At 46.6% G+C, this 442,122-nt stretch overlaps 5 protein-coding genes across 8 annotated transcripts in view; 1 reads left to right on the top strand and 4 right to left on the bottom strand.

The window, feature by feature from the left end:
- Positions 1-3,524: 3,524 nt before the first annotated feature.
- rps6ka5 (ribosomal protein S6 kinase, polypeptide 5) lies at positions 3,525-181,473 on the bottom strand. The gene is made up of 17 exons (XM_055640220.1): positions 181,225-181,473; positions 127,077-127,148; positions 112,923-113,141; positions 94,610-94,725; positions 84,253-84,360; positions 54,455-54,538; positions 49,997-50,100; positions 47,982-48,132; positions 41,159-41,320; positions 39,508-39,633; positions 38,474-38,607; positions 34,221-34,314; positions 32,197-32,367; positions 14,936-15,127; positions 12,281-12,440; positions 7,852-8,015; positions 3,525-6,899 (listed from the first exon to the last, which is right to left on the bottom strand). The coding sequence occupies exons 1-17, from the start codon at positions 181,280-181,282 to the stop codon at positions 6,663-6,665; spliced, it is 2,352 nt and encodes a 783-aa protein (XP_055496195.1). The 5' UTR covers positions 181,283-181,473; the 3' UTR covers positions 3,525-6,662.
- A 154-nt stretch (positions 181,474-181,627) lies between these two features.
- dglucy (D-glutamate cyclase) lies at positions 181,628-243,639 on the top strand. 4 transcript variants are annotated; one of them, XM_055640224.1, is made up of 14 exons: positions 181,628-181,942; positions 200,093-200,190; positions 201,314-201,425; positions 204,614-204,767; positions 210,123-210,321; positions 211,899-212,049; positions 215,727-215,849; positions 220,282-220,488; positions 224,601-224,861; positions 225,409-225,508; positions 229,081-229,229; positions 229,833-229,952; positions 240,825-240,976; positions 242,226-243,639. In XM_055640224.1, exons 3-14 carry the CDS (start codon positions 201,332-201,334, stop codon positions 242,376-242,378), a joined length of 1,863 nt encoding a protein of 620 aa, XP_055496199.1. In that variant the 5' UTR covers positions 181,628-181,942; positions 200,093-200,190; positions 201,314-201,331; the 3' UTR covers positions 242,379-243,639. The 4 variants fall into 4 exon arrangements, with proteins under 4 accessions (XP_055496199.1, XP_055496197.1, XP_055496200.1 ...); XM_055640222.1 differs by lacking the exon at positions 200,093-200,190; XM_055640221.1 differs by lacking the exons at positions 181,628-181,942; positions 200,093-200,190 and adding an exon at positions 198,052-198,318.
- Positions 243,640-248,128: 4,489 nt separating this feature from the next.
- Positions 248,129-250,180, bottom strand: LOC129700052 (ovarian cancer G-protein coupled receptor 1). The gene has a single exon (XM_055640227.1). It carries the CDS (start codon positions 250,178-250,180, stop codon positions 249,146-249,148), a length of 1,035 nt encoding a protein of 344 aa, XP_055496202.1. The 3' UTR covers positions 248,129-249,145.
- Positions 250,181-254,708: 4,528 nt separating this feature from the next.
- Positions 254,709-277,641, bottom strand: LOC129700051 (ovarian cancer G-protein coupled receptor 1-like). Its single transcript, XM_055640226.1, has 2 exons — positions 276,622-277,641; positions 254,709-255,901 (listed from the first exon to the last, which is right to left on the bottom strand). The coding sequence occupies exon 2, from the start codon at positions 255,786-255,788 to the stop codon at positions 254,709-254,711; it is 1,080 nt and encodes a 359-aa protein (XP_055496201.1). The 5' UTR covers positions 255,789-255,901; positions 276,622-277,641.
- Positions 277,642-328,593: 50,952 nt separating this feature from the next.
- ccdc88c (coiled-coil domain containing 88C) overlaps positions 328,594-442,122 on the bottom strand; it is a 181,108-nt gene continuing 67,579 nt past the window's right edge. The window contains exons 4-29 of the mRNA XM_055640219.1: positions 420,187-420,256; positions 407,701-407,759; positions 403,564-403,647; positions 402,456-402,596; positions 398,407-398,597; positions 394,224-394,305; positions 391,421-391,579; positions 388,511-388,657; positions 385,800-385,944; positions 380,520-380,704; positions 377,493-377,630; positions 375,387-376,457; positions 372,885-373,012; positions 366,650-366,791; positions 364,443-364,601; positions 363,008-363,169; positions 360,082-360,359; positions 359,175-359,297; positions 355,828-356,014; positions 354,930-355,075; positions 352,456-352,545; positions 350,908-351,137; positions 336,763-336,969; positions 335,400-335,474; positions 333,262-333,542; positions 328,594-330,115 (exon numbers count right to left, since the gene is read on the bottom strand). Coding sequence (XP_055496194.1) covers positions 329,303-330,115; positions 333,262-333,542; positions 335,400-335,474; positions 336,763-336,969; positions 350,908-351,137; positions 352,456-352,545; positions 354,930-355,075; positions 355,828-356,014; positions 359,175-359,297; positions 360,082-360,359; positions 363,008-363,169; positions 364,443-364,601; positions 366,650-366,791; positions 372,885-373,012; positions 375,387-376,457; positions 377,493-377,630; positions 380,520-380,704; positions 385,800-385,944; positions 388,511-388,657; positions 391,421-391,579; positions 394,224-394,305; positions 398,407-398,597; positions 402,456-402,596; positions 403,564-403,647; positions 407,701-407,759; positions 420,187-420,256 — 5,493 coding nt within the window. The 3' untranslated portion in view covers positions 328,594-329,302. The remainder of the gene's footprint in view (positions 330,116-333,261; positions 333,543-335,399; positions 335,475-336,762; positions 336,970-350,907; positions 351,138-352,455; positions 352,546-354,929; positions 355,076-355,827; positions 356,015-359,174; positions 359,298-360,081; positions 360,360-363,007; positions 363,170-364,442; positions 364,602-366,649; positions 366,792-372,884; positions 373,013-375,386; positions 376,458-377,492; positions 377,631-380,519; positions 380,705-385,799; positions 385,945-388,510; positions 388,658-391,420; positions 391,580-394,223; positions 394,306-398,406; positions 398,598-402,455; positions 402,597-403,563; positions 403,648-407,700; positions 407,760-420,186; positions 420,257-442,122) is intronic.

Genomic DNA, 442,122 nt, shown 5'->3' on the forward strand with positions numbered 1-442,122 from the left:
ATTGGCTTCTGCAAATTTTAAATTGTCCCTAGTGCCTAGTATAGTGCTGGTGTACGGGCCTGTTTCCATGCTGTAAGTCTAAAGGCTATAAAGAATGAATATGCGTGGGGGGTGGGGGGGGGGGAGACACCTAATATCTTCACACTGCTGTGACTCTGCCACAATATATTTATTGGCAACAAAACAACACTTTTGCTTAAAACTAAAGCATCAATTAGTTTTTGAACACATCTGAACCGCATATCTAAGGAAGGATGTGCTGGCTCTGAAGAGGGTCTAGAGGGGGTTTACAAGAATGATCCCAGGAACATATGATGAGCGTTTGACAGCACCGGGCCTGTACTCACTGGAGTTTAGAAGGACGTTGAAACATCGAATAGTGAAAGGCTTAGATGGAGAGGATGTTTCCACTGATGGGAGAGTCTAGAACTAGAGGTCAACGCCTCAGAATTAAAGGATGTTCTTTTAGGAAGGAGATGAGGAGGAATTTCTTTAGTCAGAGGGTGGTGAATCTGTGGAATTCTTTGCCATATCAGAAGGATGTGGAGGCCAAGTCAGCGGATATATTTAAGGCAGAGATAGATAGATTCTTGATTAGTACGGGTGTCAGAGGTTATGGGGAGAAGGCAGGAAAATGGATGGGGTTGGGAGGGAGATATAGATCAGCCATGATTGAATGGCGGAGTAGACTTGATGGGCCGAATGGCTTAATTCCAATCCTATCACTTGTGATCTTATGAACCAGGATTTCACTTGTCTAATAAAGACACAAAGTTCTGGAGTAACTCAGAGGATCAGGCAGCATCTCTGGAGGACATGTTTAGGTGAGGTTTTGCTTTTCAATCACAGCTGGATAGACATGTTGCGAGGTTGCGGAGGATGGTGTGTAATGGAGGGGTTGATCACTCCAGCAAACACCTGGCACATCTAGTCCTTGGCTGTGAATATACTGTGGGTGAACTGATATGCATTAGAACTGTATCCTCCAATGGTTTAATCAAGTTTGCTTTCATAAATTGTTTTATTCCTCAAGACAACAATAATATAAACACCTAAAATTATATATTTATAGCAAAAACCTAATGTTATATTCCTGTGTGTCAATAAAGTGTAATAATATTATGGAGTATTATGCCCTCGGAGGGAGTTAAAATGACCTACAAGACTAGTCATTGTATTTTTCGTTGTGAATATATACACATATATATATATATATATATTAAATTGCATCAATTTCATAGCACATTTGCACAATAAACACACCACACACAATAAATCCACAAATAATTTTCTTTTCTTTAAAAATACAGTGAGTAATTGCCAACTTTTTTTTTGTAAAGTAGTTATAGTTAAAGCAAGTTGACCTTAAAGCTGTAAAAAAAAGTCTTAAATGCTTTCACGGGCTCACCTGAATAAATGCTATCAACTTTTAAAAACTCTGTACAAGTTGTTAGAAAGCTATAATAAACTTTTCATCATTTTAAATTATTTCCCTCATTAAATAGTCAATAAATAATGTAACATGGCAGATCCCAGTCACAATAGTTTCAACGGTAGCTTTGTAAAAGTCAGTATTATACAGGGTTAAAAACTGTATGCAAAAATCTATGTTGCTATAATATTTTGTTTAGCATGCAAGCCCAGAGGCTTTTGAATAGTTTTGCAGTGTGTTGCACACAGCTCTGCAGAGATAGGATTGCAGACAGTACATTTCACCGAGACTGAAGTGAAACCTGTATGTAGCTCTTTAAAACTATCGGTTGTGTTAAAAACCGGGATGCATTAAAAAAGTCAACACTGCAATCTGTTCGACATCTTAAGTTAATATGTACAAAGTTCTAACAAAGGTGGCAAATAGATAACAAACGTAGTTTCGAGAAAGGGACTGCGGAATTCAGTCCAAACATTGCGGCAAACATTCAGATATCCAGTAACTATTGCCCAATTTTCCATCTATGGCATGCCTCGCACTCTCAAGGGTGTACAGCTACGAATTAGCAAACCCCCATGGTTTAAGAAACGTTCATAGACATTAAATAAAGGGAATTCATTGCCACAGGCAGATGTGGAGGCCAAGTCAATGCATATTTTTAAGGCGGAGATTGACAGATTCTTTTCGGGTTATGGGGAGAAGGCAGGAGAATGGGGTTGAGAGGGAAAGATTGAATGGCGGAGTAGACTCGATGGCCTAATTCTGCTCCTATGACTTATGATGGGCCAAATGGCCCAATTCTGCTCCTAGTACTTATGAAAAGCATCTTAGCATTTCTTGTCCTCAGGAATACATGGTTAACGGATCCACAACATACCACTACGGTGGCCACAGACCAAGCACCACACAATTCAACACAGAATGCAATTGAAATGGTCTGCGGAGGTCCTGGGAAATTTGGGCACAGTTGCCACAAAAGGAGGAAACACTGGATGTAATTCACTTCAGCTGCTTTACTGTGAGGTATCACTGCACACATATCAAATTATTCATGCTGCCCCTCTCCCATATATGTCTGTTGAAACACTCTGCCGGCCATTTGCACACATCCATCTCCAGGTCGCTGAACGCTCTCCTCAATTGAGTCGTGCAATGTGTTGACATGTCCACATCAACAACGTTAGGCAGAGTTTACCACCGCAACAAAGTACTTGTACCGATGATACTTTGTTCATCTTCTTCTCACTGAAGCAAAAGGCTGGTCAACCTCACACGGCTTTGAGCTTTGCATGACCCTTACGTTCAGTCAGACAGAGATAAAGAGACTGAAGGTGCTGGATTGACAAATGAGCGGGTCAGGCAGCATCTCTGGAGGAAAAGAAATGATGGGTGGACATTTTGGGCTCGGGCGATTCTTCAGAAAGGAGGACAGAGTGGCAGCTGGAATGAATGGTGTTCTTCAATAGTGTTCTGCTCTGAATAATGATGGGACAGGAGGGGCTGAAGAAGGCATCTGCCCACGTTTTTGTGTCCTGACCTTCACAGGACGTTTCGATCTCCAGTGGCCGCTGGTAAAATCAACATCGGAACCAGTGTAACTTTCATAGACAACTCTACATCAGTGGCAATCTGGGAACCAGGCCCATCACCTATTTCCATTGACTTTTAGGTCCTCAAATGAGATGTAAATAGGGTGGTCTCCACTCGAGTGATTCCCTCAAGCCCAGAGATTTCACGCTTCTAATAAAATAACATGACCGCTGGACCAGGTCACATAGGTATAAAAAAAAATTATGGCCTTTCATTTTGGTCCAGAGAATCTAGATCATAGGATTACATTCTCTTTTCAATAAAATATCAGACTTTGAAAGCTTGGAAATTTCCTATTCACATAAAAATAAACAAAGACAACACTTTTAAAAACCCAAATCTCACGATCATTTTACATTCGTTTAAGAAAGAACTGTAGATGCTGGAAAAATCGAAGGTGGACAAAATTGCTGGAGAAACTCAGCGGGTGAGGCAGCATCTATGGAGCGAAGGAATAGGTGACGTTTCGGGTCGAGACCCTTCGAGGAAGGGTCTCGACCCGAAACGTCACCTACTCACTCCTTCCTAGACTGGCCACCGTTGTATTAAAATTCACATACACTGAATGTCATGCGTTCCTATGAGCCACTATGACTGATGATAAAGAATACTTTTTTTAGATTCATTAATCAAAACAGCAAATGCTAGAAATTGGGGCGCTGGGAGAATACGCTGCTATAAAGAAAAATAACACTGTTTCACTCGTCACAGACCTGGTTCTGCCTTTTTAACATGCACTGTCGTGCTGCCAGGCCTCCAGTTTCCTGTAGTATGCTGCTTCAATCCCATTTTACATTTGACTGGAGGGTGTGAAAGACATCAGTGGAAAGCAAGGATGGAAAATGAGATTGAAGTAGGAGGCAGCTTTCGGAGGTTGGCAAAGGTGGCAAGGTTTTGTAAGCCTGTTGCCCGCTGTGCAAAGACGCTATGACACACACCCGCTTCTATGGTAGGACAGCAGGAGGAAACACTTCAACTCCCCCTCGCATTCCCAATCTGACTTTTCTGTCCTGGGCCTTCTCCAGTGTCAGAGTGAAGCCCAGCGCAAATTGGAGGAACACCACCTCATTTTGCTTGGGCACCTTACACCCCAGCGGTGTGAACATTGACTTCTCTAACTTCAAGTAGCCCTTGATTTCCCTCTCTCTCCATCCTCTCCCCATTGCCAGTTCTCCCACCAGTCTTACTGTCTCCAACTACATTTTATCTCTGTTTGCTTTGCTGTTACCATCTCCCAAATAACAATGATCTATTCTACATTTTCCTTGATCACTATTCCCTTTGTCCTGTTTTCACACCTTACACTTCCTTATCTATGTACTGCCCACTCCACTGACATCAGTCTGAGGAAGGGTCTCGACCCGAAACATCACCCATTCCTTCTCTCCAGAGATGCTGCCTGTCCCGCTGAGTTACTCCAGCATTTTGTGTCTGTCTATGGTAGGACAGACTGAATTGCCTGCTTTCTATTCACTTGGATTCCAAGGGGTAATCTCTCCTAATGCCTGAGCTGCACTTTAGTAGCAGATGCTCTGAAAAAAACAAGATGCAATTTCATCCAACGGGAACTTCATATTGTAAAGGACCTGTCCCACTTTCACGATTTTTTCGGCGACTTGTCATAGTCGCAGCAGGTTGCCGAAAATGTTCCACATGTTGAAAATCCAGCGGCGACCAGAAAAAGGTACGACTCTTTGGGCGACTACTCACCACCAAACAGGCGTCACCCCGTGACATGTTGACACGTGACGCCTGTTTGGTGGTGAGTAACCTGCTCGGCAACCTGCTGCGACTGTTGACGGGTGCCGGCAAGTCGCCGAAAAAAATCGCGTAAGTGGGACAGGCCCTTAAGGGTCTCCACTTTGAGGAGAACTTTTACCGAGCAATGCAATATTGATTATATCAGTATTGATTATATCAGTCTGAACAGCAAGGTTGGCTCCTCTCAACTGCCTAATTATCGGTCAATAACACAATCGCAAAGTAAACCAAAAAGATGTCAAACTGTTGGCTGCGACAGAGTACCAGTTAAATGGATGGTTGGGACACAACTTTACAAAACTTGTACTAACAGGTTACTTGCACGATTCCCACCCATGCAAGAAATAAACAGAGTACATGCCAAAGAATACATAAAGAACAAAGCTTTTGGCACATTACATGACCAAAAAACAAGCTTCCCCACAAACCCACTCTAAAAAGACAAAACAACACATATATATATATATAAAGGATATCTTAAGACTCAGATTTCCCAAATGGGTCAGACATTTTACGCTTCACTTAAACAGAAATCCAGAAGTGCTCAGAATTAGTGACATACTTTGAAGTGGGAAAAGAAACACAAAAATACTTTGTTTTATTTTTCCCTCCGGGTTATAGGAATATAAATTTCCTCGTGGATCACCAAGAAGCAATCAGCACCGGGCAGATAACGTGCTGCTGAGGATTTTGTCCTTTGTGTCAAAGTATGTCATGCTGCTGGCGGGTGCCTTGGAGATTGGGAACGGCTAATGCAGAGAAGACAACTGTGAGTGACTCCGACATCCCACTGTACGGAGCAGGAACACAAAAGTGTCTGACAAAAAGAACCGAAGCCAAAAAGGTGGATAAGTAAGAACTGCAGATGCTGGAAAAAATCAAAGGTAGACAAAAATGCTGGAGAAACTCAGCGGGTGAGGCAGCATTTATGGTGCGAAGGAAATAGGCGACGTTTTCGGGTCGACTGATGGATAAGCCAAAAGATGGATAAGTGCAGGAACTCTGCGAGATGATAGGCTGGTGCTCATCTGTGGGGTCATAGTTCAGGGGTGGTGAAGGATGGATAAGAGGTCCGGCAATTCATACGAGAAATCTGAGCTATGCGCCCCGTTTCTGTTGCATAAGTTAAGTACACAATAGATCCGTCATCTTATCATCGGGGCAGTCTTTCAGATAAAGGTAAGCCTATGAACACAGTGCTTTCGTCTTACCTTGAATTCTTTTGGGCTTGCGCAACGGAAATATGTTCCTTGATAAAATGCACCTGATAGATATTTGCATTCTTTCACACTTAAAAAAATGCACAAAAATAACTAAAAGCCCTTTAGAGTGCCAGGCTGCAGAGTTTTGTTTTGATGCAGTACATGTATATTTTTTTGACTTGTTTAAAAATCAGTTCCGTTTTCCAATGTACACAATATTACATAGAAGGTGCAGTTCAGGAACGGGCCGTCGGGCCGAGTGGTCCACGTTACTAGTGTGTTCTCCCTCGGCCTCCTCCTCGTGTGCGTGGGCATTCCGTCCTCAATCGCTTCAGCTCGATTTGTTTCGGCAACTCCGCGAGGTAGCGTGTTCACCATTCCTGACACTCTTTGGGTGAAGAAGTTTCTTCTGAAACTCCTCACTGGACTGGATTAAATTTGGATCTTGCACTCGCTCTGAGAGAAAATTGGTCGATCGATTTTGCTGGGGAATGCAGAACTACTTCATACATCTATATATACTGTACCTACACACATGTGCTTTGGAATAAATAAAGTACTTTGGAAGGATGAAGGCTGAAAACAATGATATTTGTGGTCCTCAAAGGGGTGATTTAAAAAAAAAGTAAAGGTGGGTTTATTTTTAAAGTTGGGAATAAGGGCCTGCCTGTTGTAGCTCAGTCGGAGAACTGGAAGATGCTGTCGGGGTTTCTGTTGTCCGCAGGGTTGCTGGGTTGCAGCATCTTGGTGGGGGTGGTCTTGTCGTGGGACTGGGAAGAGGAGGAGTGCGAGCTCTCACTGGAGCTGCTCCGGGTCTCCGTGCTGGTGCTATTCTTCATCTTGCGCCTTTTAGCCAGCGGCGCCTTGTCCACGTTCTGCAGACAAAAGCCCTCCCTCTTGCACTGGTTGAAGGCCTGGGTAGGGGACAGATAGAGAGGGATAGAGAGGGAGAGAGAGGGAGGGAGAGGCGGAGAGAGAGAAGGAGGGAGAGAGGGAGTGAGGGAGGGAGAGAGGGAGAAGGGAGGGAGAGGAGGGAGGGAGGGGAGTGAGGGAGGGAGGGAGGGAGGGAGGGAGGGGAGGGAGGGAGGGAGGAGGGAGGGAGGGAGGGAAACACAATCAGACATTAGGCGTTGATGATACCAATCACAACATACGTACATAGATTCAGGGACAGTTTCTTCCCAGCTGTTATCAGGCAACTGAACAATCTATCACAACTAGAGAGCAGTCCTGAGCTATTATTTACCTTATTGGAGACCCCCTGACTATCTTTGATCGGACTTTACTGTCTTTATCAGGCACTAAATGTCATACACGTTATTCCGTTTACCATGTATCTGTACACTATCGATTGTAAATATGTATTATTTTTCCACTGACTGGTTAGCACGCAACAAAAGCTTATTACTGTACATCAGTACACGTGACAATAAACTAAAACTGAACTCAACTAATACAGCACAGAAACAGGCCTTTAGACCCAACTTGTCCATGTCCAACCTACATTAGTCCCACTTTCCCCTGATTGGCCATGTACCTGCCCATGTGTTTTTGGAGAACATACTCTGTACAAACTCCGTACAGACAGCACCCGTAGTCAGGATGGAACTGACGTTATAAAGTAGTAACTCTACCGCTGTGCCACTGTACCGGAGGTTAGTTCATCATGTGGAACCAAGTTTAACTTGGCATTACGTTCAGTACAGACATTGTGGGCCTGAGGGCCTGTTCCTCAGCCGTACTGTTCAATGTTCAGCTCTATAATATCTTAGGAATCACATTTTGGTAAAATGCGCCAGACAATTACAGCTTGTAGCGGCCGAATAACAACTACAACTGATGGGAAAGTGTAAAGGGCTTCCTCACGTGAAAGGTTGCTTTGACATAGGTGTGGACAGAAAGTCCTGAAGAACCAAGGATGTCTGGGGTCATCAATGGGTTGAGTGACAACTGGCTGCCGTCCTGAAGCCATTCGTTGAAACGTAGGCTCGACATCTTAATCCGTTTGTTCGGGTCGACAGTTAGAAGCCCTGCAAGTAAACCGTGCAGAATGTTACACAAGTCAGCATTATACATTTCTGTCACTTCCACATCCACCCATTCCTTCAGCTGGAATGGCTTTTCGCTAATAATCGTTCCCCTGTTGCAAGATTATAATCAGAGATAATAGGACAAAACGAGATTACTGCAAATCTGAAATGAACACAAAAAGCACTGACAGGTCAATAGACAATAGGTGCAGGAGTAGGCCATTCAGCCCTTCGAGCCAGCACCGCCATTCAAGGTGATCATGGCTGATCATCCACAATCAGGCTGCTCAGATCCCACTCGGTACGTGACGGCAGAGACAGCAGGGGTGAGGTGTTTGAGTTGTTGGCCAGTTTTTTTCCAATGCTCATTATTGAAAACTTTAACAAATACAAATCCTGTTTGGCACAAAACAGCAATTGTTGGAGGTGTATAAAATCATGAGAGTAATAGGTCGGGTAGATGCACAGAGTCTCTTGCCCAGAGTAGGGGAATCGAGGACCAGATGACATAGGTTTAAGGTGAAGGGGAAAATAATTAATAGGAATCTGAGGGGTAACCTATTCCACACAGAGGGTGGTGAATGTATGGAACGAGCTGCCAGAGGAGGTAGTTGAGGCTGGGACTATCCCAACATTTAAGAAACAGTTGGACAGATAATAGATAGGACAGGTTTGGAAGGATATGGGCCAACAGCAGGCAGGTGAGACCAGTGTAGATGCGGCATCTTGGCAGGTGTGGGCAAGTTGGGCCGAAGGGCCTGTTTCTACACTGTATAACTCTATTTTAGTCCTTCAGATAGGGCTCACTGTAAAAATGTAGGCATAATGCCTGAAGTTAAATACTAAACTCAAAGATGCTCAATTAATTCAGTCAGGCTCACAATATTTTTTTTGATATACTCAGCATCTATATATTTCAGGAAAAGAATACTGAGTTTGAAGGAGGGTTCTGGTCCGAAACGTCGCCTATCAGAGGACAATGTCCTCTAGAGATACTGCCTAACCCGCTGAGTTACTCTAGCACTTTGTGTTTTACTCAACGTTACAGTATCTGACGTTCCTCGTGCCTCAATATTTAAATCATGTTCTTTTTCTTCCCGCACTGTCATCCAGAAAAAAAATGTTGCATTTAATGCTGCGAGCACACATATGATCTTCCTGAAGATCATGACATAGAAACATAGAAAAATAGGTGCAGGAGTAGGCCATTCGGCCCTTTGAACCAGCACCGCCATTCCATATGATCATAGACAACAGACAATAGGTGCAGGAGTAGGCCATTCGGCCCTTCGAGTCAGCACTGCCATTCACTGTGATCATGGCTGATCATTCCCAATCAGTACCCCGTTCCTGCCTTCTCCCCATATCCCCTGACTCCGCTATCTTTAAGAACTCTATCTAACTCACTCTCTTGAAAGCACCCAGAGAATTGGTCTCCACTGCTTTGTGAGGCAGAAGAATTCCACAGATTCACAACTCTCTGACTGATCATCTAAAATCAGTACCCTGTTCCTGCTTTTTCCTCATATCTCTTGATTCCTTTAGCCCTAAGAGCTAAATCTAACTCTCTCTTGAAATGTTTACAGTTCTGTGGTGAGGAATGGCCTCTGTTGACTTCATCCAGCATGTGGCAGTCAGAGTTCAGTCAGCAGTGAATGATGATGTGAAGGTAGACAAAAATGCTGGGGAAACTCAGCAGGTGAGGCAGTATCTATGTAGCGAAGATCCATAGATGCCGCCTCACCCACTGAGTTTCTCCAGCATTTTTGTCTACCTTCGATTTTTCCAGCATCTGCAGTTCTTTCTTAAACACGATGATGTGGGGGAAACAGTTTAGTTCAATTTAGTTTATTATCACGTGTGCAGTGAAAATCTTTTGTTGCGCGCTAACCAGTCAACGGAAAGGCAACACATGATTACAATTGAGCCATTTACAGTGGACAGATGCATGATAAGGGAATAACGTTTAGTGCAAGGTAAAGCCAGCAAAGTCTGGTCAAGGATAGTCCGAGGGTCATCATTGAGGTAGATGGTAGTTCAGCACTGCTCTCTGGTTGTGGTCGGATGATTCAGTACTAATACTGTAGTGCACTAGGGAAATCGTATTAATACAACTAATGTGGTTCCCAAAAAGCCCAGTCATCCCATAAACCAGAGCGGAGGAAGGAGATGGACACAAAATGCTGGAGTAACTTAGCGGGTCAGGTAGTATCTCTGGAGAAAAGGAAAGGGTGACTTTCGGGTTGAGGCCCTTCTTCAGACTGAGAATCCTGAGAGGAGGAGAACTTCTTCAAAGTCGGCATACCTTGAGGATATTGCACAGTGGAGCAAACACTGTGTAGGAAGGAACTGCAGTTGCTGGTTTGCACTGAAGATAGACACAAAATGCTGGAGTAACTCAGCGGGACAGGCAGCATCCTTGGAGAAAGGGAATAGGTGACGTTTTGGGTCGGGACCCTTATTCAGACTGAGAATCCAGTCTGGAGTGGAGGAAGGAGGCTGCTTGAACCTCTCTACTTACTTCTTTGCGGATGTGATCAGCCAAGTTGGCAATGTATGCGGAGTGACAGTAATTGGAAGGCGACAAATATGGGCCAGCTACTCTGCTCTCTCACTCGCTCGTGTTTATGTTCTCTGAACATTTTAGCAAATGAATCATCGGGTTTACCATTTCAGAAGCTGCTCAATTCAACATCAGCGGTTTTTATGTTCCAGTGCAAGATTAGAATCTAACACAAAAGCAACAATCTTGGCCTTGAAACGTTAACTCTTTATATAAAATTATGAGAGGCAAACGTAGACAGGGTAGACTGTCAGAACCTTTTTCCCCAGGGTGGAAATGTCAGATAGCTTTAAGCCCCTGTCCCACGATGCGAGTTCACCCAAGAGCTCTCCCGAGTTTAAAAAAAAATCTCGTGGTACTTCATCACGAGTAATTTTTTTACTCTTGGAAATTTTTCACACTGTTGAAAAAAGTTCACGAGTTTCCGCGTTTCGCGAGTACTTACCGCTAGCATTACGAGCCGCTACGAGACATCCACGAGCTCCGACGTACCCGCTACTTACTTACCACGAGTTAGATTTTTTTTTTTTTTTAAATTCGAGAGAGCTCTTGGGTGAATCGTGGGACAGGGGCTTTAAGGTCAGAGTGGGAAAGTTTAAGGAGGCAAGCAGTGTTTACACAGAGGGCGACTGGTGTATGGAATGGGGAGGTATTAGAAGTAGTTGCGATAGATATGTTCAAGCAGCATAATGGGCCTCATGGTGGCGCAGCAGTAGAGTTGCTGCCTTACAGCGCCAGAGACCCGTGTTCAAACCTGACTACTGGTGTGGTCTGTACGGAGTTTGTACTTTATCCCTGGTCCTAAGGTTTCCTCCCACATTCCAAAGACATAGGTTAATCGGCTTCGGTAAAAATTGTAAATTGTCCCTAGTGTGTAGGATAGCTGATCGCTGGTCGGCATGAACTCGGTGGGCCGAAGGGCCTGTTTACACACTGTATCTCTGAAGTCTAACAGGTAGGGAATAGAGAGAGAGAGATGGGACCATGTGCTGGCAGACGGGGTTAGTTGGATTAACATGGTCAGAGTAGATACAGTGGATCAAAGGGCCTGTTCCTGTGCTGCTGGGGCATGTTCTATCTTTCTCTCTCCACAAATGTTGCCTGGCTTGCTGAGTCTCTGACCCATTCCTTCTCTCCAGAGATGCTACCTGCCCTGCTGAGTAACTGCATTTTGTGTTTATCTTCGGATTTAAACCAGCTTCTGAATAAATGAATACGTTTATTGGCCCAGTATGTACACATACAAGGAATTTGCCTTGGTGCTCCGCTCACAAGTAACAAAACGACACACAGTAAACTATTAAGAATAAAACATAAAACATTAAGAATAAAACATTGGTAGACATAAATGCAGGAGATACTCAGCGGGTGAGGCAGCATCTATGGAGCGAAGGAAATAGGCAGCATTTCGGGCCGAAACCCTTCTTCAGACTGTTCTTCTGAAGACTATTTCCTTCGCTCCCTAGATGCTGCCTCACCCGCTGAGTTTCTCCAGCATTTTTCCAACCTTCGATTTTCCAGCATTTGCAGTTCCTTCTTAAACAGTGTACAGTTCTATCCTACACGTATCCCCTGTGTTCTCTGTTTTGAGAAATGTTTGAGGGGAAGAATCCATCTCGGACAGAAGGCGGGAAGGGGGAGTTACAAGCAGCCGTTGAGACGCTGTCAGGAAGGGGTAGAATTGGCCAGCGGCCGATCTCACCTTGTATCAGCTCCTTGCCCTCTTGTGAGACGCTCCTCCAGGCTTCCCCCTCGAATGAGAAGTCTCCTTGTTTGATCTTTCGCATGATCTCTTCCGCACTTGTGGAAGTCAAGGTCTGTTCTTCACATTGGAATGGAACCCTGCCGGATAGCATGGTGTACTGATGGAGGGAGCAACAGGCAGAAGTGGAAACACGTCAGGTTTAGAGCTTAAAAGGAAGGAGGATTTCATTTGCTGTGTACTTACGGTCATTTGCAAACAGATTCTCATCCTTTTTCTAAATAAGGGGCACATTAAATGCTTTGACATTAAACAACTGGTGGTACAGTGGCACAGCAATGGTGTCACAGCACTAAAGACCTAGATTTGATCCTGACCGCAGGTGCTGGCGGTGTGAATAGACAAGACAATAGGTGCAGCAGTACGCCATTTGGCCCTTCGAGCCAGCACCACAATTCAATGTGATCATGGCTGATCATCCCCAATCAGTACCCCGTTCCTGCCTTCTCCCCATATCCCCTGACTCTGCTATTTTTAAGAGCCCTATCTAGCTCTCTCTTGAAAGCATCCAGAGAACCGGCCTCCACCGCCCTCTGAGGCAGAGATCTACCTTTGCGTAGAGGCTGAAGTTTGCACGTTCTCCGTAACTGAACTTGTTTTCTCCGGGTGCTCCGGATCCCCCCCCCATATGTCCGAAAGATAGGTTGGTTTGCAGGTTAATTGGCCCCCTGTATAATTGCCCCTAACGTGTAGTGTGCAAAAGAGAAAGTAGGTAACATGCAAGAGTGCATGGTTGGTGTGGACTCGGTGGGCCAAAGGGCCATGCTGTGTCTCGAAACTAAACTTGTTGGTCCAAAATTAAAGGTAGATAAAAATGGTGGAGAAACTCAGCGGGTGAGGCAGCATCTATGGAGCGAAGGAATAGGTGACATTTTGGGTCGAGACCCTTCTTCAGACTGATGTGGGTGTGGGGGGGGAGGGAAGAAGAAAGGAAGAGGCGGAGACAGTGGGCTGTGGTAGAGCTGGGAAGGGGAGGGGAAGGAGGGAGAAAGCAAGGACTACCTGAAATTGGAGAAGTCATTGCCTTGGTGTGTGAGAGGAAACCAGGACCCCTGAAGGAAAAACATGCAAACTCCAGGTAGACAGCACCAGAATTCTGGATGGAACCAATGTAGCTGGAACAATGAGGCTGCATCGCCTTCCATGGTGGAGTCAGATACGATAGTGTTTAACGGCGTTTACGAGGCTTTTAGATAGGTACATGGATGTGCAGGGTATGTGCAGGGAGAGGAGATTAGTTTAACCTGGCATCTTGTCCAGCATGGACATTATGGGCCGAAGCATCTGTTCCTCTACTCATGTACTGTTCTATGCTCCATGTATAATGAGCATCTGTAGTCCCAGGGAGGTATCATGTTCATAAGGGATAGGAGCATAATTAGGCCATTTGGTATGTTGTAGATCCATTAACCATGTATTCCTGAGGACAGGAAGTGCTAAGATGCTTTTCAGAAGTCATAGGAGCAGAATTAGGCCATCGAGTTTCCTGCAACATTCAATCATGGCTGATCTACCTTTCCCTATCTTAACCTCATTCTCCTACCTCCCCCCCCATAACCCCGGACACATGCACTAATCAACTCCAGACCTGCCACCACCTTATCAAGATGTCAGAGTGAGGCCCAACCACAAATTGGAGGAACACCACCTCATATTTCACGGGCAGCTTACAACCCAGCGGTATGAACATTGACTGCTCGAACTTCAAGTTACCCTTGCCTTCCCTCTCTCTCCTTCCCTCCCCCTTTCCCAGTTCTCCGACTGATATGACTGTCCTCGTTAACATTTTCTCTGTTTGCTTTATTGTCACCTTCTCCTAGCTAACAATGATCTATTCTTCATTTTCCTTGATCTCCACCCCCTTTGTCTCGTTTTCACACCTTACAGTTCCCTATTTCTGTCTCTCTCTCTCTCTCTCTCTCTCCCTGACTCACTGTAGAAGGGCCTCCCCCCCCGAAAAAAATGGGAAATAGGTGCAAGAGTAGCCATTCGGCCCTTCGAGCCAGCACCGCCATCCAGTATGATCATTTGCTGATCATCCAAAATCAGTACCCCGTTCCTGCTTTTTTGCCCATATCCTTGTGAACCTTCTGAATGTTGTAGTCGGCAGGGCAGTACTCTGCATATCGCCAACTTGGACAATTTTACATTTTTATCAAGCCAATTTAACCTACAAACCTGTACGTCTTTGCCGTGTGGGAGGAAACCGAAGATCTCGGAGAAAACCCACGCAGATCACGGGGGGATCATACAAACTCCATACAGACAGCACCCGTAGTCGGGATTGAATCCGGATCTCTGGCGCTGCATTTTGCTGTAAGGCAGCAACTCTACCGCTGCGCCCTCGTTTCCGTTAGCCCAAAGAGCTCTCTTGAAAACGTCCAGTGAATTGGCCCCCACTGCCTTCTGTGGCGGAGAATTCCACAGGTTCTCTGGGTGAAAATGTTTTTCCTCATCTCAGTCCTAAAAAGGCCTACCCCTTATTCTTAAACTGTGACCTCCTGGTTCTGGACTCCCCCAGAAACGTCGCCCATTCCTCCTATCCAGAAATGCTGCACTATCCCCGCTGAGTTACTCCAGCATCTGGTGTCTTACCAAGATGACGCCCAAGCTCCACAGATCGCACGATTCGTCGTAGCCGTCATCCTTCAGGAGTTCGGGCGCCGCGTAATGGAGCGTGAAGCACGGCGTCTTCAGCGGCTGGTTGTCGGGGGGCTTCAGTCGTGCAAAACCAAAATCTATGACTTTTATTTCCGTGCTGTTGGTTTCGTCAGCGTACAGCAAGTTCTACGGGAGAAGGAGGGGTGAGGAAATTACAATAGGACTACACATACCCAACAGTGACATAATGTTCAGCTACAATTCCCATCTCTGTCACACACTACTCACTGCGGCATATGGCATTCTTTCAGAAGATGATATTATAAACTGTGAAGGAGGATCATTTTTGTCTTTCTAAAAATCAACCATCCACTAAAAACATAAATTGCATCAGCAATTTCTGATTCAAATCTATGAAATCGCTGATGCAACTGATATTTTTAGTGCATGGTTGGTTTTTTAGAAAGACAAAAATGATCTGGTTATTTTAGAGAACTCAGTCCATAAATGGTAAGTAGATGAATTTGAAGTGATGTGATTCACCATTCATTCACACTCACAGCACTAATGTGACTATTTTAATTTACAGGCACAAATGCTAAACACCACTGATTATTACCAAGCATTCAGCATTGCCCCAGTTTTAGCTCAAGCAACATATTTACAGCAGGTTAAATGTGTAGGAAGGAACCGCAGATGCTGGTTTAAACCAAAGATTTAGAAACAAAAGACTGGAGTAACTCAGCGGGTCAGACAGCATCTCTGAAGAAAAGGAATGGATGACGTTTTGGGCCGAGACCCTTCTTCAGATGCACACATAAATCTGACAGGGAAGGTCACTCATGAGTTCTGCTCATTCACTTACACTGCATGCCAATTGGGTTTTTGGTGGAATACCTGCTCACCACCACTGAGGAAGGCCATGGAGGCTTTGTGCTTTAACATAGAACAGTAGAGCACAGGAACTAGCCCTTCAGCCCACAATATCTGTGCCGAACGTGATGCTAATTTAAACTAATCTCCCTGGCCAGCATAAGAACCATATCCCTATCAAAGTGCCTATCAAAATGCCTCTTAACGCTACTAGCATATCTGCTTCCACCACCAACCCCGGCAGCGTGTTCCAGGCACCCACCACCCACTGTGTTAAGAAAAAACCTTGCTCTGCACATCTCCTTTGAAATTTCCCCCTCTGACCATACAGCTAGTCCCTTTAGTATTTGACATTTCCACCCTCGTAAAAAAAATTCTATCTACTCTATCCATGCCACTCATAATATTCTAGACTTCCGTCAGATCTCTCATCAGCCTCCGACGCCCCAGAGAAAACAATCGGAGTTTGTCCAACCTCTCATTGATATGAGAGATTAGTTTGGGATGACAGGTTAGCTGTGCGGATAGACTGGACTTGACATGTTTATTTTCTTTCCAGCGGAGGAAGCTCAGGGGGATTTGTTACATAAAGCAATGAAGTAGGTATGGAGGAACTTAGTAGCAGTACAGTGCCACAGCTGGTAGAGAATGGGGTTAGGACAGAGAGATAGATCAGCCATGATTGAATGGCGGAATACACTTGAATGGCCCTAATACTACTCCTATCACTATGACCTCATGAGATCCAATGGCCTGAGTTCCATCTGACCTTCAGTGCTGGGGAGTTTGCATGCTGTCCATGTGTTTAATTTTAGATCATTTAACTTTAGTTTAGTTTAGAGATACAGCATGGAAACAGGCCCAAGGCCTACCAAGTCTGAGCCGACCAGCAATCCCCGAACACTAACACATTAGGGACAATTTACAATTTTTTTTTTTAACCTAAACTAATTAACTTACAAACCTGTCCATTCTTTGGAAAGTGGGAGAAAACTGGAGCACCTGGAAAAAACCCATGCATTCACGGGGAGAATGTATGAACTCAGTACAAACAGTACCCGCAGTCAGGATCGAACCCCGGTCTCTGGCGCTGTACGTTAGCAACTCTATGGCTGCACCATCGTGCCACCTGTGATGGTGTATGGCTTTGTTATGGGTGTACAGCTCCCATGTCCAGAAGACCCATGGGGTTGGTAGGTTAATTGGCCACCAGTGGGTAGGTGAGCGGTAGAAGCTGGAGGGTGGAGGAATTGGTGTAAACGTGGAGAGAATAAAATGGGATTGGTGTAGGGTTAGTGTCAATGGATAATTGAGGGTCGGCGTGGGCTCAGCGAGCAGAAGGACCCGTTCCTATTCTGTATGACCTTAGCTTCCAGTGGATGAAGACGAATATTCAGAAGATGCAGATTTATGATGTATGGCAACAAAACAAATCACTGGGGGTCATCAGGAAAAAGATTGGTTTCTGCAATATTGTCAGGGTTTGGAATTAATGCCCGACAGGACCGTGGAATTAAATTCTGTCGTATATTTCCAAAGGGAACTGAACAGAAATGGAGAACAAATAACTACAGTATTATTGGCACGCGACGGGAAATGGGTGCCCAGTCTGAAGAAGGGTAACAATCCAAAACATCATCTGTCCATTCCCCCCACAGATGCTGCCTGACATGCTGAGATCCTCCAACACTTCTGCGTTTTGCTCAAAATTCCAGCATCTGCAGTTCCCTGTATCTTCAGCCTAATTATAGAAAATAGACAATAGGTGCAGGAGTAGGCCATTCGGCCCTACGAGCCAGCACCGCCATTCAATGTGACCATGGTTGATCATCCACAATTAGTACCCCGTTCCTGCCTTCTCTCCATATCCCTTAACTCCATAATCACTAAGAGCTCTATCTAACTCTCTCTTGAAAGCATCCAGAGAACCAGCCTCCATTCGACGGGCCGAATGGTCTACTCCTGCACCTATTGTCTATTGTAGAGCATATCAAATTGTCTCTCGTGCTGTGAGAATATATCCTTATATACTTAAAGCACTGTTATTGGATGTGTGTGTGTGTGTGTGTGTGTGTGTGTGTGTGTGTGTGTGTGTGTGTGTGTGTGTGTGTATTTATTTGTTTGTGTGTGATCACATCTAATTGAAGAGACGACGCACTAACTGGAACATTTTTACATATTCTGGTAGAGATTTACCCCCTGGAGTCAAAAGCCGGCTTACCTGAAAAATTTGAGCGTTATTTCCTGAATTATTTATGAAAATGTTCAAAAATTTAAAAGAACTTAGGAAATAAACGAGCTGATGACGTCACAATGGATCTGCTTGCTGCTGTCTTGCTCGCGTTTTCCACGCGCTGCGCACTGTTTTAATGCGTCCATTGGTCGCAGCCCGCGCCGCTCGCCGAGTTCAAGTCTGGCCCTCCCTCTCTCTCTCCCCGTCTCTCTCTCCTGCCTGCCGTTCGCAAGCCCGGCCGTGCTGCCCGCAGGGCTCCCTGCCCCCTCTCTCTCCTGCACCGCCGCTTGCAAGCCTGCTCCTCCCCCCCTTCATCACCCCCCCCCCCTCCTTCTCCCCCTCCATCTCCCCCTCCTTCTCCCCCTGTCCCCCCATGTCCCCCCTCCTTCTACACCTCTCACCTCTCAACCCCCCTCCCCCCTCTAACCCTCCCCCCGCCTCTGCCTGTCTCTGCCCCTCGCTCTCTACCCTTCCTCCCTCTCTAGACGTGCCTGTGAGTTGGGGGCTATGTGTCAGTGGATAGGGCGGGGATGGGGTAAAAGGAGCCAACGAGTGATATTAATATAATATCGGGGGGGGGGGGGGTTAGTGTGTGTGACGCCGCAGGCCGCTCCCCCCGCAATCGCATGTTGAAGGGCGGGACCCAACGGGTCACACTTGGTCTAGTAATTTACAAAAGTGTAGTATATGCATTGATACAATGGCACAGTGGAATCCAGTGGTGAAATAGCAAGTGGTAAAACTAATGCTTCCTTATTTTTAAAAATAAGAAATAGAAGAAGTTTGTCATGAGTCTCCTTCTGCCAGCTACGCTGTATCATGGTGATCTGACCCTGGTCTCCACTTTCCTCCCTCTTCCCCAGATTACAAGATCATTTACTCATTTTGTCTGCTTATGCAACACCAGCTATAAAATACAGAGCATGCCATTATTGAGACAACAAAACCTTTCAAAGTAACAACTCTTCAGTGTCTTCAAGCCCCCAATCTTCGTAGATGGGATAGTTAATTTCTGCCAGAAGGCAAATTTTGATTGCTTTCTCTTCCAATGCTCAATTAGTTTTTACTGATTGATTGATTGTATTATTGTTTACTGTATATTTTTCATTGTGTTGTTGTGTTTATGGGCTTGTAAAGCTGCAGCATGAAAGAGTCTCATCGTTCCATTCCTGGTGCATATGATAATTAAACACTTTTGACTCCGCTGTATCCCAACTGCCAGAATTCTGCACACAAACCTATCTTGTTCAATTTGGGAACATGGAACACAGAAAAGTACAACAGAGCAACAGGCTCTTTGGCCTCTAATGCCGAACATGATGCCGAGTTAAACAAATGTCATCTGCCTGCACGTAAACTATATCCCTCCATATCCATGCACCAATCTGAAAGCCTCTTAAACAACGCTAAATTATCTGTCACGAGCACCACCCCTGGTAGTGGAAACTAATGTCATAAGTGATAGGAGGAGAATTAGGCCATTTGGCCCATCAGGTCCAGTCCGCCATTCAATCCTGGCTGATCTATCTCTCCCTCCGAACCCCATTCCCCTGCCTTCTCCCCATAACCCCTGAAACTGACTGCTTCAATTTACTGCGCAGAGTCAGCAAATCTGAAATATATCGATACAAATTAGTGATGTAAACTAGAATCAATAGCAGTCCCAATTGGCCCCCGAGGCACCTGGGTCGGCAATGTGCAAACATCACAGTAGCAGAATGCGGCCATTCGGCCCATCGAGTCTACCCCAGTCATTAAGTCATGGCTGATCTATCTCTCCCTCTCCACTCCATTCTCCTGCCCTCTCCCCAGAACCCCTGACACCCGTACCAAATCAAGAATCTGTCAATCTTCACCTGTAAAAATACCCAATGAATCTACCCACCTGCGGTTCCACAATCTCAGCAAGACAAGGTTAATTCCTGGGATGGCGGGACTATCAACTTGGACAGGTTGGGGGAGTGGGCAGATGAAGTTTAATGCATGGCAGATGAAGTTTAACGCGGATAAATGTGAGGTTATCCACTTTGGTAGCAAAAACAGGAAGGAAGATTACTATCTAACGGGCATCAAGTTGGGAAAAGAGGAAGTACAAGGGGATCTGGGGGTCCTTGTACATCAGTCTATGAAAGTAAGCATGCAGGTACAGCAAGCTGTGAAGAAAGCGAATGGCATGTTGGCCTTTTTAACAAGAGGAATCGAATATAGGAGCAAAGAGGTCCTTCTGCAGTTGTACAGGGCCCTAGTGAGACCACACCTGGAGTATTGTGTGCAGTTTGGTCCCCTAATTTGAGGAAGGACATTCTTGCTATTGAGGGAGTGCAGCGTAGGTTCACGAGGTTAATTCCCGGGATGGCAGGACTGTCATATGCTGAGAGAATGGAGCAGCTGGGCTTGTACACTCTGGAGTTTAGAAGGATGAGAGGGTATCTCATTGAAACATATAAGATTGTTAAGGGCTTGGACACATATAAGATTGTTAAGGGCTTGGACACGCTAGAGGCAGGAAACATGTTCCCAATGTTGGGGGAGTCCAGAACCAGGGGCCACAGTTTAAGAATAAGGAGTAAGCCATTTAGAACGGAGACAAGGAAACACTTTTTCTGACAGAGAGTGGTGAGTCTGTGGAATTCTCTGCCTCAGAGGGAAATGGAGGCAGGTTCTCTGGATGCTTTCAAGAGAGAGCTAGATAGGGCTCTTAAAAATAGCAGAGTCAGGGGATATGGGGAGAAGGCAGGAACGGGGTACTGATTGGGGATGACCAGCCATGATGACATTGAATGGCGGTGCTGGCTCGAAGGGCCGAATGGCCTACTCCTGCACCTATTGTCTATTGTCTAAACTAGAATCAAAACATGATGTAAACTGGAATCAATATCAGTCCCAATTGGCCCCCGAGGCACCTGGGTCGGCAATGTGCAAACAACATAGGAGCAGAATGCGACCATTCGGCCCATCGAGTCTACCCCAGTCATTGTCATGGCTGATCTATCTCTGCCTCTCAACTCCATTCTCCTGGCCTCTCCCCAGAACCCCTTGACACCCGTACCAAATCAAGAATCTGTCAATCTTCACCTGTAAATTACCCAATGAATCTACCCACCTGCGGTTCCACACAATCTCAGCAAGACTCATTCCATGACGTTCAGTGTTCTCACTAATTTTCATCATCTCCACTGACCTTAAACTGGTGCAGCTTTGAGATGAATGAATAGCCTTTTATGTGCGCGACTACAAAGACTGCTGTTGTGTCAAACAGGAATGCCACATCAAAGTAAAACGTTGAGTGAGGTTTGCCGGCCTTTTGGAGCCCGCCTCAACTGCACAGATGTGTGAATTGCTAGACAACAATAACAACACGCTGCCAGAAATGAAACCCAGAAGCTGCAGCACAAAGATCAATACTCCAACTGCATCCACCCCACCCTCTTCCCTCTCATCTCTTCCTCCCCACAACCTAAACACAAAAACAATCATAGGTAGACAAAAAATGCTGGAGAAACTCAGCGGGTGAGGCAGCATCTATGGAGCGAAGGAATAGACGACGTTTCTGGTCGAGACCCTTTTTGATGCAATGATAAAGAAAGCACATCAGCGCCTCTACTTCGTGAGAAGATTACAGAGATTCGGTATGTCAAAGAGGATTCTCTTCAACCTCTACAGGTGCACAGTAGAGAGCATACGGACTGATTGCATCGTGGTCCAGTTCGGCACTTAGAACGTCCAGGAGCGGCAAAAACTGCAAAAAGTTGTGAACACTGCCCAGTCCATCACTGGCTTTGACCTCCCCACCGTCGAAGGGGTCTATCGTAGTCGCTGCCTCAAAAAGGCAGTCAAAATCATCAAAGACCCACACCATCCTGTCCACACACTCATCTCACCACTACCATCGGGAAGAAGGTACAGGAGCCTGAAAACTGTAATGTCCAGGTTCAGGAACAGCTTCTTCCCTACAGCCATCAGGCTATTAAACACTACAACCTCATAACCTATGAACTACAATAGACTATTATTATTATTATTATTGCACTGTTATTGTTTGTTCTTTTTTTCCCCGAGTTTTTGTTATTATTTATTATGATTACATATTCTGTTGTGCTGCAACAAGTACGAATTTCATTGTTCTCTCTGGGACATGTGACAATGAAATACTCTTGACTCTTGTACATAAGTTCCAGGAGCAGAATTAGGCCATTCAGCCCATCGAGTTTACTCCACCATTCAACCATGGCTTATCTATCTTTCCCTCTCAACTTCATTCTCCTGCCTTCTCCCCATAATCCTTGACACCCCCGTACTAATCAAGAATCTCTCAATCTCCACCATAAAAATACCCAATGACTTGGCCTCCGCAGCGGTCTTTGGCAATGAATTCCACAGATTCACCACCCTCTGGCTAAAGAAATTCCTTCTCACATCCTTTCTGAAGATATGTAATCCATCAGCATCTAATTAATTCTCATAAGAAAGCAATCACTGAATCTGCTGCCAGGAATGAGAGAGAGGTGATCGGATTGAAACATGAACAATCTTTGAAGAGCATGACAGGAAATGTTTAGTTCACTTGTTGTCACGTGTGCAGAGGTACAGTGACAAGCTCGTTCTGCACGCTCTCCAGTCAAATGGTACAAAACATGAGCATAATAGACCCTCTTGCGGAACAGCCTGCAGTGTCCACCTCTTCCCGGCACCATCTTGCAACTTCCTTGCCTCTGAAATGTTTCTGCGAGTTTTATGATTACGAAATTAGGGAGCGGGCGGTTATATAACAAACTCTTGCAGAGGGTGGTGAAGCCCTGGCTCTGGCACCAGAAGGCTCTGGCTTCCTATAGGAAGGAAGTGACAGCACTAGAGAGGGTGGGGAGGACAGTTAAGGGCCTGTCCCACTTGGGCGACCCTAATTGGCAAGTTTAGAAGAGTTTAAAAAAATGACATGTGAAGACCTCCTTCGACTATGTTGAAGACTAGCTTCGACTAGCTGCGGGAAAATTGGACACCGAATAGTGGAGTGAAGATAACCTCCTTCGACTATGATGAAGATTATCTACGACTACCTTAGACTACCCTTGATTACCTAGGACCTACTACTACTTACGACTAAACCTACGAGTAAAGAAAGTATCGATTTTTTCCATGGCGACCTTATTTTACTCGCGGGCATTTTTTAACATATTGAAAAAACCGCCGCGACCTAGCTGAGGCCTCGAGTACGCGGAGACCACTCTCGAGCATGAAGGAGAGTTACGAAGACCTCCTACGACTTCGTGTCGACCATGCTGCGAGTATGAGTCGAGGGCAAACTCGCGGATCAGGTCGCCCAAGTGGGACAGGCTCTTAAGAAATAAGGTTGGAGAGTTATTGTTGCAAGAAGTTTTGCTAGTTGAAGAGTGCCCACCTTGGAGCTGTGTTCTATGGCATCAGCACAGAGAGGGGAGATTTAATTTAGGTTTGTAAAGAAAGGCCTAGATGTTAAGTTTATCTTTGTCCTTTTTGTTGTATTTTCTACCTCAGGAGGATTGAAGGATTATGCCCACTTCATCCACTATGTTCACCCTATCTTCCATGAGCAATCTAGGACACATCCAAACTGGACCCAGTGTTTCATAAAACACAAAGCACATTTGTAGAGCTGTTTCCTGGCAGCGCCAGAGAGATCCGGCTTCGATCCTGACTACGGGCACTGTCTGTACGGAGTTTGCACGTTCTCCTTGTGACCTGCGTGGGTTTTCTCCGGGTGCTCCAGCTTCTTCCCACACTCCAAACATGTACACATTTGTAGGTTAATTGGCTTTGATAATTTGGTAAAAATTGTAAATTGCCCCGAGTGTGTACGATAGTGCTAGTGTATGGGGGTTATTGGTTGGTTGGAGCAGACTCGGACGGCCATAATAGATGGATGCAGGAAGTTTGATTGGGAGATTGTTGGACAAGGTTAGAGATGAAAAGGAGGCAAGGATGACAAAAGGAGGGGAAAAGATGCGTGGGGCAAGTTTTTTTCACACAGATGGGTGCATGAACAAGGCTGCCTGGGATGATGTTGGAGGCAGATACGATAGTCGTGATTAAGAAGCATAAAGATAGGCACATGGATATGTAGGGAATGGATGGATGTGGATCAGATGCAGGCAAGTGAGATGAGTTTAACTTGCCATTATATTCGGCAGGGCCATTGCGTGCTGGCGGCTTTGTTTCTGTGCTGTACTGTTCTATGTTCTCTGTTCTCTGTGTGTCTGGTGTGGAGAGGCTGCCTGTGAGGACCATTGTTGTACTGCAACTGCAGTTGCATTTGTTACCATAGAGAAACCTCCCGGCTGGGAAGTGCAGACAAACACAGATGGAGAGATGGCGTTGTCCTTCACATGCAGCGGGAGGTGATGAGTGACATCTGGCTGGACCATGAACAAAACAGAGCAAGTCCTTCCAACCGAAGGCTGACACTAAATGCTGGAGTAACCCAGCGGGACAGGCAGCAGCTCTGGATAGAAGATACCCATTCCTTCTCTCCAGAGATGCTGCCGGCCCTGCTGAGTTACTCCAGCATTTTGTGCGTATCTTCGGTGTAAACCAGCATCTGCAGTTCTTTCCAACACAAGTGCTTCCAATGCCAGCTGTGAATAAAACACGAATTGTCCTGAGTGCATTACACCTTGTGGTAAGAGAAACAGTTCATTTCAGTTCTGGATGACCTATTTTCCAGTCAACAACTTTAATCAGCTAGGCTACCAAAAACTTTACACAAAAGAAAAATCTTTTAATAACTTAATTCACAACAGATCTCTTTGGATTTCCTTCCTACAAGAGAATCTAACCTATCGTATTTAATAGCTCTGTCGCTATCTAGGCTTTGAAATTCTTGCTCTCCTTTCAAATCATCCTTTGCTAATCATATCTATTTTTATAGACAGAATAGCTTAATTTAAACCTATTTTCTACACATTTCATTAATTGATGCAGGATTTAATTTAGTGAGTTGAATGCACAGCCAATCTGATGTCTCTTGCAACATACGGCTTTTGCATTGTTTTTAATTCCAGTGCCGTATAAAGTGCAGGAAGAAACTGTAGATGTTGGTTTACACCAAAGATAGACACAAAATGCTGGAGTAACTCAGCGGGACGGGCAGCATGATGAATGGGTGATGTTTCATGTCAAGGCTCTTCTTCAGACTGAGAGTCAAGGGAGAGGGGAAACTAGAGATATGGAAGGGTACAAAGAGCACATAAGCAAAGCAGACGATGGTCACGGAAATGTACAATGGTTCATTGTTGGATGAGGGGAAGGTGACAATGTGGCATACAAACCAAAATTAATCAGGAGGACAAACTAGTCGGAGAACAGGGATGGGGGAGGGATGGAGAGAGAGGGAAAGCAAGGGTTATTTGAAGTTAGATAAGTCAATATTCATGCCACTCATGTGTTGTAAGGTGCCCAAGTGAAATATGAGGTGTTGTTCCTCCAATATGATTAAAGTGTTCCATTGAGGCAGTAATTAAGGGATAGAAAGTATGTTTCTCAATTTAATGCCATCATCTCATTGATTCTATGACTGGAATACATGTTTATCTTTCACTGCATTTAATCTCACTTTTACCTCACAAAGTCTATGAAACGAACTACCAGAGGAAGTGGTTTGAGGTAGGTGCAATTCTAAGCTGGGCAGCTGCATAGGTAGGAGAGATTTTAGAGGAATTTGGATCAAACACAAACAAATGGAGAAAACACATGGAGTAAACCAGCAGCGTATCTGTTATTTTTACTTTTTTGTTTTTTTTAGTGTGTCCAAATGTATGTTTTAGTGTCTCTTGGTGTGTCTTGTGTGGGGGGGTGGTGAGGGGGTAAGGGGGGGGGGGGGAACCGCATTCGGTCGCCTTCTCCATGGAGAGGCGACTTTTTACCATGTCGCCTACCTCGCGGCCTAATACCATGGATTGGAGTGGCCTTTCCCGGAGTTGGGCCCGGGGTTTCAGCAGCGGGCGCAGCGTGGACTTTTAATCACGGAGCAGGCGAGCCCTTGCCGGGGTGTCTAGATGGGAGTGCTGCGCTCGCTGGCCCGTGGATTGTTACATCCTGAAGCCGCGGTCTGCGGAGCTTCTAACCGCGGGCGCGGTGTCTGGAGCCTGAGATCCCTCTTCAGGGATTCCTGGAGAAGAGCTCGGACCGCCGGCCCGCGGCCTATACCATCCTGTAGCCACGGTCTGCGGAGTTACTAGCCGCGGGCACGGCATGGATTTACCGTTCGGAACAGGATACCTCGCCAGGGACAGCCAGAAAAGAGCTCAGACCGCCGGCCTGCTGCCTACAACACCTTGATGCCACGGTCTCTGGTAGGAAAGCGCTGATTCGGGACTTCCAAGTCGCGGAGTATGTTCGACCGTGCCGACGAGAAGGCCTGTACATCGGGCCGTCCGTAGCGGCGACTGCGGAGGTTTATGGCCAATGGAGGAGGACTGACTGAACTTTGTTGCCTTCCACCACAGTGAAGAATGCTGTGGTGGATGCTTGTGTTAAACCTTATTGTGTATTGTGTGTTCTTTTTTAATTGTACCGCTGCTGGCAAATTCATTTCACTGCACTTATATGTGTATGTGGCAAATAAAACTGACTATTGAATATTGAGAAACAGTAGAACAAAGAACTGCAGATGCTGGTTAAGGCACAAAAGGACACAAAGTGCTGAAGTAGCAGCAGGTCAGAGAACATGGAGAGCTGATGTTTCAGGTCGAGTATTAGTTTTGGGTCTGAAGAAGGGTCTCCACACGAAACATCACCAATTCATGTTCTCCAGGGATGTTGCCTGTCCCGCTGAGTTACTCCAGCACTTTGTCTACAAACAAATGGGACTAGCTTAGACGTTTTGGAATGCATGGACATGTTTGGCCTTAGGGCCAAGGCTTGTGTCCAGTACCTGTGTACACATAGAAAGCCAACTCTCGTGATTCAAAGTCATCCAAATGTAACACACACAGCGAGCTGCAGTTTTTGCATAAAGTATAATAGAAGAATGGCCACTAAGTGTTGGAGTAACTCAGTGCATCAGGCCACATCTTTGGGGAACATGGATAAGCGACATTTTGGGTCAGGATCCTTTTTCGGGCTCAGAGTGTTTTTGTAAACAAGCATCTGCAGATCCTTGTTTGTACATAATGATAGAATGCCGTAGGTTGGGGAGCAAATTTTAGCTATTGAGTGATGCCTTGTGACTGGCCTTATCTGAAGCTGTAGTAGCAATTGTGCATAAATAATGTCAGTCCCCATTCGTGTCATTCTCATTTTGACAGGACATTGTGACCTATTTAAATCGTGCCAGAGATATTTTAAAATGAAGACCATAAATCTGCACAATGTACTGCGAACAAGCCTTCCCAAGCAACCTGTACTTGAAAGATAACTAAAGAGTCACAGAGTGATACAGTGTGGAAACAGGCTCTTCCGCCCAACTCGCCCACACCGGCCAACACTGACCCAGCTACACCTATCAATAGTCAGATTTATTCGTCACATGCACAATAAAGTGCAGTGAAATGAACTTGCCAGCAGCGGTATAATAAAAAAGAACATACAATACACATTTAACACAAACATCCACCACAGCATTCATCACTGTGGTGGAAGGCACAAAATTTAGTCAGTTCTCCTCTATTTTCCCCTGTGGTCGGACCACAACCCTCCGCAGTCGCCGCAGCGGACGGCCAGATGTGCAGACAAGGTAAGTCCAGAATCGGTGCTTCCCTACCGGAGAGCACGGCTTCAAGATGACGTAGGCCGCAGGCCGGTGGTCGAAGATCTAAAGTCCCCGCCGCGCCGCAGTTAGAAACACCGCAGACCACGGATTCAAAAGATGTTGTAGGCCGCGGGCCGGCAGTCGGAGCTCTTCTCCTCCGGGGTCCTCAACGAGGGATCCCAGGCTCCGGACGCCGCGCCAGCTGGAGCTCCGCAGACCGCGGATCCAGGCTGCCGCGGACCAGCAATCGGAGTGCTCCCTTCTGGCGAGCACCGGCGAAGGCTCGCCCGCCCCGCGATGAAAACGTTTACGCTGCTGAAGCCCCGGGCCCGTATCCGAGTAAGGCCGCACTGATCCTTTGTGTTAGGCCGCGAGGGAGGCGACATGGAAAAAGTCGCCTCTCTGTGGAGGAGGCGACCGAAGCGGTTTTTCCCCCTTACCCCCCCACACCACCCCCCACAAGACACACAAAGAAACATTTAAAACACACATTGGGACATAATAAAAAAACAAAAAAAGTAGAAAATGACCAACACGCTGCTGGCAGGGCAGCTGGCTCGCAGCGCCCCCACCGACCCTCTGTCTGCGTTTGGTCCATATCCCTCCAAACCTGTCCTATCTATGTACCTGTCTAACTATTTCTTAAATGTTGGGATAGTCAGTCCCTGCCTCAACTACCTCCTCTGGCAGCTTGTTCCATACACCCACCACCATTTGTGTGAAAAAGTTATCGCTCAGATTCCTATTAAATCTTTTCCCCTTCAACTTAAACCCATGTCCTCTGCTCCTCATTTCACCTACTCTGGGCAAGAGACTCTGTGCATCTACCCGATCTATTACGCTCATGATTTTATACACCTCTATAAGATCTCCCCTCATCTTCCTGTGCTCCAGGCAATAGAGTTGCAGCCTACTCAACCTCTCTCTGTAGCTCAGACCCTCTAGTCCTGGTAACATCCTCCTAAATCTTCTCTGTATCCTTTCCAGCTTGACAACATCTTTCCTATAACTTGGTGACCAGAACTGAACAAAATACTCTGAATGCGGTCTCACCAACGTCTTATACAACTGCAACATGACCTCCCTACTTCTACACTCAAACTTTGACTGGTTTGCATCACTTTACCAACAGGCAATTGTCATTAAGCCGAGGCCTGAGAGAAAGAGAGGAGATGGAGATATTGTTGAGGGGACACATTTTGAGATGGTTGTAAGGAAAAAAAGTTGCAAAGCGGAAGGGTTTAGGAAGAGGCTGCTAATTCTGGGCCATGTTAATTGTTTAGTTTAGTTTATTATTGTCACGTGCACCGAGGTACAGTGAAAATCTTTTTGTTGCTGTCGTTAATAAGTGAAAAAAAAAAGATTACAATTACAGTTACAATCCTGCTTCTGGTGTGTCCAAACCCTTAACAATTTTATATGTTTCAATGAGATAACCTCTCATCCTTCTAAACTCCAGAGTGTACAAGTCCAGCCGCTCCATTCTCTGGGCATTTGACAGTCCCGCTATCCCGGGAATTAACCTTGTGAACCTACGCTGCACTCCCTCAATAGCAAGAATGTCCATCCTCAAATTAGGGGACCAAAACTGCACACAATACTCCAGGTGTAGTCTCACTAGGGCTCTGTACAACTGCAGAAAGACCTCTTTGCTCCTATACTCGACTCCTCTTGTTATGAAGGCCAACATGCCATTCGCTTTCTTCACTGCCTGCTGTACCTGCATGCTTACTTTCATACTGATGAACAAGAACCCCCAGATCCCGTTGTACTTCCCCTTTTCCCAAACTGACGCCATTTAGATAGTATTCTGCCTTCCTGTTTTTGATACCAGTGAATAACCTCACATTTATCCACATTAAACCCCATCTGCCATGCATCTGCCCACTCACCCAACCTGTCCAAGTCACCCTGCATTCTCATAGGCACCAAAAACTGGCGACTCTGCATACTGCCTCAGTGTATAATGGCTATACACCTGTACTGTGTCCGAGATGCTTATCATTGCTGTTTCTAAGCACTTACATATATTGATACATGTACTGAACTGTATACAAAAAAGAATTTCACTGTACCTCGGTACACGTGACAAATAACGGAGCATTGTACCACTGCATATCTGCACTGCATGGACAGACAATACAACTGAATCCGATCCAACAGGTTTGGAAAGTGTGTAAAAATCAGCAAGCCTTTAGGCTATGAGTTCTTTAATCAGTTGGCTGCAAAGTAATTGTTTTGTTCACCTTTTGACTGATGATAGCAATATGTTCAACACAGACATGGAATGAAAATTTATTTTAAAATAATGAAGTATTCTATTTGTCAAAAATGCAGTTATGTACAGAAACTGATTTGTGTTCATGGCACACGGCGGCGGTATAATAGTGCAGCTGGTCGAGCTGCTGCCTCACAGTGCCAGAGATCTGGATTCGATCCTGACCTTGGGTGCTGTCTATGTGGAGTTCGTACGTTCTCCCTGTGACACCGTGGGTTTCCTCTAAGTGCTCCGGTTTCCTCCCAAATCCCAAAGACGTGCCAGTTTGTAGGTTAAATGGCCTCTGTAAATTGCCCCGTGTGTGTAAGGAGTGTATGAGAAAGTGGGATAATGTCGATTTAGTGCGAAGATAGACACAAAATGCTGGAGTAACTTAGCGGGACAGGCAACATCTCTGGAGAGAAGGAATGGGTGACGATTCGGGTCGAGATCCTTAGAGTCATAGAGAGTCACAGAGTGATACAGTATGGAAACAGGCCCTTCGGCCCAACTTGCCCACACCGGCCAACGTGTCCCAGCTACTCAAGTCCCACCTGTCAGCATTTGGTCCATATCCCTTCCAACCTGTCCTATCCACGTGCCTGTCTAAATGCTTCTTAAACGTTGGGATAGTCCCACTGGCAGCTTGTTCCATACACCCACCGCCCTTTGTGTGAAAAAGTTACCCCTCAGATTCCTATTAATTCTTTTCCTCTTCACCTTAAACTTATATCCTCTGGTCCTCGATTCACCCACTCTGGTCAAGAGACTCTGTGCATCTGCCCGATCTATTCCTCTCATGATCTTATACACCTCTATAAGATCACCCCTCATCCTCCTGCGCTCCAAGGAATAGAGTCCCAGCCTACTCAACCTCTGCCTACAGCTCACACCCTCTAGCCTTGGTAACATCCTTGTAGGTCGTCTCTGGACAGCATCTTTTCTCTAACACGGTGCCCAGAACTGAACACAATACTCTAAATCTTCTTCAGACTCATTAGAATGTGAATGGGTAATCGATGGCTGCTTTGGAGTCAGTGGGCCGAATGCTTGTTTCCATGCTGTATCACTCAACTAAACCCTAGCTTAGCCTGCGAAGGGCAGTAGGGCTACAGAAAAAAAGGTGGAATATTTGAGGTAGGGAGTATGTCAAGTGCTGATGATTGTTTGCTGTACCGTCCAATTAAGTCAGCTGATGATGAAGGTGCTCTCCAAAAGGATCTCGATACAATGGTTTAGTGATCACAACAATGAGGCATGCAGTTCAACCCTTCCAAATGTGAAACCATGCGTGTCACCAGAAAGAGGAATCCAGGCGAAACATCTTACAATATACTTGGTGCCACCCTTAAAGAATCCAAACAAACCAAGTATCTTGGCATCAAATTGCAGAATGATCTGCGTTGGAATGGTCAGACTCATCATGCAACGGTGAAAGCAACAGGTGTCCTAAACTTTCTGAGGCGCAACTTTCATCATTGTTCAACTTCCATCAAGGAGAAGCTATACTTCACCCTCGTTAGACCTCATTTGAACTACGCAGTTGCAGCATGGGACCCATACACAAATAAAAACATTTCTTCCATCGAACGTGTCCAAAGACAGGCAGCTCGATTTGTTACTAACACCTATGAGAGAGAAGCGAGTGTTACCAAACTTCTGAATTCTCTGGGGTGGAACCCTCTCCAAGACAGACGTGAAGCTCACCGTTTGACCTGTTTTTACAAAATGTTAAATGGTCAGCTCGACATCGAATACAAAACCTACACCAAACCCAAACCAATTAGGAGCAGACGTGGGCATTCGATCCAATTTGAGATCCCAGCTACCAAGACAGATGTGTACAGCAATTCGTTCTTCCCCCCCGCACAATTAAAGCATGGAATAATCTTCACCCTACCATAGTTACCCAACCAGATACAACTAAATTTAAGGTAGCTTTTTCTTCCCAAAAACCCTTTCTGGCTTAAGTCTTCCCTCCACCACCTCCAGTTTAAATTCCATTTGGAATATTTTGGAGGACCAAGAAACCAAGAACAAGAACCCAGTCAGGATACAGAGAAGGGGAAAGGGCAACGGATGGGGTGCAGAAATGGTAGCTTAACACAGGGCAGGCACCCAGTGATAATTCCATGCTCACTCTTGCATCGTGTTTTCAACGCGTTTCTCACCTCAGGCTTCAAATCCCTGTGCACAACTCCCACATCGTGCATGTGGCTGACGGCAGAGACCAGCTTGCGCATAATGCAACTGGCTTCCGTTTCACTGAAGTGCTTTTTCTTCCGGATTCGCTCCAGCAGTTCTCCCCCTTTAAGCAACTCCATCACCAAAAACGTGTGCAGCTGAGGAGAAAATAAAAAGGGGGGGGGGGGCGGAAATCAGTCAAAAAAACCCCAATGCAATCTAATCAGGACCAAAAAAGCACCAAGTGCTGGAGTAACTCAGCGAGTCAGGCCACATCTCTGGAGAAGAATAGGTGATGTTTCGGATCGGAACCTTTCTTCAGACTGAAAGTAGAGGTGGCTGAACTTTTTGCCTCCAGTTTATCCCCCCGCCCCCATACTTGCTGCCTGAAGAAGGGTTCCGACCTATTCTTTTTCTCCAGACACGCTGCCTGTCCCGCTGAGTTACTCCAGCATTTTGTGTCTATCTTCAGTTTAAACTAGCATCTGTAGTTCCTTCTTCCTTAAATTACTTCAGCACTTGTGTGTTTTGTTTTGTAAACCAGCACCTGGACCTCTTTGGGTCTTAGCAAATTAAGATGATAGTTACAAGAATGTTTCAGTCACTTTTGGTAAAATGACACCATTTTCACAGGAACAATGAAGATCTTGCTTCTTTTCATTCGTACAAGTCAGTTTCTTCACATCTTTCATAAGTGTTATCATATAATCAAGTCAAACATGCAAATACATTTAAAACCTGTCCTCATTTTGATGCTAGCAGCTCATTGAAGTTATTTTTCCCTATTTCACAGGCAATGCAGTGAAGTGCACCTCTTTGATCAAATCATATGATGAGAGGGAAATGAAAGGTCGGTTAAGTGGAGAGACTTCAAAGTGAATCTGTTCTTCTCAGACTAAAGGAAATTAAGATTGGATAGAGGTCTGCAAAACTGTAAAGGACTTTAACAGAGCAAAGACATGTATGATCCTTAGTAAAAAAACGAGACTTGTCATGAGGATGAATTTTTTTGCACGGTGAGCTGATCTCATTTGAAATGCACTGTCAGAAAGAGAGATTTAGGCAGATTCAATACTGACTTTCAAAGGGGATTCTTACAATTTTGCGTATCTTCGAGAGATACAGCACATGAACGGGCTCTTCAGGCCACCATTAATCAATTTGTAAAAATTAATGTTGTAAACTTTAATTGTAACAACTATTAGCTGTTGAACTGCAACTAAATTCAAAACTACAAACTGCCTTGATTGCACTCCGGACTTGGGGACATTGTCTTTATTATTGCACTATATTGTTTGTTTCTTTTCATATAATGAACGACTTTTTGTTGTTTATTAGGGTGTCTAGTGAGTACTATATGTTATGCTGCTGCAAGTAAGAATTTCATTGTTCTGTTTCGGGATTTCTTGATTAGTACGGTTGTCAGGGGTTACGGGGAGAAGGCAGGAGAATGGGGTTAGGAGGGAGAGATAGAGCAGCCATGATTGAATGGTGGAGTAGATTTGATGGGCCGAATGGCCTAATTCGTATCCTATCCCTTATGGCACGTGACAATAAAAACACTCTGGACCCTTGTGTCAAGGACCCAGTGCCGTAGAATGAAGGTGACCAGCAAAAGTAACGAATGAGATCCAATGGGGATCTTTCTTTGTGCAGCAAGTGGTTTGGACCTGGAATGCACAGCTGGCGTGGGGAGGAAGTGCTAGGAGGAGAATTAGGCCATTTGGCCCATCAAGTCCACTCCGCCATTCAATCATGGCTGATATATCTCTCCCTCCCAACCCCATGCTCCTGCCTTCACCCCATAACCCTTGACACCCGTACTAAACACGGAGTACCAGGAGATTCAATAGCCGTGCTCACGAAGGCAACTGGATAAAAACGAAGGGGAGGATAAGTGCAGGACTACGAGGTGAATGCCGGGGAGTTGTTTTAACTGGATAGCTCTCGCAAAGAGTATGTGAATTGTCAACGGATTTCCTTCCCTGCAGCAAGCTTTGTGGTGACGTACCTGATCGTGATAAACATCGTGCAGCTTTACAATGTTCGGGTGTCCTTCACAGAGTTTCAGAGCTGCTATCTCCCTTTTAGTGTTCGCTTCCATTCTGCCAAGGGGAAGAAGAAAAGCCATATGTTGAAGAGATTGGAATGCAAGGCAATGATCGAAAAGGGAGTGTTCCAGGTTGTGATTATTTTGTTAAAAACTTTGTAAAAAAAATTGCTTTCTTTTAAAATCAAAGCAGAGTACTCATTAATCTACTCATATTCAACAAATTAGTTAGCCTCGTCCCTTTGTCCCCGCCAGGATGTCTAGGCTGTTTCAGTGGTATTTAGGTAGGAAGTCACATCAAGTCAACTTTATTTGTCACATACACATACAAGATGTGCAGTGAAATGAAAGTGGTAATGCCTGCGGATTGTGCAAAAACAGAACAGAACAGAACCAGTATTTACATTTAAGAAAAATAAAAAGACAGAACACAACAGTAAATTAGTCCCTGGTGAGATAAGAGTTTACAGTTCGATGGCCTGTGGGAAGAAACTCCGTCTCATCCTCCCTGTTTTCGCAGGAACTGCAGACGCTGGTTTAAACCGAAGATAGACACAAAAAGCTGGAGTAACTCTGCGAGACAGGCAGCATTGCTGGAGACAAGGAATGGGTGGAGTAACTCTGCGAGACAGGCAGCATTGCTGGAGACAAGGAATGGTGGAGTAAGTCTGCGAGAGGCAGCATTGCTGGAGACAAGGAATGGATGGAGTAAGTCTGCGAGACAGGCAGCATTGCTGGAGACAAGGAATGGGTGGAGTAAGTCTGCGAGACAGGCAGCATTGCTGGAGACGAGACGAGAGGCAGCATTGCTGGAGACAAGGAATGGGTGACGTTTCAGGTTGAGACCCTTCATCAGTGGTGTTTATGTTTTGTTAGTCCTGTTGTTCGGTATTGAATGTCAATGCATTCAAAGGAGCCTATGATTAAAATGCAATATTAGGTGGTCTCCCAGGATTGAGGATGATTTGCCTTCTCTACGGTTTTGGTGAAACTGAGGTGGCGGAGGAGGCCAATGTGGGAACAGCATCTTCTTGCACAAATAAAGAGTGAAGATTAGACTTTATTGCCTTCCATCACAGTGAAGTGGGGAATCCGCTGTGGTGGATGTTTATGTTAACTTTAATGTACTTGTGCGTATTGTTGCTTTTCTTAGTATTGCTGTATGGTAATCCGAGTTTAACTGTACCTTAATTGGCGCACGTGACGATAAACAGACTTTGAACCTTTGAAATGGTACCCCATTTATGATGACCAACAGGATGGGTGGATGGTAGTGAGGTGGAACGCACCCTCCGCAGATTATGCAGGACATCTCCATGCTCTCAATACATGGGCTTGAGGTTCACCATTGGGATTGCTCCTGTCTGAGCGGTTAATGGGCCAGATATTAGGATGAGTTGCTGAACTTAAGTTTAGTTTAGTTTAGAGATACAGCGTGGAAACTGGCCTCTCGGCAAACTGAGTCCGCTCCGACCAGCGATCACTCCGTACACGCACATTACCCTACACACTAAGGACAATTTACAGAAGCCAGTTTGCCTCCAAACCTGCATGTCTTTGGGATGTGGGAGCAAAATCGGAGCACCCAGAGAAAACCCACGCTGTCACAGGGAGAACGCTGTACAAACAGAGAGGCCTGGACAAACTCTGCACAGGCAACAACCACAGTCAGGATCCAACCCGGGTCTCTGGCGCTGTGCGGCAGCGGCTCTACCCGCTGCGCTGCTCTTGAAACATCCTTTTCCCCAATGGATCAAAGGCTGTGCTGCCACAGTGAAGGAGCTGGCAAATTTGGGCACTAATGTCTGCCATCACTGAGAGATGGCTTCCGAGATATAGGAAGTGATCATCATTTTCCAGGGCATCGTCATTCGTCTAATGCAGTTTGGTACAGTTGGTGGAGGATGTTGGTCTTGCAGCTATGGTTGGTCTTACAAATATTGTATACTTCAAAGAACCAGTTGGTGACATCTTGCCTAGGGATGTAAAATGATAAAAGGACTGGACGCAGGAAAGGACTGAAAGCTAGATGCAGGAAAAATGTTTTAGAATAAAGTCTTAGAATAAAGGGGAGGCCATTTAAGACTGAGGTGAGAAAAAACGTTTTCACCCAGAGAATTGTGAATTTGTGGAATTCCCTGCCACAGAGGGCAGTGGAGGACAAATCACTAGATGGGTTTAAGAGAGAGTTAGATAGAGCTCTAGGTGCTAGTGGAATCAAGGGATATGGGGAGAAGGCAGGCACGGGTTATTGATTGGGTTTGATCAGCCATGATCACAATGAATGGTGGTGCTGGCTCGAAGGGCTGAATGGCCTCCTCCTGCACCTATTTTCTATGTTTCTATATGGACCAAATGTGGGCAAATGGGAATAGCATAAATGGAGCATCTTGGTCTGAATGTACATTTGGCCAAAGGGCCTGTTTCTGTGCTGTATGATTCTATGACTCCAACACTATTGTTAAATGCGGAGTGGTGGTAATGTGATGTCTCAACGTGAGCAATGAATCAATTGGAGAAGATGTGGTCCTTAGAGCTCAGTTAGCCTCGGGAGAATGAAGAAAAGCAATATACCCAAATATACACATATTAGGCATTCACATAACATTTAGCAAAAGCATTGGCAATTTTAATAACACCAGAAGGCTACTAGGGTGTGATTATTTTTCCCTTTCCTGGCAGCTGATAGCCATTTTTTTGACAAAGACAAATCTTTATCTGAAAATGTTTCATTAAATCACTTTTATTGGGTCTTTATTGGCGGAGAGAAAATGGACCTTTATTAAGAAAATGCTTACTTTAGTATCAATAATAAAATCTGCAAATCAGCATTGCCAAGTGCCTCAAACACAACTGTTATCATCTAATGCCTAGTAGGAAAATATAGGCCAATAAAGACAATTTAATGTTATTGTAAATTCAATCATCTATTGTGATAAATGAGAGGTTTAATCATGAATCGTGTAATCGGTACATTCATTCTGTAAAAAAAAGCCTCAGAATATAAACGCAATAAATGTAGCAATTTTTATGTCTTGCTGTTACTGATTAGTGAAATGTATCCAACAATTTGTAATTTGGGATTCTTATGTTTGACAAGTTATTCTCAATTCATTTCATCATCGTTGCAAACATTCGCGACGCAGTGGTGCTGGTTTCCGACGGGAACGGTGACGGACGCACCACACGTCTCTGTCCTCCAGTTCCTGCGGACATCCGCCGCTGGAAGTATAGGATGTTGGTGTGTGTGTGTGTGTGTGTGCTTTATCATCGTTCCTTACAGTGCTATGTACGACAGTGATCGCAACTTCTACTGAAGTGTGGATGGGTCGTGGGCTCGCTAGAAGCTCATCCGCCCTTTGACAGGTCTTGTTTTTGGTCCTGCTGGAGGTCCACAGCCCCCTCCTCACCTGGCAAACCAGGTGGGGGAGACGGTTTACAAAGGTAGACAAAAATGCTGGAGAAACTCAGCAGGTGAGGCAGCATCTATGGAGCGAAGGAAATAGGCGATGTTTCGGGTCGAAACCCTTCTTCAGGGGAGACAGTTTACTTGCCGACTATCCGACCATGGAGCAGGTAGCACGGGATGACATGGTATGCGTGGCGGGGTGGTGTGGGAAACTGCCCCCGACCTGACCTTATATTCTCGAACTAGAAGTTAAAGTAATTTCAATGTCAGCTGATCTACATCGGTGAGACCAAGCGTAGGCTTGGCGATCCTTTCGCCGAACACCTCCGCTCGGTCCACATTAACCAACCTTATCTCCCGGTGGCTCAGCACTTCAACTTCCCCTCCCATTCCGAATCCGACCTCTCTGTCCTGGGCCTCCTCCATGGCCAGAGTGAGCACCACCGGAAATTGGAGGAGCAGCGCCTCATATTCTGCTTGGGCAGTCTGCACCCTAGCGGCATAAACATTGAATTCTCCAATTTCCGGTAGCCCTTGCTGTCCCCTCCCCTCTTGAGCTCTCCCTCAGCCCTCGGGCTCCTCCTCTTCCTTTTTCCTTTCTACCCCCCACTCACCCTACATCAGTCTGAAGAAGGGTTTCAGCCCAAAATGTTGTCTATTTCCTTCGCTCCATAGATGCTGCTACACCCGCTGAGTTTCTCCAGCCATTTTGTTTACCTAGTAATTTCAATCAATTGAATACTTGACCAGAAGGAATCTTAATATTCTAAAAATATGATAATTGACCATCATGGTGTGACATTACCTTTTGCTGACAATTTTCACTGCAAACTCCTGCCCAGTTTTCTTATTACGACACCTTCTGCAGATGGAGAAACTTCCTTCTCCAAGTGGACTATCTTTTAAATCAAGGTCATAGTGTTGATAAAATGGTGAATCCTGTTTGGTGGGGGTGGGAGGAGGTGGAACAGGGGGAGGGGGTGGGAAAAAGAAATTGAAAATTGTATCAAGTCTGGGATACAAAAACACTTCAAACAGAATAAACTGGGAGTCATAGGTAGACAAAAATGCTGGAGAAACTCAGTGGGTGAGGCAGCATCTATGGAGCGAAGGAACAGGTGACGTTTCGGGTCAAGATTTAAGATTTAAGTTTCTCCCCATAACCTCCAACACCTGTACATTACGTTTCGGGTCGAGAACTATTCCTTCACCTATTTCCTTTGCTCCATAGACGCTGCCTCACCCGCTGAGTTTCTCCAACATTTTTGTCTACCTTCGATTTTTCCAGCATCTGCAGTTCTTTCTTAAACTGGAAGTCATAGAGTCTTCGAGTGATACAGCGTGGAAACAGGCCCTTCGGCCCAACTTGCCCACACCGGCCAACATGTCCCAACTACACTAGTCCTACCTGCCCACTCTTGGCACATATCCCTCCAAACCTGTCCTATCCATGTACCTATCTAACTGTTTCTTAAACGTTGGGATAATCCGTCCCTTAATGACCTCCTCTGGAAGTCTGTTCCGTACACCCACCCTCTAAGTGAAAAAGTTACCCCTCGGATTCCTATTAAATCTTTTCCCCTTCACCTTGAATCTGTCCTCTGGTCCTCGATTCACCCACTGGGCAAGAGACTCTGTGCGTCTACCCGGGTCTATTTCTCTCGTGATTGTTACACACCTCTATAAGATCACCCCTCATCCTCCTGCGCTCAAAGTGTCAATGCTTCTGCTTCATTTTTATTATTGAACTGACAGCATTGCAACGTGTTTCAATGAAAAGGTGATGTAAAATAATACACTCAAACACAAAGAGAGAAAGATACTTCACATAATAAATACCTTCATCATAGCACTTCGAGCAATGGCCGTACTACCAGGACGATCCGCTCCTAGGTGAAGTTGAATGGGATCAGTCATCACAGCATTACGTTTGAAGAGAATGGATGGGGCAATGAAAGAATAGCCCTGTCAAATGAGTACAAAGATAAACCTTTAATATAATCGCCAGTTATGCTGAGATATTACATTACTAAGGTGGCATTTTGGACACCTTGTCTGTGCTGGCTCTTTGCTCTGTGACAATTATGAGACAGACAATAGATAATAGGTGCATGAGTAGGTAATTCGGCCCTTCGAGCCAGCACCGCCATTCAATGTGATCATGGCTGATCATCGGTACCCCGTTCCTGCCTTCTCCCCATATCCCCTGACCGCTATCTTTAAGAACCCTATCTAGCTCTCTCTTGAAAGTATCCAGAGCCCAGCCTCCACCACCCTCTGAGGCAGAGAGTTCCACAGACTCACCACTCTCTGGGTGAAAAAGTGTTTCCTCATCTCCGTTCTAAATGGCTTACCCCTTATTCTTAAACTGTGGCCCCTGGTTCTGGACTCCCCCAACATCAGGAACATGCAGAGGCAGTAAGAGAGATGGCACAAGTTGTTATCAGTGTACTTATGGAAACTGGTGTGGTTCGTGATCTATGGTTCAGGGAGAGCCTGCAGCCAGAGCAATGGAGGAGCAAGGGCCAATGAATTAATTGATTAATTGAAAGGTACAGCATGTAAATAATCCCTTCAGCCCACACTGTCCACTCACCAACTAGAGTGCGGTCCTGACCTCCTATCTACAGTACCACATTGGAGGCCTTTGACCGATCTTTAATCAAACTTCATCTTGCACTAAATGTTGTGCCCTTTACCCTTCAACTGTACACAATGGATGCCTTGATTGTAGTTATGTATGGTCTTTTCTTTCATTCGGGTAGTGTACAATAGAGGCTTTTCACTGTAGCTCAGAACATATGACAATAAACTAATCTAAAACCAAACCCAAGCAGACCATCGATCACCCATTTACACAAGCTCTATGTTATCCCACTTTTGCATCCACTCCCTAAACACTAGGGGTAGTTTACTAAGGCCAATTAACCTACAAACCCACACGTCTTTGGGATGTGGGAGGAAACCTGGTGCACCCAGAGGAAACCCACGCAGTCAGAAGGAGAAACATTCAAACTCCACGCTGACAGCACCAGAGGTCAGGATAAGGGGTAAGCCATTTAGAACGGAGACGAGGAAACTTTTTCACACAGAGAGTTGTATGTGGAATTCTCTGCCTCAGAGAGCGGTGGAGGCCAGTTCTCTGGATGCTTTCAAGAGAGAGCTAGATAGGGCTCTTAAAAATAACGGAGTCAGGGGATATGGGGAGAAGGCAGGAACGGGGTACTGATTGGGGATGATCAGCCATGATCACATTGAATGGCGGTGCTGGCTCGAAGGGCCGAATGGCCTACCCCTGCACCTATTGTCTATCGGAATCTCTGGCGCTACGAAGGAGCAGGTCTACTAGATTGCTGCCCATATGGTTCATACAACTTGCAGCAGATGTCCCATTCAGCAAAAGATTAGCCATTTTGTTCCCTTTATAGTTTCTGAAGGAGAAGAGGCAAATGTTGTCTCAAGAATCCACTTTCACTTCTCTGGTGCGGACCTGAAAGATCCTGTCGGAGTTCTGCGGCAATGCTGCGGGTGAGTACGTGGGGTCCATCTCCGTGAATTCCTCAGCAAAGTTGCTGACGTCCAACTCGTCCCTGATGACCGGCTTAAACGGGGCTTCGATGTTTTTGGCAGCTAACTCATCCCAGTTTATTTTCTACCAACGACAAGAACAAAGCAGAGGTGGTTACTAAGAATGAATAACAACACAAAGCATTTAAACATCTCCGTCTCATGCAGAGAGACGTCCCACACACACACACACACACAGAAACAACATCCCTCCTGTTGACTAACTACTGTCATTCTTAAAGCCCTGTCCCACGGTATGAGATCATTCCAAGAGCACTCCCGAGTTTGCCCTGATTCGAACTCGGAGATTTACGGTAATGGCCACTCGTCGGTACTCGGGGCTCTCGTGGACATTTTTCCATCATGTTGAAAAATCTTCACGAGTCTTCCCGTGCTTACCTGCCGTTAGCGAGTCTTCCCGGGTACCTGCCGTTAGCGTTACGAGCCGCTAAGAGACGTCCCCGAGCTCCGACGGACCCACTATGTTCATTCTCCGTGCTTATCACGAGCTTGATTTTTTAAAACTCGGTAGAGCTCTTGGAATGAACTCGTACCGTGGGACGTGGCTTTAATCATTTGACATTTTCAAACAAAATACATAAAGTCAATAGTTTAGTTACACCTCATAAATGATATTTTATTAAAACTACACCACCCAATTGGTGAAAACAAGGAACGGCAGGTGCTGGTTTATTCACGCATGATATGATTTATCCGGATAGCTAGGAAAACAATATTTTTCGCTTTATCTCAGTACACGAGATAATGCCTTCTTAATAATGAACTCCTGCATTTCCTCCCCACCCTTCTCTCCTCTCCCGTCCCCCCCGTCGCCTTACCAGTTCCACTAGTATCCCTATCATTAACACATCTCTCCCCAGCTTACAATGGGCCATTACGGACCCCACTCCTCCATTGGTCATTTGTTGCCGGCCCCGATTTGTCCTGACCTTCTCTCGCCCCCAGTCCTTCCAGTCCCCCCCCCCCCACCCCACCTCGATCTTTCAGTCTGAAGAAGGGTTCCAACCCGAAACGTTACCTATTATTTTTCTCTGATGATGCTGCCTGGCCTGCTGAGCTACTCCAGCATTTTGTGTCTATCTTTGGTATGAATCAGCATCTGCAGTTCGTTCCTACACATAGTGCCTTCTTCACCGCCCTGCCCACCTGTGTCAATGTATTCACGGAACTATGGAACAAAGCCAGTTCCTTAGCTCTTACAATAATTAGTTGTAAGGGACTGTAATGAATCACGGTGGCGCATGGGAAGAACTACTGCCGTTCGGCTCCAATGACAGCTCAAATGGTGCAGTCGCGTGCTGTCTGTGAGCAGCGTGCACAATCTCTTTGTTATTATTGTAAGAGCTAAGCAACCGGCTATGTTCAATAGTTCCGTGCATACATTGACACAGGTGGTGAAGATTGGCATTATGTGCAGGAAGCAATTGCAGTCTTTATGGCTGCACGAGTCTCCTGGCTGCTCTGGTTTAGACAATAGACAATAGACAGAAGGTGCAGGAGTAGGCCATTCAGCCCTTCGAGCCAGCACTGTCATTTAATGTGATCGTGGCTGATCATCTCCAATCAGTATCCCGTTCCTGCCTTCTCCCCATATCCCCTGACTCCACTATCTTTAAGAGCCCTATCTAGCTCTCTCTTGAAAGTGTCCAGAGAATCTGCCTCCAGCGCTCCCCGAGGCAGAGAATTCCACAAACTCACAACTCTCTGTGAGAAAAAGTGTTTCCTTGTCACTGTTCTAAATGGCTTACTCCTTATTCTTAAACAGTGACCTCTGGTTCCGGACTCCCCCAACATCGGGAACATGTTTCCAGCCTCTAGCGGGTCCAAGCCCTTAATAATCTTATACGTTTCAATGAGATACTCTCTCATCCTTCTAAACTCTAAAGTGTACAAGCCCAGCCGCTCCATTCTCTCAGCATATGACAGTCCCGCCATCCCGGGAATTAACCTTGTAAACCTACGATGCACTCCCCCAATAGCAAGAATGTCCTTCCTCAAATTAGGGTTCCTCCCACATCCTAAAGATGTGTGGGTTGATAAATGAATTGACCACTGTAAATTGTCCTGAGGTTGTGCTTAGTTTACAGATACAGCGTGGAAACAGCCCCTTCGACCCACCGGGTCCCCGTTGGCCAGCGATCACCCACACACTAGTTCTATCCTACACACACTAGGGACAATGTACAGAAGCCAATTCACCTACAAACCTGTACGTCTTTGGAATGTGGGAAGGAAACCGGAGCACCCGGAGAAAACAGTCGCAGGGAGAAAGTACATATTCCAGGACAAGGGGTCACAGCTTAAGGATAAGGGGAAAATCCTTTAAAACCGAGATGAGAAGAACTTTTTTCACACAGAGAGTGGTGAATCTCTGGAACTCTCTGCCACAGAGGGTAGTTGAGGCCAGTTCATTGGCTATATTTAAGAGGGAGTTAGATGTGGCCCTTGTGGCTAAGGGGATCAGGGGGTATGGAGAGAAGGCAGGTTCGGGATACTGAGTTGGATGATTAGCCATGATCATATTGAATGGCGGTGCAGGCTCGAAGGGCCGAATGGCCTACTCCTGCACCTAATTTCTATGTTTCTATATAAACAGGACTAATGGTCAGGATCAAAACTGGGTCCCTGGCACTGTAAGACAGTAAAGGGCCTGTCCCACTGTACAAGGTAATTCAAGAGTTCTCCCGAGTTCTCCCGATTCGAGTTCGTGTAATGTACGTATTGGGTACGTCGGAGCTCGTGGATGTCACGTAGCGGCTCGTACGAGTAACGGTAGGTACTCGGGAAATCCGGTAAATTCGTGACGTTTTTTCAACGCTGTGAAAAATGTCCACAAGCAAAAAAATACTCGTGATGAAAAAAATGGTTACTTTTTACTACGTACCCGCTACGTACATTACACGAGCTCGAATCAGTGGAGAACTCGGGAGAACTCTTGAATTACCTCGTACAGTGGGACAGGCCCTTAACTCTACTACTGCGCCACTCTGCATTTGTTTAGGAAGTGATAGAATCTGGGAGGCAATCCAGGGAAAATAATTTGAAGGGAACATTAGCAGGGACATGGAATTGATGGTTGAGCTGTTTTATGGATTCAATGAACCAAATGCCTTTTCCTGAATCATACGGAAATATGTAATAGAAAAATATATGAATTGATTCCTCAAATCAATAGACGTTGGAAGAGGAGATAACTGGACTACTACATTTAATGTGATAAATAATGTCACTCAGTTACTTGCTCTATTGTTGAACATATTGAATCAGGATATTTGGGTCAGGTCATGTTCTGAAGAGCTGGACACTTGGGTATTGTATAGTTAATAACAGATTTAAATATCACACAAATGTCCTTCATTAATCTAAATATAACAATTGTAAAATGTTTGAAGGACTAATTTCAAAGTTTGCACATACAAACAATCTACTGGCCAGCCAGAGTGGGATGATTGATTAATTGCGATGGTGATTGAGGCAGATAATTCTCATCATTTATATGTGACTCTGTTCCACCGGCTGCATTTTGCTGAAAAAAAGGGAGCCGCGGCAGAAACAAGGAACTGCAGATGCTGCTTTACCAATGAAAGACATAAATTGCTGGAGTAACTCAGCAGGTCAGTCAGCATCCCTGGAGAACATGGACAGGTGACGTTTTGGATCAGGACCCTTCTTCAGACTTCAGATGGAATGGTAGCATCCATTTCCTCTACTATGTGAAAGGGCTCTGCTTTCTAAGTACATTGATCTTGTTTGATATACAACCAAATACTGTGAGCAAGACATGCAAGGCAAAGTTGTCAATAAAAATAAGTTCAAAAGGCACAAATATCTATTTAAATGTTGTTTAAAATGTAATCAGTGTAGCGGTTAGAATTTAGGTGTTGTTACAGAATATTTAACAAAAGATCTGAATGGAGGCTCCTATTATTTCAATGCAGATTCAATGCGTCCTGGGGGTGGAGTTGGAGTTGGATTCATGGGGCTTGGTCTCAGAGGGGAGGATGTTCCTCAAACTGCGGAGCATCTTGGACAATACAGCTCACCTCCTCCGTGACACTCTGGTCAACCTGAGGAGCACCTTCAGCAACAGACTGGTTCCACCAAGATGCAGCACAGAGCGCCACAGGAGATCCTTCTTCCCTGTGGCTATCAAACTGTACAACTCCTCCCCCTTCTGTCATGGGGGAAACTGACTCTCTCTCCCCTCCCCCCCAATCTTTGCACATCCCCAATCCTTTCCACGCCTCACTTTAGTTTCATATCTCATGTATCTTGTGTTTTATGACTGTTAGAAACTTAGAAAATAGGTGCAGATGGAGGCCATTTGGCCCTTTGAGCCAGCACTGCCGTACATTGTGATCATGGCTGATCATTCACAATCAGTAACCCGTGCCTGCCTTCTCCCCATATTTCTTGATTCTGCTGGCCCTTAGCACGCATCTCAGTTTTTAATGGCCTCCCCTTTATTCTTGGACTGTGGGCCCTGGTTCTGGACTCCCCCAATATTGGGAACATGTTTCCTGCATCAAGCGTGTCCAGTCCTTTTATAATTTTATACGTTTCTATAAGATCCCCTCTCATCCTTCTAAATTTCAGTGAATACAAGCCCAGTCTTTCCGATCTTTCCTCATATGACAATCCCGCCATCCCGGGGATTAACCTCGTGAACCTACACTGCACTCCCTCAATAGCAAGAATGTCCTTCCTCAAATTTGGAGATCAAAACTGCACACAATACTCCAGATGTGGTCTCACCAAATCGCTGTACAACTGCAGAAGTACAAGAACCTCTACTCCTATACTCAAATCGTCTTGTTATGAAGGCCAACATGCCCTTAGCATTCTTCACTGCCTGCTGTACCTGCATGTTTACTTTCAGTGACAGGTAAGCAAGGACACACCCAGATCTCGTTGCACTTCCTTTTTTCCTGATCTGACACCATTGTGATAATAATCTGCCTCCTTGTTCTTGCCGCCAAAGTAGATAAGGTCACATTTATCTACATTATACTGCATCTGCCATGCATCTGCCCACTCACTCAACCTGTCCAAGTCACCCTACAACCTCCTAGCATCCCCTTCACAGTTCACACTGCCACCCAGCTTTGTGTCATCTGCAAATTTGTAAGTGATACTTTTAATTTCATCATCTAAATCATTAATATATATTGCAAATAGTTGTGGCCCCAGCACTGAGCCTTGCGGAACTCCACTCGCCACTGACTGCCATTCTGACAGGGACACGTTTATTCCTATCCTTTGTTTCCTGTCTGCCAACCAATTCATTATCCATGGCAATACCCTATCCCCAATACCATGTGCTCTAATTTTGCCTATTAATTTCCTGTGTGGGACTTTATCAAAGGCTTTCTGAAAGTCCAGATACACTACATCCACTGGCTCTCCTTCAACCATTTTACTTGTCACATCCTCAAATAATTCCAGAAGATTAGTCAAGCAGGATTCTCTCTTATAAATCCATGCTGACTTGGACCAATCCTTTTACTGCTATCCAAATGTGCCGTTATTAATTCTTTAATAATTGACTCCAGCTTCTTCAACCACCACCGATGTCAGGCTAACTGGTCTATAATTCCCCATTTTCTTTCTAGCTCCTTTCCTGGAAAGTGGAATAACATTAGCTATCCTCCAACCCATAGGAACTGATCCTGAAAATGATCACCAATGCGTCCACGATTTCGAGAGCCACCTCCTTGAGTAGATTGTTTAAGAAGGAACTGCAGATGCGGGAAAAATCGAAGGCAAAAATACTGGAGAAACTCAGCGGGTGAGGCAGCATCTATGGAGCGAAGGAAATAGGCAATGTTTCGGGTCGAAACCCTTCTTCAGATTGTTGGCAGGTCAATTGCCCTCCTGGGATATATAAATTTCTATCATATTGTATCGTATTATAAGCTTGTGTATAAAAAAGGTAAAAGCTATCTGTTATTGTTTCTAAGTGCCTCTAACCATTTTTAGTATTTAAAATAAATGGAACAAATTGTAATTCGTTTTTAATTTTTTTAAGCATTTCCTTAATTTGTTTGTTTTTCAATATCTTTTACAGCCTACAATGCTAGGGTCCGGTGAGTTTTGGGCAGCATTTTGGTTTAAGTTTAAGTTTATTATTGTCACCTACACCGAGGTATAATGAAATGTTTTGATATATACGGTCCAAACAGATCAGATAATACTATACATAAATATAATCAACTGAAATTCAAGTAAAATAGATAGAACGCATGGGAAGATACAGAGTGCAGAATATAGTTCTCAGCATTCGTAGTAGCGCATCAGTTCCACAGACAAATGTCCAATGGTGAATCGGACAGTACCCTGGCTTAAGGAAAGAGCGTTCAGAAGCCTGATAACAGAGGGGAAGTGTGGCGGTGCGTGATTTTAAGCTTCTGTACCTTCTGCCGGATGGGATCAGGGAGAGGGAATGACCCTGGTGGGACAAATCTTTGAGCATGTTGGTAGTGTACAGTGTCGATGGAGTCAGTGGTGGGGAGTCTGGTCCATGATGGTCTGGGCTACATGTACAACTCTGTAATGTCTTCTGACTTGGTAATAAGGAGTCAGGAAGCTGCAGGTGTTGACAGCTGGTGATGATGTAGTTCGATGTCTGTAACTACCTCTTGCACATTGACAACTAGCGAGAGGACTGCATTGATCAATATGAACCGGTGAAGATGTCCCTGTTTCCAACTCTCTTCTTTGCTCACCTGGAAGAAGAGGTGAGATTTAATTTCGTCAGCACCTCCAGGACCAGAACCCAACCTTTTCTTGGGGTCTTTCATGAGGAGTTTCTTCATTATGTCTTTAGCTAAAGGGCCGATTTCTGGCGGATATGGAGGGTCACTTTTTAGAATTCTCCTGGGGAGGAAGAAAAACTGTGCAATTGTTAAACTGCAAAAGAGGGTGTGATCATTTCAAACATTTAAATGTTATTTGTTCATGACCATATTACACGAAAACATGAGCAAAGTCTCATGCAGGGTCAAAAGCCAAGGAATAGAAAAGGGTTTTAAGACTGGTTTTGAAGATGGACAGTGAGGGGGCCTGTCTGATGTGCAACGGCAGAGTGTTCCATAATGTTGGAGCAGCAACAGAGAAGGCTCTATCCCCTCTGAACTTCCGCTTAGACCTCGGTACCTCCAGGAGCAGCTGATCAGCTGACCTGAGGCACCGGGCAGGAGCATAGGGATGAAACAGCTCAGAGAGGTAAGGCGGGGGAGACCATTTAAAGATTTAAAAACGAATAAAAGAATCTTAAAGTGAACTCGAAAGTACACCGGCAGCCAGTGGAGGGAGGCCAGAATTGGCGTTATGTGCTCCCTCTTTCGAGTTCCAGTTAAGAGGCGAGCAGCAGCATTCTGAACCAACTGGAGACAAGCCAGGGAAGATCGAGTAACTCCAAAATAGAGTGCGTTACAGTAATCCAGCCTAGACGTGATGAAGGCATGGATTACTGTTTCAAAATGCTGCCGCTCAAGAATGGGCTTCACCTTTGCCAGCTGCCTTAAATGAAAGAAGCTGGACAATAGGTGCAGGAGTAGAACATTCGACCCTTCGAGCCAGCACCGCCATTCAATGTGATCATGGCTGATCATCCCCAATCAGTACCCCGTTCCTGCCTTCTCCCCATATCTAGCCCTATCTAGCTCTCTCTTGAAAGCATCCAGAGAACCCGCCTCCACCGCCCTCTGAGGCAGAGAATTCCACATCCACTCCTTATACACGAGAGGCAATGTACAGCAGCCAATTAACCTACAATCCCGCACGTCTTTGGGATGTGGGAGGAAAACGGAACACCCGGAGGAAACCCACGGGGAGAATGAGGAAAATTCCACACACAGACAGCACCCGAGGTCAGGATCGAACCTGGGTCTCTGGCGCCATGAGGCTTTCAGAGTAATATTAGAGAAATCTTCCTTTAGCAAAGAATTTACCGACATATGGATAGTTTTCTAAATGGAATAGTGGACCCAAAAACCCTGACTCAATCAGAAGTCATTGGATAGGGAGCCAATGCAGAGAATATCAAGTCATGGAATTTGCAGAATAGAATATGACCCTTTGGCATAAATGGTCCCTAATTTGAGGAAGGACATTCTTGCTATTGAGGGAGTGCAGCATAGGTTCACCAGGTTAATTCCCGGGATGGCGGGACTGTCATATGCTGAGAGAATGGAGCAGCTGTGCTTGTACACTCTGACGTTTTTAAAGGATGAGAGGGAATCTTATTGAAACATATAAGATTATTAAGGGTTTGGAGGCTGAAAACATGTTCCCGATGTTGGGGGAGTCCAGAACCAGGGGCCACAGTTTAAGCCATTTAGAACAGAGATGAGGAAACACTTTTTCACACAGAGTTGTGAGTCTGTGGAATTCTCTGCCTCAGAGGGCGGTGGAGGCTGGTTCTCTGGATACCTTCAAGAGAGAGCTAGATAGGGCTCTTAAAGATAGTGGAGTCAGGGGATATGGGGAGAAGGCAGGAACGGGGTAATGATTGGAGATGATCAGCCATGATCACATTGATTGGCGGTGCTGGCTCGAAGGGCCGAATGGCCTACTCCTGCACCTGTTGTCTATTGTCTATTGTCAGCATTAATGGCCCACTCAAGTTATTTTAATTCATCTCATCTTTATGAAAGGAGGAATGAAATATGTCAAATGGCTTCTCTCATCTGTAGTCAAATGTTTACGGTTGCCTACCAACTGGAATTTTACTTCTTACTTTGAAATCTCGGTTTGTGAATTTCTTTCCCCGTCAACAGTGAAAGGCGATGCTCCAGTTTTTAGCTCGTACATCAGAACGCCAAGGCTCCACCAATCTACAGCCTGAATAAAGAAGAGGGGCAGATTAATATAGGTAATGACTGCACGTCACGCAGTCCGGCGTGCCTCTGCATTTATCCCAAGTAAAAAATAAATCAAAATATTCAGACTGAAAATAGATTGTTGAAGCTTTCAACATTGCCCTTTCTTGAACAATGAAACAATCCTCATAAAATTACTTTGTTGGCCAAGAACTCCTCTGCTTAATATGATTTTGTTTACAATTATGGAAGTGTGGCACTGCACCGATGCAGTCATTAAAAATAAAATCACAGCTGGTAAGCCAACAGTTTCAGTGTTAAGAATTGGAGGCTCTCAGCTGTGTTAGTTATTCACACCCAGGCTCCCTCAACACCCACCCCACCTTGCACTGCCAGGAGTGACGATGGGAAGGAGAAGAGGCCAGTTTTTTAAAATCTTGACAAAGCAACGTGAAGAACCCAATGTCTCCACCTTTTGAGGATGCCGTTTTTGTGGACTCTCTAATTGAAGCGCTGCTGGAGGAAAATGGAAAGTCCACGGACAACGAGGGTGGCACGGTGGCGCAGCGGCAGAGTTGCTGCCTTACAGCGCTTGCAGCGCTGGAGACCCGGGTTCAATCCCGACTACGGGTGCTGTCTGTATGGAGTTTGTGTACGTTCTCCCCGTGACCTGCGTGGGTTTTCTCTGAGAACTTCGGTTTCCTCCCACACTCCAAAGACATACAGATTCGTAGGTTCATTGGCTTGGTATAAGTGGGATTGCTGGTCGGTGCAGACTCGGTGGGCCGAAGGGCCTGTTTCCGCTCTGTATCTCCAAACTAAACTAAAAATAAATAACACAGGAAGCAAGTAGAACAACCGCACCAATTACAATCAAAGATTGTGGGTAGATGCATGTTTTTCACTACTAAAGTGACTTACAAGCAATTAGGAGCAAACTGTGCATTGAATTCCCATTGATACTGTGCATGCCCACATTATCAGATTTACAGATATACAGTAGCATAAATTCATGGATGATGAATGCTTCATTAACACAAGAAGCTGTTGAGCTTCTCATGACACTGTTGGTCAAAAGATAATGTTACAATTGACCATGACATCTATATTATCTTGCAGTCTAATGATTTAATCCTCACCGTCAATCACACAAACTATTTTTGTATCACTTCGAGCCACAGAGTCACAGAGAAAGTCTCTTCGGCCCGACTCGTCCACGCCCAGCAATATTCCTCATCTAAGCTAGTCCCATTGCCCTTGTTTGGTCCATATCCCTCCAAACCTTTCCTATCCATGTGCTTGTCCAAGTATCTTATAAAAATGCATACTTCTTTACCATGCCCAAGCAATTATGGTATGGTTATGGCACTTTATTTGTCACACGTACCGAGGTACAGTGAAATTCATTCCTGTACAGAGGTCAGTACAAGTATCACTATAGATAAGCACTTAGATACATCTTCGATAATCAATCAATCAAAGACTTTATTGTCATTCAAAAATACACCAACAAATGCAAGTCTGAACTAAATTTTGTTGTATCTGGCTCACCGTGCATCATAAAATAACAAAAGGATGAAATAGATAAAAAGATAAAATAGATAATATTTTATGGAATTCAAGAGTCTGATGGCTCGGGGGAAGAAGCTGTTGCAAAACCTAGCCGTTCTGCTCCTTATACTGCGATACCTTTTGCCCGAGGGCAGCAGAGTGAACAGTCCATGATGGAGATGTGTGGGGTCTTTTATAATGCTGTTGGCCTTGAACAAGCAACGTTTGCACGCAATGTCCCGGATTGAAGGAAGAGAAGTCCCGATGATTTATTTCAGCCGTCCTCACCACTCTCTGCACGGACTTCCAGTCGGAGGCTTTCAGATACAGTACAAATGTACTGCAGCAGTACACTGAGACAGTATACAGAGTCGCCAGTTTGCCGCCATTTTCAAGTCCCAGTTGTAGTACGTGCAGGGTTCTTGACCTGACCATGAAGGTCTGTTGTCCTGGCGGTGTTTAAGTCCAAATCATTTATACTGTATTTGCTATAAAATCAAAGGGCTGAGTACCAGTTCCCGTGAAACTCCAATATCAAGATTGTGGATGCAGTTTATTTGGGGTTCAAGTTCAAGTTCGAATGTATTGTCACATGCACCAATTGAGGTACAGTGAGATTTGAGTTACCAGAAGGCATATGACAACAAGCTGCACCAAAATTAACACAAAGAACTGCAAAAGGGATATCGGTAGATAGAGTGCTGGAGTAACTCGACCCAAAACACCACCTATCCATGTTCTCCAGAGATGCTGCCTGACCTGCGGAGTTACTCCAAAACTTTGAGCCCTTTTGTGCATTAACCAGCATCTGCTGTTTTTTTGTTTCTACCAGGAATTGCAGATGGTGGGTTTACAAAACAAGACATAATGTGCTGGAGTAAGTCAGTGAGTCCGGCAGCATCTCAGGAGAACATGGATAGGTGACATTTTAGGCCGGGACCCTTCTTCAGACACAGGCTACATTAAAGGCTGGTGCACCAAGATCTCACTGCATTGTGAGGGAAGATGTGTTAGCATAGAATGAAGACAGTTATATAATAAATAGGTTACACAAAAAAGCTGGAGAAACTCAGCGGGTGCAGCAGCATCTATGGAGCGAAGGAAATAGGCAACGTTTCGGGCCGAAACCCTTCTTCAGACTATCTATATAATAAATAGATCTATTACAGGCTGGAAAAAGCAAAGATCCTGTAGCGAAAAAGCTAAATGCAATGGGCTGACGTGTAGTACGCAATGGAGCGGAACGTGGGCCTTTTTTTCATCCATTTCAGTAACCCGACCCGACCCGACTCGCAGTGTAATCAACATTGCGGGGGAATAGTTTGTGTTAATAAATTATAATTCTGAAAATGAGGAGAAGGTTTTTACCAAATAACTTTTATTTTTACGAGGATGTTTCCGTAACCGGCTTCCGTCTCCGCACTAATATCTTTATCTTTGTTACGGAAAGGGGGCCGAAAATTACCCATGAATCTGCCCATGACCGTACTACAGGGCTGCTAACATTGGGTGAGAGTGAGAAATTGCGAGGGAGTGCAGTGACCGAGGGGGGGCGGGGCGAAGAGTGTGGGGGGTGTCCCCCCTCCCACGGTAGGAAGCTTTTGCATTTTTAAGTTTGAAATTGTGGAATCTGGTGCATTCTTTTAACTTACACTTGATGCAACATTTATGCTTCAAAATGAATTAGGTGTGAATAAGGTTGGGCTAAATTATTCCTAATTACATTCTACAGTAGAGCCAGGCTCTGATCAACAGGTGCAGCACATGAATTACCTTAGTATATTCATGTATGGAAATCAGATTATAATTCATGCTGTTATGCATATATAGAGAGAAACAACAACATAGAAACAAGGCAAGAAGAGTCAGACTTCCATCACTGTTCTGCACAAATAAATCAATTAACCTTACCCTTTGACTATAGAAACAAGATGAAAATAATGCCACATATTCAACCGTCTATGGTTCAATGAAATTAAGATATATATGTAAAACATATATATGGAAACAGGCCCTTTGGCCCACCAAGTCCACACTGACAGCAATCTACCATACACCAGTTGTATCCTACAAGCGAGGTACAATTTACAGAAGCCAATTAACCTACAAACCTGCACTTCTTTCAGATGTGGGAGAAACCGGAATTTCCACAGAAAACCATGTGGTCATAAGGAGAATGTACAAATACTGTACAGACAGCACCCATAGTCAGGATCCATTCTGGATCTATGGTGCTGCAAGGCATTAACTCTACCGCTGCGCCACCGTGCCACCCCATTAATTTTTTTTCTGTAATATTTATTATGGTGACACATCAATTAAGATGAACACATGATTCTGATTACTGCCTTTAGTTGGATAACACACATCTCCAGTTATCCAGCGCGGGGGAGCTGACATCCCCCCGATGCAGGAGCTGAACGCTTCGACGCGGAGGGACCGAACGCCGCCGACTACGGGAGTCAAGATCGTCCCGTCAACGGGGGCTCGAGGCCCACGACCGAGGAAGAACTAAGGGAAGGACTTGAACTTTATTTCGCCTTCCATCACAGTGAGGAATTTGTAGGAGTCACTGTGGTGGATGTTCATGTTAAAATGTGTTTTTGAGTCTGTTGCTTTTAATTGTATGACTGACCTGGCCAATTAAATTCCTCGTATGTTGCAAAACATACTTGCTGAATAAAGTGCGATTCTGATTCTGATGGCATGTTGTCACTTGCAGGCGGAGCACCAAGGCAAATTCCTTGTATGTGAATATACTTGGCCAATAAACGCATTCATTCATTCATTTCAATACACCACAAACTGTGAGAGAGATCACGTACCTTATCATGTCCTGCATCGCCTCCTTGTACAATTTCTGGAGCCATATATTCTATTGTTCCACAAAAGGAATATGCTCGTTCATTCTACAGATTAAAAAAAAACTAAAATCAAAATTGAAATTTAACATTCACAACTTGGAAACAACCATACGATTACACATTTCTCTGCAGGATATAATGAAAAGCACTAAATCAAATATTTTTCACAGCGATGCAGAGTCATAATGTTGTACAGCACAGAAACATGGCCTTCGAACCGACTTGCCCATATTGTCTGAGATGCCCATGTATTCTAATTCCATTCACCTGCATTTGGTCCATATCCTTCTATTCCTTTCCCATCTACAGTACATACCTGTCCAAATGCTTTTAAAGATACCACGATTGTTCTTGCCCACACCACCTCGTCCGGCAGCTTATTCCGTAAACCCACCACCCTCTCCATGACAAAACCTGCCCTTCAGATCTCCTTTATATATTTCCCTTTTCAGCTTAAACTTATGTCTTGTAGTTTTATGCTCATCATCTACCTTTGGTAAAAGACTCTGAGCACCTACCCTCTCAATGCCCCTCAGTTGTATAAAATCTCTGTAAAGATTTAAGTCATATCTCAGGTCAGCAATATCTGGCCTTCCTTTGGGAGGGAATTGTGTGCCAGAGAAAACACAATACTCGGTGTAAAGGAATGCTTCCAATTCCAAGCCCGGACACAAAACCAGACGTACAAGCTTTGGTGCGTGTTTACGAAAAAAAGGATCCTTGATTTTGTAGTCTTATGTGTAGAAACTCTCAAATTAACATATCTAACAGGAATGCTTCCAATCCCCCTCTGTTTTGAGAGACCCCCCCCCCCCCCCAATTTTTTGTAATCCGGATTTTAAAACCCGTTGAAATCTCCGCTTTCCACGAGACAGTGGGGTGGGACTGCTGATAGAGGGCGCCGATTGGACAAGAGAGAGACTTTGGTGATGGGGGCGGGAAAATTGAGTGCGATGAGGATTCCCTGCACTGACCTTTTTGTCGGGTCTTTGTCGTTGGGGCTACGAGGAGCGGCCTCCAACAGAATTAGCCGGGGACATATGCCGACTCACCTTTTCGTCGCGGAGCTGGCCGAGACCGGGGGGTGGGGGGGGGCTGGCTGGCTGCTGGACGCCGCACATCCCCCTGCGGAGGTTTTGAGAGGCGGGGGAGCCCGATCCCAGGGAGACCCCCCCCCGGCACTTTTTTTGTAAGCACTCCGGATTTTAAAACGCGGTGAAATCTCGGGACTCTGCGAGCGCACGCCGGGGTTTCCACCGAGACAGTGGGGTGGGACTGCTGATAGAGGGCGCCGCCAGCCGGGGGCTTTGATTGGAGAGTGCAGTGGAGAGATAAGAGCTTCGTAAAATGTAAATTATGTTGTGTCTGGGGTCTATTTGTGTGTAATGTATGGCTGCAGAAACAGCATTTCATTTTGACCTCCAGGTGTCCAAATGACAATTAAATAGACTATTGACTATTGATTGGAGGAGGGAAACGTGCCCAGGTCATAGGGTCACAACGGCAGCCCTGACCTGCACCTCATCCGCAGCCAGGACTGATCCCAGCGGAACCACCACTGGACCATCCCTGTCCCCACCCGAGTGTCTCCTTCCCCACGCCCGGGGGTGGTCAGAGACGTCGAGAGTCAGACGGGAGCGGTGCCCCCAGGCCCACAGTCAGCGCAGAGAAGCAGCGTTAAACCCAACTCTGCCTCTCCCGCCAAGTTAACCTACAGCCCTGCCTGGACTTAAGGGAAATATAGCCCAGGCTTACAGCCAGTGCAGAGAAGCAGCGCTAGCTCCACGGCTCCGGACTGGTATTTCATCAGTCCAGGCAGGGCTGTAGGTCAACCCTGCGAGACAGGCAGAGTTGAGCTGCATTTAGTGCTGGATTGAGCTGTAATTACCGTTCACAGGACCCACAAAAGCCTCCGAAGCCTCGCGTGTGTGTGTGCGCGAGTGTGCGCATGCGAGCGCGGCCGCCAAGAAATTGTGTCCCCCCCTGTCCCCTCCATATTTTGAAAGTGATTTTCGTCACTGCATGAGAGCGATAGGATACCTGTCTGGACGGATTCTCTGAAGAGCAATTCATCTAATTAAACCAGGGCGCAGTAAAATAACTGCTGCTGGATAAAAAGCAATAAACCTTTGGAGGCTATAAGTGTGTCAGGGGTTATGAGGAAAAGGCAGGAAAACGGGGTTGAGAGGGAAAGATAGTTCATGCATGATTGAATGATGGAGTAGACTTGATGGGCTGATTCTGCTCCTATATCTTATGAACACAAGCATACTGTTTTCCCGACTAATAACCGCAACGTTAAAGATTTCGGCCTATACCAGAAGAGAATGAAAACGCCCACAGTGTTTCCAGGTCACACTGTAAGTGCAGGAAAGAAGAATAAGGCAAAGCAAATGATTCACCTCCGTTAAATCCTTGACCCAGATTGCTTTCTGCTACAGAAGACCGCAAGAAATTGCAGCGAATTGTGGGCACAGCCCAGACCATCACACAAACCAACCTCCCTTCTATTGACTCCACTTATACCTCACGCTGCCTCGGCAAGGCCAGCAACATAATCAAGGATGAGTCGCACCCTGGCCACTCCCTCTTCTCCTTCTCCCATTGGGCAAAAGGTACAGAAGTGTGAAAATGCACACCTCCAAATTCAGAGACAGTGTCTTCCCAGCTGTTATCAGGCAACTAATCCTACCACGACCAGAGAGCAGTGCTGAACTACGATCTACCTCATTGGTGACCCTCGGACTATCCTTGATCGGACTTTGCTGGCTTTACCTTGTACTAAACGTTATTCCCTTGTCATGTATCTATAAATTGTGATTGGCTCGATTATAATCATGTTTTGTCATTCTGCTGACTGGTTAGCACGCAATAAAAGTTTTTCACTGTACCTCGGTAAATGTGACATTAAACTAAACTGTATTGAAGAAATCCACCCATGTTGGATCTTTTTTTCGTTAACTGAAAGCAGGCATCAAATCCTTAACTGAAGATCAGTCAATTTAGATTTTTTTAAATTATTGTCTTATTGCAACAAATGTAATGACAAATGGAATCTCAATATTCCCTCCAAGTTCTCAACAAGTCCCTTTTTTTCAATTGTCCAGAAAAATATGAAGCGAGATCTGATGAGCAGAAATGTTCAAGAAGGAACTTCAGATGCTGGAAAATCGAAGGTAGACAAAAATGCTGGAGAAACTCAGCGGGTGCGGGCCGAAACGTTGCCTATTTCCTTCGCTCCATAGATGCTGCCGCACCTGCTGAGTTTCTCCAGCATTTCTGTCTACCTCTGATGAGCAGATACAGCTTCAAATCATCGTAGACAACAATTAACAGAATTATTCAAACACCACTTCATGTATATAAGTTTTAAGTAAGCACCATATGTGAACATACAATCAACACTGAAGAGTTAGAAGGTAAAGATCGTGATCGACCCAAGAATTAATTATGTGCAGTGAATGAAAGAAAAAACATATTTGGTGAAAGGTTCCGTGTTCTCACTGCCCAACTTTTCACAAGTACTTTACAGTACTGTCAGTACTGTAAATTGCCCCAAGTATGCAGGGAGTCGATGAGAAATTGGGATAACATATGGCCGTAAGTGATCGGAGCAGAATTATGCCATTCGGCCCATCAAGTCTACTCCTCCATTCAATCATGGCTGATCTATCTCTCCCCATAACTCTGACACCTGTACTAATCATGAATCTATCTATCTCTACCTTAAATATATCCACTGACTTGGCCTCCACATCTGTGGCAAAGAATTCCACAGATTCACCACCCTCTACTAAAGAAATTCATCCTCATCTCCTTCCTCAAAAAACGTCCTTTAATTCTGAGGCTATGACCTCTAGTCCTAGACTCTCCCACTAGTGGAAACATCCTCTCCACATTCACTCTATCCAAGCCTTTCACCATTCAGTACGTTTCAATGAGGTTCCCCCTCTTCAGATTCAGATTCAGATTCAACTTTAATTGTCATGGTCCATCTAAACTCCAGCGAGTACAGGCCCAGTGCCGTCAAACGCTCATCATATGTTAACCCACTCATTCCTGGGGTCATTCTTGTAAACCTCCTCTGGACCCTCTCCAGAGCCAGCACATGCTTCCTCAGATATGGGGCCCAAAATTGCTCTCAATACTCCAAATGCTGCCTGACCAGCATCTTATAGAGCCTCAACATTACATCTCTGTTTTTGTATTCTAGTCCTCTTGAAATAAATGCTCACATTGTGTTTGCCTTCCTTACTGCCGATTTGACTTGCAGGTTAACATTTTGGGATTCCTGCATCAACACTCACTCCCAAGTCCCTTTGCACCTCCAATTTCTGGATTCTCTCTTATTTAGAAAATAGTCCACGCCTTTATTTCTACTACCAAAATGAATGACTCCACACTTTACACCATATTCCATCTGCCACTTCTCTGCTTACTCTCCCAACCTGTCCAAGTTCTTCTGCAGAGTCCCTGCTTTCTCTACACTACCTGCCCCTCCACCTATTTTCTTATCGTCTGCAAACTTGCCAACAAAGCCTTCAATCACCTCATCCCCACAAAGCCTTCAATCCCTACATAGAACTAGTGTGAACGGGTGATCGATGGTCAGCATAGACTTTGAGGGCAGAAGGGCCTGTTTCCATACTGTATTTCCAAGCCAAACTAAACTGCAACTCCAGAGAATTTACAAGTGAAAAACACTTTGTTAACAAAAATATTTTCATATTGCTCAGCATTTTTTTTTCTGGTGACTAAAACATGAATAAATAGGTTATTCGTATCGCAAAGCACTTGTGGCTAATAAACTGTGGTTTGTGTAAGTGTTTGAAATATAACTAACTCATGTACTCGAAGGAAATGCTAGACCTCAAGAGATATGCAGCTCACATTACCTACAGTTGCCTTCCAACTGGAAACTACCTTGCTCTCGTGCAGAGGAAAAGAAAATATATCAAAATAGAAAGAAAAACTGTTACATGGAATCTAGATTTAACTACATTACCAAGGAAAGCATTTAGAAATCTGGCACACACACGGTTTCCATTGATTGAATGGTAAAGCATGGAAACAGGCCCTTTGGCCCACTGAGTCCACACTGACCATTGATCAGACACAAAATGCTGGGGTAATTCAGTGGGTCAGGCAGCATCTCTGGAGAGAAGGAATGGGCGACGTTTCGGGTCGAGACCCTTCTTCAGACTGATGTCAGGGGAGCGGGCGGTACAGAGATAGAATGTAGGCGGAGACAGTAAAACTGGTGGGAGAACTGGGAAGGGGGAGGGGATGGAGAGAGAAAGCAAGGACTATCTGAAGTTAAAGAAGTCAATGTTCATACCGCTGGGGTGTAAACTACCCAAGCGAAATATGAGGTGCTACTCCTGCTGGTTCTCACTCTGACAATGGAGGAGGCCTAGGACAGAAAGATCAGATTGGGAATGGGAGGGGAGTTGAAGTGCTGAGCCACCGGGAGATCAGCTTGGTTAAGACGGACTGAGCGGAGGTGTTCAGTGAAACGATCGCCGAGCCTGCGCTTGGTCTCGCCGATGTGGAGAAGTTGACACCTGGAACAGTGGAAACAGTAGATGAGGTTGGAGGAGGTCCTTGGCCCTGACCATTGATCAACCATTCATGCTAGTTCTGTGTAATCCCACATTCGCATCCGTTCCCCAAACACTCGGGGCATTTTACAGAGGCCAATTAAACGATAAACCTTTGCGGTGTAGGGCAACCGGAGCAGCAGGAGGAAACCCACTAAGTCAATGGGAGAACGTATAAACTCCACGCAGACAGCACCCGAGGTCAGAATCAAACCTGGGTCTCTGGCGCCGTAAGACTGCAGGTCTACCAGCTGATCAACTGCACCGCCCACCGTGTCTATCCTGCGTTTGGCTTGCTAAAATATCTGCACTGATATTCTAAGAAGAAATCTGTTTGTACAATGCTAAAATCAATCAGTGCAACCAAAATATGAATGGTTCTTGGACAAGCGTAAAAATCTGATGTTATGCAGATCATAGGAAGAGCATGAGCAGAGGTCATAGCCTCAGAATTAAAGGACTTTTCTTTAGGAAGGAGAAAAGAAGGATTTTTTTTAGTCACGAGGGTGGTGAATCTGTGGAATGAATTGCCATAGAAGGTTGTGGAGGCCAAGTCAGTGGATATTTTTAAGGCAGAGATAGATAGATTCTTGATTAGCGCGGGTGTCAGGGGTTATGGGGAGAAGGCAGGAGAATGGAGTTAGGAGAGAGATCGGGGGGGAGATTCCCCCCGTCACGGGTACCATGTACTCCCGTGCTACCTGCTCCGTTGTTGGATAGTCGGCGACTAAACCGTCTCCCCCACCTGGGTTTGCCAGGTGAGGAGGGAGCTGTGGACCCTCAACAGGACAAAAAACAAGACCTGTCAAAGGGCAGATGAGCTTCTAGCGAGCCAACGGCCAGCCACACTTCAGTAGAAGTTGCGATCACTGTCGTACATAGCATTGTAAGGAAGGATGATAAAGCACACATACCAACATCCTATACTTCCAGTGGCGGAAGTCCGCAGGGACTGGAGGGCAGAGATGTGTGGTGCATCCGTCACCGTTCCCGTCGGAAACCAGCGCCACTGTGTCGCTAATGTTTCCAACGATGATGAATGAATGAAGGGATAGATAGATCAGCCAAGATTGAATGGCGGTGTAGACTTGATGGGCCGAATGGCCTAATTCCTCCGCTCCTGTCACTTATGAACATAATATCAATGTGGCCCTCTCTCTTTCCCACTTGAGGCCACTTTTCTACTGTCATTGGATCCATTAAATTATTTGCCGTTTAATTTCTACTTTTACTTGGAAAATCATGAACATTTACAGCAAAGAATAATTATTCCTCTCCTCCATGTCCATGCTTCCCAAAAAATGATTTATTTATCTTGCTCCCACCTCCAACCTTGGTGTAAAGCTTTGCATATAACGGCCCTTCATTTGGTCATTGTGGTTCCGTTTACATACATAAAGGTTTCTGCCTCCCCCTCTCCTTCAGACCTGCAGCATGCTTCTGGTTAATGTCCCCCACCCCATGCTACCTCATCTGTTGGCTTCCTCCAGCAATTTGTGTTTTGCTCGACATGCCAGCATTTGCAGTTTCTTGCATCACCCGTTCATTTACATGTTTCTGCAGCCTAGAATAATGGCACTTGGTGTATAAAACTGTTGCGGTGAATCAAATATTTTTTTGAAACAAGGCACATTTACAATTTAAGGGCCTGTCACACTTTCACGACCTCTGCCCTTGACTCATACTCGCAGCATGGTCGTCACGAGGTCCTAGGAGGTCGTAGGTAGGGCGTGATGCTAGTCGTAGGCAGGGGCGGAAAACCCGGGGGGGCCAGAGGGGACACGTCCCCCCCCCCATGTTTTGAGAGGTGGGGGACATCCCCCCCCAAGATTTTGTGATCCCGATTTTAAAATCTCCGCTTTTAGCGCTGGATTGAGCCTCCGAAGCCACGCGCGTGTGTGTGAGTGTGCGCGTGGCCGCCAAAAAATTGTGTCCCCCTTCCCCTCCATGTTTTGATAGCGAGTTCCGCTCTTGTACGTAGGTACTCGAGGCATCAAGTAGGTCAGGCGTTTTTTCAACATGATGAAAAGTGTCCACGAGTAAAAAAGGTGGTGAATTAGGTCGTGAAAGTGGGACAGGCCCTTTACAATACAGAAAGCAGATATAACAATATGGAGCATCTAATCTAGTTTGAGGTACATTTAGCTTTTCAAACACAAAACCAGAAACACGATTTAACATTACGAAGGGGTTAAATATTCTTGTTTTAACACAGATGCTCAGTTCCGCTGCGCAGAGTAAGCATTCAATAAAAGTAAATGGATTTAATTTCCCTTAATATACAGTATTATGACTTGGGCCTTTCTTCAAACAATGGATTCCCAGGTAATTATGTTGACAATAGCTGGAGCATGACTGACATTTTTATCATCTGAAAATAATTGCTGGTAAGTGATGATCCACTTCATTATTCTCATTGGAAAAAAATAGTTTTGCGATAACGTCAATAATACGAAAACCATCAAGAATATTTAATTGTCACATTCACGGTGAACAAAACAATCAAATTCTTACTTGCTGCGGTTTTACAGGCACATTAGCACAGTAACACCGCAAATAAATAGACAATGATCAATAATACAATAAATTATCAGTAATACTGGGTAACCAGACCATATTAGTGCACCTAAACAAAGTCCATAGTAGATCGTTGTTGAGGTAGGGTTGTGGTTCGGGTTATTCAACATGGTTCAGGAGCTTGATGGTTGCTGGGAAGAAGCTTAGAGTTTAGAAGAATGATGGGGACCTCATTGAAACTACCACACGGTCACAGGGAAGTTCCTCTGTGATCCTGTTAATTGAAATCAATGAAGATATACTGTGCATTTACCTCGCTAGTGTCCCTTCTTGAGACTCCAATGGTCTGTAGTCACAACAGATACCACACCCAAATGAACTGGATTGGATCAGCCTCAGATATATATCTGCATGATTCAGTGTGTACATTTTACTTTAAGCTGAAATATCAAATTTAGATTCCTGTATAACCATGATGATCTACTTTTTAAAGACCAATTTATCATAGGTTGTTTGAGCTAATTGCTAAATTTAATAGCACATCACCTTATCAATTCAGTTCAGTTTCAGCTGAGTTTATTGTCACGTATACCAAGGTACAATGAAAAGCTTTTGTTGCGTGCTAACCAGTCAGCAGAAAGACATTCATTTACAGTGTATAGTTACGTGATAAGGGAATGACATTTAGTGCATTGTAAAGCCAGCAAAGTCCAAACAAGGATAGTCCGAGGGTCACCAAAGAGGTAGGTAGTAGTTCAACACTGCTCTCTGGTCGTGGTAGGACGATTCAGTTGCCTGATAACAGCTGGGAAGAAACTGTCCCTAAATCTGGAGGCGTGCGTTTTCACACTTCTATACCTTCTGCCTGATGGGAGAGGGGAGAAGAGGGAGCGGCCAGGGTACGACTCCTCCTTGATTATGCTGCTGGGCTTGCCGAGGCAGCGTGAGTAATTAAATTCCACTAAAGTGCGTGCCCTTTTAAAATCGACAAAACCCACTGTCGATGCATGATCAGGGACAGCGAAACGGCCGCTGGGTTTCTTACAACAGTTTCACCGAGATATTCTTGATGTCGCCCCCCCTGCATCAGAAGGTGCAGATCCAGAGCCAGCAACATTATGGGGGACCCCTTCCACCCCAGCAACGGACTGTTCCAGCTGCTACGGTCAGGCAAACGCCTCCGTTGCCATGCTGTGAAAACAGAGAGGATGAGAAGGAGTTTCTTCCCTGAGGCCATTAGGACTGTAAACTCCTATCTCACCAGGGACTAACTTACAGTACCAATTTCTTTAAAATTACTATTTTTTTCTATTTTTTTTCTACAAATATGTAATTACTGATTCTGTTCCATTCTGTTTTGTAGTTTTTTTGCACAATCCGCAAGCATTGCCACTTTTCATTTCTCTGCACATCTCGTATGCGTATGTGACGAATAAACTTGACTTGACTATACAAAGTCAAATAAAGCTCACCCATCCTATTGTTGGAATAAAAGTAGTAAAGTAGGTTACAACCAATCTCCGACCAGGTGTGGTTTAAAATGTTTCTATGTGTCTATGACCTATTTGGATATAGGTCGCTATTAAAAATAAACACAGCATCTACTGATACTTAAGTAGGTTTCCAATCTGTGCCATTCTTGCCAAATATATCAACATTATTTTCAGTATGTTCCCAACTTAACACTTCTGCAGCTCCTCAATCAAGTCACTCCATTTACCTTGAGATTATACTTTGGTCTACAGGATGCTAATTGTTGCAGCCACTGTTTCCTCAGCTGTTGCTCCTTCACTGCACTTTTACTCATCTACTTATGTGATTTGGTCCCACATTTTGAAGGGGCTTGGGAAGTTTTGATTAATTGAATTGATTGATTGAATACATTTTTATGGTGGCGTGATCAAGAGAAGCTCTGCAATACAGGGACTCCAGGGACCAGAGGGTGTCATGGGCTGGCACCGAGGTGAGAACAGGGAGGAAATGGAGGGAGGAAAAAGCAGTGGAGGTGGCAGAGTCACGCCTAAGGCAAAAGGCATTGGTGGGAGTCATGGCAACTGGCAGAGCGGGTTTGGGATACTTCCCTAAGACACCGATTGGCAAGGCCCGGGGCAAGGAGAAACACCATCTAATCCAGGAAGAGGTCCGAGCAGGTGTGGAGGAAGGGCGTGTGAGCAGGACGGTGGGGCTCAGGCAGCAGGGAGCGTGGACAAGGTGGAATCATCCACAGATCTATTTGCCTGATATGCAGACTGCAGGGGGTCCAGCAGGGGGTTTGTGATATTTTTCAGGTGGGCCAGCACAAGCCTTTTAAGGGTCTTCATGATTACAGAGGTCAGTGAGACAGGCCTGTAGTCATTAAGACAAGTAATCCTTGGCTTTTTTGGGTACGGGAACAATAGTGGAGACTTTGAAGCAGACAAGGACAGTACATGTTTGCAGGGACTGGTTAAAAATGTCTGTGTAGACTGGTGCCAGTTGTTTGGCACAGAGCTTGAGGGTAGAGGGGGAAACATTGTCCCGTCCTGGAGATTTCCGGCTTTTCTGTCTCTTGAATAGCTTTTCCACCTCCTCAATTGCTAATGTTAGTGATGGAGAAGTGGCCAGACTGATGTTGGGCAGCAAGGAGGGGGTAGGTAGTGGACGAGGGCCCAGTCTTTGCAGACTAGTCAGGCTGTAAGTGGGTGTGAAGTAGTGATTGGGGAGGAGAGTGTGGGGAAGGGTCCAGTCTTTGCAGAAGCTACAATACTGCAAATGCAAAGCATGACGTGCTGGAGTAACTCAGCGGGCCTGATGGCATCCGAGGAGGGAATGGAAACATAGAAACATAGACATAGAAAATAGGTGCAGGAGGAGGCCATTCGGCCCTTCGAGCCAGCACCGCCATTCATTGTGATCATGGGTGATCGTCCCCAATCAATAACCCGTGCCTGCCTTCTCCCCATATCCTTTGATTCCACTAGCCCCTGGAGCTCTATCTGACTCTCTCTTAAATCCATCCAGTGATTTGGCCTCCACTGTGGCAGGGAATTCCACAAATTCACAACTATCTGGGTGAAAACGTTTTTTCTCACCTCAGTCTTAAATGGCCTCCCCTTTATTCTAAGATAGACAACATTTTCGGTGGGACCTTTCTTCAAACTAGAAGAGGGGTCTGAAGAAGGGTCCAAATTTGCACGTCGCCTCTCCATTCGCACCACAGATGCTGCTTGATCCGCCGGGTTACTCAAACACTGTGTGTTTTGCTCAAGATTCCAGAATCTGCAGTTCCTTGTGTCCCTACAGCCTGTTGTGAATGAATAGAAGTGAAATGATGGTGGTGTGAAAATACATTTACAGAGTGTGTATATAATTGGGGCAAGTGAATTTCAATGCAGCAAAGTTTGTTTCTTGCTGTGCTGAGGGGAAAATAAAGCTTTGGATATCTCTCTGAAAAGAAGAATATCGATAGAGAACCAAAGGGATCGCGAAGAACACAAATCATTAAATGTGGCGATACAAGTTAAATCTATAAACAGGAAAGCATGCACAGAATAGCGTTCCTCCCGGCATGATACTGAAGTTTTTTCAAAGAACAGATACTTCAGAGGAATATACTCCGACAAATTTTCACCCTTCGTGAAGCCACAGTAGGCATCTGCTGTGCTGATCAGCACCATAACAGAAAAAACATAGAACTGTAAAGGGCCTGTGCCACTCGGCGATTTTTTCGGCGACTGCTGGCGTCATATCAGTGTCGCCAAAAGATTTTGAACATTTCAAAATCCAGCAGTGAGAAAAAAATGTTGCGACCCTCGAAAAAACACCGCGCGTCATACGTCATCACGCCGCATCACCGTGGCAACACGCACCCACCAGGAACAGGCTACATTTCTATTTGCAGAAAAGAAGCACGAGGGATGATTTACTTGAAGCCCTTAAACTTTAGGCTCTCCTTCCCCTCCCCTTCCCAGCTCTCCCACAGCCTACTGTCTCCGCCTCTTCCTTTCTTCTTCCTGCCCCCACATCAGTCTGAAGAAGGGTCTCGACCCAAAGCGTCACCTATTCCTTCGCTCAACAGATGCTGCCTCAACCGCTGAGTTTCTCCAGCATTTTTGGCTACCTTTGATTTTTCCAGCATTTGCAGGTTCTTTCTTAAACAAAGGTTTGGGCGCTCTATTGTGGAGTTTTGGGATGGAGAGTATTTGTCAGCCTTGGAGGTCAGCAATGGGCGCTGGAGATTGGAGATTTTGAGACAGAAATGGCAATGTATGTACTTGCCATTTTCCTCAAATCTGTACGTTCTTTATAGACATAGGCTTGTTGGGGTGAAGAAGTATATGGAGATTGGGTGAGGTGAGGCCAAGGGTTTTGAAGCAACGTCAAGAATTTTATAGTCAATGTGCTGTTGAATCAGGTGCCAACCTAAATCAATACGCTCAGGGTGCTTGTTGATAAGAAATAGAGATAATTTAGTAATTAGGTCACACTGGGAGACAGGAGGCCTGTTACATTTCAAAGGCAGGGCTTGTAGATTTGTTTTAAACTGACCTTAAACTGGTTACTACACAGTTGAGAGCAGTCAGATAGAATATGTCTACATTACATATATTATTTGAGCCATCTGTGGTTTGTAGCTATGTAAATATGTATGGTCACTGATAAGGAAAGGCAAGCAGAAGCTCTCTCATATTATTATTTACAAAAGAATGCTGGGGACTATACAGTAATACAACAACTCATATGGATACTTTGATCTGGATTGATTTAAAGGGGAGAGGATAAACAGGTAGCGATTGATGCACTCAACCAGAAAGATATAAAACTTTAATGGTAGGAGAAGGGGAAAGGAACAAGCTGGGACTGTTCACCCAGCACGTGGTAGCAGAAGCCGAGACGTTGGATCTCCAATGGCTATGGATCCATTCTCCTGAAGCGAATTTGAGTATAGGAGCAGGGAGGTTCTACTGCAGTTGTACAGCGTCTTGGTGAGACCACACCTGGAGTATTACATACAGTTTTGGTCTCCAAATCTGAGGAAAGACATTCTTGCCATAGAGGAAGTACAGAGAAGGTTCACCAGACTGATTCCTGGGATGTCAGGACTTTCATATGAAGGAAGACTGGATAGACTCGGTTTGTACTCGCTAGAATTTAGAAGATTGAGGGGGGATCTTATAGAAACTTACAAAATTCTTAAGGGGTTGGACAGGTTAGATGCAGGAAGATTGTTCCCGATGTTGGGGAAGTCCAGAACAAGCGGGACACAGTTTAAGGATAAGGGGGAAATCTTTTAGTACCGAGATGAGGAAAACATTTTTTTCACGCAGAGTGGTGAATCTCTGGAATTTTCTGCCACAGAAGGTAGTTGAGGCCAGTTCATTGGCTATATTTAAGAGGGAGTTAGATGTGGCCCTTGTGGCTAAAGGGATCAGGGGGTATGGAGAGAAGGCAGGTACAGGATACTGAGTTGGATGATCAGCCATGATTATATTGAATGGCGGTGCAGGCTCGAAGGGATTGAATGGCCTACTCCTGCACCTATTTTCTATGTTTCTGTGTCAGTGGTCAGATCACAACAAGCAGGTCCTTTGGCCGAACGTAATCTAATGTTGACAAGTTGCAGTTGTTGACAACACACGCAGTCCCGCAGGTAGATCACCTTTGATGGAAGGAATGAAATGGAATGACACGGATGGCACACAAGTGCATCCGGTAAATCAGACGGAGAGGGGGGAAGAGGAAGGATTCTCATTTAACTCAGTACTAGGCCAATCATCTCCTTGAAGTAGGAACTAATCTGCTGCCCACTTGTGGGCAGCAGATTTGTTCCCACTTCAAGGAGCTATTTCTTCAGCTATTGTTTCTGATGATCAGAGAGTACAAGGATGTCTTCAGGCCTTCCAGACTCAACATCGAGTCCTACAAATCCAAACCTTCAGTGACTTAAGTAATAAATGAGACTCAGCACATTTCAGAGAAATTGCCTGCTCCATTTTAAAGTACAATGAAACCTTCTGAACCTTCTGAATTTTGTAGTTGGCAGGGCAGTACTCTGCATATCGCCAACTTGGACAATTTAACATTTTAACAAGCCAATTAACCTACAAACCTGTACGTCTTTGGAGTGTGGGAGGAAACCGAAGTTCTCAGAGAAAACCCATGCAGTTCACGGGGAGAACGTACAAACTCCATACAGACAGCACCCGTAGTCGGGATCGAACCCGGGTCTCTGGCGCAGCATTTTGCTGTAAGGCAGCAACTCTACCGCTGTGCCACCGTGACTGCCCGAAACCGAAACATTGTAGGCCTCGGTAATTTATAGGGTTTCTTCACACAACTCCCTTCAATCAATAAAGTTGCTGGTTCTCCTCGACACTTCAATCTTTCTAACAAGCATGCCCAGGGCTCACTCAATCCACTACTGTTTTCCTTTCCATGGTGCACTCTGCAGTTGTTTCAGTAGTAATTTAATTGACAATGGCTAGATTCAGTTAACAAAGTGATAGATTCATTCTGTCATCCACATTGTGTCTTGCAAATATATATAGACAGGCTCTCCAATCTTTAAAAAACACAAATGATGGCCTAACCTGCTGGTATGAAGGCACAAAACAAAAACTGTATTTAGGCCATTTCGAACGGCGATGAGGGAAACCTTTTTTCACCCAGAGTGTTGCGAGTCTGTGGCGTTCTTTGCCATATGGAGGCAGAGAAGGCCAATTTGCTGGATGCTTTCAAGAGAGAGTTAGATCGAGGTCTTAAAGATAGCGGAGTCAAGGGATATGGGGAGAAGGCAGGAACAGGGTACTGATTGTAGATGATCAGCCAAGATCACAGTGAACGGCGGTTCTGGCTTGATGGGCCAAATGGCCTCCTCCTGCACCTATTGTCTGTCTATTGTCTATTTACAGATACAGCATGGAAATGGGCCCTTTGACCCACCAACCAGTTATCAATCACCAGTTCACACTAGTTCTACGTTATCCCATTTTCTCATCCACTCCCTTCACATTAGGGGAAATTTTATGGAAGCCAATTAACCTACAAACCCACACGTCTTTGGGATGTGGGAAGAAACCGGGACATGAAGGGGAGAATAGGGGAACAGGCAAACTGCAAACAGACAGCACCCAAAGTCAGGAATGAACCCGCATCACTGGCAACGTGAGTCTTTTGACAGTCGGGACTTCCTCTGGCCCTAGCGACTGACACGGAGCATCAAAATTCAAAAACAACGAAGGGGAAAAGATTTTATTGGAATCTGAGGGGTAACTTTTTCTCACAAAGGGTGGTGGGTGTATGGAACAAGCTGCCAGAGGGGGTATTTAAGAAGGAACTGCAGATGCTGGAAAATCGAAGGTAGACAAAAGTGCTGGAGAAACACAGCGGGTGCAGCAGCATCTCTGGAGAGAAGGAATGGGTGACGTTTCGGGTCGTGATCCTTCTTCAGTCTCTTGACTGACCAATTGTACAGTAGTTATTTAATCGAAGAGGAGCAAAACATCCAGGTGTTCTTTCATGTCCATCTTGTTACAAACGTTGGCCTCGCTGTCATCGTCCGTCCTGAAAAGGACGCAAGCTTCCGGCGACAATCAGTGGAAGCCGTCACTTGTCGCAGTAGATGATGGTGGTAGCAGAATTAGCTCAGGATACTTCCAGTTCCCAGCCCCACGACGTGGACACTTCTCACATCCAAGGTAGATAAAAATGCTGGAGAAACTCAGCGGGTGACGCAGCATCTATGGAGCGAAGGAAAACGCGGCGTTTTGGGTCAAGACCTTTCTTCAGACTGATGTGGGAGTGGTGGGGGCGGGAAGAAGAAAGGAAGAGGCTGAGACAGTGGGCTGTGCGAGAGCTGGGAAGGGGAGGGGAAGGAGGGAGAAAGCAAGGACTACCTGAAATTGGAGGTCAATGTTCATACCGCTGGGGTGTAAACGACCCAAGCGAAATATGAGGGGCTGCTCCTCCAATTTACGGTGTATCTCAGTGCACATGACAATAATAAACCTACACCTACGTGCCATTGTCTCGTCTATTTTTTATCCTACCCGACCACCACCCCCTTTTCTGCCATATTGGCAGCATCTCCTTTGCAATGACAGATGTAATTAGACGCTTTAGTACATGATTCAGTCCAAGATTCTGTGCCGCCACATATCATATTGGCACATCTGTTCAGAATTAATCAGAAACACTATTCTTTGAGCACAAGACTGTCAAAGCTGATCTATCTGTGGGTCTCTGACTATTACTGAAAATAGACTGTGCTTTTCCCCGAATTAAAGCTAGAATGTTTCGGTTAACCACACAAGAGATCACAGAAGCAGATAGGAAAGATGGCCACTATGAAGGATTGTCTATAGCAGCGCCCAGACCCAGAATGTTATATTCCACAACCCAGTTAGTTCCATCTCAGTAAGGGTCTCGACCCGAAACGTCACCCATTCCTTCTCTCCAGAGATGCTGCCTGTCCTGCTGAGACACTCCAGAATTTTGTGTCTACCTTCGGTTTAAACCAGCATCTGCAGTTCCTTCCTACACTAAAGCACCCTTTAATGTCATTTTTTAATTATTTGTGTGTCATTTTAGTATTTATCCCCTAGTTTTAAAATAGGTTATATTCATGATTTAGACACGAGTGGAACTGTTGGGGAGGATGTGGCCAAGAGTGGGTCGAGTATGTTCAAGATTGCAGATGATACAAAATTGACTGTGTGGTAGTCAGCAAATTGAAAAAGCATCACTAGGCAGAGAGGTGACAACTGAAGATGAGTAGGATGAGGTGGAAGAAGACTACAGAAGACACATTAAACGGGAGGATAGTGAGTAGTGAGGAGGGAACAAAACATTCACAGTGCACCCCTTCAAGAACCATCACATCCTTCCCATAATGTGCTGCCCAGAACTGTATTGAATACCTCATCTTTAGTTATTGAGGCTTGCATTAAACTTTCCTTTTGCTAAATTCTCCATCTGCAAAGTCCTTTTCCTTTCTGAATATCGATACAAATTATTGATTTAGAACCACGCCAAGACTTTCTGGCTCCTACACGGGCCCTTAAAAATAATAACCAGAGAACGAGTAGAGCTCTTTAGGGTGACAAGGGCACAGGTGTGTAGGGTGTATAATATCAGTGATACCTTGTGACTCCGTCTTTGCCTTCCTAATATCCTTTTTAAGCACTTCCATACATTTTTTTACAGAATGCTTTATTTTCTGAACAAATACTTTCCTCTGCTAATGAGGGATGGAACACAAGAGAAGGGAGGCTAGGATAAACTTGATGCAGCTCTGCTTAGACCACAGCTTGATTGGTAGGTACGGTGCTTGAATTCACATTATATGAGAAATGTGATTAATGGACAGATTTAGGAGGGCGTTGGGACTTAAAAATTATAGCCATGTAAGATTGGATGAACTGGAGTTGCATTCTATGGAGCAAAGGAAGCTGGGGGAATTACTTATGTGGGATGGATGTAATTATAGAGTATTTAATAATGATCTCTTTTACTCCAGAGAGTGATGGGAATCAGGAATGAATGCATGAAAGGGTGGTAGAGGCAGCAGTGATTTCCACATCTACACAGTATTTGAATCGAGGTGGATATGATGGCCTGAATGGATTTTCTACATTGTAAATTTTCTATAATTCTATGATTTAGCTTTCATTACCGTTTTAGTTAAAGTAATCAAATATTAAAAAATAGTCATTCTAAAGACCTTTTGGTAATGATATTAAATTTTAAATTCTGATCACTGGTTACCAAGCCACTGACCAGAGGAAATCATTTCTTCCCTCGAGCAAAAATCTTCAATTCTTCAGCATCTTGAAAGTCAAAGTAGCCTTTATTGTCATTCAGGCCTTTCGGTCTGAACGAAATTTCGTTGCCTTGCAGTCATACATATAATAAAAATGACAAAAACACACAATAAACACAAATTAACATCCACCACAGCTAGTTCACCATGCACCTCCTCACTGTGATGGGCCGCCACTGCCGCCGGAACGCCACAGTTCCGAGGTCGGGTCGCTGCTGCCGCTGGAACGCAGCCCCAGCTCCAAGGCCGCCAGCTCTGCTATTAGGCCTCGGCGCAGGCGGAGACAGAGACAATTAGGTCAATATTAACCTTGGCTGTTACAAGAACAGTCTTAACTTCTCCAACTCTCACGTTATTTAAGTTTGTCATCCCAGACACCATCCAGGTGGATTTTCAAGAGAGCTAGATAGGGCTCTTGAAGATAGCGGAGTCAGGGGATATGGGGAGAAGGCAGGAACGGGGTACTAATTGTGGATGATCAGCCGTGATCACATTGAATGGCGGTGCTGGCTTGAAGGGCCAAATGGCCTACCCCTGCACCTATTGTCTATTGTCTAATACTTGCACCCATTCTAAGTCCTGAAATGTTAACAATATTTTTTTGCTACACTTCTATTTATAAATTACCATGCAACCCAAATGCATCATATCATCTTAAAAGATCAGTGTCAATTGATTACAAACAAAAGATTAGAACCACCGCTGTGTGGGGAGGAGGGGGGGGGGGAGGAAGAGAACAAAGGAGGACCCTGTGTGGGGGAACGGCCGTGAGAAGGGAACAAAGGAGGACCTGGCACGGGATAATTTAAAACTTTGTTGGCACCCTTTGTGCGTCGATTCTTTGCATACCTTGGGTGTGAATAGGGTGACATATCATGGCACTGCCATGCAAAAATAAAGTATCATTTATTCATTCATTCATTATTGAAATGCAACTCTAAATATATCGCCGTTCCTTCACTGTCGCTGGGTCAAGATCTTGTAACTCCTCCAATATTAAAGGCATACCCACATCTCAAGAGCTGCAATTCAAGGTAGGTTACTGCCACTTCTTAAAGGCAATGGAGGATGGGCAATTAAATGCTGGCCCAGCCTGCAAAGCACACATCTCTGAGAATAACAACTCTGTAGCCATCAACAGGTCTAATAATCCATTCCATTTAACAATACTCTTAACCTTAGATCATATAACCATATAACAATTACAGCACGGAAACAGGCCATCTCGACCCTTCTAGTCCGTGCCGAACACATAACCTCCCCTAGTCCCATATACCTGCGCTCAGACCATAACCCTCCATTCCCTTCCCATCCATATAACTATCCAATTTATTTTTAAATGATAAAAACGAACCTGCCTCCACCACCTTCACTGGAAGCTCATTCCACACAGCTACCACTCTCTGAGTAAAGAAGTTCCCCCTCATGTTACCCCTAAACTTCAGTCCCTTAATTCTCATGTCATGTCCCCTTGTTTGAATCTTCCCTACTCTCAGTGGGAAAAGCTTTTCCACGTCAACTCTGTCTATCCCTCTCATCATTTTAAAAACCTCTACCAAGTCCCCCCTTAACCTTCTGCGCTCCAAAGAATAAAGCCCTAACTTGTTCAACCTTTCGATCATACATAGAAACATAGAAAATAGGTGCAGGAGTAGGCCATTCAGCCCTTCGAGCCTGCACCGCCATTCAATATGATCATGGCTGATGATCCAACTCAGTATCCTGTACCTGCCTTCTCTCCATACCCCCTGATCCCTTTAGCCACAAGGGCCACATCTAACTCCCTCTTAAATATAGCCAATGAACTGGCCTCAACTACCTTCTGTGGCAGAGAGTTCCTGAGATTCACCACTCTCTGTGTGAAAAACGTTTTTCTCATCTTGGTCCTAAAAGATTTCCCCCTTATCCTTAAACTGTGACCCCTTGTTCTGGACTTCCCCAACATAGGGAACAATCTTCCTGCATCTAGCCTGTCCAACCCCTTAAGAATTTTGTAAGTTTCTATAAGATCCCCCCTCAATCTTAAAAAATTCTAGCAAGTACAAGCCGAGTCTATCCAGTCTTTCTTCATCATGTGTTTGGGTCTCCAGTGAATCTTGAACCGTCAGCCTTCTCAATCAGACATGAGAACACAATGGCTGACACAAACTAAGGCACTGGTTACAAATGAAGGAAGACACAAAGAATTGCAAAATGCTGGAATCTTGAGCAAGACACAAAATCTGAAGAAGACACCTGACCCAAAACATCATCCATTCCCTCCATAGAAGTTGCCTGACCCACTAAGTTACTCCAGCACTTGTGTCTTATCTCTCAATAGATCCAATTTGACAATCCTTCATTCTGACTTTCCCCACTGGCTCAGACATGAGGTGTTTGGTTAAACATGCTGTGGTGTTATCAGCTTGTACTGTCAGCAATTAGAGGTGCAAAATGTTTATACGTTAAAGAAATTTCATCAAATGGCAAGCAGGAAGTAAGCAAAGTGTCCGATATGGGGTAGAAAGGTCACTGCTTTATAACTGAAGAAGGGTCTCGACCCGAAACGTCACCTATTCCTTCGCTCCATAGATGCTGCCTCACCCGCTGAGTTTCTCCAGCATTTTTGTTTACCTCCTATATAACGGTGCGTTTATAAGTATCTTGCCCGCATATGAATTCAATGCTGAAAACAGCTGCAAGATACCAAAATGTGGCATTGAGACTAAAACAGAAATTGGACTAAGAATCAAGAATATTGTGAATGGTTTGCGCTGGAGCTGGGCAGATCAATCAGAAATTAAATGTTACACCACCGCTTGCAAAGAATTGTAATTGGGATGAATCAATGGGCAACATGTCCTAATGATTAGAAAAAGCAGGGAATTTTGAATGGGTCTTCGGGTGACTAAACACCCATTAAGCAGTCTATTTCACTTACTTCCTGCTTGCCATTTGATGAAATTTCTTTAACTTGTATAAACATTTTGCACCTCTAATTGCTGACAGTACAAGCTGATAACACCACAGCAGGTTTAACCAAACACCTCGTGTCTGAGCCAGTGGGGAGAGTAATTTAACAAGTCAGAATGAAGGATTGTGAAATATGCAGTACAAGGAATTAAAATTGAAAGTGGGTGAGTAGTAGGAAGGAACTGCAGATGCTGGTTTACACCGAAGATATACACAAAATGCTGGAGTAAAGCCCCTGTCCCACTTAGGAGACCTAAACAGCAACCTCTGGTGACCTTGCCCGCCACCCAAGGTTTCCATGAGGTCACCGGAGGTTTTGGTCACTCGCCCTAATGGTCGAAAGTGGTTTCCGCGTGGTCGAGGCTTCATCTAGGTTGCTGCTATTTTTTCATCATGATTAAAACCGGCCTTGACTAAAAATAGGTTGTCATTTTAAAAATCGATAATTTTTTAGTCGCAGGTCTAGTCGAAGCCGGTTTTCTTCATAGTCGAGGAAGGTTTTCAACATGTGTGGAGAGGTGGTAAGAGTTTGCAGGTCACCTCAACCTTGATTATTTTTTGGGTGGCAGGCAAGGTTACCAGAGGTTGCTGTTTAGGTCTCCTAAGTCGAGACAGGGGCTTAACTCAGCAGGACAGGCAGCATCTCTGGAGAGAAGGAATGGGTGATGTTTCGGGTCAAGACCCTACTTCAGAATTCGGTTCCAAATAGAGAGGGAAACACAAGACTGAATTAAGAGAAAAGAAAGATTTAAGTTTTATGTAAACTATTGAACAACAATTAAAATAGAATAAAACCTGGATGCTGGAAATGCTCAGGTCGGTTAGCTTCCGTGGAGAGAAAAACTGATGTGTTATCAATGACATTGTATTGGAACTTGGAAGAGTTAGGAATTAATCACATTTTTAGTCGCAGGAACTGCAAGGGAGCTTAGCAGGAAGGGAACAAGAGGTCTTCTGATGTAGTGAGACCAAGAAAAATTAAACGACATAACGCAATGCAAGCATTTATTTCCAAGAGTGAAAATAGAAAAACAGGGATGTATTGCTGAAGATCCATAAAGGGCCTGTCCCACCAGCATGCGATAGCATGCGTCTAGCACGACCAAACGTGGTCGCTTGAGGCGTACGGCCTCGCGGGGCCGGTCCCAATTCCAAACATGGAGGCGTATGGAGTTGTGCGGGGCTGGTCCCGACATCATACTCACCAATCAGCTGGGCAGGAGGCGGGCCGACTGAAATTGGACGTCGCACGCGCTAGGCGTACGCCATCAGGACGCTGCGTACGGCATCAAGACGCTGCGTACGACGTCGAGACGCTGCGTACGCCCATCGATGTGCTGCGTACGGCCTCAATGCGGCTGCGGGCCGACAGGCCATTGCCGCGCGGAATGTTCGGACAGTGCAAGATTTTTGGTGCCCCGGGGGATGTCAGGACCAGCCCCGCACAACTCCATACGCCTCCGCCGATCGAAGTGGGACCGGCCCAGCAAGGCCTTACTCCTCAAGCGATCACGTTTGGTCGCGCTAGACGCATGCTATCGCATGCTGGTGGGACAGGCCCTTAAGGTGCTGGTCAGGCAAGCAATTTTGGGCACCATGTCGGAGGAAGGATGTGCTAGCTATGGAGAGGGTCCAGAGGAGGTTTATAAGAAGGATCCCAGGAATGAGTGGGTTAACATATGATGAGCATTTGACGGCACTGGGTCTGTACTCACTGGGGTTTAGAAGAATGAGGGGGGACCTCATTGAATCTTACCGAATTGTGAAAGGCTTGGATAGAGTGGATGTGGAGAGATGTTTCCACTAGTTTCCACTTTTTTCAAGGCAGAGATAGATTACTGATTAGTACGCGTGTCAGGGGTTATGGGGAGAAGGCAGGAGAATGGGGTTGGAGATATAGATCAGCCATTCAATCATGGCGGAGTAGACTTGATGGGCTGAATGGCCTAATTCTGCTCTTATCGACGATGACCTTATGTGCCATGGTACCAACCGAGAGGGTGGCAAATACATGTTTAATCGCACTTATTGTCGAAGTCATGCAGCATGGAAATAAGCCCTTCAGTCCAACCTGCCCATGCCAACCAAGTTGCCCCATCCACACATAGAGTTGATCTCTGTGGAAGAGGCGCAAGTATCTAAATGGTGGCCGATTGGGAAAGGGGGAGATGCAGCGAGACCTGGGTGTCATGGTACACCAGTCATTGAAGGTAGGCATGCAGGTGCAGCAGGCAGTAAAGAAAGCGAATGGTATGTTAGCTTTCATTGCAAAAGGATTTGAGTATAGGAGCAGAGAGGTTCTACTGCAGTTGTACAGGGTCTTGGTGAGACCACACCTGGAGTATTGCGTACAGTTTTGGTCTCCAAATCTGAGGAAGGACATTATTGCCATAGAGGGAGTGCAGAGACGGTTCACCAGACTGATTCCTGGGATGTCAGGACTGTCTTATGAAGAAAGACTGGATAGACTTGGTTTATACTCTCTTGAATTTAGAAGATTGAGAGGGGATCTTATAGAAACTTACAAAATTCTTAAGGGGTTGGACAGGCTAGATGCAGGAAGATTGTTCCCGATGTTAGGGAAGTCCAGGACAAGGGGTCACAGCTTAAGGATAAAGGGGAAATCCTTTAAAACCGAGATGAAAAGAACTTTTTTCACGCAGAGAGTGGTGAATCTCTGGAACTCTCTGCCACAGAGGGTAGTTGAGGCCAGTTCATTGGCTATATTTAAGAGGGAGTTAGATGTGGCCCTTGTGGCTAAGGGGATCAGGGTGTATGGAGAGAAGGCAGGTACGGGATACTGAGTTGGATGGTCAGCCATGATCATATTGAATGGCGGTGCAGGCTCGAAGGGCCGAATGGCCTACTCCTGCACCTAATTTCTATGTTTCTATGTTTTCTAAGTAGAAAAATGAAAAAAGCTTTTCACTGTATCTCAGTACATGTGACAATAATACACTAAACTAAAGTAGAATAGAGAGGGAAAAACAAGGCTTGAACTGTGAGATATGAAAGTATCAACTACTTTTGGATTACAACAAAAAGAACTGAAGTAGCAGGTCAGGCAGCAACTGTGGAAGGAATAGACAGGCAACATTTCGGGTCAGGACCCTTCTTCAGACACCCAATCCAAAACGTTGCCTGTACATTCCTCCCATAGATGCTGCCTGACTCACTGAGTTACTTCAGCACTTTTATTTTAAGCTGAAGATTCCAGCATCTGCAGTTCTTTTTATTTCCAACTAATTTTAAGTAAATATATATGGACATAAATGGCTCCGATCCATTTCTTCATGTCATTTGAGATGAACATTAACTTTCTGTCACAAACTCAGTCGATATCTGGTTCATCATCTACAGCAACTTCCTGTTGTTCAGTCATGAACCAGATAGTGAGATGCTTTTTATCGTGAAATTTAACACAAGAGTACCGCATCTCAGGCAGTCAGCCATTTAAGTTGAATTGTTCTCTTCCCTTGCCGAATGTTATGCCCCTGTCCCACTTAGGAAACCTGAACTGAAACCTCTGGAGACTTTGCGCCCCACCCAAGGTTTCCATGCGGTTCCCGGAGGTTTTTTGTCTGCTTCCATTACCTGCAACCTCCGGCAACCACCTGCAACCTCCGGGAACCGCACGGAAACCTTGGATGGGGCGCAAAGTCTCCAGAGGTTTCCATTCAGGTATCCTAAGTGGGAGAGGGGCACACTATTCATGCCTGCGGACATCATTATCATTGTATCCTCTACTGCAGATTATGGACCAAAAACTGACCCAAATGGACAACAATCCTAATCAGTAAAACTGGTGGAGAGAACAGCCAGCCCTTGCTATGGGTCCTATCCTATAGGTTAAATCAAGTCAAAAGTCACGTTTACTGTCATACTCGCAAGTACAGTGTGGTACAATGACAATCTTGCTTGTAGCAGCATTGCAGGCACATAGACAACACACAAAACATGAACTTGGACTATCTGGACTTCCAGAAGGCTTTCGACAAGGTCCCACATAAGAGATTAGTATACAAACTTAAAGCACAAGGCATTGGGGGTTCAGTATTGATGTGGATAGAGAACTGGCTGGCAAACAGGAAGCAAAGAGTAGGAGTAAACGGGTCCTTTTCACAATGGCAGGCAGTGACTAGTGGGGTACCGCAAGGCTCAGTGCTGGGACCCCAGCTATTTACAATATATATTAATGATCTGGATGAGGGAATTGAAGGCAATATCTCCAAGTTTGCGGATGACACTAAGCTGGGGGGCAGTGTTAGCTGTGAGGAGGATGCTAGGAGACTGCAAGGTGACTTGGATAGGCTGGGGGAGTGGGCAAATGTTTGGCAGATGCAGTATAATGTGGATAAATGTGAGGTTATCCATTTTGGTGGCAAAAACGGGAAAGCAGACTATTATCTAAATGGTGGCCGATTGGGAAAGGGGGAGATGCAGCGAGACCTGGGTGTCATGGTACACCAGTCATTGAAGGTAGGCATTGCAGCAGGCAGTAAAGAAAGCGAATGGTATGTTAGCTTTCATTGCAAAAGGATTTGAGTATAGGAGCAGGGAGGTTCTACTGCAGTTGTACAGGGTCTTGGTGAGACCACACCTGGAGTATTGCGTACAGTTTTGGTCTCCAAATCTGAGGAAGGACATTATTGCCATAGAGGGAGTGCAGAGAAGGTTCACCAGACTGATTCCTGGGATGTCAGGACTGTCTTATGAAGAAAGACTGGATAGACTTGGTTTATACTCTCTAGAATTTAGGAGATTGAGAGGGGATCTTATAGAAACTTACAAAATTCTTAAGGGGTTGGACAGGCTAGATGCAAGAAGATTGTTCCCGATGTTGGGGAAGTCCAGGACAAGGGGTCACAGCTTAAGGATAAGGGGGAAATCCTTTAAAACCGAGATGAGAATAACTTTTTTCACGCAGAGAGTGGTGAATCTCTGGAACTCTCTGCCACAGAGGGTAGTTGAGGCCAGTTCATTGGCTATATTTAAGAGGGAGTTAGATGTGGCCCTTCTGGCTAAGGGGATCGGGGGTATGGAGAGAAGGCAGGTACGGGATACTGAGTTGGATGATTAGCCATGATCATATTGAATGGCGGTGCAGGCTCGAAGGGCCGAATGGCCTACTCCTGCACCTAATTTCTATGTTTCTATGTTTCTATTTACAAGTTTGCAGACGACACCACTATGATGGGCAGAATCACGGAGTACCAGAAGGAGAGAGAGAGAGAGAGACAGAGAGAGAGAGAGAGAAAACTTAGTGACATGGTAGATAGACACAAAATGCTGGAGTAACTCAGCGGGACAGGCAGCATCTCTGGATAGATAGAAGAGATGCTGCCTGTCCCACTGAGTTACTCCAGCATTTTGTGCCTATCTTCAGTGTAAACCAGCATCTGCAGTTCTTTCCTACACATTAGTGACATGTGTCAGGACAAGCCTTTAGTTAACTCCCAGATTAACTCTGGACAGGTTGTCTAGCAGAAGGGTCCCAAGCCGAAATGTCAACTGTCCATTTCCCTCCATAGATGCTACCTGGCCCACTATGTTCCCCCAGCAGTGTGTATGTAGCTCCAGGTTCCAGCATCAGCAGTCTTTTGCGTCTCTGAATAAGTAATTATGTTGATTACGTGAAGATAACTCTGGTTAGCAAAGAAACAATAATACACGGCCTTCTAGATGTTAACTCCCTCTTACAATGTATAAAATACGAAAAGGGAGACAATTCATGGCACGGCCACTCTCAGGATAGGAGATTTTCAATGCCATTTATTTGCATCAAGATTCCGCAGGGCACTAGATGTCCATCAGTGCATTAGAAGTCCACATGAAATTACTGCCGCTGCAGACTTTCCGGAGATAGGAAAAATGGCAGTAAATCAAAAGGCTGATGATAATGATGGCTTTAACATTCTCACATAGATGGGAGTGCTTTAAACTTCAGGAGTTTCAGACCCTCAGTCTCCCACTAATGCCCCACTCTCAATCCCAACTCACAGGCAAACCCAACTGATTATGGAAATCCTTCACCATTTGCCCTCCGAATCACAAACCTCCTTTCTGTCCATCCGCTGTTACAGTGGCAGACATTACCTCAATAGTTCAATAGTGCACAGCACAGTGAAATTATTTTTAGAGTAGCCAGATTTGCCCCCCCCACCCCCCCCTCCCCCTCCAATCCAGGCGGGTCCCTGGATTGTTCAGTGTACTGATCTTCCTTTCAATAGACAATAGACAATAGGTGCAGGAGTAGATCATTTGGCCCTTTGAGTCAGCACCACCATTCAATGTGATCATGGCTGATCATCCCCAATCAGTATCCCTTTCCTGTCTTCTCCCCATATCCCCCGACTCCGCTATTTTTAAGAGCCATATCTAGCTCTCTCTTGAAAGCATCCAGAGAACCTGCCTCCACCGCCCTCCACCGGCAGAGAATTCCACAGACTCACCACTCTCTGTGAGATAAAGTGTTCCGTCATCTCCATTCTAAATGGCTTACTCCTTATTCTTAAACTGTGGCCCCTGGTTCTGGACTCCCCCAACATTGGGAACATGTTTCCTGCCTCTAGCGTGTCCAACGCCCGGCCCGGCCACCTATGTGTCCCCGGGGGCGGGTTCCACAGCTGACCTTGAGGGCGCAGTAGGCAACACCCTGTTTCACTTTCCCACTGGCCTTGTTCCTCTGGACCGCCGTCGACAGCTCCCTCCTCTTTGCTGCTCTGGTCTTCAGGAGACGAGCAGGGGCCGGATACGCGGCTTGCCCCCGACAGGCCTGCAGCCTTCACAACGGGTACCCCTCCTAACGTGACTCCACACAATCCCAATCACAAGCTAGGCTATCCATCTGCTTAGTCTTGAGGCAAAGATATAAGTAAATCTCCCTCAAAAGCAACAAGAACTAACAATTGTAAACATCGGGAACATTTTTATCCTCGTTAAAATTAAACCTCTTAAACTTTCCACTTTCAGTGGTACACATGCAGGACATATATAGCTTATACAAATATGTGAGGAGAGAGCATTTGGCAGTCGGACAAGCACATTTGATACAAATAAAATGTCTTGGCTGCACAGGCTTTGCATGTACAAACTAATAATTTGACTATACTAATCCACACCAGTATTAGTTGTTTTAATTAAAGCAATATTAAGTGATATGTTCTAAATATCAAATTGTTACAAAATAGTGTGCCTAGTTTTTTCCACTGGATGTGACAGTAAAAACATTAACAATTTAATTTTGTTAACCAATACTCCTTCCAATTAAAATATACTACCTCACTGCCGAATCTGAGTTAGTAGCTCAGCATCCTAGTAAAATATTAAAATACACATTTGACATTTAACGGCACAGAAGCCAGATGCTCTTGTGTATACAATTTACATGTGGCGATAGTATTTACATAAACATGGACTGTGACTGGAAAAATAAACCTCATGTCAACAGTTGGTTTTCACCTGTTGAACCCCCCAACTACTACTTCAATATTTTGTTCACTCATGGCAATGTGGGAAATTAAGGGCCTGCCCCACTTGGCCGTCATTTGCACCTCATTTACGCGTCATATGTAAAATAGGTTGGCGTAACATCGCACGCAAATCACGCGTCATCGTGCCGTCTGGTGCGCGTGACGTCATTCGAATACACTGTGGCGCGCGGCGACGCATGGTTACGCACGGTGACGTAACCATGCGTCACCACGCGATACTTCGGGACGCCAGCGTGCGACGCCAATGCTTCAGCGTGTGTACGTGATACGTCACGCAGGTGGCGTGCGAGGATTTCATGCAGCACGAAATCATGGAACGCCGCGCGATACCGCGCGCAACGCCACACTCTTCCACGCGCCCGTTCCGCGCTACCCACACGCTACCCGGGCGTCACAATGTGACGACCACATTTTTGGAGGTCGTGTAAATGGCGCGCAAATGACAGCCAAGTGGGACAGGCCCTTAAGTGTCTCGCTATGCTATTTCAAAGGAACTGAAGATGCATGAAGGCCAAATTGGATTGAATGAAAGGTTAACATCCAGTAAATGACAACAATGAATGAGATGTAGATGCTGGAAGTGCTGGTGTAACTCAGCAGGTCAGGCAGCATCTGAGCACCGGACACAACCCACGTGATCACAGGGAGGGCAAACTCCACTCCAACGGCACCGAAGGTTAGGATCGAACGTTGGTCTCTGCCACCGTGAGGCAGCGGTTCTACCAGCTGCGCCACCGTGTCGCTCTGTCGATGAGGAGGAAGCAGTTCACAGGTACAACCCATCACAATGACCATGCATTTCAGTTCACAGGGCCAAGAACAAAAGTCTGAAGAAGGGTTTCGGCCCGAAACGTTGCCTATTTCCTTCGCTCCATAGATGCTGCTGCACCCGCTGAGTTTCTCCAGCTTTTTTGTGTAACCAGCACAATATTCTTGCTGTCAGCACAAACTGTCTACTTGAGTCGGAGAGCCGATTAAATCATCAACAGAGTACAAAATACAGGGTGTGTAAGACAATGATCTAGCTTTATGACATTCAGTGCATTGCATAACTTTGAGAAGCATACCTGTCAAACCACAGGCTTGCCATCCGTCAACGTTTGAACATGGTTCAGTAAGTTCATTACAATTAGATTGAATATTACAGTGACATCATCAATAAATACTGCTCTCCCATTCTTATATTTAACATATACCGGTGGGAGATTGCAACCTTCACATGGTCCGCCCTGTTTCGACTAATGCAATCAACCCGACGTGCACAATCAAATAAGATCAAATAGAACAAGTCCTACAACTTTAGGTTGTGCACACCATAGGCAAGAAGAAGACTTAAGACAATAAATATCTATTGTGTCTTATACATGCAGCTGCAAGAAAATAAAGAGGGATACTTACTTCATCTATGAGAAACTCTTTACTAAGTCCAAAATCTGTCAGAACCACATGACCATTACTGTCAAGAAGAATGTTCTCCAATTTAATATCTCGATAAATAATTCCAAGCTGTAAAAAAAAATAAAGTTACAGAATATAACCTCTTTATGAAATGCCTCAAGTGCTTCAAAATGTGTAAAAAAGAACTGCAGATGCTGATTTAAATCGAAGGTAGACACAAAATGCTGGAGTAACTTAAGTGCATCATTGGCTGTTTTACGCTTGCAACATCAAAGTTTAATGTAAGGTAGACAAAAATGCTGGAGAAACTCAGCGAGTGAGGCAGCATCTATGGAGCGAAGGAAATAGGCAATGTTTCGGGTCGAAACCCTTCTCCAGAAACCCTTGAAGAAGGGTTTCGACCCGAAACGTTGTCTATTTCCAGCATCTGCAGTTCCTTCTTAAAGCTTAATGTAAAGTGTTTTTCTATCTAATGACTAAATGCCTTGATAATTTATGCATGTAATCCTAGAGATTTAATGTAGAGGAAGCCCAGCTTTGTCCATGCCAACACATTTTCAACATTACTCAAAATACCATTTTTAGTAACCACTGGGCTGCACGGTGGCGCAGCGGTAGATCTGCTGCCTCACAGCGCCAGAGACACTGGTTCAATCCTGACTATGGGTGCCGTCTGTATGGAGTTTGTACGTTCTCCCTGTGACCTTGTGGATGCCCTCCGGTTGCTCCGTTTTCCTCCCACACTCCAAAGACGTGCAGGTTTGTAGGTTAATTGCCATCAGTAAAATTATACCTAGTGTGTCGGATAGCACTTAGTGTATGAGGTGATTACTGGTCGGTGCGGACTTGGTGGGCCAAAGGTTCTGTTTCCGTGATGTATCTCTAATGATAGTCTAAACCACTTCAGTGAGATTAATCTCTCTACACAAAAAATATCGTCTGTCTTGACAAAGACTGCACTTACTGTATATGTGTATGTGACGAATAAAATTGACTATTGACTATCCAAAATAAAGCCCGTTTTGGATAAAATTGAGTACAAGCTAAATTAAAAAAAAGACAAAGTGCTGGAATAACTCAGCAGATCAGGCAGCATCTAGCAACTGCAATTCCTTGATTCTACAAGTTGAATAATATTGGCTTCCCTCCCGAGATCACGCAACTTTGAAATTTGTCCATTGAAAGTCAACCGATTCCCATGAGAATCATCTCAGTCACATTTCTAAATGAGGAATTGGTCTTAAGAAACAATGGGCTGTTCAGTCCCTCCTCCCTCTTTGCCATTCAATAAGATTGTGGCTGATTTTTTTTACCTCAGAGCCAGTTTCTTGCTCTAATGCCATCTGTCTTCATTTGCTTAATATTCAAATTGCTGCTGTTATTTTGACCAGGTTCTCTTGCTTTGGCAACCCCTTGACATTGTGGATGACTTTCAAAAATAAACCTAGTGAGGGAAAATGTGACTTCCTTACACAGACAGGAGGATTTATAATGAGGAAGAAATAAATAGACAGTAGACAATTGGTGCAGGAGTAGGCCAATCGGCCCTTCTAGCCAGCACCGACCGCCACTCAATGTGATCATGGCTGATCATCCACAATCAGTACCCCGTTCCTGCCTTCTCCCCTGACTCCGTTATCTTCAAGAGCCCTATCTAGCTCTCTCTTGAAAGTATCCAGAGAACCAGCCTCCAATGCCCTCTGAGGCAGAGAATTCCACAGACTCACCACTCTCTGTGTGAAAAAGTGTTTCCTCATCTCCGTTCTAAATGGCTTACCCCTTATTCTTAAACTATGGCCCCTGGTTCTGGACTCCCCCAACATCGGGATCATGTTTCCTGCCTCTAGCGTGTCCAAACCCTCAATAATCTTAGAAGTTTCAATAAGATGCCCTCTCATCCTTCTAAATTCCGGAGTATACAAGCCCAGCCGCTCCATTCTCTCAGCATATGACAGTCTCGCCATCCCGGGAATTAACCTGGTGAACCTACGCACAACTCCCTCAATAGCAAGAAAAAATGGCAGAACAATTAAACAAACACTTTGTGTCCTTTTGACAGGAAGAAGCACAAAAAACAAGAACCAAGGGCCTAGTACACATGAGGATAGAAGGACATTAGCATTATTTTAAATAAAATGTACTAGAGAAGTTGCACTGAAAGCAGAAATATCCCAGGGACACAATGATTCCCATCCCAGAGTTTTGACAGAGGTGGCTATACAAACAGTGATTGCATTGTTTATCATTCACTCTATAGAGTCTTAACCGGGTCCTCCAAATTGCCTGGGACACCTCTGCGAGAAAGAAGGGAGAGAGAGAGAGAGAGAAAGAGAGAGGGAAAGAGAGAGGGAGAGAGGGAGAGGGGGAGGGAGAGAGGGGGGAGAGAGAGGGAGAGGGAGGGAGAGAGAGAGAGGGAGAGAGGGAGAGGGAGAAAGGGAGAGAGGGAGGGGGAAGAGAGGGAGAGAGAGTGGGAGGGAGAGGGAGAGGGAGAGGGGAGAGAGAGAGAGAGGAGAGGGGAGAGAGAGAGAGGAGAGGGAGAGGGAGAGAGAGAGAGGGAGAGAGAGAGAGAGAGAGAGAGAGAGAGAGAAAGCAGAGAAGGAACAGCCTGGTTAGCCTAACATCAGTTGTAGGGATAATGTTAGAATAGATAATGAAGGACGCAGCAGCAGAGCACTAAAAGAAGAGTTAGTACAGGTGTCAGAGGTTATGGGGAGAAGGCAGGAGAATGGGGTTGAGAGAGAAAGATAGATCAGCCATGATTGAATAGCAGGGTAAACTTGATGGGATGAATGGCCTAACTCATTTCCTATAACATGAACTTATGAAAGGGACTGAACAGAGTTAGCTTGGGTTTATGAGGGGAAATCATGGGTGACTAATCTAATAGAGCTGAGAATGGATCCACTGACCTCCGAAGTAGAGAGTTTTAAAGATTTATTATTTCTCCTCAACTGAATCCTAAATGGACCAAACTCCACCTCCTGTCCCCACTCATCTGTGAGACAATGCCCCAATGTGCACAAAAGATCCAATCGCAATAAGCTGGAAGAACGGGACGACAACATGGGCAACTTGAACTGTGTGGGAAAAGAGCCAGTAATCATGAACAATAACTATGTTATTCACTTAGAGATGTAAAACAAAGGGATTGGAATGCTCATGGGAAAGCATCAAACACTAAACAAGAAAGCAGTTAACTCATTGTCTGGCTGTTCTCACAGAAAGATACAGAATAGAAGATTTTATAGCAATGCAAAAAAAACATTGCTGCAGAATTCAACGGGTTGAGCAGCATCTTGTGGAGGCAAAGGCATGGTCAACATTTTGGATCAGTTTTGACCAGAAATACCGACTGCCCCATTGCTTCCAGGGATGCTGCTTGACCCGTTGAATTCCTCCCTCAGTTTGCTTCTTGCTCCAAGCTACAGCATCTGACTTGTACCTCTGTTGAATTTTACACAAAACCAATAGAGGAAGGAAGGGAAAAAAAGTGCAAGAAAAACAATGCAAAGGAGGGCTTTGTGCGCCGCTGATCCATTCTCCAAGATGAGGAATGCACAGAAAGGCAGAGGACTATAGACAGGACATAGGAAATAATAGCAAATATAAACATTGATTTTGTACACGGGATGACAAGAAACTGATGCTAGCAAGTGTTGTGGAAGACAAAATGGAATAGGCATGCAGGACCTTGGTAGTGATACATAGAGCATTACAGCATGGAAACAGGACCGGCCCACCGAGTCCATAAGGACCATCGATCACCCGCTCATCCTAGTTCTACGTTATCCTACTTCCTCATCCACTCCCTACACGAGGGAAAATTTACAAGAGGCCAATTAACCTACAACCCCACACATCTTTGGGATGTGGGAGGTAACCGGAGTGCCCGGAGGAAACCTATCCGTCACAGGAAGAACATGCAAACTTCATACAGACAGCAACCGATGTCAGAATCGAACCTGGGTCTCTGGCACTGCGTGGCAACGGCTCTACCAGCTCTGCCACTCTAGCATTGGTATTGGTTTATCGTGAGTCGGACACAACATGCACAGCAAGCTTTGGCCAAGTTAAACTTTGAGTCAGGAGGTAGTAGGGGGCTGACCTTCACAAGGTTGAGCCTTTACGTGACAAAACTGAATTAGAGTTTCAGTGGCTGTGAGGACAGCAAGACAAAATGAATCTGGGTGGTGAGTCAGTGGGGGAACATTTATATTAGTTTAGAGATACAACATGGAAACAGGCCCTTCAGCCCACCAAATCTGTGCCAAATACCAAGCTGTCGGGGCAGACAACACTTCCAATCCAAGTGGCGGGGTTAAACATGCAGGAATATTCAATGTTCAGGAAGGATAGACAGAAAGGAAGAGGAGATGGGGTGGCATTGCTGGTTAAAGAAGAGATTGCTGCAATAGCATGGAGAGACATTAGCTTGGATGCTGTAGAATTGGTTTGGGTAGAACTGCGAAATAGCCAGGGGCAGAAATCGCTTGTTGGAGTTGTCTACAAACCACCATGCAGCAGTAGGGAGGTTGGGGATAGCATCAAGCCGGAAATTAGGTATGAGTCTAGCAAAGGTACAGCAGTTGTCATGGGTGACTTTAATCTACATATAGATTGGGCCAACTAAATTGGTATCAGCGCTGAGGAGGAGGATTTCCTGGAATATATACGGGATGGTTTTTAAACCAATATGCAGAAGAACTGACTAGTGGGCAGGCCATCCTAGACTGGGTATTGTGTAATGAAGAAGGATTAGTTGGCAATCTTGTTGTGCAAGGCCCCTTGGGCAACAGTGACCATAATATGGTGGAATTCTGCATTAGGATGGAGAGTGACACGGTTAATTCAGAGACTTGGGTCCTGAATGTAAAGAAAGGAGACTTTGAAGGTATGAGATGGGAATTGGCTAGGACAACTGGCAAATGATACTTAAAGGGTTGACGGTGGAGATGCAATGGCAAAGATTTAAAGATCGCATGGATGAACTCCAAAAATTGTTCATCCCTGTCTGGCAAAAAAATAAAACGGGGAAGGCGGCTCAACCGTGGCTGACGAGGGAAATCAAGGATAGTGTTAAATCCAAGGAAGAGGCATATAAATTGGCCAAAGGAAGTAGCACACCGGACTGGGAGAAATTTAGAACTCAAAAGAGGAGGACAAAGGTGTTAATTAAAAGGGGGGGGGGGAAATAGCATGAAAGAAAGCTTGCGGAAAATATAAAAACTGACTCTAAAAGCTTCTTTAGATATGTAAAAAGGAAAAGATTAGTGAAGACAAAGGTAGGTCCCTTACAATCAGAGACAGGTGAATTTATAATGGCAAACAAGGAAATGGCAGAACAGTTAAATGAGTACTTTGGTTCTGTCTATTACCAAGGAAGGCACAAACAATTTCCCAGAAATAATAGGGGACCGAGGATCTAGTAGGAGTGAGGAACTGAAGGGAATCCACATTAGTCAGGAAATGGTGTTAGGTAAACTGTTGGGACTAAATCCCCAGGGCCTGATGGTCTGCATCCCAGAGTACTCAAGGAGGTGGCCCTAGAAATCATGGATGCATTGGTGATCATTTTCCAATGTTCTATTGACTTTGGATCAGTTCCTGTGGACTGGAGGATAGCCAATGTAACTCCACTTTTTAAGAAAGGAGGGAGAGAGAAAACAGGGCTAGACCATTTAGCCTTACATCGGTAGTGAGGAAGAAACTTGAGTCGATTGAGCATGGATTTACGAAGGGGATATCATGCTTGACTAATCTTCTGGAATTTTTTGAGGATGTAACAAGTAGAATGGACAAAGGAGAACCAATGGATGTGGTGTATCTGGACTTTCATAAAAGCCTTTGACAAGATCCCACACAAGAGATTAGTGTGCAAAATTAGAGCACATGGTATTGGGGGTAGGATATTGACATGGATAAGGAACTGGTTGGCAGACAGGAAGCAAAGAGTAGGAATTAACGGGTCCTTTTCAGAATGGCACGTAGAGATTAGTGGGATGCCGCAAGGCTCGTTGCTGGGACCCCAGTTATTTACAATATATATTAACGATTTAGATGAGGGAATTAAATGTGACATCTCCAAGTTTGCGGATGACACAAAGCTGTGTGGCAGTGTGAGCTGCGAGGAGGATGCTACGAGGCTGCAGGGTGACTTGGATAGGTTGGGTGAGTGGGCAGATGCATTGCAGAAGCAGTATATAATATGGATAAATTGAGGTTATCCACTTTGATGGCAAGAACAGGAAGTCAGAATATACAAGTGAGATCGACCGACTGACCAAATGGTGCCAGCACAACAACCTGGCTCTCAACACCAGGAAGACCAAGGAACTGATTGTGGACTTTGGTAGGGAAGGATGAGGACCCGCAATCCTGTTAATATCAATGGGACGATGGTGGAGAGAGTCAATAACTTCAAATTCCTGAGCGTGCATATTTCCCAAGATCTTTCCTGGACCCAGCACACCGATGCAATTATAAAGAAAGCACATCAGCGACTACTTCCTGAGAAGATTACGGAGAATCGGCATCTTAATGCGGATTCTCCTAAACTTCTACAGGTAGAGTGTTTCCTCGTCTCCGTTCTAAATGGCTTACCCCTTAATCTTAAACTGTGGCCCCTGGTTCTAGACTCCCCCAACATCGGGAACATGTTTCCTGCCTCTAACGTGTCCAAACCCTTAATAATCTTATATGTTTCAATAGGATCCCCTCTCATCCTTCTAAATTCCAGAGTATACAAGCCCTCCCGCCCCATTCTCTCAGCATATGACAGTCCCGCCATCCCGGGAATTATCCCTGTGAACCTACGCTGCACTCCCTCAATAGCAAGAATGTCCTTCCTCAAATTAGGGGACCAAAATTGCACACAATACTCCAGGTGTGGTCTCACTAGGGCCCTATACAACTGCAAAAGGACCTCTTTGCTCTTATACTCAACTCCTCTTGTTATGAAGGCCAACATGCCATTTGCTTATTTCCTGCCTGCTGTACCTGCATGCTTACTTTCATTAACTGATGAACAAGGACCCCCATAATGTGTTGTACTTCCCCTTTTCCCAACTTGACAGCATTTAGATAATAATCAGCATTCCTGTTTTTGCTACTAAAGTGGATAATCTCATATTTATCCATGTTAAATTGCATCTGCCATGCATCTGCCCACTCACTCAACCTGTCCAAGTCACCCTACATTCTCATAGCATCCTCCTCATAGTTCACACTGCCACCCAGCTGTGTGTCATCTGCAAATTTGCTAATGTTACTTTGAATCCCTTCATCTAAATCATTGATATATATTATAAATAGCTGCGGTCCCAGCACTGAGCCTTTAGGTACCCCACTAGTCACTGCCTGCCATTCTGAAAGATTCCCGTTAATCCCTACTCTTTGTTTCCTGTCTGCCAACCAATTTTCTATCCATGTCAGCACCCTACCCCCAATACCATGTGCCGTAATTTTGCCCACTAATCTCCTTTGTGGGACCTTATCAAATGCTTTCTGAAAGTCCAAGTACACTACATCCACTGGCTCCCCCTTGTCCATTTTCCTAGTTACATCCTCAAAAAATTCCAGAAGATTAGTCAAGCATGATTTCCCCTTCGTAAATCCATGCTGACTCGGACCGATCCTGTTACTGCTATCCAAATGTGCCGCTATTTCATCTTTTATGATTGACTCCAGCATCTTCCCCACCACCAATGTCAGGCTAACTGGTCTATAATTCTCTCTTTTCTCTCTCCCACCTTTCTTAAAAAGTAGGATAACATTAGCTACCCTCCAATCCACAGGAACGGATCCTGAATCTATAGAACGTTAGAAAATGATCACCAATGCGTCAACAATTTCTAGAGCCACTTCCTTAAGTACCCTGGGATGTAGACCACCTGGCCCTGGGGGTTTATCAGCCATTTATCTAACTCTTAGGGCTTAAGGAATCAAGGGACATGGGGAAAAAAGCAGGAACGGGGTACTGATTTTGATGATCAGCCATGATCATATTGCTGGCTCGAAGGACTGAATGGCCTACTCCTGCACCTACTTTTTCTATGTTTTATCTGTGCACACCAGTTCTATCCTACACCCTAGGGACAAGTTTTAAAGAAGCCAATTAAACAACAAACATGTAACCGGTTTGTCTTTTTTGGAATGTGGATGGAAAGTGGAGCACCCGGAGAAAACCCAAGCAGTCACAGGGAGAACGTACAAACTCTATACAGACAGCACCCGTAGTCAAGATCGAACCCAGGTCCCTGGCGCTGTACGGCAACTCTACCACTGCGCCGCCCTTATTCTTATCGTTAACAGAGCCAATGTATTGGGCATTCCATTCCAGTCTAACAAGAAACCGAAGTGATTTGAAACATTAAATCAGTTTGATTCAGGGTTAATGCAATATCTTCCGAAAGTAAAATCAAAAGAAATTTGTTTTAGTTAGCTTCTGAAATGCACAACGAAGGATTAAAATAGGAGATTGTGAAGTGATTCAAGATGTGAGTCATGTTCAAATGTAAAGTAAATAGTTGCCTTCACTACATTGTAGTCAACATTCAATATTTTGAAATGTTACTCCTCTGGGATTTCTCCCACACAGTTTATTATTCTATTTTGTGTCTATAGCCTTTAAATACTGTAAGTGCATTCTACAATGCAAAATACAGGGGCCTGTTTATCAGAGGTGTAAATTGTTAACCAGACCATCAAAGGAGATGACCGATTTGAGCTTATGTAGAGATGACCAGCATCCTACAGTGCGAAGACGATGACCACAAGCAGGTTATCCATATTGGTAGGTAGAACTGTAAAGTGGTTAATGGTGGGAAACTACTAAAATGCCCATCCTTAAGGCAGATCTGGGTGTTATATTACCAGGAAAACAGTTATCCCACAAGGCAGTGCAGCGTAGGTTCACAAGATTGATCCCTGGGATGGCGGGACTGTCATATGAGGACAGATTGAAAAGACTAGGCTTGTATTCAACTGGAGTTTAGAAGGACTGGACAAGCTAGTTGCAGGAAAAATGTTCCCAATGTTGGGCGAGTCCAAAACCAGGGGCCACAGTCTTAGAATAAAGGGGAAGCCATTTAAGACTGAGGTGAGAAAAAACTTTTTCACCCAGAGAGTTGTGAATTTGTGGAATTCCCTGCCACAGAGGGCAGTGGGGGCCAAATCACTGGATGGATTTCAGAGAGAGTTCGATAAAGCTCTAGGGGATAGTGGAATCAAGGGATATGGGGAGAAGGCAGGCACGGGTAATTGATTGGGGACGATCAGCCATGATCACAAGGAATGGCGGTGCTGGCCCGAAGGGCCTCCTCCTGCACCTATTTTCTATGTTTCTATGTAAGTACGCAGGAGCCAATTGAGAAAGCAAATGGAATATCCAAAAGGGATGGGAGAACAGGACCCAGGAAGTCGCAAGATAGAACATACAACGGGAAGATAGTGAGGTTGTAGGAAGGTGCTGCAGATGGTAGTTTAAACTGAAGATAGACACAAAATGCTGGAGTAACTCAGCGGGACAGGTAAGATCTCTGGAGAGAAGGAATGGTGATTTTTCGGGTTGAGACCCTTCTTCAGTCTGAAGGAGATAGTAAGGGTGTCGGGGGTTATGGGGAGAAGGCAGGAGATTGTGGTTAAGAGGGAAAGATAGATCAGCCATGATTGAATGGCAGAGTAGACTTGATGGGCAGAATGGCCTAATTCAGCTCATAACATGATATCCAGTATAGCACAAGAACAGGCCGTTCAGCAAGCAATAGTGCCAAGTTAAGTTAATCTTCTCTACCTGCACACTGCGAGTCATTGGGGGGCATGTCTGCTGTATTGGCCTTCTTATTCAAGAAAGGAAACAAATCTTTGGACATGCTGCAGTAATGATTTAGTAGATCGATTCCTGGGGCGAAGGGTCACTCGGTGAATAATGATTAAGGATAATAAAAGATGAAAAAAGGTCTGTACTGTTTGGAGTTTTGAGGAATGATAGATAGGGTGGGCAGTCAGAATCTTTTTCCCAGGATGGAAATGTCAAAGGCTACAGAGCTTAGCTTTTAATAGCGACAAATTTTACAGGAGATGTGTGGAACAAGTTTTTGTTTAACCTTTACACAGAGGGTGGTCGGTGCCTGGAATACACTGACTGAGGTGGTAGTGGAGGCAGATATCATAGTAACATATATGAAGCTTTTAGATAGGCACATGGATATGCAGAGAATGGAGAGAAAAGGATTGTATCCAAGCAGAGGTTAGTTGAACTTGACATCATGTTGGGTACAGACATTGTGGGTCGAAGGGGCAGTTCCCGTCGTGCATCCATGCTGTACGTTCTATAGATTTAACACATGGTGAGCCTTACCTTGTGCAGATGTTCCAATGCCAGCACTATCTCCCCACTGTATATTCTCACTGCATTCTCCGTGAAGCGCTCTCTCTGTGACAAGTGAGTGAATAATTCCCCTCCATTCACATAGTCTGTCACATAAAATAAAGTGTTACAGTCACACAAAAGAAAAATAAGAGAATACAATGGAGAAAATACATAATAGGGGGATATAATGTCTCATAGAAACAGCTGTTTAACAGCATAATGCCATTTTATTTTACTGATAAGAAAATGTTGTATTGAATTTTTGCCATACTTGTTTATGGATCACAAAAATTGATTTTTCATCATTTCCACTTTAATTCTGAGATACTGCTGGCACCAGATCCATAGAAAACATTCAAACATGAAACATGATATACTTATAATCAGACACATTTTTACAGTGCTTTTCACAACCCTTTTAAGATTTCTAAACTGCCTCGCAATTAACATAATACATTTTCAGCACATTTATTATTGTGTAGGAAAGAATTGCAGATACTGGTTTAAATCAAAGGTAGACACAAAAAGCTGGAGTAACTCAGCGGGACAGGCAGCATCTCTGGAGAGAAGGAATGGGTGACGTTTCGGGTCGAGACCCTTCTTCAGACTGATGTCAGGGGAGTGGGCGGGACAGAGATAAAATGTGGTCGGAGGCAGTAAGACTGGTGGGAGAATTTAGAAGGGGGGGGGATGGAGAGAGAGGGAAAGCAAGGGCTACTTGAAGTTAGAGAAGTCAATGTTTATATTGCTAGGGTGTTTATTATTGTGTGGCAGGAAATGATGGCAGGCAAATTGCACACAGCAAAATCGCATAAACAGCGGTACAATAACAACGAGATATCCACTTTACAATTGGTGGTTGACAGGTAAAATCAGCCAGAACACCAAAGAGAACTTCCCCACTACTTGTCCATGAGATATTTTACTTGCCGAGGGCAGACAAGGGATTTTTAATGCCCTTACTAAATGTTGGCACCAATACTATGAGGTAAACTATGGTTAAAAACTAAACGGAAAAAAAAAATAGGACTTCAAGGCTGTAGCCAGATATGGCATCAACTGCTTTCCTGTTTAGTGTTTGACACTTTCCCATAAACCCTCAAATCACTTTATTTTATATCTTCAAGCCTCCTGCTGTGTTCTCTTCACCCCATGACTGTGCAGCTAAGCACAGCTCCGAAGCCACCTATAAATTTGCCAATAACACCACCAATTTGGCCGTATCACCGGTGGTGACGAGTCGGCGTATAAGTGAGAGAGATAAATAAAACAATTAATTGAGTGGCAAAACAACAACAACCTCTCACTCATGGTCCAAGGAACAACAACCTATCACTCATGGAACAAGACCAAGGAACTAATCGTTGCCTTGGGGAGAACTCATACTGTATCAGTGAGTTGGCGGTGGAATTAGCAAGCACCTTCAAACTCCTGGGTGTTAATATAGTGGATAGGCTAGCACATAGATGCAATCAAGGAGTAGGTGCTCCTCCACCTCTATTTTTTTTGGAAGTTTAGACTGATTTGGTTTGCCTCCAAATACTCAAACAAACTTATACAGATGTTCTGTGGACAGTATCCTGACTGGTGGCATCATCTGAATGAATGAATGATTGATTGAATGAATGAATAAGTTTATTGGCCAAGTAATCACATACAAGGAATTTGACATACAGTGACAGTTAGGAATGACACATAAAACATTAAACATTAATAATAAAACATTATCGATTAAACATGTGAATTAAATTAAATACCAGAGCAAAAGGAGGCTACAGATTTTTGGTTATTGAGTAGAGTTACTACTCGTGAAAAAAAAGCAGTTTTTATGTCTGGCTGTGGCAGCTTTGACAGTCCGGAGTCGCCTTCCAGAGGGAAGTGATTCAAAGAGTTTGTGGCCAGGTTGAGAGGGGTCAGAGATGATCTTACCCACTCGCTTCCTGGCCCTTACAATGTACAGTTCATCAATGGAGGGAAGGTTGCAGCCAACAACCTTCTTAGCTGATCGGACGATTCGCTGCAGCCTCCAGGTGGCGTGCTTGGTGGCTGAGCCAAACCAGACCATGATGGAGAAGGTGAGGACAGACTCTACGATGGCCGCATAGAATCTGATGTACTACTCCAACGCACAGGAGCATCAGAGGTTACAACGAGTGGTGGGCTCAGCCCATTCCATCAAGGATGTAGCCCTCACCTCCATCAAGAACATCTACACGAGGCGCTGCCTCAAGAGAGCAGCATTTATCATGAAGGATCCCCACCATCCGGGACATGCCCGCTTCTCACTGCTATCATCAGGCAGGAGATTTAAAAGCCTGAAGTCCGGAGCTGCAAATTTCCGACAACTACAAGGTACTTGTACCGTAGACACAAAATGCTAGAGTAACTCAGCGGGACAAGCAGCATCTCGGGATGGAAGGAATGTGTGACGTTTCGGGTTGTCACCTTCCCCTCAGCTAACAATGAGCCAATGTACATTTTCCTTGACCTCCATTCCCTTTGATTTCTCGCTTTCACACCTTACCCTTCCATATCTCTATGTCTCCCTCTCCCATGACTCTCAGTCTGAAGAAGGGTCTCGACCCGAAACGTCACCTATTCCTTCTATCCAGAGATGCTACCTGTCCGGCAAGTTACTCTGGCATTTTGTGTCTATCTTCGGTGTAAACCAGCATCTGCAGTTCCTTGCTACACAGGTTCTTGAAGCAACCTGTACAACCCTAATCCTACAAAAATGGAGCGGTTCCATGGACATTTTTTTTCAAATTATGTTTTTGCACAAATATCTTTTTTCTTTTAGAAATTTTGTGTAATACATGTAAAATGAATGCATTTTTTGAGTGTTTGTCTAAAATCTGTGTGTGTGAGTTTTCATTGTACTTGTGCGCCACGGTATGCATAGTAGGCCCCTCTCGGTCATGACTGACCATGGGTGATGCATCCTGGTCGGATGCAAGCCTGGGCTATGTCATATGGAGGACAGGCTGTTGCCCATGCAGCACGCCCCCCCTCTCCACGTCGCTGATCGATCCAAAGGAACAGCAGAGCTGTTACAGTTTGGCACCAGCGCCGTCGCAGGAGCTGCCAGAGCGAGGCTGTAGACAACGACGAACTGCCTTAGGGCTCCGACTCCGGATTTTCTTGAGGTTTATTCCTGGAGCCTTTTCTGGATATGGCCACAAGGCAGTGGAGGTTTTAAATCAGAGTTTTCCCTCTCCTAGATGGGCTGCCTTCCCAGGCTGACGAGCCACATCTACCCGAGACTCGCGGGGGCGGGGAGCGTCTACCTTCCCGTGCAGGTCTATAGCGCCTGCCCACTGCCGTACGCATGCACATGACAATAATCTCAAGCTGACTTGACAAAAACAAAGTTCTGACTGTTCTGACGGCCAGTGGCTTTCCCCCAGAACATTTTGTGTACAGATGTTTGTTATTTAATTTTGGCTACATTTGGAATTGAAATACAAACAATACTGAACCGTACAGAACAAATATGAAAAGCTGTGGAATGAAAAACAATCTGAATCAAATGGTACAAGGGTGGAAAAAGAACAATTTAGGAAGGCAGAACAATCACTTGATTGTTCACTGACCGATGAAAGAAAGTTTCTTTTGGCTTCAACTGTGCAAGCAGATGGTTCATCGCGGATGTTTTCAAACCAATAACATTAGGCTGCACAACACAAGTGTTTCAAAAAAAATAAATCCTATCCCTTGAGGCTCATATCCGAGTGAAAGTATTATGAAGTTTAACCTTGTTCAGTCTGAAGAAGGGTCTCGATCTGAAATGTCACCCATCTCCAGCCGGGCAGCATCTCCAGTGATGCTGCCTGATCCCCTCTGAGTTACTCCAGCATTTTGTGCCTATCTTCGCAAGTAAACATTTAATTGTTCCTGCTCACGTCTTGTGCACATGCCAAATAAACACTCTTGAACTCTTGGTAGCCAACAAAACCCGGTCCAATAGTGAGAAATTCCACAGATCAACACAATGTTAGCCATCTTCAACAAATCACCTACTGCACAAAAGCCCATTTTCAATTCCATGTTCAAGGACTTCTTACAACTTAAAGGATTCTAAACACCGTTTGTACGAGATGTTGGTAGGGCCACATTTGAAATATTTCAACCACAAATAAGCTAACGCAAGTAAACTGCACTCCTGAAATATTTTTTTTTAAACCCAGAAATGGTGGAACTATGAGATAAAAACTGAAAATACTGGAAACACCCAGGTCAGACAGTGTCTGTGCAAACAAAAAGATGACTATTATTTCTAGTCGAAAACCCTTCATGAGGAATTGTGCTCCTGCTCGGGGATTCCCAATCATTAAAAGTGGAAAGTCACCGATTAAAATGTTATTTAACTATTATATAATATCCATGTCACTGGCTGTTAGAAATCTGACCCTAGGTACCAATCACTTGTAGTCATTTCTCGAAGTGACTTTTAGTTTAGGAATTATGAAATGGTTGCAACAGATCTGCACTTTGTTAATTAGGATTACATAAATAAATCAGTTTAATTAATACCCAATGTTGCAGTATCTTCAGTGCCCTTTGTAACATGGATAACTGAACTTGGATTGCCTACAAGGAACTACAAGGTACTTGAAACATAGACACAAAATGCTGGAGTAACTCAGCGGGACAGGCAGCATCTCTGGATGGAAGGAATGGGTGACGTTTCGGGTTGTCACCTTCCCCTCACCTAACAATGATCCAATGTACATTTTCCTTGACCTCCATCCCTTTGACCTCTCGATTTCACACCTTACCCTTCCATATCTCTATGTCTCGATCCAAAACGTCACCTATTCTTTCTATCCAGGCACGCTATCTGTCCTGCTGAGTTACTCCAGAATTTTGTGTCTAACACTCTGCTCCATTGGAGACAATTTTCCATGGAAGCTGGGAAAGCAGATGCAGGTACATATGCATGGACTGAATGCTGATGGCACCAAAAAAACAAAAAACAGGACCAAAATAGCAGCAGGCACCACAAACGGGATGCACTGCCTGCCCTTCGAGACCTGAAACATCACCTATTCCTTCGCTCAATAGATGCTGCCTCACCCGCTGAGTTTCTCCAGCATTTTTGTCTATCTTCGATTTTTCCAGCATCTGCAGTTCTTTCTTAATCATTAGGAGACTAAATACTACCACATATTTTTTCCCCCAAACCGTGCTCACTGGTGAGACAGAGCACAATACTGGAGGAGGTAATTGAGGCAGAGACTATCACAGCATTTAAAAGACATTTGGACAGCTACATGGATAGGAAAGGTTTGCATATGGGCCAAATATGGGCAAATGGGACTAGTAGAATTAGGCTATTCTTCCGATCAAGTCTACTGCGCCATTCAACATGGCTGATCAATCTCTCCTTCCTAACCCCATTCTCTTGCCTTCTCGCCATAACCTGATACCTGTACAATAATCTATCTATCTCTGCTTAAAAATATCCACTGACTTGGCCTCCACAGTCTTCTGTGGCAAAGAATTCCACAGATTCACCACCTTCTGACTAATGAAATATCTCCTCATCTCCTTCCTAAAAGAACGTCCTTTAATTCTGAAGCTATGACCCCTAGCCCTAGACTATCCCACTAGTCAAAGCACCCTCTCCACATCCACTATCTCTAAGCCTTTCACTATTCTGTATGTTTCAATGAGGTCCTTCCTCATTATTCTAAACTCCAGCAAGTATAGGCCCAGTGCCAACAAATGCTCATCATATGATAACCCACTCATTCCTGGGATAACTCTTGTAAACCTCCTCTAGACCCACTCCAGAGCCAGCACATCCTTCCTCAGATATGGTGCCCAAAATGACTCACAATATTCCTTATAGAGCCTCAACATTCCATCCCTGTTTTTGTATACAAGCCCTCTTGAAATAAATGCTAGCATTGAGTTTGCTTTCTTTACTACCGATTACTTGCAGGTTAACTTTTTGGGAATCCTGTACCAGTCCTTTTGAACCTTGGATTATCTCCCCATTTAGAAAATAGTCTATGCCTTTATTCTTACTACCAAAATACATGACTCCACACTTTTTTGCTACAATATATTCCATCTGCCACTTCTCTGCCCACATTCCGCCCTTCTGCATGGTCCCTGCTTTCTCTACACTGCCTGGCCATTTTCGTACAATCCGCAAAACTGGCCACAAAGCCTTCAATCCCGTCGTCCAAATCATTATTATACAACATGAAGAGTAGCGGCCCCAGCACCAAACCCTGCGGAACTCCTCTAGTTACTGGCAGCCAAGCAGAAAAAGCCCTCTTTATTGCCACTCTTTGTCTTCTGCCATCCAGCCAACCTGCTATCCATGCTAGTATCTGCCCTTTGATACCGTGGGCTCTCATCTTCCTTAGCAGCCTCACGTGTGGCACCTTCTCAAAGGCTTTCTGAAAATGGTGTTAATAATGAGTTCCCTGAAATCAATATTGTTAATAATGCTCCTGTTGAGAATAAGATACAGCAAAATATCATCTGACATGGCAAATCTGTGAGGATGAATTTCACATCAAAATGAAAACAGATGTATTGCATAAAAAAAGCAGCAATGCAGAGATTAAGCATTAGGTTGAACATTGATTTTACTGCTTTTTCTATTCTACCATGCACAGAAACTAATTTTTCATCTCCTTCAAGAAGCTGTTTTGGTGTTACTAGGTCCACTTATTGCTCATCAAACTTTAGGTCATCTGGCTTGTGTCAAATTTTGTTTGATTACATTCCCGTGTAACGTTACATTCCAGTGTGACATTTTAGGACATTTTGGAGCATTAAAGGTGTTGCACAAATATTTCATGAAGGTATTACTTTAGTAGTGTCTCATGTACCAAGATACAGTGAAAAGCTTTGCCTGTGTGTCTTCCTGGCAAATCACACATACGTACATCAAGGTAGAGCAAGAGAGAGGCAAAGAAATATAGTAGGTAGACAAAAATGCTGGAGAAACTCAGCGGGTGAGGCAGCATCTATGGAGCGAAGGAAATAGGTGACGTTTCGGGTCGAGACCCTTTAGACTGATGTGAGGATGGGGGGGGGGGGCGGGAAGAAGAAAGGAAGAGGCAGAGACAGTGGGCTGAGGGAGAGCTGGGAAGGGAAGGAGAAAGCAGGGAGTACTTGAAATTGGAGAAGTCAATGTTCATACCACTGGGGTGCAAACTGCCCAAGCGAAATACGAGGTGCTGCTCCTCCAATTTACCGTAGGCCTCATTCTGGCCATGGAGGAGGCCCAGGACAGAAAGGTCGGATTCGGAATGGGAGAGGGAGTTGAACGGCAACTAACTGAAAGGGTGGGACGCCTAAAAGCAAACTCACCGAAAGGCCGCTCTGCCGAAACGCCAACTCACAGAAAGGCTGCGTCGCCTACAAGCCGACCCACTGAATGGCCACTCTGCGGAAACATGATGTCGCCGGAAGGTGGGACTTGTCAGCGATTGGTCCTGACCCCCCGCGTCCATCACATCACTGGCCGGGGAAGACGGGAGGGTGGGGGTCATTTTCCCAGACAAGCCATAGGTGACTGGGCACTCTGAACCCGAGCACCACGTTGTAAGCGGCCGAAGGAGCGCATCCCTCGGGACAGCCCCCACTCTCCCACGGCCACGGCCGCCCTCCGCGTCGTCTCCCCCGTGCGGCCGCACTGTGACGGGCTGTGTGTTGGCAGCGCCGGGTGGAGCAGAGGTGTGGCACAGGCTGGTCCCTCTGCCCACCCAGAGTCACTGACCGCGATGGACCCCAACCCCCACATCCCCACCCCCCCCTGACCCACACACGGCACCCACACCGAGTGATTCACCCCATGTTGAAATATCTTCACGAGTCTTCCCGTGCTTACCTGCCGTTAGCGAGTCTTCCCGAATACCTGCCGTTAGCGGTACGAACCGCTAAGCGATGTTCCCAAGCTCCGAAGTACCCGCTACGTTCATTCTCCGTGCTTACCATGAGTTTGATCTTTTTTTAACTCGGGAGAGCTCTTGGAATGAACTCGTACCGTGGGATAGGGCCATTATTATTTGAAATAGCATGTTGGGATATTGCCTCAAATATTCCATCAAAGATTCAGTATACCTGTTGTACTTGTACATGATTTGATTGAACGCATGATTCTAGTGGATAGCACAAAAACAAAGTTTTTAACTGGATCTTAGTACATGTGACAATACCTCTGGCAGTGCAATTTTTTTTTTCCGTATTGCCATGATGCCACAGCCCAAATTTCATGCCTCCGTGTCTGGACTAGAACTTAAACTCCCAATCCTCTCCCTCAGATGGAGCAATGCTGCAAGCTGACAAAAAAGCTGGCTGCCTGACAGTACAACTAATCATGTTGCCATCTACAGACTACCGCCAGCGTTCAAAATTAATTAGTCTACTTATCTATATTCGGGATCAGTAAGCACACTGAGTTCTGAGGAAACAATACAGCAAGCTGCTCCAGTTAATATTTTTTTAAGAGGAACAGCATGGAGACGGGCCTTTAACGAACACGCTAGCATCCTGCCAGAAAATAAGCAGAGCATAAGCTAGGGTTTTTTTTTTAAATCTCTTCGGTGTAAATTACTTTTTATATAGATATAAATATTCCATGACAAAATCTCCTTAATTATTTACACATCTATTGATCTGTATTAACACATCTTAGCTCATAAACATTGGCCCCCTCAAAATAGAAACCAGGGTGTGAATTTCCTGCAAACATGCTGACTCGACTCGTAAAATTGCAACCAATTTTAAAAGAAACGCAAGAGCACCTGGAGCCACTTCGATGAGGTGCAAATCAACTAATCCAGAAGTGTCAAAGTAATACTCATTCTAAGAATCCTGAAGGGGCTGTCCCACTTGGGCGACCTAATTGGGAAGTTTAGAAGGTTTTAGGAGAGTTTGAAAAAATGTAATGTTGAAGACCTCCTTCAACTATGAAGAAGACAAGACCTCCTTCGACTATGTTGAAGACTAGCTTCGACTAACTTCGGGAAAATTGGACACCGAATAGTGGAGTCCTGTAGGCGGCGCGACTCTCGTCAGCAGCGGCCTCTGCAGCCCGTCCGCGTTTTTATTATTTTTTGTCTATGTTTCTATGTAGTTTTTGTTATTTTTTGTTGGTGTGTGTGTGTGGGGGGGTGGGGGTGGGGGTAACTTTTAAATCTCTCCCTGCACGGGAGACCCAACCTTTTCTTGTCGGGTCTTCGTTGTCGTTGGGGCTGTAACGAGGAGCGGCCTCCAACAGGAGAAGACCAGGGACTCTGGTGCCGTCGACTCGCCTCACCGTCGCGGAGCTAGCCGAGTCCAGAGCGGGTGGAGCGGTGGTGGAGCGCTGCTGCTGCTGCGGCCCGACCTCCGGAGATTCGGAGGCTGCAACTGCGGGTCTGGCGGACGGCGGCACCGGGAGCCCGCGGGTCCCTGGAGGGAGACCCCTTTTCAGGGCTCTCGCAACGGCGACTTCTCCCGCCCGAGTTGCGGGGTCGAAGAGCTCCTGGAGCGGGGCCTGACATCACCGCCCCGTGCGGCTTGGAATGGCCGCGGGACTCTGCGAGCGCACACCGGGGGCTCTAACACCAAGACCCGGTGTGCGACCTCGCACCACCCGGCGTGGCTTTAATGGCCGCGGGACAATCGCCATCGCCAGCCGGGGGCTCTGACTTTGACTGACATCTGGGGGGGGGGGGGGGGGAGAGTGCAGTGGAGAGATAAGTTTTTTTGGCCTTCCATCACAGCGATGTGATGGATGTTTATGTAAATTATGTTGTGTCTTGAGTCTATTTGTTTGTAATGTATGGCTGCAGAAACGGCATTTCGCTTGGACCTCAAGGGGTCCAAATGACAATTAAATTGAATCTCTTGAATCTTGAATCTTGAGAGTAAAAACGACCTCCTTCGATCTCCTTTCGACTATGATGAATACTATCTACAACTACCTTAGACTACCTTTGATTACCTACGACTAACATGCCGACCTAACACAACCTACTACGACTAAACCTACGAGTAAAAAAATATCAATTTTTTCCATGGACCTTTTTTAACTCGCGGGCATTTTTTAACATGTTGAAAAATATGCCACGACCTACCTGAGGCCTCGAGTACTCCTCTACCGATCTTGGAACATGGGGGTCATAAATTAACTTCAGGAGCTTTGTTACTCACGAGGACAAAGCAGGCAGGCAGCAGCTTGTGAAGCAGGCACTGAACCAATGATTGTTTCAGTAGCAGTTACAACCAGAAGAAAGGTCAAACATCTTAAGGGCCTGTCCCACTAACGCGACTTTTCAGCGACTGTCTTCGACCTTCAAGCTCGAGGGCACTCGCCTGAAAAACTCGCCTGGATCGACTGTCAGCAATGAAACCGCGAGCCGGATCGACCGTCTGCACACACACACTCACATCGCAAAGGCGGGGGCCAGGGAAAGCGGGGGAGCGCTGCCTGAAATTCACACCTGTGATGAACAGGAAGGTAAAAGACGGCTGGCACAGTTATGGTAAGTCCTTCATAGAGCGCGGAGAGGGGGTGGGGGGAGAGAAGGGGAGAGGGGAGGGGGTGAGAAGGGGGGACTATTTACCTTTTTTTTCTCAACGAGTAATTACCTACGATAGCATTACGACCTCCTACTACCTCGACTAAAGCTACGAGTAAAAAAAAGATTGATTTTTTTCCATAGCGCCCATTTTTTTTACTCGCGGGCATTTTTCAGCTTGCTGAAAAAAATGCTGCGACCTAACTGAGGCCTCGAGTACGCGGGGACTACTCTCGAGCATGAAGGAGAGTTACATAGACCTAGGACCTCGTGTCGACCATGCTGCAAGTATGAATCGAGGGCAAACTCTTCTAAACTCGCAAATTAAGTCGCCACAGCGGGACAGGCCCTTTAGTTTACCTTAATAGATTTTTTTCTTAACTTACAGGATTGCTACAAGGCAAGAAATTTTTAACAATTTCAAATGTTTTGTGGAATTTCTTCTGGACATATGAACAAATTGTAACAGGACTTTCCACACACCTGAACCCACAGATGTAAATCATAATATTTTATGGCAACGTTAAACTGAGAATTTGAACAATGATTTACAGCAACAAAATATTTAATGAACAATAATCAACTTTGGAAAGATGAATCAAACTAAAACATCTTTGCCTATCTTTGATAAATTTAACCATTCTCAATCAAAAGGCTGCCATAGCAATTACAGATATCAAAGCAGGGCGCTTCAAGGTGTTGACCATAGTCTTCCAGCCGATAGATTACTGCCCTCCCACTCCTCGATAAAGAGTGGTGGCTGAGACACACTATTGTTCCCATACGCACCTTGTGCTGGGCACCTTAACAAGTCCTTTAATCAGCCTTTCATGATTATAGTCCAATACACTTTGAACCAGAGAAGTGCAGGAAAATAGGAAGTGGCCAGGCATTGAGTTAAGGGCTTGCCGATGATTGATGAGCAAAACTGCTTCTGAACCAGGGCTGCTACTGGCCTTGACATGATAAAGAGTCCCAAGTTGCTTTGCGAATGCTTTACGTTCCTGCAGCTTTGTGTTACCTCACAAGTCTATGGCACAAAGCGATGCTGAAGGCAGCAGGGTGCGTGGTGCATGCAGTCCACACTTCCGAGTCCTTGAAATACAACTCTGGTAATCAGCTCATTGGACACAATCAGAACCTCCAGGACTAGTTCACAGAACCACCACAAAAAAAAACCTCAACCTACATTGGAAGTTTCAACCAATCTCTGCTGCTGCCAGTTGACATACTGTGCTTTTACAATGCAGCCAACACCTGCTGCATTTGTTCTCTTGTAGCTCTGTTGTCTCTGTGCATATTTGTGCATTGCAGAATTGGTGGTGGCATCTGTAAGAATCTCTGTGTTACTACCGATAGATTCCAGAATTCTCAAACACGTCGGCAAATACCTCTTCAGAACTGCTGCCTTTAATCATACCATTGGCTTAGTGGATATCTTTCTGCAGATTATTCCTCTACCGCTTTTGAATCTCACTGCTGGAAACCAGAGAACTCGCCAGGATGTACTTGTTCTATCCACGAAAATGCAGCCACACGTCGTAGAGAGACGATCTTCGTGATGGCATGATGGGGAGGTGAGAGGTCCACAACGTTGCGCAGCTCCGGCTTTCCTACACCCCTTCATCTTCAATGGGGCAAAATTGTATGATAAAGGTGAGCTTTGCATTTCCCGAGTTTATGAATAGCTATTCATCCCTCCCTCACCACCCAATTCTCTTCCTCCTCATCAAGAGCAACTATCTTCATCTGCCTTGACTGTGGAATGAAAATAAATATTAGCATTGGTGTCTTCGCTACCACTAGGGTGCCTTTGAAGGAAGGGATGATTTGATACTTGTCCTGAGAGAATGAGAGAGCACACCAGAACAGGTTGTCACCTGTGATGTTAACTCTCCATCTTCCCTATTCCCTTCTATCCGTTCAAGTTCTAATGTAGTAGCACGTGGAAATATTTTTAGCAGACAACTTGGAACACATCTCTGTAGGAAATTCCAGCCATGTATATTTTTGAAAAATCAATACCAATTGAAACTTTTACCAGGATAAACAGCAATCGGATGAATAAACTGGTAATGGACTGGACAGAATCTTGGAAGTTAGGTATTCAGATCTTTTGATTGAACAACACTTGCAATGTCTTCAGCATCACAAATTGTTTGAAAGCTCTTTCCAGCTGCTTCTAGTAGTGGAAGATGTGTTCCACTAACAAATGCTCTCAATTCCATTCTTCAGTGAAGATTTGGTGAGTGTTGAGAGCAATATAGTGGGAATAAATAACCAAAGTGGAGGCTCTCTCCGCCACTTGTTTATCCACGATAAGGATTGTATTGTAATTTGCTTACAGAATTTTCACATTCTTGGTACGGGCTTTAGATTCCAAGCAGTGCGACCAAATTAATGGTTCGATGCCAACTTTTGTGGTATGAGAAAGAGGAATATTGCAGGCATGTCGTGAATGAGTGCATTCATTTACTGCTAATACTACTAGTCTTGGCCAGAGAAATGCCGCTCCCGCGAGCCATTAGTGACAGAATTGTTTTTGGTTTGTACATCACACATTTATTCGTTTCATGGATTTGATGTTTATTATCACAAAACATCAAACTCTCTTGCGAAAACTGTTGTTTTCAGAATTTATCCGAAAAGTGAGTATCTACGTATTAACATAATACCATGCTTCAGTTGGACCCATTTAGTTTAATTTTACTTCATACTGAAACAAAAGAAAGTTGTATTACATTTTAGCAATGGTCCCAAAGGGGGAGTTATAGAAATAGCCTAACCCACTAAGAAGGATTGGAGAAAAATATGTGTCTATTAGACTCAATACAAAATTGGCCAACAGGAACTTGCTTTAGTTCTTATGAAGCACATACACTCAAGCGTCAAGTCTGTAAGAAAGGTTCACATCATTCAGATAGACACAAAAAGCTGGAGTAACTTAGCGGGACAGACAGCATCTCTGGAGAGAAGGAATGGGACGTTTCGGGTCGAGACCCTTGGCTGAAATCTAATTTACATTCGCTATTAACTGTTAATTATTCATTTTCAGGATGTGTGGATCTCTGACAAGGCCTGCATTTAATACCCTAGATGGTGATGAGCTATCTTCTTGAGTTGCCGCAGTCGTTCATGTGAAGGCACTCCAGCAATGCCAGAAATCTGAAATGGGAACAGAAAATGCTGGAAGGGTTCAGCTTGTCAAGCAACACTTATGGAGAGAGAAAATAGTGTTAGCATTTCATGTTCAAGATCCTTCATCAAATCTGGGAAAGTTAGACAACAAATTAGTTTCATGAGGGATGAGCAGACAAGGATAAAGGGAATGTCTCAATAGGCTGAAAATACGGTGGGCTGAGTGATCTTGTTGTTTGAGTTGAGTTGTTTGATGATAGATTCATTGGAAAAGAGGGGGAGGAGAGAGACAGAGACAGAGATAGAGACAGAGAGAGAGAGAGAGAGAGAGAGAGAGAGAGAGAGAGAGAGAGAGAGAGAGAGAGAGCGAGAGAGAGCGACCAGGCCATCCACACAGGTGTCTCTTCTTCTGGAAACATGGCTTTCCCTCCACCACAGTGAACAAAGCCTTTGAAAACATTTTTTGTACCTGTTTCCTTTCCTGTGACATTTTTCCTCATCTCAGTCCTAAATGGACTACTTCTTGTTCTTAAACTGTGACCCGTGGTTCTGGACTCCCCTAACATCAGAAACATTTTTCCAGCATCTAGCCTGTCTAATCCTTTAAGAATTTTGTATATTCCTACAAGATTCCCTCTCATCCTAAATTTCAGTGCCCAGTCGATCCATTATTTCATCATATGACAGTCCCGCCATCCCAGGAATTAACCTGGTGAACCTACGCTGCACTCCCTCAATAGCAATAATGTCCTTCCTCAAATTAGGAGACCAAAATTGCACACAATACTACAGGTGCGTTCTCACCAGGGCCCTGTACAACTGCAGTAGGACCTCCTTGCTACTAAACTCAAATCCTTTTGCAATGAAGGCCAACGTGCCATTAGCTTTCTTCACTGCCTGCTGTACGTGCATGCTTAATTTCAGTGACTGATGTACAAGCACATCCACCTCTCTTTGCACCTCCCCTTTTCCAAATCTGACACTATTCCGATAATGTGTAAGAAAGAACTGCAGATGCTGGTTTAAATCGAACGTAGCCACAAAATGCTGGAGTTTCGTGTCGAGACCCTTCTTCAGTCTGATGTCTGAGGAGTGGGGCTACTCCGCTGACATCGGTCTGAAGAAGGGTCTCGACCTGAAACATCAACCATTCCTTCTCTCCAGAGATGCTGCCTGTCCCACTGAGTTACTCCAGCATTTTATGTCTACCTTCCATTAAGATAATAATCTGCCTTCCTGTTCTTGCCACCAAAGTGGGTAACCTCACCTTTATCTACATTATACTTAATCTGTCATGCATCTGCCCACTCACCCAACATATCCAAGTCACCCTGCAGCCCCATAGCATCTTCCTAGCAGCACTGCTCACACTGCCACCCAGCTTTGTGTCATCCGCAAACTTGGATGTTTAATTCACTCGTCTAAATCATTAATATATATTGTAAATAACTGGGGTCCCAGCAGCCTTGCGGCACACCGCTTGTCACTGCCTGCCATTCTGAAAAGGACACGTTAACTCCTACTCTTTCCTTCCTGTCTGCCAACCAGTTCTCTATCCATGTCAATACCCTACCCTAAATACCATGTGCTCTAACTTTGCACTGTAATCATTTAGGACACAGATGTGGAAAAACTTTTTCACCCAGACAGTTGTGAATCTGTGGAATTCTCTGCCACAGAAGGCAGTGGAGGCCAATTCACTGGATGTTTTCAAGAGAGAGTTTTGGGCCTGTCCCACTTAGGCGATTTTTTAGGCAACTACAGGTGACTAGTTTGTCGCCATATGTTTGCCATATGGTCGCCGGTAGTCTCCTCAGTCGCGCAAAAAGTTGTAGCATCTTTGTGGTTGCTGCTAAATTTTCGACATGTTGAAATATTTTTGGTGACAGTGGGTTTGACGCCAATGAGCGTAGCTTGACTTCTCCTGACGCAGGTGCCTTCGTAGGTTGTCGCCAGGATGACGTGGGTTGTCGCCAGTTTTTCGGCGACCTGCTACGACTATGACAGTCGCCGGCAGTTGCCTATAAAAATCGCCTTGGGACAAGCCCATTAGATTTAGCTCTTAGGGCTAAAGGAATCAAGGGATATGGGGTAAAAGCAGGAACGGGGTACTGATTTTGGATGATCAGCCATGATCATATTGAATGGCTCAAAGGTCCAAATAGCCTACTCCTGCACCTGTTTCCTATGTTTCTATCTAATCTTAATTGCATATCCTTTCAGTCCTTTCTCCCTCATGCATTTATCTGGCTTTTTCTCTTTATTATTCTGCTTCTGATAGCAAGCTTCACAGTTCAACCATTCTATGGTTAAAATGTTTTTTCCTGAATTCCATTTTGGATTCCTAACCTTGGAACTAATGAGGACCATCTTATTGCATTGGAAGGAACTGCATATGCTGGTTTAAACCAAAGGTAGACACAAAAAGCTGGAGTAACTGTTGATACCCGAAACGTCACCCATTCCTCCTCTCCAGATATGATGCCTTTCCCATTAAGTTACTCCAGCTTTTTACGACCATCTTATTGTTACGATCCCCAGTTTTGTATACCACCACAAAATGAATACTTTTGCCATGTCTGTCCCAGCAATAATATTCTTGTTCATATCTTCATCCGCTTACAAAAGGTCAACAATGGACAGAAACTCAATAGTACACAAGCTTCATTGTGCCTCTACAAGAGGTATTTTTATAGCAACATGATGTTCTCAAAATGGCAGTGTATACCCGCAAAGAACAAATAGACATCAACATAAAAATTCCACCAAATGCCAGCAAATAGTTCTGGAATTACAGCAAATAGGATTTAGGAATTAAGGAATTAAGAGTTGGCATTAGGAATTAAGAGTCCAGTTACTAAATTAATCAAACAGCAAATATGAAGGGGGAAAGTACATATACAACCGTCTCTCTTCACAATGCTGCTCACTGTACACATTATGACAATTAACGGACTGCATTTTGATTTATAACTATCTTGTGTAAACAATGTCACATGATTCGTGGAGATGTCTGACAGAAATCCTTTCACAGTATGCAGGGTTAAAATCATCAGATTTTAAAAATACAGAAAAGGCCCTTTGCTGACCCTAATGCTTATCTATGATATTCTAATTTCAGATTCAGATTCAGATTCAGATTCAATTTTAATTGTCATTGTCAGTGTACAGTACAGAGACAACGAAATGCATTTAGCATCTCCCTTGAAGAGCGACATAGCAAACGATTTGAATAAATAATAATAAGTGTCCGGGGGGGGGGGGGTGGTGATTGGCAGTCATCGAGGTACGTTGTTGAGTAGAGTGACAGCCGCAGGAAAGAAGCTGTTCCTCGACCTGCTGGTTCGGCAACGGAGAGACCTGTAGCGCCTCCCGGATGGTAGGAGGGTAAACAGTCCATGGTTGGGGTGAGAGCAGTCCTTGGCGATGCTGAGCGCCCTCCGCAGACAGCACTTGCTTTGGACAGACTCAATGGAGGGGAGCGAGGAACTGGTGATGCGTTGGGCAATTTTCACCACCCTCTGCAATGCCTTCCGGTCGGAGACAGAGCAGTTGCCAAACCATACTGTGATGCAGTTGGTAAGGATGCTCTCGATGGTGCAGTGGTAGAAGTTCACCAGGATCTGAGGAGACAGATGGACCTTCTTCAGTCTCCTCAGGAAGAAGAGACGCTGATGAGCCTTCTTGATCAGAGTAGAGGTATTGTGGGTCCAAGAGAGGTCATCGGAGATGTTGACTCCCAGGAACCTGAAGCTAGAAACACGTTCCACCTCCGTCCCGTTAATGTGGATGGGGGTGTGCGTGCCGCCTCTAGACTTCCTGAAGTCTATAATGAGCTCCTTGGTCTTCTTGGAGTTAAGGGCCAGGTTGTTGTCAGCGCACCATGCTGCTAAGTGCTGGACCTCCTCCCTGTAGGCCAACTCATCGTTGTTGCTGATGAGGGCAATCACATTACACCTCCTAATTTTACACCTCCTAACATTACACCTCTTAATTTGCCTACATTAGGCTTTTATCTCTCTCACTCTTTCCCTATCCAAGCACCCATCCATGTTGTAATTGTATTAGTGTCCATCACCTCCTCATGCAGCTTGCTCCAGGTACTTACCATTCTCGGTGTAAAAAAACAAATCCCACAGATCTTCAGCAATGTTGCTCAATCCAATGGGATGGCAATATAGAACATAGGAAAATAGAGAACCGCAGATACAGGTTTGCAAATAAAACAAAGTGCAGGAGTGACTCAAGGGGTCGGGCAGCATCTTTTGAGAACATGGTTAGGTGACGAGAGAATCTCAACCATGATAATGGGCCTCAACCCTATTCCACCCAGGAGCAACCACTCAGCGCGAGATTAAGTTTCTTAACAGAAGTATGGATTCTGTGGACAGACTGACTTAGTTATTGCCAATACTTTCCGAAACGTCACCACTCACATTGACATTACAACATCACTCACACAGAGGTTTCCACATGAACTGATTACAACGTGGGTTAAATGCCAGAGACAACTGCATAATTGCACTCAAGAGAAGAAGGGAGGAGAACAAAATCTGATAAGTTTAAAAATAAGTGAAAGCTATAAGTGAAAACAGGTTTAAAAATAAGTGAAAGCTATTTGTGAATGTTACCTAAAATTAGATGAAGTTTTGTATCTGTCTGGAACGCATAGTGTAATGTGACAAGGAAAGGTGACTGCCGAATATGTTCCAACACTTGACGCTCTGTCCTGGTGTGTTCTGCCGTCTTTGCTTTTTGAACTATTGTTGCCTTTTTCAGAACCTTCATGGCAAAGAGCTGTCCGGTGTCATGGCCGCTGATTTTTCGCACTAGAAATACTTTTCCATAAGCTGGAAACAGAATAAAAGGCATTGAGGTTAAGAACATGCAATCAATTCATACAGTCTGATACAAACGTAACACAAATGCGCACATTACCTCATAAGTAAGTAAGTAAATAAACTTATTGGCCAAGTATTCACATACAAGGAATTTGTCTTGATGCTCCGCCCACAAGTAACAACATGACATTTACGAGTGACAGTTACGAATGACTCAGAAAACACTAAACATTAATAATAATAAAACATTAATAATAAAACACCATTGATCAAGCATGTGAACCAACAAAATACCAGATCAAAGGGAGGCTACAGATTTTTGGCTGTTGAGCAGAGCAACTACTCGTGGGTAAAAACTCATGAACAACTAATACAAATTCTCTCAGGTAATGCACTCTGTTAAACAAAACGGTAGGAATTTTATTTGATGAATTTAAAACCCTTTTTAAAATAAAATGTTGCAGCTGGTTTCAGCCACTCATCATCAGGAATAGTTCCAAATCAATAGAAGGGTCATCTCCAAGATTTCCGTGGCTAAGCTTCTTCCTTGGGTCACTGTTTGTTCCTTGCGTTCTCTTGATAAATTATATTTTTTCCAGAAAATAATTTTTACTCCTCATCTATATTCCAGTCCAGGCTATGTTTTAACTTGAACGAAAACATGTGCTGACCATTATTTTTTCTGATAGATCTGCACTAAGAATTTATTTTGACAGATTGATGGAGTCCGAGGTGGAATTAAAGTCGAACACCAAATGGGAATTCAATGCTCTCCAAATTTGAAAAGACCGAGGAGTAATTAGGATGTTAGGATGTAATCACAATCTTCTCATACCATCACTCAAAATATCTAAACTCTATTCTGTGATAATGTGCAATCCAACCTCAGATTTTCACTTGCTCTCCATCTTTGCCACTTAAAAGGCTCACAGTCATCTCCCTCAATAACTCATCCTTTGGATTAATTCACTTACTTGATTACTTCTGGACAGTGTATGTTGAAAGGCTCTACAGTGAAGTTGTCAGTTTTGAGGCCCAGGATGAAACCCAGGGCATCATACTATGTTTTACTACTACCTTAACATCATGATATCTATTTCTAATGAATGACCTCATTCACCAGTCAGGACAATTAAAAAATCCGATAAATACAACACACACATCCATCCAACAAACACCTGCACAAAGCAGGCCCCAAGTCAGTCACTCTCCTATGCTATGCCTGATTATCCTATCTTGTGCCTTTTGGCCTCCTTTGTAAAGCCTCGTTTGATTCTATTTCAACTGCTTTTGGAGTCAGCGAGCTGCAAGTCGCAATGACTCTGCCGAAAAATGTGCAGGTAGCTTCTGTACCTTTGTAAGCCTTGGTTCTTGATGCTCTGCTGATGGTAATCCTGCCGTCTATCTCCACTAATCCCAATCTTTTCCAAATTAGCTCTGTACCAGCCACCGCAGCCACACACCCCAACCTAACTCTCCTGTAACCTCATGTGATAGGAGTAGAATTTGGCCTTTCGGCTCATCATGTCTACGCCACCATTCAATCATGGCTGATCTATCCTTCCCTCCTAACCCCATTCTCCTGCCTTTTCCCCATAACCGCTGACACCCGTACTAATCAAGAATCTATCTATCACTGCCTTAAATATACCCACTGACTGCATCTACAGCCTTCTGTGGCAAAGAATTCCACAGATTCAGCACCCTCTGACTAAAGAAATGTCTCCTCATCTCCTTCTGAAAGGAACGCCCTTTAATTCTTGGGTTCTAATCCTAGACTCCGATTAGTGGAAATATCCTTTCCACATCCACTCTATCCAAACCTTCCACTATTTGCAAAAACCACATTGAAAGGCAAATAGCCTACTGTATTTGCACAAGGGCAATTAACAGGAACCAATTACCAGAAGCATAACTTTGATGTAGGATATATATCATTTTTTAAATCACACCTATGTGGTCACATAGGGAGAACATGCAAACTCCATGCAGGCAGCACCCAAGGTCAGCATCAACATAGAGCCCTGGAGTCAAACAGACCCATTGGGCCAACTCGTCCATGCTGATAAAATGCCCCATCTTAGCTAGTTCCATTTAGAAACATAGAAACATATAAATTAGGTGCAGGAGTAGGCCATTCGGCCCTTCGAGCCTGCACCGCCATTCAATATGATCATGGCTGATCATCCAACTCAGTATCCCGTACCTGCCTTCTCTCCATACCCCCTGATCCCCTTAGCCACAAGGGCCACATCTAACTCCCTCTTAAATATAGCCAATGAACTGGCCTCAACTACCCTCTGTGGCAGAGAGTTCCAGAGATGGCAGAGAGTTCCATTTGTCCGTGCTTGACCCATATCCCTCTCAACCTTTTCAATCCAAGTACCTGTGCAGATGGCTTATCGATGTTGTACCATTGACCCCAGGTTTCTGCAGCTGTACTGCAGCTAAACACGGTGTCTTATGGACAATAGACAATAGGTGCAGGAGTAGGCCATTCGGCCCTTCGAGCCAACATCACCATTCACTGCGATCATGGCTGATCATCCACACAGTACCCCGTTCCTGCCTTCTCCCCATATCCCTTGATTCCGCTATCTTTAAGAGCTCTATCTAACTCTCTCTTGAAAGCATCCAGAGAATTGGCCTCCACTGCCTTCTGAGGCAGAGAATTCTACACATTCACAACTCTCTGGGCGAAAAAGTTTTTCCTCATCTCCGTTCTAAATGGCCTACCCCTTATTCTTAAACTGTGGCCCCTGGTTCTGGACTCCCCCAACATCGGGAACATGCTTCATTCCTCTAGCGTGTCCAATCCCTTAATAATCTTATATGTTTCAATAAGATTTCCCCTCTCATCCTTCTAAATTCCAGTGTATACACGCCCAGTCACTCCATTCTTTCAACATCTGACAGTCCCGTCATCCTGGGAAGTAACCTAGTGAACCTACGTTGCACTCCCTCAATAGCAAGAATGTCCTTCCTCAAATTAGGAGACCAAAATTTCACACAATATTCCAGGTGCGGTCTCACCAGGGCCCTGTACAACTGCAGTAGGTCCTCCTTGCTCCTAGACGCAAATCCTCTCACAATGAATGTCCTTCCTCAAATTAGGGGACCAAAACTGCACACAATACTTGCACTGTTTTACTTTTTCTATTTCCTTCTCAATTTTTTTTTCATTTTCAGTTGAGCCAGCACGACTGAAGTAGAACTGGTAAAGCTAATTAACGTAGAAAAACTGGAAAAGCAATCCCAGAAAGGCAAAAACAAGAGTAGAACAAGTTCACCAAGAAAGGCCAACTCTAAATTACACCCCCGCGAGTACAGATTGAAATGGTTTATTAATAATAGATGCATTTATAATGCAGTGTTGTGAGCGAATTCAGCCTCACTTGAGACTTGGATTTGTGAAGAGCAAGAAGAAATTATTCTACAGTATATACAACTGTTAATTAGTGGAGAACGCAAGTATTTTGTTTGGCCTATGTTTAAACAGATTGAGAACACGAAGAGAGAATAGTTTTGACGAGGTAGTAAAAAAGGAATTTACATTTCTGCTGTGAAAGTATTTTGCTGAGAAGGATAAACAACAGATGTGGGTGAGGAAGCAACAAGGTTGTAGGAATGTTGGCTTTTTTAAATTTCACTGAGCCAAGCCTAAAAAAGGATAATGGGTTAAATATCATGACGCTAAACTGAGCTCAGCTCTGAAGAAGTGAGAATAACTTGCATTTACATGTTCAACACAGCAAAATATCCAAAGGCATTTTGAGGGTTGGCATCATGTTGTCAAAGCTGAAATAACTTCAGTCACTTGTGTTTATTTCTTCTTGGGACACAAAACCAATTTCAACTGTCAACAGATGTGGAGCTCTTTGTAACAATGGATTTTTGTATAGACAAGTAGCTTGCTTTACTCAAACTGTATACAACGTACAAATTTGGACAGGCCGAAAGAAGAAGATGAAGCTCGACAACGTTGCCTCTCAGCTACTTTCTTCTATTTTACAAAGCTTGATTTAGCAATTTGAGACTATTTACAAAGCAGTTCCCAATTACTCCCATGGAACTGTCACAGGAACCTGTAGAATTCTATTTAAGGTGCATATTGCAACAATTGTTATGTTCTATGAATGAAATTGTCCAAAGACCAGCCCCTGTGATTGTAGGGACCTCATAATGTACCAGCCACCATTTAATTATTTTTTGGCCATGATAAGTTATCTATGTGGATTGTGTTTACAGGCCTGTGATGCTGCTGCGAGTACATATGACAATTAAACAACCTTGGTTCTTGTCTCTCTTGACCCTTGCCCCGAGGGCTGAAGATGATTTAAAATATTTAGCTCAGCCTCTTGTCTTTGGCACTCATTGAGGGCAGGTACAGTGCATCCAGAAAGTATTCAGACCCCTTCACTTTTTCCACATTTTGTTACATTACAGCCTTATTTTTAAATTGATTAAATTCATTTTTCTAATCATCAATCTACACACAATACCCCAGAATGAAGAAGCAAAAACAGGTGTTTAGAAATTTTTGCAAAGTAATTAAAAATAAATAACTGAAATATCACATTTACATAAGTATTCCAACCCTTTGCTATGACATTCAAAATTGAGCTTAGGTTCATCCTGTTTCCATTGATTATCCTTGAGATGTTTCTACAACTTGATTGAAGTCCACCAGTAGTAAATTACATTGATTAGACATGATTTGGAAAGGCACACACCTGTCTATATAAGGTCCCACAGTTAACAGTTCATGTCAGAGCAAAAACCAAGCCATGAAGATGAAGGAATTGTTCGTAGACCTTCGAGACAGGATTGTATCGAGACACAGTTCTGGGGAAGGGTATAAAACAATTTCTACAGCATTGCAAGTCCCGAAGAGCACAGTGGCCTCTGTCATTCTTAAATGGATGAACTTTGGAACCACCAGGACTCTTCATGGAGCTGGCCGCCCGCCCACCCAAACTGATCAATTGGGGGAGAAGGGCCTTGGTCAGGGACGTGACCAAGAACCCGATGGGCACTCTGACAGAGCTCCAGAGTTCCTCTGTGGAGATGGGAGAACCTTCCGGAAGGACAACTATATCTGCAGCACTCCACCAAGCAGGCCTTTATGGTAGAGTGGCCAGATGGAAGCCACTCCTCAGTAAAAGGCACATGACAGCCCGCTTGGAGTTTGCCAAAAGGCACCTAAAGGACTCTCGGACCATGAGAAACAAAATTCTCTGGTCTGATGAAACCAAGATTGAACTCTTTGGCCTGAATGCCAAGCATCGCGTCTGGAGGAAACCAGGCACCGCTCATCACCTGGCCAATATCATACCTACGGTGAAGCATGGTGGTGGCAGCATCGTGCTGTAGGGATGTTTTTCAGGGGCAGGATCTGGGAGGCTAGTCAGGATTGAGGGAAAGATGAACGGAGCAAAGTGCAGAGAGCTCCTTGATGAAAACCTGCTCCAGAGTGTTCTGGACCTCAGACTGGGGCGGAGGTTCACGTTTCAACAGGACAACGACCCAAAGCACACAGCCAAGACTATGCAGGAGTGGCTTTGTGACAAATCTGTGAATGTTCTTGAGTGGCCCAGCCAGAGCATGGACTTGAACCCGATCGAACATCTCTGGAGGGACCTGAAAATAGCTGTGCATCGACGCTCCCCATCCAACCCGACAGAGCTTGAGAGGATCTGCAGAGAAGAATGGGAGAAATTACGCAAATGCAGGTGTGACAAGCTTGTAGCGTCATACCCAAGAAGACTTGAGGCTGTAATCGCTGCCAAAGGTGCCTCAACAAAGTACGGAGTAAAGGGTCTGAATACTTATGTAAATGTGATATTTCAGTTATTTATTTTTAATTACTTTGCAAAAATTTCTAATCATCTGTTTTCGCTTTTTTTTTCGCTGTGTAGATTGATGATTAAAAAAATTAATTTAATCCATTTTAAAATAAGGCTGTAACGATACAAAATGCACCCGGTGCTGTTTCTGACTCGTTTCTTTTTACTCATTGTACCAGTCAACTCCCTGGCCTTATAGCAAGGTCAGAGTGAGATATATGTCAAGTCGGAAGATTATATAGATTGAGCCAGCAAATGAGCATGTGCAGGTGGCCTGCATGACCTCGTAGATAACGAGTTTTAAGCTGTTACATCCTCACTAAATCTATCCCAATTAGCACAATTGGGTGTATGACTGCTTGTGTATGTGTGTACGACTGCAGAAACCAAATTTCGTTTGAACCTCAATGAGGCTCAAATGACAACAAATAAATTGTATTGTATTGTATTGTAATTGTACAATGGTGGTGCCACATAACATGCAAGCCGACTTTTTGATTCGTGTGAAGGTCCATGTCAAGTTCAATGCAATGGTTACTCTCATAAAACTGGCTAATATGAAATATATAAAGTCATAGTGTCATACAGCTCGGAAACAAGCCCAACGTGTCCATGCCGACCAAGATACCTCATCCAAGCTAGTCCTATTTATCCATGCCTGGCACATATACCTCTAAACCGTTTCAATTTGAACTTTCAAAGTTCCAATGTCTTTTAAATGTTGCTATTTTACTTGCCACGACAACATCCTCTGGCAACTCTCCCCATTTACCCACCACCATCTGCGTGAAAAAGTCACCCCTCGAGTTCCTATTAAATCTTTCCGCTCTCACCTTAAACCTATGCCCTCTAGTTCTTGATTATCCTACCCTGGGAAAGTGGCTCTGTACATTCACCCTATCTATTCCTCTCATGACAATGTTCACCTCTGCAAGATTACCCCTCCGCTTCCTGTGCTCCAAGGAATAAAGTCCTAGCCTGCCCGAACTCTCCCCATAGCCCAAGCCCAAGATGTTGCAAGTCCCAGCAACATCTTCGTAAATCTTTTCTGCACTCTTTCTAGCTAAACCTTTTCGATGCACGGCAATTGGCGACTGAAGTCACCTACTTCTTTCAGTGGGAGTACGCCAATTGGCAACTTCGTTCCAACCAAGTTGAGACGTATTTTACAATAACTGTAGTGTCAGGAGTCGCCAATAGACGTCGCTGGCATTCAGTTTCAGACTGGCGCTCTCCAGATAACACTCAAGAAATGGATGTTTTCATTCAAAAATCACGACAATTTTGCGTGTGAACTTTTTGTTTCCAAAACCACCACGGCGGATTATCGAACTGGCGAGTCCATCCTATGCGAGATCTTTGCAGACAGCGACTCTGAAGGCGAGGAACTTTCAAATTGTTCCGACGATGAGCTGGGTAATAACGATGATATTGAAAGTGAAATTTCTGATGACAACTCCTCTGAAAGTGAACAGAAATCGGACCATGACAATGCATCCCCTACCCCTCCAAGGCATGTGGCAAAGAATCGTGGGCCTGCAGTGTTGACTGACACTCGGAATTGGATCAATTAAGTCCTGCTGATGAGCACCATCCTACCTTCGATCCCTCAATCTTATTTCGTGGTCAGCTTGAACCAGGACTAAGGATTCCAATGGACCCTGGACATGATCAACCAGGTGTATTTATGCTTACTATATTCTGTTGTGCTGCAACAAGCAAGAATGTCATTGTCTTGACTTGACTTGATTTCTTCACTGCAATTTTTCCACCTGCCATAATTGTACTCATGGCTGATGAAATAAATAGATACGCCTTACAGTTCTTTGCCAATCCTGTTATTGATGATCAGCTGCCACCTTCAGCAAGATTTAGAAAGTGGCATGATACATTTTCATTTCTCTCAGAAGTATGTGGCCCTTGAAATCGCCAAGGGCCTGTGTAGTAAAAATCACCTCCAAGATACTGGGATAGTTTTTGGCCGACACAAACCCAGGGGTTCAGTCAAGTGACGAGTAGGGGCCGATACATACTTCTGCGTTCCTTCCTGCATTTCAATGACAATGCCAATCAAAAGGGTCACGTCGATTGTGACCCACTGTACAAAATAGTCCAATGATAAATCTTGTGAAAGATACGTATTTGAATTTCTATCAGCCACACCAAGAAATATCAATAGATGAAATAATGAAAGGATTCAAAGGCCGCTTGAGTTTCAAGCAACATATCCCCAATCAGCCTAGTAAATGGGGATAATAATCTGGGCTTTGTGTGATTCAGTGAATGGATACAATCTACGATGGAATGTTCACACCAGTAAAAGTGAGAACAATGAACGCAAGATGACCTTGGATTCTAGTTTGGTGAAATCTCTTGTGAATGGAATGGATTCCAATGGTCATAAGGTATATATGGACAACTTTTTCTCCTCCCCTGAGCTATTTCTTAGCTTGAAACAAAAGGTGAACGATGCTTGTGGCAACGTAAAATGAAACCGAAAAAGTTAGCCCCAAAAAGTTGGTAAAGCGGACATGAAGCTGAAACAGGGGGATCAACCTCTGTTTTGGCCTTACTTTTACCACATGGCAGGACACAGCCCGTGTCAGTTGTCTCTCATCTATACATGGAAATGTCAACAAGGAAATTCGGTCAAAGAAAGAACCTACGGGAAAGTGGGCTGTGAAGAAGCCAGCCCTAGTGCAGGACGACGGCAAATGTATGGGCGGCGTCGACAGATTTGACCAGTTATCAGCTTGTTACTGGGGTGGGAGATGGCAACCTTCACATGGTCTGCCCTGTTTCGAAGAATGCAATCAATCTGGTGTGCACAATCAAATAAGATCAAATGTCCTACAACTTTAGGCTGTGCACGCCACACGCAAGAAGAAGAAGCTTGCTACTGTTATCCACACAAATGCCAGAAATGGTATCAAGTTATTTTCCACTTTGTGAAGGATACTGCACTTGTGAATGGGTTTTAACACTTATAAACTTTCACTTCCTGATGAGAACATTGATCAGATTGGTTTCCGCCAGAACGTCATTGACTCTCTCATTCCAGTGAACATTCGTATCAATGCAAAGACCAAAGCAGACACTGTTGATCAACGAAGGAAAAGGTTGCTAGTAGAACAGCATTTTTGTGCAGAATATGAGAATAAAAGGGTGCAGGCCTGAATGTATTGTGTGCTTGGATCGTGCCTCTGCTCAGCGCCACCAGACGAGAACCTACTGTGAGGACTGTGAATGTCCAACGTTTCCCTGAATATTTCAAACGGTACCATACAGTTTATGAATATAAAATTGAATATGAATAACTACAAACAAACTGTATGCTAGAAAGTTATGACTTTGTTACACCACGGTACACTGAGTGAATTTGAAACTGACGTTGTGGTTTGGCATTGCACGAGTCTTCATGATTTTGTGCATTTGATATTTCAATTTTAAATAATTATCTGGGACCCACGACATGTTCAAAGAACTGTATTCACAAATTATTCACTTTCTAAAACCTGTATTTTCATTGAATTTGCATGTATTTTTATCAAAAAGTATACACAAACATGCTAATTAGCTCATTTGCATAACAGCATATTTTTGGGTGAAATCTGATTTCACTATTTGAGAGTCCTGATCATATTCTACAGCCTTTTCAGTTACTCTAAATCTCCAGCTTTAGTCTTTATCAAAGATCTATAATCTTTGGTCTTTATGGGTAATATTTTGTCTCAAACATAGTACGTGTGAGCAGCACGGTGACCCCATTTTGAACCCAGTATGGAACCCAATTGGTGAAATTTTGGCTGTCACAGCGAAAAGGGTTAACGGCATCTTTCCTTTAGCAGGGCGACGAGAACTAAACACAGTATTCTAACTGCGGCCACACCAATGTCTTGTGCAACAATTACATAACCTCTCAACTTTGTATCACCATTACTGTTCCCGACTTCCCTAGTCCTCATGTCTTCCTCCGCAGCAAAAACAGAGAAACACTCTTTGAGGAACTCGCCCATCTCTTTCGGCATCACATATAGATGAGTACTTTAGTTTCTTTGAGGCCCTTTTCCCCTCACTAGTTACCTTATTTCCCTTAATATACATAAAATCTCTTTGGATTCTGCTTATCAGAGCTACCTAATGACAACTTTTTGCCTTCTGAATTCCTTCTTAATTATGTTCCTTATTTTGTATAAACCTCCTGGGATATATTTGATCCCCGCTGCCTATATCTCAATTTCTCTCGTCATACAGAGTTCCTTACGCCCACCTGCCTTGCCTTAACTCCACCAGGACATGCATATCTTGAACTCCAACCATCACACGTTTACATGCATCCCATTTACCAGATTCCCTTTGCCCGCAATCAACATATTACGACATCAACATTACAATTAAGTTTTTCAAGTTCCCGTCTAATACCTTCAAAACGACCCATGTCCCAATTTAGAACTTTCATTTGTGTGTCTTTATCGATCAGCGCTGTCCTTATCGATCGGCACTGTCCTTATCGATAAGTAATTTAAAATGAGCAGAACATGGTCACTGGTCCCAAAAGGCTCGCTCACTGACACTTCAGTCACGTAGTGCCCTGCCCAATTCACTAAGAGTATTAACAAGCCTGCTACACTTTGCCCAAGGAAACATTTCCGAACACACTTGACAAATTTCACCCCATTTAAGGCCTTGGTACTACGGCAGACCCAACTTATAATGGGGAAAGTTGAAATCCCTTATGCAACCCTATTAGTCTTACAGCTGTCTGCAATCTCCCAACAAATTTATTCCTCTAATTCCCAAAAGGAAAGTACTCAAAAAAGGAACTTAAAAAAAAAAATGAAAAAAAGGTTATCTGAAAATGCTGAACTCAATGTCTCTCAGTTAGAGTGGGGGGTGGGAGATTGCAACCTTCACGAGGTCTGCCGTGTTTCGACGAATGCAATCAACCTGGCGTGCACAATCAAGTAAGATCAAATAGAACAAGTTGTCCTACAACTTTAGGCTGTGTACGCCATACGTAAGAAGAAGAAGAAGTTAGAGTGGGATGGTGGTGCTGGCTTGAAGGGCTGAATGGCCTACTCCTGCACCTATTGTCTATTGTCTAAAAGTGCAGCAACTGGAAGCACAGGGACTCACAAAACTGTCACAATAATGGTCCTCAGTCTCAAACACTGTTCCGACAACGTTCAATGTCAGGGAACAGCACATCACCTTCCAACTTGGCCTGCAAATAGCTACAAGATAATCAGCAATGGCAAAATGAGGACTGTTTTCCTTTAGTAATTTCATATTATTATTCTGCTTTGCCTAATCACGTCCCCCAGACCTACCATATGTTATTCACTACGGGTCTCCCTGGTTAACAAAGACGTTAAATTCCTAACATCAGTCTGAAGAAGGGTTTCGGCCCAAAATGTCGCCTATTTCCTTTGCTCCATAGATGCTGCTGCACCCGCTGAGTTTCTCCAGCATTTTTGTGTACCTTAAATTCCTAACTAATTCTTTGTAACGCAAAAATTCATATTGCAGGTGCTACACCGCATCATTAACGTTCACAGGGGGATTCCCGTTGCCATGGATATTTATTACAAGCTACTCAATCTCCTCTCAGTAAGGATGTAGCAAAGCACAGCAAATCACACTTGTTTTGACAAGTGAAACATACCGACTGAATCTTTTAAGTCATTTATCCAAATGCCCACTGTTGCTACACAAATAAAACTGCTGGAATCTGAAACTAAACCAGAAATGCTGGAAGAACTTTGCCAATCAACCAGCACCTGTGGGAAGAGAACTGGTTTCTGGTTAGGACCCCGTCCTCAGAACTGGGGGAGGAGTGGAGGGTTTTAAGTCAGAGGGAGAAAGATTAAAGGAGACTAGACCAAGTGGGACCGGTGGGCCCCGTTCCCCCAACGCAATATTCCACCACTCACCCGTTCCCCCAACGCAGCCCGTTCCCCCAATGCAACCCGTTCCCCCAATGCAATATTCCACCACTAACCCATAGCCCCCCAACTGCGCAGGCGTGGCTCATTTCCCCTCAAGCCCCCATCACACCCTTCCCCTCCTCTTCACCCTCCCTCATCTTTCCCCTGTACTCCTCCCCTCCTCCCTCCCTCCCTCTCCTTTCCCTTACCCTCATTCACCCCCTCCCTCCCTCCATGTGTTGGGAAAGTCTTTTTTTTTTTTAACACATAGAAGCAGATACAATAACAGCGTTTAAGAGCCTTTCAGATGGACACATAGATATACTGGGAATGGAGGTATGTTGGTCACAAGCAGCCAGAGCAGAATAGTTTAACAGCATCATGTTCGACACTGACATTGTGGGCCGATGGTTCTATTTCTATGCTTTACTGTTCTATATTCTACAATCTATATGTTACAGTTTTCAAAGCAATGTTGGGGGAAGGAATGAAGTTCAAAGCAAAAGTTTATATAGGGATAGGTTAAGGCAGAACAAGTGATAAGGAGCATGAGAAACAGAGTAAGAAAGTGACGCTATGATAATGGAAAACAATGGAGAACAGTCCATTCCTGAAGGCTGCAAAATGATTACAGAAATATGTGGTTCTTCTGGTTTACATTGGGCTTCACAATGGCAGCGGAGGCCACAGTTAGATCAGTTTAAGTGGAAGTGGGTTGTGAGAAATAAAGCAGCATACAACAGGAAGGTCAGAACTGAAGACTGCAGACTGAGTGCAGGTGCCCCACAAACAAGTCATCTGACTGGTGTTTGGTTTTGTAAATGAGAACACATTGTGAACAGAGAAAGCAGTGTACTATTCTGGAATTGCAAATGAATTGTTGCTTCATCTGGAATGGGTCCCTGAATAGCAGGCAGGGAAGAGGTGGATGGACAGCTGTCTGATATAAATCACGTTCAGGTAGAGGAGATCAGCTTAACTTGGCATCATGTTGGCGTGGCCACGGTGGGGCCAATTGTGCTATTCAGGTGCTGTACTGATCTCCCAATGCACATAAGCACCTAAACCTTTGTTCATCTTTACCGAGACATTTCCAAACTAATCAACTCCTGTCCACCACTCAAAGCGCATCTTCCAACGCAGTAAATTATTCCAATAACTTCACTGCAACAAATCATCGCAATAACTCCATGTTTTAACATTGTCTGTACTCACAGACATCTGACTGACTGGAATGGCAATTAAAGGGCCTGTCCCACTGTACGGGGTAATTCAAGAATTCTCCCGAGTTTTCCCCTAATTCGAACTCGGAGAATGTCCGTAGCGGGTTTGTCGGAGTTCGTGGATGTCTCGTAGCGGCTCGTACGAGTAAAAAGTAACAATTATTTTCATCACGACTATTTCTTTACTCGTGGACATTTTTCACAGTGTTGAAAAAACATCACGAGTTTACCGGATTTCCCGAGTACCTACCGTTAGCATTACGAGCCGCTATGGGACACTCACGCTCCTACGGACCCGCTACGGACATTCTCCGAGTTCGAATCAAGGGAAAACTCGGGAGTACTCTTGATTTACCTCGTACAGTGGGACAGGCCCTCAACTGCACTTAAGCAAATAGTCTGTTGACATATTCAATTTCCCTTACTAAAACTCCCCAGGTGCTGGGTATACTAATGGCTTCAGTACTGCAAGGTGGTTCCCTATTCCTTCTTCTTTGCCTCAAATTATTCAGCTTCTTGCAGCAAGTTACAGGATCATCAAACAGTTAAAACTGAAGCAAATCTATATCTAGAAAATGACGAGAAACAAAAAAGTTGTAAATGCATCATAAATTTAGTGGCCAATTCCTTGTGTGAATTTCTTTCCAATACAAGATAATTATTCATGTTACAAAGAATTAAAATACTAATACCAGTGTAGAACACATTCAAATCTAACATATCCCTTCATACCTATACTATACAAATAATGGATTGTTTGAATTTCAGTTCTTTTTATTTAGCATTTTACCTTAAAACCACTGATCAGTTTGGAGTTTCTTGCATTCCCATTTTGTTCCCACACGACTGTTTTTGTTTGAATAAACGCAAGTAAAATACTTCAAAACTCTCTGCAACAAAGTTAATCTCTGCTGTATAAAGTTGATGAAGTTTAAATTATTCACTTACCTCCAGTTCCAAGGACCTTTAATAGTTCAAAGTTTTCAATCCCAACTTTTTCTGCATGGCCTGTTAAATTAGCTGTAAAAATAATACAACAGGTTAGCCACAAATCAATATATGAAAATGGACTTTCACACAATCATTTTTTAAATAACTGAGATCCTCTGACAGTCCACAGACTAGCTCAGATGGTGGTGGGTACATGGAACGAGCTGCCCAAGGAGGTAGTTGAGGAGGGTACAATAACAGCATTTAAAAAACACTTGGACGGGTACAGTATATAGCAGGACATGGTCCGAACAAATGGGGCCACCTAGAAACGTAAATGCTGGTTTATAAAACAAAAAGCAGTGAAGGAATAACTCTGCCGAAAGGTCCTGATCCAAAGACCTAAAACGTCACTATCCATATTCTCCAGAGAAGCTGCCAGACCCACTGAGTTACTCCAGCACTTTGTGTTTTGTTTTGGTGGCAAATGGGACCAACGTTGGCGAGCATCTTGGGCGGAATGGAGAAGTTGGGCCAAGGAGCCCATTTCCATGATGCATGGCTCTCTGACTCCAAACACAAACCTTCCATACCTATAGTCTGCTGCAGCAAAACACTACAAAAATCATCACCACTTGTTAAAAATAGGCCCCTCTCCCGAGTTGTGCCAAAATATGATTAAAATCCAACTGGATTTTATCCCATAAATATTCCAATAGTCTCACATCACTAAAATATTCTTGCAAGATTCAGAAGCACAAGGTGATTTATAACATATACAAAATTCTCAGAATTTTCAGTAACACGGATGAACATCTGGGAAGATCGGAGGGGAGGCTGGCTGGGCTATGGTGCCTTCCTCACCTTGGTGCCACTGTGTTGTGTTGTGTCGTGGACTTTCTGTGTTTGTGCTTTTTTTTTAAATTTCTATTTTATTTTTTTTTAATATGTTTTCATATTTATTATTTATTTATTTTTATGATACTGACTGTAAAGGGAAATTCATTTTGTTGTCTCTAATTGAGACAATGACAATAAATTTGAATGAATACAATACAATATAGTACATTCTTCACTTACATAATCACTGGTCACTGGAATATATTCAATTTCTAACATAGCTGGTGTCATCAACATACTAACAATCTTTGGCCTGCATTCTTTGAGGCCCAAACTTGTTATAATGAACCAGTCCCACTTAGGCAAATTTTTAGCTGACTGCCGGCGACTATGCGGTCACCACATGTTTGCGGGTGATTGCCGGGGAGTCGCCTTAATGGTTTTGAGGAGTTCCTGAATTCTGGGAACTAGTCACCGTCTCATTATGGTCGCCGCGAATTTTTCAACAATTTTTCACCAGAATGAGCTGCCATGGAGAGTAGCGAGAATTCACGTGCCTTAGGTGGGTCGCCAGGAGGTCCTAATGGGTTGCCAGGAGGTCGAAGGTTCTCGTGGGTTGTAGCCGTGCTGACCGTTGAGTTTCATTGGCTCATTGGGGGAAAAAACGTAAGCAGTAGTTTTCTGAACCAAGGATAACCGACCGGTAAGGTCTCCACTCCTTCTCCCTCTCCCCCCCCCCCCCCCCCCCCCATCTCCCCCCCCCCCTCCCCTTTTAAAGGACTTACGTGACTCTTCCCGTATACTGTGCTTTCACCATCTTAATGACAGCACCAACCTTCCTGTTCATCGCGGTGTGTGTCTGTTTCACATTGGCTTTGCACCGGGTAAATTTCACTCAGACAGCGCTCCCCCCGCTTGCCCTGTCCCCCGCCTGCATAACGGGCTGGAGAAGGAAGGTGTGTGTGTGTGTGTGTGTGTGTGTGTGTGTGTGTGTGTGTGTGTGTGTGTGTGTGTGTGTGTGTGTGTGTGTGTGTGTGTGTGTGTGTGTGTGTGTGTGTGTGTGTGTGTGTGTGTGTGTGTGTGTGTGTGTGGAGAAAATCATTCTCATAGATTCATAAATTACATTGGCTAGTTCTCAAACTTAACAATCCAATGGGTAGCCAAGCAGAAATAGCTTAAACTGAACACTTAGCATGTTTAGTGAACCTGACCGTTACTGTCAGATAAAAATAGGACTGATCTGCCTGTAAGAACCTTTATGGAAAAAGAGCTTCAAAGCACTCACTGTAAAGCAGGGGTTCCCAACCTTTTTCGTCCCGTTTACCCCTGGCAACTTTAATAGCACATAACAATGTTATTTCACTTATTTATGAACAACTAATGATGAACAGAGTATACCAGAGTCAATGAGAAAAAATATGTACAAATCCAGAATCAACAAATTTACCCCCTGGGTAGACGAGATTTACCCCCTGGGTGTAAATTTACCCCAGGTTGGGAACCCTTGCTGTAAAGGTTCATATAATAACCAGTTGAGGGGAGGCATTAGAGCTATTCATATTGAATGGGAGATCTTAAAAAAAAGAAAAGAAAAAAAAGGTGACTTTAATAAATTGCAGATTTACTTATAGGCAATTTAATTATTTTCAACTGATTCAACAAAATATTTTTTGGTAATCAGCTTAAGAACAAAAAATGTTTTCAACATTTCCATCAAAAGTTTGGATAACAAAATTTGTTGGAGTGGAGCTTAATAGTTAAATATACTTTACTGGGTGGGTAAGCTAATCACAAGATCTTAAACCATGATGAACAACAGAAAGTACAGTGCATCTTGACTGCCTGAAATGAACAAGTGGAGAGAAAGAAAGGAGTATCAATTATCCTGACCATCAATGACCAGAAACCTAAATTTAAAAAAACACATAAGCGGTTGCCACAAGACAGGCAGAAAGAAGGTATCCTGTTGCATTCCCAGAGGTACCATCCAGGAAAAAGTAGGCAATTTGAATGACACACCTTCCACTATAATAAACATTCATTCCCTCTATCACTGACACATTTTGACTGTAGTGAGTGCCATCTGCAAAATATATTGAATAAACTCATCAAGGACTCTTCAACATCACTTGTCAAACCTGCCACTGAGAACATAAGGTATCTAGGGGTATTCTCACCTGCAAGTACCTAAAGTTGAGGTGGTACAGTGTGTAGAGCTAGCAACTCAGTCCAACTCAGCAACCCAGTACTGCTGCCAGTGTAGAGTTTGTTTGATCTTTGTGATCAGAAGAGTTTGATTGCAAAAACAAAGTGGCATAAATCCACCTGAAGATATGCATCTTATCATACCTCTACATTTCCTGAATTTGCTGGTCAATTAATAGTGATAGTGTGGGAACAGGTCCTTTGGCCCAACATGCCTGCGCTTGGTCCATATCCCTCCAAATCTGTCCTATCCATGTACCTGTCTAACTGTTTCTTAAATGTTGGGATAGCCCCAGCCTCAACTACCTCCTCTGCAGCTTGTTCCATACACCTGAAAGAGTTAGTTATTAATCAATTGTTGTCATATTTTTCCTGTTTCATACAGCTTTCCTGTTGTAAAAAGCCAATTGTATTGCATGATGGGATTTGGCCAAAATCATCATGACAAGGTTTTTTTCTTACGTAAGTTGAATAGTTCACAGATCTCTTACAAGTTTTTTAAATGTAAGTTGAAGAGGTTAATCAGATAAGAAGGGGCCAGAGGATACCATTGGGATGATTGGCTTTTCGCAAAGAGTGAAAAACAACTCCATATTTGGAGGTGGCTGATGGTTTCTGGTACATTACCTCATGCAGTTGGTATTATGTCTGTAGGTATAGTAACCCCGGTTTTCTGGTATTTCTTTGTGAGTGCTGCTGGAGTATTCAGACGTAAAACTGTTGCCTCTGGGTCTCTAGGTCCACACCCATCAGACGTTAAATTAAAGCTTTGTATGGTCTTAAGAATTTGTACTTTCTTTTTAAGTGAACTTTTACACACCCACCACCCTTTGTATGAAAATGTTACCCCTCGGATTCCTATTAAATCTTTTCCCCTTCACCGTGAATCCATGTCCTCTGGTCCTCAATTCCCCTACTCCCCTGACACAGTCATTACTTTACTTAGATTTAGTCTCTTATCATTTAAAAGAACAGGAAGATGCATCCTAATACCACATTTAAACTACTTCAATAACAACATGTTGACTTAAGAATTTCCACCTCTACTGCATTGTTAGACATTCAATTGCATTAATACTATAACTATTTATATGGTTTTAAATCAAATTACTTTGTTCCCTCCTTTTGCTTGGGGTTTGTTGATTGACTCACTATGTATATTCATGTTTTAGATCCATAGATTTAAGTTTACCACTGAAGTACAAACATAATAAGCACCAGGATAGGTAGGTACAAATAATCAGGAGAGTACTTTGGCTAATCTGTGGACCTTGATATTCTGGTTCTCTCTGCTTATTTGGAGATCTAGTCTCCCAGACTGCTCGCAAAGGAACATGCAAGCTGTCAAAATTGGTTTAACATCTAGGAGAAGCAAATTGGAAATCTGAATGATTTATATTTGTGTACACCCATAGATCCAAGCTATTACAGGTGCACAACCTTTTATCTGAAAGTCTTGGGACCAGACACTTTTCGTAATTCAGAATTTTTCGGCTTTCGGAATGGAAGATTTTTAGCGTAGATTTTAACGGCTGGCTCAGTGGTAGAGTGCTCGGCTCATATCCGCAAGATCGCGAGTTTGCGCCTAGATCCCGGCATTTACTCGATCGCTAGTTTGAGTCTTCAATGTAGTTTTTTCTTGCAGAATAGGAGAGAATAGGGAGGGTTAGGCTGGGATAATTCACTGCGAGATGATCTTGGTGCAGGAGACAAGTGTAGGAGAGTTGTACTGACTGTGTGGGCAGAACTTTGGAAGTGATTGCCCACCATTCTCAAAAGCCGCTGTGTCTCCCTGTCCCTCCAACTCCAGAGGAATCCGCTCCCTGATGGGCCGCTACGGCGACAAGTGGCAGTTCGCCCACAGCCTGAGCTGCGCCACCCCAAGAACAAGACGTACCTTGCACACCATCAGCTTCTGCATGTTCCTCTGGAGTTGGAGCGGGGCTGGGCTGGAGTTGCTGATCTGGGATCTCCGTGCTTGCAGTGGGCCTGGGGATCGGTGTCCCGATGAGGGGGCGCAGCTCGGGCTGTGGGCGAACTGCCAAGTCGCCGTAGCGGCCCATCGGGGAGCGGCTTCTGGTGGTCCTGACATCTCTCAGCTCCTGCCCAGGGGGGTGGCCGGAGACATCAGGACCAACAGGAACCCGCTCCCTGATGCGCCGCTACAGCGACAAGTGGCAGTTCGCCCACAGCCCGAGCTGCGCCCCCTCATCCGCAACCCGGGTTCTTCTGGAGTTGGAGCGGGACTGGGCTAGAGTTGCTGCTGGCTGTGAGTCTCTGGGATCTCCGTGCTTGCAGTCGGTGTCCAGTTGGTCCTGACGTCTCTGGCCACCCCCCTGGACTGGAGCTGAGACTGGGAACTGTACCGCCCTTGCCCCCTCCCTCTGCAACTGCAAACAACCCCACAGTTCCCAGTCTCAGCTCCTGTACAGGGGGGTGGCCGGAGACGTCACAGCCCGAGCTGCGTCGCCTCATCCGCAATCCTAAGACCAAGACGTACCTTGCACACCTTCAGCTTCGTGTTCCTCTGGAGTTGGAACGGGGCTGGGCTGCTGCTGGCTGTGGGTCTCTGGGATCTCCGTGCTTGCAGTGGGCCTGGGGGTCGGTGTCCCGTTGGTCCTGACGTCTCCGGTGACTGGCACTGACCTGCTGTCATCGCTGACGTGAAGACAGTGCAAAGCCCCCACACCGGTGCAATGGGCGGGGAGCTGGAGAGGGGAGGGGAGGGAAGGGGTCACACACATGGCTGGGAAGCAGAGCGGTGTGGGTGGGGTGAAACTGAAGGGAGCGACAATCTGCTGCTGCCTGCCCGCTGACTTTAAAAAGTTCCCACGCAAGACTCACGATACACGTGTATTGTGAGTCTACCGTGGGAACTTTTTAACTCAGCGGGCAGGCAGCAGCAGATTGTCAATTATTAACCCTCCCGCGCAATATACCCTCACCTTCTCTTTTATGAATGGGGATTTAGTTCCCCTTTCTTCGAGGACCGACCGGAGGTTCCGCTGTCACCTCTGCGGGCCGCCCTCGATGAACGTCTTCAAGGACCGAAAAAATGTCCGCTATTCGGAGCTTTTCGTTATTTGGAACTTCGGATAAAAGGTTGTGCACCTGTAATATTATTTTCATAGTGGGAAGATTGGTTCATTAGCAAACCACTAAGCTAGTTTCACAGATTAGCTACCCACTAACTAAAGAAGTTCCTCCTCACCTTTTTAAAAGAGCGCCCTTTGATTCATGACCTCTGGTCCTGGACTCTCCCACCAGTGGAAACATCCTTTCCACATCCACTCTATGTATAGGAATGAACTGCAGATGTTGGTTTAAACTGAAGATAGACACAAAATGCTGGACAACTCAGGAGTAACTCAGCGGGACAGGCAGCATCGCTGGAGAGAAGGAATGGGTGACGTTTCAGGGTGGAGACCCTTTTTCAGACTCGACACGAAACGTCACCCATTCCTTCTCTCCAGAGATGCTATATGTCCCGCTGAGTTACTCCAGCTATTTGTGTCTATCCACTCTATGTTTTTCATTATTCTGCAAGTTTCAACGAGATACCCCCCTCAACCTTCAAAATCTAGCCAGTAGAGACCCAGTGCTGTCAAACGCTCATCATATGCAAACCCACTCATTCCTGGAATCATTCTTGTAAACCTCCTCGGGACCCGCTCCAGAGCCAGCACATCCCTCCTCAGATATGGGGCCCAAATTTGCTCACAGTACTCCAAATGTAGCCTGACCAGTGCCTCATAGAACCTCAGCATTAAATCTGTTTTTGTATTCCTGTCCTCTTGATATAAATGCTAGTATTGAATTTGCCTTCCTTACTACCAACTCAACATGCAAATTTACTTTTTGGGAGTCCTGCACCAGCACTCCCAAGTCCCTTTGCATCTCCGATTTCTGGATTCTCTCTCCATTTAGAAAATGTTAAACCTGTGCATGTCCCAATACATTTTCCAGCTAACTTAGTATTTTTTTCAATCTAGTCTTCATTTTACTATGGGATTTGTAGCAGCAAATATATACCGATAAAAGATCCCACAAGCATCAAAGTAATAACCAACCACATCAATTCTGCAAGCAAAGTACAATATGTGCCAGAAATCGAACAAGTACTATATGTGCCAGAAATAGGAACAAAGAAATCTGCACATCATCCTTCCTGCTTTCCGCCTATCCTTTGTCTGCCACTCTATATCTTCTCAATTCTGATGAAAGGCGATCTACCTGAAATATTCATTCTCGTTCTAGAGACGCTGATTGCTCTGTATGTCCAGTATTTTCTACTTTTGTAACCATATTTCTTTTTAGTATAGGATGTCATTGAAATATGACGAGAACCAGTGGCCCTGCTGTTCATCAAATATATTGTGGCCAAATAATATCCACCCAACAGGTTTATGAAGTTCAAAGATAAAGATCAAAAAGTGCACTCTTGTGCATTTAGGAACTAATTGCTTTGTTGTCAATTTAAGTGGGAGATGTTTAGCATAATGTTCAGCGTGATTCATTGTCATATTCAGCTAGATAAACACATGTACATACAGAAATATAAATATACTTTTCCATTCTCACTTATGAAATATAGATTCTGGCCTCCCTGTGTTGTGACACGAGTTTCTGCTAAGCAGAGGCAGAAGTAGGATGATACTGGGGCTAGGTGGATAAACTGCCAGAATTGCTGCTCAAGATAATGATTTAACAGCTTTACAATACCAGTTCATAAATATGGATCTGGGCTGTCAAGTCCAAGCCCAGTTGTTAAATAGAGCCACGTGCATGAGCACAATTACAGATCCTCCCCAAGTTACAGCATAGTTTCATTCCCGAGAACAGTTTGCAACCCGATCCTGCCAATCCACCCCACCCGCCTCCCAAAACCTCATCCATAAGGGCAGTGTACATAAATGGCTGAGAATCTGCAGGCTCAGTACTGGGAGAGGACTCTCAGAGAAATATCAGTTCAGGCCAGACCCTGGGAAAGGAGAGAGAAACCCCTTAAACGCTTGTCCCACTTTGGCGATTTTTTTGGCAACTGCAGGCGGCTAAGCTGTCGCCTCATGGTCGCGGGATGACGCCTGTATGGCCGTGAGTTATCTCCTCGAGTCGCCTTGTCACGGGTGGACGTAGGCTGACTTCGGTTGTTGTAGGTTGTCGCCTGTGTGGTCGTAGGTTATCATATGTGTCATCATAGGTGGACGGCCGAAGTCACAAATAATTGGATTGCCGGTTATCGTAGCTTGACATCGATTAAGTGGTAGGTTGTCGTAGACATTGTTGTAGTGGGGGAGGAGTCCCATTGTCAGTTTTTGGGCAACCTGCTACGACTGTGATTGTCGCCGGCAGTCGCCGAAAAAAATCGCCTAAGTGGGACAGGCCCTTTAAGTTTACTCAATAACCTGCTTCTCTCCATAACTACAAAAAGTAATCAACATCTGAAGTAATGCTGGATTGAACGGATGGACATAGTTGGGCATATTCAATCACAATCAATGCTAGAAAGTTGTGTAAAATCAATTCAAAGGGCACTTTCACGGATGATAGAATATTAAAATAACTGGTGGATGGATATTAGTTTTCAAATTTCATAAGCACAGCTGAAAGAATTGGAAAGCAAGATCTTTGTCACAGTACATTAAATCACTAAAAATATTCCCGCTTCCACAATGTTATAATTAATACCACACTACGTTAAAATTAATAGTTATAAAATTATTGAATGAGACGGCAGATGGAGACTATTTCGTCCTCACGCTTTGAAATAGCCAATTAATTCTGCCTCTCAGCTCTTTTCCATGTAACTTTTTTTCCCCCGTGAAACCTACTTTATTAATAAAATAGTTATATTCATGGCACCAAGCACATGCTTACATTCACTTGCAATATTTACAAATCATCAACATGACACTGGCACATCCCCAAACATTCCACAAGTTAAATGTCCACGAGGTTAACTTGTAATAAGCTATTTCCAAAAATGATTTACTCATAAAATATGCAGCAATGTTATCAAGACATGTCATTATCTTCATTCATTCTATCACTCAATTCAATACATCAATATCATTAATGTTTCATCTGCAAACATTACATCAGTGAAGCTTCTAAGTAGGCTGCGACACAGGACCCTAGACTCTGGTCTTATCCCACTGAGCCTTTGCAATGTCTACAGTGAAATTAAGTTTCATTGTGCCACTCAGCACCTTAGAATGTACTACATGCAACATTTTTTGCGGCTAGATCCTTGCACTAACAGACCAACAAATTTCCAGAAGACCATGGTGTTACTTTATCGAGCTGATGCTCTTCCAGCAATATGCCACGGTTTTTCTCAGCACATGCCCTGGGAGCTGCCGCTTGGGATAATATATATTGCATCCCTTCCTAGTCCTTTCTGGAAAAACACATAGTCCACAAGGAAGTGGAGGGCCATTACATCCAAGCTGCAGCCACTTCGAGTGCAGCGTGACTGGAGATCACGCTTTGCATGACTAGTTAAATGAAATCTTGGCGCTCGTTTGAGAAGCGCTTGTGTCTGTTTCCACCCCATTTCTCCGAGGATCTGTACATTACTTCCCTTTGAACAAAATCCATTTTTGGATCTCCAGATAAAAATGGAAGTTGGCGGCTGACTGCTACAACGCAGGATGGGGTATCAACCACATTGATGTCACGTACAGCAACACCAAGGACACCTTATGAGTTAGGACCTGGTTCTTTCTTCACTAAGAGTAGACAAAGCTCACACATTCACAACTTCAGTTTCAATGTGGCTCTTTGCTGCATGCCCTGAAACAGATTCCCAGCGCGGCCATGCAATCAGTCCTGGTGGTGAGAGGGAACAAAGGATCAGCTAGATAGGAGCCAGAGAATATCGCTTTGGTTTTACAATGAATAATTCTGGCCCTCAGACATTGATTAACCTGCACACGATTAAGTCTAAGCAGAAGATTCGACATGAGTGTCTGGGATGTTCACCACTCTTCTGCCCTTGTGCACCCTGATGGATTTGGAAAAAGTCTTAATACAAACAAGAGGAGAGAGGGAGGCCTGTTTTAACTACAGAACTGATCGGAAATGTGTTTGTTTCCTACCCATTAATTTGGGCTATACTACTAATGTTTATATGGAGTAGTTGTATCTGATCACGGATTCCCTCCCAAAGCCTATTTAGAACATATTCATCGTATACTTGTGTCATATTCTCTCAAGGCCTTCTTCTGGTCCCAGTTGATCAGATTATGCAGTAATAGGGCCATTGACTAATTTTACTTCGGAGTCACGTGAGTGACTACGTGAAGAACCCACCCAGCGCGCAGGCGCGGCATTACGTCAGCAGTGCAACAGCGGCAGCAGCTGGAGCCAGGCTCTCCAGCTGCAGCATAAAGACGAGACCTCAGGTAAGTGCCTTTTTTGTTACAGAGTCGCGCTAGAGAGAATAATGGCCTCTCGCAAGCGACCAGCCAGGAGGACTGCCTGCCCTACTCCACCCGAGGACGGGTCCATAGCGGGACGGCAGCCTCTCGCAGCGGAGGAGCTTTTTCAACGCTCCCGCTCACCCGACACCGAGCCGCCCCCAGTGCTGCAGATCTCAACGCCCCGCACAGGGAGGAAGGCGACACAGAAAACCGACCGGCCGGTGTCCTCCGATGAATCGGAGGAACGGGAACACTCTCCCCCACCGAAAAGGGGAGACGCTCGGATAAGCTGCATGAGGCAGCTCCTCGAGCGTATGATTAATGAGGAGATGCGGCATCTCCCAGGAGGACGGGCTTTGGCCTCCTCCTCTCCACACCCTTCTGTACCCTCTATGTTCGAGGGCAGTAAGGGAGGCCAGGACTGGGCTGGCCTATCCCAAGGGCAGGCGGAGGATATCGTCAGCATGCCGGGCGTGCCGGAAGAAGAGCTACTGGGTGTAGTGGGCCGATATGCGGCACCACCAACAACTGGGATGGTGTTGCCACCCAGAATGGCGGCAACTATAAACAGGCTGTCCAACAACCCGCTGCAGGACAAGGCTGTCCAGCAGGCCCTTGACAACTACATCGCGCCCGAAAATTGCGAGGCGCTGAGGGTCAAGACGGTAAATGGGCAGATCTGGAACCAGCTGGGGCAGCAAATCAGGGCTCAGGAGGTCAAAATGCAGCGAGTCCTGAAGCTCCACTCAGCAGCCGTCACCGCCTTTGCTCGGTCCGTTGGGGATGAAGACCTGACCATACCCCAGCAGGATGCCCTCGCACTGATGTGCAGCACCACGTATGAGCTAAACAATCTACGGTGGGACAACATCAGGCCTGCCCTCAACCCAACATATGCCGGCCTCTGTAAGGCTCCAGCGCCCGAACGACAGGCGCTGCTATTTGGTGCGGATCTGGCCAAAAGGCTCAAGGAGTTGGAAGAGGCGGCAAAACCAGTAGGCCTCATGAGGGCAGGGCCAGGACCGAGCAGGGCGAAGACACCCAGTTGGCCGCACGCCTCGGCAGCCACCAGCAGATACCGAGCTGGTGAAAGCCTGGTGACCGCCTCCCACTACCCCCAGTGCTCTTTTTTAGAGCGGGGCCCAGGGCGGAGCCGTGGGAAGATGCGCCGCCCCACCGCAGCACCAACACGGACAACCTTGGGCCAGACCCACCGGAAACGACCCCACAAGTGAACATGGAGGTAGGTGGGTCTGGTTCCTGTCAACATACACAGACAAAGGGTGTAGTATTAACAGGGGGACGTTTGAGGTTCTTCAAGCATGTTTGGTGCTCCCTTACTAACAATCAGTTTATACTCAACAGTATTAGTGGATACAAGATTGAGTTCAAACCAGGCGTAGAACCGCCAGTTCAGCACATGCCCCAAAGGGTGTTCCTTCCCTCGGCAGTTGAGAAGGTAGAAGGACAAGCTGAACTTGATCGGCTCGTGGCTAAAGGCATCATAGAAATGACCACACACGAGCCGCAAGAATTTGTATCAAATATTTTTCTCAAAACCAAAAAAGATGGTGGATGTCGCATTATTATTGATCTGACATCACTCAATCAGTCTGTTGAGTATCAACATTTCAAAATGGAGACATTTGTCACTGCCAGACAACTGATCTCCAAGGGATACTACATGGCAAGCATAGATATCAAAGATGCTTACTATTTGGTACCCATTCATAAAGATTACTTTAAATATCTGAAATTTATCTGGAGGGGCCAGCTATGGCAGTACCGAGCTTTGCCCAATGGTTTAACGACAGCTCCCAGACTATTTACGAAAATTCTTAAAGTGGCCATGAAGAAATTGAGAGAACTAAAACATTTAGTAGTGGCCTATCTGGACGATGTTCTCATATTAGGAAGAACACGGGAACAAGCTGTCGCAGGAGTGTTAGCCACTAAACAACTCCTTGAAACTTTGGGTTTTATCCTTCACCCAGATAAATCAATATTGGAGCCTACTACTAACATGGATTACTTAGGCTTCACTATTGACACGATTCACATGACTGTCACTCTGCCCAGAAACAAAAGTTTCACTCATTGAAGCTTGTAGCCATTTAATTGCTACACCGCAACCTAGAATACGGCATGTAGCCAGAGTTATTGGCTCTATAGTAGCAGCATTTCCGGCTGCCCAACATGGGCCCTTGCATTATCAAAATCTACAAAGAGCAAGGACTCATGCATTACGCCTTCATAGGGGGCATTATGATCGCAAAATGGATTTACCCGCTGAAGCCAAATCAGAACTTCAGTGGTGGGTTGACAATATTTGGCACAGTCACAGTCCTATCACCGTAACCAATCCTAACATAACCATTGCAACGGATGCCAGTGCTTTAGGCTGGGGAGCTACTAACTCCATAGACAGCACAGGTGGCAGATGGACTAACTCAGAGGCATCGCTACTACAATCACTGGGCATTAACTTTTTGGAAATGCTCGCCGCCTTTTATGGGCTAAAAGCATATGCATCTGGTATGCGGCACGTGCATGTTAGAATTATGATCGACAACACTACGGCAGTATCTTATATCCAGCACATGGGTGGCATTAAATCAGTATCATGCGACAAATTAACTGCTATAATCTGGCAATGGTGTGTCGAGAGACATATTTGGCTATCAGCTGCCTATTTACCAGGCACGCTAAATTTAGTGGCGGACACCAGGTCACGAAAATTCAACGACAACATCGAATGGATGTTGGACCCAAAATTATTTGCTAAAATTATCAAGCAATATGGTACGCCAGATATAGATTTGTTTGCGTCTAGGTTAAATCACCAACTACCCATGTATGTGGCTTGGGAACCAGACCCAGAGGCAGCAGCGGTAGATGCCTTCACGCTGGACTGGGGAAATTTCTTTTTCTATGCTTTCCCTCCCTTCTGCCTCATCAGTCGGGTACTCCAGAAAATTCAGGCAGACTCAGCCTCTGGCATTCTGGTCGTGCCCGACTGGCCTACCCAACCATGGTTCCCAATGTTCCACGACATGGTGGTAGAGACACCAATGGTCCTTCAACACCACCCCCAATTATTGACTCACCCGGTAACTGGCATTAGCCATCCGTGCCACCAAAAATTGAAACTCCTGGTTTCCAGATTTTGAACAGGCCTTACCGGGGATTGGGGTTATCAGACAGAACAATCACCACCATGTCGGCATCCCTGCGAGTTTCCACCAAGAAACAGTACCTGACCTTCATCAGGAAATGGGAACAGTACTGTCTGGACGCAGGGACATCCTACAAGACGACTTCGATCTCGGATGTGCTGGAGTTCCTGGCCCACCTGCACCATGATCTCAAGATGAGCTACAGTGCCATCAATACGGCTCGGAGCGCACTGTCCGCATACCTCATGCCGATAGAACAGCATAGTGTGGGATCCCACCCTCTAGTCATCAGACTCCTTAAGGGGATCTTTAATACCAAACCCCCTACACCTAGATACACTCACATGTGGGATGTGAGTGTAGTTCTCACACACCTTCGAGGTTGGCCTCCGGTGGGATCCCTGAGCCTGGAACAGGCCACTTACAAAACCCTCATGCTCATGGCGCTTGTCTCAGCTCAAAGGGTTCAGTCGCTCCATCAGCTAAATCTGAACTACATGGTGACCACCCCAGATACCATTACTTTCACCATGCCGGGGTTGGTAAAACAAAGTAGACCAGGTACATCAAACTCCCCGTTGATCTTCCGGGCTTACCCTCCAGAACCTAGGCTGTGTGTGGTGACCCACCTTCATCATTATCTAGACACAACCCAAACGCTAAGAGGGAGAGAGAAAGCCTTATGGGTTAGCCACAGAAAGCCTTTTGGACGGGTAACCAGCCAAACATTATCCAGATGGTTGAAACAGGTCCTCAGCATGGCAGGGATTAACACAAATGTTTTTAAATCCCATTCAACCAGGGCAGCGTCCACCTCAGCGGCGGATAGGATGCAGGTTCCCCTCGACCACATCCTCAGAGCAGCGGGATGGTCAAGGGAATCGACATTCCAACGATTTTACAACAAACCGCTGATGGAACAGGACGTCTTTGCGGATACCGTTTTAAAAACCGCAAAGTTATGATTTAAAGCCCATGGGAGCTATTTTGTTTTTTGTTATAGTTAATAAATATTTCTTTTATAACTAAACAAACTTGTTGGTCTCTAGCTACCACTTCCTCCCTCGATGATCTTTCGGCAGTGAGTGATATAACTGTTACACGGTTTGAAATCACAGACCTTTGAAGTCTTCACGTAGTCACTCACGTGACTCCGAAGTAAAATAGTAAGATTAAACGAGTACTTACCAGTACGAAGTTTGATCTGTATTTTATGAGGAGTTACGATGAGGGATTACGTGCCCTCCGCTCCCACCCTCATTATATAGATCAAATTCGGACTAATGTCTCGTTGGTCTTCACTATCTTTACTTCAACTAGTGTCTATCTGTGATTCCACACCGCTGCTTGGAAGTATGCCGCGCCTGCGCGCTGGGTGGGTTCTTCACGTAATCCCTCATCGTAACTCCTCATAAAATACAGATCAAACTTCGTACTGGTAAGTACTCGTTTAATCTTACTATTAAAGGAAACAGGCACCTTAGCCCACCCATTCCAACAAAGATGACTATCTACGTTTGCCCTAACCCTTTATAGTAATGCTCCTCTGATGTCCACAAAATTCCAGGGCCAGCAGAATGATTTTTTTTTAAATATAGAGCAGGAGACTGCAGGCTCAATGTGCTATGAATAGTGACTTGTATTGTGCATTTACTATATCTCCTCATGACAGTTTCAAAAGAAAAGTAATCAGTTCCCTTTTTAAATGTAGTTTCAACTTAAAATTATTCACTTTGGCTTGCAGTGTGGAAGTTTTCAAAGATAGACTGATGGTTTACTAAAATAATACCAGCACTGAGTGCCATATATCTGGAAAGGAGAATCAGGGTGGGTTCCTTTTCTCTTGAAAAGAAATATGTAGGGAGCTTCAGAATTTCTTACTCTCCAGAATAATGAATGTTATGAAATTGAATCAGTGTCGTCCTTCAAATTATCAATAGTTTTTCCGATTTAATGATAAAGGATTTCTAGGAATATGATTAGCATGTAAAATTTAGATGGCACAAGCATTGATTTTATTTCCCCTCTTCTATCAATTGATAAGACGGTCACAAAAAAAAAATCAAATGCAGATTCACAAGGAACTTCTTTATTCAAAGTATTATATAATGTGGGCGGTCACAGTGGCGAAGCGGTAGAGTTGCTGCCTTGCAATGAATGCAGTGCCGTGAGACCAGGGTTCGATCCTGACTACGGGGGCTGTCTGTACGGAGTTTGTACATTCTCTCTGTGACCTGCGTGGGTTTCCTCCCACACTCCAAAGACGTACAGGTTTGTAGGTTAATTGGCTTGGCAAAGGTAAAAATTGTCCCCAGTAGGTGTAGAATAATGTTAATGTGCGGGGATTGCTGGTTGGCGTGGACCCGGAGGATCGAATGGCCTGTTTCCGCGCTGTATCTCTAAAACAAAAAAAATCTTTTGAATTGAGGTGAACAGCATATACAGTGCCCTCCACAATGTTTGGGATAAAGATCCAACATTTATTTATTTATTTGCTTCTGCACTCCACAATTTGTGATTTGTAATGGAAAAAAATAATTTTTCCGCAGGCCCCCACCACGAGGCCCCACCGTCGCGATGCCTCACCACTACAGTCTCGATGTCCCTTTCACCGCCGCGATCTAGATGCCTCCTTGATGGCCGCGTAAAACCCAGCCGGGTCGTCGCAGGTAGAAGTCCGGGTCGGAAAAAGCGGAACGTCAATTTAAATGCGGCCCTCCCCCGACGTTACTCGAAGCTCGTGGAATATTCTGTGTGTGAAACGGGCGCCGACCCGAGCCATCGTGCCCGCCCACCTCAGTGTGACGCCATCAGTCGAAGCTTAAAAGGCAGTTTTGTCTTTTCTTTAAACTTTAATCACCAATAAGTCGTGAAATATAGCATCAAATCTTATGTGATGCTGATCACTGCTTAGAGGGGAAAAATGTGAGTCAGAATATGTAAAATATTTATCATTACCGCGTAGCGTTTTGGCGAAAATATAAAGACACACACGCAAGATGAGACTTTTAAAGTTATCGAGATTACAGTTTATAGTACACAGCTATAAAACTTAAAAGTTGTCATTTGTTAAAGTCAATGGTACACAATAAGGCTTTGATTAAATTGAACCTGGGAAATGAGGTCTATTGAGTAGGTATGTTACAATACTTATCTTCAGCGGCGCTGCAGTTCTGCCATTGGCCGTGTGCACAATTTTGGCGCTTTTGGGGGGGGGGGGGGGGGGGGTACGGGACAGGTAAATGAAAGCCGTTTATTTTATGTATAAAAGTGCTCCTTAAGATGCCTTTAATTCACATTTTACGTTGCGGAACGGTGATTTATTTCCCCATACGAACCGGCAGTATTTTTCCTGCCGATATGGGGTTTAAATTCACCGCAACGTTCCAAATGATCGCGTTCCAGAAAAACCCACTCGCAAGATGATTTAAATGGCCATTAATTTACAGGTATTAAATACTAAATTCCTTCCATTTGGCCTATAAATCCATGACAATGAGATTTAAAAATTATGTTATATTGTGAATTCTTGTGTGAATGTTATTTGGACACTTAGGCTATTTAAAAATGTTAATCTATTCTTAAGAAATTGATAGATGTTTAGATCTAGTAATTGGAATTTTGTAATTAGCTACAATTAGGTAACTAACTAATTATATGCTTTAATTTCAAGTCATCTAAGTAAGATTGTTTCATATTTGTTTCGGAATGCTTCAATCTATAATAACTGACCATTTCTTTCAGTTATCTTAATTTTTAAAAAGTTATGGGCTTTTGACTGTTCTCGCTCCTACACATCCTCTATTCTGGACTTTATAAACTCCACCATCAATAGTGTCACCTCCCTCAAACAGGTGACCATATTCCCGAATCAGAAGCCATGGATGAACAGCGAGGTCAGGTTACTGCTGAAAGCACGGGACACCGCTTTCAGGTCAGGCGATGCTCGAGCCTACAGCTCATCCAGGGCTAACCTGAAGAGGGGCATCAGGAAGGCCAAGCACTGCCATAAGCTCAGGATTGAGGAGCACTTCAATAACAACTCCGACCTCCGACGCATGTGGCAAGGCATCCAGGCCATCACAGACTATAGACCCTCCAACACCACCCCCACATCCAGCGACGCCTCCTTCCTTGAGGAGCTTAATCACTTCTATGGCCACTTCGACAGGGACAATCTAGAGACAGCCATCAAGGCTGTGCTCCCTGCCGATCACCAACCTCTCACACTCACTCCCTACGACGTATACGTGGCACTGAGTAGGACTAATGCACGTAAGGCTGCTGGCCCTGACGGCATCCCCGGGTGCGTGCTCAGGGCCTGTGCTGCGCAGCTGACAGACGTCTGGGCTGACATCTTCAACCTGTCACTTGCCCAAGCAGTTGTCCCCACTTGCCTTAAAACCACCTCCATCGTGCCAGTGCCAAAACACTCCACTGCGGCAAGCCTCAACGACTTCCGCCCAGTTGCACTTACCCCCATCATCACCAAGTGCATCGAGAGGCTGGTCCTGGCACACCTCAAAAGCTGCCTACCCCCACACTGGATCCCTATCAGTTTGCCTACCGCAAGAACAGGAGTACGGAGGATGCTATCTCAACGGCACTTCACTCCGCCCTCTCCCACCTCGACAACAGAGACACTTACGTAAGAATGCTGTTCATCAATTACAGCTCAGCATTCAACACCATTATACCATCTAAACTGATCACCAAACTCGGTAACCTGGGCATCGATCCCTCCCTCTGCAACTGGATACTGGACTTTCTAACCAACAGACCAGTCTGTGAGGTTAGACAAGCACACCTCTTCAACCCTCACCCTGAACACCAGCGTTCCACAGGGCTGTGTGCTGAGCCCCCTCCTCTACTCCCTCTTCACCTATGACTGCACACCTGTACATGGTACTAACACCATCCAGTATGCAGATGATACAACAGTGATTGGCCTCATCAGCAACAACAATGAGTCGGCCTACAGGGAGGAGGTCCAGCACTTAGCAGCATGGTGCGCTGTCAACAACCTGGCCCTTAACTCCAAGAAGACCAAGGAAGTCCAGGGGCGGCACGCACACCCCCATCCACATTAACGGGACGGAGGTGGAACGTGTTTCTAGCTTCAGGTTCCTGGGTGTTAACATCTCCGATGACCTCTCTTGGACCCACAATACCTCAACTCTGATCAAGAAGGCTCACCAGCATCTCTTCTTCCTGAGGAGACTGAAGAAGGTCCATCTGTCTCCTCAGATCCTGGTGAACTTCTACCGCTGCACCATCAAGAGCATCCTTGCCAACTGTATCACAGTATGGTATGGCAACTGCTCTGTCTCCAACCGGAAGGCCTTGCAGAGGGTGGTGAAAACGGTCTCCTCCCACAGGAAAAACACTATGTCTGTATATATGCTAATGTAAATATTTATTCAAATCATATGCTATGTCGCTCTTCCAGGGAGATGCTAAATGCATTTCGTTGTCTCTGTACTGTACACTGACAATGACAAGTAAAGTTGAATCTGAATCTGAATCACAGCTTTTGAATTAAGTCAATGGAAAAGCAATAGGGAACAAGATGCTAATTTCCGAGTATGAGAATGGCCATAACATTTTTAATACTGAAGATATGCAAGTGAATTAGGTGGCAAATTAAACTTCTTTTTATGCTTTATCTGATGGGATAAATTACAGACTTGATTTTTTAAATCTCAAAATTTTGTAACATTGCTATATTGAGGCGTTTGTTACATCAGCAGCACTAGTAGTTTTACAGTACACATCCCCACCGCTGCAACAGCAGGAGATTAAATAAAAAAGATGAGGCAGTGAAACCAGCCAATTTATTGATGTGAAGCTTGAAACAAAACTCTGTTGTGAGAAACTCATTTCATTGATCATCTACTTTCAACAAGTCAATTGTGCATACGGGTATTATGAATTGCCATTGCTTTCATCTACAAAGGTAGCACATTGGCACAGGTGGTAGAGCTACCGCTGCCAAACAGCTTGAGCAACCTGGTTTCAATCCTCGCCTCTGATGCTTGCATGTTCTCTCTGCGATGGAAAGAGTCGCCTCGGAATGCACCAATTGCCTCCCACATCTCAAAAATGTGTGGGTAAGTAGGTTAATTGGCCATTTTAAATTAGTCCAAGGGTGTAGATTAATGATAGGATTGAGAATGAAACGGAGAGAGGCAAGTTCATGCAGATGTGGGAGAATAAAATGTTTTTTTCTTTTACTCTTTGGTGCCTTGGACAACAGAACTAAAGGTGTGTAGGCAAGTATAACAGGCAAATGGTAGTGAAACATGTAGACTGCTCAACAACCAATGTTAAAATTACATAAGGGAATAAACTTAAGTACAATTACAATATCAGTTTTAATACCAGGTGCAATTAATGCAAATCCAGTGAAATGTGGAATGGAATATAGCTCAAATACACTTCACAATTAAAAAAAGCAGTAAGATTAGACGTGATAGAAATGTCCAAATAGAGAGGCTAAAATGCCCACAAACTGTAATTCCATGTTTTTTATTCATTTTACAGGATCTGGATGTTGTTGGCAGGGTCAGCATTTATGTCATCCCTAACAACAAGATGTTGGTGGCAAATTACCCTCTTGAACTGTTGCTATCCTGCTGATTTGGTTACTCCCATATGCCGTTTGATATGGAGTTTCAGGATTTATGTTCAGATAGATTTTATTAATTTAATCATCTTCTGCCCTGGTATATTAACATTTTGCACGTTCTCCCCGTGACCTGCGTGGGTTTACTCCAAGATCTTAGCTTTCCTCCCACACTCCAAAGACCTACAGGTTTGTAGGTTAATTGGTTTGGTATAAAATGGAAATTGTCCCTAGTAAGATAGTGTTAATGTGCTGGGATCGCTGGTCGGTGCAGACTCGGTGGGCCAAAGGGTCTGTTTCCGCTTTGTATCTCTAAACTGAACTAAAAAATAAGAGTATGCCACCATCCCTCTTGCATCTGCTCTACCTTTCAATATGATGACTGAGGATCCAAAGATTTTTTTCAACTCCCTCTCCATAATTAGAAATGCAGAAACAATGAACTGCAGATGCTGGTTTACAAAAGAAAAGACATAAAGGGCTGGAGTAACTCAGCGTTGGTCATGCAAGGTGGTTTTTTGGGTCAGAACCATTCATCATACTGATAGGGTGGAAGAGAGGAGGGGTATGACAAAGTGGGCAGGAAACAGATTTTTGATAGGCAGATGATTGTCCAAACGCCGGAGATGAAAAGACAGGTGTTAGACAAAATGATTGAAGAATTGCGAATTGTGAAGCTAGGAAGAATGTAAATTAAAAGGGGGGGGGAGGGAGAAATAGGTGCAAGTTCGGGTAGGGTAATTTGGGAGTTACCCCAAATTGGAGAATTCAATGTTCATACCATTGGATTATAAACTACCCAAGTAGAAAACAAGGTGCTATTCCTCCAGTTTGTACTTGGCCTCAATCTGGCAATGGAGGGGGCTCAGAACAGGTCAATATGGGAACAGGAACAGCAGTTAAAATGGTTTGTTGGCCTTGGGGTACAGAGCACGAGTTTGACAAAACACTCGTCAAGTCCATCTCCATAATTGCTTAACACCCAAAAATATCAATAACTTCCTTGCATATATGCACAGTGGACCGAGACAGAAAATTAAAGATTACAATAATTCAGAAATAATAAACTCTCAGCATCTATGGTGTCAAGAATTTTATACACTTCAATGAGCTCACACCTTTTACACAATACAATTTATTTGTCACTTGAACCTCATAGAGGCTCAAATGAAATGTTGTTTCTGCAGTCATACACACATGAAAAAAAAGACCCAAGGCACAACACAATTTACAGACACCCATCACAGCGCATCTCCTCCTCACTGTGATGGAAGGCAAAAAAACTTATCTCTCCCCCTGCACTCCCCATTCCCCTCCCGATGTCAGAGTCAAAGCCCCCGGCGGGCGATGGCAATTGTCCCGCGGCCATTAAAGCCACGCTGGGCGATGCAAGGCCACGCTCCGGGTCTTGTTGTTGGAGCCCCCGGCGGGCTCTAGCAAAGTCCCGCAGCCGTTGAAGCCGTGCCGGGCAGTGATGTAAGGCCCCGCTCCAGGTACTCCTCGACCCCGCGACTCGAGCAAGAGAAGTCGCCGTTGCAGAAGCCCCGAAAAACAGTCTCCCAGTAGGGACCCGCGGCTCCCGATAATACTGTCTGCCAGACCTGCGGTAAGCCTCCGGGGGTCGGGTCGCAGCCGAGCGCCACCACCGCTCCGGACTCGGCCAGCTCCGTGATGGTGAGTAGCTCCGCAGCTGCATGACTGGAACCCCAGGACGTTCCTGCTGGAGGCCGCTCCACGTTGCAGCCCCAACGACAACCGAGACCCAACAGGGAAAAGGTCGGGTTCTCCGTGCAGGGGAAAGATTTTAAAAGTTTCCCCCCCCCCCCCCCCCACACACACACATACCCCATCAAAAAAAAAATAAAAACTACATTAAAACGGGACAAAAAAAAAAAGAGTCACTCACAGAGAGCGGTGAATCTGTGGAATTCTCTGCCAGAGGGTGGTGGAGGCAGGTTCTCTGGATGCTTTCAAGAGAGAGCTAGATAGGGCTCTTAAAAATAGTGGAGTCAGGGGATATGGGGACAAGGCAGGAACAGGGTACTGATTGGGGATGATCAGCCATGATCACATTGAATGGCGGTGATGGCTCGAAGGGCCGAATGGCCTACTCCTGCACCTATTGTCTGTTACTTTTTCAAATTCCAGAGAACTCTACTCATTCCTTCCTCACTAAGCTGTCCTCACAACCTTGGAACACAATTACAGATTTATAGAAACTGACAGCACAGAAGGATGTTTCTATATCCATTGTGTCACAAATGGGCATTGTGTCAATTACAATTGCCTGCTCCGAGTCAATATGCTTGCAACTTATGGCTCCTCTAATATACATCCCTGCAATGTCCCTTATTTAGGTATGTTACAAAACTTACCTTCAGCGGCGCTGCAGTTCTGTCACTGCCCGTGTGCGTGACTTTGGCGCCTTTGAGAGGGGGGCGGGTTTAAAATGCCATTTTTCTCTAGCCTGTTGAAGTCGATCATTGTCAGGCTGCTGAAGAATAATTGATCCGACTTGCGTTTTATCAAGTTTGTTAAAAACATCGCTGGATAATTTAATAGCAGGAGTAAAATAAAGTCGATGTCTTCTAAAGCCGTCAACGGGACGGATCTCACGTACGGGACAAAGCAAGATAAGCCGTTTATTTTTACATATAAACGTGCTTCTTAGGATGCCTTTAATCCGCATTTTACGTTGCAAAACGGTGATTTAGGCCCCATACGAACCGGCAGTGTTTTTCCTGCTGATATGGGGTTTAAATTCACCAAATGCAACGTTCCAAACGATCGCGTTCCTCAAAATCCCACTAGCAAGATGATTTAAATGGCCATTAATTTACGGGAATTAAACACTAAATTCCTTCCATTTGGCCGATAAATTCATGACAATGAGATTTAAAAATCATGTTATTTTGTGAATTCTTGTGTGAATGTTATTTGGACACTTAGGCTATTTAAAAATGTCAACCTTTTCTTAAGAAATGGATAGATGTTTAGAACTAGTAATTGAGTTTTGTAATTAGCTACAATTTGGTAACTAACTAATTATATGCTTTAATTTCAGGTCATCCAAGTAAGATTGTTTCATATTTGTTTCAGAATGCTTCAATCCATAATAACTGAAAAATGTATTCACTTCTCTTAATTTTTTAAGAAAGTTATGTCCTCCAGAATTTTGTGTCCATCTCCTATGAAATAAATTCCTCCTTATTTCCTTCCTAAAGGAACGTTCTTTAATTCTGAAGCTAGTCCAAGACTCTCCCACTAGTGGAAACATCCTCTCCACATCCATTCTATCTAAGCCTTTCACTATTCTGTACGTTTCCACGAGGTCCCCCTCATTTTTCTAAACTACAGGGAGTACAGGCCCAGTGCCGTCAAACGCTCATCAAATGTTAACCCACGCATTCCTGGGATCATTCTTGTAATCATCCTCTAGCCCCTCTCTTGGGCCAGCACATCTCATAAATCTCCACAGAGTACAGAAATAGGCCCTTTAGCTCACAAGCACTGACCATTAAACATACATTTACACTAATGTTACATGAATGTCATTTTTTGTATTCTCCTCACATTTTCTTCAGCTCCCTCCAGTTTACCGACGCATGTGTTGCAGCAGTGTTAATAGCTGTCAATTTTCAGTGTCAATTTTTTTTGTTCCCGCCCCCCCCCCCCCCCACCCCCCCACCCCCCCCCCCCCCCCCCCCCCCCCACCCTGCATCAGTCTGAAGAAGGGTTTCAGCCCGAAACGTTGCTTATTTCCTTCGTTCCATAGATGCTGCCGCACACGCTGAGTTTGTCCAGCACTTTTGTCTACCTTTAATAGCTGTACAACTTTGCCATCTTCAGATTGTGACGAAGGCTAACGACCTGAAACATCGGCTGTCCATTCCTTCCGCAGATGCTACCTGATCCACTGAATTAATGCAGCACTGTGTTTTACTTTAAATGGAAATGGTTTATTGGTACCATTGGCACCACTGGGGGACAGTAGGGCAAATATAGCAGAAGCTGTGGTGAATGTATAACCCTGCCTGCCCAAGTTGTTAATGCTGGCACCAATGCAGGATTCGTAGCACAGGAAAGGGTTCCATGCTACCAATAAACACCCACTCCCACAAGCACAAAATGCAAGTTTTTATTTATACCGACAAAAATCACTGGTTGGCAGTTTTAAATTGGGCGTTCACAAAAATGACTAACATTTTATTCAATTAAAGAATTCAGAATCCCAGGATGTGGGGTTCAATAAATACTATTTTTTTTAAAAATAAGATCAACCCCACCATAAGTATGTGATGTTTTGAAAAATAATCAACTCCAAGTCAAGGTCCCAGACAAAGAAAAGAAAGCAACTCGAGAACCTTGAAACAAGCCTTTTAATTAGATCTAGAACATTACTAGAACAGGCAAATAGTAGGGGAAACGTCACATTATTCAGTAGTGTCGTCAGTGACATACATACAACCTATTTAAGAAGGAACTGCAGATGCTGGAAAATCGAAGATAGACAAAAGTGCTGGAGAAACTCAGCGAGTGCAGCAGCATCTATGGAGCGAAGGAAATAGGCAACGTTTCGGGCCGAAATGTTGCCTATTTCCTTTGCTCCATAGATGCTGCTGCACCCGCTGAGTTTCTCCAGCACTTTTGTCTACCTACATGCAACCTACATTAGAGAGTAATAGAGAGTAGGTCCTTAACTGTTGGTCTGCATATTTTAATTATTCTAAGAGCTCTTTTACCTTATAGTTAATTTAATTAATTCAATATTTTCTGGAAGGAGTTTTGAAAACCAGAAACTAAAGACACATTTGAAATAATGCTCCCCACCGACACTGCCTGATCTGCTGAATGCTTTCAACACTTTCTGTTCTTATTTCACATTTCTAGCATCTGCAATCATTGATTTTAAATTACCAAATAAATATTTGATATTACCAAACCTTTTGAACATTAATGCAATAGACGATTACTTTCACTTTTAGTAAATACTTAAGTATTACTTTTGTTCCCATTCAAATATTTAAACATGGAATATTTGCAATTTGTAACTCCCATCTGGTTTCCCCTTTGAAAAGGGGTTTTAATAGTGTGTAAGAAAGGTCTGAAGAAGGGCCTCGACCCGAAACGTCGCCATTCATTCGCTCCAGAAATGTTGCCTCACCCGCTGAGTTACTCTAACATTTTGTGTCTACCCAGGGTTACAATAGAATATTCAGTCAATATATCATTAGAATTTCCCTTACATGATATACTCAGTTTATTGAGATTTTCAAAATATCAATGTTTTGTTATGAAATGTGTTTAAAACATCGTAAAGAAATGTTAAACTGGATGGCTTGTTTTGCCTCAAATATAGAAAATTAAACAAAACAATGCAATTTATTTTGTGCAATTATTTCACTTTTTCCAACTCTAACTAGCATATTTAGTTTGTCATTGTGTCAGTTATTCATCAACTGCTTCCTGGTAATAAATATCCTTTACCTGGGGAAATTTTACTATTTCCAGATAGATTGAGGGATAAAGCCATGTTTTCATGTTTACAGTGTTAACGTTTGCTTATGGCAGCAATGTTTTACATTGAGCTCTGGGGAAGAGTACTTGTTGACAGCCTGGCTCCCGAAGAGTCACATCAATTATTGAAAGTGCAGCCAACCTCAGCAGCAAAACCAACAACGCTCCTTTTATTCAATGGAGAAAACACAGAAACGCAGACATATATTAGATCCAAAAATATCGCAGTGCTACCATGTTTAAAATAAAATTGAACTGAATCACAGCGAAGAATTTTGGAAGTGATGGTGGGGAAACAGGAGCCAACATCTGCCAGCAAGAACAATATTATTGTTATGGGTCAAAGAAGCACGTAGATATGCTTGTATACAAGCGTGACAGCTTCTTCACTTGACCGAGTAGGCAGCCAACGTCGAATTTACCCAAATGGTGAATAGTTTGGTTCAACTTGTAGCTGGGATGAGGGAGAAAAAAAAAACTGTGATTTACTGCAGATACAAGATACTGCAGGTGCTGGTTTACATAAAAGACACACATTGCTGGAGTAACTTAGCAGGTCAGAAGCAATTAGGGTTGGGGTTCATGCGAGATCGAGCAAAGCTATCAGTAATGTAATTCTTTATATAGAATTCGAGAATTTTATATAGAATTTAATTTCAATTCCCAGAAACCGATGAGTGTTAAGCAAATTACATGCATAAAATCGCCCATTTCAACTTGCACACCTATAGGCAATATTTCCAATCTATTACATAGCATGAATTTATAGTTCTCTTTGCTAGAAATTTGCTTCATCTGCACCATTTTCAGGGTCCTTCGGAGGAAAGAAAGAGATAAGTAAATCTTATCCAAATGATCAGTATATGGGACTAGGGGAGAATATGTGTTCGGCACGGACTAGAAGGGTCGAGATGGCCTGTTTCCGTGTTGTAATTGTTATATGGTTATATGTTATATGGTTATTACACCATTAAAATATCATCCTTAAACGTTATGTTCAAATGTTATGATCCATTTAAAGCACTATTTGATAACTGGCTATAAGAATCAATCAGATTAATAAGACCATGTGTCCACCTTGCAATCGAGTGGTAAATGGCCAGAAGGCATCTACTTGCAACTGAAAGCTCATTGAAGGAGGACAATTTCCAAACAAGTTGAAATGTGGTAAGACCATAAACAAATCATAACAGCAGGACAAGCAAGAGAACAGAATAGCTAACCTCCGACTTAGAATGGGCTACTCAAATTAAAAACTGCGAAAGAAGCACAGTAAGATTTAGGTTAGAGGTTGGTGGGTGTCAAAAGTATAACTCACTTTCTACACATGACTGTAGGAAGAAAAGGTTTTCAAAGATATAACTAACATTTTTCATATTTTGAAAAATTATCAATTTCAATCACTGTGTACGCACAATATCATATGTCAACATACAGTAGACAGAAAATCAGAAAATGTTGCAATTTCTCAGCAAGGCAGGCAACACCCACAAAGAGAATTCACATTTTATTCTAATGACCTTTCAGAAAAACTTAGAAAATATGTTTTCAGATGCAGAGAAAGTGCGGTGGAGGAAGTAGAGGAGAGAACCTAAATGGAAAGCTGGTGAGAGGGTGGAAGACAGGGATATTACATAACAGAGATAATATATGGTGAAAGAGGGTACTAATGGAATAAAGTCACACAAGTTCATTTTCTACAATTCTCCAGCCTGACTCCTAGATTTTCTAGCATTTTCTTTCTTTTAATTTCTTCCAGCAGAATATTTTCCCTTTGCTCCATAAAAGATTAATTGTATTCATGAAAGAATAAATTTGATTAAAACTTCAAAGCAAATGAGTGCTAGAGCACTCATGTAAAAAAGGCCACAAATTGTAATCTGTATATAATCAAAGGTTCAATTTGATAGGTGCTAAACGACAAATTGTATGCACCAGACATCATGCATGGATCACTTAAAGAGGCCAAAAGTCAACCATGCTTGCCAATGACAAACATGACAAGCATTAATGTACTTTGCTGATCCTTACCCAACACTAATTATCAGGGTTCTACACCAGGATGCACAAGGTCTCATAAGAAACTTAAAGTGTGGGTACAAGATAGTTGAAAATGGACAGTTAGCTGCCCCCTGCCCAGCTATTCCGTTTGATGGAAACTGGTTCCTCTGGAGCAAAGGTAAAATATTTTGCTGCTAGAAATCAAATTAACAAGCTGTCAAACTTGTTAAAAATATTGAATGGGATTCAATGTCTTTGAGTTTTAAAATCAGAATTAAAACCTATTAAGATTACTAACATAAAAACCTGCATTAACTAAATATAAACACGTGAATTAACTATTAAGTAATATAATGTGACTAATGAAACCAGAATTAATCTTTTATTTTCAAATTTACAAAATCACTAGACAAGAATGCCCAGCAACTTGAAGACTTTCATATTTGTATGCGACTTCCAAACTTGTTGCCAATTATTTGAAAACAAGTTGCCAGTTTTACCATTTATATTGTTATTAATTTGAGTTGGGGACTGGGGAAGAATTAAAATGCATGTTGCATAACTCAGGAAGCCATTTCAGTGCAGATTTGGGACTGTTACATCATTAAAAATACAGTATTTCAGAGGAGGTAGACAAAAATGTGGGAGAAACTCAGCGGGTGAGGCAGCATCTATGGATAGAAGGAATACCCTGAGTTTCTCCAGCATTTTTGTCTTCCTTTGATTTTCCAGCATCTGCCGTTCTTTCTCTTAAACATAGTCTTTCAGAGGAGCATCACTCTGCCTCCACAAATGCTGCCTGACCTGCCGTGTTCTACCAGCAGTTTGTTTTTTGCCTAAGATTACAACATCAGCAGTCTCTTGTCCCTAAACTTCAGGAAGACAGACTACTAACACAATAGATGACATTTAATGCACAGAAGTATGAAGGGAAACGTCTTTAATAAAGAATGAGTGACAATACAAACTAGATTACTCAATTTTTTTAAAGTGATGGAATAGACACCTGGAGGTCTTATGAGGTAATATCATTTAAATAAAGATACAAGATATTGAATTGTCATTTTTTTCATGCAGAGTCCAGACGTACGGTCACACTTGAAGAATAAAGGGTTGTCAATTGAGGACTGATGAGAAATGTCCTCTTTTAGGTTGCGAAGTTTTAGAATTCTGTTTTGCGAGTGGACTTCATATTAGGGCAGTGTTGTGCTTAAACAACTGCAGAAACAAACAAGCTTTAGGTCTGCAATTTGAAAACATCCTTTTCCTTAACTGACCACAGTGCTGACCAGTGCTGGTATATGGAAGGCAGTGGTGAATTTCACCACTGATGTCTGATTACTTGACTGTATTTATGTATGGGAAGGCACTTGACTATATTTATGTATGTTCTGATAGGAAGGCACGCACAATAGAACAAATCCTTTCACTGTACCTCAATTTGCACGCCAGGAATGAGTAGGTTAACCGATGATGAGCATTTGTGGGCACTGGGCCTGTACTCGCTGTAGTTTAGAAAATTGAGGGGGGATTTCATTGAAACGTATAGAGTAGTGGAAGACTTGGATAGAGTGGATGTTTCTACTGGTGGGAGAGTCTAGGACTAGAGGTCATAGCCTCAGAATTAAAGGACGTTCTTTTACGAAGGAGATGAGGAGACATTTCTTTAGTCAGAGGGTGGTGAATCTGTGAAATTCTTTGCCCCAGAAAGCTGTGGAGGCCAAGTCAGTGGATAATTTTAAGGCAAAGATAGATAGATTCTTGATCAGTACAGGTGTCAGAGGTTATGGGGAGGAGGGAGGAGAATGGGATTAGGAGGGAGAGATAGATCAGCCATGATTGAAGGGCAGAGTAGACTTGATGGGCCGAATGGCCTAATTCTACTCCTCTTCCTTATGATGTTACGATAATAAACCTAACCTTAATCAGGAGGTAACTTCCAAGTTATGCAAGTTGTCCACATTTTTCAGGATCTCATCATGAACTTTTATTATCAGAGGACACCAAGGTGCAATATGGGCAGTTTGGCAGAGGTTAATTAACAGGCAGTATTACAATGCAGTCTTCATTGAAAAAAATGACAGAAAAGTACCAATTTCAAAAAGAAAATTCGTTTTTCAAAAACTTATGTAAAGGCCGTCATTATAGACACATATGCATTCAGTGCTTGGATATAGTTTCTTAATATTTGAAACTCAGTGAGAGGCTGAAAAAATAGCAAGACAGGACACAGTGTGTAGGAGTTATGTGGAGGTGGTCATCTGGGGCGAGAACATATGGAGTAGTGGAGGGTGGTGGTGAAGAAATGAAAAATAAGTTGCTTCAGGGATTAGTAACTCTAGTGATAAAACTGACAGTTACAAAATCATTAACATTTGTGTGGAACATTGACTCATAGATTAGACAAGAATATTTGAACATCCCAAAATATGCTATGGTTTACCTTCAGAGTCAAGCATAAATTCTCTGGGTTTTAAAATGTAGCATATTAAAAATTCAAGTTGGAAACAGCTTTTAATACTTTGTTTAGTTTAGAGATACAGCGCGGAAACAGACCCTTCAGCTCACCGAGTCCACACCGACCAACGATCCTTAACACTATGCTAAACACAACGGACAATTAAAATTTGTTTTAAACCAAGCCAATTAACCTCCAAACATGTACATCTTTGGAGTGTGGGAGGAATCCAAAGATCTTGGAGAAAACCCAAGCAGGTCATGGGGAGAACGTAAAAACTCCGTACAGATAGCACTAGTATTTATGTTTACTTTAGTTTAGTTTAGAGATACATCGCACCCACCAGTGATCCCCGCATGTTAACACTTTTCTGCACACACTAGGAACAATTTATAGGCGGCAAAACGTCGCCCATTCCTTCCCTCCAGAGATGCTGCCACACCAACTGAGTTACTCCAGCATTTTGTGTCTACCTTCAATTTAAACCAGCATCTGCAGTTCTTTCTTACATAGGAACAATTTATACTTATACCAAGCCAATTAACCTATAAACCTGTATGTCTTTGGAGTGTGGGAGGAAAACGAAGATCTCGGTGAAAGGTCACGCGATCACGGGAAGAACGTACAAACGCCGTACAGACAGCACCCGTAGTCGGGATCAAACTTGGGTTTCCAGCGCAAATGTGAGGCAGCAACTCTACCTCTGTGCCACCGTGCTGCCCGATCATTTAAAACAAAGGAGGATGCAAACATTGCTGCAAAAGCTTTATTTATTGTCCAAACTTAATTTTCTTTTAGATGGCAGCAGTCATTGTGAACCTCTGCAGCCTTTCTGATGAGGGTTTTCCCACAGTGCTATCAGCTGGGATCTGGACACAGCTTCCAACTGCCTCTGACAACCACAGTATGTGTGTGATTGGTCCAGTTAGTTTCTGGCTAATAATATTCAATGATTGTGATATAAAGAAATGCAAAATGGTGTGTCATTGAATAGGAAGGGGAAGTGGTCTTGTTTAATTTGGCAATTTCCTGGGGATTGTGCGAGACACAAACGTTACTTGCCATTAATGATGTCTAAATTTTGCTGTATATGCATGTGCCCTTTTGAGTAAATGCAAATATAAATGAACATTGCTCAATCAGCAAACATTCACACTTCTGCCATCATAGGGCACTGATGAAGCAGAGCCCTGTGACTCTGCTTGAGGGGATCTTCTGTGCCTGAGATTATTGACCACCAATGTTCACACCCATTTTCCTGTATGCAAACAACAATTCTAGGATTTGGACTGCTTACTCTCTAGTCCCAATTACTAATTTTATGAAGGGTTATTTTATACTTTAATTCTTCACTATCCCTAATGTAAAGGGCAATCTTTCTAATTTAATGTAGTATTTGTCAATATGAAGAAATGTATTCTCCCTTTGTTTAAATGAACCCAACAACAGAACTTCCACAGCCATTTGAGATGGAGATTTCCAAAGATTCAATACCCTCTGCATTAAAAAAAATTCTCCCATCTCTCTGCTAAACAGCCACACTTTATTCTACGACCATGGTTATGGACTCCTCAAAACAGGAAACACCAACAACTAAACAGCAGTCCTGAACAGCACCTCATATTCCGGAACATATTAGGAACAGCACCTCATATTCCACCTGGGGACCTTGCATCCGGATGGCATTAACATTGAATTCTCCCAATTTTGCTAGCCCTTACTGTCTCCTCCCCTTCTTTAACCTTTGAGCTGTCTCCTCCCACCCTCCTATCCGCCCGCCCTCGGGCTCCTCCCCCTCCTCCCCCCCCCCCCCCCCCCCCCCCCCCCCCCCCCCCCCCCCCCCCCCCCCCCCCCCCCCCCCCCACCCCCCATCAGTCTGAAGAAGGGTTTCGGCCCGAAACGTTGCCTATTTCCTTCGCTCCATAGATGCTGCTGCACCCGCTGAGTTTCTCCAGCAATTTTGTGTACCTTCGATTTTCCAGCATCTGCAGTTCCTTCTTGAACAGCAGTCCTGAACCAACAGCGACCTCATTGGAGACCCTTGGATTATCTTTGGTGGACAAAAAATGCTGGAGAAACTCATCGGGTGAGGCAGCATCTATGGAGAGAAGGAATAGGCGACGTTTCGGGTTGAGACTCTTCTTCCTGACCCTTCGTCGTCCACTCGGACTATCTTTGATTGGACTTACTGGCTTTAACTTGCACTAAACGTTATTCATATATTTATTCCGAACTGCCTCGATCCAAAACGTCACCCATTCCTCCTCTCCAGAGATGCTGCCTGACCAGCTGAGTTACTCCAGCATTCATATTATTACCTCTATCATGTATCTGCACACTGTCGATGGCTCGGTTGTAATCATGTTTTGTCTTTCCACTCATTGGTTAGCACGCAACAGAGGCTTTTCACTGTACCTTGGTACACGTGACACTAAACTAAACTCAAATCTTTTCATCCAGTCTGTCAAGCCCCGTAAGAATTTGTCAAAAATGATAAGATTGATGGGATACCAATACTCTCTGAAGAAGCGTCTTGACCCGAAAAGTCCTTCCCTTCATAGATGCTGCCTCACCCGCTGAGTTTCTCCAGCATTTTTTGTCTACCTTCGATTTTTACAGCATCTGCAGTTCTTTCTTAAACAACTCTCTATTCATCATTCTGGCAACACAAAACAGTCTGTAATTCGTTAGAAATATCAAAACATCATAGTTCATGTTCTGCATAATATTTTACAGTCAAAAATTAATAGTTTAAAAGATCAATGCAATCATTCAAAACCCCCCTTTATTCTTAGCCTTACTGTTCCGTCTACCAAGTTACCGCAAAGAGGTCAATTAATGCTTATACTTTAACAAAACGGTAATTTATTTCTGCATGTTATTTCTACATAATCAGATTTAGAAGATTACTTCCATCCTTCCAAAACAAATTTGACATTGGCTGGAGTTTGGGAACAGAATATCCCTAGTATTGTTTCATAGCAACAACTGTGACTGAGGCAGAATAACAAAAAATGTGATACAAACTGTTCAAATTATTTGAACAGTTTGTATCACAGGGCTTACCACTCCCCATCCTATTCACCCAACTCTTCGCAACTTCACAACGACGCACAGCATACACTCAAACATCAAGCATTAATGGAGAATGAGGGAAGGTGCTGAAGGTCATAAGTGATAGGAACAGAATAAAGCCATTTGGCCCATCAAGTCTACTCCGCCATTCAATCATGCCTGATCTATCTCTCCCTCCTAATACCTGAACGCATGAATATGCCTTTAAAAAGGAACTGCAGATGCTGAAAAATAGAAGGTACACAAAAAAGCTGGGGAAACTCAGCGGGTGCAGCAGCATCTATGGAGCGAAGGAAATAGGCAACGTTTCGGCCCGAAACCTTTCTTTAGATTCAGATTCAAGATTCAATTTTAATTGTCATTGTCAGTGTACAGTACAGAGACAACAAAATGCATTTAGCATCTCCCTTGAAGAGCGACATAGCAAACGATTTGAATAAAAAATAATAAGTGCAATTGGCAGTTTAGGGCAACACTGTGGTGCAGCAGCAGTAGAACGTCTGAAGAACCTGAGAACTTTAGACCTGAAGAAGGGTTTCGGCCCGAAACGTTGCCCATTTCCTTCGCTCCATAGATGCTGCTGCACCCGCTGTGTTTCTCCAGCTTTTTTGTGTACCAGCATGAATATGCCTGTTTCATGAGAACTGTTCAAAATATATTACTATGTGTCTTTTTACAGTACAGCACACAAAAATGTGACAAAGGGAGTCAAATTTCAAATTCCTTCAAAAAAGTTGACAAGCTGTTTATTGGGTTCATGACTAACATAGTATCAACAAATATGAGAAAAGATGGCATATTGATGTCAAGTGTCCGAAAATGGCATTGGTATACACAAATACATTTTGTGCAACGGATGTCGTGTGGTGTCCACCAGTGACCTGGTTGGCACAGTGAGTGCATGTATTTCTTATTCCTTTCTATGTTTATGAATACCACATGGAACAATAAAATTGCGAACACTGTTTCCACTTCATTCACCTGATCATTTAGTAGAATACTGCATCCATCTGAGTGGACACCGCAACTCGCGTTACACATTATACACACAAACGTACATTGTGGTGGACACTAAAAGGTTTGGTGTCTCAGATATCGAACGTTACATTATTAGCGAGAACCAAGCATTTTCACCAATGTGATCTCAACGGTACATTACCTTATGGATTTGAGTATCGATTTGCCAATGATTCATCAGATCGTTTGATTTGGGCTTATTTTTTTTTGTAAGTAAAATGTCTTCGTAACGGTCGTTGTGGAGCTTCCCAAAGTTGACACAATAGACAATGGGTGCAGAAGTAGGCCATTTTGGCCCTTTGAGCCAGCACCGCCATTCAATGAGATAATTGCTGATCATCCCTAATCAGTATCCCGTTCTTGCCTTCTCCCCATATCCCCTGACTCTGCTATTTTTAAGAGCCCTATCTAGCTCTCCCTTGAAAGCATCCAGAGAACCCGCCTCCACCGCCCTCTGAGGCAGAGAATTCCACAGACTCACCACTCTCTGTGAGAAAAAGTGTTTCATCGTCTCCGTTCTAAGGACACAAAGGAATGAAGTTAGCGACTTAGTCCGTACGAAAGGAAAACAAGAGACAGTGTGTTGCCAAATCAAAGATTGGCTCATTTTCTTAGTTTTGATGCCCGACTAATGTCCAAACATTTTTTTTTAATTGATTTTAAAAAGTCGGAAAATATATCGTAAACGGTCGTTGCGTTTTTGACACCACGATGTTTTTGATATATTAAATTGGAAAACAAGAAAAAATAATTAACTCACTCAAAAATCGCTACTACCATAGGTACCTCGTTGGGTTTTTGAAAAGCATTAGTGGTTTGGAGCCTCAGTGATTTAACGGAGGTACCGACCCCGATAACGGTTGTTGTGACAATGGACACCAAGCTCCGTTACAGGATCTTTACTGTACTGTATTATCTTTATGTTACTGTATTTTTCTCCTGGTATTGGTGAAGATATTTCCCTAAATCATTATCAAAACGTGTGTATGAGGGACCATATGAAGTTTATTGATGAATTACATATTCATGACTAAATGTGGCAGCGTTTTTAATGTCACATTTTTGGTGTCCAAATTGGTGGTAAAACGGTGAAGAATTGTCTATCATTAAAAGTTATTTAATTAATTAATTAAGGGACTTCATTAATTAATTAAGGGGCAGCGGTTTAGGGGTAACATGAGGAGGAACTTCTTTACTCAGAGAGTGGTAGCGGTGTGGAATGAGCTTCCAGTGGAAGTGGTGGAGGCAGGTTCGTTGGTATCATTTAAAAATAAATTGGATAGGCATATGGATGAGAAGGGAACGGAGGGTTATGGTATGAGTGCAGGCAGGTGGGACTAAGGGGAAAAAAAAGTTGTTCAGCACGGACTTGTAGGGCCGAGATGGCCTATTTCTGTGCTGTAATTGTTATATGGTTATATGGTTAAAAAGGTTTTTGACTTTCGGTCATCAAGTCTAATTTATATCTGCTTATAAGGTTTCACATGATGGGTAGATATTTGTTTGGAACAAAAATAAAAAACTGAATAATAATCTTGTTCCTCAAAATCTCTCCAGTATTGTAAAAAGACACATATGCCATGCACAAACATTCCATGCATAACCTCTAACTAAATTGAACTGTATATCATCAGCTTACCCTTTTAATTAACATGTTTACATGTCAAACGTACATTTTTTTAGACTGCACTATTATTGCAAAACAACCGCAAAATAATTCAATAACCAGTGGAGAAACACTGGGACCCTGAAAGGAAGGATATGATTGCACGGCGGAGAGTGCAGAAGATATTCCTCAGGATATTGCCTGGACTGGATGATAATGAGTGGAGTGATAGGTAGGGCTCATTTTTGCTGGAGCGACCTGATAAGCAGTTGTATAAAACGTTGGTTCATTTAGAACGTTCAGTTCTGGGCACCAAGTTATAGGAAAGATATTGTCAAGCTTGAAAGGGTTTAGAAAGGATTTATGAGGATGTTGCCACGAGCTATAGGTGTGAGCTATAGGCAGAGGTTTAGTAGACTGGGTCTCTATTCTTTTGAGCGTAGGAGGACGAGGGGTGATCTTATAGAGGTATATAAAATCATGAGAGGAATAGATCAGGTAGATGCACAGGGTCTCTGGCCCAGAGTAGGGGAATCGAGGTCCAGAGGACATAGGTTCAAGGTGAAGGGGAAAAGATTTAGTAGGAATCCGAGGGGTAACTTTTTTGACACAGTGGGTGTATGGAACAAGCTGCCAGAGGAGGTAGTTGTGACTGGGACTATCCCATTGTTTAAGAAGCAGTTGACCAGGTACATAGACGGGACAGGTTTGGAGGGATATGGACCAGGCGCAGGCAGGTGGGTCTAGTGTAGCTGGGACATGTTGGCCTGTGTGGGCAAGTTGGGCTGAAGGGCCTGTTTCCACACTGTATGACTATGACTCAATGATAGAGGCACATAATATTATGAGAGGCATAATACAATACAATACCTTTTATTTGTCATTTGAACCTCACATGAGGTTCAAACAAAATTTGGTTTCTGCAGCCATACAAGAAAAGAACCAAGACACACACCAACACAATTCACACAAGCATCCATCACCGTCTCCTCCTCACTGTGATGGAAGGCAAAGTCTTATATCTCCCCTGCTCTCCATTCCTCTCCCGAAGTCGAGGTCAAAGGCCCCGGCGGGCGCTAGCAAGTTTGCGGCCACTCAAAGCCACTCCGGGCGATGTAAGGCCCTGCCCCGGGTCTTGATGTTGGAGCCCCCGGCGGGCGCTAGCAAGTCCGCAGCAATTTAAAGCCGCGCGGGGCGATGTAAGGCCCCGCTCCAGGTCACTCTGAACCCCGCAATTCGAGCGGGAGAAGTCACCGTTGCTGGTGCCCCACAAAACGGTCCCCCAGCAGGGACCCGCAGGCTCCCGGTGTCACCATCCACCGGAGTCGGGTCGCAGCAGCGCGCCGCAGCTCTCCACGCTCCGAAGCTGGCCAGCTCCACGATGGTAAGTCCGCAGCTCCACGGCTCCGTGACTTGAGCCTCCAGGTCGTTCCGGTTGGAGGCCGCTCCACGGCGCTAGGCCCCAACGGCAACGGAGACCCGACAGGTAAAAAGTCGGGTCTCCATGCAGGGAAGAGATTTAAAAGTTTCCCCCACCCCCCACACATACACATTTAAAAACCCGCTACAAACTAAACCCTCAACGGGGCAAAAAAAAAAAAAATACACAGACAGACTGCAGAGGGTCGCGCCGCCTTAAATAGGGTAAATCAAAAAAAATTCACATGGTAAGTGTCAAAACACGCAGGCAGAGGTGTAAGTGGAGAGGAATTAGTTTTAAAGATGATTTGTGGGGAGAGTTTATTTTTCTCACAGTTTACAACTAAAGCATGTTGCAAAAGGAGGTGGTATAATCAGATTCAATAAGCAAAACAGACAAAAAAGGGACCCGATTCAGGCATATAGAATTATTATACACCAGACTAAGTGGGACCTTGTAACACCGGAGGCTTAGTTCCCAATGCAATATTCCACCACTCACCCATAGCCCCCAACTGCCCAGGCGCAGCTCATTTCCCCTCATCCCTAGCACTCTCTTCCCCCTCCTCTTCACCCTCACCCTTCTTTCCCCCCTCCTCCTCCCTTCCCCCAATCCTCTGACATCTCTCTCCCTCTCCTTTCCCTTATCCTCACTCCCTCCCTCCCTCCATAACTCCTCTCCCCCTACCCCTTTTCTATCCCTCTATCCCCCCACTACCCCTCTTCTATCCCCCACCTCCCCCTCACTATCCTTCCTCACCTCCCACACTGTCTTCATCTCCCTTTATCCCCCCCTCCTCTCCCTCTATTCCCCATCCTCCCCCACTCTCCCTCCTCACTTCCCTCTCCACCCACCCTCTACAATCCCTCCCTCACCTCTCCTTTTCCTTTTCCTCAATCACTCCCTCCCTCCCACCATAAATCCTCTCCCTTCCCTACTCCCCTCCTCTCCCTCTATCCCCTCTTCTCCCCCACACTCCCTCCTCCCCTCCCCAGGGTCTTGAGGTTGCCGCTCCTTTCCCTCCTTGCATGCCCCGAAGGAGCATCAGCCATTGGCGCCCTTAGTGCCAGGCCTCGTACCGTTTTTGTGCAAATAGAAAGCCCGCACAAACCGGAAGATAACAAGATCAGAGTTTTAGTTATGTATCAATAGATGGTCAAAAAGATCAGCATGTTCAGTGAGCTAGGACCGGTTTCTGTGCTATGCAACTCTATTATTCTATTGAAATACAAAACAGAAATATGTCTAGGGACAAAAGAGAATCAATAGTAGCCAGCAAGAATTTAAAACAGGATGATTGTGATCGGTCAATCTTCTACGGATGCACTGTGGAGAATATCCCGACAGGTTACACCATGGGCTGGTTTGACAATAGGAACACTAGAGGCTGTAGAAAGTGGGGAACTCAGCCCGGTCCATCATAAGCACAGACTGCCCCTTCATGAGAGGTAGCCACATGAAGCACAGCCTCAAGGTGCTGGCATCCATCATCAAAGATCCTCACAGTGTCTTCTTCTCACTACTTCCATTAGGCTGGAGGTAAAGAAGCCTGAAGTCCCACACCACCAGGTTCAGGAACAGCTTTCCTACATCCATAAGGTTCTTGAACCAACCCGCAGAACTCTAATCCTCCCTCTGCAACGGAAGACCACAGTTTACCTCTTGCAGTAATATCAGCTTGTTTTTCAGATTAGTTTTGCACTAATATCTTGTTTTTCCACATTCTTTCTGCTTTCATCATCTTGGATAATTGATGTTTTTGTGTTTGTCCGACTCTGTGCCTGTGATACTGCTGCAAGCAAGATTTTCATTGCGTCCATGCCTCACCGTACTTGTGCACGACAATAAACTCGACTCGACAACGTTCTGTGTGCCCCTCCTGTCCTTTCTAAATGTCTCCCCTCTCACAAACTACGCCCTCTCGTTTTAGACTCCCCTACCCGAGGAAAAAAACTTTGGCTATTCATCTTGTCTATGTGCCTCATAGATCCCCCTCATACTCTTGCACTCCAAGGGAAAAAAGGCATTCCCTATCCAGCCTCGCCTTATAACTCAAACCTTCCGACCTGGTAACATTCTCAGAAATCTTTCTTGCATCCTTTCCAATTTAATGCCATTCTTTCTAATGCAGGCCAACCAGAATGTTACACAGTACTCCTAATGTTAATGCCCTGGTTATTCTTACTAAATTGCAACACCTCGCATTTATCCGAGTTAAACTCCATCTGCAATTCCTTGGTCCATTGACCCTGTTGATCAAGATCCAGTTGTAGTCTTAGATAACCGTCTTCGCTGTCCTCATTTTAACATCATCCACAAGCAGAAAGAATCAGTGGATACAAAAAAGAAGTGCTGCAAGTCAAAATAAAATACTGTGACTTCTGGGACTCAATTCCAAAAGGATAAAAGTGAAAACAAAAGGAAAAGAAAACAAATCTTTATGGCATTTTTCATGACCTCCAGATATCTCAAACCAGTACAAAAAGATTTTCTATACTTTACATAGAGATCCACAGCTGATGGTGTTCTAGTGCAGATCCTAGCAAATGTGCTTCTGGGTTACAATTACACACTGCGCATCAGAAACTAGCTGCACCCAACACAAAAGTAGATCCAGCCTCCAAGTCATTTGGATTCCTCGGGGAAACTAGTCTGGAATGCAGAAAGGGATGGGGTGGGGAGAAATTAAAGAGTTTTCCTGGTACTGATGTAAGGGTCATTGGCACAATATTTTATGCATCATAATAATATTATCAACGGCTTTTGGAGACAGTCATCGAGTGATACAGTGTGGAAACAGGCCCTTCGGTCCAACTTGCCTACACCAGCCAACATGTCCCATGTCCCAGCTGTTTGGTCCCACCTGCCCGCATGTGGCCCATATCCCTATAAACCTGTCCTATCTATGTACCTGTCTAATTGTTTCTTAAATGTTGGGAGAGTTGAAAATGGGACAGTGAAGATGGGTATCCAAGACTACATCTGGATCTTGATCAACAGAGCTCTTCAACAGGGAAACCTCATGGCTGAACTTCAGTAAATTAGAAACCTGTTGTCCTAACATTTGACTTAAGGACCTGTCCCACTTGCCGATTTTTTCGGCAACTGCCGGCATCATTGACTGACGTATCAGGTCACCGAAATTTACGCGGCTTGATGACGTATGACGCGCGGTGTTTTTTCAAGTGTCACAACATTTTATTTGTCGCCGCTGGATTTTGAAATGTTCAAAATCTTTAGGCGACACTGATATGACGCCGGCAGTCGCCAAAACAAAATAAATCGCCAAATGGAACAGGCCCTTTAATAGCATTGAAGTTCTATTTCCTGCAACCCAAAGTCACTTTATAGTCCCTACTTTGATAATTACTGATAACAAACAAAATATTGATAGAAGCAATAGTCCTTAATATTTGCATACTCCAATGTTTTTACATAATTTTCTATATTATTAATTTGCATGCAAAGTTTGATAGCTTGCAAAAATGAACACTCAGCATACAAATTGATGCATTAAGCTTGATGGGTCATAAAGTATGACACAAAAAGCTGGAGTAACTCAGCGGGACAGGCAGCATCTCTGGAGAGAAGGAATGGGTGACGCTTCGGGTCGAGACCCTTCTTCAGACTGGTTAGGGATAAGGGAAACAAGAGATATAGACAGTGATGTGCAGAGATAAAGAAGAATGGATAAAAGATATACGCCTGTTGCATGTAGAGCACGTCTCAGAAGCACACAGAAGCGCCATGCAAGATTTGAGGTCTTGATCTTCAAAACTCTTTTCCCCAGATGGCTAAATTGGTATTGGTTTATTTTGTAATTCCGCTCCCCATTCCCCCACTGACCTGCCCGTCACTGACCTCCTCCACTGTCAGTGTGAGGCCAAATACAAACTAGAGGAACAGCAACTCATTCTGCGTCGGGTTGAGGAATACTAACGGCAAGAACACTGAATTGTCGAATTTCAGGTAACCCGCTCCCACTATCCACACGGACCGTCCCATTTATATCCTTCTTTCCCCACACACCCTGTTCCCTCTCACCCAGCTTCTTCCCCACCCACTGTCTGCCCAGCACCAACACACTCTACCCGTCGGGTTCCTTTCCATCTGCCCACTGCATCTCCTTTCTTTGGTTCCATTCTCCACCAACCTTTCCCATCAGATTCCATCATACCGAGCCCGATTACTTCTACCAATCACGTCCCAACCTCTGTGGATATCTCCACTTCTCTCTCTCTCCCATCTGACTGCACCCCTCCATGCATAAATCCAGCAAACAAATGCAGCTCTTGCCACACTTCTTTACTGTGGCCATCTCTCCTCCTCTCATTCAGTCTAGAGGAAGGGTCTCAAACAGAAACATCGACTGTCCACTTCCCGCCACAGAGGTTAGTTGACCCGCTGAGTTCCACGAGCAGTTTGTTTTTTTGCTATAAATATATTGGTGACTAAGTCAGCATATAGGGATCCTATTTCAGTACGTCTAGCAAGGTATGCTCAGTTCATTCTTGCTTAAGTAATGTGACTGACTCCAAATCGTCTACAAGCAGCTTCCACTGACTGCAAATACATAAATCAAGAGGAATAGGGCAATTAGCCCCATGTAACATAACGCCATGTCATCTCCATATGCTTCAAGAAATGCGAGTTGAAAAGACAAATGTTATGTTTATTTACTTTCTTTCACACATTCTGTAAGTGTGAATTTTATTCTGTATCTTAACTATTTGGGTGATCATGCAAATACCGTAAGAGTCCATTTCTATCACTCGAACAACCGTATTACGGGGGGGGTGGGTTCATAGGTATTCACCAACCATGCTCCTTGGGCAGACAATTCCAAATATTACCTTCTGAGTGAAGAGGTTTTATCTCATCTGGATGAGATCTCGGTTGGATCAGGGTCCAGTTGTTGGAGCAGCCGACTCTCACCAGAGTGAGTTTCAGGCAATGGAAACAGCATCACTCCACAGCCTTATCAAATCGGTTGAGAAATAGTTATGTGGCTTGGAGATGTTGTGTGGCTCAGCTACCCAATCTCAAACCTCTGAACAGGGTACTTGGATAGGAAGTTTTAGAAGGATATGGGCCAAACTCCGGCAGGAGGGACTCGTCCAGATGGGGCGTCTTGGTCAGCATGGGGAAGTGGGCCAAAAGGCCTGTTTCCATGCTGTATGGCTGAATTTTTGCATGCAAAGTGATTAATCGCTTCTCAAAAGCATGTTTTCTCTCCATCCCAGGAATCACCCTAGCTAGTCGTTATTGCACCCATCCTGGCAATCACAAGTGTATCCTTCCTTCATAGGGAGATCAGACCTATGCAAAATATTTTAGGTAGATTCACTAGGGTCATACATAACTGCAGAAAGTGTGTAGAACAATAAAGCAGCAAATAACAAATAGAAAATCAGATATAAGAAAGTAAGTAGGTTTATTGGCCAAGTATTCACATACAACAAATTTGCCTTGGTGCTCCTCCCACAAGTAACAACATGACATAGTGACAGTTACGAATGACTCAGAAAACACTAAACATTAATAATAATAAGACATTAATGACAAAACGCCATTATTCAATATTGATCACCATATTTACTCATCAATAAAAGCCCTAATTTCTACTTTGAAATAAGTATCAGTCACCATGTAAGCACTTTGTAAAGCAGTAATGCCTATTACGGGGCATCACCACCAATGCGATCTATTTCAAGCTCATCTGCATACAATTTGAAAACAAAACGAGCAGGATGTTTATTTAAATGCTGTGTAAATGTCCTATTGTCACCCCAATTTTAAAAACTACTGTGTCAATTAATTAGTTGTTTATTCTGCAGTCATAACAGGATACAAATATCCAGAAAACAACACTATTAAAATGCAGTCAATGGATTGCAGCCATTGTCCACTTGAATTCATGGACACAAGCCTAGATTTTTCAATTGTCCTTGATAATGTAATCCAGACTATGATTCTTCAGGTCTCTAACAAATCCCACATTATTTAAGACACAAGGAACTGTAGATGCTGGAACACAGCAGGTCAGGCAGTATTTGTGGAGGGAATGGATAGGCAGCATTTTGATATCAAAATCCTTCTTCAGACTCCACAAGAAACTGCAGATGCTGGAATCCAGAGCAAAACAAAAAGTACTGGAATAACTCAGCACGTCAGGCATTACAATAGACAATAGGTGCAGGAGTAGGCCATTCGGCCATTTGTTACCTCAGTGTAACTTTCCACCATATCCCTTAATATCAAAAAATCTATGGATCACTTTATTGAATATACTCGGCTACCAAAAACCCTTAGACAGCACTTTCTAACCCACGACCTCTCTCAGTCAGAAGGGCAACTACAGCAAAAGTATAGGTACACTATCTCCTGAAAGTTGCCCTCCAAGCCACACAATATCTTGATGTGTATGAATGCTGGTTTAAATTGAAAATAGACACAAATAGCTGTAGTACCTCAGCAGGTTAGACAGCATCTCTGGAGAAAAGGAATAGGTGACATTTTGGGTTGAGACCCTTCTTCAGACTGAGAGTCAGGGGAAAGGTGTCACAATATCTTGACTTGGAAATATATCACTATTCATCCTGGCTCAAGATCCTGGAAGACCTGGAACTCCCTCCCTAATAACATTGTGAGAGTACCCAAACATCAAGGACAGCAGCTATTTAAGACGTTTGCACCACCACCTTCTCAAGAGTGATATGAATTTGGTGGGTTTTGAGGGCAGGGTGGCAGTTAGCGGTGAGGCTTTACACCTCTATTCCCCACCAGGAGGGTGTTTCTTTCTCAAACAAAGACCCAACCAATTTCCCTCTAATAACACTCTCCTCCACATTGCGGAACTTGTCCTCAACCTTAACAACTCGTTTTGACTCCTCCCACTTACTCCAAATCAAAGATGTAGCCATGAGCACTTGAATGGGACTCAGCTATTCCTGCCTTTTCATCGGTTATGTCGAACAATCCTTACTCCAGGCACACACCGCCCTATCCCCCAATTCTTTCTCCGCTACACCGACGACTGCATCAGAGCCACCTCCTGCACCTGTGCAGAACCCGTGGAATTTATTAACTTCACCACTAACTTCCACCCTGCCTTCAAATTCACCTGGGCTATCTCAGACACCTCTCTCCCCTTTCTCAATTTCTCTGAGAATGTACAAAGAACAGCACCCGTAGTCAGGATCAAACCTGGATCTCTGGCACTGCAAGATAGCATCTCTACTGCTTATCAACTCTTCTGAAAAGAGCAGTTTCCAACTTGAAAAGTTGACCCTTCTTCTCTTCCCCCAATTGCAACATAATCTGTCGAGCATTAAAATCATTTTCTGCTTTTGTTTTAGTATCCAGCATCTGCAGGATATCTTTATTTTCAGAGCATAGGTTCAGTCCACTTATTCCTTCCACATATCGCAACCTAGAAAACAATCTTCAATTTTATTCCTTCTACCTCCAATATTTCCTTCCTTTGTAGGAAAACTAAACCTATACAAGGTCCTTTATAATTTGTGCAAGGTATTTCTACTCTTGGACTCAAACCCTCTTGCAGTCAAGCCGACATAGCTTTTGCCTTCTTAACTGGTCATTGTGTCTGCAATTTAACTTTAATTGCTGTACAAGACATTCAGATCCCTCAGAACATTTTACCATTCAAAAACAGTCAGAGTCAGACAGCAGACTCTTTGGCCCAAATTGTCCATACTGATCAGAATGCGCATCCAAGCTAGTCCCATTTGATTTGATGCATATTCCTTTAAACCTTTCATATCCATACACAGATCCAAATTTTGTTTTAAATGTTGTCAGTTAAAGTCAAAGTTAAATTTATTCGTCACATGCACCCAAAGATGCAGTGAAATGAATTTGCCAGCAGCAATACACTTAACCTCAACCACTTCTTCTGGTAGCTCATTCCATATTATGCATTACCCTATGTGTGAAAATGTTGTCCCTCAGGTTCCTATTAAATCTTGGTACAAAGTGCTGATGTAACACAACGGATCAGGCAACATCTCCGGAGAACATGGGACCCTTCTTCAGACCCATGTTCGTCATAGATGCTACCCGACCCGCTGAATTATTCCAGCATTTCCTCTTTTTGTACACCAGCATCTGCAGTTCCTCGTTTCTCCCTATTAAGTCTTTTCATTCTCACCTTGAACCTATGTTCCTGGATCTGAAGAAGCTCATAGGTCTTGGTCGAGTTGAGCATGATCATCCCAGCACCACTCAACCAGATTATCAGTGAGTACTCTGACTCATCATTACCCGTGATTTATCCAATAATAGTGGCATTGTCAGTGAATTTAAAGATGGAGTTGGAGCAGTGTCTAGTTACAGTCGTGGGGGTTAAGAGAATAGAGCAGGGGACTGAACATGCCATCCTGAGGTGAATGATGATTTGTGAGGAGGCGTTGTCATCAATGTAACTGAGATCTGGCAATGAAGAAGTCGAGGATCCAGTTGTAAAGGGATGAAGCGAGACCCAGTTCTGAAATTGACAATGAATTTGGATGGGATGATGGTGTTAAATGCCGAGCTGTAGTTGATGAACAGCCTGACATACTATTCATATTGTCCAAAGAGTCCAGAGCAGAATGGCTAACCAGCGAGATCTGTTGAGTCAGTGGGCAAATTGAAGTGGACCCAGGTCATACTGAGGGAAGAGTAGATTAGCGTTGTAACTAACATCTTGAAGCGAACTTCATCACAATGAACAAAAGGTCGCCTTGCTCTAATATTATGGATGTCCTTTTTAAGGAGGTAAAGACCTCAGTCGGACTGGAGTAGCGAGGTTGGAGATGTCTGCAAAACCTCCAGCTTGTTGGTCTGGGCAGGTTTTGATAATGTGGCCAGTTACACCAACACTTTTTGATGGTTCACCGTCATGAAAGATCTTTTGATGTCGGGGCCTCAGAGGCTAAAATCAAAGGAACTTCAGAAGGATGCTGTGAATGTATCGTTGTTTTCCCGTCGAAATAGAGTATAGAAATCATTGAGCTCATCCAGGTGTAATGCATTGTTGTGTTTTAAGCTAATTAATTTCACCTTCCAGGAAGAGATGGCATGCAACCCATCCCACAATAGTTGAGCAGCTGTTCAACTCATCAGATTAGTTCGTAAATGTCTCTTTGCGATTACAATGGCCCTCTGGTTGGCTGGACTTCCTATAAGATTCTTGATTGCCTTACTCGAACAGATTTTACTTCGGAGTCACGTGAGTGATTCCGTGAAGACCCCAGCTCCAGTGCGCATGCGGCATTACGCACAGCGTGCAGAACGCGGCCAGCGGGAGTCGGGCTAGCTCCCGCATCCAGGGACGAGAGGTAAGTACTTACCTTAATCGGGCCTTGTGATTTTTGCTCCAGGGGGAGCAAAGTGAGGCATGGTGAGCGGCCCCGTTTCGACTCCAGCGTGGGGCCGACAGTGACGAGGAAAAGGTGCCACCCGGACCGCTAACGCTGCGGACCGCTGCTAGGAGCTGCGCTATACCGGTCCGCTGAACAGCTGTTCCGTACAGCCGCGGACCGGCGGGAAATTTTAAAAAACCCGACCGGCAGCCCTGCAGACTCCTGACCAGGAGAATCACCGCCCGGGAACCGCCACAACGCCGCCTGGAAAACGGCAGGCAGCCTCTACATGCAGGTAAGGGGAAATCTTACCAATTTACAGGTTCTACAGGAGCCATCTTCCTCCAAGCTGGAACAGGTTGGAGACAGCAAAAATGAGTATGTCTGTCTCCCCAAGCCAGAGGAGGTCATGAAGTTCACCTCCAGGAGAAGGACTGCCTGCCCAACTCCACACGAGGGTCCTTATCTGGGAGGCAGCCACCGGTAGCGGTGGAGCTATTTCAATGCTCCCGCTCACTCGACACCGAGCCGCTCCCTGTGCCGCCGGTGTAAAGGGGCACTGGCTGAATGCCAAGGGAGCTGACTCTTACCCCAGTGCTATTGCACTAGCCATCTCCCTTGTCGAGGGATTGATGCAACAGCGGAGTGGAGTGCTTTGCCTCCTCCCATTTAGCGCATCCTTTATGCTCCTTTTTTAAGGGCTAAGGAGGCCAGGGCTGGGCTGGCTTAAGTGCTGGGCAGGCGGACGAGAACAGCAGTATGCCAGGGGAGCAGGATCAGGAAGAGCCACTGGGTGTCGTGGGCCACTACATGGCTCCTCCACGCGACCATCTTCCCAACAAAAGCCCTGCAGGAACAGGCCTTTCCAGAGGCAAATCCGCAGGCAGCTGGGTCTCGTAGACTCACAGACAAGCAGCGAATTCTACAGAAGGTCAAGATGTTACCACCTTTGCTCGCCTTTGGTGCTGACGCCTAAGATGTTCCCATATTTGGGATACTCGACTGAACGATGGTGCATATAGACCTGCCCGCAACCCCGAATATATGGGGCTATGCAAACCGCTGCTGCGGGGAAGAGGGAGCAGGCTATGGGACGAGCAGGACATCACATCCAACACCCAGCTGGCAGCACCCCTCGGCATCCACCAGCAATATCAAACAAGGACTGGTGAAAGCCTGGTGACCGCTGCAGATCCCCATAGTTCTTTTTAGACGGGGCCCAGAGCGGAGCCGTGGGAAGATGCGCCGCCCCACCGACAGCACCAGCATACCAGCAAACTACGCCTTCATGAAAAACAACAAGCATGGAGGTAGGTAGTCTGGTTCCTCCCAGTTTACACTAAAACAAGGGTGTTCTACTAAACTGCATGGGGAGTGGGCTAAGCATGGGATGCTGTCACAAATAACCAAAATATACTCAACAGCATTAGAGGATAAAAACGAATTCAAATTGGGCATTTTACTGCCAGTTCAGCAATGCGCCCAAAGGGCTGTTTCTCCCTCTAAGAAAAGAGAAGTGAGAAGGCAAGCTGAACTAAACAGGCACATTACTAAACGGATTGGAATTTGTATCGAATATATTCACCAAAACTATAAAAGATGATGAATGTAGCATCATCATTGATCTAATATCACTAAATAAATCTGTTGAGTATATCCACTTTAAGATGGAGGTGGAGTTTTGTCACTGCCAGACATCTGATCTCCCTAGGATACCTATGGGGAGCATTGATATGGGAGATGCTAACTATCTTATACCATACACTAGGATCATTATAGATACCTAAATATATTTACCTGGATCATGGATATCCCGGTTAGGGCAACCATGGGAGCATATAGCATTTCATATGGTCTAAACCTCCGCCCTAAACTATTAAAAATGGCCATGAAAATATTAAGAAAACAAGCATAATCATGGCACACATTGGATGATATCCTCATATTAGGGGAAACAAAGGAATTAGCTGTGGAGCAGTTCTAGCTACGAAACAGCTCCCTAAAGCTGAGGTTCATCCCACGCCCAGATAAACCAGAATTGAAGCGTTACTACCAAGGATTATCTGGGCTTCAATAACAATTCCGTCCATATGACTGTTACTTTGCCAAGACACTTGGGTCACTATAATCAAATCATGAATGTACCCACTGAAGCTATATCACAATTAAGGTGGTGGGCAGACATATATTTGGCATAGTTTTCAGCCCTATTATCATCACCAATCCCAACTTGGTTATTTTAAAAACCAATGCCAGTACTTTAGGCTGGGGAGCAACTAAACTCCATATCCAGCACAGGTAACAGATGGACCAAGTCACAAACATCGTTACTACACATACCGGGCATCAACTTCTTGGGATTGGTGATCGCCTATTGGGCTAAAAAGCATATGCATTTCAAATGCAGCACGTACATATGTGGTTACGGATTGATAATACTATGGTGGTGGCTTATATCAACCATATGGGGAGCATAATAATCATTATTGTGCAACAAATTGGTCAAACAAATCTGTCAATGGTGTGTCAAAAGACATTTTAAATATCAGCTGCCTATGTCCTAGGAAGCTAGAACACAGTAGGAGACACCATGTCACGGGGTACAATTTATGATTACATTGAATAGATGTCATAACCCAAAATATCTGCTAAATTTATTAAGCAGTTTGAAAGCCAGATATCAATTTGGTTGCACAAGACGGAATCACCAGTAACCCATGTATGTGACTTAGGAACCAGATTAGAGGCAGCAGCGATAGATGCCTATACGCTGGAAGGGGGAATTTCTGCTTTGCCTTCCTCCCTTCTGCCTCATCCGTCGGGCACTTCGCAATACAGATGGGATCTGTCTCCGAGATATTGAACGTGCCCGACCGGCCTACAGCCATGGTTCCCAGTTCATCACGACACGGTGGGCGAGTCACCTATGGATTTCCCTAGTGGACCATGATTGCTGACTCAACCCAGTATCAGGCATAAGCCACCCATGCCAGGGAAACATCAAACTCCTGGGTGCAGGTTTTGAATAGACCTTACCAGGGACTGGGATTATCCAAAGGAACCATTACCACCATGTCGGCATCCCTGCGAACAGTCACTAAAAGCTAACATGGGTAAAATACTGCCACGACGCAGGGACAACGAACTATTCAACCACTGACGTATTGGAGTTCCTGGAACATCTACACCATGACTAAAAGGTGAGTTACAGTGCCGTACATACAGCATGGAGCGCCTTATCTGCTTATCTAAAACCGCATGTCAGCAGAGCATGGGATCCCATCCACTGAAGGTAAACTTATGAAGGGCAACTATAATATAAGCCCCAAACACCCAGGTATATACCCATGTATGGGATATTGGTGTGATATTGACATACCTCTGAGAATGGCACCAGCCAGATCCCTCAGCTTGCTTAATCTATGTTTTAAAAAAGGCTCATGCTTATGGCTCTCGTACACGCTCAAAGAGTCCGGTCACTCCATAAACTAGACTGGATACATGGTGATTACCCCAGACGCATCAAGTTCATATTTAGGTCTGGTAAAATCTAACTCGCAGGTATATGGATTCGGCACGAACTAGCAGGGTCGAGATCGCCTGTGTTTTCCGTGCTGTAGTCGTTATATGGCTATATGGACCAGGAACGCCCGATTCACTGGTGGGATTCCGGGCCTACCCACCAGAGTCCAGGTTGAGTGTGGTGACCCATCTACTACTATATATAGACACAACCCACTATCTTAGAGGGAGAGGAAAGCCTATGGGTCAACCACAGTAACCCAAAACGGGGTACGAGCCAAACCACTCCAAGGTGGCTCAAACAGGTACTGAAAGCTGCCGGAATAGATAATAATACATTTAATCCCATTCCACTAGGGCAGCATTGATATCAGCGGCTGAACGAATGGACATCCCGGTTGACCACATTTTCAATACAGCAGAATGGTCAAGGGAACCGCGTTCAGAACATTTTTTATTATAAACCGTTGATAAACCTGATTTAATTGCAGGAGAATATTACAAACTGCAATATTAATTTAAGCTCAGAGGAGCTCTGTTATGTTGTTATTGTTAACAAATACCTTTCTGTTTCTTTTGAAAGCAGATCCACTGGTTGATTACGATAACACTTCCTCCCTCATAAACTTCGGCAGTGAGTGAAATAAAAACTGTTACACGGTTTGAAATCACAGACCTTTGAAGTCTTCACGGAATCACTCACGTGACTCCGAAGTAAAATAGTAAGATTAAACGAGTACTTACCAGTACGAAGTTTGATCTGTATTTTATGAGGAGTTACGGTGAGGGATTAAGTGCCCGCCGCTCCCACCCTCATTATACAGATCAAGCTAATAAACTGATGTCTCGTGATCTTTACTATCTTACTTCAAATATTGTGTCTATTCTGTGATTTCACACCGCTGCTTCGAAGTATGCCGCATGCGCACTGGAGCTGGGGTCTTCACTTAATCCCTCACCGTAACTCCTCATAAAATACAGATCAAACTTCGTACTGGTAAGTACTCGTTTAATCTTACTATTAAATTCCATCCGTCAGTTCTCCGCCCATTTCGGAAGCCGATCTATATCCCGCTGTACACTTTGAGAGCCTTCCTCACAGTTCCTGACTCTAGCAATCTTGGTTTCATCTGAAAACTTATTATATTGAATGGTGGGGCAGACTGGAGATGCCTGATCTACTGCTGCCATTTTTCTATGTCCTGTGTTTTTTCACAATAAGCGCATTTACCACTCTTCAACAGCTCTCAATGCTCTGAAAGCCCACGGTCATATTGCTTCAATATTACTCCATGTCTGATCAGAATCTTCTTCTCAAAGTGGATGCATAAAACTTCTGACACTTGACAACACGTCAATCTCTTTCCTCACTAACACCTTTTCTTGATGTTCTCAGAATTTAAACTCATTTGAATTCAATTGCAAAACTGGAAATATTCTACCCCTTATAATTGTTTTGAAATTAACACTCATTGCAAATACTCTCTTCATCATCTCTTCTCGCTCCACATGACGCCAAACCATTAAACCTTTCAACTCTTTTACATCTATGAAAGCTATGCAAATACCTAGAGAAAAAATGTACAATATCCAAGGAGCTGAGCAAGTGGCCATGTGCCTCCACTAACCCAATTGTGAAGCAGGAGATTGCCAAAGCACAAGGCAACAGTAAAATTCCTTCTGATAACCAATGAGAATATTTCAAATTTAATTCAAAATAAAGGCTTCCATTTCTGTACAACTTGGACAGGAATATATATAGGAACATTATTGACTCTTGAGAGTCATCAACATGGATTAATGTATTTGCTCTGAAATTCAGAAAAAAACACTTACTTACAAGGATGATATATCCTTTTCATTCAATAACCATGCTCGCAGTCTTTGAGTACTAGTACGACTGTGTACTTAGAGATAAAATGCACATCTCCAAGTTAAATGACTCGGGCACACATGCAAAATCTGCACCAACACTGTTAGATTGAGGAAGAGTCTCGACCCGAAACATCACCCATTCCTTCTCTCCAGAGATGCTGCCTGTCCTGCTGAGTTACTCCAGCACTTTGTGTCTATTTTTGACAATAAAACACGTTTGACAATGATGATTACACACCAACAGCATACACATTGGCTCTAAAGCACTTTGGGAAACCCCGAGGTCTTGAAAATCTTTATCTCTCAACATGCGTTGAGGCACAGTCTCAAAGAACATTACATCTGCGGATCTCAAGACAGCTCATGAGATCTGACCAGGTGTGGCTGGTTTTATTGCAACAGAGACTCGCAACATTTCCAAGTGGGACGGCTGTTCCTTTGGTCCACAACACCCTGTTGCTGCAAGGCTCTGACATATTCGACACCGACAGAAAAAGGAGATGCTTGTTCAAACTATATTCCCCTTGCTGCTTCTCATTAAATACAGCATACACTGCAGATAAATATTTTATATCTAAATAAATTTTGCCTTCTGCAGAATGTTTGTTTCGATTCCGATGCGTATGGCAATCAAACACTCTCGACTTAAATCGTGTATCGTATTAGGATAATTGTGTCCGCATCTTTTCGACAGCACTGCATCTCTAGGAGGTGCTAACTGCTCCCACTACTGTACATTAATGCATGCTCATTTTAACTTTCGTTTCCTCCCACTGATTTCATATCTTTGCACAGGTTAAGATTTCTTGTATTAAAACGAGCATCAAATGCGGTAAAAAATGAAAAATGTACAAGGACTTTTGAGTGACAGATAAAAAGGTTCCCAATCGAGGTCTTGAATAATGAAGCCAAATATTAGACTCTACTTCTACCAAAAAAGAACTCGCTATAATGTTGCTCAGATAACACAGGTTCCAGCCTCGTTCTATCGCATTTTGACATGCAATGAATACAAATCTGTCTGGATACAGCTCTGAAATCTACAGCCCGCGATTAACACGTAGATGACCAATGTCAGAAATAATGCGTTTGCAGACAGAAAATTTTCCAACTGGAGTTAGGAACTGTTAAACAATCTGCAAATACCTTTGAAGTCCATCACTGTTAATCCCAGCAGCAGGTACTATTGTGGTTTTACATCCATTCTCCACCCCCGGAAAGATTGTAACAGACAGAGAGAAAAAAATACGCGCAGAGTAGTTCCTACGAGATTTATTGCAAACTGAACATCAAGCGTGCTACGGACCACCGATAGAGATACAACAAGCGTAAGATCGTGTTATTTGCAAGGACACCATGCTAAGCAAGTGTGGACGCATAAACATCCCACTGCAAGCTCATTAAAATGACCAAAAAATGCAGGCTCATCAAGTACAGTAATTTGCACGCTCACGATCACTTGCCCCAAAGCAACGAACAAACGTATTTGTGTGTGTATATATAGGGAACATAAATCACCAGCAACAACAAATGCAACATGCATGACTATGAATTGCTGCAAATGTCCAGCTGTCATGTTAGACACAAAATGCTGGAGTAACTCAGCGGGACGGGCAGCATCTCTGGAGAAAAGATATGGGTAACGTTTCGGGGGTGATCGAGACCCTTCTTCAGACCGATTCAGATTTCTCGACCCGAAACGCTACCCATTCCTTCTCTCCAGAGATGCTGCCTGTCCCGCTGTGTCCACCTTCGATTTAAACCCGCATCTGCAGTTCTTTCCTACACACAGCTGTCATGTTATTTAATCGCCTGCAATCTCTGCCCTGTGGCTGCAAAGTTTCCACACAAGCATTGGCGGGAGGGAATGCAAATGTAAATGCATTAGCCCCGCAAGGTTGCATTTGTGCCCGTGCATGGTGTCTCGCCGGCTGAAAGGTTTTTTTTTAAAAAGATTGCATATTTAGGAAGGCCGGGAGATGTTGGGTTGAAATCCCCGTGAAACGCCGATCCAGGCCGGGGCCGGACTCGCGCCCTTACCGTTCTTCAGCTCGTGCTCAACTGTAAACATGTCACCTTCGCCGGACCCTTCCTCCATGCTCCACAACTCCAAAGCTTTCTTGCTACGCGATTATTATAAACGAACACGTTTGTATCCAGAAGGGAGCGGAGATAAATTTATCACGGGTTGGGGAAGGAAACAAAAAAAATCAAAATAAAGCCGCCTCACGGCGAAGAAACGTCCCCTCCCATTCACGGCTGCCGCGAGTACTACGCTCCACGACAACCTAACTTGGTGGATGGGGGGGTGGTTGAGGCGGATCGTCCCGCCCACTTCCTCCTGCGATTGGACGGGCCTGCCGGCGTCCCCGCGATACTCGGCGGTCAATGGTTAGCAGAGCTATCAATCAAGGGCAAGGGCAAGGGCTGGGCGGGAACGGGAGCCACTTCCGGTCATCAGGTTCGGTTGAAGACAGGCACCAAGCGCTGGGGAGACGGGCAGCATCACTGGAGACAAGGAATAGGTGACGTTTCGGATCGAGACCCTGCTTCAGGCAGATTAAGCTGACCGGCTGCTACAGCGCACTCTTTCGGCCGCTGGTTTCAGCTCAGTTTATTCAATCAATTATTATTGTCACGTGTACTGAGGTACAGTGAAAAGCTTTCTTATAGGGAGGTTTCACGGCAGTCGGGTCACGACCCATGACCCGCGCTGTTGCTACGCTACTCCAAATGGATTACACGCGATGAACTGCAGGTAGGCACTTACCGTTGTTTCCAGCGTAACGGGCCCGTTAAAACCCGCCGAAATTTTCAATTTTTGTGCTGTAAATAATTATGGAAATCGGGATAAGCGTGAGAGACATTTAGCCTACTTCAGAATTCCAAACGTGAGGAGAAATGAGGAGAAATGACGGTAGATAGAAGCGAGAGCTGGAGGGACAACAACAGCCAGAGGACATGACTTCAGAATTAAGGGACAGAGGTTTAGGGGTAATATGAGGGGGAACTTCTTTACGCAGTGAGTGGTGGCGGTGTGGAATGAGCTCCCAGTGGAAGTGGTGGAGGCAGGTTCATTGGTATCATTTAAAAATAAATTGGATAGGCATATGGATGAGAAGGGAATGGAGGGTTATGGTACGAGTGCAGGCAGGTGGGACTAAGGGGAAAAAAATTTGTTCGGCATGGACTTGTAGGGCAGAGATGGCCTGTTTCCGTGCTGTAATTGTTATATGTTATATGGTTACTTAACGAACATTGGCCGTTTGCACACTGCATTTCATCAACTAAGGCATTATTTGTGTTTATTCTCGATTCCTTTGGCATCTAAAAAGTTTCAGAAGTGATAAAATCTGGCTGTAAATTTTTTTAATTACCCATAGTTCTCAAGTGGGTTTTTTACATACAAAATGAAAACGCATCTGAAGAAAAATTTACAGCCAGATTTATCAATTTTGAGACTTTTTAGATACCAAAGGAACCAAAGAAAACACAAACAATGCCTTACTGTTGATGAAATGCAGTGAGCAAACGTGATAATTCCCAATATTTTCAATTCCTATATCTACACAGCCAATGTTTACCAATGCTGCTGTTGTCCCTTCAGCTCTCGCTTCTATTTACCTACATTTCGCTTCACTTTTGGAATTCTAAAGTTGGGGACATGTCTCTCTCACTTACCCCGACTTCCACAATTTTTTTCAGGGCATAAATTCTACATTTTGGCGTTTTTTAATAGGTAGGAAAGTACGTGTTTCTTGTATTAATAACATATACCGGAAGTCCTCCAGATGAATTGAGCGGCTCCGTGCGTCAAGCCCTATGACCCAGTGACTTTACGTGCAACCCCCCTATTGCGTGCTATCCAGTCAGCGGAAAGGCTATACATGATTACAATCGAGCCGTCCGCAGTGTACAGATGCAGGATAACGGAATAACGCTTAGTTTTAGTTTTTCATTTTAGAGATACAGTGCGGAAACAGGCCCTTTGCAATCCTCCAACATTTTTCCCTCCTCCAACGGGATCCCACTACTGGCCACATCTTCCAATCCCCGACCCTTTCTGCTTTCCACAGAGTCCATTCCCTTCGAAACTCCCTGGTCAAATCGTCCCTTCCCACCCAAGCCACCCCCTCCCCGGGTACTTTCCCTTGCAACCGCAGGAGATGCAACACCTGTCCCTTTACCTCCCCCCTCGACTCCATCCAAGGACCCCGACAGTCTTTCCAGGTGAAGCAGAGGTTCACTTGCACCTCCTCCAACCTCATCTCGATCCTGACTATGGGTGCTGTCCGTATGGAGTTTGTACCTTCTCCCTGTGACCTACGTTGCTTTTAGACAATAGACACAGGAGTTGGCCCTTCAAGCCAGCACCGCCATTCAATGTGATGGCGATATTCTCCGAGATCTTTGGTTTCCTCCCGTACTTCAAAGACGTATGGGTTTGTAGGTTCATTGGTTTCGGTAAAATTGTAAATTGTCTCTAATGTGTAGGTTTCTGCTATTTGTACTTTATCAGTTTATTTATTCATGTGTGTATATATTTTTTATCATGGTATATGGACACATTTATCTGTTTTGTAGTAAATGCCTAATATTTTCTGTGTGCTTAAGCAAAGCAAGAATTTCATTGTCCTATACAGGGACACATGACAATAAACTCACTTGAACTTGAACTTGCTTCCCACATAATTTATCCACAACAAAATATACAGGTTGCAAGGAATTTACTAAAGGCATTTTATGATAATAGCTGTTAAAAACTGACTATACCCATCTGACAGGTTAAACATTACACTAACTAACAAGAGATGGCCAAAGGACATAAATGCAGCAAATGTTCTTTTGGTAATATATTTAAAGGTGCCAAGACGACACATTACCGGACATTCAGATTAGATATGTGTTGTGAACAGCAATGAAGATACCCAGTTTGTAAGCAACAAATTTTTTTAAAAATTGTTGATAAATGCTTTTTCCATCATTCCCACTTCAGAATTAACGTTAAAATTTCAACTGAAATATCTCCTGACCAAATTTGTGATGTATATGACTGACTGTAGAAGTAAAACCTAGATAAATCCAACGTATAGTTGTGAATGTTGCTCATCATGATCAAGATGGCGGCACTGCCTTGGCAGCTGCGGCTTGCCTGCAGTCCGTCTTTTTTTTCTTTTTTTTTTGTTGCTCTTTTGTCCTGTTTTAGTTAATTTTTGGTTTATTAGGTTATGAATGTGTGTGGGTGGGGGGGAGAAACATGTTTTTGGTCCCTTCCTTTGGGGGGGGGGATGCGTATCCTCCGCCTGCGCCGAGGCCTAATAGGGGAGCTGGCGGCCTTGGAGCTGGGGCAGAGGCGACACGGCCTTGGAGCTGGGACAGTGGCAGCAGCGACACGGCCTCGGAGCTGGGGCAGTGTTCCGGCAGGAGCGGCCACCCGATCCGACCGCGGACCCAGTGGACGACATCGTCGGGAGCTCGCAGGTCACAGGTTGGACAATAGCTGTGTCTGCTCGACTGGAGGGCCGCAGCTTCGGCAGCTTCGACCACCCCGGGCTGCGGAGTTGAACCGGCCCGTTCGCGGAGCTCGGATTCAGCCGCGGGACTGACATTACTTACCCATCACAGTGAGGAGGTACCTGGTGAACTCACTGTGGTGAATGTTAATTTGTGTTTATTGTGTGTTTTTGTCATTTTTACTATATGTAGGACTGCAAGGCAACAAAATTTCGTTCAGACCGCAAGGTCTGAATGACAATAAAGGCTACTTTGACTTGACTGACTTTAAATAACTACAGTACTGATGCTCCATATTAAGAGCATTGATTTGCGGTTAAAATGAATTCTGTAATAACGTGTCAACGGTAGCAGTGACAATCGAACACTGCGGTTTTAATGTTTCACGTGTTCACAATTTAATTAATCCATCTTTATGGATTAAAGCAAATAATAACAATGAGAATTAAAAAATATTTGATTGCATTCCGTTATCAAATATAGTCAATGTTCGCTCTGATGACATTTCCAGCACAATAGGGTCGAGGGGGGGTGAATCAGTGCAGGATGGATAGATGGCGGTGGGGGGGGTGGGGTTAGGAAGGCAATCGATACGGAATGGATAGATTGAGGCAGGGGAATTAGTGTGTGTTGGTTGGAGTAGGGAGAGCGCGGGGGGATGACAGTGGGGCTGAATGGGGGATCTGTGAAGGATGGATGGGGGTGCAGTGCAGGATGAAGGGGTGCAGCAGTGCAGGATGGATGGGACGAGGGGTCAGTACAGGATGAATTGGGGTACCAGTGTAGGATTGATGGGGAGTGGCAGGAGAATCAATGCAAGGTGGATAGGGAGATCAGTGCAGGATGAATAGATGGGGAGGGAGTAGATGAGGAAGGGAGCACATGGGATATCAATGAGGACTGAATAGAGGCAGGAATGGGGATCAGTGCAGGATGGAGAGGAGGGGTCTCGGGATAAGGCGGGTGGAAGGGGGCGTGAGAGAGAGAGAGGGGAAGGGGCAGAGGAGGTGGGAAGGAAGGTCAGCGCTACTCGGACAACACCGGCATCATCGCTGCCTTGGCCGTCTCAGGCACGGAAATCGCTATCAAAATATGGAGGGGACAGGGGGGGACACAATATCTTGGCGGCCGCGTGCGCATGCGCACACTCACACACACGCACGAGGCTTCGGAGGCCCTGTGAACGGTAATTTCGGCTCCATCCAGCGCTAAATGCAGCTCAACTCTGCCTGTCTCGCCCTGTGATGCCTGGACTGATGACATATTTCCCGTAAATCCAGGCAGGGATATCCCGGTGGGACAGGCAGAGTTGAGCTGGGTTTAGCGTTGCTTCTCTGCGCTGGCTGTGGGCCTGGGGGCACCGCGCCCGTCTGACTCCTGACGTCTCTGGCCACCCCCGGGGGTGGGGGGGGGGCTCTCGGATGGGGATGGCCCAGTGGCGGTTCGGCAACGATTGCGACGCCGGAGAGCCGGGATCGATCCTGGCTGCGGTGCAGGCCTGCCGAGAGTGTTTTGGCACGTCTCCCTCCTTCAATCACCGCGCCCTATCCTTTACCCTGGAGCCTTCCATCACAGTGAGGAAGTCAAGTGGCAATGCCTGCGGATTGTGCAAAAACTATGGAACAGAACCAGTATTTACATGTTAGAATTTTTTTTTTTTTAAAGACACAACACAACAATAAATTAGTCCCTGGTGAGATAAGAGTTTACAGTTCGATGGCCTGTGGAAGGAAACTCCGTCTCATCCTCTCTGGTTTCACAGCATGACAGCGGAGGCGTTTGCCTGACCATAACAGCTGCAACAGTCCGTTGCTGGGGTGGTAAGGGTCCCCCATAATGTTGCTGGCTCTGGATCTGCACATCCTGGTGAATAGGTCCTGCAGGGGGCAAGTGTAGTTCCCATAGTGCGTTCGGCCAAATGCACTACTCTCTGCAGAGCCTTCCTGTCCTTGGCAGAATTGTTCCCAAACCAGATTGTGATGTTGTCGGACAAGATGCTTTCTACATGCACTGATGGATCGTCAGAGAGACTCTGAATTTCCTCAGCTACCTGAGGAGGTAAAGGCGCTGTCTTGCCTTAATCACCAGTGTGGCAGTGTGTGTTGTCCATGTCAGATCCTCTGTGAGTGGATTCCCAGGTATTTAAAGCAGCTCACAGTAGGGTAATTTATCTCCAGTGGCGTGCACGTCCTCGGATGTTGTACCCTTCTAAAGACCACAATCAGCTCCTTAGTTTTTTTGGCATTCAAGCGGAGGCTGTTGTCCTGACACCAGAGTGCCAGATCAGCCACCTCCTCCAGGTAGGCCTTCTCATCGTTATCGGAGATGAGGCCCACCACCACAGTGTCATCAGCAAACTTGGTGATGGAGTTGGAGCTGAACCTAGCCATACAGTCATCTGTGTACACTGAGTACAGTGGGGGAGTAAGGACGCAACCCTGGGGATATCCTGTGGTCAGGGTGAGGGGGTTGGATGTATGTCTCCCCATCTTGACTACCTGGGGCCTGACCGTGAGAAAGTCCAGGACCCAGGCACACAGGGGAGTGTTAAGCCCCCGTTTCAGCAGCTTCATATTGAAAGCTGAACTGAAGTCAATGAACAGCATCCTCACATAGCCCCCCTTCTGGCTGTCAAGGTGAGTGAGAGCGGTGTGCAGAACCTGGGAGACCGCATCTTCCGTGGATCTGTTCGGACGGTATGCGAACTGCTGCGGGTCCATGTTGCGAGGGAGGAAGGCGCAGATGTAGTACTTGATCAGCCTCTCTAAGCATTTTATGACCACCGAGGTGAGGGCCACCGGTTGGTAGTCATTCAAGCAAGCTGGAGAGTCATTCTTTGGCACTGGTACAATGATGGATCTTTTGAAACAGGCAGGGACCACGGACTTGGCCAGGGAGAGGTTGAATATTGTGGTGAGCACTGGAGCAAGCTGAGTAGCACAAGAATTTAGTGCTGGCCCAGATATATCATCTGGGCCTACAGCTTTCCTCGTGTTCACATATGTCAGAGCTCTCCTCATGTTGTGCTCGGACACCGAGAATGAGTGCACATCTAGGGGTGATGTTGCCCGTCTCGAATCGTGCGTAGAAGGCGTTCAGGTCATCAGCTAGGGAGGTGCCGGCACTTCCGGTTGAGGGGGGGCTGCTCCGGTAGTTAGTTATAGTCCGTAGTCCCTGCCAAAGGCGTCTGGTGTCCTGCTGCTCCATCTGCGACTCCATCCTGTCCCTGTACCTCCTTTTTGCGCCCTTCACAGTCGGGAGGACTCTGCCTTGTAGTCGTCCATATTGCCGGATGTTAGGCCCGAGTTGTAGGCAGCGGTGCGAGCATCCAAGGCAATGCGAATGGACCTGTCCACCCAGGGTTTTTGATTAGGAAAGATGCTAACCCTTACCGTGGGGACGATGTTATCGGCTATTGTTGCAATGCAGTCCGTGGCCGCTTCCGCGAACTCACTGACGTCACTGGAACGTGCTTTCAGGCAGGCCAAACAACTAATTTAATTTCATTTCCATTTCAATTTCAAGCACAGGGCAGGCCAAACAACAAATTTCATTTTCATTTCATTTCATTTCCATTGCCATTGCCATTTCAGTTTCAAGCACAGGGCAGGCCAAACATGTTCTTATGAATGACCAAACTAGTTTTCCCCCATCTCTCTGTCACTATACATATAAATTGTTTTTCTGATCAATCTAATGCGCTTGTAATACTGTTCATTACAATACTGTGGTGATATGGTTACCGTATTGAATGATTTTTGTGCATTTTCTGACTAATGGACAAATCGACACATAGCTATCTGTGAAGACAGAACCTGTTCATAACATTGGAACAGCCAGTATCTGTGTCACTACTGTGGTAGAATATGGATGCAATGGTGCCATATAATTTAAACATTTGCATCTCTGTTTTTGCATATTTACAGAGCTCCTTTTTGTTATTCAAACTCCTTAGGAACTGGCTTTTCCAGAGTTTAGAAACAAAGAACAGGTTTATACCAGAGTTTTTCCCTGTTTATCACGCAATGGTCACTCTTAATCAACAAACAGTCCAATCTTCCCCCAGATTTTCAGTTAAAATGATGGTGCAGAAGGTGCCTCTTTAAAATGATTAACAGATGTGAACCTCAGCCAACGAGGATCGACTGATTGTGAGATGGAGTCATTCAACGATAACCAGGAACCCTGTGGGAGTGGTCACAATGGCTGCCTGCCTCTCTTCCGCAACAGTCTTTGGTGGTCCTGTCCGAGGAGTGGGAAGAGTTCCTGTTTGTATGTGGCCTCCTTTCACCAGCTGTCCTTGCCAAGTGCGGTGCTTTCTCATCAGTTATTTACAATGGCCACTTGCCATCAATGGCTAGCTGCCACCCAGCTTGCAATATCCAGAATACAACACAGAAGAAGGCCATTTGGACCAACATGCCACTGTCATCTCTTTTGATGGAGATTTTCCTTTGGTTTAGGTTTAGGTTTATTATTGTCATGCGCACTGAAGTACAGTGCAAAGCCTTTGCTTGTGTGCTATCCAATCAAATCATATAAGGGCGACATGATGGTACAGTGGTAGAGTTGCTGCCTTACAGCGCCAGAAACTTGGGTTCAATCCTGACCATGGGTTCTGTCCATATGGAGTTTGTACGTTCTCCCAGTGACAACGTGGGTTTTTCACGGGTGCTCTGGTTTCCTCCCACACTCCAAAGACGTACAGGTTTGTAGGTTAATTGGCTTTGATAAAAATTATAAATTGTCTCTAGTGTGCAGTGTATGCTAGTGTAACAGAGATCGCAGGTAGGCACGGACTCGGTGGGCTGTAGGGCCTGTTTCCACACTTTATCTCTAAACTAAACTAAATATATACTAATACTGCACATGAAGATAATCAAGCCAAACTCAAGTACAAAAGGTAGAGCAAAGAGAGAAATACCAGAGTGCAGAATTTACGTTCCTCACTGAACCTCGGGTTCTGAGAAAATGGCAGTTAACAAATCTGGTTTCCTCCCACATTCCAAAGACGTACAGGTTTGTAGGTGAATTGGCTTGGTAAAATTGTAAATTGTTCCTAGTTTGTGTAGAACAGTGTTGATGTGCGGGGATCGCTGGTCGGCGCGGACTCGATGGGCTGAGGGGCCTGTATCCGTGCTGCATATCTAAACTAAACTAAAAGAGAATACACACACATCAAGTCGAGTCTAGCTTCTTGTCAAATACACAAGAACAGTAAGGCATAGGTATAATGAAAATCTTGCTCGCTTGCAACATGACAGGCACATACAACCAACAATTAAAAAAAACGAATTATACTTAAATTACACAATATTTATAAAAGAAAGAAGACTAGACATTTGGGCAAAATGTATTGCAAGAACACAATTGGGCAAAAAACATGTGTCGGAAAGAACTGCAGATGCTGGTTTAAAACAAAGATAAGACACAAAATGCTGGAGTAACTCAGCGGGACAGGCATCATCTTTGGAGAGAAAGAATGGGTGAAGTTTTGGGTCGAGACCCTTCTTCAGACTGGGGGGGGAAAAAACAAATAGGTCCATGGTAGTGCAAGAGGTGGACTACAGTTCTGTTGCTGAGGTAGGATTATGGTTGTGCAGGTTTAGTCCAGAACCTGATGGTTAGAGGATAGTAGATGTTCCTAAACCTGGTGGTGTGAGACTTCAGGCTCTTGCTGCTGCCGTGGGGCAGGAGGTACATGAAGAGGGCACATGGTAGGGATCCTGGATGACAGATGCCACTTTCATTGAGACAGCACCTCGTTTAGATGATTTCACATAGAAACATAGAAAATAGGTGCAGGAGTAGGCCATTCGGCCCTTCGAGCCTGCACCGCCATTCAAAATGATCATGGCTGATCATCCAACTCGGTATCCTCTACCTGCCTTCTCTCCAACCCCCTGATCCCTTTAGTCACAAGGGCCACATCTAACTCCCTCTTAAATATAGCCAATTAACTGGCCTCAACTACCTTCTGTGGCAGAGAATTCCACAGATTCACCACTCTCTGTGTGAAAAATGTTTTTTCTCATCTCGGTCCTAAAAGACTTCCCCGTTATCCTTAAACTGTGACCCCGTGTTCTGGACTTCCCCAACATCGGGAACAATCTTCCTGCATCTAGCCTGTCCAACCCCTTAAGAATGTTGTAAGTTTCTATAAGATCCCCCCTCAATCTTCTATATTCTAGTGAGTACAAGCCGAGTCTATCCAGTCTTTCTTCATATGAAAGTCCTGTCATCCCAGGAATCAGTCTGGTGAACCTTCTCTGTACTCCCTCTATGGCAATAATGTCTTTCCTCAGATTAGGAGACCAAAACTGTACACAATACTCCAGATGTGGTATCACCAAGGCCCTGTACAACTACAGTAGAACCTCCCTGCTCCTATACTCAAATCCTTTTGCTATGAAAGTGGAGGGAAGAGCTGTGCCAAGGTTAATGGGGGACTTGATAGAGGTCTTTAAAATGATGAGAGAGATAGACAGAGTTGATGTGGATAAGCTTTTCCCACTGAGAGTAGGGAAGATTTAAACAAGGGGACATGACTTGAGTATTAAGGGACTGAAGTTTAGGGGTAACATGAGGGGGAACTTCTTTACTCAGAGAGTGGTGGCTGTGTGGAATGGGCTTCCAGTGAAGGTGGTGGAGGCAGGTTCGTTTTTATCATTTAAAAATAAATTGGATAGTTATATGGACGGGAAAGGAATGGAGGGTTATGGTCTGAGCGCTGGTATATGGGACTAGGGGAGAATACGTGTTCGGCACGGACTAGAAGGGTCAAGATGGCCTGTTTCCGTGCTGTGATGGTTATATGGTTATATAAGATGGACCAGGCTGTATCCACCACTCTCTGCAGCCTCTTGCATGTCTGTTTTAACAAAGGAACATTAAAGTTGTGAAATGCAGGGATGTAGGACATGTCCAGCAGGTCAGGCCATACTAGTGGAGAGAGAAAAAAACAGCTACTATCAGTTATGGGTGACTTGCAGCTGAAATGGCCACTTCTGGTATAGACTGCAACTTAAAATTAACTTGTTTCATCCGTTTCCCAGTTCTGACGGTGGGTTTTTCATTTTGAAGAGATAGCTACATTTCTCTCTCCTTAGATGCTGCAAATCATATCTTACATGAACCTCATGTTTTGTATTCTCCTCACATTCTCTTCAGCTCTCTCCAGAGTTTACCTTTCACCTACGAATTAGACTCAAATCACAGTTGCTAATTAAACCAACCTGCATGTGTTAACCAGAGGAAACCTACATGGTTACAGAGATCACATTCAAACTCCATATGGATAGCACACAAGGTCATACGTGATAGGAGGAGAATTGGGCCATTCGGCCCATCAAGTCTACAGCCATTCAATCGTGGCTGATCTATCTCTCCCTCTTAACCCCATTCTCCTGCCTTCTCCCCATAATCCTTGACACCCGTACTAATCGAGAATCTATCTATAGCTCTGCCTTAAATCTACCTAATAGTTCCAGCATTTTCAACTTTCATATCTCATAGGAGCAGAATTAGGCCATTCAGCCCATGCAGCCTACTCCACCATTCCTATATGGTGATCTACTTATTTCCTCTCATCCCCATTCTCCTGTGTTCTTCCCATAACTATTGATGCTCCAAATATTTCTAGCAACTCTGGAGCTTTTATTTTGATTTGCAGCTTCTAATACATCTCAGCCACACTGTAACGTTAAATAAAGATAAATGGTTCTCAACAACTTTCTCAGGGGGTGCATACCCAAGTCCAGCAACCTTTGCCTAAGTTCTTAATTGCCATTAAACTGAGTGACTTGCTCTGCCATATTAAAGGCCAATTAAGAGTCAATCACGCTGATGTGAGCCTGAAGTTTTGCCAACAGTCACATTGCATCCGGTAACTGAAAGTGAACTTGTTTGACCCTTATGACATGGATCTGGGTCAGAAATGTTGCCATAATATCAATAAAGACTGTTGCGATGAGCCATGAATCCCCAGAGTAATCACATCGGGTTTTTTTCTTGGAACACAAAGTGCAGGAGTAACTCACCGGGCCAGGCCACACGACTTCCACAAATGAGTTGCTCCAGCACTTTGTATTCTAGACAAGATTCCAGCACCTGCAGTTCCTTGTGTCTCCACAGCTTTAGGCGTGGAGAGATGCATGCAGCATTGCCTTCATAAAATCCTACAGCAAACCAATGTTGGTGTCCTATCCTAGGCCAACTTTCCCAGCATCCAGTACCTAATTACGGTCTATTCTCTCTATTGTGTAGGGAACACATGCAGGGCAGATAGATAGATAGATAGATCCCCTTCCACTTTATCTCACCAGGGACTAACTGTACAGAACGTTTTTCCTTCCACTATTTATTATGTAAAAGAATATGTGTGGTATGATTGTGTTTATAATTTGTTTTTGTTTTGTTGTTTGTCTTTTGCACAAAAGTCCGCGAGCATTGCCGCTTTCATTTCACTGCACATCTCGTATGTGTATGTGACAAATAAACTTGACTTGACTTGACATGGAAATTCAGATGTCCTTGCAGCACACTAATAAAAATAAAACATAACATTAAAGAAGAAATTTAACAGTAAAACATAAAGACATCCCCCCACAATGGTTCCCACTGTGGGGGAAGACACAAAGTCCAGTCCTCTTCCACTTGTCCACCCATGGTCGGGCCTATTGAGGCCTCTGCAGCCCCACCCCCCTCCGCAAATAAAAAGACTAGACCCGCAACAACACACTTTTTACGTAATAAAAAGTGAAAAGACGGACAGCTGCAGGACAGGCAGCCATACAGGACGGCGCCCCCTAGGATATTGTATACTCTGGAATTTAAAAGGATGAGAGAGGATTTTATTGAAACATATAAGATTATTAATGGGATTGGATACGCTTGAGGCAGGAAACGTGTTCCTGATGTTGGGAGAGTCCAGAACCAGGGGCCACAGTTTAAGAATAAGGGGAAGGCCCTTTAGAACAGAGATGAGGAAAAACTTTTCACCCAGAGAGTTGTGAATCTGTGGAATTCTCTGCTTCAGAAGGCAGTGGAGGCCAATTCTTTGGATGCTTTCAAGAGAGAGTTAGATAGAGCACTTAAATATAGCGGAGTCAGGAGATATGGGAAGAAGGCAGGAGCGGGTACTGAATGTAGATGATCACAGTGAATAGCGGTGCTGGCTCAAAGGGCCGAATGGCCTACTCCTGCACCTATTGCCTATAACACCAGCAGGGCTCGAAATTAACGGTGCCCGGGTGCCAATGGCCACTTAAAGTCCTGCCGGAAAACCTAAAAGCCGTGTAATTTTGCCTGGCTTGGCAAGCAAAGAAAAGTTTGGTTGATGTGGACAGCGGACGGCCCGATGCAAACAGTGCCGGCGTTTCTTCGAGAGCTGCTGTCTTATCCTTGTTCCCTGCCTTGCCCTGTGGAGTTGCTCCTTGTTTGTGAACCATCGGCTCAGGCAGCGGATTGGCGCTCGACACCGCTGCAAATTGTTCTGTTGCTGTTGTTCCCTTAAAGGGCCTGCCCCACTTTGCGAATTATTTTTTTCCAGTGACTGCGGAGCGTCAGTGACATTTTAAAAGGCGTCAATCACTGACGTTCAGCAGTTGACGGAAAAAAATCACTAAGTGGGACAGGTCCTTTAAGGGAGCAACAGCAACAGAACAATTTGCAGCGGTGTCAAGCGCCTGAGCCGCTTCCCCCTTCTTCCCTTCCCCCTACTTCCCTTCCCCCTACTTCCCTTCCCCCTTCTTCCCTTCCCCCCCCTCTTCTTCCTTCTTCCCTTCCCCCCTCTTCCTTCTTCCAAACTATTCTTCGATCTCCCAAACTATTCTGTTGTGGTCACTTGCTTATCTGCACTTTCCCTGTAGCTATAACACTATGTTCTGCTCTCTTTTTCCTTTCACTTTTTGCACTAGCAGTAGTGCTCGCTGATTGTATTGTTGGTGCCTGGGGCGCACAGCCACTGGTAGAGGTGGGGGCAGATACAAAATTGGCTTTTTGGGAGGCTTTTAGATAAGCACAGGGATATGCAGGGGATGGAGGGACATGAATCATGTGCAGGCAGCAAGATTAGTTTAACTTGGCGTAATGGTTGACCCAGACACTGTCGACTTTAATGGCTTACTCTTCCCGAGCTGTACTGTTCTAAGTTAAACTTTCCTGTAAATCTTGCATTCAAGAGTCAAGAGTGTTTTATTGTCATCTGTCCAAGGCAGAACAATGAAACGGCACCTCATATTTCTCTTGTACAGCTTACAACCCATGGATTTTGATGTCTTTACCTTCAAGTAACACTTGCTAACATTCTCTCTCCGTCCCACCCTATTTCACTGCCCTGCTGATTAATTTTACTGTTTGTATGCATCGTTGTCACATTCCCCTCATCCAACAATGAACCATTCTCAGGGCTCTCGTTTAACTTTTTTTCCCTGTTGCCAGCCGGGCAACCTCGGCAGCTTTTTAGGTTGCCAAATTACAGTTTAGGTGATCATTTAAGACGGCTTGCATGACACGTGCAATAATGTGCTCGGACGAAGTGCGTGGTTACCAGTCGGAATTATGGTCAATGAGTCAATGAGGCATTCACATATTATTTCTGTTTCAAATAAAGTCGCAAACTAAACATATTCACCAATCAAGACATGATATATACCTGTACCACAATGACATGCAGCAAAATTACAATACAGTATCTCATCTCTTTTTACACATTGCAATTAATGCAATTTCTATTATCTCTTTCCACTTCCAAACAAAAAATGTTTTTTCAGCGTATGATCAACCTCGGTGAGACCAAGCGCAGGCTTGGCGATCGCTTTGCACAAACCTCCACTCAGTTCGCAATAACCAACCTGATCTCCCGGTGGCTCAGCACTGCAACTCCCCCTCCCATTCAGAATCCGACCTTTCTTTTCCTGGGCCTCCTCCATGGCCAGAGTGAGGCCCACCGCAAATTGGAGGAACAGCACCTCATATTTTGCTTGGGTAGTTTACACCCCAGCGGTATGAACATTGGCTCCTCCAATTTCAGGTAGTCATTGCTTTCTCCCTCCTTCCCCTCCCATTCCCAGCTCTCCCACAGCCTACTGTCTCCACCTCTTCCTTTCTTTTTCCCAGCCCTCCCAACATCAGTCTGAAGAAGGGTCTCGACCCGAAACATCGCCTATTGAGCCGTTTACACCCCAGCGGTATGAACATTGACCTCCAATTTCAGGTAGTGCCTACTTTCTCCTCTGCTTCCCAGCTCTCCCTCAGCCCCCTGTCTCCGCCTCCTCCTTTCTTCTTCCCGCCCCCCCCTCGCACCCTCATCAGTCTGAAGAAGGGTCTTAACCCGAAACGTCGCCTATTTCCTTCGCTCCATAGATGCTGCCTCACCCGCTGAGTTTCTCCAGCATTTTTGTCTACCCATTCACACAAGTTCTGTTATCCCACTTTCTTCACCCACTCCCTGCACATTAAGGGTAATTTTACAGAGACAAGTTAACCTATAAAGCCAATGCTTCTTTGGGATGTGGGAGGAAACCCACATGCTTGCAGGGAGAACACAGAACACAAATTCAACACAGACAGTGCCCGAGAACAGGATCAAACACAGATCTCTGGCGTGTGAGGCAGCAAGTCCACCAGCTGTGCCACTATATTTTATTTTCCAACACACAAATTATACGTTGATAAGTTTGGTTACTAAAAAAAATAAACTATCCATTTTCAGTCTTAAATCTCTAAGTGACGCTATGTCCCCCTTTACAGCTACTGTATAATTTTAATTTAGTTCAAAGCTATTGGGGCAGTTAATTGGCCATAAAGCTGCTGCCTAAAATTGCCAGAGACCCGGAATTGATCCTGAATATGGGTGCTGTCTGTATGGAGTTTTGTTTTCTCGTTTATAACATTGTTTACAGAGTACTATGTTTACATATTCTGTTGTGCTGCTGCAAGTAAGAATTTCATTGTTCTAACTGGGACGTGAGAGAATAAAACACTCTTGACTTACGTCGCTGATGTGTGGGATAGAACTAGAGTACGGGTGATCGGTGGCCAGCGTGGACTCGGTGGGTCGAAGGGCCTGTTTCCACGCTGTATCTTTAATTTTAACTAAAAACACTAAAACCAGAGGAAATGTAAAGAAGGGTTTCTACCCGAAACGTACCCAATTTCTTCTATCCAGAGATGCTGGCTACTCCATGGAGTTCCCCCGCACAATTAAAGTATGGTATAGTCTTCACCCTACCATAGGTACCAACCAGACGCAACTAAATTTAAGGTAGATTTATTTTTTCCAAAATCCCTTTTTTGCTTAATTCCAAGTCAAGAGTCAAGAGTCAAGAGAGTTTTATTGTTATGTGTCCCGGATAGGGCAATGAAATTCTTGCTTGCTGCAGCACAACAGAATATGCAAACATAATACAGAACAGGAGATAAAAGTTCAGTTTGGAGTTTGGTGGTGGTGGGTCCAACAGTTTAAATTCCATTTCGAATATTTTTGGAGGACCAGGAAACCAAGAAGCAAGAATTACTCCAGCTACATGGAGTGATTCTGTGTTGTTTTTCAGCCGTCGCGGTGAGGCAGCGACCGGACAGCAATGGCGGCCAGAGCTCCAAAAATGCAAAGGGAGGGAGAAAGTGGCCGATGCCGAACAGTTGCCGAGCGGAGACCCAAGACCCGAGAGCCGAGCGGAGACCCGAGAGCCGGACACGGATGGCAGTCGGAGACGGAGATTGACAGAGTGATAGAGAGGGGGCCCCCGATAGAGGGGGCCCGCTCAGAATTAAACGCTAGGTGTCCCGGTTGCTTGCCAAGCCGGGCAAAATGGCATGGCTTTTAGGTTGCCCGGCGGGACTGTAGGTTGCCATTGGCACCTGGGCAACCACTAATTTCGAGCCCTGATTCTAAATTTCCTTGATCATCGTCTGCTTTGATCTGCTCTTTTGCCTTGCATATTCTTTCTACCCTTCCATATCTCGTTTCCCTCTTCCCTGAGTCTGAAGAAGGGTCTCGACTCGAAACGTCATCTATTCCTTCTCTCCAATGATGCTGCCTGTCACGCTGAGTTACTACAGCATTTTGCATCTATCTCCCATTCCTTCTCCAATATTTTGTGTCTATCTACAATTAAATTCTTATGTGCTGCAGTAGAGCAGAATATGTAAACATGGTAATCTAGACCATACAATAAACAAGAAAACGTTCAATGTATTAGACACACACACACACACACACACACACACACACACACACACACACACACACACACACACACACACACACACACACACACACACAAAAACACACACAAAAACAAACAAACAATAATTGCGCAAAAAGGCAAGACCAATGGCCCCAAGTCTATGTAGTTCAGAACCTATTTGGAAGCTGTAGTGTTTAATAGCCTGATGGTTGTAGGGAATTGTCCACCAATTGCTGATGGATTGACATTACCCATTAACAGAGTGGTAACGTCAAACCATGCAGTCAATAGCAACTGTGTAATCTAAATGCTATTCTTGGTTAAGCTTTACTGTTTGGCTGGTCTTCATTGTGCTGAGAAATCTTTGTCTGTCCGTGGTCTTTTCGAGGTAATGGAGACTGAAAATTCATATTCATCCATGTATGATGAGGTGCGTATAATCTGGCTTGGGTGGAAATATTTATTCTTCACAAGTTCATCTTTTCCAAAAGAAATGTAGAAAAAAACATGAAAAGTTCAGAGTTTAATCAAACAGCAGCAGGATTAACAGCCGATGTAAAGTTTGCAGATGGCTGATTGTTTACTAGTGCGGATTTAGATATCTGGAGGTAGCACAACGGCACAGTTTATAGAGCTGCTGCTTCCCAGCGCCAGAGATCCAGGTTCAAACCTGACCTCGGGTGTTGTCTGTGTGTGGAGTTTGCACGTTCCCCCTGTGACCACGTGGGTTTCCTTCCGGTGTTCCGGTTTCCCACAACATCCCAAAGATGTGCGAGTTGGTAGGTTAATTGGCCCTAATAACTTGTCCCTAGTGTGTAGGTGAGTGATAGAATCTGGGGGAATTAATAACAACTAGACTAAGTGGGAGCCATTGGGTTGCGGGAGGTGGGGTGTATGTGGGGGGAGGGGGGTGTGTGGGTGGAGGGTGGAGAGAGCTCGGAGAAAAGCCAGGGGTTGTGGGGAAGAGTAGGGTATCACGGGGGAGGGGGGCAGGAGCCAGCGAGGGGGACCAGAGGGGAAGGGGCTGGAGCTGGCGGTGCGATGGGGACTCACAGTGGGCGCTGGACGTTCACCTCTGCCGGGATCAGATTCTCCGCTTTCCTTTTGGCGACATCTCCCGCGCCGAGCCGGGCCGCTTCCAGTCCCTCCGAAAATTGTGTCTGGTTGGAGACCTCCGCCGGCCATCCTCAACTCCAGTAAAGACGGGATGGCGCACGGAGTGACAGGAGAAAAGACCAATCCATGCGGCACTGACTGGCAGGAGAGGCGATCGATCTGCGCATGCGAGGTTTTTAAGATTTTTAAACCTCGCTAGCTTTTACAATAGACCACCGATTGGGACGAAACTTGGTGCACTCGCAGCACAGGAGAACGGTGAGTGAGCTGGCGAAAAATCATAGTGCTATTCCGTACCGTTTTTGCGCAAATAGAAAGACCGCGCAAACCGGAAGATAACAAGATCAGAGTTTTAGATGTATAGATAGATACAGAGAGAATAAAGTTGTATTAGATTTGTATAGGCTTTGTGTAAATGGGTGGTTGATGGTCAGCGTGGACTCGATGTGCCGAGGGCCTTTTTTTCCAACTGAAGTTAATCTTTTTCGTGTTCCTTCAAGTCAAAGTATTTTTCGTGTTTCTTCACTCACCGTTCTCCTGTGCTACGAGCGTACCAAGTTTCGTTCCGATCTTAGTTCTTAGAATAAAGGTGAGGCCATTTAAGACTGAGGTGAGAAACTTTTTCACCCAGAGAGTTGAGAATTTGTGGAATTCCCTGCCGCAGAGGGCAGTGGAGGCCAAATCACTGGATGGATTTAAGAGAGAGTTAGATAGAGCTCTAGGGGCTAGTGGAATCAAGGGATGTGGGGAGAAGGCAGGCACGGGTGATTGATTGGGGATGATCAGCCATGACCGCAATGAATGGCGGTGCTGGCTCAAAGGGCCGAATCGCCTCCCTCTGCACCTATTTTCTATGTTCTATGTTTAATGGTGTAACTATGGGCACTCATATGGGACCCACTCCTTTTCTCCTTATCTTACATGCTTTTGTCTCCTTCACACATCTAGACTGTCACTATCTCCACCCATGTGTTAATCACCCACGCCTATATCCACCTATCAATTGCCAAGCTTTGCCAGCTTTCTGGCCTTGTAACTCCTGAAGAAAGGTCCCAACCCCAAATATTTCCTGTTCATTCCCTCCACAGATGCTGCCTGACCCACTGAGTTCCTCCAGCACTTTGTGCTTTGCTCAAGATTCCAGCACCTGCCGTTTCTCTTAAAATTTCTCATATTAAACGTGAGGGTAAATATTAAGATTCAGTTTACCATTGAAAACACACAACTCCAGATTCAGGAACAGTTTCTTCCCAGCTATTATCAGGCAATTGAATCATCCCACCACAAGCAGAGAGCAGTGGTGAACTACTATCGACCTCTTTGGTGACCCTCAGACTATCATTGATTGGAATTTGCTGGCTTTCCTTGCACTAAACATTATTCTTTTATCATATATCATCTATACACTGTAAATGGTTCGATTCTAATCATGTATTATCTTTCCGTTGACTAGTTAGCACGCAACAAACTGTACCTATGACAATAACGTGCACATGACAATAAACTAAATTGAAATTGAAACATTGAAGTTGTTCTCCTTCGATCTGTTGTTTTCACACCATATCTCTAGTCTCACCATCCCCTTCACTCTCAGTCTGAAGGAGGGTCTCGCCCTGAAACGTCTCCCATTCCTTCTATCCAGAGATGCTGCCTGTCTCGTTGAGTTACTCCAGCACTTTGTGTCCATCTCCGGTGTAAACCAGCATCTTTAGATTTGTTTTTTAGATTTAGCGCCCACCAAGTCGGCGCCGACCAGCGATCCCCGCACATTAACACTATCCTACAGACAATTTACACTTATACCAAGCCAATTAACCTAATAAACCGAAGATCTTTGGAGAGTACCCATGCAGCTCGACATAGACTACAAGACCTACACCAAACCCAAACCAATTAGGAGCAGACGAGGACATTCGATCCAATTTGTAATCCCAGCTACAAAGACAGATGTGTACAGCACTTCGTTCTTCCCCCACACAATTAAAGCATGGAATAATCTCCACCAAACTATAGTTACCCAACCAGATGCAACTAAATTTAAAGTAGCTATTTCTTCCCAATAACCCTTTCTGGCTTAAGCCCTCCCTTCACCACCTCCAGTTTAAATTCCATTTGGAATATTTTGGAGGACCAAGAACCGAGAACGAACAAACTCCGTACAGACAGCACCCATAGTCGGCAGCGAACGCGGGTCTCCAGCGCTGCAATCACTGTAAGGCAGCAACTCTACCGCTGCGCTGCCGTGCTTACCAATGTTGTGTTCACCGTTTGTATAATTTGTCTTTGTAATTCTTCCTTTAAATTGTCAGAAACCAGAGCTGCAAACCATGCACTTTCTGACATCCCTGCTCCCGGACACCGCCAGGCGTTTGATCCGAGCTGGGCGATTGCAGACAGCGGTGACCTCGGCAATTTCTCAAGGTAAAACGAGGTCACAACCAATCCCGAAGCTTCATCTACGGCCCTGCAGCGCACCCAAACGGGAGCAGTGAGCCACTGTCTCACCCCCTCGACCATTCCCCGTAGCGTCGGGAACCAGCGCTCTGCATAAATCCTGCACCCTTGTGCACACAGCAACGTTTTCCCGGCCAGAAATCACTGTCCCACTTTGTAACGTAAGACTTGCACTGACTGATACAGGGCTTCCGAACCATTGAGACATTCGAAATTGTTTTACAACAAGTGTAAAATGTAATTTGAGGTTCAGGGCGTGTTACCTTACCTCGCATCCTTTTATTTCCTTTTCACCTCGAACCTTTGCCACTTACTACCATCCAAACACGACAATTAAACGTGTACGTATGTCCTGGAATATTTAATTCCCAACTCTGGCCGCTTTTCAACCTTTGCAGGTTAGGAGGGAGAGATAGATCAGCTATGATTGAATGGCGGAGTAGACTTAATGGGCCGAATGGCCTAATTCTGCTCCTCTTACTTATGATCTTATGATCTCTGTCATGGCCATTAGATCATACCCACTTATTTCTATTTTTGCCATTAATTCGCCTACCTTATTCGGAATACTCAGTACATTTCGATAAAAAGTATTCAGTCTTGACTCGAATTGGAGATATACTCTTGTGTTTGTTTGCCATGTTTCTTCCTGTCAGAGTCTGGTATTCATTAGGTTTAGGTTTATTATTGTCACGTGTACCAAGGTACAGTGAAAAGCATGTGTAGGAAAAAAGTGCTCTTTCAGGTTGACTGCCAGTAACTAGTGGCGTTCCACGAGGGTCTGTGCTGGGGCCGCTTCTCTTCACGTTGTATACTAATGATTTGGATAAATCATTATTGAAGGCTTTGTAGCCAAGTTTGCAGAAGATGCTAAGATAGGTGCAGGGGCGGGCAGTGTAGAGGAAGCTAGGACTCGGCAGAAAGACTTGCACAGGTTAAAAAAGTGGGCAGAGAAGTGGCAGATGAAATTCACTGCAGCAAAGTGCTAAGTCGTGCATTTTGGTAACAAGAATAAAGGCGTAGATTATTTTCTAAATGGAGAGAGAATCCAGAAATCGGAGGTGCAAAGGAATTTGGGAGTGCTGATGCAGGACTCCCAAAAAGTTAATTTGCAAGTCGAATCAGTAGTAAGGAAGACAAATTCAATGCTAGCATTAATATCAAGAGGACTGGAATACAAAAACAGAGATGTAATGCTGAGATTCTATAAGGCGTGGTCACAATTTGGAGTATTTTGAGCAAATTTGGTCCCCATATCTGAGGAAGGATATGCTGGCTCTGGAGAGAGTCCAGAGGAGGTTTAAAAGAATGATTCCAGGAATGAGTGGGTTAGCATATGATGAACATTTGACAGCACTGGGCCTGTACTCGCTGGAGTTTAGAAGGTTGAGGGAGGACCTCATTGAAATTAACACAACAATTAAAGACCTAGATAGAGTGGATGTGGAGAGGATGTTTCCACTGGTGGGAGAGTCTAGGACCAGAGATCATAGCCTCAGAATTAAAGGGGCGCTCTTTTGGAAAGGAGGTGAGGAGGAACTTCTTTAGTCAGAGGGTAGTTAATCTGTGGAACTCATTGCCACAGAGGGCTGTGGAGGCCGTCAGTGGATATTTTTAGGCCAAAGTTAGACAAATTCTTGATTAGAACGGGTGTCAAGGGTTTTGGGGAGAAGGCAGGAAAATGGGATTAGGAGGCAGAGATCAGCCATGCTTGAATGGCGGAGTGGACTCGATGGGCCGAATGGCCTAATTCTACTATAACTTGTGAATTGCTGATGCTGGTTTAAAGCGAAGATAGACACATAAAGCTTTAGTAACTATGTCGGCCAGACAGAATCGCAGTACGACTAGATGTTGCATCTCTGGCTTTTATGTCTATGTACAGTGAAAAGCATATCCATGTTGCTACAGTCTGGCTAAGGAAAATATTAATGAACCAGTAGGGTTTTTAAATACAAATCTGGGGCTATACAGTCAAGGTTATATTGCTATATTTAAGAGGTAGTTAGATGTGGCCCTTGTGGCTAAGGGGATCAGAGGGTATGGAGAGAAGGCAGGTACGGGATACTGAGTTGGATGATCAGCCATGATCATATTGAATGGCGGTGCAGGCACGAAGGGCCGAATGGCCTACTCCTGCACCTAATTTCTATGTTTCTATGTTATCAATGAAAGATTCAAAACGTGTGTTCAGTTGTTTTTTTAGTGTCAGTCTTTGATTTACCAGTTAGGCAATACAAATCCCAACTCTGACACTATCCGTAAGTCAGTGAAAGCCAGCTAATTGGAAAGCAAAAAAAAACGCAGATGCTGAAAATCTGAAATAAAAAAAGGAAATTATTGGAAATGCTGACTGGGTCAGGCAGCATCTATGGAGAGAGAAACAGTCGAAAGTTTAGTTTTTAGTTTAGAGATACGGCGTGGAAACAGACCCCTTGACCCACTGAGTCCACGCCGACCTGCGATCCCCGCACATTATCACTATCCTACACAGACTAGGGACAATTTACATTTGTACTAAGCCAATTAACCTACAAACCTGTATGTCTTCGGAGGTAGACAAAAATGCTGATGAGGCAGCAGCATATATGGAATGAAGGAAATAGGCACGTTTCGGGCCAAAACCCTTCTTCAGAGTTTGAGAGGAAATTGAAGATCTCGGGGGAAAAAACCCACGCAATCATGGGGACAACGTACAAATTCCATACAGGCAGTGCCCGTAGTCGGGATGGAGCCCGGGTCTTTGGCGCTATAAGGCAGCAACTCTACCGCTGCGCCACCACGCAGTTCTTGTCATTGACCTTTCCATCAATGACGACCAGCACAACCTTCAAATGATTTCAGAATGTCTCGAGTGCTTTATAACTAATTACTTTAGACGTATAGACAATGATGTGAGAAACTTTGATATTACAATGTAGAAACAAAGAACTGCAGATGCTGGTTAATACACAAACAGCCACAAAGTGCTGGAGTAACCGAGCTTTTAGATAGGTACATGGATACGTGGGGAACGGCGGGACGTGGCTCATGTGCAGGCAGTGGAGATTAGTTAAACTTGGCATCGTGTTCGGCACGGACATTGTGGACTTTTCTGGTGCTGTACGTCTCTGTCTTCTAATTTAAGGCCTTGTTTTTTGTTTTAATCTCAAAAGGTTTCAAACAAGCCAACCTTGTGATCGTGAACAAGCAGTACGCCAATGATTTTGAGAGGTTCTGCATGGCCAATAATGGAGCACTCCCCCTGCTGTACAGGAGCAAACCCGGGGAATGGGGAGCTCCACCACTCAGCTCCAACTCCGATGTAAGGTAGGAGGAGCCTTCACAACATGTGGGCAAGTTGGGCTGAAGGGCCTGTTTCCACGCTGTATCATCACTCTTTAAATGTGTGCTGTTTCTGAATGATTCACCCTTAGAATGAGCACTGACGTGACTAAATTATCGTCAATGCTTTTGACTAAAGTTTAAGTGATTCACGGGCGGTTAGTTAAATAGAACGAGGAGTACACTGTGTACTCAACAATGTCTTCTTGAGTTATGCTCCATTTAAATGCAGGTTTAACTTTAACAAACGCAGGTCATCTCTTCAACGTAGCTGAGTAATGCTAAACCTGCCCTCATTGGCCATCCTGTTTGTTCAGTCGATCACAGCTTGACCATCTAGAGATACAGTGCGGGAAACAGACCCTTTGTCCCACCGAGTCTGCACCGACCATGATCACCCTTGCACTAGTTCTATCCTACACACACGGGACAATTTACAGAAGCCAATTAATCTACAAACCTGCACGACTTTGGTAAGTGGGAGGAAACCGGAGCACCCGGAGGAAACCGACGTGGTCACAGGGAGAACATACAAAACATACAGACAAACACCCGTAGCCAGGGTCAAACCCGGGTACCTGGCGCTGTAAAGCAGCAACTCTACAGCTGCGTCTCTGTGCCACAATAACTTTAGCATGTGCAGGTCATCTCTTCAATGCAACTGGCCAATGCTAAATCCTCTCTGATGGGACATCACATGTGTTCACTCATTCTGAAATCCCAGTTTGATCAATTGGTCAAGGACCAGCAGGCTGGGCACGCTGAGTGTGCAGATGCTGTTTGCTGGATCCACAGGCCGGTTGTAGTTGCCTCTATGGAGTGGGGTAACGGCTGGGGTTGGGGTGGGGGGGAGCGAAAGCTGATCACATCATGAGCAGAGTTAATACACTGAATCGTGCTAAGTCCCTTTGGCCCCATATCCGAGAAAGGATGTGTTGGCGTTGGAGAAGTTCCAGAGGAGAGGATGATTAGACAATGTGGTAAGAAACTTTGATATTGCTACAATCAACTAAATATATGTTTTTGTGAAAATAGTTAACATTTCTGATGGGAGATCCCTTGTCAGACCTGCAAATAGAGAAAACAAGTTAATTTTCAGATGAAACGTTATTCTCCATCATTGAAGCGTCTAGAACAAGAGGGCGTAATCTTAAAAAGTAAGAGGAAAGACAAGTTAAGAGTGTTTTATTGTCATATGTCAATAGACAATAAGTGCAGGAGTAGGCCATTCGGCCCTTCGAACCAGCACCGCCATTCAATGTGATCATGGCTGATCATCCCCAATCAGTACCCCGTTCCTGCCTTGTCCTAGATAGGACAATGCAATTCTTACTTGCTGCAGCACAACTATGTACATGTACACATGGTACATAGTACAAAGGAGTTTTATCGGGACCAGAAGGCGAAGCTGTTTTTAAAATAAGAGGGTTTGCTGTCTGGGACGCACTGCCAGAGGATGTGAAATCCGATGCAGTCCGATATTAGTGAACTTTACACAAGCAATGAGGATGTTGACAGAACTCGAGCACTTGAGCTCTCGGGAAAGGTTGGGCAGGCTAGGACTTTATACCGTGGACTGCAGGAGGCTGAAGGTGATCTTATAGAGGTGTATAAAATCATGAGGGAATTGGTAGGGTGAATGCATAGTCTTTTATTGAGAGTAGGGGAATCAAATACCAAAGTACACAGGTTTAATGAGAAAGATTTAATAGGAACTGAGGGACAAATTTTACACTGTGAGTGAGATGAGTTTATGGAACGAGCTGCCGGGGAGATAGTTAAGGCAGGTACTTTAACAGCATTTAAAAGATCCTTAGACATGTACACGGATAGGAAAGTTTCAGAGGGATGTGGGTAAATGGGACTGAGAAGGAGCATCTTATATGGTGTGGACAGGTTTTCTTTAGGGATACAGCAAGGGAACAGGCCCTTCGGCCCACCGAGTCCGCACCGACCAGCGATCCCCGCACATTAACACTATCCTACACACACTGAGGACAATTTACACTTATACCAAGCCCATTTACCTACAAACCTGTACGTCTTTGGAGTGTGGGAGGAAACCAAAGATCTCGGAGAAAACCCACGCGATCACGGGAAGAGCGTACAAACATTGTACAGACAGCACCCGTAGTCAGTTTCGAAACTGGGTCTCCGGCACCGAAAGCGCTGTAAGGCAGCAACTCCACTACTGCGCCACTGTGCCGAGTTGGGTTACAGAGCCTGTTTCTGTGCTCTGAATGGGGTAGAAAGAAAAATTCAACAATTATACTGGATTCGAAATAATGGAAAGGCATAAACAAAAAAAGTAGAAGTAATGATCTTTCACCCTCAGTTTAATGTTTAATCTTGTGGACGTTGGATCCTACCACTAATCTTTTTTTAATTACCTCTGGTAGTTAATATGCATTGGATACCAGGACAAAGTCTAATCACTTCACAGTTGATGTTAACATATAAACCGACTTGGACTGAATTTCAGATCTTAAAAGAGGCCTCCAGCAGTCCTTTCCTACCAAATTACCTCAGAGGTTCTGGTTGAGAAGCAAAAAAATGATGGTCAAATAAGTCAAAAACTGATGCCAACAGCAAAGAATACACTGATACTATGAGAGACAGAAGAGTCTCCAGGTGCAGGAATCTTGAATGAAGAACACAAAGTACAGGAGGAACTCTGGGTCAGGTAGCATCTGTGGAGGAAATGGACAGACAAGAATTCTGCACGGATCATTGATTTCTTTAACTTTACTGCTAACTTCCATCCTGCCCTCAAATTAACTTTGACTATCTCTGACACTTCTCTCTACTTTCTTGATCTCTTTCTTCATTACAGATGACAGACTATCGACTGACATCTGCTAAAAACCCATCGACTTCCACAATGATCTGGACAACACTTCCTCCCACCGCGTCTCTTGCAAAGAAGCCATCCCCTACTCTCAATTCCTCCATCTCTGTTGCATCTGAGTTGAGACTTTCCATTCTCGGGCATTTGAGATGTCATCTTTCTTTAGTAAAGATAGACACATAAAGCTGGAGTAACTCAGCAGGATAGGCAGCTTCTCTGGATAGAACGAAAGGGTGATGTTTCGAATCGAGACCCTTCCTCAGACTTTCTTTAGTAAACGTGGTTTCCCCCCTGCTGTCAGGGATTGATCACTCACCCGCATCTTCTCCATGTCCAGCAATTTTGCTCTCTCCCCCACCCCCAGACAGAATAAGGATAGAGTTCCTCTGGTCCTCATTTCTCACCTCATCAGCCTCCGCATTCAACACATGATTCTCTGATATTTCCGCCACATTTAACGTGATCCCACCACTAGTCACATCTTCCCTTCTCCACCCCTTTCTGCCTTCCCCAGTGACCAGTCCCTCCACAACTCCTCGGTACACTCATCCCTTCCCACCCAAACCATCTCCTCCCTGGACACTTTCCCGTGCAACTGCAGGAGATTTAACACCTGCCCCCATGGGTGTAAATCCTAAGGGGGGGGGGGGGGGTTGGGGTGTGGGCGACTGTACCCCCCCCCCCCCCCCCCCCATGTTTTGAGAAGTGGGGGACAATCTCCCCCATGTATTGTGCAACATGTTGCAGCAAAACCGAAGCCTCTGAAGTCGAGTCGGGTCGCAGCCGCAAGGACACCACAGCCTCCGAAGTCAGCCAGCTCCGTGATGGTAAGTCCACAGGCTCTGCGACTGGAGCCCTCAAAGTCGATTCCAGTTGGAGGTCGCCAGCTCCTAGAATCTAGCAGCCCGGGACTAGCTGCAGTTCCCAGGTTGCGCAAACTAAGTGAAAAAAAAATAGGCCTGTGGGCCAGATGATTTCGGGTTACGGGCCGGATTTGGCCCGTGGGCCGTAGGTTGCCGACCCCTGACCTAGATGGCAGGCCTCATTGTGTTTCTCCCCCCCCCCCCCCCCCCATGTTTTAAAAGCGATTTCCACCCCTGCCTGCTCCAATACCTCCTCCCTCACATTTTGTGTATCTTATTGTAAACCAGCTTCTGCAATTCTTTGAGTCCCATCCCCTTTGATGTCTCGATTTCACACCTCACCTTTCCTGATCTCTGTGTCTCCCTCTTCCCTGACTCTCAGTCTGAAGAAGGATCTTGACCCAAAACATCACCCATTCCTTCTCACCACAGATGCTGCCTGTCCCGCTGAGTTAACCCCAGCATTTTGTGTCTATCTGCAATTCCTTGTTTCTACATTTCGGGTCGAGATCCTTCTTCAGACCATTCTTGCATCATATGAGTATACTTAAAACCTGCAGCCTAAAGCAGGGGCCTAATTAGTCTATGGTGTTATATTTGAACCAGCCAGATAAATGGATACAGAGCAAGTACGCCACCAAGAAGGTGTTAATGAGCAATGGTACCTGAAACAAGTCAATTAGATGCAGAGAGCACTGATAGAGAGAGAGAGAGGAAGGAAGGTTTGAAACATTCGCTGGACCGTTACATCCGCTATAGGATCTTTGCTTTACACTGAAGCAAAATACATTTGTAACGATGCGAGGCAATTAGTGTGACTAGGAATCGTTTTGCAGGTGAGAGGGAGGAAACTCACACAATAAATAGCTCAATCTGCAAAAATAAAGTACAAAGCTAGTAAGTGATAATTGTACGATTGAGATGACAAAGGTTATCATAACTGGTCCCCTGAGCTATCATGAAGAGAAAAATCTTTAGCCACAGGCGAGTTCCCAGAGGAGTCATACAGTAATAAACTTAACTAAATGATGAGGGGGGGTCTCATTGAAACTTACCGAATAGTGAAAGGCCTGGGTAGAGTGGATGCGGAGAGGATGTTACCACCAGTGGGAGGGTCTTGGGCCAGAGGCCATAGCCTTAGAATCAAAGGACATACCTTTAGAAAGGAGATGAGGTGGAATTTCTTTAGTCAGAGGGTGGTAAATCTGTGGAATTCATTGTCATACAAGGCTGTGTAGGCTGTCAATTGATATTTTTAAGGCAGAGATTGATAGATTTTTGATTAGTACGGGGGTGTCAGGGATTATGGGGAGAAGGCAGGAGAATGGGGTTGAGAGGGAAAGAAAGATCAGCCGATTGAATGGTGAAGTAGACTTGATAAGCAGAATGGCCTTATTGTGCTCCTATGATTTTTGAACCTATAAACTAAATATACGTTAGAAGGGTCCTGACCTGAAACGTCACCCATTCATGTACTCCAGAGATGCTGCCTGATCCGCTGAGTTACTCCAGCACTTTGCATATTTTTTTGTGTAAACGAGCATTTGCAGTTTCCAGTATGTAAACAAAACTAATTGATCTGGATTTTAACAAATCAAAGTAATAATGCATGCTCTGATTTGGCTTCAGGACTGATTGTCTACAGTACAGGAAGTATGAGGAGGGAACCTTCACTGGCAATTTGAAGAGCCTCATGGACTACACTGAGCAGATGAAGGAGATGGTTACCTTCTATGTGGGATGCAGCTATTCCTTTGAGAGGGCAATATTGGAGGCCGGTGTTCCAATCCGTAACGTTGAACAAGGGTGTAATGTCAGCATGTACAAGGTAGGGACATTTTGAATAAATGAATGATTATTGTCACATATACCTAGGTTAAAGTTCAATCCACTCGAATAGTAGAATAAATCAAAGAGTCAAAAATCTCTGTAAAAAGGCCTTTACTAAGTCACCAAGGTGAAATAGAAAAACAACCAGTGATGTGCACAGAGCATCCACACCAAAGGCTGGCGCTGCTCAGACTGACGATACAGAGGACTTACACACATCTTTATACTGATAAAACAGCCATAAGCACATGGTTAATAACAAAGAAGCTTCACAATGAATCCCCTCAGTTATATTTGGGGAGGTACAAAGTATGAAGGGAGGCAGGCCAGCTGCGAAGGCAAGAACACTTCTATTGTATACCTTGCCTCTCCCATACAGCTTGCTGGTATCTTAATGCAATGCCACAATGCCGGGAACGACTCTTATCTTCATTCCCACTGAGACAGAACGTCGCCTTTTACAGGTTTCTGTATTCGTAGGCTTTTGCAGACATTTGAAGTGGCCAATATTTTAAATTGCTACCAGAATGCTGTGTACAAAATGGAGGTTAGTAACTATAACGGCTATAAAGCTAGTAAAATGGAGGATAGCCGCGTTAACTCTTACACCTAGGGTACCTATGTACAGTGAAAATCTTGCATACAACTGAGAAGGTACACAAGTGCCTAATAATTCATCCCATGGAGGATGCACATGATGCACCTATGCACATTGGCCATCCAGGTAATCACACTTTAAGGCTCTTCTAAAGAATGCAACACTGGGACGTTGTTTCTGTGACCAGGCACAAGTGTTGGTGCCGTCAAAGTTACAAAACTTTATGTGTCTTTTGTGTGTCTGCCGGGACTTGAGTGTATTAAGTTTAAGGAGAGTTTGGACAGACTTGAATTGTTTTCTCTGGAACGGCGAAGGCTGAGGGGAGATATAGAGTCATACAGTGTGGAAGCAGGCCCTTTGGCCCAACATAGATAGGACCAACATGTCCCATCTACATTTGTCCCACTTGCCTGTGTTTGTCCCATATCTCTCCAAACCTGTCCTATCCATTTACCTGTCTAATTTCTTCTTAGACGCTGCAATAGTCCCTGCCTCAGCTACCTCCTCTGGCAGCTTGTTCCATACACCCACCACCCTTTGTGTGGAAAAACGTTACCCCTTCAGAATCCTGTAAAATGTTTCCCCCTTCACTTTAAACCTGTGCACTCTGGTTCTCGATTCTCCCACTCTGGGCAAGAGACTCCATGCGGCCACCTGATCTATTCCTCTCATGATTTTATACACCTCCATAAAATCACCCCTCATCCTCCTGGGCTCCAGGGAGTAGAGTCCCAGCCCACTTTTTTTAAATTCTGATAGGCACAGACAGCTAGGGTAGACAGTCAGAATCTTTTCCCATACATCTACCACCCTTAGTGTAAAAAGTCTTCCATGTCTTTCTTTTATCCCAGCAAGATTTTGGGAAGAATTTTCTAAAAATTGTTAAAAGTGATTACTATGTGATATCATGCTCAAGGCTTCTTTAATGTTTTCCAGAATCTTTTTTAATATATTCTTTCCATCGCTTCTCCCGCCAGACAAACATAGCGTGCACCAGGGTCGGTGGCTTCCAATGTAACATGGTGGTCTCAATGCGACCCATTCCTGTTGAGAAGCTCGACGCAATTGTGCAAATAACTCATCCCGTGGAGGATGCACATGGTGCACCTATACACATTGGCCATCCAGGTAATCACACTTTGAGGCTCTTCCAAAGAATGCAACACTGCGACGTTGTTTCTGTGACCAGGTGCTGGTCAGAACGCATTTGGAGCATTGTGAGCAATTTGGGACCCACATCTCAGGAAGGATATGCTGGCACTGGAGATGGTCCAGGGGAGGTTTACAAGAACAATCCCAGGAATGATTGGGTTATTAATTGATGGACGTTTGACAATAAACAATAGGTGCAGGAGTAGGCCATTTGGCCCTTCGAGTCAGCACCGCCATTCAATGTGATCATGGCTGACCATCCCCAATCAGTACCCTGTTCCTGCCTTCTCCCCATATCCCCTGACTCCACTATTTTTAAGAGCCCTATCTAGCTTTGTCTTGAAAACATCCAGAGAATCTGCTTCCGAAGAATTCCACAGACTTGCCATTCTCTGTGAGAAAAAGTATTTCCTCGTCTCCGTTCTAAATGGCTTACTCCTTATTCTTAAACTGTGGCCCCTGGTTCTGGACTCTCCCAACATCGGGAACATGTTTCCTGCCTCTAGCATGTCCAAGCCCTTAACAATCTTCGGCACTGCCCCTTAACAATCTTAACGGCACTTTCCTAATTAAACACGCTGGAGTTTCCTCTGAGCGGGAACTTCTTTGAAACTTTCGAATAGTGAAAGTCCTTGGGTAGAGTGGATATAGAGAGTGTCTGGCCAAGGCTTAGCCTCAGAATGAAAGGACTTCGCTTTAGAAAGAGATGATAAGGATTGATAGATTCCTGTTTAGTACAGGTTAGGGTTATGGAGAGGAGGCAGGAGATTGGAGTTGTGAGGGAGAGATAGATCAGCATGAATGAATGGCAGAGTAGACATGATGGGCCAAATGGCCTAATTCTGCTCCTGTCACTAATGAACTTATGAAAGCAAACTGATCCTCAACTGTATTCTGCTCTTCAGTCAAGAGTTTTATTGTCTTGTGTCCCAGGTGGGACAATGAAATTTTTACTTGCTGCTGCACAACAGAATTATAGGGGTGGTATAGTGGCATAGTCAACAGATGACATTTTGAAACAGTCCTACCATCAGCAAGGTTGTTGAAGAGTAGTTTAGTTTAATTTGGCTTAGTTTATGCTCCGTAGCATTTAGTTTGTTATTGGTGCATGTACCAAGGGACAGTGAAAAGCTCTTTCATTTGCGTACGATCCAGTAGGCAAATAGACTATACATGATTACAATCCAGCCGTGTACAGTTACAGGGTATCAGATACAGGGTAAAATGTTTAGTGCAAGATCAAGTCCAGTATCACACACCATTTCTGATTTAATCATTTCTGGCTGCCTGCCTTCCACGGCCTCCAACCGTATAATTTCCCAGCCCCACACAGCCCTGTTTTACCTTCTCCCCCAAATCCATAAACATAACTGCCGTGGCAGACCCATGGTTGCTGCCTACTCCTGTCCAACGGAAATTATTTCCACGTACCTCGACTCCAACCTATCCCCCTCCGTCCAATCTCTCCCGACCTATGTCCAAGATACCTTACATGCCCTTCATCTCTTCAATGACTTCCGCTTTCCGAGCCCTCATCTTTACTATGGACGTTCAGTCACTCTACTCCTCCATCCCCCATCAGGAAGGCATTAAAGCCCTCCGTTTCTTCCTCGACCGCAGAACCATCCAATTTCCCTCTACTAACACTCTACTCCACCTAGTGGAGCTGGTCCCCACCCTCAACAACTTCTCCTTTGACTCCTCCCACTTTCTCCAAGTCTAAAGCGTAGCTATGGGTACCCGCATGGGCACCAGCTATGCCTGCCTCTATGAAGGGTACGTCGAACAATCCCTGTTCCAAGCGTACACTGGCCCTATCCCCGAATTCTATCTCCGTAGCATTGATGACTGCATCGGTGCTACCTCCTGCACCCATGCAGAACTCATGGACTTCATCAACTTCACCACCAATTTCCATCCTGCACTCAAATTTACTTGGACCATCTCCGACATCTCCCTCCCCTTGATCTCACCATCTCCATCACAGGAGATAGACTATTGACTGACATCTATTACTAACCTACTGACTCCCACAACTATCTCGACTACATTTCTTTCCACCCTGCTTCCTGCAAATAACTCTATCCTCTACTCCCAATTCCTCCGGCTATGCTGCATCTGCACCCAAGATAAGGTGTTCCATACCAGGACATCCTGTCCTTATTCTTTAGGTAACGGGAGTTTCCCCCTCCCATCACAGATCAGACCCTCACTTGTATCTCCTCGGTACCCCGCAGCTCCACCCTTGCTCCCCCTCCCCCTAGTCGCAACAGATACGGAGTCCCCCGAGTCCTTGCCTTCCACCCCATCAGCCGTGGCATACAACGCATAATCCTCCGAAATTTCCGCCACCTCCAACGGGATCCCACCACTAGCCCCTTTTTCACCCATATCCACCCCTTTCCGCCTTCCGCAGAGACTGTTCCCTCCGCAACACCCTGGTTAACTCATCCCTTCCCATCCAAACCACCCCCTCCCCAGGTATCTTCCCCAGCAACTGCAGAAGATGCAACACCTGTCGCTGGACCTCGTCTCTCGATTCTGTCCAGGGACCCCAACAGTCTTTTCAGGTTAGGCAGAGGTTTCGCTTGCACCTCCTCCAACCTCATCCATTGTTCAAGATGTGGACTCTTACACATCGTTTTGCGGAACACCTTCGCGGATCGTTTCGAGGAACACCTTCGCTCAGCCCGCCTGAATCTACCTGATCTCCCAGTTGCCGGCGGCTTTAATTCTTTTTCCCACTCCTACACAGACCTTTCTGTTCTAGGTCTCCTCCATTGTCAGAGTGAGGCTAAACACAAATTGGAGAAACAGCATCTCATATTTCACTTGGGCAGCTTACAACCAAGTGGTATGAATTTTGATTTCTCTCACTTCAGGTAGCCCCGGCATTCCCTCTCTCTCTTTCTCTATCCCCCCCCCCACCCCCACCCAAGTCGCACTAGTTTCTCGTTTTTACCCTACAAACAGCTAACAATGGCCTGTTTCCTTTATCATCATTATATCTTTTCTGCATATCTCATCACATCACCTTCTACATCTATCGTTTCCATTATCCCTAACCAGTCTGAAGAAGGGTCTCAATCCGAAACGTCACCCATTCTTTCTCTCCAGAGATGCTGCCTAGCCCGCTGAGTTACTCAGGCTCATATGTGTCTATCTTCGATTTAAACCAGCATCCGCAGTTCCTTCCTACACATAAAGTCCAGTAAAGTCCGATTAAAGATAATGAGGTAGATGGAAGGTCGGGAACGCTCGCTATTTGGTCGTCGTTTTTTCATGTCCATCTTGTTACAAACGTTGGCCTCGCTGTCATCGTCCGTCCTGAAAAGGACGCAAGCTTCCGGCGACAATCAGTGGATGATGGTGGTAGCAGAATTAGCTCGGGATACTTCCAGTTTCCAGCCCCGCGACGTGGACGCTTCTGCTATGGGGCCCTCTATTTGGTGAGAGGATGGTTCAGTTGTCTGATAACAGCTGGGAAGAAACTGTCCCTGCATCTGTAGGTGTGTGCTTTCACACTTCTGTACCTCTTGCCCCGATGGGCAGAAGATGTAATATCTGTTTGCATCCTTGGTCTATTCGGGTTGGTTTTAATGTTTCTCCGATGTACGTCGGTACTAAAACTGGTTCTACTTGCCTTCCCCCAGGGTCGATTGGGATTGACGATTTGTCCACGCCAGACTTTGGGGATGCGGTTGATGCTCACCCTGGCGATGTGCCCGTCTTCTGGGGCTGTGGAGTCACCGGAGCAGAGGCTGTTTGCAGCATCAGTAAGATATTGCCATCAGAGACCTTTAGAGATACAACGCCGAAACAGGCTCCTCGGCCCACCTAGTCCGCGCCGACCAGCGATCACCCCGTACACTAACATGTTTAAGAAAGAACTGAAGATGCTGGAAAAATCGAAGGTAGACAGAAAATGCTGGAGAAACTCAGCGGGTGAGGCAGCATCTATGGAGAGAAGGAATAGGCGACGTTTTGGGTCTATTCCTTCGTCGTCTATTCCTTCTCTCTATAGATGCTGCCTCACCCGCTGAGTTTCTCCAGCATTTTTGGTCTACCGTACACTCACATTATCTACACACTAGGGGGCAATTTTACCGAGGCCAATTAACCTACAAACCTGCACATCTTCGGGAGGAAACAGGAGCACCTGGAGAAAACCCACGCAGGTCACGGGGGAGAACGTTCAAACTCTGTACACACAGCACCAGTAGTCAGGATCGAACCCAGGCCTCCGGTGCTGTAAGGCAGCAACTCTACTGCTGTGTCACTGTGCCGCCCCACCACCTGTGAGGCAAAGCCTAGCTCTCCCATGCAGCTGGCAAAATGGGCCAAACTCAAAGCAAGCTGGAATCTTTACCACTGCTGGGGAGGCAAATAGGATGTATCTCTGACTGTGCAGTGCTCCCTCACTACTGCATGGTCAGAAGCATGTGTTCCACTTACAGCAGTGGAGCTTCATGCTCGGACACGCTCAGTCAGAAGTGGAACAGCGGCCCGCCCAATCTTACATTCCTGCAAACCAAACTTAATTCCTTCCCACCCAAACCAGTGCATTCCGTTGCGAAAAACATCATTGCTGGCTGCCTCCGTCAAACAGAAGGGCTTCACAAACATGTCATGGATCAAGAGTATTTTAATCATCATATACACTGTGAACAGAACAATTAAATTCTTACAAAGAATTGTAGATGCTGGTTTATACCAAAGACAGACACAGTGCTGGAGTATCTCAGCGGGTCACACAGCATCTGTGGAGAAAAAGGATAAGTGACATTTCGGATTGGGACTCATCTTAAAGGGCCTGTCCCACTTGGCGATTTTTTTCGGCAACTGCCGGCATCATGGATTGACGTATCAGGTCACAGAAAAAGTTGCAGCGTGATGACGTATTGACGCGCGGTGTTTCCTCGAGCGTCGCAACATTTTATTTTGTTGCCGCTGTATTTTGAAATGTTCAAAATCTTTCGACGACCCTGATACGTCAGTCAATGACACCAGCACTCGCCGAAAACATTCGCCAAGTGGAACAGACCCTTAAGTCTGAAGAAGGGTCCCAACCTGAAACACCACCTATCCTTTTTCTCCAGAGATGCTGCCCGACGTGCTGAGTTATTCCAGCACTTTGTGTCTATCTTTGAAATTCTTACTGCTGCAGCTTTATAAACACATTAGTGCAATAACACAACAAATAGATATGCAATAAAAAATCATCCAATAAGCACAATTTTGTAATCCATTACAGAGAACTTGCACTTTTTATACAAGTCACAGTTGAAATATCATAACTAAAAATCATAAATAATGCAGGTAGTGGTTGTATGGAATGAGCTGCCAGAGGGGGTAGTTGAGGCAGGTACTATAACAGCATTTGGAAGACATTAAGCACCTGTCCCACTATACGAGTTTACCCAAGAGCTCTCCCGAGTCTTAAAAAAAAATCAAACTCGTGGCAAGTACGTAGCGGGTACGTCGGAGCTCGGGACGTCTCTTAGCGGCTCGTAACGCTAATGGCAGGTGCTCGGGAAACGCGGTAAGCTCGTGCAGTTTTTTCAACAGTGCGAAGAGTGTTCACGAGAGCCCCGAGTACCTACGAACGGCTATTACCGTAATTCTCCGAGTTGGAAACGGGAGAGAACTTGAATTACCTCGTACAGTGGGACAGGCCCTTCAGGCTAGGTACATGGACAATAAAGGATTAGAGAGATATGGGCCAAACATGGGGAAATGTAGGTGGGGTAGCTCTGTTGGTGAAGGATGAAATTCAGTCCCTTGCGAGGGGTGACAGGGACTGACGATGTAGTCAATTGAGGAATTGTATATGTAAGAAGACACTAATAGGAGTTATTCGGCCCCTCGAGCCAGCACCGCCATTCAACATGATCATGGCTGATCATCCACAATCAGTACCCCGTTCCTGCCTTCTCCCCATATCCCCGGACTCCGCTTTCTTTATGAGCCCTATCAAGCTCTCTTGAAAGTATCCAGAGAATCGGCCTCCACCGCCCTCTGAGGGAGAGAATTCCACAGACTCCAAGATGGATTCTTAAAGCAACTTGTATTAGAGCCTACCAGATAGAAGGCAATTCTGGATTTAGTGTTGTCTAATGAACCAGATTAGGTGATCTAAGGGAACACAAGGTAAAGGTGCCACTAGGAGGTAGTGACCATAATATGATAAGTTTTAATTTACAATTTGAGAGAGAGAAGGTTAAATCAGAAGTGTCAGTGTTGCAGTTGAACAAAGGGGACTATGAAGGCATGAGAGAGGAGCTGGCCAAGGTCGACTTGAAAAGGATCCTAGCAGGAATGACGGTGGAACAGCAATGGCAGGAATTTCTGGGCATAATCCAGAAGATGCAGGATCATTTCATTCCAAAGAGGAAGAATGATTCTAAGGGGAGTAAGAGGCAACTGTGGCGGTATAAAACTAAAAGAAAAGGTGTATAACATAGCAAAGAGTAGCGGGAAGCCAGAGGATTGTGAAACTTTCAAAGGACATCAGGGCAAAAGAGGAAGTACGAAGGTAAGCTCGGCAAGAATATAAAGAAGGATAGTAAAAGCTTCTTTAGGTATGTTAAGAGAAAAAGATTAGTAAAGACAACTGTGGGTCTCTTGAAGACGGAATCAGGTGAAATTGTTAAGGGGAACAAGGAAATGGCAGAAGAGTTGAACAGGCACTTTGGGTTCTGTCTTTACTGAGGAAGACACAAACAATCTCCCAGATGTACTGGAGTACAGAGGATCTTGGGAGACAGAAGGACTGAAAGAAATTTACATTAGACGAGAAATAGTATTGGGTAGACTGATGGGTCTGAAGGCTGATAAATCCCCTGATGGTCTGCATCCCAGGGTACTCGAGGTGGCTCTAGAAATTGTGGACGCATTGGTGATCATTTCCAATGTTCTATAGATTCAGGATCAGTTTCTGTGGATTGGAGGGTAGCTAATGTTATCCTACCTTTCAAGAAAAGAGCGAGAGAGAAAATGGGGAATTATAGACCAATTAGCCTGACTGGTGGTGGGGAAGATGCTGGAGACAATTATTAAAGAGGTAATAATGGGGCATTTGGATAGCAGTAAAAGGATTAGTCCAAGTCAGCATGGATTTATGAAGGGGGAATCCTGCTTGAGTAATCTTGGAATTTTTTGAGGATGTGACAAATAAAATGGTTGAAGGAGAGCCAGTGGATGTAGTGTGTCTGGACTTTTGGAAAGCCTTTGATAAGGTCCCACACAGGAGATTAGTGGGCAAAATTCGAGCTCATGGTATTGGGGGTAGAGTATCGATATGGATAGAAAATTGGTTGGCAGACGGGAAACAAAGAGTAGGAATAAACGGGTTCCTGTCAGAATGGCAGGCAGTGACTAGTGGGGTGCTGCAAGGCTCGGTGCTGGGGCCACAACTATTTACAATATATAGTATATTAATGATTTAGATGATGGAATTAAAAGTAATACTAGCAAATTTGCAGATGATACAGAACTGGGTGGCAGTGTGAACTGCGAAGAGGATGCTATGAGGATGCAGGGTGACTTGGACAGGTTGAGTGAGTGGGCAGATGCATGGCAGATGCAGTTTAATGTAGATAAATGTGAGGTTATCCACTTTGGTGGCAAGAACAAGGAGGCAGGTTATTATCCCAGGATGGCGGGACTGTCATATACTGAGAGAATGGAGCGGCTGGGCTTGTACATTCTGGAGTTCAGAAGGATGAGAGGCTATTTATTGAAATGTATAAGATTGTTAAGGGTTTGGACACGCCAGAGGCAGGAAACATGTTCCCGATGTTGGGGGAGTCCAGAACCAGGGGCCACAGTCTAAGAATAAAGGGGAGCCATTTAAAACTGAGTTGAGAAAAAACTTTTTCACCCAGAGAGTTGTGAATTTGTGGAATTCTCTGCCACAGAAGGCAGTAGAGGCCAATTCACTGGATGAATTTAAAAGAGTTAGATAGCGTTCTGGGGGCTAGCGGAATCAAGGGATATGGGGAGAAGGGGTTACTGATTGTGGATGATCAGCCATGATCACAATGAATGGCGGTGCTGGCTTGAAGGCCGAATGGCCTCCTCCTGCACCTATTTTCTATGTTTCTAACGAGGTACTGTAGATGGGAGGTCAGGACTGTACACGATTGTGAAATGCAATAGAAGTTGATTCCATTCTTTAATGATATAACTGGTTTATTTCCTCTTCAGAATCCCCCCTGGCATTCACCCATGCTCCCGGCTGCATGTTCCTTACTGACCTGAGGAGTGAGGAGAAGCTGGCTGATGGTTGTGTCAGCAGCGTTGAGACCCCTCAGGTGTTCTGCATTTCTCAGAACCCACCCCATTACAGTGTGGCCTCGCGCTCTGCTGTGGAGAAAATCACGGCGCTGGATAGACTGATTCAGCAAGATCCAGGTAAGATGTTGCATTTAACCATGAGTGCCCCAGCCCTGGTTTAGATGTGAGACACAAAGAAGGGAACCATCTCCTTCATCTACTCCGTGTAGTCCATGAGGCTCTTCAAATTGCCAGTGAAGGTTCCCTCCTCATACTATCTGTACTGTAGACAATCAGTCCTGAAGCCAAATCAGAGCATGAATTTTGACTTTACTTTTGAGTTTAGGAGCAAAGAGGTCCTACTGCAGTTGTACAGGGCCCGGGTGAGACTGCACCTGGAGTATTGTGTGCAATTCTGGCCTATGTGAGGAAGGACATTATTGCTATTGAGGGAGTGCAGCGTAGGTTCACAAGGTTATTTCCCGGGATGGCGGGACTGACATATAATGGAAGAATGGGTTCACTGAGCTTGGATGCACTGGAATTTAGAAGGATGAGAGGGCATCTTATGGAAACATATAAAGGGATTGGACAGGCTAGATGCAGGAAAAATGTCCCCGATGTTGGGTGAGTCCAGAACCAGGGGTCACAGTTTAAGAATAAGGGGTAGGCCATTTAGGACTGAGATGAGGAAAAAACTTTCTCACCCATAGAGTTGTGAATCTGTGGAATTCTCTGCCACAGAAGGCAGTGCAGGCCAATTCACTGGATGTTTTGAAGAGAGTTAGATTTAGCTCTTAGGGTTAAAGGAATCAAGGGATGTGAGGAAAAATCCGGAACGGGGTTCTGATTTTAGATGATCAGCCACGATCATATTGAATGGCGGTGCTGGCTCGAAAGCCGAATGGCCTACTCCTGCACCTATTTTTTTTTAAATGTTTCGTCTAAGTTTCTACTTCATTTTGTTAAAATCCAGATGAATTAGTTTGTTTACATACATGAAACTGCAGATACTCATTTACAAAAAAAAAAACGTTAAGTGCTGGAGTAAATCAGCGAACAGGCTGCATCTCTGGAGAAAAGGAATAGGTGACGTTTCAGGTCGTGACCCTTCTTTGGAACCTTTTTCAGACCCAGAGCGTTCAGAGTCTGAAGAAGGGTCCTGATCTGAAACATCATCCCCGTTCCTGCCTTCTCCCCATATCCCCTGACTCCGCTATTTTTAAGAGCCCTATCATGCATCCAGAGAACCTGCCTCCACCGCCCTCTGAGGCAGAGAATTCCACAGACTCACCACTCTGTGTGAGGGGGCGGTGTATCCACCTGGCTTATTTAACAGATTCCATCTCTGTCTTCCCTGCAACCACCCCAATCCCTCCATTATTGTGACGGCAGAAAGATCATGAACCTCTGCCGCACCCCCTTCACCATCACTCTAGGGTCAGGTACAATGCCTTTAGAAGATGCATTGCTGTGATTACCAACTTCCACAGAAGAAGTGTGAATGAAAGAACTGCAGATGCAGGCTTAAATCGAAGGTAGACACAAAATGCTGGAGTAACTCCGCGGGACAGACAGCATCTCTGGAGAGAAGGAATGGGCGACGTTTCGAGTCGAGACCCTTCTTCAGCAGAAGAAGTTTGTTTGTCTCTCATTTGTCCACGGATACATTAATTCCCCACTCCCAATCTGATGTTCTTCCGTCCAGCCTTGGTTAATTCTCCACCTCAACCACTACCTTAATCATGTTGGATTTCATACCTCTACCACCAACTGAGTCTGAAAGAAAGTCCCGACCAGAAATGTCAACGATCCATGTTCTCCAGAGATGCTGCTTGACCCGCTGAGTTGCTCCAGCATTTTGTGCCTTTCTTTGACGATGTTGGCTGTGAAGAGTAGATGGAGTCAACGGTGGAGATTCTGCTCTTTGTGCCGGACCCCGCCACATCTACGACCCTGGAATAAGTTTCAAAGTTTACAAGCTTGGCATTGGAAGGCATAGCTTCCAAAGATGGTCACTTAATTTTGGGCGTAATCAGGAAAAATTAGCACAGAGAACAGATTCAGTGCTATTGGGGATTACACTAATCCCAACACGGGAGCTGAGAGCGGACATCTAGAATAGAAAGCCGATTAGCACTGAAGGAGGCGGCAGAAGAGTTTATAGACAATAGACAATAGGTGCAGGAGTAGGCCATTCAGCCCTTCGAGCCAGCACCACCATTCAATGTGATCATGGCTGATCATCCACAATCAGTACCCCGTTCCTGCCTTCTCCCCATATCCCCTGACTCCGCTATTTTTAAGAGCCCTATCTAGCTCTCTTGAAAGCATCCAGAGAACCTGCCTCCACCGCCCTCTGAGGAAGAGAATTCCACAGACTCACCACTCTCTGTGAGAAAAAGTGCTTCCTCGTCTCTGTTTTAAATGGCTTACTCCTTATTCTTAAGCTGTGGCCCCTGGTTCTGGACTCCCCCAACATCGGGAACATGTTTCCTGCCTCTAGCATGTCCAAGCCCTTAACAATCTTATATGTTTCAATGAGATCACCTCTCATCCTTCTAAACTCCAGTGTGTGCAAGCCCAGCTGCTGCATTCTCTCAGCATATGACAGTCCCGCCATCCCGGGAATTAACCTTGTAAACCTGCGCTGCACTCCCTCAATAGCAAGAATTATTCTTAAACTGTGGCCCCTGGTTCTGAACTCCCCAACTGTGAATGAGATCAGGACAACAGTAACACTAATAGTTTGTACACAGTATAATTGTAATTCAAGTTCAAGTTTATTGTCATGTGTCCCTGATAGGACAATGAAATTCTTGCTTTGCTTCAGCACACATAACATAATTGGCATTGACTACAAAACACATGAATAAATAAACTGATAAAGTGCAAAATAACAGATAATGGGTTATTAATGTTCAGAGTTTTGTCCGAGCCAGGTTTAATAGCCTGATGGCTGTGGGGAAGTAGCTATTCCTGAACCTGGTTGTTGCAGTCTTCAGGCTGCTGTACCTTCTTCCTGAAGGTAACAGGGAGATGAGTGTGTGGCCAGGATGGTGTGGGTCTTTGATGATACTGCCAGCCTTTTTGAGGCAGTGACTTTGATAAATCCCCTCGATCCAGACTCAGATCCAAATAAACCCCGCATTGTAATGCAATGCCTACCTCTTATCAAGGGCACAGTGGTAGAGGCTGCTCTCTCTCAGAAACCTGCATTCAATTCTGACCTTGGCTGCTGTCTGTATGGAGTTTGCACCTTCTCCGTGTGACCACGTGGTTTTCTCCCGGGTGCTCTGGTTTCCTCGTACATCCCAAAGACGTGCGGGTTTGCAGATTGATTGCCCTCTGTAAATGACCCCGAGTGTGTCGAGAGTGGATGAGCAAGTGGGATAATGTAGGATTTGTGTGACCTGGTGATGAATGGTCGGCCTGGATTCGGCAGGCCAAAGGGTCTGTTTCCTTGCTGTATTTCTAAACTAATCTACACATGCAAAACTGCAACAGCACTTGCTGTGTGTAAGAAGGAACTGCAGATGCTGGTTTACACTGAAGATAAACACAAAATGCTGGAGTAACTCAGTGGGATTATGGGGAGAGTTGAGGAGAATCGGGAAAGATAGATCAACCATGATTGTATAGGCTTGATGGGCCAAATGGTCTAATTTTGCTCCTATCACATGAACTTATGACTGGTAACATCTCTGGAGAGAAGGAATAGGTGAAGCTTCGGGTCACGACCCAAAACGTCACCCATTCCTTCTCTCCGGAGATGCTGAGTTACTCCAGCAATTTAAGTCTATTTACAAGGTTTGCTCTGTTTTGATCTCAAATAGTGAGAGGCCTGGATAGAGTGCATGTGGAGAAGATGTTTCCACTAGTGGGAGAGTCTAGGACCAGAGGTCATAACCTCAGAATAAAAGGACATTCTGTAAGGAAGGAGATGAGGAGGAACTTCTTTAGTCAGAGGGTGGTGAATCTGTGGAATTCATTGCCAGAGACATTGGAGGCCAAGTCAATGGATATTTTTAAGGCAGAGATATATAGATTCTTGATTAGTACGGGTGTCAGGGGTTATGGGGTGAAGGCAGAACGGGTTTGAGAGGGAAAGATAGATCTGCCTTGATTGAATGGCAGAGTAGATTTGATGGGCCGGATAGCCTAGTTCTGCTTCTATCACTTATGAACATAACTGGATAGCTGGACGGAAACAGTTGGAATTGAGACATATGTGTTTGTATGTTCGGCAGGTGATCGAGGGATCGAGCATCTGCTGATCGAAGACCAGCTGCTGAAAGTTTGCCTCTCACTGTCTCATGCAAAGTCTGTGCTGATAACCACTGGCTTTCCAACCCACTTCAACCACCAGCCCCCAGAGGAGACAGATGGTCCTCCAGGAGCCATTGCCATGGCAGCCATGCTGCAGGCCCTGAAGAAAAGCATTACCATAGTAACGGATCAAAGAGCCTTGGAATTAAACAAGAAGATCGTTGAAGAGGCTGTCGAACAAGGTGCTATTTTTTTTTCCTATTCTGTGAAGATTAACAATCTGCCTTGGGTTCTGATGCAGGAGTGCCTTCACTCCTGCATCAGAGGAGTGGTGCAGAGGAGGTGGTGGGAGGAGATAGTTTCAATGTTTTGGAGTCATCTAAAGAAGCACCGAATCGCCAAGGGCAGCAGAGTAGTGGAGCCGCTGCCTCACGGCGCCAGAGACCCAGGTTTGGTCCTGACCACAGGTGCTGTCTGTGCGGAGTTTGTACGTTCTTCCAAAGACGTGGAGGTTAATTGGCTTCTGTAAATTGTAAATTGTCCCTGGCGTGTAGGATCCTGTGTGGGTTTTCTCCGGGAGCTCCGGTTTCCTCCCACACTCCAAAAACGCACAGGTTTGTGCGTTAATTGGCTTCTGTAAAAATTGTAAATTGTCCCTAGTGTGTGCAGGATAGTGTTAGTGTACGAGGTGGTCGCTGGTCGACGCGGACTCGGTGGGCCGAAGGGCCTGTTTCCGCACTGTATCTCTAAAACAAAAAAAAAATATCTGCTTCCTTTTTCTCCTCTTAGGACTAATGAAAGCTGCTGTGCCTGTTGTCAGCTACCAGGATGTTGGCGAGGATTCACCCCTGCTGTTCTTATGCCATGAAGGCAAGCCGCAGTTTCCAAGGTAAACCCTGATTGTATAAGTGTTGGGAGTCAACGGTACACTGTGTACCGGAGAAGCTAGAGTTACTCATGAAGGAATATCATGAGAGGAATAGATCGGGTAATGCACAGAATCTTTTGCCCAGAGGGGAATCAAGAACCATAGGATATAGGTTCAAGGTGAAGGGGAAAATATTTAATTGGAACTTTTTCACACAAAGATTGGTGGGTGTATGGAACAAGCTGCCAGAGGAGGTAGTTGAGGCAGGGACTATCCGAACGGTTAAAAAACAGTTGGACAGGTACATGGATAGGACAGGTTTGGAGAGATATGGACCAAAGCGCAGGCAGGTAGGACTAGTGTAGCTGGGACATGTTGGCCGGTGTGGGCAAGTTGGGCCGAAGGGCTTGTTTCCGCACTGTATCACTCTGTGACTCTACAATGGGGCATCATCAACAAAGCCAATGCTCAACTCCCTGAGACCCAAATCCACAACTCCCTGAAAATTGCAACACAAGTAGATAGAGCGGTAAAGAAGGCATACGGTATGCTCGCCTTCATTGGTCGCGACACTGTGTATAAGAGTCAGGAAGTCACGATGCAGCTTCATGGGACTTTAGTTAGGCCCCATCTGGAGTATTGCGTGCAGTTCTGGTCACCACATTACAGGAAGGATGCGGAGGCTTTGGAGGAGGTGCAGAAGAGGTTTACCAGAATGCTGCCTGGATTAGAGGGCATTAGTTGTAAGGAGAGGACAGACTTAGCCTAATATCTCTGGAACATCGGAGGTTGAGAGAAGACCTGAGAGAAGTATAAAATAAGAGGCATAGATAGGGTAGACGGTCGTTCCCAGTGGATATGTCCAACACTAGAAGGCATGAGCTTTAATGTGAAATTACAAGTTCGTGGCTTGATCGCCGCGACGCGAGGGCCCAAACGCCGCTGGCTACGGGAGCCAAGATCAACGGAATGCTCGTGGCCCCCGACCACGGGAGAACAAAGAAGGGAAGAGATTGAACTTTTTTTCGTCTTCCATCGCAGTGGGCAATGTGGAGGAGTCACTGTGGTGGATGTTCATGTTCAAATGTGTTTTGTGTGTTCTGTTGCTTTTTAATGGTATGATTGTATGGCAAACAAAATTCTTCATATGTTGCAAAACATACTTGGCTAATAAAGTGTGATTATGATTATGACAAGTTGTAGGAGTTATCTCTGCCTTAAAAACATCCACTGACATGGCCTCCACAGCCCTCTGGGGCAATGAGTTCCACAGATTAACTACTCTCTGACTAAAGAAGTTCCTCCTCACCTCCTTCCTAAAAGAGCGCCTTTTAATTCTGAGGCTATGACCTCTGATCCACCAGTTGAAACATCCTTTCCATATCCACTCTATCTAAGCCTTTCATTATTTTGCAAGTCACTATACGGTTCCCCCTGAACCTTCTAAATACCAATGAGTAGAGGCCCAGTGCTGTCAAAAACGCATCATATGCTAACCCACTCCTTCCTGGAATCATTCTTGTAAACCTCCTCTGGACCCTCTCCAGTCAGCACATCCTTCCTCAGATATGGGGCCCAAATCTGCTCACTGTACTCCAAATGCAGCCTGACCAGCTCCTTCAAGAGCCTCAGCATTACATCTCTGTTTTTGTATTCCAGTCCTCTGGATATTAATGTCCTCTTGGCATTGAATTTGCCAAATTTGGGAAATTAGCAAAGTTTAAAGGAGATGTGCGGGCAAGTTTTTTTTTTTCACACAGAAAGTGATGGGTGCCTGGAATGCGTTGCCAGGGCTAATGGTGGAGCTAGATACAATAGTGGTGTTTAAGAGGCTTTTAGTTAGGCACACGGATATGCAGAGAATGGAGGGATATGTTCCTGTACTGTCCGATGTTCTATGACTTCATTGTCAATAAGATTCCATCAGTAAATGTTAGGGGACGATTTCTGAATAATAAGACATCAGCCAAACCAGGGGGTGCTTGTGCAAGAGATATTTTTGGGAAACTGGTGGGAGAGTGTGGTTCTTGTACAATGGTACGATAACAAAACTACCGTACAACGGGCGGAACAGCGAGCGAGGTCCCTGTACATTGGGATATCATGAATAAAATATGGAGAGGGGGTTCCTGTACAAAGTCCTGTACCTTGCTGCATCACCCACCAGTAACACTTAGGACTTGAGGAACATTGTTGCAGCCTGCTTTGCAGCACACAACCCAGCGGTATGAATATTGATTTCTCTAACTTCAAGTACCCCTTGCATCCCCTCTCTCTACATGTTCCCCCCACCCTAATCGTCCTACTAGTTTCACTGTTGTCCTGCTTAGTTTCACTCTTTGCACCACTCGTTATCATCTTCTCTGCAACCAACAATGGACCATTGTGGGCTCCACATTTCCTTCATCATCGTAGCTGGCTTTGATTTGTCCTTTTGCATACTTTATATTCATTTGTTCAAAAGCATACTGGATAGCCACCAGGTGGTCACAGAAGTGGAAGGCAACCTCATCTCCATTACACAGCTACATCTCTTCGCCAGATAAAAGCTGTCCAGGGTCTGACCTCCCCAGAGGAGCATGGGTGAAGCTCAACAGACTTGGTACTGGAGTTGGGTGTTTCAATGCCAGCGTGTGGAGATGGGGGCTCCGCCAGAGCCCAGCCTGTGAATGTGGAGCAGAACAACAGACAGCCAGCCAACCATGTCATCTCTGGGTGCCCGCTCTACCACCCACCAAATGGAGCTCAGGGCCTGGCAGACATTGACGCCAACGGAGACAACAACCTGGCTGCTCAACACCCGGCTTGAGATCTAACTATTCCTTTGGTTTATGTTTCATTCGCAAGAAGATTTGCACCATTTAATATCTTTCGTTTCCCTCTCCCCTGATTTTCATTCCGAAGATGGGTCTCGACCCAAAACGTCACCTATTCCTTACTCCAGCACTTTGTGTTCATCTTGAGTTTTAACACCTCTGCTCACTAATTAGAAATGTAAAAAGGTTTCAAGGTCAGTTTATTGTCACGTGTACCAATTAATGTACAGTGAAATTTGAATTACCATACAGCCATGCTAAGAAAAAAGCAACAAGACACACAACTACATAAAAGTTAACATAAATTCCACCACAGCAGATTCTCCACGTTCCTCACTGTGATGGAGGGCAATAAAGTCTAATCTTCTTCCTCTATTCTCACGCCGTCGGAGCGATCGAAGCTCCCCTATCGGGGAGGTCGAAGCTCCTGCAGCTCGGAGCTCCTGAAGTCGGTCTCTAACCAGAGACGGTGAGCCCCACAGTATTAAAGTCCGCAGGGTCCCCCGGTTGGAGCTCCCAAAGTTGGTCTCCAGCAAGAGGCCGCCATCTCCTCGATGTTTGGCCGCAGTGCGGACGGAGATACAATACGGAAAAAAAATTGCATCTCAGTCGAGGTAAGAGATAAAAAAATGTTTCCCCACCCCCCTCCCCACATAAAACAAGCTAAAGACCACTAAAACATACAGTATAGGAGTAAAGAGGTTCTTCTGCAGTTGTATAGTGGGCATGTGGGTGTGACTATTAATGATTTTTGCATTCCTGTTTGAAAATGGACAGGTTTGACCACCTTGTAGCCATAGAGCGAGCGGGGATGGCTGCAGATGGCAATTACTACAACGCACGGCAAGTGAACATCAAGCATTTGGTGGATCCTATTGACAAACTGTTCTTGGCAGCAGAAAACATCCCTGGAATCGTCACAACCGGTAAGTCCATCTTTATGACATCCTCCCTACAGTAGACTGACCAAAACTGAACGCAATATTCCATCTGCGGCCTCACCAATGTCTTAGAGTCACAGAGTCATCTAGTTATACAGCGTGGAAACAGGCCCATGGGCCTAACCAGTCCACACCGGCCAACATGTTCCAGCGACACTAGTCCCACCTGCCCGCGTATGGCCCATATCCCTCCAAACCTGTCCCATCCATGTACCTGTCTAACTGTTTCTTAAACGTTGGGATAGCCCTGCCTCAACTACCTCCTCTGGCAGCTTCCTCCATGCCCCCACCATCCTTTGTGTGAAAAAGTTACCCCTCAGATTCCAATTCAATCTTTTCACCTTAAACCTATGTCCTCTGGTCCTCGATTCACCTGCTGTGGGGAAGAGACTGTACATCTACCCGATCTATTCCTCTCATGATTTTGTACACTCCACAGAGCACTACCATTCACTGGTGTAGGTCTGCAAAACCACCCACTTTTGTATCATTGGCAAACTTGCTAAACTTGCCCTGCATGTTCTCTTGGAACAAGTTAAGCTGATCATCGATGTAATCAGATACTACTTGTGTCTTTTTGTTCAACAGGCATCGGTGATGGAGGGAATGAACTGGGAATGGGTAAGGTGAAAGAGGCCGTCAAAAAGTACATTCACAATGGGGACCTGATAGCTTGTGACGTCAGTGCGGACTTTACAGTTGTTGCAGGTAGGTTCATCTGCTTTGCGTTTCGTTTTAGTTTAGTTTACAGATACAGGGTTGAAGCAGGCCCATCGGCCCACCGAGTCCGAGCCGGCCAGCAATCACCCACACGCCAGTTCTATTATACACACTAGGGGCAATTTTTTTTTACAGAAGCCAATTAACCTACAAACATGCAAGTTTGGGAGAAACTGGAGCAACTGGAGAAAACCCACGCGGTCACAGGCAGAACCTGTAAACTCCATACAGACAGCATCCATAGTCAGGATTGAACCCGGGTCTCTGGCACTGTAAGGCAGTGACTCATCTGCTGCACCACCGTGCGACCAAGCGCAGGCTTGGCGATCGCTTCGCACAACACCTCCACACAGTTCACATTAACCAACCTGATATCCCGGTGGCTCAGTACTTCAACTCCCCTCCCCATTCCAAATCCAACCTTTCTGTCCTGGGCCTCCTCCATGGCCAGAGTGAGGCCCACCGCAAATTGGAGGAGCTGCACCTCATATTTCACTTGGGCAGTTTACACCCCAGTGGTATGAACATTGACTTCTCCAATTTCAGGTGGCCCTTGCTTTCTCCCTCCTTCACCTCCCCTTCCCAGCTCTCCCACAGCCCACTGTCTCCACCTCTTCATTTCTTCTTCCCACCCCCCACCCCCCACCCCCACATCTGAAGAAGGGTCTCGACCTGAAACCTTCGCTCCATAGATGCTGCCTCACCCGCTGAGTTTCTCCAGCATTTTTGTCTGCCCTTTTTATTATTGTCATTTCTACCGAGGCACAGTGAAAAGCTTTGTTTTTGCGTGCTATCCAATGAAGCACATAATACTACATATAAATGTAGTAATACATATAAACATAGAGAGAGTACAGAGGAGATTTACTAGAATGTTGCCTGGGTTTCAGCAACTAAGTTACAGAGAAAGGTTGAACAAGTTAAGGCTTTATTCTTTGGAGCGCAGAAGGTTAAGGGGGGACTTGATAGAGGTTTTTAAAATGATGAGAGGGATAGACAGAGTTGACGTGGAAAAGCTTTTCCCACTGAGAGTAGGGAAGATTCAAACAAGGGGACATGACACGAGAATTAAGGGACTGAAGTTTAGGGGTAACATGAGGGGGAACTTCTTTACTCAGAGAGTGGTAGCTGTGTGGAATGAGCTTCCAGTGAAGGTGGTGGAGGCAGGTTCGTTTTTATCATTAAAAAATAAATTGGATAGTTATATGGATGGGAAGGGAATGGAGGGTTATGGTCTGAGCGCAGGTATATGGGACTAGGGGAGATTATGTGTTCGGCATGGACTAGAAGGGTCGAGATGGCCTGTTTCCGTGCTGTAATTGTTATATGGTTATGGTTATAAATACAAGATGTGCAGGTTTGTTGGTTAATTGACTTGGTAAATGTAAAAATTGTAAATGTAAAAAATGTAAAATGTGTCCCTAATGGGTGTAGGATAGTGTTACTGTGCGAGGATCGCTGGTTCGGTGGGCCGAAGGGTATGTTTCCACACTGTATCTCTAAACTAAACTAAACTAAAAATACAATTAAGCCAAACTCAAGTACAACAGGTAGAGCAAAGGGGAAGATACAGAGTGCAGAACATAGTTCTCAGCATTGTAGCGCATCAGTTCCACAGACAAAGTCCAATGTCCGCAATGGGGTAGAGGTGAATCGGACAGCACCCTCGCTTATGGAAGGGCCGCTCAGAAGCCTGACAACTGAGAGGCAAAAGTCATTTCTCCTGAGTCTGGTGGTGCACGCTTTCAAGCTTCTATACATTATGCCTGATAACAGCAGGGAGAAGTAGGAATGACCTGGATGGGAAAAGTCTTTGGTTATGATGACTACTATCCTGAGGCAACACGGTGTTGAAATCGTGAAACGGGATATTTTGGGCAAGAGAACATTAATTTGTAGGAAGAAACTGCAGATGCTGGTTTAAACCAAAGATAGAGTACCACAGCGGGACACAGCATCTCTGCAGAAAAGGAATGGGTGACGTTTTGGGTTGAGACCTTTCTTCAGGCTGAGGGTCAGGGGAAAAGGAAATGAGAGATATAGACGATGATATAGAGAGTGATATAGAACAAATGAATTAAAGATATTCAGAAAAGTAACGATGATGAAGGAGCAGGCCATTGTTAGCTGTGGGCTGGGTGAAAAAGAGTTACAGACAATGAGACTCAACAAGACGATTTTGAAGCTGCTAACAAGACGGGTGCAGGAGGGACGGAGAGAGAGGGAATACAAGGGTAACTTCTTCTTGCGTATGGTGTGCGCAGCCTAAAGTTGTTCTGTTTGATCTTCCATTTGTGCACCCCAGGTTGATTGCATTCATCACAACAGGGTGGACCACGTGAAGGTTGCAATCTCCCACCCCAAGGGTTACTTGAAGTCAGAGAAATCAATATTCATACCACGGGTTTAAGCTCCCCAGGCGAAATATGAGGGGCTGTTCCTCCAAATTGCGATTGGCCTCACTCTGACAATGGAGGAGGCCCAGGACAGAATGGTCAGATTGGGGAGTTAAAGTGTTTGGCAACCAGGGGATCAGGTAATTACTGGGCACAATTTCCGTTACTTTCCTAATTCAATTTTTACCAAAGTAACTTGGAAATACTTTATTTCTTTTTCACAAACCATTTTCACAAAGTTAACGTCCACTTTCTCAATGATGTTGGATTGAATTTGTGATGAAAACGACGTTGTGTGATAAAAGTTGCTCTCAGCTAAATGTCACCAAAGCTTCTTTGGGATATTAGACAATAGACAATAGGTGCAGGAATAGGCCATTCGACCCCTTCGAGCCGGCACCGCCATTCAATGTGATCATAGAATAGAATAGTTTCTTTATTGTCATTGTAACATGGACCATGTACAACGAAATTTAAAATGTCAGGCAGTCAGTGCAGCATTCAAACATTTCTAAAAGCTAACGATACATACACGGTAAAATAATAAAGATAAACAACTAAATAAATATCACGAACAAAGCACGCATACACACCCAACCCTCCATCCTTCTGTCGATTTCACAGTTACCACAGTCCCTTAGTCTGTATCGCCCCTGCGTTCCTTGGCGGCTACATTTAGTGCTTTTATAGCAGTGGGGTAAAAGCTGTTTTTTAGTCTGTTCGTCCTTGTCCTTGTAGATCTGTACCGTCTGCCTGACGGCAACAGTTCAAACAGGGAGTGTCCGGGGTGGGAAATGTCCTTTATGATATTCTGGGTTTTTTTGGTGCAGCGGGAACTGTGTAAGTCCTCCAAGGTAAGGAGAGGGCAGCCGACAATCCTCTGGGCGTTGTCAATGGCCCTCTGGAGCGCTTTCCTCTGAGCCGCTGTGCAGCTGGTGTACCACACGCATACACAGTATGTTAGTATGCTCTCAATGGAGCACCGATAAAAGGACAGCAGCAGTCTCTGAGTGATGTTGTTCTTCCTGAGCACCCTCAGGAAGTGCAGTCTCTGCTGGACCTTTTTCAGCAGCGCAGTGGTGTTCACGCTCCACGTCAGGTCCTCCTCAATATGGATTCCCAGGAAGCGGAAATCCGCCACCCTCTCTACACAGTCCCCTCTGATAGTCAATGGTACCATGTCCGTTTTGTTCTTCCTGAAGTCTATTATTACTTCCTTTGTCTTTAAGGTGTTGAGGAGCAGGTTATTTTCTTCGCACCACACTGTCAGCTGCTCCACCTCATCCCGGTAGGCGTACTCGTCCCCCCCGGAGATGAGTCCCACCACTGTAATGTCATCCGCAAATTTGACAATGGTGTTGCTGTGGTGGGCGGGGGTGCAGTCATGTGTGTAGATGGTGTAGAGCAGGGGGCTCAGTACGCAGCCCTGTGGAGAGCCGGTACTGAGGCTGAGGGCCGTGGATGTGTGATGGCCCACTCTGACTCTCTGGCTGCGACCCGACAGGAAGCTATTTATCCACGTACAGGTGGAGTGTGGAAGTCCCAGGTCCCCCAGTTTGTCCATAGTGGATCATCCACAATCAGTACCTCGTTCCTGCCTTCTGGCCACATCCCCTGACTCCACTATCTGTAAGAGCCCTATCTAGCTCTCTCTTGAAAGCATCCAGAGAACCGGCCTCCACCGCCCTCTGTGGCAGAGAATTCCACAGATTCACAACTCTCTGTGTGAATTTTTTCCTCATCTCCGTTCTAAATGGCTTACCTCTTATTCTTAAACAGTGGCCCCTGGTTCTGGACTCCCCCAACATCGGGAACATGTTTCCTGTCCCTAGTGTGTCCAAACCCTTAATAATTTTATACGTTTCAATAAGATCCCCTCTCTCTCTCTCTCTCTCTCTCTCTCTCTCTCTCTCTCTCTCTCTCTTCTGTGAGGCTTGTCTTGTTTTTAAAAAGGAAAGTTTTTTATAAAGTGGCCAACGCAACTATGCTACTTCACGTCGGGTTTTGAACTCTGAAATGTTTCGGAGTTTTGGAGTGCAAGGATGAGCAGAGGGCAAATATCCTCTAACTGCGAACATTTTTGGGTGGGGATTTCACTGTAAAGGGCCTGTCCCAATTGGACATCATTTGCGTGTCACGCAGATGGCGTGCGAAGATTTTGTACAGCTCAAAACCTGAGGCGCCACGCGCAGCCATGCGTCACTGCCTACGTCACCACGCACCATGCGCGTGTAATGTGCACCATACACACGTCGTGTGTCGTGACGCGTAAATGACGCGCAAATGACGCCCAAGTGGGACAGACCCTTTAATGATTTCAGAGTCTCTCCCTTGGTAGGTTTTGGCATCATCGATCTCCCGTTCACACTAGTTCTAAGTTATCCCACTTTTGCATCCACTCCCTTCACATCTGGGACAATTTACAGTCAACCTACAAACCGGCACATCGTCGAGATGTGGGGGGAGACCAGAGCGCCCGGTCGGTCACAGGGAGAACGTGCAAACTCCACACAAAAAGCAGCACCTGAGGTCAGGATGGAACCCGGGTCTCTGGCGCTGTGAGGCAACCACTCTACCAGCTGCGACGCTTGTCCAGGAAGTTAATAAGTCTAATCTAAGATTGTTTTGGAACTGGAATTTTGGTTGAGGGGCGTGGATGGAGGCAGGCGGGCGGGTGGGTGAGAGGGAGGCTTGCTCCGTGTGTGTTCACAGTCCAGTGATGAGCTGCTTGTGATTCTGTGCAGAAATTCTTCAGACTAACCAACCACCCCTGGGAAACATTAAATGGGAATCATGCAGAAAGCAAAAATTGTTCTCAGGTTTGAAGTTGAAGCGGATGCCTGCAGCAGCCGTGGGAGATGGAACAGGGTTATTTTCAGTGAACCCAAGGGGTTTCTTGCCCAGCTAATCACACTTCATTGTAGTGCATTAGCACTGTTTGGGTTAGAGCGAGGTTACAATCTTTTCCTTTGGAGATTTACACACATCTCTGTAACATATACATTAACTAAAGATAGGCATAAATATAGAAGAGTACAGAAACAGGCCCTTCAGCCCGCAGAGTCTGTTGAACATGATGCCAAATTAAACCAATTTCTTCCGCCTGCTTATGATCCCTACATATCCCTACATATCCATGTGCCTATCTTAAATGCCACAAATGTATCTGCCTTCACCACCACACTTGGCAACATGTTCCAGATACCACCACAGTATGTGTTTTTTATAAAAAATTGCCCTGCACATCTCCTTTAAACTTTCCCCCTCTCATCTTAAAGCTGTGTCCTCCAGTAATTTACATTTCCATCCAGGAGAAAATATTCTGACCGTCCACCCAATCTGTAACTCTCATAATGTTATATACTTCTATCATCATCATCGGCGGTCACTCGAAACGAGTATGACTGTCCTCCTCTCCATAGAGTTGTCTACTTATGGGTCTGCAGATGTCTGTACAGACCGAGCCGCACACCATGGTGCAACGTGGGCAGTGGAGACTGGTGGTGGTTGGTAGTCGTCGAGCCCCCTTCTCTCTCTCCTTACGGTGCTGTCGCTTTGTCTCTGTGACACGGCATAGTTCCATTTCGTGACGTGCAGCTCCTTCCTGCACGGATTTCCTCCAGGAGCGCCTGTCCAGTGCAATGTGCTCCCAGTTGCTCGATGTGATGTGGAATTTCTTCAGACTGTTCTTGATGTTGTCCTTGAAGCGTTTCTTTGGCCCGCCGGGGCTCGCCGAACTTCCTTCAATTCAGAGTAATTTTATATACTTCTATCAGATCTTCACTCGAGCTCCGAAGCAACAGAGAATAGTCCAGTTTTGTCCAATGTCTCCTTGAAGCTAATACCCTCAATTCGAGGCATCATTCTGAAAAAGATGGACACAAAGTGCTGCCGTAACTCAATGGGGAAGGCAGCAACTCTGCAGAAAATAGATGAGTTACGTTTCAGGTCGGGACACTTTTTCAGACTGAAGAAAGGTCCCGACCCGAAATATCACCTGCCTTTTTCTACAGAGATGTTGCCTGATCTACTGATCTACTCAGCACTATGTGTCTATCTTTGGAATAAACCGGCATCTGCAGTTCCTTCTTCCTATATAATTCTTCTGCACCCTCTCCAAAGCTTCCCCATCTTACCCGTAAAGGGACAACCAGAACTGCACACAATACTCTAAATGTGGCCTAACAATAGTCCTATAAAGCTGCAACATGACCTGTACAATGCCCCGACCAATAACGGCAAGCATGCCCATATGCCTTCTTTACCACTCTATCTACTTGTGTTGCTACTTTCAGGGAGCTATGGACTTGGAGCCCAAGATCAGCATAAGATCATAAGTAATAAGAACAGAAGCCCATTTCGGCCCATTAAGTCTACTATTCAATCATGGCTGATCTATCTCTCCCTCCTAACCCCTTTCTCCCTCCTAACCCCTTTCTCCTGCCTTCTCCCCATGACATCTGACACCCGTACTAATCAAAATCACTCTGTTCATCAATGCTGTTAAAGGTCCTGCCATTAACTCTATACTTTCACCACCCAAGTGTGCAGCACTTCAAACCTGCTCAGAGTAAACTCCATCTGCCATTTCTTCTCCCTTGTCCGTACCTGATCAATATCCGCTGTATCCTTTGGCAGCCTTCTTCACTGTCCGAAACTCTACCAAGTTTTATGTCCTCTGCAAACTTACAAACCGACCCATCTACATTTTAGTCCAAGGTAGGCAAAAATGCTGGAGAAACTCAGCGGGTGAGGCAGCATCTATGGAGTGAAGGAATGGGTGATGTTTTGGTTTGAGACCCTCCTTCAGACTGACATTTTAGTGCAATTCATTTATACGTGTCACAATCAACAGATGTCATGAGCTAAGGGTCTGAAGAAGGGTTTCGGCCCGAAACGTTGCCTATTTCCTTCGCTCCACAGATGCTGCCTCACCCGCTGAGTTTCTCCAGCATTTTTGTCTACCTTTCATGAGCAAAGAGCTGGAAGATGGGTTTTACTCTGGGCACGTGTGAAGTGTTGCGCTTTGGGGATCAAATGCAAGATGAAAGTGTACAGCCACCAGCAAAGTGTACAGCCACCAGCAGTAAGCACTGGGCAGCACGGTGGCACAGCGGTAGAGTTGCTGCCTTACTGTGCCGAAGACCCGGGTTCCATCCTAAGTGCAAGTGCTGGCCGTATGAAGTTTGTACGTTCTCTCCGTCACCGCGTGGCTTTTCCCCGAGTACCCCGGTTTCCTTCCACATTTCAAAGACGGCAGGTTTATAGGCAAGGTAGACAGAAAATGCTGGAGTAACTCAGCGGGTGAGGCAACATCTATGGAGAGAAGGAATTGGCGACGTTTTGGGTAGAGACTGAAACGTTGCCAATTCCTTCTCTCCAGAGATGCTGCCTCACCCGCTGAGTTACTCCAGCATTTTCTGTCTACCTTCGATTTACCAGCATCTACAGTTCTTTCTTAAACTGGTTTATGGGTAAATTGGCTTGGTATAAATATAAATTGTCCTTGGTGTGTAGGATAGTGTCAGTGTATGGGGTGATTGCTTGTCGGCGCGGACGCGGTGGGCCGAAGGGCCTGTTTCCGTGCTGTATCTCCAAACTAAACTACAGTCATCCGACCTGCATACTTTTATGTGTAAGCCAGTTCTGAATCCAAACTACCAAGTCAACATGGATCTCGTGTAGCTTCATCTGGATCAACCTACCATGAGGGATCTTGTCAAATGCCTTCCTGAAATCCATGTAGAAATATCCACTGCCCTACCCTCATCAATCACCTTCATCGCCTCATCAAACAAGCTTGAAAGACATGATGTGCTATGGGCAAGGTCATACTCAAGGTACCTAATTAGCCCATTCTCCTTCAAAAGTAAGTAACCTATGTATGTTCACCGGCCCCAAATTTCCTGTATTAGACAATAGACAATAGGTGCAGGAGTAGGCAATTCTGCCCTTCAATGTGATCATGACTGATCATCCCCAATCAGTACCCCGTCCCTGCTTTATCCCCTGACTCCGCTATCTTTAAGAACCCTATCTAGCTCTCTCTTGAAAGTATCCAGAGAACCGGAGAACCGCCCTCTGAGGCAGAGAATTCCACAGACTCACAACTCTCTGTGAGAAAAAGTGTTTCCTTGTCTCCGTTCTAAATGGCTTACTCCTCATTCTTAAACTGTGGCCCCTGGTTCTGGACTTCCCCTACATCAGGAACATGTTTCCAGACTTTAGCGTGTCCAAACCCTTAATAATGTTATATGTTTCAATAAGATTCCCTCTCATCCGTCTAAATTCCAGAGTATACAGTCTCTTCTCTCTCCTCTTTCTATAACTTGGGATGGATGCCATGAGACCCTGGCATCCATCCCAAGTTATCTTGGGATGGATGCCAGGGTCTCATCTACCGTACCTTATCTACCGTAGCATTCTTCAAGAAACCCAACACCAGCTCCTTCTTGATATCAAACTGCTCTAGCATATTAATATACCCCACATGGATCACACTGACTGAAGGAAGCAAGGCCCAATAGTTCTTAAGATAGATGCAAAATGTTGGAGTAACTCAGCGGGACAGGCAGCATCTCTGGAGAGAAGGAAATGATGAGGTTTGGATCGAGAATGGGCTAATTCTTCAGACTCGACCTGAAACGTCACCTATTCCTTCCATCCAGAGATGCTGCCTGTCCCGCTGAGTTACTCCAGCATTTTGTGCCTACCTTTGGTATAAACCAGCATCTGCAGTTCCTCCCTATACTTCTTAATTTTGTTGAGATTTGATAAAAACTTTTTTTTGTTTTTGCAAAGATCTAACATACACGGCATAAAGTGAATTGTATTTTGTATGCACTGTAAACATCAATGGTGTTGCATGGCCATAACCTAACACCATCCTACACCCACTATGGACAATTTTTACATTTACCAAGCCAATCAACCTACAAACCTGTACGTCTTTTGAGTGTGGGAGGAAACCAAAGATCTTGGAGAAATCCCACGCAGGTCACGGGGAGAACATAAAACTCCGAACAGACAGCACCCGTAGTCAGGATTGAACCCGGGTCCCCAGCGCTGCATTTGCTACCGCTGCGCCACCGTGACTGCCATGTGTGTGTTAGATCTTGATAGGTGTGAAGTACTTTGCTATTTTCTATGAAGCATCTGACAAGTCAAAGGCATCCACAGAGAATGTTACACTCTATGTTTGACTCTACTTCCTAAAGTATTGAGGAATGAAGGGGCCTTGGTGTGCATGTCCTGCAGGTGGCAGCAGAGGAGCCTAAGTTGGTAAAGTAAGTATCTGGGCTGCCAAGCAGACCACTAGGTATAGATGTGTAGAAACAAGGAACTGCAGGTGCTGGATTATTTAAAAAAAGAGACAAAGTGCTGGAGTTACTCAAGGGGTCAGTCGGCATCTCTGGAGATTTTGGTTTTGGGTTTGGACCCTTCGTCAGACAGAGGAAGAGGCTGCTTGCCTTTAACCAAAGCATAGATTATGAGCAAGGAGGTTTTAATACTGTGTGTATGAAGGAACTGCAGATGCTGTTTAAACCAAAGAGATACACAAAATGCTGGAGTATCTCAGCGGGACAGGAAGCATGTCCGGAGAGAAGGAATGGGTGACGTTTCGGTTCGAGACCCTTCTTCAGGGAAGGCAGGAGAGGGAGAGGGAGAGATAAGCCATGATTAAATACACCATACTGCGAGACCCTTCTTCAGTAGTTCCTTCCACTGTCTAATTGCTTTTAAAAGTTACGATGGTCCTAGCCTCAACTACCGCCTCCGACAGCTCGTTCCATACACCAACCACCCTTTACGTGAAAAAGTTACCTCTCAGATTACAATTTAATCTACCCCCCCCCTCACCTTCAACCTATGTCCTCAGGTTCTCAATTACTTTATAGAAGAGTGTTGGGCTCTAGAATGAATGGGATTGAACCCACCAAATGGCTGTTTCTCTCCCCAGTTCTTGTGGTCAGATCAGGTCATAAGTGACAGGAGTAGAAATAGGCCATTCAACTCATCAAGTCTACTATGCCATTCAATCAGGGCTGACCTATCTCTCCCTCCTAACCCAATTCTCTGGCCTTCACGGCATTCTGTGGCAAAGAATTCCACAGATTCATCACCCTCTGACTAAAGAAATTTCTCCTCATCTCCTTCCTAAAAGAACATCCTTTAATTCTGCAGCTATGACCTCTAGTCTTAGACTTTCCCATTTAGTGGAAACATCCTCTCCACATCCACTCTATCCAAGACTTTCACTATTCTGTATGTTTCAATGAGGTCCCTCCTCACTCCCCTCATTCTTCTAAACTCCAGCGAGTACAGGCCCAGTGCCAACAAAGGCTCATCATAGGTTAACCTACTCATCCCGGGGATCATTCTTGTAAATCTCCTCTTGACCGTCGCAGGGTCCCTTCCAGTCTTTAAACAGCAGAAGAAGCAATCAATAGCAATGTTTTTACAGGTGTGTCAAACTGGGCTGGCTACGCAGTGGCCTGTGGGCTACACATCCTCAACAACTGTGCCATCCACGAACGTTACCTACGCAAAGCGACCGGGTTTCCCGAGGCATCGGAAACAGACAGATACACATCAGCACTACCTACCGTCCTCAAGGTAAGAGGCACGAGAACGTCAAAGCAAATCCGCAGTACTTCCAATTACTTCATAGAACATGCATGAAGAAGTACAGAACTGCAGATGCCACTTTAAATCAAAGAGACACAAAATGCTGGGGTAACTCAGTGGGACGTTTGGGGTCGAGACCCTTCTTCAGACTCCGTCTTCAGGTCCGAAGAACGGGCTGGACCTCAAACGTCACCCGTTCCTTCTCTCCAGAGATGCTGCCTGTCCCGCTGAGTTACTCCAGCATTTTGTGTCTATAATAAAGAAGTACAGCACAGAAACAGGCCACAATGTCTGTGCCGAACATGATGCCAAGTTTAACTGATCTCCTCTGCCTGCATGTGATCCATAGCCCTCCATTCCCTGCATGTCCGCGCACCTATCTAAAAGCCTCTTAAATCCCACTATTGTGTCTGCCACCACTACCCCAGGCAGCACATTCCAGGCACCCACACCCTCTGTGTAAAAAAAAACATGCCCTTCTTTGAACTTTGCCCCTTCCATTGTAAAATAATGCCCTGGAGTCTTTGACATTGTCACCCTGGGGGGACAAGGTTCTGACTGTCTACCCTATTTATGTTCATAAGTTATAGGAGCAAATTAGGCCATTCGGCCCATCGTCCATTCTGCCATTCAATCATGGTTGATTTATTTTTTCCTCTCCTCCATTCTCCTGCCTTCTCCCCATAACCCCTGACAGCTGTACCAATAAAGAAATATAATTCTGTCTGATCTTCCCTCAGCCTTCGACGATCCAGAGTTTGTGTTTGACCTCTCCTTATAGCTAATACCTCCTAATCCAGGCAGCATTCTGGTAAACCTCCTCTGCACCCTCTCCAAAGGCTCCATATCTTTCCTGTATTGGGGCAACTAAAACGACACACAATACTTCAAATGCAATCTTGTAGGTTAATTGGCTTGATAAATATAAAAATTGTCCCTAGTGTGTATAGGATAGTGTTAGTGTGCGGGGATCGCTGGTCGGCGCAGCCCAGGTGGGCCGCTGTATACACGCTGTATCTCTAAACCAAACTAAAATCAAATTCTATAGAGCTATATATGGGGAGAAGGCAGGAGAATGGAGGAGAGGAAAAGATAAATCAACCATTCTATAGAGCTGAATCATGACTCTCCTGACTCTTATACTCAATGCCCCGACCAACGAAGGCAAGCATACCACACGGCTCCACAAACAAACCAGACGGGATTTTTCCTTGTCTCTCCTCTCACCTGCCTTTAGGAAGAAAAAATGCTGTCGTTGCTGGTGAAACATGGAATTCGAAGTGGGAAAACTGGGAATCTGGGAATGGAAGTGGACGGCTTGCTGTTCCACGATGTGCACGCACCTTTGATCAAACGGCTGCTGGATGTCACTCTCGGGCAAGCCCAATGAAATTAGCAAGAAAGCAATAATTCGTACAGAATTTCCTATCTTCCTAGTCAGCCTCAGACAGTGAGTTCTCGCCAATCAACTGATTGATGTAATGTTGAAAACTAGATTTTAATGCACTGATTCCTTCGACCTGTTATATTTTGGGGCCAGTGTTACGGCACTGTTTTTCTCACCGATGGAAGAATGTTTTCCTCCCTGTCGGGTGGATTTTGTTTATGTCAATTATTCACTGACTTTACCTTCGGTAATTGTTCCCATCGTTGATTGAACGTCCACTCTGCATCACCGTATAAAGCATTTTGAATACAAATGTGATTGGTAAAGGGTAGTGTCACTCCCTCGCAGCGCCAGTGACCAGGGTTCGATCCTGACCTCCGGTGTTGTCCATGTGGATGAGTGGGAGACTCTGGGTGGGAGTTGATGGGAACGTGGGGAGAATTTTAAAAATTGGAGTCGTTTACAAAAGCTTTTCACTGTACCTCGGCACACCTGACAATAAACTAAACTAAACTAAATAAAATTCTGCCTGTCCCACTGAGTTACACCATCGTTTTGTGTCTACCTTTTCTACGTGAAATAAACTGTGGTGAATTTAAACTGAGGGTGGTGAATCTGTGGAATTCATTGCCACAGACGGCTGTGGAGCCCAAATCAGTGGACATATTTAAGGTAGAATTAGGTAGATTCTTGATTAGCACAGGTGTCAGGGGTTACGGGGAGAAAATAGACACAAAAAGGTGGAGTAACTCAGCGGGACAGGCAGAATCTCTGGAGAGAAGGAATGGGTGACGTTTCGGGTCGAGACCCTTCTTTAGAGAGGGCTTGAGAATGGGGTTAGGAGGGAGAGATCAGCCATGATTTAATGGCGGAGTAGACTAAATTTCTGCTCCTATCACTTATGACCTTAAGTTTATAACTGGTGTAGGTGCTTGATGTGTAGGGGGCTGATGGGTCATATCCGCGCTGTATCTCACTATCTTCTTATTTCGTGTGCATCTTCCATGTTACAAATGTTGACCTCGCTGTCATCGTCCGTCCTGAAATAGACACAAGCTTCTGGTGACAATCGGTGGGAAGCCATCACTTGTTGCAATAGATGATGGTGGTGGCAGAATTAGCTCAGGATACTTCCAGTTTCCAGCCCCGTGACATGGACGCTTCTGCTATGGGGCCTATCTTGTATGTATTGTATGTATGACTGCAGGCACGAAATTTCGTTCAGACTTCGGTCTGAATGACAATAAAGGAAATCTGTAATCTGTATCTCTCTATATGACTAATACAATCAGCAAAGAGGCTCGGGGGAAAACAAACACAACTCCAGAAATAATTTTCCCAAGTATCTGACATCGTAGCAGGGAACAAATGTCACTGATGTCTGTTCAAGCAGTTAAGGCAGCAGACTCATGAGAGTTTATCCATCCCTTGGCTGCTGCTGATGTGTCTAATGTGTGGGAAGACATTTTCAAGCCATTGGAGCTATAACATTAATCAGGGTGTATCTGTATGGATTTCCCCAGGATTTACTGTGCTTGGCTAAACCAACATTGAATCACAAAACTTAAAGTATAACAGAGGGCAGATGAAGTTCCAATCATTCCTCAACATTTTTTTAAAAACATGCTTGAACCTGACATGTCTATTGCAAGGTCGACGTTTTCTCTCCAGGATGGAAAATTCAAATATTACAGGGCATAGCTTTAAACTGAGAGTGGAGCAAAGTTAGAAAGGAGTTGTGCAGGGCAAGATTTTTTTAATACAGAGGGGAGGGTGGTGGGTGCCTATAACGCATTGCCGGGAGTGGTGGTAGAGGCAGATACGATAGTGGTGTTTGGATAAGCGCATTGATGTGCAGGAAACAGAACTAATGTGGATTATGTGCAAGTTGGTCTTGGCATCATGTTCAGTGTAGACATTGTGAGCTGAAGGGCCTGCTCCTGTGCTCTACTGTTCTATGTTTGAGTTATAGGGAGAGATTTAAATAGGTTGGGAATATTTTCTTTGTTGCCTAGGAGGCTTAGGAATGATCTTACAGGATCAAGAGGGCCATGGATAAAGTGGACATTCACAGTCTTTTACCCACAGTAGAGGAGGCTCTAGGAGAGAGGGGAGAGATTTAAGAGTAGTCTCAGGTACAATTTTCTTTTCATTCAGAAGAGAGCCTCTTTCTAGAAACGACCTGGTGGAGGAAGCTATAGAAGCAGGTACGATTAGCATGAGCATTTTGACCAGCTGCATCTGTGTCTGGTTTGGGGACTGCAAAGCCTCCGACTGGAAGTCCGTGCAGAGAGTGGTGAGGACGGCTGAAAAAATCATCGGGACTTCTCTTCCATCAATCCGGGACATTGCGTGCAAACGTTGCTTGTCTAAGGCCAACAGCATTATAAAAGACCCCACACATCTCCATCATGGACTGTTCACTCTGCTGCCCTTGGGCAAAAGGTATCACAGTATAAGGAGCAGAACGGCTAGGTTTTGCAACAGCTTCTTCCCCCGAGCCATCAGACTCTTGAATTCCATGTAATGTGCTGCCACGATTATCTATTTTATCTTTTTATCTATTTTATCTTTTTGTTATTTTATTTTGCATGGTGAGCCAGATGCAACAAAATTTTGTTCAGACTTGCATTTATTGGTGTATTTTTGAATGACAAAGTATTGATTGAATTAAACATTTTGTCAGATAAAAAGGGTATTGAAGATTATGGGCCAATCAAAAATGGGACTTGTTTAGAATGTCAACTTGGTCAACATAGAAACATAGAAATTAGGTGCAAGGAGTAGGCCATTCGGCCCTTCGAGCCTGCACCACCATTCAATATGATCATGGCTGATCATCCAACTCAGTATCCTGTACCTGCCTTCTCTCCATACCCCCTGATCCCCTTAGCCACAAGGGCCACATCTAACTCCCTCTTAAATATAGCCAATGAACTGGCCTCAACTACCCTCTGTGGCAGAGAGTTCCAGAGATTCACCACTCTCTGTGTGAAAAGAGAGTAGTGAATCTCTCTTTTCAACATGGACAAGGAATCTCTTCTCAACATGGACAAGGTTATAAACTCTATATGGACAAGTCACGGACAAGTCATATAACTCTGTTACTCTAATCTTAAAGCCACAATATTCATCTGGCTGATCAATCCAGTGGATTTAGTTTAGTTTAGTTTAGAAATACAGCGTGGAAACAGGCCCTTCGGCCCACCTAGTCCACGCTGACCAACGAACACCCATTGCCCTAGCACTACCCTACACACTAGGGACAATTTACAGAAGCCAATTAGCCTACAAACCTGCACTCCTTTGGGATGTGGGAGGAAATGGGAGCACCCAGAGAAAACCCACGCGGTCACAGGGAGAAGGTGCAAACTCCACCCAGTTAGCAGCCGTAGTCAGGCTCTGCTGCAATAGATCTGTGCAGTGTAAGAGTTGCAGCTGTACCACATAGTTGTCAGAGACACTTGACTGCTCCCTGATCTCCCACATTTGACAGGTGGAGCCCTTTACTGGACTTTTCTAAACTGCACTAAACCTTGTTCCCTTATCCTCCATCTGTACACTTTAAATGGCTGGATTGTAATCATGTGTTGTCTTTTTACTGACCGGAGCACGCAACAAAAGCTCGGTACACGTGACAATAAACTAAAGTGAACTGAACTGGAGCAACCCCTCCATGAACAGCCACACATTAATAAACCTCCAGATTTAAGCAAAAGGGAAGAGTCTTAGGTAGACACAAAATGCTGGAGTAACTCAGCGGGCGAGGCAGCGTCTCTGGAGAGAAGGAATGGGTGACGTTTCGGGTGGAGACCCATCTTCAGACTGTCAGGGGAGAGGGCGGGACAAAAAGAGGTGGAGACAGTAAGACTACTGGGAGAACTGGGAAGGGGAAGGGGAAGGAGAGAGAAAGCAAAGGCTATCTGAAGTTAGAGGAGTCAATGTTACCTTGTCATATTACTGCCGGCGGCTCTCTGCACTGAAGCCTGGAATTGATCAGGAGACTGAAGATGATTGTGCCTGGACATTGCCTGAGGGATTCCTGCTCAGATATCCCGGGTCTGGGATGACTGACAACCAACATGAATGATTGAAAGATACAGCATGGAAACAGGTCGTTTGATCCGCACGAGCCCACGCTGACCGTCGATCACCCGTTCACACTAGTTCTATGTTATCCTGCTTTTCCAGCCAATCCCTACACACTTGGGGGCAATTTACAGAGGGCCAATTCACCTACAAACCCGCACGTCGTTCTGGGAGGTGGGAGGAAACCCGGGCAGTCACGGAGAACAGGCAAACTCCACACAGACAGCACCCAAGGTCAGGATCAAACCTGGTGCTGTGAGACAAGTGCTCAACTTTCTCCCCTTTAGTTTAATTTCATTTACAGATACAACGACGAAACAGGCCCTTCAGCCCACCGAGTCTACGCCGACTAGCGATCCCTGCACATTAACACTATCCTACACACACTAGGGCCAATTTACACTTAGACCAAGTCAATACCTGTACGTCTTTGGAGTGTGGGAGGATACCCGAAGATCTCGGAGAAAAAACACACAGGTCACGGGGAGAACGTACAAACTCCGTACAGACAGCACCCGTCAGGATCGAACCGCTGCGCCAGCATGCTGCCCCTAAGAGGACTTGGGTTAGGGGGAGAATTGGAGGTGGGACTGGAAAGGACAATGCCAAGGATGAGAATTTAAAAAATGGAGGTGTTGCTTAACTAAGGGGAGGGTGGGTGTGAAGAGTGAATGGAACCAAAACTTACATCTAACCAGAAAGTCTGTTGCCAATTCAATTTTTCATCCTCTTAAAATGTCACACTTAATCCTAATCCTTGCAGGAAACCAAACGCAAACTTCGTACATCCCTGCAATTTCTGAACAAGTGCTGAAGTAACTTAACGCGTCAGGCAGCATCTCTGGAGAACATTGACACAAAGTGCTGGAATACTCCACAAGACAGGCAGCATCTCTGGAGAGAAGGAATGGGTGACATTTAGGTTCGCGATTCTCCTTCAGAATGAGAGTCAGGGAAGAGAGAGACATAAAGATATGAAAGGGTAAGGTGTGAAAAAGAGATAAAAGTGGATGATAATCAAGCAAAATGCTTCATGGAAAAGGCAACGTTTTGAGTTGGGACCCTTGTTCAGATTGATTGTATTCGGGACGCTGGAAAGGAGGTGGGAACAGCACAAAGCCTGGCAAGTGAAAGGTGGATTGTGTTAAAGGGAACTGCAGATGCTGGTTTATACTGAAATAGGTGGGCACAGATAGATACAGGTGAGGGGGGTTTGAACGGCAGATGGATGGAGAAAGGCCAGGGATGGGAAGAAGACAGGTGTGAGATAAGGAGATGAAGAAATGTCCCAACCTAAAACAGCACTTATCCATGACCCCCAGAAGAAATGCTGCCTGACCTGCTGAGTTACTCCAGCCACTCCGTGTCTTTTATTGTAAACCATCCGTTTACATCTGCCCAGGATAAGAAGGCTCTGCAGAGAGTAGTGCGTTTGGCCGAACGCACTATGGGAACCACACTCGTCCCCCTGCAGGAACTATACATCAGAAGGTGCAACAAGATCATGGGAGACCCCTTCCACCCCAGCAACGGACTGTTCCAGACTGTTGGTCAGGTCAGGCAAACGCCTCCGTTGCCATGTTGTGAGAACGGAGAGGATGAGAAGGAGTTTCTTCCCAGAGGCCATTGGGACTGTAAACTCCTATCTCTCCAGGGACTAACTTTACTGTACCAATTTACTGTTGTGTGGTGTCTTTTTTAAATTGCTGTTTTTTTTCCTTTTTCTTCCCTTCCTCCCACAAATATGTAATATGTGATCATGTGATTCTGTTTGTAGTTTGTTTGTTTGTTTTTTGCACGATTCGCGAGCATTGCTACTTTTCATTTCTCTGCACATCTCGTGTGTGTATGTGACGAATAAACTTGACTTGACTTGACTTGTCTGAAAGAATTACCGATTCTTGGCACAGAGTAAGTATTCTAACGCAAACATTTGGTTTTCAAGCAGTGACTTTTTAAAAATAAAATACATTGGCAATTAAGGAGAGGAACATCAACGGAAAGTACTTTGAAAAAAAGAAAGTGCAACACATATGGCAATCCCCCTTAACTAGAAAACAACTGTTCTTTTATTGTGACGGTATGGCATACTGGCACCTCTAGAAAGTCCCAGACATGTTGACGTACAGAAACCAACATCGTATTGCGAACTATTGTGTAGGTACCGGCACTTTCTTGTCTATTGGAAACAATCAACTTCAGTGAGGTGGGGACTAGGCAGATCTTCCAAAACAAACCATGGAATATCACGACTGGACAGGTACATGGATAGGAAACATTTTAGATGGATATGGGCCAAACGCAAGCAGGTGGGACTAGTGTAGATGGGACATGTTGTTTGGTGTTTGGGCAGGTTGGGCTGTAGGCCCTGTTTTCAAACTGTCCCGCGGAACGAGTTCATTTCACGAGTTCTCCCGAGTTTGCCTGCACGTTAGCGAGTCTTCCTGAGAACCTGCCGTTAGCACTAAGAGATGTCCCCGAGCTCCGACGTACCCGCTACGTTCATTCTCCGTGCTTACCACGAGTTTGATTTTTCTTTAACTCGGGAGAGCTCTTGGAATGAACTCGCACCGTGGGACAGACAGGGCTGACTCTGGAGACTATGTCTCTACTATTTCATGTCCATGTGAAGGGACGCATGTCATACAGGGCCACACTCACTCAGTGCAGCCCTGGTAAGGTCAACATGCATTACATGGCCTGGAAGTTCTCGCATTCGAGCGGATGCTAGGCCTTGAGGCAAAGCTGGCGATCCGAGAGTTAAAGTTGGCGGATTCCCGCTCATGGAAGAGGTTGGTCAGGGGCTCAAGGAGCCTCATCAGGACCCCTTGGCTGCTCTCGGAGACAAAGGAGTAGAGGAAGGGGTCGACCACGCAGTTTAAGCTGGTCATGAGTAGCCCGAAGTGGTAAAAGTGGAAGATGTTCCTCACGGATTGGCACGTTTTCTCAAACAGAGTTCGGACCAGCAGCATGAGGTGATAAGGTACAAAACAGATGCAGAAAATGCCAATGGCACTTAGCACCAACTTTTTGATCCTCAACTTTTGTTCCTGCTGAATTCCTGTGCTCCTGTGAATGGACATCAGCACCCTGCGGTACAAGAACGAGAGCAGGGCCACGGGGAGAAGGAAGCCAACGGTGAGGCGGTAGTAGTTGACATTCCTTTGCCAGCTCTGAATGGGATAATGTTCGAAGCACAACAGGTGGTTGTTCCGGTCCATCACCGTCTCGTTGTGTCCGAAGATGAAGAGGGCCGTCCCGATCTCTTTGCTCCAGACCAGGACGCTGACCAGAACGGCCGCCTTCACCGTCCTGAAGGCGTGGAACCTCAAGGGGTGGACCACCGCCAGGTAGCGGTCCATGGAGATGCAGCAGAGGAAGGCGATGCTGACGTAGATGTTCTCGTAGAGGACGAGACCGGTGAGCCGGCACAGATGTTCCCCATGCACCCAGTTATCCCCCTGCAGCAGGTACTGAATCCACAGGGGCAGGCAGGCCAGGTGCAACAGGTCGGAGATGGTCAGGTTACAGAGGTAGATGCCCAGTTCGTTACCCTCCCTGACCTGCAGGTAGCTGTGGTACAGCGACAGGAGGCTGGTGGGCAGGCCAAGGATGAAGATAAAGATGTAGACAGCTGAGAATAAGCCCTGGTGGATGCTGTAATCCAGGCTGCAGTTGGTGCAGTTGACCTCATTGCATTTCACTTGATTGTCCATTGTCAGCAAAAACCAAGCTGGACCTCCTCGCCGCAATCCTGACCTCAGACAGGATTACCAAGCTTGTTTGCTTTTTAAGGTCCTCCTAAGAGAAGGAAAATAGAAAATAATTTATTAAATCAAACAGATCCTGAAATTCTTAGAGTCACAGTGTACAGCGTGTGAGCAGGCCATTCAGCTCAACTTGCCCACGCCAACCAATATGTCCCATCTTCCTGCTAGTCCCACAAGTCCCGCTCTCCTGCGTTTGGCCCATATCCTTCTAAACTTATCTTATGCATGTAACCTGTCCTAAATGTTTGTTAGACCTCATGATAATACCTGCCTCAACTACCTCCTCTGTCAGCTCGTTCCATACACCCACCGGACTCCGTGGGCCAAAGGCCTTGTTTCCATACTGTTGTTTAAAAAAAATAATCTTGGCCTCTAATAATTCCCCAACTCTTCCAATTTACCTTCTTACTCTCTTCAAAAAGTTCCTGAACCGTAAACTATAACAACATTCACTTGGACAGGTACATGGATAGGAAAAGTTGGGGGATATGGGCCAAACAGTCAGGTGGGACTAACTTAGCTGGGGCATGGTGGTTTGCTGTGGACATGTGCTGTATGACTCTATGAAACCTTTCTCTCTCCACAGTTTTTTAGAGATACAGCGCGGAAACAGGCTCCTTCCGAGTCCGTTCCGACCAGCGATCCCCCGCACATTAACACTATCCTACACACATTAGGAACATTTTACATTTATACCAAGCCAATTAACCTACAAACCTGTGCGTCTTTGGACTGTGGTAGGAAACCGAAGATCTCAGAGAAAACCCACACAGGTCACGGGGAGAACGTACAAACTCCATACAGACAGCACCTGTAGTCAGGATCGAACCCGGGTCTTTGGCGCTGCAAGAGCTGTAAGGCAGCACCTCTACCGCTGCGGCTTTCCTGTATGCTCACTATTTTTCATTTTTCAAAGTATCGATCTACACGATAATGATTTGATCTCTTTTTGCAATCGGTGGTGAGATAGTGGTGAGACATAGAAACATAGAAAATAGGTGCAGGAGTAGGCCATTCATCCCTTCGAGCCAGCACCGCCTTTCTATATGATCATGGCTGATCATCCAAAATCAGTACCCCGATCCTGCTTTTTCCCCATATCTTTTGATTCCGTTAGCCCTAAGAGCTAAATCTAACTCTTTCTTGAAAACATCCAGTGAATTGGCCTCCGCTGCCTTCTGTGGCAGAGAATTCCACAGATTCACAACTCTCTGGTTGAAAAAGTTTTCCTCATCTCAGTCCTAAATGGCATACCCCTTAATCTTAAACTGAGACCAATTTGTGCAAATGAACTCTCTTAATTTCCCCTTAGCTTGATGCGCCCAAATCCTCGAGAATAGAATGAATCGAGTTTAATAAAGCCATTAAAAATGAGGGTAGTTGAGGCCAGTTCATTGGCTATATTTAAGAGGGATGTGGCCCTTGTGGCCAAGGGGATCAGAGGGTATGGAGAGAAGGCAGGTACGGGATACTGAGTTGGATGATCAGCCATGATCATATTGAATGGCGGTGCAGGCTCGAAGGGCCGAATGGCCTACTCCTGCACCTAATTTCTATGTTCTATGTTTCTATGTTAGTGCGCAGGAATGAATTGCCGCTGCCATCTTATACCGAAGATAGACACAGAACACTGTAGTAACTCAATGGATCGGACAGCATCGCTGCAGAAGACTGAAGAAGGGTTCCGGCCCAAAATGTCACCTATCCCTTTTCTCCTGAGATGCTGCCTGACCAAAAAAAGTTAGTGCGTTGTTTTTTTTGTTTGGTTTGCTGATCGTGTTACTGTTGGTTCGCAGGTTTGGGCAGGTTTAGCAGTTGCTGCTTTCAGTGACACACGAAGAACAGGGTAATGCCCCTGTCCCACTTAAGAAACCTGAACGGAAACCTCTGGAGACTAAGCGCCCCACCCAAGGTTTCCGTGCGGTTCCCGGAGGTTTTTGTTAGTCTCCCTACCTGCTTCCACAACCTGCAACCTCCGGCAACCACCTGCAACCTCCGGAATCCACACGGAAACCTTGGGTGGGGCGCAAAGTCTCCAGAGGTTTCCGTTCAGGTTTCCTAAGTGGGACAGGGGCATAAGCAGAGAATTGATGGTTATACTGTAGCTCATGTCCAGGCAGATGGGAACAGTCTGTCTTGGCATTGTGTTTAAGAAGGAACTGCAGATGCTGGAGAATCGAAGGTACACAAAAAAGCTGGAGAAACTCAGCGGGTGCAGCAGCATCTATGGAGCGAAGGAAACCCTTCTTCAGACTGAGTTGTACTGAGTTGCACCCGCTGAGTTTCTCCAGCTTTTTCTCCAGCTTTTTTGTGTGTCTTGGCATTGTGTTCGGCATGTGCATTGTGGGCCACAGGACCAGTTTTATGGAGAGAAGGAATGATGGGTGACGTTTCCATTCCTTCGTCACGCATTCCTTCTCTCCAGCGACGCAGCCATTCCCTGCTGAGTTACTCCAGCTTTTTGTGTCTATCTGCGGTTTAAACCAGCGTCTGCAGTTCCCTGCCACACTGTGCTGTTTGATGACCTATGGCCATCCCAACAGGCTGGGTGACGAAACGTAGAACATAAGAAACCCCCAGATGCAGGTTTACATAAAGGACACAAAGTGCTGGAGTAACTCATAATGTAAGGCAGCGTTTCTGCAGAACATGGATAGGTGACGTAAAAACAAGGAACTGCAGATGCTAGTTTACGGGGGGGGAAATGACACAAACTACTGGAGTAACATGGGCGAGGCAGCATTTCTGGCAAACATGAATAGGTGACATTTTGAGTCGAGATCCTTCGTCAGTCACCTATCCATGTTCTCCATGGATGAAGCCTGACCCGCTGAGTTACTCCAGCACTGTGTGTCTTTTTATGGATAGGTGACATTTCAGGTCTTGCAAATTAGATAATACTGGACATAAATACAATCAAGTCAAACTCAAATACAACAGGTAGAGCAGGGGGGCAGCGGTAGAGTTGTTGCCTTACAGCGCGCCAGAGGCCCGGGTTTGATCTTGACTGCAGGTGCTGTCTGTATGGAATTTCTACGTTTTCCCTGTGACCTGCGTGGGTTTTCTCCGGGTGCCCCAGTTTCCTCCCACACTCCAAAGACATACAGGTTTGTAGGTTGATTGGCTTCAGTAAATATAGTAAATTGGCCCTAGAATGTAGGATAGTGCTAGTGTGCGGGGTGTGCTGGTCGGCGCGGACTCGGTGGGCCAAAGGGCTTGTTTCCGCGCTGTATCTCCGAAACTAAAATCAAAAGCAAACGAGAAGATGCAAAGTGAAATATATTTGATATCTTGGGATTTGGAGTTGCACTTACTGCACAACTTGTGCCATCTCACACGGCAGACGCTTCCCAACTTACGTCAGGGCTATGTCCCAAGGAACCTTGTCTGAATCAGATGTTTGCTGAATCAGGACTGTGTAGTAACAGTGGGTGACCACGGGGGGGAGCTCCGACGTGGGTACCATGCGGGGAGCTCTGACGTGGGGACCATGAGGGGAACTCCTGGGCGGAGAACGCGGTGGGGGGGGGGGAGCTCCGAGATGGAGCCCACAGGAGGAGCTCCAGCGCAGGGACTATGGGGGGAGCTCCGACGTGGAGACCATCTACAAGAATAGCTGACTGGCTTGCGTAAATCGCCACATGAATGAATGAATGCTTTATACTTTATTGTCACACGTGACAAGTCCCAGTGAGATTCTTTGTTTTGCATGCCGTACGTTCTCTGTTCATCCTCCTCCCCTCACAGTGGTTCCCCCACCCCGGGTCCTCCTTCGTTCTTCCACATCGAAGGCAGCAGCGTACTACTACCGAGACTACCGAGATACGCAACTTGGAAATAAAGCAGTGGGCTTAAAGAATTGCTTATGCAAGTGCGAGTTGTGTAAGTTGACCCTATTACATGTCAGGGAGTACCTGCATATATACAGGCACATACTTGCACACAGGTTATCCTACCCCATCACACTCCATGCTCTAGCAGAGTTTGTAAATTTGCATAAGTTCATAAGTGTTCAAGAAGGAACTGCAGATGCTGGAAAATCGAAGGTAGACATTGAATGCTGCAGAAACTCAGCGGGTGAGTGAGGCAGCAAGATGAAGAAGGATTTCGACCCGAAACATCTGAAGAAGGTCTGAAGAAGGGTTTTGACCTGAAACATTGCCCATTTCCTTCGCTCCATGGATGCTGCCTCACCCCCTGAATTTCTCCAGCATTTTTGTCTACCTACGTTCATAAGTGATAGGAGTAGAATTAGGCCATTCAGCCCATCAGGTCTACTCCGCCATTCAATCATGACTGATCTATCTCTCCCTCCTAATCCCATTCTCCTGCCTTCTCCCTGTAACCCCTGACACCCGTACCAATGAAGAATTATTCTATCTCTGCTTTTAAAGTATCCATTGACTTGGCATCCACAACCTTCTGTAGCCCTGTATGTCTCTGTATGGAACTTCTTACATTGCCCTTAGACCTTTTACACATCCGTGCTCATTGTGCCTTGGAAGCTTTGCTGTGTATACTGGTTGAGTTGGATCTTTGCCCTGTTATCGTAACCATTTTCCACCGCCTTCTCCTGGTCCTGAACTAAAAGTCTGGTCGTCGGCGACTTGACCTTCATCTCCAGCGACTGGACCCCCGGTCTCCTCCTGCAGCGCCTCACGAGGCATGTGACAGGGTCCAGGAACCTGGCGAACCAGCCTTGCGAACTCTGAGAGATGAAGCAGTACAGGATGGGGTCGGCCACACAGTTCAAGCTGGTCATCAGGAGCCCAAAGTGATAAAGGTCAAAAATCTTATCGGCGAATTTGCAGCTGCGTTCCCTCAAGGTCCGGACCATCAGGAAGACGTGATAGGGAGCGAAACACACCAGGAAAATGATAATGGTCCCGGAAACCAGCCGCTTGATCCTGAGTTTCCTCTCTGTTTGGAGCCCGTGGCTTTTCTGGACCACGGACAGCACCTTGCAGTAGGAGAAGATGAGCAGAACGAGAGGGAGGAAGAAGCCGATGGAAAGGCGGTAGATGTTCAAGTTGATGTCCTTTTGGCGCAGGGGGTAGTGCTCGAAGCACAAGGTGTCGTTCTCGTCGTCCTTGCTCAGGACCTTGCTGCCGATGAAGAGGGTACACACCACTATCTCCTTCAACCAGATGATGACGCTGATGACCACAGCGGCTTTCATGGTGTGCATGGACTTGAAGCTCAAGGGGTAGCTGACGGCCAGGAAGCGGTTGATGGAGATGAAGCAGAGGAAGCCGATGCTGATGTAGATGTTCTGGTAGAGGAGGAGGCCGCTCAACTTGCATAGCTCGCGCGAAAAGATCCAGTCGTCGTGCTGGAGAATGTAATGGACCCACAGGGGCAGGGAGAGCAGGTAGAAGAGGTCCGAGATGGTCAGGTTGCAGAGGTAGACTCCCAGCTCGTTCCCCTGCTTGATCTGCAGGTAGCTGTGGTAGAGCGACAGGAGATTGGTGGGCAGGCCGACGATGAAAACAAAGATATAAACCGTGGGGAACAATTCCTGGCGGATCCCATGATCAATGGAACAGTTGGTCATCTCACAAAACTTCACCCCCCCCCGATAGAAATAGGCTCTGGATCCTTGGCTGTGTGGACCTGTCAGTCCTGATGGGTTTTCCTTCAAATGATTCTTCGCTCAATCTCGTGTGACTGTGGGGAAAAAAGCAGATAAAATATGAACACTTTAAAAACGTAAATTTATATTAAAAACCAGCAAAAAAACATGAGAAACACTAAAATAAACTAGAAAGCACGTTGGACCGAAAGGCTGGCTGTACCTTGCACCAAACATTATTCCCTTATCGAAGGTGGACAATAATGCTGGAGAAACTCAGCAGGTGAGGCAGCATCTGTGGAACGAAGGAATAGGTGACGTTTTGGAAGAAGGGTCTCGACCCCTATTCCATCGCTCCATAGATGCTGCCTCACCCGCTGAGTTTCTCCAGCATTTCTGTCTACCTTCGATTTTTCCGGCATCTGCAGTTCCTTCTTCAACAATTATTCCCTCATCATGTATCTGTACACGGTGGACGGCTCGATTGTAATCATGTGTTGTCTTTCGGCCGGCTGGTTAGCAGGCAACAAAAGCTTTTCACTGTACCTCGGTACACGTGACAATAAACTAAAGTGAACTGCTGCAGTGGTGGAGTTGCTGTCTTACAGTGCCATAGACCCGGTTTTTATCCCAACTGCGGGTGCTGTCTGTACGGAGTTTGTACGTGCTCCCCGTGACCTGCGTGGGTTTTCTCTGAGATCTTCGGTTTCCCCCTACCCTACAAATGTGTACAGGTTTGTAGGTAAAATGACTTGGTAAATGTAAAAATTGTCCCTAGTGTGTGTAGGATGATGTTAATATGTGGGGATCGCTGATCAGCGAGGACCCGGTGGGCCGAAGGGCCTGTTTCTGTGCTGTGTCTCGAAACCAAACTAAACTAAACTAACTAAACTAAACTGTTTTCATGCTGCATGACGCTATGACTCTGAGGTATCTATGGAAAGAGTACCTGTCACAGCAAGAATCAACAGCATAGGTTGACTGCTTCTCTTTCCACAGATGCTGGCGACCTGCTGAGGTTTTCCAGCACTTCCAGTTTTTATTTCAGATTTCCAGCATCTGCAGGAACATTTAGTTTCAATAAACTCACTGCTGTATTTGGTGCGTGCAAGACATCAATACTAGGTCAAAATCTAGAGTTAAGCTACAGTGAAACAGCCCAACTCATCCACGCCGACCAAGGTGACCCATCTATATTAGTCCTATTTGTCCACATTTGGCCCTTATGCCTCTAAACCTTTTGTATCCATGAACCAGTCCAAATGTATTTGTCAATGGAAATAGGTGTTTATAGCTGCTAAATTTGTATAATATAATTATAAGCCGTTGAATAAGGGGTGGGAATAATAAGCTTTGGCTTCTTCCTGCTCCTTTTCGGACATACGATTCATTTAATTATGAATATTGTTTATGGCACTTTATAAATATTCATGTTTTTTAATATGCTGTTTCATACTTGCTTTAAAATTTTAGTCTGTTCTAAATAAAGGATTTATTATAATAATAATTATTTTTTTTAAATGTTGTTACTGCACCTGCCTCAACCACTCTGGCAGCTCATTCCATCAACCCACCAACCTCCGTGTGAATAACTTCCCCACAGCTTCCCCTTTGAAACTGTTCCTCTCTCACTTAAACCTCTAGTCTTAGACAGCCCTACCCTGGGAAAGGACTGTTGCCATCTTTAGTTTTAGTTATACAAACAGGCCCTTTGGCCTACCTGCCACTCCCACCATCCATCACCTATTCAATCCCACTTTCACATCGTACACACTAGGGGGCCGATTTTACCGAAGCTAATTCACCTACAAACCCGCAAATCTTTGGAGTGTGGGAGGAAACCGGAAGCACCCAGAGAACACCCTCAAGATTGTTAAGGGCTTGGACACACTAGAGGCAGGAAACATGTTCCCGATGTTTGGGGAGTCCAGAACCAGGGGCCACAGTTTAAGAATAAGGGGTAAGCCATTTAGAACGTAGACGAGGAAACACTTATTCTCACTGAGAGTGGTGAGTCTGTGGAATTCTCTGCCTCAGAGGGCGGTGGAGGCAGGTTCTCTGGATGCTTTCAAGAGAGAGCTAGATAGGGCTCTTAAAAATAGCGGAGTCAGGGGATATGGGGAGAAGGCAGGAACGGGGTACTGATTGGGGATGATCAGCCATGATCACATTGAATGGCGGTGCTGGCTCGAAGGGCTGAATGGCCTACTCCTGCACCTATTGTCTATTGTCTATTGTCACAGGGAAGGACCTCGGTTACAGATGCCAATTATACCCGCTGAGTTTCTCCGGCATTTTCGTCTACCTTCGATTTTTCCAGCATCTGCAGCTCTGTCTTAAACCTGCAAACCTGTACGTCTTTGGAGTGTGTGAGGAAATGGAGCGAAAACCCACGCTTTCACGGGGAGAACGTACAAACTCTTTACAGGCAGCATCCCGTAGTCAGGATCGCACCTGGTGCTGTGAGGATCGAACCTGGCGCGCTCGAGACCTGGCGACTGCAACTCTACCGCTGTACCACTGTGCCGCCATGAATGCCCCTCATTTCTTTATAAACCCATTGGCCAAAGACCACACAAACTGGTGATGAAACAATATTAGGCTCCCCACTTTTCCTTTGCATCAGTAATGAGCTATAATACTGCAACACTATATTCCACACTTGTTCTCTTTGCACTCTTTGCTGAACGTGTGTATGGCTGGATTGTATTCATGTGTGATATGATTTGACTGGATAGCACATGATGAACTCAAAGTTTGGTGCACACTTGACAATATTAAACCAATCCCTCTACCAATAGTCTGAAGAAGGGTCCTGACCCGAACTGTCACCCATCCCTTTTTTTCCAGAGATGCCACCGGATCTGCTGAGTTACTCCAGCACTTTGTGTATATCTTCAATACCAACAAGATCCCACAGTAATTACGTTTGTTTAGCTCACTGTAGAGATACAGCATGGAAATAGGCCATTCAGCCACCGAGTCCATGCCGACCATCGATCACCTGTTCATGTGACCACCAGGGGGTGCCGCACGATTGCAACCTCGCCAATGGTCTGTCTGTCTTTTCGTCTTTTTGTTGTTATTTTTCGTGTGTTTTAAAAGTTTGTGTTAATGTTCTCTGGTTTGTTTTATGTGGGGTGGGGTGGGGGAGGGGGGTCGAGGGAAACTTTTTTTTAAATCTCATAACTTGCCGGAGATGCGATTGTTTTCCGGGTCGTATCTCCGGTTGCTCTGCGGCCTAACACCGTGGAGCTAGAGGCCTTGCTTGGGACTGACTTTGAGCCCCACCGCGGGGACGTGGACTTACCATCAGAGCCGATTCCTTGCCTGGGATCGACGCTCCAACCACGGCCTGCGGATTTCACCATCGAGGAGCTCGCAGTCTCGGGTAGAGACCGATGTCGGGAAGCTCCAAACGACGCAGAAGGTTTCGAAGGAAACTGAGATTCCTCCCCGATGCAGGAGCTTGATCGCCCCGACGCGAGGGTCCAAATGCCGCCGGCTACGGGAGACAAGATCGGCCCGACAACGGAAGCCTCAAGGCCCTCGACCGCGGGAGAACAAAGAAGGGAAGAGATTGAACTTTTTTTCTCCTTCCATCACAGTGAGGAATGTGGAGGAGTCACTGTGGTGGATGTTTATGTTAAAATTTATTTTGTGTGTTTTGTTGATTTTTATTGGTATGAATGTACGGCAAATGAAATTCCTCGAAATTGGCTAATGAAGTATGATTATGATTATGATGTACAATTTTCAATATTATCCCACTTTCCCATCCAGTCCGTGTGTGAAGATTCCTAACCTACCTGATCTCCCGGTTGCTTAACACTTTAAGTCTCCTTCCCATTGCCACACAGAGCTTTCTGTTCTAGGTCTCCTCTATTATCAGAGTGAGGCTAAATGCAAATTGGAGGAACAGCATCTTATATTTCGCTTGGGCAGCTTACAGCCCAGTGGTATGAATATTGATTTCTCTCACTTCAGGTAGCCCCGGCATTCCCTCTCTCTCTATCCCTCCCCCACCTAAGTCACACCAGCTTCTTGTTTTCACCCAACAAACAGCTAACAATGGCCTGTTTCCTTTATCATTGTTGCATATCTTTCATTCACTGTTCTTTATCTCTCTACATCATCGTCTATATCTCCCGTGGCTTTCAGTCTGAAGAAGGGTCTGGACCCGAAATGTCACCCCATTCCTTCTCTCCAGGGATGCTTCCTGTCCCGCTCAGTTGCTCCAGCTTTTTGTGTCTATCTGAGATTCTTCTCAAGGTAAGGTGATCTTTGTGGGATCTTGCTGTGGGTGGAATAGCCGCTGGTCTAGGCCACCCAACAATAGTGACAGCTGTTCCTGCTCCGACCAGCATTCCTATGTTTGTCCCATCTATTTTTATTTTGTTTCCCATCTTTGTCCTGTTCTCCTGCCAGGTTTCTGGCAAAGATATCAAGTCCAGTGCTTCCAGCAAGATAATTGCTTCCAGCTTCTTGACTTGACTTCCCACACTCAGGCACTGTGACCATATATTTGCAGAATACGTTTCCCAAGTTTTACCACTGTCCACACTTCTGACATTCACTCAGTACCGAGGGAGGCACGGTGGTGCAGCGGTAGAGTTGCTGCCTAACGAGTTCAGAACCAGGGGCCACAGTTTAAGAATAAGGGATAAGCCATTTAGAACTGAGACGAGGAAACGCTTTTTCTCACAGAGAGTTGTGAGTCTGTAGAATTCTCTGCCTCAGAGGGGGCGGTGGAGGCCGGTTCTCTGGATACTTTCAAGAGAGAGCTAGATAGGGCTCTTAAAGATAGCGGAGTCAGGGGATATGGGGAGAAGGCAGGAACGGGGTACTGATTGTGGATGATCAGCCATGATCACATTGAATGGCGGTGCTGGCTCGAAGGGCCAAATGACTTACTCCTGCACCTATTGTCTATTGTCTAGCGCCAGAGACCATGAGACTGGGTTTGATCACGACTACTGGTACAATTTAAGTGAGAAAGAACTGCAGATGCTGGATAAAATCCAAGGTAGACACAAAATGCTGGAGTAACTCAGCGGGTGAGGCAGCATCTTTGGAGAGAAGGAATGGGTGACATTTCGGGTCGACCCGAAACGTCACCCATTCCTTCTCTCCATAGATGCTGCCTCACCCGCTGAGTTACTCCAGCATTTTGTGTCTACCTACTAGTTTAGTTTAGAGATACAATGCGGAAACAGGCCCTTTGACCCACCGAGTTCACACCGACCAGCGTTCCATGCAAATTAACACTATCCTACGCACACTAGGGACAATTTACATTTACTCCAAGCCAATCAACCTACAAACCTGTAGGTCTTTGGAGTGTGGGAGGAAAACGAAGATATCGGAGAAAACCCACGCAGTACAGACGGCGCCCGTAGTCGGGATCGAACCCGGGTCTCTGGCGCTGTAATCGCTGTAAGGCAGCAACTCTACCGCTGCGCCACCGTGTCGGTAGTGCGAAGAGAAAGATACAGAATGCAGAATACAGTTCTCAGCCTCGTAGCGTAACAGTTCCAGAGGTAAAGCTCAACATGTGCAATGATGCAGGTTGCAAAATTGCCACGGTACTCTAGTTTATGGAAGGACCGTTCAGAAGCAAAGCGGAAGAAGCTGTTCCTGAGTCTAATGCTACGCGCTTTCAAGCTTCTTTTAGTTTAGAGATACACCATGGCAACAGGTCCTTCAGCCCACCGAGTCCGTGCCGACCAGCTATCACCTTGTACACTAACACTATCCTGCACACACTAGGGACAATTTACAACTTTTACAGAAGTCAATTAACGTACAAACCTGCAGGTTTTTGGAGTGTGGGAGGAAACCAGAGCTCCCGGAGAAAACCCACACAGTCACAGGAAGAATGTACAAACTCCGTACGGACAGCATAGTCAGGACCAAACCCGGGTGTCTGGCGATGTGAGGCAGCAACTCTACCGCTGTACCATCATGCCGCCCTATACCTGCTGCTCAACGGGAGCAGGGAGAAGAAGGAATGAGCGGGGTGGGACGTCTTTGATAATGTTGGCTGCTGTTTCAGATCAGATTCAATTTTAATTGTCATTGTCAGTGTACAGTACAGAGACAACGAAATGCATTGTCATGCAAGGCAGCGTGAAGTGTAGATGGAGCAATGGTGGGGAGTCTGGTCTGTGTGATACAACCACAACTGCGATTTCTTGTGGTCTTGGGCAGGACTGTTCCTAAACCAGGATGTGATGCAACCCAGAAGAATGTCTTGCTTCGGGGACAGGATTGCTTTCTGAGCTGAACTAAAATGGCCACCTATCTTATATGGAATTAGTTTCAGTGTAGTTCAGTTTAGTTTATTGTCACATAGACCAAAAAGTACAGTGAAATTCGAATGGGATTGGACAGGCTAGATGCAGGAAAAATGTTCCCGTTGTTGGGGGAGACCAGAACCAGGGGGGGTCACAGTTTTTAAGAATAAAGCCATTTAGGACTGAGATGAGGAAAGACTTTTCACCAGAGAGTTGTAAATCTGTGGAATTCTCTGCCATAGAGGGCAATGGAGGCCAATTCAGTGGATGTTTTCAAGAGAGAGTCCTAGATTTAGCCTTAGATTTAGCTCTTAGGGCTAAAGGAATCAATGGATATGGGGATAAAGCAGGAACGGGGTACTGATTTTGTTATGATCATATTGAATGGCGGAGCTGACTCCTGCACCTATCTTCTATGTGTCTAATGAGATACTCCAGCACCTTGTGTGGCAACGGCCCTAGAAGAGTTGGACATGAAGACCAGTCTTCTTGCGGGTGGCATGCACAGCCTAAAGTTGTAGATCAAGGGTAGAAATCCAGGCCAGGACAGCATCAGTTACTGGGTGGAAGGGCTTTGATGCTCCCAGGGAAAAGCCTCAGTGGGCAGTCATTTATGATGTGTAGGGTGGTCTAGTCTGGATGTCCGCAGTCGCAAGCAGGGCTGTCTGTCACCCCCCACTTTTGTGAGTATAGGAGCAGGGAGGTTCTGCTGCAGTTGTACAGGTCCTTGGTGGGACCACACCTGGAGTATTGCGTACAGTTTTGGTCTCCTAATCTGAGAAAATACATTCTTGCCATAGAGGGAGTACAGAGAAGGTTCACCAGACTGATTCCTTCTGTCAGGACTTTCATATGACGAAAGACTCGGATAGACTCGGCTTGTACTCGCTAGAATTTAGAAGATTGAGGGGGGGATCTTATAGAAATTTACAAAATTCTTAAGGGGTTGGACAGGCTAGATGCAGGAAGATTGTTCCCGATGTTGGGGAAGTCCAGAACAAGGGGTCACAGTTTAAGGATAAGGGGGAAATCTTTTAGGACCGAGATGAGAATTTTTTTTTCACACAGAGTGTGATGAATCTGTGGAATTCTCTGCCACAGGAAGTAGTTGAGGCCAGTTCATTGGCTATATTTAAGAGGGAGTTAGATGTGGCCCTTGTGGCTAAAGGGATCAGGGGGTATGGAGAGAAGTCAGATACAGGATACTGAGTTGGATGATCAGCCATGATCATATTGAATGGCGGTGCAGGCTCGAAGGGGCGAATGGCCTACTCCTGCACCTATTTTCTATGTTTCTATGCAGGTGATGGGCTGTTCTTGCATGGAGGGTGCGGATTCTATTCAGGGTTAGCCATTGCTTGCGATGGAGGTCAAATCCCGGTGGTCAAATCTCCGTTGTTGGTGTTGGCATCACTCCAGGCTCTGCGCCACTCAGTCTTGGAGTCAAAGTCTTCCAGCGATTTAACGGGAGACCAGTGAGGACTAAAAAAGGAAGGGAACCCGCTCAGCCCTTTGATCCCTCCTGATTAATCCTTAGATAAACTTGGCAACAATGTTGATGAACAAAATAACAAAATTGGCTTTGCTCATGACAGTGAAGGATGATCAGAGTTCTAAACTGGGTCACTGGGTACTGTGCAAATAATTTATCATTAAATCTTGGCTGAATAAGGTGCGGTGAACTTGTTGGCTATCTGCTCGGACTAATTAGCCTGTGAAATAAATAAGCAATTACTCATCTAAGTTTCATCTCTATCAGGTCAAACTATCTCAGGCAGTTGCACGTAAACTGTCATATGAGGAAAGATTGAAAAGACTAGGCTTGTATTCACTGGAGTTTAGAAGGATGAGGGGGGATTTTATAGAAACATATAAAATTATAAAAGGACTGGACAAGCTAGATGCAGGAAAAATGTTCCCAATGTTGGGCGAGTCCAGAACCAGGGGCCACAGTCTTAGAATAATGGGGAGGCCTTTTAAGACTGAGGTGAGAAAAAACGTTTTCACCCAGAGAATTGTGAATTTGTGGAATTCCCTGCCACAGAGGGCAGTGGCGGCCAAGTCACTGGATGGATTTAAGAGAGAGTTAGATAGAGCTCTAGGGGCTAGTGGAATCAAGCGATATGGGGAGAAGGCAGGCACGGGTTATTGATTCGGGATGATCAGCCATGATCACAATGAATGGCGGTGCTGGCTCAAAGGGCCGAATGGCCTCCTCCTGCACCTATTTACTATCTTTCTATGTAACTGCCTGATCATTACTGAGGCAGAGATGAAAGGACGGTTTTGACATTGGTGTAACGTTCCTTCTCTGCCAGTGTCTCGAGAATTATGGGGGCACGGTGGCGCAGCGGGTAGAGTTGCTGCCTCACAGCGCCAGAGACCCGGGTTCAATCCTGACTACAGGTGCTGTCTGTATGCAGTTTGTACCTTCTTCCCATGACTGCGTGGGTTTTCTCCAGGTGCTCCGGTTGCCTCTCCACACTCCAAAAACATGCAGGTTTGAAGGTTAATTGGCTTGGGATAAAAATGTAAACTTGTCCCTAGTGTGTGTAAGGCAGTGTTAATGTGCGGGGATTGTTGGTCGGTGTGGACTCGGTATGCCGAAGGGCCTGTTCCCGCTCTGTATCTCTAAACTAAACTAAATTAAATAGGTGCTGAGTCTTGGGGCTCTGTTTTGGGGGAGATCCACTGGGCTTATATTCACTGGAATTTAGAATGACGAGAAGGAATCTTATAGAAATATGTAAAAAACAAAAGGGATTGGACAGGCTAGATGCAGGAAAAATATGTTGGGGGAGTCCAGAACCAGGGGTCACAGTTTAAGAATAAGGGGTAGGCCATTTAGGACTGGGATGAGGAAAAACATTTTCACCCAGAGAGTTGTAAATCTGTGGAATCCTCTGCTACAGAAGGCAGTGGAAACCAATTCGTTGGATGTATTCAAAAGAGAGATAGCTCTTAGGGCTAACGGAATCAAGGAATATGCGGAGAAAGCAGGAACGGGGTAATGTTTTTGTATGATTAGCCATGATCATATTGAATCATGTTGCTATCTGGAACGGCCGAATGGCCTACTCCTGCACCTATTTTCTATGTTTCTATGTTTTTAATCTTTTACCCAGATGGAGTGCCACTTTCATATCAGCCCAACTGTTGTCTCTGGCGAACGGCAACAGTGTCGTCTCAAAGTCTTTGCAGATAGTTGTCCCAAGGGTCTTTTCTGGAATGTTATTTGGAAAACAGTAAAATGCAAACCTAATAACTAGCTACTAATTATACTGTGTATGAAAGAACTGCAGACGCTTGTTTATACCGAAAATAGGCACAACGTACTGGTCAGGCAGCGTCTCTGGTGGAAAGTGGATGGGTGACGTTTCGGGTCGGGACCCTTCTTCAGAAGCTTTTCACTGTACCTTGGTACACACGACAATAAACTAAACTAAAGTAACTGCCTGAAATACTTCCTCCGGCAGCTCGTTCCATATATCCACCACCTTTTGTGTGAAAAGGTTACCCCTCAGGTTCCTATTAAATCTTCCCTGCCTCACCTTGAAGCTATGTCATCTGGTTCTCGATTCCCCTACTCTGGGCACGAGACTCCGTGCGCTGCCCGATCTATTGCTCTCATGATTTTATACACCTCTGTGAGATCATCCCTCATCCTCTCGCGCTCTAGAGAATAGAGTCCCAGCCTGCTCAATCTCCCCCTATAGCTCAGGCCCTCGTGTTCTGGCAACATCCTCATAAATCTAGGTGACCTTTCGGGTCAGGGCCCTTCTTCGGGTCTGAATTACAGAGTGCAGAATATAGTTCTCAGCATTGTAGCGCATCAGTTCCGTAGATTGCACCACTCATCTCAGCTTGTAGGAAGGAACCGCAGATGCTGGTTTAAACCAAAGATAGACACAAAATGCTGGAGTAACTCAGCGGGACAGGCAGCATCTCTGGAGGGAAGGAATGGGAGACGTTTCGGGTCGAGACCCTTCTCCAGACTAAAAGTCAGGGGAAAGGGAAAGGAGAGATGTAGACCATGATGTAGAGAGATAAAGAACAATGAATTAAAGATGTGCAAAAAAGTAACGGTGATAAAGGAAATGGGCCATTGTTAGCTGTTGGGTGAAAATGAGAAGCTGGTGCGACTGGGGTGGGAGAGGGATGGAGAAATGGTTAAGGGCCTGTCCCACTTAGGCTACTTTTAGGCGACTGCCGGCGACTGTCATAGTCACAGCAGGTCGCCGGAAAACCGTCGACTGAACCCCCCCCCCCTTCGACATAAAATTCAAAATAGAATCATACTTTAACAACAACAAAAAATGAAGTCAGCACTGGCGACAACCTACGTCATCCTGGCGACAAGGAAATGTCAAGCTACGTTGAAAAGCGTTTCAAAATAGCGACCAGAAAGACGCTATTCACAACCATACAGGCGACACCCCGGCAGCGGAGAGAGTTTAACTACATGGTGACAGCAGATCAGCCACAAAATGCCCCTACCCTTCTTTTAATGAGAAACCACAACTCAGCCAAACACAACACTGCAAGTCACGTCACGCTTCCTCCAATGCTACTGCCCACAAGCGTCTGCGTAGGTAGCACTTGGAGAGGCTTAATGAGATTAATATTGCTCCTCCGTGCTTTGTTTGGAGAACAGCAGCCTCCCAGAGCAATGGTTAGTTTGCCAGGCACCATTCCTCAGCCATATATATAATGTTGGGCAAGAGAGCTACAAGGAGAGTTTACAAGAATGATCCCAGGAATGAGTGGGTTCGCGTACAGCGTGCTGAGCGTTTGACTGCACTGGGCCTCTACTCGCTGGAGTTTAGAAGGTTGAGGGGGGGACCTCATTGAAGCTTGCAGAACAATGAATGGCATAGATAGAGTGGATGTGGAGAGGATATTTTCACTGGTGGGAGAGACCAGGACCAGAGGTCATGGCCTCAGAATTAAAGGGCGCTCTTTTAGAAAGGAGGTGACCTCTTTAGTCAGAGGGTGGTGAATCTGTGGAACTCATTGCCACAGAGGGCTGTGGAGGCCAAGTCAGTGGATATTTTTAGGGCAGAGATAGACAAATTCTTGATTAGAACGGGTGTCAAAGGTTACGGGGAGAAGGCAGGAAAATGGGATTAGAAGGCAGAGATCAGCCATGGTTGAATGGCGGAGTGGACCCATGGGCCAAATGGCCGAAATTCTACTCTTATAACTGGTGAGAGGATGGACAACCTTGGATTGTTTTCTCAGGAACATCAGGAGGCTGAGGGGAGACCTGACAGAATGAGGGATATACTGTAAAATGATGCGAGGTATAGATAGGGTAGACAGTCGCAACCTTTAAGTCAAAGACTAGAGAGCACAACACGTACACTATTATCCGCTTTCACTGACTAGCACACAAACACACCCTTTTCACTGTATGTCAGTAAATGTCACAGTAGGAAACCAGTGCCAATACTAAAGGGCCTGCCCCACTTACGCGAGCGACCTTTACAGGCGACTGCCGGCACACATCACAGGTCGCCGAAATTTTCAACAAGTTGAAAATTCAGCGGCGACCGGACAGACGCTACGACTCTTAGGAGACTTCTTAGGAGACCATAGGCCGTATGGTCGTGAGAGGTCCATATATATATATAACTCACCACTGTTCTATGTACGAAACTCTAAACTGGTTATCCCCCCCACGTTCGAAGATGCTACCACTGGTTCCAGCTCATCTTTAAATGCATCCACCTCAATTACCCTTCTTATCTAAAACAAGACCTATTACCATACACACCCTCATACTCACTAAGACATATTCAGCAACCCTTCTTTTTCATTCCAAGAACTAACAAAGAAATTGGGAGACGTGCATTTAAATTCAAAGCTCCTTCTGACTGGAACACTTTGCCTAGTACCATAAGAACTATTAGCTCATTTCGTCTATTTAAAAATACACTTTTACCCTTCCTTATAAAACCATGTACCTGTTTCTAGTATTAGAGTCTTCAAGCTCCTTTATCTAGCTTGCTCTGTGTGTGATCATTTGCGCTGTAGCATATAACTGTTATTATTATTGGATATGTAAAGTCAATTAACAATTGTTATAAACTATAACAAGTGGGGATGGAGGGGTTATGGGATTGGTGTGTGGGTAGGTGGGTCAATGGGAGCCTTTGTGTATGTTATGTCTTGTGCTGTATGTTTAATGTTGGACCCCCTCGAAAACGAGATGACTGTCCATCTCAAGGGGTTATCCATGAATAAACTTGTTGTTGTTTCAAACATGTCGCCAGGGTTCGCCTCTATGGTCGTGAGATGCCTCCAAAGAGTCATTGCGTCTTTCTGGTCACCGCCGAATTTTCAACAAGTTGAAGATTTTCGGCAACCTATGACGGGTGCCGGTAGTTACCTGTAAAGGTCGCGTAAGTGGGACAGGCCCTTAATACTGTAGCTTTAAGAAAAGTCAGGTCGGCAGAAAGTTCCCCCTCCGCCACCATGTAATCCCGTGCTACCTGCTCCATGGTCGGATGGTCGGCGACTAAACCGTCTCCCCCACCTGGTTTGCCAGGTGAGGAGGGGGCTGTGGACCCCCAGCAGGAACAAAGACAAGACCTGACAAAGGGCGGGGATGAGCTCCTAGCGAGCCGACGGCCATCCACACTTCAGTAGATGTTGGGTTGTTTAAGAAGGAACTGCAGATGCTGGATAAATCTAAGGTAGACAAAAACGCTGGAGAAACTCAGCGGGTGAGGCAGCATCTATGGAGCGAAGGAATAGGTGACGTTTCGGGTCTCGAAATGGGAAGGGGGAGGTTTGGAGAGAGAGAGAGAAAGCAAGGGCTATCTTGAAGTTGGAGAAGTCAATGTTCATACTGCTGGGGTGTGAGCTGCCCAAGCGAAATATAAGGTGCTGATTCTCCAATTTGCGCTGGGCCTCACACTGACAATGGAGGAGGCCCAGGACAGAAAGGTCGGTGTGGGAATGGGAATGGGAAGGGGGAGTTAAAGTGTTGAGCAACCGGGAGACCATGTAGGTATGGGCGGACCGAGCGGAGGTGTTCAGCGAAACGATCGCCGAGCCTGCGCTTGTTTTCGCCGATATTTAGGGTATCTCATCTTCCAGCCCACTGCTCACTCCCCATCAGGAAACATGTTGGGAAACATTAATCCCAGCGTCAAGCTCATTCCTGTCATAGCAAGAAGGCTCCACCCTCCTTACATTCGACTCACAATCCATGTGCAGCCATGGAGAAATGTGGAATTCTCTGCCGCAGAGGGCGGTGGAGGCCGGTTCTCTGGATGCTTTCAAGAGAGAGCTAGATAGGGCTCCTAAAAATAGTGCAGGGGATATGGGGAGAGGGCAGGAACGGGGTACTGATTGGGGATGATCAGCCATGATCACATTGAATGGCGGTGCTGGCTCGAAGGGCCTACTCCTACACCTATTGTCTATTGTCCAATATCAGTGTTTTGCTCTCATACAATGTGGAAACAGGCCCTTCAGCCCAACTTGCTCATGACAAACAAGATGCCCCATCTACTCTAGTCCCACCTGCGCACCTCTGTCATTGAGTCATAGAGCCATACAACGTGGAAACAGGCCCTTCGGCCCAGCTTTCCCATGCTAACCAGGATGCCCCACCTCAGCGGCACAGTGGTACAATGGCAGAGTTGCTGCCTTACAGTGCCAGGGACCCAGGTTTGATCCTGACTACAGGTGCTGTCTGTAGGGGGTCTGTACGCTCTCCCTGTGATCGCGTGGGATTTCTACGGGTGTTCCGGTTTCCTCCCACACTCGAAAGGCGTACAGGCTTGTAGGTTAATTGGCTTGGTAAAAATTGTAAAATGTCTCTAGTCTGTGTGGGACAGTTAATGTACGGCGCTGACTTAGTGGGCTGAAGGGCCTGTTTCTGCTCTGTAAATGAACTAAACTACTCTAGTCCCATCTACCCACAGTTGACAGATAGTTATACAGCTTGGAAACTGGCCTTTCGGCCCAACTTCCCCATGCTGATCAACATGCCCGACTACACGAGTCCCACCTGCCTGCCTTTGGCCCATATCCCGCTCAAATCTGTCCTATCCATGTACCCGTGCAAGAAAGCAAGAGGGGTATCGACCCGAAACGTCGCCCATTCCTTTTCTCCAGAGATGCTGCCTCACCCGCTGAGTTACACCAGCATTTTGTGTCTACCTATCCATGCACCTGTCCAAGTGTCTCTTAAAGGGCCTGTCCCACTTTCACGGCTTAATTCAAAACCTCTGCCGAGTTTAAAGGACCTAAAAAAAAATCAAGGGCGTGGTAATCTACGAACACCTTCCACGACTATGTTCACAAACTCCTACGAGTATGTCCCCGAATTCCCACGACTATTTCGATGCCCTCCTTACGAGTAAAAAGTTGCATTTTCTTTCATCCCGACCATTTTTTTACTCGTGGACATTTTTTATCGGGCTGGAAAAAACGTGGAAAAAAAATGATGCCACGAGTACCTACGGCTGGCATAACGAGCCGCTACGATATATCAACGAACTCCCTCGACCTCCTACAGACTCGTTACGAACATTCTGCAGGTTTGAATCGGGGGAAAGCTCGGGAGAATTTGTGAATAACTCGTGTGGGACAGGCCCTTAAATGTTCCGATAGTACTTGCCTCAACTACCTCCTCCGGCAACTCGCTTCATACACCCACCACAAAAAGGTTACCCCTCACGTTCCTATTAAATCTTTCCCCTCCCTTGTCACGTTTGGCCCATATCCCTCTAAACCTTTCCTATCCATGTACCTGTCCAAATATCTTTTAAATGCTGTTGTAGTACCAGCCTCAACTTCTTCCTCTGGCAGCTTGTGTATCCATACAAGCAGCACCTGTAACCTGAGACAGTTTACTATGTCCATTTGACCTACAGGTCTAGACGATGTGGTGGGATGATGGTTGATGTTTCGTATGTGCGACACTTCCTGAAGGTTTCAACGGGTTCATGTGCCCTACCGGAAGTAGATTCAGATAATACCTCAGGCAGATCAAATCAGAACATTTATTAGACAATAGACAATAGGTGCAGAAGTAGGCCATTCGGCCCTTCGAGCCAGCCATTCAATATGATCATGGCTGATCATCCACAATCAGTACCCCGTTCCTGTTATGGTCAAGTGTGCTGAGGTGCAGTGAAAATGCTTTGTTTTGCATGCTATCCAATCAAATCAGACAGATGCAACGTCCAAACAAGGTACTGCAGGTGCACGTTTACAAAAATAAAAGTCATAAAGTGCTGGAGTAACTCAGCGGGTCAGGTGGCATCTGTGGAGAACATGGATAGGTGACGTTTCACAGAGTGCTGGAGTAACTCAGTGGGTCAGCTGCAGCATCTCTGGAGAACATGGATAGGTGACATTTCAGGTCGGGACCTTTCTTCAGATGGATTGTACAGGGAGGAGAGAATACTGGAGAGTGGAGGGGCAGGGCAATGTCTGGCAGGTGGATTGGATACTGGTGAGGGGGGTTTTGACACAGTCTTTGTCCAATCATCTGCTTATCAGCAGCTTCCCTCACCTGTATCCACCTATAACCAACCAGGTTTGTCCTGCCCACCCCCCCCCCACCTTTCTTCCTCCCGACTACCATTAGTCTGAAGAAGGGTCCCGACCTGAAACATCATCTATCCTTGTCTCCCACAGAAGCTGCCTGACCCGCTGAGTTACTCCAGCACTTTGTGTCTTTTTCAGATAAATAAAATCAGATCAAAGTCGGATGCAATAGGTAGAGCCAAGGACTGTGTAGGAAGGAACTGCAGATGCTGGTTTAAACCGAAGAAAGACACAAAAAGCTGGAGTAACTCAGTGGGACAGGCAGCATCTCTGGAGAGAAGGAATGGGGGACGTTACCTTCTCGACCCGAAACGTCACCCATTCCTTCTCTCCAGAGATGTTGCCTGTCCCGCTGAGTTACTCCAGCTTTTTGTGTCTATCTTAGGTAGAGCAAAGGGGGCGATACAGAATGCAGACTATAGTTGTCAGGACGTCCCAAGCCTGTGGCACGGTTCCACATCGGCCACCCACAGTCAAACCCCTCTCTTGCACTGACCCAGTACATTCCATGAGCAAAGAGGGATTATCCCATCTTCCAGCCAACTTTGTTCACATTCCCGAAGATAGGCACAAAATGCTGGAGTAGCTCAGCGGGACAGGCAGCATCTCTGGAGTGAAGGAATGGGTGACGTTTCACACCTGAACAGTCTCGACCCGAAAGGTCACCCATTCCTTCTTTCCAAAGACGCTGCCTGTCCCGCTGAGTTACTCCAGCATTTTGTGTCAACCTTCGGTTTAAACCGGCATCTGCAGTTCCTTCCTACACATATGTTCACTTCACGTTGGGGAAACTCCTGCCGTTGTTGAATCTCACCCAGAACACAAAATGCTGGAGGAACTCAGCTGGTCGGGCAGCATCTGTGGAGGGACATGGACAGAAGGGGGCTAACGACCCATCCCGTCTCTCCAGAGATGCTGCCTGATCCGCTGAGTTACTCCAGCTCTTGGAGTCTATCTTCAGATGGAACCAGCATCTGCAGTTCCTTGCTGCACAGACATCCTTTCACGACGTGCAAACCCAACACCTGGTGTTCACTGAGTACATCCTCTTTCCAGTGACCACTACCGTTTTACAGAGAAGTCGCTCACCGCTTCCACTCCCCTCACCAGCTGTGTGACTTCTCACACTAACTCACAGCATCCTCTCTATAAAGAATGTAAAGCCAGCAAAGTCCAATCAAGGATTGGACTGGCCTATCTATGTACAGACTTTGCTGGCTTTACCTTGCACTAAACGTTATTCCCTTATCGTATTTCGCTTGGGCAGCTTAAAGCCCAGTGGTGTGACTTTTAAGAATAAGGAGTAAGCCATTTAGAACGGAGATGAGGAAACACTTTTTCTCACAGAAAGTGGTGAGTCTGTGGAATTCTCTGCCTCAGAGGGCGGTGGAAGCAGGTTCTCTGGATGCTTTCAAGAGAGAGCTAGATAGGGCTCTTAAAATTAGAGGAGTCAGGGGATATGGGGAAAGGCAGGAACGGGGTACTGATTGGGGATGATCAGCCATGATCAGATTGAATGGCGGTGCTGGCTCGAAGGGCCGAATGGCCTACTCCTGCACCTATTGTCTGTTGTCTATTGAATATTGATTTCTCTCACTTCAGGTAGCCCCGGCATTCTCTCTCTCTCTCTCTCTCTCTCTCTCTCTCTCTCTCTATCTCTCTATACCTCCCTTTCCCAAGTTGCACTAGCTGCTTGTTTTCACCCAACAAACAACTAACAATGGCCTGTTTCTTTTATCATTGTTATATTTTTGCATCTCTTTTATACATTGTTCTTTATCCCTCCACATCATGGTCTATCTCTCTTATTTCCCTTATCCCTAACCAGTCTGAAGAAAGGTCTCGACCCGAAACGTCACCTATTCCTTTCCTCCAGAGATGCTGTGTGTCCCGCTGAGTTACTCCAGCTTTTTGTGTCTATCTTCGGTTTAAACCAGCATCTGCAGTTCCTTCCTACACATATTCCCTTATCGTGTATCTAAACCCTGTAAATATCTCAATTGTAATATGTACAGTCTTTCCCCTGACTGGTTAGCACGCAACAACAGCTTTTCACTGTACCTCGGTACACATGACAATAAACTAAACAGAAACTGAATCACAGAGTGCTGGAGTAACTCAGTGGGTCAGGCAGCATCTCTGGAGAACATGGATGGGTGACGTTTCAGGTCGGGACCCTCCTGACCCGAAACGTCACCTACCCATGTTCTCCAGAGATCCTGCCTGATCCGCTGAGTTACACCAGCACTTTGTGTCTTTTTTTGTAAATTGCCATCTGCAGTTGCCCCTTGTCCCTTTAAGGAATTCATGGCAGGAAAAGTCCCAATGTTCGTGATAAATGTGTGGTCACTTGTAAAAATTCCCTGGTGCTGGTATTGAGTTTGTTTCTCCGTGGCTACGTCAAATAGAAGTTAATATTAAACAGATGCTGAATATCCACTGGACTTTTAAATCTATTTCAGATTTCCAGCTTATAACCATATAACCATATAACAATTACAGCACGGAAACAGGCCATCTCGGCCCTACAAGTCCATGCCGAACAAATTTTTTTTTTTCCCCCTTAGTCCCACCTGCCTGCACTCGTACCATAACCCTCCATTCCCTTCTCATCCATATGCCTATCCAATTTATTTTTAAATGATACCAATGAACCTGCCACCACCACTTCCACTGGGAGCTCATTCCACACCGCCACCACTCTCTGCGTAAAGAAGTTCCCCCTCATATTACCCCTAAACTTCTGTCCCTTAATTCTGAAGTCATGTCCTCTTGTTTGAATCTTCCCTATTCTCAAAGGGAAAAGCTTGCCCACATCAACTCTGTCTATCCCTCTCATCATTTTAAAGACCTCTATCAGGTCCCCCCTTCACCTTCTGCGCTCCAGAGAATAAAGACCTAACTTATTCAACCTATCTCTGTAACTTAGTTGTTGAAACCCAGGCAACATTCTAGTAAATCTCCTCTGTACTCTCTCTATTTTGTTGACATCCTTCCTATAATTGGGCGACCAAAATTGTACACCATACTCCAGATTTGGTCTCACCAATGCCTTGTACAATTTTAACATTACATCCCAGCTTCTATACTCAATGCTCTGATTTATAAAGGCTAGCATACCAAAAGCTTTCTTTACCACCCTATCTATATGAGATTCCACCTTCAAGGAACTATGCACGGTTATACCCAGATCCCTCTGTTCAACTGTATTCTTCAATTCCCTACCATTTACCATGTACGTCCTATTTTGATTTGTCCTGCCAAGGTGTAGCACTTCACATTTATCAGCATTAAACTCCATCTGCCATCTTTCAGCCCATTTTTCCAAATGGCCTAAATCACTCTGTAGACTTTGGAAATCCTCTTCATTATCCACAACACCCCCTATCTTGGTATCATCTGCATACTTACTAATCCAATTTACCACACCTTCATCCAGATCATTGATGTACATGACAAACAACAAAGGACCCAACACAGATCCCTGAGGCACCCCACTAGTCACCTGCCTCCAACCCGATAAACAGCCATCCACCATTACCCTCTGGCTTCTCCCATTCAGCCACTGTTGAATCCATCTTGCTATTCCTGCATTTATACCCAATAGTTGAACCTTCTTAACCAACCTTCCATGAGGAACCTTGTCAAAGGCCTTACTAAAGTCCATATAGACAACATCCACTGCTTTACCCTCGTCAATTTCCCTAGTAACCTCTTCAAAAAATTCAAGAAGATTAGTCAAACATGACCTTCCATGCACAAATCCATGTTGACTGTTCCTAATCAGACCCTGTTTATCTAGATGCTTATATATGCTTAATAGCTTCTGCTATTTAAAGGACAATAGACAATAGTGCAGGAGCAGGCCATTCGGCCCTTCGAGCCAGCACCGCCATTCAGTGTGATCATGGCTGATCATCCATAATCAGTACCCCGTTCCTGCCTTCTCCCCATATCCCCTGACTCCGCTATCTTTAAGAGCCCTATCTAGCTCCCTCTTGAAAGCATCCAGAGAACCTGCCTCCACTGCCCTCTGAGGCAGAGAATTCCACAGATTCACAACTCTCTGTGTGAAAAAAGTGTTTCCTCATCTCGGTTCAAAATGGCTTACCCCTTATTCTTAAACTGTGGCCCCTAGTTCTGGACTCCCCCAACATCAGGAACATGTTTCCTGCCTCTAGCATGACCAAAGCCTCAATAGAAACATACAAAATAGGTGCAGGAGGAGGCCATTCGACCCTTCAATCCAGCACCGCCATTAATTGTGATCATGGCTGATCGTCCCCAATCAATAACCCGTGCCTGCCATCTCCCCATATCCCTTGATTCCACTAGCCCCTAGAGCTCTATCTAACTATCTCTTAAATCCATCCAGTGATTTGGCCTCCACTGCCCTCTGTGGCAGGGAAATCCACAAATTCACAACTCTCTGGGTAAAAAAGTTTTTTCTCACCTCAGTCTTAAATGGCCTCCCCTTTATTCTAAGACTGTGGGGAACATTTTCCTTATCTTATTTGTTTCAATAAGATAAGATGTCAATAAGATTGCCAATAAGACAATCTTAATGTCAATAAGATTGTTATCTTGTAGAAACAAGGAACTGCAGATGCTGATTTAGCACACAAAAAAGGCACAAAGTGCTGGAGCAACCCAGCTGTCTGGAGAACATGTATAGGCACAAAGTGCTGGAGTAACGCAGCAAGTCCCGGCAGCATCTCAGGAAAACATGGATAGGTGACATTTCCCTTCTAAAGAACTCCAGTAGTTTGTGCTTTTTTTTTGCTATTTCTCTTTGTTTGCCTTTTGGTGAATACAACTCCCCCCCACCCCCCCCCCCCCCCCCCCCCCCCCCTGCCCCCCCCCCCCCCCCCCCCCACCCACTCCCCCTGCGAATCATTCTCTGTCTAAAACAATCGAAAGCCAGTTCCAGTGAAATTAAAAAGACTTACATGGGTTTTTCTGTTGTTCCGTCTTAGGCTGGTGCAGAATGAGTTCAGCCGCGGAGAAATACGATGTCGACTCACAACACAGGTGAAGACATACACATGCAGCCGTGCCAACAGACCAAGGGGAGGTTTGAAAGGTAAACAGCTCGAACAGAACTCCCAGGGTGGGACAGCATGTCTGTGTGTATGAAAGCTTCTAATGACTGCTCTTCAAGAGTCAGGATTGAGTCAGTCTTTTTACTGCCTGGAGTGAAATTAAAGCAGAGGAGGAAACCACAGCGTAGACGCTGGTTGGCCTTGCATGTGGACTCAGTGGGTGTATTTAAATCTCGTCTATTGTGCTTGTGTCAGAGAGGAGAGGGCAGGATGCGCTGGGTTTATGAACTGCTGTGGTGAAAGCCTGGAATGGAATAAAACCAGGCGTTTCTGAGGGGGGAAAGGCAGCTAGACAATAGACAATAGGTGCTGGAGTAGGCCATTCGGCCCTTTGAGCCAGCACCGCCATTCAATGTGATCATGGCTGATCATCCCCAATCAGTACCCCGTTCCTGCCTTCTCCCCATATCCCCTGACTCCGCTATTTTTAAGAGCCCTACCTAGCTCTCTCTTGAAAGTATCCAGAGAACCTGCCTCCACCGCCCTCTGAGGCAGAGAATTCCACAGACTCACAAATCTCTGTGAGAAAAAGTGTTTCCTCGTCTCCGTTCTAAATGGCTTACCCCTTATTCTTAAACTGTGGTCCCTGGTTCTGGACTCCCCCAACATCAGTAACATGTTTCCTGCCTTTAGCGTGTCCAAACCCTTAATAATCTTATATGCTTCAATAAGATCCCCTCTCATCCTTCTAAACTGCAGAGTGTACAAGCCCAGCCGCTCCATTCTCTCAGCATATGACATTCCCGCCATCCCGGGAATTAACCTTGTAAACCTACGCTGCACTCCCTCAATAGCTAGAATGTCCTTCCTCAAATTAGGGGACCAAAACTGCACACAATACTCCAGGTGTGGTCTCACTAGGGCTCTGTACAACTGCAGAATGGCCGTTTGTCACTTTGCTCCTACTCATTCTGAGACAGAGGCCGCTGGATCTCGACTCCACAGCCAAAGGAAATATCTCCTTGCATCGAACATGATAAGAATGTTGAAATGGGACTACCTCCAGAGATTGCAGGCACGCAGCGTTCAAGTCTCTCCTCATATGGCCAGTCCACCAAGTGATTGCCTCCCTACATGCCAAGTACATTTACCACGAGATAAAGAACCAAAACAATATACTGACTGCAGATAGAGACAAATTGCTGGAGTAACTCAGCGGGTCAGGCGGCATTTACATAGAAACATAGAAAATAGTGCAGGAGGAGGCCATTCAGCCCTTCGAGCCAGCACCGCCATTCATTGCGATCATGGCTGATCGTCCCCTACCAATAACCCGTGCCTGCCTTCTCCCCATATCCCTTGACTCCACTAGCCCCTAGAGCTCTATCTAACTCTCTCTTAAATCCATCCAGTGACTTGTCCTCCACTGCCCTCTGTGGCAGGGAATTCCATAAATTCACAACTCTCTGGGTGAAAAGGTTTTTTCTCACCTCAGTCTCAAATGACCTCCCCATTATTCTAAGACTGTGGCCCCTGGTTCTGGACTCGCCCCCACATTGGGAACATTTTTCCTGCATCTAGCTTGTCCAGTCCTTTTATAATTGTATATGTTTCTATAAGATACCCCCTCATCCTTCTAAACTCCAGTGAATACAAGCCTAGTCCTTTCAATCTTTCCTCATATGTCAGTCTCGCCATCCCAGGGATCAATCTCGTGAACCTACGCTGCACTGCCTCAATCACAAGGATGTCCTTCCTGGGGTAAAACGTCACGCTCTCCACTTATCATCCTGGGGGGCGATTTCAATGTCCCGGGTGTAGATTGGTCTGCCGAGGCATACAAAGCAAACCAAAAGGGGCTCTCCAGGAAGCCCTGGCTGACCTTACTCTGGAAAATCACCTGTCCCAAAAAGTCACTTTCCCAACCAGGCGTGATGAGACAAGTGGAACCGAAAATAATTTAGATTTACTGTTCACTTCACACCCAGATTTAATTTCGGATCGTGTGCTGGAATTAACGATCATTATATTATCCAAGCAAAACTGCACTTAAAGCTTAAAGTTCCTTCAAAACCACCGCGTAAAATTTCCCTGCTGGAAAAAAATGAACAGCGAGGAATTTAAAGTCTTAGCAAAAAAACTGGTAAAAGATTTCTTCAACCTGCAACCAGATTAAAGATCCGTATAAGACAACTGGGTGTGGCTGAGAAACTCCTTAAATAATATTGGTACAAATCACGTTCCTCAAAAACTCATTAAGGGCCGTAGGCGTCCTCTTTTGGTTTTCGGCAAAACTGAAACGTCTCTGCAGTAAGAAAGAGAAGTTTTATATCCGTGCCAAAAAACAGAGGGGTACAAAACTGGAATGGGACAATTCTATTAGAGTGCAAAAGCAAGTGGATCGTGCAATCAGGAGTGCTCATAGACAACATGTTTCCTCTATTGCGTTAGTTTGACTTCAGTGGGGGGCAAATTAATGGAAAAGATACTTAGAGATAATATATATAAGCATCTAGATAAACAGGGTCTGATTAGGACCAGTCAACATGGATTTGTGCCTGGAAGGTCATGTTTGACTAATCTTCTTGAATTTTTTGAAGAGGTTACTAGGGAAATTGATGAGGGTAAAGCAGTGGATGTTGTCTATATGGACTTTAGTAAGGCCTTTGACAAGGTTCCTCATGGAAGGTTGGTTAAGAAGGTTCAACTGTTGGGTATAAATGCAGGAATAGCAAGATGGATTCAACAGTGGCTGAATGGGAGAAGCCAGAGGGTAATGGTGGATGGCTGTTTATCGGGTTGGAGGCAGGTGACTAGTGGGGTGCCTCAGGGATCTGTGTTGGGTCCTTTGTTGTTTGTCATGTACATCAATGATCTGGATGAAGGTGTGGTAAATTGGATTAGTAAGTATGCAGATGATACCAAGATAGGGGGTGTTGTGGATAATGAAGAGGATTTCCAAAGTCTACAGAGTGATTTAGGCCATTTGGAAAAATGGGCTGAAAGATGGCAGATGGAGTTTAATGCTGATAAATGTGAGGTGCTACACCTTGGCAGGACAAATCAAAATAGGACGTACATGGTAAATGGTAGGGAATTGAAGAATACAGTTGAACAGAGGGATCTGGGTATAACCGTGCATAGTTCCTTGAAGGTGGAATCTCATATAGATAGGGTGGTAAAGAAAGCTTTTTGGTATGCTAGCCTTTATAAATCAGAGCATTGAGTATAGAAGCTGGGATGTAATGTTAAAATTGTACAAGGCATTGGTGAGACCAAATCTGGAGTATGGTGTACAATGTTGGTCGCCCAATTATAGGAAGGATGTCAACAAAATAGAGAGAGTACAGAGGAGATTTACTAGAATGTTGCCTGGGTTTCAACAACTAAGTTACAGAGATAGGTTGAATAAGTTAGGTCTTTATTCTCTGGAGCACAGAAGGTTAAGGGGGGACCTGATAGAGGTCTTTAAAATGATGAGAGGGATAGACAGAGTTGATGTGGACAAGCTTTTCCCTTTGAGAATAGGGAAGATTCAAACAAGAGGACATGACTTCAGAATTAAGGGACAGAAGTTTAGGGGTAATATGAGGGGGAACTTCTTTACTCAGAGAGTGGTAGCGGTGTGGAATGAGCTTCCAGTGGAAGTGGTGGAGGCAGGTTCATTGGTATCATTTAAAAATAAATTGGATAGGCATATGGATGAGAAGGGAATGGAGGGTTATGGTATGAGTGCAGGCAGGTGGGACTAAGGGGAAAAAAAAAAAATTTGTTCGGCATGGACTTGTAGGGCCGAGATGGCCTGTTTCCGTGCTGTAATTGTTATATGGTTATATGGTTATTCTTGGGGGAGAGCAACCCAAGGCTTTTTGGAGATATGTGAAATCCAGACGGACAGACAGACAACACTGGTGTCCAGATGCTCAAAGTGAACAACTGTCTGATCACTGAGGACCTGGCGAAAGCAGAAGCTCTTGCAAACCAATTTCAACACGTTTTCACCCGGGAAGATGTGGAGCCTTCATCATTCCCTGTCCTACCGCCCAACCCGTATGCTGACATGCCTGCTATTAAAATTGAGGTTGACGGTGTCAAGAAGTTATTGCTCAACATCAATACCACAAAAGCAATTGGACCAGATCAGATACAGAACCAAGCCCTCAAGATCGCAGCCGAACAACTGGCTCCAGTTTTACAGTTCATTTTCCAACAATCGCTTGACTCAGGTGATGTTCCGCTGGATTGGAGGAAGGCTAACATCACTCCTCTCTTTAAGAAGGGTTCAACCACCAACCCAGCGAATTACTGTCCAGTTTCATTAACAAGTACTTGCTGCAAATTGCTGGAGCATTTAATTGATAGTAATCTGATGCGACACGCGAGCAAACATAACATTCTTGCTGACAACCAACATGCATTTAGGAGGCATAGATCTTGCGAGTCACAGCTTATCCTGACGACAAATTACTTGGCCAAGCACCTTGATCGTAACGTCATCACGGATTTAGTTGTGCTGGACTTTTCTAATGCATTTGATGTCATCCCACACCAGAGACTGCTCCGGAAGCTTGACATCTATGGTATTCGTTCCAACACGAAACGATGGATTTCCAGTTTCCTGGCAAAATGTCTTCAGCGTGTGTGTGTGTGTGAATGGAAAGAGCTCCAATTGGCATCCAGTGTTGAGTGGCACACCACAGGCCACAGTACTTGGCCCACACCTATTTTTGCTTTATGTAAATGACATCCATGAAAAAGTCGCAAGTACGACCAGACTTTTCGCTGCCTCCGGTTTCCTTCCACGCCCCAAAGACGTGCAGGTTTATAATTGGTAAAATTATAAATTGCCCCAGGTGCGGTGGACAGTGCCAGTGTTCCAGGGTCACCGGTCAGCACGGACTCGGTGGGCCGAAGGGCCTGTTTCCACGCTGTATCTCTAAACTAAACTATATTAACCAGCTTCTTCCCAGCAACCATCAGGCTAACCACACTTACCTCAACTCTATATCAACATCAAACTCTTGCAGATTTGGCACTGCTAAGGTTTTTCCACGTATTTTGTTATTTTGCATTATCGCGGTCTAGTCTAGTTAGAGTAACTGATTATTTATCATATCCTTATTGCAGTTGTTGCACCCCATGAGCCCCCAAAGCTGCAGCAAACGTTGCCAGGACTCAAGGGTCTGAGTTACAGGGCGAGGTTGACGAGGCAGGAGGATGAGGGGTGATCTTATAGAGGTGTATAAAATCATGAGAGGAATAGATCATGCAGAGTCTCTTACCCAGAGTTGGGGAATTGAGGGTCAGAGGTTCAAAGTGAAGGGTGAAAAGATTTAATAGGCACCCGAGGGGTAACTTGTTCACACAAAGGGTGGTGGGTGTATGGAACAAGCTGCCAGAGGAGGTAGTTGAGGCTGGGACTATGCCCAACGTTTAAGAAAGAGTTAGACGGGCACATGGATAGGACAGGTTTGGAGGGATATGGACCAAACGCAGGCAGGTGGGGCTAATGTAGATGGGACATTGTGGGCAAGTTGGGCTGAAGAGCCTGTTTCGCCACTGTATCACTAAGTAAGAATGTTATGGTTCCCGTTCACATGTGATAAATAAACTCTATCTCTCTCTCACTCTCCGTGTTTACAGAAGTGTCTTTGTTCTCAAATAGTTCCAGTGAATTTTATTGTCACGTGTAACTGAATACGTGGAACTCTTTGATTTACATACAATCCAGTAAAGTCATATAATCACCACAATCAAACAAAGGTGAGGTCGTGTCTTCCTTTATATGGTTGCCTGGTTATGTTATATTGAGCGGCACGGTGGTGCAGCAGTAGAGTTGCTGCCTCACAGCGCCAGAGACCCCGGTTCAATCCCGACCACGGGCGCTGTCTGAACGGAATTTGCACGTTCTCCCCGTGACCTGCGCGTGTTTCCTCCGGGATCTTTGGTTTCCTCCCACATGCCTAAGACGTACAGGTTTGTAGGGTGATTGGCCTGGGAGAAACGTAAAATTGTCCCCTGCGTGTGTAGGATGGTGTTAGTGTGTGGGGATCGTTGGTCGGTTGAGAGGGAAAGACAGATTAGCCATGGTTAAATGGCATTGACTCGATGGGCCGTAGGCCGTTTCCACGCTGTATCTCTAAGCTAAACTAAGATTGTTAACATGTTCCCGATGTTGGGGGAGTCCAGAACCAGGGGCCACAGTTTAAGAATAAAGAGTAAGTCATTTAGAACGGAGACGAGGAAACACTTTTTCTCACAGAGAGTGGTGAGTCTGTGGAATTCTCTGCCTCAGAGGGCGGTGGAGGCAGGTGCGGGTGCGGGTGTGTGTGTGTGTGTGTGTGTGTGTGTGTGTGTGTGTGTGTGTGTGTGTGTGTGTGTGTGTGTGTGTGTGTGTGTGTGTGTGTGTGTGTGTGTGTGTGTGTGTGTGCGTGCGTGCGTGTGTGTGTGTGTGTGTGTGTGTGTTGCCTGTGTATTTATCAGGAAACTGAATGATCCTACCTCAACCAGAGAGCAGTGCTGAACTCGGACTATCCTTGATCGGACTTTGCTCGCTTTACCTTGCACTAAACGTTATTCCCTTATCATGTATCTGTACGCTGTAAGTGGCTCAATTGTAATCATGTATTGTTAAACCTCAATAATGAGAGGTTGAAAATGACCGCAAAACTCCAGTTGGTCCGCACAGGTTTTGAGAACTCAACCGGGTATACCGTCAGGTCCAGGCGCTTTCTGAGGGTTCACCCCCCTGAAGGATCTTCTGACGTCGGCCTCTGTGACTATGACTGTAACACCGTCAGGGCATATGGGGGCTTGGGAAGGCACATCAGTGTTCTTCCTATCAAACCGTGCGTAAAATGTTTTGAGCTCGTCAGGGAGTGATGCTTCGCTGTCGCTTGAGCTGCCTCCTGATTCGCCTTGTAGGTAATGGCATTCAAGCCCCGCCACAGTTGCCGAATATCCGTCTCATCCTCCAGCTTAGAGCAGAAGTCCCTTTGGTCTTTTTGATGGCCTTTCCAAGGTCGTATCTGGACTTCTTATAGACCTCTATATCGCCAGACCTGAATGCCCGGGATCTTGCCTTCATAAGAATGCGGATCTCATGGTTCATCCAAAGCTTCTGGTTAGGAAACACTCGGAAGGTTTTTGTTGGAACGCAGTCCTCCACACATTTCCTTATGAAGTCTGTAACAACTGTGGCGTATTTATTCAGGTCCGTTGCTGAGTCCTTGAACATTGCCCATTCTACAAACTCCAAGCAGCCCTGGAGTTGTTCCTCTGGCTCCACCGACCAGCTCTGTACTGTCCTCACCGCTGGGGGTGCGCTCTTCAGTTGTTGCCTGTAGGCAGGAAGAAGCAGCAATGCTGAATGGTCGTATTTACCGAAGTGAGGGCGAGGGATAGAGTGATAGGTGTCTTTGATGGATGTGTAGTAGTGGTCAATGGTGTTTGATCCTCTGGTGCTGCAGGAGACTTGTTCGTGGAAGTTAGGGAGCGATTTCTTCAGGTTGGCTTTATTGAAGTCCCCGGCTACGGTGGTAAACGCCTCGGGGTAAGCAGTCTGGTGCCTGTTGACCACGGCGTGCAGCTCCTCCAGTGCCAGACGGACGTCTGCCTGGGGTGGGATGTAGACCGCAGTCAGGATAATGGAGGTGAATTCCCTCGGTAGGTAGAAGGGGCGGTACTTCACCGCCAGGTGTTCCAGGTGCGGAGAGCAGGAGTTGGACAGGTCAGCCACGTCTGAGCAGCACGCAGAGTTCACCAGGAGGTAGATGCCCCCTCCTCTCCCTTTCCCAGATGCCAGTGTACAGTCCATACAGTGGATGGAGAACCCTTCAGGCTGGACCACTGAGTCTGGAGAGCTGGGGGTGAGCCATGTCTCTGTGAAATAGAACACAGAGCATTCCCTCAGCTCCCGTTAACAAAGCAGCCTTGAACTTCATTTGATTTTCCAGTGACTGTACCAGGATGGTAGGAAGAGGAGATCGTAGTTCCCTGCGCTTCAGCCTGACGTAGTCCTGCCCGCAATCCACGTTTCCAGACACCATGGAGGCCTCCGTGGTGTTTCCGTTCAGTACTTAAGGGCCTGTCCCTTACGCCACTTTTTCGGTGACTGTCGGCACCCGTCATAGGTTGTTACAGGTCGCCGAAACTGTTCAACATTTTGAAAATCCAGCGGCGACCAGAACAAGGTGCAACTCTTTGGGCGACTACTCATGACCGTACAGGCTTCACCCCGCGACATGTCACCAGCGTGTCGCCTGTATGGTCGTGAGTCGTCTCCTCAGTCGCCCAAAGAGTCGTAGCATCTTTCTGGTCGCCGCTGGATTTTCAACACGTTGAACATTTTCGCCGACCTGCAACGACCTATGACGGGTGCCGGCAGTCTCCGAAAAAGTTGCGTAAGTGGGACAGGCCCATTAGTGTTCCTGCGGTCCTCAGGTCGGGGATTCCCCTGCGATTGGGAATTCCCTTAAGGGCCTGTCACACTTGGCCGCCATTTACTCGACAGGCCGGAAGTGACGGGCTGGAGCGCGTGAGGTCATTTGAAAACCCAGTGGAAAGTTGTTTAGTGCATAATACTGTATTTTCTTTCGAATTAAGGTGTAATTCTGAACATTGGTCGCTTTGGGTCATGTTTTCATCCCCCCCCCCTTCACCCCCCTCCCCCCCCCCCCCCCCCCCCACCCCCACACGGAATATACATGTTTGCTTCGTGTTCAGTACAAATGGTATTAGACAATAGACAATAGGTGCAGAAGTAGGCCATTCGGCCCTTCGAGCCAGACTTGCTCGAGCCACTATTCAATGTGATCATGACTGATCATCCCCAATCACTACCCCGTTCCTGCCTTCTCCCCATATCCCCTGACTACGCTATTTTTAAGAGCCCTATCTAGCTCTCTCTTGAAAGCATCCAGAGAACCTGCCTCCACCGCCCTCTGAGGCAGAGAATTCCACAGACTCACCAATCTCTGTGAGAAAAAGTGTTTCCTCGTCTCCGTACTAAATGGCCCATGGTTCTGGACTCCCCCAACATCGGGAACATGTTTCCTGCCTCTAGCGTGTCCAAGCCCTTAACAATCTTATATGATTCAATGAGATACCCTCTCATCCTTCTAAAATCCAGAGTGTACAAGCCCAGCCGCTCAGCATATGACAGTCCCGCCATCCCGGGAATTAACCTTGTAAACCTACGCTGCACTCCCTCAATAGCAAGAATGACCTTCCTCAAATTAGGGGACCAAAACTGCTCTATACTATAGACCAAAACTATATGTATCTGTACACACACTGAACTTAGCGTTCTCTCATGTTTATTTATTATATTGTTTACAGTGTACCATGTTAACACATTCTGTTGTGCTGCTGCAAGTAAGAATGTCACAAGCACGATACAACAGGTTCACACAAGGCGGGATGCTGAGCGGTGGGCTAAAGTCCGTGGGCAGGAGATCGTATTACCACTGGGGGGGGGGGGGGGGGGTATAAAGTCGTCATTGATCAAAATCTGGACTTTTACATAAAGAATGCAGCAACATTAACCGTGAAACCTCTCAAATGTTGTGAACCTCAGGATGCATCACGGCACGGTTTGGGAACAGCTCCATCCAAGACCACAAGACATTGCTGTGAATAGTGGCCCAGACCATCACGGAAAACCAGCCTCCCTTCCATTGACTCCATTTACACCTCAAGCTGCCTCGGCAAGGCCAGAAACATAAATCAGGACGAGTCAATGGACAATAGACAATTGACAATAGGTGCAGGAGTAGGCCATTCGGCCCCGTTCCTGCCTTCTTCCCATATCCCCTGACTCCGCTATATTTAAGAGCGCTATCCAACTCTCTCTTGAAAGCATCCAGAGAATTGGCCTCCACTGCCTTCTGAGACAGAGAATTCCACAGATTCACAACTCTCTGTGTGAAAGCGCTTTTCCTCATCTCCGTTCTAAATGGTTTACCCCTTATTCTTAAACTGTGGCCCCTGGTTCTGGACTCTCCCAACATCGGGAACATGTTTCCTGCCTCTAACATGTACAATCCCTTAATAATCTTATATGTTTCAATAAGATCCCCTCCCATCCTTCTAAATTCCAATATATACAAGCCCAGCCGCTCCATTCTATCAACATATGACAGTCCCGCCATCCCGGGAATTAACCTCATGAACCTACGCTGCACTCGCTCAATAGCAAAAATGTCCTTCCTCAAATTTAGAGACCAAAACTGCACAATACTCCAGGTGTGGTCTCACTAGGGCCCTGCACAACTGCAGAAGGACCTCTTTGCTCCTGTACTCAACCACTCTTGTTATGAAGGCCAACATGCCATTAGCTTTCTTCACTGCCTGCTGTACCTGCATGCTTACTTTCAGTGACTGATGAACAAGGACCCCCCAGATCTCGTTGTACTTCCCCTTTTCCCAACTTGACACCATTCAGATAATAATCTGCCTTCATGTTTTTACCACCAAAGTGGATAACCTCACATTTATCCACATTAAACTGCACCTGCCATGCTTCTGCCCACTCACCCAATCTGTCCAAGTCACCCTGCATCCTCATAGCATCCTCCTCACAGTTCACACTGCCACTCAGCTTTGTGTCATCTGCAAATTTGCTAGTGTTACTTTTAATCCCTTCATCTAAATCATTGATATATATTGTAAAAAGCTGTAGTCCCAGCACCGAGCCTTGCGGTACCCCACTAGTCACTGCCTGCCATTCTGAAAGGGACCCGTTAATCACTACTCTTTGTTTCCTGTCTGCCAACCAATTTTCTATCCATGTCAGTACCCTGCCTCCAATACCATGAGCTCTAATTTTGCCCACTAATCTCTATGTGGGACCTTATCAAAGACTTTCTGAAAGTCCAGGTACACCACATCCACTGGCTCTCCCTTGTCCATTTTCTTAGTTCAGATTCAGATTCAGATTCAAACTGGCAATCACCGAGGAACAGAGTTACATTCTGAAAGAATTCCAGAAGATTAGTCAAGCATGATTTCCCCTTTGTAAATCCATGCTGACTCGGACCAATCCTGCTACTGCTATCCCTGATTCTGGAAGTGTGAGAGGGGAGAAGAGGAACTGGCCAGGGTCACAGCCAGGCCACTCCCTCTCCTCCCCTCTCACACCTCCAGGTTCAGGACAGTTTATTCCCAGCTGTTATCAGGCAACTGAATCATCCCTCCGCAACTCGAGGGCGGTGCTGAACTACTATCCACCTCATTGGTCACCCTTGCACTATCTGCGATCGGACCTTCGTGCACTAAACATTATTCAAGTTGTGCCCTTATCGCACATCTGCTCACTGTGAATGGCTCGATTATAATCAGGCATTGTCTTTCCGCTGACTGGTTGGCACGCAGCAAAAGCTTTTCACTATACCTCAGTACATGTAACAATAAACTATAGACATACACGTGGGGGAACTCGTTGAAACTCGTGAACATAAACTTGGAATGTCGTAGAAAACCACGAGTTTGATTTTCTCTTTCACTCGGGATAGATAACTCGTGGGTGGACTTGCACCATGGGACAGGGCTACAAAACTGAAATTGAACTGAACTGAACATGAGTGTTTGATAGCCGTTGGATTAGCTGCCAGACATGTTTTAATGTAGTCTGGGTATTTTAACTAACCACAGGGAAGGATTTGCTCATCGTATTGTGTCTGTCTGGAGGCAGTGTAGGAGATGACTGATCTCAGAGGAAAGCATTGCAGGAAAGGAGTTTGTTGCAGTGTGTTGAAACTGTGGTTACTCTTCACGACAACATCTACTGGAAGGTGGCGTGTGTAGGCACGGACTTTAGATTCTCAATCTTTCCCCTGTGGGCAGATGTTGATAAAGCAATGACCACAGCTTGTTAACGGCGGAATGCCCCCAACATGAGGGCAGTGCAAAATACCACTGCAAATTCTGAGAAGCCAAAACAAAAAAAGCGACAGGGCAAAATCCGACCTTTCCATCGGCTCCCTGAGTTACAGAACCAATTCAAACGCAAATAGACACAAAATGCTGGAGTAACTTATTTAAAGTTAAGTTCACTTAAATTAATTTAAAAATATAGACAATAGACAATAGGTGCAGGAGTAGACCATTCGGCCCTTCGAGCCAGCACCGCCATTCAATGTGATCATGGCTGATCATCCCCAATCAGTACCCCATTCCTGCCTTCTCCCCATATCCCCTGACTCCGCTATCTGACAGAGCCCTATCCAGCTCGGGCTGCAGAGAAGCAACAAAATTGAGGACTTAACAAAAAGATATTTGAAAGAGACGGGCTAAACGTGATCTGTGATTCTGTAATCCAATGCTTGCCATAGAAGGCACTGCAGATGCTGGTTTACACCAAAGATAGAACAAAAAGCTGGCGTATCTCTGCGTGATGGGCAGCATGTCTGGAGAGAAGGAATGGAGAGAAGGGGTCCAGAGATGCTGCCTGCCCCGCTGAGTTACTCCAGCATTTTATGTCTATCTTTGGTTTAAACCAGCGTCTGCAGTTCCTTCCTACGCAAAAGGTAATTGAGCCGAGGTCATACCCAGTGCAAGGTGTTTCATTGTGTCTCGCTACACTTGGGAAGAGTAGAACATGGCACTAAGATGGAAACCGAGTACTTAGACTTCAGTGATAAAGCATGACAACAGACCCATCGGCCCACCGAGTCCACGCCACATCACAAGCACGAATCAATGCCAGGGTCCAGGGCCCGCTTAAGGGTCCAGGAAACTCAGGGGTTTTAGATGCTCTCTGATCTATTCTGAGCCTTATTTATGATCAATATTTCAGAACAGCAACATGAGAGGTAGTTTTTTCACACTAAAGGTACTGGATGTATGTAACGAGTTGCCAGAGGAGGTAGTTAAGGCTGGGACTATCCTAATGTTTAAGAGACATTTGGACACATACATGGATAGGACAGATTTAGAGGGATATATGGGCCAAACGCGTGTGAGTGGGATTAGTTTAGATGGGACATGTCGGTCGGTGTGGGCAAGTTGGGTTGAAGGGCCTGTTTCCACACTGCATCATTCTATGACTAAAAAGTGAAGAAGAAAAATGCATGTAGGTAAGTAGAGCAGATTTGAAAGAGGAGTGAAATGTAAAGGCGAAATGTAAAGAGAGAGGTTTATGGGTGGAAAGGAGGGGGGGGAGTGGGCTTGGGCAGATGGGTGAAGGGAAAATAGTCACAAAGTGCTGGAGTAACTCAGTGGGTCAGGCAGCATCTGCAGAGAATATGAATAGGCGATGTTTCACAGAGTGCTGGAGTAACTCAGCGAGTCAGGCAGCATTTGTGGAGAACATGGATAGGTGACATGTCACAGAGTGCTGGAGTAACTCGGTGGGTCAGGCAGCATCTCTGGAGAAAAGGTATAGATTATATTTTGGGTCAAGACCGTTCTTCAGTAATATTCATGATGTGCCATGCATAGACATTCCTGAATGTTACCCAAACCATCGTGAGCTACTTTGTTACGGTGCTTGCCCTCTCCTATAACATCTCTGCTGCCTTGGGTGATGCAGGACAGGACACAAGCTTTGGGACACAGTGTGAAGTTGTTGCCGTCTGTCCCAGCCTGGTAAAAACCTGGATGGAGTGGATTTGGAGAGGATGTTTCCACTAGTGGGAGAGTCTAGGACCAGTGGCCACAGCCTCAGAATTAAAATACATTCTTTTAGGAAGGAGATGAGCAGGAATTTCTTAAGTCAGAGGGTGGTGAACTGTGGAATTCATTGCCACAGACAGCTGTGGAGGTCAAGTCAATGGACATTTTTCAGGAGGAGATTGATAGATTCTTGATTGATACGGGTGTCAGAGGTAATGAGGAGAAGGCAGGAGAATGGGTTTGAGCGGGAAAGAGTCATAGAGTGATACAGTGTGGAAACAGGCCCTTCGGCCCAGCATGCCCCATCTGCACTAGTCCCACCTGCCCACGTTTTATCCATATCCCACAGAACCTGCCCTATCCATGTACCTGTCTAACTGTTTCTTAAATGTTGCGATAGTCCCTGCCTCAACTACCTCCTCTGGCAGCTTGTTCCATACACCTACCAACCTTTGTGTGAAAAACATACCCCACAGATTCCTATTAAATCTTTTGCCCTTCACCTTAAACTTATGTCCTCTGCTCCTCGATTCACTTACTCTGGACAAAAGACTCAACCATATCTATTCAAATCATGATTTTATACACCTCTATTAGATCATCCCTCATCCTCCTGTGCTCCATGAAATAGAGTCCCAGTCTACTCAACCTCTCCCTATAGCGCTGGTCCTGGCAACATCCTCGTAAATCTTCACTGTACCCTTTCCAGTTTGTTGACATCTTTCCTATAACATGGTGCCCAGAACTGAACACAATACTCTGAATGCGGCCTCACCAACTTCTTATGCAACTGCAACATGACCTCCCAACCTCTATACTCAGCCTGACCCGCTGAGTTACTCCAGCACTCTGTGAAACGTCACAGAACAGGGCAAGATAAGCAAGTTTGCTGATGATACAGAAGTGAGTGGTTTTGCAGATAGTGAAGATGGTTGTGAAAGATTGCAGCAGGATCTGGATCAATTAGCCAGGTGGGCAGAGGAATGGTTGATGGTTGCATGGTTCCTTGAAGGTCGTGTCGCAGGTATATCAGGTGGTCAAAACGTATTTTGGCCTTGGCATCATCAGTCAGAGTATTGAGTATAGAAGTTGGGAGGTCATGTTGCAGTTGTATAAGACTTTGGTGAGACCGCATTTAGAATATTGTGTTCAGTTCTGGGCACCATGTTATAGGAAAGATGTCAAACTGAAAAGAGTACAGAGATTCCCATCCTGGATCTGTCCAATCAGGGTTTTGTTATCTGCAAACTTGAGAAGCTTGACAGAGATGTCTGTGGAGGTGCAGTCATTGGTGTGGCGAGAGTAGAGGAGAGGGGAGAGTACGCATCTTGCGGTGCTCCTAAGCTGAGCGTTTGCGGGTCCGAGATATGCTTTCCCGCCTCACATGCTGCTTCCTGTCTGTCAGAAAGCTGGTGATCCACCGACAGAGGGGTTCAGGCACAGTCAACTCAGAATTTTTGGAGCTTAGTAGCTCTGGCACAATGGTGTTAAAGTCAATGCAGAGTTAAAATCAATAAAACAAAATCCTCGCATAGGTCCCCTGGCGGTCTAGGTGCTGGAGGATGAAGTGCAGGCCCAGATTGACTGTGTCATCCACAGATCTATTGGCCCAATATGCAAACTGCAGAGGGTCCAGCAGAGGGATTGTGATATTTTTCAGCTTGGCCAGCACAAGCCTTTCAACGGTCGTCATGACTACAGAGGTCAGTGCGACAAGCCTGTAGTCATTAAGGCCAGTAATCCTGTGTTCAAGAAGGAACTGCAGATGCTGGAAGATCGAAGGTACACAAAAATGCTGGAGAAACTCAGCGGGTGCAGCAACATCTATGGAGCGAAGGAAATAGGTGACGTTTCGGGCTGAAACCCTTCTTCAGACTGATGGGGGGTGGGGGGGAGAAGGAAGGAAAAAGGGAGGAGGAGGAGCCCGAGGGCGGGGGGATGGGAGGAGACAGCTCGAGGTTAAAGAAGGGGAGGAGACAGCAAGGGCTAGCAAAACTGGGAGTATTCAACGTTCATGCCATCCGGACGCAAGCAACCCAGGCGGAATATGAGGTGCTGTACCTCCAATTTCTGGTGTTGCTCACTCTGGCAATGGAGGAGACCCAGGACAGAGAGGTCGGATTGGGAATGGGAGGGGGAGTTGGTGCTGAGCCACCAGGAGTTCAGGTAGGTTATTGCGGACTGAGCGGAGGTGTTCGGCGAAACGATCGCCCAACCTCCGCTTAGTCTCCCTGATGTAAATCAGCTGACATCTAGAGCAGTGGATGCAGTAGATGAGGTTGGAGGAGATACAGGTGAACCTTTGTCACACCTGGAACGACTGCTTGGGTCCTTGAATGGAGTCGAGGGGGGAGGTGAAGGGACAGGTGTTGCATTCCTTGCGGTTGCAACGGAAAGACCAGTAATCCTTACCTTTTTACGATTTTTGTTGTTGATTTCTTTCTTAGGGGGGAAAAAAGGGGGGTCGCACACAACGCCCCCCCCCCCCCCTTCAGACGGCCATGCACTCCCTACACACTAGGTGGCAAATTACTGAGCTACATTGACCTACAATCCTGCACGTCTTTGGGATGTGGAGGGAAACTGGAGCGCCCGGAGGAAACCCATGCGGTCACAGAACATGCAAACTCCACGCAGACAGACAGCACCCGAGGTCATGATGGAACCTGGTCTCTGGCTCTGTGAGGCAGCGGCTCTACCCGCTGCGCCTCCACGCGGTAAAACATCACAAGTTGAAAACACAAAGTCGGAGCACCCACCTGTGGTGAAGATTGTTCTTGACCTGGCACGGAGCTCGGGTCCTGTGGCCTTCATCTACCAGGGGTTGCGTGTGGGTGAAGGTATCAGAGGTCCATCTGGCCATTTCTGGTGGGGCCTTCCCTGTCCCAGATGAGGAGGCCCATCGGCGACTGCTGAAGGTCGTGTTCACCAGGGACTGGATGAGGTTTGGTGGACGGTGACCCGGTTCGACGGCCGTGTGTCCTGGTTGATCGTTGTTGCCGGGCATTGATCTCTGCCGCCATGTTCTCTCTGAGGTCTGATATGGAATTGGGCCAAAAGGCTGGTTGCCCCAATGTAGATTGTTCATTTTCCTCCTACCTCACCAAAGTCCCATTCCTGGGGTTCAAACCTTCTCAAACAGTTACACGTTCCACCTCCGCACGCTCCCAGCCATTGAATTCACCAAATTCAAGTAATCCCTCCTCCCTCTCTTCCCTGTCCCCACCCCCATCACACAAAATTATCCCACTACCCAAGTCACCCTGCTCCTTCCCTCCCACCCCCCCCCCCCCCCCCCCCCCCCCCTTCATACGCTCACTGAGTCTTAGAAATAGGCCACTCGGCCCAACTCGCCCATGCCGACCAAGATGCCCCATCCAATAGACAATAGGTTCACGAGTAGGCCATTCGGCCCTTCGAGCCAGCACCAGCATTCAATGTGATCATGGCTGATCATCCCCAATCAGTACCCCGTTCCTGCCTTCTCCCCATATCCCCTGACTCCGCTATCTTTAAGATCCCTATCTAGCTCTCTCTTGAAACTGTCCAGAGAACTGGCCTCCACCGGCAGAGAATTCCACAGACTCACAACTCTCTGTGAGAAAAAGCGTTTCCTCATCTCCATTCTCTCCGCATATGACAGTGCCGCCATCCCGGGAATTAACCAAGCTAATCTAGTCTAGTCTAGTTTAGTTTAGAGATACACAGTGGAAACAGGCCCAGTGAGTCTGCACCGACCAGCGATCACCCCGTACACTAGTACTGTCCTACACACTAGGGACAATTCACAATTTTTTTAACCGAAGCCAATTAACCTGCAAACCTGGATGTCTTTGGTGATTGGGAGGAAACCGGAGCACCCGGAGAAAACCCACGCAGGTCACGGGGAGAGAACGTGCAAACTCCGTACAACCAGCACCACCCGTAGTCAGGATTGAACCTGGGTCCCTGGCGCTGTGAGGCAGCAACTCTGCCGCTACGCCACCGTGCCGCCCCTGCTGTAAATCATTCTCCAATATCACTTTTACTAGCACAAGAAGTACAGCACAGGAACAGGCCATTTGGCCCACATGTCTGTGCTGAATATGACGCCAAGCTAAACTAATTTTGTCTGCGTATACATGACTCATGCTCTGCATATCCACGTGCCTGTCTAAAAGCCTCAAGCACCACGATCGTATCTGCCTCCACCACCACCCTTGGCAGCGAGTTCCAGGCACCCACCCCACATGTGTAAAATAACATTCCCTGTACAGCTCCTTTGCTCCTTTCATCTTAAAGCTTTTCCCTCTAGTCTTTGGCATTTCGACCCTGAGAAGAAAGTTCTGACTGTCTACCTTATCTGTGCCTCTCATAATCGTATTAACTTCGATCAGGTGTCCCCCCCCCCCTCTCTCCAGCCTCTGACTCCTCAGAGAAAACAAATCAATTGTGTCTAATCTCTCTTTAGAGTGAATACGCCCTAATACAAGCAGCCTTCTGGTAAACCACCTCTGCACTCGCTCCAAACCCACAGCATCCTTCCTGTAATGGGCCGACTAGAACTGCACGCCGCTCTGCAAATGCAGCCTGACCAACATCCTATAGATGCTGCATCATAACTAGCTGACTCTTCTACACAATGCCCCAACCTCTGAAGGCAAGGAGGAGGGGAGAGAGAGGGAGAGAGAGAGAGAGAGAGGAGAGGGGGGGGGGAGAGGGGGAAAACAAAGATTTTCACGTGACAATAATAAATCTCTCTATTGCTTTAGACTTTAGAGATACAGCGTGGAAACAGGCCCTTGGGCGCACAGAGTCCACGCCGACTAGCGATCACTGTCCTTCCTACACACACTAGGGACAATTTTTACCAAAGCCAATTAACCTACAAACCCACAGGTCTTTGGAGTGTGGGAGGAAACCGGAGCACGCGGAGAAAACCCACACGGGTCACAGGGAAAACGTACAAACTCCGTACAGACAGCACCCGTGGTCAGGATCGAACCAGGGACTGTTGCGCTGTGAGGCAGCAGCTCAACCAGCTGTGCTACCGTGCCTACCTTCTACTCCCTCTGTTTATTTCAGAGTGGGGGGTCAATAGACAATAGACAATAGGTGCAGGAGTAGGCCATTTGGCCCTTCGAGCCAGCGCCACCATTCAATGTGATCGTGGCTGATCATCCCCAATCAGCACCCCATTCCTGCCATCTCCCACTATACCCTGGCTCCGCTATCTTTAACCGGGTTGGCAGGGGAGTTACCTGTCATTAGAGGGAGATGTTCTGAGACCAGGGGGTCGCACCGCACTGTAGGAGCTGCCATGTTCTGTCCAGTGCCGACATTAGCGACCATACCCCGGCAAATCCAGCTGCCAGAGCCCGGCCTGAGCTTGCCAAGGGACCGCTCACAGTCCTTTACATCATTCACTACTTGGTTACACATTAAATAATGACATTGGCTGGGAACAAACTGGTTGACTGAACACAGAGAGGGGCAGGGAGAGGCAGAGGAGAGAGAGAGAGAGAGAGAGAGAAAGGGTTCCTTTGTCTCTATCCAGTATAGAAGTCGGGAGGTCACGTTGCAGTTGTACAAGACCTTGGTGAGGCCGCATTTAGAGTATTGTGTTCAGTTCTGGACACCGTGTTATAGGAAAGATGTCAAGCTGGAAAGGATACAGAGAATAGACACAAAAAGCTGGAGTAACTCAGCAGGGCAGGGCAAGGCAGGGCAGGGCAGGGCAGGGCAGGGCAGGGCAGGGCAGGGCAGGGCAGGCCAGCATCTCTGGAGAGAAGGAATGGGTGACGTTTCGGGGTTGAGGCCCTTCTACAGACTGAGTCTATCTTTGGTACAAACCAGCATCTGCAGTTCTTTCCTACACTTGGCTACAGAGAAGATTTACGAGGATGTTGCCAGGACTCGAGGGTGTGAGCTATAGGGAGAGGTTGAGTAGGCTGGGTCTCTATTCCCTGGAGCACAGGAGGATGAGGGGTGATCTTATAGGGGTGTACAAAATCACCAGAGGAATAGATCGGGTAGATGCACACAGTCTCTTGCCTAGAGTAGGTGAATCGAGGACCAGAGGACATGCTGTATAGGTTTAAGGTGAAGGGGAAACTATTTATTAGGAATCTGAGGGGTAACCTTTTCATACAAAGGGTGGTGGGTGTATGGAACAAGCTGCCAGTGGTAGTTGAGGCAGGGTGTTAGGACTATCCTAACATATTAGAAACAGTTAGACAGGTACCTGTACATGGATCGAACGAGTTTGGAGGCATACGGCCCAAATGCTTTCAGGTGGGACTAGTGTAGTGGGGACATGTTGGCGGGTGTGGGCAAGTTGGGCTGAAGGGCCTGTTTCCACACTGTATCACTCTATGACTATCATATGCAATACTAGTTACACATTGCAAGAACAACATGGAGGCTTTGCGGAAGATGCAGAGAGGTTTAACCAAGTGCTACCTGGACTAGAGAGCATTGGCAACAAGGTCGGACAAATTTGGATAGTTTCCTCTGGAGGTTGAGGGAAGGCCTGTGTAGAGTATAACATTGCCAGCGGCACGACTTCCACCAAGTGTTTCCTCAGTGTCTAAAGGGCCTGTCCCACTTACGTGTCCTTAGCATGCAAATTACGCGACCTCGTGGTTGCGTTGAGGCGCATGGGCATCGTGTGGCCGCGCGGGGCCGGTCCCACTTAGAAGCGCGGAGCGGTATGTAGTTGTGCGCGGTATCGCGCGGCGCTCCATAATTTTTGTAGCGAACAAAATCTTCGCGCGCCAACGGTCTGCACGTAACTGACGACCAAAGTGGGACAGGCCCAAGACCCTGGCGTGACGCAACATCTCGCCTCCAACAGCAGCAGGAGCAGGCAAACGATCGCCAAACTCGGCCTGGGACTCACGGCCATTGTGGTCCGGATCCGCCCCCACTTCTACTCCCAGAGGGGGCCAAGAAAATTAAAGATAGACACAAAATGCTGGAGTAACTCAACGGGACAGGCAGCATCTCTGGAGATAAGGAAAGGGTGACGTTTCGGGTCAAGACCCTTCTTTTCAGACTGAAGAAGAGTCTCGACACGAAACGTCACCCATTCCTTCTCTCCAGAGATGATGCCGGTCCCGCTGAGTTACTCCAGCTTTGTGTCCATCTTCAAATGACGTCACATGCTCCAGACAGCTGTGCGTACGCATGAAATCGCGCCCGACCTTCACGGGACCATCGCGGCTCAACGCGACCATGAGGTTGCATAATTTGTGTGCCAAGGACACGTAAGTGGGACAGGCCCTTAACACTCCTGAGAAAACAATCCAAGTCTGTCCAACCTCACCCTTATAGCTAATACTTCAGACTTTAGAAATGCAGCATGGAAACATGCCCATCAGCCCACCGAGTCCCTGCTGCCAGCTATCTGAGGGGAGAAAGGGTAGAGAGCCACAACCAAGGTGGAAATCTCAAAGACTAGAGGGCATAGCTTTAAGGTGAGAGGGGGAAACTTTAAAGCAGATGTGAAGGGTAAAGGCCCTGTCACACTTTCCCGAGTTACTCACAAATTCTCCCGAGTTTTTCCTTTGATTCAAACTCGGAGAGTTACGGTAATAGCCAGCCGCAGGTACTCGGGGCTATTTTTTTAACTTGTGGACATTTTTCAACATGCTGAAAAAATGTCCAGACTTACCTGATGCCCCGAGTACCTACGGCTGGCATTACGAGCCGCTACGAAACATCTGCGGACTCCTACGGACATTCCCGACATTCTCCGAGTTCGAATCGGGAGAATTCGGGAAAGTGGAACTGGGTCTTAAGTTTATTTTGTTGGAGATGGTATCAAACACGAAATTAGAAATGCGTGCGACAAACGCAAAACGGTTATAATGGGTGACTTCAATCTACATATAGATTGGGTGAATCAAATTGGCAGGGGTGCTGAGGAAGAGGATTTCTTGGAATGTATGCGGGATAGTTATCTAAATCAACATGTAGAGGAACCAACGAGAGAGCATGCTATTTTAGACTGGGTATTGAGTAATGAGGAAGGGTTAGTTAGCAATCTTGTTGTATGTGCCCCCTTGGGCAAGAGTGACCATAATATGGTTGAGTTCTTCATTAGGATGGAGAGTGACATTGTTAATTCAGAAACAATGGTTCTGAACTTAAAGAAAGGTAACTTTGAGGGTATGAGACGTGAATTGGCCAAGATTGACTGGCAATTAATTCTAAAAGGGTTGACGGTAGATATGCAATGGAAGACATTTAAAGATTGCATGGATGAACTACAAAAATTGTTCATCCCAGTTTGGCAAAAGAATAAATCAGGGAAGGTAGTACATCCATGGATAACAAGGGAAATCAGGGATAGTATCAAAGCGAAGGATGATGCGTACAAATTAGCCAGAAAAAGCAGCATACCGGAGGACTGGGAGAAATTCAAAGACCCGCAGAGGAGGACAAAGGGCTTAATTAGGAAAGGGAAAATAGATTATGAAAGAAAACTGGCAGGGAACATAAAAACTGACTGCAAAAGTTTTTATAGATATGTGAAAAGAAAGAGATTAGTTAAAACAAATGTAGGTCCGTTGCAGTCAGAAACAGGTGAGTTGATCATGGGGAACAAGGATATGGCGGACCAATTGAATAACTACTTTGGTTCCGTCTTCACTAAGGAAGACATAAATAATTTGCCGGAAATAGCAGGGGACCGCGGGTCAAAGGAGCTGGAGGAATTGAGTGAAATCCAGGTTAGCCGGGAAGTGGTGTTGGGTAAATTGAATGGATTAAAGGCCGATAAATCCCCAGGGCCAGATAGGCTGCATCCCAGAGTACTTAAGGAAGTAGCTCCAGAAATTGTGGATGCATTAGTAATAATCTTTCAAAGCTCTTTAGATTCTGGAGTAGTTCCTGAAGATTGGCGGGTAGCAAACGTAACCCCACTTTTTAAGAAGGGAGGGAGAGAGAAAATGGGGAATTACAGACCAGTTAGTCTAACATCGGTAGTGGGGAAACTGCTAGAGTCAGTTATTAAAGATGAGATAGCAGCACATTTGGAAAGTGGTGAAATCATTGGACAAAGTCAGCATGGATTTACGAAAGGTAAATCATGTCTGACGAATCTTATAGAATTTTTCGAGGATGTAACTAGTAGCGTGGATAGGGGAGAACCAGTGGATGTGGTGTATCTGGACTTCCAGAAGGCTTTCGACAAGGTCCCACATAAGAGATTAGTATACAAACTTAAAGCACAAGGCATTGGGGGTTCAGTAGTGATGTGGATAGAGAACTGGCTGGCAAACAGGAAGCAAAGAGTAGGAGTAAACGGGTCCTTTTCACAATGGCAGGCAGTGACTAGTGGGGTACCCCAAGGCTCAGTACTGGGACCCCAGCTATTTACAATATATATTAATGATCTGGATGAGGGAATTGAAGGCAATATCTCCAAGTTTGCGGATGACACTAAGCTGGGGGGCAGTGTTAGCTGTGAGGAGGATGCTAGGAGACTACAGGGTGACTTGGATAGGCTGGGTGAGTGGGCAAATGTTTGGCAAATGCAGTATAATGTGGATAAATGTGAGGTTATCCATTTTGGTGGCAAAAACAGGAAAGCAGACTATTATCTAAATGGTGGCCGATTGGGAAAGGGGGAGATGCAGCGAGACCTGGGTGTCATGGTACACCAGTCATTGAAGGTAGGCATGCAGGTGCAGCAGGCAGTAAAGAAAGCGAATGGTATGTTAGCTTTCATTGCAAAAGGATTTGAGTATAGGAGCAGAGAGGTTCTACTGCAGTTGTACAGGGTCTTGGTGAGACCTCACCTGGAGTATTGCGTACATTTTTGGTCTCCAAATCTGAGGAAGGACATTATTGCCATAGAGGGAGTGCAGAGACGGTTCACCAGACTGATTCCTGGGATGTCAGGACTGTCTTATGAAGAAAGACTGGATAGACTTGGTTTATACTCTCTAGAATTTAGAAGATTGAGAGGGGATCTTATAGAAACTTACAAAATTCTTAAGGGGTTGGACAGGCTAGATGCAGGAAGATTGTTCCCGATGTTGGGGAAGTCCAGGACAAGGGGTCACAGCTTAAGGATAAAGGGGAAATCCTTTAAAACCGAGATGAGAAGAACTTTTTTCACACAGAGAGTGGTGAATCTCTGGAACTCTCTGCCAGTAGGGCAGATTTCAATGGGACGGGTAACATGGGTTCAAGAGGGTAGTTGAGGCCAGTTCATTGGCTATATTTAAGAGGGAGTTAGATGTGGCCCTTCTGGCTAAGGGGATCAGGGGGTATGGAGAGAAGGCAGGTACGGGATACTGAGTTGGATGATCAGCCATGATCATATTGAATGGCGGTGCAGGCTCGAAGGGCCGAATGGCCTACTCCTGCACCTAATTTCTATGTTTCTATGTTTCTATGTCTATTTTACATGAGGGTGGGTGCCTGGAACGCGCTGCCAAGAGGGGTGGTGGAAGCAGATACGATAGTGGCGTTTAAAAGGTTTACAGATCAGCCGCATGGATATGCAGGGAATGGAGGGATATGGTTCACGTGCGGGCAGGAGGGATTGGTTTAATTTGGCAGCAGGTTCTACAGGCAGTTGAAGGAGCTGTTTCTTTGTTGCACCATTGTACATTGTAAAACATGCGATCTTATCATCTCATCCTCAGACTGATTGTGTAATCGGCAAGGTCAACATGCTTTTTGTAAAATTAACAAGACTTTTTTTTCTCAAAGTTTTGTGCTTAGTTTAGTTTGGAGATGGACATTCAGTGGATATTTTTAAGGCAGATATAGATTCTCGTTTCGTACGCGTGTCAGTTGTTGTGGGAACAAGGCAGGAGTATTGGTTTGGGAGGGAGAGATAGATCAGCCGTGATTGAATGGTGGAGTAGACTCGGTGGGCTAATGCTACTCCTATCCCTTATGAACTTATGAATTACAGCGCGGAAACAAGCCCTTCGGCCCACTAAGATCCCCGTACACAAGCACTATCCTACGCACTGGGGACAATTTATAATCTTTATAGAATGCCAATTCACCTACAAACCTGCAGGGCTTTGTCGTGTGGGAGGAAACCGGAGCACCCGGAGAAAACCCACACGGACACGGGAGAATGTACAAACTCTGTACATGGTAGTCTAGATCGATCCTGCCTTCTCCCCATAACCTCTGACACCCGCACTAATCAAGAATCTATCTATCTCCGCCTTAAATATATCCACTGACTCGAGCCACGATCACAATGAATGGCGGTGCTGGCTCGAAGGGCCGAACGGCCTCCTGCACCTATTTTCTATGTTTCTGTGACTTGGCCTCCGCCTGTGGCAAAGAATTCCACAGATTCACCACCGTCTGAAGAAGGATGTTCTTTGGAAATATGTAGGTACTGTCGATGAGGAAGCAAAGACAGTGGATTACACAGTGAGATGAGATTTCAATGGGATGGGTAACATGGGTTCAAGAGCAGGTGCACAAGAGCTTCTGAACCAAGGGGCTCCGTCCTAGAGAAAGGGTCGTGAAACAGCACGGAACTGCTCATGTTCTGCTCAGAGAGTTGAGCTGAGTTGAGTTTAGCTATGTTTCGTTGAGTCTGGTTTAGCTTAGCTTAGTTCAGTTTAGCTTAGGTTAGTTGATGTTGGGGGAGTCCAGAACCAGGGGCCACACAGTTTAAGAATAAGGGGTAAGCCGTTTAGAACGGAGACGAGGAAACACTTTTTCTCACAGAGAGTGGTGAGTCTGTGGAATTCTCTGCCTCAGGGGGCGGTGGAGGCAGGTTCTCTGGATGCTTTCAAGAGAGAGCTAAATAGGGCTCTTAGAAATAGCAGAGTCAGGGGATATGGGGAGAAGGCAGGAACGGGGTACTGATTGGGGATGATCAGCCATGATCACATTGAATGGTGGTGCTGGCTCGAAGGGACGAATGGCCTACTCCTGCACCTATTGCCTATTGTCTATTGAGTTTAGCTTAGTTGAGTTGAGTTTAGATGCTGCCTGACCCACTGAGTGACTCCAGCTTTTTAACGTCTGTCTTCAGTGTCAACCAGCATCTGTAGTTCCTTATGTGTAGGAAAGAACTGCAGATGCTGGTTTAAATCGAAGGTAGACACAAAATGCTGGAGTAACTCCGCGGGTGAGGCAGCATCTCTGGAGAGAAGGAATGGGTGACGTTTTGGGTCTTCTCTCCAGAGATGCTGCCTCACCCGCGGAGTTACTCCAGCATTTTGTGTCTATCTGCAGTTCTCTCCTATATATTCATTGTTGAGTTTAGAGAGACAGAGATGCCCTGAGCTGGTCTGCATGAATCACTGGGAGACACACACGGCCTGTCGAGTGCTTTCCTTGCTGTATCCCTGTGCACATGATAATAATAAACCAATCCCAATATTTCTTTGGGCACCTGGATAATCCGAGTGTGTGGGGGAAAGCCCAGCGCTGTTTTATTTCCACGACAGATGCCTCTTGCTGGAGCTGAATTCTCCATGGGCAGTTCCCAGTACAATGTCACTCCACTGTTTGGCTGGTGTGGGAGCGCTTTGCTGAGAGATACAGCATGGAATCCGATGTGTGTGACTCTGCCGGCCTGTCTGGGTGTGTGCGTGCATACGTCCGTGTGCCTCTGTGTGTATTTTATAGTGCCTGTGTATATGAGTATGTGTGTCTACTTCTACCTGTATGTTCATAAGTGATAGGAGCAGAATTAGGGCATTTGGCCCGTCAAGTCTACTCCGCCATTCAATCATGGCTGATCTATCTTTCTGTGCCAGATGTGTCTATGTGTCTGTCTGTTTCTGACTGTGTGTGTGTGTGTGTGTGTGTGTGTGTGTGTGTGTGTGTGTGTGTGTGTGTGTGTGTGTGTGTGTGTGTGTGTGTGTGTGTGTGTGTGTGAGCGTCTGCGTGTGTGTGTGTGTGCGCGTGTGTGTGTGTGTGTGTGTGTGTGTGTGTGTGTGCGTGTGTGTGTGTGTGTGTGTGTGTGCGCATGTGTGTGTGTGTGTGTGTGTGTGTGTGTGTGTGTGTGTGTGTGTGTGTGTGTGTGTGTGTGTGTGTGTGTGTGTGTGTGTGTGTGTGTGTGTGTGTGGTGTGTGTGTGTGTGTGTGTGTGTGTGTGTGTGTGTGTGTGTGTGTGTGTGTGTGTGTGTGTGTGTGTGTGTGTGTGTGTGTGTGTGTGTGTGTGTGCGTGTGTGTGTGTGCGTGTGTGTGTGTGTGTGTGTGTGTGTGTGTGTGTGTGTGTGTGTGTGTGTGTGTGTGTGTGTGTGTGTGTGCGTGTGTGTGCGTGTGTGTGTGTGTGTGTGCGTGTGTGTGTGTGTGTGCGTGCGTGTGTGTGTGTGTGTGTGTGCGTGTGTGTGTGTGTGTGTGTGTGTGTGTGTGTGTGTGCGTGTGTGTGTGTGTGCGTGTGTGTGCGTGCGTGTGTGTGTGTGTGTGCATGCGTGTGTGGGTGTGTGCGTGCATGTGTGTGCGTGTGTGCGTGCGTGTGTGTGCGTGTGTGTGTGTGTGTGTGTGCGTGTGTGTGTGTGTGTGTGTGTGTGTGTGTGTGTGTGCGTGTGTGTGTGTGTGTGTGCGTGTGTGTGTGTGTGTGTGTGCGTGTGTGTGTGTGCGTGCGTGTGTGTGTGTGTGTGTGCATGAGCAAAGGGTGTGTGCGAGCGTGAGTGTGTGTGTGTGTGCGTGCGCGGATGAATATGTGTGTGCGCGTGCGTGTGTCTGCATAAGTGTATGAGTATGTGTGTATCAACTATGTGTGTGTGTCTGTGCGACTCACTCACATATTTGTACACCTGCAATTCAGTCTGAGTATAGACTGTGCACAATTCACCTGTGTCCATGCATGTCTGCATGTGTGAGTGTTTACACACTGGCGTGTGTGCTCATGTGTGTGTTGCATGTTGACGAAACTGTTAGGCAACACAATGAGGTTAAGAGGCATAGAGGGTGTGGGACGGAGAGGGAGGGAGAGAGGGAGGGGGAGTGGAGAGAGAGGAAGGAGGGAGAGAGGGAGAGAGGGGGAGGGGGAGAGAGGGAGAGGGTGAAATGTGCTGGAGGGGATATGGCTGTGAGTCTGGCCTCTCAGACAGCGGTGGGGAAGTCTGACACAGTCACTGATCGCTCTGCCCTGTGGTCTCAGCTCCAGCACTGCTCCCGACCAGCACTGCTCACCATTACACACCCACCATTACACACCCACCATTACACACCCACCTTTACACACTCACCATTACACACTCACCATTACACATTCACCATTACACACTCATCATTGCACACTCATCATCTCACCATTACACACCCACCATTACACACCCACCTTTGCACACTCACCATTACACACTCACCATTACACACTCATCATCTCGTTACACACTCACCATTACACACTCACTATTACACATCCACCTTTACACACTCACCATTACACACTCATCATCCCGTTACACACTCACCATTACACACCCACCATTACACACCCACCTTTACACACTCACCATTACACACTCACCTTTACACACTCGTCATCTCGTTACACACTCACCATTACACACTCACTATTACACACCTACCTTGTTACACACCTCATTACATGCCCTATGTTGTCATATGGTCATGTGATGGAGGTAGAATTTGGCCATTCGGCCCATCAAGTCTACTCCGCCATTGAATCATGGCTGATCTATCTCTCCCTCCTCACCGCATTCTCCTGCCTTCTCCCCATAATCCCTGACACCTGTAATAATCAATAATCTATGTCTCTGCCTTAGAAATATTTGCTGATAAATGTACACATTCCCTCGTTACATATCTCTACACACCTCATTACAAGCTCGATCTCACTACACATTACACGCTGTCTCTTTACATGCCCTCTCACTACACATCTCATGACAACCCCTCCCTCATTATGCACCTCACCTATTCAACTCTCCCACCCCCCCGCCCAACCAAGATCCCTTCCTTACCCTCTGCACAACCTGCCCCCCCCATCCAATTCTTCCCCCCCCCCCCCCCACCCCACAAGGCTCTTGGCGACCATCAAACAAGCCCCCTCACTCAATCCCGTCTCCACCAAAGTCCCATCACAAAGACGCGGGTGTGTGTTTGCCAGCCTCCAACATGCAGCCGTAAGCAGCCACACACACAGTCCAGCTCGTCACATCTGCGGCAACATCGGAGAGAAAGTGACATGGGGGATGAAGGGTGAAGTGTTTACCTGTGTGTGTCGAGGTCCGCTGGCTGGCTCGAGCGGGCACTGAGGAGGAGGGGGTGGAATGCTGAACGTACCAGCTGGCAGCAGGGGATAGACGGCGAGGTTCTCTCAGCCCCGAGGTCTCCTCTTGTGGCTTTTGTGCAGGAAGTGGATGCAGGCCCCCCTCCCTCCGACCCCCCCCCCCCCCCCCCCCCCCCCCCCCATCTGTGTGGTCACGGATTCACCGGGGCGGCTGAGAGGAGGCGGGGAAGTGGGCGGGGGTTTGGTTGGCCATCAGGGTGGTGGGGGAGGGGTGGGTGTGGGTAGACCACGTCATGTCATCCTGTCCACCGTCACACCACGTCATGGTGGCAGGACACGACGCAAGGCTTGTGGTTGCACTGGAAACCACAAAATAAATCTGCAGATGTCAAAAGTTCACAAGAGATAGGAGCAGAATGAGGTCATTCGGCCCATCAAGTCTACTCCGCCATTCAATCATGTCTGATCTATCTCTCCCTCCTAACCCCATTCTCCTGCCTTCTCCCCATAACCTCTGACACCCGTACTAATCAAAAATCTATCCATCTCTGCCTTAAATATATCCACTGACTTGTGGCCTCCACAGACGTCTGTGGCAATGAATTCCACAGATTCACCACCCTCTGACTAACGAAATTCCTTCCAGTAGGCACATCCTTTTATTTTGAGGCTACGGACTCAGGACCGAGACTCTTCCACTAGTGGAAACATTCAGCCCACCGAGTCCGCGCCGACCAGCGATCCCTGCACACTAGCGCCACCCTAACAGACTTGGGGCCATTTATGTTTATACCAAGCCAATTTGCCCACAAACCTGTACGTCTTTGGAGTGTGGTGGAAGCCGGAGTTCCAGGGGACAACCCACGCAGGTCACGGGGTGAACGTACAAAATCCGTACAAACGACAGCACCCGTAGTCAGGATCGAACCCGGGTTCCTGGAGCTGTAAGGCAGCAGCACTATCGTTGTGCAGCCCTATGTTCTACTTTAAGTAGTGGCGGATTAGAGGGTATTTATGGGCGGTCACGGTGGCGCAGCGGTAGAGTTGCTGCTTTACAGCCCTTGCAGCGCCGGAGACCCGGGTTCAATCCCGACTACGGGTGCTGTCTGTACGGAGTTTGTACGTTCTGCCCGTGACCCACGTGGGTTTTCTAAGAGATCTTCGGTTTCCTCCCACATTCCAAAGGCGTGCAGGTATGTAGGTTAATTGGCTTGGTGTATGTGTAAATTGTCCCTGGAGTAGGATAGTGTTAACCTGCGGGGATCGCTGGTCGGCACGGACCCGGTGGGCCGAAGGGCCTGTTTCCGCACTGTATGGAGAGATAGTACAAACTTGGTCACAGAGTGCCGGAGTAACTCCGCGGGTCAGGCAGCATCTCTGGAAAACATGGACAGAGTGACGATTCAGTTCGGGACCCTCCTGTACAAACCAAACCCTGACACTCAGAGTATCAGAGGGTGAGTTTGTACAACACAGGAACAGGCCCTTCAGCCCGTCATGTCCGTGCCGGACATGACGCCAAGCTAAACAAATCTCCTCTGCCTGCACGTGATCCATATCCTTCCATTCCCTGCATATCCATGTGCCTATCTAAAAGCCTCTTGAATGCCCCGAACATATCCGCCTCCACCACCACCCCTGGCAGCACGTTGCAAATTTGTCCCGCAGATTGATCCCTGGGATGGCTGGACTGTCATATGAGGAAAGATTGAAAAGACTAGGCTTGTATTCACTGGAGTTTAGAAGGATGAGGGGTGATCTTATAGAAACATATAAAATTATAAAAGGACTGGACAAGCTAGATACAGGAAAAATGTTCCCAATGTTGGGCGAGTCCAGAACCAGGGGCCACAGTCTTAGAATAAAGGGGAGGCCATTTAAGACTGAGGTGAGAAAAAACTTATTCACCCAGAGTTGTGAATTTGTGGAATTCCCTGCCACAGAGGGCAGTGGAGGCCAAATCACTGGATGGATTTAAGAGAGAGTTAGATAGAGCTCTAGGGGCTAGTGGAGTCAAGGGATATGGGGAGAAAGCAGGCACGGGTTATTGATTGGGGACGATCAGCCATGATCACAATGAAGGGCCGAAGGGCCTCCTGCTGCACCTATTTTCTATGTTTCTATTAAACTTTGCCCCTCTCACCTTTAAGTGATGCCCTCTAGTCTTTGATATTTCCACTCTAGGAAAAAGGTTTTGACTGTCCACCACGTCTATGCCTCTCATAAATTATATACCCTGATAAGGTCTCCACTGCTTAATCTCTGTGTAAACAATCCAAGTCAGTGCAGCCTCTCCTATTAACTAATACCCTCAGCTTCAGGCAACAGTCTGGCAAACCTCTTCTGCATCCTCTCCAAAACCTTCACCTCATTCTTGTTATGCAGTGACCAGAATGAATGAATGAATGAATGAATACGTTTATTGGCCAAGTATGTACACATACAAGGAATTTGCCTTGGTGCTCCGCCCACAAGTAACAACACGGCATACAGTAAAATTAAGAATAAAACATAAACCATTAAAACATTAAGAATAAACCATTATAGTTCAAACATGTGAATGAAATAAAATATCTGACCTAAAGGAGCACACTATCATAATTCCAGAGGTTCTAGGAGTAGAGTTAGACCATTCGGCCCATCAAGTCTACTCCGCCACTCAATCATGGCTGATCTCTGCCCCTAATTTGAAAAAGGACATTTTTACTATTGAGGGAGTGCAGCGTAGGTTCACAAGGTTAATTCCCGGGATGGCGGGACTGTCATATGCTGAGAGAATGGAGCAGCTGGGCTTGTACACTCTGGAGTTTAGAAGGATGAGAGGACATCTCATTGAAACATATAAGATTGTTAAGGGTTTGGACACGCTAGAGGCAGGAAACATGTTCCCAATGTTGGTGAAGTCCAGAACCAGGGGTCACAGTTTAAGAATAAGGAGTAAGCCATTTAGAACGGAGATGAGGAAACACTTTTTCTCACAGAGAGTGGTGTGTCTGTGGAATTCTCTGCCTCAGAGGGCGGTGGAGGCCGGTTCTCTGGATGCTTTCAAGAGAGGGCTAGATAGGGCTCTTAAAGATAGCGGAGTCAGGGGATATGGGGAGAAGGCAGGAACGGGGTACTGATTGGGGATGATCAGCCATGATCACATTGAATGGCGGTGCTGGCTCGAAGGGCCGAATGGCCTACTCCTGCACCTATTGTCTATTGTCTATTGTCTTTCCGCTGACTGGTTAGCAGGTGTCAAAAGCTTTTCACTGTACCTCGGTACACGTGACAATAAACTAAACTGAAACTGCTCTCTCGTCATGGAGAGAGTCGGAGTCATACAGCACAGAGTCAGGCTCTTCAGCCCAACTCGAGCAAGCTGCCCCATCTAAGTGAGTCTAATTTGCCTGCGCCTGGTCCATATCCCTCTAAACCTACGGCACGGTGGCGCAGCAGTAGAGCTACTGCCTTACAACGCCAGCGTCGCGGTTTTGATCCGGACCACGGGCGCTGTCTGTACGGAGTTTGTACGTGACCTGCGTGGGTTTTCTCCGGGATCTTCGGTTTCCTCCCACACTCCAAAGACGTACACATTTGTAGGTTAATTGGCTTGGTATAAATGTGAAATTGTCTCTAGCGCGTGCAGGATAGTGTTAGTGTGCGGGGATCGCTGGTCGGCGCGGATTCGGTGGGCCGAATCAAACGTTGTCAACACTGCCCCGTCCATCCTCGGCTCTGACCTCCCTACCATCGAGGGGATCTATTGCAGTCACTGCCTCAAAAAGGCTGGCAGCATCATCAAGGACCCACACCATCCTGGCCACTCACTCATCTCCCCGCTACCTTCAGGTAGAAGGTACAGGAGCCTGAAGACTGCAACGTCCAGGTTCAGGAATAGCTACTTCCCCACAGCCATCAGGCTATTAAAACTCAACTCAAACAAAACTCTGAACATTAATAGCCCAATGCACTTTATCTGTTTATTTATTTAAGTGTGTTTGTATATATATTCAATGGCTTATGATCTGTTCTGTATTTATTTATGCCTTCTATATTCTGTTGTGCTGAAGCAAAACAATAAACTCTCTTGAATCTGGAGTATGGTGTAAATTTTGGTCGCCCAATTATAGGAAGGATGTCAACAAAATAGAGAGAGTACAGAGGAGATTTACTAGAATGTTGCCTGGGTTTCAACAACTAAGTTACAGAGATAGGTTGAATAAGTTAGGTCTTTATTCTCTGGAGCGCAGAAGGTTAAGGGGGGGACCTGATAGAGGTCTTTAAAATGATGAAAGGGATAGACAGAGTTGATGTGGACAAGCTTTTCCCTTTGAGAATAGGGAAGATTCAAACAAGAGGACATGACTTCAGAATTAAGGGACAGAAGTTTAGGGGTAATATGAGGGGGAACTTCTTTACGCAGAGAGTGGTAGCGGTGTGGAATGAGCTCCCAGTGGAAGTGGTGGAGGCAGGTTCATTGGTATCATTTAAAAATAAATTGGATAGGCATATGGATGAGAAGGGAATGGAGGGTTATGGTATGAGTGCAGGCAGGTGGGACTAAGGGGAAAAAAAATTGTTCGGTACGGACTTGTAGGGCCGAGATGGCCTGTTTCCGTGCTGTAATTGTTATATGGTTATTAAACTCAACTCAAACAAAACTCTGAACATTAATAGCCCAATGCACTTTATCTGTTTATTTATTTAAGTGTGTTTATATATATATATTCAATGGCGTATGGACACGCTGATCTGTTCTGTATTTATTTATGCCTTCTATATTCTGTTGTGCTGAAGCAAAACAATAAACTCTCTTGAATCTTGAATCTGTAGCTCTTCTCTAAAACCAAAAATAATTCCCTGTCCATGAATCAGAGTGATGCCTGCTTGCGTATCTTTGCAACTCATTGAGCATCGGTACATTCCCATGCTGCAAGTGAGTAGGTTTACTGTAGACGACAACATCTGATCCCAATTAACAGCCTTTGCTGCCAATTACCTCCCTCTTGAAGTCAGGCCACTGGATTTGAGGAATTGCCCTGATGTTGCTTTCAGGAATGATAGACGAGTCATGCAACACGGAGTCAGGCCCCCGTAGTCTCTGGCAGTAACTCTTCCGCTACATATTTCAACAGGCATGACATAGCCCTTTGAGAGACTCAAAGATCGGCACATGCTGGAATCTTGTGTGGAACATTCCCTATGTCTCTATCGCTCACCCACACAAGTCGCATCAGCTTCTCGTTTTCACCCCAACCATCTTGTTTAAGAAGGAACTGCAGATGCTGGAAAATCGAAGGTAGACAAAAGTGCTGGAGAAACTCAGCGGGTGCAGCAGCATCTATGGAGCGAAGGAAATAGGCAACGTTTCGGGCCGAAACGTTGCATATTTCCTTCGCTCCATAGATGCTGCTGCACCCGCTGAGTTTCTCCAGCACTTTTGTCTACCAGCTAACAATCTTACTTCAAATGGCCCGTTTCCTTTATCATTGTTGTTTTTTTGTATACCTTTAATTCATTGTTCTTTACCTCTCCACATCATCGTCTATATCTCTCGTTTCCCTTCTCTCTAACTGGTCTGAAGAAGGGTCTCCACCCGAAACGTCGCCCATTCCTTCTCTCCAGAGATGCTCCAGAGATGCTGCCTGTCCCGCTGGGTTACTCCAGCTTTTTTGCGTCTATCTTCGGTTTAAACCAGCATCTGCAGCTCCTTGCTACACACGTTGTACTGGGGTAGTCCAACGGGTCACATAGCATCTCTGGAGGACTTGAGATGGCGCTGATGTTTCAGATGAAGACCCTTCGTTGGACTCAAGGGTCGCTGCTCATCCATGTTCTCCAGAGATGCTGCCTGACCCGCTGAGTTACTCCAACACAAAGTGTTCTACACATACATTGCCCCTTGCATTTGCAAGTGTGTGTGTGTGTGTGTGTGTGTGTGTGTGTGTGTGTGTGTGTGTGTGTGTGTGTGTGTGTGTGTGTGTGTGTGTGTGTGTGTGTGTGTGTGTGTGTGTGTGTGTGTGTGTGTGTGTGTGTGTGTGTGTGTGTGTGTGTGTGTGTGTGTGTGTGTGTGTGTGTGTGTGTGTGTGTGTGTGTGTGTGTGTGTGTGTGTGTGTGTGTGTGTGTGTGTATATGTGTGTACTGTTTCCTCTGGTGTGACAGGCACATGGATATACAGGGAATGGAGGGACATGCATCACGTGCAGGCAGAGAAGACTAGTTTATCTTGGTATCATGTTGGGCATGGAGGTTGTGGGCTGAAGGGCCTGTTCCTGTGCTGGACTGTTCTTTGTTGGAATGGCGAGGCAGGAACAATAATGTTAATGTTAGAACATAGAAACATAGACAATAGGTGCAGGAGGAGGCCATTCGGCCCTTCGAGCCAGCACCGCCATTCATTGTGATCATGGCTGATCGTTCCCAATTTTACTTCGGAGTCACGTGAGTGATTCCGTGAAGACCCCAGCCCAGTGCGCAGGTGCGGCATTATCGCACAGCTGTGCAACACGCGGCCAGCGGGAGTCGGGCGCTCCCGCAACCAAGGAACGTGAGGTAAGTACTTACCTTAATCGGGCCTTGTGGTTTTTGCTCCAGGGGGAGCAAAGCAGCAGAGGAAGCGGCCCCCGTTCGACTCCAGCGAAGGAGCCGACAGTGGAGGGGGAAAGGCGCAAACGGGACCGCACACGCTGCGGACCGCTGCAGGGAGCTGCGCTGATGCCGGTCCGCTGAACAGCTGTTTGGTTAACAGCAGCGGACCGGAGGGAAATTTAAAAACCCGACCGGCAGCCCTGCAGACTCCTGACAAGGAGAATCGCCGCCCGGGAACCGCTACAATGCCGCCTGAAAAACGGCAGGCAGCCTCTAAATACAGGTAAGACAAAAATCTTACCAAAATTACAGGTTCTATAGGAATCAACTTCCTCCAACACTGGAACAGGCTGGAGACAGCAAAAATAAGTATGTCTGTCTCCCCAAGCCAGAGGAGGTCATGGAGTTCAAAACCTCCAGGAAAAAAGGGGCACTGGCTGAATGCCAAGGGAGCTGACACTCCTACCCCAGTGCTATTGCACTAGCCATCTCCCTTGTCGAGGGATTGATGCAACAGCGGAGTTTGAGCTATGCCTCCTCCAATTTATAGCACACCCTTTTGCTCCCTCTTTTGAGGCTAGCTAAGGAGGCCAGGGCTGGGCTGGCTTAAACGCTGGGCAGGCGGACGAGAACAGCAGTATGCCAGGGGAGCAGGATCAGGAAGAGCTACTGGGTGTCGTGGGCCACTACATGGCTCCTCCACGCGACCATCTTCCCAACAAAGCCCTGCAAGAGCAGGCCTTTCCAGAGGCAAATCCGCAGGCAGCTGGGTCAGCAGACTCGCAGACAAGAGCTAAAAGCAGCGAATTCTGAAGCTCCTAACAGAGGGTCAAGATGTCACCGCCTTTGCTCGTTTTCCACGGATCACACTCACCTGGCAGGCGAGACGCCATGATCACCAAGGTGGTTCTCCCAGGATGAGACTATCCCGTTGCACTACGAGGGTGCTGACGCCTAAGATGTTCCCAAATTTGGGATACTCGACTGACATTGGTGCATATAAGACCTGCTCGCAACCCCAAATATACGGGGCTATGCAAACCGCTGCTGCGGGAAGAGAGGCAGCTAAACCTGTGCGCCTCATGAGGGCAGGCCATGGAACGAGCAGGACATCGCATCCAACACCCAGCTGGCAGCACCCCTCGGCATCCACCAGCAATATCGAACAAGGACTGGTGAAAGCCTGGCGACCGCTTCACATTACCCCCAAAGTTCTTTTTAGACAGGGGCCCAGAGCGGAGCCGTGGGAAAATGCTCCGCCCCACCGACAGCACCAGCATACCAGCAAAACTAGGCCTTCATGAAAAAACAATAAACATGGAGGTAGGTAGTCTGGTTCCTCCCAGTTTACACTAAATAAGGGTGTTCTACTAACTGCAGGGGGGGCATTTACACTTGTTGATAAAGCATGGGTGCAGTCACAAATAACTAATATATACTCAACAGTATTAGTGGATAAAAACGAATTCAAATTGGGCATATTACCGCCAGTTCAGCAATGCGCCCAAAGGGCATTTTCTCCCTCTAAGAAAGAGAAGTGAGAAGGTCAAGCTGAACTAGAAAGGCTCATTACTAAACGGATCATGGGAGTAAACATGAACCATTGGAATTTGTATCGAATATATTCACCAAAACTACAAAAGATGGTGAATGTAGCATCATCATTGATCTAATATCACTAAATAAATCTGTTGAGTATATACACTTTAAGATGGAGACGGGTTTTTTGTCACTGCCAGACATCTGATCTCCAAAAGATACCTATGGGGAGCATTGATATGGAAGATGCTAACTATCTTATACCCATACACTAGGATCATTATAGATACCTAAAAAAATTTACCTGGATAATGGATATCCCGGTTAGGGCAACGATGGGAGTATAGAGCATTCCCAATGGTCTAACCTCAGCCCTAAACTATTATAAATATTAAAAATGGCCATGGAAATATTAAGAAAACAAACATAATCATGGCATATATTGGATGATATCCTCATATTAGGGGAAACAAAGGAATTAGCTGTGGCAGCAGTTCTAGCTACGAAACAGCTCCCTAAAGCTCTGAGGTTCATCCCACGCCCAGATAAACCAGAATTGAAGCGTTAACTACCATGGATTATCTGGGCTTCAATAACAATTCCATCCATATGACTGTTACTTTGCCAAGGTACTTGGGTCACTATAATCAAATCATGAATGTACCCACTGAAGCTATATCACAATTACGGTGGTGGGCAGACATATATTTGGCATAGTTTTCAGCCCTACTATCATCACCAATCCCAACTTGGTTATTAAAAACCGATGCCAGTACTTTAGGCTGGGGAGCAACTAAACTCCATATCCAGCACAGGTAACAGATGGACCAATTCACAAACATCGTTACTACACACACCGGGCATCAACTACTTGGGATTGGTGATCGCCTATTGGGCTAAAAAGCATATGCATTTCAAATGCAGCACGTACATATGTGGTTACGGATTGATAATACTATGGTGGTGGCTTATATCAACCATATGGGGAGCATAAAAATCATTATTGTGCAACAAATTGGTCAAACAAATCTGGCAATGGTGTGTCAAAAGACATTTTAACTATCAGCTGCCTATGTCCTAGGAAGCTAGAACACAGTGGGAGACACCATGTCATGGGGTAAAAATTTATGATAACATTGAATAGATGTCAAACCTAAGATATCTGCTAAAGGTATTAAGCAGTTTGAAAGCCAGATATCAATTTGGTTGCACAAGACGGAATCACCAGTAACCTATGTATGTGACTTAGGAACCAGATCAGAGGCAGCAGCGATAGATGCCTACACGCTGGAAGGGGGAAATTCTGCTTTGCCTTCCTCCCTTCTGCCTCATCAGTCGGGCACTTCGCAATACAGATGGAATCTGTCTCCGAGATATTGAACGTGCCCGACCGGCCTACACAGCCATGGTTCCCAGTTCATCACGACATGGTGGGCGAGTCACCTATGGATTTCCCTAGTGGACCATGGTTGCTGACTCAACCCAGTATCAGGCATAAGCCACCCATGCCAGAAAAACATCAAACTCCTGGGTGCAGGTTTTGAATAGACCTTACCAGGGACTGGGATTAACCAAAGGAACCATTACCACCATGTCGTCATCCCTGCGAACAGTCACCAAGAGCTAACATGGGTAAAATACTGCCACGACGCAGGGACAACATACCAAACTATTCAACCACTGACGTATTGGAGTTCCTGGAACATCTACACCATGAACAAAAGGTGAGTTACAGTGCCGTAAATACAGCATGGAGCACCTTGTCTGCTTATCCAAAACAGCAGGACAGCAGAGCATGCAGGTATACCCATGTATGGGATATCGGTGTGATATTGACATATCTCAGAGAATGGCACCAGCCAGATCCCTCAGCTTGCTCAATCTATGTTAAAAACGCTCATGCTTATGGCTCTCGTATACGCTCACAGAGTCCAGTCACTCCATAAAACTAGACTGGATAACATGGTGATTACCCCAGACGCATCACGTTCATATTCTAGGTCTGGTAAAAACCTAACTCGCAGGTATATGGGACTAGGCGAGATTATGAGTTCGGCACGGACTAGTAGGGTCGAGATGGCCTGTGTTTTCCGTGCTGTAATCGTTATATGGTTATATGGACCAGGAACGCCCAATTCACTGGTGGGATTCCGGGCCTACCCACCAGAGTCCAGATTGAGTGTGGTGACCCATCTACTACAAAATATAGACACAACCCACAATCTTAGAGGGAGAGGAAAGCCTATGGGTCAACCACAGAAACCCCAAGACGGGGTACGAACCAAACCACTCCAAGGTGGCTCAAACAGGTACTGAAAGCTGCCAGAATAGATAATAATACATTTAATCCCATTCCACTAGGGCAGCATTGATATCAGCGGCTGAACGAATGGACATCCCGGTTGACCACATTCTCAATACGGCAGAATGGTCAAGGGAACGACGTTCAGAACATTTTTATTATAAACCGTTGATAAACCTGATTTAATTGCAGAAAGAATATTACAAACTGCAATATTAATTTAAGCTCAGGGGAGCTCTTTATGTTGTTATTGTTAACAAATACCTTTCTGTTTCTTGTGAAAGCAGATCCACTGGTTGATTACGATAACACTTCCTCCCTCAAAAACTTCGGCAGTGAGTGAAATAAAAACTGTTACACGGTTTGAAATCACAGACCTTTGAAGTCTTCACGGAATCACTCACGTGACTCCGAAGTAAAATAGTAAGATTAAACGAGTACTTACCAGTATGAAGTTTGATCTGTATTTTATGAGGAGTTACGGTGAGGTATTACGTGCCCTCCGCTCCCACCCTCAATATATAGATCAAACTAATAAACTGATGTCTCATGATCTTTACTATCTTACTTCAAATATTGTGTCTATCCTGTGATTTCACACCGCTGCTTCGAAGTATGCCGCACCTGCGCACTGGGCTGGGTTCTTCACGTAATACCTCACCGTAACTCCTCATAAAATACAGATCAAACTTCATACTGGTAAGTACTCGTTTAATCTTACTATCAATAACCCATGCCTGCCTTCTCCCCATATCCCTTGACTCCACTAGCCCCTAGAGCTCTATCTAAGTCTCTCTTAAATCCATCCAGTGATTTGGCCTCCACTGCCCTCTGTGGCGGGGAATTCCACAAATTCGCAACTCTCTGGGTGAAAAAGTTTTTTCTCACCTCAGTCTTAAATGGCACCCCCCCTTTATTCTAAGACTGTGGCCCCTGGTTCTGGACTCGCCCAACATTGGGAACATTTTTCCTGCATCTAGCTTGTCCAGTCCCTTTATAATTTTATATGTTTCTATAAGAACCCCCTCATCCTTCTAAACTCCAGTGAATACAAGCCTGGCTTTTCAATCTTTCCTCATATGACAGTCCCGCCATCCCAGGGATCAATCTTGTGAACCTACGCTGCACTGCCTCAATCACAAGGATGTCCTTCCTCAAATTAGGAGACCAAAACTGTACACAATACTCCAGATGTGGTCTTACCAGAGCCTTATACAACTGCAGAAGAACCTCTCTACTCCTATACTGAAATCCTCTTGTTATGAAGGCCAACATTCCATTAGCTTTCTTCACTGCCTGCTGTACCTGCACACCAACTTTCAGTGACCGGTGTACAAGGACACCCAGGTCTCGCTGTACCTCCCCCTTACCTAACCTAACCCCATTGAGGTAATAATCTGCCCCCTTGTTTTTGCCCCCAAAGTGGATAACCTCACATTTATCTATATTATACTGCATCTGCAACCTCCTAACATCCTCTTCACAGTTCAAACTGCCACCCAGCTTTGTGTCATCCGCAAACTTGCTAGTGTTCCTAATTCCCTCTTCCAAATCATTAATATGTATGGTAAACCGCTGTGGCCCCAACACCGAGCCATGCTGCACTCCACTCGCCACTTCCTGCCATTCTGAAAAGGACCCGTTCACTCCTACTCACAAAGTGCTGGAGTAACTCAGTGGGTAAGGCTGTATCTCTGGAAGACATGGATAGGTGATTTTTCAGTTCTTCAGTTTGGGGTTGGGTTGGTTTGGGGCTGCCTAAAGAAAGCACTCTCCCCTTCCCTACACCCCCACACCCTATTGACTCACCCTCATATGCTGAGAGAATGGAGCGGCTGGGCTTGTACACTCTGGAGTTTAGAAGGATGAGAGGGCATCTTATTGAAAGGACACGCTAGAGGCAGGAACCATTGAATTGAATTGAATTGAATTTTCCTTTATTGTCATTCAGACCTTACGGTCTGAACGAAATTTCGTGCCTGCAGTCATACATACAATGATACAATAATAACAACAATAAACAATAAACAAATTAACATCCACCACAGTGAGTCCTCCAAACACCTCCTCACTGTGGTGGAGGCAAAAATCTTAGGGTTGCAGTCTCTCCCTCTTCTCCCTCTGCGCTGAGGCGATTCCCCACCGGGCGATGGTATAAACAGTCCCGCAGCTCACCGAACCCCGCAAACGGGCCGGTTCAAACACTGCGGCCCGGGGTGGTCGAAGCCGCCGCACCTCCAGTCCAGCACACGCAGCCGCCGGCCCGCGGCTGAACCCAGGACTCTGGACACCACAGCCAGAACGTCATCCCAGCCACCGGACCGGATCGCCCTCACGTGAGTACCGTTCCACCCTCGGGCTGGGCCACTCCAGTGGGAGTGCCGTTCCTCCCTTGGCTGGGCCACTCCAGCGGGAGTGCCGTTCCTCCCTCGGGCTGGGCCACTCCAGCGGGAGTGCCGTTCCTCCCTCGGGCTGGGCCACTCCAGCCCCTCACCAGGCCGCTCTCACGGGAGCACCGTTCCATCCCGGGCTGGGCTGGGAGTGAGCCCAGGACGAGTCCTGTCAGCTGCCTCCAGAGTCCCGAGGTCGCCGGCTCCTCTAGGCCTCAGCGTAGACGGAGGCAGAGAAGGGGGATACGACAAAAAGGTCGTATTCCCCCCGAAGGGAGTGACAGCAGCCCCCGTTTCACCCCCCCACCCCCCTCCCCACATAAACACAGCCTAAAAACCAAAAACATAACTAGACAAAACGAAAAAAAACAACACAAAAAAGTAAAAGACAAACGGACTGCAGGCGAGCCGCAGCTGTTCCCAGCGCCGCCACTTCCGGCAAACATGTTCCCGATGTTGGGGGAGTCCACAACCAGGGGCCACAGTTTAAGAATAAGGGGTAAGCCATTTAGAACAGAGATGAGGAAACACTTTTTCTCACAGAGAGTTGTGAGTCTGTGGAATTCTCTGGCACATCGTAAGAGATAGGAGGGTGGTGGAGGCCGGTTCTCTGGATGCTTTCAAGAGAGAGCTAGGTAGGGCTCTTAAAGATAACGGAGTCAGAGGATATGGGGAGAAGGCAAGTACGGGGTACAGATTGTGGATGATCAGCCATGATCACAGTGAATGGCGGTGCTGGCTCAAAGGGCCGAATGGCCTACTCCTGCACCTATTGTCTATTGACTGATATGGAATCTCCCCCCCCTTCCCCACCCAACCTAAGATTGGGGCTTGGGTTGAATTGGACGTTGCAGAATCAAGTGCTTAATTACGTTATGGGATTTGAAGCAAGGAAAAGATTGTCGGTGATGTAATTGAATGTTGGATCATGTTGGTGAGGCTCAATGACTCGTCGCTGTTCCCGTAAGGATCAATGGATAAACATTCCTGGTATTCCCGGGAAGTTTGCCAGCTGCTGGCTCTCTGGTCTCGGAGGAGGCAGCTAGCGTCTGGCACGTATGAGTGTGCATCATAAAAGTGGTGACTCTGTGCATCAAATATCAGAATCAATGTCACCCTGCTCTCTGTAGTCTTGGTCCACTGACCCACAAGCGGTGATCAGCTTAAACATCATCCACTGGGACCCTTGGCAACTCGAAGCAGAATTCACAAGTGGTGCTTCATACTGCATTTTATGCAGAATGCAGTAGAAATCTCACCCTATTAGAGGACTATTTAGAAGAGTTAGAGGCGCTACATCATAAGAGATAGGAGCAGAATTAGGCCATTCGGCCCATCGAGTCTGCTCCACCATTCAATCACGGCTGATCCATCTCTCCCTCCTAACCCCATTGTCCTGCCTTCTCCTCATAACCTCTAACGCCCGTACTAATCAAGAATCTATCTATCTCTGCCTTAAATATATCCACTGACTTGGCCTCCACAGCCCTCTGTGGCAAAGAATTCCACAGATTCATCACCCTCTGACTAAAGAAATTCCTCCTCATCTCCTTCCTAAAGGAATGTCCTTTAATTCTGAGGCTGTGACCTCTAGTCCTAGACTCTCCCACTAGTGGAAACATCCTCTCCACATCCACTCTATCCAGGTTTCACTATACAGTACGTTTCATTGAGGTCCCCCCCTCATTCTTCTAACTCCACTCAGTACAGGCCCAGTGCTGACAAATGCTCATCATATGTTAACCCACTCATTCCATTGGTACGCAGAGACTTAATCAGGTCCAGGAAGATGAGATTTATCTCGGGTGGTCACGGTGGTGCAGCGTAATTGCTGCTGCCTTACAGCGAATGCATCGCCGGAGACCCCGGGTTCAATCCCGACTACGGGTGCTGTCTGTACAGAGTTTGAACGTTTCTCCAAGATCTTCGGTTTCCTCCCACATTCCAAAGACGTGCAGGTTTGTAGGTTAATTGGCTTGGTAAATATAACATTGTCCCTAGTGGGTGTAGGATGGTGTTGATGTGCGGAGATCTCTGGTCGGCACGGACCCGGTGGGCCGAAGGGCCTGTTTCCGTGCTGTATCTCTAAATTACACTAAACTACAGAGGGTGGTGGGTGCCGAACACAATGCCAGGTTAAATTAATCGCCTGTTTTCCCATGATCCAAGTCCCTCCATATCCATGTGCCTATCTAAAATCTCTTAAACTCCACACTTGGTCCCGCCCCAGTGAGTCTGTGGAATTCTCTGCCTCAGAGGGCGGTGGAGGCAGGTTCTCTGGATACTTTCAAGAGAGAGCTAGATAGGGCTCTTAAAGAGAGCGGAGTCAGGGGATATGGGGAGAAGGTAGGAACTGATTGGGGATGATCAGCCATGATCACATGGAATGGCGGTGCTGACTCGAAGGGCCGAATGGCCTATTCCTGCACCTATTATCTATTGGCTATTGTTACCTCTCTTCCAGCTTTCTCCCCCCTGCTGCAATCAGTCTGAAGGAGGAATAAAAGGGGCGTTCCTTTAGGAAGGAGATGAGGAGGAATTTCTTTAGCCAGAGGGGTGGTGAATCTGTGGAATTCATTGCCACAGAAGGCTGTGGGCGCCAATTCATTGGGTATTTTTAAGGCGGAGATAGATAGATTCTTGATTAATACGGGTGTCAGGGGTTATGGGGAGAAGGCAGGAGAATGGGGTTGAGAGGGAGAGATCGATCAGCCGTGACTGAATGACGGAGTAGACCTGATGGGCCGAATGACCTAATTCTGTTCCTGTAACTTATGACAATAGAACAGCGAAACAAAGAAACATGCCATTCAGCCCACAATGTCTGCGCCAAACACAATGCCGAGTTAAACTAATCTCTGCCTGCATGTGATACATATCCCTGCATATCCATGTGTCCGTCTAAAATCTCTTAAATGACACTGGCTGTCTCCAACACTACTTCTGCCAGCGCTTTCCAGGTGCCCACCGCCTTCTGTAGAAAAATCTCACCTGCCGAGACCTGATTAATTTTCTGTGTTCCCATGTCCTATTCTAAAAGCCTTTATAGCCCCCACCACAACCTGGCAGCGAGTTCACCACCCTGTGTAAAAATCATGCTCATCTCCGTTAAACTTTGTCCCTCTCATCTTAAACCTATTCCCGCTAGTATTTGGCATTTCCGCGCTGGGACAAAGGTTCTGACTGTCTACCCTATCTACAACGCTATGACTTCTATCGGGTCTCCTCTCAGCCTGGTGGGACGTGGGCATTGTGCAGGCTGAGATGAGATGTTCTTGGCATCATGCCCAGCATTGAAGTTCCTGTGCTATGATATCCCTGTTCACCCCCAAAGATCGGGAACAGGAGAGGGGGGGTGGGGGGTGGAGAGAGTTGGCGACGGACGCTGGGCAAAGGTAAGAAGAAACCTGGGGGTGGGGGGGGGGGGGGGTCGTCGAGGGGGGGGGGTCTTACCTTCCGGGGCCCTCAAGGTCGGCTGTGGGAGGCAGCCCTTGCTGAAGGTGTCCGGGCGAGGAGAGGGACAACAGATCAAGGGGCCGATCCAGATGGAGGAGATGGCTGCAACGGGACTTTATGGCCAACTGCTGCTGGGAACTACTTACCTTGAGGCTGTGTTCATAATAGCTGGGGACTTCATTCAGGGTGACCTCAAGAGCTATCTGCCAAAATACAATCAGCACATCTCCTGCCTAATCAGAGGCCCAAGCTTTCTCCACCTCTGCTGCATAACCATCAAGTCCTCATTGAAAGGTACAGAATAGTGGAAGGCTTGGATAGAGTGGACGTGGGGAGGTCGTTTCCACTAGTGGGAGAGTCCAGTACCGGAGATCATAGCCTCAGAATTAAAGGTCGTTCCTTTGATCAGAGGGTGGTGAATCTGAGGAATTTATTATCCCAGGTAGATAAAAATGCTGGAGAAACTCCACGGGTGAGGCAGCGTCTATGGAGCGAAGGAAATAGGCGACGTTTCGGGTCGAAGCCCTTCTTCAGCCTGAAGAAAGGTTTCGGCCCGAAATGTTGCCTACTTCCTTCGCTCCATAGATGCTGCCTCACCCGCTGAGTTTCTCCAGCAGTTTTGCAAACCTTCGAGGCCAAGTCAGTGGATATTTTTAAGGCAGAGATAGATAGATTCTTAATTAGTACAGGTGTCAGGGTTTATGGGGAGAAGGCAGGAGAATGGGGTTAGGATGGAGAGATAGATCAGCCACAATTGAATGGCGGTGGACTTGATGGGCCGAATGGTCTAATTCTGCTCCTATCTCTTATGACTCTTGCATTTGGACTCAGTGGGCTGATCCTATACCTTCTGTACTTAACCATGGTTTGTACTTCTGGATGCCAATAATCCTATTGATCTGTATGCAAAAAGAGAATGTCACTGTGTCTGGGGACATGTGCAAACAAAGAACCATTGATCACAGGTGTGGGGGAAGGAACTGTAGATGCTGGTTTACACCAAAGATAAACACAAAAAGCTGGATTAACACAGCGGGACAGGCAGCATCTCTGGAGAGAAGGAATGGGTGACTTTTCAGGTCAAGACCCTTCTTCATCTCATTGAAACATATAAGATTGTTAAGGGCTTGGACACTCCAGAGGCAGGAAACTTGTTCCCGATGTTGGGGGAGTCCAGAACCAGGGGCCACAGTTTAAGAATAAGGAGTAAAGCCATTTAGAACGGAGACGAGGAAACACTTTTTCTAACAGAGAGTGGTGAGTCTGTGGAATTCTCTTGTTCAGAGGGCGGTGGAGGTCGGTTCTCTGGATGCTTTCAAGAGAGAGCTGGATAGGGCTCTTAAAGATAGCGGAGTCAGGGGATATGGGGAGAAGGCAGGAATGGGGTACTGATTGGGGATGATCAGCCATGATCACAGTGATTGAAAGGCCGAATGGATCTTAAAAATAGCGGAGTCAGGGCCCCAGACGTACTAGTGGCCAGAGGACCTAGGGTGATGGAGGAAGTGAAGGAAATCCACGTTAGGCAGGAAATGGTGTTGGGTAGACTGATGGGACTGAAGGCTGATAAATCCCCAGGGCCTTATGGTCTGCATCCCGGGGTACTCAAGGAGGTGGGTCTAGAAATCGTGGACGCATTGGTGATCATTTTCCAATGTTCTATAGATTTCATCACTCATCACTCCGCTACCATCGGGCAGAAGGTACAGGAGCTTGAAATCTGTTACATCCAGGTTCCCCACAGCCATCAGGCTATGAAATTCGCCAACAAACAGACTCTGAACTGTAACAGCCTATTGCACTATTTCTGCTTATTTATGTGTATATTGAACTGAACTGTTCTGTATTTATGTTTACAATACTCGGTTGTGCTGCAGCAAGCAAGAATTTCATTGTCCTATCTGGAACACATGACAATAAACTCTCTTGACTCTTGACTTGGCTTAATCTCTCTTCCCCACTTACCACAAATGTGTTCATTTATTTACAAACCTCAATACTCGTATATTGAAACCCTTCTTCCAAGGATCAATACTGAACAAGGAGTTGGAACGGCCAATTAACAAGGAATAAAAGATGAACAGAACATATTACATTTCAATAATACACATGAAAATTATTTACAAGCAAATGTCCTTTCTGGGAAGGGTCCAATGAATCACTTATCTCTGGAATCTCAAAATTTATTGCAAATAAATCAATGTTAGCTGGAAAAGTAACATTTCTTTACATTGAACTTCGGTCTGCAACTTACCGAACAAGATTAATGACATCAAAGCCCACCTTCCCGAACCTTATCTACAAAAATGAAATGTACAACACCAAGGATATTTCTTGTTCCTCAAAGCGCATCGTAGAGAGCATTTTATCGGGATGCATCGCAGCTCGGTTTGGGAACAGCTCCGTCCAAGACGGCGAGAAATTGCAGAGAATTGTGGACGCAGCCCAGACCATCACACAACCCAACCTCCCTTCCATTGACTCCATTTACATCTCACGTTGCCTCGGCAAGGCCAGCAGCATAATCAAGGACCAGTCGCACCCCGGTCACTCCCTCTTCTTTCCTCTCCCATCGGGCAAAAGGTACAGGTGTGAAAATGCACGCACACACCTCCAGATTCAGGGACAGTTTCTTCCCAGCTGTTATCAGGCAACTGAATCATCCTATCACAACCAGAGAGCAGTGGTGAACTACGATCTACCTCATTGGTGACCCTCGGACTATCCTTGATCGGACTTTGCTGGCTTTACCGTGCACTAAACGTGATTCCCTTATCATGTATCTGTGAATGGATCGAATGTGATCATATATTGTCTTTCTGCTGACTGGATAGCAGGCAACAAAAGCTTTTCACTGTACGATCTCTGTACAGGTGACGATAAACTAGACTGAACTGATCGTGAGATCCTGTGAATGTGCAATCAAAGTTCATTCAAAGTCTCCACCACCTCCTCACCCATTCGCCCACCCACCAAATGGCAGAGAGCGTTCTTCCCAAGTTGGGCTATTTCAGGAGAGAGTCGACCAAATAGCACAATATATTTTCTCTGTTAATCTTCCAGTTGAACTCCCAAATTTGTAAATTAACAACAATAACAACAACAAATAAATCAGGGAATTGATGAAGCTAAACCAGAACAGTATTGATACATTCATGAGATACATGGAAAAATACAGCAACAACACTGGTCTTAGAACCAATAGATGAACCTGCTTGCTGCAGTTTGTATCGTTCAGAGAGACTTGCATCGCAACGTGGTGCCCGGTTACAGAATATACATTACAGTTGCAATTCCACGTAGGTCTCATCTCTGTCTATTTACAGTTATTTACAGGGTGAAGGAACAGCAGTGTACAGGGCTGCGAGGAGCAGTGTTGAAACGTGTTCAAAGTCTTGTCACAACGGGACGATGTTTTTCTCCTTTGCCTCCCGATAGATGATCAGCATGGGTATCAGTGACGTGTGCCCCATGCACAACTGGGTAAGAGTGCAAGGATTAGTGACTCACACCTTGCACAACTGGGTAAGAGTGCAAGGATTAGTGACTCACACCTTGCACAACTGGGTAAGAGTGCAAGGATTAGCGACCTATTCCTCGCACAACTGGGTAAGAGTGCAAGGATTAGTGCCTTGCACAACAATGGGGTTTCACAACCCATTGGCCACCCTGCTCCGAGCAAAGTACTCCGTGCCCTCTCCAGCTACGCTTCTGGTCCTTACTCTCTGCTGCAGTAACATCTTAATCCACACTTACCCCTCACAGAACTAGGTAAGAGTGCAAGGAATAATGATTTATACCGTGCACAATTGCACAGAGTGCGAGGACTGGCAATGCACGTCTTGCACAATTGGATAAACTGCAGGATTAGTGACATATACCTTGCACACTTGTAGAGAGCGCACGGATTAGTGACACACCTTGCACAACTGGATAGAGTGCACGGATCAGTGACATAATTGCACAACTGGATAGTGCAAGGATTAGTGACACACCTTGCACATTTGTAGAGTGCAAGGATTAGTGACACGCCTTGCACACTTGCAGAGCGTGATGATTAGTGACACACCTTGCACACCTGTAGAGTGCGAGGATTCATGACACACCTTGCACACTTGTAGAGTGTGATTAGTGACACGCCTTGCACAACTGAATATAGTGCATGGATCAGTGACATAATTGCACAACTGGATAGTGCAAGGATTAGTGACGCACCTTGCACACTTGTAGAGAGTGCATGTGCATGTTTGAGGGAAAGGAGGAAGGGGAATTGATTGAGTAATATTTAAGATAGTGTTTCCTCTAAAGCAGGGCAAGTTGAAGGAGATGGCTTTGAAGTACTAAACAGCCAGAAGAGTTTCATCATGAGGCGGTGGCCACTGGCCAGTTGTGTGGGAAAAGCAGATGTAACCATCTCTCGAAAGGGAACCGATTCCTGGAATAAATAATTATGCTGGGACGCAACAAAGTTGTGGACTTGACAAAAAGTTATTTGAAAGAGATGGGCTAAACGTGATCTGTGATTCACTAATCCAATGCTTGCCATAGAAATGTGTAGGAAGGAACTGCAGATGCTGGAACAAAAAGCTGGAGAAACTCAGCAGGAGAGGCAGTATCTCTGGAGAGAAGGAATGGGTGACGTTTCGGGTTGAGACCCTTCTTCAGACTGATCAGCACCTGTTCCAATGCACACATTCTAAGAACAACCATTCATTAAACCTCCTGGCCTGATATCCAGATAAAGATTTAGTTCCCTCTTTGATTTAAAATGAATTAAAAAATACAACTCCAAATGGTTGTGATTTAAGTTGGCGTGCAGGTTATCTTTCGGTTGGAATAGTCCTTAAGGAAACTCCTGACTAGTCCGTAATGAAAGAGGAAAGGAGTTTTTTCTTTAAAGATAGACAGAGTGCTGGAGTAACTCAGCGGGTCAGGCAGCATCTATGGAGAACACGGATAGGTGACATTTCACAAAGTGCTGGAGTAACTCAGCAGGTCAGGCAGCAACTGTGGAGAACATGGATGGGCGATGTTTTGGGTTGGGACTTTTCTTCAGACTAGAGTAGAGGGGAGGGAACTGGAGGTAGGAAGAGGTCAGAATCCTAAAGGGGGGGGGGGGGTGGGGGGGGGGGGGGGGGGGGGGGGAGATCTTGGCCATTGATGACTCTGGTCTTTTCCTACCCCCAGTTCTCTCCCCTGCGAATTGAGGACGCAGCCCAGACCATCACACAAACCAACCTATTATTGACTCCATTTATACCTCATGCTGCCTCGGCAAGGCCAGCAGCATAATCAAGGACGCGTTGCACCCCCGGTCACTCCCTCTTCTCCCCTCTCCCATCGGGCAAGAGGTACAGGGACAGATTCAGGTACAGTTTCTTCCCGGCTGTTATCAGGCAACTGAATCATCCTACCACAACCAGAGGGCAGTGCTGAACAACTATCTACCTCATTGGAGACCCTCGGACTATCCTTGATCGGACTTTACTGGCTTTACCTTGCATTAAACGTTATTCCCTTATCATGTATCTGTTCACTGTAAATGGCTCAATTGTAATCATGTATTGTCTTTCTGCTGACTGGTTAGCACAAAACAAAAGCTTTTCACTGTACCTCGGTACACGTGACAATAAACTAAAACATGTCCAATTTGAAGAAGGGTCCCAACTTGAATCATGGTGGTTCTTGTGTACAGACTCACTGTGGTCGACTATCATACACTCTTAGTGCGAGTGTGGCTGGTGTATAGTGTATTGTCACTGAACCGTATGGGCTGGGAGATTGCAACCTTCACGTGGTCCGCCCTGTTTCGACTAAAGGGCCTGTCCCACTGTACGAGGTAATTCAAGAGCTCTCCCGAGTTTAAAAAAAAAATCAAACTCGTGGAAGCACATAGAATGTACGTAGCGGGTACGTCGGAGCTCGGGACGTCTCTTAGCGGCTCGTAACGCTAACGGCAGGTACTCGGGAAACGCGGTAAGCTCGTGAAGACTCGTGAAGATTTTTGAACGTTGGAAAATGTCCACGAGAGCCCCGAGTACCCACGAGCGGCTATTACCGTAAATCTCCGAGTTCGAATCAGGGGAAACTCGGGAGAACACTTGAATTAGCTCGTACAGTGGGACAGACCCTTAATGCAACCAACCCGATGTGCACAAACAAGATCGAGTAGAGCAGGTTGACCTACAACTTTAGGCTGTGCACGCCACACGCAAGAAGAAGTGTCACTGAAATGTACACAAAAAAAAAATCTCACTGTATAATTTGTGAATTGTACATACAGTTGTGAATCTGAAGGCAGTGGAGGCCAACTCACTGGATGTTTTCAATAGAGAGTTAAATTTAGCTCTTAGGGCTAACGGAATGTGGGGAGAAAGCAGGAACGGGGAACTGATTTTGGATGATCAGCCATGCTCATATTGAACTGGCTCTCAAGGCCAAATGGCCTACTCCTGCACCTAATGTCTATGTTTCTATGTACCAGTGAAGGCTGAAGAAGGGTCCCGACCCGAAACGTCACCTATCCCCTTTCTCCAGAGATGCTGCCTGACCCGCTGAGATACTCCAGCACTCTGTGTTTATCTTTGGTGTAAACCAGCGTCTGCAGTTCTTTGTCTCTGGGTTGTTTCTTGCTGCTTGAGACGGTGTGGTGCCCAGTGTGATGATCTGGTACCCAGTGTGATGGTCTGGTACCCAGTGTGATGGTCTGGTACCCAGTGTGATGGTCTGGTACCCAGTGTGATGGTTTGGTACCCAGTGTGATGGTTTGGTGCCCAGTGTGATGGTCCGGTGCCCAGTGTGATGGTGTGGTACCCAGTGTGATGGTGTGGTGCCCAGTGTGATGGTCTGGTGCCCAGTGTGATGGTGTGGTACCCAGTGTGATGGTCTGGTACCCAGTGTGATGGTCTGGTACCCAGTGTGATGGTTTGGTACCCAGTGTGATGGTTTGGTACCCAGTGTGATGGTTTGGTACCCAGTGTGATGGTTTGGTGCTCAGTGTGATGGTCTAGGGCCCAGTGTGATGGTCTGGTACCCAGTGTGATGGTCTGGTACCCAGTGTGATGGTTTGGTACCCAGTGTGATGGTTTGGTGCTCAGTGTGATGGTCTGGTGCCCAGTGTGATGGTCTGGTACCCAGTGTGATGGTCTGGTACCCAGTGTGATGGTCTGGTGCCCAGTGTGATGGTCTGGTACCCAGTGTGATGGTTTGGTACCCAGTGTGATGGTCTAGGGCCCAGTGTGATGGTTTGGTACCCAGTGTGATGGTCTAGGGCCCAGTGTGATGGTTTGGTACCCAGTGTGATGGTCTGGTACCCAGTGTGATGGTCTGGTACCCAGTGTGATGGTTTGGTGCTCAGTTTGATGGTCTGGTGCCCAGTGTGATGGTCTGGTGCCCAGTGTGATGGTCTGGTACCCAGTGTGATGGTCTGGTGCCCAGTGTGATGGTCTGGTGCCCAGTGTGATGGTCTGGTGCCCAGTGTGATGGTCTGGTGTCCAGTGTGATGGTCTGGTGCTCAGTGTGGTCTTGGTTACACGCAGCCATACTCGTACCACACAGTCTGTGGGTCGGTGTTGGGGTCAGGGGAGGCCGGTGTGCTGCTGGGGCCCGTCGCCGGGTCTTCGGGGGTCCGGGGAGTGTTGCCGGCGGTGGGGGACCCACTTCCTGGATCGAGGTGGCCCTCGGGCGAGAGTGGGGAGATGTCTCCGGCCCGGCGGTCAGCGGGAGCCTGGCCACTGGCAGCAGGGGGGAGGGTGAGGAGGAAGGTCTTGTCTTTGGGTGGGGCCAGGGAGAGACGGCGGGGGTCGAGTGTCCGGCAGGAGAGGTCCAGGGCTGGAGTCCGGGCCGACTGCGGCCTCTCCCTCTGCTCCCCCGCCCGGCAGTCTCCCGTCGACCTCCAGCCCCCCTTGCCGCCGCCGCCGCCGCCGTCTCTGCCCAGGGGCGGGGGTCCCGCGGCCCCTCGCGACTGCGTCTCCTGCCTCTGGACCTCCCGTCGCAGCAGGTCGGCCGAAGCCAGGCTGAAGGCCCTGGTCAGCGACCCCGCTCTGCATGGAGGCTGCTGGTGTTGCCCGACCTTCTCCACCAGCGCCACCGCATCCACGCTCCCCCCGTGTACGGGGAGAGTCTGACCGGAGGAGGAAGCGTTGGGAGACTCGTGCCGTGAGGGGCGGGGGCTCGGTCTGACGAACTGGCCCGGCCTGGGCGCGCTCCCGTCCACGGACGTCTTGCCCACGTGCCCAGCTGGCGCTGTGGTCGCCTCCTTCACGTTAGGCTGCTCGCTGATTCGAGACGGCTCGCTCTTCTTCCTGAAGTAGTCACTCAGTAACTCGTCCCGAGAACTTGCCTGCAAGGGGGAACGCACAACGCACGGCACATGTTAGAACCCGGCTACACCATCCATCAACACTCGCCACAAAATACAGCGCGGGGACAGGCACTTCGGCCCACCGAGTCCGTGCTGGCCCACGTGAAATATCTCTCTGAGAAACAGAGCCAATAGACAATAGTTGCAGGAGTAGGCCGTTCAGCCCCTTCGAGCCAGCACCGCCATTCAATGTGATCATGGCTGATCATCCCCAATCAGTACCCCGTTCCTGCCTTCTCCCCATTATGGAGTTTGCACTGTGACTGGCTACGCAGTCATGAGTATAGAGTGAGTACAGCAGGGGGCTGAGCACGCAGCCTTGAGGTGCTCCAGTGCTGATTGTTATCGAGGCTGACACATTTCCACTAATACGAACAGACTGTGGTCTGTGAATGAGGAAGTCGAGGATCCAATTGCAGAGGGATGTGCAGAGACCTAGTTCTGCGAGTTTGGTAACCAGCTTGGCGGGGATGATTGTATTAAATGCCGAGCCAAAAATCAATGAATAACAGCCTGACATATGAGTCGTTGTTGTCCAAGTGGTCCAGAGCAGAGTGGAGGGCCAGCGAGATCGCATCCACCGTTGATCTGTTGTGGCGGTACGCGAACTGCAGTGGATCCAGGTTTTTGTCGAGGTAGGCGTTGATTTGCTCCATGATCAACCTCTCAAAGCACTTCATCACCATCGGCATTAGCGCCACTAGTGTCGATAGTCATTGAGGCACGTCACCTTACTCTTCTTGGGCACTGGTATAATTGATGTCAGAGGTTACGGGGAGAAGGCAGGAGAACGGGGTTAGGAGCGAGAGATAGATCAGCCATGATTGAATGGCGGAGCAGGCTTAGAAAATAGGTGCAGGAGGAGGCCATTCAGCCCTTCGAGCCAGCACCGTCATTCATTGTGATCAGCACTGATCATCCCCAATCAATAACCCATGCCTGCCTTCTCCCCATATCCCTTGACTCCACTAGCCCCTAGAGCTCTATCTAACTCTCTCTAAATCCATCCAGTGATTTGGCCTCCACTGCCCTCTGTGGCAGGGAATTCCACAAATTCACAACTCTCTGGGTGAAAAAGTTTTTTCTCCCCTATGTCTTAAATGGCCTACCCCTTTATTCTAAGACTGTGATCCCTGGTTCTGGACACGCCCAACATTGGGAACATTTTTCCTGCATCTAGCTTGTCCAGTCCATTTATAATTTTATATGTTTCTATAAGACCTCCTCATCCTTCTAAACTCCAGTGAATACAAGCCTAGTCTTTTCAATCTTTCCTCATATGACAGTCCTGCCATCCCAGGGATCAATCTCGTGAACCTACGCTACATTGCCTCAATCACAAGGATGTCCTTCCCCAAAACTGTTCACAATACTCCAGATGTGGTCTCACCAGAGCCCTATACAACTGCAGAAGAACCTCTTTACTCCTATACTGAAATCCTCTTGTTATGAAGGCCAACATTCCATTAACTTTCTTCACTGCTGTACCTGCACGCCTACTTTCAGTGCTCGAAGGTCCTTTAATTCTGAGGCTGTGCCCTCTTGTCCTAGACTCTCCCACCAGAGGAAACATCCTCTCCACATCCACTCTATCCAAGCCTTTCACTAGTCAAACCTTTTCTCGTTTATTATATTGTTTACAGAGTATTATGTTTACATATTCTGTTGTGCTGCAGCAAGTAAGAATTTGATAGTTGTTTGGGACATATATGACATGAAGTTTTATTGTCTTGACATGAAGTTCCACCACTTACTGACTATTTAATGCTTTTTGACCTCAAAAAAAATGTAACCTCGTTTATTTTAAACTTCATCTGGCCACATGTGAAACCAACCTCTATCCTGTGGTCAAACAAGAGGACATGACTTCAGAATTAAGGGACAGAAGTTTAGGGGTAATATGAGGGGGAACTTCTTTACTCGGAGAGTGGTGGCGGTGTGGAATGAGCTTCCAGTGGAAGTGGTGGCGGCAGGTTCGTTGGTATCATTTAAAAATAAATTGGATAGGCATATGGATGAGAAGGGAATGGAGGGTTATGGTATGAGTGCAGGCAGGTGGGACTAAGGGAAAAACATTTGTTCGGCACGGACTTGTAGGGCCGAGATGGCCTGTTTCCGTGCTGTAATTGTTATATGGTTATATGCAGTGTATGAAGGAACTGCAGACGCTGGTTTAAACCAAAGATAGACACAAAAAGCTGATGTTTTGGGTCGTGACCCTTCTTCGGATGGTTATGGACCCCTAACCAGTCTGAAGAAGGGCCTTGACCCGAAGCATCACCCATTCATAGACATAGAAACATAGACAATAGGTGCAGGAGTAGGCCATTCGGCCCTTCGAGCCAGCACCGCCATTCAATATGATCATGGCTGATCATCCAACTCAGTAAAATTCATTCTCTACACAGATGCTGCCTGTCCCGCTGAGTTACTCCAGCTTTTTATGTCTGTCTTCGGTTTAAATCGGCAGCTGCAGTTCCTTCCTACACAGAAGTTACTTGTTTCACTTGGACTGTAAAGAGGAAGTGAAAGTGGGTGCAGTGCGTGGGTCACAGGGTCAGGGGCGGGAACGCCCCCACATTAGTGGAACTGGCACGACACTGAAACCACACTGACCATCCACTGTGCAGTACTGACTGAGTGGGGGACAGAGAGACAGAGAGAGACACACTGAGACAGAGAGCCAGACAGAGACATAGACAGAGACATAGACAGTGACATAGAGTCTATCTCTCCCTCCTAACCCCATTCTCCCCATAACCTCTGACACCCGTACTAATCCCTGGATACCGGAGGCTGAGAATCCCTGCACCAGAGGGCGGCACGTCGGTAGAGTTGCTGCTGTACAGCGCTTGGAGCGTGGGAGGGAACCGAAGATCTCGGGCGCTTGTCTGTACGGAGTTTGTGATCCACTGGGTTTTTCTCCAAGATCTTCGGTTGCCTCCCACGCTCCAAAGACGCGCAGGTTTGTAGGTTAATTGGCTCGGTACGAGTGTAAATTGTCCCGTGTGCGTGTGTAGGATGGCGTTAGTGTGCGGGGATCGCGGAGCGGCACGGACTTGGAGGGGCCAAAGGGCGCTGTATCTCCAGACTAAGCCGGACTGAAGCACGGGACGGCCACTTACCCCGGCTGCCGACTGCCCGCTCTCGTGCAGGAACTCCTCCAAGGTGACCATCTCGCTGCCCGGCGAGGCTGGCCTTGCCCTGCCCTCCGCCGGTCTCTGCTTCACCCTCTGCAGGGTCCTGTATGGCAGGGGGCTTCCCCGCACCAGGCTGGGGTCTGGCCTGGCGCTGGGGAGCGTGGCGGAGCTGGAACGGTACAGAGCGTTCTCCCTGGGGCCCGCCCCCACGTCCCGGCTGGGGACCAAGTCTTCACCGCTCAGGCCGTCCAAAGGGTCCTCAGCTCCTGTCCAAAGGCAAACACAGTCACAGAGTCAACCTCGTGAGTGTTGTAGAGTGACACGGCGTGGAAACGGGTCCTTCGACCCAACTTGCCCACAACGGCCAACAATGTCCCAGCTACACTAGTCCCAACGGCCAACAATGTCCCAGCTACACTAGTCCCAACGGCCAACAATGTCCCAGCTACACTAGTCCCAACGGCCAACAATGTCCCAGCTACACTAGTCCCAACGGCCAACAATGTCCCAGCTACACTAGTCCCAATGGCCAACGGCCAACAATGTCCCAGCTACACTAGTCCCAACGGCCAACAATGTCCCAGCTACACTAGTCCCAATGGCCAACAATGTCCCAGCTACACTAGTCCCAATGGCCAACAATGTCCCAGCTACACTAGTCCCAACGGCCAACAATGTCCCAGCTACACTAGTCCCAACGGCCAACAATGTCCCAGCTACACTAGTCCCAATGGCCAACAATGTCCCAGCTACACTAGTCCCAATGGCCAACAATGTCCCAGCTACACTAGTCCCTACACTGCCCGCATTTGGTCCGTATCCATCCAAACCTCTCCGATCCATGTACCCGTCTAACTGTCTCTTAAAAGTTGGGATAGTCCCAGCCTCAACTACCTCCTCAGGCAACTGAACCATCCTATCACCAACTAGAGAACAGTCCTGACCTCCCATTTACCTAATTGGAGACCCTTGGACTATCTTATAGACAATAGACAATAGGCACAGGATTAGGCCATGTGGCCTTTCGAGCCAGCACTGCCATTCAATGCCATCATGGCTGATCATCCACAATCAGTACCCCGTTCCTGCCTTCTCTCCATATCCCCTGACTCCGCTATTTTTAAGAGCCCTATCTAGCTCTCTCTTGAAAGCATCCAGAGAACCTGCCTCCATCGCCCTCTGAGGCAGAGAATTCCAGACTTACCACTCTCTGTGAGAAAAAGTGTTTCCTTGAGTTTGGAGACCAATACTGCACACAATACTCCAGTGTGGTCTCACTAGGACCCTGTACAACTGCAGAAGGACCTCTTTGCTCCTATACTCGACTCCTTTTGTCAACATGCCATTCGCTTTCTTCACTGCCTGTTGTACCTGCATGCTTACTTTCAACCTTGAATCAGATTTTATCTTAACTAAACGTTATTCCCTTTATCCTGTATCTGTAGACCATGGGTGGCTTGATTGCAATCATGTATAGTCTTTCCGCTGACTGGTTAGCACGTAACAAAAAAGTGTTTTACTGTACTGGAAAAACTGGAGTTTAGAAGGATGAGTGGGCATCTCATTGAAACATATAGGATTGTTAAGGGTTTGGACACGCTAGAGGCAGGAAACATGTTCCCGATATTGGGGAGTCCAGAACCAGGGGCCACAGTTCATGAATAAGGGGTAGGCCATTTAATACGGAGACGAGGAAACACTTTTTCTCAGAGGGAGTTATGAATCTGTGGAATTCTCTGCCTCAGAGGGCAGTGGAGGCCAATTCTCTGGATACTTTCAAGAGAGAGCTAGATAGGGCTCTTGAAGATAGTGGAGTCAGGGGATATGGGGAGAAGGCAGGAACGGGGTACTGATTGTGGATGATCAGCCATGATCACATTGAATGGCGGTGCTGGCTCGAAGGGCCGAATGGCCTACTCCTGCACCTATTGTCTATTGTACCTCGGTACAACAACAATAATAAACAAAACCAAACTAATTGCAAAGGCACTGGGACTGTACTCGCTGGAGTTCAGAAGGATGAGGGGAGACCATATTGAAATGTACCGCATAGTGAAAGGCCTGGGGAGACTGGATGTGGAGAGGATGTTTCCAGTAGCAGGAGGAGGATCACCGTGACTTACCGAGGCTTGCATTTCCATTCTTGGTAAACTCCAATTCAAGCGGCTGGGCCCAAATGTCGTCGTCCGAGTTGAACCCTGATTGAGTGAGGAAACGAGACAAGCAGAGGAAAAATGATGAGTTACCCAGATTTACCCATCCAAGCCACTAATAACAGCTTTGGAGAGACACACACACACCCTCTTTGCAAACTCATTCTCTAGCTCACACAGAAACATAGACAATAGGTGCAGGAGTAGGCCATTCGGCCCTTCGAGCCAGCACCGCCATTCAATGTGATCATGGCTGATCATCCCCAATCAGTACCCCGTTCCTGCCTTCTCCCCATATTCCTTGACTCCACTATCTTTAAGAGCTCTATCTAACTCTCTCTTGAAAGCATCCAGAGAACTGGCCTCCACCGCCCTCTGAGGCAGAGAATTCCACAGATTCACAACTCTCTGGGTGAAAAGTTTTTCCTCATCTCAGTCAATAATGGCCTACCCCTTATTCTTAAACTGTGTCCCCTGGTTCGGGACTCCCCCAACATCGGTTTCCTGCATCTAGCCTGTTCAATCCCTTAAGAATTTTATATGTTTCTATAAGATCCCCTCTAATCCTTCTAAATTCCAGTGAATAAGTTATAGGAATTTGGCCATTTGGCCCATCGAGCCTACTCCGCCATTCAATCATGGCTGACCTCTCCCTCCTAACCCCATTCTCCTGCCTTCTCCCCATAACCCTCGACACCCGTTCTAATCAAGAATCTGTCTATCTCTGCCTTAAAAATATCCACTGACTTGGCCTCCACAACCTTCTGTGGCAATGAGTTCCACAGATTCACCACCCTCTGGCTAAAGAAATTCCTCCTCACCTCCTTTCTAAAAGCACGCTCTTTAATTCTGAAGGTAGGTAAAAATGCTGGTGAAACTCAGCGGGTGAGGCAGCATCTCTGGAGCGAAGGAATAGGCGACATTTCAGGTCGAGACCCTTCTTCAGATCCTTCTTAAACTCCTTCATTCTGAGGTATCTGTGACGCTTGGGACCCCAGGGGTCAGCGATCTGGGTTTGATCCTGCCCTCTGGTGCTGTCTGTGTGGTGTTTGCATGTTCTCCCTGTGACTGCGCGAGATCCCTGGGTCCGATCCTGCCTGCCCTCTGGTGCTGTCTGTGTGGAGTTTGCACGCTCTCCCTGTGTCTTGGGTTTTTTTGTAATGTAAAAGCTGCAGAAAATGCAATTTCGTTCAAACCAAGTTGTTTGAATGACAATAAAAGGCATTCTATTCTATTCTATTCTATTCTATTCTATTCTATTCTACATTGAATTCGTGTTTGACCCTGTCTGTGTGGAGTTTGCACGCTCTCCCTCCCCCCCACACCTCCTTACCTTTGGCGGGGGGGTGCTGCCTGGCGTTGATCCTGGGCGTGGAGTGCGAGGCTGCGGTGAGGTGGATGGCAGGGGTGGAGAGGGCTAGGGGTGCCAGGTCGGTGCGGTGGGCCCGGCACCCGCGGGTGCTCTCGGGGCTGGGACTCACGTTGGGCGACGGCGATGAGGCCCCGCACATCTCCCTGTGTTTCTGGACTTCACGCGGGGCTGCAAGAGACGAGAGACCAGACTGATTATCAGCCGGCATTGTGGCAGAGCTGCGGAACAGGGGGACCCACAGATCACAGGCACAGCAACTGAACAAGGCTTTGTTTCAACACAACTGATGCATTGGTGTGACAGTGATTAGTTTAGCTGTAGTCCAGTTTAGTTTATTGTCACTGTACCGAGGTACAGTCACAAGCTTTCTGTTGCATGCTAAACAGTCAGCGGAAAGACAATACGTGATTACAATCGATCCATTTACAGTGTACAGATACAATAGACTATAGACAATATGTGCAGGAGTAGGCCATTTGGCCCTTCGAGCCAGCACCGCCATTCAATGACACACTGACACACACACACCTCCCAAGGTCAGGATTGAACCAGGGACACCGGCCCTGTGAGGCAGCGGCTCTAACCGCTGTGCGATTGTGCTGCTGAAAATCTTAACGGGTTTGACCTGAATCTGTCCCAAGTCTAGATGAGGTGGAAGGACTTGGGAGATTTTGGAAGAGTTTCTGAGAAAAGATATTACTTGTTTCACTGGATGTGTTTTCCAGTTCTGGGCACCATGTTATAGGAAAAGTGTTGTCAAGCTGGAAAGGGTACAGAGAAGATTAAGAGGATGTTGCCAGGACTAGAGGGCATGAGCTATAGGGAGAAGTTGAGGAGGCTGGGTTTCTATTCCATGGAGCACAGGAGGATGAGGGGTGATCTTATCGAGGTGTATAAAATAGATCGGGTAGATGCACAGAGCCTCTTGCCCAGAGTAGGTGAATCGAGGACCAGAGGACATAGTTTAACATGAAGGGGAAAAGATTTGGTAGGAATCTGAGGGGTAACTTTTTCACACAAAGGGTGGTAGGTGTATGGAACAAGCTGCCAGAGGAGGTAGATGAGGCTGGGACTATCCCAACGTTTAAGAAACAGTTAGACAGGTACATGGATGGGACAGGTTTAGAGGGATATGGGCCAAACGTGGGCAGGTGGGACTAGTGTAGCTGGGACATGTGTGGGCAAGTTGGGCCAGAAGGGCCTGTTTCCACGCTGTATGCCTCTACAGTACATTGGAGAGGGTGTTGTGGTTAGAGTTGCCAACTGACCCGTATTAGCCGGGACATCCCTTATATTTTGGGCTAAATTGGTTTGTCCTGTACGGGACCGCCCTTGCCCCGTATTTGACCGCTACTACTTGTGTCGAGGGGACTGTCGGGTGTGAGCGCCGTGTCTGGCCCCGCCTCACCCATCCCGACGTAGTGCAGCCCATGGAGTGCAGCAACAGCAGCAGCAGCAGCGCCTCGCCCGTGGCCCCGTCGGTCGGCAGCCCGGCCAGTTGTCCGACCATCGGACCTTCGCTTACCGCCGACACCACCACCACCCCTCCTTCGCATCGGTTCATGAGTTGGACGGGACGCTGGACTTTGCAACTGACGTCATGCAGCCCGGGTCAGAACTCCTCAGCTGGCCCGCCGGCTGGGCTTTGTGTGCAGTCCAGCACCCGGGGCCAACTCATCATTCACCCAGCCACGGCCGAGTCGGTCAACGAATTGCCGTGGGGAATTTGCCCAGTATTTTGACCCTTTGTCCCTTATTTGGGAGTGAGGAAGTTGGCGACCCTAGTTGTGGTGGGGTGGGTGGGGGGTGTTCCAGGAACATGTCACGCCGAACTTACCACTATTCTAAACAACTGAGTCATTGTCTAAATCAGTTCCTTCTGTTAATAGGTGACTTCATTGTTCCCAAAATTCAGTTTCACTCTGGACACACAAGGGGGAGGTGAGACTGACACTGACCATACACCCCGGGCTTAACGAAAATATTCACTTTCGCTCATCCGTTTACGGGAAAGATGCGACCGCGCTGGGAGATTTACGGGGACATTTCCAGGTCTCGACTTACAGAGCCATGCAGCGTGGAAACAGGCCCTTCAGCCCGACTTGCCCACGCTGACCAACATGACCCATCCGAAGGAGGGTCTCGACCCGGGATATCACCCATTCCTTCTCTCCAGAGATGCTGCCTGTCCCGCTGAGTTACTCCAGCATTCTGCGCTTATCTTCAGTGTAAACCAGCATCTGCAGTTCCTTCCTACACATGTCACACGACGTCACATACAATAATCCCACCTGCCTGCGTTTGGCCCAAATCCCTGTCCTATCCATGAACCTGTCTAAATGTTTCCTAAACATTACGATAGTTCCCACCTCAACTACCTCCTCCGGCAGCTCGTTCCACATAACCACCACCCTTTGTGTAAAAACGTTACTCCTCAGGTTCCGATTAAATCTTCCCCCCCACCCCCTCTCCTTAAACTAAGACCTCGATTCCCCTACTCTGGGCAGTAGACTTTGTGCATCTTCCTGAGCTATTCCTTGGCGAAGGAGAGGGCCACAGAGTCACACAGCGCGGAAACAGGCCCTTCAGCCCATCTAGTCCATGCTGTAGAAAACATCCTATTGGGATGTTTCACAGTTTGGTTTGGGAACAGCTCTGCTCAAGACTGTCAGAAATTGCAGAGAGTTGTAGATGTAGCCCAGCCCATCACACAGACCACACTCCCCACCATTGTAGATGTAGCCCAGTCCATCACACAGACCACACTCCCCACCACTGTAGATGTAGCCCAGTCCATCACACAGACCACACTCCCCACCATCGACTCCAGCCAACATAAGGACCACATCATTCGCACGCTGGCCATTCCCTCTTCTCCCATCTCCCAAAGGGAAAAGCGTGAAAGCGCGTACCACCAGATACAGGAGCAGCTTCGTCCCTGCTGTTATCAGACTACAGAATTCATCTCTATTAAAGTAAGGGTGCAACAAACTCCACAGCGGCGCAGCGGGTAGAACTGCTGCCTCACAGCGCCAGAGACCCGGGTTCGATCCTGACCTCGGCTGCTGTATGTACGGAGTTTGTAAGTTCTCCCTGTGACCGCAAGCGTTTCCTCCCACATCCCAAAGACGCGCGGGTTTGTAGGTTAATTGGCCTCGGTAAATCGTTCCCTAGTCTGTGGGGAGTGCAAATATTATGTTGCATGAAAAAATCTGAGTGCAGGATATAATCTGTGTAGGAAGGAACTGCAGATGCTGCTTTAAACCAAAGATAGACACAAATAGCTGGAGTAACTCAGCGGGACAGGCAGCATCTCTGGAGAAAAGGAATGGGTGACGTTTCGGTTCGACACCCTTCTTCAGACTGATGCTTTCTGAAGAAAGGTCTCGACCCAAAACGTCACCCATTCCTTTTCTCCAGAGCTGCTGTCTGGCTCTCTGACTTACTCCAGCTTTTTGTGTTGAACTGCAGAAAATAATCTTACAGTAATGGAGAAAGTGCAGGAGAAAAAAAAAGTTCCATAGCTGCAACGAGGTTGGTTGGGAGATCAGGATTGATTTGTGGCTCCATTCAAGAGGATGTTAGCAGCGGGGAAGAAGCCCTTCTTGAATCTGGTGGCACATGCTTTCAATCATTTATATCTTCCACCTAATGGGAGGGGGGGAGAAGAAGGAGTAACCGGGCTCCTTGATTATGTCGGGTGCTTTCCCGAGGCAGTGTGAAGTGTAGATGGAGTCGATGGCAGGGAGTGTGCTCTTTGTGACGGACTGGGCTGAATCTACAACTCCCTGCGATTTCTGGCGGTTTTGGGCAGAGCTGTTCACAAACCAGGCTGTGATGCAACGTTGCGGCGTGCTTCATTAGATGCATTACAGAAACTGGGAAGAGTTGTTGGAGATTTGCCAAGGTTGTTTAGTCTTTACTTTAAAGATACAGGGTGGAAACAGGCCCATCGGCTCATCGAATGCACGTTGATCCCTGTACACTAGCACTATCCTACACACTGCAGGCAATTTACAATCTTTTTTTAACCAAAGCCAATTAACCTACAAACCTGCACATCTTAGAAAGGAGACGAGGAAACACTTTTTCTCACAGAGTGTTGTGAGTCTGTGGAATTCTCTGCCTCAGAGGGCGGTGGAGGCAGGTTCTCTGGATGCTTTCAAGAGAGATCTACATAGGGCTCTTAAAAATAGCGGAGTCAGGGGATATGGGGAGAAGGCAGGAACGGGGTACTGATTGGGGATGATCAGCCATGATCACATTGAATGGCGGTGCTGGTTCGAAGGGCCGAATGGCCTACTCCTGCACCTGTTGTCTATTTATCTTTGGAGTGTGGGAAGAAATCGGAGCGTCACACTGTGGAGGGGGGGTGGGCAGGGGTGGGGGAACATCACCATGGGGGGGGGGGGGGGTGGAGCACCGCTCTGTGGGGGGGGGGGGCACCGCTCTGTGGGGGGGGGGGGGGGTGAGGAACATCACACTATCACACTGTGTGGGGGGGGTGGGCAGGGGTGAGGGAACATCACACTGTGGAGGGGGGGGTGGAGGAGCATCGCTCTGTGGGGGGGGGGGGAGCACCGCTCTGGGGGGGGGGGGTGACGGAACATCACACTGTGTGGGGGGGGGGTGAGGGAGGAGCACCGCTCTGTGTGGGGGGGGGTGACGGAACATCACACTGTGTGGGGGGGGGGAGGAGGAACACCACTCTGTGTGGGGGGGGGGTGACGGAACATCACACTGTGTGGGGAGTCACACCGCTCTGGGGGGGGGGGGGGGAAGAGCACCGCTCTGTGGAAGGCGACGGGTCAGAATTTACAAGCACAGTCAAAGATACAATCTTCCCGGATTCCCTCTGGTCCACAGACCTGGCCTCCAGCACCACCTGCTGGTCTGATTACAAACAGCAGCCCGGCCCAGGCATCGATCAGTTACCTGCTCAATGAAAAGACACAAAGTGCTGGAGTAACTCAGCGGGCCAGGCAGCAGCTCTGGAGAACACGGACAGGAGACGTTTGGGGTCATAGATACATAGAAAATAGGTGCAGGAGTAGGCCGTTCGGCCCTCCGAGCCAGCACCGCCATTCAATATGATCATGGCTGATCATCCAAAATCAGTACCCCATTCCTGCCTTCTCCCCATATCCCTTGATTCCATTAGCCCTAAGAGCAAAATCTAACTCTCTCTTGAATACATCCAGTGAATTGGCCTCCACTGTCTTCTGTGGCAGAGAATTCCACAGATTCACAACTCTGGGTGAAAAAGTTCTTCCTCATCTCAGTCCTAAATGGCCTAGCCCTTATTGGGAACACTCCTGCATCCAGCGTGTCCAATTCCTTAGGAATTTTATATAAGATCCCCTCTCATCCTTCTAAATTCCAGTGAATTTGACGTGGGGCCAGTCTGAAGAAGTGTCCTGAGGGAGTGTAGTGTAGGTTCACCAGGTTAATTCCCGGGATGGCGGGACTGTCATGCTGAGAGAATGGAGCGACTGTGCTTGTACACTCTGGAGTTTAGACTCCTGGATGAGAGGATATCTTATTGAAACATATAAGATTATTAAGGGATTGGACATGCTAGAGGCAGGAAACATGTTCCCGATGTTGGGGGAGTCCAGAACCAGGGGCCACAGTTTAAGAATAAGAGTAAGCCATTTCGAACGGAGACGAGGAAACACTTTTTCACACAGAGGGTTATGAATCATTGGAATTCTCTGCATCAGAAGGCAGTGGAAGATATGAGATTCCTCCTTGCCGGCAAAGCAGACCACTTCCAAAAGACGTGGTCTGCATTTATTGACTTACTGCAAGTATAAGGTGCAACAGTAATTTTAAAAATAAATGGTGCCAGGATCTGGTAACGGGGGATGAAATATATGAAGTTGGTATATCCCTTTTTGCGTGGATTTTTATAATAGAGCGATTGTTTCTCTTTCTTTCTTTCTTTCTTATCCAGGGTCTATTTCTTAACTTCCTTCTCTAACTCTTTTTCTAATGGGCACTATCATGACTCTTTCTCACTTTCCTTACTTCCTTTATTTCTATCTTTCTTGAAGCTCAACAAATGTAATAAGATATATGTGGCGTGTACTACTGTTACTTATTGCACTTCTAATTACATTTTTTTTTTTAAAAGGCAGTGGAAGCCAATTCTCTGGATGCTTTCAAGAGAGAGTTAGATTGAGTTCTTAAAGATAGCGGAGTCAGGGGATATGGGGAGAAGGCACGAACGGGGTACTGATTGTGGATGATCAGCCATGATCACAGTGAATGGGCGGTGCTGGCTCGAAGGGCCGAATGGACTACTCCTGCACCTATTGTCTATTGGCACAGGGAAGGACCTATAGTCTATTCATCATAAGTGTTTAAGAAAGTATGAATAAAGGGGATGGCCCACACAAACTCGTAATGTGGAGGGAGGAACTGATATTGATTGATCAATTTTAATTAAAAAATATGATTTTTTCACAGGAAAATAATGATATGACACCACCAGACAATATATACAAAATATTTACATGGCTAATCACTGTCACATAGTTGAAACCTTTGTAGCATTTAAAAACATGTATTTATATATTAAAACATTTTTAAAACCTTCTAGAGCCTTGTTCAGTGACTGTGGTGTTAAGGAAACTCAAACGACATGGCGGCTGGAAGCAGTGCACAGATTCAACAGGACACAGACTTTGCTGAGAAGGAACAAGTGATTAGCCGAATATCTCCATCCCGAATCTAAACTTAAAAACTGCAGATAGACACAAAAAGCTGGAGCGACTCAGCGGGACAGGCAGCATCTCTGGAGAGAAGGAATTGGCGACGTTTCGGGTCGAGACCCTTCTTCAGACTGAGAGTCGGGGGAAAAGGGAAATGAGATATTTTGATGGTGATGTATAGAGATTCAGAACTAATGAATTAAAAGATGTGCAAAAAAAGTATCGACGATCAAGGGAATGGTTCATTGCTGGTTGCGTGCCTGACCCGCTGGGTTTTACTCCAAGTTTTTGTTTGGAAGAGGATGTGGTTGGGGCTGGGACTATCCCATCGTTTAAGAGGCACTTGGACTGGTACATGGATAGGGCAGGTTTGGAGGGATATGGACCAAACAGGCAGGCAGGCAGGACTAGTGTAGATGGGACATGTTGGCCGGCGTGGGCAAGTTGGGCTGGAGGGCCTCACTGGGTCACTCTAGTACTCTAAGGTAGACACAAAATGCTGGAGTAATTCAGCGGGTGAGGCAGCATCTATGGAGAGAAGGAATTGGCGCCGTTTCAGACCAGATTCTGTTCCAATTGGGCCCTTTGCGCTCGTCACTCGCGTGCGTTCAAGTTGACCTCAGGATCGTAGGTGAGACGAGACGCTAGAGTCCGGTGGGACACGGTGAGAGGGGGGAAGAGAAAGAATGAATGAAAGACACAAGCGGGGGGTAGAGAGAAAGAAGAGAGCACAGGAAGCGGCAGGAAGCGGCAGAGCTGCACACGGGGGGGGGGGGGGGGGGGGGGGGGGGAACGGCTGGGGAGCGGGTCTGTCCTGAGGCACGTACACCGGTTCAGGAAGGGCACAGGGAGAGAGGGAGCACAAGACAGGCAGCTTGACGGGCAACTCCACACCAGATCACTCAGAAGCGAGCATGTAAGCCAACTCATCAAATCTGTAAACTGGGATGGCCATTTCATTGACCGTGAAACTTGTACAATCGGCAACTTTGGAGAGGGATGTGTACGGCACTTCCCCACCTTATCTGTTATAAGATCGTTTGACTTGATGTATGGTATATAAGATGGGCCAGCATAAGGTGGGGTAAACCATTTAGAACTGAGACGAGGAAACACTTTTTCCACACAGAGAGTGGCGAGTCTGTGGAATTCTCTGCCTCAGAGGGCGGTGGAGGCCGGTTCTCTGGATACTTTCAAGGGAGAACTAGATAGAGCTCTTAAAGATAGCAGAGTCAGGGGATATGGGGAGAAGGCAGGATTGGGGATGCTCAGCCATGATCACATTGAATGGCGGTGCTGGCTTGAAGGGCCGAATGGCCTACTCCTGCACCTATTGTCTATTGTCTTAGGGCGGCGCAGCGGTAGAGTCGCTGCATCACAGCGCCGGGGACCCGGGTTCGATCCTGAGTACGGGTTCTATCTGCACAGAGTTTGTACGTTCTCCCTGTGACCGCGTGGGTTTTCTCCGGGTGCTCCGGTTTCCTCCCACACTCCAAAGACGTGGAGGTTTGTAGGTTAGTTGGCTTTGGAGAAAAATTGTAAATTGTCCCTGGTGTGTGTAGGATAGTGTTGGCGTACGGGGTGATCGCTGGTCGGCATGGACTCAGTGGGCCGAAGGGCCTGTTTCCGTGCTGTATCTCTGGAGTCAAAATAACATAACACACACGTACTGAGGTACAGTGAAGCGCTTTGTTTTGCATGCTATCCACACAGATCAGATATACTGGACATGTGTAAATACAATCGATGCAAACTCAGGATGTATTTGATTGATTGGAGTCATCAAGGTTAAGGCCATTAGTATTATACTTCATTTAGTGTTTTTTTAGTTTAGAGTTTAGTTTTAGTTTAGTTTAGTTTAGAGATACAGCGCGGAAACAGGCCCTTCAGCCCACCGGGTCCGCGCCGACCAGCGATCCCCGCACATTAACACTATCCTACACCCACTAGGGACAATTTTTACATTTACCAAGCCAATTAACCTACAAACCTGCACGTCTTTGGAGTGTGGGAGGAAACCGAAGATATCGGAGAAAACCCACGCAGGTCACGGGGAGAACGTGCACACTCCGTGCAGACAGCACCCGTAGTCGGGATCGAACCCGGGTCTCCGGCGCTGCATTCGTTGTAACTCTACCGCAGCGCCACCGTGAATGCCTGGATATGAGCAGAATCAGGCCATTCAGACCATCGAGTCTACTCCACCATTCAATCCTGGCTGATCTACGCAGACGATACCCAACTCTATCTCCCCCTGAAGCCCAAAAACCAATCAAATCTGTTTAACGTTACCCACTGCCTCGAGGATATAAAGTGTTGGATGGTTCAGAACTTCCTCCAACTAAACGAGAGTAAGTCTGTGGTCATCCTTCTCGGCCCCTCGGACTCAATCAAAATGATAGCAGGCAGTCTTGGAAGCCTTACCCCACTACTCAAATCTCACGTCAAAAACCTTGGCGTGATGTTTGACTCAGCACTGAAATTTGACAAACCAGTCAATGCCGTGGTAAAAGCTAGCTTCTTCCAGCTTTGGACGATAGCTAAACTAAAACAATTCCTCCAGTTTGATGACCTGGAAAAGATCATCCACACATTTATCTCCCCCCGCCTAGTTTACTGCAACTCCCTCTACACTAGCATCAGCCAATCTTCCCTGTCCCACCAGCAACTGGTCCAAAATGCCGCAGCTAGACTCCTGACGGGCACCCGAAAAAGGGACCACATCACCCCGATCCTGGCCTCTCTCCACTGGCTCCCTGTGCGGTTCCAAGTAAACTTCAAGATCCTCCTCCATGTCTACAAAGCCCTCAATGGGCTTGCCCCGCCTACATAAAAAGTCTTCTCACCCATCTCCAGGCCCCTCAGATCGGCCGACTTGGGGCTGCTGAATATCCCGCGGTCTAGGCATAAGCTCAGGGGTGACCGCACCTTTGCGGTTGCAGCCCCTAGACTGTGGAACAGCATCTCATTCTCATCAGAACTGTCCCCTCCATCGACTCTTTTAAGTCAAGACTAAAGACTTATCTCTACTCCCAAGCCTTTCCTGACGTCCTCTGAGTGAGGGCTACATGTATATATGTATGTAGCTTGTTTTGTTGTGCTATTCTTATAACAAATGTAAAGCACTTTGGCCAATGAGAGTTGTTTTTTAAATGTGCTATATAAATACATGTGACTTAACTTGACTTGACTAATTCCTCCATCTTACAGTAACTCCATTCTCCTGCCTTCTCCCCGTAACCATTGACGCCCTAATCTGCATCTTGAGTCTGAATTTAGAAGTTTAGAGTCTGGAGTTTAGAAGGATGAGAGGGGATCTCATTGAAACATATAAGATTGTTAAGGGTATGGACACACTAGAGGCAGGAAACATGTTCCCGATGTTGGGGGAGCCCAGAACCAGGGGCCACAGTTTAAGAATAAGGAATTAGCCATTTAGAACGGAGACGAGGAAACACTTTTTCTCACAGAGAGTTGTGAGTCTGGAATTCTCTGCCTCAGAGGGCAGTGGAGGCAGGTTCTCTGGATGCTTTCAAGAGAGAGCTGGAAAGGGCTCTTAAAGATAGCGGAGTCAGGGGATATGGGGAGAAGGCAGGAATGGCGTACTGATTGGGGATGATCAGCCATGATCACATTGAATTCGGCTCGAAGGGCCAAATGGCCTACTCCTGCACCTATTGTCTATTGTCTATTGAATTGATTGTATTTATGTATGTGCAGTTGATCAGATCTGGTTTTGACAGCGTGCAAAACAAAGCTCTTCACTGTACCTCAGTACATGTGACAATAATGAATAGGAGAGGGAGGGATAGTGTCTGTGGTCTAGACGGGGGGGGGGGGGGGGGGGGGGGGGGGGGGACAGCTTCTGCCGCCTAGGCCAGTGTCTGGCTGTGGCCATTTGTACAAGTTTCACTGTTTAATGAAATCGCCCGGTCGACAGACCAGGTCGAACGCTGAACAAAGTCCTTTTTGTCTTGAAGTTTTCAATTCTATACTTTGGTCATTTGAAAATGTGATTGCTGGACAAAACAGAACACGGATGCAATGCAGCGTAGAAATGTGACACTACTTACATCCGGAATGCTCAGGTGTTGTGTTTAACAAGTGTTGCACAGTCTCGAACGATAGGGTGAAAGGTTCTAGTTTGAAACCAGGTGTAGTGTCTCGATAGATTGTTTAAAAAAAATAAATGTTATAGCGTTGTACGTCTGTGGTGGTCAATATCGTCGCCATCGGAGATGCAATGCCGCCCTTGGCTCCTGGCGAATGTCTCTGGTCTGTTTGGGCGGTCGGTGGTGGGACACTGGGAATTTTTTGGGGGTGGGAGAGAGGGGGGAGGGGTGGGGGGGGGGGAGGAAGGGGGTCAGAAATTGCCGCAGTCGGAGATGTGAGGGGAGGAGTTGTTAGCAGAGTCCGACGCTTCGCTCGACGACCAGAGGCGGAGATGCAGGGGCAGCGAGTGCCGTTGATCGATGGGGAACGCTGGCTTTTCCAGGAGCCTCTCTCTGCTCTTACTCCGCAGAAACGCAAACCTTTTCCGGGCGGCCTCTTTAAATGAAAATAACAAGTCGGAAAATATCGGCACAGCCCCCCCTCCCCCTCCTCTCTCCCGGGGGGGGGGGGGGGGGGGGGGGGTTGGTTGAAGGGAGCGGTGAAAAGAGAAAGAAGGGGGGGAGAAGAGTGAAATATAAAACAAACAAAAAAAAAATTACATAAGATAAAAATAAATGTAACAATTCCCCCAGATAACCCCGTCTACAAACCTGTTATGCTGCTGTAAATAAGAATCTAATCATGCTGTTTCAGTTCATACGATAATTAAACTATTAGTTTAACTTAATTCGGATTAAAATCATCATGGATACATAGAAATATAGACAGTAGGTGCAGGAGTAGGCCATTCGGCCCTTCGAGCCAGCATCGCCATTCAATATGAAGGTAGACAAAATTGCTGAAGAAACTCAGCTGGGTGAGGCAGCATCTATGGAGCGAAGGAATAGGTGACCTATTTCGGGTCGAGACCGCATTCCATATCTCTGTGTGTCTCTCTCTCTCTCCCCTGACTCTCAGTCTGAAGAAGGGTCTCGACTTGAAACGTCACCTATTCCTTCACTCCATAGATGCTGCCTCACCCGCTGAGTTACTCCAGCATTTTTGTCTACCTTCGATTTTCCCAGCATCTGCAGTTCTTTCTTAAACACACCGCCATTCAATGTGATCATGGCTGATCATCCACCATCAGTACCCCGTTCCTGCTTTCTCCCCATATCCCTTGATTCCGGCAAAACTAACAAAAACAGACCCTTCGGTCCTCAATGCCCATGATCGTAGAGTCAAACAGTGTTGAAAGAGGCCTTTCTTGCCAAAGATGCCAAATGTAGCCACAAAATGCTGGAGGAACTCAGCGGGACAGGCGGCATCTCTGGAGAGAAGGAATGGGCAGCGTTTCGGGTCGAGACTCTTCTTCAGACTGAGAGTCAGGGGAGAGAGAGAGAGAGACAGAGATATGGCAATGGTAAGGTGTGTAAACGAGAGGTCGAAGGGGATGAAGATCAAGGAGGATGTAGAACAGATCAGTGTTAGCTAGGGGAAGGTGACAGCGAGGCGTACAAAGATCTAATTTAATCAGGAGGACAGTCAGACTGGTTGGAGAACTAGGATGGGGGAGGACTGGAGACAGAGAGGGAGAGAGCAAGGGGAGAAGTCAATCTGTCCAAGCGAAATATGATGTGCTGTTCCTCCAATTTGTGATGGGCCTGACTCTGACAATGGAGAAGGCCCAGGAATGAAAGGTCAGCGTGGGAATGGGAGGGGAAGTTGCCCCATCTACACTAATCCCACCTGCCCGCATTGGGCCCATATCCCTCTAAACCTTTCCTATCCCATCATCTGTGTTAAACTGACGCCAAGTTGAACTAATCTCCTCTGCCTGCATGTGATCCTTATCCCTCCTGTCCTTGTATATCCGTCCCTGTTGGAAAAGCCACTCAAACACCACTACCGTCTCCGCCTCCACCACCATCATCATCGGCTGTCACTCGAAACCAGTATGACTGTCCACTCATGGAGGACGCCTGTGCGTGACTTTGTTTAATGTGGGGAGACTGGTGCACAGACAGCCAGCCACCTTGACAGATCTGGGTCAGGATCCAGTGGCATGGAGTCCAAGACGACCGGAGACCCTTTTCTGCTGCAGCCTTCATCCGCCTTCCCAGCCGTTGTGACGCTCCACTAAAGTCAGCCATCGTCCTCCGCCTGTTCCACCGTTGAGGTCTTGGTTGGATTGCTCTTTGTCAGAGACCTCCCCCTCGACCTTACCGCCATGGGTGGCCCTACCAGGAGCATCGCTCCAGACGGCATCGCACTCAGGATCTCAGGTCCACACAAGCTTCTGCACCACCACCACTGGAAGCACGTTCCAGGCACCCACCAACCTCTGTATAAAAAAAAACTTGCCCCGCATGTCTCGTTTGGACTTTGCCCCTCTCATCTTAAAGCTATGCCCTCTAGTCTCTGACATTTCCATCCTGGGAAAAAGATTCTGACTGTCTACCCTATCTCTGCCTCGTAATTTTATTGACTTCTATCAAGTCTCTCTTCAATCCCCAAGGCTTCAGAGAAACCAATCCTAGTTTGTCCAACCTTGGACTTGAGTATCGCAACCGAGGATTTGAGTATAAGAGCAAAGAGGTCCTTCTGCAGTTGTACAGGGCCCCGGTGAGACCACACCTGGAGTATTGTGTGCAGTTTTAGTCCCCTAATTTGAGGAAGGACATTCTTGCTATTGAGGGAGTGCAGCGTAGGTTTACACGGTTAATTCCCGGGATGGCCGGACTGTCATATGATGAAAGAATGGAGCAGCTGGGCTTGTATTCACTGGAGTTTGGAAGGATGGGAGGATATCGAAAAGAAACATATAAAATTCCTAAGGGATTGGACAGGCTAGATGCAGGAAAAATGTTCTTGATGTCGGGGGGCGGGGGGGTCCAGAATCAGGGGTCACAGTTTAAGAATAAGGGGTAGGCCATATTTAGGACTGAGATGAGGAAAAACCTTTTCACACACAGTTGTGAATCTGTGGAATTCTCTGCCACAGAAGGCAGTGGAGGCCAATTCACTGGATGTTTTCAAGAGAGACTTAGAAATATAGCTCTTAGGGCTAAAGGAATCGAGGGATATGGGGAGAAAGCAGGAATGGGATACTGATTTGTGATGATCCGCCATGATCATATTGAATGGCGCTGCTGGCTCTATTAAGTTTAAACAATTCTCAGGCTGAGAAAGTTTCTAAGTTAAGGTTCTACACCAAGTGTAACCGGCTGGCAAGTTGAAGAGGCTCCAGGTCAGACGATCCCACATGGGGCTGGTGTCCACCACTCCACGGCCTTACCTTTACTGGGCGTGGCAGCACCGTGTTCCTCCAGAGAGATGGACCCTTGCGAGGAGTCATCCAAGCTGGTTCTCTGTGGCGGGGAAGTGGCCGCCTGCACCGTCACCACCTGTGCCGGCTCCGTCTGCCGGCTCTGGGCTTCGGGGCCGAGCTTCAGCCGCTCCTTGGCACTGTCCTTCTTGGGTTTCATCAGCTTGACCAGCGCCTTTGCAGTCACCCAGTTATTTTTCCTTTTGGGGGGGGGGGGGGGGGAGAAAGGATCAATGAAGTCAATAGACAATAGACAATAGGTGCTGGAGTAGGCCATTCGGCCCTTCGAGCCAGCACCGCCATTCAATGTGATCATGGCTGATCATCCCCAATCAGTACCCCGTTCCTGCCTTCTCCCCATATTCCCTGACTCAGCTATTTTTAAGAGCCCTATCCAGCTCTCCCTATCCAGAGAACCTTCCTCCACCGTCCTCTGAGGCAGAGAATTTTACTGCATGGCCAATTAACCTACAAAGCCGCACGTCTTCTTTGGAGTGTGGGAGGAACCCGGAGCACCTGGAGAAAACCCACGCAGGTCAAGGGGAGAAAGTACAAACTCCGTACAGACAGCGCGCCCTAAGTCAGAATGGAACCCGGGTCCCTGATGCTGTGAGGCAGCAACTCTACCACTGCTTCACTATTGAACACACCTGGTAGAGCTGGTGATGATTTTATCATAGTATCTACGTTATATTCAGGCGGCATCAATGTGGTAACACACAGACCTCACCAGCAGTATTGCTTTTCATGTCTAACCATCAACACAAGGGAGATATGGGCCTGCATTCGGTCCATGTCCCTCTAAACCTCCCGATCCAGTTCCTATCGCTAACATACGTAATAAACAGTAAAGATAGACACAAAATGTTGGAGTAACTCATGGGCAGCATCTCTGGAGAGAAGGGATAGGTGACTTTTCCGGTTGTGTCAAACAGTGAATGTCTCCAGTGCCAACCCCTGTGTTGCACCGTTACTTATTGGGTTCCAATCACAAGATCAACCCTCTATTTCCAATGACTAGGTCAATTTTGCAGCTTATGTACCAACTTGCCCTGGATCCCATGAGCTTTGACTTCTAACTGGTTTCCCATGTCATAAGGAATTGGAGTAAAAACATAGAAAGTATGTTCTAGAGTCCAGAGTAGATTCTAGAGTAGAATTAGGCCATTCGGCCCATCAAGTCTACTCCGCCATCCAATAATGGGTGATCTATCTCTCCCCCCTAACCCCATTCTCCTACCTTCTCCTCTGACACCTGTACTAATCAAGAACCATATGGTACTTTGCCAAACACCTTACTAAGATCCATGTGGACCAACAGCCAATACAGAATAGACAATAGGTGCAGGAGTAGGCCATTCGGCCCTTCGAGCCAGCATCGCCATTCAATATGAATTTGGCTGATCACATGAGCTCCACTCAACATGCCTTGTCCACATTGAGTGATGGAAACCATTCGCCACCTGCCTTAACGAGAAACAGGCCCCAGATGAATTAATTTGCTAAGTACGGCAGTACCTTTTTGGACTTGGCTCGTAGAATTTATACTGGTCCATGATTTTCTCTTCTAATTTCTCCTTTTGCCTTCGAAGGGTATGTAACTTGTCTCTGTGGGACAAAGGGAAGAGTTGATTAGTCCAGGATATCCGAGGGTGAGGTCTCACATCTCCAAGTACGGTAAATATTCCAGTATTGGCACACGGACTGTCCCTTTACTGACCTGGCCCGAGTGGCCCTGAGAAATATTCTGCTCGACGTGATGTGGACACATGCACCGCAGTGGGCGGCTGGGGATGAGGCCCTGTGACCTTTGGCCAACAATGGTGAGGAAAGGACCTGGTATTTTATCCAGCATGGACAGGTCAGGCCGAAGAGCCTGTTTCCATGCAGTGCGACTCTTGGTAACTTGGTGATTTGGAGGGGATCCTAGAGATGGCCAGTTTGGTGTCAGTTTGCTGTTAGTTTGGTGTAATTTTGGTGTTAGTTTAGCGTGAATTGCGTGCGTGTTTGGTGTGATTCGAGTGCGAGTGAGTGTGAGTTGAGTGTGAGTTGAGTGTGAGTGAGTTAAGTGTCAGTTTAGTGTGAGTTGAGTGTGAGTTGAGTGTGAGTTGAGTGCGAGTTGAGTGCGAGTTGAGTGTGAGTTGAGTGTGAGTTGAGTGCGAGTTGAGTGTTGAGTTGAGTGTGAGTGAGTTTAGTGTCAGTTTAGTGTGAGTTGAGTGCGAGCTGGGTTCTAGTTTAGTGAGTTGAGTGTGAGTTGAGTGTGAGTGAGTTGAGTGTCAGTTTAGTGCGAGTTGAGTGTGAGTTGAGTGTGAGTTGAGTGTCAGTTTAGTGCGAGTTGAGTGTGAGTTGAGTGTGAGTTCAGTACGAGTTTAGTGAGGTGTGAGTGAGTTGTGTGTGAGTTGTGTGTGAGCTGAGTGTGAGTTGAACGTGCGTTGAGCGTGAGCTGAATGTGAGTTGAGTGTGAGTTGAGTGTGAGTTGAGTGTGAGTTTAGCATTAGTTTAGTGTTTGTTTGTTGGGTTTAGTTTAGGATGCGTTTAGTAATGCAGCATGGAAATATTGTAGGCTCTTCGACCCACTGAGTTCACAACAATCATCGATCGTCCAGCATCAACAAGGATCTACACCACCCTGGCCACGCTCTTATTTCACCACTGCCACCAGGAAGAAGGTACAGGAGCCTGAAAACTGTAACGTCCAGGTTCAGGAGCAGCTTCTTCCCAAAGACCATCAGGTTATTGAACACTACGAAGTCCAACTAAACTCCAAACTATCAACTGCCTTGTTAGGACCAGGGACTTTGGCCTTGTTTTGTTTTTGCACCATACTGCAGTTTTTATTTACTGAATTTCTATTTTTATGATACTATCTAAAAACGAGAGTTTTAGAAACCCGTTGTAATGTTACCATCGGGAGTGAATTGATATTTGGCACGTTGGGCTTTTAACATCTAGTCCTGTGTATTGCAAATAGGAATTTCATTATTCTATTTCGGTACATATGACAATACGAGCAGCATTTAATTCGACCCGTTCACACTAGTTCTATGTTATTCCACTTTCTCACCCGCTCCCTACACACTGGGGGCAATTTACAGGGGGCCGATTAAACTACAAACCCACTCCGTCTTTGAGATGCGGAAGGTAACCGGAGCCCCCGGAGAAAACCGACGTGGCCAGGGGAGAACGCGCTAAAGTTAAGAATAAGGGAGAGGCCATTTAGGACTGAGATGAGGACCAATAACCAAAGAGTTGTTCAGAAAGCTAATGGCATGTTGGCCTTCATTGCGAGAGGATTTGAGTTTAGGAGCAAGGAGGTCCTTCTGCAGTACAGGGCCCTGGTGAGACCGCACCAGGAGTATTGTGTGCAGTTTTGGTCTCCTAATTTGAGGAAGGACATTCTTGCTATTGAGGGAGTGCAGCGTAGGTTCACCAGGTTAATTCCTGGGAAGGTGGGACTAACATATGATGAAAGAATGGAGCGGCTGGGCTTGTATTCACTGGAATTTAGAAGGATGAGAGGAGTTCTTATAGAAACATATAACATTCTTAAAGGATTGGACAGGCTAGATGCAGGAAAAATATTCCCGATATTGGGGGAGTCCAGAACCAGGGGTCACAGGTTAAGAATAAGGGGTAGGCCATTTAGGACCGAGATGAGGAACAACATTTTCACCCATAGAGTTGTGAATCTGTGGAATTCTCCGCCACAGAAGGCAGTGGAGGCCAATTCACTGGATGTTTTCAAGAGAGAGTTAGATTTAGCTCTTAGGGCTAAAGGAATCAAGGGATATGGGGAAAAAGCAGGGCCGAATGGCCTACTGCGCCTATTTTCTGTTTCTAACTCTGCACACAGACATCATCTGAGGTCTGGATCAAACCCAAATCTCTGGCGCTGTGAGGCAGCAGCTCTACCCGCTGCGCCACCGTGCCGCCCATTTGGATGAGGGGATCAAGCAAGAAATATCAAGAGGACAAAGGATCGGCCAACTCACATATACAGCTTCTGCTCTTCGTGGTAGAGCTCCTTGCTCTCCATCGACCGCTCAAGAAGAGTTTGGTTCTGTTGGTTCAAGGATTGAACCTGACCCAGCAGGTAGTGGTTCTCTTCCTCCAAGTTGCTCTTCAGTTGGGTCAGCAGCTTTGCAAGAGGAAGGAGAGAGTGTGAGAGTGAGAGAGAGTGAGATAGATAGAGAGAGAGAGAGTGAGAGAGAGAGAGACAGAGAGAGAGAGACAGAGAGAGAGAGTGAGTGAGTGAGTGAGAAAGTGAGAGGGAGAGAGGGATATGGGCCAAACACGGCAAATTGGGCACTAACAGTTGTTCTGTATGGACGAGTTGGGCCGAAGGGCCTGTTTCCGTGCTGTATGAAACTGTGTTATTTGCATAAATTAATCCATTGACTCTACATTTGAATGTGCTACTCAGGTTGGTCGATTGATTGAAAGAAACAGGCCCCCTTCAGACCATCGATCACCCGCTCACACCAACCCCATATTATCCTGGTTTTGCATCCACTCCCCACACATGAGGGGTAACTTAGACTTTAGCGATACAGCGCGGAAACAGGCCCTTTGGCCCACCGAGTCCGTGCCGACCAGCGATCCCCGTACACTCGCACTATCCTACGCACTGGGAACAATTTACAACTTTTACCAAAGCCAATTAGCCTCCAAACCTGCACGTCTTTCGAGTGTGGGAGGAAATCCCAGGTGGTGGCAACGGGGAGAACGTGCAAACTCCGTACAGACAGCACCCCTGGTCAGGATCGAACCCAGATGTCTTGGCGCTGTGAGGCAGCGACTCTACCCTCAAATCAGCCAAGATTGAACGGCAGAGTTAGACAGGATGGGGGTGAGTGGTCTAACTCTGCTGCCGTAACCCTGTGAGCTTACATCGCAGTGATCGCCCATCTTGGCCTGGGAGATGTCCAGGCTCTGGTGCTGCTCCTTCAGCTCGTGGTACTGGGCTTTCCACCGTCCGAGCTCCAGCTCGCTGCTGTTTCGTCCACTCTGGCAATCCCTGGCCAGGCCCTGCAGCCTCTCGTACTCCTCCCTCATCCCACTGTTCTCTGACTGCAGCCTGCAACAAAATTCACAACGTTACACAGCACAGATACTGGTGAAGCTTCACCCTGCCCCACAAGATGGTGCCCACAAGATGGTGCCCCACAAGATGGTGCCCCACAAGATGGTGCCCACAAGATGGTGCCCCACAAGATGGTGCCCACAAGATGGAGCCCCACAAGATGGTGCCCCTTCCCCTTCACCCGCCCCACAAGATGGTGCCCACAAGATGGTGCCCCACCAGATGGTGCCCCACAAGATGGAGCCCCATAAGATGGTGCCCACAAGATGGAGCCCCACAAGATGGTGCCCCTTCACCCCGCCCCACAAGATGGTGCCCACAAGATGGTGCCCCTTCACCCCGCCCCACAAGATGGTGCCCACAAGATGGTGCCCCTTCACCCCGCCCCATAAGATGCTGCCCCACAAGACAAGATGGTGCCCCACAAGATGGTGCCCACAAGATGGTGCCCACAAAATGGTGCCCCTTCACCCCGCCCCACAAGATGGTGCCCACAAGATGGTGCCCCACAAGATGGTGCCCCACAAGATGGTGCCCACAAGATGGTGCCCCTTCACCCCGCCCCACAAGATGGTGCCCACAAGATGGTGCCTCTTCAATCTGCCCCACAAGATGGTGCCCCTTCACTCTGCCCCACAAGATGGTGCCCCACAAGATGGTGCCCCACAAGATGGCGTCCTCAAGATGGTGCCCCACAAGATGGTGCCCCACAAGATGGCGACTGTCTACAATCACATATTACAATCGCCCCCACACTCATAAATCTCTCCTCCTACATCAACATTTAACGATGATCTTCTTAAACCCACTAAACTTTATTCCATAGTCATGCATTAATAGCTCAATTATTACCATTGGGGCCAATCCCTTGCCTGGGATCGATGCTCCAGCAGCGGCCTGCAGAATTTACCATCGAGAACTCGCAGTCTCGGGTAGAGACCGTAGATGCAGAAGGTTTCGACCAGCCCCGACCCGGGGTCAGATCGCCCAGCGTGTGGGGAGCTGAGATTCCCCCCCCCCCCCCGATGCAGGAGCTTGACCGCCCAGACGCGGAGTGCCCAAACGCCACCGGTTACGGGAGCCAAGATCGTCCCATCAACGGAAGGCTCGAGGGCCCCGACCGTGGGAGAACAAAGAAGGGAAGAGATTGAACTGTTTTCGCCTTCCATCACAGTGAGGAATGTGGAGGAGTCGATGTGGTGGATGTTTATGTTAAAATGTGCTTTGTGTGTTCCGTTGCTTTTTATTGGTATGACTGTACGGCAAATGAAATTCCTCGTATGTTGCAAAACATACTTAGCTAATAGAGTATTATTGTATTGTATTGCATTGTAGATTGTAATCATGTGTTGTCTTTCCGCTGACTGGTTAGCTCGCAACAAAAGCTTTTCACTGTACCTCAGTACACATGACAACAAACTAAACTGATTACCACACGGTCCTCCTGATTGGTGCGAGTGTCAGGGGTTAGGGGGAGAATGCAGGGGAATGGGGTTGAGAGGGAAAGATAGATCAGCCATGGTTGAATGGCAGTGTTGACTTGATGGGCCGAATGGGCCTAAATTTGTTCCTATCACTCATGAACTTATTGTTCCTATCACTCATGAACTGCCTGTTCCCCTGATCGGACTTTACTGGACTTGATCATGCACTAAAACTTTATTCCCTTTATCATATATCGGTTCACTGTAAATGGCTCGAATGTAATCATGTATTGTCTTTCTACTGACTGGTTAGCACGCAACAAAAGCTAACTTATAGAACATTGAAAATAGTACAGCACAGGAACACGTGACAATAAACTAAACATCACCAAGCATCTAAATTAGAGTCAAAATGTCACGCAGTGTTGAAACACAGCTGGGCAGTGCTGAACTACTAACTACCTCATTGGAGACCCTTGGACTATCCTTGATCGGACTTTGCTGGCTTTACCTTGCACAAAACGTTATTCTCTCATCATGCAATTATAGAAGTGTATAAGATGATGAGGGGAATAGATCAGGTAGATGCCCAGAGTAGGGCAATCGAGGACCAGAGGACATAGGTTCAAGGTGAAGGAGAAAATATTTAATAGGTATCTGAGGGGTAACTTGTTCACACAACGGGTGGTGGGTGTATGGAACAAGCTGCCAGAGGAGGTAGTATAGGCTGGGACTATCCCAACGTTCAAGAAACATTTAAGGGCCGGTTCCATTTGGCGATTTTTCCAAAAAATGTTGCGACACTTGAAAAAACACCGAGTGTCAGTCAATGATGCCGGCAGTCGCCAAGTGGGACAGGCCGTTTAGACAGATGCATGGATAGGACAGGTTTGGAGGGATATGGACCAAACGCTAGCTGGTGGGACTAGTGTAGCTGGGACATTGTTGGCCGGTGTGGGCAAGTCGGGCCGAAGGGCCTGTTTCCACACCGTATCACTCTATGTATCTATACCCTGTAAATGGATCGGTTGTAATCACGTGTTGTCTTTCTGCTGACTGGATAGCACGCAACACTGTACCTCGGTACACGTGACTATAAACTGAAATAATTCTGGATGGTTGCACTGACATGGAGATGTCCTGTTGAATTGCTCAAAGACAAGGAGCAAAACATGTGCAGGAAGGATCTGCAGATGCTGGTTTAAACCAAAGATAGACCGGAAAGGTGGAGTAACTTAGCGGGACAGGCAGCATCTTTTTTGTTCAGAGAGTCATTTGGCCCACTCAATACGCCCTGACCAGCAATCCCCACACATTAACACTATCCGACACACACTAGGGACAATTTACATTTATACCAAGCCAAATAACCTACAAACATGTACGTCTAGTGTGGGAGGAAACCGGAGCACTCGGAGAAAACCCATGCAGGTCACGGGGAGAACGTGCAAACTCCGTACAGACAGCGCCCGTAGTTGAGATCGAACCCGGGTCTCTGGCGCTGTGAGGCAGCAACTCAACCAACCACCGTGCTGCCTCAAGAAGGGTCCCACCTTTTGGCTGGAGATGATGACTGCAATCACCCAACCCCACCCCACACCTTTGCCCCCCCCCACCTGCATTCAGGCCCCCCCCACCCTCGTTAGCCCCCCCCAGACCCCCCCTTGTAGCCCCCCTCTAGCCCTGTAGTCCCCCCCCCCCCCCAGTAGTGTGTCGCCCCCCCCCCTCACCTGCTGAGGTCGTCCTTGAGCTGCCGGTTCTCCTCGGTCGTGGTCTGCAGCCTCTGAGCCTCTCGCTGCGCCCCGTCCCTCTCCTCCCGCACCTCCACCTGCTCTCGCTGCAGCCCCTCCACCCTGTAGACGCACACGCAACACGGACCCCCGTCAATGGGGGGCGCCAGAGTGGGGACACAGACACACACACACACACGCACACACACGCACACACACACGCACGCGCACGCACACACACACACACACTCACACACACACACTCACCAACACACACACACACACACAACATACACACACACACGCACATACACACACAACATACACACACACACACACACACACACACAAACACACACACACACACACAACACAGACACACACATGCAGACACACAGACACACAACACAGACACACACGCACACAGAACACAGACACACACACAACAGACACACACACAGCATACACACACACACAACAGACGCGCGCGCATACACACACACACACACACGCAACAAACACACACACACACGCAGACACGCACACACACACACGCTAACACAACACAAGACACATGCGCACACGACACACACACAGATACACACACGCAAACACAGAACAGTCGCCCATCGGGTGTGGGGGGGGGGGGTGGGATGGGAGTAAGGCTGTGGGAGAAGGAGCTTGGTGGGCTGGGGACGGGGCAGGGAAAGGGGGAGCGGTGAGGGGAGGGGGTGGGGGACGGACGGAGAGAGATGGGATGCAAGAGAAAACCCACGCAGGTCACGGGGAGAAGGTACAAACTCCGTACAGACAGACAGCACCCGTAGTGGGGATGGAAGCTGGGTCTCCGGCGCTGTGAGGCAGCAACTCTGCCGCTGCTCCACGGTGCGGGTACGAGACAACCTACCTTCCCTCCAGGTCCGTGTGCTGGGTGTCCAGGGTGTTGTAGGCGGCTCTGAGATGGTCCAGCTGGGTGACGAGTGTCTCGCACTCTGCGGACCGCCGCTCGTTCAGCTGCATCAGCTGCGCGTTGTCCTCCAGCAGAGCTCGCTGCCTTCCCCCCAGCTCCTCCACCTGCCTGTCCAGCTCCACCCTCTCCCTCTCCACACCCGACTGCAGTCTCTGCAACGACGCATTCTGGCCCATCAGCGATGCACCCTGCGAGCTCAGCGTCGAGTTCTCAACCTGCAACACACAACCCGTACACACCACACGTTAGTCAAGGGGGTTCACCGTCAGATGTCCAGAAACAGAACTGTGACATTTATACTTGTAGCAGCACAACACGTATAGAACTCTATAAAACTCATTAAATAACATATACGTGTGTGTGTGTGTGTGTGTGTGTGTGTGTGTGTGTGTGTGTGTGTGTGTGTGTGTGTGTGTGTGTGTGTGTGTGTGTGTGTGTGTCTGTGTAGGTTTGTTTGTGTGTGTGTGTGTGTCTGTGAGTGTGCGTGCGTGCGTGCATGTGTGTGTATGTATGATGCACGTGTGTATGTGTGCGAGCGTGGGTATGTGTGTGTGTGTGTGTGCACGCACGTGTGTGTATGTATGTATGTATGTGCGTGTATGCATGCACGCCGGTGCATGTGTATGAGTATGTGTATGCGTGTGTGTGTGCGCGGGTGCGTGTGTATGTGTGTGTGCACGTCTGTATGTGCGTGCGCATGTGCGTGTGCGTGTGTGCATGTGTGCGCTTATATTATATATACAAACAACTAAATAGCCAATAACAGTGCCCCCATGTCGATATAGTGGGGATCCCATTCCGAGATGTCAAAGCAGAGGAATCTACAAAAAGCAGATGCAAACCGACCCGGTAATGAACATAGAATAGTACAGCATAGGAAGATGCCCTTCGGCCCACAATATCCGTGCAGAACATAAAAGAGAACAGTACCACATGGGGTAAATGGGGCATATGGGCATGGTGTGGCGGTCCTTGGATCAGAAGGCTGCCTGTCCATTTCGTCCCTCGGGTACTTGGGGGGGGGGGGGGGGGGGGGAGGGTCCTGTGGTGGTCCCTGGGGGGTTAGGCCACCCCTTGGGTCATCCCCCTCGGCTATTGAGTCAGCTGCGGGGTTTTTGCGAGATCCCTCTTGGTTGGGTGTGTGCTCTCGCTGTGTGATTAAAGACTACTGTTTGAACCTGCCTGGCGTCTGGCCTTTTCCTGACCTCGTCCAGGCCGCTACAAGGGCACCAGTAAATGGGATAAATCTGAAATGTGCCTGAGCTATTCTGTAACAGGCAGCTCCACGGAAAGTAATGACCTGGTGATGGGGACAAGGCAGGAGAATGGGGTCAGGAGGGAGAGATAGATCAGCCATGATTGAGTGGTGGAGTAGACTCGCTGGGCCGAATCCGCTCCTATCACTTTTGAACTTAAGGCTTGCCTGTATACCGAATCAGACATTAATGGCTTGATTTTGCACTAACTGTTTTTCACATTGTTCTCTTTATCCCATATCTACACTGTGAGTGGCTCGATCGTAATCACGTATTGTCTTTCCGCTGACTGGTTAGCACGCAACAAAAGCTGTTCACTGTACCTCGATGTGACATCTGCACATGTGACAATAAACTAAACTCAACACCTTGGGGGGAAATGAAGAGTCCAAATTTCACGCGGTGTGGAAACAGCGTAGGTAAGACACAGAGTGCTGGAGTAACTTAGCGGGTCAGGCAGCATCTCTGGAGAACTTACAGTACCTCTTAAAGGATTCTTAAGGGATTGGACACGCTAGATGATGGAAATGTTGGGGAAGTCCAGAACCAGGGGCCACTGTTTGAGAATAAGGGGTAGTCCATTTAGGACTGAGATGAGGAAAAAGCTTTTCACCCAGAGAGTTGTGAGTCTGTGGAATTCTCTGCCTCAGAAGGCAGTGGAGGGCAATTCACTGCATGTTTTCAAGAGAGAGTTAGATTTAGCTCTTAGGGCTAACGGAATCAAGGGATATGGGGAAAAAGCCGGAATGGGGTACCGATTTTGGATGATCAGCCATGATCATATTGAATGACGGTGCTGGCTCGAAGGGCTGAATGGCCTACTCCTGCACCTATTGTCTATGTTTCTGTGTTTCTATTTGAGTTTGATTTTATAGCATTTAGTTTAGAGATACAGCGTGGAAAACAGCCACCGGGTCTGCGCCGACCAGCGATCCCCGCACATTAATGCCATCCTACACCCACTAGAATAGAAAATAGAAAACAGGTGCTGGAGGAGGCCATTCGGCCCTTCGAGCCAGCACCGCCATTCATTGTGATCATGGCTGATCGTCCCCTATCAATAACCCGTGCCTGCCTTCTCCCCATATCCCTCGACTCCACTAGCCCCTAGAGCTCTATCTAACTCTCTCTTAAATCCATCCAGTGACTTGGCCTCCACTACCCTCTGTGGCAGGGAATTCCACAAAATCACAAATCTCTGGGTGAAAAAGTTTTTTCTCACCTCAGTCTTAAATGACCTCCCCTTTATTCTAAGACTGTGTGGCCCCGGGTTCTAGCCCTGCCCAACATTGGGAACATTTTTCCTGCATTTAGCTTGTCCAGTCCTTTTATAATTTTATATGTTTCTATAAGACCTCCTCATCCTTCTAAACTCCACTAGGGACAATTTTTACATATACCAAGCCAATTAACCTACAACCCTGCACGTCTTTGGATCTGAGGGAAAACCCACGGGGGTGAGCGTACAAACTCCTTACAGACAGCACCCGTGGTTGAGATCGAACCCTGGTCTCCGGCGCTGTAAGGCAGCGACTATACCACTGCGCCACCGTGACTCACACGTTGATGATTTGGATCTGGGGGAAGTGGAAGGTGGGGGGTGTTACCTGCAGCTTGGCGTTCTGTATCTGCAGCGTGTTGGTGTGCTCCTGCATGGTCGCAGCCTGCCGCTGCAGGTTGAGGATCTGCGTGTTCACGGCGCTGTTCTGAGCCTCCAGCTGCTTTATCTGATCCTTCAGAAGATCCTTCTCGGCCTGGAGCGCTGCGTTCTGTCAACACAAGGGGAAACCTTCATCCTGGGCCCTATCTAGCTCTCTCTTGAAAGCATCCAGAGACCCTCTGAGGCAGAGAATTCCACAGACTCACCACTCTCTGCGAGAAAAAGTGTTTCCTCGTCTCCGTTCTAAATGGCTTACTCCTTATTCTTAAACTGTGGCCCCTAGTTCTGGACTCCCCCAACATTGGGAACATGTTTCCTGCCTCTAGCGTGTCCAAACCCTTAACAATCTTACATGTTTCAATAAGATCCCCTCGCATCCTTCTAAACTCCAGAGTGTACCAGCCCAGCCGCTCCATTCTCTCAGCATATGACAGTCCCACCATCCCGGGAATTAATCGCTGGGATCCCAATAGTAAGAATGTCCTTCCTCAAATTAGGGGACCAAAACGGCACACAATACTCCAGGTGTGGTCTCACTAGGGCTCTGTACTACTGCAGAAGGACCTCTTTGCTCCTATATTTGATTCCTCTCGTTATAAAGGCCAATTCGCTTTCTTCACTGCCTGCTGTACCTGCATGCTTACTTTCATAGACTGATGAACAAGGACCCCCAGATCCCGTTGTACTTCCCCTTTTCCCAACTTGACGTAATTTAGATAATAAGTTGCCTTCCTGTTTTTGATACCAAAGTGGATAACCTCACATTTATCCACATTAAACTGCATCTGCCATGCATCTGCCCACTCCCCCAACCTGTCCGTCACCCTGCATTCCGCTAGCGCTAAGAGCTCTATCTAACTCTCTTCTATCTGGGACACATGACAATGAATGAATAAGTTTATTAGCCAAGTATGTACACATACAAGGAATTTGCCTTGGTGCTCCGCCCGCAAGTAACAACAAGACCTACAGTAAACTATTAAGAATAAGACATAAAACTTTAAAACTTTAAGAATAAAACATTATAGTTTCAACATGTGAATTAAATTAAATACCCAGAGCAAAAGGAGGCTACAGATGTTTGGTTATTGAGTAGAGCTACTACTCGTGGATAAAATCTGTTTTTATGTCTGTCTGTGGCAGCTTTGACAATCCGGAGTCGCCTTCCAGAGCGAAGTGATTCAAAGAGTTTGTGGCCAGGGTGAGAGGGGTCAGAGATGATCTTACCCGCTCGCTTCCTGGCCCTTGCAATGAACAGTTTGGCAACGTGGGGGGGGGGGGGGGCCGAACGGGGACAGAACCGCTCTTGACTCTTGACCCCCGGCTGCAATCCCCCCACCCCTCGTCAGTTTGCACCCTAGGGTGCCATTGCAGACACTCACGTTCCTCTCCACCGCGATGACGGTGTCCTTCACTTTCAGCAGCTCCAGCGTGGTTTCCCAGTTTTCCTTCTCCCACTTCTCCTTCTCCGAGCTGTTCGACTGGGAGGAAATGTTCTCCTCCTCCTGACGCTGCAGCAGGGCCTCCATGTTCCGCTTGACCTGGAGAACACACATGGGCAGGGTCGGCGAGTTTGTAGGGTCATAAGGTCAAACGTCATAGGTGTGGGAATCAGGCCATTCCTAGCGTTGGCAGATCAATTTCCCTCCTGGGATAAATAACGTTCTGTCGTATCGCATCGTAACGTATTCGGCCCATCAAGTCTACTCCGCCATTCAATCGTGGCTGATCTATCTCTCCCTCTCCTGCCTTCTCCCCATAACACTCGACACCCGACACCCGCACTAATCAAGAATCTATCTATCTCCGCCTTAAAAATATCCACCGACTTGGCCTCCACAGCCGTCTGTGGCAAAGTTACTAGAGTTACTAGATTGTTACTAGATTGTTACTAGATTGCCCGACCACGAGAGGTCAACCAGCGTCCACACTTCCTGGTTTCTCGAATTACAAGACAATAGACAATAGGTGCAGGAGTAGGCCATTCGGCCCTTCGAGCCAGCACCGCCATTCAATGTGATCATGGCTGATCGTCCCCAATCAGTACCCCTCTCCTGCCTTCTCCCCATATCCCCTGACTCCACTATCTTTAAGAGCCCTATCTAGCTCTCTCTTGAAAGTATCCAGAAAACCCGCCTCCACCGCCCACTGAGGCAGAGAATTCCACAGACTCACAACTCTCTGTGAGAAAAAGACCGCGCTCAGCTTTGGTCCTCCTGCTGGAGGAAGGGGATCATTCAGGTGTAAAAGGGCGAGGAGGAGATTGATGAGATTTGTTGCCGAGACTCGTGGAACTAGTCATAGAATCGTACAGCGTAGGAACAAGCCCTTTTACCCAACATGACCACCCGCACACTAACTCTATCCTACACACTTGGGGCAACTTTTTACAGGGATCAATTAACCTGTGGGAGGAAACAGGAGTACCCGGTGGAAACCCACATGGTGAGAGGGAGAGCGTACAAACTCTTCATGTAGACAGCTCCCGAGGTCGGGATCGAACCTGGGTGTCTGGTGCTGTGAGGCAGCACTAATCCTGCTCCCAGTACTAATCCTGCCCCCAGTACTAATACTGCACCCAGTACTAATCCTGCCCCCAGTACTAATACTGCACCCAGTACTAATCCTGCCCACAGTACTAATCCTGCCCCCAGTACTAATCCTGCCCCCAGTACTAATCCTGCCCCGGTACTAATCCTGCCCCGGTACTAATCCTGCCCCGGTACTAATCCTGCCCACAGTACTAATCCTGCCCTGGTACTAATCCTGCCCCCGTACTAATCCTGCCCCCGGTACTAATCCTGTCCCGGTACTAATCCTGCCCCCGGTACTAATCCTGCCCCCAGTACTAATCCTGCCCCCAGTACTAATCCTGCCCCGGTACTAATCCTTCCCCCAGTACTAACCCTGCCCCGGTACTAATCCTGCCCCCAGTACTAACCCTGCCCCCCGGTACTAATCCTGCCCCCAGTACTAATCCTGCCCCGGTACTAATCCTGCCCCCAGAACTAATCCTGCCCGGTACTAATCCTGCCCCGGTACTAACCCTGCCCCCAGTACTAACCCTGCCCCCAGTACTAACCCTGCCCCCAGTACTAACCCGGCCCCCAGTACTAACCCTGCCCCCCAGTACTAACCCTGCCCCCAGTACTAACCCTGCCCCCAGTACTAACCCTGCCCCCAGTACTAACCCTGCCCCAGTACTAACCCGGCCCCCAGTACTAACCCTGCCCCCAGTACTAATCCTGCCCCCAGTACTAATCCTGCCCCCAGTACTAATCCTGCCCCGGTACTAATCCTGCCCCGGTACTAATCCTGCCCCCAGTACTAACCCTGCCCCCAGTACTAACCCTGCCTCCAGTACTAATCCTGCCCCGGTACTAACCCTGCCCCCAGTACTAACCCTGCCCCCAGTACTAACCCTGCCCCAGTACTAATCCTGCCCCCAGTACTAACCCTGCCCCAGTACTAATCCTGCCCCAGTACTAACCCTGCCCCCAGTACTAATCCTGCCTCCAGTACTAACCCTGCCCCCAGTACTAATCCTGCCCCTAGTACTAACCCTGCCCCCAGTACTAATCCTGCTTACCGTGCTGAGCTCCAGGCGTAGCTCCTGGTTGAGACTGCTGGACTCTGCCAGCCGAGACTCGAGAGCTTGCACCTTCTCCTCCTTGATCTCCAGTGTCTGCTTCATCGTGGACTCAATCCTTGTCTCCAGGAGCTTGTATTTGCTAAAAGCAACACACCGAATAAAGTGGAGAAAGAGGGCGGGCAACCTTTCAGGTCGGGATCCTGCCTCATAAACTACTGTTCTTCTCCATGCGAATAACATAGCCCCTTCTCTCTCCCCCCCCTCCTCATTTGGGTTAATATTTTTAAAAGAATCTAAGACTTCTTTCTCCGATTCTCATTGCTTCATTGACCTCTTCCCATCGATGGTCAACGAGACAATGTCGATGTGACTAGATTTTTTTTTTAATTGAATTGAATCCTTTATTTGTCATTCAGACCTTTAGGTCTGAACGAAATCTTGTTGCCTGCAGCCATACATATAATAATAAACAACAAACAATAAACACAAATTAACATCCACCACAGTGAGTTCACCAAGCACCTCCTCACTGTGGTGGAGGTAAAAGTCTTAGGGCTGCAGTCTCTTCCCTCCTCTTCTCCCTCTGCGCTGAGGCGATACCCCACCGGGCGATGGTAAGTCAGTCCCGCGGCTCACTGAGCTCCGTGGCCCGGGGAGGTCGAAGCTGCCGCCCTCCAGTCCAGCGGACGCAGTTGTTGCCACGGGAGCTCTGGAAAACAGGCATCAACCTCTGACCCGCGAGCTCCCGACGATGTCATCCATAGGCCCGCGGCCGAGCCCCGGATTCAGGTCGCCGCCGCCAGAACGCCGCCTCAGCCACCGGAGCACCGTCTCCGCCCCGCACCGGGCCGCCCCCCACGGGAGAGTTTAGGTTATTGTCACGAGGTACAGTGAAAAGCTTTTGTTGCGCGCTATCCAGTCAGTGGAAAGACAATACATGATTACAATCGAGCCGTTCGCAGTGTACAGATACAGAATAAGGGAATAACGTTTGGCAGAGCCATTGGGATCAAAGTTAAAAAAGGGATTGTGGATACATAGAACAGTGCAGCTCAGGAGCAAGTGTGTCTGGATTGTGAACAGAAATTCTGTGATGGACAGGGGAAGATTTAGACTTTACCTTTACTATAGACATTGGAGATAGAGCACGGAAACAGGCCCTTCGGCCCTCCCAGACCGTGCTGACCAGTGATCATCCCGTGCACCAGCACTATCCTACACTCTAGGGACAATTTGCAATTTTTACTGAAGCCAATTAACCTGCATCTTTGGAGCGTGGGAGGAAACCGGAGCACCCAGAGAAAACCCACGCGGGTCACGGAGAGAAAGTACAAACTCCGTGGAGGCAGCACCCGTGGTCAGGAGTGAACCGGGGTCTCTGGCGCTGTGAGGCAGCAACACTACCACTGCGCCACCGTGCCGCACAAAAACTGCAGATGCTAGATATTTCAAATAAAACTACTCAACAAACAGTCAGGCAGCAGCCGTGGAGAAAGACAAAATTAACCTTGAACGTAGAAACTAAAGGCACGGTGGCGCAGCGGTAGAGTTGCTGCCTCACAGAGCCAGAGACCCGAGTTTGATCCTGACTACGGGTACTGTCTGCGCGGAGTTTGTACGTTCTCCCCGTGACCACGTGGGTTTTCCCCAAGATAGACAATAGACAATAGGTGCAGGAGTCGGCCATTCGGCCCTTCGAGCCAGCACCGCCATTCAATGTGATCATGGCTGATCATCCCCAATCAATACCCCGTTCCTGCCTTCTCCCCATATCACCTGACTCCACTAACTTTAAGAGCCCTATCTAGCTCTCTCTTGAAAACATCCAGAGAACCGGCCTCCACCGCCCTTTGAGGCAGAGAATTCCACAGAGATCCTCGGTTTCCTCCCACACTCCCAAGACGTGCAGGTTTGTAGGTTGATTGGCTTGGTGTAAATGTAAATTGTTCCCAGCGTGTGTAGGTTAGTGTTAGTGTGCGGGGATCGCTGGTCGGCACGGACTCGGTGGGCCGAAGGGCCTGTTTCCGTCGGTTACACAAAAAAGCTGGAGAAACTCAGCGGCTGCAGCAGCATGAGTTTCTGTAACCTTCGATTCTCCAGCATCTGCAGTTCCCTCTTAAACAACAGCCTGTTTCCGTGCTGTGTCTCTAAACTAAACTAAACTAAAAGGTGGTTTAAAAAACGTTATAAATGGCATCAATCTGAATCAAACTTCTTTGAGGGTTTATTGCCTCCTGTTCAAAGAGTTGACTTTACTTTTTCAGGTCGGTAGCCAATGCAGACAACTTTGGAGGCTGCATTTCAGCAGTTCCTGCAGTGGCCAGCAGAGGGGGGGCCTCCCTGCATTAATGACATTCTCAGACTCCCGATTATGTGGGAATGTTGGATGTTCGTAGAGTGGCCCTTCGGCACAACTCGTGCACTACGACCACGATGCCCCATCTACGCTAGTCCCGTCTCCCCGCCTATGACCCATATCCCTCTAAACCGGTAGACGGGCCGAATGGCCTCCTCCTGCACTTTTTTTCTATGTTTCTATCTATGAACTTAGATACATACATACATGGGCGGCGCGACTCTCGTCAGCAGCGGCCTCTGCAGTCTGTCCGCGGTTTATTATTTTTTGTCTGTGTTTTAATGTAGTTTTTGGTATTTTTTGTTGGGGTGTGTGTGTGTGTGGGGGGGTGGGGGTGGGGGGGGGGGGGAAACTTTTTTAAATCTCTCCCTGCGCTGGAGACCCGACCTTTTTTCGTCGGGTTTCCGTTGTCGTTGGGGCCGCAACGAGGAGCGGCCTCCAACAGGAAGAAGCCGGGGACTCTGGTGCTACGACTCACCGTCGCCGTCGCGGGGCTGGCCGAGTCCGGAGCGGGTGGAGCGGTGGAGGAGCGCTGCTGCTGCTGCTGCTGCTGCTGCTACCGGAGAGTCGGAGGCTCCAACGGCAGGTCTGTGGACGGTGGCACCGGGAGCCCGCGGCTCCCTGGAGGGAGACCGCTTTTCAGGGCTCTCGCAACGGCGACTTCCCCCGTCCGAGTTGTGGGGTCGAAGAGCTCCTGGAGCGGGGCCTGACATCACCGCCCCGCGCGGCTGGAATGGCCTCGGGACTCTGCGAGCGCACACCGGGGGCTCTAACACCAAGACCCGGTGTGCGACCTCGCACCACCCGGCGTGGCTTTAATGGCCGCGGGACAATCGCCATCGCCAGCCGGGGGCTTTGACTTTGACTCTGACATCGTGGGGGGGGGGAGAGTGCAGTGGAGAGATAAGTGTTTTTGGCCTTCCATCACAATGGTGTGATGGATGTTTATGTAAATTATGTTGTGTTGTTGTGTCTTGGGTCTATTTGTTTGTAATGTATGGTTGCAGAAACGGCATTTCGTTTGGACCTCAAGGGGTCCAAATGACAATTAAATGTATCTTGTATCTTGTATCTTGTATACAGTGTGGAAACAGGCCCTTCGGCCCAACTCCCCCACACCGGCCAACAATGTCCCAGCTACACTAGTCCTATATCCCTCCAAACCTGTCCTGTCCATGTGCCTGTCTAACTGCTTCTTAAACGATGGGATAGTCCCAGCCTCACCTACCTCCTCTGGCAGCTTGTTCCATACACCCACCTTTCTCCCCATATTCCTTGATGTTGTTAGCCCCAAGAATTAAATCTAACTCTCTCTTGAAAACATCCAGTGAATTGGCCTCCACTGCCTTCTGTGGCAGAGAATTCCACAGATTCTCTGCCACAGGATGAAAAAGATTTTCCTTGTCTCCGTTCTAAATGGCCTACCCCTTATTCTTAAAATGTGACCCGTGGTTCTGGACTCCCCCAACATCGGGAACATTATTCCTGCCTCTAGCCTGTTCAATCCCTTAAGAATTTTATATGTTTCTATAAGAATCCCTCTCAACCTTCTAATTGTATTTGCCTCAACTACCTCCTTAAGAGACACAGCACGGAAACAGGCCCTTCGGCCCACCGAGTACGCGCTGACCACCTCATACACTAACTCTAGCCCACACACTAGGGACAATTTACAATTTTGATCAAAGCAAATTAACCTACAAACATTAGAGTCTTTGGAGTGTGGGAGCAAACTGGAGCACCCGGAGAAAACCCTCGCGGGTCATGGGGAGAACGTATAAACTCCGTACAGATAGCGCCCATAGTCAGGATCGAACATGGGTCTCTGGCACTGTGAGGCAGCGACTCTACCGCTGCACCACCGTGCCGCCCTCTGGCAGCTTGTTCCATATACCCACCACCCTCTACGTGAAAGAGTCGCCCCTCTGGGCTCCTGTTAAGTCTTTCCCCATTTGTGTAAATTTGGATAGGCAGGGAATGGAGGGATATGGATCACGTGCAGGCAGACTTGGCATCATGTTCAGCACGGACATTGTGAGCCGAAGGGGCGGTTCTGAATCTGGAGGTGAGTTTCTCCAGCATTTTTGTCTACCTAAGTCTGGAGGTGTGCGTTTTCACTCACTCTGTCTAGATATCTCCCATTTCGAGACATTTGACAATAAAACACTCTCGGCATGACTCTATCTTGACTGGATAGTTTTATGTGCATTTTGTTCCCATGAAATGAACCCCTAGCTTGGCTGCCTGGGATGTGATGATTTTCCTATCAACACTCTTCACTTCATCTTTGACTGTTCTACAATATGCTTGTTTTTTTACATCCCCATCAATTTCCCTCCTGGGATCAATAAACATTTTCTCATGCCTTCTTGTGGTATCCTGTAGCGTCCCTCGTTAGCCAACAACTACTGCACAAGGAATCAATTGACCCCAAAATCAGGCAGCGGTTTCCTGCACACTTCCTGAGTGGCGCTAATCACTGCAAGTCTGGCTGGGATAGTGAGTGTGGAGGAAAGATGCCAGCATAGTTCTTTATTCCATCTTATCCACCGGTGTATAAACACAGGGAAGATTCACCAGGCAGATTCAGACTTTAGAGAATTAATACTGATGGGGGGTGGCAGTCAAGACAGGGGTTCATTTCATGGGAACAAAATGTACATAAAATTATCCAGTCAAGATAGAGTCATGCCGAGAGTGTTTTACTGTCAAATGTCTCGAAATGGAAGATATCTAGACAGAGTGAGTGAAAACGCACACCTCCAGATTTAGGTAGACAAAAATGCTGGAGAAACTCAGCGGGTGAGGCAGCATCTATGGAGCGATGGAATAGGTGATGTTTCAGGTTGAGACCCTTCTTCAGACTGATGTGGAGGGGGTGGGAGGGGTGGGTGAGAAGAAAGGAAGAGGCAGAAACAGTAGACTGTGGGAGCGCTAACAGCTCCAGATACCGGGACAGTTTATTCCCAGCTGTTAACAGGCAACTCAACCGTCCTCTCACCAACTAGAGATCAGTTCTGACCGCACATCCATGTCATTTGAGACCCTCGAACTATCTTTAATTGGACTTTACAGGACTTTATCTTGCACTAAACGTTATTCCCTTTATCCTGTATCTGTACACTGTGGACAGCTTGACTGTAATCATGTAAAGTCTTTCTGCTGAGTGGATTGCACGCAACAAAAAGTTTTTTGCTGAAACTAAAAGGACCTCTTTTACTTCAACAAGTAGACAACATCTCTGGGCAGAGTTTAAACGTGGAAGAAACAATGGAGGGGAGTTTTGAGGAGAGGCAGTTCCACCCCATGCTGCCTGATCCACTGAGCTGGTGTCGTTGCCTCTAAAAAACGATCAACATTTATGTAAAAACACACGCATGCACACGCACACACACACACATACAAACACACACACACACACACTCACACACTCACACACACACACACGCACACGCACTCACATACACATACACACTGACACACACTGACACACACACACGCACATACACACACACACACACACACACACACGCGCACACACACAACGCACACACCGCACCCGCACACACACGCGCACACACACGCACCCGCACACACAAAGCACACAGGCGCACATACAGACACACGCACATGCGCACTCACACACGCGCACACGCGCCCCCCCCCACACCCACACACACACACGCGCAGAGCCCACACACACGCGCCCCCCCCCACACTGAGCACACGCGCGCACACGCAGCCCCCCCCACACACACACACACACACACACACACACAGACACACACAATGAGTTTAATCCCTCTTGTGATGTGAGCCACTCTGCTTGTGTCTCGACATTGCCTGGTGCTTCAGTGGGAAAGGGAGTGTCCTTACTTGTCATCGCTGCTGTGTTCTTCTTGCAGAAGCCTTTCCTTGGTCAGCCCGATCTTCTCCAGCTCCTGATTGAGCTTTTCCAACTCGTTGGACAGTTCCTGGCTCCTGAGTTTCTCGTGGCAGAGTTCCTAGAAGGCAGACGTACAGATCAGCACTCGACCAACATCATCCACGCCATTTAATCCAATAACCAGCAGTTCATCCAATATCGGTTGTTATCAGGCAACTGAACCATCCCACCACAACTAGAGCAGTGCTGAATTATTATCTACCTCATTGGAGGCCCTCGTACTACCCTTGACTGGCTTTACCTTGCATTAAACGTTATTCCCTTATCATGTATCTGTGCTCGTTTGTTGTCATGTATTGTCTTTCCGCTGACTGTATAGCACGCAACAAAAGCTTTTCACTGTACCTCGATACACGTGGCAATAAACTAAACTGAACTGAAGAAGTTAATCCAATACCCAGTCTGAAGAAGGGTCTCGACCCTAAATGTCACCCAGTCCTTCTCTCCAGAGATGCTGCTGAGTTGAGTTACTCCAGCATTTTGTGTCTATAACTAGGAAAAGGTTCTATAGCAGAGTGGGAGAGCGGCTGCCGAACTGCGCGGGAAACCAGAATTTTATATAATTCTATCAGGTCGCCCCTCAGCCTCAGGATTTAGTTTAGTTTAGAGATATAGTGTGGAATCAGGCCCTTCGGCCCATTGAGTCCGCACCGACCAGCGATCCCCGCACATTAACACTATCCTACACCCACTAGGGCCAATTTTTACATTTAACAAGCCAATTAACCTAGAAACCTGCACGTTTTTTGAGTGTGGGAGGAAACCGAAGATCTCGGAGAAAACCCATGCAGGTCACGGGGAGAACGTACAAACTCCGTACAGACAGCACCCGCAGTCAGGATCGAACCTGAGTCCCTGGGCTGTAAGGCAGCAACTCTACTGCTGCGCCACTGTGCCGCCCTTAATGCTCCTGGGTACTCCAGAGAAAACAACCCAAGTTTGTCCAATCTCTTTTCATAGCTAATATCCCCTAACCTGGGCTGCTTTAATAGCAATGATGATAGACACAAAATGCTGGAGTCACTCAGCAGGACAGGCAGCAGCTCTGGAGAGAAGGAATGGGTCGAGACTCTTCTTCAGACTGAGAGTCAGGGGAGAGGGAGTCTAGAGATATGGATGGGTAAGGTGTGAAAACAACAGATCAAAGCAGTCGATGATAAGAGAATGTAGAATGGCTCATTGTTAGCTGAGGGGAAGGGGCAACTAACGTCTGTGGAATTCTCTGCCTCAGAGGGCGGTGGAGGCCGGTTCTCTGGATGCTTTCAAGAGAGAGCTAGATAGGGCTCTTAAAAATAGTGGAGTCAGGGGATATGGGGGAAAAGGCAGGAACGGGGTACTGATTGGGGATGATCAGCCATGATCACATTGAATGGTGGTGCAGACTCGAAGGGCCGAATGGCCTACTCCTGCACCTATTGTCTAACACACAGCCATAATGAACCAGTTTACATTTACTTATCATCATCTGCTTTGATCTCCCGTTTTCACACATCACCCTTCCAAATCTCTAGTTTCCCTCTTCCCTGACTCTGAAGAAGGGTCTCGGCCAGAAACGTCACCCATTCCTTCTATGCAGAGATGCTGCCTGTCCCGCTGGGTTACTCCTGCATTGTCGTTCTTTCTTCGATGTGCAACCAGCATCTGCAGTTCCCTCCTCGAGCATTAATAGCACCTGGTCCAAGGAGGTGAAAGGCAATGAGGACTGTGGTGGTCCAAGGAGCAAGTGGAAGTACAACGGGATCTGGGGGGTCCTTGTTCATCAGTCAATGAAAGTAAGCATGCAGGTACAGCAGGCAGTGAAGAAAGCGAATGGCATGTTGGTCTTCATAACAAGAGGAGTTGAGTATAGGAGCAAAGAGGTCCTTCTGCAGTTGTACAGGACAACTAGTGAGACCAAACCTGGAGTATTGTGTGCAGTTTGGATCCCCTAATTTGAGGAAAGACATTCTTGCTATTGAGGGAGTGCAGCGTAGGTTTACAAGGTTAATTCCAGGGATGACGGGACTGTGATATGCTGAGAGAGATGGAGCAGCTGGGCTAGTACACTCTGGAGTTTAGAAGGATGAGAGGATGTATTATTGGGGGAGTCCATAACCAGGAGCCACTGTTTAAGAATAAGGGGTAAGCCATTTAGAACGGTGATGAGGAAACACTTTTTCACACAGAGAGTTGTGAGTCTGTAGAATTCTCTGCCTCATAGGTGGAGGCCGGTTCTCTGGATACTTTCAAGAGAGAACTAGATAGCGGAGTCAGGGGATATGGGGAGAAGGTAGGAACGGGGTACAGAATGGAGATGATCAGCCATGGCGGTGTTGGCTCGAAGGGCCAAATGGCCTACTCCAGCACTTATTGTCTATTGTCCGAACTTCTCACATAGAGATGCTGGCCTTACCCAAAGTATCCTTCACCCGTTGAATGAATAAAGTTCTTACCTCCCTGAGAGTGGCTAGTGTCCTGGTGTTGATTGTAGATTGCTTGACCACTTCCCTGTAGTCCATCTCTAGATCCTTCAGCTTGCTGGTGCACTCCTTATACCTGCCCACTTCCTTCTCCAGCGTGCGTTTCTCCTTCTCCAGGGCGCTCATCTTCAGGCTGTTCTCATCCTGGATGGCTTGCTTCAGTTCCACCTGCTGCCACAGCCTCTTGTTCTCCTTGTCCAGGGCCGCCTTGTCCTTCTCCATCCGTGCCGCCTCGTGCTCCAGCGACTGGTTGTCCATCTCCAGCGTCTCCAACCTCCTCCTGGAGGCCTTCAGTTCCTCCAGGTCCCTCTGCAGGAGCTGGTTCTCGTTCTCCGTCTCCCGCAGCTCCCTCTCCAGACGGTGGGTCTTGGCGTCGCTGTTGTCCAGGGTTTTCCGGAGCCTCTGGTTCTCCGAGTCCAGACTTTGGTAGCTGGCCTCCAGCCGCTCGGACTTCCGACTGGAGGACTTCAACAGCTCCGCGACCTTCCGCAGCTCGTCCCTCTCCCTCTCCAGCTCCCGTCTCTCAGTCTCCTCCTTGGCCAGCTTGGTCCTGGCGAACTTCAAGGTCTCCACCGTCCTCCGCAGCTCCACGTTCTCCTCGTCCAGTTGCTGGTTGTCCTTCTTCACCGACTCCAACTTGACCAACGAGTTCTGCAAACCGTCGAGGGACTTCTTCAGCGCGCCGTTCTCCACCTCGAGGGTGGACGCCTCTTGCTCCAGCGCCTCCACGTGCTGGCAGGCGATCTTCAAGGAGGCCACACTCTTCTGGAGCTGCTCGTTGTCTTGCTCAAGCCGGCAGACGTCCTTGTCCAGCGCTTCGGCCCGCTCCCCTTTCTCTTTGTACTGCCGCAACTCCTTGTGTGCCTGCTTCTTCTCAAACTCCAGCTTGGCCAACTGGCCGCTGGTCTCGGCCAGGGTCTGCTGAAGGCTTTTGTTCTCCTTCTCAACCTCCTTCACCTTGGCTTCCGCGTTGATTTCTGATCTCACCCGGAGGTTGGTGATGGCTTGGTTCAAGTGTTCATTCTCCTGCTCCAGTGCTTTTACCTGGAGTCAAGAGATCAAAGCATCAAAGGTTATCACCTCCTGAAAATTAAAGGAAACATAGAAATAGAGAAAACAGGTGCAGGTGCAGGCCATTCGGCCCTTCGAGCCAGCACCGCCATTCAATATTTCTTAGAGGTTATCCACTTTGGCGGCAAAAACAAGAGGGCAGATTATTATCTCAATGGGGTTAGGTTAGGTAAGGGGGAGGTACAGTGAGACCTGGGTGTCCTTGTACACCGGTCACTGAAAGTTGGCGTGCAGGTACAGCAGGCAGTGAAGAAAGCTAATGGAATGCTGGCCTTCATAACAAGAGGATTTCAGTATAGGAGTAGAGAGGTTCTTCTGCAGTTGTATAGGGCTCTGGTGAGACCACATCTGGAGTATTGTGTACAGTTTTGGTCTCCTAATTTGGGGAAGGACATCCTTGTGATTGAAGCAGTGCAGCGTAGGTTCACGAGATTGATCCCTGGGATGGCAGGACTGTCATATGAGGAAAGATTGAAAAGACTAGGCTTGTATTCACTGGAGTTTAGAAGCATGAGGGGGAATCTTATAGAAACATATAAAATTATAAAAGGACTGGACAAGCTAGATGCAGGAAAGATGTTCCCAATGTTGGGCGTGTCCAGAACCAGGGGCCACAGTCTTAGAATAAAGGGAAGGCCATTTAAGACAGAAGTGAGAAAAAACGTTTCCACCCAGAGAGTTGTGAATTTGTGGAATTCCCTGCCAGAGAGGGCAGTGGAGGCCAAATCACTGGATGGATTTAAGAGAGGGTTAGATAAGAGTTCTAGGGGCTAGTGAAATCAAGGGATATGGGGAGAAGGCAGGCACGGGTTATTGATTGGGGACGATCAGCCATGATCACAATGAATGGCGGTGCTGGCTCGAAGGGCCGGGTGGCCTCCTCCTGCACCTATTGTCTATGTTTCTATGAGAGATAGATCAGCCATGATTGAATGGCAGAGCAGACTTGATGGGCAAATGGCCTAATTTTGCTCCGTATACATCTACTCCGTATTGCTTGTTCTTTACCTGTCGTTCTTGCTCAGCTTGGAGTAGCTCCATGCTCTTCTTTAACTTTGTTTTATCTCGCAGTAGCTCCTCACTCAGATTGCCCATGTCCTGGTTGCTTTGCTTCTCCTGTTCGAGCTCCGTCTGAAGAGTTGCCACCTGGAAGGATGAGAGGGATCTTATTGAAACATATAAGATTATTAAGGGTTTGGACACACTAGAAGCAGGAAACATGTTCCCGATGTTGGGAGAGTCCAGAACCAGGAGCTACAGTTTAAGAATTAGGGGTAAGCCATTTAGAACGGAGATGAGGAAAAACGTTTTCACCCAGAGGGTTGTGAGTCTGTGGAATTCTCTGCCTCAGAGGACGGTGGAGGCCAGTTCTCTGGATGCTTTCAAGAGAGAGCTAGATAGGGCTCTTAAAAATAGCGGAGTCAGGGGATATGGGGAGAAGGCAGGAACGGGGTACTGATTATGGATGATCAGCCATGATCACATTGAATGGCAGTGCTGGCTCGAAGGGCCGAATGGCCTACTCCTGCACCTATTGCCTATTGAAAGTGGAGATTAGAAGTCAACTTGGTCAACATGGAAGGGTTGAACGGTGGCATAACGGTAGAGTTGCTGCCTTCCAGCGCCAGACAGCCAGGTTCGATCCCGACTACGGGTGCTGTCTGTACGGAGTTTGCACGTTCTCCCCGTGACCTGCATGGGTTTTCTCCCACATCTTCACTTTCCTCCCGTACTCCAAAGACGTGCAGGTTTGTAAGTTAATTGTCTTGGTGTAAGTGTAAACTTGTGCCGAGTGTGTGTCGGGCAGTGTTAGTGTGCAGGGATCGCTGGTCGTTGCAGACTCGGTGGGCCGAAGGGCCTGGTCCCATGCTGTATCCCTAACTAAACACAAAGTGCTGGAGTATCTCAGCGGTTCTGGAGGACATGGTGGGCATTATTTTGGGTACTGACAGAGGTGGTGGTGGAGGCAGATACCACAGTGGCGTTTAACAGGTTTTTAGACAGGCGCGCGGATACGCAGGGAATGGAGGGATATGGATCACGTGCAGGCAGAGGACATTAGATGAACTTAGCTTCAACTTCAGCACAGTCATTGTGGGCTGAAGGGCTTTTCCTGTGCTCATAAGGTCAGAAGTAATGGGAGTAGGGTTAGGCCATTCGGTCCATCAAGTCTACTCCGCCATTCAATCATGGCTGATCTATCTCTCCCTCCGAACCCCATTCCCCTGCCTTCTCCCCATAACCCCTGACACCCATTCTAAGCAAGCTGTGCTGTTCTGTGTTCTTATGGTCTTGACTGCTGGAGTTAATTCTTGCCTGGATAATTCTCAAGGCACCTGAATGATGTTAAGAACGGCTACAGAATTTGTGCTTCTCACCTTATCACACCTTTTGTCTTTTCAATAGACAATAGACAATAGGTGCAGGAGTAGGCCATTCGGCCCTTCGAGCCAGCACCGCCATTCAATGTGATCATGGCTGATCATCCCCAATCAGTACCCCGTTCCTGCTTTCTCCCCATATCCCCTGACTCCGCTATCATTAAGAGCCCTATCTAGCTCTCTCTTGAAAGCATCCAGAGAACCGGCCTCCACCGCAGAATTCCACAGACTCACAACTCTGTGTGAAAAAATATTTCCTCGTCTCCGTTCTAAATGACTTACCCCTTATTTTGAATACGTGGCCCCTGGTTCTGGACTCCCCCAACACCGGAAATATGCACTATGGAGCGAAGGAAATAGGCAACGTTTCGGGCCGAAACCCTTCCTCAGACTCCTTGCTGCCCTACATGCCAGGAGGCTGAATAGGCAGTAAGTAAGTAAAGCCCCTGTCCCACTTACGTGTCCTTGGCACGCTAATTACACAACCTCGTGGTCGCGTTGAGGTGTGACGGTCCCGCAAAGTTAGCACTCGATTTTATGCGCCCGCACAGCCGTCTGGAGCGCGTGACGTTATTTGAAGATAGACACAAAATGCTGGAGGAACTCAACGGGACCGGCAGCATCTCCGGATAGAAGCAATGGGTGATGTTCCGGGTCGAGACTCTTCTTCAGTCTGAAAGAAGGGTCTTGACCTGAAATGTCACCCATTGCTTCTCTCCAGAGATGCTGCCTGTCCCGCTGAGTTACTCCAGCATTTTGTGTCTATCTTGAATTTTCTTGGCCCCGCTCTTGGAGTAGAAATGGGGGCGGATCCGGACCGCAACGGCCGTAAGTCCCAGGCCGAGTTCGGCGATCGTTTTCCTGTTTCTGCTGCTGTTGGAGGTGAGATGTTGCGTCGCTCCAGGGTCTTGGGCCTGTCCCACTTTGGCCGTCAGTTACGCTGCAGACCGTTGGCGCGCAAAGATTTCGTTCGCTACAAAAATTTCGGAGCCCCGCGCGATGTCGTGCACAACTACATACCCCTCTCCATACTTCTCAGTGGGACCGGCCCCACGCGGCCATGTGATGCCCGTGCGCCTCAACGCGACCACGTAGTTTGCGTGCCAAGGACACGTAAGTGGGACAGGGCCTGAAGTAAGTTAAGGGCCTGTCCCACTTGGCGATTTTGACCATTTCAAAATCCAGCGACCACGGAAAAAATGTTGCGACACTTGAGGAGACACCGTGCATCAATACATCGTCACGCTGCGTCACGCCGTGACTTTATCGGTCACCTGATACATCGTCAAGTGGGACAGGCCCTTAACACACACTAGGGACAATTTACTTATACCAAGCCAATTAACCTGAAAACCTGTTTAAGAAGGAACTGCAGATGCTGGAAAATCGAAGGTAGACAAAATTGCTGGAGAAACTCAGCGGGTGCAGCAGCATCTACGGAGCGAAGGAAATAGGCAACGTTTCGGGCCGTAACTCTTCTTCAGACTGAGGATGATCAGTCCGAAGAAGGGTTTTGGCCCAAAAAGCTATTTCCTTCGCTCCATAGATGCTGCTGCACCTACTGAGTTTCTCCAGCACACCTGTACGTCTTTGGAATCTAGACTGGATAGTGATATCATTTTTTAAGAAACAATGGCAGATTCTAAATTCAGACCTTTGAGCTGAGATTCCCGTTCTCTGTCTCCAGCTCTGCGATTCGGGTTTTGTTCCCCTCGGCTGTCAGCAAGGCTTGTCGGAGCTCCTGAACCCCGTGTTGCAGGCTCTGGTTGTCTTTCTCCAGCTTCAGGATGCGACTTGATGCGGACTCATTCATCTCCAGCACAAAGGACTTGTGCCCGGCTGCAAGGGAGAGAGTTAGACTCAGCATCAGCACGCTTGGTCTCTCCGCTGACTGAAGCTTTCAACTGTACCTCCGAACAATAGACAATAGACAATAGGTGCAGGAGTACGCCATTCGGCCCTTCGAGCCAGCACCACCATTCAATGTGATCATGGCTGATCATCACCAATCAGTACCCTGTTCCTGCCTTCTCCCCACATCCCCTGACTCCACTATCTTTAAGAGCCCTATCCAGCTCTCTCATAGGGTCATAGAGTGATACAGTGTGGAAACAAACCCTTCAGCCCAACTTGCCCACACCGGCCAACATGTCCCAGCTACACTAGTCCCACCAGCTCGCATTTGGTCCAGATCCCTCCAAACCTGGCCTATCCATGTACCTGTCCAACTGTTTCGTAAATGATGGGATAGTCCCAGCCTCAACTACCTCCTCTGGCAGCTCATTCCATACACCCACCACCCTTGGTGTGGAAAAAGTTACCCCTCAGATTCCTATTAAATCTTTTCCCCTTCACCTTGAACCTTTGTCCTCTGGTCCTCGGTTCCCCCACTCTGGGCAAGAGAATCTGTGCATCTACCCGATATATTCCTCTCATGATTTTATACACCCCTATAAAATCACCCCTGTGTTTAATGTGCATGTGACAATAAACTAAACTGACTGACAGAGATTTATATGTAGGAAGGAACTGCAGATGCTGGTTTACACCGAAGATAGACAAAAAATGCTGGAGTAACTCAGCGGGACAGGCAGCATCTCTGGAGAGAAGGAATGGGTGACGTTTCAGGTCAGGTCACACATTCCTTCTCTCCAGAGATGCTGTCTGTCCCGCTGAGTTACTCCAGCACTTTGTGTCTATGGGCAAAGATTTAGGTTCACGTTTATTATTGTCACGTGTACTGAGGTACAGTGAAAAGGCTTTGGGTTGCACGCTGTCCAAACAGATCAGATATACCATACATCAATACAATCAAGTCAACACCCGCTGAGTTTCTCCAGCATTTATGTATACCTGTGGTCTGAAGGGCCTGTTTCCGCTCTGTGATTCTAAACTAAACTAATCCAATTTTCAATTAATCACCACATTCTGCCCGTGTCCCCTGAATTGTATTTTAGACATAAGGTGTAATAACAGCTGGGAAGAAACAGTCCCTGAATCTGGAGGTGTGCGTTTTCACACTTCTGTACCTTTTGCCTGATGGGAGAGGGGAGAAGAGTGAGTGGCCAGGGAGCGACTGGTCCTTGATTACTGATGCTGCTGGCCTTGCCGAGGCAGCGTGATGTGTAGAAGGAGGCAATGGAAGGGTGATAGGTATAAAATGCTGGAGTAACTCAGCGGGACCGGCAGCATCTCTGGAGAGAAGGAATGGACGACGTTTCGTGGTCAAGACCCTTCTTCAGAAACGCTGCCTGTCCCGCTGAGTTACTCCAGCATTTTGTGTCTATCTTCGGTGTCTAAACCAGCATCTGCAGTTCCTTCTAACTCAATGGAAGGGAAGTTGGTTTGTGTGATGGTCTGGGCCACATCCACAATTCTCTGTGATTTAGAGTCATAGAGTGATACAGTGTGGAAACAGGCCCTTCGGCCCAACTACACTAATCCCACCTTCCTGCGTTTGGTCCATATCCCTCCAAACCTGCCCTATCCATGTTCCTGTCTAATTCTTTCTTAAAAGTTGGGATAGTCCAAGCCTCAACCACCTCCTCTGGCAGCTTGTTCCATACACCTATCACACTGTGTGAAAAAGTTACCCCTCAGATTTCTATTAAATCTTTCCACTTCACCTTGAACCAATGTCCTCTGGTTCTCGATTCCCCCACTCTGGGCAAGAGACTCTGTGCATCTACCCGATCTATTCCTCTCATGATTTTGTACAGCCCTATAAGATCACCCCTCATCCTCCTGCGCTCTAGGGAATAGAGACCCAGCCTACTCAACCTCGCCCTGTAGCTCACACCCTCTGGTCCTGGCCATCTAACCCTGCGGCCTTGGATGGAGTTGTTCCCAAACCGAGCTGTGATGCATCGTGACAAGCTTGATCATCCATTCACCGCTCATCCTCTCCGCGGGGCTGTTGCTCGGAGATGAAACAAAAAGTTTTTTTTTGTCTGTCACACAGTTGTTTGTTGCTGAGCTCATGAGGCACTTGACTCGACTGAAATCTCCCCGTCAGAAACCACAGCCCCAGGGCAGCACCGTGCAGTGCGATGCTTCTAAAAATACATTCATTTCATTTCTGCTGCGTTCTCTTCAAGAAAACAGGTTGTGGTATTTTTTAAAAGAAATTTGTGCCATTACTGAAGGTTCACTGATGGAACGGGACTATGTTATGAAGGGATCAACAATGAAACTGAGAGAATGATGTAGCACATTAAGAAGCATTTATGCGGCGGGGGAGGAACAGTTTTGGGTCGATACCCTGCGTTGGTGCAGTTTGGTTTATTATAGTCAATTGTACGGAGGGGTTGCGTGTTATTGGGGTCGCCGACTTTCTCACTCCCGAATAAGGGACAAAAGGTCAAAATGCGGGACAAATTCCCCACGGCAATTCGTTGACCGACTCGGCCGTGGCTGGGTGGATGATGAGTTGGCCCCAGGTGCTGGACTGGACACGGACACGAACATGAACACGGACAAGGACACATGCACACACGCACACACGCACGCACACTTCAAATTCATCAGAGTCAATATCACCAATATCTTCTCCTGGACTACCCATGTTGAAGCAACAACCAAGTAAGCACTTCCTTAGAAGGCTTAGGAGGTTTTACATGTCCCCTTGCCCATGGTTCCATTGTCGGTACTTGTGACAATTAAAGTCTCTTACACTTGACAGTGACGCAGTGGGTAGAGCCCCGCTTTCTATCCTGACCTCAGGTGCTGTCTGTGTGGAGTTTGCACATTCTCCCTGTGACTGCCTGGGTTAACTACAGGTGCCCCGATTTCCTCCCACATCCCAAAGACGTGAGAGTCTGTTGGTTAATTGCCCTCTGTAAATTGCCCCTTGTCTGCAGGGAATGGATGAGATACTGGGCTAACATAGAACCATGTGAACGGGTGATCGATGGTTGGCGTGGACTCAGTGGGCCGATGGGCCTGTATAGCAAAATTGACCCTGGTGTGTCAGGACTGGGTGATAAAATAGCACAACACACTTGAGCAGCTTCTAACCAGCTGTATGAATATTGATTTCTCTAACTTCAAGTTACCCTTACTTTCCCTCTCTCTCCATCCCTCCCCGTCCTAGTTCCCCCACTAATTTGACTGTCCGCCTGATATAATTTTACCGATCGTATGCCTCGTTGTCACCTTCCCCTCCAGCCAACAATGAAATATTCGACATTTTCCTTGTCCATCGTCCCCTTTGATCCGTGTTTTCACACCTCACCCTTCCCTATCTCTAGCCTCCCTCTCCTCTGACTCTCAGTCTAAAGAAGGGTCGCGACCCGAAGCGTTACCCATTGCTTCCCTCCGGAGATGCCGCCCGTCCCGCTGAGTTACTCCAGCGTTTTGCGTCTATCTTCGGTGTAAATAAGCACCTGCGGTTCCTTCCTCCACATTGAGCCCGTGTGAACGGTTGATCGATACGGACATGAAGATAGACACACCATGCTGGAGTAACGGTCACGGTGGCGCAGCGGTGGAGTTGCTGCCTTACAGCGAATGCAACGGCGGAGACCCGGGTTAGATCCCGACTACGGGCGCTGTCTGTCTGTAGGGAGCTTGTACGTTCTCCCCGTGACCTGCGTGGGTTTGCTCCCACACTCCAAAGACATGCAGGTTTGTAGCTTAATTGGCTTGGTAAATGTAACAATTGTCCCTGGTGGGTGTAGGATGGTGTTAGTGTGCGGGGATCGCTGATCGGCGCGGACCCGGTGGGCCGAAGGGCCTGCTTCCGCGCTGTATCTCTAAACTAAACTAAAACTCAGCGGGACAGGCAGCATCTCTGGAGGGAAGGAATGGGTGACATTTCGATCAAGACAATTCTTCATCAGACAGTCGATGTGGACATGGTGGGCTGATGGACCAGTTTCCATGCTGTATCTCTGAACTGAAACTAAAGTGCACTCCTCCTCTTTCCTCTCAAATCCACACCCTCGCTCACCCGCCCTCTGCAGCCTTGTCTCCAAGTTACATTGTGTCCTTGGTCCTTGTCTCCGTCCCATGCGAGTGAAACCAGGTGAGACCATGGGGAGAAGGCAGAAAAATGGGTTAGGAGGGAGAGATAGATCAGCCATGATTGAATGGCATAGACTTGTTGTGCCGAATGGCCTAATTCTACTGCTATCCCAAATGACCCATATGCTGCCTGTCCCGCTGAGTTACTCCAGCACGCTATGCCTATCTTCGGCGTAAACCAGCATCTGCAGTTCCTTCCGACACAACAGGCAAGATAAAAAAAGTACTTTAAGGGCTTGACAAGGGCTTTATAACAAGAGGAATCGAATATAGGAACAAAGAGGTCCTTCTGCAGTTGTACAGAGCCCTAGTGAGACCACACCTGGAGTATTGTGTGTAGTTTTGGTCCCCTAATTTGAGGAAGGACATTCTTTCTATTGAGGGAGTGCAGCGTAGGTTTACAAGGTTAATCCCCGGGATGGCGGGACTGTCATATGCTGAGAGAATGGAGCAGCTGGGCTTGAAAACTCTGGACTTTAGAAGGATGAGAGGGCATCTCATTGAAACATGTAAGATTGTTAAGGGCTTGGACACACTAGAGGCAGGAAACATGTTCCCGATGTTGGGGGAGTCCAGAACCAGGGGCCACAGTTTAAGAATAAGGGGTAAGCCATTTAGAACGGAGATGAGGAAACACTTTTTCTCACAGAGAGTGGTGAGTGTGGAATTCTCTGCCTCAGAGGGCGGTGGAGGCAGGTTCTCTGGATGCTTTCAAGAGAGAGCTAGATAGGCCTCTTAAAAATAGCGGAGTCAGGGGATATGGGGAGAAGGCAGGAACAGGGTACTGATTGGGGATGATCAGCCATGATCACATTGAATGGCGGTGCTGGCTCGAAGGGCCCAATGGCCAACTCCTGCACCTATTGTCTATTGTGTATTGTAACGTTGGTGGCCGCCGGGTGCAACCTACCGCCCATGAGGTCCGTGCTCCTTGACATTTGCTCCAGCTCCCAGCCCAGGTGGGCCGACTCATTCATGCTCTGCTTCTTCTCAATCTCCAGCACCATGTTCTCCTCCAGCAGTTCCTCAATCCGCTTACGATCTGCCTCCCGGTCCTGCCCAAGGTGGAATATTATATTTATTACAGTCATTATTATTAGCTTGTTTCCACGAGTAGTAGCTCTATTCAATAACCATATTCTGGAGCCTCCTTTTGCTCTGGTATTTTATTTAATTCACACGTTTAATCAATAATGTTTATTATTAATGTTTAATGTTTTATGTGTCATTCCTAACTGTCACTTGTATGTCACGTTGTCACATGCGGGCGGATCACCAAAGCAAATTCCTTGTATGTGATTACTTGGCCAATAAACTTATTCATTAATTCATTCATTATTTCCTTAGTCAGAGTTCATAAGTGATAGGAGCAGAATTAGGCCATTCGGCCCATCAAGTCTACTCCACCATTCAACCATGGCTGATCTATCTCTCCCTCCTAATCCCATTCTCCTGCCTTCTCCCCATAACCTCTGACTCCCGTACTAATCAAGAATCTATCTATCTCTGCCTTAAAACTATCCATTGAATTGGCCTCCGCAGTCTTCTATTGTTTTTTAGAGATACAGCGCGGGAACAGGCCCTTCGGCCCATCAAGTCCGCACTGACCAGCAATCCCTGCACACTATCCTACACACACTAGGGACAATTTACACTTATGCGAAGATCTACAAATCTGTACGTCTTTGGAGTGTGGGAGGAAACCAAAGATCTCGGAGAAAACCAACGTGATTACGGGGAGAATGTACAAACTCCGGGCAGCGACAGCACCCGTAGTCGGGATCGAACCCGGGTCTCTGGCACTGTAACGTTGTAAGGCAGCGACTCTACCGCTGTGCCACCGTTGAAAGGGGCTATTTCCCCACTGTATAAGAAAATTGACCCATATCTGTGGCAATGAATTCCACAGATTCACCAGCCAGACGCTGTTTTTTTCTCCCCTCCTGATTTGATACACCTCTATATGATCGCTCATCAGCCTCCTGCACTCCAAGTAACCTTGGACCTCATTTAAACTTACCAAATAGTGAAAGGCCTAGATAGAATGAATGTGGAAAGGACGTTTCCTCTAGTGGGAGAGTCTAGGACCAGAGGTCGCAGCCTCAGAATAAAAGGACATACCTTTAGAAAAGAGTTGTGGAGGAATTTCTTTAATCATGGAGTGCAGTGAATCTGTGGAATTCATTGCCACAGTCGGCTATGGAGGCCAAGTCATTGGATATTTTTAAGGCGGAGATAGATAGATTTTTAATTAGTATGGGTGTCAGGGATTATGGGGAGAAGGCGGGAAAATGGGGTTGAGGGGGAAAGATAAATCAGCCATGATTGAATGGCAGAGTAGGCTTGATGGGCCAGGTGGCCTATTTCTGCTCCTATAGCTTATGAATTAATCTGGTCCAAGCTGACCCAATGTCTCTGTAACTCAGGCCCTTGAGACCTGGCAACATTGTTGTAAATCTTCTCTGCACTTCCTATAGCCGGGTAACCAACACTGCCCACAGGACTGCCAATGTGGCCTCACCAACGTCTTGTTCAAACTGCAACATAATGTGCCAACTTCTCTTATCAATGCCATGACAGATGAAGGGCAGAAATCTGTCACTGTACGTCGGTACACGTGACAATAAACTAAACTAAACTGAAGAAGGGTCTCAACCCGAAACGTTGCCCTTTCCTTCTCTCCAGAGATGCTGCCTCACCTGCTGAGTTAAGGGGCTGTCCCACTGTACGAGCTAATTCTCTCCCGTGTTACAAAAAAAAAAAAATTCATGGTAAGCACGTAGAATCTATGTAGCGGGTACGTCAGAGCTCGGGACGTCTCTTAGCAGCTCGTAATGCTCGGGAAACGCAGTAAGCTCATGAAGATTTTTCAACATGTTGAAAAATGGCCACGAGAGCCCCAAGTACATACGAACGGCTATTACCGTAATTCTCCGAGTTCGAATCAGGGGAAAGGCAGGAGAACTCTTGAATTAGCTCGTACAGTGGGACAGGCCCTTAACTCTTCACCAATCTGCCCACCACTTTCAGGGACGATGTACTTGTGCTAAGTAATTTCTAGGCAGTGATTATTCTCTCTACACTGGGTGAGATGTTGAGGAGCAACACCTTCCATGGACCCAGATCACCTCCTCCATCAGGCTATCAGCAGAGAGCAGAGGCCACCCCGACTGAAGTCCTGTCACCCCTTTGCTCCACATGGAAAACAACCCCTGCCAATTGAGACAAAAGCACACTGGATAGCCACCAAGTGGTCACAGAAGTGGAAGACAACCTCATCTCCATTACACAGCTACATCTCTTCACCAGACAAAAGCTGTCCCGGGTCTGACCTCCCCAGAGGAGCATGGGTGAAGCTCAACAGACTTGGTACTGGAGTTGGGCGTTTCAATGCCACCGTGTGGAGATGGTGACTCCGCCAGAGCCCAGCCTGTGAATGCGGAGCAGAACAACAGACAGCCAACCATGTCATCTCTGGGTGCCCGCTCTACCACCCACCAAATGGAGCTCAGGGCCTGGCAGACATTGACGCAGAGACAACAACCTGGCTGCTCAACACCCGGCTTGAGATCCAACTATTCCTTTGGTTTATGTTTCATTCACAAGAAGGAGAAGACCTACCATCTCCAGGTCCTGCAGTTTGGACTTGAGCTGTAGGTTTTCCTTTTCCAAGTCGTGCAGCTTGTCGCAGCGAGTCCGCGCCACCAGCAGCTGCTCCTCCAGCATGGTCTTCGTCTCGATGAGGACCATGTTGTCCTCCCGGAGTTCCTGCAACAATAAAATAAAACATGTTATAGAGCCATAGAGCCATGCGCCATGGAGGCATGGAGGAGGCGAAATGATAGGGATTGTAGAACGTGTCCTTCATCCTGAAGAGATCTAGGTATCAGACATGTGGGTCAGTGTACCGGAGTGTAATAGATACACACAGCACAGAAACAGGCCCTTTGGCCCAATCTCCATGCCGAACAAGATGCCCCATCTACATTAGTCCCACCTGCCCGCATTCGACTCATATCCCTCTGAACCTTACCTATCCATGTACCTGTCCACAATGTTTTTATAGTACCTGCCTCAAGTTTCATTTAAGGTAGACACAAAATGCTGGAGTAACTCAGCGGGTGAGGCAGCATCTCTGGAGAGAAGGAATGGGCGACGTTTTGGGTCGAGACCCTTCTGCAGTTTAGTTTATTGTCACATCTACCGAGGTGCAGTGACATTTTTTTTGTTGCGTGCTATCCAGTCAGCAGTAAGACAACACATGATTACAATTGAGCCATTTACAGTGTATAGATACAGGATAAGGGAATAACGTTTAGTGCAAGATAAAGGCAGGAAAGTCCGATAAAGGATAGTCCAAGAGTCTTCAAATTAGGTTGATAATAGTTCAGGACTGCTGTCAGCTTGGTTGGATGGTTCAGTTGCCTGATAACAGCTGGGAAGACCCTGTCCCTGAATCTGGAGGTGTGCGTTTTCACACTTCTAAACCTGTTGCCCGATGGGAGAGGGGACAAGAGGGAGTGACTGGGTTGCGACTCATCCTTGATGATGCTGCTGGTCTTGCCGAGGCAGAGTGAGGTGTAAATGGAGAAAATGGAAGGGAGGTTGGTTTGTGTGATGGTCTGGGCTGCGTCTACAATTTGTTTCATGTTACAGAGACATAGAATCACCCGATAAAATTTGTTTTTCATCCTGCAGAGACTAAAGGGCCTGTTCCACCAGCATGCGATTGCATGCGTCTAGCGCGACCAAACGTGGTCGCTTGAGGCGTATGGCCGCGCGGGGCTGGTCCCACTTCAAACCGCGGAGGCGTATGGCGTTGTGCGGGGCTGGTCCCGACATCGCGCGGGGCTCCGAAAATCCCGCACTGTCCGAAGATTCTGTGCGCCAACGGCCTGTCGGCTCGCAGGCGGATTGAGGACGGGCGTCTTGACGCATGCAGCATCTTTCGTACATGGCGTTGCGCGATGACATCACCGCCCGACGCCGTGCGACGTCCAAATTCAGTCGGCCCGCCTCCTGCCCAGCTGATTGGTGAGTATGATGTCGGGACCAGCCCCGCACAACTCCGTACGCCTCCGCGGTTCGAAGTGGGACTGGCCCCGCGCGGCCATACGCCTCAAGCCACCACGTTTGGTCGCGCTAGACACATGCTATCGCATGCTGGTGGGACAGGCCCTTTAGACATCACACATATGGACCAGTGTAATAGACAGTCACACAGCACGGAACAGGCTCTTCCGTCCATCCCGCCCATGCAGACCAAGACGCCCCATCTACACTAGCCCCACTTGCCCACTTTTGACCCATGTCCCACTAAACCTGTCCTACCCATGTACCTGTCCTAATATCTTTTAAATGCTGCCCCAGCTATCTCTGGCAGCTCGTTCCATACACCCACCACTCTCTGTGTGAAAAGGTTGCCCCTCAGGTCCCAATTAAATCTTGCCCCTCTCAACCTCAAGCCTATATCCTCTGGTTCTTGATTACCTTAAACCGTGTAATCTGACCCTCGCATTTTGCTGCCCGATGTTTACCTCCCTCCCACTGACATCAAGGGACATCGGACAATGGTGAACCATAGTCCATCGAACCTGTGATATCCACAAGGTAAATCCACCCCGAACCAATTAGCTCAGGAACAAAAGTCATTAACCTTGCAATCAAAGAAAACTTCATGATCTAATTAATAAGTAAAAGCTGGACAAAGGCAGGAGACAGGAATGGAAATAAATGTTATCTACATAGACAAAAATGCTGGAGAAACTCAGCGGGCGAGGCAGCATTTACAGAGGGAAGGAAAAGGGTAACGTTTCGGGCCGAAACCTTTCTTCAGATAATGTTATCTACGGTTTTTTAAAGCATGCACCAGTTTGGTCGAGTGATCTCCTCAGTAGGCCTTGCATTTTTATGCTGAAGAAACGTATTTTTTTATACTCACTCATTGACTGCCTTGGTTTTAGTTTGGAGATCCAGCGCGGAAACAGGCTCTTTGGCCAGCAATCCGCGCACACCATCTTACACACTAGAGGACAATTTACAATCTTTACCAAAGCCAATTAACTTACAAACCTGTACGTCTTTGGAGTGTGGGAGGAATAATGGCGCAGCGGTAGAGTCGCTGCCTCACAGCGCCAGAGACCCTGGTTCGATCCTGACTACGGACGCTGTCTGCACGGAGTTTGTACGTTCTCCCTGTGAACGTGTGGGTTTATTCCGGGTGCTCCGGTTTCCTCCCACATTCCAGGACGTGCAGGTTTGTACATTAATTGGCGTTGGTAAAATTGTAAATCGTCCCTTGTGCGTGTAGGATGGTGCTAGTGCATAAGGTGATCGCTGGCCGGCGCGAACTCAGTGGGCCGTGAGTCGTCTCCTCAGTCGCCCAAAGAGTCGTAGCATCTTTCTGGTCGCCGCTGGATTTTCAACATGTTGAACATTTCCACCGACCTGCAACGTCATATGACGGGTGCCGGCAGTCGCCGAAAAAGTTGCGTAAGTGATATCAGGCCCGATGATATCAGGAATGCTTACTTCCATTCTGGCCTTGTAGAAATCCACATCATGCAGCCTCTCCCTGCACCTCGACAGCTCGTTCTCCAGCCTGTCCACCCGGTTTGCCTTCTCCCGCAGCGAGTCCACCTCATCCTGATACGCCCTCACCGAGCGAGCATCCGTGCTCAGCTGCATGTTCTGAGCAGGAGCAAAGGAAAGTCATGATTCAACCATTTGTTCTAGCCCCCCCTCCCCACCCAGCACCAGTTTGAGTGTGAAAAGTGTGTGCAGTGCGCGTGGTGTAAAGTGTGTGTGTGTGAGTGCCAAGTACGTGTGCAAAGTGTGTGTGTGTGAGTGCCAAGTACGTGTGCAAAGTGTGTGTGTGTGAGTGCCAAGTACGTGTGCAAAGTGTGTGTGTGTGAGTGCCAAGTACGTGTGCAAAGTGTGTGTGTGTGTGTGCCAAGTACGTGTGCAAAGTGTGTGTGTTGATTAACCATATTAACCCATGCCTATACAATCTCCACTATCCATGTCACACATTGCACCATATAATCCAGTCCGTGTTTTGGGCATCATGAGTACTGTACTTTTGACAGCCTGTTGTCATGCTACTGCAGTTAGTACGTAAGCTGATGTGATGAGCATGGCTGTGTGTAACGTCCTCTCCTTATTATCTTAATAAAATACTAGTGGTTCACTACACTTGTAATGGATCACTTACAAACAGTGTGTGCCTGCGCAGTGTATGTGTGCAAAGTGTGCGTGTGCATGTTGTGTGTGTGTGTGTGTGTGAGCAAGAGTGTGTGTGTGTGTGTGTGAGCAAGAGTGTGTGTGTGTGTGTGTGTTTCTGAGTGTATGTGTGTGTGAGTGTGTGTGTGTGTGTGCGTGTGTTAGTGCTTGTGTGAGTGTGTGTGTGTGTGTGTGAGCAAGAGTGTGTGTGTGTGTGTGTATGTGAGCAAGAGAGTGTGTGTGTGAGCAAGAGTGTGTGTGTGTGCAAGAGTGTGTGTGTGTGTGCAAGAGAGTGTGTGTGTGTGTGTGTGTGTGTGAGCAAGAGTGTGTGTGTGTGTGTGAGCAAGAGTGTGTGTGTGTGTGTGTGTGTGTGTGAGCAAGTGTGTGTGTGTGTGTATTTATGTGAGTGCGTACATGTGTGTGTGTGTGTGTGTGTGAGTGTGCGAGTGTGAGCAAGAGTGTGTGTGTGTGTGTGTGTGTGTGAGCAAGAGTGTGTGTGTGTGAGCAAGTGTGTGTGTGTGTGTGAGTAAGAGTGTGTGTGTGTGTGTGTGTGTGAGCAAGAGAGTGTGTGTGTGTGTGTGTGTGTGCAAGAGTGTGTGTGTGTGTGCAAGAGAGTGTGTGTGTGTGTGTGTGTGAGCAAGAGTGTGTGTGTGTGTCTGTGTGAGCAAGAGTGTGTGTGTGTGAGCAAGAGTGTGTGTGTGTGAGCAAGTGTGTGTGTGTGTGTGTGTGTGTGTGTGTGTGTGTGTGTGCGCACGCGCATGCACAAAGTATGTGTGTTCATAATAATTCATCGTGTGTGGAAGGTGCTTGCATGTGCAAGCTGTGTGTGTTCGCAAGTTCATGTCATAGGAACAGAATTAGGCCATTCGGCCCACTGAGTCTACTCCGCCATTCAATCATGGCTGATCTATCTCCCCCCCTCATCCCCATTCTCCTGCCTCTTCCCCATAACCTATGACGCCCGTGCTATGAGGCGGTACTAATCCTGCCCCCAGTACTAACCCAGTCCCAGTACTAATCCTGCCCCCAGTACTAGCACTCCCCCAGTACTAACCCTGCCCCCCTTCCTAACCCAGCCCCCAGTACTAACCCCGCCCCAGTACTAACCCCGCCCCAGTACTAACCCAGCCCCAGTACTAACCCAGCCCCCAGTACTAACCCAGCCCCCAGTACTAATCCTGCCCCCGGTACTAACCCAGCCCCCGGTACTAATCCTGCCCCGGTACTAAATCTACCCCCAGTACTAATCCAGCTCCCAGTACTAATCCTGACCCCAGTACTAATCCTGCCTCCAGTACTAATCCAGCCCCGGTACTAAATCTGCCCCCAGTACTAATTCAGCTCCCAGTACTAATCCTGCCCCCAGTACTAATCCTGCCCCCAGTACTAGCACTCCCTCAGTACTAACCCTGCCTCTAGTACTATTCCTGCCCCCAGTACTAGCACTCCCCCAGTACTAATCCTGCCCCCAGTACTAACCCAGCCCCAGTACTAACCCAGCCCCCAGTACTAATCCTGCCCCCAGTACTAGCACTCCCTCAGTACTAACCCTGCCTCTAGTACTATTCCTGCCCCCAGTACTAGCACTACCCCAGTACTAACACTGCCCCTGGTACTAATCTGCCCCCGGTACTAATCCTGCCCCCGGTACTAATCCTGCTCCCAGTACTAATCCTGCCGCCAGTACTAATCTGCCTCCGGTACTAACCCAGCCCCCGGTACTAATCCTGCCCCCCGGTACTAAATCTACCCCCCAGTACTAATCCAGCTCCCAGTACTAATCCTGCCCCCAGTACTAATCCTGCCCCCAGTACTAATCCTGCCTCCAGTACTAATCCTGCCTCCAGTACCAACCCTGACATATAGAACTGTACAGCACAAGAACAGGCCCTTTGGCCCACAATGTCTGTGCCAAACACGATGCCAAGACCACCTGTTATCTACCTGAATATAACCCATGTCCCTCCACTGCATATCCATGTGTCTATCTGGTTGATCGACGGTCAGCGTGGTGTGGGTGGGTCGAAGGGTCTGTATCTCTACACTAAAGCACAGCTCTGAATCGGGAGTGTGACCCCATTGAATCATGGGCATGGGCCAACAGTCCCCTCACCTCTTGCCGCAACCGCTGCAGCTCTGAATCAAGTCGTTCCACTTCATTCTTGGAGTCTATGAGTTGCTCAGCCTTTTCCTCCCTGGAGATATGTCGGGAGAAAGGAGAGATATGGTGAAGAGACTTGCAGGAACATTCTCAAGGAACCAAATGCCTTCAGTTTAGTTTAGTTTAGTTTAGTTTAGAGATACAGCGCAGAAACGGGCCCTTTGGCCCAGCAAGTCCACACTGACCAGTGATTCCCGCCCACTAACAGGCCTGTCCCACACTGACCAGCGATTCCCGCCCACTAACAGGCCTGTCCCACACTGACCAGTGATTCCCGCCCACTAACAGGCCTGTCCCACTTAGCGGGTTTTTTTCGGCGACTGCCGGCGTCATTGACTGATGTATCAGGGTCGGCGAAAGATTTTGAACATTTCAAAATCCAGTGGCGACAAAAAAAAATTGCGGCACTTGAGGAACACGTGATGACGTCAATACATCGTCACGATACGTCAGTCAATGATGCCGGCAGTCGCCGAAACAATCGCCACGCGGGACAGGCCCTTAACACTATCCTACACACATTGGGGACAATTTACATTTATACCAAGTCAATTGACCTACAAACCTGTACGTCTTTGGAGTGTGGGAGGAAACTCCACAGCCTTCTGTGCAAAGATTTCCACAGATTCACCACCCTCTGACAAAATAAATTTCTCCTCATCTCCTCCCTAAAAGAATGTCCTTTGGTTCTGATCGGCGGTGTTTTGGTTGGGATCCTTGTTTAGAGAGTTTGTTTCAGGTGAGAGACACTTGGAAGCAACATGGGGACGGAACGACGGCAGGTGAGTGATAGGTGGGTGCAGGTGAGCAGAGTCGATTGGCAGATGGGTGGACAACGGTCATAAAAAATGTTGACCAAAGGCTGTGAGATAAGGAGAGAAAATGTTCAGAGGAAAGGGGTGGGCAACCTATGGCCCCCGTGCTGAATCCGGCCCATGACCCGAAATCCTCCAGCCCGCAGACTTCCATCATCTCAGGTACCTGGAATATTTAAGAAAGAAATCCAGATGCTGGAAAAATCAAAGGTAGAAACAAATGATGGAGTGAGTTTCTCCAGCATTTTTTCCTACCTCCGGTACCTGGAAGGTGATGTGGCTGTACCGCATCCTGCGCAAAGCTGCCGGCACGGGCACGCACCTTGTGTGTCTGGGCTTCACTGTCAGGATCGGGGTTGTCAGTAGGCCGGGGACGAGCGAGTGTGATATTTCAGCTCAGTCCTCGAAGGGGCGGGATCCATGTGAACACGTGATAGATGTGGCCCGCCATCCACTCCCAGACATGCGTCCCGGCCCCTTGGCAGAAAAGGTTGCCGACCCCTGGTGTAGATGGAAGGAGATGGGTCGGTGAAGGGAATCTAGATGGAAGGGGAAGGAGGGGCAGGATAGTGGGTGGGTGTCCAGGTGGGGTACTGGGTCAGAGAGTGGGAGGTAAAAGAGAATGGGGGTTTTAGTTAAGTAGGGTCTCGACCCGAAACGTCACCCATCCCTTCTCTCCAGAGATGCTGCCTGGCCCGCTGAGTTACACCAGCATTTTGTGCCTATCTTATGGGGGTTTTAGTTGATTAGTTAACTAAAATTGGAGAACTCAATGATTCACACCACTGGGCTGTCGGCTACCCGAGCGTAATACGAGGTGCTTGTTCCTGCACTGGAGGAGACTCAGGACAATAGACAATAGACAATGGGTGCAGGAGTAGGCCATTCGGCCCTTCGAGCCAGCACCGCCATTCAACGTGATCATGGCTGATCATCCATAGTCAGTACCTCGTTCCTGCCTTCTCCCCATATCCCCTGACTCCGCTATCTTTAATCTCACAAAAGGTCAGTGTGGGAATGGTAGGGGGAGTTAAAACTGTGAGTGACCGGCAGATCCCAACGGGCCTTGACGGACTGAGCGCAAGTGTTGGGCGAAACGTTTGCTGAGTCTACGTTTACGATTCCAACATCTGAAGTTCCTTGTGTCTGGTGAATCTGTGCAGCCGCACAGTTGGTATCAGTGCTTTACAATAACCAGTGGAACAGGTAGCTGAATAATCCCGACACAAAATGCAATGAAGGGGAGATTGGAAACTTGGCACCTTCCATTTGCAATCCAAATGACCGGTCTTATTGTTTCTTCCGATTTCGTTTCAGCAAAGTCAACATTACCTCTATTCTTTGCAAGGGTTTCTCAGGAGTCCCTCACCAATAAGAGCAGGGCTTCAGAAATACCTGTAACCGGACACTGCGAGTACGGTGAGCCTACCTTTAACCCCTGATTCAAGGTCAGGATTGTCAAGGTGTCAACTTTCACACTAAAGGGCCTGTCCCACTGTATGAGGTAATTCAAGAGCTCTCCCGAGATTTAAAAAAATCAAACTCGTGGTAAGTACGTAGAATGTACGTAGCGGGTACGTCGGAGTTGGTGGGTGTCCCGTAGCGGCTCGTAACGCTAACGGCAGGTACTCGTGAAACGCGGTAAGCTCGTGAAGTTTTTTCAGCACTGTGAAAAATGTCCACGAGAGCCCCGAGTACCTATGAGCGGCTGTTACCATAATTCTCCGAGTTCGAATCAGGGGAAACTCGGGAGAACTCTTGAATCACCTCGCATAGTGGGGCAGGCCCCTTTATGTGTGAGACTGCAAAGGCTGGAATCGCGAGCAAAACACAAGTCGCTGGAGGAACTCGGCGGGTCAGGCAACAACGGTGGAGGTGAAATACGTCTTCATAGACGCTGCCTGCCTACATCATCTTGGTCCGTGTAGTCCATGGGCTTGATGGTAAGCGACCTAAGCAGAATATGATTAAGAGGTAGATAAAAATGCTGGAGAAACTCAGCGGGTGAGTCACCAGTCTGAAGAAGGGTCTCGACCCAAAACGTCACCTATTCCTTCGCTCCATAGATGCTGCCTAACCCCAGCTGAGTTTCTCCAGCATTTTTATCTACCTAAGCAGAATATGCAGTGCCGTTCTTCCAGTTTGCACCTGCGTATTCACTGGAATTTAGAAGGATGAGAACGGTTCTTATAGAAAGATGTAAAATTCTTAAGGGATTGGATACAGAAAAAATGTTCCCCTGTTGGGGGTGTTCAGTACTAGGGGGTCACAGTTTAAGAATAAGGGGTAGACCATTTAGGACTGAGACGGGGAAAAACCTTTTCAACCAGAGAGTTGTGAATCTGTGGAATTCTCTGCCACTGAAGGCAGTGGAGGCCAATTCACTGGATGTTTAAGAGAGAGTTGGATATAGCTCTCGGGGTTAAAGGAATCAAGGGATATGGGGAGAAGGCAGGAACGGGGTACTGATTTTGGATGATCAGCGGAGTCGGAGTCGGAGTATCGAATCCACATCCCTGGCTGTGAGGCAGCACCCACTGTGACCGCCCTCATCTTTAATAGGAAACCTGCCCATTAACTGGGTGGCTTCAGGGACAACCACAATCCTGCAAGTCGCGTATAAAACAAGACGAGGTGAGGAGAGCGATTTTTTTTCCCCTCCAGAAAGGACAGTAATAAACCAGAAGGAAACGATCTCTGAAGAAGTCTGAAGATGGGTTTCGACCCGAAACGTCACCTATTCCTTTTACTCCAGAGTTGCTGCCTGGCCCGCTGAGTTACTCCAGCACTTGGTGTCTATCTGTTAGCTTTTCGTTCCGGTTATTGAAACGAATGAGTATAAATTTTCCCAGTTTCCCCATTCGTCCAAGCACAGATCCACCACTGATTTTCCGGCACCACCTGGCCCAGATCCTGTCCGGAATTCCACTTTTTTTGCCGGACCAAACAGAGGTCGCTGCCTCCGAGAGGAGTCCAACGGAACAGGAACGTTCCTTCTAGGCCACCGAGTTGAGAGAGTGGGGATGGGGGGGGGGGGGGTGGGAGATACCGGCATGCAAAGTCGGCCTCGGAAGTCGGCTATGGGAACGGATCCGGGCCGGAGTTCCCAAGCCGCCGATCGGCCGCGGAAGGCCTGATGAGGCCGAGATCGGTCGTCTCACCCGGCCTAGGCGCTACATTTTTGGGGGGAACTTCCATGAGGGAGGAGGGGATTTCAAGAGCGCTCTTGTAATTTTGTCCTTGATTTGAAGGAGGTGCCGGGGAGATGGGTGGTGGACCTGCACTGCAGACGGAGCGGGGGGGATGGGTACAATACTGACAGCTCATGTCTGATCCTTCTGAGCTTTGCCTTGGTGTCGGCCAGGTCCACCGCCAGGTGCTGCTTCTCCCCTTTGTCCAGCTTCCCGTTGGGAGAACCGGTCGGGCAGTCGGGACTCGAGCAGTTGACGGGACTCGGCAGAAGCTGCTGCATCTGCAGGTAGTCGCGGTCCTGGGTGAGGTCCACAATCATCTGCCGAAACAAGAGAGAGAAATTGGAATACAGCGAGATAGACAATAGACAATTGGTGCAGGAGTAGGCCATTCTTCCCTTCGAGCCAGTACCGCCATTCAATGTGATCATGGCTGATCATCCAAAATCAGTACCCCGTTCCTGCCTTCTCCCCATATCCCTTGATTCCTTTAGCCCTAAGAACTAAATCTAACTCTCTCTTGAAAACATCCAGTGAATTGGCCTTCGTTGCCTTCTGTGGCAGAGATTTCCACAGATTCACAACTCTCTGGATGAAAATTCATGATCACAGGTCTGAAGAAGGGTCTCGACCCGAAATGTCACCCATTCCTTCCCCTCCCTCCTGCCTGTCCCAATGAGTTACAGCAGCATTTTGTGTCTACCTTACATTTAAACCAGCATCTGCAGTTCTTTCCTACACAATACATGATTACAATTGATCCGTTCGTGGTGTATAGATACATGATAAGGGAATAATGTTTAGCGCAAAGTAAAGCCAGCAAAGTCCAATCAAGGATAGTCCGAGGATCACTAACGAGGTAGATAGTTGTTCAGCACCGCTCTCTGGTTCTGGTTGCCTGATAAGACAATAGACAATAGGTGCAGGAGTAGGCCATTCAGCCCTTTGAGCCAGCACCGCCATTCAATGTGATCATGGCTGATCATCCCCAAACAGTACCCCATTCCTGCCTTCTCCCCATATCCCCTGACTCCGCTATTTTTAAGAGCCCTATCTAGCTCTCTCTTGAAAGTATCCAGAGAACCTGCCTCCACCGCCCTCTGAGGCAGAGAATTCCACAGACTCACCGCTCTCTGTGAGAAAAAGTGTTTCCTCGTCTTCGTTCTAAATGGCTTACCCCTTATTCTTAAACTGTGGCCCCTGGTTCTGGACTCCCCCAACATCGGGAACATGTCTCCTGCCTCCAGCGTGTCCAAACAGATGGGACCTTCAGTGCAGTCTCTTGGTTTCACCAGGTCTCATTGGCCCATTATTGTTTTAGTTTATAACCTGAACCATCCTCTCACCAACTAGCGAGCCCTCCGGAGCTGCCATCTCCCTCATTAAAGACCCACAAGACTACCTTTAATCGGTGTGTAAGGAGGAACTGCATTTGACCCTTCTTCAGTCTCGACCCGAAACTTCACCTATTCCTTTTACTCCAGAGATGCTGCCTGGCCCGCTGAGTTACTCCAGCACTTTGTGTCTATCTGTAGTTTCTACATTTTTATATTTGGCCGGAGATACAACGTGGAAACAGGCCCTTTGGCCCATCAAACGCAGGCCGACTAGAGAGGAGTCCCAACCATCTACCTCATTGGAGACCATTGGACTATCTTTAGTCGGACTTTACTGAGGTCATAAGGAATAGGAGCAGAATTAGACCATTCGGCCCATCAAGTCCACTCCGCCATTCAATCATGGCCGATCGATCCCTCCCTCCTAACCCCATTCTCCCGCCTTCTCCCCATAACCCCTGACACCCGTACTAATCAAGAATCTATCTATCTCTGGATTAGAAATATCCACTGACTTGGCCTCCACAGCCGTCTGTGGCAAAGAAATCCACAGATTCACCGCCCTCTGACTAAAGAAATTTCTCCTCGTCTCCTTCTTAAAAGAACGTCCTTTAAGTCTGTGGCTGTGATCTCTAGTCCTAGACTCTCCCACTAGTAGATACATCTGGATTTTATCTTGTACTAACCGTTATTCTCTTTATCCTGTATCTGTACACCGTGGACGGCTCGATTGTAATCATGTATATAGTCTTTCCCGCTGACTGAACAGCACGCAACAAAAAAGTGTTTCACTGTATCTCAGTACACGTTACATTCTATTACCTTCAGATTTAATATTCCAGCATCAGTAACAGCAAACAGTTCAGTTTATTGTCACGTGTACCGAGGTACAGTGAAAAGCTTTTTTGTCGCGTGCTATCCAGTCAGTGGTGGCGCAGCGGTAGAGCTGCTGCCTCACAGCGCCAGAGACCCTGGTTCGATCCTGACTACGGGTGCTGTCTGTACAGTGTTTGTACGTTCTCCTTGTGACCGCGTGGGTTTTCTCCGGGTGCTCCGGTTTCAAGATCAAGTTCAAGGTAGTTCAAGAGAGTTTTATTGTCATGTGTCCCTGATAGGACAATGAAATTCTTGCTTTGCTTTAGCACACCAGAACATAATAGGCACGAATACAGAACAGATCAGTGTGTCCATATAAAATTGTATAAATATATACACACATGAATAAATAAACGGATAAAGTGCAAATAAACAGATTATGGGTTATTAATGTTCAGAATATTAATTTCCTCCCACAATCCAAATACGTGCAGGTTTGCGGGTTAATTGGCTTTGGTAAAACTCTAACTATCCCCACTCATCGCTGGTCGGCACGGACTCAGTGGACCGAAGGGCCTGTTTCCGCACTGTCTCTCTGAGGTCTAAAAATCTAAACCGCAAACTCCAAAGAAAGACTTGCGTTTCGACAGTGCCTTTCATGACCTCAGCACGATTCAGAAGAGACTTCAAGGGTGAACTCTGAGCACGGAAGCCATGCCAAAGCCCTGGGGTGCATGAAAGGTTTTTGTCAATCATTAACTCATCCCTCCCTTCACAGATGGATGACCTCTCTCAGAGCAGGCACAGAGCAGAAATAATCTGCTAAGTTATGAAGCTGGGAGTGTATTTGGAAGCTACAAAGGGCCCAGTGGTTGAGCACAACTTGTCGGAGGTACAAGACGAATTACATCTTTAGCCTTTACAGAGATACAGCGCAGATACAGACCCTTTGTCCCACTGAGTCCGCACTGACCACTCCGTACACAAGCACTATCCTGCACTCGGGACAATTTATAATATACAGATGCCAATTAACCTACAAACCTGTACGTCTTTGGAGTGTGGAAGGACCATCACCATCCACCATCACCCTCTGCTTCCTTCCATGGAGCCAATTTGCTGTCCATTCCACTATCTCTCTTCGGATCCCATGCGTTCTAGCCTTCCAGAGCAGCCGACCTTGTCGAATGCTTTACTGAAGTCTATGTATACAACATCTACAACCCTGCCCTCATCGACCTTTTTGCTCACGTCTTCAAAATAATTAATCAGATTTGTGAGACACGACCTCCCACGTACAAAACCATGCTGACTGTCCCTAATGAGCCCTTGCCCGTCCAAATGCCTGTATCACCTATCCCTCAGAATACTGAACAAGGGTCTCGTCACCTATTCCTTTAATCTGGAGATGTTGTCTGCTCAATAGACAATAGGTGCAGGAGGAGGCCATTCAGCCCTTCAAGCCAGCACCGCCATTCAATATGATTATGGCTGATCATCCACAATCAGTGCCCCGTTCCTGCTTTCTCCCCACATCCCCTATTTTTAAGAGCCCTATCCAGCTATCTTTAACATAGAAACATAGAAACATAGAAACATAGAAATTAGGTGCATGAGGAGTAGGCCATTCGGCCCTTCGAGCCTGCACCGCCATTTAATATGATCATGGCTGATCATCCAACTCAGTATCCTGTACCTGCCTTCTCTCCATGCCCCCTGATCCCTTTAGCCACAAGGGCCACTTCTAACTCCCTCTTAAATATAGCCAATGAACTGGCCTCAACTACCTTCTGCGGGAGAGAATTCCAGAGATTCACCACTCTCTTTAAGAGCCCTGTCTAGCTCTCTCTTGAAAGTATCCAGAGAACCAGCCTCCACCACCCTCAGGCAGAGAATTCAGCTGAGCTTCTCTAATATTTTGTGTCTATCTTCGGTATAAACCTGCATCTGCAGTTCCTTCCATTCTCTCCTTGGTTGATCAAATTTGTCGACTGTTGGAAAGTCCAATGATGCCCAAGTTCTCACCTCCGAGTACTCATCCCGATCATCAAGGAGTCTCTTCAGATGGAAGACCATTGACCGTGACAGAGTCTCCAGATCTTCAGCGGTTACCTCGGTCAGCTCCATCCACTGAAGGTCAAACACGTTCTCCTGGTTGTGGGTGATCTGCGAGGGCAATGTGTAAAGGGACATCATGACCACAACACAGAAACAGCCCCATGATGGACCACACCTGCCTCCTCCCACCATACCCTACCAGTACTAGACCTATCCCTTCAATGCAGCAATGAATTTGCCTCACCTGATGTTAGACAATAGGTGCAGGAGTATGCCATTCGGCCCTTCGAGCCAGCACCGACATTCAATGTGATCATGGCTGATCATCCTGTTCTTATTCTTATGTTCTTATAAGAACATATGATCTGATTGTTTTTTTGTGCCAAGTGCTAACACGGTGAAATTTCATTTTCCTAGTGGCAGCACGGTGGCGCAGCAGTAGAGTTGCTGCCTCACAGCGCCAGACACCCGGGTTGGATCCTGACTACGGGTGCTGTCTGTACGGAGTTTGCACGTTCTCCCCGTGACCTGCGTGGGTTTTCTCCAGGTGCCCCGGTTTCCTCCCACACTCCAAAGACGTGCAAGTTTGTAGGTTAATTGGTTTGGTGTAAATGTAAATTGTCCCACATGTGTGTGTGTGTGTGTGTGTGTGGGATGGTGTTAGTGTGCGGGGATCGCTGGTCGGCACGGACTCGGTGGGCCGGTGGGCCTGTTTCCACACTGTACCTCTAAACTAAACTAAACTAAACTTGCGCCCAGTCCAGTAGAGTTTTACCATATTACCCCCCGATCCTTGATGAGCAAGTGCACAACAATAGGCTACTGAGCCCGTGTCATGTTTTGGTGCCATTTTAGGTCCACGCTCCAGTTCTTGTGAACAGTGCCTGTTCCAGGCAAGCCTCGGCCTGTCGTGGACCTACAGCCATCTACTTCCTTGGACCTATTGTGGACCTACAGCCATCTACTTCCTTGGTTGCCATGTCACTCTCTTCCCCCCCCCCGACAATAACCCTTCCTGCATCTCCTCCAACAGAGGGTTATGGACTTGCCCAGAACAACAGAGTGGAAGACCCACCTCCTGAATATGAGCCACTATTGCCGTCTGAGTTGTGATGTCCATCTGTTTGATCTGCTCAATGAATTCTTCCTTACGATCGCACTGCAGATTGGGTGGAAGAAAAGAATGACAACGTTTCAGATCACTGTATTCATCAGATCACAATTGTTTAATAAGATAAGACACAAGATGCTGGAGTAACTCAGCGGGGCAGGCAGCATCTCTGGAGAGAAGGAAAGGGTGACGTTTCAGCTCGAGACCCTTCTTCAGACTGATGTCAGGGGAGTGGGCGGGACAAAGATAGAAAGATAGTCGGAGACAGTAAGACTGGTGGGGGAACTGGGAGAGGGGAGGGGATGGAGAGAGAGAGGGAAAGCAAAGGCTACTTGAAGATAGAAAGTCAATGTTCACACCGCTGGGGTGTAAACTACCCAAGCAAAATATGAGATGCTGCTCCTCCAATTTGCGCTGGGCCTCACCCTGACACTGGAGGAGGCCCAGGACCGAAAGGTCGTTGTGGGATTGGGAGGGGGAGTTTGGCAACTGGTAGATCAGGTAGGTTCAGGCAAATTGAGCGAATAGATCGCCGAACCTCCAGCATTTTGTGTCCATCTTTGATTTAAAACAGCATCTGCAGTTCTTTCCCACACAATGTTTAATAAGTTTGGATTACCTAGAAACATAGACAATAGGTGCAGGAGTGGGCCATTCAGCTCTTCGAGCCAGCAACGCTATTCAATGTGATCATGGCTGGTCATCCAGTTTATTAATATTATTCATTAACTATTATTTAGTTTATTGTTTACACATATATCAAGGAGATACAGTGGAAAGCTTTTTTGTTGCGAGCTATCCAGTACACGAAAAGACTCGATATGATTACAATCAAGCCGTCCACAGTGTACAGATGTGGGCATAATGTTTAGTGCAAGTTAAAATGCAGTAAACTACAATTAAAAGAAGATAGGCACAAAATGCTGGGGTAACTCAACGGGACAGGCAGCATCTCTGGAGAGAGGAAATGGGTGACACCAATTCCTACTCTCCACAGATGCTGCCTGTCCCACAGAGTAACACCAGCATTTTGTGTCTATCAGTGGTGTAAACCATCTCCTGCAGTTCCTTCCTGCACACAAAGTCCAATTAAAGATAGCTCGAAGGTCTCCAATGAGGTAGATGGGAGGTTGGGACCGCTCTCTAGTTGGAAACATATAAGATTATTAAGGGTTTGGACACGCTAGAGGCAGGAAACATGTTCCCGATGTTGGCGGAGTCCAGAACCAGGGGCCACAGTTTAAGAATAAGGGGTAAGCCATTTAGAAGATGATGAGGAAAAACTTTATCATACAGAGGGTTGTGAATCTGTGGAATTCTCTGCCTCAGAAGGCAGTGGAGGCCAATTCTCTGGATGCTTTCAAGATAGCGGAGTCAAGAGATATGGCGAGAAGGCAGGAATGGGGTACAGATTGCGGATGATCAGCCATGATCAATAGACAATAGGTGCAGGAGTAGGCCATTTGGCCCTTTGAGCTAGCACCGCCATTCAATGTGATCATGACTTATCATCCCCAATCAGTACCCCGTTCCTGCCTTCTCCCCATATCCCCTGACTCCGCTATTTTTAAGAGCCCTATCTTACTCTCTCTTGAAAGTATCCAGAGAACTGGCCTCCACCGCCCTCTGAGGCAGAGAATTCCACAGACTCACAACTCTCTGGGTGAAAAAGTGTTTCCTCGTCCCCGTTCTAAATGGCTTACCCCTTATTCTCAAACTGTGGCCCCTGGTTCTGGACTCCCCCAACATCGGGATCATGTTTCCTGCCTCTAGCGTGTCCAAACCCTTAATAATCTTACATGTTTCAATGCGATATCCTCTCATCCTTCTAAACTACTGAGTGTACAAGCCCAGCCGCTCCATTCTCTCAGTATATGACAATCCCGCCATGCCGGGAATTAACCTTGTGAACCTACGCTGCACTCCCTTAATAGCAAGAATGTCCATCCTCAAATTGAATGGCGGTGCTGGCTCAAATGGCCTACTCCTGCACCTATTGTCTATTGGTGCGGACTCGGTGGCCTGCAGGGCCTGTTTGCGCGCTGTATCGCTAAGCTCTAAGGACTGTTCATCTCCCCTTGCTCTCCACTCTGTGTCTTCAATGTTCTTTCCTCCCCATCCTAAAGTCCAACATACACATCAGCCTCCACACCCCATTGTCGAGCCCATCTACACTTCACGCTGCTTCAGTTCATTGTGTCTCCAGGTTTGCTCAACGTCTCTTTACAGCAAATCCCACCTGGTCCAGGCGGTGTCTGGCGAAGGAAGGTGACCTATTTCAAAGATCTGCGGATGCTGCCTGATACCAAAGATAGACACAAAGTGCTGGAGTTACTCAGTCGGTCAGGCAGCATCTCTGGAGAAAACGGATGGCTGATGTTTTGGGTCGGGACCCTTCTTCAGACTGATTTTTAGGTGGGGGGGGGGGGGGGGTTGGGGGATGGAGGTGAAATACTGGAGGTGAGAAAATAGCAAGACCAATCAGGACCAGCCACAAACGACCTCAGACAGAGTGTTGTCTGGCAGGTCCAATGTTATCTAGGGAAGGTGTGGTCTCAAGAGAAGTTCTCATGTGATAGGAGTAGAATTAGGCCATTCGGCCCATCAAGTCTACTCCACCATTCAATCATGGCTGATCTATCTCTCCCTCCTAACCCCATTCCCTTGCCTTCTCTCCATAACCCCTGACACCCATATTAATGAAGAATATGTCAATATCCAATGACTTGTCCTCCATAGCCGTCTGTGGCAAAGAAATTCCACAGCTTCACCACCCTCTGACTTCAGAAATTCCTCCTATTTTGCTTTCTAAATGTGTGTCCTTTTATTCAGAGCTGTGCTCTCTGGTCCTGGACTCTCCCTGGAAACATCCCCTCCACATCCACTCTAAGCAGGCCTTCTAACTATTCATTTAAGAAAGAACTGCAGATACTGGAAAAATTGAAAGATAGACAAAAATGCTGGAGAAACTCAGCAGATGAGGCAGCATCTATGGAGCGAAGGAATAGGTGACGTTTCGGGTCGAGACCCATCTAAGGAGGGGTCTCGACCCGAAACGTCACCTATTCCTTCTAACTATACAGTAAAGTTTCAATCAGGTTCCTCCTCCCCTCCTACCTCCCCCCCCCCCCCCCCCCCCCCCCCCCCCTTGTAATGAACAACCAGAACTTAACTGTGTTTTGGACAATTAAGCAGAGAGATGAAGAACAATGAATGAAAGATATGCAACAAAGTAATGATGATATAGGAAGCAGGCTCTTGTTAGCTGTGTTTAAGAAAGAACTGCAGATGCTGGTAAAATCGAAGGTAGACACAAAATGCTTGAGTAACTCAGCGGGTGAGGCAGCATCTATGGAGAGAAGGAATTGGCGACGATTCGGGCCGAGACCCTTCTTGTTGGGTGAAAACAAGAAGCTGGTGCAACTTGGCTGAGAGAATGGAGCAGCTGGGCTTGTATACTCTGGAGTTTAGAAGGATGAGAGAGAATCTTATTGAAACATACAAGATTATTAAGGGTTTGGACACGCTAAAGGCAGGAAACATGTTCCCAATGTTGGGGGAGTCCAGAACCAGGGGCCACAGTTTAAGAATAAGGGGTAAGCCATTTAGAACGGAGATGAGGAAACACTTTTTCTCACAGAGAGCTGTGATTCTGTGGAATTCTCTGCCTCAGAGGGCGGTGGAGGCAGGTTCTCTGAATACTTTCAAGAGGGCGGAGTCGGAGTCAGGGGATATGGGGAGAAGGCAGGAATGGGGTACTGATTGTGGATGATCAACCATGATCACATTGAATGGCGGTACTGGCTCGAAGGGCTGAATGGCCTACTCCTGCACCTATTGTCTATTGTCACCCAACAGCTAACAATGACCGGACTCCTTTATCTCGCTACATCATTGTCTATATCTCTCATTTCCCTTATCCCTAACTAGTCTGAAGAAGGGTCTTGACCCGAAAAGTCACCCATTCCTTCTATCCAGAGATGCTGCCTGTCCCGTTGAGTTACTCCAGCTTTTTGTGTCTAACTTTGGTTTAAACCAGCATCTGCAGTTCCTTCATACACTGGTTCCTCCAGGTTTAATGGTAATGGCAACACTACTCACCTGCACAGCACATCCCAGCATTAGTAGCAGCACCTTCTTAATTTCATCCATGCTTTTTTCTAGAAGGGAAAGGACAGAAAAATCCCTGTGTTATTCAAGAATCAAGAGTGTTTTGTTGTCATGTGTCCCAGATAGGGCAATGAAATTCTTGCTTGTTGCAGCACAACAGGATATGTAAACATAATACAGAATGGGAGATAAAAGTTCAGTGTGTCTACAGACCATACACCATACATATCACAATAAATAAACAGATAAAGTGTAATAATAATAATATACTGTTATTGTTCAGAGCTAGTTTGATGTCATATTTAGTAGCCTGACAGCTGTGGGGAAGTAGTTATTCCTGAACCTGGATGTGACAGATTTCAGGCTCCTGTACCTTCTTCCCAATGGCAACGGTGAAATGAGTGCGTGACCAGGATGGTGTGGGTATTTGACGACGTTGGCAACCTTTCTGAGGCAACGACTGCGAAGAATCGCGTCTCATGCGGCAACTGCTAATATAGGTTAACAAAAAGACGCAAGGTTCTGGAGCAACTACTGTCTAACCTATAGTGATACTGTAGGTTAGACAGTCAGAATGTAGAAACAAGGAACGGCAGATGCTGGTTTACACAAAAGACACAGAGTGCTGGAGTAATTCAGCAGGTCAGGCAGCATCTCTGCAGAAAATGGATAGGATGTAATGTGGATGTTTGTGGTCGGGACTCTTCTTCAGACTGATTGTCACAACCCAAGTCTCTGGCTTTGTAAAGCAGCAACTCTACCGCTGAGCCACCCTGCCACCCGAACTGGCATCTGTGACCATCAGGTTCAAGAACAGCTTCTTCTGTGAACCACCATACTCTAGAACCACACCACACAACACCAACCTCAACAACAATCTACTCTGTATAGGTTTACCCAGAGTAGGGCAATCGAGAACCAGAGGAGACAGGTTTTAAGTGAGCGGGGAACAGAATTAATAGGAATCCGAATGGGGTAACATTTTCCATACAAAGGGTGGTGGGTGTTGGAGGAGGTAGATGAGATTGATACTATCTCAACGTTTAAGAAACATTTAAACAGGTACATGGATAGGACAGGTTTAGAGGGATATGGGCCAAATGCAGGCAGGTGGGACTAATTTAGCTGGGACATGTTGGTTGGTGTGGGCGAGTTGGGCCAAAGGGCCTGTTTCCATGCTGTGTGACCCTATTTCATGACATACCTCTGTTTTATGCTAGTATCGGGATGCATCGCAGCTCAGTTTGGGAACAGATCCATCCAAGTCCGCAAGAAATTGCAAAGAATTGTGGACGCTGTCCAGACCATCACACAACCCAAACTTCCTTCCATTGACTCCATCTACACTTCACGCTGCCTCGGCAAGGCCAGCAGCATAATCAAGGACCATTCTCACTCCAATCACTCCCCTTTCTCCCCTCTCCCATCAGTCAAGAGGTACAGAATTGCATAAAACATATGCAAATGATATATACATATCCATATGAAAAAAACATATCTCCAGATTCCGTTTCTTCCCAGCTGTTATCAGGCAACTGAATCGTCCTAGCAATAGAGTGCGGAACTGACCTCCCGTCCAAGATAGACAAAAATGCTGGGGAAACTCAGCGGGTGAGGCAGCATCTATGGATCGAAGGAATAAAAGACGTTTTGGGTCGAGACCCTTCTTCAGTCTGAAGAAGGGTCTCGACCCGAAACGTCACCTATTCCTTCGCTCCATAGATTTTGCCTCACCCGCTGAGTTTCCCCAGCATTTTTGTCTATCTTCAATTTTTCCAGCATCTGCAGTTCCTTCTTAAACATGACCTCCCATCTACCTCATTCCAGATGTAACTAAACCTCTGATCTTATAGAGGCATACAACATGAGAATAGATCGGGTAAATGCTCAGAGTCTTGTACCCAGAGCAGGGTAATCAAGAACCAGAAGGCATATGTTTAAGGTGAGGCAAGAAGCTTTAATAGGAACCTGAGGGGCAACTTTTGTTTACACAATGTGTGGTAGATGTGTGGAACGAGCTGAACGAGGAGATAGTTGAGGCAGGTACATGGATAGGACGGGTTTAGAGCGATGTGGGTCAAATATGGACAGGAGTGACAGGAGGGGGCTGCTTGGTTGGCATGGGCAAGCTGGGCTGAAGGGCCTGTTTTCACCGCATATGACACTATGAGATCTATGGGCCAAACATGGGCAGGTGGGTTAGCATGGATGGGGCACCTTGGGCTGCATGGGCAAGGTGGGCTGAAGGGCCCGTTTCCGTGTTGTGTGACCCTAAATCATGGGTCGACAACCTAGGGTGCACGGGCCGGACTCGGCCTGTAAACCAAAATCATCCGGCCCGCAGGCGGATTTATTTTCAATTCGTTTTCGCGACCTGGGAACTGTAGCCAGTCCTGGGTTCGTGAGCTGACCTGGGGATGTGAGCTGACCTGGGGTCGTGAGCTGACCTGGGGACGTGAGCTGACCTGGGGACGTGAGCTGACCTGGGGACGTGAGCTGACCTGGGGACGTGAGCTGACCTGGGGACGTGAGCTGACCTGGGGACGTGAGCTGACCTGGGGACATGAGCTGACCTGGGGACATGAGCTGACCTGGGGACATGAGCTGACCTGGGGACTGTGAGCTGACCTGGGGACGTGAGCTGACCTGGGGACGTGAGCTGACCTGGGGACCTGGGGACGTGAGCTGACCTGGGGATGTGAGCTGACCTGGGGATGTGAGCTGACCTGGGGATGTGAGCTGACCTGGGGACTGTAGCCAGTCCTGGGGACGTGAGCTGACCTGGGAACTGCAGCTCTTCCCCATCCACTCACAGACATGGGACCTGGCCCCTATGCAGAACAAGGTTGCCCACTAAATGATGGTCTAGGAAGAGAACTTGACAATAGGAAAATGTCCTGCTTTGTGTTTGAATTGTTTTGCAAATATTGTGGACGAGGATGAAACTGTCAGGGAAGACGATCATTTCAAAGAAACATTGACACCAGTTCACATCAACCCAACATTGGCCAAAACAAGAGGCCCTGTGGTTAAAGTCAACAACAACAACAGCATCAGAGAGGTAGCTCACACCACAACCATTCTACAGTGACAACAAACGCCACCCTAGCAGCCCTGCCCCATGGTACGAGTTCATTCCAAGAGCTCTCCCGAGTTAAAAAAAAATCAAACTCGTGGTAAGCACGGAGAATGAACGTAGCGGGTACGTCGGAGCTCGGGGACGTCTCTTAGTGGCACGTAACGCTAAAGGCAGGTGAGCACGGGAAGACTCGTGAAGATTTTTCAACATGTTGAAAAATGTCCACGAGAGCCCCGAGTACCGACGAGCGGCCATTACCGTAAATCTCCGAGTTCGAATCAGGGCAAACTCGGGAGAACTCATGGAATGAGCTCATACCGTGGGACAGGGCTTTAACAAAGCAAACCAAGGCCTCAATCTTCAAACTATCTTTCATACTATCTTTCAAACTACCAAACCTTTAAATACAAACTATTTTTCAAACTATCAAACAATCTTTCCTGGACTTTATCTTGCATTAAACGTTATTCCCTTTATCCTGTATCTGTGCGCTGTGGACGGCTCGATTGTAATCATGTATTGTCTTTTCTACACTGTCTCATCGACAGAATGGATAAGGCCATAAGATAGGAGTGATCCATGTGATAGGAATAGAATTAGACCATTCGGCCCCATCAAGTCTACTCTGCCATTCAATCATGGCTGATCTATCTCTTCCTCCTAACCCCATTCTCCTGCCTTCTCCCTATAACCACTGACTTGTTAGCACGCAACAAAAAGCTTTTCACTGCACCTCAGTACATGTGACGATAACAAACCAAAATTAACTAAACAATAATCTAAATTTAATTTTTAAAAATGTTTCAGTGCAGTTTCCCGCACAATAAACCCACCTGGTTGGGTCAATCGATTCATGTGAGCGAGAGATATATTTGTTTTGGTTTAGGTTATTATTATCATGTGTACCGTGGTACAGAGAACATGATAACTGGGGAGCGTTTTGCACGCTGTCCAGTTAGATCAGATAATACTACCGGTACCGTATTTCCCAGCAATGAAGACGCTATTTTTTTTACCCATAAATACGGCACGAAAATTCACCTTCGTCTTGGAGGCCGAAGGTTAGGTTGTTAGCCGATAAGATAGACTTGGCTGTCGCTCAGTGCAGCAACATCAAGAACGATGTTGCTGTATTGAGAGATAGTCAAGTCTATCCCTCATTGCTGGCAACTGATGGGAAGCGGCTGTAAAAGGACATCGCCGCTGGGGGAGGGGGTCCTTTCACAGCGTGTGCCCAGGTCAGCACGGATTGGGCTGCACAAATTGGCTGGGCCGCTAGGGGTAAAGTTGCGGGGAGGGCAGGAGCGTTGAGAAGGAGGGGGGTCGGGGATCATGCCGGCAGCTCACTTACTCACCGCTGCCGCGGCGCTCAGGGCGCGGAGCCACCGCATTGTGGCCGGGGAGGGAAGTAGCTCGGGGTGGCCGCCAACTCAGTGCCTTCTGCCGGCCCACCCGCCAGCCAGCCACGGTGTCCTTCGGCACAGGCGCAACCGGTGGCGGTGGTGGTTGGCGGTTAGCTACTGGGCGGAATGTTGGCTGCTCGGTCCCGGGCTCTCTCTACTAGTCCCGGGGCAGGCAACCTGGGTGCTACAGCCAGCCCTGGGGCAGGCGACTTGGGAACTGCAGCTAATCCTGGGGATGTGAGGGATCTGGGAACTGCAGCCAGTCCCGGGGCACACAGAGGATGTTGCCGACCCCTGGACTAAACCAAACACTTGATCCTGACCCCCCTCCTTTTCTCAAAATGTAGCAACTTAAATTGGGGCTGCGTCATTGACGCAGGTGCGTCTTCATTGCCAGGAAATACGGTAGATACAATCAAACCAAACTCAAGTGCAATAGGACACAAAGCGCTGTAGTAACTCAGTGGACCAGGCAACAAGGGTAGGTGAAGGTTGAGACTCTTCTTCAGACAACAGGTAGAGCAAAGGGGAAGATACAGAGTGCAGAATATAGTTCTCAGCATTGTAGCGCATCAGTTCCACAGACAAAGTCCAATGTCCGCAATGGGGTAGAGGTGAATCGGACGTTACCCTAGCGTATGGAAGGGCCGTTCAGAAGCCTGATAACAGAAGCTGTTCCTGCGTTTGGTGGTGCGCGCTTTCAAGCTTCTGTACCTTCTGCTGGACGGGAGCGGGGAGATGGAGAGGGAGGAATGCTCCACTTTGAGAAAGGATTGAGCATTTGTTGACACTGGGCCTGAACTCTCAGGAGTTTAGAAGGATGAGGGGAGACCTCATTGAAACTTACTGGATAGTGAAAGGCTTGGATAGAGTGGATGTGGAGAGGATGTTTCCACTAGTGGGAGAGTCTAGGACTAGAGGGCAGAATTAAAGGAGGTTCCTTTAGAAAGGAGATGAGGAGGAATTTCTTTAGTCTGAGGGTGGTGAATCTGTGGAATTGTTTGCCAGACGGCTGGGGAGGCCAAGTCAGTGAATATTGTCGATTAGTACGGGTGTCAGAGGTTATGGGGAGAAGGCAGGAGATGGGCTCATTAGGGAGAGATGGATCAGCCATGATTGAATGGCGGAGTAGACTCGATGGGCCGAATGGCCTAATTCTTCTCCTATCACTTATGACCTTAAGGCTCAGCCATCCCGACTGGGTGATTCCAGTGTGTTAGATCAGGAGAGGGGGAAAGACCTGTGGATTTAGTTTACCAAAGGACACTGCTGCAGTGGGTGTGAATGAACTGCAGATATTGGTTTGAACCGAAGATAGACACAAATGCTGGAGTAACTCAGCGGCACAGGCAGCATCTCTGGAGAGAAGGAATGGATGATGTTTTGGGTGGAGGCCCTTCTTCAGATTTTTTAATGAGGTAGTGTCTGCTCTTTAATATAGAGATGCAGCACGGAACCAGGCCCCTCGGACTACTCATGCTTGAGTCTGAAGAAGGGTCTCGATCTTAGACACCACCCATTCCTTCTCTCCCGAGATGTTTAGAGAGATACAGTGTGGAAACAGGCCCTTCGGCCCACCGGGTCCGTGCCGACCAGCGATCCCCGCACATTAATACCATCCTACACCCACTAGGGACAATTTTTGCATTTACCAAGCCAATTAACCTACAAACCTGGAGTGTGGGAGGAAACCAAAGTCACGGGGAGAACGTACAAACTCCATACAGACAGCACCCGTAGTCGGGATCGAACCCGGGTCTCCGGCGCTGTATTCGCTGTAAGGCAGCTACTCTACCCGCTGCGCCACTGCTGTAGAGCCTGTCCCGCTGAGTCACTCCAGCTTTTTGTGTCTACCTTGGAGATTGCTGCTGCATCGAAGGGCGTGGTGAGATGGTAAGAGCTTTAAATCATTGTTGCCAACTGAGGGCCTGGGAGCGGTAGCAACAGGAGTGAACAAAAGGAAGCAAATTAGTAATGACAGTTAACAAAAACTGACGGGTTTTGGCTGCAAAGTAGTTTCCTGCTTCGGCCAAATACATGTGCAACTTTCAATAAAGGTCAAGGCAGTGTTTGGCTTGCCGCTGGTGTGGCCTTTCCTCTGCCTCACACCTCACAACCTGTTGTCATTGCCTGAAACCCAACATCCAAACCCCCAGACTGAAGGGTCTCGACCCGAAACGTCACACATTCCTTCTCTCCAAAGATGCTGCCTGTCCCGTCGAATTACTCCAGCTTTTTGTGTCTACATATCTCCGGTTTAAACCAGCAGTTCCTTCCAATACACGCAACCCTCCTTGTTAGTTTAGTTTAGTTTGGTCTATTATTGTCACGTGTACCATGAAAAGCTTTTTTGTTGCGTGTCAACCAGTCAGCGGAAAGACTATACATGATTACAATCGAGCCGTCCGCACTGTACAGATACATGAAAGAGGGAATAATGTTCCGTGCAAGGGAAAGTCCAGTAAATTCCGATTAAAGATTGTCTGAGGGTCTCTAATGAGGTAGATAGTAGCTCAGGACTGCTCTTTAATTTAGAGATACAGCATGGAAACAGGCTCTTCGGCCCATCATGTTCACGCTAGGGAGAAGGAATGGGTGACGTTTCGGGTCGAGACTGAAGAAGGGTCTCGACCAGAAACGTCGCCATTCCTTCTCTCCAACTATGCTGCCTGTCCCGCTGAGTTACTCCAGCTTTTTGTGTCTATCTTCAGTTTAATACAGCATCTGCATTTCCCGACGTAGTGCAGCCCATGGAGTGCAGCAGCAGCAGCAGCAGCAGCACCTCGCCCGTGACCCCATCGGTCGGCGGCCCGACCAGCTGTCCGACCTTCGGCCCTTCGCTTACCGCCAACACTTCTGGCACCCGGGCCAAAACTCCTCAGCTGGCCCGCCGGCTGGGCTTTGTGTGCAGTCCAGCACCCGGGGCCAACTCATCGTTCACCCAGCCACGGCCGAGGGCCGAGTCGGTCAACGAATTGCCGTCGGGAATTTGTCCCTTATTTTGACCTTTTGTCCCTTATTTGGGATTGAGAAAGTTGGCGACCCTAGCCGGGATGGAACCCAGGTCTCCGGCGCTGCAAGCGCTGTCAGGCAGCAGCTCTACCGCTGCGCCACCGTATATGGTCATACTGTGCTGTATTATTCCACGCTAGAATGTTCAAAGCTCTTTGTACTGGCCTGTGTGTACAGAGCGTGCACGCAATGCCTGGACATAAACTTGCTGGTAACAGCCAGCATTGAAGTAGCAGTGTACCATGAAGAATCAAACCTGCCACTAATTCCCCACTAAACATTGCTTATCACGCTCGCACATTCCCACATTCCTACTGAAGATGCACACAGTCTCTTGCCCAGAGTAGGGGACTCGAGGACCAGAGGACAGAGGTTCAAGGTGAAGGGGAAAAGACTTAATAGGAAACTGAGGGGTAACATTTTCACACGGAGGGGTGGTGGGTGTATGGAACAAGCTGCCAGAAGGAGGTAGTTGAAGCTGGGACTATCCCAACGCTGAAGAAACAGTTAGACTGGTACATGGATAGGACAGGTTTGGAGGGATATGGACTAAACGTGGGCAGGTGGGACTAGTGTAGCTGGGACATTGTTGGCCGGTGTGGGCAAGTTGGGCCGAAGGGCCTGTTTCCACACCGTATCACTCTATGACTCTATTAACACAAACACACATCAGCTCTACCCTGCCCCCACAGAGCTAGAGACCCTGGTTCGATCCTGACCCCCCCCCCCCCCCCCCCCCCCCCGGGAGCAGTCTGTGTGTGCGGAGTTTGCACCTTCTCCCCATGACCTGTGTGGGTTTCCTCCAGGTGCTCCGGTTTCCTCCCACGTACCTAAGGCGTGCAGGTTTGTAGATTAATTGGCTTCGATAATATGGTAATATTGTGTATATTGAGCAGTCCTAGTGTGTAGGTTAGTGCTAGTATATAGGGATCACTGGTGGGCCGAAGGGCCTGTTTCTACGCTGTATCTCTGATCTAATAAACTAAATAGATGTCATAAGAAAGAATCACAGCCCCTCAATTATGAGGAGATTTGTAGATTAATTGCCTTCTGTAAATTGCCCCTAGTGTGTAGGGAGTGGATGAGAAAGTGGGATAACACAGAACTAGTGTGTGCACGGGTGATCGATGGCCAGTGGGGTTCAGTGGGCTGAAGGGCCTGTTTCCACACTGTATCTCAAAACAAAACTAAATGCAGAAACAGGGAACTGCAGATGCTGGTTTCTATCGATTCCCTCTCTTTCTCTATCCCCCCCTGTATTCCCTCTCTCTCTCTATCCCTCCCCCATCCTAGTTGCACCAGCTTCTCGTTATCACCCAACAAACAGCTAACAATGGCCTGTTTCCTTTATCATCGTTACTTTTTTGCGTATCTTTCATTCATTGTTCTTTATCTCTCCACATCATCGTCTATATCTCTCGTTTCCCGAATCCCTAACCAGTCAGAAGAAGGGTCTCGACCTGAAAAGTCACCCATTCTTTCTCTCCAGAGATGCTGCCTGTCTGAGTTACCCCAGCTTTTTGTGTCTATCTTTGGTTTAAACCGGCATCTGCAGTTCCTTCCTACGGATGCTGGTTAATGCGCAAAAGGACATAAAGTGCAGAAATAATTCAGCAGAGTTTGCATGTTCTCTCTAAAGGGCCTGTCCCACTTGGACGTTATTTGCGCGTCATCATTTACGCGTCGCACACGCGGCGCGACGCACACGTGACGCGGGCACGGCATGCATTACGCACGCATGGCGCTTGGTGAGACGTGGTGGCGTAGGCAGTGACGCGCGGTTTCACGCGGCGCACCAGGATTTTGGGATTCAGAAAATCTTCGCACGCCACCTGCGTGACGTGCAAATGATGCCCAAGTGGGACGGGCCCTTGAGACCGTGTGGGTTTCCTCCTGGTGTTCCAATTTTATAGTCACACAGCACAGAAACAGGCCCCGAAGAAGGGCCCTGACCTGAAACGCCACCGATCTATGTCCTACAGGGACAGCTGTCTGACCTGCGGAGTTACCCCAGTTGTAAATCAGCACCTGCAGTTCCTTGTGTCTCTTAGTAAAAATCAGATTTCCTGCCCTACATTTACAAGCTTGTAAAATTATTGACTGTCTACGGTTTACTTTAGAGACACAGTGCGGAAACAGGCCCTTTGGCCCACCGAGTCTGTGCCGACCAGCGATCGCCCCGTACACTAGCGCTATCCTACGCACCGGGAATAACTTAGAATTTTTACCGAAGCCAATTAACCTACAAAGCTGTACGTCTTAGCAGTGTGGGAGGAAACCCACGCAGGTCACGGGAAGAACGTACAAACTCCGTACAGACAGCCCCCGTAGTCGGGATTGAACCGGGGTCCCTGGCGTTGTCAGGCAGCAACTCTACCGCTGCGCCACCGTGACGCTCATTTACAATTCTTCAATGTCCACTCATGTTGGTAAAACTCCAGCAATCCATTTGCAACAGACACTGACACAGGGCAGGGAATCCTCATAAAAAGACACACTTGTGGAACTAGAGATACATCGTCACTTGTCCAGCAGAGAATGGTGCGCTACATATCGCACCGTAAATTCATCAAAGACACCGCCACAAAAAAGAAACGCATGAGGTCGTAGGTCATAAGTGATAGGAATAGAATTAGCCAATTCGGCCCAACAAGTCTACTCCACCATTCAATCATGGAGACACAGTTAAAGGATAAGGGGGAAATCTTTTAGGACCGAGATGAGAAAATCATTTTTTACACAGAGAGTGGTGAATCTGTGGAATTCTCTGCCACAGAAGGTAGTTGAGGCCAGTTCATTGGCTAGATTTAAGAGGGAGTTAGATGTGGCCTTTGTGGCTAAAGGGATCAGGGGGTATGGAGAGAAGGCATTTTCTATGTTTCTATGATCTATCTCTCCCTCCTAACCCCATTCTCCTGTCTTCTCCCCATAACCCGCACTAATCAGTAATCTATCTACATCTACCTTAAATATATCCACTGACTTGGCCTCCACAGCCTTCTGTGGCATATAATTCCACAGATTCACCACCCTCTGACTCATAAAATCTCTCCCCATCTCCTTCCTAAAAGAATGGCCTTTAATTCTGAGGCTGTGACCTCTGGTCCTAGACTCTCCCACTAGTGGAAACATCCTCTCCACATCCACTCTATTCAAGCTTTTCACTATTCTGCATGTTTCAATGAGGTCCCCCCTCACTCTTCTTCTAAACTCAAAAGAGGGTGGTGAATCTGTGGAATTCTTTGCCACAGACGGCTGTGGAGGCTAAGTCAGTGGATATATTTAAGGCATATATAATAGGTTCTTGATTTGTACGGGTGTCAGGGGTTATGGGGAGAAGGCAGGAGAATGGGATCGAGAGGGAAAGATAGATGGGCAGCGGCATAGAGCGAATGGCCAAATCCTGCTCCTATCACTAACGAACATGCAGATGTTGGAAGCTTGAGCAACTCAGCGGGTCAGGCAGCATCCATGGAGGGAATGGATAGACAATAAAAGTGTTTTCAGAAATATCATCTGTCCATTTCCTCCACTGATGTTGCCTGACCCACTGAGTTTCTCCAGCACTTTTATTTGCCTTTAGATTTTAGCGATTTAGACTTTTGATATACAGGCCCTTCGGCCCACTGAGTCCACACCAGCCATCGATCACCCCGTCCACCAGCACTATCCCACATACTAGGGACAATTTACAATTTTTTACTGAAGCCAATTAACCTACAAACCTGTGTCCGCGTTGTTCTCAGAGGTGCTCCGGTTTCCTCCCACATCCCAAGGGCATGCAGGTATGTAGGTTAATAAGTTTCAGTGAATTGTCCCTTGTGTGTAGGATAGGGGCCACAGTTTAAGAATAAGGGGTCGGCCATTTAGAACGGAGATGAGAAAACACTTTTTCACACAGAGAGTTGTGAATCTGTGGAATTATCAGCCTCAGAGGGCGGCGGAGGCCAATTCTCTGGATGCTTTCAAGAGAGAGTTCTTCTTAGGCCCCCTTCAGTCATGGCTGACCATGGGTGTCTCCTCCAGGGTGCTGTTCCCTATATGGAGGATGCCTGTGCGTGACTTTGTTTAACGTGGGGAGACTGGTGCACAGACAGCCACCCCACGGTCCTTGACAGATCTGGGTCAAGATCCAGTAGCATGGAGTCCAAGACAAGTTAGATACTCTTAAAGAAAGCGGAGCCAGGGGATATGGGGAGAAGGCAGGAACGGGGTACTGATTGGGGATGGTCAGCCATGATCACATTGAATGGCGGTGCTGGATTGAAGGGCCAAATGGCCTACTCCTGCACCTATTGTCTATTGACAGTGCTAGTGTACAGGTGATCGCTGGTCAGCGCGGACTCGGTGGGCCGAAGGGCGGCTCTCTAAACTAAAGCGGTTAGAGTAGAGACCTCGCATGGAGCCATTAGTGGTTCCGAGGATCCTCCAGTGCTTCTACGCAGCGGCGGTGGAAAGCATCTTGTCCGGGAACATTACCATCTGGTTTGGGAATTGCTCTGCCAAGGACAAGAAGGCTCTGCAGAGAGTAGTGCGTTCGGCCGAACGCACTATGGGAACTTCACTCACCCCCCTGCAGGAACTATACAACAGGAGGTGCAACTCCAGAGCAAACAAAATCATGGGAGACCCCTTCCACCCCTGCAAAGGACTGTTCCAGTTGCTACGGTCAGGCAAACGCCTCCGTTGCCATGCGGTGAGAACGGAGAGGTTGAGAAGGATTTCTCCCCAGAGGCAATTCGGACTGTAAACGCCTCTCTCACCAGGGACTAACTCTACTGAACGTTTTTCCTTCCATTATTTATTATGAAAAAGAATATGTGTGTTATGATTGTGTTTATAATTTGTTTGGTTGTTTTGTTGTTTGTCTTTTGCACAAAGGTCCGCGAGCATTGCCACTTTCATTTCACTGCACATCTCGTATGTGTATGTGACAAATAAACTTGACTTGACTTGACTTGACTTAAGGTTGGAGTCACTCACCTGAGAGAGGGTCTTTTGCAATCAGGAGAACATTTGGCAGATTCATTACCACCAACTGTTGCAGACACTCCTGTTAATAAAACACACAACGAGACACGGGCATTACTTTCAATAGGAGTGGACTTCCGCCCAGTAAATTTACTTAGCAATCAAACAGCGATCTAGAAAATATCCATTCAAGTCTCAGTGACTTCAAACTGGGATCTGATGGAGCGTGGACGATAAAACGCTGTAGTAACTCAGCGGGACAGGCAGCTTCTCTGGAGAGAAGTGGTGGGTGACGTTTCAGGTCAAGACAGGTCAGACTGATGGAGCAGATGCACACAGGGGGGAGACAAGCAATTTCCCCATCCTCTTTCATCACCGCACTCCATGCTGGCTTCACAAAATAATATTATATTTCTTCAAGTAATTTAACACTGGGTTGCTATATTGTTATCCGTGTGTCCCGATAAATTTCTTTCCGTTCAAGAGAGAGCTAGATAGGGCTCTTAAAGATAGCGGAGTCAGGGGATATGGGGAGAAGGCAGGAACGGGGTATTGATTGGGGATGATCAGCCATGATCACATTGAATGGCGGAGCCGGCTCGAAGGGCCGAATGGACTACTCCTGCACCTATTGTCCATGTTTCTGTGTTTCTATGTGTCACTGCGTCTACGAGGCTGTTAAACTGCTGCAAGAATATCATTATACCGCTGTCAGTAAGTTTGCCTGGTCCATCACGGGTACTGACCTCCCCACCATCGAAGGGATCTACAGGAGGCGCTGCTTCAAAAAGGCAGCCAGCATCGTCAGAGACCCACACCACCCTGACCACACTCTCAACTCACTCCTTCCATCAGGGGTCAGATCGGCCCGGCGCGGGGGAGCTGAGATTCCCCCCGATGCAGGAGCTTGATGGCCCCGACACGGAGGGTCCAAACGCTGCCGGCTACGGGAGACAAGATCGTCCCGTCAACGGAAGCCTCAAGGCCCCCCGAAGGCAGGAGAACAAAGAAGGGAAGAGATTGAACTTGTTTTCTCCTTCCATCACAGTGGGGAATGTGGAGGAGTCACTGTGGTGGATGTTTATGTTAAAATGTACTTTGTGTGTTCTGTTGCTTTTTATATGTATGACTGTACGGCAAATGAAATTCCTCGTATGTTGCAAAACATACTTGGCTAATATAGATTATGATTATGATTATGATCAGTAAGAAGGTACAGGAGTCTGAAAACTGCAGCGTCCAGGTTCAGGAACTTCCCTTCATCCATCAGGCTCTTAAACGCTGTAACTGGCAAGTCTTGATGTCGGGTGTCAGGGGTTATGGGGAGAAGGCAGGAGTATGGGGTTAGGAGGTAGAGATAGATCAGCTATGATTGAATGGCGGAGTAGACTTGATGGGCCGCATGGCCTAATTCAACTCCTATTCCTTATGACCCGGGTATACTCTGAGATACATAGAGGCGTTAGTTTTGTCTTGGAACTGTAAATGTGTGTGTGTGTGTGTGCGCGCGCGTGCATGCGTGTGTGTGTGTGTGTGTGCGCGCGCGTGCATGCGTGTGTGTGTGTGCAAGCGCATGTGTGCATGTGTGTGTGTGTACATACTGGACTTTTTTTCTCGTTTATTATACTGTTCACAGTCTACTATGTTTACACACTCTGTCGTGCTGCAGCAAGTAACAATTTCCTTGGTCTGCCCGGGACACATGACAATAAAATGCTCTTTACAACTAAACACTTCTGGCTATTAAAGTGCGGTGCATGAACAGGCCCTTCGGCCCATCGTGTCCTTGCTGAAAACGATGCCAAGCCAAATTAATTTAAATAAAAAACACATAGAGTTGGCGTAGATCAGTAGATCACATTTTCAGGGTAGCATGGTGGCCTGAAACCCGGGTTAGACAATAGACAATAGGTGCAGGAGTAGGCTATTCGGCCCTTCGAGCCAGCACCACCGTTCAATGTGATCATGGCTGATCATCCCCAATCAGTACCCCGTTCCTGCCTTCTCCCCATATCCCATGACTCCACTATCTTTAAGAGCCCTATCTAGCTCTCTCTTGAAAGCATCCAGAGAACCTGCCTCCACCGCCCTCTGAGGCAGAGAATTCCACAGACTAACAACTATCTCTGTGAAAAAGTGTTGCCTCGTCTCCATTCTAAATGGAATAATTACCCCTTATTCTTATCCCTTAGAGGTTCTATCCCGACTGTGGGTGCTGTCTGCACATTTTCCCCATGACCGTGTGGATTTTCTCCGGGTTCTTCGGTTTCCCCCCACACACCAAAGATGTACAGGTTTGTAGGTTAATTGGCTTGGTATAAATGTAAATTGTCCCTAGTGTGTGTGGGATAGTGTTAATGTGCGGGGATCGCTGGTCGGCGCGGACCCGGTGGGCCGAAGGGCCTGTTTCCACGCTGTATCTCTAAACTAAACTAAACTAAACTAAAATGTTTTACTGCATTTAGAGTCACAGAGTGACACAGTGTGGGAAACAGGCCCTTCGGTGGGCCCAACTAGCCCACACTGGAGTTTCTCACCAGAACATGGCTCTGCCGAAATATAGAGCTTCAATTATACTGGAGGACTTGGTTTTGTTATTGTCCACAGCGTAGCAACTAATCGGCCGACTGAAACATTATCACAGTCGCACAAGCAATAAAGATCCTGCAAAACGATACAATTCCAAACCCCATGACCTGGTGTGACATCGATCAGAGGGAGGTACGAGGCATGGGTGTTTGTGTAAAGCTGGCTTTCAAATGTTCCTGGAGTTATACACTGTGGACACTAGCATGCAGGAAACAAAACCCACCTCTTTAGTCAGACTGAAAAGGTTAAATGCTTTTAAATATATAAAAGATACATGGTGGAATACATCACCCCGATTCTGGCTTCTCTCCACTGGCTCCCAGAGATACAGCGTGGAAACAGGCCCTTCGGCCCACCGGGTCGGCGCAGACCAGCGATCCTCGCACATTAACACTATCCCACACCCCTTTATGTGTACAAAACCTATATCAAAAATCTGCTAACCCACCATTCCACCTCCAGGTCCCTCAGATCGGCCGACTTGGGGTTACTGAACATCCAGGCATAAGCTCAGGGGCGACCGCGCCTTTGCGGTTGCAGCACCTAGACTGTGGAACAGCATCCCTCTTCCCATCAGAACTGCCATCGACTCTTTTAAGTCAAGACTTAAAACTTATTTCTACTCACAAGCGTTTCTTGAGGTCCTCTGAGGGAGGGCAGTATGTATGTATTTATGTATGTATTGTTAGATCTATGTACCTCTGTATGTAGCACGTTAATACCTGCACTGATGTAAAGCACTTTGGTCAACGAGAATTGTTTTTAAATGTGCTATACAAATAAAATTGACTTATGACGTCAAGCAGGCTTTCTCTTGTTGAAAAGTAAAGGGCCTGTACCACTTACGTGTCCTTGGCACGCAAACTACGCGACCTCGTGGTCGCATTGAGCCGCGATGGACCCGCGAAGGTCGCTCGCGATTTCATGCGTACGCACAGCCGTCTGGAGCGCGTGACGTCATTTGAAGATGGACACAAAGCTGGAGTAACTCAGCGGAACCGGCAGCATCTCTGGAGTGAAGCAACGGGTGATGTTTCGTGTCGAGACCCTTCTTCAGAATGAAAAGAAGGGTCTTGACCCGAAACGTCACCCATTGCTTCTCTCCAGAGATGCTGCCGGTCCCGCTGAGTTACTCCTGTATTTTGTGTCTATCTTCAATTTTCTTGGCCCTGCTCTGGGAGTAGGAGTGGGGGCGGATTCGGATCCGCAACGGCCGTGAGTCCCAGGCCCAGCTCGGCGATCGTTTTCCTGCTTCTGCTGCTGTTGGAGGTGAGACGTTGCTTCCCGCCAGGGTCTTGGGCCTGTCCCACTTTGGTCGTCAGTTACGCGACAGGCCGTTGGCGCGCGAAGATTTCGTTCGCTACAAAAATTTCGGAGCCCCGCGCGATGTTGCGCACAAATTTGTGTGAAAAAATTACCCTTCAGGTTCCTATTCCTAACCCCTCAGGTTTAGGAAGTTCCGCATGTCCCCTACAACTCTCACCAACTTCTACAGATGCGCCGTAGAGAGCTTTATATCGGGATGCATCACAGCTCGGTTTGGGAACAGCTCCATCCTGGACAGCAAGAAATTGCAGAGAATTGTGTGGACGCACGCTGCCTCGCAAGGCCAGCAGCATAATCAAGGACCAGTCTCACCCTGGCCACTCCATCTTCTCCCCTCTCCCATCTGGTAAAAGGTACAGAAATGTGAAAACGCACGCACTCCTCCAGATGCAGGGACAGTTTCTTCCCAGCTGTTATTAGGCAACTGATCCATCCTACCACAACCAGACAGCGGTCCTGAGCTACTATCTACCACTTTGTAGACCATCAGACTATCTTTGATCGGACTTTACTGGCTTAATCTTGCACTAACCTTATTTCCTTTTATAGACTATAAATCGATTGATTGTAATCATGTATTGTCTTCCCGCTGACTGGACAGCATGCAACAAAAGCTTTTCACTGTACCTCGGGGTAAATGACAAACTAATCTCAAACTATTAAATCCTCCCCCCCCTCACCTTAAACATATGCCCTCTGGTCCTCCATTCCCCTACTCTGGGCAAGAGGCGTGTCAAAGAGGATTTTCCTAAACCTCTACAGGTAGAGATCATTTTGACTGGCTGCATCGTGGCCTGGTTCAGCAACTTGAACATCCGGGAGCGAAAAGGACTACAAAAAGTTGTGACCACTGCCCAGTCCATCACCGGCTTTGACCTCCCGACTATCGAAGGGATCTATCGTAGTCGCTGCCTCAAAAAAGCAGCCAAAATCATCAAGGACCCACACCATCCTGGCCACACACTCATCTCATCACTGCCATCGGGAAGAAGGTACAGGAGCCTGAAAACTGTAACGTCCAGGTTCAGGAACAGCTTCTTCCCTACACCCATCAGGCTGCTAAACACAACAACAAATAAGCTCTGAGCTCTGAACTGCAAAAGACAATATTATTATTGTACTATATTTGTTATTTATTGAACCTTTTCTTTTTTCCCCAGTTATGTACAATGTTTACATATTCACATATTGTGTTGTGCTGCAGCAAGTAAGAATGTCATTGTCCCACCGGGGACATATAACAATAAAACACATTTGAGTATATTTACCAGATCAAATAAGATACAATAATTCTTACTCGAAGGCACGTTGATGCAATAACATAAATATATGGCCGCTAAAACATTTGCATGTAGACTCAGTGGGCTGTTTCTTTGCACTGTCACTGTATGTCATGTTGTTACTTGTGGGCGGAGCACCAAGGCAAATTCCTTGTATGTGAATACTTGGCCAATAAACGTACTTACTTACTTATAGGGTAACCGGGAATTGTAATTACATATGACAAAAATCTCCTTGATATGTATGCAACAAAACTCACTGTACCTTGGAACGTTGAGACAATAAACTACACTACACTACACCACTCTAATCTAAACTCCACCCCAGTCTGAAGAAGGGTCTCAATCCGAAACGTTATCTGTCCATTTTCTCCGGAGATGCTGCCTGACACTCTGAATTGCTCCAGCATTTTGTGTCTATCTTCAGTGTCAACCAGCATCTACAGTTCCTTCCTTCAGAATGAGGCGTGGAGTCACAGAGCGTGGAAACAGGCCCTTCGGCCCATCTTGCCCACACCGGCCAACATGCCTCATCTACACTAATCCCACCTGCCTGCATTTGGCCCATATCCCTCTCAACCTGTCATATCCATGTATCTGTATGAATGTTTCTTAAATGTTGCAATAATACCTGCCCCAACTACTTCCTCCAGCAGCTCGTTCCATACACCCACCACCCATTGTGTGAAAAGGTTACCCCTCAGATTCCTATGAAATCTTTCCTCCTTCACCTTAAACCCCTGCCCACTGGTTCTCGATTCCCCTACCCTGTGCATCTACCCGATCTATTCTTCTCAAGAGTCAAGAGAGTTTATTGTCATGTGTCCCAGATAGGACAATGATATTCTTGCTGTTCTTCAGCGCAACAGAATATAGTCGGCATAAATAAGTCAAGTCAAGTCAAGTCACTTTTATTTCTATAGCACATTTGAAAAACAACTCTCGTTGGCCAAAGTGCTTTACATTGGTGGAGGTACTAACGTTATACAACATTGGTTCATAGATTAAGTCCAAACATCACTACATACATATAGCCCTCCCTCAGAGGACGTCAAGAAAGGCTTGGGAATACAGATGAGTTTTAAGTCTGGACTTAAAGGAGTCGATGGAGGGGGCAGTTCTGATGGGAAGAGGGATGCTGTTCCACAGTCTAGGAGCTGCAACCGCAAAGGCGCGGTCGCCCCTGAGCTTATGCCTAGACCGCGGGATATTCAGCAACCCCAAGTCGGCCGATCTGAGGGACCTGGAGGTGGTGTGGTGGGTGAGCAGACTTTTAATGTAGGTGGGGGCAAGCCCATTGAGGGCTTTGTAGACATAAGTAAATAAATACAGAACAGATCAGTGTGACCATATACCATTTTATACTGCACTGTAAGATTACCCCTCATCATCCTGCGCTCCAAGGAATAGATCCCCAGCCTGTTCAACCTCTCTCTATGGCTTGTCCTTGCATCAAAGTCTGAAGAAGGGTTTCGGCCCGAAACGTTGCCTATTTCCTTCGCTCCATAGATGCTGCTGCACCCGCTGAGTTTCTCCAGCTTTTTTGTGTAACCTTCGATTCTCCAGCATCTGCAGTTCCCTCTTAAACATCCTTGTAAATCTTCTCTTTGCCTTTTCCAACATAACACAATCTTTGCTCCAGAGATGCTGCCCTGCTCCAGACTCTGTTACTCCAGATTTTTGTGTCTATCTCCAGGATTTCAGTGTTCCGTTCCCGTTGAAAATGACAATTAGCTTAATTTAGTTTATTGTCACGTGTACCGAATGTCATTGAAAAGCCCAACATCCAAACCCTCAGACTGAAGAAGGGTCTCGGCCAGAAACGTCGCCTATTCCTTCCCTCCAGAGATGCTGCCTCACACGCTGAGTTAGTCTAGCATTTTGAAAAAGCTTTTTGTTGCGTGCGGTTTAAACCAGCAGCATCTGCAGTTCCTTCCTACACTGGATGTCAGGAGAGGTCACTCTCGCATCACCTCTGGAGCTCTGATCCCTGGTGCATTTAGTTTGTCTGCACTCTGCTGGTGCAGCCTTGTCGCGCCTGGATCCTTTGTCCGTGATCGAGCACCGTGGGGATAGTAGGCTTCGGTTTGATGGGTGACCTTTGGAAAACAACTTGCTCAACACTGCCAGGGCAACCGACAAGGGAAACACACGCGCTGTTCATGTCGGCACATGTTGGTACCAGCCCAGCCCCGGACAAACAAAGCCCCATCCGTTTTCCTGTCCAGATTGCTCCTCGGATCCACCAACACGGGGAAAACAAACAGCAACAGCAGTATCGGGAACTCCACCCAACCATTAAACATTTGGCACAACACTTTCCTGCAACTGTTAGGGATGGCAGAGTAGCGCAGCGGAGAGAGCTACTCTCTCACAGAGTCAGAGACCCAGGTTCGATCCTGACTATCGGTGCTGTCTGTATGAAAGTAAGCATGCAGGTACAGCAGGCAGTGAAGAAAGCAAATGGCACGTTGGCCTTTATAACAAGAGGAATTGAGTATAGGAGCACAGAGGTTCTTCTGCAGTTGTACAGGCCCTTAATGAGACCACACCTGGAGTATTGTGTGCAGTTTTGGTCTCCCAATTTGAGGAAGGACATTCTCGCTATTGAGGAAGTGCAGCGTAGGTTTACAAGGCTAATTCCTGAGATGGCGGGACTGTCATATGCTGAGAGAATAGAACGGCTGGGCTTGTACACTCTGGATTTTTCTTCTTCCCGCACCTCCCCCCCCCCCCCCCCCCCCCCCCCCCCCCCCCCCCCCCACATCAGTCTGAAGAAGGGTCTCGACCCGAAACGTCACCTCAGTGGATATCTAGATCAGTTTGAAGAGTCTCGACCTGAAGCATCACCTGTCCATTCCCTCCACATGCGGCCTGAACCACTGAGTTCCTCCAGCACTTATGGATATGGATATTTATGTATTTATTTGTTTATAGTCACATATGCCATTAAACATTACACGGTGAATTCATTTTGCGTATAATATATTTGTGTCTTGCTGGATCTCGTAATTGTCTCAGATTCAGATTCAGATTCAATTTTAATTGTCATTGTCAGTGTACAGTACAGAGACAACGAAATGCATTTAGCATCTCCCTTGAAGAGCGACATAGCAAACGATTTGAATAAAAAATAAATAATAAGTGTCCGGGGGGGTGGGGGGGGGGGGTGACTGGCAGTCACCGAGGTACGTTGTTTAGTAGAGTGACAGCCGCCGGAAAGAAGCTGTTCCTCGACCTGCTGGTTCGGCAACGGAGAGACCTGTAGCGCCTCCCGGATGGTGGGAGGGTAAACAGTCCATGGTTGGGGTGAGAGCAGTCCTTGGCGATGCTGAGCGCCCTCCGCAGACAGCGCTTGCTTTGGACAGACTCAATGGAGGGGAGCGTGGAACCGGTGATGCGTTGGGCAATTTTCACCACCCTCTGCAGTGCCTTCCGGTCGGAGACAGAGCAGTTGCCATACCATACTGTGATGCAGTTGGTAAGGATGCTCTCGATGGTGCAGCGGTAGAAGTTCACCAGGATCTGAGGAGACAGATGGACCTTCTTCAGTCTCCTCAGGAAGAAGAGACGCTGATGAGCCTTCTTGATCAGAGTAGAGGTATTGTGGGTCCAAGAGAGGTCATCGGAGATGTTGACTCCCAGGAACCTGAAGCTAGAAACACGTTCCACCTCCGTCCCGTTAATGTGGATGGGGGTGTGCGTGCCACCTCTGGACTTCCTGAAGTCTACAATGAGCTCCTTGGTCTTCTTGGAGTTAAGGGCCAGGTTGTTGTCAGCGCACCATGCTGCTAAGTGCTGGACCTCCTCCCTGTAGGCCGACTCATCGTTGTTGCTGATGAGGCCAATCACCGTTGTATCATCTGCATACTTGATGATGGTGTTAGTACCATGTACAGGTGTGCAGTCATAGGTGAAGAGGGAGTAGAGGAGGGGGCTCAGCACACAGCCCTGAGGAACGCCGGTGTTCAGGGTGAGGGTTGAAGAGGTGTGCTTGTCTAACCTCACAGACTGGGGTCTGTTGGTTAGAAAGTCCAGTATCCAGTTGCAGAGGGAGGGGTCGATGCCCAGGTTACCGAGGTCGATGCCCAGGTTACCGATGCCAGACTGCCAATGGGGACGCCACTGGGAATAGTCAAAGACTTTGCCTCTGAATAACTTGCTCTTGGGCAGCACAGCGGTAGATTTGCTGCCTCACAGCGCCAGAGACCCAGGCTCGATTCTAACTATGGGTGCTGTCTGTACGAAGTTTGCACCCTGAATTTTCTCAGGGTGCTCCAGTTTCCACCTACACTACAGGTTTTTTGTGGGTCTGAAGAAGGGTCTCGACCCGAAACATCAACCAGAGAATTCTCTCCAGAGATACTGCCTGTCCCGCTGAGTTACAATAATAGATAATAGGTGCAGGAGTAGGCCATTCGGCCCTTCGAGCCAGCAACGCCATTCAATGTGATCACAGCTGATCATCCCCAATCAGAACCCCGTTCCTGCCTTCACCCCATATCCCCTGACTCCGCTATCTTCAAGAGCCCTATCTAGCTCTCTCTTGAAAGCATCCAGAGAACCGGCCTCCACCGCCCTCTGAGGCAGAGAACTGCAGTTTTTTGTGTCTATTTTCGGTTTAAACCAGCATCTGCAGTTCCTTCTTGCACAGGTTTGTAGGTTAATTGGCTTCGGTAAAATTGTAAATTGTCCCGAGTGTGCGTAGGATAGGGGTAGTGTACGGGGATCGCTGGTCAGTGTGGACTCGCTGGGCCGAAGGGCCTGTATCTCTAAACGAATAATCAAAATAGATGTAAAATTAAAAAAATAACCTCCCGGAATATTAGGAGTTGCCCCTTCACGAAAGTACCATGATGTTCTGGGATACCACGGGAATTTTGTGGATATACTCTGTAATGCCATTTAAATGGTAATGCAGGCATGCATGCCGTGTGTCAGGAATGCTGCAGAGCGGAGCACTGGCCATAAAAACCCCTCAGGGGGGCAATACTTCGTGTTGGACAAACACTACGCGCGGGCTCCCACTGGTTGTAAAAACTCTGTGCTTTCCCACACTGCGCCAGCTGTGTAAATCTGGGAACAAATCCACAGAAGGTAAAGGCACAAACATTCTCAATTAAAGCAGCAGATCCGAACAGCGGCATTTGGTCACAGTGTCGCAGCGGGTGGAGTTGCTGCCTCACTTCAGGTAGAAGGCACAGGAGCCTGAAGACTGTAACAACCAGGTTCAGGAATAGCTACTTCCCCACAGCCATCAGGCTCGGACAAAACTCTGAACAATAATAGCCCATCAGCTGTTATTCGCACTTTATTTTCAGTTTATTTATTCATGTGTGTATTTACGTATATAATGGTATATGGACACACTGATCTGTTTTGTAGTCAATGCCTACTATGTCCTGTTGTGCTGAAGCAAAGCAAGAATTTCATTGTCCTGTCAGGGACACATGGCAATAAACTCTCTTGACATGACTTGTCTTGACAGAGACCCTCAGTCGGTACCCATCCTGACTAAGGGTCAGTACAAAGCATGCACGTTCACCCCCATGACTGAGTGGGTTTTCTTCGGGTGCTCCAGTTTCCACCCACATCCCTAAGACGTGCGGGTTTGTGGGCAGAAACATGGCAGATGCAGTTTAATGTGGATAAATGTGAGGTTATCCACTTTGGTAGCAAAAACAGGAAGGCAGATTACTATTTGAATGGTGTCAAGTTGGGAAAAGGGAAGTACAACGGGATCTGGGGGTCCTTGTTCATCAGTCAAGGAAAGTAAGCATGCAGGCACAGTAGGCAGTGAAGAAAGCGAATGGCATGTTGGCCTTCATTACAAGAGGAGTTGAGTATAGGAGCAAAGAGGAGGCCCTTCTGCAGTTGTACAGGGCCCTAGTGAAACCACACCTTGAGTATTTTGTGCAGTTTTGGTCCCTTAATTTGAGGAAGGACATTCTTGCTATTGAGGGAGTGCAGCGTAGGTTTATAAGGTTAATTCCCAGGATGGCGGGACTGTCATATGCTGAGAGAATGGAGCGGCTGGGCTTGTATGCTCTGGAATTTAGAAGGATGAGAGGGAATCTCGTTGAAACATATAAGATTGTTAAGGGTTTGGACACACTAGAGGCAGGAAACATGTTCCCGATGTTGGGGGAGTCCAGAACCAGGGGCCACAGTTTAAGAATAAGGGGTAAGCCATTTAGAACGGAGACGAGGAAACACTTTTTCTCACAGAGAGTGGTGAGTCTGTGGTTCTCTGGATACTTTCACCCACCCGACCAGCAATCACCCGTACACTTGCAATATCCTACACACTAGGGGCACTTTAGAGAAGCTAATTAACCAACAATAGACAATAGGTGCAGGTGTAGGTCATTCGGCCCTTCGAACCAGCACCACCATTCAATGTGATCATGGCTGATCAACCCCAATCAGTACCCTGTTCCAGTCTTCTCCCCATATATCCTGACTTGAAGAGCCCTATCTAGCTCTCTTTTGAAAGTATCCAGAGAACCGGCCTCCACCGCCCTCTGAGGCAGAGAATTCCACAGATGCACAACTCTGTGTGAAAAAGTGGCCCCTGGTTCTGGACTCCCCCAACATCGGGAACATGTTTCCTGCCTCTAGCTTGTCCAATCTCTTAATAATCTTATATGTTTCAATAAGGTCCCCTCTCATCCTTCTAAATTCCAGTGTGTACAAGCCCAGCCGCTCCATTCACTGTAAACGGCTCGATTGTAATCATGTGTTGTCTTTCCGCTGACTGGATAGCACGCAACAAAAACATTTCACTGTACCTCAGCACATGTGACAATGAACTAAACTAAACTGAAGAAGGATCTCGACCCGAAACGTCGCCCATTCCTTCTCTCTCTGCTCCACCTGCTGAGTTACTCCAGCATTTTGTGTCTGCCTTCGATCTATACCAGCACCTGCAGTTCTTTCATTCACAGAATTTGAAGAGCTCCCATCTGCGGGGATCGATTTTTTTTTAAGATGAGAAACTTGCAAATATCTGAAGGTCATTTCTGACGACTCCCGCACCTTCACTGCCAGTTTTTTGTTTCTTTTATCCAGAGATCAAAGGAAACGGAATTTACTGATCTGTGTCCGTGGCTGGGCTGAGTCCAACGACTCTGGCAATGAGACTACAATGAACACACTACAAAAGGGAATCAAGCTAAACTTGCAAAAGAACCATTCATAACCCGAAACAAACATTTACTTTTCCACTTTGAATAAAGGCCAACTTTAAACCCAATTAGTGTTCTAAAAAATATATATTTTATCGGACAGAGGAAAGCTTTCAAGATCAACATTCCATCAGCACAGAGACCGTGGGGCAGCGGTACAGTTGCTGCCATGCAGCGCCAGAGGCCTGGGGTTCGATCCCGACTACGGGTGCTGTCTGTATGGAGTTTGTCCTCTCCACATCCACTCTTTGATTAGAAAATGTGTACATTGTCGCTAGTGTATAGGATAGTGCTAGTGTCTGGGGCGCAGCGGTAGAGTTGCTACCTTGCAACGAATGCAGCGCCGGAGACCCGGGTTCCATCCCGACTACGGGTGCTGTCTGTACGGAGTTTGTACGTTCTCCCCGTGACCGTGTGGGTTTTCTCCGGGTGCTCCGGTCTCCTCCCACACTCCAAAGACGTGCAGGTTTGTAGGTTAAATGGCCAGTAAAATTGTAAATTGTCCCCAGTGTGTGTAGGATAGTGTTAGTGTATGGGGTGATGGGAGCGGACTCGGTGGGCCGAAGGCCCTGGTTCCATTCTGTAACCACAAAATCTAAAATAAACAGGACCTTCAGACAAGCTAATCTGTGTTGTCCATCGACCAGCATTGACACTAATGTAGACAAAAATGTTGGAGTAACTCAACGGGTCCAGCAGCATCTCTGGAGAGAAGGAATGGATGATGTTTCGGGTCGAGACACTTCTTCAGAAATGTCACACATTGCTTCTCTCCAGAGATGCTGCTGGTCCCGCTGAGTTACTCTTGCATTTTGTGTCTATCTCCAATCGTCTTGGCCCCACTCTGGGAGTAGAAATGGGAGCGGATCCCGATCCACAACGACCGTGAGCCCCAGGCCGAGCTCGGCGATCGATTGCCTGCTTCTGCTGCTGTTGCAGGTGAGATGTTGCGCCGGCCCAGGGTCTTGGGCCTGTCGCACTTTGGCCGTCAGTTCCGTGACAGGCTGGTGGCGCGCGAAGATTTCGTTCAGGACGCAGTCCACACTCCTCCTCACCACTCCATGCGCCCGTCCCTGCGCTACCCGCACGCTAGCAGGTCGCGTAAATGGCGTGCGATTGACAGCCGAGTGGGACAGGCCCTTTAGAGTGGCCAGTTAACCTATCATCATAGTTGTGGAGTCATGCAGCAGGGAAACAGGCCCTTCAGCCCAACGCATTCATGCTGAACAACATGTGCTCATAAGTTCATGTTCATAAGCTCTAGAATTAGGCCATTCGGCCCATCAAGTCTACTCCGCCATTCAATCATGCCTGATCTATCTCTCTCTCCCAATCCCAATCTCTTGCCTTCACCCCATAATCCCGTGACATCAAGAATCTGTCAATCTCCACCTTAAAAATATCCATTGACTTGGCCTCCACAGCCGTCTGTGGCATCACAATGTGGCAAGGATTCATCACCATCTGACTAAGGACACCATAGGCCGAAGGGCCTGTTCCAGTGCTGTACTGTTCAATGTTCTATGATTCCACTCAGCAGAATTGGGACACCACAGCTGTCTTAGTTAATTAAATTTCGCAGAAGACACAAGACTGTTTTAGTTTAGTCTAGTTTAGAGATACAGCGCAGAAACAGACCCTTCGGCCCACCAAGTCCGCACTGACCAGCGATCCCCGCACATTAACTTGACCCACTAGGGACAATTTACATTGACCAAGCCAATTAACCCACAAACCTGCACGTCTTTGGAGTGTGGGAGGAAACCGAAGATCTCGGAGGAAACCCAAGCAGATCACGGGGAGAACGTGCAAACTCCGTACAGACAGCACCCGTAGTCGGGATCGAACCCGGTGCTGCACGGCAGCAACTCTACCGCTGTGCATCAGTGCCACCCTAACTTGCTTCCAGAAAGTTCCATTTCGTAACGTTTAATTCCTGGATGTAATAATCAGTTATTTTAAGGCAAGAATGCGTAAAGGCATCTACCAGCTTTATATAACTGCCAATTCATCCCAAACCCACAACTATCTAAACTTGTCCACATTGAAGCATTGAAGGAACTTAGGTCAGCAGGTTACACCCTGCTGCTGGGTCACAAGGACGTGGCCTCAAAAACTACCTCATTGGACTCCATCTACACCTCACTCTGCCTCGGCAAGGCCAGCAGCATAACCAAGGACCAGTCTCACCCCCCCCCCCCCCCCCCCCCCCCCCCCCCCCCCCCCCCACCCCCTCGTCCTCCCTTTTCTCCCCTCTCCCATCAGGCAAGAGGTACAGAAGTGTGAAAACGCACACCTCCAGATTCAGAGACAGTTTCTTCCCAGCTGTTATCAGGAACTGAACCATCCTACCACCAACTAGAGAGCGGTCCTGACCTCACATCTACCTCACTGGAGACCCTCGGACTATCTTTAATTGGACTTTACCGTGCGCTAAACATTATTCCTTTTATCCTGTATCTGTACACCGCGGACAGCTCGATTGTAATCATGTACAGTCTTTCCGCTGACTGGTTTGCATGCAATAAAAAGCTTTTCACTATAGCATGGTAGACGTGACAATAAACTAAACTAAACTAAGCGAGGAAGGGTTAACACGTCACGGTGGCACAGCAGTGGCAGTTGCTGCCTCTCAGCGTCAGAGACCCGGTTTCGATCCAGACTATGGGTGCTGTCTGTGCGGAGTTTGTACGTTCTCCCCGTGACCTGCCTGATTTTCGGTTTCCTCCCACACTCCAGGTTTGTAGGTCAATTGGCTTGGTATGAATGTAAAATTGCCCCTAATGTGTGTAGGATAGTGTTGGCGCAGGTTGGCATGGACTCGGTGGGCCGAAGGGCCTGTTTCCGCTCTGTGTCTCTAGACTAAACTAAACCAGTCTCGTGCCTCCTGTGAAATTGAATTAAACGAGCCAGCTGAGTTCTCTCATTCTGGCGAGTGGAATGGTGGAAGATGGAACAGTGCAGCACAGGAACAGGCCCTTCGGCCCACATTGTCTGTGCCACCATAATTCCATGTTAAACTAACACTTAGATTACTCATGAACTGGTCTTCCCCCCCGAACTGATTGCATTCAGTCAGAGGCAGCAACCTATTCATCATGCATGTGTGTGTGTGTGTTGGTGTGTGTGTGTGTTGGGAGCAGTCTGACAAGACATATAATCAGACTAAGCCTCCCAGCTTGTACAGAGAGACCTCCCAACAGAGCCAGAACGTGGTGCCAAGTTGCCAAGACCTGACTCGGGGAGAGTAAACAAGTTTACTTCAGGCTTTGGCCAAAACAGGCGGCATGTATTATGCGGGTGTGTTCCACACAGGCGACCAATCATCGGCCCCACACAGCTCGATCAGTAATAGTCCAACCGACCTGCTGCTATGGCAACCCCCCATTCACTGTTGTAAGAGTAGACTCGGAGGGGAAGAGAACAACAACAAACTGTGAGACAGTAAATCAGTTCCGTAGGTCGGGAAGCGATAACGAGAGACTTTCCACTTGGTAACGTGCGGGAAGTCCGCGCCAAACGCCCGCAGAATCTCCACCGCACGGAAGTCGTAAGGCTGCGTAATTGGGTTGAAGATTTACAGAGGTGTAGAGATTAGAGATACAGCGCAGAATCTGGCCCTCCACAGACTCCCATTCTCATGCCTTCTCCCCATAACCCTTGACACCCGTTCTAATCAAGAATTTGACTATCTCTGCCTTAAAAATATCCACCGACTTAGAAATATAGAAAGTAGGTGCAGGAGTAGGCCATTCGGCCTTTCGAGGCTGCTCCGCCATTCAATATGATCAAGATTCAAGAGAGTTTATTGTCATGTATCCCAGATAGGATAATTAAATTCTTGCTTTGCTTCAGCACACCAGAATATAGGAGGCATAAATAAATACAGAACAGATCGATCAGTGTGTCCATATACCATAGAATATATATACACACACATAAATAAACAGATAAAATGCAATAGGCTATTAATGTTCAGAGTTTTGTTTGAGTTGAGTTTAATAGCCTGATGGCTGTGGGGAAGTAGCTGTTTCTGAACCTGGATGTTGCAGTCTTCAGGCTCCTGTACCTCTGCCTGAAGGTTGCGGGGAGACGAGTGTGTGGCCAGGATGGTGTGGGTCCTTGATGATGCTGTCAGCCTTTTTGAGGCAGCGACTGCGATAGATCCCCTCGATGGTAGTGAGGTCAGAGCCGATGATGGACTGGGCAGTGTTGACAACTTTCTGCATTCTATTCTGCTCCTGGGCGCACACAAGTTGCCGAACCAAGCCACGATGCAACCGGACAGCATGCTCTCTACTGTGCACCTGTAGAAGTTCGAGAGAGTCCTCCTTGACATACCGACTCTCCGTAATCTTCTCAGGAAGTAGAGGCTGATCATGCAGAATCAGTATCCCATTCCTGCCTTCTCTCCATATCCCTTGATTCCATTATCCCTAAAAGGCTAAATCTAACTCTCCATTGTATACAAACCAGTACAATACCTTCGGCCCACCGAGTCCATGCCGACCAGCAATCCCCCCCATACATAAGGTCATAAGGAATAGGAGTGCAATCAGGCCATTCGGCCCATCAAGTCTACTCCACCATTCAATCAGGACTGATCTATCTCTCCCTCCTAACCCCATTCTCCTGCCTTCTCCCCGTAACCTCTGACACACGTACTAATCAAGAATCTACCTATCTCTGCCGTCAAAATATCCACTGAATATACACTAGTTCAATCCTATGCACGAGGGACAATTTTACAGAAGCCAATTAACTAACAAATTAGTGTGTATTTGGAATTTTTAGATTAGTTCAGAGATGCAGCGTGGAAACAGGCCCTTCAGCCCACCGGGCCCATGCTGACCAGTGATCCCCGTACACTAGCTCTACCCGACACACTAGTGACAATTTACAGAAGCCAATTAATCTACAAACCTGTACGTTTTGGGATGTGGGAGGAAACCGGGACACCCGGAGGAAACCCACGCGGTCACAGGGAGAACGTACAAACTCCACAGACAGACAGCACTCGAGGCCAGGATTGAACCTGGGACTCCGGCTCTGCTAGGTAGTGGCTCTACCAGCTGTTCTATCTCTAGTTTTACTTGTAGGAACAGGAGGCAACTGGCAGGTGGCAGTTTACAAAAAAATACACAAAGTGCTGGAGTAACTCAGCGGGTCAGGCAGTATCCCTGGAGAACATGGGTAGGTGACATTTCGGGTCAGGAGACCTCTTCAGACTCCCAACCCGAAACGTCACCCATCCATGTTCTCCACAGATGCTGCCTGCCCCGCTGAGTCACTCCAGCACTCTGTGAAACGTCACCTATCCATGTTCTCCACAGATGCTGCCTGACCCGCTGAGTCACTCCAGCACTCTGTGAAACGTCACCTATCCATGTTCTCCACAGATGCTGCCTGACCCGCTGAGTTACTCCAGCACTCTGTGAAACGTCACATATCCACGTTCTCCACAGATGCTGCCTGACCCGCTGAGTCACTCCAGCACTCTGTGAAACGTCACCTATCCACGTTCTCCACAGATGCTGCCTGACCCGCTGAGTTACTCCAGCACTCTGTGAAACGTCACCCATCCATGTTTCTCCACAGATGCTGCCTGACCCGCTGAGTTACTCCAGCACTCTGTAAAACGTCACCCATCCATGTTCTCCACAGATGCTGCCTGACCCGCTGAGTTACTCCAGCGTGCTATAATTCATTTTCAGTTTAGTTTATTGTCACGTGTACCGAGGTACAGTGAAAAGCTTTCATTGTGTACTAACCAGTCAAGGGAAAGACTGTACATGATTACAATTCAGACATTTACAGCCTATAGATACACGATAAGGGAACATGTGCAGGAAGGAATTACAGATGCTGGTTTATACCGAAACTAGACACAAAAAGCTGGAGTAACTCAGCGGGACAGGCAGCATCTCTGGAGAGAAGGAACAGGTGTCTGTCCCACTGAGTTACTCCAGCTTTTTGTGTCTATCTTCGGTTGAAACCAGCATCTGCAGTTCCTCCCTACATAAAGTATCTCTAGTAGAAATCTGCATGACTCAAAATCTTAATTTGTTTCACTCCCAAGTGACCAACTGCATTCACTTGTGGAATATTCAGCCACAGGGCATTGATTCCAAGAAGCAGGTTCTTATTCAATTAGTTTTTTGATTCATTACATTTTGCAACCTTTCCTCTGATAAAATGCACATCCAGTTAATTACTCGATGGCTGCTTCAAATAGCCGCTATTTAAGATCACAAGGTCATAAGTGATAGGAGTAGAATTAGGCCATTCGGCCCATCAAGTCTACTCCGCCATTCAATCATGGCTGATCTATCTCTCCCTCCCAACCTCAATTCTCCTGCCTTCTCCCCATAACCCCTGACACCCTTACTAATCAATAATCTACCTATCTTTGCCATAAATATAAAAACATAGAAAAATAGGTGCAGGAGGAGGCCATTCGGCCCTTCGAGCCAGCACCGCCATTCATTGCGATCACGGCTGATCATCCCCAATCAATAACCCGTACCTGCCTTCTCCCCATATCCCTTGATTCCATTAGGCCCTTGAGCTCTATCTAACTTATATCCACTGACTTGGCCTCCACAGTCTTCTGTGGCAAAGAATTCCTCAGATTTACCACCCTCTAACTAAAGAAATGCCTCCTCATCTCCTTCCTAAAAGAACGTCCTTTAATTCTGAGGCTGTGACCTCTGGTCCTAGACTCTCCCACTAGTGGAAACATCCTCTCCACATCCACTCTATCCACACCTCTCAACCCCATTCTCCTGCCTTCTCAGCATAACCCCTGACACCCGTACTAATCAAGAACCTATCATGTCCCTTCTCTTGATCTCTTGCTGCGTTACCAAAGCAACAGCCTGAACAAGTAAAGTTTCCAAAAGATGACAACAGATATATTTAAGTTTGCAAGCGTCACAAAAAAACAAAAAGCAGCTTGGGTGATGACAACCACCAGCGAATTCTTTACAGTGAGGATAGGCACAAAATGCTGGAGTAACTCAGCGGGTCAGGCAGCATCGCTGGAGAGAAGGAATAGGTGATGTTTCGGGCCGGGACCCTTCATCATTCTTCACAGAAGGCAGCAAAACACTCCAAAGACAGATGTCAAAGAGGAAGGGCAGACATCACAGGTGAAGTTTCCACTAGTGGGAGAGTCTAGGACCAGAGGTCACAGCCTCAGAATCAAAGGACGTTCCTTTAGAAAGGTGATGTTAGTGTTGGTTAAAGCTCTAAGATGACCCTAGATTCTCCTCATCGAGGAGAGAGTCATCCCAAACACAAAATCTTATAAAGGCAGCAAGGTGGCACAGAGGTAGAGTCGCTGCCTCACAGCGCCGGAGACCCGGGTTCGATCCTGACTACGGGTGCTGTCTGTGCGGAGTTTGTACGTTCTCCCCGTGACCTGCGTGGGTTTTCCCCGGTTTCCTCCCACACTCCAAAGACGTACAGGCTTGTAGGTTAAATGGCTTAGATAAAAGTGTAAATTGCCCCAAGTGTGTGTAGCATAATGTGAGTAGGATATTGTCAAAGCTGCCACAGCCAGACATAAATACAATTTTTTTTCCACGAGTAGTAGCTCTACTCAATAACCAAAAATCTGTAGCCTCCTTTTGCTCTGGTATTTTATTTAATTCACATGTTTCATCAATAATGTTTTATTATTAATGTTTAATGTTTTATGTGTCATTCCTAACTGTTACTGTACGTCATGTTGTCACTTGCGGGCGGAGCACCAAGGCAAATTCCTTGTATGTGAATACTTGGCCAATAAATTTATTCATTAATTCAAGAGCACAGGGATCGCTGGTCAGCACATACTTGGTGGGCCGAAGGGCCTGCTTCCGCGTGGTATCTTGTAAATAAAAAGTGTTTTTTAATTCAAAGCACAGCTTTTTCTTATGAGCTGGGTTTGGAGCAGTGCCCGTGGGATTGAAGTGGTGTTGAGAGGCTGTGAAATCGTCAGAAACTCTACATTACGATGCAGAGAATGAAAGGAAGGCACTCAAAACTTCCCAACGGGGGAGCGAGGAGACTGAAAGGACATATGGATGTGTAATCTTAGAATCACACAGCATGAAAACAAGCCCTCCGGCCCAACTTGCCCATGCTGACTAACATGCCTGGGTGGAGTGGATGTGGAGAGGATGTTTCCACTAGTGGGAGAGTCCAGGCCAAGAGGGGACAGCCTCAGGATTAAAGGTCCTTCCTTTTGGTATGAGATGAGGAGGAATCTCTTTAGTCAGAGGGTGGTGAATCTGTGGAATTCTTTGCCACAAGTCAGTGGATATTTTTAAGGCGGAGATAGATTCTTGATTAGTACGGGTGCCATAGGTTATGGGGAGAAGGCAGGAGAATGGGGTTAGGAGGGAGAGATAGATCAGCCATGATTGAATGGCGGAGATGACTTGATGGGCTGAATGGCCTAATTCTGTTCCTATCACTTATGATCATGCCCTATTTACAACAGTCTCATCCGCCTGCATTTGGCTCATGTCCCCCTGAACCTGTCCTATCCATGCTACTATCTTAATGTTTCTTAAATGTTGTTATAGTGCCTGCCTCAACTACCTCCTCCGGCAGCTCGTTCCATACATCCACCACCTTTTGTGTAAAAATGTTGCCCCTCAGAGTCCCATCAAATCTTTCTCTTCTCACCATAAACCTATGTCCTCTGGTTCTCGATTCCCCTACTCCGGCTAAAAGACTCTGTGCATCCACCCTATCTATTCCTCTCAATATCTTACACGGTAGAATTGCTGCCTCACAGCGCCAGACACCCGGGTTCGATCCTGACTACGGGCGCTGTCTGTACAGAGTTTGCACGATCTCCCTGTGACTACGTGGGTTTTCTCCGGGTGTTCCGGTTTCCTCCCACACTCCAAAGACGTACAGGTTTGTCGGTTAATTGGCTTCGGTAAATTGTAAATTGTCCCTAGTGTGTGTGTAGGATAGTGCTAGTGTACGGGGGAGATCGCTGGTCGGCGCGGACTCGGTGGGCCGAAGGACCTGTTCCCGCACTGTAATTCTAAAGTCTACAGCTAATGAATTTGATTAAACCATGGCACGAAAGAGAATCGAATTTTCTTCAGCTCACTGACGTTAATATTTTATTGAGAATGCAGGGGTCGATGGGGTCAGCTGACTTGTGCGCCTGTGTCTCTTGAATGGCCTAATTCTGTTCCTATCACTTATGAACATCTGCCCTATTTACAACAGTCTCATCTGCCTGAATCAATATCTAAACCTCTTGGGACCTCTTCACTGCAAGAGGACATGTGGGGGTGGGCACTGGATTCAGATATACCAAATCCACGATTTATTTGTTTAAGTGTAAATTTAAAGATGCAGCATTGAAACAGACCCTTCGGCCCACCGAGTCTGTGCCGATCATCGATCACCCCATTCACACTGATTCGGTCTAAAGTAAACTCCCAATCTCATGACTGGTGGTAAGAGTTGAGAGTGTTTCATTGTTATATGTACCGATAACAGAACAATGAAATCCTGACCTGCAGCACAATAACAGGTCCGTAAACACAATGCTC

This window comes from Leucoraja erinacea, chromosome 9, assembly GCF_028641065.1.
Source record: "Leucoraja erinacea ecotype New England chromosome 9, Leri_hhj_1, whole genome shotgun sequence".
Classification (NCBI taxonomy): Eukaryota; Metazoa; Chordata; class Chondrichthyes; order Rajiformes; family Rajidae; genus Leucoraja; species Leucoraja erinaceus.

Coding starts and splice junctions, on each gene's coding strand:
- rps6ka5 (XM_055640220.1), bottom strand. CDS start 181,282: ATGGAGGAAGGGTCCGGCGAAGGTGACATGTTTACAGTTGAGCACGAG. Junction 127,149..181,224: donor TGAGCACGAGCTGAAGAACG/GTAAGGGCGCGA, acceptor TTATTTTTACAG/CTAATTTAACAGGCCATGCA. Junction 12,441..14,935: donor GGAGCTTGGGCGTCATCTTG/GTAAGACACCAG, acceptor TCCCTCCATCAG/TACACCATGCTATCCGGCAG.
- dglucy (XM_055640221.1), top strand. CDS start 198,196: ATGCTATTCTTGGTTAAGCTTTACTGTTTGGCTGGTCTTCATTGTGCT. Junction 198,319..201,313: donor ATTCATCCATGTATGATGAG/GTGCGTATAATC, acceptor TTAAATTGTCAG/AAACCAGAGCTGCAAACCAT. Junction 240,977..242,225: donor CACTACCTACCGTCCTCAAG/GTAAGAGGCACG, acceptor ACCTGCCTTTAG/GAAGAAAAAATGCTGTCGTT.
- LOC129700052 (XM_055640227.1), bottom strand. CDS start 250,180: ATGGACAATCAAGTGAAATGCAATGAGGTCAACTGCACCAACTGCAGC.
- LOC129700051 (XM_055640226.1), bottom strand. CDS start 255,788: ATGACCAACTGTTCCATTGATCATGGGATCCGCCAGGAATTGTTCCCC.